Here is a 502,548-nt window from a genome sequence, read left to right as displayed (position 1 = left end):
GAATCACTCCTTATCCTCTCTCTTCCCATTTCTACAAGTACACACTCCCTTCCCTTTTCTTTCATTACCTCTACACATTAGGGGCATCTGAAGAAAAAGCACAATTCACTTCACCTCTTATAAAATATGACACATTTTTAATAAGACTTTAAAATGAAGACCAGAAATTTCTGCATATTAAATATTATTTTTATCCAATATTATCCAATATTAAAATTGCAAAGACATAAAGTAGTTAGGAAAAACAATGTTTTGCATAGTCTATGAATTTTTACATTCATTGCATTCTTGAATGTTCCAAATAGCAATTATCTAGGTGGATTGAGAAGCACCAGGAGAAAAAGGATCATCCTCATGGAGGATGGGTCACTTTAGGTAATCATGGCCAACTTGGAGAAATACCAGGGTATAGTTTTGTGTCCTATAAAGAACACAAATGTGTCAGATTTGTAGGATTTAAAAATATCTTCTTGTGTTGACTTTCTTTATATCAAAATTCTGTAAACAGTATTTACAATTTGGAATATACTCTCAGTGAACTTGGTCCCTGTGTGAACATGGGCAAGCCTCAATTCATTCTTCTTTAAAACAAGGAAACTGCAAGAGTACAAACTACTGGGAGAAAAAATTCCTTATTCAACAAAAATTGAGGAAAAAATCAAAATGCAGTTTGGCAGGCATGAAGTTAAACCACCATTTTGGACCACATAAGTTTACGTAAATAATAAATCTACAATGATATAAATATACATGGTCACATTATTAAAAACAATTAAAAGAGATTTACCAAACAAGCTAGAGTTGAACACAAAATATAAAATAGATATTTCGAGCTTTATAAAACTAAAAATCTTTTATATATAAAAAAATCAAAGTAGAAAGAAAGGAAAAAAACCACCTCAATTAGAAAACTTTCAAAGATCCCTGTAACATGAGATTGTATCTGAAGGGAAATGATACAAATATTTAAGAACAAAAGTCATTCCTCTACAGATAGACAGTCAAAGGATTTGAAGGATCTAGAGAGAGAGAATTACAATTATCAATGACAATATGATAACAAGCTCCAACTCACTAATAATAAGAAAAACAATTAAATACTGAAATTTTACCCCATACTAATCAAAGTGGACAAGGTGATAGAAGACTGAAGTAGTTAGTGTTAGAGGGTAAATGGAAAGGCAGTTACAAAAATACACAGCTTGTGGACCTGTGTCTTGGTCCAAACTAATTTGGATATTTGTGAGAAAAGTCACTAAACTGTTTATTTTTTTTTACACCAGTGATCTTACTGTACTGAAAGGAAAACAAAGACAGATGTAGGTGCCCATCAACTGAAGGATGGGTGGTCAAAAATCTGTGGTATATACATGTTCTAGAAATGATGAATATGAGGAATTCAGAAAAGTACAGAAGATTTGTATGAATGGTCTGAAAGGGAAGTAAGTAGAATGAGGGGAATAATATTTAAAATGACTACATTAATGAAAATGAAAGCAACACTGACAGGCAACTGGATCCTGAGTAAATATAATGACCAATACAGTACAATAAAACTGATAATGAAATGTCATTCTTATTTATCTGTACAGAAGCCTCGGGCCATGCCACAGAATTTTTCTCATTTGGTCAAATACAGTTATCAGGTTGATTGTTTTTGTTTAACATTTTCTTTGTTATAAAACATTTTGGAAAATAACTGCTAAAATTTTTTTAAAGCATTAATACAAAAAAAGAATTAAAATAGGGAGAATGAATTATATGATTTCAAAGGACTATTCTAAACCTAGCTTTATGATATCATATTCCCAAGAACTTTTCTAAATTTGAATTCTTATATAAAATTTTCTAATATTCATTGAGTGAAATGAACAGTTTCATTTTCTACAATCTGTATCCAGTACTCTTACAGTTTCCATCTTAAGCACATCAGACATTTAAAAAGCATCAGAAAATGAAAATCATTACTTTAAAAATCTTTAAAAATAAATCATTTAAATGTAGGTATTATAAGCATAAGAAAAAAACCAAATCAATTTTGGTTACTGCATAGAGCACTGTGATCATCTTTAGGAATACACTGTCTATGTATTACCAAATGAAGTGCATAATTAGTTCAATAAATATTTATTGACTGCTTAATATGTGCAAGGTACTCTGCTAGGAAGTATTGTTGAGATAAGCAAGTAAGTCCTTTGAAAATAATGATACACAAACATAATAGCTTTCAAGCTGGAGGGGATTCTCCAAAGCTACCTAATCCAAATCAAACTTCAACAGCATCTCGAACAAGTATAGCATTCCCAACATTTGGTCCATATATCCATCACATTAACTCCTGAGGCAGCACATTCCATTTTTGACAACTCTTAATTATTAGGAGATTATTCTTAACAAATATAAATCTGCCTTTTTAAAACTTCCAACCATTACTCCTAGTTTTGTTCTCAGGCAAAAAAAAAAAAAAAAAAAGCCTAGTTACATCTTCCAAATGACAATACTTTAAAGGCTTGAAGACAGAGTTCTCATACTACTTAGTGTTTTCTTGACATCCCAGTTCCTTCATAATAGTCTCCTAATACTTTTATAAAATTGTTTGCCCTTTGGCAAAAAAAAAAAAAATTGTTTGCCCTTCAAGTCCTTACAAATGGAATGTAATGCTATAAATGTGGTCTTTCCAATGCAGACCAAATTGTCACCTTACTTCTGGAAACTATGCCTCTCTTAAAGAAGCTCAAAACCATATTCATTTTTCTAGTAGGCACAGAACACAGTTGATTTATACTCTTTCAAACAAACTTCCAATCTTGTCTTCACCAGCCTGTACTTATGAAACTAATTTTTTTGAACCAAGGTGTGGAACTTTGAGGATTTCTTGATTTTCATCTTATTAAAACCAGTCTGACACTCTACCTTATCAAGATTTTTGGATTCTTCCAGTCTTGCAGGATCTCAGCTATATTTCCTATCAACATTTCATTAACACAACTATCAAAGAGGTATTCCTAAAGCACAGGTCTGTCGCTAGCTCTCTATCCCTCTTCTCTATCCCTCCTGGACCAAAAACTGACCCCTTTTTTTTTTTTTTTGGCACTAATGCCTTTAACAACTAAGGTTCAGCCTACCTTCTAGACTTTTTATATATTCCTCCTCTTTTTCAATCATTTTGAGTGACAGCCACATTGGTCTTCTCGCTGCTCCTTGAACATATCATTTTATCTCCAGCTTTAGATTCTCGGTACAAACTGTCTTCCACATCTAGAATGCTCTCCTTCTTCCCTCCAGCCTCTCAGAACCCCTAGTTTTCTTCAGAGCTCAGCTCAAAGAAGCCTTTCTTGAGTCCCATAACTACTTCCATCTCCCACTAAAAATTACCCTGAGCCCTGAATTTCTTTTGCAAATGTTTATATATGTCCATGTTAGATTCACCAACAAAATATGAACTTCTCAACTGCAAGGACTATTTCATTTATTTATATTCACATTGCATAGTACAGTACATGGCATACTCTAAGTACTTAAAAAGCTAATTTATTGAATGATCACCATTTATACACATATCAAAGTTATTGATAAAAATGTTAAACAGCACATATCCTTGAGACACTCCATTGGAGGCCTCTTACCAAACTGAAATTGAAACATTCATTATTGCTTTTAGAGACCAGATATTCAGTTAGTTTTCAATTCACCATTTTATATTGTTACTTTGTCTAAATTATTCCATATTTTCTGCAAAAATAGCATGAGCTCTGTTACCAAACACTTGAGTAAAATCTAGATAAATTATCTCAGTGAGTTGAAGTCCTGTCCACTGGCATGTCTGGGTTTTGTCAACTCCATTTCCATTTTTTTTTTTTTTTTCAAAACTGGGACATCTGTCCTTCTCAAGTCATACAGGAATCCTCTCTCCTTTTCATTTATTTTTGGTCACTGATAATGACTTGATAATTCTACCTGCCAGTACTTTTAGAACCTTGGAAGATGATTTGAAGCCATCAAAAGTGATGAGGTACTTTCTATCCCTAGTCATCTATGCCATACTTCCTAGCTGTAGATTCTATCTCCTTCTAACTTGTTCCTGCAGCTCCTATCCTGAGTCCTGAGCTCCTCACTGTTGAGTTTTCCATAGCTAGACCAGACTCTGACTCACCACACCAAAGAATGTGTGATTCCTGCTCTCCACATATCCCAGCTCCCACTCTTATTTTGTTACGCCAAGTTTTAGAAACAGTAATTAAATCAACCCTACCTATTCCTGAAAAGTAAATTGTACCCACAATTTCCTAGATGTATTAAATGAAAATAACCCTTCATTGCCACTGCTCCTCTATATATGTTTTCTTTTATTATTAGAATATATAATCCTTGTGACGCAGGAACTCTCTTGCGTTTATATGTTTGCATGCCTACACTTTAGTTGATTTTTTTTCTTTTAAAATTTATTTTATTAAAAAAAAAAAAGAATAGAAAAAAAGGAAAACAAAACAAACCAGAACACTGTCAAGTATGCAGCAGAACATCAGGGAGTATTTAAAATATATAACAACAAATTACCAGAAAGGATATATAATAGTAGAAGAAATTATGTTCATGAGTGTCTTTGCTTCCTTGTAGATTATTATTTTTCCTGCTGTGCACATTTTTAAATTTTATTCTTTTTTTTCCCTTTCCTGACATCCCCCACCTTCCCAAGCAAGCTACTACAGTTAAGCACAGAAATCTGTTAAATACATATATAAGTTATATATGTATATACATACACACATACATATACAAACACACCCTTCCCATGACCCATCAACAAATATATCTACATATACATTCACACCCAACCAGAGACCCTCAAATATATATCTATATACACACATACATAGAACAATATCCATATATATCTACATATATTCAGATACCCACACATATATGAATACATACATTTAGCTATATGTAAATGTGTATATAAATAACGTTACTATGGCTGACATCTAATGTAGATTTCTCTCTTGACTGAATCTTATCTCTTCTTTCCCATCCCTGCTAACTCTTCTGCTTTAATTTTGCTCCTTAACATGCCTTGTTATTACTTAACCTCCCCCTACCCATGGATCCCCTTTCCTTGTTTTCTTCCCCCACTCTTTTTATTTTCCCCTCTACCATTTCTCCCCCCTTATTTCTTTATAGATTTTGGAGAGTATTATACCTTCCATGGTATATATATAGTGTTGCTTATTGAACCCATTTCCATGAGCAGGTTTTCAGAACTATGAGTTCTCTTCCCCTGCACTAATACAACTGTGTCTATTCTTCCTTTGACCCTCATTTATATAACAGAATTATCAATTTTTACCCTTTTCTAGGCTGTTTTGCTTTTAGGAGTCAGATCATAGTCAAACCTGACACAATCTTTCTTTTGAGTTACCCAATTCTTGGTATCAATCTTAAACATATGGTACACATTTCCATTTTAAAAACATAAACAAGTTGTCTATATTAAATTCCTTTAAATTAATCTTGGATATTGGCTCTTATATGTTAAATTTTCTATTGAGTTAAAGTTTGGTTGAAAATCGTTGGATGTCCATTTTTTTCATTCAATATTATGGACAATTTTTTACAGAATATGATATTTTAGAGCACAGGCCTAATTCTTTTGATTGTCAATATATAAGATTCCAGGACCTACAATCTTTTATTGTGGCTGCTGTTTAGTCCTATACAACTTTAATTGTAGCTCCAGTGAATTTTTTTTCTTTTTTCTTACAGCACTTTCTCCATGATATGGGATTTTTGAAATTTGGCAATAACATTCCTACGTGTTTTCCATAAAGAATCTCTTTGAGGTGATGATCAGTGGATATTTTCTATTTCTACATTCCTCTTTTGTTATATTGCTTCAGGACAATTTTTTGTCTTATTGTGAATTATATAATTCTTATAATTATGTAATATAATGTAATTCTTATTCTTACATTTTATCTTCTTGATTTGTTTTCCAATTCTTATGTTTCACATTCTGTTCTATTTTGAATATATCTATATTCTTTGTATTCTGTTCGTTATTTCTTAGTTCCCCTTGCTCAATTCTAATTTTCAAAGCATTATTTTTATCTTTAAGACTCTGTATCTCCTTTCCTAGATGATTAACTTTTTTCATAATCTTCTTTTTCTTATATTTTTTTTCAGTGTTTCCCCAATATCTCAATTTAATGTTTTGATTTTTAAATTCTTTTCTGAGTTCTTCTACAAATCCTCTGTGAATAGGAAGTCATTTAATACTACTCATTTATATGAAAGAAGTTTTTTTTTTTAAATTTCAGTATCTTCTGAAGATGAATCCCTACTCCTATGGTAAGTTTGCATGGTTGGGATCTGTCTACTTTGCCTTTGCCAGTTTATTTTTTTAATGAGAAGTACTAGAATGAGTACCTCTAATTGGGGGGAGGGGGGATGATGTCTCTGGCTTCACTTCAACTCTCCCCTCTGACCAGGAACTTCAAACCAAAAGCTCCCTCCTCTTGTAACTGCCCATAGCCCATGTCTCTGCCCAGCTCTCAGTGCTAGTTCCTTCTCCCCCAGGGCAGAGTCTCTGCAGCACAGTTGGTTCTGGTATTTCTAATCAGTGGAGGTTCCCTCAGTCTTCCCAGACTCAGAGTCCAATTCCACAAATAATTCAGAAGATGAAAATTTCTATGGGTCCTGCTGATGCTCCAGCCATACTCAGGTAGCTTCTGGGGGCCCCTCTTGGTGTTTCGGTGGAGCTAATCTGGAGGTGTCTGCACTCCACATGGGTTAATCTCTGGTCTGGGGGCTTTCTTTGGATCTTCTTGGATTGTACCAGGAAGACCCCTGTTCTGCATCAAGTGTTGTTGATTTTTCACCAGTCTGTATTTGCCCCAAGGTGCAAATATGTTCTGTTTGTGAGAGAAAACTGGAAAGCATGAAATTTACTGACCTATTCTGTCATCTTCCCAGAATCTCGTTGTACTTTTTTTTTTGGGGGGGGGGGGTTTATTCTAGCACTTGCATAGCACCTGGCATACAATAAGTAATTGAAATGCTTTTTCATTCTTTCAATCAAAGCTGACTGTCTGAGACAGGCAACTCACTTCCTATATATTTATATTAGCAAAACCCTAAAGTTCATATCCCAGTGAATTATCATCAAGAAAAGCAGGTGCAGTGGATAGAGCACAAGACCTGAAGTCAGGAAGACTTGATACTTGTAAAATCCTCACCAAGTCACTTAACCTCTAAACCTCTATGCATCTCAGTTTCCTTATGGGTAAAATGGGGATGGTAATAGTGTTTATATATCAGAGTTGTGAGAATAAAATGAGATAATATTTTTAAGAAGCTTTCTTTTGCAAGCCCTAAAGCATTCTGTAAATGCTAGCTATAAATTTAATGATAAACCACAGAAATTTAATTCTTCCCTCTAAGAATTGCACAAAAAAGTCAGATACACTGTGGGCAACAAGAAAGGGGGCTGCCAGCAAATCCAATGCCATAGCATGCAAACAAATCAGACAAAGGCCTTTGAAAAGATTGACCAGCAGGTCTTGCTATATGTGATAGTAAGATAGGAGGGTTCTCAAAAAAGACTTGACAACTTCTACTAAAAATGAGAGGAGATATTGGAATACAATACTGCAAAAGGCAAAAATTTGGGGTTTGTGAAAAAGAGTAATTAATTTTACAAAACTGAAGTAGAATCCTCAAATCAATCCTAAAAAAAATGGATCTTTAATTGAATAGAGGATTATCAAACATTTCTGATAAAAGACTTGACCTGAATAGGAACTACAATAGGAATCTGAATAGGAAATGCAAACACAAAAATCAAGAGAAATCTAGAGAACCGAATTTATTTGTGCATCTGGAAGAGACTGCATGTAACCTTTTAAAACAGAAGAAACAGGTATCCCTAAAAAACAAATGATCTTCCCTGACTTAAATAAGAAAAATAGAGTATTTAGGGAGTAAATTGTTTCTGTTTTCAGGGTTTAAGGAGAGAAAAGGCAGAGTAAATAAATCTACTGGTAAACAAAAGTAGGAATAAAGAGATGGGAATTGCAGTTTCAAACAATTGGGGTTATTAAGAAGTATAAAAGGGCAGAGTATGAAAAGCAAAAGATGAAGGGCTTATTCTCTAATAACAGGCAAACTATTTGAATACAGAACAACTGCACAAATAAAACTGAGAACAACAGTAAAATGCAAGCACCAAAGAAGTGATGCAGAGAGTGCTACTGAAATTCAAAGGAAGGACCATTTGCCAGGGGCTCTTGGTGATCCAATATTTGATTCAAAGAAGACAGAAGAAGGTGAAAAGTAGACTGAAGAATAGGTAGGATTTCACAGTTGAAAGAGTTCTTTCAGGTAGGATGAATAAAGACCATACAGGCAGAAAAGCACAAAGTATATTTTCAGGTATAGTGAATAGGCTAGTCTGATCAACTAAAGTGACTAATGGAAAAAAGAAAGGAGAAATAATGTCAAAAAAAAAACATATATTTGAACCAGACTATCACAGGATTTAATTTCCAGGTGAAACAATCTGATTTGTCCCACAGATGTCAGGAAGCCATAGAATGACAGAATTTCAGAATCAGAAGGAACCCCAGAAGTCCTCTACAGCAAATGGGAAAGCAGAAGAGAGCTTCTTCCAAGCCATATATCCCCATCTTCCTTAAATGACCTCATATAAACATGAACTCAAAGCTCCTCATTGCTTAAATCTCAGAAATGAACTGAATTCAACATCCCAGATTTGGAGAATGTGGGAGAAGTCCTGACCACAGCAGAGTACAATGAAATTATTAATCTATTATTCAAGGTTTTCTATTTCTATATTATTTCAGATTGTTTTGAAGGTCCCCGAACAGATGAGTAAGATGATCAAAGCTGTTATCTTAAGAAAATTAATGTAGAATCATTATGGTAAATGTACTGTTATGGTAAGATACTGGGAGCAAGAAGTCCAAATAAGAAGCTTGTCTAGGAACAAAGTAATGAAATAATTTATCTTTTACTATTAACAATGATAAATACTGCTATAATTACTGAAAATAGAAATAATTATGAAATCTGAAAGTGAGAATATCAACTGAGAAAATCACTTGAGAAAAAAGTGCTCAAAATTAATCTTCAATAAATTAAGGGATAGAAATTAATGAAATAAAATATTCTACATGGCACAAAAGCGTTCTGATATACTTAATTTTTAAAAATAGCATTTGATGGGGTAGGTAGGTGGCACGTGGATAGAGCACCAGCCCTGGAGTCACGAGGACCTGAATTCAAATCCTTCCTCAGACACTTAACACTTCCTAGCTGTGTGACCCTGGGCAAGTCACTTAATCCCAATTGCTTCAGCCAAAAAAAAAAAAAATAGCATTTGATAAAATGTATGCTAATTAAAAAAATTAATTCACTTTTTTCCTTTAAAAATTTAAGTCAGCAAATAAAATAAACGCAAGGACAAAACATAATATATATGAATTAAGACAACAATAAAAAAATAATAAAATCATTCACATGTACATAATTGCTCAGGAGAACCTTGGGAAAGTTTCTCTCCTGCCCTTTAATACTTCTGTTTTATCCTGTTGAGTTACTGTGGCAAGCATGTCTGCTTGAGAGGTAGCTATAACAAGTTTACATATATTAGTTAACGAACATTACTTTCTTTGTTTAGAATCTTGCTTTTTACATGTTTGGAAAGATTTTCTGGCAGAGTAATCTTATTCTTTAAAGAAATGAAAGGGTACTAAAACACCAATGACGGAAATATCAATTTGTTGGTTTTACTATTAGATACTTTTTGCAATGATTTAGTAAAATGCTGGGCAGCTACGTGGCACAGTGGATACAGTGTTAAGGCCTAAAATCAGGAAGGCCTGAGTTCAAATTGGCCATAGTTATTTACCAACTATGTTACAGTGGATAAATCATTTAACCCTGTTTGCTAGTATCCTGATCTGTGTAATGAGCTGGAGAAGGAAATGGCAAAGCACTTCAATATCTTTGCTAAGAAAACCCCAAATGCAGTAATGAAGAGTCAGATCCAACTGAACAATAAGAAATACAATGCTAAGATTCAGAAGACATAACTAGATTGAGTTAATAACTTATTTTTGTTATTTGACTGGCGATATTTGCATTCTATAATTTTATTCCATTTTCCTAAGCTAAGATATAAAGTGGTACAAACTATACATTTTCTTAATACTATTTTACTAAGTATTGAGGTAAATTTTAATTTAGGTATACTCATAAAATAATTTTCAAAAATGCTGTTTACCTCCTTTTATATTCTTATAAGAATGTTTAAAATGAAAATCTGAATGTCTTTAAATTTCTTGAATATCTTGAAATATCTTGAATGTACTAGAATATAATAAGGGGTCACTCAAATGATGAATTTGTAGGAATGCACATGGGCTGTCAAAAAGTACAAAGTATCATTAAATGTTAAATAATATTTAGAGAATAAAGAAAATGAAATTTAATTTTATATCAAGAGAACTGGTGTATAGTTTGTGACTTTGTTAGATGACTTGGTATCACAGTTAATACATATGTAGAAAACTTTTATATTTACTTCTATATAGTTATATATGTTCATATACATGTATGTGTGTATGTGTGTGTATAGCATATATACTCATATAAAAATGGAATAAAAGAATAAAGAGAATTGTTATTCTCTTAACAACAGAAGAGGTAAGAAAAAAAATTTAATAAGGAATATTTCAAAAGTTAGAAATAGATGACAGTTTAAAAAAAATCTGTACAAATGAATGCAGTTGCAAAATTATAATGAAAATCTTAGACTGCATTAAAATAAATAAGAGAATCCCTATTAAAGGAGATAACAGTCCCCCAGATTCAGTGCTGTCCACATGACATTTAGAGCACTGTGTCTGATTGGTATGATTTAAAAAAAAAAAAGGACATTGATAATTAGAATGTATCAGTTGAAGTGACCAGTATGGTGAGGTCCTATATAGAACTGAGATTTGTTGATTATAAGTTCAATAAGGTAACAAACTGTGATATGAAAGCCAAAAAAACCAAAAAAACCAAAAAAAACAAAACAAAACTGATTTAATCTTAAACTTAATTAAATATAAATGAATAAAAACAGAACAAAGGAAAAATTTTGCTGAATTTGATCTGGTCAGATCAGAAACCATAAGTGCTCAGTGCTGTTGCTATACTTTGAGAGACACTGTCAAGGAGAAATACTTAAAGAAAGAAATAGCACGAAAATGGGACCTGAATCTATGCCCAATAAAATGCTGGCAAAATAATTTATTGATGGTTTAAAGAAAAGAGATGGAGTATAGGGCATTTTGAAAATTGCCTTCTAAGTACGAAGAGTTATGGACTAGAAGAGGAAAGGTATTTATTCTGTATTACTCCTGAGGGGCAGAATGAGGCATAATGGGTAGAAATTAGAAAGACACAGATCTAGACTCAGTAATAGGAATGACTTTCTAATAATCACAGAGAGAAAGGCTTGACAAAGTACCATCTAGTTGCTAAAAATGTTCATTATTGCTTAAATTCTTGCTTTTTAAAATGTTTAAACCCTCTTCTGGCAAGGTAACTTTCCAGGCTGGATGACCATCTGTCATAGATAAGAGTAGATAGGACTCCTACACTGGAAGGGTGCTAGACTAGATGTCTAAAGTCACTTCTAACCACAAAATTCAGTACAGAAACTTACAAAAACAGTAAAATGAGACATTATCCTGGAACAGAAGTAAGTATAATAGTATAAATTTACACAGCTAGACTATAGTGGATAGAAAGCTGGCTTGAGAGACAGGAAGACCAGAGTTCACTTGTTCTTCTGACTTATGCTATGTTTTTCTGGGGCAAGTAACTTAACCTATCAGTGCCCTAAGCAATTCTTGAAGATAATAAATCTAATAACAGTTTTGAATATATATTAGTAGAGAGTTTCCCTAATCTTTTATACCAATGAATCTGTATGTCTACTCTGGGGAGAAAAATTCCTTTAAAAAAATTGAAACTGTAAACTCCAATTTATTTATTTTTTACTTATATATCATTACATTATATATTATAATATTTATATAATTATATTATTTATTTTCTTATATGCACCCCCCAAAAAAACTTATTTTCTAGACCTTAAGATCTAAAAGGATTATATCCTGTCTAGTTGTTTCGTATCGCTTAGTGCCTCTTATGCCTGAAAATGTACTTGATCTGTTGAAGTGAACTTAATTTCTAAAAATCTGTGTAGAATTAAAGAGAATTCTACAGAATAGAGTAAGATTGGGAGCACTCCTAAAAAACTCCAAGTGGAAAGAAGCTGAAGAGACTGTTTCACAAGTATTCCATCAAGGATAATAATACTAGCAAAACAACTGTATGGACATATATACATAGTATTTAACACATACTTTAACATATTTAACATGTAATGGTCTACCTGCCATCTGGGGGAGAGGGTGAGGGAAAGGAGGGGAAAAACTGGAACAAAAGGTTTTGCAAATGTCAATGCTGAAAAATTACCCATGTAGATATCGTGTAAAGAAAAAGCTATGATAAAATAATAATTAAAAAGGTAGTTGATCAATTAAAAAGAATCTCTGATAAGTACATTTTGATAGCACAGGCCATCACAAAGAGATAGCAAGAAACCCATAGGGAAAGGGTCCAAAAAGAAAAGCATTGTCTGAAAACAGAGCTGGGAAGCTTAACAATGAATGGACCAGGGAAGCCCAAAGTTTCCTAGGTATGCCTAGGATGCCTAGGAGGTATGCACTAGTTAGGAGTAGGAAATGAGAGCCTAGCTCAGACATCTGGGGCCTGCAGATGTGTGGCTCTGAGCCCGAGCTTGGGATTAGAAGCTTTCAGGACTTGGGTTGGGAAGGCAATTGTCTATGCCACCTGGATCAGAACACCCTACAGAGGCAGTTCCAACTGCAGGCCAGCAGCTCCTAATATCACTGACTAAAACTCTACCAATGACTCAAACACTAGATAACACAGTTCAGGGCTAAAGAGGGTTTCACTATTCTTTCCAGAAGGGAACAAAGCTTGGCCCCAACTAATTCAAGAATTAAGGTCAGACATTAACTGAGACTGGACAAAGGTAGTTGAGAAGAAGGAAGCAATTGAGTTAGCTTCCTTCCCTCCCCAGCCCTGACAATCCCAATCTCTTCCAAAGAAATCTAGAAGATGCATCACAGCAAATTTTGATGGGGAAATTCAAGAAAGAGATAAAACAAATCATTTCTTCCAGTCTAAATTAGCAATGGCAGAAAAGTCTGGTGAAAAGGAGGAGAAGGTCTAGGTAAAATTGGCTACTCAATGACAATTCTAGTATTCTTCAGTGCATGGAGAGATTATATCAGGGCAAGAAGTGTTAGACCCATAAGAGGTGAGTGCAATGGGAATAGGTGCCATGTGAAAGATTTGTCACTCACCACCTAGTTCTGGGTCCCATGAATTGAGGGCATTGTGAGGAGAGGAACTGTAGGCCCAAGGGCAGTGGGTAAAGAGCAGTGAAATATTTGAGGATCTGTCTCAAAACAAACAATATAAGAGCATCTCAAACTCCAGGTGGAAAATGGAGTCTCAGTTTTAGCTCCTAGACCACTCCGAAGCCTTTTAAAGGACAACTACACAGGTGACTGAGAGTGGTTGATTCCATAAATACTTTCCATAAATACTCAGACCCAAACTCAGAGCAGGAACTTGCAGGTTCAGATTCGAGAAGCAATTATAGACTTTGTTTTGGATAAGATTGTTTTGGGACTACTGAAAACCTCTAAAAAGTCTAAAAGACAAAAAGTAGGTGAGAGAAATGAACAAATAAAAGCATCCCAATATAAAAAGTCTTTATATTAACAATACAAAATCAGAGAGAAGAATGACTCAAAAATATCTATAAGCAAAGTCTCAAAGAAAAAATAGAATACAACTGCATTATGTACACTGAAAAGATAGAGTAAGGATAACAAGAAATTTAGAAGTCATTATTATCAAGGACTGAAAAGCTTAGACTATGATATTTCAGAAGGATATTAGTTTATAGATAAAAATTTACCCAAAACAAGTGTTATATGTGGTTATAGTGTTGTAATGGAAAAAAAAAAAGGTTGGTTAATGAAATAAGGGATTTCAAGCATCCCCATGAAAAGACCAGAGGAGCACACAAACTTTGAAAGTTGATCAAAGAAGTTAAGAAAAGTATTAAAAAGGCAAATGACATGAATGAATGTAAAGGACCAATAAGAGTAAACTGCTACACTGAAATATAAGGAAATGATGACTGAATACTTTTCGAATTCTATTATCATCAAGAATCACAGAGGGAGTCTAATTACATAAGGCCTGGGAGTAGTTCTGTTATGTCTTGATAGTAACAAAAAATTGGGCAAGAGAGATACTCAGGTGGTGGGTGGGGTGGGGTAAACCGTGGGGATGGTGAAGGATGGACTAAGGGGAGGGAAGGAAGGTTGAGAAAGTTTATTTTATGCAATCAGAGTGTATGTGTAGACATCTATATAAATGAGAAGCAGCAGGTTAAAGAGAATGGCTGATGCTGGAACCTTACTCTGAACTTTACTGGTCAAAGGAGAGAAGAATACATATACACAGACTTAGGTACAGAAATACAGGGGGCAGTTAGATGGCGCAGTAGATACAGCACTGGCCCTGGCGTCAGGAGGACCTGAATTCAAATCTTTCCTCAGACATTTAACACTTCCTAGTTGTATAACCCTGGGCAAGTCACTTAATTTCAGTTGCCTTATGAAAAAAAATTAAAAACAAACAAACAAACAAAAGGAATTGAAATACATTTCACTCAATGAGGAAATAGAAGGAAAGAGGGATAAGAGGGAAAGATACTTGAGGGAGGGAGGAATTCGTTCTAAACAAAAGATACTCTAAGGGTGGACAAAAATATTTATAATTCTTTTTGAGATGGCTAAGAACTCTGAACAGCTGAAGAAATGTCCCCAAATTGGGAAACAGCTTAACAAGTTATGATATGTAAATGTCACTGAATACTACTATGCTATAAAAATGATGAAGAGGATAGTTTTAAAGAAACCTAGAAAGACTAATATGAACTGATACAGAGTAAAGTGAACAGAACTAGGGAAAGAAGGTGAAATTTGAAATTAGAAGGTGGATTTTTGCTTTTTATAATTTAGTTCCATTCCAAATTTACATTCTGTGAAGTTTATGAATCCAAGATTAAAAGTTGCTGTCATTGGCATAGATAAAAACATATCCATTACATTTTGTGTCATTAATATCAGAATATTAAATCATTTGACAGTAACAAAGTGGTGAGAATTTTTTTAAAATTAAGTTTTAGTGCATATGGCTGTAGAACAGATAGCATCTAAAGCATTTGAGGAAATAACAGCTCAAATTTCCAAGCTAAAATTTTTTCTTAGATGATACCAGTGGGGCTAGGCTAAAATAAGAGTCATTAGTCTAGAGGACACAGTTATTTCCAGGACTCTTGGGAACAGGATTCTGGATTCTTTCCATCATAGTCTGAGAGTAGGTGATGATCAACAAATGAGATCTGCATGACTCCAATCCAAGCACCAAATGCATTATTATTACTAGCTGCTTCCTATTTAGAAACTGAGAACAATGAAGTTGGGGAAAACATTCTTCCAGGAAACATGTTGGTCCCAATTCAGCTACTTAGGAAAACAGCCTAGTAGGATTGGCCAGTGCGAATTTAATGACTTAAAGGTGGAGATGGTTTGTCTATCAATGGTCAGACCTCTTTACCTTTTCTAGTCTTTTGAGTGGTAAAGGCCAAGACTATCTACGCTGAGGATCTTCTCTTCACCCAGAAAGCCCCATAAAGTTTCAAACATCATCACTCCTGACTACACTACTACAATTTTTTTCTTACTAGTTTCCATGCATCCTGATTCTCTCTCTGATTCATCTAAATAATAAAAGTACAAGTCTTATCATGCTACTCTTTTGACCAAAAATTTTAATGGCTCCCTACATATTCTAGAATCAAACACAAATTCATCTTCTCTTTAAAATCTCACACAATCTGACTCCAGGCCACCAATTCTTTATGTACAATGTACACACACACACACACACACACACACACACACACACATTATATGTTCCAGACAAACTAGTCTACTTGCTGTTCCTACAACATCAATGTCCAACTCCATTCCTTCTGCCTTGCCAAGGACATTCTATTCCTTATGTCTGGAACAAACTTATTTTTCTCTTGTACTTAGAATTCCAAGCTTTCTTGATGGTCAGATTGAATATCACCTCCTACATGAAGACTTTTCTGATCCTTCTAAGTCTTAATGACTCTTCTCATATTAAATTGAAATAATGCTCACCATTTAATTCAGTTTTAATGAAAGATCAGTTTACCACTAAAATTGAAATATATTATTTTTATGTAGTATGGAAAATAACAAAATTCACTGTGAGAAAAAATACTTCTCTTATGGAAAAAAAGAAAAAGTATGAATGAAGGGAGAATAGAACTTCTAGAGTTCAGATTATATCATAAAGATCTAATCATCAACATTATCAAAAAATAGAAAAAGAGAACAGTAGGAAAAATCAGATAAACAAGTATCAGAAACAAATGAAATAATCCAAATGTTTGATAAAACAGAGAACATAAACTATTTAGGAAAGAACTCAATATCTGACAAAAATGGTAGGGAAAACTTAAAAGTTGGATGAAACCTCAGCTCATATCTTAATATCATAAATTCTGAATGGATATCCAATTTAAATTTAAAAAAAAACTGAAGGAAATTGGATGAAATTATCTTTCATGATCAAAGATGGAAATCTTCATTTGAAAAAAAGATTTTTATGTCTTTTTTCTTTATACTGCTTAAGAAAGAAGAGCACAAAATATAAAATAGACAATTTTGATTACACAAAATTAAAAAGACATTATTATATGAACAAAATCAATGCAGCTACTATAAGGGAAACTTATAAGAAAAAAAATTTGTAGAATGTGAATAAAGAGTTCTCAAAACAATTATAAACTAATTTTCTTATATATATATATATAAATTATATAAATTTTGTTATATAAACTAATTTTCTAACTGTTCTTATAAACAGTTTTCTTATTAATGACTTGAACTAGTCTTTTATAAAAGACTAGTTCAAGTCATTAATAAGAAAACTGTAAATAAAAATAACTCTAATGTTTTAATTTTACATTCAGGAAATGTGCAAAGAGGACAAAAGATGGAAATAACTTTCAAGATATCAGGAGAATATAGGAAAAAATTACATTCATTCAATAATTCTAGAAAAGAATTTGAAATTATGATAAAAATTGTTATGCCACAGTTCTCTTTTATTGTCCTGACTCAGTTTTCCTAATTGTTCTGCTTCAGTTTATAATTGTCTGCTCAGTCCTGCGAAAACCACGTCTCCCTCTTTATCAGAACGTTTGATAAGGATAAAAGATCTTATGTTTTAGAATAGCAAAATGCCTCTCCCCATCCCCGGCTATTAGAATGTCAGATACTGTCTTATCAAGATGCTTCTCCCCATCTCCGCAGTTCCTCCCCCCATTATGTCATTCCATCTCCTATGTCATCCTATCTCTGGTGGCTCACCCCACCTTGTCAGAGTCTGGTTGCTGCTCTCAGCACCTTGACTCCGCCCCTGCCTCAGTCTACCCCCTGAGTCTGAGCCATGTGTATACAGGTCATTGAGAATTCACATTGTTGGCTGGATTATTGGAGAAGATAGTCTCATTCAGTCCTGGGACCAAACCATGGATCCATTTGGTCCCAGCACATCTCTCCCTTTAAAATAAATGATTAAATACTCTCTAATCTCCATCTTGCCTCAATTTCTCTGGCATTACAAAGTGTCAATTCCCTTTGATCCAGAAATCTCATTAAGAGGCATCAAGGAGGTCAAAGATAAAAACTGTTTCATTCATCCCAAAATTTTTATGGCTGTATTTTTTGAGGTAGTAGAGAGCTTGAAATAAAGTAAATGATTACTAATTATGGAATGTACAAATAGAATTTGTTATATAAATGTAATGGAATGTCTCAATAGCAAAATATGGGAAATGGAGATAAATAGAAATAGGGAGACATTATAAACAATGCACATGCCTTTGTAAATGGAAATAACAAAGAAAACTTAAATGAGCAATTAGTCCTTGGAGAAGGGTTAGAAAGTGCATCTTCCTTCCTTCCTATAAAACACAGCTGATAAGTTGGTTAGTTTTGCTAAAAAGCTTTCCCCCTTCCTTTTGAAAATCCTGCTGTAAAGAATAGCTTGCTGAGTATGGTGGGGGTTGGGATATAATCAGAAATTATTATGTTGCAGAAAAAAAAATCAGTCAATTGACAGTTTTTTAAAAAAGTCATATATATATAATATAATATATATAGTCATATATAATATAAAAGTCATATATTAACAAATCTTTTTAATGTATATTAAGGAGATGGTTGTCCATTTTTGAAAAGGACCAAAATGGCATTACTATGTTAGAGTCAAGTTATAGTGTGCCTGACTGAGGCTGCTCAGACCAATACGAGCTTGGACTGCCCTGCCACAGGTTGGACACAAATAATTCATGTAAACATTTGGGGTGGATTTTCTAACTTTGTGCATCTGGCATTTCTTCTGGGCTAATTCAATTCTGCTTTGCTCCTAGAGCACAGCACCTTCTCTGGAGAGGGCATACCATGCTAGGCAATCCTGTGCCAGTGTCTCCCATGTCATACAATCAATTCTAAAGAGAGACCTTGAGAGTGTTCTTGTATCACTTTTTCTGACCACCTTGTGGGGGCTTGCCCTGTGTGAGTTCTTACACGTATAATTAAGACACAAAATATGATGTAGTTAACATCAACTAGTAATAAAAACAGCCATATATAAGAGACATCATGGAGAAGTTGACAGAGCTGGCCTCAAAGTCAGGGAATTTTGAGTTTAAGACCTACTGTGTAACCCTGGGCAGGTCAAAATTTTTCAGTGCTTGGGGCCACTGGTTTCTAAGCTGATTTGATCACTTTCCAGCTGAAAAAAATTTGCACATTTATAGTTACTTATTTATAAGTCGTATTGTGTACTACCATTCTAATATGTATGTGTGTGTGTGTGTATGTATGTATATTTTTTCTCTCTTTCTCCCTCCTTTCCTCTCTCCTCTCCCTTCCATTTCTCTGAGTTAGTTTGAAAACCCAGAATAACTGAACTAGGAAAACTAAGTGTAATCTTCTGGGAGAAAATGTGCCATAATGAAACAGAAGTTTTTGAAACATTCCTGATGAAGAGATCAAAGAATAGTAGAAATGTTGAAAAATATACAGGAGTCAAGAGAATATTAACAAGATCAATACTTGTGAGAAATGAAAAGGGACTATACAAGGAAGAAATATTTATATTCTAAAGAAAATATAAGTTATCTCTTAAAACTCCAAAATTATCAACAGACATGGAGGGAGATAAATAGAACAGAGTTTTGAAAATATTTTGTTGATCTTATCATAAGAAAGGAAAGAAGGGAAAAGCAATACACTAGCAGAAAAAAAGTGAGGTTGGGAGAATTTCATCTCTTATAAAATCAGAAAGAAGAGAATAAAAACTAGGTTGAAGGGATTGGGGAAGCTATTGTTACTTAAACATTACTTTCATCTGAAGCAAACAAAGAAAGGTAGAACAAATGTGTGTGTGTGTGTGCGCGCGCGCGCACACACACACGCACACACAGAAATACAATTGACTCATCAGAGAACCAAAGTGGAACAAGGGGAAAGGAAAGGAGGGAATAAGAGTGAAAATATACTAAGGGAGGGATTAGTCATAAGCAAAACAAACTAAGTTAAGATGGTTAATTGCCAAGAGATTTTAAAAAGAAAAAAAAAGGTAAGAACTTGTGACTGGAATATGGGTGAAGAGAAGAGCTGTCTGTATATGTGAAGGAAAGAAACAATGGTAATTAAGAAAGAACACTGATGCTAAGTATCTCTTTCAATCTTTGTTTGCTATAAAAACTGTACAAACATAAAACATGAGAAATATTGGGCTGTGATTGATCATATTAAAATAAAAATCATATTCAATAAAATGACACTAAGAAAAGAACTGCTAATTGGCATAGTGGTTATAGTGCTGTACCTCAAGCCCGAAAGATGTATCTTCCTGAATTCAAATTTAGCCTCAGACATATACTAGCTGTGTGACCATTGGGCAAGTCACAACCTTATTTATCCCAATTCTTCATCTATAAAATAAGCTGGAGAAAAGAATAGCAAACTAGTATCTTAGTCAAGAAAACTTAAAATGGGATCACAAAGAGTTGGATATGATTGAAACAACAATGGCAAAGAAAAAAATTTAAAACTGATTGGAGATTAACTTAATCTTAAGAAATAAATTACAGAAACAGCAGATAAATTTATCAAAGGAGATGATACCAATGAGACAACATACCAAAATTTGTGAGACGCTGTCAAAGCAGTCACGGGGGTGGGGGTAGGGAATTAATTTAATTAAACACTATCATCAATAGAAGTCAGAAAACCGACAAATGAATCGGACATGTATGTAAAAAGAATTAGAACACTACCAAATTAAATACTAACATATAAATTCTGAATATTAAAGAAAAGATTAACAATTGAAAGAAAAAATCCATTTAAATTAATAAATAAAACTAGGAACTAAAAGATAAATCAATAAATTTGCTTTAAGAAAAGAGGAAAACCAAATCACCAGTATTATAAATGAAAAAAAGGGAATTCACAATAAAAGAAAATGAAATTAAGGAAATTGTTAGAAACTATATGGCAATAAACTTACAATTTAAAAGAAAATCATTAATACTTACAAGAATATAAGATTATCTGATTATCAGAAAAAAATTTAATTCATAATCTTAGAAACAGAAATTAAAAAAATTATAGATGAACTTCCAAAGGAAAAAAACAAAACAAAACTTTAGGTTCAGATGACTTTAAAACAAATTCTAGCAAAGAACAATATTATACAAACCATGCACAAAAAGGAGAAAGCATCCTTCCAAATTTCTTCTATGATAAAAATATGGTTGTGATATTTAAACTGAGGAATGTCAAAACCTAGAAAGCCACAGATATCCCTGTTGACTAATAACCCAAAAATTTCTCTGTCTTTCTGTTTCTGTCTCTGTCTCTCTCTCTCTCACACACACCACACAATGCAGCTTAAATTTGAATCATCCTCATCCTCATCTTTCTACAATCTTACAATGTGGACTTCTACTAAGCTTGTAATCTATGAAAACTCCTCAGATTTTTTCATAAAAATTATCATCTGGCTATTGAGCCAGACCTCTAATCTTATAATTGTGAAGCTGATTTTTTTCTGAAACCAAGAATATATTTATCTCTATTAACTTCATTTTACTTGATCACAAACTGTCCCAAAGATTAAAAGGAGCATAATTTACAAAGGATATCAGATATTAACTTAAGTATCTAGGCTCTGCTTCTAAGAAAATCCAGACTAATAAAGCATCTAAAAGATACTGATTGGGCAGCTAGCTGGTGCAGTGGGTAGAGCACCAGGCCTGAAGTCAGGAGGACCCGAGCTCAATCTGGTCTCAGACACTTAACACTTTCTAGTGTGTGTGTAAGTCAATCACTTAACCCCAGTTGCTTCAGGAGGGGAAAAAGGTACTGATAACTTTGAGATGATGACTTTAAAGTTTTGCCAATAACTTTGTGATGATTTGGATACATTAATGAACTAACCCAAGGTAGCACAAATAAGAGCTGAACTGTCCCTCCCCTCAAAAACTCTATAAAAATGAGACGTCAAATTCCTGTCTCCACAGCACTCTTCAATCTCCATTGATTCCATGCTGCCCAGGTGCTTCCAACTCTAATCCATACTTACCTGAGTGACAGTCTGTGCCTCTTGCCCTCTGAATCCTGTTCTCCATGCTGTCTTCCTTCATTAACCCATCCTTGTCACCATGCCACCAAATGCCTCTATGCCATTTTTGTCACTTGTCTCTGGTTTTATTAAAGTGTAATTGCTGCTTTGTTTTCCTCTATCAATTGTGGGCTTTTCTGGTGAGTATCCAAAGAACTGAGGTATCTACTCCCATTGAATGTTTTCATAAATTAAATCAGATATAAATATCATCTGTTTAATAATATGTTCAATAATAATAAAAGACAAGTTTACTGACTTTGATTATAAAAAAAAATCATTTTCAGCTGATCTTTCTTTGTATATACTTTACTCAAGTGTTTTCTCATCCTCTAGATTATAAAGAAAAAAATGCGTTCTTCATACAATCATACCACTGTCTTTTTGTTTTCTGTTTTCAAATAATTATTTCTGCTTCTAACAGAGCCTTATTTAAATGGAAAATCCTTTGTGCATGTTATATCAGCAAAAGAATTAAAATAAAGTAACTTCTAGTTGCTTACATTGTACAGGATGATGAATGAGTTATTCATCATCTTCCCTTTTCTAGATCCTTTCAAATATCTTTCTTACTCTTTCCCACCTTTCTAGTCCACAGGGCTTTTAATACTCCCAATAAATGACCAATCGTAACAGGAGACACAAGTAACAAAGTAATGCTAAGTGCTTTGGATCTTTTTTCCAGACCAAAGCTATCAAATCAGGAAATTAAAAAGAAAAGAAAAATTAAAAGTAGATATCACATTTTGATCACATACATGGTATCATTTGCCTTCCTTCTGTAACAAATATATAGCCTTGTTTAAAGCAATATTTACCTCTAAGCAGATAAAGAAATGCTGAAATTAGAAAGAAATGATAGAAGTTCTACATTTCAATTAATCCCAATAACTATTGCTGAATAACTATAGATGATAATGATTATTCTTCAGTAAATGGATGTAAGGACTTATAAATCATGAAAAATCCCTCATTATTTTCTTTTTCAACTTTTAAACACATTTGAAAATAAGATACAAGACCTTGTGGTTCAATGCTGCATTTCTACAATTTTTTACTGAATTATGCTAATTTTAGAAAGTATGAACTAACTTAATTTTCTAATATCTTTATTTTATTGTCCTATGACAAAAACAATAGTTAAAAACTTTTGACATCGTATCTAGAAGTACATTGAAGCATCATGTATGTATGTTTAAGTGTGTGTGTGTGTGTGTGTGTGTGTGTGTGTGTGTGTGTGTGATATCAGCATCTAGAATAGACTATAAACTCTTTAAGGACTCAGCTAAAATCGTTCTTTCTACAAGAAACCTTTCCCAGTCCTTTTAAGCGAATACTTCTTTTCTGAAATTATTTATCTTGTATGTATCTAGTTAATGAACAGCTGTTTGCATATTTTCTTCCTAGATTATAAATTACTATGGCTTCTTTGAGGACAGAAACTTTTTTAGTCTTTCTTTATATTCCAGGTGTTTAACACAGTGCCTAGGCACTTTTAATAAAAAGCATAAAATTCATTAAAATTCTAGATATACCTTTTAAGGTATAGCAGAAAATTAAGTTAAATAAAGAACAAACTGAATTGTAGATTAGAGCTGGAAAGGACTTTGGCAACCTTTTAAAACTCAGAATGGGGAGCTGACATATCCAAGCTAATAAAGTTAGTGGCAAAACTATATATATAAGCAATCCCATATATCTGTTGAATCAACTGAAATATCTCTTTACCAATTAAATTACTTATTAAAGTTATTAACTCTTTATGATGAAACTTGAAATGTCTGTAAAGTTACAAAATGTTTATATACAGAATAAAAAAATATCTGGCATGATCTATGTACATGATTGAGCTTCAAACAGTACTCACAGGGCTGAGTAAAAATTTAGAATAATGAAATAGGTCTTCCTCAATGTTTTGGATAACTTCTCAATGAGGGCAGAGTTAGGGGGGAGGGAAGAAGTGAGAGAATCTGGAACTCAAAGTTTTAAAAACAAATATTAAAACTTATTTTATATGTAATTGGGAAAAATAAAATATTAAATGAAAAAAAGAGATACATCTCCCTTCAAAAATTTGTCCATCTTTCTTCCATATATATATATCTATATCATCTCTATCGATCATATCAAGATTTGGCAATAGAGATGGAAGTGGTGAGCCATGAAACACTTCCTACTATCAGCTTACATCTTTGAACTCCAAACTGAAAACCAATGGAAAAGACAAAGATTAGTTTTTTTATATACAGGGAAGAAGAGCTTAAAGTGTTTTTGTCTTGTATTGGTCCTACAATGGAAAAATGAAATTAACTTTATTCAAGTGCTGAAGAACAGATCTATTCTGTTTGGTCTCTAAAACTTTATTTTGACATTTCTCAGAATATTCTCTTCTTAGGGAGTCAGTAATAGTTCAGGTGAGGGCTGAAAGAGAGGAGGAAAGAGCAATATTTGGCAAACATATAAAAGAGAGAAAAAGTCAATAAATTTAAAAGAAAACCAAAACAACAGCTATATATATTACTCTGCAACAATGCCTTTAAAATATCTGATTTTTTTAAAAAACGATCTTTTAACAAATTTAAACTGTTTTATTTGCATATTTGTTATACAATAAAATGATTAATTTTATAACAAAAGCAAATTATGGATCTTTAAATTAAGATTACCTGTTTATAGTTTAATTTTAATGAGAGCTGTTTTATGACATTCTTGATTTTTCTTTTTTATTTAACAGTAGTAGCTTATGTTATCAAATAGACCTATTTGCAATCTTTAGACAACTAAAAAAAAAACTTTTAGACAACTATTTGATCTTCCTATGATATGGAGAACAGAAAAGTAAAAATATTTCTCTTTGCTAAAGATAAAATAAGCAAATTTAGAAAGAAGCAGGTCTATCTATTTTTACAGCCATTTGTTAATATTAGTTGAATACTGTTATTTGCTATCACAAATGTAAAAACTCATATGATCCTCTAATAATAAACTAAAATACAATGTGATGAGAAACTGACCCAGAAAAGCACAAAATTCATCAAAATAATGGATACGTCCTAGAACCATAAAATCAAATGAAATAAGGAACAAAGTAAATATTACTTTAACATAACTTATTGACGTGGATACTTGGTCTATGGAGTGAGAGATGGCAACTGTTCCCTGTTCTCTCCTTTTGTGCAGCTGTTTTCCATGTTCTTTTGCAAATCTTCCATAGGGAGTACACACAATATCGTGAAAACCTTTCTTTGGAAGTCGACATTGACATTGTGCAATTACTAATGGAGCATGTGGGCTTTCTGTTTGTTATAGCATACTCTTGTAGTTAACCTACAATCACACAGCATTCTAATCTGATTCAAAATTCTACCCATCGTGAGTCTTTCTTTGCCCTAAATCTGACTTGCAACTTTAATTCTTTAGAGAATGTGACATTCTAAGCTTCACAGACTTATACAGCAGTACCAGAAAGAGATGGATAGAAAATGATGAACTTTTATTTTATGTGAAGCTTGGTGAAATTAAAAGTACACAGGCAACTCACTTTCCTTTTTTCCTATCATTCAATTCTAGTTCATTGTGTAGTTTTATATAGCTTTTCCAAGATAAATGGATCAGTTCTATAAGCTATAAATCTCATGGGGTAATATTCTGGACAATAAGCATTTTTCTGTTTTTTTTTTTTTTCTTATGTGGATAGTTACACTAACTTTTTTTTTTAAACTATAGCTTTTTATTTACAAGATATATGCATGTTTTTTTATTACCTTATGACTCCTTTCCTATTACTCTGCCACTGTTAATACTCTACCAAATAGTTACAGAACAATTAATCCCAATACTATGCAAACTATTTGAAAAAATAGGGAAAGAAGTTGTTTTGCCAACTTCTTTCTCTGAACCAGGATCTTTTATACTAGATGAGGAATTATTGTAAAAGCCATTTGAAGGACCTGCAGCACAATACTATTTTCTTACCAGGCCTTACTCCGAGAGTCCCATGACCATGACATTCTTCTCTACTAGGGGATAATCTCTATATTTCAATTCACTGTGGTATCACAAAGTATTCTCTGAAACTTATAAAGTTTAATATCATAGGTTTAGAGCTAAAAGGGTCCTCTGAGGTAATTTTTACTGATGAGGAAAATGAGGCCTAGTATCTGCAAAGATATTACATAGTGTTGATGAAAATGCGATAGTAATAAGTAGGTATATTACATATCTATTTTTATGGAAATTACTGCAAAACCTAAAGAAGATGAGCTTCAATAGTTTATTGGTTAAAAAAAATAGGTTTAGTAAAGCAAAAAATAAAAAAAGAGCTTTAAAGATCTTTCTCTAATAAGGTTTTTCTTCCCTGAATATTTTAAGAGAATACAAGCTTACATTAAACATTTAACAGATGATTTACTTTAAAGATGCACTGATCATGTATAAACAGTGATTGGGTATATGCCCAATGAAGAGCTCTGATATTTTCATTGGGGAAATTCATAAATAAGGTCCAAATGAAAAAGGGATTTTCTAGAGAGGGTTAAATGCTTTAAATGCTCATGTTGGCTGATGATACTATGCTGATTTTATCAGGTATAAGAATATTATAATCTCCGAATGAGATTTGTAAGCACTTAAGGATCTGATCTAATATTACATACATAAAAAAATCAAGTAGGTGAAGAATGTTTGTTGTATAGAATGTGATATACAGTTGGAAGGTCAGTCCAATTTATTGGTCCATTAATATATGTTATTATATATAAATAATATACATAATATAATAATATATATTACACACACCCGCGCGCGCGCGCGCGTGCGTACTAAAGACCAAAAGACAATGAGCTGGGCCTAGAATTTGAATAGAAAAAAAGAGAAAGAATGGATTGTGCTGCTTTCACAAAGTATAGTGTATAGAACATAAAAATTCCATAAAACCTCTCTTTTTCATTTTTTTCTTTTCTTTTTTTTAAAACAATAACATTCTTCTAATGATGACATGCCTATGAATCAAGGAAATGTAGGATAGTCATTAAAGGATCAAACATATGGATTATCTCAAGAAAAACGGCAAAGTATAAGTTCGAAGTATATATATAGATAGGAACATATTACCATCTTTGACTTTCACATACAAAGTGCCATAAAAGATACCATTCAGGAGATGTATTATCCAAAAAGAAGGTATTTCAGACATGTATTGAGAATAAGGGATAAGACAAATGATGTAATGGTATTGATATAATGTTAAAACACAAAGGGAAAGGCCTGCAGCATATCAGGTAGATTCCGTACAGTGGATTTATATAATGCTTGTATAGGAAAACGAGTGAGACAGCATAAATGTATTATAATCTGACAATGGAGAAAGTATCAAACTGATGAAATCATTGCTTATTTGAAGCCTAAAAGCACATCCACTAAAATATCCAACTTGTTTCAATATCCAGCTCAAATGAACCTTAATTTGTTTCTAATACCCTCAAACATCTCCTCCTGAACTCACTTTTTCATTACCTGTCATGTTTATGTTGCAATAGAAGCACATTCTAAAAGGCAATATTGGCTTTTGATATGACTGGTTTTTTCTGCAATTCTAATCACAGGTTTCAATAACATCTTATCAATTTTCAAATGAAAATGAACTTGACTTGTAACTCTTGGATTTCTATGTTTCTCTTCCCATTAAAACTGGAACTTCTAAAAAGCACTGTGAAATCGCATGTTGCAACTTGCTTTATTAAATGTGTAATGTTTGGTAGCAGTCATATAAATCCCACTTTATTAATAATTATCTTGTTTATTAATAAACAATTTAAGTATATTCAAAATTATCTTCATGTTTGACATTCTTATTTCTCTGATAAAACACTATAATCACAGGCTATTAACCACACTAGATGTTATTATATTATATTATTGTATAATACGTATCATAACTTATTATACAAGTTTTAATATCTAATACAACAAAGTTTTAAAGTAGAATGCACTGATATTAAAGTCATTCAATACTAAATTCTGGCTATTCTTATACAACTGGGAAAAATGAAACTTCTATAACATAAAACTATCCTCTGACAATATTATTCACATCTATTTTTCTTCTTCAGAGGAAGGGAGACCACTTAGGAGGCACTGACCTGATAAAATGTTATGATGGTCTGACCTAGGGTAGCTGGGTAGAGAGAAGGCTAAAAAGAAGATACATGCCATAGAGGCAGTTATGTGGCTTTGAGGAAATTGAGGAAATGAAGGAACTGGAGATTTGTTTTGTCTTATGGTCCCTTTCTAGGTATAAATTGAAGATACTGAAATACCAATATTTAAGGACTGATTAGAAATGTGAAGATGTGAAAAAAAGTGCAGACACTAGGATGATTCTGGATCACTAACCAGAGTTAACTCATGGTATACTTCATAGAAATTGGATTTTGTAGAAGTAGAGTAGATATTTTTGGGAAAAGATTTTTGGATTCCACTATGGACATATGGAGTTTTAAATGGTTGTGGGACATCCAATTCAGAATTTCTGATGGACAGTTGGTGATAAGGGACCAAAATTCAAGAATGAGACCAGGATTTGCTCTGTTTATTTATCCACTTCAAAATCTATTTAGGGACTAAAAGAGGGCTAAGACTGGTCCCTAGAATAGGAAGCATCTATATAAGAATGTTTGTCACCTGGAAGCTCTTGAGACCTGTCCTGGATCTGGGTCACAGGTCTAGCATGGATTGAGGAGGGGACTAACATCTAGAGGTAGTAAAGAGGAGTGATTGCCTTAGCTGTGTACTGAGAAAGAAATAAGCTTAGGAACTGACAGGAGCTGTGTGCTCTGACTCCAAGAGCAGAGGAAGAGCTCCTTTCTTTACTTCAGCCCATACTGAAGCCTTCAAAAATAAGTGGGCAAGAGTCTGCAACTGAGTTGCTCTGATCTTGGAGAGTTCCTCATTAATCTAACATTGGCTGAATCCAAAACTGGGTATGAAAGTTACAGAGCTCAGGCTGGGAAGCCAATGAGCAGATTTTACCCTAGATATATTGAGCACACTCAAAACTAACAGGTCTCTAGTCTCTAGCTCAGCTGTGAAATTGGCAGAGGAACATAAGAAGATAAACAGCTCAGACCAAATATTCACCTACCTCCTCACTCATTTCCCAGTTCAAGTATACCTACCCCAGCCCTAAAAGCCCAAAGTCAAATTCAAGAAGTAGACGAATGAGAAAAAAACAAAAAGCCCATTATTGACAATTATTAAGTCAACAGGAAAGAGCAAGACAAAAACCACAGAAGAATAGAATAACTCAAAACCATTTACATGAACAGCTTCCAAGTAAAATGTTAACTTAGACATAATTCCAATCTGGAAAAAAAAAGATTAAAAAATTATTAAAAAAACAAAAAACAAAAAACAAAAAACAACGAATGGCAGCAAAGAGAAAAAATGGGAAAAGCAATGAGAACCATGGAAGAAAGATACATAAAAAGAATCACTAGCGTGGAGCAACAGGTACAAATTCTTATCAAAGAAACAACTGCCTAAAATTAAAATGAACCAAACAAAAGCTAATGACTCCATAATATATATGTGTTGTTTATAAGCAAAACAATTGACCTGGAAAACAAATCAAGGGAAGATAATTTAAGAATCACTGGACTACATGAAAGCCATGTAGTCCAAAAAAAGAACCTAGATATTTTCTTTCAAGAAATCGTAAGAGAAAATTCCTAGTACCAAAAGATAAAATAGAAAAGGAAAAACTGTATTGGTTACCTCCTGAAAGAAATCAGTGCAGAAAGACTTCCAAAAACATTACAGGTGGGGCAGCTAGATGGCGCAGTGGATCTTAGAGCATCAGCTCTGAAGTCAGGAGGCCATGAATTCAAATTTGACCTTAGATATTTTACACATCCTAGCTGTGTGGCCCTGGGCAAGGCACTTAACCCCAATTGCCTCAGCAAAAAATAACAACAACAAAAAACATTACAGGTTAAATCCTGAGTTCTTAGATCAAATAAAAAAAAAATAATTCAAGCAGCTAGAAAGAAAGAATTCAAGTATGATCTGTTACAATTGGGTTCTATAAATTCCTGTTCCGGGTAGGGAAGAGAGGCTCATGATGTGGGAGGGTTGGGTGGGAAAGGAGGCTGAGAGAAATTTGTTCACTCTATCTTTATCAAATTCTTGTACAGTTCTGTTCGATGGAGAGCACAACTGTTACATGTGCAGACCCATATTAGTGCCCAAGGCCATGAAAGAAGTCAAAATGGCATTCTACACCACAAAAATGTGAGTGCATTTGAAAAATCTTGAGCAACAGCAGATGAAAAACAACATACCTAAAAATCACAGTAACAAACATGACTGATGATGATGAAACATCATGTGTTTGGTAGAGAGATGTTGAATTAGAATAGATCTAAAAGGTGTATTTCAGTGAACAGTATGCTAGTCTATTTCTTTGGTTGCAAATTTTTTTAAAATAAGGGAGGAGGTTTCTGGGGGAGTAATTGTTAGGTGACAGCAATTTTTTTTTAAAAGCAATGACAAAACATTTATTAAAGAGTACCTGAAATCCTAAATTTATATCAGTCTTTTAACAGTCATGGCCACAGTCCAGTAGACTGACCAGCAGATGGCAGCGTGAGACACAACTAGAGGGAGATAGGAAAGGGCAACAGAGGGGAAACAGCAACTGAAAGAAACCCAGCAGAAATGCTAGCAGAGAGCAGAGAGGTGGGAAGAGACCAGCACTTAACCCAAGTCTCATTGAGAAAACTGCAAGGAGACACCTAGAGCAAACACCTGGGACTTCTAAGGAGGGGGGGAAGGAGGAGGGGAGAAACTGCTCTACAAAGAAGGGACTGGGAGTCACAGGGGCAGGTATATGCCCTGTATGTATATTGCTACTATCATGGTAATGTGTTATCCTGATATGTCCTGGTATATATACGCATGCTGGCATGACCAGGAAACGAACCTTCTGACACTCTTCTCCAGAAACTGTGCTATGCTTTTATATTCATCTCCCATTTCATGAGCTTTCTTTGACTTTCTATACATTTAAAAAGTCTAAATTGCTTAAGTTCTCTGTAAATAGACCTAGCAAGATAGGTAGAGTATTATGCTCACTCAAATTTTATTCTTAAGAATTTTTCATTCTCTTTCTATTGATGATCTTCAGAGAATTCTAGTCCATGAGTTCCTAACTATTCCTCCTCTGAATTTATCAAAAATTCGGATCCATTATGCTTTGCTTTTCTCTTCATCAGAAATTCTTAAGATACAATCATAACTTTTCTCCAGTGTTCTCATAATTTTCATTTCATTAATGCCAATTCTAAAATTTTCAATTATCACTCTTTCCATTTTGTAAGTAACCTAATGTTAATTCAAATTTAGCTGACCAGTCAACAATATGTGTTGTATGAAGTACCTATATGGCACAGTACATAGACTGCTGGGCTTGGAATCAAGAGGACCTAAGTACAAATCGTAGGCAAGACATCTTTGTCTGTCTCAGTTTTTCCCTCTGTATTATTATTTCTTTAAAATGAGGTCTTTGGCTCAGAATTGGAAGAGACCTCAGTGGGCATCTGCTATATAATCTATGTCAGAACAGAAAAATAAAATAATAATAATAAAAATAATAACATAACTATGCTTCAGGAGAGGGAGAGACCCTTACTTGCTGAAGTAGGCCATCGCACTTCTGGAAAGTTCTAATTGTTGGAAAAGTTTTTTTTTTTCCCCATGAAATTAAGCCTAAATTGACCTTTTAACAATTTATACTTAGTGTTGTTAATTTTATTCTCTCTGGTAAAATATAATCCCTCTTCTCCATATGAGTCCTTACATTCTTGAAGATAGTTAAGACATACATACATACATACATACAAACAGAGAGAGCCTTGAGTTCTACTCGGAGAGTTACAACTGACAAGTGACTTAAGGCCTCCCCCATCTAATTGCTCGTTTGGTTACTCTGATTATCAATGGCTTCTTAAGACTGTTTTACCCCCAAACAAACATAATACTCTACATGTGTCCTGGCTAGGGTAGAATATGAAGAAACTATAATTTCTTTACTTCTTTGGACCCTTTCAATAGAAATAAAAATCTCATTTTTTTTTCCTGGCTGCTATATCAGTCTGAGGATTCATATTGTGCTTGGAGTTAATGAAAACCTGTGAATTTTTTTGAGGCAATAGAGCTAATCTAATAGGTACAGTAGATTTATGGAGAAAAGCACTCTAAATTGTCAAATTTAAAAATTATTTCTAAAGTTGGACAGCTATGGAAGAGCGAATCAGATTATTCAGAGTGAGAAGTTATTCATCCAGCCAGGGTAAGAGACACTACTCTAGATGTATTATTAATCTATCAATTTTAAAAAAATTGATTGAAAAAAGTTATGATAGAAAGGAAGAATGAAACAACTTGATGGGATATATAGGACTTCTATAGGAGACTAAAAGAAGAGGGACATAAAAGTTATTCTGAGTGAGTGCATAAGACAAGCTCCTGCAGACAAGTTTCAGGGGAAAAGTATAGTGTTTGTATTGGGAAAAGTATGCTATAAATGAAAGTCTAATTCCCATAGAAACATATAAAACCATAATCTGCTTAACTTTACAATGCTAAAATTGTTTTAGTCATTCTTCACATGCTATAAAACTAAGTAACATTCTGTAAATAATATGCATACTTTATAATCTAAATTACTCTATATTCATTTGCATGTTTTATTCTTTTATATTCTTTCAAAATCACTAATATAATTAAAGATCTTTGAATATGTGACAATTTAAAAATATAAATCATATGCTACTTGGAGTCTTTTTATTTTTATTTCTGATACTGTATGTTGCTCCTCAAGTGAGATAAATTAATTTGAAAGTACAGTTTTCAATCTCAGATATTAATGGATTTATGTTTGTGTATGCACATGTGTGTGTGTTAAAAGATATATGACAATCCATATTATGAATTAGAGACCTGAATAGGGTCCTCTGTCTACTTGATTAATACATTTCTATATGAATAGGCATAATTATGCATCATAACTGTAATATTTACAAAAAAGAAAGCTGATTCATTTTAAGAAGGAAGGGAGAAGGAAGGAAGGGAGAAGGAAGAAAGGAAAGGCCTATTATGTGCCAGGTACTGTGCAAATATTTTACAAATATTATCTCATTTGATCTTCAAAACAATCCTGTGAAATAGGTCCTTTTGTTATCCCATTTTTACAACTGAGGAAATCAAGGCAAACAATGACTTGTTAAAAGTCACACAACTAATATTTAAGACTTGATTTGAGTTCATGTTTTCCTAATTAAAGGCCAAATGCACCTTCTATTCTGACACTATCTGCCTCATTTTAAGCACTTAAATATTTCTAAGTATAATATTTTTCAAAACCATTCCAAGAACTGTATACCTTAGTTGAAAAAAATTGACTAAAACATGATTATTAAAAACGGAGAAGAATGTAAACCAATGAAACCACAAGGCTGTTAAAAAAAAAAAAAAAGAAGAAGAACCAGGCACATAATAGGTCCTTACTAAATGTTGAATTAAATATTGCATATTCTGTTGGATGATGTTACTGTGGTAGTCTGTTTGGTGTAACTGAATTTCTTTGCTGAAAAGGAGCTTTCTATGTGGGGGTATTCATAGAAAAAAAAAATCAGAAGACTTCAAAGAAACACTAAAAAACAATATAATATTATATTTACTTTCAAATATTTAAATTTCAAATATTCAAATATTTTGGTGACTATGTCATTTGTCTTCAGTTAAGTAGAGCCGGGGGAAAATTACAGAGCCACTTTCACTTAAAAAGCTTACTCTCTTTCCAGCTGCCACTCTTACACTACCCAAGACAACACCATCTTTAGACTACACTATTTCAGTTGTTAAGTGAAAAAAGGGTATGAGCTTTCAATCATAAAAGTGCAACCCTTCTATTTTTTGAATACCATCTCAAACAATGTGAAAAACATCAGTAATAAGTGCCCATTATTCTCCTCTGCTTCATAATTTTAATGGTGATTATAACTGTGATGCAGTTTGGAAAAATGTTACCAAGAAACAGTCTGTAATGGAAAACAAAAAAGAAACACTGGAGCTACTTCACAGAGAAACATGCCCATTGAGGCTTATTTCTTTCCTTGAGGAAAAAAACGCCATTTTTCATAGCTGTTTTCCTAATGAAAATCTTTGTGTTAGCATGATACTCTGATTATAATAGAAACAAGAGGGACTTAAGAGTTAATACTACTTGATTTTTAATAATTATAAATATTAATAAGTAATTGCTTAGGAATATAAAATCAATTTTTTAGCCTGTTAGTAAAATTTACACAGTGAAGATACATGTCATATGAATATGCAGTAGTAATATCAGTTCATTATAAGTAAAACTTGCTTATTCACAGAACTGTTGTGAAAAAAAGTGCCATGTAAAACTGGGTGATAATTATTACCCTATTTGGGAAAAGGAGAAAATTTCAAAATTCTATTTTGACTTTCAAAGTAAAATTATTGTGATAGATTGAAACTTAATAATAAAATATTTTTAAAGAATTTTAAATGAATAAAATATTTTAAATGCATGAAGAAAGCTAGCCTTAGGAAACCTGTGTTGAACTATTTTATAAGGATAATACTTTTATGTTTACCTATTTTTAAAACATGGATTTTTGTATTTCAAGGCACATCAATCAATCAACATTTATTAAGTTCCTATTATGTGCTAGGGAGTGTGTTAAGAGCTGAGGATATAAAAGGCGGCAAAAGACAGTTTTTGTCTTCAAGGAAGCTTACAATCTAATGGGGAAGACAGCATACAAATTTATGTAATGTAATATGTGATATGTAACATACATGTAAAGTAAGCTATATATAGGAAATAATAGATGGAAGATACTAGAATGAAGAGGAAATTGGGAAAGCTTTGAAAAGTAGGATTTTAGTTGGGACTTAACAGAGGCCAGTAGAGGAATGGAAGAGGGAGAGCATCTAGGGAAAGGGTAAAGTCAGAAAATGATGGGAGATGGAAAGATAGAGTCTCTTTTTATGGAACGAGTAGGAGGCCAGTGTCACTGGTCTGAGGAATATGAGTTTTGGGAAATGAAGTATAAGAAGACTAGAAAGATAAGTAAGAGTTAGGTTATGGAATATGAAACAGAATATTTTGTATTTAATACTGGGAGACAATGGAGTTTACTTTATAGGGAGGATGAAATGATTAGACCAGCACTTCAGAAAAATCACTGTAGTGACTAAATAGAGGATGGATTGGAGAGTAGAAAGACTTGTGGCAGGCAAACACAGCAGGAGGCCACTGTAATAGTCAAGATGTGAGGTGATGAGGGCCTGCACCAGAGTACAGTACTGTCAGATGAGAGAAGATGTTTTTGAGAGATGTTGCAAAGGTGAAATTTATAAATGTTGGCAACAGATTTGATATGGAGCACAGGAAGAAGAAATACTGAGGAGTTCAGGATAACTGATAGGCTGTGAGCCTATGGGACTGAGAGGATGATGTTGCTTTTTACAGTAATAGGGAAAGGGAAGGGAAGTGTTTAGGGGAAAAGATTATAAGCTTGCTCTGAGTCTAGACATATTGCATTTAAGATGTCTACTGGGCATCTAGTTTGAGATGAGATGTCTGAAAGACAGTTGGAGATACAAGACTGGAAGTTAGCCAAGACTTAGTATCTTCAAGATAGGCAGATGTGAGAATCATCTATAATTTTTTTTTTTTAAGGCAATGGAGTTAAGTGACTTGCCCAGGATCAGCAGTACCTGAGTGTCTGAGGAAGATTTTTCTATCTTCCAGGGCAAGTGCTCTATCCAATGCACCAGCTAGTTGTGCCTGTAATCTTTTTTTTTTCTTTTAAACATTTGTAGCTACTGATACAATGTGCAATAAGTATATTCACTGCTCATAAATATCCTCCTAATCCGATACACGGAGAAACCAAACACTGTATTGGAATTCTAAATGTTTGTGGCAAACTAGAGCAGTTGTCCTAAGTGCATGAAACTGTAAATTCTTCTATAAGATTTTTAAACCTAAAAAGTATAGAGCATACACTTCTTTAATTGAACCGGACAAATATTGGGTGATACATTCATAAAAAAATACAAATTACATTAATATAAAACAAGACTATTTGCAGTATTAACAGAAAAAGATCTAAGGACCCAAGTAGATAATAACCTGAATAAGTTAATAATGCATTATCGTGAAAAGAAATATGCTATTTGTTTATCTGATATCTGCAAAGTTTGAGGACTATAATATTTCCCCTGTTATTCTGGGAATTTACTGTAACTTAATTAACTAAATTATTTAATTAAGCTACTCAACACAAATAATATAGAAAACAGAATTCAGAAGAATGTCATACCATGACTAATATGTAACTGAATAAAGAAGATATTAAGAAAAGTCAAAGTGACTGAGGCTATTAGAGAAGGCTTAAGACTGATGATAAAAACTGTAACCCATTTAACATGTAAAGGACTGCTTGCCACCTTGGGGAGGGGGTGGAGGGAGGGAGGGGAAAAATCGGAACAGAAGTGAGTGCAAGGGATAATGTTGTAAAAAAATTACCCTGGCAGGGGTTCTGTCAATAAAGTTATTAAAGAAAAAAAAAAAGACTGATGATAAAAGAGCTACAAGTTAGAGAAGAGCTTTTATTCAAAAGTTATCCAAAAGGATCTCTGGAAAATGAGAACAGAATTGCTGCACAAGATTGGTTTACTGAAGGAAGAGGTGAGATTTGTTTTTCTGGAAGTCCTGACAAATATTAGAAAGACTTTAGAAAGGTTAAGTGCATACCTATAAAAATATGGTGGGATAGAAGGGTGAAGTAGTGGTGAAATATAACCCAATAATTAAATGATAATATGTTAATTAAATATGAGACAGAGACATTTGGCTGCTTCCCTCCCCCTCCCCCTTTTATTTTGGGATCAGTCTTATAGTGCATTTCAAATGTAGTTAGATATAATTCTCCATATTAGAGTTAAAGGTTCAGTTGAAGAAAGGAGACTGGGTTCTACTGAGAAATTGTATATGGCAGTAATATTCCATTGTTTCCTTTTCCTTGAAATATATGTTTTATAACTAAAATGTTTAAAATATGTATTCACTATCTCTATATGTAATTCTTTGGAATTATTTTAGAATAATAATAGAAAAATATTTAGAATAATATTTTAGAACCACATTTATATTTTAAAACCTTAATTTTGCATTTGGAGAGAAAAAGGCATTCTCAAGTTTTTTAAGAAACTTAAGAAAATTAAAAAAACATTCCTAGTTTTTCTAAGTTACATTTTTCTTAAAGGGTATTGTAATTAATCTAAATGTTGAAGGCAGATCTGTGGCCTATGATCCTCACCTGACTGCTCTCCTAGGAGTAATAGAAGCTGCCATGAATTAACCAAAAGTTTAATGGAAGCTGTTGATGCAGCATTACAAAAAAGTGGCTTATAAAAAGAACAGAGTTTTAACTTTTTCATCAATTCAGAAAAGTTATAAATGGTCAAGAAAAAATTCTAGAATGCAATGCCACTGGAATTTCATAAATGGAATACTCTGATAGAAGTGATTCTTAAGTTTAAAAGAAAAAAAATCATATGTTTTCTATTTTGATAGTATTTGGAATAAAAAAGATAATGCAACAAAGGAATTTCTAATTAGTCTGAATCCAATTTACAAATATTAGTGGCTAGCTTACATTATTAAAATTATATCTGATGTTTAGGTGTTCAATGAGACCCTCTGCATCTCCTAATAATCAACAAAGTTCAAAATAAATCTAGCACAGTGTCATTATATATGACAATAAAAATTAGTTAGTGTTTATTTAATACATTAAACATTGAAGTCATGTTTTAATAAATTTACAAGATTATATTTAAAAATATTTTTATTTGTTGTTAAAACATACCTTAAACTTTTTACTATATTTTAATTAATATTTCATTCAGATTTGTTTTACACTACTTGCCTTATGAGTTGATGTGACATCTGGAATCTGTGAATATAGGATGAGCTGACCCTTCTTTTTTGTTTGATAAAACTGAAGAAATGTCAGGTTTCTATGAATTTGAGAGAAGGGAAATAATCCGTGTTCTTGGCTTCTGGTATGATATGTTCCCTTGGTCCTGTTCAAAAGAAATAAAAAAATGAATAATAGTACTGAAATGGATAACTTCCATTTATTCTTTCATTTATAAGGAATCTTATTTAAACAAAACACTACTCTCAGATAATGGGTATCTGACATTAGATGCACAGGATTTTATGGCTCAGAAGATGTCTTGAAGGTTATCTAGTTCAATTGCTTCATTTTACAGGTAAGCAAAAAGAATTACAGAGAAGTTAAGGGAGTTGTTCAGAATTTAACAATTAGTAGGTGGAGCTAGGTGGAGCCAGGTGGAGCCAGAATTAGAGCTCAGATCTCCCATTTCAATGATTTTTCTACTACACATTACTATTTCTCAACAAGACAGAAATAGAATGGGTTTCTCCTTAGGAGGAAATTTAAACCAAAAAACCACAAACATTATAATTTCTGGCACAAAATCTTGCTAATACTTTAATTCATGAAATAATATTTGATAATAATGAAGAAATTTAAGTATTATATCATGATCTTGAATTTTTGATGCCAAATTATTCTGTGAAAAGTGGAGGTAGCTTACACAAATTATATAGTTTTTCCTTGATGCTAGGAAAAATGTTTCAAAAATCTTGAAAATACTGTTGTTGTCATATCTATAAGTCAGAAGGAAAGAAAAAGTAAGAATGTGATAAATATCATAGAGTATTAGAATGATACAAGCATATTAAAAAAATCTGAAGGTAGAAAGTAAATCTTCCATAGAAATTGATTGACAAATCTGGAAGTAAGATATTTATTGCTGGAATAACTTAAAAATTAAAATTCTAAAAGTGCATTTATTTGAATATAACAATAAACAAATTAAGAGTGGGAAAAAATAAATAGCTAAGAGAACCTAAATAGTCATTAAACTTTTCAGCATTAGCTCCTTAATTTATAAATTATACAAACCTAAATTTGTTATTCTGGTCTTCTATATGATTAAGGTTGCCTAGATTTTCTTACTTCATTACTTCAGTAATATTCCCATACAAGTGCAGATCATAGCCCCTTTCCATAGGCAAGCATTATTCATAAAGCCTTCAAAATCATAGTACTTTGTTGAAGCAGTTCTTTTCTTGAATGCAGCTTCACATGGTCTTTTAAGATGAAATCAATTACTCCTATGTAGTCATTCTGACTGGAATTTTCCAGCTTTGGCCCCTACAAGGATCCAGATCATCTACCTTGGAGCTGGGACGTGCCTTTATAGCTGTGAGGCCTGATTTCAATCTAGTATATACCTTTGTAATTTAGGAGAGCATCTTTGAAAGATGATATGACCAAAACAAATACAAATTCATCACCCTCAGGCAATCCTAGTTATAAGCAGCTTTATATTTACATTGGCTGGTCCTCTGAGGACAGACATAGTCTATTACCAAGCATGTATTCTAAGTCTTTATAAATGGGAGAACTTACTATTGCTTGAATCATATTGACATAGCATTTGAGAACTAAGGTTTTCACTTCCATACAGAATGAAGCATAAGAATACAACTTTAGTGGAAAGCTGTATTATAATTTCAAAATAATAAAGATCAGCTTGCTTGGCAGCATATTATAAATCTAAGACAGGTATCTCAGTAAATAAATAGCTATTCTCAAAATCAGTAAAGATCTTGATTCAAGTCCCACCTGGCACATTCTGCTATGTGATGTTGGGAAGGTCACTTATCCTCAAGAGAGCAGCTAGGTGGCACAGTGGATAGATTGCTGGACTTGGAGTCAGGAAGACATAAGTGCAAATCTGGTGTCAGATAATAGCTGTGTGATCCTTGACAAGTTAGTTCACCTCTGTTAGCCTCAGGTTCTTCAACTGTTAAAAAAAAAATTGGGATAATAATAACACAATGCCTAGCACAAACTGGGCAATATATAAATGGTAATTAGCATCAGCCTCTTTTTTCTCCTTCAGTGCCCCAAGAAACTATAAGACTATTAATTATAGAGAGGTAGCTGATCTACATTTATAGAGCTGATTGCACATATTTATCTTGCAAATTGGAGCTGACAATTATTTCCAGATGTCAGTATAAATGAAATAAAAGTATTGGTATCACTAAAGCAAAACAGCTGTATGAATTCATAAAGTATAAGATCAAAGGATTATGTCTGTTACCTTGTTTTTATAAAGCACAGAATGACCCAAGTTAGCCATTTCTCATCTATCTTTTGAAGACAGGGTACAATTCTTCAATGTGGGACCCAACTAATTACATATCTCTTTTAAGTTCTTTTTAAAGTTGTACTGACTGCATCTTTAGAGATCAAAATATTATCTTTAAAGTTATCACTTACAATCAAAATATTATCTTTAAAGTTATCCCTTACTTTCATGATGTTATGAGGATATATATAGAAAAAAAGATGATGATGTGAATGATGTCTATTTTATTAATAGGTAGGTAAATATGGATGTTGAATATAGAGCATAATTTTTATTATGTGATTTTGGAAATATTCATAATATTTTCAAAAAGAGTTTTATTATTAGACTAAAAGATGAGACAGTATGAGGTATTAGTACCACAACAGAGTATTTTCATCTTTGTTGTTGTTTTTCTTGTGTTTTTTTTTTTTCCTTTTATCTTTTGGTGTGATTTTTCTTGGGGAGCATGGTGAATATGAAAATATATTTACAAGAATTGCACATGTTTAATTTATATTGGGTTGCTTGCTGTCTATGGGAATAGGGAAGGAGAAAATTTTGGAACATAAGGTTTTGTAAAGGTGAATATTGAAAACTATTTTTGCATGTATTGGGAAAAATAGAAAACTATTAAAATGTTTTAAAAAGAACATAATCCTTAAATATTTGAAAAGCTCCTAACATTTTTTAATAGTAATATTGGTTTGAGGAGGCAAGCTAATATTAATCCTTTATGATATTTAAGCAGAGGAATGTTGGAGCCAGCTCATACTATCTAGCATACTGCTAAATTTTCACTGTGAACATTTATAACTTGGAATCTGCAAATATTACAAGTCAAATCTTGATGTAGTGCTTTGTCCATTCCAGGGGTCCTCAAACTATGGCCCGCAGGCCAGATGCAGCAGCTGAGGACATTTATCCCCCTCACCCAGGGCTATGAAGTTTCTTTATTTAAAGGCCCACAAAACAAAGTTTTTGTTTTTACTATAGTCCGGCCCTCCTAATGAAGTTTAAGGATGGAATGATAAGGTAGCGAACACTTTGATGAAAAAACAAACAAAAAAAAAACCCAAGCAAGATTTTTGTAACAATTCTTTCCCCCTCTAAAGTAGAGGAGGGCCACCATATCTGGACTGTCACATTCCACTCTTCAGGACCACTTGAAGAAGAAATAGCACTAGAGAATACAAAGTTCAGAAAAGCTGTGAGATTGGACTCATGCCACAGAAGGGGTTGATCTAAGATGTGATACAACATTCATGATACTAAAAAATGGGTTTTCGATGTACAAGAGTAAGGTAAACATGGAAAAAAAAACTGACTATTACTAAAAAGGCAATCAAAACAAAATCAGTAACTACTGAACTATGTCTGTCTTCTCATTTACACAGAATTTCTATAAAAATAATGTAGGCACATTGAGCACAATCTTAGTCCAAGGCACTAAAAGGGGAAAAGTAGACTTTCATATTAATAGAAGTAATATTCCACAACAGATCACATTTTGAAGATTTCAAAAGTGATGTAACATTAATGCTTATTACTGCATCTTATTCATTAATTCAAAATATAACCTGAAATGTTTTCTTCCTTGAAGATATTATCTATAAATGTCAAAATATGCAAGATTCCTGGAAAGATACAATAGAGAAAACCTTAATCAACATCAGTCTGATAACAAGAAACAGGAGAGAGATAGATGCTTGACAAATTTGTTCATTATTGTCATGGAAATCCAGTGCAGTACAATTTGAAAATGGCTTCTCTATGGTTCAAGAACTCTCTACTCTGTAGATGGCATTGTAGTTATTGCATGAAGCCCAAGTCATGCAAAGACTAAAATAAGAGCTATCATAACTAAAAAGTTGTATTTAAATTATTTAATGTATTAGTTTTAGAAAAGGTGATACATTATCTAGAAGATATCTTAGTCCAACTACCTGATTTTTCAGATGAGGAAATTGATAGGTTGAGTTATTTTTCTAAGAAAAAAAAAAAAAAAGGAATATACCTCACCAGGGTCAAGATTTTTAGTTAGTACATTGAATCTGAATTTGATTCTCTTTCCACTACACAACTCTTGAAGATTCAGATAGGCTGCTTATTGTTCAAGAATTATATTTGAGAATAGAAGGAAATAGAAGGATGTTCCGATATTTGATGTACACATTGAATATATAGATAATACAGCCAGGAAAAATTAAAATCCAAGTAAAAAAAAAAACAAATGAAAAGTTTCCATTTATGAATGCCACATAGAATATTCTAAATCTCTATACTGAAAAAGGCTCAGGAAGTTTCACAAACTCTTTGGGTATCCCAAATGAAAATCTACAACAAAGAAAATATGTGAAAAGAACTCATAATTAAGGGGCTTAGTATCTAAGAGCATTGAACTAGTTTTTAATACCTAATTATTTTCAAGTGGTAAAGAATTGAGAATTAAGGGCTGTAATTGCTGAAACTGCAATAAAGATATTATTCTTCCTTATTTCTAATTTCCAGAGAGTCTAAGTTCCTTTCAAATCTAGATGAAGCATGACAAATGTCTCGACATAGAAATAAGGTATGATTTTTGGTAAAGGAAAAAACATAAAAGGAAAGATACTTAGAAGAAATTAACTAGAATCCATGTCAGAAAGTCATTTTAGGTAGCCAGACATTTCAAACCAAAGGTATGAAAATATCAAATGGGAAGAAAAAGGAAAATAAAGAAAGGGAAAAAAGGCAATGGGATAGAATAAGTCTACCTTTATACAAAACAAAACTACTTCTTTTTGGTAATCTAAAATGTTTGTATTTGCCCTGTTTCTGGTGCTCTATATGTTGTGGGATGAAGTTATTATACACCCACTAAAGTTTATAATTTAAACTGCTTGAGGAATCAGGTATACAGATCTGTAGAATGAACTCTTCCCCTGGCAGATCACTACTACTCAGACATGCATAAAAAAGAGAAAATTACTTCAGCAGGCTAACTAAAGTTTATATTGAGTGAAATACTGCATAGTCTTCTATTGTGCATTAAAAAAAAAACCCAACTATAAAAAGCCAAGAGGTTTTATGGCATTAAAAAATGAAGCAAAATTAAAATAGGCCTGACTAAAACTTTAGAGAGAACAAAACTAATACCACATGTAATAGCAGAATACAACTTTTTTTTTTTTATTATAACTTTTTATTGACAGAGCCTATGCCTAGGTAATTTTTTTTACAACATTATTCCTTGCACTTACTTCTGTTCCAACTTTTCCCCTTCCTCCTTCCCCCCCCCCCCCCCCCCGATGACAAGCAATCCTATATAAGTTAAATATGTCACAGTGTATCCTAGATACAATATATGTGTGCAGAACCGAACAGTTCTCTTGTTGCACAGGAAGAACTGGATTCAGAAGGTAAAAATAACCTGGGAAGAAAAATAAAAATGCAAGCAGTTTACATTCATTTCCCAGTGTTCTTTCTTTGGGTGTAGCAATAGCAGAGTACAACTTAAGATTCATATGAAAAATTTAAACTGTTAGAAATTGAAATGATTTTCTCAATTCTTACTCATATTACTAATAATAACTAGTTTTGGTATTCAAATTACATGCTTTTTTGGGCAATTTGTATTTTTCTTAAAACTACAGCATGAAGATAGAACAATTTCATTTTGGTAATACATGTACTAAAATGCTGATTTGCTCAATCTAAGAAGTCCCTTTTGCTGGCATTTAAAAATCTACTAGTTTCCTGAATTTTATCACATTAACAAATTTTTGTTATTGTATTCAGCATAAAAATTGCTGTAAAAAATAAATCTCCTACTTCTAATTTCAAACAAATCTGCAAAGATTGATTTCATTGTATTAAAACCCAATTTCTATCTAAAACATATTTATTTCTTAAACAGTGGATCACTTTCAATCTTTTAAGTGGGGGCAATGACATTTCAAAAGAGCTATGCCAAGATTATGACTTTCTTTTAGTATGCAAAGGTGGGTATTGGTTTTGATTGATTTTTTAAAAAAAGTTCCTAAAGAAGGAACTTGTAAATTTACTGATCACTCAAAAAACAGAGAAGGGAGGAGTAACCTGCTTATAAGTCAATGAGAATGAGCTCAAGTCAAAGGATGGTAATTCTAAGTGCAATAAGAAAACTTTACTTCAAAAATGGAAAAGAGATTCAAGACCTCCAAGAGTTTATATTTTTGAAAATAAAACACTAAAACCAAGTAAATAATATACAACTTTATGATAATCACACAGTATTTATAATGCACATTAAGTACAAAAAGTTTATATTAAAATTTTAAATCAAAGTTATATTAACTCAATTATTTTAATAGCACCAAATTAAAAAAAAAAACCCAAAACAACAACATAAGACTATTATCAGAGGTAATCTCGATTAAAAATACAATAATGAAAATAATCAATGTTAATTATAAAATTGTTGAAGCCATGATAGTCTACAAATATTTGTTGAAAAGGATAAAAATCAGGTTTAAATATGAGCAAAGGCAATTTAATAAACATAAAGCTATAAGATAGTAACATATACACAATACACACTAAATCAAAAGTTAATCTTCTTCACATAAATTCTTTCAGTAATCAGAAGGACAAAAAATGATTTTCATTCTTTTTAATTCATTAAAACTTTGCTCTGCAATTAAAAGATTAATGTAAGTTTCCTAAAAAACTAAATAATGAAAAGAACTTTAGTCCTATTTTTTTTTTAAAAGGAGTATTAAGATTGAAAAGCTGCACATTGGTTGTAATTTACACCATAAGTAGATATCAATATTGATGAGAACACAGATTCTTGGAAATAGAAAAGTAGGGAAAACCAGGAAGTACACAAAAATATCTGTAAGAATTAAATGTCATCAATGGGAAATGTTACAAGATTGAATCTGAATGTTGCTCATATTTTATCAGAAACTTCTGGCCCTGTGAATGGACATAATGATTAGAGGGCAGTGCCATTGATACCATGACTTTTATTTAAAGAATCAGCTTTTAACAGTTTTTCTCACCACTTCTATGAGTTACCTTGCTTCTGTACTTCTCTGCAATTTTCCATCATGACCCAGGGCCAGGCACTTGGAGGTCTTCATATTATTATATATTTGCAGACAAAAAATCATATTAAATACAACTGGAAGTGTGATACAATTAATCCAAAATTAATTATATACAGCTAAGGTAGCCATTAGGGGAAATTTTATACTTGTGAATATGTGTATTTAACAAAAAGGAAGACTAATAAACTTGGCATATAATTTTTTTTTAACTTTCACAAAGAAATCTTTATTTCAAAAGTATGCCAAAAGCAAGCATACAAATATTGATAATCCATTTCCACAGACAAAGCCATACCAGCTTATGTTCTCGAGAGGTAAAGAAGATTTAGCTCATAGTTTATCTCTGTTTCTAAATATTATTAATCCCACCAACTTCCTGTTCCAACGTCCTCTTCTACTTTTTGTCCCTGAATTCTCAGGACTTCCCTGATAGACTGGTTATAACATCTGGTATGGAATTCTAGGCTTCAATGTCTCTATGTCTTAAGTTTTTTTTTTTTTTTAAAATAACTTTTTATTGATAGAACCCATGCCAGGGTAATTTTTTACAGCATTATCCCTTGCATTCACTTCTGTTCCAATTTTTCCCCTCCCTCCCTCCACCTCTTCCCCCAGAAGGCAAACAGTCCTTTACATGTTGAATAGGTTACAGTATATCCTAGATACAATATATGTGTGCAGAATCGAACAGTTTTCTCGTTGCACAGGGAGAATTGAATTCAGAAGGTATAAATAACCCGGGAAGAAAAACAAAAATGCAAGCAGTTTATATGCATTTCCCAGTGTTCTTTCTATGGGTGCAGCTGCTTCTGTCCATTCTTGATCAATTGAAACTGAATTAGATCTCTTTATCGAAGAGATCCACTTCCATCAGAACACATCCTCAAACAGTATCATTGTTGAGGTATATAATGATCTCCTGGTTCTGCTCATTTCACTCAGCATCAGTTCATGTAAGTCTCGCTTGGCATATAATTTAAAAATTAGAAAATAAATAAAACAAGAAACAAACCAAAGGAACAAAACTTATTTCCTTAGTATAATTAAAAAAAAAAAAAAAGGATATTTAAAACCAAGAGTCACCTTTGAAAAAATCAGGGAGGTTTTCCCAATAATCAAGAGATACCTGTCATTTCTATTATTATTTGAGAAAGTAATAGCAATAATGGTTAAGTAAGAAGAGAACGAAAAAATTAAGGATATAAACAGAAAAAAGAGATGGAAGAATCATTGCTATGTAAACAATATAATTGTAAATATAAACTTTAGAGATCAATACATATATAAGTGACACAACTGATAGCTAAATTCCTGGAAATACAGTAAAGGAAAGGTTGGTTTAATCACTTTTTACTCTAAGTATACTTGCTTCTGACTTAAGTGGGGAACTTTCAGAACAGAAAAACGTAAGAATTAATAGTTGCTTTTAGACAAAATATCAAATTTTATTATTGGGTTTCATTTTTCTCTTAAAAATTTTTTTATATGTCCCTTTTTCTATCAGGAACTTTTTAAATTAAATTCCTGACCAGAAAAAAAAGTATGAGAACAGAACGAGGGGGAAGAGAACAAATAGCATTGCCCAACTCAAACTGATCAGTTGTGTTCCCAGTGGGCAAGTACTACTACTATCACTGATTATTTGTCCTTCATTCTCTCTCGATTTTCTAGTGTAACTGCAATAGCTAGAGTGTCCAGATCTATTTCAAATATTTGTTAACAATGGCTTTCTTTACTTTTACTGTTAAATAACTGGACATGATTTGAATTACTCATTATAGATAAATGCCTGCTTTTTGTTTTAGATAGATAAGTACACATTATCAAACTAAGGATATGTCCATTTATTCTGTTTTCTAATATTCTCAACTTAGATATTAAATTTTCAAAACTTCCTATATCTAATGATATATTGTTTTTTTAATTAATATAATTTATTATTTTTAGAATTTCCTAACACTGAAACAACCCTATATTTCAGGTAAAAATCCAATAATAAATCATTCATATTCAATTATATTAAAAACATTCAATTATAGTAACATGTTTTTAATTTGTTGGTGCTAACTACTAATATTTAAAAAATAATTCATTAGAGATATTACTTTAAAATTTTTTTTTCTGATACTTCGCTTTGGTTTAGGTATCAAGAACATATTTGTTCCACAGATAGAAATTTGTCATTTTTTTTCTTAATTTTATAAACACATTTATATAAAATTTGAATTAGTTGTTCTTTAAAAGTGGTGGAACTAACTTTTAAAATCCATCATATCTGGAGTTTTCTCTTGGGAATTTCATTTATGGCTTATGCAGTTTCTTTGATAATGGGCTATTTAAAATTTTAATTTCTTTTCATGTTCCTCTAGGACAATTCAGGGGTCCTCAAACTATGGCCCACCAGATGCAGCAGCTGAGGATGTTTATCCCTCTCACCCAGGGCTATGAAGTTTCTTTATTTAAAGGCCCACAAAACAAAGTTTTTGTTTTTACTATAGTCTGGCCCTCCAACAGTCTGAGGGACAGTGAACTGGCCCCCTATTTAAAAAGTTTGAGGACCCTTGCTAGGTTGTTCAATTGTGTCCAACTTTGTAACCTTCATTTGCGGTTTTCTTGGAAAACATACTAGGATGATTTACAGTTCCTTCTCATTTTACAGATTAGAAACTGAGGCAAATTATTGGCTACTTTATTAATTTTCTTTATTTCTTCATCTGTTGCGACTATTTTGGCAATTAGGCATTTTACTCTTTCTGATAAAACCAATTAACTAATTTTATTAGTTTTTGAGAAGTTATTTATCCATTAAATTTTTTGTTTTCAATTTTATGTGTTCATTTTCATAATTTTTATTTTGTTATTATCTGAAGGCTTTTGACTGTTGTTTGTTGGAATCTTTACAAAATGCTAACTCATTAGAGTTGATAGATTATTGATTTGATCTTACAAGAAGATGTTTCGGGCCAGAACCTGAAACAAGGTACTAAGTAGACCTAATTGATACAGTGCTTGTGTTTGCACCTTGACTCATTGGAGTTCACACATTTGGGAAATTTCAGGGTTTAGTATGAGATATCTGAATTCACACCTCCCTTGAAGCTCTTAGGGCCAGAGAGCAATATGGAAGAAAACCCATAATCCCTCTCTCTCGTATCCCACAATTCCTCTCTCTTGTATAAAAGAAACAGAAAGAGGCTCTCGGACAGATTTCAGCAGAATTACACCAGAAGCCCTCTCTCTGAGGCAAGAGAGATCTATTCTAGAATATTTTCCACTTGGCAGGCTGGTGGCAGAAGAAGAGTTTTTAGAGGAAGAAGCTACGAGTCGAGAGTTCAGTGAAGACTGAGAAGGCTCTCTCAGAGGCAAGACCGATTCAACTTGGTGCTGGCTCTGGAGACTGAAGAAAGCAGAGGCAGAGGCTGAAGGACAAAACCTTTGGATTTGGAGACATTCGGAGGGAGCTCTTGGAACCAAACAGAGAGAGGGATTATGGGTTTTCCTCCCAGAGTGCTCTCTGGCCCTAAGAGCTTCAAGGGAGGTGTGAATTTACAAAGTTACAAAGTTTACTTTGTGAATCTGGCAAACATGTGAACTCCAATGAGTAAGGGTGCAAACACAAGCATTTTATCAATTAGTTCTACTTAGTACCTTGTTTCAGGTTCTGGTCCAAAACATCTTCTTGTAAGATCAAATCAATAATCTATCAACTCTAATGAGTTAGCAGTTTGTAAAGATTCCAACAGTTGTTTTTCATGTTTCTTAGTTGTATAATTCATTTCTTTCTCAATTTTCATTAAATGTTTGCACATATAAATGTTGATCAAGGATTGCTTTCACTGAGTACTTCTAATATGTTATCTTAGTGTTATCACTGTCTTAGATGAAATTAAGTATTTTTCAATGATTTAAAAAAAAAAAATCCACCAAATCTTTAGGCCTGAATTATTCGGTCTCTATTTAAACTAGAATCTTTTCATTAAAGACAATTCAGTGATCAATTTTTATTGCTTTGTGGTCATAGAAAACTTTTGTTTCTACTTTTTTCCATTTGTTCATGGGGTCTTAATGCTCTGAGACATGAGCAATTTTGGAAAGGGGTCATGAAAAACTGATAAAAACCGAGTTCTTTTGAGTCTCCTTCATTAATTAACATGAAATAATTATATCTAATTTTTCTCAATTCTACTCATATTCTTAATTTTTTTTCTTAAAAAGATTCTTTTCTAAAAATGAAAAGAATACATATTAAGGTTTTTCAACACTTCTAGTTTTATTCCTATTCATTCTTGAAATTAAACTCGTTTTTCCTTTAGTATTTAAATATTTCACCTATCACGAGATTAGGTACTGCCTTTATTTCATTATTTATGATGACATAAACAATATAGCTAAATTGCTTTATCTTTTTAATCATGCCAATTTTTACTGAAGCTTTGTTTGAGGTGATATTAAATCTTTGCTCCCCACCAAAATAAAAAACCAAAACAAACCCTAGAAGGGTTTGAGGACCCCTGCTAGGTTGTTCAGTTGTGTCCAACTTTGTAATCTTCATTTGGGGAAAACAAAACAAAACAAAACAAAACAAACAAAAAACCCAAACTGTTAAGATTCTGGTTTCTTATTAATTTTGCTACCTTCTTTCATTTTATAAGTTCATTTAACACATGGTTTATAATCAACGATTTACTGCATCCTCTTATACTATTTTCCCAATTAGTCCTCCAACACCCTTTACAAAAAAAAAAAAAATCTGTGAACCAATATTATAAATCTATAATTGAAATGGCACCAGTTCCTTTTCCCTCTTTGTTTCTTCTTTTGATGTTAGATTATTCTCCTCTTTCTTTAACTCTCCTCTTAAAAGCTATCTGTCAGGGTCTCTATCTGTTTTCTAAGGCAAATTATGTATGTACATCCATATTCAACTCTGCTTAACCTAGTTCAAATATTTCTTGTATCCTCTTCTTCATATTTGTATCCTCTTCTTGTTTACCCTAATTATTGGAAATTGTACCTACTTTTTGTTACTTCTTCCCAAGTATATTCTTTCATTCCCGTTTTCCTACTTGCTGGGAAAACTAATGATAATGATCCAAGTTCTTCCCTCTTACTTGATTTTATTTTTTCAAGGAGTCAACTACTTGAGCAAATTTTTTTTTAATTAAAAAAATTCCTAATTTAAAGGCAAAAAAAAAAAAAAGGTGGGGGAAGAATATTCCCATTTATAGATAGAACAGAAAATGAATATTAGAAGCAAAACTATGAATAGTAAGTATAGTTTAATTTTTTTAAAAAGCATATAATTAAACATATTACTTTCAAAGCTGTCCTGTTTGCCTGTGTTTCCATCTGAACTTCCTTCTATTATCTTCTGTGCACTTAAAATATGATTCAATTATCCTCTTTTCATTTTTGGGAACACCACCACTAGCTCCTGTCTTTCTACAGTGTCCTTCCAATAGAAGGGAATAAAATATAATTCTTGTAACAAAAAAGCACAAATAAAATAAATCCATACTTTGTTATGTGTAAATAATGTCACATGCTGAATCTGAGGCCATCACTCTTCTAACACAATGTCAATTAAAATTCTTCCCCCCAGCCCCGCTTCTGTGATCTTCTCTATCATTTCACTGCTCACAAATTTTTTCCCATTCATAAGTGAAAAACTTATTTTCTTTCTTGATCCTATAACTTAAATATGTTACCTTTTATATCTAGGTGATCTGTCAATTTGGAGCTTATTAATAAGGTAGTGTGAGATCTTAGCCTAAAAGTAACTTCTAGCATGCTGCTTTCCAGTTTGGATTTTTTTTTTTTTTAAATAGCAGTTTTTGTTGAATGACTGCTAACCACAGTACATGGAATCTTTCGGTTTATTGAACTGTGACTATATTTGCCTGCTTCTTTTATGTTTGAAGTATAATTAATTACTCTAACTTTACTATGTTTTTGATGATTACTCCTTTGCAGTATAATTTGAGATCTGGTACTACTTGGCTTGTTTTCCTTATTTTTTTTTTTTCTTTCATTAGTTTTGGGTTAAGACTTTCCATTTTCTGTTCTGAGCAGTTTATTTTCATTCTAATTTCTTCCTCCAAAGGTCTTATTTCAATTCTAATTTAGGTTTGTAACCTTGGCTTGATTTATATTAGTTTTATATACAGTCCTTACGGCCAAGGGATTTTTTTTTTTCCTTTTATATTTAATGTAGAATTTCTCTTTACTTCAGAGTTAATTTCTTGTATTTCTTTAATTCATAGTATTTCTTTACCAAATTCATCTTTCTCAATTTATATAATTAACCTCTGTTTCAGGATTATACCTTTGTGCTTAGATCTGAACCTATGACTTGGCTGACAGGTAGTTCCCTCTATGATCTAGATGAAAACTATCTCTGCCATACAGGATATAGTGGCTAGTTCTGGGCTTTGCAGGAAGGAATCCTGCCTTCTAGTTCTTTCTTCAGACATTTGAGCTTAGGTTTTAGGTTCTGCTTGGTCTCAGTCTCTTTCTGGCACAGTGCCCGATAGGGAGTTGGGTCCAGCCTTTCATGTGACCCTTACAGGCAACAATTAGACACTGTCGATTCAGCCACTTGATGGGCTCCTGTAAAATCCCTAGTGTTTGTGCTTCAGAGGTGCTCTTTTGGCTCTTATACTATGGCTCTCACAGCCTGCTTTGGAACTGTTTTTATGAGCACCATGGGAGTCTTTTCAGTCACTGTGTCTACTGCAGGGGTGCCTGAAAATTGAAGGCTTCTGCTTTCCCAAAAATGCTTTTGGCATTTTTCTTGGATAGAATGGATGATTTTGTAGCTGCTTCTCTGGTTGCCTTAATGTTGTTCTTTCTGGTGCATTTTTTGAAATTTACTGGAGTATTTTGGAAGGATTGGGCTCTTCTAGTAACTTTTACTTTGTCATCTTAACTAAGAAATACAAACAAGAAATCATAGTGATCTATTAACTGTTAAATCTAATAGGCTTTTCTTAGATTTACTTGACCTTTGTGCTGCATTTATTACAGCTGACTAGAATTGTCAAACTCTAGACTTATGAAAATGTTCTGCAAAACTCCTGAGTTCTTGGGGCAGTTAGTTGTTACAGTGGATAGAGCATTGACCCTGAAATCGGGAGGACCTAAATTCAAATCTGACCTCAGACACATAACACTTCTTAGCTGTGTGACCCTGGGCAAGTCATTTAACCCCAACTGCCTCAGCAAAAACAAACAAACAAACAAACAAACAAAAAAAAACCCAAACCAAAAACTCCTCTGAGTTCTTAAAAACCAAATGAAAATATGATACTAGAAAAATGATGCTAATTTGTAGTTTTCTAAGTTACTATATAGTCACTAGGGAATCCATTTCTATTTAAGTTTTATATTGGGCGCCCTTCGATCTTCCCTTCTTAGGGAAGCACTATTTAAAGAGCAAACAAATTACATTTTAGGATGTTTAAGATTATCATTATGAAAAATGACTATTTTTTCTGGAAAACTCAGTTGAATGATCTGAGAAATTATAATTATATATTTTCTCCCCCAACTTTAGACTTTAAGTTCTCAACTTTTTCTTCAAATGATTTGAAAGTAGGTGAGTTTTTTACATCTTCAAGCTTTTTGGTGATGACAGACCCAACAGAAGAAAAAGCAGCTGAGGCCTTCTGTCCAGCCTGAGACAAAGTTTCTGAAGTCTTCTTATATGCAGATGTGGCTGTCACATCTTGCCAGCCTTTGGCAATGTTCTGCCTTAGTTCTTGTAATGAATTGATTCCAAGTTTCCTCTTGATCTCGGCTAGATGCTTCTCCTTGGCTGCTAACACCTGAGATAAAGTCTGTATTTCCTCTTCTACCTTTGCAAGTTCCTTTCTTAGTTCTTCCTGTTCTTCCTCTGATAAGGTCTCTGTAGCACTGATGGTAGCAACAGCATCATCCCCTTCTTCAGATACTTGATCCATTTTCAGTACACCCAAGTTAATTAAGAGTAGTTTAGTTTTATTTGGCTTTCTCAAAATTTTACTCATTCTATAGATGAGGAAATTGATATCACTTTCAAGATCACACAGGTAGTGTCAGTGATGAGATTTTTGACTCCAAATCCAAAGGTTCTGTCCTTCAGCCTCTGCCTCTGCTTTCTTCAGCCTCCAACCAACACAGAGATGGAATGTCTCTCTTGTCTCCTTCTGGAGAGCCCAGCCACCAACTACAGTGGTGTGAGATGAAGATGAATCTGGTTGTCCACTGAACTCTCACTCGTAGCTTTATCCTCTGAAATCTCTTTGTCTGCCACCAGCCAGCCAAGTGGAAAAAATGTATTCTCTCTTGCCTTGCCTCGGAGAAAGGGCTTCTGGCGTAACTCCAATGAAATCTGACCGAGAGCCCCTGTCTGTTTCTTTTATCCAAGAAGGAGGAATTGTGGGATACGAGAGAGAGGGATTATGGGTTTTCTCCCATAGTGCTCTCTGGCCCGAAGAGCTTTAAGGGAGGTGTGAACTCCCTTGAAGTTAGAAAGTTTACTTTGTGAAGCTAGCATACTTGTGGACTCCAATGAGTAAAGGTGTGAACACAAGCCTTGTATTAATTAGTTCTACTTAGTACCTTGTTTCAGGTTCTGGCCAAAATCTTCTTGTAAGATTAGATCAACTCTAATTAGTTAGCAGTCTGTAAGGATTCCAACAGTTGATTAATTCTCTTCTTCTGGATATTCTTTCAAATTTTGTGAATTTATTACAATATTCTCTTTTTGTTATCCTCCCACTTACTTATATACTTATTCTCCTTTGTTATGACATCATCCAAATCCCCTAAATGTGAGTGTTCTACAAGGACATCCCTATCTTGTAGCATTTTCTCTCTAGTAATTTTCTCTTGGTTATCTTATTAGTTCCAGTTGATTTATAATCAATTATATGAAGACAACTTAGAGCTTGTACATGTCTAGTTCCAGTCTTGCTCCTGAGATTTAGTCCTACATCACCAACTGTGTTTGGTTATTTCAATCAAGATGATTGGGACACATCTCAACCTGAACATATTCAAAACATAACCTCTTCTACCCAGAAATCTACCTTTCATCCAAATCCTCCTATTTCTATACAAGGGTCTTTTTTCCAACTCTTAGGTTTGTACTTTCACTTTCCTCCCTAACTGTCCTTCCCTTCCCCCTCTCATGTATCCAATAAGCTGATAATTCTTGCATTTCCTACTTCCACAATGTTTTTTTCTTTCCTGCTCTCTACTTATAGCCATCATCTTTTTGCAGCTCCCAATAGCAAAACAATCTCTTCTTAACAATTCCCCTTTTGCTCCTTACTCAAACTCTTTTTTACATTTCTAGAATTTTGTCTTTGAAAGTTTCCCTTCTCTCTTAGGTTGACTTTTCCTGTAGTATTTTAGTTAGGAGATACTATTTTTTCTCTGAACCCTTTCCAATCTATTTTCCCAAAATTCAGAACCCATGTAATAATTCTTGACTTTCCTTTTCTTTTCTGAAATAAACTGTAACATAGTGTGATCACTTCTTCCCAAAATTTCCATCATTTGTACCAATCACAATTTCTTCTCCATTGTTAAGAATTGGATCCAGAACAAAGTTACTTTCTATTGGTTCTTTTATTTTCTTTTTTTTAGAATGAAATGAACTTTAGGAGAAAACATCAAGAAATCATTAGGCACTCTGCTTTGACTTAAGGATGTACAGGTATCTAAGTTTATAAATGACATGCCAGGATTATTTCCCCAGCTCCTCAATGACATAACAAAATTGCTTCCCCTGATTATATTTCATATAATTTCCTCTAGACTTATCCCCTCTATTTCATAGATTTTCTTACAGAAGCAGATATTTTTTGCTTTTTTGACTTAGTTTTGTTTTTACATTGAAAAATTCCCCCACCTCTTCAAATGGGTAGGGTTGTTTTCTTATATCAAATCTTTGTGATCTGGCTTCCTCTTTATAATTTTCCAACATATACTTTTCATTGATTTGAGACAGTTGGTCTTTTCATTTATATCGTTATGTCACTATTTTTTGCTTTTTTTCTAAGTTCCATCTTATTTGTCCATTCTTTATAAAATAGTAAATACTTCATTATTTTCATATACCATAATTTGTTTATTCTCCAATTAATGAGAATTTACTGTGTTTCTAAATTCTATTGTTATAAATATTTTGGTATATGTGAGTTTTTTTTGTCAGTCATCTCCTTGGAGTATTTTTTAATACAAAAAGCCATCCTTCTTCAGTGGCCTTTTAACTTTTCCTTGTCATTCTGAATAAATAAAATTATTTTTAATCATTCTGATAAAATATTCATAGAGGAATTCTAGTTTATAAAAAATCTAATTTTTAGTGAAAAATTTTAAGTCAAATCACTTTCCTCATGTGCAGTTCATTTTGCCTATTGCTCATATTTTGTGCTTTTGTGAATAAGCATATGCAGGATTAGGATTTTGATTTTTTTTTTTTGTCTCCTGTGAATTTTTGGACTTTACATCTATTTCTGTTTTTCCTACATAGTTATTGTTCTCTGCCTAACATGGCTTGATGGATATAATAGAGGCAGATTTTGACCTTATATTTTCTATTCAGTTTTAAATCCTTTTGATATTTTGACATTAGTCAAGTATATTCTTATTAGTACTTATTAGATACACTTTCACTGGCCAAGAGCTTGGTATTTCTACATTTTAAGCCATGACTTAGAAATTCAAAACCAATAATTCTATTAACATTATAATCTTAAATAGGTATCAACTCTCCAAATGTGCTTTTTATCTTCTAAATTCCTTGTCTTTAATGGCAGAAATGATAAAAATTCCATGCACTTCCATGATCTCCATTATTGACCAAAACTTAATTACCTGTTAGTGCCTTCTAGAATTCTATTAAGATTTATCATGAAAAGTGGGTTATAATCACGTGTTCCTTAATTTTACAAGTTATAAATGGTTCTCTATCAGTTCTTGGAAACATGTCTCTAGAAAGCAACAGACCCCTCTCTATTATTGTTTTTGATTGTGCAAAAAGCTTCTGTATTCCTTGGCAGGGATTTACCAATCATGCTGCTACTAGTCTTTTTGACAAATTCTTATTGTTATTTGAAATAACATGAGTCTTTATTATTCCTGCTTCCTCCTAAACTTATTCAATTTCCTTTTTTTTTCCAAAAAAGACCAAACCTTTCTTTTTTTTTTTTTTGAAGTTAGCATTAATTTCTTTGTTGCATCATAATCATTTTTACATATATTTTCCCCACTCAACTACATGAACTTGCCCATATGATGAAAAAAAAAGTTAGGCAAAACCAATTAATACAACAACTATATCAGACATCACCAGTGATCATTTATATTCAGGAACCTGTATTTCTACAAAAAAAAATAAGGAGAAAGAATATCCTATTGCTTTTCTAGGATCAAGATTGGTTGCTATAATCACCATTGGATTTGCTTCATTTTAGGATATTTTTCATCTCTACTTTAATGAAATTACTATGTATATAATTTTATTGCTTCTTATTCCACTTTGGATCATTTCATACTGATCTTTCCATGCTTCTCAGAATTCTTCAAATTGTCCTTTGTTATAGTACAAAATTATACTTCACTAATTTATATATAATTTATACATAAAATATATACAGATGGTCTATTATGTGATAACGTATGTGCTACACACATACACACACACACCGAAAAACAAAACAAAACAAAACACCTGCATTTAGAGTCAGATGATTTGGTGCACATCACAGTTTAGTACCATTTATTCTTAGAGGAGCTAGGTAATATGAGGAAAGAATACTGGGCCTGGAGTTGAATAGATCTGAGTTGAAACCTGGATTAAGATATTTCCTAGCTGTGAAATCCTGGGCAAGTCACAACTTCTATTTACCTCAATTTCCTGAACAGAAAAATGGGAATAATAATAGTCACTGAATCCTAGAATTTCTGTGAAAATTAAAGAGATGATATTTGCAAAGTGCTTAGCATAGTTCCTGGCACACAGTAGAAGTTATATTAAATGCTAACTGCTGCTACTCCCACCACCACTGTAAAACTAGATTAGTTACTTTATCTCTTGGGGCCTCCATTCTTAAGTGAGGAGAGTAGAACAGTTTGCAAGGTTCCTGATAGCTCTAAATTTAGGACCTATGACATCTATTGTTATGGGCCAGAACTCTGAAATAAGGATTCTTACAAGGTGCTAAGTCAGTGGAATTAATAAAGACAATGGTTATCTAGTTTAGCATGGGGATTAATAGTTCTCTAGTTCAGTACATGTACTTAGTACTTAATATAGTTCTACAAGATGCACACCTATGATAATGTAATTATAATAGAGAATATAAGCTGGGAGCCTCAGCCAGGAGCAGAGCCAGACACAGAAGGGACTCAGAGCCAGATTCATTCACTCCATCTCACACCACCGTGGTGGCAGGCCTCTTCTCCTTCCCTCCACTGAAACCAAAATCCAGAAGACCACTAAGAAAGCTAGCCTGGGCCCCAGGCAAGGAAACTAGATTGTGAAGGAGATAATAAAGGATTTGGACTTTAACACCTGGCTATTCTAGTGGTGGGCTCCCAAGACTTCCAGAAAACTAACAAGAACACTACAATCTATAATCTTTTTATCTTTACATTAAGGATCTGGATATCATTTGCAGAGATGAAAAGTGAAGCCATGTGAATGCATGCAAGTATCAGACCACTATCACCAAAATTTACTGCAAACATCATTTGCCCAGACTGCTTGCTGTGCTTATTTTATTTGTGTAACCTTATTTTTGCATAAACCTAGAATGATTTTCCAGAGGAAGCATCTCTAGAAGATTCTTGCTACATAAGTGAAGGATGCACTAGTCCTAATTAGTCGAATGTTGAGACCAAATGCTAAAGATGGTACATATAAGGGACATATGATTTTACATTGTTGGAGGACCTTAAGAGAAGCAAATGTAGATATTATTAAAAATGGTAGATATTCTGAAGGAAGTCCAGATAAAGAGATATTGATGATAAACCGGTCCTTTGATTTCCAGAATCTATCACCCTAAAGAGTGCTAAGAATAGATTTTCTCTACTCAGATCAGACTTTTTCTCCTAATTGGAGCTGAAATCTTAGGTAGCTCCCAATCAAAAAGCTCATTTACTCTAATGTATTCACTTATCTATGCTAATATTTATTATTTCCTCTATTTCTATTTATTACTTACTTTAATGAAGAGGTTTACTGTCTATTCATGATATTCTTTTGGGTAACCAGAGCTGAGAGAGAAGGTTAAGCTGGTAATTATGTGATTATAAACTAAATATAAAACTTCCTTTTTGATTGATAAGGGAAAATACAATTTATCCTGACATATAATAACCCTACACGAAAATATGGTTCTATCCCTTATAACCCAGGTGGAGATAGAAAAGATATAGGAGGAGATATAGAAAGATAATCAAGACAAGGTGGGCCTACGATCCTGCCTTTCTTACCCCCACTAGAGGCCCCTGGGTACTGGTTATGAGGCCTGTAAAGAAGGAAATCTGGCTTCCTTGGAGACCAGGTGGATCAGATCCAAGGTCAGATATCTATACATAGAAATTAATAATACAATTCCATTTATAATTAGAGAGCAAATGCATGTTTTTCATAAACTTTTTATTTAATAAAATTTAATAACATTTTCTCTTATTTCCTGTGATCTTCCTTATCTCATGTTTGGTAAAACAAAACAAAACAAAACAAAACACTTTCATCATATCTGATTGTCAAAACTATCTCCTCCAATATGTTATGATATGACCTTTAAATCATGGATACTAACAATATTCTCATTTCATTCTGACTAGAACTTTGGACTTTGTTCCCAGGATACCAAACTCTGCTAAGTGAGATTATATCTAACCTTGTCAAGAAGCAAGTATCTACACCAACTCCACTTCTACTTTATGCTATGTGCACTCAGGGCTAACTCTCATTCTTCTTCCACTGGAAACTTGGACTCTCTTGTCTCTAGGACAACTAGATCTAACATGTGATCTTTCATCTTAACTGTTCGGCAACAAAGCTTCCAAGTCACTTCTAAGTCATCTCCAATTATAGTGTGTGGCAACTCTCTCTTTTTCCAGCTCTTCTTTTTGTTGTTGTCTTCCTCTGGAGCAATGTCTGGGTTATTCAGAAGTGAAATAGTACTTAGTTCACTTTTGGATACTTAGTAAGTGCTTAATAAATGCTGAATTTTTCAATCAATTTAGAGAATATACTCATTTGGAAATAATTTGGATATGATAGATGTTGACTTAAAACTATTAACTATCAGTTTATCTTCCTTCAGGTTTCTTAGCAGTTTTTATGAAATAGTGAGTCTGTAGCCCAAGAAGTTATCCTCGGATATAATGAACACTTGGCTATTATGTTTCATTGCTTCTGGGTCTGGTATACTTAATCTTATCCATTCATCAACTATTTTATTTATTCACCAGTATAAAAGAATTCTGATGATTATTATTTTACATTAGCTTGAGCAATGTTACTTACTGCTAGGCCCCTTTCATTCCTAACTAATTTTTTTCTTCTTTTGAAATTCTTAATCTTTTCCCCTCCAGATATATTTTATTACAATTTTATCTAGCTCTATGCAGGGGTCCTCAAACTATAGCCCGTGGGCCTGATGCAGCAGCTGAGGACGATTATTCCCCTCACCCAGGGCTAATTTTATGTCTTATTTAAAGGCCCAGAAAACAAAGTTTTTGTTTTTACTATAGTCTGGTCCTCCAACAGTCTGAGGGGCAGTGAACTGGCCCCCAATTTAAAAAATTTGAGGACCCCTGCTCTATAGAGTATGCTTTTTGTAGTTTGACTGGTATGGCACTGCATCTCTTAATTTAGTCAGTCATTTTGATTATACTGGCATAGCCTAAGGATGGGCAATTAATAAATCTTCAATTATTTGTCTTACTTTATTTCTATAAAGTATATTCAGTAGTTGTATCCACATTATTATTTCTAAGTAAATGAACTCCAAGGTATATGTAGTTATTTTGAATGTAAACTCTTTCCTTGCCCCCAACTCATTCTGTTTTGAATAGCAGTGAACTGAAAAGATTGATGATTTCTATGAGGTTATTTTGTACTTCTTGCTATTTTACTTAAGTTGGTAATTGAATTCGTTTTTTTTTTTTTTTATTTTTATCTGTAAGGTTTAATAAATAAAACATCACACCTACCAAAACAGTAATTGTTTTTTCTTTATCTATGCTAGTTCATTCAACTTATTTTTGCTTACTTTACTTTTCTAGCTAGCAATGCTAAAAATATATTAAATATAAAGTGGTAACCATGAACATCCTTGCTTTATCTCTGATCATATTTGAAAGGCCTCTATCATTTCTTCATTATAGATAATGCTAACTACAGGATTTAGAATGATACTATTTACATGTTAAGAAAAGGTCCAATTATTCATATCTTTGGTGTTTTAAAAATATATTTAAATTGGTGTTTTATTTTGAATCTTTTTATTGAGTGATTTGGAACATTCATATGGTAAATTGTGAATCATCTTTTGCAAACTGTCAGTTTATTTCTTTTGACAAAGATTCTACTTTGAATTTACTGCAGGTTATGTAATGTTGATTTGAACTGAATTTTGCTAAGACTGTCTTCTAATTCCAAGAGCTCTAACAAAATAAGGAATCCTTTATTATTAAAAATAAATGATTTAAATGTTATGAGACTTATTGAATGTTAATTTGTTGAGTTCAATTACTTTTCTTTCTTTTTATCCAGCCCATTTCATAGGTTTGATTCTTTTTTGCGGGGTTAGTACTAACTTGCTTTGGTGATTGTTGCTCTCTAATATACTTTAAAGTCCAGCACTCTTTTTCTTCCTTCATTTTTACCATTTTTCAGCATTTTCTTTGATATTCTAGACATCTCAACACAATACATGGAGTGCTAGAGTTAGACAAGAGTCTAAAATCTGAATCTTGCCTAAAATAATTATTAGTCATGTGACCCTTAGCAAGTCACCTAACTTCTTAGTCTCAGTATCGAGTATTAAATTATGAAATAGTGTATAAAAGTACTTCATGAATCTTAAAGTGTTTTATGAATATTAGCTATTATCATTGTTTCTTATTTGATTAGATGGCACAGTGGATAGAGAGCTGGGTCTGAAGTTAGGAAGGTTAATGTTCAAATCGGGATTCAAGACACTGAGCAGCTATGTGACCTTGGGCAAATCATGTAAACTTTGCCTGCCTCAGTTTTCTCAATTGTGAAATAAAGATAATAATGGCACCTCCCTAACAGTGTTTTTATTAAAATTACTTGAGATAGTACTTGTAATGTACTTAGCACAATGCCTAGCCATTCTCAAGCCCAATCTAGCTCCATAAAATATCTCTTTGGTAATTTGATTGGTATCATGCTAACTGTGGCAAATGTTTATGGTAACATTGGCATTTTTATTATATAAGCATGGCCCAGTCATGACTACAGAATATTCTCATTGATTTCTCTAAGAAGAATTTATTGACAAGTTCATTCAATTTCTTTGTTCTAAATAAGTCAGATGTTGTTACATTTTTAATAGTATTTGATGAATTAGCCAGTATACAAATAATGAAATGATATGAAAAAAGTTTTCTAAGATCTGCAAATTAAAGCAAAATCTTTCTAATTCATAAATAATAAAAACTGCAAATTAATACACCCCTAAAGTTTTACTTTACATTATTCAACAAGTATTTAACAAATATTATATTCTAGATACCATTCTATGTTCTGATAATGGAAAGAAAAAATGAATAGATAGACTCTTCCATCAAAGAGGTCACATTATAGTGTGAGAGATAAAATACAGATAGCTGTACAAAATGTGTATGTATGTGTATGATATACGTAGTGTATATATATCAACATATAAAAATGATATATTATATATTTATATATATCAACATATACACAAAATATCAACATGGACATATAAATATAAAAAAATCTGTATCACTATCTCTCGTATATCTAATCTCAATAGGCAATGGAAGGCAATGGCTATAGAAGAGATTGGGAAAGGCTTCTTTTAGAAAGCAAAATATAAGCTGACTTCTTAAGAAATCCAGGGAAGAAAGGAAGAGAATTTGAGGAAAGAGTATTCTTTCTAGGTATGGAGGGTCAATAAACAGCAAGGCATGCGTTAGAAGATGAAGTGTTTTGATAGAGAAACAGCAAAAAGGCCAGTGTAGCTGAATCACAGAATATGTGAAAGGGATGTTAAGAGTGGAAAGATAGGAAGGAAATATGTTGAAAAATGGGTTAAATCCCAAATAGGAGAGATTTTTTCCTGGAAGGGCAAATCACTGGAAATTACTGAGTAGGGAGAATGACATCGTTAAACTTGTGCTTTAGGAAAATCACTTTGATATAAAATTATGTAAAGGACAGATTGGAACTAGCTACAGAAAAGACAAGGAGACAAAATTAGAAATTTAATGCAAACATTATCAGTGAGATGTTAAGGATCCGTAAGGGTGAAGAGAAAGGAGCATAAACAAGAAATATTGTGAAGAGAGAAATAACAAGATTTGCAAAGAAATGGAATATATGGGGTCAGTGTAAGTAAGGAGTGAAGTATGACATGAAGGTTTTAAACCCAGATGACTTGCCGCAACAAAAAAAGGAAAGATGGGATCATCTTTCATTATTTTGAGTGAAGCACTGTGGGTGTCAAAGATTGCATATAATGTTGGATTTTCTTTGATGTTAGTTTTATGAAATATTTTTATTCTACTTTCTAAATTCTTTTATATTATAAAGATGGCTTTCTTTCTTTCTTTCTTTCTTTCTTTCTTTCTTTCTTTCTTTCTTTCTTTCTTTCTTTCTTTCTTTCTTTCTTTCTTTCTTTCTTTCTTTCTTTCTTTCTTTCTACCTATCTATCTATCTATCTAGCCATTTATATATATAACCATTATAAGAGATGGTTTCCTGGGAGAGTGAAGAGAAATACAGTGGGAAATGTTAGTGGCATATAAAACAAAAGATATAAATAAAATTTTATTCAAAAAACATGAAAGGTATTTTGTTCTAAATCTCTTATGTTTCCGTTGATATGATAATGGGGATTTTTATTTTTTTGTTACTAATATGATATGTTATAGGCATAGTTTTTACATTAATATTGAACCAACCTTGTATCCTACCTATAAATCCAACCTGGTCATAAAGTAACAGCCTTTTTGCTAACATTTTATTCAATCTTTTTGCATTGATATTCCTTAGAGATATTGTTCCTGCTTCAGAGGGATCCAAGATGGTTCTGGTTCTATTATTTTGAGTTAGTTTGAAGTTACCTGGCTTGTTCTACTTAAGAGTACCTATAAGTGTGTAGCTATTAATTACAACTCAAGCTGATTTTTTTTCTCCCTTTCTCTGAGGACTCACAGATTTCTGGCTGCTATCTTAAACAGTGCTCATCTAGATGAAGGAATATATTGTTATTTTTCTTTGGTATTCTTGATTATTAATCAGTCTTGTTCATTTTTGGCTAGATTTGACTGGAGTGTGTGTCAGACAGCTGGGCTCCTCTACATGTTTTAGGAAGCTATTTTAACTGGAAGCATATGTGTGTGTGTGTGTGTGTGTGTGTGTGTGTGTGTGTGTGTGTACAGTTATATCTATATAAATACAAATACACACCAAAAAAACTGCTGGGCCAACCAATAAACTGTCTTTCATTTTTGTTTAACTGGCAAGTTTAGTTCCTTTTGTGATTATATGCTTTCTGAATGATAAATTTTATTTCATTGCTTGAGTAAAAACTGGTAATAATCTGTAGCCTACATAAGACCACAATGCACTTGCCATTCTTCTTGTGTGCCACTATTTTTCATCTATGTATCTTTTCTCATGCATTTTACTAGACTAAAATTTTCTGCATTATTATTGATATATAATGTTCTGGGGTCCATAGAATGGACATATCATATCTAATGAGATAAATTTCGGGGGGGGGGGAAAGGTCCATGAACTTTCATGATAAAAAATTACATTGTTATTTTCAGTAACCTTTAACTCATATTTAGCATTTGCAACAAAACATTATTCAGAAAAGGGGTCCATAAACTTCACTGGACTGTTAAATGGGGTTCATGACACAGAAAAGTTGAGAACCCCTGATATATAAACAGAATCTAACAGAGGACTTAGATATAGGGAATTCTTCTATATGACCTCTATTAAGAAAACATGTTTTTGTAACATACATCTTCTAAATTATTTTTGTTACTGAAACTATGAAGGAATTCTATATATGTTCAGCATACTCAAGGGTGACAAAGTTATGGAGAAGAGCCTTTAATCCATTTTGCTCAAACAAATACAATATTAGTTTCAAATGAACAACAGAAACAGAAACAAATTCTATAACCTGAAATTTTACTTTGAATGTGATGATATGGTGAAATGTAAAAACTATTTTGAACAACTTCTTGTTCCAATCTCCTATTTTGATCAAGGATACTCTCAATACATTTTGTAGTTCATTTAATAGTATCAGATAAAATAAACTTGAGGATGAAATATCTATCCCGTGTCATTTTTGAAACATCAGTGAATAGGTTCACAAAACTGGTATCTAGGATAAAAAGGAGGTTGACTACATTAGTCAAAAAATATACCTTGAAGTCAATGAAAAGATAGACCTTGAATCTCCCAAAACTATGGATTTTTTCCAGTGAAGAACTAAAATCACATATATAAATGTTTAAGAACTTCTTTCACTTCATTTCAAGCACTGGATTAACATAGCAACATTAAAGCACCTTCAGTATTTTATACACTTACTTGTTAACAATTTCTGCTTAGATTTTTTTTTTTAAAGCAAACAAAGTAAATTTTAATTCACAATCTTTTTTTACCCCCTCCTCCCCCCAGCCTTAAAAGGTAGTCAAACTTGTAAGAGTTTCAAAGTGAGCAGAACCAGGAAAACTATATATATAATGATCATAAAACATGTAAAGGAAAATAATATTGAAATACAGCAGTATTCTGATCAATAAATACACTATTTATTTTGACAGAGGGCTTTTATTTGGGAAACAAAAGACAAGTAAGATGTTAGTGACAGAAATGCAAAAAAATAGAAAAAAATAAAATTATCATAACATTAAGTAATTCATAGATAAAAATAAAAAGTTTAGATGGGGACACTTTTTTTTTTACTAATGTGTTAAATTATATATCAATATCTATATGTTTATATGTATATATTTACACAAAGCACATGTTTACTTTTTTAGGCAATCATTCTTTTTCTTAATATGATATTTCTGTTGGGCAATTAAATTCATAATTAAAAAATAAAAACTTTTGAATTATATTCATTTGCATTTTTAACCCTCCCCCAAATTTTTATAACTTATTTTTTAAAACAAAATTGATAGCATTTTTATTTTTAAAAGTGAGTATTAATGAGATATTTTAGACTAATCAATATAAAAATGATCCATTTTTCTCAATAGCTTATTTTCTGATGTTTCTAAGTCTCAATACTGAAGGATAATTCTTTAGGATTTTCTTAAGTTTCTATGTTTCTATCTTTTATTTTCAAACTAAGGCTTTAAGATACACTGGAAAATTATTCTTAGATTGAGTACTATGAACTTAAAAAAATGTTTTTTCATATCATCCAAAGTCTTTGTCCATTTCTGGGTTTTGCAGGGGAAAAAAGCAAATTGTATTTATTTTGAAAGCGAGAAAGTGTTTTGTTTTGTTTTTTTGGCTTCAACATCAAACTTCAAAACTAAGATATGCTAGATGAGCTGACTTGAGTTTCTCTTTTCTTAGGTTTTGTAAATTGTTTTTCTGTACAGACTGTCATTTTTATCTAGATTGCTTTCTAATCTTTTTCCAGTTGAAGTAGTTTCTGATCTTGCTTTTCCATCTCAACTGTACCATCTGCCATTCTCTCTTCTCTCTTGATACTTGATATTTTCATAGTTTTGAGCTATAGCCATACTTCTGAATTTCATTCTATGCTGTGAAGATTCTTTAGCTATATGTAGGTCCCCTTTATCAATCATATTTTTAAAAATCAATTTAATTTCTTCTATCAACTTTTATATTATGCATGCTTTCTATCCAAACATTCACATCTTTTGTCACCTCAACTTCTTATGGATGTAACTTTGAAGCTGTTTTTGTGTATCTTTCTTTTAACATTCTCTTCCACCTTTTACTACTTCTCTTACTGCATCATATTTTGTATTTTATCAATCTCTTTGGTTTTCTCATCTTTTTGGTTTTAGTTTTGTTGTTAAGAGTTTCTAAGAAGTTTCTTTATCGCTTTATAGCATTTCTATCGCTATTCAGAGTTATTAAGACGTGATCTTGTTTTTATGATTCTCCCAAAATATTTTATAAGATCATAGAATTTCAAATTATAAAGGACTTTAGAAATCATCTAGTTCAATGTCCATTTTACCGATGAAAATACTGAAGCCCACAGAGGTTAAATTAACTCAGGTTTGATAAAAAGGTAAGTATAAGAACTGGAATGTGGAATCAGAATTTTGGACACCATTTCAAAACATCTTTTCACCAAAACACAATGTTAAATCACATTTAAATTTCCAAAGTTAAACCAGTGCTTTAAAAGATAAGTTTTATAAAAAAGATAGTTATTAGCCATTTGACCCTAAACAAATCAATTTAATTCTTCAAATCATATTCATCTCTAAAAATGGATATAATACTAAATAAAATACTTTGCTCATAAAGCTGCCAGAAGGAAAACACTTTGTAAAACTTAAAAGTGCTAAGGAAATATAAGCCATTGTTTATATGTAAGTGCACAACAACAACAAAGTAGGCCTTTTTGAGAGCTATAATCATCCTTAAACTTTTTTGTGTGACTTGAGTTCCTAGCCAAGTACACTGAAATTTGGCAGAGGCTCAATAAGATATTTCTGATTCTGACTATAATATTTTATTAATTAAGCAATAAATAGAAGTAAAATATTTTCTTTTTCTCTCTAGTTATACTAATCTGCTTGGGGGGGGCAGATCTATTATATCATTGGACAAGGAATTGGCAATTAGAAAAATTCAACTACCAAATGCAGGTTAGAACCTGCTTTATCAATTCATAATCTTAGGTAGTTGTCTTGAAGCACTGAGAAGTTAAATGACTGGATAAGGGTCACAAAGTCATTATGTCAGATGGAAGACCTGATGCCATGGAGTCCTATCTTTCAAGGATAGCACTCAATTCACTATGCCAAACTTCCTCTCTATTATTCATCTTTAACTATTAAAAAAAAAAAAACCCAAAACATTTTGTAAATCATCCATTGTGAGAAATATATTAAACTCAGAGGTAAGATAAATAAGACATATTCTCAATTATAATGTACAGGGAATAAGAATTACAGTATAAAAAAGCTAAAATTTCCATAAATATGAATGTATAATTCAGTAATAGCTGTCTCTGGCTATTAGGATTGGGGGTAGGACACGCAAAAAGTATACTCTGAGATATCACATCAGTATAGTCCAGTGAATTCAACAGGAAATTCAAATCACTTGCCACTGAATTACAAATTTAAGTATCTTGGTCCATCCCCTTACCTAATTAACGAGACACAGTCAGGAATTTTGCTAATATGGAACAGAAACACTTTGCTTCTGAACCATCTTCTGAAGCAATGATCTAAACAGAAAGGCATAAAAGGATAGCACATGATCCCTTACCAGACCCTTAAAATACTAGTCCTGTAAAACAGTTATTACTTTGTAATATCTTCTCAGAAAAGTTTGGAAGGGAATAAACAAATTACTAGTATAGAAAAACATTAATTATGGCTCATATAGTGTTGGTTCCATCGTTTCCAGATAGGGGCAGCAAACTAAAGAATAATCTACTAGTAGGTAGTTTGCAGAGGTTTTTGTTTTTTTCTTTCTTTTAAATAGGTGGTCATTTCTATATCCCTAAAGTGTCAGGATTTCTATGGTACAGAACAATGACTGTTGTAAGATACAAAAATCCCAACATGACAGTTCCATACTTATAGTTAGAGGAGAGAATATTTTTTGCTGGGGGGACTAGTGATTTGGGAGAGCGGAAAGAATAAGAGAAAATATGAGACTGTATTTCAAAGAAAGAAAAAACATGAAAGAAAATGTCCATGTATCAAAAATATTTATATTAACTCTTTTTACAGAGGAAAATGACTGGAAACTAAGGGTTATCTATTAAGTGAGGAATAACTGGATATATAATAGTAATATGAAAGTAACAGAAGAGTATTGTGCCATAAAGAATAATAAAAGAGGAAGAGAACTAAGATGGTGGAGTAAAGGTAGGAACTTACCCCGCTGTCCCCCAAACTCCCACAAAATCATTTAAATAGGACGCTATACAAATTTTAAAGTGTTAGAAACTACAAGTGTCTTCCAGCTAAAGATGATTTAGAAGGTCAGCAAGAAAGGTCTGTGACACCAGCAAAGCAGGAACCAGTCTTGGGATCTCTGAATCAGCAGCAGTATTGGCAGTCTCTAGACCTCTCAGCCCAAAGACACTAAAGATTACTTGGAAGGTCATCAGGAAATGTCTATCAGCAAACCAGGAGTGGGTCTGGGTGGTGGTGGCAGCAGCAGCTTCCTGAAGCTTCAGCTCAGAGGAGATCCCTTTACTAGTAGCCACAAGAGAGAGGGGACACTCCTCACAGTTGCAAGGTAGAAAAGAGCATTTGTGGAAACAGACTCCTATTCTAATAAAGAATTACAAGCCAAGTAGAAGGCTGGAACAAAAAAAGATTCTGATCATGGAAAGTTATTAGGGTGAAAAAGAAGATCAAGACATATAGTAGAAGATAAAAAAGTCAAGCCTCCAAGAAAAATAAGAATTGGTCTCATACACGGAAGAGCTCAAAAGGGATTCTGAAAATCAAGAGAGAAAGAAAAAACTGGGAAGAGAATGGAGAGCAGTGCAAAAGGAAATACAAAAAGCTAATGAGGAGAAGAATGTCTTAAATAACAAAATTGGCCAAATGTGAAAAGGAGGTACAAAAGTTGACTGAGGAAAGTAATTCCCTGAAAATGAGAACTGAGCAAATGGAAGCTAATAATTTTATGAGAAATCAAGAAACAATAAAAACCAAGCCAAAAGAATGAAAAAATAGAAAACATGCGAAAATATCTCACTGGAAAAACAATTGACCTAGAAAATGGATCTAGGAGAAATAATTTTAAAATTATTGGTCTACCAGAAAATGATGATCAAAAAAAAGAGGGTAGACATCATCTTTCAAGAAATTATCAAGGAGTGCCAAGATGGCAGAGAGGACACACACTTCTTTCTGAGCTCTCCTATTACTCTCACTCTGATTATGAAATTCAGCCTCTGAATTAGCTCTGGACTAGCAGAATCCCCCCAAATTGGGAATACAGCAAAATACCAGCAGAAGATAATTTTGAAGATTGCCAGAAAAGATCTGTTATGGTGGGACATGGGAGGAGGTCAGGTGCAGGCAGGCAGGCAGAGCACAGAGGCCAGCACACGCTGTGCTGACCCGGGGCGGAGTGTGGTCTCTACAGGGTGGTGCAGACCCTGCAGAGGGGAGAATCTATGAGGTGGAATCTATAGCAGTGTTGGCCACTCTGTCCTGGCTGCAAGCCAGTAGATTGGCAAAAAAGTTATAAAACATCCAACACAAATGCACAGGGTAAAGAGTGAATGCCAGAGTCTCATGGAACCTGGCCACACCCACAAGAAACTAGGAGTGAGTCAGAAAAGACCTAGCACAGCCACTGCCACTTCACTGCCACTTGTAGAGGAAACTTGGAAAACCTCCCTTGCACTAAAAACAGATACTATTTTTTTTTTAATGAGTAAAAAGGGAAAGAGAACTCTAACTATAGATAGTTTTTATGGTGAAAGAGAAGAACAAATATCAAACCCTGAGGAGACTGAAAGCAAATTGTCTCCAGATGAAGTCACAAAGGGTGATATAACCTGGTCCCCATCACATAAAGCTCTCATTAAAAAAAAAAAAATCTCAGAAGAGAGCTAGAAGAAAAATGGGGAAAGGAAAAGAAAACTTTGCAAGAGGATTTGGAAAAGGTATATAACTCATTAAAAGATAGATTTGGCAAAATGGAAAAAGAAAACAACTCCCTGAAAAACAGAATTTGTGAAATGGAAAAGGTAACTAACTCCCAGGAAAACAGAATTTGTGAAATGGAAAAGATAAATAATTCCCAGGAAAACAGAATTTTAAAATTGAAAAAGAAAGTAACTCCTTAAAAAAAATTGTGAAATGGAAAAAAATTTCCATAGAACAAAACAACTCATTTAAAAACTCAATTGGACAAATACAAAAAGAAGTTAAAAAAAAAAAAAAAAAGGTAAATGAAAATAATTCACTAAAAATCAGGACTGAACAAATAGAAATGAATGACTAGAAGAGACATCAAGAATTAGTCAATCAAAACCAAAAAAAAAAAAAAAAAAAGTAAAATACCCACTTGAGAAAACAACTGATCTGGAAAATAGATCTAGGAGAGACAATCTAAGGATTATTGGACTCCCTGAAAACCATGATGAAAAAAAGGGCCTAGACACTATTTTTTAGGAAATCATAAAAGAGAACTGCCCTGATGTCAGAAGGTAAAATGCCATTGAAAGAATTCACAAAACACCTCCGGAAAGAGACCCCAAAATTTAAACTCTAAGAAATATCATAGCTAAATTTCAGAACTATCGAACCAAGGAAAAAATACAAGCAGCCAGAAAAAAACAATTCAAATACTGAGAAGCCACAATAAAGATTACCCAGGATCTAACAACTTCCAGATTAAAGGATCAAAGGGCTTGGAATATGATATTCTAAATGGCAAAGGAATTGGAATGCAGCCAAAAATAAACTACCCCAATAAACTGAGTATTTTCTTCTAGGGAAGAAGATGGGCATTCAATGAAACAGGTTTACTTATTTCAGATGAAAAGACCAGAGCTAAACAAAAAGTTTGACCTCCAAATAGAGAATTCAAGAGAATCCTAAAAAAGGTAAAAAGAAAAGAACTCTTGAGAACTGTATTTTTGTTATGGGTATGCACTGAGAGTGCATATAGAGTCTGATTTACTGTTATAATATAAAAAAGAAACTAGAGGTGGAATGGGGATTGTACCAGAAAAAAAAAAAAAGGAAAAATGGAGGTAAAAAGAGGGAAATTACATCTCACAAAGAGGCAAAGGAAACCTATTATATTTTAGTGAAAGAAGAGAGAGGCATAAACACTGTGTGAATCTTATTCTCATCAGATTTGGCTCAAAGAGAAAATATTAGACATATCTGGTTTACAAAAAGACTTCTCTTGCCTTATTGAAAAGTAGGAGGGGAAAGGCAAAAAAGGAAGGGGTGGCTAAACAACAGAAGGGAATATAGAAATAGTAGGGGAAAGGTATAAGAAAAAGAAAGGGATTGTAAAGGGGGAAGGCTGCCTGAGGCAAGTGGTACTCATAAGTTAAATACTGGGTAGGAGAGAAAGGGGAAAAGGAAAGAGAAAAGTATAATCTGGGGATAGTAAAATGTTAGGAAATACAGAATTAGGAGTTCTAACCGTAAATGTGAACTCTCCTATAAAGAAGAAGTAGATAGCAGACTGTATTAAAACCCAGAATATGTTGATTACAGGAAACACATTTAAAGCAGAGCGATACATAGAAAATAAAGATAAAAAAGGAGCAGAATCTATTATACTTCAAGTGAAGTAAAAAAAGCAGGGGTAGCCATCTTGATCTCAGATCAAGCAAAAGCAAAAAATGATCTAATTAAAAGAAATAAGGAAGGAAACTATATCTTGCTAAACGATACCATAGATAATGAAGCAATATCAATACTAAATATGCACTAAGTGGTATAGCATGGAAATTCATTAAGGAGAAGTTAACCAGAATTGCAAGAAGAAATAGACAGCAAAACTATAATAGTGAGAGATCTCAACCTTGGTCTTTCAGAACCAGATAAATTAAACCACAAAATAAATAAGAAAAAAGTTAAAGAGGTAAATAGAATACTAGAAAAATTAGGTATAATAGATCTTTGGAGAAAATTGAATGGAGACAGAAAATAGTACACATTCTTCTCGGCAGTTCATGGTGCCTATACAAAAATTTATCATATATTAGGATATAAAGACCTCAAAATCAAATGCAGAAAGGCAGAAATAGTAAATACCTTTTTTTCAGATCACGATACAATAAAAATTATATTCAATAAAAAGTCAGGAGAAAATAGACCAAAAAGTAATGGAAACTAAATAATCTCATCCTAAAGAATCAATGGGTGAAACAGGAAATCAAAGACACAATTAATAATTTCATCCAAGAGAATAATAATAATGAGACAACATACCAAAATTTGTGGTATGCAGCCGAAGTGGTAATAAGGGGAAATTTTATATCTCTAGAGGTTTATTTGCATAAAAGAGAAAGAGAAGATCAATGAATTGGGCTTGCAAATGAAAAAGCCAGAAAAAGAGCAAATTTAAAACCTCCAATCAAATACTAAACTTGAAATTCTAAAAATAAAAGAAGAGATTAATAAAATTGAAAGTAAAAATTGAAAAAAAACTATCGAGTTAATAAATAAAACTAAGAGTTGGTTTTGTGATTAAAATCAGCAAAATAGATTAAGCTTTAGTAAATTTGATTAGACAAAGGAAAGAGAAAAATCAAATTGTTAGTCTTAAAAATGAAAAGGGAGAACTTTCCTCAAAAGAAGAGGAAATTAGAGCAATAATTAGGAGTTACTTTGCCCAACTTTGTGCTAATAAATTTGATAATCTAAGTGAAATGAAGGAATAACTACAAAAATACAGGTTGCCCCGATTAACAAAGGAGGACGTAAATTACTTAAATAGTCCCATTTTAGAAAAAGAAATAGAATAAGCTATAAATCAGCTCCCTAAGAAAAAATCCCCAGGACCAGATGGATTTACCATGAATTCTACCAAATATCTAAAGAACAATTAACTCCAATACGATATAAAGTATTTGAAAAAATAGGGAATAAAGGACTCCTACCAAATTCCTTTTATGACACAGACATAGTACTGAGACCTAAACCAGGTAGGTTGAAAACAGAGAAAGAAAATTTATAGACCAATCTCCCTAATGAATATTGATGTAAAAATCTTAAATAAAATATTAGCAAAGAGATTACAGAAAATCATCCCCTGAATAATACACCATAACCAAGTAGGGTTTATACCAGGAATGCAAGGCTGGTTCATTATTAGGAAAACTATTAGCATAATCGATAACCAAATTAACAAAAAACATATGATTATCTCAATAGGTGCAGAAAAAGCATTTGATAAAATCTAACACCCATTCCTATTAAAAACATTAGAGAGTATAGGAATAAATGGATTTTTACTTAAAATAGTAAGTAGCATCTATTTAAAACCATCAGTAATCATCATATATAATGGGGATAAACTGGAACCATTCCCAATAAGATCAGGGGTGAAACAAGGTTGCCCATTATTACCATTACTATTTAATACTGTATTAGAAATGCTAGCTCTGGCAATAAGAAATGAAGATGAGATGAAAGGAATTAGAGTAGGTAATGAGGAAACCAAATTATCACTCTTGGCAGATGATATGATGGTATACTTAGAGAACCCCTGAGAATCAACTAAAATGCTATTAGAAATAATCTACAACTTTAGCAGGACACAAAATAAATCCACATAAATCATCATTTTTATGTATCACTAACAAAATCCAATAGGAAGAGATACAAAGAGAAATTCCATTTAAAATATCTGTCAATAGTATTTGGGAATCTATCTACCAAGGGAAAGTCAGGAACTATATAAGCAAAACTAAAAAACGCTTTCCATACAAATAAAATCAGATCTAAACAACTGGAAAAATATCAAGTGCTCTTGGATAGGTTGAGTGAATATAATAAAGATGACAATACTACCTAAACTAATCTATTTATTTAGTGCTATACTGTTAAGAGTTCAAATGTTGGAGTTTGTTCTTCTCAGGGCACAGCCGGTTTAGAGGCTTAGAGCTCTTCGGATGTCTCCAAATCCAAAGGTTCTGTCCTTCAGCCTCTGCCTCTGCTTTCTTCTGCCTCCAACAGAGATGGAAGATCTCTCTTATCTCCTTCTGGGGAGCCCAGCCACACTTGCCGCGGAGAGAGGGCTTCTGGCGTAGCTCCACTGAAATCCGTCAAAAGTGTTCTCTGCAGCAGAGCGTTTCTCTCGAGTCTAGCGCGATCAGCCAGCCAAGAGGAAAAAATGTATTCTGGAATGGCTGTCTCGCCTTATATGTGAACCTTCTGAGAGAATGGGATTATGGGTTTTCTCCCATAGTGCTCTCTGGCCCAAAGAGCTTTAAGGTGTGGACTTTGAGTAAAGATGGGAACACAAGCCTTGTCTTGATTAGTTCTACTTAGTACCTTGTTTCAGGTTCTGGCCAAAACAACTTCTTGTAAGATTAGATCAACTCTAATTACTTAGCAGTTAGTAAGGATTCCAACACTATACCAATCAGACTTCCAAGAAACTATTTTACTGACCTAGAAAAAATAACCACAAAATCCATCTGGAAGAACAAAAGGTCAAGACTTTCAAGGGAATTAATGAAAAAAAAAAATCAAATGAAGGTGGCTTGGCTGTACCAGATCTAAAACTATATTATAAAGCAGTGGTCATCAAAACCATTGGTACTGGCTAAGAAAAAGAATAATTAATCAGTGGAATAGGTTAGGTTCACAGGACAAAATAGTCAATAACTATAGCAATCTAGTGTTTGACAAACCCCTTTTAAAGGGGTTTGTCTTATCCCAGCTTTTGGGATAAGAATTCATTATTTGACAAAAACTGCTAGGAAAATTGGAAACTAGCATGGCAGGAACTAGGCACTGACCCACACTTAACATCATATACCAAGATAAGGTCAAAATAGGTTCATGATCTAGACATAAAGAATGATATTATAAATAAATTAGAAGAACATAGATAGTTTCCCTCTCAGGCCTGTGGAGGAGGAAGGAATTTGTGACCAAAGAAGAAAAAGAGATCATTACTGATCACAAAATAGATAATTTTGATTATATTAAATTAAAAAGTTTTTGTACAAACAAAACTAATGCAGAGAAGATTAGAAGGGAAGCAATAAACTGGGAAAACATTTTTACAGTCAAAGATTCTGATAAAGGCCTCATTTCCAAAATATATAGAGAATTGACTCTAATTTATAAGAAATCAAGCCGTTCTCCAATTGATAAATGGTCAAAGGATATGAACAGATAATTCTCAGATGAAGAAATTGAAACTATTTTTAGCCATATGAAAATATGTTCCAAATCATTATTAATCAGAGAAATGCAAATTAAGACAACTCTGAGATACCACTACACACCTGTCAGATTGGCTAGAGTGACAGGGAAAGATAATGCGGAATGTTGGAGGGGATGTAGGAAAACAGGGATACTAATACATTGTTGGTGGAATTGTGAACGGATCCAACCAATCTGGAGAGCAATCTGGAATTATGCCCCAAAAGTTATCAAACTGTGCATACCCTTTGATTTAGCAGTGCTACTACTGGGCTTATATCCTAGAGAGATCTTAAAGAAGGGAAAGGGACCCACATGTTCACAAATGTTTGTGGCAGTCTTCTTTGTAGTAGCTAGACATTGGAAATTGAATGGATGCCCATCAATTGGAGAATGACTGAATAAATTGTGGTATGTGAATGTTATGGAATATTATTTTTCTGTAACAAATGACCAGTAGGATGATTTCAGAGAGGCCTGGAGAGACTTACATGAACTGACGTTAAGTGAACTGAGCAGAACCAGATCATCAACATACCTGGCAACAACAAGACTATATGAAGATCAATTCTGATGGACATGGCTCTCTTAACAATGAAAGGTTTCAAACCATTTACAATTGTTTAGTGATAAAGAGAGCCATCCACACTCAGAGAGAGAATCATGGGAACAGAGTGTCAAACACAACAGAGCATTTCCACTCTTTCTATTATGATTGCTTGCATATTTTTTTTCCTTTTCAGGTTTTTTCCTTTCTTTCTAGATCAGATTTTTCTTGTGCAGCAAGATAACTGAATAAATATATATACATATATTGAATTTAACATATATTTTAACATATTTGACATATACTGGACTACCTGCCATCTAGGGGAGGAGGATTAGGGGAAGGAGGAGAAAATTTGGAATAGAAGGCTTTGCAAGGGTCAATGCTGAAAAATTACCCATGTATATGTTTTGTAAATAAAACCTATTAAGAAAAAAAAAAGTTAGTATTGTAACTGGTACATAAGTGCTTAATAAATATTTAATGAATGACTGATTAGTAATTGACCAGAGCCTTTCAAATCAGCATTTCCACTAATACTATGCAGCAAATATGTAGTTTTTACTATGGATACAATAAATATTCACAGATGAAAACAAAACAAAACAAAAAAAAAGAAATTATCAAGAAAAACTATCCTGATATTCTAGAACCAAAGAGTAAAACAGACATTAAAAGAATCCAATGATCCCAAGATGAAAATTCTCAGAAATATTATAATCAAATTCCAGAACTCCCAGGACAAGAAGAAAATCTTACAAGCATTCAGAATGAAAATATTTAGGATATCACATGTAATAGAGAAAATAGGATAATGCAAGATTTAGCAGCTTCTTCATTAAAGGATTTATAATATATTTCAGAGAGCAATGAGCTGTATTACAACTAAGAATTACCTACCCAGCAAAACCATAATCCTTCAAGAGAAAATGTGGATATTCAATGAAATAGAGGACTTTCAAGCATTTGTGATGAAAAGAACAGAGCTGAATAGAAAATTTGATTTTCAAATACAGTATTCAGGAGACACATAAGAAGGTAATCAAGAAAGTGTTATCATATTATAATGTACTTATTAAGGTTTGTCTATTTACATTCCTACATGAGAAGATAACCCTTGTAACTCATAAGAACTTTGTTAATATTGTGACAGGAGTATATATAGAAAGAGGGCAGGTATGAGTTGAATATAAAAAGATAATATGTAGAAAAAAAAATTAAAGGGTGAGAGAGGAATGTTGCTGTCTTCAGAATTGGCTCAAAGAGGAAATAACACTTACATTCAATATCTAATTTACCTTGCAGGAAAGTTGGAGGGGAAAAGGGAGAGGGTGATAGAAGAAAGGGCATGTTGGAGAAGGGAGTAGTCACTAACAATACTATTGAGAGGATCCTTCTGGACCCTCTTATATTGCCTGGTACAGCAAAGAAAGACCTTAGGCTGGGATTAACTTGTATGAAGATGGATTAGCTCCATGGAAACACTAAGTGGCTATCCCAGGAGCTACCTGGGTGGCTGGAGCCTCAGTAGGAATCTCAGAAACTTTCATTTCCTGTACTGCTTGAGGAGTAGGAATCTAAGTGCAGGAAGATTGAGGGAACTTTGAATGCCAGGCCCATTGGTGCAGTATTGGATAAGTACAAAGGCAGGGAGACAAAGATGCTGCTGGTTGTGTACACTTTCAGGAACAGGGAGCTTTTGATTTGAGATGCCAGGTCAGAGTGGAGAACTGAAGTGAAGTTAGAGTTACCATCCCTCCACTTCATGATTAGAGTTATTTACACTAATACTTCTCATTAAAAAGAAAAGAAGAAGAAGAAATGAGCCAGCAATAAGAAATAACCTAACCATATTATGGGAGTAGGGAAGACTTTCAGAGGAGGACACTGAAGTAAAAAGAGCTTCTTCTACCCCAAAGAATAAACATTAAATGGTTCTCTGCCCAGAGAGAATTTATAGAAGAACTAAAAAGAGAATATAAAAATCAAATGAGAGACACGGAGGAAAAATTAAAAAAACAACCAAACAACAACAACAAAAAACCCAAAGCAAAACAAAAACCATCCAAGAAAAAAAGATTATGAAAAAAAGTTATCCCACTAGAAAAGGAGATGCAGAATCTTAAAGGCAAAATATCTCTGAAAATTAGAATTGGGGAGGGGAAGTCATTGAAGATTTGATTCCAAGAAATAACAAAACAATAGAAAGCATCAAAAAAGAGAACAGAATGTGAAACATATAAGAAAAGCAACAGATCTGGAACAAGATCACAACAACAATAAGAACAGAGAAAATAGAATAACTGGACTACCTGAAAGCTGTAGCCAAAAAAATAACCTTGATACAATAATACAAGAAATAATCTAAGAAAATTGTCCTGAAGTGATAAATTATGAAGAAAAAGTAGAAATAGAAAAATCCATTGATCACTACACCTCAAAAAGATCCACTGTGAAAAAATGTAGAAATATTATTGCCAAATTTTTAAATCCCTAGATCAAAAAGAGAAAAATTTGCAAGAAACAAGAAAAAAAGCAATTCAAATATGCTAGAGCTACAAATATAATTGTATAGGATTTATTAGCAGCCATAATAAAAGACTGCAGGTCTTGGAATCACATCTACTGGCAATCAAAGGCTTGTAGCCAAAAATATCATAAACAACAAGATTATAATATTCAATAAAAAAGGACATTCAATGAGCTTGCAGATTTTCAGGATTTTCTAATAAGCAAACCAGAACTCAGTCAAAAATTTAATATATAAGAGCCAATATCCAAGATTAATTTTAAGTAACTTAACATGAACAAATTGTTTTCTACATAGAAATGTATACCATACATTTATGACTGATATCAAGAATTGGGTAACTCAAAAAAGATTCATACAAATAAGATGCAGAAGAAGAATAGACACATAAGCATTAGAGTAGGGAGGAGGGCTTGTAGTTCTGAAAATCTACTCACATAGAGAATGGGTAAATAGGCAACATTACATTTACAACATGAATGGCATAGCAGCTTCCAAAATAAATAAGTAAGGGGAGAGGAAAAGGTAGAGGGGAATGCAAAAGTGGTGGAGGAGGAGAAGATAAGGGAGGGATCAATAGGTGGGAGGAGACAGCAAGGCAAGTTAAGGAGCATAATTAAAGTACAAGACTGCAGGGATAGGAAAGGGAAAATGTACATAAACATTATGACATATCAGAAGTTGAATGTATTAGAAAAAAAAAAGTACTGCTAGTAAACATTGATCTTAAGACTCTACAAACTTGAAGAGTCAATTAAGAGAGAAATTTAAATTATGCCAGTCATACTAATATTGTTTTAGATGCATGTTTTCATATGGGAAAATGTGTCTTTGAATTTATGTGTGTGTATGTGTATATATATATATATATATATATATATATATATATATATATATATACACACACACACACACACACACCTTGCTCTATGTATAAGTGTATATGTATATGTACATGTGTGGCTAGATATGAACATATATGTGTGCATATGTTTATGAATCTATCAAATATTGCTGTGCTTAACTATAGCCTGTTTGGCGAAGGTAGAAAAGGTGAATAATGGAAAAAAGAACACAGTTTTAAAAGTACACAGGAGAAAACCAAAAAAACCCCTATAAGACAGTAAAGAAAAGATGGACACTCATAAATATAATTTCTTTTACTACTATATATCTTTTCTTAAGCTGGAAATCCATTGTTATATTTTGAATCCTTCCTGACATTCTGCTAGGAGATTGACAATGTTCTGCTTTGTTTTGTTTTATTTTTCTTTTCTGTATTTCTATTTTCTGTTAAATTAAAAAATAAATAACAATAATAAAAAGAACTCTGATTCATAACATCATGACTAATCATGATTCTAGAGTACAGATGATGAAGTATTCCACCCACTTCCTGAAAGGAAAGTGATGGACTCTAGATGCAAAATGAAGAATACATTCATGGACATGGCTAATGTGAGAATTTGTTTTACTTGAAGGTATGTATTTCTTGAAAGATTTGCTTTTTTTGTGTGTCAATTGTGGGACGAAGGTGAGAGGAAAAGGGTGACTAGAGCTAGGATCTCCTCCAAAAAAAATGAGAAGATAAGAAAGGCTAGAGAGTATCACAGATAAATTAGGTTAACATTGAAAGATGTTATTATTTAACCAATTAAAAAGAAAGGTAAGTTCTATATAAGAGATAGCAATTTCATAGATCATGCTCATTTTATTTTGCAATTGTTAAATAAGTGTTTTTTTTTTTTTTTTTTTTTTTTAAGAGTAAGGGTAGTGTAAGGGTTGGAGGAGGAATCAGGCACTGCGCAGTCAGGAAGTAAACAGGCAAATAATGCCTGAGATCCCAGGAAGTGGTTTCTGTGAATATGCAGGGACTATCTCATTGTGGGGAACTCTAATTACATTGAGATCTCACTGTTAATGGGAGGCATCTCCTTCTCTGATTGGCTGTGCATATGATCTTATAGACCCTTTTTAAGCTGTGCAGAGAGGAAGCAGGTCCTCTTTGACCTGGAGTTCATCAGGAGTTCACAGGGAGTCAGCAGGAGTTCAGCTAGGGAAGGATGTAAACACGTGAATAAAAGCTGTTGCACATGGCTGTTCTCCAGTGCTCTATTGTGTATTTAAACCATGTTCCTCTGAAATGATGGCCAAGAACTTCTGAAGACTTCAGACAGAGGTAAGCTTGGTAAAACTGGTTTAAGCACTGCAAAAGACAGTGGTCTGGGAATTAGGAGAGACTAGCAATGGTGAATGCAGAGTGGGCATTAACATGTGACTGCCTTGTGGGCATTCACAGGGTAGACGTCATGTAAGAGATGTCATTTTAATTGAGTCTTGAAAGACTTTAACAGGAAGAAATAGAGATGGGGAGGTAATTCAGACATAGGAAATACTATAAGTAAAACTAGAGAGGGAGACTGATGATATTTTTAAGGAATAGAAAGTATTCCACACTGGAATACATATGAATATGCTGAAAAGCAGATTATGACATAGCACCAGAGATCAGAAGCCAAGCTAAGATTAGATATCTGAAAACATATTCATGGAGAAGAACCAGTGGAAGATGGTGATGAACAGATTGAAGGATTAGAAATGAGAAAAGACCATAATGCAAGTGAGAAATCAATATCAACTCTGAAAAGAACAGACAGCAGAAGGTTAAAAAGAGGTTAAATAGAGAGAAAATAGAGGTTCTTTTCCTAGAAAGTAAAGAGATATAGGATGATAGCTGGCAGATGCTATTAACTATTTGTTTAAAAAAAAAAAAAAAGAATTGGGAGGAGATAAGGACTTACAGGGAAGGGGCTTGTAAATAGAGAATTATGGATAACTCAAGAGTGGAAATGATAGTGAGGAGCAATCTGCCAGAGAAGTATGGGGTTGGAATTAAGAGTGCAGATAGATGGGTTTGCCTTGTCTAGGAAAGGACATAGTTGGGAGAGGATGCTGTAAGATGACTGCCTCAATTTTTACAATGAAATACAAAAAGGAAGGATAAAGTCTGGAGAAGCCATTAAGGAGAGAGGGATAATTTAATATATTAGGAAGGGCGAGAAGTGGGCATTGAGGGCCCACTTCAGAATAAAAAAAATACACAAATCTGAAATAGCCACAAAAATATAGGTTTATGATCTTTAATTATGTTCAACAGCACATATATAAAACAAAGTAGAAGGGAGGTTGAAAATTATACAGTTAGTGTTTAGCATAGTATGACTGGTAACAGGACAAGGAAATAAGAGATATGAATGTAGAACAGAGTAGAGCTGAACTGACTGATCAAGGAAATCAGATAATTTGCAAAGGAGGACAGTGGTTCAGTGGGACTGGAGGGTCATGGTCTGGGAAAGAACTGATGGATAAAGTGATGAAAGGTCATAATGAACAGGATCAAGAGTCTTAAGGTATAAAGAAATATGGCATAATATAGGATTATGATCAGAGAAAGACATCTAGGAATTCATGAACATGGAAATAAAACATTTTCAGATGAGGTCAAGATCAAGGGAATGACCATTTCTTTGGGTAACTACAGTGGAACGGAGAAGTAGGCCAATTAAAAGAATCAATTAAGAGTCAATTAAGAAAGGAGAATGAAGTATTGAGAAGTTAGGAAATTTGCAAAAGTATCCATTTTTATGTTGAGTTTCAAGTTGGGAAAATGACAATATATGGAAAAGCATTTTAAAGATTTCTCTGACCACTTTTATTCTCTCATCAATTATGGGAAAGAGCATATCTTAAATGGCAAAAATGAAGACTAAAATAGGAAGTATAGGTAGACTAAATCAATTATAGTATACCAATTATATTTAAATTAAAGGAGGTCTGTGTATAAAGCACTGAGAAATTGTTTCTTAAAGTACCTATAATTGGGAAGGACAAAAGGGCTTAGAAAAAAAAGTCTTATCATCAACAAAAAAAGATGAAGGACAAAAAAGGTGTAACCAAAAACTAATATAAATATTTTCTCCTATCTACTAAAAAGTAACAGGTAGATTTAATGAAAAAACACTTTACAGATGACATTTTTAGTCACAAAGTTGCACATTTGCAATGTCCTTAGTCTTTTTAACTACATTAAAAAAACTGATACCACAGACAAAAATGCTATCTTAAAGGTAAAACAACAATAATCATCAAGTGTGGTGAATAGTCGTAAATCAAGTCTGATGATCTAGTTACAAGTCACCTAAAGGGCTGCATGATTAGCACTCAGCCAATTAATTAATGCATTATAAAAGATGCCATTAGAAAGATATATGACCACAAAAATCAAATTATAAGTCAATCATAAAACATTGGTTAAGTACCTACTATAAGACTGGGGATACAAAGGCAAAACAATTCCTACTCTCATAGACAACAATTCCTACTCTCATAGACTTGACATTCTATTGAGGGAGACAATATACAAATAAAGATATACACAAACACAAAATATATATATATGTACATATAATACAAATTCATATGTATATATGTGACAGAAGATATACATTACATATGTGGAATAAATTAAAAAATAAATACAAAGAGGTTTTTAAATATAAGATAGCTATGGAGGAATTACATAAGCAACTGGGGGAAGGGAAATGAGGAAAAGCTAAATGTAGAAAGTGGTTCTTGAATTGCATTTTGAAGGAACATAGGAATTCTAAGAAGAGGTGAGAAAGGTATACATTACAGATTTTGGGGGCAAGAAGTACAAGATAGGAGATGGCAGACAAAAGTATCATGTGTAAGGAACTATAAAGTATGGAAGAGAAGTCTGGAAAGATAGACTGGAGAGAAGTTATCAAAAGTTCAAAAAACCAATCAAAGGAGTTTATATTTTATGCTCAAAACAAAAGAAAGTCTCTAGAGTTTATCGAGTATGGGATGAGATTGTCAGACTTATACTTTTGGAAGTTGTATGAATGATAAACTAGACCGAAGAGAAACTTGAAGCATGGAGACCAATAAGAATGCAAGTTCAATAATCTAGATAAGAAGAATTTGAATTAAGGTGATTTAAAGGTATTGATGAGAGATGTTATAGAGGTAAAATAGCAATTTCTAAATATGCAATGTGAAATAGACAGGAATCAATTATGCCACTGAGGGTGACTTACTAGAGATTGGAAGAATGAAAGTACATATGACAAAGAGAAAATTTTGGAAGGGGGTAGATTTGAGAGTAGGGAAAAATGGTAAGTTTTGTTTTTGACACAATGAAGTTGAGCTGCAATGTGATATAACAGAATGTAATGTAAGTGATTTAGGAAGGAAGTTCAGGAAAAAGGTTGGGAAAAAAATGTACATCTGAGTTAACCAAAGAGAGAAGATTTTAAAAACCATGAGAGCTGATGAAATCATTAGAGAAAAGATGCAGAAAGCGAAAAGGGTTTAGGACATAGCCATAAGTGGACACAAAATGAGGAGTTAGGAAAGGAGGCAAGAAAGCTAAGAGGACCAGAAGAAAGTAGTACCAAGAAAACCTACAGAGAGGAGAACATAAGGAAAAGAGGGTATTCAACAGCAGGAAATGAAAAAGAATAAATAAATATGAATTAAGATAAAACTTTAAGATTTTGTAATTCGGAGATTGTAACAGTGAGAGCAGTAGAATAAAAAGCTTTTGATAGAAATGTGGCTGAAAAAAAGGGAGAATTATAGGATGATAATCTGAGCGACCAGAAGGTCTAGTGAAGGCTTTTTAAAGATGAAGGAGACATGGACATATTTGAAGGCTTTAGGGAAGGAATCCATAGACAGAGAGAAGACTGAGGAGAAGAATGTGACAGCAGAGACAAAAGTCAAAATGGGAAAGGGATAATAGTATGTTTTAACAGTCAAGCCTCCACATCCCACATTGTAATATGAACAAAGAATCAGTTTTGTTTTTCTTCTTTCAAGAATATATTTACTTCACCTAGAAAAAATAACAACAAAGTTCATTTGGAAAAACAAAAGGTCAAGAATTTCAAGGGAATTAATGAAAAAAAAAAATCAAATGAAGGTAGCCTAGCTGTACCAGATCTAAAATTATATTATAAAGCAGTGGTTACTAAAACCATCTGGTATTGGCTAAGAAATAGACTAGTTGATCAATGGAATAGGTGAGGTTCAAAGGACAAAACAGCCAATAACTTTAATAATCTAGTGTTTGATAAACCCAAAGACCCCAGTTTTGGGGATAAGAACGCATTATTTGACAAAAATTGCTTGGAAAATTGGAAATTAGTATGGCAGAAACTAGGCATTCACCCACACTTACCATCTTATACCAAGAAGGTCAAAATGGGTTCATGACCTAGGCATAAAGAATGAGATTATAAATAAATTGGAAGAGCATAGGATAGTTTACCTCTCAGACCTGTGGAAGCGGAAGGAATTTATGACCAAAGAAGAACTAGAGATCACTATTGACCACAAAATAGGAAATTTTGATTATATCAAATTGAAAAGGTTTTGTACAAACAAAACAAATGCAGACAAGATTAGAAGGGAAACAATAAACTGGGAAAACATTTTAACAGTCAAAGGTTCTGATAAAGGCCTCATTTCCAAAAGAATTGACTTCTAATTTATAAAAAATCAAGCCATTCTCCAACTGATAAATGGTCAAAGGATATGAACAGATAATTCTCAGATGAAGAAATTGAAACTATTTTTAGCCATATGAAAATATGCTCCAAATCATTATTAATCAGAGAAATGCAAATTAAGACAACTCCGAGATACCACTACACACCTGTCAGACTGGCTAGAGTGACAGGAAAGATAATGCGGAATGTTGGAGGGGATGTGGGAAAACAGGGACACTGATACATTGTTGGTGGAATTGTGAACACATCCAGCCATTCTGGAGAGCAATTTGGAATTATGCTCAAAAAATTATCAAACTGTGCATACCCTTTGATCCAGCAGTGTCTCTACTGAGCTTGTACCCCAAAGAGATACTAAAGAAGGGAAAAGGACCTGTATGTGCCAAAATGTTTGTAGCAGCCCTGTTTGTAGTGGCTAAAACTGGAAAATGAAAGGATGTCCATCAATTGGAGAATGACTGAGTAAATTGTGGTATATGAATGTTATGGAATATTATTGTTCTGTAAGAAATGACCAACAGGATGAATACAGAGAGGACTGGCGAGACTTACATGAACTGATGCTAAATGAAATAAGCAGAACCAGGAGATGATTATATACCTCTACAACGATACTGTATTAGGATGTATTCTGATGAAAGTGGATTTCTTCAACAAAGAGAGCTAATTCAGTTTCAATTGATCAAGGATGGACAGAAGCAGCTACACCCAAAGTAAGGACACTGGAAAATGAATATAAACTGCTTGCATTTTTGTTTTTCTTCCTGGGTTATTTATACCTTCTGAATCCAATTCTCCCTGTGCAACAAGAAAACTGTTCAGTTCTGCACACATATATTGTATCTAGGATATACTGTAACCTATTTAACATGTAAAGGACTGCTTGCCCTCTTGGGGAGGGGGTGGAGGGAGAGAGGGGAAAAATCGGAACAGAAGTGAGTGCAAAGGATAATGTTGTAAAAAATTACCCTGGCATGGGTTCTGTCATTAAGAAGTTATATATATATATATAAAGAATATGCTTACTACTGACATTCAATATTTGCTACTAGAAGATTAATTTCAAATAGAGAGTATTATGAATGTGATCAAATGATGGCTATTTTTCCAGGGAAACAAAGATATATATTTTTAATGATGACCAAAAAAGTTATCTCCTAAAGATATGTTTTTGTTTGTTTGACTACTCATCTTTTGGTTTCAAGGATCCCAGTTTTTATAAGAAACTTCTAGTTTATTTCAATGAATTTACAACATGCAGTAATTATCTAATATCTTGGCTTATAAAAATATTTGTACTTCTACCATGTATGCCAAAGAAATTTTTTCATGCTACAAGTTTAATCTGCCTATGAACTTTTCACAAATTTCCCTTCATGGCTGAACTTCTTCCTGACTGGCTATTTTCTCCTAGAACCTTCATTTGAAGAACACTCAGGTTAGCATTTGTTTACTCTGGGCTGCACTTTCCAGACCTTTTCTATGATGCTTCTGTCCCTTTTCTCCTCCTTTCCTACTTTTTAGCTTTCTTTTCTGTGTTGTATTTCCCCATGAGAAAGGAAAGTCTTTGAAGGTAAGGAATATCTTTTGTTGCCTTCTATTTTTATTTCCATAGTTTGAGACAGTGACCAATACATAATAAAAGCTTAATAAATGCTTTTTGACTTCTTGTCAAGATTTCCATGCCACTTGATAATATTAAAAAATTTTTAATCATACGATGTGCTCTTTATTTTTTGGCAGAAACATTCAGAAGAAAGGGAACAGATGATGAATGAGTTTGAAATATTAAAAATAGATTTGCATTAACTAATCATCTATATGATCAGAATAGACATCATTTTCCCAAAGAACAATGAAATACTTTTTCTCTCACTATGAATTAGAATGATAAAAAGGTCTCTGAAAAAATGGTAAATTCAAATAATCGAATTTCAAATATAATTTGAAATATTCTTTATCTGAAAGCTTTAGGAAGCCATAAAGACAAAAGAAATTTAAAAAAAAATCAGAAACATTTGTGAAAATAGTGTCAAATATCAACTCAAAATAACTAGGTGAGGATAAGAAGAAATGATTAAGACTTATTTTATTAAATTTTTAGTTAGAAGTTTTTGATGATGATAATAGTAAAGAATGTAATGAGCCCAAAATATCAAGCTACAACTCTATCAATTAAAAGGTTAAAATTGATTATATTTTAAAATATTTTTAATTATTAAAACATCAGGAAAAGGGGGAAAGATTCATTTTTTTCCATATCTGACTCTCCATGAACCTGAAATCTCAGAATACTTTGTTGAACTTAAAGCTAAAATCTGAAAATCATCTGAAAAAAGCTAAGAGCTTGGAATGGCTAAATGTAAAATAAAGGGGAAAAAAAGATGACAGGAATTTTCAAAGAGAGATTATTTACTTTTAATTTATTATTTTCACCTATTTCACTTCTGCATATTAATATGTCACTTACTTGGTACCTACTTCCTCTCAAGACAAGTTAAAGAGAAAAATGATGTGTTTCAATGTGAAGCCATAAAAGATATGGCTAATTAACCATGCCAAATGAAAATAAGTCTAAAAATTTTAGGTAATAATTTATAAAACTAGATTTATTACCTACCTTGGCTGGCTAAATTTGAGAGTTTTTGTTTATAAACAATAAAATTTTCCACATCTGCTTCATACACCCAGGAAGTAACATTCTCTGTGAGTTCCTAAAGAAAAAACATAAAGGTTCACAATTAATTTGAGAGTAAATATATTTTCCCATATAAATAAACTCTATAACTGTCCTTCACAATTTTCTTTAACAAATCTGGGGAAAATATAAAGGTTTTTTCTTTTAATTTACCTAGTATAAGATGTTCTATACAAAAGTGTAGATGAAAGATTGAAGCTTCACACAAAGAAGAACATAACAGAAAGAGAACTAGATATGGGTTAAGATTACCCAGATATATATCTTAGTTCTTCTATTTAATATCTTCTATTTTATCCTGGATAAATCGTTTAGCCTTTCTGGACCTTACAGTATTTGTGTAACTACTAGATCTAGGGTTTATTCCAGATCTAGAATCTTCTCCCCTGAACAGATTTTTACTTTTCCTGTACTTTTATTATTTTCACCTATTTCACCTCTGCATATTAATATGTCACTTACATGGTACCTACTTAAGTAATGGTAACTCTGATCAATAGACACCATTGTAGATCTTGACTTTGACCAAATAACTTTTTCCCCCTTTTTTTCTTCTTCCTTTCCCCCCTCCTTGAAATGGCTACTAATATTGTAGTAGATCAAGAGAATGATGTACCATATAAAATACTCTATTTTATTAAAGATACTGGTAAGATCCATTATGGTATTCTTGTAGAAATGATGGTAAGAAGAAAAAACAGAGCCAATAATGATTCCATTAAAAGTAAGGGTATATCTAATGGAGAATCCCAGAGAATGTGTGCTTGTTAATTAACTGGTTAATGCTGATCAACATTTTTATTAATGACCAATGACTTGGTTAAAGGAAAAGGCAATACAACTGGAAAACACTCTAAAAAAACAAAGAAAAATGAAAATTGGGGAGATTTTAATCGCTTGTGGTTGGGCTGTGCTTAAATAAGGAAAAGAACTTTATTTAGAGATTTCAATGTAATATCAAAGTACCAAGGAATACTTATCAGAACTAGAAAAAAAAAAAGAATTCATTTGGCAGAAGCAGAAAAGAACAAAAATAACAAAATGTTAAGAAAATGGGCTTGCATATTATCTACATCTTCTAGAAAGCAGTAATCTTTAAAACTACTTGGTTCTAATGGAAATAAGTAGAAAAGATAAGATAGGCAAAATTGAAGAGTAAGTGATCATAGTTACATAGTAATTGATAAAACCAAGCATTTCAACTACTGGGGCTAAGCACATAAATGCTGATGAAATGGAAAGCAGCCTGGTAGAAATGAGGATTGGATCAACACCTTGCATCTTGAGTTGCATATCAAAGTATGACCTAAAATAAAAAGTTGTATAATTAAGTAAGAATTGAAGAGGTGAAATTATTTAGAGCAAAGTATAAGAAGTACATTCTTAATTGTCTATGAGACAAAGAGGCTAGCAATAGATTAAATAAAATCATAAACCTTTTCCACATTAAAAAAATCAGTGCAATTAAAATTTAAAGAGAAAAAGTTATAAGGAAAAAAAATCTTGGCAACAAATCTCTCTAATAAAGATCTGAGGTAGTAAGTATATAATGATTTGATTAAAAAAAAAAAAAAAAAAAAAGAAACATTCTCCAGAATTTGAATGGTCAAAGACATGATCAGCAAGTTCTCAAAAGGAAATACAAACTATTAGCCACCCCCCCCCCAAAAAAAAAAAAATATATATATATATATATATATATATATATATATATATTAATGAGAGGTGTCAAACATGCTTCCCTCAGCAATACTCAGAATGGACTGTGGCCTAAACAAACAAACAAACAAAAACATTTTGACAAAAATATAACAGGACAAAGTAATGTTAGTATGTGTTTTTCTAAATAATATGCAAGTAAAAATCTTTTGGCATTGTTTTGTGGCCCATTTCAATTTGAGTTTCATATCACCACTCTAAGTCAACAATCTATATAATAAGAGAAATCTAAAATAAAATTTACTAAAATTTAATTATTACAAAAATGAAAATACTTTGATCCTGGTATCAATCATGCTTTTAGAAGATTAAATCAGTGTGTTTCCCAGTTCTTGGCTAAGAAAATAGAATGTAGATGCATTGTGTGTGAACTTGTTTGCTTGGCTATATATTATTTTTCATAAAGGAAGGCTTCTAAGGGAAAGGGAGTATGGGGGAGTTGGTAGGTAGCAAAAATGCTTTTTAAAAAAGAAGTGTGGATAAAACATTTTAAAATACAAAAGAAGAGCAGAAGGAAATTCAGAAGTTGATAGTAAAGCAAAGAAGATCAGTTTTGTTACTATGGTGTTAAATACATCAATTAAAAATGTATGTAATAGAGGTTCACAGCTATTTTTCTGTCCTTTTTATAGTAACTGTTCATTTTTACTGGTATAGAGTTAAAAAAATTGATAAAAAATAAAACGTCACATACATATTGCTCAAATTGACAAAGTCAAGATTTAAAAATATTTTGGTAAAGAACACCAGACCTAAAGGAAGAATAAAATTTAATACAAATAAATTTAAAGTCTTAGAGTTAGATTGACTAAAAAGATGAACTAAACAAGTTGATGGGCCAAGCGTGGTTTGAAAGCAGTTCATCATGAAAAAATTCTAAGGATTTTAGTGAATGGTGAGCTCACTATGAATTGAAAGTGGGAAAAATCAGCAAACAAAAATAATCTGAATTGTAGCTATAGTAAGAAAGATAAGACAATAAAGTACCTAAGAAGGTAATAATTTTGTTATATTCTGCATCGGTCAAAGCACATCTGAAGTACTATGTTCAATTCTCAATGCCACATCTTGTGAAGGACAGTGATAAATAGAAGAGAATCCAGAATGGCAAAGGACTTGAATTCATGTCATTTGAAAAATGGAAATCTGCCTTGGAAGATAGAGGATTTCTCTTCATTTGAAGTATTTAAAGCAATGAACAACCACTACGAAAGTTCTATAAGTCTTTTCTAATTCTGACCTTTAGTGATCCTTCAAAATTGTAAATCACAGTCCTAACAAGCCACATGAAAATACTTTGGACAATGCCACAAGACAGAGTATACTTTTAAGTTTGGATGCAGATAAAAGAATTCTAAGTGAAATTTTGAAACTAGCAGAGTTTCTGATGTGCTACAAAAAGGCATTAACACTCACTTTCAAAAAAGTATGTCTTTCAAAACTAGTCAATTTTATGAAGTAGTTGGATTAAATTTTAATTGCCCACAAAGATAAATTCATGAAGTACTAATATAACCAGTAATAATTTTATCAGAAAAATAATCAATTTTTCATTGAAACAATCACCTACTGTACTTACTTAAGAACTATTTCATATACTTCAATCTAGTAAGGATTATATACAATCTGTCTATCAGATGATCCATGATTTCATGAAACCTCTCATTTTTGTGATTCAAGTTTTAAGAGATAATTTTCTATCCTTCATTTACAGTAACTTAGGAAAGAGCTTAAAAAAGCATGTCCATAAAATAGCAAAAAACCTGATTTATGTATGGCAAATAGGCTGTGTAATATGCTGAACTACAAAAATGACAACAATAACAATTCACTTATTTATGCTTTGGTGTTTACAAAGAGTTTTCCTGACAGATTCCTTGGAAATAGATAGGATATTATCACCATTTTACAAAAAAAAGGAAACGAAAGCTCAGAAAATTGAAATCACATAGCTAATACGTGTCTGAATTGAGACTTGGGCTTTTGAAGAATTCCCAACAAACCATACTACTGATTTTAGGAAAAAAAATATAACAATTTTCATTGACTTCACAAAAGACAACATAACTCTTAACAGAACAAAAAATTCAACCAAAGCAAGCCCAATTAATTTCATTTATATGACTAAAAAAATTAACCTAAAACTTCAGATATATCTAAAATAATATCCTCTTATTGTTTCTAATTTTAAAATCTTTTTTATTTTGCTTAGCAAAGACAAAACACCTCTTCTAAATATATGAGTGCGCAGATCTATTTTTATTTCACATTATACATAAAGTACAATTTTTTAAAAGGGGGGAAAAAAGAGCTAGAATTATTTTTCTTGAATTTAGAAGGCACAGTCATACAAAGATCTATATAATGCACTAAGAAGAACATGAAGTAGGAGGTTAACATTTTAGATTTAAAAATTCTTATAAAGAGGTACAACTTTACTTTCTAATCAAAAATAACATATTCTTGTCTTTACATACTAAAAGATTTCTCTTGAAAAACTGCTGGCTGTTTCTGTTAAAGGCCTCATTTCTAAAATACATAGAAAAATGAATCAAATTCATAAGAAAACAAGGCATTCCCCAGTTGCTATAAGGTCAAAGGATATGACAGGAAGTTTGCTGATAAAGAAATTAATCTATAGTCATGTGAAAAAATGCTGTAAATCACTATTGATTACAGAAATGCAAATTAAAACAAACATGAGATACTATCTCGAACCTATCCGATTGGTTAAGATGACAGAAAAGGAAAATGATAAATGTTGGAAGAGATGTGGAAAAACTGGGACACTAATGCATTGCTGTGAACTGATACAACCATTCTGGAGAGCAATTTGTAACTATGCCCAAAAGGCTATAAAACTATGCATAGATTTTGACCAAGTAACATTACTATTAGGTCACTATCTCAAAGAGATCATAAAAAAACTCTGAAAAATACCCACATATACAAAAATAGTTACAGCTGCTCTTTTTGTGGTAGCAAAAACTGGCAATTGGGGGCATACCCATCAATTGGGGAATGGCTGAACAAGGTCTGGATTATGAACTAATAGAATACTATAGTTCTATAAGAAATATGCAGATTTCAGAAAAATACTGGAAAGATTTAGATGAACTGATGCTTATTGAAGTGAGCAGCATCAGAACTGTACATAGTAACAGCAACATTGTGTGACAATCAACTATGATAGACTTAGCTCCAGTGATCCAAGATAATTCCAAAAGACTTGTGATAGAAAATGCCATCCATATTCAGAGAAAGAATTATGGAGACTGAATGGAGGTCAAAGCCTATTATTTTCACCCTGAAAAATTTTTTGTTCTTTCTTTCTCATATTTTTTCTTTTTGGTCTGATTCTTCTTTAATAACATGACTAATATGGGAATATATTTAATGTGATTGTATATGTATAGCTTGTATTGTATCGCTTGTTGTCTTGGGGAGGGTGGAGGGAAAGAAAGTGAGAAAAATTTGGATTCAAAACCTTATAAAAATGAATGTTGAAAACTACTATTAAGTGAGGAAAAAAAGAAAATTTTTTGGCCACAAAGGAGAAAAAAAAAAGTTGAAAGAAAATTTCTTACATGTAGGAGACTTTGAAAACTGGCTAACACAACTGCCCCATTTTTACAGATAAGGAAAATGAAGTAAAAAAAAAAATCAAATGATTTCTTCAATGTTACACAGCTAATGTCTGCAGGAGCTAAGTGCGTACCTGTTACACTTTCCAAACATGCAGCAGGTATGCATCATTCACACTGCTTTTCATATAAAGTAAAAGGAGATAGGGTAGGAATGGTAGTAGTAAAAGCATCCGTTTTTCTTAAGGAAGACATCCAGATTGATAAATTTGCTCCAAAAGAATGAGAAACTAATGCTTACTAAACAAACTGAGGAGATTGTTTCTAATATATTAAGCAATTTTTATTTATAAGCTATATTTAGTAAATACTATTTCAAGGTGATCTTAGCTTTGATGTTAAATTATTTAAAAATTATATTCAAAATAATTTGAAATACTTTGTCAATAGCTAATCACCATTTTATATAAATCTACCAAAGAAGATAATGCCAAACAAAAGAAGGGAAATGCCTTTCCCTCTTCCCTTCCTCCACAAAATTCAGAAAATAACTTCAACATAAAATACTAAAAAATGTAACTTGTGGCTAAAATTACAAAGGTACTAGAAATATTCTTTTTCCGATTTTAAACAAACTTTTGAATCTATACAGGATGGAAAGAATAAACAAAATAATTCAGAACTCTAGAAAGTCCACTCTAACAGGAAAAGAACTTGATCATGCAGACATTTTAGACACCACCACAAGAACAGTTTTTGCCATGTCACATTTTCGAATTACAGTCAAAGACAAGATTTTAAAAAGCGTTGGTGAGGAAATAGTTCTGGTTTATAGAATGTCAATCAAGGGATTTATATGATCCATCTTCATTGGTGTTTACGTGATTCTAAAACCATTCCTGTGTTAAGTAAGCAGAAATAAAATTATACAGACATGTAAAATAATATATACATAATATATACACACATATATTTTTAATGTTTCTGATTAGGGGCTACCAGATGCAACTAAAAGAAAAGGGAGAGCCACTGAAACAATTTAATTTTTAAAGAAAATATTAGATACTTTAAAAAGTAAGCAGGATGAAATAAAGATTCAAAACTTTAAAAATAAGATTCAAAATTTAAATTTTTTTTTAAAGTTTAAAAGTCTTCTTTCTGCATATAATAATTGATGAAATCAAGGTGTTTGGCGTTACAATAGTAATTATACTTTAAAACAATCATAAACTAGCACATAAAGATCACAGAATAAAACTTTAAAGTATCAGATTTAATTTTTTTCAAATATGAGAATTATATTGTTAAGAACATTGTCCTATTGTTCCTGTTATTTAAATAAAAAAGGAATGTGGGAATTCCATAGATTTTGAATCTTTATTTCACACTGCTTACTTTTTAAAGAATCTAATACATTCTACATAAGACTTTCTTAATTGCCTTGTTCTTCTGTACCTTCTGAACTTCTTTGATTCTCTTTGGTCCATTTAAAAATGTTTCAATAGCTCTCTCTTTTGGGGGGAACACTAACAGCCTTTCGTTCTACTATATTTGTTCCTGTTATTTAAATAAAAAAGGAATGTGGGAATTCCATAGATTTTGAATCTTTATTTCACACTGCTTACTTTTTAAAGAATCTAATACATTCTACATAAGACTTTCTTAATTGCCTTGTTCTTCTGTACCTTCTGAACTTCTTTGATTCTCTTTGGTCCATTTAAAAATGTTTCAATAGCTCTCTCTTTTGGGGGGGAACACTAACAGCCTTTCGTTCTACTATATTTTGGAAGGTTTCATATATGTTACTTGAAATGTTTCTAAGTTTAAAAAAAAATCCCATTTTTTGGTGATCAACATTTCTTAAATGATTGCTCTTTAACTTCTACTTCAAGTCAGCTATTTTTTTTTTATATCAGATGTTATATTTTCTTATTTTTAATGTATTTTGTCTCAGAGTCTTTTGGAATCACTGATTTCTATTTGGTCTAATTAAGTGTTTAAATCATGCTGGGTAAGGCTGACCACTTTCTCTTTGTACCTATTTATTCTCTGAATTCTTTCATCCAGAAGTTTTATTTCATGCTTTACATGTGTGTTGCAGGCATTCCTATAGTTTTTGCGGAAAATCTATTTCTTTGCCTAAGTCTCTACTGATAGCTGTTATGAAGTTAGTTTTGCAATATTTTTTTTTGGTACAAGTTGTTTTATTTATTTATCACTCTAGTTCTAGTTCTTGAAAGGGATCTTTGTGCCAGGCCAACTTATACCCTTTACTATATTTTTGAACCAGTTGGTTTTGCTTTTTTTTTTTTTTTTTTTTAAATTAAATGTATTCATTTAAAAAATTTATAGTATAAAACAAGCATTTCCATAACAGTACAATAAAAAAGATGATTACATGAAACTGCAAATTCATTATGTACAACTTGATAGTCATTTTAAATACACAACAAAGTTATATAAATTTCCTTATCCCTTTTTTCCTCCCTCTACCTCACAGATGGCTAACAATATTCTAAAATAAATCTATATAGATACAAACATACACATATACATATATGTCAAATTATTCTGTATATACTTCTATCAGTTCTTTCTCTGCATTTAGATAGTGTCTTTCTTCATATATATTATCTATGGTTAATTTCAATATTTATAATAGATTGGCAGAAAAAGAAACACTATTTTAATAGACTTATTTTAGAAAATTAAATTGAACAAACCATAAATGAACTTCCTAAAAAAAAAGCATCAGGACCAAATGTTTTTACAAGTAAATTTTATCAAAAATATAAAGATCAGTAAATTCCAATATTAAATAATTGAATATTAATATTAATATTAAATAGTTTTCCTAGTAATAGGCAAAGAAAGGATCTTACCAAACTATTTTATTTAAAAAATACATACTTAAACCAGAAAGAATAACAGAAAAAATGATAGAAATTTCAATTTCATTAATGAATATAGATACAAAAATCCTAATACTACCCAAAAAATTATAACAATATATTACAAAGTTTATACATTATAATTAAGTGGGATTTATAACAGGAATGCAAGGATGGTCTGACATAAGGAAAACTATTAACAATTGATATCAATAATTAAAGTTAAAAATCTTATGAATTTTTTTTTTTTGACTAAAGTACAACCCTTGTTTCTATTAAAAAAAAAAAAAAACCTCTTGGAAAGTATTGGTATAAATGGATTTTCTCTTAATAAAAATCAGTTATTTAAAACCATCAGCAAACATTATTTGTAATGAGAATAAGCTAGAAACCTTTCCAGTAAAATTAGGTGTGAAGGATATCCATTGTAACCAACATTGTTTAATAATATTTGCTCTTGTTCTGGGTCCTTTTGGATCTTGTCTTAAGCTACACCTTTTGAGATCTCTGAATTTCAAAGCCCAGAATATTCGGGTTCCTATTGGTTTCTCAGGAGAATATTAGAAAGGGGTAAGTGGAAAGAAATAAGCATTTACACAGCAGCTGTTATATGCTAGCCACTGTATTAAATTCTTGATGAATATGATCTCATTTGATTTCATCATCACTGTTGGTATTCCCCCTTATCATCACTCTATCCTTTTGATTGGAGAATGGAATCTTGAACTTCAAAACCTCCACTTAAAGAGAGGTTTCCCTTCATCTCCTGTTTTTCAGTTTCTTTTTGTGTGCTGTCCCCCTTGGTTATATTATATGCTCCTTGAAAGCAGGAAATGTCTTTTTTTCATATTTGTTTCAATGACCTCTTTTTTCCATATAGTTATTACTAACTCTTCCTCTCCCACCTACCTATCATTTAAAAAAAACAAAGAAATGGGGGAAGGAATACTTCTATTAAAAAAACACAATCAAATATAATGAAATGACACAGTGACCATGTCCCCAAACATGCCTTTTTGTTCTTTCTCTCAAGAAAAGGAATAATAAATATTAAGGAATAAATCATGATAAGTTTGCTAGAAACAAGGCTAAACATTGCATAGATCAGAATTCTGATGTCTTTCCAAGATATTTTTCTTTACAGTGTTGTTCTTGTACAAATTGCATTCTTTATTCTGCTCATTTCACTCTTCATCATTTCATAATACCTAGAATATTTTCCCACTCACCCCACCTTAGAATTAAGTTCCTGTGTGAATCTTTGATTCAGAAAATACTGGTTCTCTAGGACCCTCAATACTATCACATAACAGCAGACTAGAGACCTCAAAGCCCTAGAAAGTTTGTATTGCTCCTCTGATCTAAGGACCCTCTTGTCAGTTTACCGTCTTAAGAATTTCTTAATGGAGCCCTATTTTATACCTTTATGTGCTTTAAATAAAAGAAATACAAAGATGACTAAAAAGCTTAGTTGGGATGTGGCCTAGTAAAAAATAATGATTTTATCAAGAAAAGACTAGGATTATTAACGTTTAAATTGTAAATTAATAAAGCTTATCAAGAAAATAAATCTTTAATGAATTATATGATTGAGTTTCTGTGACAGAAATTCTAAATTCCTTCTAAAGTAAACATTAAGTGAAATACTTTAAAGTTGTCTATACTAAAGAAAGACTATTTTGGTTTTTTAAGAATATTTTCAAATGATTACCTCTGTGTAATTTTGGAACACCTAGAATCAACCCATACATAAGATCTGTGGATCAGAATTTCTAGAAGAACCCAGTGGTTATGGATGAAATAAATAAAATAAACTTTCTTTGAACATGGCTGCCAGAACAGGAGGTAGTCTAACCAACTCCCCACACCAGCTTCAGCAAAACCGCATAGTTCATACAGGACGTGACTAACGGTATGGACTATGAAAATAAGAAACTATGTACCAGAGGTATAACAATTATAGGTATCTTCATAGGACAAAAAACCAAGAAGCTACATGTGTTGACAGTCTGATTAATTAACATTAGAGAATAATAATTCCCGGTTGTCCAACAGGTGCATCATTCTTCCCCCACCACAATCTGTATTCCAGCAGATCATATAAATTAATGTACATGCTTGAGCATGGGATCAGTTTAAAAAGTTTTCTGCTGTCATAGTCTTTGCCATCACATGTAACCTTTGCCCAGTTATATGTAAATCAAAGGAAGAGCAACTCTTACTTTGCCTGGAGTAGCCCTTTGATTAGGGAACTCCAAGATAGCAAACTGTGTGCATGCCTATAAAAGTGGAAAACACGGACTCAGCCGAATAAGGGTACTTAGAAACAGAAGGAATAGAGCAGGAGTGTAGGGCCTTAACAAAAGTGAGGGAAGGAGAACTGGATTACAACTTGGGTTAATCCTATTTATGCACAGATTACTTGGACAAGGGCAGAGAATAGGAGGAAAAAATGAATTCCTTAATCTGGGAGGAAGCTGAAATAGCTTTGAGCTTCGGCTCCATTATCAAAATGTAAGGAAATAGAAATTGAATGACAGAATTATTTAAGGGAAAAGGATCTCAGTAAGGAAAAAAACTTCAGTTAAAAACCTTGAGCATAAAAAGAAAAAGCCATCTAGAAACTGCAAACATCTCTAAAGAAATATTGCAAGATAAGAAATTGAGTCAGTATCCAACAAAACACAGAATCCCATATGTTCCCTAAAGATTATTGAACTACAATATGATGTTTCGGAATGCTTCAAGAGAAAATTCAGAGTTGTGAGAGAAGAGTTGAGGGAATAGCTGTTAAGCTTCATGGCCTGCCCAGCATAATTAGCAGAATAGAAAAACTTGACTTCATAGTGGTTATACTAGCCAAAAGAGAGTAAGAGGGCACAGGTCGAGAATACAGACTTTCTAAAGTGAAGATCATTTGGGAAAAAGATGCAAAAGAACACATAATTTGTCTAAAAATAAAGTACATTGATCCTGAACACAGGATATACTGGGGAGACAATTTAGACCTCCCAGAAGAACATGACAAGATGACAAGTCAAAAAATCTGAGCATGGTAATATGAAAATTAATGTAAGAAAATTGTTTAGAACTTCTGAATACAGAAAGCAAAGCATCATTGAAAGTAGCCACAAATTGTAGGAAAGTATCCTATTAATTAAATTATAAGATAAGTATTGGTTAAGCTTCACAATTCTAATAACAAACAAATTCTGCAGACAATCGGGAAAAACCTGCAAACATAAAGGAAACAAAATTCAAAACAGTCAACCAAAAACATGAAATGAATGGAACAAGAAATTTCAGAAGAGCAAAGGGGCACAGACTACAATCCAAATGACATAGCCTTTAAATTAGACACTTTGATTTTTACTGGAAAAAAAAGGATGTTCAACAAAAGCATCCCTACAAAAAAATTCATAATTAGATTGAGCATCCAATATTATGGATAATTTTTGCTGGATATGATACTTTTTTTGGCCACAAGACTAGTTCTTTTGATTACCCATACATAGGATTCCAGTACCAACAGTTTTTTTATTGTGGTTGCTGATAAATCCTGTACAATCCTAACTGTAGCTCCAGCATATTTGAATTTTTTTTTCTTGTTTTTTTTTCGCAGAATTTTCTCTTTGATCTGAGGGTTTTGAAATTTGGCAATAGTATTCCTACATATTTTTCACATAGGATCTCTTTGAGGCGGTGATCGGTGGATTTTTTTCTATTTTTATTTTACCATTCTGTTCTATCACTCTGGGACAATTTTCTTGGATTATTTCTTGCCTTATTGTGTTAAACTTCTTTTTTTTTGGTCACACTTTCAGATAGTTCAATTACTCTTATATTTTTTCTTCTTGATCTGTTCTCCAGATCTGTTACTTTTCTTATAAGGTGTTTCACATTTTGTTCTATTTTTTCATTCTTTATGTTCTGTTTTGTTATTTCTTGGTCTCTTAAAGCTTCACTGATTTTCCCCTTATCTAATTCTAAGTTTCAAAGCATTTTTTTTTTTTATCTTGAAAACTTTCTATCTCCTTTTCTAGATGGACAACTTTTTTTCATAATCTTGTTTTCCTTGAATGGTTTAAAACAATTTTTTTCCAGCTTTTCCTCAATGTCTCTCATTTTATTTTTAAATTCTCTTTTGAGTTCTTTTATAAATTCTCTCTGGGCAGGGATCCATTTCACATTACTCTTTGTAGTAGAAGCTTTCTTTCTTTCTTTTTTTTTTTTTTAATTTTTGAGTCCTCTGAAGATGAATTCTGGTCTTCCCTATTCCCACACCAAATTTCTATAGTTATGTTCTTTCCTCTTTGCTGGTTCATGTTATTGTTGTTGTTGTTGTTGTTGTTTTTTTTTTTAATAAGTATTAATATAAGCAACTCTAATCATGGGGTGAGAGGATGGTGTCTTTAGCTTCATGTTAGCTCACCCCTCTGATCTGGAACCCCAAACCAAAAGTTCTACCCTCCTGCAAATTCCCACAGCTAGCAGCATCCTTGTCCCCCCCACCTCCCCTAACTTCTGCACTCATGGATATACTGATTCCTTCTCACCCAGGGCTGCAACTCTGCAGCACATGGATCTGGCATTCCTAACCAGCTGAAATTGACTCAGTCTTCCCAGACTCTTGACACCCAAATCTATAAGCTGTCTGGGAGGTGAAAGTTTTTATGGTTCCTACTGAGGTGTCACCCAGATCCAGCTGGCTCCAAGGTTTCCCATTTGGTGTTTCTATGGAGTTAGCCTGAAGGTATCTGAACACAGTGGTTAATGCCGGGTCTGGGGCCTTCTGATATTTTTGGTTTGTGCCAGAACTTCTATTCTGCCCCAAGTCTTGATTTTTCATCAGTCTGAGTTCAGCCTGAGGCACAATTTTTTTCTATTTGTTGGGGAAATCTGGAGAGCTTGAAATTTACTAACCTACTCTGCCATCTTCCCAGAATCATCCCCTTATTCAATATTTTAAAATTATGAAAACATAGAGATACATGAGAAATTTTTCATTGTAATCAACTGTATTATTTGAAAGATGCCAGGGTGGTTCAACATTAGGAAAAAGAATCATTTTCATTAATCACATTAAAAACAAAAACATGTTTCAACCAATAAAAAATTTTTGACCAACACTGCAAAATATAAGCACAGATAGATCTTTTTTTTTTGGAGTCATTCAAAATGAATTCTCACATCATCCAAAAAGTATGTCTCATTCTATACCTTAATTCTTACTGATTTTCCATTAGGAAGAAGGTATTCTGGAAACATACTTAGTCACTGAATTGATCAGAGATATTAAGGTTTCCCAGAGTGATTTTACCTTGGCAGTAGCTTTTTTTTTTTTTTTTTTAAAATATTAAAGCTTTTTATTTACAAAGCATCTGCATGGGCAATTTTTCCAGCACTGACTCTTGCAGTCCATATTTTCCCCACCTTCCCATCACCTCCTCCCGTAGCTGGCAGCTAGTACAGTACATGTTAAATACATTGAAATATATATTAAATCCAATAGATGCATACATATTTATACAGTTATTTTGCTGCACAAGAAAAATAAGATCAAGAAGGAATAAAAAAGAAAAACTGAGAAAAACAAAATGCAAGCAAATAACAATAGAGAGAAAGAGAATGCTATGTTGTGTTCCACACTCTGTTCCCAGAGTTCTCTCTCTGGGTGTAGATGGCTCTCTTTGTCACTGAACAAGTGGAAATGGTTTGAATTATCCCATTGTTGAAGAGAGTCATGTCCATCTGAACTGAACCTTGGCAGTATTCATGTGTAAATTATTCTCCTGCTTCTGCTTAGTTTGTCTTCAACTTTTCACTGTAACTTATTTCCCATATCCAATCTATTTTTGGCGTCTGTTGAATTCACTTTTCCAATATTTCTCAAATATGTCCCTTTATTCTACTTGGTACATTACCTTATCTTCTCACTGCAACAGCCTAGCGGTTGGTCTGCCCAGGACAAATTTCTCCCTACTCTAGTTCCTCCTCCATTGAACTGCTAAAGTAATTTTCCTAAAGCCTAAGTCATCTGTCTCGTTCTCCAACATCCAGTGGCTTACTGTCACCTCTAGGTTCAAATACAAAGCTCTTCATCACATAATTTCCAATTATTTTTCCAGTCTTCTGACATCTTACTTCCTACCACAAACTCTTTGTGCCAGAAATTGTGGCCTTCCTGCTATTTCATGAACAAGATACTCCATTTTGGGGCTTGGAGTTGAAGAAATATTCTGTGCTCATGACTGGACCCTACGAATATAATTAAGATGACAATACTATAAAAGTTAATTTACAATGTTAACATAATAGCAATGAAATCACCAAAGGAATATTTTTTAGAGATAGATAAAATAATAAATTTAATTTGGAGAAATAGAATATAAAGGAAAATAATGAAAAAAAAAAAAAAAGAAAGAAGGAAAATAGCTTCCAGGTCTCCAACTATTATGAAGCAGCAACCATTAAACTACTTCATATTGATGAGGTTTAGATTTGGGGAACCAAAATGAAATAGGGTTTCTGGTGGTCAGGGAGTTAAATTAGGTCTAGTGGCAGGTTCAGGGTTCAGGGAATCAAATGGAGGGGTTTGTCTCCCCTGCAATCCCTTAGGATTTGGCGCAAGAGTAGGGAGTTTTGGGGATTCCTTTCTGGCAGTGCAGAAGCTCTGTAAAGGAATTTACAGACCTCAAAACTTAGATTGATAAAAGAGGTTTATTATGGGGATTGGAAGTAAGGTTAAAGTCTGGTTAGGGAAATAAGTGAGATAATGAGAGGATAGCACTGGAAAGAGTATTCCAGTGGACAGAGGCTCCTTGTATGCCAAGCATAGTTATAGCTGGCATGTTTGGAACCTCTGCAAAGAGAGGATTTTAGTTTGGCTCTTTTTATAATGAGAAATTTAGCTAAAGGGGTCCTGTGGGTGGAGTCCCAAGTTGGCTCCTCTTTGGGTTTCAGATAGGGCTAGAATTTGAATTGAATTCAATGAGTTTCAGGACTGAGCCAACCCCACCCAATTAACAAAGATGAAACTGTTTGTCCTTGGGGTGGGGTCTCTCACTGAGGCAGAGTTGAAGGAGATTTTCTCCTTTAAGGATTTTCAGAGTTCTGGGGTCCCCTCTTCATTCCCCCATCAAACAGTCAAAACTTAAATTCATTTAAGGGAAAAAGGATTTGGGGCAGGGTCTCTTATTGAGGCAGAGTTGAAGGAGATTTTCTCCTTCAAGGATTTTCAGAGTTCGGGGGTCCCCTCTTCAATATTGGTTAAAAAATACAGAATTCAATGGTATAGAACAGACAAGGAATAATAGCAAATAATGGAACTCTATAATCCTGTGTTCAATAAAACCCCAAAATAGAAATTACTTAGCAAAACAATTATATATTTGATAATAATTGATGGGGAAATTAAGAAGTAGATGGTCAGAAATTGTTTAAACAAATATATTATCCCATACTATACAATAAATTTAAGATAAATATGTAGCCTGAATTTTAAAAAGAAGCAAATTACCTACCTTCTATATGTATATATAGGAGATGAATTCTTAACCAAACAAGACAAAGTGGCAATTGTGAAAGAGACTACAGATAATCTGGATTATATAAACTGAAAAGCTTCTGCATAAAGTCAGTGTAGTTTGGAAAAGGGAAATTGAATGACTGAGGAAAAAGAAATCTTTACTACTATTATTTAACACAATGCCTAGCATATAGTAAGTGATTAATAAATATTTAGACATTGACTATCTGTGAGCATTTCTAGAACTAAAATGGTTAAAGGGCATGAATAAAAATTCTAAAAAAAAGAATGGTAAACTGTTAACAATTCTATTAAAGAATGTAATGAATGATTGATAAGAAGATAATAAGGTCATGCTTAGTAGAGAGAAAATATAAGCTTAGGTGTTGGGATCTTTACAAACTGCTAACTCATTAGTGTTATGAGTTCAAATGTTGGAGTTCTTGTTCTTCTCAAAACACAGCCGGTTTAGCTTAGGGCCCTCCGGATGTCTCCAAATCCAAAGGTTCTGTCCGTTAGCCTCTGCCTCTGCTTTCTTCAGCCTCCAACCAGCACAGAGATGGAATGAATCTCTTGTTTCCTTCTCTTGGGGCTCAGCTAGCTTTCTGGCGAGTCTTTCAGACCAGCTTGGTCTCAGTGGGGGGAAGTGCAGGAGCCCAGCCACCTACCATAGTGGTATGAGATGAAGATGAATCTGGTTGTCCACTGAACTCTCACTCGTAGCTTTATCCTTTGAAAACTCTTCGTCTGCCACCAGCCAGTGGCAGTATATTCTGTCTTGCCTCAGAGAGAGGGCTTCTGGCGTAATTCCGCAAAGTGCTCTCTGTCTACACCAGAGTTGCTCCTCTCCAGTCCTGAACTCTCCTCTGCAACCAGCCAGCCAAGTGGAAAAAATGTATTCTGGAATAGATCTCTCATCACTGGCCTTATATCTGACTCTTCTGAGAGAATGGGATTATGGGTTTTCTCCCATAGTGCTCTCTGGCCCAAAGAGGGAGGTGTGAATTCCCAAAGTTACAAAGTTTACTCTGTGAAGCTGGCATACTTGTGAACTCCAATGAGTAAAGGTGCAAACACAAGCATTGTACTAATCAGTTCTACTTAGTACCTTGTTTCAGGTTCTGGCCAAAACATCTTCTTGTAAGATTAGATCAACTCTAATTAGTTAGCAGTTAGTAAGGATTCCAACACATAGCTTTTTAAGTGATTGCTATAGCAGAAAGGGAATGGAGGAAGAAGAGCATACCTGGTCATGAATATTTATATATATGTTATGGAGGGCATGGATTTTTTTCAATGTAGTAGTAGTTCACTAAAAATTTGGTGACTTAAATTTTGTTGCTAGCTTTGTCACTGGACACTTGTATAACTTCATAAAGGAAAAAAAAAAGTTTTCCTTTATGCTTATATATTTTTTAAATCCAAAAAATTGGGATGATAAAAATTGATTCAAAGAAACTGAGAACATGGATATTTATAATCAAGTGTTAAAATTTAAACATCATGTATGAATGATAGAAGAAAAAAAAGCATCTTTGATGGCCTCCACATTATCTAGTAACTTTTTTACAAAGGAAAAAAATGCTTTGGAAATAATGGCTCATTCATTTCAAAATTTTCACTCAAGTACCCTAGCTCAGTTCCTGTGCACTGATGATAACTTTTATTATATTCAGAAAATTCAATATGAAGCTTCCTTTTCCCATGTATCCTATAATTGAACCTCAGAACATTTTTAGGGAACATTGCATGTTAAGACTTTTTTTCCTATCCATATTATTCTTCCAGCCTTCATATAGCTTCTGAAATATGTCCAGGAAAATAATTGCAACTGTTTCTGGAGATTGGAATTATTTTTTGTGATATGAGAATTTCAGAAAACCCACAATGTTAACTATTTTATATACCTTCCACTTAATGGAAACACTTTTAATTCAGTTATGTGCTTAATCTCTTTCATTCTTCCTTGCCCTCATCTCTTTTGCTGCAGATTCCTTTTGCTTTTACAGTTTAAACTCCTTGAAGGTAGGAGACACCTATTATATTACAACTGACAGCTGTAATTAAACTAAGATTAATTAACTGAACCCATGGAAAGAGGCATCATGACTTCTACTGAAATGCCTTTTTATAAATGGATTATTAAAAGCCATTTGGTGCTGGCTAAGAATCTAAAAGAGTGGTGGATCAATGGAATAGATTAGATACATATGACACAATAATCAACACTTATAGTAACCTAGCTTCTTAAGTGATTGGTATAGCAGAAAGGGAATAGAGGAAGAAAAGCATACCTGGTCAAATATATTCCTGACCAGAAATATTTATTATGTTATGGAGTAGAAGATTGAATGTAAATGAATACATGCTATGTTTACTTCTTTTTGCTGCTTTTTTTTTTTACTCTCCCATGGTTTTCCCCTTTTGTTCTGATTTTTTCTCCCAACATGATTCACAAAGCAATGTGTACTAAAATTAATTAATTAAAAATGGATTTTTAAAAATATAGATCATTTTTAAGATGGACCCAGAATGCCAACATTGGTAGGCATCATTATGTTGATATTCAAATAACTATTATATTCCCTTAAATGTTTTTAGATTAATAATAAAATGTTTTAAGCAGAGTTATATTAAAAAATTTGCCTACACAAATCTTTGGCCTATGATTAGCTGAAGAATAGCAGAAATGACACTAAAGAATTTAATCATCAATTTAAACTTTATTGAGATTAAAAATGATATGGTTAATCAGTTCCAATAGAGCAGTAATGAACTGATCCAGCTACACTCAGCGAAAGAACTCTAGGAGATGACTATGAACCACTACATAGAATTCCCAATCCCTCTATTTTTGTCCACCTGCATTTTTGATTTCCTTCACAGGCTAATTGTACACTATTTCAAAGTCTGATTCTTTTTGTACAGCAAAATAACTGTGTGGACTTGTATACATATATTGTATTTAACTTATACTTTAACATATTTAACATCTATTGGTCAACCTGACATATGGGGGAAAGGGTGGGGGGAAGGAAGGGAAAAATTGGAACAAAAGCTTTTGCAACTATCAATGCTGAAAAATTACCCATTCATATAGCTTGTAAATAAAAAGCTATAATTAAAAAAAGAAGAAGAAAAAAATGATATTGTTGAAATTTTGTTGTATTTGGATTCAGAGGATCTAAACTAAAATCTTCAGCCACTTGATATTTATGTGACATTAAGACAGTCATTAAAGCTTTGTGACCTTCAGTTTTTATCAGTCTGATTCAGAATTTGAATCATATTCCTGATAAGGTTTTTTCCTAGCTTTAATCTATGCCAGTAAAATTATGAGACCAGGAAACACAAAGCTATGATCAAAAAAAGAATCTTGATGCAATAATACAGGAAATAATTAAGAAAATTATCCTGAAGTATCAGAACCAAAGGGGAAAGTACAAATAGAAAAAAAAAAAAAATCCAACCATTACTATTTTAGAGAGATCTTATTAGAAAAACCTCTAGGAATATCATAGTCAAATTCCAGAACCCCAGCTCAAGAACAAGAAAAAAAAATTCAAATATGTCAGAACTACAAATAGAATCACAGAAAATCCAGCAGCAGTTACATTAAAGGACACAAATCTTGGAATACTATATATTGAAGAGCAGAAGAACTGAGACTGTGACTGGAACTATCATAACCAGCAAAGTTAAGCATAATCCTGAATGGAAAAAAAAAAAGGCCATTCAATGAGTTGCCAAACTTTTAGGAATTTTCAGCAAAAAGTACTGAACTTAATAGAAAAATTGACATGCAAGATTCAAGAGAAATATAAAATGAATATCAAATTCTAACTATAAGGGACAGACTGTTACTTTTTATACATGGAAACATGTAAACCATATTTCTAAGACTGTCATTGATAATTGGGTAGTTTGAAAGAAAGACGGGGATGGAGCTAATTATGATGTGATTTTTTTTAAAAAAGCAATACTACAGAGCAACAGATGAAAAGTGTAATTATCTGATACAAGTGAGGTGCAAAAGGTATTGACACAAAGGAATTAGATGGGAAGAGAAAACAGCAATTCTGGAATCTTACTCTAATTGGGAATGGGTTAAAGAGCAAACAATACATATACATATAGAAGGGTATAAAAGCATGTTTATTATATATGCTTTCTTGAAATGGAAACTTATTGCGCTATATTTTGAATCTTCTCATGTTCTGCTGTACATATGGAAATTTTTTTCTTATTTTGTATTTTTTAAAAATAAGTACTTAATAAAAATAAAAAAGAAAAAGAATTAGCAGCAGCACCATTCATATATGTGAATGAAGTCAGATATTCATAAAATCTAGAATTGCTTTTAATATAATTTTAACAACTATTGGAAGTATTTCATATTTAATAGAAATGAAGGACTCTTGGTTTTGATTTAGAAAAATAAACATTAAAAATTTTGTCACAGACAAAATATTTTTTATAAAAAAGTAATTTATGATGGGGCAACATGACTATAAGGTGAATTATTTACTAAATATCAATAAAGTTGAAAAATACAAACCCAAATATCATGATAAAATATCTGTAGTATTTTGTAAAATCAGACTTTATGTGAAGAAATGTCTTTATGTTTATAGAAAACAATAAATACATAATAGCGATACTTATTACACATACTATTATTAAAACATATAATAGTTATTAATTCCAAGTAACATTATAATTTGGGGCACATTATAGTGAAAAGAGCACTAGTTATAGAGTCAGAAGAGGTGAATTCTGATGTTTATTACCTTAATTACTTTAGGCAAGCCCCTTAACCTCCCTTGGACTCAGTTTTTAAAAAAAAATCTGTAAAAAGAGTGGGTTGATCTAAGTTTTCTTTGAAGCCCCTTGTTAGATATATATTATCATATATAATTAAATTCAATTTGCCAATTCTTTACATATTTAAAATAATTTTCAATATCTTAAATGAACATTAGCTAAGCTAAGCTTATATTCTTTTTATAGCCATACTTCAATCACTTGACATTCTTAGAGATTGTGCTGTTTCTGTCACTATTTTGGAAGAAAATATTTTTTAAATGTCCAAAATATTTCCTTGTCTTACTAAAGAGACTATAATATGAATATTTTCTTAAGGTGAATGTCTCAGAAGTTACTAAAGTGTGCAAGTTGCTTGCTTATATACTCAGTGTTCCCAGGCTGCTGAAATTATGAGTTTTTGTGTTCTTTGGTATAGTTTTCCTATTGAGGCCCAAATAACAGATCACCAAGTATGTTTTTGTTGCTATTGTATGTTGTTGTTGCTATTGTCAATGCATCTAACCTTCTTCTAAATGTTACACCTCAAATAAAAATTTCTGCTTATAATAATCTAAGGCCCCTACAAATTAATCAATTGAATTTGTTACAAACTGTTTCCAAATTATGAAAACTAGTTATTTAAAACTGCAAGTATTGAGGATTTCTGATGTAACAGTTTAAATTACATGACTATATTTTAAAAAAAAATTATCAAGCATTTATTTTTTCTCACTTCTGGCTCACCTCCAGTTAAAAATTTTTTTTACAAAAAAGCAAAGTAAATCAAAGTGAATCCCCACATTACCCACATACAAGAATTCCATATTAGTCCAATACTTTTTTTTATCAGTAGGTGAGCTGCATTCTTCATTATGGTTCTTCTAAAATTATCATTAATTAAATTGATCACAGTTCTTAAGCCTTTCTTTGATGTCTTTGGCGTACAGCCCTAGTTATAGTACTGCTAGGTCATAGATTATGCACAATTTAGCAACTGGGACAGTATTCCAAAGTGGTTTCTTGTATGACTAAACCAGCTAAAGCCTCCACTAATAGTGCACCAATTTTCCAACAGTTCTTTCAATATCTCAAATATTCCTCTTCAACTTTTCCAATCTGGTAGCTGGAATGCTTCAATATTCACTTTTCTAATTATTATTTTGGCACATTTTTCATATGGCTACTAATGGCAAACATATCTTTCTTAGTAATTTAACTGTTCATATATTTTGGCCAGTTAATACTAGATGAATAAATCTCATGAAACTAGTAGAGCTAAGTGCTAAATGGCACAATGCTGAGTGATGGCTCTGGCATCAAAAAGAGGCATCTTTGTGAATTCAAATATGGCCTCAGATATTTAGAAGCTGTATGACCCTGAGCAAGTTATTTAATGCTGTTTGTCTCAGTTTCCTAATCTGTAAAATTAGTTGGAGAAGGAAATGTTGAACCATTCTAGTATGTTTGCTAAGAAAACCCCATCATTCTAGTATGTTTGCTAAGAAAACCTGAAATGGAGTCATGAACAGTCAAACAACTGAAAGTAACTGTTTAACAATAGCAGCAGAGCTACCATTATTTGCAATGTAAAAAAATCTTAGAACTTTCCCAGTAAGAATGTAAAAATATCCATTTTAGTCACTGTTTTTTTTTTTTTAAATATAATCTTAGAAATAGAAGATAGAGCATCAGGACAAGAAGCAATATTATTTTCTTTTGCATATATACTAGGATTATTTTTAAAAGAATCCAAAGTTCAACAAAGATTAATTGAAAATAGATCATCATAACAGGATAAAAAAATTGTCATAGATTATTAGTCTTTCTGTATTTTAGTAACAAAATTTTTACAAAGTCCAGGAAGGGTAATCAGGGTAATACCAGCTGATCAAAAATGCACCAATCAGGATCCCTGATCCATAATAATGGGGACCATAACAATGAGGTTCATCAGGGTCACGTGCAAAACATAAGGGATTTAATAATTATAGCAATTAAGAGTGCAGTGTCCAAACTACAGAAGCTGAAGAAAGCATTCGACATAATACCAGGAAAGGAGGAATCCCCTTCTGAGTTCTTAGAGAAAAGGAAAGAAAGTATGAGAAAATACTTGAAGTCTAGATCCTTCAAATCTGGACAATGAGTCTATGTTGAAGGTACACTTTGTAAGAAACACATGGCCAGACATAAGAAGGAAGTTAGACAGATGGAATCATAGACCATTAGGAGACCTATTGAAAGAGGCAACCAAACATATGTGAGAAGGGATGATGAGAAGCAGAAGCAGAAAGCTAAGATGTTAATACAAACAGGGAAGTTAATAAATCAATGGGAGGACAACAAAGAATTAAACAGCGACAGAGCAAGAGGAAGGCCCACCTCCTAAGTGAAATGTATCACCACCCAGCAGACAAAACCAAAACAGCCTATTCCAGAACATAGGAGGAGACAAAAGAAAACCTTTAACTTGTTGGTAGTATGGAAAGGAAGGAAACTTAGAGATTGCCCTGAATGGGAGCAGGAGCAGAATCTGTAATCCCTAAAAGAACCTGAAAATTGAGGAAGTAGAGGGCTCCTAGATAAAGATAAACCCTACTCAAACTCTTGATAAATACAGGGGTGAGACCCAAAGGCAATGAATTGGAATTCCGGATAGATTCAGAAGCAGCCAGGTCATTAGGACCTTAACATCTACCTCAAGGGATGGGATTACCCCCAAAACATTAATTATATCTGGAGGAAAAGTGGAGAATTTTTCAGTTCCCCTTACAAAAATCAGAGAAATAAAGTATCACAATACTCAAGTATTAGGATAGTTACCCCTTGTTCCAGAAGCAGATATTAATCTATTGGGAAGAGATCTAGTAACTAAACTGTCTATCAGCTTGATACCTATGGGGCTTCCTCTTAGTTCCTACCAGATTGAATCTGATGAAAGAGAAAATTGATCCTAGAGTCTTGGCCAGCTCCTCCTCCAACCCTGGGAAATGAGACATGGTCACTATCAGAATCAGACTGAGGGATCCAAAGACTATAATGAGAGTAAAACAGTATCCTATCTCCTTTGAGAGAAGAAAAGGAATGAATCTAGTAATAGAGAGACTCCTTTTTCCTATTCAACACCCCAATACTCCTTGTAAGAAATAAAGATGGGAAATACAAGATGGTACAAGATTTAAGAGAAATCATTAAAATAGTATTGCCCTTTCACCCAGTAGTTCTAGATCCCTACACTATTTTGGGAAAGATTCTGGAAGACAGTACTTGGTTTAGTGTGGCAGACCTAAAGGATATCCTTTGGAACTGCCTGCTCAACCCAGACAGCCAGGATATATTTGCCTTTGAGTGGAAAGATCCCAATACTGGAAGGAAATAGCAATATAATTGGTATCACTTACCATAGGGCTACACAGAATCTCCTAAACTTGTTTGGGCAAGTCCTGGGAAAACTCTTGGAAGACTTTGACTTCTACCCAGGGATCAGAGTACTTCAATATATAGATGAGTTGTTAATAACTGGGAAAAAGAGAGAGGCAGTCAGCCAGGCCACTGTTAAATTTCTGGGATCACAGAGACTGAGGTGAATAGTAAAGGAAAAGAATTAACACATACCACTCTGCTGTCACAGTTTCTAAATAATTTATCATTGTCAGAATCTGTAGCTATTATACATGTGAGAGGACACCAGCTAGGGGATTCTTTTGAGGCCAGAGGCAATCATCCCCTTGTTGATGAGGAAGCGAGAAAAGCAGAGAGGGAGAATCTGACCAACAAATGTTCCAATCCCCACTTTACCTCCAAGTCTGCTTTCTCCATCCTATTTTCCAGAGTACCTCAGAATTTTGGAGCCCAGGAAGACAAGCAAGGACGATGGTTCCTCCCCAATGGTTGAGAAGTACTGACCAAAGCAAGTATGAGGCAGTTCTTGCAATACTTGCCTCAAGGATGTTCAAAATCTGTGTGATGCAGTCCTGAACCAGTTTGTGTCACCAGCTAGTGAATGGTTGCACTGTCTGTCAAAGGACAAATAAGGCAGCCCAATACCATACTTCGACAGGAGGGAGACCTCCGGGGCTTAGACCTTTTCAGAGCATTCAGGTAGACTTTACTGACCTGCCACCAATAGGCTGTCTCAAATATCTGCTGGTCATAGTGGATCACCTGACCTCGTGAATGGAAGCCTTCCCCCTTACCTCAAGCTTCTGCTTCTGCAATCAGCAAAATCATATTGGGAATAGATAATCCCCAGGTATGGGAAAGAATAGATTCAGATCAGGGAATGCATTTTACTGCAAGATACTCCAATCTCTCCTGTGAGCCTTTGAAATTTCTTGGGAGTTTTGCATCCCTTGGCACCCTCCTTCCTCCAGTAAGGTCAAAAGAATGAATCAGGAAATCAAGAGACAATTAACTAAACTGGCCCTTGATATCCAGCTGCCCTAGACCAAATGCTTACCACTGGCACTTCTGAGAATAAAACTCCATAGGGACATTGGGTTATCCCCTTATGAGCTTTTATATGGGCATCCATATCCAGGGCTCCCCCCCAAAAAAAACCTGAAACACCATCTTAGAGAGTAAAGATAGATTTATAAGGAGTTATGTAGCTGCTTTGGCTAAATATCTGCATGAAATCCAATTTGAAGGCATTTTTGCTCAGGTATCCCCCTAGGATTTCTTATACACAAGTTCAACCCAAGAGATTGGGTCCTGATCCAGATGTGGAAGGAGAAGCTGGTCTCAATCTGGGAAGGCTTGTTCTAGGTGCTCCTGATCTCGGATATTGCAGTAAGTTCTCAACAGCCAGGTTGGACACAGCACACCAGAGTGAAAGGAGCAGGGACCCTTCAATTGAAATGGACTGTTTACCCAGAGCAGTCCAATGACTTGAAACTGCAAATCCAATGAAAGTCCCTCACTGAGTGACCTCTTCATAACCTATGAGGAATTGGGGTTGGAACTATTGGGTTATTTAATTCTTGTCATTCTTATTCTGTTGACTGTATCTGCTTTCGGCCTTTTTCATTTGTACATGCCATATATGACATGGGGGGTATTTACTGACCATTTTTAATCATAAGCAGCTTCCTTTAAAGGAGAATTATTGGGTTTGTGGCCTGATTGCCTATACATATCTCCCTGTTAATTGGATGGGGTCCTGTTATATAGGATTAATTTGGCCCAAGTTTTTCTTTTTACCAAGGTTGGAAGGTCACATAGGTATTGAATTATATGATGATTTAGAGAGAAGTAAAAGCAGTATAGATACATTTCTCACTAAAACGGGAGATAAAAATGGATTGGGGGTATACCTGGCCATCTGAAAGGATAATCAGACATATGGACTGGCCACTTGAGCCCAGGATGGGAGTTGGAAGTATACCGTGTTTCCCCGATAATAAGACCTATCCCGAAAATAAGCCCTCCCCTTACTGTGTAAGATTCCTCTAAAATAAGCCCTCCCCTGAAAATAAGCCCTATTGAGATTGCTACTATAGTGAAGGTGATCCCCTGCGCCACATGCTACATTACGGTACCCTCTGTATGCACCGTTCCCCTCTCCCTCCCCCGCCCCGGTGAAACACACGCTGCGCTCCCAGCTGCATCCAATCAGAGCTGCAGCAGTGAGCGCGTCATCCTGTTCTTCCCCAGTGATTTGCTTGCTGGCGCCATTGAGAGCAGTGCCGCAGAAGGGAGCTGAGGCAGGACAACATAAAAACCCGGTATGTAAGCGGGAGTGAGGGGGCATGATGGAGGATAAAAGGGGCATGATGGAGGATAAAAGAAGAACTCAGGGGGCATGATGGAGGATAGAAGGAGCACTCAGGGGCATCATGGAGGATAAAAGAAGAACTCAGCCAGCACTCACCGCGCTAAAGAAACGAAGAACTTCCTTACAGAGAGAAGAATAGATCAAGTAATGATTCCTGCAGGAATGACTGCCTAAATCCAGACCCTTGATATTGCAATAAACAAGCCATTCAAGGACCATTTGCGCATGGAAGTCAATGACTACATTGAAAATAGAATGGAAAGAAATCAGCATGTGTGGTGAGCTTTTTCTTCTCAAAACTCAGCCAGGTGATAAAAGTTCAGATCTTTTATTATCTCCAATATAGCCCGGTTAACTTAGAGGCCTATCTCTCTGCTTGGTTCCAAGAGCTCTTGCCGCTTTGTCCTTTGCTTCTGCCTCTGCTTTCTTCAGCCTCCAGAGCCAGTACCAAGTTGAATCTGTCTTGCCTTGAAGAGAGGGCTTCTGGCGTAATTCTGCTGAAATCCCGACTTGTAGCTTCTTCACTCTGAAGAACTTCTTCGACTGGCCCATTGAAGCTCTATTTATGCTCAAGAGAGGGATTGTGGGTTTTCTCCCATAGTGCTCTCTGGCCTAAAGAGCTTCAAGGGAGGTGTGAACTCATTGAACTCCAATGAGTAAAGGTGTGAACACAAGCCTTGTATTAATTGGTGTTCTACTTAGTAGCTTGTTTCAGGTTCTGCCCAAAACATCTTCTTGTAAGATTAGATCAACTCTAATTAGTTAGCAGTTAGTAAGGATTCCAACAAGCATGGAAACTTTGTGAAGCCTTGTCTGCAAGAAGTCGTGACTTGGGTGAAGAAGTCATGGGATAAAATTACTGACAGCTGTGTTGCCAAGGCACTACGAGCAGGTTACCTGGATAAGACATGTTCATTTAAAGAGAGCTATATTGCTGGACATGACAGATTGGGTCCACTTCTTCTGAAGGAAATAGAGGCGCAAGACATCCAGGATGGAATTCAGGGTATGGACACTTATGATGATGTTGTTAGATGACATGATCATTATTGAATAAAGGTACTTTTTTTTGTTCACATTTACCTGTTTATTAAAATTGCTGTCAATGTTCATTAAAATAAGCCCTCCCCTGAAAATAAGCCCTCTGGTGTTTTTCTGTCCAAAAAAAATAATAAGACAGTGTCTTCTTATTATCAGGGAAACATGGTAGAACTCTCATTCATACACACACACACACACACACACACACACACACACACATACACACACACACACATACACACACCCACATACATTTTTTTTGTTGTTGTTGTTCTAAACCAGTTAATAAGGTTACAAGCTGTAGTTGAAATTATCACTAACCAAACCACAAATGCTTTGGACCTACTAGCAGATCAATGGATCTAGGGAAACCATATTACAGTATAGATTAGTGCTAGATTATCTCTTAACAGAAGGAGGTGGGTTCTGTGGAAATTAAATTTGTCAACTTGCTGTATGAAAATCGATGATAATGGGAAAGCAGTAAAGGAAATTACTAAAGATATTAGGAAAATAGTTCATGCCCCTGTACAGACTTGGTCTTCCCTCTTTAATGCATCCTGGTGGTAATGGTTCGGTGGAAACAAGTCTTTTGGTTTTTGCTTGTTGTCCTACTCACTTGTTTGCTTTATATGATATAACCAATCACTAGGGTAGTTAAAAATTCTTTAGCTAAAATGGTCTAAGACCTCTGCTGACATAAGAATGCTGGTCTTGAATGTACAAGGGTGATTCCCATAGATACCGAATAAAGAAATGAACTGCAGAGTGAGGATAACATGGAAACCTTAGCAGAAGAGATGTGTTAGGATTGGTATGAGAACTCTTCAGGTGAGTATTAATAAGAGGAGGGACTGAATGAAATAAATGAAAATTTCTCAAAAAGATTATGAGTTGGAGTGGTTCAGACCATAGGCCTAAGTCACATGATTCCTATTCTTAGAGGATTCTAGGGCAGAAACATCAAAACCTAGGGCTGAGCTTAAGAGAGTCATGTGACCCACAAGAAGCAGACGGGCATCATTGACTATTCCAGTGCATTCAATGAATTTAAAAATCAATAGGAAGGTGGAAGTGTACTTTTTTTGTACTTCCATCCTACATATGGACCTTTGAAACAGCATAAGGAATATGCTCTAATAGTCTTGAAATAATGAACTACATTTATAGTGGAAGATTTACAATGAAGGACAGAGGGATGTTGATGGGGGTGAACCCTGAAACTGGCCAAATGATGAAGATGAACCCTGAAACTCTCCTCTGACAGAGACCCATCCTTCAGGGCAGTTAAGAGATCTGGCCAGAGATATGGTCATATCTCCTATTGAGTTGAAGATTAGTCTGGGACCACTCCCAGTAACTCAAACTTTTAAGATAAGTGATCTCTTTCCTATCAGAGATCTAATCCTGGGGATTGTGAACAACTGAGGAATTCTCATTCAATTTTGAATGGAAGTCCAAGTCTCAGATGGTTAATAGAAGACAACTCTGAACTCCAACATCTTTGCATAAGTTTGAAACAGAAATTTGCTTTACCAAGAAGCTCTCTTCTTGGCAAAGCTACCTGTAAGGACTCTTGCCCACTGTGAAGATATTCTCTTCTCAGTGTTAACCTTTGTTATTTCTCTGACAGAACCTTACCCACTGAAAAGTCTGTCTTCCTAGCAAAGCTGGCTTCTCAGTGCCAACAATAAATCTCTTTTGCCATATAGTTTTTGGGTTTGCAAATTTTTTTACATCGGACCTGCTCCGACTAGAGGGGATTCCTCACCCCAATTCTTGACAATGAGACTCATCATTTGCACCTAATCAATGTTGAGGTTGTTGTTATTTGTCCTTTCTTCTGGAAGAGCACTATGATATCTGGGAGGGGATGCCATGACATACAAGTGAATTGGATTTAAATGAGGAAAGCTGTTAAAGATCACCTGCCTCACTTTCCTCTCCAGAGCCACCAGGGTCCAATGATAAGATAAAGATCAGGATGACTGGAGACAACCTTGGGTGCTATGGGACACCTTAGCCTTTTTGAGGTGAAGTGTCTTCTAGAGATCTCAGTTTGCCTGAGGCTGCATCCATTCAGTGATTAAGGCTAGGTAGCAATTGACCCAAAGAATCTCCTCTTTCACTTAGTCCAAAACAATCAATCAACCAACCAAAACACAAAACAAATAAATAAATGAATGAATGAATGAATTTGGGAGGAGAAGATCCTCAGGGTTTCTGGCCAAAGCAGAAATGACTGCTATTTACATTCAATCAGAGTTAATCAGGATTTAAACAAGATCAAACCCCATTTGGTCCTGGTTTGTTTAGGGATATTGAGGTGAGGAAGAAAAGAATACATATAAGTTTCTATTTCTGCCTTTTCTCTCTTCTTCCTCTTGAAGAGGGAACCCCCAAACTGAAAATCCTTAAAAGAGAAAACCTCCTTCGACTCTGCCTCAGTGAGGGGACTCCACCCCAAGCACAAAAACTTTCATCTTTGTTAACTGGGTGCGGTCCGCTCAGCTCCCAAACCCATTGAATTCAATTCAAATTCTAACCCTAACTGAAACCCAGCTAGGAGCCAACCATCCCCAAGCCCCCTTCAGCCAAAGCCCCCTATTATAAAAGAGCCAAACTAAAACTCTCTCTTTGCAGAGGTTCCAAACATGCCAGCTATGCCATGCTTGGTATCCCAAGGAGCCTCTGTCCATTGGAATACAGTTTCCAGTGTTCCTTCTCTTTACTCTCACCTATTTCTTTAACTAGACTAGACTTTAACCTTACTTCCAATCCCCATAATAAACCTCTCTTGTCAATCTAGGTTTTCAGGTCTGTAAATTCCTTTACAGAGGACTTTTGCGTTGCCAGAAGGGAATCTCAAAATTCCCTAGTGTTGCGCTCCACTAGACCTCATTTAGACCTTATTTAACTCACTGACTACCAGAAACTCTAATTTCATTTGGGTACCCCAAATCTAAACCTCATCACTTTTGCATCATTGGAATTACAGGATTACAGAGATAAGAAAATACTAACGGGGAAATGTAGGTATAGACTCTCACAATGGAAACTCTCAGAGAAGTCAATACAACCTTTCATAAAATGGCAGAGCTAGAAATCAAACCCATTTCTTTTAACAAACCCTGACCTCTTTCTCCTTTTTCAGTCTGCCTCCCATGCCAGAAAGAATGTAGTGGAAGAAATTAAAATTTACAACTACTCAAACTGGAAGTTTAAGCTACTCACCATTCCTTCAAACTCTTGACTATCCCTATCTTCCAGGCCTTGCCTACTCTCAGTGTCTTTTGGCTCCCCCACATTCTCTTTTTCACTTACTCTATCTTTAAGCCCTCAAAGTCTTTCATCTACTCAAAACTCTAATCAAAACTCACATTTTCTGAATGCTATTCAGCTAGATATAAATATGATTACTTGATTAAAGCAATTCACTAGGAGGCTTTTGCATTTTAAAAGGAGACTTCCAAATGAATCTTTTAGAGAGCAGAGCTTGGAGTCAGAGGTCTTAGATGGCATCATGGCTCTGAAAAATCCTGGTTTAGTCACTTTGAAAAAATTTATTTAGCTTTTTGAATTAATGCCCTCATTTATGAAATACAATAGATAAATCTTGTATAAACTCCCTCAAATATATTATGGGCAAATGGTAGCATTTAAGAAAATAGAGGATCCCAGATTCTTCCAAAATACCATAGGTAAAACTTTAATATCACACCAACAAAAACAATTATCAAAAGAACATAAAAGACAATCATGAATTCTTCTGTCATGTGCATAACTGAAGAAAAGAATGCTAGAATCACAGGAAAACTCTTAAGGAGAGACAAGTCAGAGTAGGTAGAAGGCAAAAAACATTCTAACAATTGCACAGCAAGTGATAAAGTACAAGTAGTGTCCAGTATAAAGTGACCTGGAATCCCTAGGGACAGTAAAAAGGAAAAAGTCAGGGTCTCTGACAAAAGAGAAAGCAGTGCCAGACCAGGACCTAAGCAGCCTGTCCAGCTAGGCAAATTAAGCTGATCTAGTATTTAGGGGGCTTGTGCTGAACCTAGCATTCAGGTAAACCTATGACCAAATCCAATATCAAGACAGCCTGGGCCTGAGCCACAGGAAGAGATAAGGATAAACAATTTCTTCAGTAGGAGCCCAGTCTTAGATAGGCTAAGACTTAACTGAATTCAGAAGTAAATAAGCTGGATCTACCCACACTATCTAGGAGTAAAAAATCATCCAGGAGTATGATTTGCATTTGATACAAACCCCATGTTGAGAAAACAGAGGTGAGGGGGACTTATGAGGACTGTCAAAACCTCAAGGAAAAAAACCCAACAGAGGGACATATGAGGATTGTTGAAACCTCAAGGGATAAAACCCAACAGAGAGTATTAAGCCCAACAAATTCAAGTACAGCCTCAGAAAAAAAGTATTCTGATTACAAAACTGCAAGATTAAATTATCTGGAAGAAAAAAAAAAATCAAAACTCCTAGGTACATAATAGCCAAATACAAAGTTTCTAGATGAAAGAAAATATACTGTAAGCAGCCAAAAATAAAGATTTTAATTAAAAAGGAGTCATACTCAGGATCACAGAAGACTTAGTTGTTTACATGATAAAGGAAAGAAGAGTTCAGAATAGAGTATTCCAAGAGACAAAATATAAAGAATTTAAACAGCAAAGTTGAGCATAATACAATGGGGGTGGGGAAGGGAAGAAACAGGATTTTAATGAAAAGGAAGAATTTATATGCATTCTTGATTAAAAGTCCAGAAATAATCAGACATTTTGAAATTGATAATTCAGGAAAATTGATATGTATATCTAAGGGGACACAGAGTAGCTTATAGTAGTTAGAATCCTTAAGAAGTAGAAGTGAGGGGATTTTGTAACTATTCAAATAATCTAGTACAAAGGCAAGAATTGATGAAAGAAGGTAACAAGTCAGTTGCTAAATTCTTCCAGCAAATTTGGCAGAATGCCCTAGGAATAAGTACCCTATAGTCACCATAATTTAAAATAGGTAGAAAATTTGTATTTATTAAAGGTTAAGGAAGAGAAGGTTGTCAAATGAGTACTGGAAGACTATGGTGCAACATTAGGAAAAGTACCCTGTAGTAGAAACAAGAGGGATCAAGAAAGAACTCATGCAGGTAATGTTACTTCATATGACATTTCAAGAAAACTAAGAATTCTAAATTCTAAAAAATGGAAAGGAGGAGAGAAAACATTCTAAGTATGGGAGCTAGATGATAGAAGATGGAATATTATGTATAAGAAACTATATAAAAATTAGTTTGACTAAGTTGTAGAGTGTATGAAATGTACTTTTATAATGAAATTGAAAAGAATGGAGGCAAGATGTAAAGAGCTTTGAAAAAGAGTTTATGTTAGATCACAAAGTTAACCAGAGCCTTTTGAATTTGATGGTAACATGGTCAGACCTGTGCTTTTGGAAAATAACCTGTTGCTTTGAGAGAAGAGATATTAAATTTGCTAAGGATGATAAAGAGTTGAACTAGGATGATGATAGGAGCTTTGATGAGACCATAATGTGTGAGAAGATTTTGTTTTGGTTCAGGATAAAGAAGATTTAGGCATGTTTATAGGCAGCTGGGAAGAAACAGTAGGCTGTGAGAGAATGAAAATGTAGGTGTCATTAAAAGGGTAAACTGTTGGAGGAAATGGGAGGGGATCAAAAGTACTTAAAAAAGATATATTGATTTACTGAAAAATTACCTCTTTACTGAAGACTAAAGAAAAAGAGATAGTGTTACATGCTAAAAGGTTTTAAGATAAAAAGGGAAAAAGAGACAAACATATGAAAACTGGCCTAAATTTTATTGGTAAGGCCTTCAGGTGAGAGGGTGGGAAAACAATGGAAAAACAGGCTTGAGAAAAATGGTTTTGAACAGCCATTTTAGTTAAATGAAATAAAGGATGAGATAGGAGGAGTTAAAGAACTGCTTTACTACAAAAGGGGAGAACTGATATTAAATAACAAATTTATAACAGACTAGTTCAGCATGATGTAAGGAGTTGAAGGAAGAGACAGATGATGACAACAACAGTCATCATGGCTACACTCTAATAAGACAGCAAGGGATTGGAGAGTACTAGATAATATAAAATTGAAAGGTTTAAATAAAGGGTTCAATTTATAAAGAAAATAATAAAGGCAGAACAAGTTTGGTGGTATGGGGTAAGTATTGATGGGAGGAGGGAAGACAGGCATAGTGAGAACACAGATTAAGTTTTAGAAGGAGAAAATTTCTGCAAATTATGATCAGTTACTGAAAATTTTGAGTTCTTAGTAAGAGATACGGAAAACTCAAAGATAATGGCAATATCAAAGATGTGATCATTCCACTTTGTAGTACACTTTGTAGTACTTTGTATTACAAAGCTGAGTAATAAGTCATGGGAAGTAAGTAGATTAAAGAACTGTCACTATAGACATGTATAAGTGATCAAGGGAAGCCTACTGACTCTTTTTCAGGGCTGCTCATCTACCTTTGATATCTACCTACCATGTCTCACCTGTAGCTCAAAGAAACTATAGCAACAGTAGTCACACTGTGGCAAACCATTTCAGTAGATAGGTAACACAGTTTGAGGGTAACTGACAAGCTAAAAAGAGTTGGGTGATGAGATGTCTACCCAAGCATGTGAAGACTTCCTTCGCACAATGGGTAGATGAAAACAATTTTATTTCAATGAGTCATTAAAGAAGTAGAAACAGGTGCTGTGGAGGGCTTGGAGTTTAATTACACATCTAAAATGCTGCTAGGGTATGGGATCCTGCTGAGAGGAAGTACAGAGGCCACCTCGACCTTTGATGCACAGTTTTCTGCCACATTGCAGAAACACCCTTGTTGAGCAAGTAGCAGTTATGCACAACTGGGAAAGGTTTGGTCTGAGGGTCACAGCATAGTTGTTCATAAGCAGGGATGCCCTGACAGAGTCTCTTGCCTGTGAGCAGGTTGCTACAAGGCTGGATTGGCTCTCCTCCTATTGGCAGATACCATGCAAATGCAAAGCCCATGAGCTGCTTCTCTGAATGGTTATTGGGGATTGCCTACTGTTACATGCTGATCATGCTTGCAAAAAATGTATATCAATAAGGCTGTACAGCTTAATAAACTGGAGCTCTTATCACACTCTTGAGTCTCCTGCCTCATTCATCTCACCTCTGAGATCAAAGGGCTCATATACTTTGAGTTTTCAATAAAGACAGCTGTAACAACTGGCGCTGGGGAACAGGGACTTCAAATGGCACCAGAGTGATCACTGTGTGGTCAAGCACTGCTATGTGGTCAATACAACCTCTAAGAGGACTCCAGAGGGAGAGCCCGCCAAGCTGTGCTGTTTCTGGACCAGGCAGAGTGCAGTGGAGATGGCTAAGTAACCTAATGGCGCAGAAAATAGGCACTCTACAATCTTCAGACAGGGAAGCATATGTCAGGGCTATATATAAATATAAAAATGAGCAGGGGAGCACAGTTCAATTAGGAGATATTAGGAAATTCCTGGACATTGCTTACAAAGTTTCTCCATAGTTACTTAAGGAAGGTTAATAATTGTAAGATATGGATTGTAAGATATGGATTGTTTTTGGTGAACAACTCACCGCTTATGATAAGAAATGTCCAGAAGAAATGGAAAAAAAGCCATTTTACCATATATAATTTCATTAAACAAAATATCCCACACATTATCAAGAATGATCATGGACCCTCATATACTTCAAAAATATTAGTTCTTACAGGAATTCTCTATACATCATATTTTTGGGATCCCTCACAACCTCACAGGACAGGCCATTATAGAAAGGACTAATGAGATCCTGAAGAGATTCATCAAAAAACAAAAAGAGAGAGGTGGAGATAAGGTCACTTAAAAAGATACAGATAAAGCAGTGTACACAATAAATAACTTAAAATTTGATTCAAATGACAATGATTGTCAAATGACAGCTATGAAATACTCTCTGGTAAAGAGACAGAATTAATAAAAGATAATACCTCATCTTCCTTAAGAAGGCCCCCTAAGAACAAGATCCTGGTAATGAAAAAGGGTCCAGAAGGACAGGAACTCTATAGAGTTCTATGGTGAGGGCCAGGATATGCTTGTATCTCCACAGGACAAAAGCTTCAGCAGTGTATTCCCACCAGACATCTCAAAATTGTCCATAAAACTGAAGAGAAAAAGGAAAAAGAGGCGACTATCCAACAGGAAGAGAAGATGTGCCTCCAAGACAGTAACAATATATTTTCTATATGTATATGTGGGTTTGTGTTACATACAATCAGGATTGGCAACAGAGGACAAAAGGTGGGCTATCATGATGGACCCATCAAAGCCTAGGATTGTCTCAGGATGAGCTATCATGTGACACACATGCTGGGCATACAGAGGATGCCCTATCACAGCGACACTCTCATCCATGCAGGAGGGTTGCAGTAGTGTGTCTACATAATGGGCCACCAGGTTGGCATCTTAGAAAGCACAAGTCTCCATGGGATACATTCTTATTATTTGGCACATGGAAAACCATTTTGGGTCCTGGTTCTTGGACAAATGGCACAAGAATTGAATACCAGTTCTACACTAAAGCCTTTCTGGGAGGGAAATGCGTTCATGTGGGGAGACTCTGTAACTGTTACCAAAGAAACATTAGATTTTTACAATGTTACTTGTTGGAATTGAACAGTCAGTGATTGTTTAGAGAACAAAATTGAAAATCAAACTGTATTTGTTATTACATCATGTAGCAATGCTTTCTGTAAAAAAGTGACAAATGGTATCATACTAAGACTGAGCATATGTTCAATACCATAATAGAAAAGAAACAGACTTAAGTTCCATTAGTAAAAAGAGATGTAACAACAACAACAAGAGTTGATGTTGTTATGAGCCAGAATTTGATACAAGGTGATAACTCACTGGAATTGATGGAAGCAATGCTCGTGTGCTTGGGTTTGCACCTTTGAGAGTTCACACTTTTGAGAGATTCACAAGTCAGTATTCAGTATGAGATTCATGAATTCACACCTCCCATAATCCCACTCTCAGAGAAGGAGTCAACCTTTGAGAAAGCATAAAAACAGCTGAGCTCAGTCAGCAGAGTTCAGTTGAAAAGATTGACAGGGGAGTATTAGTTCAGAAGAAGCCCACTCTCAGAAGCGGAGCCAGATTCATTCACCTCATCTCACACCACAGTGGTGGCAGGCTCTCCTCCTTCGCTTCTCCACTGAAAGATAGGCCCTTAAGAAAGCTACCTGGGCCCAAGGAAAGAGACAAGACTTGGAAGGAGAAAATAAGCATTTGGATTTTATCAGCTGGCTATATTTGGAGTGATTATTACTCTGAACTGAAACTAAGGCTGCCTCCAGAAAACCTCCCCGAGAAAACTGCTTCCAGAGAGAACCATCATATTTTATATAAAAGAAGAGAACACTACATTTTGGCGCTTTGAACGTGGGACTGATAGGACTCTGATTTCAGTGGAAAAACCTCTGATCCTGAATCCAGTGGAAAAGTCTCCTCAACCCAGAAATTAGTGCGAGTATAACAAAGAAATTTTTTTAAAAGAGTTAAAGTAGAATTTCATCTAAGATGGGACAGATGTTTAGAAAACAGCCTTCTGTTTCTGTTCAAGGAAAATGTTTAGAGAGCATTGTCAAGGTTATGGAAAGCCAAGGTTTAATTATAATTTTGGAGCAGATAACTGAACTTTTAGAAACTGTAAAGCACATATGTCCTTGGTTCTCTATGGAAAAAGAATTGGATCTAGACGATTGGAAATTAATAGGAGAGCAACTGGGTGAACACTACAATTCCAATCCAAACTCAATGGAATGGAAATTAGTAGGAAAGGATCTTTGTCAATTCTGCAATAAAAATGCAATTTTCAAAGACATACTTAATATGATATAATTTAATACAACTGGCTTTAGGAAATTATGTAAGTGTTAGAATAAGGAAAAAGAAGAAAGAGCAGGAGGGGGAAGTACCAACTAAACTAGGTGAAAAGGAGGAAGAATCAGATAAGAATGGAGTTAAGTACAATTTTGAGTGTGATACTTCACAGCACAAGAAATTAGATCATTCCAATCTCATGACCCTCCCCCCTCAATTAACTTTTCATGGGTGGAAGAAGGAGGGGGAGGGGTAGTAATGCAATCAGAAGCACCTATTAAGAAGAATATGACAAGATTAGAAAAGGCATTGATTAAGGCAAAAAATGAAGGAGAAGATATATCTGATTTTATAAATGCATACCCTGTGATCAAAGAGCTTGACTCTTTAGGTCAAAAAGGGAGAAGATACACTCCTTTTAATTTGGAAAAAATTTAAAGATTTGAAAAAGGGTTGCGCTCTTTATGGGGCTACATCCTCTTATGTTAAAATGTTACTAGATAATTTATCTTATGAAATCTTAACCCCGAATGATTGGAAATGCATAGCAAGGTCATGTTTAGAACCAGGACAAAATTTGTTGTGGCTTTTGGAGTTTCATGAATTATATAGGATTCAAGCCCAACGAAATAAGGAAACAGGAGATAATGTACAAATCACTTTTGACCAACTACCTGGTGAAGGTCACTATGGAGAGAATTCAGAACATATTTATTATCCCATACCAGTGTATGAGCAAATTTCTAAGGCTGCAATAAAAGTTTGGAGTTCACTCCCCGGACAAAAAGATCGAGGGGAAGTCTTCACAAAAATAGAGCAAGATCCCAACGAAACTTTTGCTGACTGTGTGGGACGTCGGGAAACAGCTGTAATAAGAACCATTGGAGATAATGCAGCTACAGAAATAATGACTAGACATCTGGCTAAGGAAAATGCCAATGAGATTTGCAAAAGAATTATATGGGGACTAGACAAAGATGCTCCTTTAGAGGAGATCATAAGGCACTGTGGCACAGTGGGCACAAATGCTTATTATGCCCAAACTATGATGAACATGGAAACACAGGGTCCCTCCTCTTGGCAAAGGAATTCTACAGAAACTCGTCGATGTTTTCAGTGTGGAAAAGTTGGACATTTGAGAGCTCATTGTAGATATGGAGATAGAATGAGAAGACAGGGTGAGAGAAAACCCCAAACCTCATGTCCAAAATGCAATCAAGGCTTTCACTGGGCCTCTGAATGTAGACCCAGAAAAATGAGAGGCAGAGCTCAGCTCCAAGATATCAATCAAAAGACAGATGGGGCATGATAGCAGCTGAAGTTATAACCAGAGAGTCTTTAGAAGGTCAGGACTCTGATGTGATCAATCAGCCTAAAAGTAATTACATGGCAGAAAGAGATTACAGTTGAGAAGAATACAGGCTTTTTAACCCAACAGGGCAGTGTCCAGTTTGAGCAACTCCACTATCTTTAGATAATCACCAGGTTATGTGGAGAGATCCAAAAAGTAGTGAATGGAAGGGAACCGATAGGTTAACTGCTTGGGGAAGAAGGTTTGCTTGTATCTCTACAGGTGGAGAAGGAATCAGATGGGTACCAACGAGCCATATTCACCTTGTCCATCAGAGAGAAACAGAAAAAGAGAAAAACAAAGGAGAAGATTTAAGAAATATCTGACACTGAAAGAGCATGGCTGACAATGAGACTCTTAAAAGAATTTTAAAATCTTCAGGAATCATTGGATTCCCTAACACAAGATGAGAATATTTCCTTGAGATGAAAAATTGTTAATGAGACTACTGTAGTACTTCAAAGTTTGCAGGAATTATTGGATTTCTGGCACATGAACTAATGGACAATGGATTCCTTTTGGACTATTTCTAGGACCTATGTGTTGGAATCCTTACTAACTGCTAACTAATTAGAGTTGATCTAATCTTACAAGAAGATGTTTTGGGCAGAACCTGAAACAAGGTACTAAGTAGAACTAATTAATACAAGGCTTGTGTTCACACCTTTACTCATTGGAGTTCAATGAGTTCACACCTCCCTTGAAGCTTTTTGGGCCAGAGAGCACTAGCATAAATAGAGCTTCAATGGGCCAGTCAACGAAGTTCTTCAGAGTGAAGAAGCTACAAGTCGAGATTTCAGCGGAGTTACACCAGAAGCCCTCTCTCCGAGGCAAGGCAGAATATTTTCCACTTGGCTGGCTGGTGGCAGAAGAAGTTCTTCAGAGTGAAGAAGCTACAAGTCGAGATTTCACCAGAATGACATGAAGAGTGGAGCTGGTTGGAGGCTGAAGAAAGCAGAGGCAGAGGCTGAAGGACCAGACCTTTGGATTTGGCGACATTCGGAAAGAGCTCTTGGAACCAAGCAGAGAGATAGGCCTCTAAGCTAACCGGGCTATATTGGAGATAATAAAAGATCTGAACTTTTATCATCTGGCTGCGTTTTGAGAAGAAAAAGCTCACCATATTTTGGCGCCCGAACAGGGACCGATTCAGATCCATCTGAACTAGATCACAACACTTATGGACATGTATAAACTCTTCATGTTGATTCATGTTATTTGTTACATCACTTCTAGCCTGTGTTACATTGCTATGTGCTTATGTAATTATGTGTAATACCTCCCATATTGATGGATTTTTGTATACCTGTTTCAAATGAGCCCCTTTAGGAACTCGCTAATCTGATTTGATTTCCTATTTCCTTTGGTGTTTTCATCTCCCTTCCTGAGATATCAGGGAGGGTGTGACCACCTCCTTTTTATGGTGTTTTCACTTCTTCTTTGAACAGTCAAGGAAGGGGTGATCACCTTCTTTTTGGGATTCTCACCTCCTTGAGAAGTCAGGGAGGTCATGACCACCTTATGTTCTAAAACAAAAGAAAGCCGGAGATGTTGGAATACTTACAAACTGTTAAATCATTAGAGTTGATAGAGACAATAATTGTTTAATTTAGCATGGTTCAGTATGATTTATCTGATCTTACAAGGAGATGTTATGGGCCAGAAGAAACAAGGTACTAAGTGGAACTGATAAAAACAATGCTTGTGTTCACACCTTTAGAGAGCTCATATAAGCAAGAAGTATTTAAGTACTCATTGGAGTTCACAAGTATGGGATATTCACAAAAGTTAACTTTGTAACTTTGTGAATTCACACCTCCTGTAATCCTTCCCTCGGAGGGGAGGAGTCAAACTTTGGGAGATGATATATAAGAAGCAGACAGAGGCTCAGTTCGGAGTTCAGCTGAAAAGATTGAGAGGGGAGCATCAAGTGAGTTCAGCAGAAGCCCTCTCTCGGAGGCAAGAGAGATTCATTCCATTTTCCACCTGTGTGCTGGCTGGAGGCTGAATAAAGCAGAGGCAAAGGACAACTGCAAGAGCTCTTAAAACCAAGCAGAAAGATAGGCCTCTAAGAAAAACTAACTGGGCTATTTTGGAGGAAGCAATAAAAAGATCTGAACTTTTATCACCTGGCTGCATTTGGAGTAATTATTACTTTTAATCGAAACTAAAGTTGCCTCTAGAAAACCTCCCCAAGAAACCTGCTCCCAGAGAACCATTATATTTTAAAGAAGAAAAACACCATAGTTCTGGCTCTCAACACCCCGACTCCATCCCTGCCTCAGTCTACCCCCCCATGTCTGAGCCATGTGTATATAGGTCATTGAGAACTCACATTGTTTGCTGGATTCTTGGAGATGATAGTCTCATTCAGCCCTGGGACCAAACCATGTATCTATTTGGTCCCAGTGAATCTGTTCTTTTTAAATAAATTAAATACTCTCTAATCTCTATCATGCTTCAGTTTCTCCAGCATTATATTTATTCACCTCTACTCTTATTCTCTTTCTAAACCTTTTGCATTCTGGCTCCCAAACTAACCATTCAACTGAAACTGATCTCTCCTGTTATCAATAGTTCAATGACTTCTAAATCTTTGTTTTTTCTTGACTTCTCTAAGGCATTCTACTATTTTTTTTTCCTTTCAGACATTTTCTTCTCCTCTAGGTAATTGTTTCATTACCTTCTCTAGATTCTTCTTCTAAAAGTCTGATAAACTTCTCTGCATGAAATTTATCCAGATCACATCCAATAACTATAAATGTATTCCAAGGCTTTGTATCGAGCCCTCTTTCCTCTCTCCCAGGACCCTGCCTTCTCTTATCTGGATATGTCATCAGCTACTATAGATCCAATTATTTCAATGCAAATGATCTCAGGTAATATCTCCTGATTTATAAGCTTACATTACTAATCAATTAATATTTTTAATTGGATGCTCAAATTACTTTTGATACTGACGCACACATTAGTAACTAAACAATTACAGGAAACACACACACACACACACACACACACACACACACACACACACACACAACTATTGTTACTACTATTACTACTACTACTACTACCGCCACCTATTTTATTTAATATCCCACAATACTAGGCATCTCCAACTCAAATTATCTAAAAAATAATTCATTAATGCTCCTCCTGAAACATGCTTCTCTTCTGAATTTCTCAACAATATCATCTTCAGAGATACTGAGGCTAACAATTGTTATTTTAAAACACTTCTCTTTCATCTGCTTATCCAGTTAGTTGCTATAATCTAGTTTTATGTTCACAAAAATTCTAATACATAATTCCTTCTTTCAAATCATATAATCCCTAAATTAAGACCATCATTGCTTTCTTGGATGAGATTATTATAAAAGTACTAATTAAGCTCCACTTTAAAAATCTGTCCAGGAGGGCAGTAGAGACAGCTTCCTTGACCCTTATAACTTCTGAAGATTTTTTTAAAAAGAAAAAATATCTTAAAAAATAAAAGCAAGAGCTACTGCAAGAATATTATAGAAATATAATAGCATATGAAAGAGATACAAAACATTATTAAAGAAAATATCTCTTCAAAAGTTAGAATTGGTCAGACAGTAAAAAAGAAGTAAAAAACCTTAATGAAGAAAATAACAAGTATTGAGCATCACAATAAGGATCATACAACATTTAACCTTCACCTATAAAGAAAATATGATATTTTGGAAAGAAGGATCTTGGATTATAATCAACAATAATGTATCTAGCAAAATAGCAAGCTGTAAAGAAAATTTGATATTCAAACACAGGACAAAAAAGAAGCATAAAAAGGCAAATGAAGGTGAAATCAAAATAGTTAATATGGCTAATGGGGCACATTTGTTTTCATGATTATAAATATTTGTAATGGTTTTTGTTTTTCTTTGATGTTCTTGCCTCAACAGGCAGAGGAATTGGGGTGGGGGGGACGGGAAAGGAAGGAGAGTTTGGATATGAAAATAAAAAAATTAAGTCTGCTTACAAAAAAAAAATTCAGAAAAGCTTGAGAATGACTGTGATAACTAATGTAGAAAAATGGACAGAACCAATAGAACAATTTAAGAAAGAACAGAAAATCAAAAGGAAAATAATATTGAAAGACTGCAAAAATTTTATCATTGTAGAGAAGAATAATCATGACTTCAGAGGCCTGATCTGATAGTGAAGGATACCTCATTTCCATAGAGAGATAGTAGGCTACTGCAAAAGAAAGGATGTGTTTTCAGATATGGTACAGAGTTCTGAGAGGGGAGGATACTATGATATAAAAAGTTAAGAATATCAGTAAAATGCATTTAAAAATCTACTAGATGTTTCCATTCTATAAAAGTAGTCTTAATTTCATCCCTTTTTATTGACTTTTAATAGTATTTATATGTCAGTTGATAGAATCCAAAAAGTATCCTGTAACATGGGTATCTGTTATTCTAATCACTTTAAGTGGCTAAGAATATTGGACTTATATGCATTAGCCATAAGTTGTTAGGGTAAGAGTAAGATATGTATCACAACTGGTTTTTGTCAATAAAGACTAACATTTAATCAACATTTTAACAAATTTAATCTTAACATAAACATACATATATACACATTTTTAAAAATCCATGTAGGTGGAAGAAAAAATCCATGTAGGTAGAAAAAAAATAATTTCTATAGGCACAAATTCATTCTTTTGCATCTAAGTGAACAATGAAACAAAGAAAAAAGTTAAAAATGAACTTGTCTAAGATAACAAAATCTAGAATATCTTTTTAAATAATTCCTTAGTAAACTGATAAATTAAAAAAAATCTCTTTTTTTAATGGGCCTTAGATAAAGTTCTCATAATTAGAGTACCAACAACTAGCTTTATATTTATAAACTACCTAAAAACTAGTAAGAAGCCTGTTTCTGAGTAAACTGATAAATTAAAAAAATCTATCAGGCTATTTTCATTGGCTTAAACATAGATTAAGAGCCTTATTTCAGTCAAAGTTTTTATATTTCACTTCTTTATAACTTTCTCTTTGCGCAATGTCTCATCACCATACAAATGTGATTTTTTTTAAAAGGAGAGAAGGGAGTTAGTTATTTTTGTGTTATGCATAGGAAAATGATAAATGAATATTCTTTTTTAGGTACTAATTTTGTTTTCTGTTTATTGAATATAAGAATTTCATTCTTAAATTTCAGATTTGCTATATAAATAATTTCTCACCGAAGACTGCTGTCTGTTGTTATCTTGCCCCAAATCTCCTTACAACTTCTTTCTGCTAATGGCATTGCTATCGTTTGAATTGCGTTTCCTGAAAAAGTTATATTTTACTCCTCTACCTGCCTCACCTTAGATATCCTCTTAGCTGCCACTTCTTTCTATTCTACAATACACTAGCTTTCATGTTTTCTATTTATTATTTCTATTTCATATATTCTATTAAAACCTGAGTTACTTTCTTGTTAGGACTATAACTAGCCTTCTTGTTTTTAACCCATTTTCCACACCAGTTCTGAGTGGTCCCCTCCTACTACATAATTTGCTTTCTAAAGAAACTTTTCAGTGACTCCTCAATGAGGTTAATTAGGCAAAGCATGCATTTCGTTTCTTTCATTAAATGCCTCCTATAGGCTTGTCTGAATCCTAATTTTTCACCATTACTACTCAAATTTTGTTACAAGCCTAAAATCTGAGGCAGAAGTTGGATGATATTTTTCAAAGAAACCATACTTGAATTGACATTAACCCACCTCTTCAAAATACCAGCTACTCTCCAGGCCAATTCAGAGTTACTTTTCCTTTCTCAAATTCCTCATTATAATTTTTCCCTAACTTTTCTTCTCTTCTTTTGTTTCAGATATTACTGTTTCTCTTCTATAGAACCATAAACTATATGGAATAGAATAAGAATCATAACTCTCTTTTTATTAACAGAGGTTAGCACAATGACTTGAATTCAGCAAATACTTTGATAGCTTACACATTCTTATGCTGATGCTTTAATCATGATTTTTGGTACTTGAAGATTTCTGCTAACAGAGTACAAAGACCTGAATGTTCTTGCATGTCAAAGAAGTAATAAATATGGATCATGAGACAGACTACAGAGGCTTCCAGAAGAAAATTTAAGTACAGAAGTGCAATATTAGAAGATGTGTTACTGGATAATGATTTTTTTTCACCATGACAATCCATGAAACAAAAAATAATGGAGTAGAGATCTTGAACTCTCTTCTTCTGTGTCACACTTAATCTTGTGTCATTATGAGGAAAATGAGGAAACAGGCTTCTTACAGTCTTAGTTTTTAGGTAGTTTATAAATATAAAGCTAGTTGTTGGTACTCTAATTATGAGAACTTTATCCAATTGCTAGACAGAGAAGTGAAAGAACCGAATACTATCCTACCAGTCTCTATATGACTTAAATCAGAAGGAAAAAAGAAAATGAAGTTAAAATGAAGGATGACTTATAAGTTTCTATGAGAGGTAAATAAAGGAGTTGGAGAAATTGGCTTTATATATATTTTAAAGAAAAAGGAAGAGGAACACAGGGGCAATTTATAGTGTAATAGTCTTTATGGGGTCAGGTTAAAAACATATCATCCTGAAGTTGCTGCAGAGGATGAGCATGTTTAAAAAAAAAATTCTAAGAATGATAAAGACTTGCTAATAAAAGTTATGATGTTATATGGCAAAAATGTCACATGACAAGTCCAGAAAAATCATTTCCTCCTCCCAGTTGCCATTAACTCAGTTAAAGACCTTAATAAAATGAATTATATGGTTAAAAATAATTTCTGTGTCAGGCTAGGAAATCAAGAAGTCTAACAAGTAACAATATAAGGAAAAGTGGAGAAATCTCATTCCTGGCACTTAAGAAACATCCATCTCTTTACCTCCACTCCAGGTGTTTTACTTGCACAGAGAACAAATTGTCCTCTGAGAATTACTAGACGTTTTGCGTTCTGCAGCTGAACTCTCCATGGGCCCACGCTGTCCTTATTCTAAACTCAATCTTAGGGTGCAACCAGCAATAGATATTAATTTTGCCCATCCAGCTAAGAGGTCGAAGAGATTTGAACATTGGTAGAAAGAACTTGGTAAAGGTATTAGTATTGTATAGAGCTTCATCAGCCAGGAAGAAAAGGGGACTAGCAAGCAGATGCGGACAATTTTTTCTTACAAGACAAGAATAGAGGTGGGAAAAGTAATGGGAGGAGGCTGAGAAAGATATGGGGTCTACTTCAAGGATAAACACAAAAAATTAAAGAAGGTGTAAGAAAAATAAGATTAAATAACCAAAATCACTGAAGAAAAAAATTTCTTCATTATCTTTTATTTCTTTCTCTTTCTTATTCCTATAGTTGGTGTTTCTAGAACTGTATCAGATTATACTATGTACAGTTAGGATTCTTGCTTTATGACTGTACTAGTTTCAAACAGTGCTTGCTTTCAATTCTATTTTTTTATTATACACCTATATTAATTTTTTAAAAAACTTTTTTTAAAAAAATGAATCATGTTGGGAGAGAAAAATCAGAACAAAAGGAAAAACTATGAGAAAAAAATAATAGAAAAAAGTGCATATGGTGTGTATTGATTTACATTCACTTTCCATAGTTTCTCTTTCTGGATGCTGATGGCATTTTCTAACCAAAGTTAATTAGAATTGCCTTGGATCACTGAACCACGGAAAGCCCTTAAGTGATTATCACACATTCTTGCTGTTATTCTGTACAATGTATTCCTGGTTCTGCTTGTTTCATTCAGCATTAGGTTCATGTAAATCTTTCCAGGCCTTTCTAAAATCAGCCTGTTCATAATTTTTTAATAGAATGATAATATGCCATTATCTTTATATATCATAACTTATTTAGCATTTCCCAAATGATGGGCATCAACTCATTTTCTAATTCTCTACCACCATAAAAAGGGATGCTCCAAACAGTTTTGCACATGTGGGTCCTTTTCCCTCCTTTATGATTTGCTTGGGATACAGACCCAGTAATGGCACTGCTAGGTCAAAGGGTCTGCACAGTTTTGTGGCCCTTTGGGCATACTTTCAAATTGCTCTCCAAAATGGTTAGTTTCACAACTCTACCAACAATGCTTTAGTGTCCCAGTTTTCCCACATTCCCTCTAACATTTGTCATTAAATTTTCCTGTCATCTTACCCAATATGAGAGATATGAAGTGGTACTTCTAGAGAGATACACTTTATGATATTAAAAACAGTTCCATTTATGTCTATACTAGTTTTTTTTTAAATCAATGAGTATTGTAATTTGATAAAGCATATGTTTTCATCACTGACAAAACCATGAGGTTTAGGATCTTTCTTCTTTGAAATATTATGATGTCATTTGTTTTTATAATGCTGATACTTCCTTGCATTGCTGGTATAAAGATAACTTGGTCATAAGGAATGATTAACTGAATACACTGCTGTCATAGATTTGTCAGAACATTACATAAAAATTTCAATTCAATGTTCATTAATGTTATTTGTTAGGTTTTAGATTTTGGTAGTAAGATTATATTTGTCTCATAAATGAAGCATGGAAGAGTACTTCAGTAACAGCAATAACTTTTTTAAAAGTTTGACAATCATTCTATGACTCAGGAACAAGAGCTTATCACTTATGCTTTGATAGAACCTTTACAAGTGTCTATTTCCTTATCTGATATTGGTCACTTGGTTTTTTATAAAAATGCTTATTTTATATTTTTGAGTTACATCTGCATTCCTTTTATGTTCTTAATTAGGTCGGAATATAACTGTATAATACGTTATAATTTTTTTTTATTTCTTTTGGTTCTATTACTAATTTACTTATTTCCTTACTAATATTTCCTATTTTCTTAAATCATTTTTCTGCTCCCCTCTTTTTAAACCTCAAAGGTTGATCAAATTTATTGGCCTTTTCAAAGAATCAGCTTTTCATTTTGGTTATCATGTCTATAGACTCCTTCAAATTTAACTCTTTCTCCAAAGCTTTCATTTTTTTTTTTTTTTGTCTTGGGGGTTTATTTCTTGGCATTTTTATTTTTAAAATCCATATTCAGTTCATTAATCTTCCACCCCTCTCATTTTGCTAATGATGTATGATGGGATATAATTTTCCCTTGAGGATTGATTTTGGTATGTGGTTGCATCATAATCATTATCTTTCACATAATTATAAATTATTTCTATGAGTTTGTTTCTAACTTAAGTTATTTCTAAGGTGTTTGGCCACCTCATTATTTTGAAATTCATTTGGCTCTTTCTTTTGTTTATGCTCCCTGAAGAGTTTAACATTTTTATATTCTAATGGCCTTAAAGATCTGTTTCTATTTAATTGTAAAATTTCTGTGACCTAATCCCATGGCACGTTTTTGTAAAAGTCTAAGCGAGGCTAAGAAATAGAGTATTTAACAGTCACATTCAGAAAATTAAGTGTTTAAGCTCTTTAGATTCATCAACAATTTTAAAAAGTCTATTTTCTTTTAGCTATTTGTCCAAAACAGGAAAACATTTAATTCCCTTAATAATATTATTTTACTAGCCTGTGTTTTTGTAAACTAAATAAATTTTGAATTTAAACATTAAAATTGTTATCTGTTTGTGGTTTATGGCTTTCCTTCCAGTATAGTGTAATTTCCTTATTTATCTCTCTGTTGTGAAGTTTTATTTTTGATATCAGATGGCATGATTAAACTTCTGTTGTGTTATTATTTTTTTTTAATTCACCTGACACATAGTAAACTTTTCAGGCTGGAGTGTGTGTGTGTGTGTGTGTGTGTGTGTGTGTGGTCATGTGTTTTAGGTTATGTTTTTGCAAGCAACACAATGACATAATTTATTATTCCTTCATTTTATTGGATTATTTAATCCATTCACTTTACAAACTGTGACATATATATACATACATACACATATACGTGTATATATGTGTATATATATGTCATTGTTCATTTGTTTGTAATTTTTTTAAATTTAGGAATTTTTTGTTCCTTTTCACATGTAACTTACAAAAACTGACAGAAATTTTAAAGCATGGAAAAACTACAAGTAAATGAATGAAGTTTGAAATCCTATAAAAACAAAGGATAAAAATAATAATCAGTTCAGAAAGCCCAAATAAAAGTGACAAAGATAACAATGAAATCCTAATAAGTGATTTAAAAATAACTACAAAATAAAAAAGTTATTTTGATAAAGAAGACAATAATGAATGATATACCAATAATTTTTGAATGAAGCAAAATGCAATCCTTGAGGGAAATTTTATACTGTTAAAATAAAAGTTTAGGAAATACAAATGAACAATTCTGGCATAAAAAGTTAGAGAAAAATTCAACAAAATCAATAAGCAATAACAATAAAACATAAATCAGAAACTCTGTAAATCAAAAAGATTTAAAAAACTGAAAATAAGATTAAACAAGTCTAAAAATGGAATGAATAAAGGAGTTATTCAAAATCCAACAAAATAGATCTACTATTTATTTGATCTTTGTTTTAAGAGGAAAATTCTTTTTTTTTTTTTGCTTTTGTTGTCTTTATTTTTACATAAAAGTTAGTGACCTTCATATATATATATATATATATATATATATATGTATATATATATATATATATATATATATATATTTCTAACCACCAGACTGGGTTCTTCTAAATATTTGAGGATTGTTAAATTTTGAAAGCCTAGTAATATGCTGAAGGTTCTACCATTTTTCTGTATTTTACAGAAAGTCCATCCTTCTTAAAGATAACATGTTTATAATGCTTGTTGATGATTATTTGGTCCTGAAATTTTATCATAAGATCTTACTTTTCTTTCTTTTTTTTTTTTTAAATAACTTTTAATTGACAGAACCTATGCCAGGGTAATTTTTTACAACATTATCCCTTGCACTCACTTCTGTTCCGATTTTTCCCCTCCCTCTCTCCACCTCCTCCCCCAGATGGCAAGCAGTCCTATACATGTTAAATAGGTTACAGTATATCCTAGATACAATATATGTGTGCAGAACCAAACAGTTCTTAAGAGGAAAATTCAATTAACAATATTACAAATAAAAAGCAGTAGCTCACAACAATTCATAAAGCTATAAAGGTAATTAAAAGAAAATATTGTGTCCAATTAAATGACAATGAAAACTGATAATTGAAATATTAAATAAAATAAAATATTAGCAAACAGACAAAAAGATATCAAAAAGATTATCCATTATTATTATGAGACTAAATATTAGGGAAACCACTATTATAATTAGACTCCATTAACAACAAGAACAATAAAATTCACATGATTAAAAAAACCAGATGTAGCAAAAAGCTTTCAGCATAGAAAACCTATTCCTGTTTAAAAAAGAAATATAAAATAGCAATAAATGAAGCTTTCCTTAACATGGTAAATGTAAAGAAAGTCAGCATGGGAAGAAACTAGAGTTCCTTTCTATAAGGATCAGAAGGAAAGGCATGGTTGTCCATTATCATCATTACTATCCAAAATTAAGGTAGAAATGTTGATTATAGCAATAAGAAAGAGCAATTGAAGGAATAAGCATAAACCAAGACAAAATAAAATGATTACTTTTTGCAGATAATATGATGATTAGTTTAGAGAATGCTAGAATCAATTCAAAATTAAGCAATACAATAATTTTAGTAAACACAATACTTGAGAGTCTATGTCAATATAATAAAAATGACTGTTGTTTTTTAATTGTTTTGGTTGTGTCCAATTCTCTGTGACCCAATTTGGGGCTTTCTTAGCAAAGATAATGGAGTGATTTGCCATTTTTTTCTCCAGCTCATTTTATAGATGAGGAAACTAAAGCAAAAAAGATTAAGTGACTTGCCCAGGTTCATAAAGCTATAAAGTATAGCAAGATTTCAAATCAGGAAAAGGAGTCTTTCTGACTTTAGGCCTTTGCTGCCACCTAGCTATCCCTACCTCCCACCCTGAAATAATAATACTATCTAAATTTATTTATTCTATACAGTATCAAACTAGCAAATAGTAATTCTATATAGCTTAGTATGTTGAAATAAACAAATTATAGGCACAAAGAAGAAATTACTTTCATAGCAAAGAAAATGGAAAATTTCGATTACATGAAAGTTAAAAATGCTTATATCATATACACAAAAACACGTAGCTAAAATTAGAGGAAAAAGATAAAGGGGGAAATGGTTTTATAGCATTTTTCTGATAAGATTCTCATTTGCAAGACGTCTGCAAGACTTGTAAGGACTTGATTAAAATTTATGAGAAAGTTAGCCACTCCTTAATTCAAAGGCTCATGAAGAGAATGGAAAAATCCAAGCCATCAACAGGCAAATAAAAAAATATTTTAAGTCTAGCCTAAGTCACTAATAATTAAAGAAATTCAAGTTAAAATAACTCTAATATTCTACCTCATATCCAACTGATTGGAAAAGATAACAAAAAAAAAAAAAAAAGAAAAGAAAAATCACCAATATTAAATTAGAAGAGTTTCAGAAAAACAAGAAAATTAACAAACTCTTGGTTGGGCTCTTAATTAATCTGGCCATTGTTCAAAGCAATTTGGATTCACATCTCTTAAATCACTAAATTGCATATGCCCTTTGACCCAGGGACACCACTATTTGGCAAATATTGGAAAGATATCAAATAAAGAGGAAATGGACTAATTGTAATAGCAAAGGGAACAGGATTTTTATATATTTATATCATGTCTACTATATGACTGGCCTTGTGCTAGATACTTTCTTCAATTGTTATCTCAGTTGATCCTCATAACAATCCAGTAAGATAGGTGTAATTATCCCCATTAAAAAAAATAATTCAGGAAATTGAGGCAAATGGAGGTTAAATGAATTGTCTATGGTCACACAGCTTGTAAGTGACTTAGGACATCCTAACTCTAGGCCTAGAGTCCTATCCTCTGACTCATCTGGCAAATAACTAGAAAATAAGAAGATGCCCAACAAATGAAGAATGGCTGAATGAATTATATTATGTGAATAATAAAATATTATTTTGGAAAGAACTTAACCAGTGTAAAGAGAGTAGAATCAGAACAATTCATATTATAACAATATTTTAAATAAAAACAACTTAAAAAATTTAAAAATATGATGAATGTAATGACTAAATATAATTCCACAAGATCTCCACAAAAAAAGGTCATAAGAGATGACTGAATGAAAAAGATTTAGCAGGTATAAGGAAGGGAAAATAGATTTTTAAAAAGTAGAAAAAGTTAAATTTTTATAAATTATAAAAATAATGAATTATGTAAAAGAAAATTATAATGAAACAACAGCAAATTTTTGGGATTTACTAAAGCAGTTTTCAAAAACAAAATAGATTCCTACAAACACAAAATAGAACAAGTGAAGATTAAAGAATTAAATATGAGTATTTTTAAAAAATTAGAATGCCAATAAGTAAATTTAGAATAAGCACAGAAGTGAAGCTATCAAAAACAGGAGAAACAGATAAATTGAAAATCAAGATAATAAAAGCTATAATCTGTTTCTTTATAATGAAAATAAAATTGATAAGCCTATAGTCAATTTAAAAGTTCAGAAAAATCTAATAAATGTAAGAACAAATTAATAAGATGAAATTACTTTTAAAACACAAAAAAAGGGAATTTTCAGAACCTATTCTAGAGAGAGGTCAACAAACTGAAAACAGAAAAAATACAAATTACCTTAAAAAATATAAAATGGCCAGAATAGAAAACCTAATGTAGATCTTAATGTAAGAAAAATAAAAGATCTAACAAAGAGAAGATGAGAAGAATACCTCCTATTAAGGCAGTAAAAATTTTTTAAACTAAACTTTTAAAGAAGAATTAATATTAATTATACAGAAATTATTCTAAAATATTGAGAAACTAATTTACTTGATTCTTTTTATTAAACAAATATTGTCATAATACCCAAATGAGGGAAGTATAATGCAAAGAAGAATCATAGGCCAATTGTATATTAATTCAAATTTTTAAATAAAATCCTGTTAAAAAGATTACAACAATGTGTACAATAAATTATTCATTGTGACCAAGTTAGATTTACATCAAAAATGCAAAAAAGCATCATTATTATGAAAAATACTATTAAAAACTTATTAAAAACAAAAGCATCAAAATATATAATTATCAAATAGTTCCAGAAAAAGACTCAGACCAATTATACACAGGGGAGGTACACATTAGAGTAATGACCCAGTTTGGAGAGTACTGAGAGATTACTTTTCAAGGTAAATGAAACAAAGAATGATACCACAGAATAATATTGTTTAGTTTTTAAAAAAGCATAATGCTACTACTTTGCCCCCCCCCCAAAAAAAAAGGTGATGAAGGAAGTATGTAATGCCTAACTTTTAATTCTTTCCCAACTAAACAAGACATTTATTAGAAAAATGTACCTATACATCAAGATGATCTTTGAAAAGGGAATGGATATTCTATTATAAAGAATATTTTGTAGCAAATCTGAAGACACAATGGTTAGGTTATCCACTGCACCTTGAGTCAGCACCAATTGTCTTGACTCTGTCCTACCACTGTATAGTGATAATTCTGGAAGAGAGACTGAGGCAGATGACTTCATGCAACCTCCTCTTTAGTTAGAAGAGAAAAAAAGTAAAAGATCTAACAAAGAGGATATGAGAAGAATACCTCCTACTAAGGCAGTAAAAATTTTTTAAACTAAACTAAAGGGAGTAATTAATTTCACCTTGAGATAGTCATTTCAGTGGCTTCAGTACTGATTGATGATCTGTTGAGAACACTATATTCAGCCCATCTCTATAGGATCATGTCCTTATTACTCATCAATGTAGTTCTGCCAGCACTAAATAGTTGAGATGTAGCATAGGTCTTTGAACTATAAATAGCTTTATTCATTATTTATTTATTTATTTTTAATCTTTTTTTTTCAATAGCTTTTTATTTACAAGTTATATGCATGGGTAATTTTACAGCATTGACAACTGCCAAACCTTTTGTTCCAATTTTCCTCCTCCTTCCCCCCATCCCCTCCCGTAGATGGCAGGATGACCAATACATATTAAATATATTAAAGTACAAATTAAATACAAAATAAGTATACATGTCCAAACCTTTATTTTGCTGTACAAAAAGAATTGGGCTCTGAAATTGTACAATTAGCCTGTGAAGGAAATCAAAAATGCAGGCAGGCAAAAATTTAGGGATTGGGAATTCAATGTAATGGTTCTTAGTCATTTCCTATAAATAGCTTTTAAGGCATCATAAAAGTGCTTTGGATTCTTGTTACTAGCATAAAACTGAGTTGTACCTGCTTTTATACTGAGCCAGGAATCCTGCAACATTTTAAGCTTTGCTCATTCTTTACTTTTGATGAAACTGAATGCTACTTTCTTAAAGATGGATGAACTATCCTACAGGTATATCCTGTAGATTTCTTTTCTTTTCTTTTCTTTTTTTTTAATAGCAGCTTCTGAATTTCCTTATCATTTTCATCAAACCAGTCATGATTTTTGTAAGTGTTCTGACCCTGATAAGCAAATGCAGTGTTCTACATCAAATCTCTTAAAGCTGTCTATTCCTTTTCTGCTCCATTGTTGGCAGTTGTATATTAGCTCAATTTGGTTTAAAAAAAAAAAGCAATACAAGAACACTTGCAAAGTTTCTCTTAAGAACTTTAGAATTGATTGTATGACATAGGAGACACTGGCATAGAACTGCCCAACAATCTGTGCCTTTATTACAGAAAGTGCTGTCTTCTATGAGTAAAGTAGAACTGTAGTTCAGAAGAAACACGAGTTGCACGAAGTTAGAAAATCTACCCCAACTATTTAGAGGGACTATTTGTGTTCAATCTGCAGCAGAGCATTTTGAGCTTGTATTGGTCTGATCAGCCATAGTCAGACTTGACTCCAATGTAGAGAAGTCATTTTGGTCATTTTCAAGAAAGGATAACAACAACTCTCTTCTCTGTTTCTGTGCTCTGTATTCATCTTAATGTATGTAACAACCACCAAAAAAAAAAAAAATACCCTCTGGGCTTTATTGCTAAGCTATGGGATTCTACCAAGAGAGACTACCAAGGCCACTTCCACCTTAGGTGCACAATAAGTTTTCTGCCACATTGCAGAAACACTCTTGTTGAAGAAGAAGCAATGATTTGTGATCATGGGAACGGGTGTGTGAGCCTAAGGATCACAGCCAGGGGCAGTGGCTCATGAAGAGGGATGCCTGAACAGAGCCTCTTTCTTGTGAGTGAGTTACTGAATTGCTGGATTGAGTCTCCTCTCATTGGCAGGTACCATGCAAATGTAAAGCCCATAAGCTGCTTCTCTGAATGGTGATTGGAGATTGTCTACTGTTCATGCGTTGATCACGCTTGCAAAAATGCATATCAATGAGCTTGTATGGATTAATAAACTGGAGCTCTTTTCATACCCTATGAGTCTACCGCCTCATTCATCTCACCTCTGAGATCAAAGGGCTCATATACTTTGAGCTCTTAAAAGATGGCCGCAATAACTGGTACCTAAGCAGGGACTTGAAACGGTTCCAGAGTGACCACTTCACAGTCAAGTACTGTTATGTGGTGCTATGCCTACCACCTGAAACTTAGCAGGAATTTAAAAACTATTTATTGATCAACAGGCAGAAATAGTACATACTTAAAATTGTGTAGATCATGTTGGTATGAGAATACAGAATTTAGAACTGGAAAGGCCTGGAGAGATGTAGAATATAAAATTGCTACGAAAAAGGTTGCTAGTTATAGAAAAATATACAGTTTTGTTAGCAAGGTAAGAATTTGGACATATAAATTATGAAGAATAAAGAAGTATAAATTAATGAAGATATCATGAAACTATGATAGTGGTGAACAGATTTCATTTATTCAGAGGACTTTGTTTCCTATCCTAATTTGGACAGTTTCTGTTTTTCTTTTAGCAACATATAACCTCTTTAGTGTTATTTTTCTCAACATGTAAAATGAAGCTGTTGGACTATGTGATCATTAAGGTCCTTGTTCAGATTTAAAACTGATTCAAAGTACTAAGCTGCATGGCTGTTCTATAAGCACTATAATTAGTAGAGATTATCAGGTTTTTCAAGTATTCAAAGGCAGCTTCATAGAAAAAGATTGTTGAAGATTGGATGGGATTCAATAAGCAGAATATATGAAAAATCTGCACAGAGAATTGGAAGAATCAAGAGATAGGGATAAATAAAAATTGTGTGAAGTGTGTTTGTAGATGTGTTTATATACGTATGTATATTAACTGTCAAGTGGAAAAACAAAGTGGTGTAAGGAGAAAGAGAATTTAGAGAAAGTACCTTTACTAGTGTTAAGCAATATCAACGTTGGGTAACAGAAGAATATAAAAATCATTAAATAGGCTGGGGCCAAGTTTTGAAGAGTTCTGAGTACCAAGTTAAAAAATCTGGACTTAAATGGGCTGGCTATCAAGCAGTTCTCAAATTTTGCAAGATAGTTACATTTATTTAACTAACTAAATGTAAAGCATGGGTTTGATGAAAGTGGTTTTTAATGAATTTTTTGGCAGTTGTGTGCAAAACTGATTTTGTGTACAGACATACACGCAAAATCAAAATAAAAGTCAAGTTTAGAAAACAGGAAATTTAAAAAACCTAAAAAACAAAACAAAAAAATCTGGTCAGTGTTATATCCCTACTGGCCATTTAGCTTAAATTATAAGTTTTTATAAAACTTCTTAGTTGAGAATTGGGAAGAAATAATATTTCAAAGTGAGTTCCTGAGGCATATAGATAACATGAAAAAGAGGATTACTTTGAGTATTTTGCCAATAAATGCAACTTCAGTCACTTATCATTTTATAAAATTAGAAGTTTTCAATTTAAATAAATACCAAAAATGGACATAATTATCATATAAATAGGACAACAAATAAAAAATTACTTTTAAAACAATTTGTTACAAATATTTTATAAACAAATTTGAAATACTAATAAAAAATATTCTTTACAATTGTGAATACACAGTTACCAAGTTATATTTTTATGTAAGATTGAACAATATAATATCAATGGAATATCAAACATTAAATTTTAGTGCGTTTTTTTTTAAACCAACATCACACCAACACTTATATATGTTACATATATTCTCTAGAAGGCAGTAATATTTCTATTTAAATTTCTTGGAACAGAACTTAACATTGACCTTTGTATAAACAGGTACTGAAGAAAGGATATTTTCAAGATGAATCTAAGGATATACAAATTTATCTGAAGGGGTTACTTTACTCTTTAGATATTTAAAGTGTTGTCCTGAATCTTTAAAGAGATTCTTATTAAAAAAACCAAGATATTAGTTATGAACAGTATAATGGTCATTAATATGCTTTCATTGAAAAGCAAGGATACTTAAAACATAATTTTTTTTTAAATTGTTGAAGTGGGATTTTTAAAGAAAGCAGTCTAATTTATAACTTATGAAAGTAAATGAGATTTTGTGGAATTCATATGGCAGAGTCAAGATGGCAGGGTAAAAGCCAGGAAGCTGATCCAGTTTTCCCAGTTTCCCTCAAAATCCACAAGCATCTGGACAAAGTCAGATGGAATGAAACCAGTCTCCACCTCAAGATTAACTGGAAGGATTTCAAGAAAGGTCAGTTCCCACTAAGGTGAAAGAAGTGTTCAGTCCAGTTCACACAGTATTCAGGAAGGTCAAGTAAAAGATCTTAATCACAATAGGCCAGCAACTGAGATCCTCAGTTCTGACTCAATGGCAGAGGAGACAAGAGGGATAGCATCCAGTCCTGGTGCAAAAGGAAAATTGCCAGCTCAAGAAACTAGGTTGTTTCCTGGAGAGAATAGGCAGGGCTATCTCATGCTATGAGAAAGATACTAAGTACAAGGGGACCCTGTACTCAAAGTCAAGGCTCAAGAAACTTGGGACAGGACCTCCCTGTACCCTAGGAGCAGAGAATGACCTTAAAAGTCACAAAATAGGAAAAAGGAAAGAAAATTAGCCAGAAACAGAAAAGAACCTTAACCATAGAAAGCTACTATAGTGACAGAGAAGACCAAAATACCAGCTCAGAAGAGGACAAAATATCCATCTGGGAAATCTCCAAAGGCAAGCTCAAAGAGGTTTCTTGGAAGTGCTCACAAGGGATTTTAAAGGTAAAAGAGAAAGAGAAAAAAAATTGGGAAAAGAAATGAGAGGTATGTAAGAGAAAGTCAACAGCTTGGAAAATGAATGACAAAAAATTGTCTGAAGAAAACAATTCCTTAAAAAATTGCAATTGGCCAAATGCAAAAATAAAAAATCCACTGAAACATAAAACACACAATTGGCCAAATGCAAAAATAAAAATAAAAATAAAAATAAACTGAAGAAAACCATACAAAGGCTAACTAAAGAAAATCATACATTAAAAACCAGAGGGTAGCAAATAAAAGCTAAAAACACTATGAAACATCAAGAATAAGTCGAACAAAATAAAAAGAATGAAAAAAAGGAAGAAAATATAAATTACCTCATTGGAATTCCAAAACAGCTAACCTAGAAAATAGATTCAGAAGAGAGAATTTACAAATTATTGATTTACCTTCTGAAGGCAAGGACCCCAAAAAGGAGCCTGGATAGCATTCTTTAAGAGATCATTAAGGAAAATCTGTCCTGCTTTTCCAGAAACAGGAGGAAATAGTCATTGAAAAAATTTAAAGAATTCATTAATCACCTCTGAAAAGAGATGGCAAGGAAAACCTTAAGAAACATTGTTGCAAAATTACAGAACAATAACCTCAAGGAAAAAACACTGCAAGCTGCCAGAAAACAACAACAACAACAACAAACTAACCAACCAAGCAAACAAACCAAAAAAAAACAATTCAAGTTTTGAGGAGCCAGAGTCAGGATTACCTAGGACCTGACAGCTTCTACAATAAAGGACTGTGGACATGGAATATCATATTCCAAAAGGCAAAAGACATAGGGTTACAACCAAGAATCAATTACTAAGAAAGACTGAACATCATCTTTTAGGAGAGGATATAGATTTTCAATGAATAAGAGACTTTCCATCATTTCTATTGAAAAGACCAGAACTAAAAAAAAATTTTGATCTTTAAATTAGACAGGACTCAAGAGAAGCATAGAAAGGTAAACAGAAAAGGTTAAACTAATTTACATCCCTTGGTGGGTAAATGATACTTAAACTCTTGAGAACTGTACCTTTTATTAGGGTAGTTAGTGGGGGCATATGTAGACAGAAGGTGTGAGTATAAATTGACTAATGTGATGATATGGAAGAAAAAGAAATTAAGAGGTGAATAAAAGATCATACTGTGAGATGAGGAAAAAAGAGGTAAAATGGGATAAATTAGATCCCATGAAGAAGCATAAAAGACCTATAACAATGGAAGGAAAGAAGGGAAGAAATTGATGCTAAGTGAAATGAGCAACAACAGTAAGATTATGTAATGATAAATTTGAATGGATATGGCTCTTTTCAACAGCAAGGTGATTCAGGCCAATCCGCATCCAGAAAGGACTGTGGGGACAGAATGTGGATCACAACACAGTATTTTTACTTTTTTGTTGTTTTGTTGTTTGCTTGCATTTTGTTTTCTTTCTCATTTTTTCTCTTTTTAATCTGATTTTGTGTGTGTCTGTGTGTATGTGTGTAGCATGATAATTGTGGAAATATGTATAGAACAATTGCACATGTTTAACATATATTATTACGTGCAGTCTAGTGGAGGAAGAAGAAAAATTTAGAACATTAGATTTTGCAAGGGTGAATGCTGAAAACTATGTATATGTTTTGAAAATCAAAAACTTTATAATAAAATAAAGATAATAAAATTTTCTTTTAAAAACAAGAGAGGTGAATGAGCATTGTCTGAAGGTTAATTTAATCAGTTTTGGCTCAAGGAGGGAACAACATACATTCACTCAGTTGAGAATATAAATTTATCTCATCCTATAAGGAAGTAGGAGGAGAAAGGGGAAAGAAAATGGAGGGACTAGACAGAAGGGAGGACACAAATACTAGGAGAAAGGAATAAGAGAAACAAAGGAGGGGTGAGAAAAAGGAGGGCAGGTAGAGGGGCTGGGTAGGTTAAAAACCCACTAAGGAGGGACAGGGTAGAAAGAGAGAATAAAAGTATATGCAGAGGAGAAAATAGGATAGATGGAAATACACAGCTGATAATCATAACTGTGAAGGTGAATGGGATAAACTCTCCCATAAAGTATAAGCAGACAGTTAAGTGAATTAAAAAACAGAATCCTACATATGTTGTCTACAAGAAGCGTATGTAAATAGAAAGATACATACAGAGTAACAGTAAAAAGTTGGAGAAGAATTTATTACGCTTCAGCCAAAGCAAAAAAAAAGTAGGAGTAGGAATTATGATCTCAGGTAAAGCAAAAGAAAAAAAAATGTGATTAAAAGAGATAAGGAAGGAAATTATGTCTTGATACTAAATTTATATGCATCAAGTGAAAGGGCATCCAAATTCTTAGAGAAGGCAAGTATCAGAAGAAATAACATAAACAGACATGGGGGGCCTCAACTTACCCCTCTCAGAATTAGATAAATCTAACCACAAAATAAATAAGAAAGAAACTAAAGAGGTTAATAGATTCTTAGAAAACTTAGAAATGATAGACTTCTGTAGAAAATTAACTAGGAATAGAAAGGAATGTGGCTTCTTTTCAGAAGTATCATGGCACCTACATACAAACCAATCATGTATTAGGGTGTAAAAATCCATAGAGATTGAACAAGCCATCAATGAGCTCCTTAAGAAAAAAATCTCTAGGGCCAGATAGATTTACAAGTGAATTTTACCAAACATTTAAAGAACAATTTATTCCCATATAATGTGGAAAAATTGGCAAAACAGTCTTACCTGGCAAGAAGCTTAAGATATATCTTGTACCAATCATGTGGTACTAAAAATATTATTTGAGGCTTAAATTGCATCAATAGGAAGATTATATCTAGACGTCAAGGAACAGGTCAGAATATCTATTATGTATTGTGGCCAAATCTGGATGGATATATATTTTTTTTAAGTGACAATTGGGATTAAGTGACTTGCCCAGAGTCACACAGCTAGGAAGTGTTAAGTGTTTAAGGCTGGATTTGAACTCAGGTTATCTTGACTCCAAAGCCTGTGTTCTATCTACTGCACTATCTAGCTGCCTCATGCCATTCTTTTTTTAAAAGGCACTTTGACAAATCAGAATGCATTCAGGTTGACCTGAATGGAAGTGACTTCAATTAAAAATATGAGAAATGGTTGAAAAAACAAAAGACTAAGGGAAAGACATAAGTATATTCAAATATCTGACAGGCTGTAAGACATAAGTAAATAAGGTTGCTATTTCTTCCAAAGATTTAGCATCTGTGGTTTAGATATCATTGTACTAATGAAAACTACAAACTTAAGAAAATGATTTTCACTAGCTTCCCAATGTGAGGGGCAATATAATAGCAAAAAAGTCTTTACAAATATAATACTGTACATTGATGTGTATGTGTATGTGTGTATGTTTACATATACACATACAGCTATTATTGTAAACTGGGCTTGTTCGGGAAGACATGATTCAAATCTAGCCCCTTAAACACTTGACTAGCTGTGTGACTACAGACAAGTCACTTAATCTTATTTGCCTCAGTTTTCTCATCTTTGAGGGTGAAGGAAACATCAGACTATTTCAGTATCTTTGCCCAGAGAGCCCCAGATGGGGTCACAGGTTAGACACAAGTGTAACTTAAAAACAAATGTCCATCTCTATGTATGTATAAAAATAAATTCAAGCTTCATCAAAATACGTTTTACCACTGAAGACTTTGGCATAATACAAATCTATTTCAACCTTAATTCAGTGGTGAGGGGAAATTAAATTGCTGTAAATAGCTATTATAATGCAATCCAACAACATGGATTAAAAATATATCACAATGACAAATATAAAGTGAATCAACAAATATTACTTAATATCCCCACATCACCTATAATAAAAGTATATTAGGAGTACTATTCCTATATCAATCACCAAACATTTCTTAAAAATACTTAAGACGCAAAAGGAAAAACTATACATATTGTTGATTTGACATTCATACATGAATATGGCAACAGTGACTGAAGATAGTTGTGATGATCAAGAGATAAGCACAATAACTTTTAAAGTTTTTATAATAATTTTCATCTCTTCAAATATGAAAAATCACAGACTACTGAAATTTCCCAGGGATGTTGAACCTCTTTTCTCATCACAACCTTAAAATTTAACATGTGAATAAACCAGATTAGGAATCACTTGATTTTGTAGAAGAAACAAGATATATTGTAGATCCAGACAAATTCTATTTCAAACAGTAATTCACCCAGAACTTCTACAACTTGGTTTATTATCTTTTGGCTCATTGCTCAAGAATATTATAGAAAACATGGATGTTGGCTTCATAGCAATTAAGATGAAAATTAAGTTTATTGTAACTATGGACTTTGTTCCTGATTTATGTCAAAATTTGTATTTGGTCATTTGTAAATTAGTGTTTTATTTGAAATAACAAAATTATGTAACTCAATTTGAAGCTAGTGCTACTCTATGCGATATATTATATCTCACATTACACTAGTCATTAATCCTTTTACATCTTATTCCATATATTTTTGTATCTATTATGCCTACACTGCAAATTCTACTCTGAACATGCTATCTGTTTACAAGGCAAAGAGGCTTAGTTAACTAAAATGGATTTAATTGTTATTACTAATAAAATCCAATTCAACAAAATTTTACTAATTTCTATTGTATAAAGGTATTGTATTTTGTACTAGGAATACAAAATAGATGCAATACATTTTATTCTTCAGAAATTTATAAAAATAATGGAAATCTTTATAGCTTACAAAGGAAGAAAGTTATTTTTAAATTGATTAATATGTACACAGATAATTATAACATGGAAGAGAATGAAATACATGCAATGGAGAGATACAGGATAAGTACTAAAAAATTTTTTGAGACAACTATTCTTTAAATGAGCCAACAGTAACTACAGTATATACACTTCTATCTACCTATCCAATATTTAGCAGTATTTATCTAACATGTAGAATAATTGGTTTCAGACTTTTGCAGAAAAATATACGTGTAAGCTACTTACATGTTATGATTATTTGTTTTATGTATTTTTGAATTCAGCACTAAATTTTTGAACAAAATCTTGTTAACACAGACTTCACATTTTAAATAGATTCATGTGAAAGTCTATATTGATAAATCAGACTAAGAAGATACTGCTGGTGAAATTATTTATTCCCATGAATTTCATTAGTTTTCTTAAATGTTAAAAGTTCTCAAAGGGATATCTATCATTTTCTGTAGCGTCTTTTAACTCAAAATACATTTTATAATAATACTTCATTCCATAATATACATCTTTCCCTATATTTTAAGGCTTAAATAACTCATTATCATGTTGTTGTATTAGCATTATACTTTAACACGAGAACTAGTTAGCCACTATTTTTATATATGATCATCCTACAGATCAGTCAACAAGCATTTTCTCAGCACCTAAAATATGCCAAGGGCTTAGGTTTTCCTTCTTTAATTTAACTGAAAATGGCAAAAGAATTCTGGAAAAAAGAATGAGTTAAGAGAGAACATGTATTTCCAACAAAGTCCCAAAAACACCATGCCCCCGACACTTTTTTATATTAATGAAAAATGATATGTTTAAAAAAATACTAACTACATTAATAGCCAAATTATACAGTTGACACAATAAAGAAAAATTACAGAACTGGGAATGACAAGTTTTTCATGGGCTTCCATAAATTATTTAGTCAAAATCAGTTAGCTTACTTATCTATAATGTAGGGACAATGATTCTTCTCCCTTTTAAATTTGATATTATTAGATTATTGTGAGAATAAACTAAAATAATACCTGTGAAAGTTTTTAAAAATTCAGAAGCATAAGAAACAAATAATTCAGAATATCTAGAATTTGAAGTCTTTACTGATATGATGCAAATATTCAAGTATTCTAAAGTGTGGGTTTTTCAGGCTGAATAAATCATACAATGATGGAGGATCACCATTTTTAAAGTGATTGTTACAAAGATCACCAAGGCTATATCTCAGAGATTTCTTTCACAAATTTTTGAATAGCCTAACAGCTGGCATTAATGTCTGGCATTGTTGAGTATTAGTACTGGGAATATTCCCTATAGAAGACATATAGAAAAACTTCTGAAGGTCTTCCAATTATCACATACTTTCTTTCATATGAACACCAAAAAGAAACAAACAAACAAGGTAACAGCTATCTATTTTTAATTTCAAAGGGGAGGAGGTGTTTTAAAAAAAAAATTCTTGAATACATTTAACAGAAGCAAGATTTACTCTAAAATCAAATGGGCAGGAATACATTAAAAATCTAGCCATTTCATAAATGCATTCAAACATAAACTATTGCCAATATTTATGAAGAATTTTAAGATTTACAAATAATTTTCTTTAAAACAGCTTTATTATAAGTAGTTTCAAATTATTATTACCTCCATTTCAGAGTTGAATAGATTGTTATAGAGATATTATAGATTGGACCCAGTTGTGGCCAAGTCCACTATAACTTGTATTACACTCTACCCTCTCAATACGTAAAATAACATGCACACTGGTATAAGGCCAAGTTAAAATGGTTTAAACTGAACTTTTGCCTGTTTACAATAAGTGCAAAATTCAAACCAGTATGGCTTGAACATATAATTCATGAAAGAGGTTAATGTGAAGACTAGAATTATCTACAAAGATAGGCCAGACAGAGGAGGAGAATCAATCAACCAATAAACATTTATCAAGTGTGTATCATATGTTAGGTATCGTGCTAAGTACTGGAAAGATTTATGGCTTTAGATGCCAAAGATCCTATTTTGATCCTAGAAGAAAATGAAAGGCAGCAGGCATGGTTAGACTTGTTCCTTGTCACATATTGTTTCAGCAGTTGCAAGAAGGGAAGATTGTAAAGAGAAGATATTGGGGAACAAAGTGAATTGGAAAATGCTATATTTTTATCTTTAAATTTTTATTATGTTTTTGCTGAAATAAGAATTAAAGAAAACAATAGATTAAAAAAACAATAAAAATGGAAGTGAATGTGATCAGCAAATTACAAAATGGACTGGATAAACAATTCTACTTTTAATTTAAAAATATACTTCTTTATGGATCTCTTCGATAAAGAGAGCTAATTCAGTTTCAATTGATTAAGGATGGACAGAAGCAGCTACACCAAAAGAAAGAACACGGGGAAATGAATATAAACTGCTTGCATTTTTGTTTTTCTTCCCAGTTTATTTATACCTTCTGAATCCAATTCTCCCTGTGCAACAAGAGAACTGTTCAGTTCTGCACACATATATTGTATCTAGGATATCCTGTAACCTATTCAACATGCTAAAGGACTGCTTGCCATCTAGGGGAGGGGGTGGAGGGAGGGAGGGGAAAAATCAGAACAGAAGTGAGTGCAAGGGATAATGCTGTAAAAAATGGGTTCTGTCAATAAAAAGTTTTTTAAAAAAATATACTTCTTTAACTGATGGATGTTGTGATAAGTTCACATGAGAGATCTTACATACTTAACAAATAAGTTATGAACCCAATAACAGGGTGATATTCATCAAAGAATTCTTTTAAAAAAAAATAAACCTAAAGCCTCTAATACAAACTTGTAGAAATATGGATATATATATATATATATATATATATATATATATATATATATATATATATATATATATATATATATATATATATATATATATATAAACTAACATCAGAAATAGCACATCTGAAGGTCTGAGTCATATGACCAAACAGATGGAAGACTAGACATTTACTATTGTACTTATTCTGAAAAAAACTTGCAGAAGAGAAATCATGGGCTAGAGAGATTATAATCATGGCAATTTCATAGGCCAAGAATGCAGGTAGTTTAACAAAGTAAAAGTCTTATGAATTAATATTAGGAAAAAAAATCCCTAATGTAGCTCAATCTGTCTTTTTGATCAGTTTTATCACTCCAGGAAAGTACACAAACTAATTCACAGACTTCTACTTTGAGATCCACCAAAGATTCTTCCTGCTGTAGTCTCTGTTGGTATATGCCATCCTGTTTCCCTTGCCCCAGAATCCTGCTGCAATCAGTAGCAAACAATCAAATACCCAGGTTATATAAAAAGGAAGAAGATATATAAGAAGAAGAAACTCTAGCTTCCTCCTGCATGGTAAGGCTTAAGGGAACTTTAGCTTGGCAGAAACTACGGTCAATATGTTCCCTCCACTTTTCCTAAAGCCCATTCAGTCTAGTCAGAAAACTAAGAAAAAGGAACGAAGGGAGGCAAAGTTTTTTGAGTAATTTCAAGCATGAAAAATTAGAAATCATTTGGTATAAGGCTGTCTTTAAGTCCCTTCCCTCTACTGTATGAATAAAGAAAACAAAATATTGATTGAAAGAATCCATAGATCATCTTATTGGGGCTAGGAGGGAAAAGAGGGGAAGGAGAACAGAAACAAAAAACCAAAAAATTTAGTTGTAAATTCCTTTTTCCTCTCTCTTTTTTTAAAAATAGTACTTTATTTTTCCAGATACATGTAAAGAATTTTCATCATTTACCAGTACCAATCTTGTGTTCCTCCCTTCCATACTCTCCCCTAAAAAACAAGTAATTCAATATAGGTTAAACATGTGCAATTATTCTTTATAAAAACAAAAACAAAAACAAAAAACCAAGAACAACAACAAAAAGATGAAAATAGCATGCTTTGATCCATATTCAGTCTCTATAGTTCTCCCTCTGAATGCCAAAGGCACTTTGCATCCCACATTTATTGGAACTGTCTTAATTTCAATTGTAATTGCCTCACTGTTGAAAAGAGCCAAGTCCATAACAACTGATCATCACATAATATTGTGGTTACTGTGTACAATGTTCTCTCAATTCTGCTTCCTTACTTAGCATCAGTTCAAATAACTCCAAGTTTTTCTAAAACCAGCCTACTCATAATTTCTTACAGGACAATAATATTCCATTATATTTATATACCATAACTTATTCAAACATTCTCCAACTCAATTTCCAATTCCTTGCCACTACAAAAAGGGCTACTATAAACATTTTAACACATATGAGTCCTTTCCCTTCTTTTAAGATCGCTTTGGGATACAGGCCCAGTAGAGACATTACTGGATCAAAGAATATGCACAATTTTATAGTTCTTTGAGCACAGTTTCAAATTACTCTCCTGAATGGTTAGATCATTTCACAACTCCACCGACAATGTATTAGTATCCCAGTTTTCCCATATCCCTTCTAACATTTATCATTATGTTTTCCTTTCATCTTAGGCAGAGTTGTCTTAATTCGCATTTCTCTAATCCATAATGATTTAGAGGATCTTTTCATGTCAGTAGAAAACGCTTTAATTTCTTCATCTGAAAATTGTCTGTTCATATCCTTTGACCATTCATCAGTTGGGGAATGGCTTATATTCTTATAAATTTTAAGTCCATTCTCTATATAATTTAGAAATGAGGCCTTTCTCAGAAACAGTGGCTGTAAAAATTTTTTTCCCTTCTAATCTTGGCTGCATTGGTTTTGATTGTGTAAATGCTTTTAAATTTAATGTAATTAAAATTATCCATTTTCATCTCATAGTTCTGTGGTCATAAATTCCTCCCTTCTATGGATCTAAGAGGTAAATTATCCTTTGTTCTCCTAATTTGCTTATAATACCAACCTATATATCTAAATCATGAACCCAAAACAATCTTATTTTGGGTGTTTGGATATTGGTCAATGCCTCGTTTCTGCCACATTATTTTCGAGTTTTCCCAGCAATTTTTGATAAATAGTGAGTTCTTACCTTAGACTGCTGTAAATTCCAAAACACAAAGTGGTTAAATTGAATAAAACTGCAAGAAGATTAACATTCAAATACAAAAGAAATTAAAATGACAGAAGAATATTCTACATCCAACAGAAATAGCAGAAGGAAATGTAAACAAAGAGGCACAAGAAGTAAATCACAATGAGATATCCTATAAATAGTAGTCTAATCATCAATTAAAAAAAAAAAAAGATGACCATTTAATGAAAGAGAAGTATTGTGAACATTCTTTGGAGACAAAACCAAAAAACCAATTTTACCAGATTATTTGACAGGAGTCATTCTACCCATGATTGTGAAAGATAAATGAGCTGTTTCTCTTCTATAGGGTGTAGAACAAATGCCTATTTGAAGAACAACTTAGGTCACCATCAGCATGGTCCAAGACCTTGAGCCCTTGGGAATTAACACTTCTAGGCAAATACCCTTAGTTATCATTCTAAGATGATAGGCAAATATTATGATGTATTTAATAGCCACAGTTACTGAAGATACACAGAAGAAAAGTTTGTGATCAAAGTCTTTGGCAATACTAAATGATTTGACATTGGAATCTGACAGCAGTTCATTAGTGAAAATAACATTGAAAAAGAGTCATTCCCATCTCTTTTGCCAGTGTACCTTAAAGACCATAGAACATTTCCACTTACTTGCAGCTAAAACCTTTGATAAATATTCTCTCTCCCAATAGAACTTGAGCTCTTCTTGAGAGCAGGAATTGTTTTATTTTTCCATTTGTAACACCTGTCGTAAGCACAGTGCTTTGCATGTAGCAAACATTAATAAATGTTTTATTTAATCATTCATTCCATCCACATGATTTTTAAAACTTTACAATTCGATGAATATTTTATACAAATGTTCAACAGATAATTATAATTACTGTGCACAGAGCATAAGCAATTCATAAATGATATGACTCTCAAAATGCAAGAACATCATGTACTTCTTCCCTGAGGATGCAGTGTTATTTTTATAAGAAACAAATAAATGACCAAATGCTTCTATGAGTTTGTAAGGCTACTTATTCCTTGTTGACTTCAGATCTAAAGGTTAATGAACATGCTCCCATCCTGTTGACTAGGTCTTAAATGATTGTGAATGGAGTGGAATAAACTGTCAGATTATTTTAAGTGTTTTTGTCAAAGCTAGAAACACAAGGGACTTAAAGGAATGCTTGGTCTAATGACAAAAAATAAATACCAAGCGAGCTGGAACATAGTATTGGCTTAATAACCTAGATATCTACATTGGAGAAGGATATAGAGTTCTTTACTGGAATGTGAACTTTTTTTTTTATTTTTTTTTTATTATAGCTTTTTATTTACAAGTTATATGCATGGGTAATTTTTCAACACTGACAAGTGCAAAACCTTTTGTTCCAATTTTTCTCCTCCTTCCCCTCATCCCCTCCCCCAGATGGCAGGTTGACCAATACATGTTAAATATGTTAAAGTATAAGTTAAATACAACATAAGTATGCATGTCCATACAGTTATTTTGCTGTACAAAAAAGAATCGGATTTTGAAATAGTGTATAATTAGCCTGTGAAGGAAATCAAAAATGCAGGTGGACAAAATTAGAGGGATTGGGAATTCTATGTTCTTAGTCATCTCCCAGAGTTCTTTCGCTGGGTGTAGCTGGTTCAGTTCATTACTGCTCTACTGGAACCGATTTGGTTCATCTCAATGCTGAAGATGGCCACGTCCATCAGAATTGGTCATCATATAGTATTGTTGTTGAAGTATATAATGATCTCCTGGTCCTGCTCATTCACTCAGCATCAGTTCGTGTAAATCTCTCCAGGCCTTTCTGAAATCATCCTGCTGGTCATTTCTTACAGAACAATAATATTCCATAATATTCATATACCACAATTTATTCAGCCATTCTCTAATTGGTGGGCATCTACTCAGTTTCCTTTCTGGCCACTACAAACAGGGCTGCCACAAACATTCATGCACATACAGGTCCCTTTCCCTTCTTTAAGATTTCTTTGGGATATAAGCCCAGTAGTAACACTGCTGAAACAAAGGGTATGCACAGTTTGATAACTTTTTGAGCATAGTTCCAAATCTCCTGGAATGTGAGCTTAAAAAAATTATGTGAATATGGTCTTTTAAAACTATACTTTAAACTATGAATATCAGCAAATTTTATGGGATATATACATCAGAGCAGGTCTGAGACTAAGGACAACTTGGGTTTAAATATTGTCTATGATAATGAATAAGAGTAATGCCCCAGCAAATTTCTAAGACTAAGTTGCAGTTGGTCATGGGGCAGCATGCTATGCCAGAGGAATCATAATTCTAAATAACAACACAACAAATAATTTAATTTTAGGTATTTTATATAAAATATAAGGCCCGCTAAAAGAATTTTGTTAATATTTAAATATGACTTTTGATGAATCTGTGAAATAATTTAGTTGCGCTATAAAATTATTTGGAACTATGCTCCCCTTCAAATATTAAATTATGCATGCCTTTTGACCTACTGATACTGATACTAGGATCTTTATCCCAAAGAGATGAAACACACACACAGAGTTAACAGGGGATGCCAATCAACTATGGAATGTCTGTCTTACTAGTATTTTTCTATAAGAAATGATGAAAGACATGGTTTCAGAAAAACATGGGAAGACTTGTGTGAACTGATGCAAAGTAAAGTGAGCAGAACAAGAACGCTGTGTACATCAGCAATATTTTTAAAATAATCAACTTGAAATACTTAGCAACTGATCAACACAATGAAAAACCACAATTCCAAAGAACTCACTATATACTTCCAGAAAGAGAACTACATTATCCATCTCCAAAAAGGGAATTGATAGACTCAGAATGCAAACTGAAGCATATGTTCTCCTCTTTCTTTTTCCTTCTTGTTTTTGGATATTGCTAATGCAAGGATTTATTATTTATTTTATACATATTTGTAATGGATTTTTTTTCCTTGCCTTCTCAGTAGATGGGGGAAAAGGGAGAGAGATAATTTAAAAGTGAAAAAAAAAATTGAATTTAAAAAACAAAATGCTACAAAAAACTGTTAAAATATGAAGGGATTTATTCCTAAATTTGCAAATAAATCATTAAACAATATTTCCCATCCCCCTCTCTAATAAAAATTGTCACACCAACTATTACTTTATATGTAAATATGCTATGGAAAGAAAACTAACATGATTTGAAAATACCATCAAACTAAACATATATTTTAAAATGCTACTAGGATGACCAAATATATTTTTGTATATAAAACTTCTCCTGCAGAAAATAAAATCCTTCTAAGAACGATGATGAAGTAATTACAAATAGCCATTTCCAGTGTTCTTTATACAGAAGTCATGTCTCTGCTGTTACTTCTATATCATCATAATCACAGTGCTTTGAATACTGTGTGAAGTATTTTCATGTTATTTCATCTAATTATAATAATGTGCTGGCCAATGCACATCCTTAGGTAAATATATACATGGATATGCAGCAGTATTTAAAACAAAACAAAACAACAACAACAACAACAAAACTTTTTAAAGAATTAGATGAGTTGGGTAAGTTATGGTTTGAATATCTTAATATGGGGGTGAGGATAAAATAAAATAATTTTAAAGCACTTCCCAAACTTTAAAACACTATTTAAATGCTAGTTACTATTATTGTTACTACATTCCTTATCATATAATAAATATACACTTAGAATTTCTAAAATATTTGAATTGGTTGATTGCTCTATATAACTTAAAAAAAAAAAAAAAAAGAAAGGAAATTGAAAGATTTTAAGAAATGGAAGCCAATTCATGCAGTTGCAAATTTCTTGGACACAAGATTTAAAGACACTTTGAATTTGAACTTCTTTACCTATTAGCTATTTTACTAGGTTACAAGGCAACTAACAAATATACAAAGATCACAACACAGCAAAAGAATACATTATCAAGAATTCTAGAAACAATTCGGCAGTAAGTATTTTATGGAATAATATAGCTTCTAATTTTTTCCCCCTTCCTGAATGATTCGGATTATTCCACCTTCAGCAATATGATTCTCTGGATATTCATAACCAAATCAAGAAATGAACTAACATGTAAAATGGAAACATCTCAATCCAAGGAAAATTTCCAACTTTCTGAATTCTGAGAAAATACTAAAAATGAAGAAGCAGATATTGCTGGCAGAGATTGCTCAAAAAATTGTGATGAACTACATGTAATTCTAAATTGCTTAAGTTAAAATGAATAAATCTGGGTTTTTTTTTTTACCCTATTTTTCTTCACTTCTGACAATCTCTTCTATTCCTCCAAATAAATGCATTCCATAAGAAGCTAAAACTATAGTAGATACTTAGTAAGGAATTATAGTAATTTCTTTTATCTGTTAGGAGATTGATAGTTCCTTCTCTTTCTCAAAGGCAAAAAAAAAAAAAAGATTTTATGAATTTGGTAGTTTATATCACCATCTTAAAAAAAAAAAAAAAAAGGAAAAAACTTCCAAAACAAAAGATTGTTAAATTTGCAATTTCTGTGTGAAATTATAATTTTAAAATATATGAAACAGGATAATTATGTAAAAAGTCAAGTGGCATTTATTAAGCTTTATTATGCTTTTCAGGCATTGAGCTAAATAACTGGGATAGAAAAGAAAGCGAAGGAAGGAAGGAAGGAATGAGAGAATGAAGGAAAAAGGGAAGGAGGGAAGGAAAGAGGGAGGCAGGAAGGAACGAAGAAAGGAAGGAAGGAGGAAGGAAAGAAGGAAAGAGAGAGGGAGGGAAGAAGGACAGAAGGAGGGAAGGAGGAAAGGAGGAAGAAAGAGGGAAGGAGGGAAGGAGGAAAGGAGGAAAGGAAGAAGGAAAGAAGAAGAAAAGAAGGAGGGAGGGAGGAAAGAAAGAAGGACGGAAGAAAGAAGGAGGGAGGAAGGAGGGAAGGAGGGAGGGAGGAAAGAAAGAAGGAAGGAGGGAGGGAAGATGGGAAGGAGAGGGGGAGGAAGGGAAGAAGGAGGGAGAGAGAGGGAAAAGGAGGGAGGGAGGAAAGAAGAAAGAAAGGGAGGAAGGAAGTGAGGGAGGGAGGGAGGGAAGGAGGAAGGGAGGAAGGAAGAGAGGAAAAAAAAGGAAGGGAGGGAGGGAAGGAAGACGGGAGGAGGAGGAAGAAAGAAAAAGCAAGAACATCCCAGTTTTCAGGAAGCTCAAAGCATAATAAAAGAGGCAACATGCAGATAGCTATATAACAAACAAGATACGTACAAAATAATAATTAGAAGATAATCTCTGATTGAAAGCATTATTTTTTTTTTTTTGGTAGAAGTTGAAACTTTAGCTAAAACTTAAATGAAGACAGGAAGCAGAGATGAGGAGGGCAGCCAATGGAAACTCAAGTAGGGAGATGGCCCTGTAAAAAGAACAAACATGTCGGCATCTGTGGATCACAGAGTCCAAGATGGGAAGTAAGGTGTATGAAGACTCCAAAGGCCAAAAGGGATCAAATCTTGAAGGACTTTAAAAGCCAAATAGTGGATTTGATATTCGAAATTGGAGTTAATTAGAGCTACTAAACGACTATGTTGAAAAGGAAGTATCCTTAAATTTTATTAAAGAAGATTAAATTTGTAGTTGGGTATTGAATATATCAGATTTGGGGGAGACTTGCATCAAGGAGACACTGACAGTGTTGTAAAAGTCAAAGTGTGAGGTGGCAGGTAAGAGAGAACAGAGAAAGAGGGACACCTTGATTGCTAGAGTGAGTAGCAAGGAGCATGAAAGTGCCCTTGACAGTAGGATGGAAGCTTAGAAGGCTGGAAGTTTTGGGGGAAAAAGATGAGTTCAGCTTTGGACATGTGACACTGAAAATGTCTACAGAACATGCAGTTTTGAGATTTAAAGATGTAGATAGAGACGCAAGACTAGAGATTAGAGGAAAGAAAATGAAAGGAAAAATAGATCTTAGAATCTAAATGATAAACCATAGAGTTAATGAGATCACACCAAGTGAAATGTTATACAAAAGAAGGTGCAGGACAAAGACTTGGAAAAACCTCAGTTAATAAGTGTGAACTTGATGACAATTCTGCAAAAACTGAAGAGAAATGTCCACATGAGTAGGAGGAAAAAAGCAATGTCACAAAAAAAAACTAGAAAGAAGAAATTATCAAGAAGAGTTTGTGATTAGTCATATCAAGAGTGTAGAGTGGTCAAGAATGATAAAGAAAGAGAAAAGGCCACTAGATTTGGAAATTAAGAGATCACTGGAAAATGATCTCAGGAAAATGATGTTCTCAGCAAATAATAACTACCAAAATCTTGATTAAGGATTGAATAATCCTCAAAGAAGCAGAGGTTACTGAGTGATGGAGATTGATGGGAAGTCTGGAAGTAACAATGGGGAGGATTAAGAAAAAAGATACATCTTCCCCACCAAAATCAATGATTTAGGGGATATGAGTGAAAGTGTCATCAGTTCTGGAAAGGATAACCAAGGAAGCTGTCATTAGGAGGGATCCTGGTTTCAGAAAGTACAAGATGAAGTGATATAGAAAAAGTTTAAGATGAAATTCAGTTTGCTCTCTCTGAAGCAGGCATTCCAGAGAATAGCAGAAGTGCTAGATTGCTTTAGAGCAGGAGGTTGAGAAGCTGGGTTGGGAAGGAGTGAGTGAAGAATAAAAGATGACACGAACAAGGGCAAGGAGGGAGTTACAATCACTGGGATAAATAAATAAATAAATAAATCACTGGATGGGGTAGAAGTATATATAATCACAGAAAAATGTGTTCACAATAAGATTGTCACTGTCTTCAGGTATTTATTTAGAGCGGATTGAGGGTGTTAGGAAGCTTTGTGGTTGGAAGAAGATGGGAGAAATGGAAGGTATCCAGGCAGGGACAGCATTGTGGCTGTAGCTGGTCACAATTTAAGGGCTCACATAGGGTAGGCCTTGAGGGATTGTGGGTGACACAAGGTAACTGTCCAGAGCACAAGCAAAAAATTTCTGTTTATTATAAATAATCAAAATTACTAGATCTGTAAAGGAAACTTAGAAAAGGTTTTATAACTCAATTGTGCCAAAATTATTTTTAAATTATCTATAAATTTTACAAACCCAAAGTAAAGTTCTCTGCCTTCTAGCCTATCCATATTACCTCCATTCAATTCCCCCAACACATTCTCCATACAAGATTAGATTGACGTTTCTCCTGAGAATTTTACAATTACCTGTGAACTATATAAATCTAACAAGGACTTTCTCAACTGTTATATCCAAGATCACAGCTTTCTATGTCTTAAATTAATAATTCTCTTTCATAACAATATTACAAATAGGACTCTAATTCATTTGCTCATTGTTAATTTATATTAATAATTTGACTGTGACCAAATTCTATGTATACCAACAGCCTTTTCCCACTCTAAATAGTTCTCCATCCTCTGTCCTTCTGACTAAAATCTGGAAAAGCAAAAAGAAGAATTCCAATATGAGAAGATGCATCTAGGAATGATTCTGATACTACTAGAAAGGCAGATTATCACCTAAAACCTAAGGGAAAGAGAATTCTCTTAACTAAAAAAAAGTGAAAAGAAAAGGTCAACAAAAAAATGAATTTGACTAGAAAGGTACTTTGCCTCATTTTGAGTAGAGGAGTCACTAGATTTTTAAAATAAGATTTTAAAAATTATATTTGTAAATTCAACTCGTTTAATTGATATTATTTTCCATATCTACCTGTAAAAAGAAAACACCTCAAAAGTACACAGAATGTATTATGACTTTCAAATGACTAAATTGTTCTCATAAATATATTCCATAATATTTAAGATCAGTACTGTTTTTAACTCATTTATGTGAAATATTTTTTTTCTTCAGTAGTTCTATCTATGCTGTTGTCTACAAAAGGTCCTTGAGCAGCTTTCTTTTAGTGTTTTCTTTTGCACTAAAAATCAATTATTATACTTTAGTATATATTATCTTTATTAACTGAAGGAAATCAAATCAAGTAAAGGTTAAACTGAATTCAAAACTTCAGTATTTTACAAACCTCAGGCAATAAGTAATAAAATTTACTGATCTCCTTTTCATAAATATCCACTTTTGTGATATGTCCAATATATATGTGTGATAAAAAGGAAGACAGCTTATTAGAAAAGGTTAAAGGTTAAAAGGCATAAATTGTTCTATTTCTTAGACTTAAAATTTCTTCAACTCCAGAACTAAGGGTAAGAAATGAGAAATAGTTATATTTACTCTTCACTGTGATATGTTAGGAGATCAGTGGCGGTGTTCTCCCATGCTATCTATAATATTAAATAAAGTTTGTGGCCAAAAATTAAAAACAAATTAGAGGCAGAAGGGTAAAGTAAGAAAAACCCCCACCAAAATAGTACTTGTAGTAAGATGACATTTAAAAGCTGTATGACTTTGCCAAAGTCTCTGAGCTTCAATTTTGACATCTAAACAATTTGATTTATGTCCTTTTGAAGTGACTGTGTGAATCAAGTGAGGAAATGGCAAAAAATTTATAAAATTTGACACATTGTACAAATAATAATAATGAATATTATTACTTTTAATTATCAAGGTCAAATTTCACTGGAGAGTTCATCAAGCTGATACTTTTTTATTTCCCTAAGAATAAGTCTATTTTTCAAATAGAGCTTTATACTCCACTGCAGTTTTTTTTTTTTAAATCTTTGTAAAGCAGTGATATTTCAACCTAGTGGGGAAAATATGGGGCCTTACAGAATCTCTTGAAGAGAGGGTGCCCTAGGATAACTGGTAGTTGATAGTCTTAGATTTCTTTATTGTGTTGCTTCAAGATATACCTTCCTTAAAAATCTGAGTTGGGAGATTTTTCTAGTATGTTTTTGGAATTTGGGAAAAGATACTTCACAGAATCTTCAAAATCGAGGATCCATGATGCTATTTCAGCTCAAATGAGATAATATTTATAAAGCTTTAATGAGTGTATCTCTTCTCTCAATTCTAGCATCTCTATATTTGTAAACTTAGAGACAGGAAAAAAAAAAGTGGAAAGGTTTCTTTACTCTTGTCTCTTTTCACATCTGCAATTATACATTTTGTGGTCTTTAATAATGCAAGCTCCTTCCAAGGCAGGAATATGTTTTTCTGGCTAAGAATGGCACATAACACACTATCAATTAATCTGGTTTTCTGAAATCACATAATACATGTGAATTTCTACATTGTAAAAATACCTATATTTAATTTTTCAAGCAATGGCCTGAAGATACGGGGGCAATAAAGTAAGACAGATGACAGGTTAAAGGGAGGAAAGAATTAAAAGCTCTGGAGTAAATATGTAATTTTCACTAACTGGGCTGTTGTGAACACTAGATAAAATGAGTTAAGTGGAACAGATGATCTTAAAAACAAATGCAGAGATTTAAAAGCTATAAGGGACTTAATGGGAGCATACTAGACCAGGATTCAAACTCAGTAACACCATATTCAGAACTATTTCATTATGATTCTTGGCAAGTAGAGATCTGAAAGCACTTTCCACCTATACATATCTATCGGAACTTATCTCTACAATCACAGTTTTCCTTTTTTCTTGGTCTAAAATAACAATTCTTTTATTATACTCTGAAAGCACTTGTACCAAGTGCTGTGCTAAGCACTGGGGATACAAAAAGAAGCAAAATAAATAAATAAATAAATAAAAATGAAAAAAGTCACTGCCCTCAAGGAGCTTACCATTCTTGATTATTTTTGGCAGTTTTATTTATTTGTTTGATGTTTATGCCTTATTTCAACTAGAATGAAAACATCTTGTGGATAGGAAATATATCTTATATTTTCTGCCCTGTAATTCCTATAGGATCTGGCATTGTGCTATACATATACTATATTACTATTAATACAGAATGCACTTTCCCCCAAATATGGCATGTCAAAAACCCAAGAACAGTTCAAGATGATCCCATTAGTATTGGATAAAGTATTTCAATTGTCTTTTGAGAATACATGCCCCTACTCTAGGTAAAAAAATTAAATATCTATGTATGAAATACAATCTTCTGGGGAAAATTCTACTTTTCAAATGGAATGGGTGGTAGTAAAGATAATATATTATTGGAAAATGGGAAATTGTAACAAGAAAGATGAAAACAAGAACAACGATGGTTAAAATGAATATCTTTATTTCAATTGAAAGTAAAGCAAAAATAAACTTTACAGCAAACAACATAAGTAATTTTATATATTTTTCTAGAATATATCTATATAGTTTTCATCACATTAAAAAAATCATCCTTGTCAAAAAAGACCTGATTTGGGTGATGTGGACAGAATTTCTATGAAACTGCATTCCCCAAACTAATTTGGCCATAAAATACTGCTAAAAATGGACAGAACCTTTAATTTTAGAACTACATATTTAGAATGGTTATATGAGACAAAGTCAAAGTTAGGGAGGATAAATACGTGAAAATCTAAATAAACCGAAATGAGGGAAGAAATCTTCCTCATAATTTTCTTTACATTTTTTCTTTGAAGGCAAGGCGATATGTGAAGGAACAGAAAAGACAGGAAGGCAGAAAGGAGGGAGGTAGAATTAATGACTTCCAGATTAGTGAGACAGTGGAGAATAGTGATAGGGAATGTTTCTTTCTCCAAACTGCTTACTTCTGCATACCTGGCTTGACTGTTGGTTAGAAATGGAAAAAAGCACAAAATCTGGCACAATTCTCTCAGGACCTGAACTCCTCTGCTTAATGGTGTTTGGGGGAAGAGGGGAAGGGAGGGAGATTCTACTGGCACCAGAATTTTCATACTACTCCCATTCATATTACACAAAATAGCAGGGTTCCACAACATACAATTTAGAACCACTATAACCTATCATTCAGTGCAGGTTTTTGTGTTTTTACATTAACAGGCAGCATATTTCTTGGGTGGAATTTAGGCCAAATTTTTTTCAGTTATTATAAATCTCATTTAGGGTGCTTTGCAATGTTGCATGGCCTGATGCAATTAGCAAAATGAATTCTGCAAACAAGTGACTCTGGAGTAGATCACCATTTATCCCTCTTCAATTTTGATTATGCTCTGAAATTATTTTATAAAAGAAAAAAATACCTGTGGCAACTATACATCTGGTTTTATGCCTTGATTTCTACTAATAATTGAAGGAGTGAACAAAATTATCTCTATTTAGTTCTTTCAATGTATTCTGCATGATTTTAAAATGTCTATAAGACAACTATTTGAAGGACAGCCTTTGAGGCAGTTTTCTGCCCTACAAAATCAAATAATTTATTTCATGGTTAAAAAAAAAAAAGGTAGCAGAGTGGTATCTAAAAAGCTTTGTGTGCAAATTGTATGATTATAAAACTGTAATTACTGCAGGATATTCCTTGTGATAAACTATGTATGTTTCCAATAGTTACAATGAAGATTCTTTTTATATGTGTATAGATTGTTCTCATAAAAATTTTCTACAGATGGCTAAGTATGTGAAAGAAAGCCTATTATCTATACCATAACAGTTCTAAAATTAAAAAAAAATAAAAATCTGTGCTACATGTTTGGAAATATAGATATCTATTATACATACTTCAAATGACTACTGGTATGAGTTCATTACAAAAAAAAAAAAAAGAAAGAAATTTATTACTAAAACAAGTTACTATGTCTTTAGGAAACAACAAAGTTCTTTTAATGACTACAAATCACTCCCTGAAACAAAGTTTACCTTTTTAATGTCATCATTATCACCATGATATTGCATAGCTAGTCTTCAAAAAAGTGACACTGAAACTCAAAGATTAAGAGACATAAGATAGCTATGGCTAGATTATAAAACATTACAAATTAAGGAATTATGCAGGAGAGATGGTATAAAGCAAAGCTTCTTAAACTGTAGGTCATGATCCCATAAGGAGTGATGTACTTGAATGTGGGGATAGCAAAAAATTTGGCAACAGTAAAAGGTATCAAATATTCCTCCAAGATTTAATTCTTTATGTAAAAATAAGTAAGCACATTCATCTCATTAAAATGCAGATTTGCCTTTATCTTTCATAAATGTAAAAATTATATGGACAGCAAAGAATTGTTTTAAAATAAATCTCTTTATGATTTATTATCAGTAAATGTTTGATTTTTATACCTATTTTATATATCCATATACCTTACATAAAAATTTCTTGGGTGAAAAGGTTGTAAGTAGAAAAAATTTAAGAAGCCCTCGCTTACAGGATATTATCAAAGCAACAAGAAAACAGAATAACAACAAAAGAACAATGACAACAACAAAACCACATGAATCAGTTATATCATTTGAAAGACGAACTACCAAAAATCAACTTGTGCAAGTCATCTAATATTTACCTAATGTGACTCAAATATTGAAAAGAGTCCCAGAATACTTGATAGATACTCTATGGCAAATTTGTAGGAAAATACAAGTACAATCAGCACAGAATGGAGAGGGCCAGACAGGTTGTAAGCTGCATCTTTAGAAGACATAACCATATAGAAGAGATCACAGATCTCTTGCAGTAGAAACAGCAAATGATTTAAATTCCTAGAAAACTTGAAATGTCTTTTTTTCTGAACACAAAACAAGTTTCAATTTAAAAGATAAATAATGATTTAAAAAGGGGTTGAAGAGAACTAAAATAAGTTTTGCCATTTATTTGTACTATAGGACAAATAATTCCAAAGGATTTTTTTCACTAACTTATGGGGAAAGCTGTGTTTTTTTACTTTTTTTTGGCTTGACAATGCAGAGGGAGAACAGCAAGAAATCCTGAACATTCTGCCTACTTTTCTGTCTTCATAGGAATTTTCCGAGTCCACTTGGTGGAAGCTATCCAAGTGTGAAGCTCAACACTTTATTTAACTACCAAGAACATGCAATTCTCCCTCTTCTGAAAAATTTTCCAAAATGTTACCAAGGAATTTTCTAACTGATTCAATTCCAAACACTTAGGGGAATCATCAGTCTAAATCAACTATACTTATAAAATCAATTTAAAAGAAAGTCATTTTCTCAATTATACTTCTAAATGTAATGTAACAACAATAAAATATAGTCAACTAGTTTTAAGTAACCTGAAAAGTAAAAATTAAAAGGAAACACAAATTCAACAATCAGTAAATATTACCTTTGAGCAAGAATGACTTTCCTTTTAGAAAAAAAAATTATACTTAAGTTATTAGATAAATATATTATCTTGCAAAAAAGACTATATTAAAAAGTGCATTTGTTTATCTTTAGTAATTTAATAATCACAGGAAGCATGAGCATTTTTATGCACATTTTATTTTCCTAATGTTACTGAACCCAATAGTTTTTATTTAACTTTTTACGTACTATATAAATTTATTTGAAAGAAAGAATGGATAAGATCGTGTCATTTAAAAAAAAAATGTACACCAAAGACTAATATGACAATAATATTTTAACATTTAGAAATTACTTTTTAAAGCTTTAGCCAACAAGAACATATATCTTTAAACACAGGCATTTGTGAAAAGACTAGCATTGCTATCAATAATGAGAATCTAAAGGCCATCCCAGAAAAATTGAGAGGATCATCATTGAAAGGTAATCAACCAAATTTTTCTGAACATAAAATCTCATGAATATGGCACTGCAATGAGATACTGAACTTGATACAATGATATTTCTGAGATTCTGGTGTTCATTAACATTAAAGGCAATTTTGCTGACAATTTCATTGTATTAAAGAAAGAACAAGTTAATTTTTGCAGACTTGTAAAAATTTAATGGGTGACACATTTAGAACTTCAAAGATGATTTACCTGATGCTGATACAGTGTTCTCTTCTTCATTTAGCCTTTTAGCCTCAATACAATCTTTACTATTATCAAATGCTGACAAAGATACTTCAGAGATATTACAATTATATTTCCAAAAGATTTAATAAAAGTCAGGGTTTTTCTTATTTCATGTACTTGAATATGGTAATTTCCAAATTAACTTTTCTCCTCTCCAAATTTGAAAGGATTATTTAGCATAAAAAATTTCTGTTTTGATTACTTTTCTTAATCATTTAGTTTAAAAGGGAGAAAAAGTCCTTGTCTTTTAAAGGATGTTTTGAATAAAGGTTGGGTATCTGAGCATATGCATCAAAAAAAACATGCTAAAAAAAGATAGCACGTAAGGCTCCTGAAACTTATAAAGGACTGTGAAATTTTTTCAATGAACAGTAAACAATTTTTCCTTCACATATAGCCATGGGTTTCTCATTGGTCATTTAAGGAGCATGCAATTCCAAAATAATATAGCCATACTCTTAAATCATAGTAGGGAAAATCATCAACAGAGGGCAGGATAATTGCAATTAGTGAAGCCATGGGAAAGCAATTCTTTGAACTTCAACAGATAGTAATTGTTGATGACTATTATGAAATTTACAAAATTAAATAAAGTAAAAAACATGCACACATTTGTTACCACAGCAAACTATCTACTGAACAGAAAATGACACCATTTACCTTCAGACTCACAAGGGAAAGTTATTTATTCATTATCATTAAATAAAATGTAATACTTTATACTAGTATCTCAAATCGCATTGCTTTTAACATTGTTTAATTCATACAGAACTTTGCAAAACAGTTTGTGTATATCTAATTTATCTAGCACAGCTGAATGCAAACAGAACTGGCCTTTGGGATTCTACTATAGATCTTGTTATCTTCCTCTTTACTACTTTACTTGATTTCATAAGCTTCCATGGATTTAATTACTATCTTTAATGCTGATGATTCTCAAGTCTACTTTTTCTGTCCTAATCTCTCTGTTAACTTCCAATTTCATATATGTTTTTCAGACATCTTAAACTACATGTCAAGGAGACATTTTAAACTCAACTTATCCAAAATGGAATTAATCTATCCAATTACCATAAAGAATATCACTCATACTCTCTTTTCAACCTAGGAATCCTCTTGGATTCTTCATTATCTCTCTTGCATACCCAATCTCCTTCCATAACCAATCTGTAGTCAAGCCCTATGGATTTCACCTTTGCAATATCTCTTACATACATCCCTTCTCTTCTCTCTTCTCACACTCTGGTATAGATCTTTATTAATTCATGCTGAGACTGCTGGAATAACCTGCTGTTGGGTGGGTTTGCCTGCTTCATGTACCTTTTCAATCCAATCAACTCTCCATTTCACCACCAAAGCGATTTACTTAAAATGCAGGTTCAATCATATCACCTCTCTAACCAACAAAGCTCTTTATGACATCCAGGATCAAATACAAAATGCTTTTTGGCATTCAGAGTTGTCCATAATTTGTTCTTCTTGTGGTTTTCCAAACTAACATCCACCACATACTCATATCTGTATTTTTGCTTGCACGCCTCTCTCCTTTCTTCATTAAACTGTAAGCTCTTTGAGGATAAGAGTGTCAGTTGGGGGGAAAAAAAAAGTCAGTTGGCTCTTTTTACATGCCTAGAGCTTAGCACAGTGCCCAGCATATAGAGGATGCTTAATTAATGTTTACTGATTAAAACTGTGTAGTTGAGGGGGTCTGAGCCAAGAAGGCCAGAAGGAAACAATTCAAATAACAAGGAGCTACAATGAAGATTACCCAGGACCTAGCAGCTTCCACTTAAAAGGACTGAAGAGCCTGGAATCTGATATTCCAAAAGGCAAAAGAACTTGGAATGCAGCCAAGAATAAATTACCTTGCTAAATTGAGCATTTTCCTTCAGGGAAGAAGATGGAAATTCAATGAAACTGGTGAATTCCATTTATTTTTGATGAAAAGACCAGAGCTAAGAAAAAAAAAATGACCTGCAAATATAAAATTCAAGAGAAGCATAAAAAGATAAAAAGAAAGAAAAATGTTTGAGAACTATTTCTATTATGTGTAGACATGGAGAATACATGTATAATATGATTTTACTGTTATTAAAAAAAGAAACTAGAGGTAGCAAGGCGATTGTAACAGAAAAAAAGGGGAAAGTAGAGGTAAAATGAGGGAAATTACATCTCAGGAAGAGGCAAAGAAAACCTATTATAATTGAGGGAAAGATGGGAGAGTAACAAATATTGTGTGAATCTTACTCTCATAAGATCTGGCTCAAAGAAAGAATATTAGATATATTTGATTTCACCAAGAAACTTCTCTCACCTTATAGAAAAATGGGAGGGGAAAGGCAAAATGGGATAGGCTAAATAGAAGGGAAAACAGAACTAGTAAGAGAAAGGTATAAGAAAAAGGGAGGGTCTCTAAAACGGAAGGACTGCTTGATCCAAGTAGTGATCATAAGTAAAATACTGGGGAGAGGGAAAAGGGGAAAAGGAAAGAGAAAAGTCTTATTTGGGGTTAATAATAACTTCAGGAAATACAGAAGTAGTAGTAGTAAATGTGAATTAGGTCAACTCTCCTATAAACTGTAAGTGGATAGCCCAGTGGATTTAAAGGCAGAATCCTACAATATGTTGTTTACAAGAAACACATTTAAAGAAAAGTGAAACATACAGAGTAAAGGTAAAAGACTGGAGCAGAATCTATTATGCTTCAGATGAAGTAAAAAAGAAAAAAAAGAAAAAAAAAAAGAAAAAAAAAAACCAGGGGTAGCCATTCTGATCTTAGATCAAACAAAAGCCAAAACTGATCTAATTAAAAGAGATAAGGAAAGAAATTATAACTTGCTAAAGGGTACCATAGATAATGAAGCAATATCAATATTAAACATATATGCACCTAGTGATATAGCATCTAAATTCCTAAAGAAGACGTTAAGAGAGTTGCAAGAAAAAATAGATAGTAAAACTATAATAGTGGGAGATCTCAACCTTCCTCTCTCAGAATTAGATAAATCAAACCACAAAATAAATAAGAAATAAGTTAAAGAGGTAAATAGAATACTAGAAGAGTTAGATATGATAATTCCTTGGAGAAAACTGAATGGAAACAGAAAGGAGTACACTTTCTTCTCCGCAGTTCATGGAACCTATACAAAAACTGACCATATATTAGGATATAAAGACCTCACAATCAAATACAGAAAGGCAGAAATAGTAAATGCATTTTTTTTTCCAGATCACAATGCAATAAAAATTACATTCAATAAAAGGCCAGGGGAAAATAGACCAAAAATGTAATTGGAAACTAAATAATCTCATCCTAAACAATCAATGGGTGAGACAGCAAATCATAGACACAATCAATTTTATTCAAGAGAATGATGATAATGAGACAACATACCAAAATTTGTGGTATGCAGCCAAAGCGGTAATAAGGAGAAATTTTATATCTTTAGATGCTTACTTGCATAAAATAGAGAAAGAAAAGATCAATGAATTGGGTTTGCAAATAAAAAAGCTAGAGAAAGAATAAATTAAAAACCCCAATCAAATATGAAACTTGAAATTCTAAAATAAAAGTGAAGATTAATAAAATTGAAAATAAAAAAAACTAATGAATAAATAAAACTAAGAGGTGATTTTATGAAAAGAGATACTTTTAGTTAATTTGATTAGAAAAAGGAAAGAGGAAAATCAAATTTTAGTCTCAAAAAGGAAGAACTTTGCACCAAATAAAGAGGAAATTGGAACAATAATTAGGAGTTATTTTGCCCACCTTTATGCCAATAAACTTGATAATTCAAGCAAAATGGAGGCATACCTACAAAAATATATATTGCCCAGAATAACAGAAGAAGAAATAAATTACTTAAATAGTCCCATTTTATAAAAATAAATAGAACAAGCTATTAATCAACTCCCTAAGAAAAATTCCTCAGGACCAAATGGATTTACATGTGAACACTACCAAATATTTAAAGAACAATGAACTCCAATACTATATAAGCTATTTGAAAAAAATAGGGAATGAAGAACTCCTACCAAATTCCTTTTATGACACAGCCATGGTACTGATACCTAAACCAGGTAGGATGAAAACAGAAAATTATAGAGCAATCTCCTTAATGAATATTGATGCAAAAATCTTAAATAAAATATTAAGCAAAGAGATTACAGAAAAATTATCACCCAGATAATATACCATGATCAAGCAGGATTTATACCAGGAATGCAGGGCTGGATCAATAATAGGAAAACTATTAGCATAATTGACTTTATCAATAACCAAATTAACAAAAAGTCATATTATCGTCTCAATAGATGTAGAAAAAGCTTTTGATAAAATCCAACATCTATTCCTATTAAAAACATTAGAGTACAGGAATAAATGGACTTTTCCTTAAAATAGCCAGTAACATCTATTTAAAACTATCAGCAAGCGTAATATGTATTAGTGATAAACTGGAACCATTCCCAATAAGATCAGGGGTGAAATAAGGTTGCCCACTATCATCATTACTATTCAGTATTGTATTAGAAATGCTAGTTTTGACAATCAGAGAAGAAAAATAGATTAAAAGGAATTAAAGTATGTAATGAGCAAACCAAATTATCAATCTTTGTAGACGATATGATGGTATATATATAAAAAACTATCAGAAATAATTCACAACCTTAGCAAAATTGCAGGATACAAAATAAATCCATATACGTTATCAGCATTTTAATACATCACTAACAAAACTCAACAGCAAGAGAAACAAAGAGAAATTCCATTTAAAATAACTGGCAATAAGTATAAAATATTTGGAAACCTATCTGCCAAGGGAAAGTCAGGAACTATATGAGCAAAACTACAAAACACTTTCCACACAAATAGTCAGAATCTAAACAATTGGAAAAATATCAAGTGCTCTTGGAAAGGTTGAGCAAATATAATAAAAATGACAATACTACCTAAACTATTCTATTTATTTAGTGCTGTACCAATCAAACTTCCAAGAAACTATTTTATTGACTTAGAAATAACAAGAAAATTCATCTGAAAAAACAAAGGTCAAGAATTCCAAGGAAATTAATGAAAAAAAAAAAAAAAAAAAAAAAAAAGCAAATGAAGATGGCTTAGTCGTACCAGACCTAAAACTATATTATAAAGTAGCAGTCATCAAAACCATTTGGTGTACTGGTTAAGAAATAGAGCAGCTGATCAGTGGAATAGGTTAGGAACAAAATTGTCACTGACAATACCAATCTAGTGTTTGACAAATCCAAAGACACCAGCTTTTGGAATAAGAATTCACTATTTGACAAAAACTGCTGGGAAAACTAGAAACTAGTATGGCAGAAATTAGGCACTGATCCACATATAAAACCACATACCAAGATAAGATAAAAATGGATTCACGATCAAGACATAAAGAATGATATTACAAACAAATTAAGAAGAACATAGGATAGTTTACTTCTCAGATTTGTGGAGGAGGAAGGAATTAGTAAGTAAAGAAGAGCTAGAGATCACCAAATACATAATTTTTATTATATTAAGTTAAAACATTTTTGTACAGACAAAACTAATACAGACAAAATTAGAAGGGAAATAATAAACTGGGAAAACATTTTTACATTCAAAGGTTCTGATATAGGCCTCATTTTTAAAAGATATAGAGAACTGACTCAAATTTGTAGGAATTTAAGCCACTTTCCAATTGATAAATGTTCAATTTATATGATAAATATGAATAGACAATTTTCAGATGAAGAAATTGAAACTATTTGTAGTCATATGAAAAGGTGCTGCAAATCACTATTGATCAGAGAAATGCAAATTAAGACAATTCTGAGATACCACTACACACCTCTCAGATTGGTTAAAATGACAGGAAAAGATAATGACAAATGTTGGAGGGGATGTGGGAAAAACTGGGACACTGATGCATTGTTGGTGGAATTGTGAACAGATGCAACCATTCTGTAGAGCAATTTGAAACTATGCTCAAAAAGTTATCAAACTGTGCATATCCTTTGATCCAGAAGCACTACTACTAGGCTTATATCCCAAAAAGATCTTAAAGGGGAGAAAGGGACCCATATGTGCAAAAATGTTTGTGGCAGCCCTCTTTGTAGTGGCAAGAAATTGGAAACTGAGTAAATGCCCATCAATTGGAGAATGGCTGAATAAATTGTGATATATGAATGTTATGGAATACTTGTTCTATAAGAAATGATCAGCAGGATGATTTTAGAGAGGCCTGGAGAGACTGATGTGAAGCAGAACCAGGAGATCATTATACACGGCAACTGTGGCTCTCTTCAACAATGAGATGATTCAAACCAATTGCAACTGTACAGTGATAAAGAAAACCATCTATACCCAAAGAGAGGACCGTGGGAGTTGGGTGTGGACCACAACATAGCATTTTTACTTTCTGTTGTTTGCTTGCATTTTGTTTTCTTTCCCAGTATTTTTTCCTTCTTGATCCTATTTTTCTTGTGTAGCAAGATATTTATATAAATATGTATACATATACTGGATTTTACATATATTTTAACATATTTAACATATACTAGACTACTTACCATCTAAGGGAGGGGTTGGGGGAAGAAGGGAAAAATTTGGAACAGAAGGCTTTGCAAGGCTCATTGTTGAAAAATTACTCTCACATATGTTTTGTAAATAAAAAGCTTTAATTTTAAAAGAAGAAATTGTGTAATTGAAATTAATCTTCAGTGTCCTAAGCATTTTCTCTGATTTTTTAAAGATGTCACTGCCTTTCTGTTCTCTAATACCACCCCCATTCTGAAAATAGGAAAAGATCTGTCAGTCATTTACATTTGTTGATTTCATCTGAAATACCCAGTTAAGGAATTGGAGAAATCATTCATCCAATCCTCTTATGTTACAGATGACAAAAGATTTTCAACCTGTTCAAAATGTTTCTACTTTAAGCCCTTATAAAAAATTATGAAAGAATAAATGATGTATTTTTATGCAGTTCCATTTATTAGGAAATAGAAGGGGGTTTTGTTGGAAGTTTAGAATTAGTTCTTCTGTCTTGAAAATCTATGACTACTTAAAATAAACCTTATTTAGACATTCAGATTCAGTTGATAGAGTTTTTAGGGGTGAATAGGATAGGAAAATTAAAGGAAAATCAAAAGATATAATTTATAATATTCATACCTTAGTTCTCTACCTTCAAGAAGGATGATGTAAAAAAATTTTAACTAAGAATATCTAAGACCATTTCCTAGGACTTGCTAGGAAAAGGGAAGCAAGACTCTACTTTCAGGTGCTCAACTTTTTATTAATTCCTCTTTATCAGTTATATATAGCCAATTATTCACTGTGACCACTTTTCCTAATCACTGCTAATTTAGCAGTGGTCTCACCATTTTAGGTCATCCCAGAGAAGAGAAGAAAACAAGTCTTTATTAAGTACCTACTATGTGCCAATCAGTGTGCTAAGCACCTGGTCAGGTATTAGAAGTTTCATTTTATAAATTTTTACAATTTTACAAATTTATCTTACCAATAAAGAAACTAAAACAGATGGGTTAAGCAATTTACTCAATGTCACAAAACTGATAACTCAGGTTTTAACTCTAGGTCTAGTACTTGTTTTATAATGTCACCTAGATACCCGAGAGCCTATGGGCATAATTTCCTCCAGTTTTTAATACTAGATCAATTGGGAAGTAGGAAGTGGAAAGAAGAAATGAGAGAAAAATGGCAATTTCTACTAGGGATAGGGAGGGAATATTGGGACAAAGGGAGCAGTGGATATTGGGACATTATATGCAAGATAATCTTCTTTTAATGTATGTGTGTGATAATAATTAAAAAATATAGTACCAGGGAAAATAATATGTGTGATAATAATTAAAAAATATAGTACCAGGGAAAATACTTAAGTATTTGAAGTAAATAGCAGATATTTGAAAGACAAACAGTGAAGAAAATACTATATAAAAATTTGGTTTGGTAGTAGAAAAATAGTAATAAATCCTTTCCCTCAACTACTTACCACACTGAATTCCAATGCAACAAAATAATATTATACAGATTATCCTGATATAAATAGAATGCAACAAATGATTTATTTGATTACAGGATTAAATTCTGCTCATGTATTCTCAATCTTCACTGTTTCCTGCTATAGATTGTCTTTTCACTTATTTCTAGGAATCCATATCATTCCTCTATCAATATGTATCGCAAATTTGCCATCACTTTTCATTCCATAAATTCTACATATCTTCTCATCCTTTAAAGTAGTCCTCTAGGCTTTTTTTGTATACAGGGACAATGTTCTAGCTATCCACTGGTTACAGCTCACTATTCCTATATGACATATCAGTCTTCTAGTCACAGGTATGGTAAGTTTAATGAGTTTTTCACCACATCTCATGTCTAAGTTAGCACTGATAACTACAAATACCAACATATGTGCTTTGTGTTATCTGAAATTGAATGAAAAGTATAAAAGCTACAAAATGCAACTATGCTGATAATATGATTATAAAAATCATTTTGTATAACAAAAATGTGGCTCTCTTCCATTATGGAGTCGTGTCTACATATCTAATCATCATATGATTTCTTGCTGGATTATTAAATAATTTCATTTTATTCAAGTATCAGCTGAATATCAACATAAAATGAGAAACATATGCTTACCAATTAGGCTCTGTAATTTAAAAGAAAATATTCTGTACAAAGTCAAAATGAATGAATGAAAAAGCATTTAAGGCTTACAATGTGCTAAACACTGAGGACACAAGATAAAGTGATAGTTCTTGATTTCAAGGAGCTCATTCTCTAATTAGAGAGAGTCCCTATAAATCGTGAGGTTCTTTAAATATTTTATTTTAGAGATGATACTGTAATGATTATCAAGTTTGAAAATTATAAAGCTTCCTCAATGAAAGCTATGGCTACTCAAAAGAGAGCAGCTTAGCAATACACTATGGAAAAATCAAGTAGATAAAGACTTTCTTTGACCCAGATTATTACAAAAAGATAATATGAGTAAGTTCATAAATGTGCATAAAGTAGACAGAAACACAATGAACTGAACTCAAAAGTGAATAGGGGAGTTAGCTGGATTTAAATATAGGAAATCATAGCATAGTACTTTTAAGGAATATAAAATCATTATCTTCAGCACTTTTCTAAAATATATATTAGTGAAAGCACCTGAATATCTGGGTTCACATGGGTTCATTGCCTATGGGATCATCTATATCCTTTTCATTAGCCAATCTTGAGTAGATGGGGCAATTCTAATTCTATGGATTCCACTCAATCACTAGATGTGCTTAAAAATAAGTAGAGAATGAGTTACAAATAGAGAGTAAAATTTAAGTCCTTGAACCCATCAATCACCATTATGGAATTCTTGAAAAAGGAAGAAAAATCCCTAAAATGCATAAAAATAGGGCTTTTAATATACGAGAAAGGAAAGTTGATAAGACATTTTAAAAACTGCTATATTTCCACTTCAAACTGGGTGCCAACTTGGATAGGAAAGGAGCATCCCTCCTCTTGAAAGTCCTAAGATTTCAATTGGTTCTACAGATTATCTTTTAATAAATCTAATTTTAATATGTTTAAAAAAAATAAAAAAAATTCGAACAGTTTTCTAAACTAGATGGATGTTTCTAACAATGTTCCATCTACTTTGTTTTTCTAGTGTGACTTGTTAGTTCATTCTCTTTTACTTTGTTATGGATTTCATTATACTATATACAGTTATAGTGTTCCAAAGCAATGAATACAATATCATTAGCAATGAAAGTGTTCTAAAAAGTTTGCGTGATTATCATTTTGGAGCAGGTTTATTTTTATTTCTAATAATGTTAAATTAGCAGTGGCTAACAGTTTAGCTTTAATTATTTTTTTAAACTTCGCTGTTTTGTCCAGGGAAAATAATGGTCTTACAAATATTTAATAGTAATAATAAATTTTAAGTTTCATTTTTAAGAGAAATCTTTACAGAATCATTCTATAAATAAGAATTTAATTCAAAAGGCTAAAATTCAATTTAAACATTTTCTTAAGTACCTATATCCTCTACTCTTAAAGATGGGCAGAACCATGTTCAGTTATTGGAGTAAAATGAAATAAGGCCACCTTAGCATGATAGAGTGGCAATGACACTTTAGATTAGAAGGCAAAAAGCCTAGCTTTGAATCCCATCTCTTACCACTGAAACCTTGAACTTAATCTGTCTAGGCCTTTGTTTCCTCATGTGTGAAATGAGGCTGAACAAGATGGCCTCTAAGGACTCTCCCAGCATTAAATCTATGGTCTTAAGATCCCTGCCCTCTAGTTAAGGTATGTCACATATACAAACAAGTATACAAAAGTTCTATTACAGCAAATCTATAGGAAATGCTGAAAAAATGGATGAGATTTTGGGAGAATGGTATTACATGCAGTTGAATGTTTCAGATTGTTTTTCACAGAAGAGATGGCACCTAAACTGGCTCTAAAAAATACATATCAAGAGGCTGAGATAGTGAGGCAAATTCATTCCAGAGATCAGGAACATCATGTAGAAATACAAATGGCAAGCAAATAAAAGACAAGAAAAGAAGCAAATAAAAGACAAGATAATAGTCCGGCTTAGCTGGGACACAAAGTACCTGAAAAAAATCATTGTGAAACAGAAGTAAAAAGCAAGATTGGAGACATTGAAGAAGGCCTTGAATATCAGGATAAGAAGTTTATATTTTATTTTATAGTGAGGGAATATTTGGGGGAAGAGGGCTGACTTGATCACACCTGTTCATCTGAAAGACTAATTCCTAGTTTCAGCAAAAGAGATTAGAGAATTCCTTATATCAATTCTATTTCCACAGCCACATTTTACATTGCTAGTTCTCACCCTTATTTCTCAAATACTAAAATGGTCCTTTTGCCTCTGATATCTCTTTTCTATTTCATCTCTACATTCATTTATCAAAATGATATTCCTCAAGTGAAGTTTTGACCACATTACTATTTAAGAAGTTTCTATGAGGGGGGGAAAAAAGAAAAGAAGCTTCAATAGAGCTTTAAGGCTTTTAGGAACAAATATAAACTATTTATATTTATGTAACATTTAAAACACTTCACAAAGTGACTCCAATTTGTCGTTATATGACACATTGCTCATTATCCTCCTGCAATCTATGTTCCAGTGAGACTGGCCTCTTATTGTTTTCTATATACAAATCAATCTCCTACCACCAGCCCTTTGCAGAGGCTATACTCTATGGCTGAGATTCTCTCTGTTTTCTAGAATCTCTAGCTCCTTTAAAAGTCTGCCGAGTTTATTCAATTCAATAAGTATGACAGTGAAATTTCCTAATTGTTTAAGAAACTGTTTGGTAAAATTTACAAAATTTGGTAAAAAATACAAATGTGCAATCAGGAAGTAGAAGCAGTGGGCACAGAACTTTCTAGAAAAGGGGAAGACAGAACATGGCAGTAAACATTTAATGTTCGCTAAATCAAATGGCAAAATCAAAGGGTCAAAGTTTTTTTTTTTTATGTATGTTTTTAAGACCTGTGATTATGATCAGGTTTTTAGGCAGAGGGGAATAAGCCAAGAGATTAAGATAAAAAACAGCAGATTTCATCAATTAGTACAACACAGCTTCCCAGGATATAGGATCTAAGTTAAAGGTGTAGGAGTTGACTTTGACAGTGAAGATAACTAACACCACATGTGAAATAAAGCATAGATAATAGGCTATATTGACTGTTTCTGATATATTGATTTCAGAATGATATTGTTCTGAGATCCCACCAGGAAAAGTGGGCTTTTTCTGGTCTCCCCATATGCTAATACTTTCTTCACATATACTGCATATTTCTTGTATATATAGATTTATATGTCTCCAATCTTAGAATGAAACATTTTTGAGAGCACAGACTATTTTTTGTCTTTATATCATGAGAATTTAACAGTGTCACTATAGAAAATACTTAATAGATGCTTTTTGCCTTACTGATTAAACAAAGATCACTAAATTAAATAAAATTTAAAACTTCTTATATGAATAAAATGTAGCTAAATTGTAAAAGACAATTGGGGAAAATCATTTTCAATAACTAGCACTGACAAAAATTTAATATTCAACATATAGTAGAAAATTTACAAAAATATGTAAAAGAACAATTCCTTCATAGATAAGAGAATGAATATGAGAAAACAGTTTTCTAAAAAGGAAGAGCAAACTGCTCCTGAAATAAAAGAATGCTCCAAATCACTAATAAGAGAAATGCAAATAACTTCTAGTGCGAAATGAAACAATTTTCCCTTGACCTCAAGCCTTCCATCTCTGGCTGGGCCTGTCCTTTGAGGGAAGAAGAGAAAAGTAGGTGGGGACTCCAGTTTCCCATCTGTGGAAGGGATGAAGAATTATAAAATGAGGCCTTCCATCTAATTATCTGACTCTGTGTAGACTTTGGGAAGAGAAGAACAGTTTTACATGTGGTATTCACCCAGTGAATATATAGTCCAGTAGGTCATCATCTAAACCCTATTTATAATAGCAAAAAACTGGAAAAAATGCTGTGGTCAATAAACTGGGAAAGGACTGAAAATATTGTAATGTGTGAATGAAGTATCATTACACTATAAGAAATGATGGATATGAATAAACTGCAGAAGACACATATAAACCAATACTCAAGAGAACAAATAGCATAGTGAATACAGTAATGCAGTGACAGAATACAGTGATACCTATTTCTCTACAGAGAAGTAGTGAACTAAAGGTATGGGATGAAGTCTATATTTTTACATAATAAATGTGCTGATTTTCTTTTAACATACTTGTTAAAAAGAAAGATTTTATTGAGGAAGATCAGGGTGCAAGAATAAGATGAAAGTATTGGTAGTTAAAACAATGCGAAAAATAAGCACAAAAACAAAATCAAATATTGAATGTTGAAAAATTACATCTAAAATAATATTCTAAGAATTTTTAAATATCTCAATTTTCTGAGGCTTTACTGATGATTTCCCACCTCTTAACACCTTTTAGTCATAAGTTTGTCTCACTTAATTCCTTTTCTTTTTCTTCCTTTCTTTCTTTCTTTCTTTTTTTTTTTTCTGAGGCAATTGGGGTTAAGCAACTTGCCCAGGGTGACAGAGCCAAGATGTGTTAAGAATCTGAGGCCATATTGGAACTCAGGTCTTTCTCACTTCAGGGCTGGTGCTCTATCTACTATGCACCTAGCTGCCCCTCACTTATTCCTTGATTTTTAAAAATGCTATCCTTAATATAATTTAAATTGCTATCCTTAATATAATCTAAATTATCTCCTCACTTATTTCCATTAACAATTATTACACTTAGACCAAAAGAAAAATCTGTTTCCTATTTAACAATAATATTTTCTAAAATTCTGTTATCATGCTATTTAAATGGAATTGTATATTCTGTGTTTGAAGGGTCCAATAAATAGGAAAAAAATATTAATTCTGATCTCTTTTCCATGTCACATTTAGCTAACAAAGCTAATATGTGCACAGCATCACTAGGCATAATTCTGTTTCATAATTTTTACTTCCAATGGGCACTATTCTAAAAGCGTTATTATTTTTTTCTTTTGACTCATTTCTCAAATTTCTCCCAGCTCTCTTTATACTTCTTCTTTGTCATTTTAGGTATTTTCATTCTAAGTTGTTTCTCAGTAGAAGTTTAATATTAGGAAATAGTTATTTTGTACTATTAACAGGTAAAAGTCCTTTGTGACCAAAATCAATCAACTTATTCTAGGACTCATACCATCTTCTCAAAGGGGAAGCAAAAAAGAATCAACACTTGCAGGCAACAAGAAGTGTATGCACCCTAATCTGTGAGAAGTATCAAGAAGGGCAAAGCTGTAATGATTTTATCACTATAAACCCTTCAGTGATTCTCCGGAAACTATCTTTAGCTACTGGAGAATAGTCTTATCAAGCTGGTTTCTTTTCCCAAACACCTTAAGATAAGAAAGATGACTACTCTGAGTCTATTCTCAGGAGCAAAGGGGGCTACTCCAGAAAATGTAGGAGAGGGTTCTCTCTCTCTCTCTCTCTCTTTTTTTTTTCCTATACCAATAACAAGATGTAAAGGGGAGACTAATTCAATATTCAGTTAAAAAAAAATCCATAAAATTTTGAATGTAGGTCAAAGGATTAAGATTTATTTATTTACTATAGAATTTTAAAAATGCATTTACTTTACTGGAATCTATATTGAGAAAAACAATATTTTTTAACAATGCATTTTAAAATGGATCCTATTAAATTTAATTTGGAGTAATACCTGCATTCTTGTGTAATTTAATCTGAAATAAGTGAAGAATGTCTCAACAAAATTAAAAAGAAAACTGCATAGGTGTTCAAACAAATCATTTAACACAGAATGGAATACTGTCAAACTTCACTAAATGAAAAAAAAAATTTACTCTCAAAATAATAATTAACTACTATAGTAATATAGACCATAATTTTGAAAATTTAATACTGATACCTGTTTTAGTACCAGACTCCCATTGAAGGCAGCAGGCTGTTTAAAACAACAACAAAATGTAGATAAGTTTTTTTTTTTTTTAAAAAGAGAAGACTCTTTAGAAAAGATGTAAAACTATCATTTTAAAGTTAATAGGAAGTCAATACAAAAACAAAAAACAAAAAAAAAACTGTCATTTGAATGAAAAATTGGATAAGGTCCTCTATCACAGACATAAATATCTAGATGGACAGTGCAATTTATTAGTCTTAATACCATTTGAAATCATATGTCTTCATTAAATCACATGGGTGAGTAAATGCCAAACCACATGAAACATTCAAACTGAGAAATTTATTTTTCTCCATCATATTCAGATGAATTTTTGGAGGAACATGATAAAATATCTACAAATATTATTCTGATATCTTGCAAGCTGGCTGTTTCCATCCATTTTAAGGGTTGGAGATAGTTTGGCTCAATGTACTGGCACTCAGAATATTTTGGATTCTAATTTTAGCCTTTTCTATGACTCATTGTACTACCCTTTATAATGCCCTGAACTTTTCTTATGCCTCAGTTTCTTAACTGTAAAGAACAGGGATATTTACATGCACAGTACTATTTTAAGAAATAAAGAATCTGAAGCATTTAGCAAAATACAAAGTGCTACAATAAATTGATTAACTCAAAATTTTTTTATAACTCATATCAAAGAACAAGAAATATCCAAATTTAAATTCTATATTCTCCTTAATGAGAAGCATTTACTTAGACTGCATTCCTTTCCCTTTTCTTTTCATAAAAGGACAACTACAATTAATATATGTACAAAGAAGGAAAATCGGTTTTCTGTATTTCTGCTATATTCACTAAAAGCATAGAGGAAGACTGTCAAATGCTTTTTCTACATCTATTGAGATGATCATATGGTTTTTGTTAATTTGGTTATTAATATGGCCAATTATACTGATGTTTTCCTAATATTGAACCAGCCCTGCATTCCTGGTATAAATCCGACTTGATCATGGTATATTATCCTGGGGATGATATTCTGTAATCTTTTTGCTAATATCTTATTTAAGATTTTAGCATCAATATTCATTAGGGAGATTGGTCTATAATTTTCTTTCTCTGTTTTCAACCTACCTGGTTTAGGTATCAGTACCATGTCTGTGTCATAAAAGGAATTTGGTAGGGCTCCTATTTTTTTCAAATAGTTTATATAGCGTTGGGGCTAATTGTTCTTTAAATGTTTGGTAGAATTCACATGTAAATCCATTGGGTCCTAGGGATTTTTTTTAGGGAATTGATTAAGAGCTTGTTCTATTTCTTTTTCTGAAAAGGGACTATTTAAGCAATTTACTTTCTCCTCTGTTAATCTGGAGAGCCTATATTTTTGGAGGTAGTCATCCATTTCACTTAGGTTATCAAATTTATTGGCATAAAGTTGGGCAAAGTAATCCCTTAATTCTTTAATTTTCTCTTCAATGATGTTAAGTTCTCCCTTTTCATTTTTAAGACTACTAATTTGATTTTCATAGAGGAAGATTGTCAAAAAGATGTAAAGTCAGTCAATCACTATCATGGAAGGTATGAGACACTATATTAAGCTTTTCGCAAAAAAACAAAAAGGCAAAAACACTGCCCCAGTCCTCAAGGGCATCACTATTCTTGCTAACCCAACAGCTATTTTAACTCTAAGAGTCTAACTCTGGTCTCCCTATCATATCCCAACTTCTCTTTGGTAACCTTTGATCTGAATTACTCTCACCATCTGCCAACTGCCTCTTTTTATGAGCCAAAACCAACTGGATGAAGTAGCAAAATCTTGCTGATTGAGTCTATTACAAATTCATTTTATCTACTCTTGAGTGTCCTCACTAAAGCAAGGCAATTGTTTTGTTCCTCCCAGATTTCTTATCTCAATTCCAGGAGAAATTATTCCAAACCTTTTCTTCCCTTCTCAAGTCTTTCCCCTTTTCCCCATCCCCCTTCACTCCTACTCTTCACTTTGGTCCTGGTCTCTATTTATCAAAATTGATTCTGATATAAGCTTTCTTTCCTGTTGCAATAGTTCTCTATTCTCCCATTCTCTACCCATCAAAACCCTTTGCTATTTCTTAACACTTTTCTTCCTTTCCTCAGTATTTTGACAAGGAATGGATATGTGATCCCGTCCATCTTTCTCAAATAGACTACATCTACAATTGCCTCTCCTCTCAAATCTTAAAGTTCTCTTGTCCCCAAACTCAGCCAAGTCTCCCATATCCTTTAAAAACCCTTCATTAGATCCTTCTACCATTCAACCTATCTTCCCATATCTCTTCCCTTTTACAGTAAAATTATTTGAAAAAAACCACACCTTTTCTAGCAACTTCCACTTTCTCTCCTTTAAAAATCAATCTTGGGGCAGCTAGGTGCCACAGTAGATAGAGCACCAGCCCTGAAGTCAGGAGAACCTGAGTTCAAATCTGTCTCAGACACTTAACATTTCCTAGATATGTGACCCTGGGCAAGTCACTTAACCCCAACTGTCTCAGGAGAAAAAAAAGTCCTAAAATTTTTACAATCAGACATCCAAATTAGTAAAAAAAAACAAACAAACAAACAAACAAAAAAACAGCAAAGTTACCAATTTACTCAATTGGAATACAGTCAAAGGATTTCAGGCAGTTCTCAAAGAAAACTTAGCTATGAAAAAAAATGCTCCAAAATCACTAGAGAAATGCTAATTAAAGTAACTTTGAGGCTTTTCTTCACAACATATTAAAGATGACAAAATAGTAAAATAATGATCATTGGAGGGACTGTGGGAAAACAGACAAATACATTATTGGGTGGAGTTGTGAGTTACTTCAGGTATTATGGAAAGCAATTTGGAACAATCCTCCTTGAGTTACTAAACTGAATATTCTCTGACCTATAGATACTGCTACTATGCTTATACTGATGATGATGTTGATGATGATAATAATAAGGCTAATAACAATAATAACAGCTAACATTTATATCATGCTTATTATCTCCCAGGTACTGGGTAAAGTACTTTAGCATTATCTCATTAAATTCTCACAACCATCCTGGGAGGTAAGTGCTATCATTACTTCCAGTTTACAGATGCAGACAATGAAGCACCCAGAGGCTAAATGACTTTTCCAGGGTCCCAGAACTAGTAACTATCTGAAATCACATTTGAATCCAGGTATTCTTGAATTCAGTCCAGTATTCTATCTACTGTGCAAGCTAGAGGTAAAGGAAACAAATAATCCAAAATTTACTTTGGTCTTTAGAACATTTAAATTAAATAATTACTATGATAGAATAAAGAGCAACATAGAAAGGTCTACATATTTAAGTGTTGTGTATTTACTTTGTTACCTTGCTAACCTTCTTGGATGTGTCATTACAATTTCTTCTAGTACTACTGATTCCCTTTGGAGTGGTACAGGTCTGGGAATTAAGAATGCTCTCATCAAATGTAGAATGTCTGAACAAGTTATAAAAAATGAATGTAATGGAATACTATTGTGCTGTGATGAAAAGGACTTCGAGAAAAGCCTGGGAAGACTATGTGAAGTGATGCTAAGTGAAATGAGAAGAATCAGAAGAAAAAAAAAGAAAATTCTGAGAGACAACCCAGAAGAAAAAATTATGTAATAACAACAATATTATAAAGAGAAACAATTCTTAAAGACTTAACACAACTCTGATCAATGAAATGACCATCCACAATTCCAAAGGATCAATCCTCTTTACATAGAAGTGATGGATTCAATATCAAGAATGAGATCTCCATTCTTGGAAATGGACAATTTGGGTATTTTCTTTAATTGAATATACATCTTTGTAGGAAAGATTTTGTTTTTCCTTCTTTTAAATTGCCAGATTTGTCTTTTCTTAATCTGAAACTTTCTTGACCCATTTCACTTCTACATTTTATGCTATTTGTCATCCTTTATTTAGTCCTTGAAACTCTCCTCTTTTAATTTTTATGGCATAATTATGTCCTAGCTAACCTATCTGCCTGTATGCTGTTTTTCAATCTTTTTCTAGTTCATTATCTATATCAATTCCCCAACTATCGATGCTTCTTAGGGTTCTATTCTAGGTACTCTTCTCTATATTCTCTTTCATGCTAACTTCATCATAATCTGTAGGTTTAATTACTCTCTGTGTATAAATGACCCCAAATATATTTGTCTAGCCCCAGTCTCTTTCCTGAACTCACCAATCAATCTCTTACTGGATATCTGAAACTAGGTGTTCTGGTGAGATCTTGAACTTGATATATCCAAAATTAAACTTGGTATCTTTTATCCTAAACCCTATTGTGGCTGTTTAGTCAGTCATTTGTGTCTGACTTTTTGTGATGCTGTAGGACCACAGCAGACTAATACTGTCCATCGGGTTTTCTTGGTAAAGATAGGGGAGTGCTTTGTCATTTCCATCACCAGTGGACTAAGGCAAACAGAGATTAAATAAATTGCCCAGGATCACTGCTAATAAGTGTCTGAGTTTAGATTTGAATTTTGATCTAACCTTCTGCAGGCCCACTACTATCTACTAGACCACTTAACTGTCATGCCTTAAACTTTACCTTCTTCTGCACTTTTTCCCAAAAAAGCAACAGTGATGTTCCTGTCTCTTGTTTGTTGTCTTGGCATCTCTTTGATTGCTGATTCTTCTTGATTACTCATTCTCTTTCATTCCCCACATCCAATAAGTTGCCAAATGTTGACATTTCTAAACTTTTATGACAATCTCTACGCATATAAGTCCTATTTCTCCTACTAACATCACTACCATAATGGTTTTTAATAATAATGTTGAGTGTTCATACTGAGGGGGAAAAAAACTACAAATAATATTTAACCAAGTTTTAAAATTTCACAAAAGAAAATTTCAAATAAAAACATTTGCCAACCAATATAGCCATAAAGAAGAATATCAAGCATTTATTAACAATGTTTAAATCCAACTGATAAAACTGTTAAATATAGCCAATTAGTTACCACCTGTGTTAATAAAGAATACAGTGTCCTATGAAATAACACAAAAAATTTCAAATTTGATTTGACCAATCTTTTCAAATTCCTCCCTGACTTTGCCTAATTTAAATCAATAAAGCCCTTTGCCTGAAACTTACCTCTAATTCTTAGAATTTGTATAACTATGGGCAAGCAAATCATTTTATTTATCTAAACCTTAATTTCCTCAGCTGTAAGAAAGAATTGTAGTTCCTACTAGAAATGGGTTATCATGGGGAACAAATAAAATGATATGTGTAAAGTACTTTATAAGCCTTAAACAAATTAAGATAGACCTAGATCTTTATTTCATTGGATAAGAGAACTCTCAAGTGAGAAAATTCCATATATCAATATGGATTATATACCAATATAGATTGGATCTTTTCTATAATGTCTTAAAGGGATGCCTATAGCAAAGATATAAAAATTCTATATTTTTATAGAACTGGAACACAATTCAGACAGCAACAATCCAGAGTTCAGCTGAATCAGATTCAAATGTAACTAGAAAACATTTAACAAAATAAATAAATAATGCAGAAAGAAAATGTAACTAAATGGCTTCCTAAGTCAATGTACTGCACAGGGAACCTTATATACAGTTTAGTGGCCCTGTTTCTATTTGTGTTTAACACCATTCAGTCAAGAGAACTAAGAGATCAGATGAGCAAGGTCACAAAATAGTACTTGTCATAGGTAGTACCTGATCCTAGATCTTCATGACTCTGAAGTTAGCTGTCTTCCATACCATGTTCTTCTCAGTAACCCATAACATATAACATAAATAATTCTTTTTCAAAATCAATGTTCAATACAGAATTCATCTTCTATGAGGAATTACCCTCAATTTCACTTTTCTTCCCTTTCTGCCCTGTCCCCTTAAGTCTTCTCAATTTTACTTCCAAAATGTGTCTTTTCTCTCTAAACGACCACCTCAATTCAAGCCTACATCAAATTTCACCAGTACAATTACAACCAGTACAACAACTGCTCTTCCTGCTTCTCTTCTCTCCTATCCATCTTCTGCAGGTCACTCCCTGGCTCAAGAAGTTTCAGGGCCTGGCCATTTTATTGTGTTTCTTAAAAATTGAAGGTTCGAGTCAACCCTGCATTGAGCAAGTCTGTTGGTATTTGTATTGTGTGTCTATATCACATTTTGGTAATTCTCATAATATTTCAGACTTTTTCCTTATCATCTCTATTTTGACAACCTGTGATCAGTGATCTTTGATATTACTATTTTAATTGTTTTGGGGTACCATTTGAGATAGTATATTTAATGGATAATACAAGTGTGTGCTCTGACTGCTCCATTCACTGGTCTCCGTTCCCTAAGGCATAACAACATTGAAATTAGGCCAGTTCATAATCCTACTCTAAGTGTTCTAGTGAAAAAATCAACAGATGCCACAAACTTCATTGTTGTTTTATTTGAAGAAATTTACACAGCCACCCAATCTTCAGCAAATACTACCCTCAGTAGCCATTAATACTGAGGGAAGACGCTCCAAAAGCAAAAAGACAAATCACTGAAGGCTCAGATGATGATAAACATTTTGTAATTAAGGTATATAAATGGGCTTTTTAAAAGACATAATAATATTATACAATTAATAAACTACAGTCCAGTGTAACCATAATTTTGATATGCATTAGGAAACCAAAAACTGAGGGATCCACTTTATTGTGATATCTATTTTATTGCAATGATTTAGAACTGAACCCACAGTATCTGAGGTATGTCTATACAGTCAAATTGGCTGTGTATTTTAAAATGGGAATCTCATTCTTCACCTTCATGCCTTTGGTAGATCCTGATGCTAGCATTCATTTCCTTTTCACCTTCACCTACTAGAATTTCAAGACTCTCAAAGATCAGCTCATGTACTGCTCCATGAGTGTCCTGACACTCAAACCATGCCTCTCTCATGCTTTTTTGGTAAAGGGATAATTTCCTATTTTGCATCTGTATTTCCAGTATCTAACAGAGCTCTTTGCATAGTAGGTCATGAATAAATATTGAGTGACTGATTAAGTCTAGCATTCCCTCCCTCTGAACTACAAAAGGCTTTCACATTAGATTCATAGGGAACTATTCCCAGATTCTGAGGTGAGCTACAAATTTGTTTTCCAGAACTATAGCTCATATAGCTCATTTGCACCAGTATGCAAACTTTAAAAGTAAGCAAGTAAGCAAAGTCAATGCCAAGAAAAGGAATTTACTAAGATAGCATAATATAATAATATCAATAAACCAGTTCTTTTATTTAAAAGGCTCATAGGCTCACAAATGCATACAATGTCTTTGGAAATAGCCGGCACAAATTTAAAATTAAAGTACCTTAACAGTGAGGGTATGTTGAGGCTGCTGGGCCTTGATACCTTTTCTCTTCTTCTGAAGCAACTACACTCCTTTCCTGAGGAGTATCTATCTTGCCAGACTTTGCTCCATAGCTCTGATTGTGCCTGCTTCTCTCTTCAATACACTCACCTTTGTTTACAGCTGACAGAGGATGAGATAGAGATGGCTTTAATTCCTAAAGCTACTTTCTAAGTGGAATGTGACTCTTCTCTGTGTCACTACATAGAGTGGGTCTCCCTCTAGGATGGGCTTCAATTTCTTAATCAAAAAAACTGCTGCCAGATAATGTTGAGTGCTATTACTAGGCTCCATTGGCCCTCTCTTAAAGGCAAGGATCAACATTCACAAAGCTATTCCTTCCCCAGGTCTCCTTGAAACTTGTACCATTTGAGATCCCCTTTTGCTAAGAGAAATTTTTATATGACCTCAAATATAGAGATATTAGGTATACAAATCAAATATTTATATTTATATTAATAAAATTTATAAAATTATAAATAAATTTATTTTAAATTATTTTAAAGCTTTATTTAAATTATCATTTTACAATTTTATTTTTTAAAATCTTTGGTATACACATAATTTTATCATTTATTAAAGACAAAGGCAAATTTGCACACTAATGAAATGGATGTGGTTGTTTATTTTTACATAAACAAATAAATCTTGGCAGAATATTTAGCATCTTTTCTGTTGCCAAATTTTCACGACCCCCATATTCAGTTACAAACCCACAGCTTAAGAAGCTTTGCTCAACTCCAAGCCTCCAATTCTTGAAGCTGACTATTCCAGGGGTATGGTCAATCTTTTCCCTCTCAAAGACCAAATGCCCCCCCAAGTTAATCATATAATTCCTTCACATTTCCATAAGGGATGATAGTCTACCAGACTTTAATGCTAGCATATTAATAGCAAGTTGCTTCTTACTTTCTATGAATATATCAACTTGGGGGAGGGAGAAGAAACAGGACCAAATCTTCTTTTCAAAGTCTCCTCCTCAAAAAACAAGGGAAACTTGGAAGGAGAGGTAGGAAAGGGAAAAATAAAAGTGCTCTAATAAATTCTCTAATAAACCAAAATTAAATCTTCATTAAAAAGGGATATTAAAGTCCTTTTTGGCTCCAAAAACCATTCAACAAATTTCCTGGGAAATCACCAATTTTTGAAATATTTCACTAAGTTAGCAATAAAAGAATGACAAGATATTAATTCTACTGCTAGATTGTGCCTATTTCTATGTTTTTCAGATTAAGTACACTAGCTGAGGTCCCACTGTATGAATTCCAATTTTTAGTGACATTTGGAATGCCGCACTCCTACCTTCTGAACAAATTTCCTTATATATTTTGACTTTTCTTTCCATTCCCTTACTTTCAACCTAAATCTGGATCCAACCTGAGACTATCTCACTCTTTGCAAATCTCTGCATTGGAGACTAGTATCCTTCTCCTACTCATTATAGCCAAGAAGAGGGATGAATACTCTACTACTCCTTATCACTTAGTAAAATTCTGTAACCGCTCTTCAATAAGCTTTCCTCTTGCTTCACCTATGCAACCCATTTCTACTACCATTATTTCCATTCCTCTTCCATAGCTTCCTCCTTCTCTTCCACTCCCCCACCCTCTCTGGTCATCTAAACTACCTTTCTTAGAATATTTAGCATTCTGATCTTAGTCTTATGCCATTCTCTACCATCACTCTTGGGGGCTTTCATATTCATTTTATGATTCTTCAATACTTCTCAATCTCAACACATGATTCTTCAGCCTTCTCAACTCAAATAATCCTTGATTTCCAATCACATGGTATTTTTGGTGATACCCTTGGATAATGCAATGTAGCCTTGGGGTTGCTAGTGACTTTTGGTGATTAAAAAACTGCCTCAATATGCGGGGATCCAGATGGGACTCTTCAAACACAGAAATAAAGCAGTAATGAATCAGGCACATGAAAACTATTCAGTGTATATACAGATCCAATTAATGAAGCAGTAATTATAAGGATTTAAAGAGAGAAGAGCTTGGAGAGAGGATAAAAGTATAAATCCCAGGGGTGAGGAAAGAAATGGAAGGGGTGTTGTTGGAAGGAAGGAGAAGAATCACTACAGGGTGACCTTGCACTTTATGGGTAACTTTTATGTGATATTACCTCTGTATCTGACCTTGTACTCCATAGACTGTTGTTATTAAACGTTAGTAGCTAATGCCTTACAATTTCTTATCTCTCTTTTTTCCATTTCCAATCTTAGAATAATTATTCCTAGGTAAACCTTACCATCTAATTTTTCTGCTCTACATTAACTAGGAAAAGTCATGAAAACAAAGATGATTCTTCCCCATCTGCACCAAAGTATGATAGATAACTTCATCCCTGTTTCTATCCTTCTTCAACAACCCTCTTCTAAGCTTATTATTCATCTTATTCCCCTAGCAATCTTTTCCATCCTCTTAAACTCAGTAACTACATATACCATAATTATCTTATTAATAAACTCATAAATGGCTCTTTAAGATTTGCAAAATATTTGCCTCACAACAACTTTATGAAGGAAGTGGTTTACGCATACTTACAGAAGAGGACAACCTACAACTTTTTACTAAAGTAAAATACTGTCTTTAAAATGATGACCTTTATTTACCTCTTTCTTTATTCACCCAAACTTCCAGTGTTATATCATTAGCCATTCTCTCCTCCTTCCCTTCAATAACAGAAGAAAAGTTATCTCCAATTCATTACAGAGATTAATTTTTTAAATCTATGCCTTGATCCAAAATTCAGTTAATAAGCATTTGTCAAGTGCTCTTTAGGTTCCAGGTAGATGGGGGAAAGAGAGACACAAATAAAACTGCCCATGCCTCTGAGGACCTTATAGCTTACATGGCAATCAATGTATGCATATTTAAGTATAGACATATATACAAAGAAAACACAAAGCATTTTACTGGTGGTGAGAGCAGCGGATGGGAGATCAGAAGCTTTCCTTCGAATCTGCTGCTTTATTTTTATTCTTTTTTTTTTTTTTTCCTTATCTTTATTCTTACTGGAAATAAGTGAAAACAAGTGCTGAGTTGAGAAAGGAATGCATCCTGGATGCATTCTGGACTAGGAAGCAGTAATTCCAAAGACCCAGAGATGGGGGGGGGGGGGGTAGAGAAGAATGTGTGAGGAATAATGAGAGGGAGACTAGACAAATTGGTGGTGTAGAAACAAGTAAGAAAGTTGGGATTCTCTTTCTTAGTTAACAGATAACTCCAACAAAGATCTAAAAAAAGCATGAGACCAACTCTTTATTTGGACAGTGAAGGAAAAAAGTTACAAGGAATTATTTTTTCTGATTGGTTCATCATTGGGAGACATGTCTGGGGAAGCCAATAAATACTAAACAGTCTAAGGCAAAAAAAAAAAAAAAAAAAAAAAAAAAGTCTAGATTAGAGATGGTAGTGGGAACAGGAATATACACCAACTGACAGTTGTTCTGTTGCTTGTATTCCAGAGTTGGATCAGAGATCCAATGTATCCCTAACTCTAGGGATAACAGGACAGGGCATAAGAGTAGAATTAGAGTCTAAGGGTTGTAAACTGAATATGAAGAAACAGAAGGAAACAGTATCAGTGTGACTGAATCTGAAGAGCCTGCTAGTGAATAACCAGGAAAGGAGCAGAAAATGGGTCAGAGAAAGGAGTGGGGGACTCAGGAGTGAAATTAATAGTTCTGTAGTAACTGCATAAGTTTTAAGTTATCTGACAGTGGCTAGGGCCAGCAATAGTCTGTTAAATGTTGCCCAGACCCAAACTTAGATAAGGAAGGTAGCAGTCAGATTTCATCTTGGATCAAATAGATCTGGGTTCACTGAAAGCTTCCAGTTTCTCAGACTGAGATACCCAAGACCCTTCAAGAACACAGCACTCAATACTTTGAAAAAGCTGAAACTGTGCACAAAGAATACAAAACAGATCATCTCCTTGAGAAATGCTTAGAACCTGGTCATAGCACAAAGTCTTACTTCAAGAACACTGGATGAAAAAATAAACAAAAAAACTATTATGGCGATAGAGATGTCCCATAGACAAAGAAAACAACTCCAAAATATTTACCAAAAAAGTCTCACAAACAACAACAAAAACAACCGCAGTTTGGACACAAGTTCAACAAGAATTCCTTTAAGAAATAAAGCAAGAGTTTAAAAAAAAAAAAGAAAGAAAGAAAAAAAAATTAGAACTTATGAATGAAAGGAAAGCCCTGGAGAAAAGAACTGGAAAACAATTTTGAGAACGATGGAGGAAAGACTTGGAAGGAAATCAATAATTTAGCATAAGAGATAAAAAACCTATCCAAGCAACTAATAAAGAAGTTATGTGGCTCTGATTCCAGGAGTAGAATGGAGTCTCATTTCTAGTCGCAAAGTCAAATGAAGCCTACAGAGGAACAATCAGGACAATGGTCTCAGAATAAAGGGAAGCCTGTAATCTGTAGGAAGGAGAGATAAAAAAGGGACAAATGGAAGGTAATGACCATTTATTAAGTGTCTACAACACTTTGCAAATATTATCTCATTTAATCCTCACAACAACTCTGGGAATTAGGTGCTATTATTATCCCCATTTAACACCTGAGAGAAGTGTGTTACTTCTACAGAGATTAGGTGACTTGCCCAGGGTCAATAGTTCAATAGTTCAAGCCAGTTCAATAGAACTAGTAAGAGTCTTAGTCTTCCTGACTTCAAGTCCAATTCTATCTAGCTGCCTCTGCAGAATTAAACCTAGAGTCAAGAGCAATCTAAAGGAACTTGAAACAATGACAAGCTCAGATCATGAAGAAAGTAAGAAGCCTTAGCCTTGGGTCAGCCCATTTGGAGCCCACTGAGAACTGGCAGATGCTCATCAAACAGAGCAGTCTCTGTGAGTCTTAAAACACAAGAGCAAAGAAAAAAGCAGCAGAATCCAAGCATGTCCAGACATACTTTCCCAAAGTGCTCATTGCCTGGCCCTAATACAAATTCCAAAGTTAGGAAGGAAATAAGAATTCCACCATAAACAGTAATTATGTTGAAAAGGAATGCTAAGAAAAAAACCTAAATGAATATAATGGCTATGAAACATGAAGGGGACTGGAAAGAGAAGGAAGAAGGGTCAATGGACACAAATTTAACTCGAATTCAGAACAAGAGGTTTAAAAAAACATTTAAAATTATTTTCTAAGTGAGAAAAAAGCCCTAGTGCCTCAGAAAGAAAGAACTGGAAAAGAAACAAACAGTAAGATTGGAAAAAGAATGCCTTACATCAGGGAGCATAAAATCTTATATGGGAAAATGGAGTAGTTGAAAATTAAAATAAACCAAATAGACATCAATGAGTCCATTAAATAACAACAAAAATAAAAAAGTCTAAAAGGTGAAAAAAAAATAGGAAAAAATTTAAGGTAACTCAAATAAAAAAAAATACTGGCTTATAGAACAGACCAAGGAAAGATACTTTAAACTGAATCACCTGAGAAAAAGAGCTTTGAAATCATTTCAAGCACTGAAGAAATAATACTGACCAAATCTTAGAGTAAGAGAAAAAAGGGGGGAGGGGAAATAAAAAGAAAGGTCACCTCCTGAAAAAAAAAAATTCTAAAAGGAAAAATTCTAGAAACAAAACGCTAAGATTCAAAGTTTCCAGGTTAAAAAACTAAACAAACAAACAAAAAAACACTACAAGCAGCCAGAGAGAGAAAATTTATACATCAAGGAGCCACAGTCAATAATACAAAATTTATTAAAGGCTTCATCATATAGAAGTAGAAAGCTTAAACTATAATATACAAAAAGGCAAAAAAAATAAAATATACAAAAATATACAAAATAGGCTTACTACCAAGTATAACATACCCAGAAAAAAAAAAGTTATCTTACAGTACAATTGAATTGTTCATAAAATAAGCCTCTGATAAATAACAACCATTTCGAAACACTCCTAAGTAAAAGATTAAAAAAAAAAAAAAGTTTGAAATACAATCAAAGGCTTCAAAAGAAACATAAAAAGGTAAAAAAAAAGAGTAAGTAAATATAAAGAACTAAACAAGGATGAAAATGTTTAAATTTTAAAAGGAAATCAACACTTACTGAGTATTTGCTATGTGTCATGCACTATGCTAAGCACTGGTGATACAAACTGATCTCTGTTTTAGGAAAACCTGGCTGGCAGGTTTGTGGAGAATATATGGTAATACAGAGAGATTAGAGACAGGGTGACCAAACTACTGCAATATTCTAGATTAAAGTTGATAAAGAGGTTAAACTAGGGTTGATGTTATGTAAATGGAAAGAAATGAATTGATGAGAGTATGATGGTAGAAAAGAGAACATCTGATAAGAGTGGTTATGGGGATAAAAGAGAAGTCTAGAATTATTCTGAGACTATAAACTTGGATTACCTGGAAGATGTTGGTGTCCTTGAGAAGAAAAGTTGGTTTGGGTGAATCGCTTCTATCTCTTCAAATATCTTGATCTAGCATCTATCCCCTGTAGTAAACTCCCAAAGAGAAAATTCTTTCTACTAATGAAGACCAACATCTGTGATTCATAGTCCTGGAATTATCTGAGGCAGTGAGACTTTGAATGGCTAGTCCAGAATCACATAATCAGCATGCACCAAAAAGGTCTGCCTGCCTTCAGGCCTAGCTCTCTATTCATTAGTTCACACTACCACTAATAATCATAATATTAACTACAATAATCATTTATACAATGCTTTAAAAAATTTTAAACCCCTTATAAACACCTTACAACAACCTTATAGGACTGGTCGGCACAAGAGGTATTATACAATTTTATAAATGAGGAAACTAAAACTCAAAACAGGTTAAGGCATCTACTCGGGATCACAAAAAAAGGAGCAAAAGTAGAATTTATCTGACTGCAGAAAAATATATTTAGAGATGCAAAGACTTTGGAAGCAATAGAATCCAACCCCTTTAATTTTACATATGAGGAAACTAAAGCTAAGAATGCATAAAAGATTGAAGTAGGTTATGCACCTAGTAAATAAGTGGGAAACATTTGACATCAGGACTTTCTGACTTCAAATCTAGGCTTCTATTCATTAGGTCATACTCATCTCCCTGAAAGTAAAAAACAAGCAAGTAAACAAAGAAATCATCACTTGACAGTCATATTTTACCCATATGTCATCTTATTCTTTGTCCTTTCATTCCTGAGTCAAACTCCTGGAAAAAGTTACTATTTTCAATATCTTTAATTCCCCCAACTAACAACTACTGCCTTAATTCTTTGCACTTGGACTTCTGCTCCTAATACTTTACTGAAACTGTTTTCACACACAATGATACTCTTATTGACAAGATCCATAGATTTTATTTAGCCCAAATCCTCTTGGTCTTGTGCAGTGTTAAAAAGTGATCATCTTCTCCAATGGATAAATCTTTTCTACTTTGGATTCAGAGACATCATTTCTGCTTCCTACTTTCCTAATATGTCAGTTTTCATTGACTTCTTATCACACTTCTCATTCTTCAAGGCAACTGTTGCTTAACTTTATGGAGCAATACTCTTTCCATTTTTTTTTTTACCCTGCTCCAATTGTACACTCTATTCCCTATTTCCATAAATAAATAAATAAATAAATAAATAGAAATCTTACATTTTTAAAAATAAATTATAACAAATCTCATTCATACAAAAATAATCTAACATATAGATATTTGTTTGTTGATAAGATCATTTACAATTTCATACAGCTTCTCTTTATAGAGGATTCAAAATCTCAATCATCTCTTCCATTTCTACCAGACTTTCTGTTCTTTCTATGCTACAAAACCATCACCACCATCATAACCCGGCTTTTCTTCTCCTTTCATTCCCCATAAGTACTTCACTAGGAAAATCATCATGGAAATTACTTCAGTTTTGGTACTAATACTTCATTAGTAGCTTTGATTGTTTCTGTCCCTCTGATTGAAGAGCAGAACAAAATACTCCAGGGCTCAAAATCCTAGCTATCTATCTATTCATTTGTGACCAGCTATCGTGCTTGGTTTTTGACTTTATCATCGTCATTCCCCTGTGCCAGGCACTCTTTGTCTCTTCCTTTTCAACTTCCTTTTATATACTGTCCTACCCAATTAGACTGCAAGTTACTGAAGTGCAAGAACTGCCCTTTTCTTATTTGTATTCCTAATCCTTAGTTTAGTGCAGGGCACATAGGTTCTTAATAACTATTTATAATGGGACTATTTACTTGACTGAGTCTGTGATCTTAGCAAGCTGAATATTTTTCCTTAATGACTGTCATCCATTAGGACCAAATTAATTCAAAAGTTCCTCAAATAAAAGTAGAAGATGTAGACCTTTATAGATTTCTCAAGACATCACAAGGACATCAGCAGAGTATTTGGGCTGTTTTGTTTTTTAATAATTCAATCAATTATTAATCAACAATACCACGCCCTATTCCCAACATGTTTATATTCTATCAAAGGATACTATCTGCACATAGATAAGTACATACAAAATAAATATTGTAGAAGATAAAAAATTTTGTCAGGAGACAGTAACACCTAGAAAAATCAGAAATGGCTTAAAAGGGGTAACTTGGCAATATAAGAAAGTAAAGCGAGGATTCTAAAAGGTATAGCAGAGACAAGAGTATATTCCAAGAATAAGGGAAAGGCCTTAAATAAACTGTATTTAATTTTCAGGTCTTAAGTTTTGATTTTATGTTTCTGTATTTCTTCTTCAGTTGTCCCTATGATCTTTGCTTGTATTAGCTTTAATTATTACAAAGCATTTTTACCTTCAAACTGGTTAAGTATATCTATTATGATATGACATTTCACTTTTAAAAAATGAGACAATAAAATATTTAGGTAAATAAAATTTAGTCTTTGCTAAAGTTACAAATGAATATGTATATATGTATGTATGTACATATGTATATTAACTTTTAGAAAGTAACTGCAACTTTTTAAAAGCTGAAGTTGCATCCTCTTATTAAACTACCAAAATGAATGATTTTGAGAAATAGATTGTTGAGAAATAGAAAGTTTAGAGACTTTACATTCAAATAATCAAGCTTTTAAATTATTATATAACTCATCAATATTTACTACAGCTTGCAAAGATGGTGATGAAGTTAAAACATGCCCACATGAAAATTTGACATTGCCATTCAAACTCACTTCATTTGTAGCATATTAAGTAATCACTTCACTGTCAGAACAAATTTGCCACTTCAGTCTCATCTTTGTTAACTCTGAAAAATATAGGCATATTATTATAGAAATTGAAAATATCCAGTAATGTCTATTGTTTTGCCTACCCTATCTCCACTACTTACAGGATTTTACATTCCATGACAGAGTCAGTAAAATCCTAGCCCTCTTCTCTATTTTATAGTCTTTCCCCTGGCAATCTCATTCACTGCCATTGCATCGAATACTTTCTTTATGAAAATGACACTGAAATATATGTCTCTAGTACTGAATTCTCTTTTCATTTCCAAACTTAGATCTCCCAACTACCTACAGATGGATTATGTATTATACATGGACACATCACTTCAAAGAAAGTATAATGAGAAGCAATTTTATCTTTTACCTAAAAGCCCTCTTTTTTGATAATTTTGATGTTCAAACCTTGGTTGTTATCCTAAACTCTTCCTTATGTCATGTTATCTCTTAATATCTTTTTGAAAACCTTTAGTGGCTCCCTATTGCCTACAGAATAAATAGCAACTTTTTCAAAACCAATATTTAAGGCCCACTAGCTTTTACCCTTATTACCTCCCTTTTATTTTTTATGTTCACACCAAACAAACTACATTTTGCTTCCCAAACAGGTTTTGGACCTTTCCTGACCTCTGTACGTTGGGTCACACTATATTTCCCCATTTCTGTCACTTTCTCAATGCTCCTCTTCATAGGTAAGCCCAACTCAAAGGTCACTATAGTAAGTCATTCTTAAAATCCCCTCATAGAAATGTAATTTTTCCCTGTTACCTAACACTTTATTTGCATCTTCCTAAAACAAATATTAGGCAACACATTTATTATATATAGCTATGTTAGTATCCTTTCAGCCTATAAGAGGATAAGCTTGATAACTTTTCACATCCTTAATCAGCACAGGAATCTAGGAACACAAAAATTCAAGAAGCAAGGGAATGAAGAATGAATAGTTAAAATACACATACTAGTATCTACAACTTATATTTATAGGGTTGTGTACCACTTAAGAAAACTTGATATGTTAAAATTTTTAACACAAACATTACTGGCTTTCATATAGATTTTTAAAAATGTACTTGCTGTTTGTCATATTTACATGCTTGCCATAAACTGACACAATAATTTTGTGGAAGGGTCTAGAAATCATAACTGATAACCAATGCCTTAAAAAATTAAGATTACCTCGGAGATTTTTTCCAATTCAATGATTCTAAAGTGGGAAAGGAATGACATTTTCAGTAGTTTAGTGCTTAAAAGTGTTTAACTCCAAAATATACAATTTACTAATCCTTTTTTGTAGAGGGTCACAGTCAGTGGGGAAACTCTGGGTAAGGTATAAGACAGACCCTTCAGCACAGAGAGAACCTGCTGACAATGTCTGGTTTGGCTCCCCATTTCCCCCAAGGGCTCTTGGCCTTCCAGAGGAGTCATGGGGCTGTGTTGTGACTGAAACAGGGTGATAGCAGGTGGAAGAGTGATACCAGGTAGCAAACTACGTATGATAGCAAGTTGTTTATGTGGTCCTACGTATCAGAGTTGTTTTTGTTACATTATATGAAAGGGAAATTTCTTGAAATAAATAGACTCCATTTTTCCACCATCCTCGGAAATCCTACCTCATCACTTCTCCACTAGGAAGTATTTGAGTTTAATCACCCCAGCATGGGGCCTCTAGAAAGCACGGTATGTTTTGTCACCCCCAACTTGGGGACTCTCGAAAGCAGGACACAACTTCTTTTCACTTGTGGAATTACAGAACTAGCATTTCTGACATTATTTTTCAATTTCTAACAAAAATACAAATAAGTCACGCTTTTCTACACACTAGAATGCTGCTCTCTCAGCAGGCAAATATCCTAGGCCAAGTACACTACCTATGTTAACTTCTCTGATCTAATATTTATTCAATACTATCTTCTTTCATCACATACAAAATTCTGAAAGACTTTTCCTATTGCCTTTTCTCTTTCATAGTTCACAGGTGAGACCACCAAAGACAAACTTATTCTCTTAAGTGTATACATAAAGATTTGCCCCTCTCTACTCTCCTACCCCTTACCTACTTTGAAGCATTCATTTGCTACAGGAAAATTTTTGCCATCTCTTTTACTCCCTTTGTTCCAACAATAAACCTAAAAAAAATATTTTAATTATTCTTTAGGAATAAAGCAGTCCTAGTGATATACCTGCAACATGTAAAATTCAAAGTTTTGTCAAAGAAACAAAAAAAAAAGGTCCAAGATTTAAAATGAGCAATAAAAATTATTTCCTGCCCAATTTAAAGTGATTCTTGTATCAAAAAAATTTCATTAAATACCATTTATATTGCAACCACTGTTAAGTTTTTGTTTTGTTACTAGTGCATAAGGTTTTTGTTCTTTTACTACGATTACTTCTATTATGTACTCACTATTTTTGCACTGTCTTAAGAGCATCTTTTAAAACATGATTTCTATATGAATATAATATTTCATTCAAACAATAAATATGCAAATTAAGTTTTAAAACAAAAGTCATTTGTATGTTGGAGATAATGAGAACTAATATTTTTCCTGTTGGTGATGATGGGTACTGCTTTTATACACATACATACATGCACACATACACACAATGTACCAATTCTTAGTAACATTCTTAAGACATTAGTGAAATATGAGTAAAGAACTAAGAATTGATGGCCTTTATTCCATTTCATTAAAGTCATTTGTACTTTTGGTATAAATTTAAAGACATTACCCTTGTACAACTTTCTATCAAAATACCTCTTAAAACATATATGATCACCCCACACTCTACTCCCTGTAATGGTCCCGAACTCTTGTACTTGAAACAAGGATTCTTACAAGGTGTTAAGTTAGTGGAATTGATGAGACAATGATTATCTAGTTTAGCCTGGTGATTAATAGTTCTCTAAGTTCAGTATTATTGATTTACTCTTACAACAAATAATGGTTCCCTAGTGATATAATGATTGGTTTATACTACATATACTGCATATAAACTGGGTCAAACTCAGACAGGAACAGACTCAGAGAAGACAGAGGGCTAGAGGCTGGAGCACAAGCTCTCGGACTGAGACAGACTTTTAGACAGAGACCATGGTGGTGGTCCTCCCACCTCCCCCACAGAAACAAAGACATATTTTGGAGGACCTCAAGAAAGTTGACCCCGGGCCCCAGGCAAGGAAACTAGACTGTGAAGGAGATAATAAAGAATTTGGACTTTATCTATTTATGCTACAACTACCCCCATCAAAAAAAAAAAAAAAAAAAAAAGTTCAAATCTTAGAGAAAAAAAGTATATATTTAATCTTCTACATACTTATATTGATACTTATACTTAAATGGTACTTGAAAATCTGCAAGTTACTTTATGCAGAACTATCATTTGATGTTTATAAATCTGTAACAGAAGTAATACAAGTTATTATCCTTCTTACAGAAGAAATTGTGTGGCTGGGAGTACATATTTGGTTAGTATCAGTGGCAAGGCACAATTCTTCATCATTTTCTTTTCCATTTAATAAGAAAAACCGGTTTGAATGTAGTCTCTGATATATGCTATCTATAAGATTTCGAGCAACTTCTGGATGTAGGAAAATCAGATTCTTATATTTCTAATATTATATTATAATATAATATGTAATACATTATATTATATTTTTGCTTATACACAATGATACAAAATTTACCTTAAGCACTATAGGAAATTAATTAGGAAAAATAATAAAGACAGTAATTCCAAAATAAGTGGAATAAACTTTGATTTAGGCACAGTTCCCTGTTCAGAATATAAAATGAAAATATCTGTTACTGAGCCTCAGTAATAGCCCATACTTTGTACCAGGTACTAATTAAACTTAAAAGGAAAAACAGCACTTCCTAATTATTTTTATAGTTTAAATTGGCTTTAGATATTTTAAAGAAGTTTTATAAGGCTATTTTAAAAATGAACTTTTTGTTTAGCCTTATGATCTATATTTTCCTATTTCTATTTGTAAGCATTTAAAGCTTTATGTCCAAACAGAACTCATACTTTTCTCCCAATCCCTATATCTTATAAATTTCTTTATTACCTTAGTGTCATCCAAACTTCTTACTTCTCCAACATATCAATTCATATTGATTCAACATATTCAATATATCAACATAATCAATTACCACATCATGTCATTTCTATTTTTACAATATTTCTCACATATATATCCCTCCTTCTCAACTCAAATGTTGTGAGAACAAAGGAGGTCAGCAGTACCAAATTTTAAACTATACTACTGACCAGTAACCACCAAAATTATTTAGTTCTGGTTTTAAAGATAACAATGTCTATGGAAGAGATCAGGTGTTTTAACAGAAGAAAATGAACATAGAAGCACACTAAGTGAGTGATACATGCAAAGACCCAAGCTATAGAGTTAAAGTCTTATTAGGAGGAGGAAGGAGGAATGGAGGGAACTTCCGGGGAAACTGCAAAGAAGTCTGACAGAAACCAAATAGAGTTCAACAAATCATAACATGTATATAAAAAAAAGTTCAACATGAATACATAACAGGCATAAAAAGTCAATCATATCATAAACAAATCCTAAGAACAAAGGAAGAAATTACCTTTTCAGATGTGTATAGGGGAAAAATCCATGACCATGCCAGTTATTGAGGATTATATAGTAGAAAACAGACAATTTTCACTATATAAAATTTAAAAGTTTTCACACACACACACACACACACACACACACAAAATCTAATGCGGCTAAAATTAGAAGGGAAACAGTTGGGGGAGGGAAGAGCTTTGCAGATTTCTTTGATAAAGGTTTCATTTCTTACAACTATAAGAAAGTGACTCAAATTTTTAAGAAATTCATTCCCCAAAAGACAAATAGTGAAAACACAGTGAAGCAGTTTAAAAAGGATGAAATCCAAACTATCAACAGGCATGAACCAAAAAAACAAAAAAAACAAAAACTCAAAATCACTAATAATTAGAAAAGAACAAATTAAAATCACTGCACCTTTTCCTCAGATTGGCAAAGATAACTTAAAAATGAAAATGACCATTGCTGGAGAGGCTGTGGTAAAATAAGCATATTAATCCACCACTGATAGAGCTCTGACTTCATCCAGCCATTCTGGAAAGCAATATGCCTTCAAAGTCACTAAAGTGAGATTGATCCAGATATACCATTATTATTAATCTATACCTCAAAGACAACAAATGAAATGAAAAAGGATCCATGTATATAAAAATATTTATAGCAGCTCTTTTTGGGGTAGCAAAGAGCTGGAAACTAAAGAGGTACCCAATGAACAAATTATGGTCTGGAATATTAGTGATAAAATGACAAAAGGGACATTTTCAGAGAAACCTGGACAGATTTGAGAACTGTTCCGGAATGAAGTGAGCAGAATCAGGAGAATAATTTATTCAGTAACAATAACATTAGAAAGACAATTATTTTAAAAAATTTAAGGATTCTGACCAATGCAATAACCACAATTGCAGAGTAGCTATTAATTGTATCTTAACAAACAGTCCCTTATAAAAGGGCAATGGTCCCAATGCAGAATAAGACATACATTTTTTGGATATGGCAAATGTATTTTTCTGTTTATTTCTCTGTTTTCACTCCATTTCTCTTCTTCTACTCTGCTTGGTTTTAGCTTTAAGGAACAAGATGCCCCATCCAGAATACTCCTCTATCTCATCTGATCTCATTACCACACTGCTTAAGTAAAGGCTTGACTGAGACCATCCTCTTCAGCCTACCCCATCCTCTGACTGGAAGGGTTAAAGATACACTAGGGGAAGATACTGGACTTTCAGTTTATTCTACTCTATCTGCTGCTCTGCCTGATGTCAACTTCATGGAACAAAATGCTTCCATGCTGGTACCCCCTCTCCCTTTCGATTTTCTTGCCTCCCTTGCACATATGTTGTCTTCCTTCCCCAGTGAGAGTCTAAGTTCTTAATAGGGGCAGGGACTACCTCTCTTTTTATTCATTGTGTCCCCAGCTTTTAGCACAGTGTTTGGTCATAAACAGGTACTTTAATAGATGTTTTTATTAGATTTGTTACAAGAGTTTTGTTGTTTTCTTCTTATTTCAAGAAAAGGGGGAGAATGAGAAGACTATAGAAACAAGGTCTCCAACAAACTAAAAAAAAAAAAAAAAAAAAAAGTTTAACAGAAAGGTCCAAAGGAATTACAAACTAAATTAATTTAAAATATGCTGAAATTACAGACTTTAATGTACAATTTTCTACTATTCTACAACTAATATAGATAGGCTATTTTATTTGGTGTCTGTTAGAAAGAGAATACAAATGGGGAAAAATTTAAGAAATAATCAAGGCTAGCTTTGTAAAAAAAAGGGGGGGAAGTTTTTTAAGGTACAACTAATAGTCAACGCAATAGAAGTGATGAATTTTGATGTGATTAATGAAAAATCAGGGAATGTATGTCAACGAACTCAGTGACAAAGCATGAAAAACAAGTGATCACAGCAAAAGAAGGGCATATATTAAAAGTTTTTTCCAAGATATAAAAATATGTAACTTTTTTCAATATATTTATTTTACTTTATCCAAAGTAACTTACATAGCACAATACATAATAGTTTATAGTAAAAGTTGCAAAGGCTAAGAAAAATTAGAACTAAGAAAATGTTAGGACATTTAACATTGAACCTATGAGAAATCAGCTCCAATAAAAAAGTGGGGATAGAAAACATTAAAAATCATTGTGCCAGGAATGAATAATGGAGAAATGGAAAGTCTAAACAATTCTTCCTAGGAGTTTGGTAGTCACAGTAAAGGGGCCTATAATGATAATAGCTAAAAGTTAAAGCAGAGTCAAGTGACGGTTTTCTTTAAGTATAAATTAAGCATAGACAATGGGAGAGTAGCTAGGAGAAAGAGAAACTGAAGATGCAGGAGAATTTTCAATGAGAGAAGCTCCTAGAGAAGACAGAGAATGATGGGATCAGGAGCACACAGATTAACTATGGCAGAAAAGGCAGAAGAAAATGGAGAAATGGAAGGGTTGACAAGATTTAAAGTAAAGGAGAAGAGGTTATGGACTTAACTACTCTGATCAATACAATGATCCAAGACAGCTCTGAAGGACTCATGAGTACATAATGAAGTATAATGGTTTTTCATTTTCATTTTCTTTTTTGGGCAACATGGCTAATATGGAAACATAATGTATGATTTCATATGCATAACTGATATCATATTACTTGCCATTTCAATGGAAAGAAGGCCTAGTGGGATGGAAAAAAATAAATTCAATCTTTAAAAAATGAATGCCAAAATGAATATGTACGCGTGTGTACACACACGTACACACACAATGTTTTCTTTTTTCTAAAATTTTGTACAAGATAGTTGAACAAAAGGAGCCACTTCTTTGACAGCTATACTTTCCTCCCTTTCTGGAAAATTAAGACATATGCCTGTCTCTAGTCCTGTAATGCTTAATATTTATTCAATTTAGTAAAAAGGAGAAAAGAGCTTATGACAGGCAGAATCAATTTTATCAATAAAATAAGAATTGTGATGATCTGCTACAAGACTAGAAAAGACTAGGATTTAAAGAGAGACAAAAAGGTTTGAAACAATTGCTGCAAGAAGCACAATTAATTGGGGAAAAATAAAAGGGCTGTCTTACATTTAAGGTCCAGTTAAGATTAAATGATCATATAATTTGCAGTGGATCAGATGTAATTTTCTCCAATAGCATTCAGTAGCTTTCAAATATAGACAACTCAAAATTCATAGCAAAACAGGAACAAGAAAAGGACAAGTAGCTCAAGGTAGAGGACATTCCACAGCTGAATTCATTACTTATCAAGCCTGGGAAGGAGGAAAGAAAGCCAGAGAACCAAGTAGAGCTTTGAGAGAAAAGGGAAGGTTGAAGAATGAAAAGGTACAGTAAGGATGAAGAATAAGTTTAAGAGGAGTGAGACAACAGGAAAGGTGCCAGAATACATAGAGATGATCAATGAAGGCAAGTTCAGACCTCATCACCTTGAGCTTTGTTTGGAGAGCACTTTGGGGTAATGAAAAATCTAATGTTGGACTATCTATGAGTTGCTAAAATGAAATAAATATGGAGATCTAGGAGTTGAGAGAGAGACAAATATGTCAACATATTTGAGGAGACATCAACATGAAATGTAAAGGAGTTTTCTACTCAGTAAATGATAATTTTAATCCACAGAGATTAGGGGACTAGGAGGTAGGAATTTGCTACTCAGAGAATAGGCTTATTATCAGTTTATTAGAGCAGAGAACAGTAGAGCTAAAAGCAATGGTGGCCTGGACAACTGTAAGCAAAGGCAGCCATGTAATGATAAACAACGCTAATCTTCTCACTCTAAGATGAGACTTTGGATGTGATGAAAGAGGGCAGAAGAACAGACACTAATAGCAATGAATTTTTAGTAAAGGAGGCTACTAATCCTGAGACACAGGCTTTTTTACTCAGCAGAAAGAAAAAATAAAATCCTTTGTTCAAAAATATTCAGTGGTTCTCTAATGTCTACTAAAGTTCAATTGCCTCTACCTAATATTCAAGACCCTCTCCATTTGGGAAGGCATTCTTCCTTTCTAGGTTTATTCCATGTTACAAAAAGTTTGGACATTCTACACTTGAGCCAACCTGAGCTCTTCTGCTTCTGAAGTGCTCTATGCCATCTAATAGTTCCATGCCTTTGTTCACATGTTCTCCATGCTTGGAATTTTTTTCCCTCCCCATTTGTGAGGCCTAATTCAAATACTACCTCCTGGAAGAAGCTGAACCTTTTCAGTTAGTTTTGACCTTTGCCCTCAGACCCCACACAGAACTTAGCTTTGCACCCTTTAAAGCACTTCAAAATCAAAATTAGCCTATGAACTCCTTGAAAGCAGTGTCTGGGACTTAATAAAATGCTTGTTGACTGACTGCTGACTGACACAATGGTATGTTATGGTTGTATCTGTGTTGGCTCCCAGCCTTGACTAGAAGGGCAGTGGAATAATGTTAGTTGAACTTGTTTATCTTCTTAATTACTAAGCACAAGAATTTGCACATGGAAATAGTTAATGTTTATTGTATAGTGGATTTTTCAGTACAGTACATGTTTACAATGTGTAACTATGGATAGCAAGGTTGTATCAGGGATAGAATGCTGGGCTTGGAGCCAAGAAGAGCTAAGTTCAAATTCTGCCTCAGCAATGTACTGTTATCCCAAATAAGTCATTTAAATGCTGGTAGCCTCAGAATGGTTCCTCATGTGTAAAATGGGCATAATATTAAGATGAGATATTTGCAAAGTCTTTTGCAAACTTTTAAGCTCTCTAGAAATTTTGGCTACTATTATTCTTATTTCTTTACTTTGTACCATTTTTGTAAAATATTGATAGCAGTAAAAAAGGAGACCCTAGATTCCTGACATACCCAAGGATATTTGCAGATTACACTGGCGTGATCTATTGGGTAGAAAACAGCAATAATAATAATAAATAATAAGCAGTTTTTAAAGGCTTTGCAAAATAATTTACATGTTATTTCATTTGATCCTTAAAATAACTTGATGAGATGGGTGCTATTATTATTTCCATTTTATAGATGAGTAAATAGACTGAGAATGGTTAAGTGACTTGGCCAAGGTAACACCACTAGTAAACGTCAGAGGCAGAAATGAATTTGGTTTTTCTTGACTCCAAAATTGATAGTTCTATCCACTATTTCACCTATTTGATCATTATAGATTGTCTTCAAGAGAAATTCAGTAAATCATGTCCTTAAGCAAAACATAATGATGTCAGTCAAATTTAAAATTAAGAACAAGAAGGGAGACTGCAAAAAGAAATTAATTATTTCCTATTCTCTTTAAATATAATTCAATGAATTATAATGTTATAATCATGAAAATTTATATTTCTAAAAGAACTGAAGGAAAAAAATCTGATAACATTTCTATTATCCATTCTGATGACTAATAAATTTTAATAAAATTATGCTGTTATTAATTGGATCAAATTTAAGCTTTTCATGTTGTTACACAATATTTTCATATAATCTATTTTGGTGAAAACTGAAAGCAGCTGGCTATTCTCTTTTGGAAAGGGTCTTCCTGTATTTAAAAATGTATTTAACTTTTCCTCAAACTTCACTAAAACTGAATAAACTATCAATTTAAATTTTCCTCTCAAACTTTATTTTCGTCTCTTTTAATAATATTTGTGACTCATCTTTAGTTATAATACCCAGAACGGGACATATGTCCATAGACATACATACATTATGTTAATGTCTGTTACCCTACTTTTAGACAGGTAGATGATAAAAGTGCCTAGACTACTAAAACTGGAGTAGGAAAGATATCAATTCTAATCTGATTTCAGACACTCATTTGCTGTGTGACCTTAGGGAACTTTTCCTTTTAGCCTCTGTTTCCTTAGCTATAAGATGGGGCCAATAATAGTATCTATCTCTATGATATTATATCAATACTAACTATAATTATCCACTTATTTTACATTATATAAATGCTATTATTTACATATTTAAACAATTCAAGAAAATATTTATTTCAAAATAATGACTAACTCCTTTTGTTTGATTGCATTTCAAATTAAATTATATATAACTATTTGTATTATATTTTTGAAGATGGGTTTTCTCCCCTCAAATTGACTGCCCTGAAAAATGACTAGTCTGTGGAAGATCTTAGAAAAGTGTTAAGTGCTAAAAAGTGTAAGATAATATCAGTAAATACTTTCCCCCTCTATTTCCTTACTTCCCAAATGAAATTTTATTTTATTTCAGATACATAAAATTTCTTTTATTTGAATTATTTTTTGTGCCCAATTCTTTAATTTCTATTGTCTAAATTCTGATGAACTCCAATGTCCTTTTAGCTTTTTAGAGTTAACTCCATACAATTTTTTTACTATTCTTTTGCTCAGGATATTTAAATTCTTATTTTTTTTACATTAAATACATGTTTATATGTTGTTTTAAAAACACTGTGCATTTTCCATGTCTATGTTCTCTCTCCTCAAAGAAAGATAATATCAAATTCAAATCCAAATCTTTTAAAAATTTGCTGCACACAATTGAAATGACTGTCACTGCAAATAAACCAAAGATGCTCTAGTTGTTCCTGTACTGATGGAAAACACAGTAAACAATACCCATAGTAAACAGAAACATCTAGAGGACTTAACTATTTATAGTGATTATGCACTACATATCCTGCATGACAATAGCAAACACATGCCTACCTATTTTATGCCAATAATCAAAGTTAATCAAATAAAGCTATTTTCTCATAGTTTTTTTCCATTTTTTCCCTCTCCTACATGATTTATGAGGAAATAGGTAAAAATAAATGAATGTACATTTTTTTGGGCACTCTTATGTGATTTTAATATATGAATAGGAGATACATGATAAGAAGTAAACATGAAGACACAATTTGACTTAGCTAAGTCAAAAAAATTTTTATAGTTAATATTTTCTAGCCCTTTCAGTCAATTATGTGATTAGATGTATCTTGCTGTATAAAATCATTTACAAAACTGCCTGTTCCATTTTCATATTTTACCAAAGATGCCCTTGTATACTATATATGTACACTTTGCATGTAATTATTCTCAAGATTTTACAGAGATGCGAAAAGTAGGTCTGGCAACAACAGTTAATGGATATTTTCTTCATTATCTTTTTGGGGGTTAACGACTCCCATAATTGTTTTAAACTATGTTGTCCTACTCTTTTAGATATTTTGAGAACTGATAAATCCTCAACTTGCTTAACTCATATTACTTTCAGCACAGTGTACTCGAATTTCGTCTAGGTGTTCTTCCTATCCTTTTATTTAGTAATTTTTTTTCCTCAAGCAATATGTTAACATATTCCTTAAAAAAAAAAAAGTCATATTATCAATATTCTACTGGTAATACTATATTGAACAGCTTCAACTCATCGAAGACAATTCTCTAAAGAATTAAAATTGTGGGTTACCCAAAAGGCAGTGCAGAGGCCCATGACAGGTTGTAGGAAGATCCAACCAAGAGAAATGTATAACTAGACAATAAAGTGGTCCAGGCACAGAGTAGGAACAAGAGATGGTTAGTTGGTGGAGAGCACACATGTTTATCTAATAGCTGTGTAATATCCTCACCCTACCACTTTTCCCCCTATCAAAATTGAATCCCTGTTTCTTTCTATGAAGCCACAGACAAGAATCACAGACAGACTGACAAGGTGTGGACAAACTGTAATCTACATCACTAAAAGGATTATCAACATTGATGGGACCAAATTCAATGATGTATTGAAAAAGCATTGGTTATAAACATACCATCAAGGATAATATGATCAAATATAAATAGCAAGGTCAGGACACACTTAGGCTCCAATTCCATCTGATACTTATCATATCTCTGTGACAATGACCAAAACGCTCTAAACTTCTTTCTGCATTCACAATATGATAATAACATGCAGGGTATCTACCTAATAGATTTCCTTAGGATAAAATGAGATATAATAAAGGCATTTTGTAAACCTTTAAGTCATTAGACAAATAGGCTTTCACTTTGTAAGACTGACCCTCTTGATTCTTGACAAAGCCATGCTGACTTTTTGGCCAACACTATAGCTTGTTTAAAGTGATGATAATCACTTTTGACATGTATCTAGTGCTTTTAAGGTCTAGATAGTATGCTACAGAAGTGTGCGATATCATTTAATCTTTTTAACAACCCTGTGAGATACATACCATGGATATTACTATGCCCATTTTCAAGGTATATGTTAGGCTATGTTTTCTATGTATTATGAAGTCAGGCAGGACTGCAATTTGGAACAATACTCACTGTTCATGTTTTTCATGGTTCATTTCTAATCTTCATTCTCCAATATGATTCTTTATTTTTCAAAAAGTCTGCTCATGGCCCAGAGAAAATGGAGAGTTGTTTCAGTATTTAGAGCCTTGTAATCTGAATATATACCTTTTAAAAATAACCTTTTGCCAATTCTTCACCTATATTCCTTTTTTTTTTTTTAAATAATAGCTTTTTATTTTCAAAATACAGCATAGTTTTCAAGGATAATTTTCAACATTTGCTCTTACCAAACCTTGTGTTCCAAATTTTTCTTTCTTCTTTCTCCCACTCCTCCCTTACCCCTCTCTTAGAAGCAAGTAATCCAATATAAGTTAAACATGTGCAATTCTTCTATACATATTTTCACATTTATTATGCTGCACAAGAAAAGTCAGGTCAAAAAGGGAAAAAAATTTTTAAGAAAAAAAGCAAATAAACAACAAAAAAGTTCATTTATATTTCAATGAAGTTTCTCCTATTTCCCAGAATACTTTTTGTATTTGTTTGTTGATATAAAATTTAATGAAAATCAACATGCCTAATATTTTATGTTGTTTAGTTGTTTTCAGTCATGTCTGATTCATGACCCCTTTTGAGGTTTTCTTGGCAGAGATATTGGAATAGTTTGCCATTTCTTTCTGCAGCAAATTTAATAGATGAGGCAAACAGTATTAAGTGATTTACTCAGGGTCAATAGCTAAAAAGTTTGGAAAATCTGAATTCAGGTCTTCCTGACTCTAGGTCCGGAGCTTCATCTATTGCGCCACCCAGCCACTCAATAGACATGTGTATATATGTGTGTATATATAGGCACATATATCTTTTATATGCAAAATAAATCACTTTTGAAAAAGTAAATCAAAATAAATGTTATTACATTAATGAATGAAATGTTATTTCATTAAAATTATGTTTTATTAATATTGTTATCATTAATATTAAAAAGTCAAATATAATTAATAGCAAATTCATCAATTGTTAATGGGAGAAAAAAAATTTGCCCATTAAATTCATTTATTGACTTATAACAAGCTTTTATGAAAGACAGAACTAGCCTTGAACATGGCACTGGTTCTTGACTTAAAAAATTTCTATTAAAATTCTACTTTTTATCCTCCTTTCTTGTATGACTCTGGGCAAATGAATGCTCCTGGGCCTCAGTCTCCTCATCTGTAAAATGGATATCAGATTATATGGCCACTAAAGTTCCTTATAGCTCTAGATTAATGATATTATAATCAATAAACAAGCAACAGAAAAGTATTAGACACTGGCTTTAAAAATCTTTTGAGCCAATTTACCAACTAAAAAACATAGAACTCACAACATCAGTAGCACCAGTCCCCAAAATGCACAGCAAATATAAATTCAAACCTATTATTACACATGGCTAGAAAAACCTGTTTTTCTTTCCATACACACAACATTCTTAAATAGACTAAAGTTCTTAAAAGTAACAATTGTTGCTGTATTCTGAAATGTGATATTGTAGTGTATTTTTCAAACTGCAAATCAAAATCAATAATCAAGAATATAATATAAGCTTATCAATGTCAAATCTATTAAACAGTAATTTTGATTTCAGTAACTAAAGCGGTCATGTTACTTTCTGATTAATAAATTATTATTATTTTTAAAAACACTATTAATTATGGGTCAATTCTGCCTATATTTTGTTAAAACACAAGCCTCTGATTTAGAATTCTCTGAAATTAGTTTGAGCTTAAATACAAAAGGTAAAAACAATATAGAAAAAATATTTGTTAGGCAGTGGCAAAGTTGGAAAAATCCTGCATCTATGCATAAAAAAACCCTATTATTTTTGACAATTAGCTGTAGCTTTGTGAACATCCTGATATATCATAAACTGAAGGCTACAGCTTTAATTGAAGTTTGAACATTACAAACAGTTACATGTCTGGCTCTGGCCTGTATTCTAATACCATCAGCAGAACAAGGATGGGAAGCATAAACAAACCTTTTAACTAGATTACAATCTCAAAAATGGCTACCAAACCCTTCAGCAAAAATTCCTATTTAACAAATCTTAACAAAGGGAAAAGTATTCTGAAAATAATTCAAAAATAACAAATCCTAGAATGATTGCAGTATAGATTTCAATGCCATTTAATGTTCTTTGTGATAATCTTTTAATTTTATAAATAATAAAAAAAATTATTCTTACATAACACCCTTACAATCCGTTTGTCACAAAAAGCTCAGCAATTTTCAAATTATATTTCCTTTCCGCCATAATATAAAATACTTATTCAACTCTACTTAACATGTTTATTAATATTATGCATCTAACAAGTTAAACTTATTATCAGATTAGCAGACTCATCAAGGTAGATATGATCTATTAATCTTTATGGGAACCAAAAGAATAAATACAATGGTATAGGTTTCTAATTGAAATGGCAGCCCTGTTATTATTGTTAAAATAAAATGTTAGGTTAAGAAATGTTTGCAACATAGGACCATCTATTAATACCTGTTACTAGTAGAAAATCATTGGTGCACTTTAGAGAAAAGCGAGGTAAGGACAGGTATACACATCTATCAACTAGTCTGTTCAAGGGAAGAGAATAATTTAAAAAATAATAGTAAGAGGTTAAAGTTTTCCCTCTGTTACATTCACCTTTTGATCTGGTACATCAATATCACTTACTCTTTTGTGAAAGAATGTTATTCACAAAATTATTTAATATTTGTTTTTCTGATTCTTACACTGCTTTAATTAGACTCCACTTATCAAAAGGGCTTGTATATATGCAAGAGACCACAGAATTTACCACCACTGCAAATAACTACAAATTCATGAAATAGGGGTATTTGAACAATTAATTTCTAGAATTATTCAGGATTAATTTTTAAAGCTTTTTTGTTTCGGCCTTATTCTTTTTTTTTTTTTTTTTTTTTAATAATTCAACTTGTTATTTTCAGTATGACTATACCTATATAGATGACAAAATAACAACAACAATAAAACCAAACTTGGTCCTTAAGGACAAGTGGAAAAATAGATTCTTTTCTATTATATTATTACTTTAGGGATGTTTGCTTATTTTTTATGAACTGTATATTTTCCTCTCTTTTTTATTTTTATTTTTTTTGTTATGCTCCCTATAGAGGAGAAAAGGACATATTTGGAAATAAAGGTAATATAAATATAAACTATAACAATAAAAATTAAAAATGTTGGATTTGGAATTTTTTTAGTGTAATCTTATGTTTAATAGTATTTATAGAATTTTATAGCTGAGAATCTCCTCACAGAATTCACTACAAACTGTACTTGGCAAAATAAAATACAAATCAATACAACAGTTATTTAATCAGTGTCTCTTATAAGCAAGACACTGGGCTGGGTTCAGGAGAAATGAAAATAAAAACAAAACATTCCCTTCCCTCAAACAACTTACATTCTACACAAACTATCTTAATAAACACTTTAAGAGTTTTAGAGAGAGATTTATGTTTTATAATTTAAAAGGCTGCAAAACCATTGGGTCACCACTATCAATTAGTTTTAATAACATAATAGTAAAGTTGTAGGAGATTTGGCCCAAGCTTGTTTGAAAGTCCATTGTTTATCTTCTTGTGATTTATCTCTCTCCCCTCCCCCCACCACAGAGGTGGAAAAGTCCAGTTTTAGTTGTGTGTTCTAGTTAGCTGGGTTAATATGAACACTTAGTGAATAAGTCAAAGATTGCTTTCCAAACACTATAGTCACTCCAAGATAATAACTTTTTTTCCTGCAAAGAAGAAGGAATAGAAACATCAGAAGAAATAGAAAGAAGCTTTAAAGTTAATCCTATAGATACAATAGAACATTCAAAACGAAAACCAAGGCTATTAGACATTAAAACACATGCACACCTACTTAAGGCACTTCTTGGCCATTTTTAGCTTATTTTCTAAGAAGACAGTAAAGATTAAGTTGCTGCAATCAAAATCTCAAATGCTTTGTTTTTAAATAGGAAATACTGGATCAAATGTATAAGTGTTGTTGAAGGCCTGGTAATTTCTCTTAAGGCATAGTAAGAATATCTTCACTTCCATAAACAAGCAAATAAAAACAAATCAATTGTATTTTAGTCTGATATACTTTACAGAAAAAATATCATTTCTCACTATTATAAAGATATATTTTTTATTAGAGGTATTTGTTAATCATTACTAATTAAACTTTTATTAGTAAATTAAATGAGCAAATAAAAAGTATTTTTCTAAGGGTTAAAAATGAAAGTTTTAATAGTCTTAGGATTGTGCAATATGAAGTCACTTGAAAACAGAAGAATAGAGCAGATATTTACTTGTCTCCATAAAAGTACACAACTTATGCCTCAGATATTGTCCTCAAACAGGGAGTCTTGACCTTTTTAATATGGAAATCTTCAAAGGGCTGAAGCCTACTGACCCTTTCAAAAAGTAATGTTTCAGAATATGTGAAAGATAAGATACAGAAGATAACAAATGAAACCAATTATATTAAAATATAGTTATCAAAATAGTTTAAAAGTTTATGGACCCCAGGAGAAAACACTTCAAAAAGGAATACCATAAAAGGGAATAACATGAGTTTAATTCTTTTGTTATCTAATGGGCAATTCCACCAGAAGTATTAACCATGATATGGAATGGTATGACATTCTCTGTTTCTTGGGCATCCAACTATGGACTTATTATTAAATAATTTTCTTAAAGTTATATAAACACCATCATATAACCATTTTAAAGACCTTAGAACTGAAAAGCTTAGCTACCAATTCTAGCAGACATCCAATATGCTTTTATAAAAATTCCAAAATAGGGCATAGCACTACTTAATTAAATCATATTTAAGAAATGGTATATTGCCAGGTATTATATAAATAAAATCAGTAGAGGAAAAAAACCCAAAAGCAAAATACATAAGAATTTCATGAAAACAAAATGTTAAATCATTATGTGAAACAAACTGCTAACTATGACTTGATATCAGCAATTTCACTCCTGAGAAAAGTTTTGTAGTTTACTTTTTCAATTAAAAAAAAATCATTTTAAACCATTCTGGTATAGTATTTGTATAGTATAGTAAAAAATTATTAACATCATTGTGATTAGTTCTGGAGAACTAGAAATGAAAACCATAGAGACTATTTTCATTGTCCAAAGGGAACAATAAAAATACCCAGACTACTGTATTAAGTGGAAAATTCATTTAAAAATCATAGTATTTTAATAATATAGAGTAATACTCTTCTAAACACATGCTTTTTCCACTTAACAGCGTCTATCTAATTTATGTAAAAGACACATTATATAGAAACATGAAAGCATCATAGTCAATCATTATGAAAAAAATTTTTTCAGGTAAACATGCTATGCAATCCACTGGGTTTTCTGGCACACTTCAGCTATTTCCAACTGATGATTAGAAGTGGGTCTGCATATCCAATGCAAAATGTGAAGTTCATACTATAAGAAATGTCCACTTTATCTCCAAAAACAAACAAACAACAACAACAACAAAACCCTCTAGGGAGAAAAAGGACCTCTAAAATAACTGCTATTTTGCATAACTGGGGTAAGAGGTCTTATTACTCCCATGAACTATCATTGTATTCATCACCTTATAAAATTAAAGTCAATTGAATTAGTTCCAAATCAAAATTTTCTAGGACATTTTTTCCAAGTTGGATCAACAATCATTATCTATTAATATCCTATAATTTATTTAATAATTCTTTAAGGATATTTAATACTATTATTAAGATGGACAGTAGTCTTTCCTATGACAAGTAACAATAACTACTGTGTAATTTATATACATATTCCAACTGCTAAGAAAAGATTTGAAATGAGGAGGAGGAGAGAAAGACAAAGATCAGAAAATGAACTTATTATCTGAATAAAAATCTAGGGAGAAAGGAAGGGAGAAGCACACCTAAAGACATAGTATTTTAATTTTTGAGTTTTATAAGTTATTGCAAAAAGTCAGTTATAGATCTTTAATACAATGGTGGAAGGAAAACAGACTGCTTGATTAAAAGAGAGGGGCAAAGAGTAAATTTGGAAGGAAAATGAACTGATTCTTAAATGAAAGCGATAAACCCTTTGATTATTCAATTTATTAAGTAGACAATCTATGCCAAATTACTTAAATTAAGAGAGAAATGCACTGTTTACTGTATGACACATTAAGTTTTATTTCTGCTTTAACCTCATAGAAATTCTACATTTTCACATCTAATTTCTTGATTGTTTTGTAAAGATCAACCTTCCAAATGTAGTATTTGATAAAAATTGAAAGTTATACAAACTTAAATAAGGCAGTATGATCTTGTGTTAAGGTCATTTATTGAAAGTAAGTTGTAGTCCTGATTTAGCCATTAAATGCATTATGACCTTGGACCAGTTTACTCAATCATTCTGGGCCTTGGTGGATACATTTGTAAAATTGGAGCTGCATGGAGAAAAGTATAGAGGCTAAATTATAACCAAAGTCTGAGAGAGAGAGAGAGACAGAGAGACAGAGAAACAGAGAGAGAGAGAGAGAAAGAGAGAGAGAGAGAGAGAGAGAGAGAGAGAGAGAGAGAGAGAGAACGAGAGAGAGAGAGAGAGAGAGAGAGAGAGAGAGAGAGAGAGAGAGAGAGAATGAGAGAGCGAGCGAGCACGATATTGAAAGAAATGGTTTTTGAGTCAGAAATCTTGGATTTGAGTCCTATTAGTTACATGACTTTAGTTATGTGCATTAGTTTCTCTGCATCTCAGTTTCCTCATCTGTAAAATGGGGTTAATAATTTTAGTATTCTCTCACAATGCTGTGTGTAAAATTTTTGGTAAATCTTAAAGCACCACATAAATGCGTGACTAGTATTATATTTCAATGATACTAAAAGTACAACTACTTTTCCCTTAAACAGGATAAAAAGCACCACCAATAATATTGTCAACTATCAATCTGCTTCAATTTGGGAAGTTTGGAATAAACAGCTCACAAAGGGTTACTCAGATAGGAATCTACACAAAATACTGGGGGAGGTTTTCAGAGACCAAATCGAACAGGGAAAATAAAAGGTATTGTACTCAAGACACAAATTTAAGAAGTTTTACTTCGATGCCCACTGGGTAACTATTGTGAACCACCCCAGTTATCTACACAATTTTCTTCACTTTAAATTGATTTCTTCACTAAAGTGCCACCCCATGTCTCATAAGTTACAGGTTGCTCTGGTTCTTTCTAGAGGACAGAAAATCATAGCTGGACCTGAAGTGATATTGATGTTAGAGGAATAAACTTGAACATGGTACAGATTTCTGCTTACATATGAAATATAGTAAATAAAGAAAAGAGGACTAATTTGTAACAAGAGAACAGGAAATAGAATCATATGTTTATTTCAACAGCTTTTTTTGTTTGCATGTAAATGATTAATTTTGCACAAGTTGTTAATTACAATTTTACAGAGCAAGTTTCTGCACCTATATATGTCACATTAGAACACTAATATAATTTCCTTTGACTTAATAATCTTAAAAACACAAGATTAAAATTAAAACTTGCTAGTTGTATTTATTTCTCTAATCATTTATTCATAATATTTATGTTACATATCATTCTAGGTTTATTTTTCTCCTATCCTTTCCAAGCTGATCAAATTGCTGTTTTCATATTGCTAGTCTGATCACAAAATTGCTGCTTTACAGAAGAATATTTTTTGCTGACATAAATTATGGGATCAGAGATACCAATGCATTTACAAAGAAAGGATTTGTGTGTGTATATGTACATGTATATCCCTCTTCAAATAAAGGATAAAGAACATGCATGTATGAGAAACTGAATCCCATTTTCTAACTCAAGCCTTACCAAAAGGCCTACATACTAGCGTTCAGAAATATACTTTCTAGCATCTGAAATGAAAGCACTCACCCAATTTTAAGGAATATCAGTAAAGAAAGATTTTAAAAAAATATATATATATATGTGTATATATACAAAATGGTATTCTTTTAAATACAAATAATGGCTGAATAAGCTTTAAGCCTATATATACATTTGTTGTTTTTTGTCTGACACCATGACTCTTACACTTTGTGATTTCCTTGACTCTCAAAAGCATCTTTCAAAAATCTTTCTTTTATATGTAATAAGCAAATAGGTTCACTACCCCAAGAGATGAAAAATTCATTGCAATTTACAAGAGTAAATAAATAATTCAGTTAAAACTGAAAGTGATACTCAATCCAGCAAACTACTGATGGAAAAGCTTGGCTTTACTTGAAATCAAAATAACAAAAGTTTTCAAGTGGGGGTGACTTGTTTCTGCTAACTTAAAAAGAGTAGAATACACAACTTAATTACATAGTAGTTATAATTCAAGCCTTTCTCAAAACAAATTCCATCAGAAATGAATGTGGAAAAAGAAAACATAGGTATTATTCAAACTTTGCCTTTTGAGCATTAAAACTTTATATAGTGATATATGGACCCAATTAGCTAAAAAGTGAAGGATAAAAGATAACCCATGCCCTACCACTTCTTTTAGCAAATATCTTCAATGTTTTACAAGGGAAATTTATATCTCTGAGAAACAAAAAGAAATAAAAACTGAAATTTCAACCACAAAACCAAAAATACCAAGAAGTCTATTCCAAAACTGTAGTCAATATCCAAATTAGATACAGGGCCAAGAAGGGGAAAACACTCACGTCTATAAATGGGCAAAGTAGTTCTAATACAATCCATACTATGACATTTCCCCACTCAGAATCAAACCCAATGTGTTTTCCTGGGCAAAAAAAGAAAAAAAAAAGGTTCTGCAATTGAATTCTTTTTAAAGTGACAAATCTAAAAAGTCAGTTTCTCTCTCTCTCTCTCTCTCATTCCCTCCCTCCCTCAAAGCTCCATTGCAGGAAGGGGTTTCTTTTCTGTATTACCCCACTATAGCAAAGAGATACAATAATGTGCCAGATGAAGGGGAGAAATCACTTTTACAAACAACAAATAAAAATAAAAGTGTCTTTTCCTGACTAAACAAGAGGGAGATGGGCATCCCACCCCCCTCACACACTTTCTAGTCCATCCCCTTCTTCAGTCCCCCCCCCCATCTCCCAGCACCACCACCTACGCCCCCCACTTCACCCCCCGATCTCCACTGCGTATGTGGTTTGGTGCTACTGTTGCCCCGAAGTGAAAGTCAGAGCCAGAGGGAGGCAATGAACCCCCCACAGACACACTTACCTTTCCTGCCCCCCACTTTTGAGTCCCTTCCCTGGAGCTGTGGAGGATGACACAAAGGGTAATAAAGGGGGGGAGTGGAAGAGGAGGAGGAGAGGAGAAGAGGAGGAGGAGGAGGAGGAGGAGGAGAGGAGAAGGAGGAGTAGGAGGAGGAGGAGGAGGAGGAGGAGAAGGAGGAGAGGAGGAGAGCTGGGGGAAGTGGCTGCTCCTGGGTGTAGTGAGATGTCTCCAGCCAGGGCCAAGCAACAGCAGCAGCAGGAGCAGCAATAGCAGCAGCAGCTTTAGCAGCAGCAGCAGCAGCTTTAGCAGCAGCAGCAGCAGCAGCTTTAGCAGCAGCTTTAGCAGCAGCAGCAGCAGCAGAGAAGGGGCTGTGTTGCTAAGAGGCTTTTGGTCTCTTTCTCTCCTCCTCTCACGGCCAAAGAGAGAGGGGGTGGAGGGGGTTGAGGAGAGAGAAGGAGGGGGGCAGGAGTGGTAAGGGGGGGGTTAGAAGAAGAAGAAGAAACTCTCCTTCTCAGGCTCAATTCCCCTCTCTGAGCTCAGGGGTGGAGGGTGGGGGAAGGAACTCAATCGCCTCCCCCCCTTCGCAATTCAAGGTTGAAGTGGGGTAAAATGAGTGTTCTGTCCCTTTAAAAATAGAAATAAAAGGTGCCCCCCCTTAGCCTCTGCCTCTCTCTTCATCATCAGCTGCTGCTGCTGCTGGGGTCTCTCTGGTTTGGGGGGGAGGGGGGTTCTGTTAGAAGAGATGGGAGGTTCTCAATGCGCATGTCCCTCCCTGACGGGAGGCTGGTTGGTCGAGGGCAGAAGGAGGGGGAGGGGAGGAAATGAGATGGTTACCCAGAGGGCACCTCGGCGCCTATGACCCGGAAGGTGTTGGAGAGAAGGACGGGGGTGAGGGATAACGGGGGAAAGGGGCGGGGGACGGGAGGTGGGGAGAGATGAGGAGGAAGAGGAGGAGGAGGAGCAGAAGAAGGAAGAGGGTGAAGAAGGAGGAGGAGGAAGTTGAATTCCTCAGTTTACCCCTCCCACCTCCAGGAAGGCTGATGAGCGGAAGTGGGCGGGCAAGGAGTAGAGGCAATCACGTGTGATGAGAAAAAGGGGCGGGCAGTGAACTGGGAGGCTCTAGCGCGGAGCGGAGCATGCCGGGATTAATCGCGGGCTGGTCTTGACTAAAGCAGAGGCTAAGTCGTCTGGCTGCGGAGAAGCGGACGCCTCTTCCTCCTACGGACACGCTGTCTTTGCTCTCCGGTAAGTACTGAGATAACCGGCGAACACAATGAGTCTAGGCTGAAGGAGGGAAAGGAGCGAGGCATGCCCGATTCCACCGCCCTTCTGATGACTGGAGACCAGAGGAGGAAGGGAAAACGAGGAGGAGGGGGAACAGGGTGGCTCGCTAGGCCGGACGGACCTCGGCAGGACCAGCCAGCCCCCCACTTCCACCGCAGAGGCCTTCTCCCGCTGACTGTGGTGGAGGCTGCCATCGTCGCGGCTAAGCTGCGGCTCGTTGTGGCGAAAGAACTATGTTTTGAGAAGGAGATGATGGCCTCAGGTAAATGTCCTGAGGCGGGCAGAGGGGGTAGGGAATGGACCCCAAGGCCATCCTGGCTGAGGGAACGTAGCGTGAGGGAGAACTGTCTTGGAAGGACAGGCCGGGGAAACCTGATGCAGACGTATGCCTTTTACCCTAAGGTACTGCACTCCAAGTATTTATTCTCTGCGCCATTCCCTCGTTACCCTTGGTCGCCCCCACCGTCTCCATATGGTCCCCATTGGGGGAGGGTGCCTGGCGTTTTTCCCTTGGCCTGCTCAGCTCGTGGAACTCCTACTCCTACGTTTTCCCTTCTGAACTCAAGTATGAGACTGTGTAGCTATAATAACGAGAAATAATTGGAATTGAGATAGCGTTTTAAGGAAACCTAGGGATAGACTAGAAGGAAAGGATGATGTTCCCTCGACATCATGAAAATTTTAAGAAAATAAAATGTACATGTTGAGAACCCCCAAAAAAAAAAAAAAAAAGGCGAAAGGGGATTTGTTTCTGATGGTTTGATGTCTTTGGGTTTTACTTTAAATTTGTTTCCAGACTTAAATGCTGAAAATTTCGATGGGGAGGGAAGAGGAAGGATGCTGTTAAGTACTTGTTCCAAAGGTCACTTTTAATCTCTCCTAGAAGCTAATGTGGTTGAATAATCAGGGGAAGCTTCTTGTGCAAAATTGCGTAGTACTTTTTTTTTCTCCATTAAAAAAAATCATCTGATGGAGATATTTTTTTAAAAACCTTTAAGGATATTTATTTTCTAAAAGGTTAACATCACCATCACGGGAGTAATTTCTCCCAAAACAAAAAAAAAAAAATGTAATATGAAGTTTTTCTTGTGAAACAAAATCTTTTACGTGCATTTCAGCTGCCATTTAGTAGGAGTTCGTCTGTTCAGAGTTGGTGTTTTCCTATTTTTAATTCATCAAAACTTTAAATCATTAATACTCAAAGCTTACCCCTTTCTATAAATAAAAGTTTTTAGATTGAGTTATAACAAAGATTAGTTGATTTAAAGTGACCATCATATTATGAGAGTCATGTCTGAAGCAAAGAAAGTGTAGTGGTTCTTGAGTCCCTAGGCACTAAGGGAAGTTCCAGGATAAACCATTAGTAGAGAAAGGGGAATTAGGAAGCCCAGAAGAAAATGCTGCTTTGGATCCGAAATAAGATTGCTAGATAATCATGTCACAGGATTGATGCCTGTTGATTAGCTATGGATCTTGGACAGATTAATAAGTGAAGTATAGGTAGATGTCCATGACACTTTTTTTTTCTTGTTTGTTTACTGTTGAATTCCTTTGTAAAAACAGCAGCTTTTATTCTTTTGTTTTCCTGCAGAGCTAGTCCTTGACTTATAAAGGGATATTGTATGTTACTCTTTGTAGGTTTTGGCAGAGAAGCAGCATTCATTTTTTGTTCAAACATTTCCTCTTGTCTAGGTTCATGAAACAGTAATTGAATTGCAACATAATGGATCTCTAATGCCATTTATTTTGGTAGTGATATTTGGCTGTGGATAACATTGGAATAATCAAAATTTGAGAAAAAGCATAATAGTTATGAATGAATTGCAGTTATTACTAATGGTGACTTGTACTCGAAAAGGGCTACAAGAGACAATCTGGTGCAAAAGAAAAAGTAGTAGATTTGGAGTTAGAAGCTGGGTTCAAATCTCAGCTCTGTGGGGTTGGTCTGTTCTCTTAACATTTTGGGTGGGAATCGCATATTGGATGGGGAAGAATTACCCAGAGGCTGGACTTGTTTTTCAAAAAAGGACTTTATTGTCATAAAAGCGGATTGAACCAAACAACATCAAGGAACTAATTAGCCAGGGAAAGTTGCTTGTGAGGGATATTTATAGGAAAATCATTGTCTCCTCATGGTGAGGGAAAAAGTTACTTTTCAACCATTTGTTGTGGACTGATTAAGACTTTGAAAATGAATAAAGCTCTGCTGGGGCTACAAAATTTGAAACATTTAGCATAATCCAAACGGCCTGTACCTGGATGAGTAGACAGTTGCATCCTATTTACCACATCCCAAGCCCCCTGCACCTGGATGGTTAGGCAACTGCATACTATTTTTCTGTTCCCTATGGTAAGTTGCCCACATGGGAACTAACAAAGGCTCTGCTGAGGTCTATTCTACTAGGCTCTTAACTGTTAATGAAAGAGTTGGACCAACTCTAAATTTATAGTTGAGATCTAGATGACTGGAAAAGGAAATGAGTTGTTCTTTCCTGGAGAAAAAGAAAAATGAATGAATATTGCTAGGCAATAATTTCTGCCTTGATATATTAAAAGATTTTGAGTTAAGTACAACAGTCCATTGGATGGACCTTCAATTCAGAATTTTTGAACAACATACAGAAAACCTATATGAGATTGTAAGGGGAATATGATCTGTATGTTGTAGAATGCCTTATTATGATAAAATCAGGGATCCATTAAATTATACTAATTGAGTAGGAAAGTAGCTAAAGATTTGGAAAGGATTCGAGATTATTTAATTCAATCTTTTCTTCTATCACCTCATTTCACATATCAAATCATGTAGAAATCAAACAATCACAAGGGATAAAGTGCTGCTATGCTATGTTCAGAATACTGTACTAGATCATAAGGATACAAATACAATAAATAAATAAAATAATCCTTAATCCAAGGAGCTAAGACCCACAGAAGTTAAATCTTTTGTGACAAATCATCATAGTGCTAATAAGTAACAGAGTCAAGATTTTAACCCAAATTTCCTGACTCAAAACAGGTTATTCCATCTCTGTTTCACATATTTTCTCTTTGGTCCCTGTATTGCTCTCCCTGTCTCCCTTCTCTTTCAGACTCCTTTTAAGTCCCAAATAAAATCTCAACTTTTACAGGAAGATTTCTTCAAACTCCTTTAATTTTTATTTCTTTTCTTTGTTAATTATTTCCTTTTTATCCTATGTATAACTTGTTTTGTATGTTTTTGCATGTTGTCTCCACCCTTAAGATTGTAAGCTCCTTGAAAACAGGAACTGTTTTCTCCCCTCTTTTTGTATTCACAGTGCTTGGCATAGTACTTGACACATGGTAGGCACTTAATAAATGTTTTTTGGTTGATATTTTACAGGATGTTGTATGCTATTCTAGTAGAATATGAGCTCCTCAAGGGCAGGAAATATTTTTCATTTTCTTTAAGTGTCTTCAGCACCTTGGACAGTTCCTTGTGCTTTGGTGCTTTATAAATGTTTGTAATTCATTAATATTATATGATTATAAGTGGCTAATTATGTAGCACTTTATAAGTACTCATAGAGTACTTTATGGTTGCAAAGAATTTTAGAAATCTCATTTGTCCCTCAAAATAAACCAGTAAGTTTAGCACTCCAAATATTGCTGTTTTATAGATGAGTTTCAGAGCCAAAATTGAGGAAACTTGGTTATTTACATTAAAAGGAGTAGATTTGCAGCAGAGTGCAATATTCTGTTCCTGGATTCCTGGAAATTCCTGTAAGAATCCAGTTAGATGCAAAGTTCTCATAGAAAAGGCTGAGGTTCTTAAAATAAAACAAAACAAAAAAACTCCAGTAATTACCCATTGATTTCAATCGACACATGATATCACCTTGTGGGGTATGTAATCCACCATTTAGATAAAGTTTGGGAATTCTTAGATGTATTAGCCAATCATGGACCTTATTGCCAGTCCAACCATACCTATCCTTATGAACACTCTCCCACTTGGGCCCCTCTCCAGATGGGCTTGCTCCAGATGTCCTTTTTTCCCTTTTTTTTTTTTTTTTTTCTTGGCAAGACAAAGATTAAGTGACTAGCCCCAGAGTCACACAGGTTGTAAGTATTAAGAGTTTGAGGCTGGATTTAAAGCTCAAGTCTTTCTGAGCCCAGGGCCAATTGTTTATCCACCACATAATCTAGTTGCTCCTTATAGAGACCCTGATTTAAGTCAGTTTATTCCGCCCCCTTGAGCCAATTATGTTCCCAACTACCTACTAACAAATACCCTTAGCAGTTGTTCAGGTGCCTCTGGAAAAATTCCATAACCATTCAAGTAAAGGCTACAACAGGCAGTTCTTTGGGGTCCTGTGCTCCAGGATAATGACCAATTTTTTTTACCAGTACAAGAGCTGTATCAATGCGCTTATTATACAGTAGCCATTTTTTCTTTTTTGTCCTCTGCAAAGGAATTGGTTTTAATTTGCATTTCTCTAATAGTAATTTGGAATTTTTGTTTTATATGACTGTTCATAATTTGGATTTCTTCCTTTGAAAATTGCTTGTTTATATAAATTGACCATTTGTATATTGGGAAATGATTCTTGTTCTTATAATTTTGAATCAGATTCTTAGAGTTCTTGAAAATGGACCTTAATTAGAGAAATCTACTTTCCCCCCCTTTAACTTTTCCCTTCTATTTTTAGCAGCATTGGTTTTTTTATAGCAAAACTTTAATTTTATGTTGTCAAAATTGTCTATTTTCTTTTATGTGATCCTCTTATTCATTTTTCTCCCTCCATAAATCTGAAGAAAACATTTCTTCCTTGGTCTCAGTTGTTTATAATGTAAACAATAATTATATTGTGTAAAGTGTTAGTTTACACCAATTTATATGGCACCACGGTTCTTTCAGTTGTCTAATTCCCTAATAGTCTTCAAACTCCTCACTTTCTCTCAACTTGTATCTGCCTATCCAGTCAGTTGCCAAACTCCATGAGCTCTTTCTCAGCATCTCTTATATCTGTCTACCTCTCTACTCACACAGTCATAACTAGTTCACATCCTCAGGTTCTTTTGCTTAGACTATTGTATTAGCCTCCTTGTTCTCTCTTTCCTTCAAGGCTCTTTCCACTTCAATTTGTCTTTCACACAGCTTTCAAAAGCAACTTTCACTAAAGTATATGTCTAACTCTGCCAAACCTATCCATAGTAGACATCAGTAGCTCCCTAATATTTATATCTGTATCTAACAATCTGTTGATGTAGGTAGTATTAAATAGTATTTTATCTTTATCTCATTTTTAAAAAAATTCTATTTTTATAAATTCCATGATATACACAATTATTAGTACAGTAGTACACATATAAAAATGGAGATAGAAATTTAATTTTTTTATATTATTGGTATCCTTGGCTCTGATAAGATAACTTCCTTTTACCAATGCAGGTCTTTACCTTCTTTGCCACTTGTAGTCTTAAAGAGTTGCTTAAAGTAAAAGCAATCAAACAACAGTTTGAACCAAATTAAAATGTAACTGGGACGTATTTTACAAAAGAAGTAAAAATACAATAAAACAGATATGATAATTTTAAAATGAAATAAACATTTAGCCCATAGAGTTCCTTATTTGATAGTACCTGCCCTACAGCACTGAAGAGACATCAGTTGACTTTCTAAGGCCACACATAGCAGTATGTCAGGAACAGGGCTTGAGTCCAGGATTTTATGACATTGAGTCTAGCTCTCTATTTGCTGTTCCACACATCCTCTTTGTGGGTATCTCATTTACAAATAATATATATAATACACAGATAATATATACAAATTTATTTTTTAAGAGGAGGTATACTTCCCCTCTCCCCCGAAAAATGTTGTGTAATAAAAAAAAAAAAATGGAGTCTATTCTAGAAAATTGAGATGTGCGTTTTTTGTTTTTTTTTTTAAGGAGGAGGGGGAATGAAACCAAATACTCAAATGTGTGATAGTTTTACTGTTGTCCTTCCTTCTGGAAGAGGACCTAAATGACATCACTATGTATTAGAAATGAGAGTGTGTCAGTCTGTGGCTGATCAGAACAATATGAATTTGAATTGCTTGGCTACAGGTCAGTCACAAATAGCCCCTATGGACTTAGTGCATCTCAAATTTTTCTCAGCTACCTCAATTCTGCTTTTCTCATAGAACATCTTTTCTGATGAGGGCAGACCATGCTGGACAGTCTTGTGCCAATGTATCTCATGTCATACAATCATTTGTGAAGTTCTTAAGAGAGACCTTGAAAATGTCCTAGTCTCTCTTATTCTGACCTCCTTCTAAATGTTTGTCCTGTGTGAGTTCTCCATAAATGTGTATGTGGTGTGTGTGTGTGTGTGTGTGTATGTGTATTGGCATTTGAACAATGTGCCTAACCCAATGGAGTTGTGTTATGAATCAGAACTCTGAATTTGAAACAAGATCCTAAGTCATTGGAATTGATAGAGACAATGATTATCTAATTGAGCATAGTTCAGTATGATTGATTTACTCTTACAACAAATAATGGTTTCCTAATAATATAATGATTGGTTTATACTCAGTGTAGAGCATATAAGCTAGGATCCTCAGCCAGGATTCATTCTGAGAGATTCAGAGGGCAGAGAAGACAGGTGGGAGCTCAAGCTCTCCAAACCAAGGAGAGAGATAGGCCTCTAAGAAAGTTAACTGAACGCCAGAAAAGGAGACAAGATTTTGAAAGAGATAGTAAAGGAGAACCTGGCTGTTCTCGTGGTGATTACTGAACTGAAAAAAAGGCTGCTTCTAGAGACACCCGCAAAAACTGAACAAAAGAGAACATTACAGAGTTGTCTCTCTGCAGTAGAGTTGGAATGCTTGGCAGTTTAGTTGGAAAAAGGACCTCTGTGTTTGGTACTTTATCCTGCCATGTCATCTTCAGAATCTTACTAAGGCAATTCAAATGGAAGCAATTCAGTTTACTGGTATGGCACTGATAATACTACCCAGGTTTCACAGGCATACAACAATGAGGTCAGCACAGTGGTTCTATAAGACTTTCAGTTTGGTAGTCAGTCTAATACCTCTCCTCTCCTACACTTGCCTTCAGAGCACCCCCAAAACACCTAGCTCCAGCAGTGGGTGTGTGAATCTCAATGTGGACATCCCCGGAAAGTATACTGTCAAGGTAAGATAAATTATCCACAGCATTCAGAACTTCATTATTTGCTATAACTGATGATTCCACATATGAATGGTGTGGTGTTGACTAAATGGAAGACTTATGTTTTCTTGATGTTAATCATTAGGCCAAAATTAGCACAAGCAGCAGAGAACCAATTCACATTTTGTTACATCTTAGCTTTAGAGGTTGCATTGAGTGCACAATCAAATAATTGTACTAAAATTTCCTCTATAGAACTGACTCTAATTTATAAGAAATCAAGCCATTCTCCATTTGATAAATGGTCAAAGGATATGAACAGACAATTTTCAGATGATGAAATTGAAACTATTACCACTCATATGAAAGAGTGTTCCAAATCACTATTGATCAGAGAAATGCAAATTAAGACAACTCTGAGATATCACTACACACCTGTCAGATTGGCTAAGATGAATATATTCATAATGATGAATGTTGGAGGGGATGCGGGAAAACTGGGACACTAATGCATTGTTGGTGGAGTTGTGAACGAATCCAACCATTCTGGAGAGTAATCTAGAATTATGCCCAAAAAGTTATCAAACTGTGTATACCCTTTGATCCAGCAGTGCTACTACTGGGCTTATACCCCAAAGAGATACTAAAGAAGGGAAAGGGATCTGTATGTGCCAAAATGTTTGTGGCAGCCCTGTTTGTAGTGTCTAGAAACTGGAAATTGAATGGATGCCCATCAATTGGAGAATGGCTGGGTAAATTGTGGTATATGAATGTTATGGAATATTATTGTTCTGTAAGAAATGACCAGCAGGATGAATACAGAGAGGCTTGGAGAGACTTATATGAACTGATGCTAAGTGAAATGAGCAGAATTAGATCATCATTATACACTTCGACAACGATATTGTATGAGGATGTATTCTGATGGAAGTGGATTTCTTTGACAAAGAGACCTAACTCACTTTCAGTTGATAAATGATGGACAGAAGCAGCAGTTCAAAGAAAGAACACTGGGAAACGAATGTGAACTATTTTCATTTTTGTTTTTCTTCCCGGGTTATTTTTATTTTCTGAATCCAATTCTCCCTGTGCAAGAAGAGAACTGTTCCGTTCTGCAAATATATATTGTATCTAGGATATACTGCAACATATCTAACATATATAGGACTGCTTGCCATCTAGGAGAGGGGGTGGAGGGAGGGAGGGGAAAAATCGGAACAGAAGCGAGTGCAAGGGATAATGTTGTAAAAAAATTACCCTGGCATGGATTCTGTGAATATAAAGTTATTATAAAATAAAATAAAATATAAGTAAATATAAAATTTCCTCTATACCAAATTCTATGTGTTAATATATTCTATATGCTAGTCTATTCTCTTCCTTCCCAGTCTTTGGTCAAAATGAGGCATGTTACCAAATTTAAAAATAATACTGTAAATGTTGTAGTCCATTTAGATGTCAGTCCTGCAGATGTAGGCTTTAGTACTTGTGAGCATTCAGTTAATTATTGTTAAGTTCTTATACTATAGCCCTTTGCTATATGCAAAAATTATTAAGAAATATTATTGATACTATAGTATAAAAAGATTAAATGAAGTTGTTGTATATTTGACTTTTTTCCTGAAAATAAGTGTAACAAAGAAAAAATATTAATACCAACGTGCTATTTTTATATTCATATTTGCCAGAAATGGTTTTATTTAGCTTAACATTGATCTACTATCCAAGCATTTCTAATTTGGAGAGAGAAATATCTAAAGTGGCAATCCTCCATGACATGGTTCTACCCCAGAACAATTTTAGGTAATTTTTATAGGAATCCCTAAGAAGAAAACCAAAATATTTAAGAATACAGTTATGGGTCAGGTTATTGTCTCATTTCTTCCTGGACCTTCCCCTCAAGGAATCAATAGGAGATACAGAGCAAAGATCTTTTCTGAATAAAAGCTGACACTTCCCTTCTTATGTGCTTAGTGCCAATTGCTTCAGGTGGATGGTGAAAGCAATGTTCTTTTCTTGATAAAAATTGAGTTTAATTATCATTAGAAAGGCCTTTTGTTAGAAATGAACTTTTCCAAGGTAGACTATTATTACTATTTCTAAAAATACAAAATAAGTTTTTAATATCTTCCACAGTAGTTAGGGTTTTGTTTTATTTATTTATTTATTTTTTACAAGATTTTGCAAGTGTATGTGTGTGTATATACTCGTGCACACACTCTTCAGGAAAGATTGAATTTGGTATTTTAATCCATTTTATGAACTTCTTTCTGAGTAAATTTTGTATCACTAACTTATTTTTTATTGACAGGGGTTTCAGAAAATTATTTTATCTACAGTTAATACATATAGCTAAGAGGCATCTTGGAGTAATGAATAGATTGGTAGGCTCTAAGGCAATAGAGTGTACTGGGTCCAATTCTAATATTTAATAGGCTATAGAACTTAACATTTTTCCTCAGGAAACAACTTAGGATTTATCTACTATGTTTTCAAGAATCTCTCACTTAAGTTGAGAGCACCTTATGAACTATTTCACCATCATCTTGTAATCAGAGTCTAAAAACAATTAGTTAGCAAGTGTTTATTAAACATTTGCCATGTGCTAGCCACTGTACCAAAGGCTGAGGTTTCTGACAGTGTGCCCTGATGGAGTTTGTGTATTCTGTTAGAAGAGCTAATATTCTCGTTTCTGTATGTGGAGAGAGAGAGATACATATATACACATATGCATATACACAAAGTAAATGCCAAGTCCTTTCAGTGGTTTCAGATTTGGTAGATTGCGAAATATAGGTGACCTTTGAAAGAGATTGAAGAATACAAGAAGTCTGAATGGAAATGTGTGAAGAATAACAAGAAGCCTATTTTGACTGAAATTTAGGGTATAATCTAAGTCTGGATATGAGTAGGTTGAATGGAGATTTTAAAAGCATTTAGATGCCAAGCAGAGGAGTTTATATTTACTCCTAGAGGTAAGAGGAAACTCTTATGAAGTAGTAAAAGTAATAGATATGATAATTTGAACCATTGTCTTAGTTGGATGTTGCAGAATGTTCCCACTCTCATACACCTCCCCCCCCCCCAAAAAAAAAGCGCAAAACAAAACATTTTCTGCAAACAGATTTTATTTGGTTTCACAGAAGATTTGGCTTTAAATGTCAAAAATTTAACTTGAATGCCTAATCTCTGAGAGGCAAAGATCTAACTGGTCATTTCCTTTTGAAAATGTTAACACTTTAAATTGCATTAGAAACATGAATAAACCTTGCAAATATATCTTTGGAGCTATTTTAATTTTTACCTAAACCTTGCATTTATGCATATCTAGGGAATGTTTTTCCTGCCTCACTTTTTTACAAGGGGGGAAATTTGTTGCTTGTTGCATCTTTGTTCAACTTAAAATGGTTTTCTTTCAGTTAATAGCATTTGTTGTCTTGTAACTTGAAGTTTCTGTCTTTAAAGATTCCTGAAGACAGGTAGCATTTCAGTAGTATAATTTTAACTTAGATAATTCTTTCCATGAAAAAAATGCTTTTTCCCTCAAAATGGCTATCTATACCATAGTTCTTTTTGAAGAATGGGAATTCTTAAGACATCAACCTTTAATCATATTTTCCCTTTAGTCAATAATTCTCCTTTAATCACTTGCTATAGAATATATCAGGGAGTATGTGTTCTTCACTTGGAATATAAATCCTAAAGTCAGAATCTTTGTATTCAAGAAGCTAATATATCCATTGAAAGAAATATTTAATTTAATTTAGTGACTAACACTGTAGGTTATAACAGAAAACTTGCAGTCTGATTTAGAATTGTAAATATAATGATTTAATAAAATATTGAGGGTTGCAAAAATATAAGCATCCCAGAATTTTAATTCTGTAGAGAAATTTGGGATCATCTGCTCCGATCTTGCAATTTTAAATATGAAGTAACTGAAGTCTAGTGTATAAAATTCTAATCGTTAAGAACATACTTTAAATAGAAAGGAGTTAGAAATAATAGAAATCAATATGCTCTAGAATCATCAGGGGAGATGTAAAGCTTGAGATAAGCTTGGGAAGTGAGTAAGATTTAAGTGAAGAAGAGAAGAGAAGATATTTTCAGAGTTGGTTGTAAACTTTAGCAAAGAATTTGAACTACAAATCAGAGGAGTAAAGAGATAGCAGGGTTTGAACTCACTAGACATTGTCAAACCTGAAAAAGAATCCCTGTTTTATAAAATAACACATAATCGATTAACTTGAAAACTTCTAATGACACAGGAACTTAGTATCTTACATCTTAATTTCTTGTTGTATGGCTTTAGTTATAAAATTCATCCAAACCAAACGATGTTCCTTTACCATTTTTTTGCCTCTCTATTCCCCAGTATAGCTTTTTTAAAAATCCTTTTTGTATTTCATTGTTTTCGTTGTCAACTTCAGTTTACTATGAACTTTAGCATTCCTATTATGATTTTTATATAATCATTCTACAGTTGATTTTGTTCATTGTTATCTGCTCTGTTTTGATTTTCTGTTGTATGTATTTAAAAAAACTAAATTCTTTAGGGAACTCCATTTGTGTTCACATTGTTCTCATCTGACATTCTTCCTTTCAGTGCTTTATGCTTTTTTTTCTTATGCCTGCTAATAGAGGACCAGATAGAAAAGGCAGCAAGTCAAGTCATCAAGTATTTAAGTACTCACCATGTGCCAGAGTATGCTAAGCCATTGTGAATACAAAAAGAGACAAAAAGCAATTCCACATCTCATGGTGCTCAGTCTTAAGATACCATGCCATCAATTGAGAACAGACACCTCATATATAGGATAAGTTGAAAATAATTTCAGAAGTAAAGTCCTAGCATTAGTAGCCCTGAAAAAGGCTTTTTGTAGGAGAGACTGTCTATGTGGGAATTGATAGATTGTCATGTTTGAGGATGCACAAGGCCAGTATCTCTGGATTGAAAAGTATAGGGAGAGGAGTACAATTTTAAAAGCCTGGAAATATAGGAGAGGACCAAGTTATGAAAGTTTTTGAATGCCAAACAGAAGATTTTATATTTGAACCTAGAGATAATATGGAGCCATTGGGGTAGGGATGTGCAAATCTGACTTGGATTTTAGAAAGGTCAGTTTGACAGAAGAGTTAAAGATAGATTGGAATGAGGAGAAAATAAAGCCAGGAAATCAAATAACAGACTATTGATATAGTTCAGGTATGAAATGAGAGATTAAACAAGAGTGGTAGCAGTTTTAGAGAAAAGAAGGGCATATAAGAAGTTATAAAGGTAGAAATGAGAACACTTGACATCTGGAATGTATTGTTAACAAAAGCATAATGAATTTGTACTAAATAACAATAACTAACATTTTTATTTTGTGCTTGCTATGTGCCAGTCACTCAGCAGAGCACTCTCTCATTTGATTCTCACACAACCCTGGGAGGTAGGTACTCTTATATATCCCCCTTTTTGCAAATAAGGAAACTGAGGCAGATATTAATTGACTTAACCTGGATCACCCACAAATAAAGTGTCTCAGGTAAGATTTGAACTCAAGTCTTTCTGACCTTAAATCCATTGTTCTGTCGATTGTGTCACCTAGTTACTGTAAGAGAAAAGGCTAATAAGTGTGATGGTCATATAGAAATGGAAAGAAAACATACTCTTCTTTTTAGTACAGGGTAAAAAGGATTCCAAAAAAACTTATGCAGGAAAGGACAGCTATAGACAGCTATATGTAGATACAGATTTCAACTAATAGGAGATGGTAGAAAACTGCTGCAGATTCTCAATATGTCATTGAACTGTCTATCTCCTTTGCCATATCAGAAATAAAGGGATGAACTAGATCGTTTCTGTGGTATCCCTTTCATTCTTATGATTGTGAATAAAGCAGGGATTGTAGTATGGCCATTAGAAAGATGGTTGATTCCTTTTTTCCCCCCTCCTTAACTGACATTTCAAGCATACATGTATATAGATTTAAGATCGTTGATTATTGTGGTCTAATTTCCTTACACTTAGTAATAGTTGACATTCAGATTCAATAAATATAGAATAAGAAGTATCTTTGTTGTGTAGAAATAATCCATAAAATCCATAAAACTTGCCTAAATAAAGAGTTATCTGGAGTAATGCAAACCTATTTCTTGGAATTCTAAAACTTGCCTATTTCTTAAAGGTCTATGACTTAATGGACTTTTAAAAATATACCATTCCTTTTGGGGGCTGTGCCTACAGTGAAATCTTCTTATTCAAATTAGTCTACTTTAACAGGAGAGCAAGAAGTACTTCAAAAGTCATCGTGCAAGAGAGGGATTAGACTTTCAATTTTGGAATGTATTATTGGAGTGTCTTTTATATATATATATATATATATATTTTTTTTTTTTCATGTTTAGTAGCCAAATTTGATATAGCCGATTAACTTGCATTTGCGTGGCAGGCGATTTAAGCAAAATAGAGAGGATAAAAGTGTCCTGAAGAAGAGGAGAATATTGACTTGATAAGGTTGGCAAAAAGCCCCACCTCCATAAAACTTCCCTCATCACTCAAACCCTTCTTGAATTTCTCTCTTGAATACCAACTATTCCATTTAGTCCAAAGATAATAAATTTGGAGGTGGAAGTGAAAAAAAAATGATGCCTTCTTGTAGTTGATATTTTTATTAAATGCAATTTGTAATTATGGATAGTTCCTATAGTTTTAGTAAATGCAATTTATAATTATGTAGCTAGAAGCCATTTAGATCTCATCCTGTACCTTTTTAAGCATGAAGTTTATAGATAATCATCTTAATTTATATAGCATCTTGATGTGTGGAATTTCACTCTGAATATTTAAAAAGAATATTGAATTATTTGGAAACCTAAAAGACTTACTACTTTGTCATTCTGTGGTATTTAAAAACCTTATGAAGGTATTCCATGCTAAATTAATTTTCAGTTCCAAAGATTGATTTCTAGACAAGTTACTATGGTGGAATCTCCAAAACTGTCCTGAAAGATAGAATGGCAAAAAAAATTGCCCACTTTTTCAATATGCTCATACATTTTGAAATATATATATAGCTGTATTTTAGAAAGTGTACAAAGCAGTGTGGTTCGGTAGAAAAAGGTCTGGAATTTTAGTTCAGCAATAGCAGCAATCATTTATTAAAAGTTTTCCATGAACCCTTTGCTAAGTGCTGAGGATACAGTGAAAGCCAAAAAAACCCAATAATCTGTATCTTCAAAGAACTTCTTAAAATCTAATGATGGAATCAGCATCTAGACAACTACATAGTTTTATAGGCTATATTCAGGGTAAATTGGAAGTAATCCCAAATGTTCGGCACTATCATTGAGTAAGATCAAGAAAAGCATCTTGTAGGAGGTGGAATTATAGTTCAGATTTGAAGAAAAACACAAGTCAGGGCATCTGGTTCAGCCTGAGATATTGTCCCTGAAGTAATTGAATCTGGTTTCAAATTCTACTTTTCTTTATCTGTATGACTTGGAATGCTTAATTTCTCTGGGCTTCCCCTTCCTTGACTGCAAGTAAGAAATTTGCACAAGATTACCTCTGAAGTCCCTTGCAGCTCTAGAATTAGTGATCTGATGAGCCCATTAATTTATTAGTTTTCTAATCATGAGCATGTTACTTAAACTTTTTAACAACTTCAGCTTAATTGTCTTTGACATAATAATGAAAGAGACTTTAGATTTAAGTATTGTTTTGTTATCAGTCTTCCTTAAGAATAATTCTTTCTTATGAAGTTTTCCCTGCAGATAGCTTGTTTGTACATGGTTTTTTGTAGACTGTTAGAATGTGAGCTCCTTAACCAATATGGCAAAAACTAGGCATTGACCCTTATCTAACACTCTATACTAGGATAAGGTTGAAATGGGTTCATTATCTTTTTTTATTCTTTTTTATTAAATCTTTTTATTCACAAAACATGTGCAGGGTAATTTTTCCAACATTGACCCCTGCATAATCCCCTGCTGCAAATTTTTCCCTTCTTCCCCCATCCCTCCCACACCCAGCAGGCAGTCCAATACATGCCAGTCCAGTATTTGTATACATATTCACACAGCCATCCAGTTGCATAAGAAAAATCATATCAAGAAGGAAGAGAAAAGAAAAACTGAGAAAAAAGAAACAAAATGCAAGCAAATAATGACAAAGAGTGAGAATGTATGCTGTATTCCCTCTATTCCAGGGGTTCTCAAACTTTTTAAATAGGAGGCCAGTTCACTGTCCCTCAGACTGTTGGAGGGCCAGACTATAGTAAAAACAAAAACTTTGTTTTGTGGACCTTTAAATAAAGAAACTTCATAGCCCTGGCTGAGGAGGATAACCTTCCTCAGCTGCCGCATCTGGCCTGCGGGCATAGTTCTATTCCCATGGTTCTGTCTGGGTGTAGGTGGCTCTCTTCATCATTGCACAAATGGAACTGGTCCCAATCATCTCATTGTTGAAGAGAGCCAGGTCCATAAAAATTGATCATCATATAGTCTTATTGTTGCTGTATATTGGGTTCATGATATAGACATAAAAAATGGTATTATAAACAAATTAGAACATAGCATAGTTTACCTCTCAGATATGTGGAGGAGGAAGGAATATGTGATCAAAGAAAAACTGAAGTTCATTATTGATCACAAAATAGATAATTTTGATTATATTAAGTTAAAAAGTTTGAAAAGGTTCTCTAAATCTCTATTGATCAAAGAAATGCAAATTAAGACAATTCTGAGATAGCATTACACACCTCTCAAATTGGCTAAGATGACAGGAAAAGACAATGTTGAATGTTGGAGGGGATGTGGGAAAACTGGGACACTGATACATTGTTGGTAGAACTGTGAACGGCTGTAACCATTCTGGAGAGCATTTTGGAACTATGCTCAAAAAGTTATCAAACTGCATACCCTTTGATTCAGCAGTGTCTCTACTGGGCCTATCTGTATCCCAAAGAGATTTTGAAGTGGCAAGAAGCTGGAAACTGAGTGGATGCCCATCAGTTGGAGAATGGCTGGATAAATTATGGAATATTATGGAATTCTATAAGAAACGACCACCAGGATGCTTTCAAAGAGGCCTGGAGAGACTTATATGAACTGATGCTAAGTGAAATGAGTAGAACTAGGAGATCATTATATGAGGCAACAACTAGATTATACTATGATCAATTCTTATGGACATGGCTCTCTTCAGCAATGAAATGATTCAAACCAGGTCCAATTGTTCAGTGATGAAGAGAACCATCTACACTCAGAGAGGACTGTGGAAACTGAGTGTGATTCACAACATAACATTTCATTTTGCTTCTTCTTCTTTTTTTTTTTTAACTAGTTTGATTTGATTTTTTTTGTGCAGCATGACAGTTGTATAAATATATATGCATATATTGGATTTAACATATTTCTACCATGTTTCACCTGTATTGGGCTACTTGTCATATAAGGGAGGTCATGGAGGAAGGGTGGGGAGGGATTGGAACACAAAGTTTTTAAAGGGCTAATTTATTGCAGACAAGTTACTTTAATCAGTTTCAGTTTTTGCTATACCTTATAATGCTTTGCAGTTTATACTTGTTTTCTTATAAAATTTTTAAACTTTTCAGGTACAATTATTTTACACATGAACAAAACTGAAGGTTCAGTAAGTTAAAATAAGAATCTTGACTCAGATTCAAAGCTCTCCGACTTGACTCTAATAAGAAATGGATTTGATTATGGCTCTTGTTAACAAGATTTAAAAAAATAAGTCAATGAGTATAAAACATTATATATAACATATACAATATATAACACAATATAAAACACTGAGGATACAAATAGTAAAATCAGTATAGTCCTTTTGCTCAGAAAATTTAGTTTTTATTCCTTTTCCACAGGTGCAGAAAAGATGTTTTACTAGTAATTTAGGCTTGTTCATTAGATTTTGTTTTTCTTTACTTGAAAATTGACTCAAAAACGTGATGCCTTTATTTTTTACCTTTAATGTAGTAAGTCAAATATTAGAAAAAGGAGATTCATACTAGTCAAACAAGTTTTTGCCATAGCTTATGGGATTGATGGAGTGAAACATGAAGGTAGGAATATAATTTACTTACATGTAGAAAGTTTAAGTGAAATTATTTATAACTCCATGAGATTCAGTTTTCATCTCATGCTTTATTTTTTAGTTAAGCTGGTACTTAAAATTGGAAATACAAGGTTTTTAGATACTGATTATTAAATTTATATGGTCCTTAAGTATTCTTACTATCATATGGTTCTTTTTATTTCCTATTTTTAGTTTTCTGTTTTTAATAAATCTACTTCAGCCTTTAATAATTATTACTAACTTTGTATTATTTAATATGCTTTATTTTTGTTGTAATTTGACATTGTCTTGTCCAAATTAATATCCCTTCATCCATGACAAAAATTCTTTTAGCTTTTCTCAAAGTTAAATATTTTTTTTCCCAAGAAGTCTTTTAATTTCTAGTTATTTTTAGATCTTTTGGTATTTTAATAAGCTCTAATTCAGTTTAACTCATTAACATTGGGAAAATGCTATATAAATGAAAAATTCCATTATTTTTGTTCTGCCCCAAAAAATACATTAAACAAATTTGTGGGCATTTTTGGCCCCCCAAAAATGCTGTTTTCTTTGTGTTGTTATTCTGGGAACATGAAGAAAAGCAATGGTAGATTTGCTGAATTTCTTCAACACTGTTGTACTATTTGTACAAAATTGGTGTGGAGAAGTTATTCCCTCAATGCATAATCTTAGTTTAGGTTATTTCATTTCTCTGGGATTACCTTCAGGAATGGTATATTGTTATTTTTCCTTGCCTGATATTGCCATCTTGATTGGAAAAATCAGGTGAATATTCTGTGTTATATTTTCAGTGGGACCTAACAATAAAAGTGAATGTGAATTGTTGTAATTTTCTAGCGTCTCCACAGTTGAATTATATTTCTAGATTATATAACTACTACTAAATTTAGGTCTGAGTTAAGACTAATTGTGGTTTACAGAAGAGAGATATATATCCTGCTTATATGGATATAGCTACTTTAAATTCTCTTTCCTGCTGTCAATATATGGGTTTTCCTTACCCTCTCATCTACTTGCTTCTGGCCCCATTATTGCATTAGTGTTGTTCCTACCTCACATTCCCATATTTACCTTGCCCTAGTGTGAATAGTACTTGGAAAAGTTAGGACAAACTCAGTTCAAGAAGGATCTTCCTAGTCCTCTACTACCAGGGTCTTAAACTACATTCTACTTAGGTATATCATTAGTTTTATGTACCCAAAGATCTACTATTTTTTTTTTAAATTTTATTTTATTTAATAATAACTTTGTATTGACAGAATCCATGCCAGGATAATTTTTACACGACATTATCCCTTGCAATCACTTATGTTTCGTTTTTTCCTCTCTCTCCCTCCCTCCTCCCCCCCCCCCCCCCCAGGATGGCAAGCAGTCCTATATATGTTAAATATGTTGCAGTATATCCTAGATACAATACATATTTGCAGAACCGAACAGTTCTCTTGTTGCACAGGGAGAATTGGATTCAGAAGGTAAAAATAACTCGGGAAGAAAATCAAAAATGCAAATAGTTCACATTCCTTTCCCAGTATTCCTTCTTTGGGTGTAGCTGTTTCTGTCCATCATTTCTCCAATGAAACTCAGTTAAGTCTCTTTGTCAGAAAAATCCACTTCCATCAGAATACATCCTCATACAATATCGTTGTCGAAGTGTATAATGATCTCCTGGTTCTGCTCATCTCACTTAGCATCAGTCCATGTAGGTCTCTCCAAGCCTCTCTGTATTCATCCTGCTGGTCATTCCTTACAGAGCAATAATATTCCATAACATTCATATACCACAATTTACCCAGCCATTCTCCAATTGATGGGCATCCATTCATTTTCCAGTTTCTAGCCACTACAAACAGGGCTGCTACAAACATTTTGGCACATACAGGTCCCCTTCCCTTCTTTAGTATTTCTTTGGGATATAAGCCCAATAGAAACACTGCTGGATCAAAGGATATGCACATTTTGATAATTTTTTGGGCATAATTCCAGATTGCTCTCCAGAATGGTTGGATTCGTTCACAACTCCACCAACAATGCATCAGTGTCCCCGTTTTCCCGCATCCCCTCCAACATTCATCATTATTTTTTCCTGTCATCTTAGCCAATCTGACAGGTGTGTAGTGATATCTCAGAGTTGTCTTAATTTGCATTTCTCTGATCAATAGTGATTTGGAACACTCTTTCATGTGAGTGGTAATAGTTTCAATTTCTTCATCTGAAAATTGTCTGTTCATATCCTTTGACCATTTATCAATTGGAGAATGGCTTGATTTTTTATAAATTTGAGTCAGTTCTCTATATATTTTGGAAATGAGGCCTTTATCAGAACCTTTAATTGTAAAGATGTTTTCCCAGTTTGTTACTTCCCTACTAATCTTGTTTGCATTCGTTCTGTTTGTACAAAGGCTTTTTAATTTGATATAATCAAAATTTTCTATTTTGTGATTGGTAATGGTCTCTAGTTCATCTTTGGTCACAAATTTCTTTCTCCTCCACAAGTCTGAGAGATAAACTATCCTATGTTCCTCTAATTTATTTATAATCTCGTTCTTTATGCCTAGGTCATGGACCCATTTTGATCTTATCTTGGTATGTGGTGTTAAGTGTGGGTCCTTGCCTAATTTCTGCCATACTAATTTCCAGTTATCCCAGCAGTTTTTATCAAATAATGAAATCTTATCCCAAAATTTAGAATCTTTGGGTTTGTCAAACACTAGATTGCTATAGTTGACTATTCTGTCTTGTGAACCTAATCTTTTCCACTGATCAACTAATCTATTTCTAAGCCAATACCAGATGGTTTTGGTGACTGCTGCTTTATAATATAATTTTAGATCAGGTACAGCTAGACCACCTTCATTTGATTTTTTTTTTCATTAATTCCCTTGAGATTCTCGACTTTTTATTGTTCCATATGAATTTTGTTGTTATTTTTTCTAAATCATTAAAATATTTTCTTGGAAGTCTGATTGGTATAGCACTAAATAAATAGATTAGTTTAGGGAGTATTGTCATCTTTATTATATTTGCTCGGCCTATCCAAGAGCACTTAATATTTTTCCAATTATTTAAGTCTGACTTTATTTGTGTGACCAAAGATCTACTATTGATGGATAGTCTCAATAAAAGTCTTCTTTGATATAGGTTCAACATATATTTTTTTAATACATACATATATACCCATTTAGATTGCTTAGATTTTCCCCACATAAATTTTTTCTTTAAAATTAAAAAAAATATAGTTTTATTTTTATTTTATTTTCTTATTTCCTCCAGTTTCTTTAAAAAAAAAAAAGTTCCCATATTTTTTGAAGGTCTTTCATTTTTTTTTAATAGCACAATAATAAGCATAAAATTCATTTTTATGTACCATATTTTGTTAAATCATGCCCTAAGTGATGGATAACCTCCTTATTTAATTTTCCAGTTCTTTGCCACTAAAATAAGAGTCAATGTTGTAAGTGATGTTTGAATATGTAGGGCATTTTTTTCTTTGTAGCATCGACCTTATAAGTGGTATTGCTAGATCAAAGAGTAAATATGGTTTGGTAATTTGGGAAGAATATTTTCTAAATTCTTTCCGGAAGGGCTATATCAATTTACAACTTCCACCAATTGTGCATTAATGACTTGTTTTCTTGTAGCTCCAAAGTAGTTTAACCTTTTTCTTTTTTTTTTTTAGTGGAACCTCAGAGTTTTAATTTGTGTTTTTCTAATTATTGGTGATATTCTAATCATTGGCACTTTTCTAGTTGAGCATTTTTTCTGTTTATACTTTGGTTCTCTTTCATTAAGTCCTATATAAGATCTTAAAAATGAATTTATTTTGTAAGCACATGTTGCCCATTTAGATGCCTTTTCTTATCTTTTGGCAAATCTATCAAGTATTTGCTAAGACTATTCTAGATTTTTTTTTTAACTCTCCTTGTTGTGGTAATTGATTCATATTCATTAAACTTTCTTTGTTATGATTGTGATAATTTGCATCTGTTCTTTTATCTATTTCCCATTTTCAGCATCAAGTGCTTGTTTTTAAGTAGGTCATTTCATTTATTCAGTAAGTATTTATTAGTATCTACAATGTTTCAGTATTATGGATAGAAAGACAAAAAATGAAACTATATTGGAGTCAGATCAAATTAATGTCATAACTTTACATATTTAATCTTCAAATTCTGTGGTGTTTTCTTGGTGGTAGTTGTTTTTTAAATCTTATCCCTAAGAAATTGATGATGTAGCTTCATGCTGACAGCAGATTGTAAAATGTGGCAGAAGTACTAAGAGTGCTTTTTAAAGTCCAGGTGAGTTGAAGATGTCTTCATCAAAGAAAGAAAATGTTTGATGTCATGCATAAGACTCCTAGGCTAAGAATAGTTTTATAGATTATAATCAAATTTTGCTGTAAAAACCCATTTATAGTTCCCTGTGAAACTAACTACCTCCTTAATTTTTTTTTTTTTTTTTAACAATTTTCATGGATGCAATTAGACAAAATAGACTTATATGTCAAACCTGAGGTGCTTGGTCTGTTATTAAAGTCTTTTTCCAGAATTGCTTAGTTTAAAATATGACTAGAGGATTTTACATTTCACTTTTCAGTTTACAAATATGTGATTTAGTATTAACAATGAAATGGTGTAGTAGAAATAGCAAATAGCACTACACTTAAACATAAAAGACTTCAGTTCATTTCTAAGTTGCTGTATTTAATAGTATGTGAGCTTGGATGTGTAATTACTTCTGAGAGCTTCAGTTTTCTTAACTATAAAAGAAAGTTGTTGAATTGGATAATGCCTAACTGACTTTTTGTGACTTTGTTATGTAGAAAGACTCTAACATTAGGAAAGATTGTCTTTATTTTGTTTGTATTCGTAATGTTTAGCATAGGGCCTGGAGTTTAATATACAATTAGCAAAATGTTTCATCTGTCTAGACCTAAGAAATCAACTCGATTATATTGATTTTAAGAATATGGAAATAGGAAACAAATAATCCGAAATTTACTTTGGTCTTTAGAACATTTAAATTAAATAATTACTATGATAGAATAAAGAGCAACATAGAAAGGTCTACATATTTAAGTGTTGAGTATTTACTTTGTTACCTTGCTAACCTTTTTGGATGTGTCATTACAATTTCTTCTAGTATCCATCCATTTTTTTTCTCCCTCTCAAAGAACATCTCATGTAAGAAATAGTATTTTTAAAAGGTAAAAAAAAAAAAAAAATCAGAATTGATTAATTTCTTTTAAAAAAATACATATGTGAACCTTACAATTCTGCAAAGTAGTAGAGTGGGAATGTCTTCTAATTTTTTTTTTCTTTTTTTTGAGTAATGCCTGGTCTTTGATTTTTGTTTTTGTTGTAGTCTTTATGTATATTGTTTTCTTAGCTCTGCATTATTCTTTATCATTTCACGTAGATCTTTCCATGTTTCTCTATGATTACTATGATAAATATAGAGCAACATAGAAAGTTCTACATGTTCTATGACTTTTTTTGACACTTATGTGTCAAAAGTTGTTTGTTCCCCAGTGAATATCTTTTTATTTCCAGTTTTATAAAAAGAGTTGTTATGGGGCAGCTAGGTGGCGCAGTGGATAGAACACCAGCCCTGAAATCAGGAGGCCTGAGTTCAAATCTGGTCTCAAACACTTAACACGTCTTAGCTGTGTGACCCTGGGCAAGTCACTTAACCCCAATTGTCTCAAAAAAAAAAAGTTGTTATAAATATTTAGGTGCAAATGAGAACTTTACTTCTGATTAGTGTCCTCCTTAGAGTATAAATAGTGGAATTTCTGGATCACATTATTTACATAATTGCAGGCTGCTTTTTCAAATGACTGCTGATTCAAATAGCTGTACTAACAATGCTTGTGAATGTTTCCAATGACTTTTCCCATTTTTTTATCTTTGCCAATTTATAAGATGTTAGGTGAAACTTGAGGGTTACTTTTATTTACATTGGTTTTATTAGTGATTTAGAGCATTCTTTCAATTTAGTTATTGGCAGTTAATCATTTGAGAACTTGATATGCTTTGACCATTTAACTATTGGAAATGGTTAATTTTATTTATTTCTTGTATTGGGCCAGAACTTGAAACAAGGTGCTAAGTCACTGGAATTTATAGAGACAATGCTTATGTACTTAGTTCACACCTTTAGAGTTCACACCTTTAAGAGAGTTCCCACATTAGAGTTCACATCTTTAGAGAGCATATATAAGCTAAGAGCCTCAACCGGGATTGACTTCAGGAGATTCACAAGTCAGAAGAGACAGAAGCCCACAAGCCCACTCTCAGAGGAGGAGTCAGTTCATTCCATTTTCCACCTTTGTGCTGGCTGGAGGCTTTGGATTCAAAGAGAGCTAGAGGCTGAAGCTGGCAGAGGCAAAAGACAAACTGCAAGAGTTCTCGGAACCAAGGAGAGAGAAAGACCTCTAAGAAAGCTAACCAGGCTATTTTGAAGGATTCAATAAAGAATCTGGACTTTTAGCTCCTGGCTGAATTTGGGGTGATCATTGATTTGAACTGAAACGAAGGCTTGGCTCCAGAAGCTCCCTTCCCTCCTCCCCCCGAAAAACTGCTCCCAGAGAATCATCATATTTTAAAGAAGAGAATCTCACAATTTCTTAATCTAATTTCTTAATTTTAATTTTAATTCTTTAATGTATTAATTATATATCATCTTATATTAACATATGTAGAGTTGGATTGAGGCAGATTTATTTTTCTCATATGATTACTTCCCTTCTTATCCTAGTTGTATTTTATTTCTGTAGAAGGTTTTCAATGTTATGTAATCAAAGTTAATCTTTTTTTTTTTTTTTTAATGATTGACTCTATCCCTTATTTGGTTAAGAATATATCTCCTACCCCCATTGTGAGAGAGATAAAATCTGCTATTATTCTAGTTTTTTGCATGTTTGTTTTGTTTTTATCATATGATTTTTAATATTAAGGAGACTTACTTTTTTGTCAGCATATTGTCTAAGGTTCCCTATTGTTTCCTTGTAATTATCAAGGACTTGGGAACCAGTCTTTTTCCATTCCATTCCTCCTAACATTCCTAAAATTTTTTTTCTCCATTGCTCTAGAAATCTCTCTTTACTCCAGAAATTCATTGCACATCTGGATTTCACACAAAAGTTAGAAGCTCCCAGTGGGCTTTTTAAACCTGTAATTTCTCTTGTATCTTACTAATATTCACGTGTATACCTATAATACTTACGCCTTATTAGCAAATGGGTTTTCTCCATTTGCAACCATCCTGTACACCGTATGAATATATATATATATATATCTTTTCCCTTCATTTTAAATTGTGATTGATGTATTGTGTTTCTGCATTATCTTATTTTTCTGAACATAACCCTCTCTGGTACTTTTATCTAGTGAGGTATACCTTGCCTTATAACAACTAAGGAAGAAAAACAAGTAGTTCAGAAAATTAACCAACATGTCAACCGATGACAATCCATCATTATGTAGTATAAAGAGGAAGTTAATTTTCTCAACTATTCTTCAGAGACAAGCATGATCATTATAATCATGGAATGTTTCCCCTTTCCTATTCTTTCCACTCCCTCCCTTAATTCCTCTAATAGTTTTTCTCTTCCTTTCCTCTTTTTTCTTCTTCCCTCCCTCCTTTTCCTCCTCCCTTTTACCTTTCCTTCCTTCTTTCCTGCTGTTTTTGCTTTTTTTTTTCCTATTGTTCGTCACTTCCTTTACTTGCAAAAATGAATTGTATTTGTCTTGGTTCTGCTTTGCATAAATTCATATACATTTATCAATCCTTCTCTGAATTCTTCATCTCCAAATAGCAAATGTTACTGAATTACTCTAAACTTCCCTCCTCCCCCTACAATCTCCTTCAAAAAGAAGTTCCTTGTGGCCTTTCCTCCTGATTAGCTGATTTCTCTCAGAACATTGATTTTTAGTAGGAGGCCCAAGCTAGAAATATCTTCCTTTTCTCTCTAGACTGTACTCTTGATTCTCCCCTGACTTTTATGTACAATCATATGAGTGCCTTCATTTCTTCCTACTTTCTTCTTCCCATTAGCTTTCCAGCTTCTTTTTAAGTATTGATTTCTTGCATTAGAATGTAAGTAACCTCACGAAGATGATGATTTTTCTTCACATATGTATATATTCCTTAAGGTTAGCACAGTGCCTAGTACATAGGATGCTCTTAAATTCTTCTTGAGAGGAGATAGTGGCAGAGTAGAAGACATTCTAGCCAAACTCTTCCAACATTCCCCTCTAAATTATTTTAACATTACATGTCAATTCAAATTCTGGAGTGGTATAGACAATAAAAAGTCAGATAGAGACATCTTCCAGTCTTAAGACTTAGAGGAAGTTTGTGTGATGAGAGTATGGGCTGGTTGAGAGCACAACACTGTATAAAAACGAGCTTTGGGCCTTGGAGGCAGCAAGGTCAACAGCAACAGTGCTAAGATCTCTCACCATCCCATAAGGACATTGGACACCTGATTTAAAAAAAAAAAAAATCACATTTGACCTCTTTGCAGATGTAGAATGCAGGATCAGGTGCTGTTTGGCAAGTTGTTACCCATTATTTAATTTTAGGTTATATTTCTGTGTTAGAGAGAGCAGGGGCTCTGATTCCTTATCTGAATTCCAGGATAAAGAAGAGTACTAAAACTTAGTGTTACAAGGAAACATGGGACCTTTGTTCATAAGGATCAAAATTCAAATTATAGAAGAGGAGTAATCATAGCTCTCTCCAGATCACACCACCCTGGAAACATGGAAATCTTAAAGATTACTCAGAACTAGCTGTTAAAAAAAAAAAAAAAGAAGACTGATGAAAAACTGATAGTGAATTCCCCTTCTTGCAAGGAGAGGTGAGTGGAACCCAACTTCTATACAAAGTTCAAAGTGCAGAAATAAGAGTTGAAAAATGAACAAAAAAAAAAAAAGAACCTGCCCACAAAAAGCTTTTGTGAATGGAAGGAAGCTCAAGAAACAAATCCAGAAGAAGACAATAACATGGAAAACTTTACAAGCAAAATTTCAAAGAAAAATGTATATTGGATACAATGATAAACCAGAATTCCTGGAAGAGCTAAAGGAAGAGTAAGAAAGGAGCAAAAACATTTTAAGAAATAAGTAAAAAGTAGAGGAAAAATAAAGACTTGAGAGCAAAGCAAGAAAATTAATAGCTTTCTAGAAGAGTCACAAAATATACTTAAGAACTTAATTTTTTAGAAAATACAGAATTGGACAAATAGTAAAAGGTACAAAATATCATTAAAAAACCAAATCCTTAAAATTTAGGCTTGTTCATGTGGAAACTAAGGACTTCATGAGAAATCAAAAAACTAATAAAAATAGAAAGAATGGGGGGGAAAGTAAATGTTTTATCAGCCAAAAAAAAAAAAAAAAAACTGGCTGGAAAATGGGTAAATTAAGAATTAACAACCTACTTGAAAAAACAAAATCTCCTAGGATACTGTAGCCAAATTCCATAACTCCTAGGTTAAGGGGGAAATATTGAAAAATTCCAATAAAAAAAGCATTCAAATACAGAAGAAACACAGTCAGGATCACAAAAGATTTAGCAGCTTCTATAATAAAGGGTTAGAGGACTTGATACTCTGGAAAGCAGAGGAGCTAGGATTAAAACCCAGAATAAATCCTCCCGAGAAACCAAGTGGTATAGACTTGTGGAGGTGAGGGTAAGAGAGACAAATGGATATTTAATCAAATAGATTAGGGCTTCTTGAACTTTTTTCCTTATGGGGCTCCTTTTTTTGCCTGGGATTTAAGTATATAAATTTGTCTCAGTATATAAATATGTAAAATTGATGTACAAATCAAATTTCATGATGCCCATAGTTAGGCAATCCCTTAGAGGTCCCAACTCATAGTTTTAAGAAACTTTGAAAATAAGACTTTGAAGTATTCCTGATAAAAAACAAATACAAAATTGAAGAGAAGCCTAAAAAAGTAAAGTTGCCTGAAATCATGAGTGGACTTAATAAAATTGAACTGTTTAAAAGAAGTTTGCATAGATGAGGGAGGAAGTGTATTAGTATAAGCTAATGAGGTTGGTATAATTTCTAAAATAATAATGGAAGGATTAGAAAGAGGGGTATAGGGTATATTAGGAGAAGGGGAAAGGGAGAGGAAGGCAATTTTCTCACATAAGAAAAGTATTAAAGGAAGAATTTTTACACTGAATGACAAAATGGAGGTAAAAGGCAATGCTTGAATATCACCTTTATCTGAACTGGTTCAAAGTAGAAAGAATATATAAATACACACACTCAATTCCTATAGAAGTCCATATCCCAAAGAAATCACAGAAAACGTAGAAAGACTGATATAAACCAATATATATATATATTGTTAATGACAAAGGGCATGGTTTAAAAAAACCAACAACCTTTTATTTGAAGAGCATTCTACATAGTAGCTGCTACATTGTGACACTAATCAATTGTGAAAAACCTAGTTACTTTGACCAGTATAATGAGCCGTGATATTTCATGATGAAAATAGCTATTGACCTTCAGAGAGAGAAAGTATGAATTTTAATTCAGAGTGAAGAATACTTTTTTCACTTGCATTTCTTTTGTTTTTCTTGGTATTTTTCTAAAATTGAAATATTCTGTAAGACTTTATGTATGATAGGTATCTTATTGATAGTTTCCTCAATGGGTAGGAGAGGTGAGGGAGGGAACAAAATAATTTGAAACTCAATTTTTTAACAAATGATTGAAAAACAAGCATAATTAAAAAAAATTCTTGATGACAATAAAAAGAACATTTTGCCTTAGAGTTGGAAGACTTAGCTTGAGATCCCATCTGTGAAGCTTGCTATCTAGGTAACTTTGAGTGTATCACTTACATTTCTTGGACCTTGGTTTCGTCAATTCTAAAATGAAATATATGAACTATCTAGCCTCTGAGATGCCTTTCACCCTTAATTATAACTATAATATCAGGTCTCTTTCTTACTTGTGATACATGTCTACTTTGTCTTTTTTGATTTAATATGCTAGAAACTCTTGTGAGGATCAGAGTAAGAGACTGTCAGCCTCTGTTGATTCCAATCAACCTCAGACTATTATTGACTTAAATTTTCTTTGGGTTATAGCTTACTTTTATTTTTATACGCAAATTGAACACATTTCATCCCCCCCCCCCCCCCCCCCGCCACACACACACATAACAGAATCTGGAATTGGGAAAGGAAACACAAGTTGACATTTCACTCAGAGGAAATGAAGGAATGACATGACATTTTTCAATGTAATTTTAATAATTGTACACATTTTTAATATTGGAAAGTTTCAGATCATTAGTCCTTGTTTTATACTGTTACATCAAGAATTATAGTAAAGACTCTCATATCCCTGCTCTTGGAATGTATATATGTTGAACAAAACTACTATAACACTTTGATTCTTTTATTTATTCATCAGGAAAATGGGGGAAGGAGTGGTGTTGTTGGGTTCTTTGCAGGTTTACATCTGAGTTTATGATGAAAGATGCTGTAATTCAAGAGAAGCCCTAGAGTTTGAGTGGAATATGCTTAGATATAAGCAAAGTGATATGCTCTAGCATTGAATTAATAGCGCTGACTAGAACATGGAAGAAGGCATAGATTTACTTAAAGAATTTTGAGCATAGTAGTTTGGCTGCCTGCTAATTATTTTTTGAAGATATTATTTTCTTCATCTACTTTAAAAAGTATTTTTAAATTGTTTTAGTTTCAATTCTGAAGTTTTATTTAAAATACATTTATAAGATTTTTCAATCTTGATATCTTAGTTGAAGGAAATATAATGTCATTTAAAAAAATAATATATTATGTGAAAGATAAGTCACTTATTAAGTAGTAGTTAAGAGGAAGTTATCAGTTTGAAAAATTCTAATAAAAGTGTTATTTTTAGACCTGAAAAATTATATTTTCTAAGTATTAAATTAATGTCTAGAGATACTAGAATTTAAGATATTAAATTTAGCCATTAGATTTACAATTTAGTGAAATTAAAATATTTACTTCTATTTCTTTTTATAATCTTTTGGGGTTCCAAAAATAAACATAACTTTATTTTGATACAATCTCATTGTTCTGTAAATCTGTAAAAGTGACAGTATTTATACTAGATAGTCTCCTTTATTTTGAAAGGTGTCAATTACAAGTGGATGCCCAACAATTGGAGAATGGCTGCTGAATAAGTTATGGTATATGAATGATATGGAATATTATTGTTCTATAAGAAATGATCAGGAGAATGATTTCAGAGAGGCTTGAAGAGATTGAGCTAATGAGCTAAGTGAAATGAGCAGAACCAGGAGATCCTTATACATGGCAACAATAAGATTATATGACAGTCAACTTTGATGGACATGGTTCTTTCCAACAGTGAGATGATTGAGGCTAATTTCAATAATCTTTCTACAAGAGAGCCATCTACACCCAGAGAGAGGACTGCAGGAATTGAGTGTGGATCATAACAAAATATTCTCATTATTTTTGTTGTTCGTTCTTTTGCTTTTTCTTATTCATTTTCTTTCCTTTTTGATCTGATCTTATACAGCAACATAATTGAACAAATATGTTTACATATATTGGATTTAACATATATTGGATTACTTGCTATCTAAGGAAAGGGGTTGGGGAAAGGGGAAAATTTGGAACACAAGGCTATGCAAGGATCAGTGTTGAAAAATTAGCCATGCATATGTTTTGAAAATAAAAAGCTTTAATTAAAAAAAAAAAAAAAAGAAAACTGTCAGGGGCTTGATCAGATCTTTAAACCTTTTATTTAAAAATAGTTCATTATTCACTATACCTACTTCTGCCTTCCAGAACACCAACAGTTATGTTTTTGAAAAAGTAAAAGGAATTTGAGAAGCTGAAGAATAATTTGCAAAGAAAGACAATTTGAAATAAACAATTTAATGAATGATAAAGCTTTTAAAAAATGATTTTATGTCTACTACTTGCAGCAACCAGTAATTAATCATCTTTTCAAACATCTACATATTAGAGTAAAAATTATAACACAAGTGTGAAAACATTAATATAGTACACATGAGTATTCATTCACACACTGCCTACTCCTACCCAGCAGTTGAAATCAATGAAGGGAAGCCATAACTAGTAATATGTTAGCCAGGAATATTTTACCCATGATGAAGCATGTTACCTTTCTCCTCACAAAATAAGAATGGATTTAAGAGTATAGAGTGATGTGTGTATCCTTGGAATACATGCCAAATGCAAGAATGTGTTTTGCTTGCTTATGCATGCTTTTTAGAAGTACTTCTCCTGAAGGGGGAAGATGGAGAAAGACAAAATAGATTTTTAATTTTTTAAAAAACTAACTTGAAATAAAAATTTGCTTTATGCAAACACAATTATTAATAAAAATCTTGTATGCTACTGTAAACTTTCCCTTTATTTTAAACATTTCTCTCTTTCTTTATAATTTTTACAGTGAACATCTTTGTCTTTTTTTCTCTAGAGAACTAAGTAATCAGTAAACAAGCCTTTTTGGCTTGGCACTTTTTGGCAATTAATTCAAGCACTGTACTACATATGAGGTCTTAGACAAAAATGAAAGTACTCCCAGTCCTCAAGAACTAACATTCTAGCTCTTAACCTAGACGAGTTAGCCCCGGGTCTTAATGATAGAACAAAATAGGGACAATAGAATATATCATACTTGTTACACTATAATATATTTTGCTTTCTTTCTTTTTTCTTTTAAAGAACTGAATTGTTGAAATGAGCAGTCGTAAATCGAAAAACAGCAATCTAAAACATGGAGAGTGTATTTCACAGGTTAGTATATGTGTTGAAATTAGTATGCACTTAATGACATCTTTTGATAACCTTAAATTTGTAACATCCTTTTAAGTGATGTTGGATACCCCAGCAAAAGAAATTATGTGAAACAAATAATTTTAACCTATATGGCACTCAAATGAGTATTGTAAAGTTGTATAGAATATTAAATGAGAGAATATAATTTAGAAGATAAAGCAAGACTGAATCAACATATTTAAGCTAGTAAGAATTTAGCTTTTTTGGCTAATTTATGACTGAATTTATTCATGTTGACTTTCTAATTCATTAAAACTCACAAAAAAATGATTTTCATGGAAATTGCTTTCTAGTCACTTGTCGACATTTTTTCATACTAAAAAATTTGTCTCATCCTTTTAAGATATTTGTTCCATTAACATGTTAGTTATCTCTCCCACTTTTACACACATATAAGATGGTATTGCTGTACACATTAATTGGGAAATTAGAAGGTGTGATGAGTTATATTTTGAATATGTTGTTTAAGATATCTATTGAGCATTCTTGTTGAAAAAGTATTTTTATTTGCAACATTAGAAGTCGGCAGAGAAGTTGTGGCAGGATAAGTAGATTTAAGAGTTTTCAGCATAGAGATAATAAGTAAATTCATGGGAGCTGATGGTTTCACCAAGAGAAATAGTGTAAAGGGAAAACAGGAAAGCACCAAGGACAGAATCCTATTGAGATACTTGTGGCTAGATGATGTGATCTGGACCAGGATCCAGCAATGGGGACATAGGAGGACTAGTCATATAAGCAGAGAACCAGGAGAGGAGTTTCCCAAGAATCTATAGAGAAGAGAGTATCAAGGAAGAAGTGATCAAAAGCACCAGAGCCTGCCAGGAAATGAGGATCAAGGAAAGGCTATTGGATTTGACAATTAAGAGATCATTGGTATCTTTGGAGAGAATAATTTTGGTGGAATAAGATTGAAAACTAGATTGTAAGAGATTACTTAAGAGAGTGAGAGGAGAGAAAGTAGAGGCATCTATTGTAGCTGGGTTTTTCCAGGCATTTAGCCATAATTGCCATAAGAAGTATAGGATTGTGGCAGGATTAGAAGGATCAAATAAGGGCTTTTTTCTGAAGGAAAGACATGGGAATTTTTGTAGGTAATAGGGAATCCCATAAACAGGGAGAGATTGAAAGTGAGAGTGGGGATGACAGTGAAATTTGTTAAAGGAGATAGAATGAGATTACTTGAGCAGATAAATGATGTCCTTTTGTTGAAGAGTAAACATCTCATGTGAGAAGTGAAGAAGAAAATGTTGGCAGAATGCATATGGGTGACATGAGATGAAGAGAGAAAAAGAAGAAACTCAGGCTGAATGTAAAGAAAAATTTTTTGCACATTATGAATCAAGGTTCTCATTTTAAGAGATGAGATGAGAACTAAACTGAGAACTAAAGGAAATTGAGGAGTGATGAAAAAGCATTTTGGAAAACCACAAAATAATGGGAGAATAAGATAGTGAACTGATCAGGAATTCTTTACCTTCAATCAGAAGCACATGCATAGGAATAATATGCATTCTTTCAAGGACTTTGCTTTATTAAAGATTTTAAAGACTTGTTTTTTAGCACTATGGTAGGAGTGATTGGAGGCTGCCATTTAGCTAGGTATAATTAGTGATATGAGATATGATAATGGGTGGGAATTCAAGAGACAAGGACTGTGTATAATTGAAATGGTTCATTAAGGAATAAAAGATGAGATCTTTTTTAGACATGTTGTGAGTTCTACTTATGGGATATTTAGTTTAAAATTTCTAATTGATGATTGATGATGCATGAATGTAGCCTCGGTCAGCTAGATGATGTAAGAGATAGAATGCTGGGCCTAGAGAAAAGAAAACTAATTCAAATCAGGCTTCAGATACTTACTGGCAATGAATTCCTACCCAAATTATTTAATCTTCCTTTTCCTCAGTTTTTTCATCTGTGAAAAGAGGGTGATGACAATAGCACCTATTTCCTGGATTGTTGTGAGGATCAAATGTTATATTTGTTAGGTATTCAGCACAGTGCTTGGCACATAGTAGGTACTTATAATATTTATAATGTTGTAATTGCCATATACTTGTGGGAATCATCTCTATCGAATTTATACTGAACCCTTTTTAGGATTAATGAGATGACACTAAATGACAGTATAGATAGAAAAGAGCCTAGAACAAAACCTTGGAAAACATCCACATATATTGAATATGATGTGCATAAAATTCCATGAAAGTAAACTTAGGAGGAGTAATAATGGAGATAGAATAACCAAGATAAAGTAAAGAAAATCTTCAGAGGAGAGATTTTCCAGGAGGACAAGGTGATCCATAGTGTTAAATGCTACAGAAAGCTTCTAAAGGATGAAGAATGAGAAAGTGCTATTTTGGAAACTTGGGAGAGAGCAATTTCAGTTGATGAATAACATCAGAAGCCAAGTTGCAGAAAATTTAGAAGACATTAGGAGAAGACAAATTGAAAGTTTTGAGCATAAACAGCTCATTTGAGATTTTTTAGCTGTGATGCAAAAAGGCAGAACATGATAACTTGTGACAATGATAGACTCTAGGATGGGTTTGGTAAAGACTTGCTTTAAGCAATATCATTTGGGCAGCTGAATGTGAAATAGGCCAATATAAGAAGAGGTCTAAAATAAGAAAACAAATTGCAGAATGTTGTAGTAGTCCAGGCGTGAGGTGATGACCACCTACCTATATCAGAATGGCAGCTGTATCAGAGAGAAGGGGACTTTTATGAAAGATGCTGTGAAGGTATAAATGAGCATTTGACAACCAATTGAATCTTAAGGGGTCAGTGAGAATGAGTGACGCCATAGTGTGGGCAGTAGAAGACTATGATACCCTCAGTAGAGGGGAATTGAGAGAATTAGCAGGTTTGGGGAACCGAGTTCAGTTTTATATGTGTTGAGTTTAAAGTACTTAACCATCAAGATCATGGTATCCAAAAAAGCAATTTGTAATGCTAGACTTGAGTTTAGGAGAGAGGTTGGACCTGAATATAGATATTAAAGAGAGAGAGAGAGAGTGTGTGTGTGTGTGTGTGTGTGTGTGTGTAAGTAAATGAATATGTAAATTGAGGTAATAACTGAAGCCAGGGGAACTGGGAGAATAACCAAGTGAGATAGTATAGTTTGAGAAGAGTGTCTAGGGCAGAGCAATCCAAAATATTAAGGAAGGAACAACCATTTATTAAATGCCTATTTTGTATAAGGCCATATGCTAAGCACTTTCTAAACATAATATTTGATACTCAAAACAACCTTGAACAGTAATTTTTCATTATTTTTGTTTCCATTTCACAATTAAGAAAGATCAGGTAGGTAGCCATGAAATGACATGTTCTCTGTTACATAGCTAGAAATTGTCTGAAGCAGAATTGGAATTCAGGTCTTTTTGACAACAGGCCTAGCACTCTCTCTCTCCACTGTGCTAACAGTCTTAGGGTGTGAGAGATAATCTCCCTGCTTTTTGTGTTTTCTTCCTCTTTAAATTGAAAGCTTGTTGAAGGCGGAGACTTTTTTTTTTTTAATTGTGTCCCTGATCCTTAATATGGTGATGGAACAACTTAGCTGCATAATAAATGCTTTTTGGATTGGATTGGAGAAGAGAAGGTCTTTTTTTCAGTACTCTCCTGCTATGGAAAAGTCAAGGAGGAAAATGATTGAGGGGTATGTAATGCCGGAGAAACTGAGGCAAGATAGAGATTAGAGATTTTTGAATATTTTAGTTGGATTTCTGAGAGGGAAATGTTGCCCCCAGGGCTGCTGTTTCAAAACATTCAGCATGGAATGTGAGTTCTCAATGACATATATATGGCTCTAAGCTCCTGTCCACAAAGGCGGGTGGAGTCTGGTGAGCAGGAATCTCCAGACAGGGACCATCAATACGGTTCTGACAGGTTGGGGGATAGGACCATTAAATTCTTAAAGTTGGGAGGATTTAGAAGGTTTCCTACTAGAGCCAGAATATCTGAAACTTAGAGGTACCAATTAGCTACCTGAGATAGGACATCTGGAGTTTTATCTTTTGGCATGCCAGATCTCCACAGCCCTAATTATCTCAGTTCTAATGAGCAGAAAAGGGGGGTTGCTATCAATGGGAATTGAGGCAGAACAATTGGGGGAAACTGAGGCAGAACAATTCGAGGAGACTGTGGCACAACAGGTATGCTGTGGTATAATAAAAAGAGCCCTTGATTTAAAGTCAAAGAACCTGGGTTCAAATCTCAGCTCTTCTTGTTTGGTCTTTGGGCTTCAGTTTCTTGATCTGAAAATTAAAGAATGCATACATGATTTCTAAGGTCTCTTCTAATTCTAAACTTTAAGTCTTATAGGAGATTATTAGTGACCTTAGAAAACAGTTCTACTACTATGGTTAGAACATAAGATAATTGGTAGGCTAGATTAAGGAGTAATTATGTTATAAATAAAAATAGCCACTTTAGACAAGTAATTTGGAGAAGTTTAGTTAAGAAAGTTTATAATGGAATAGCATGATTACTAAAAGAGCATCAGGGTCAAGGAAAGAGCAACATAGGAAGTAATTGTTCCTAAGGACAGAATGCAGCAATCTGGTGAAATGAATATTAGGCTATATTGCAGGTTATCTTGAATAGATTTTGGATCCAAATGGCAGTTAACTGAGGAAAGACTAGCCAGAGGGCAGAAAGAGACAGTCATTACTATTGCATAATTTTTCACCCATTATAAACAAAGCAGAGTTTATATAGAATAAATTTATTTTTTCAATATTTGAACTGTATATGGTTATAAATTGCATATTTGTGTATATGTGTGTGTCTGCGCGTGCGCACATATGTGTGTGTGTGTTTATATTTAAACCAACATGTCCTGGCAGAGTTAATAGAGAATAATAGTAAAGACAGATTGATCAAGACCTAAATATTCATTATTTGAACCTGGGAAACTTGTTTGAACCCTAGGAAATTCTCTGAGATTATATGTTTCAGAGAAGGGACTGATGTGCATTGGTAGAGAGAGTCTTCTTACCTGTGCCAGTCAAAATCATAGATCTTTTCGCTATCCTCAGTCATTCAGAGGCAACTAGTTGGCATTGTAGTTAGAGTGCTGAACCTTGGAGTCAAGAAAACTGAGTTCTAACTGTTCCATAGAGATTTAGCTGTGTAATTCTGGGCACACCACTTAATCTCTTCTTCTGTTTCCTCATCTTTAAAGGAATAATAGTAGTACCTATTTACCAGAGTTGTTGTAAGGATAAAATGTGATTTTAAGAGTTTGGAAACCTTAAAGTGTTACATAAATGCTAGCTATTGTTATTATTATTATTATTTCTATAGTCCTTTTCTCTATCCCTTTTATTAAATGAATGGGATCTTTTAAATTACTTTGACACACTTTTATCATAAATGTTTCTGCTATTAGTGGTAATATGTAGAGATTAGAAATTGCTTATGTATAGCCATCCTAGAAAGCAATTTGGAATTTTAATTGCAAAAAAAGTGCCAATTTAACAGAATACATACTGAGGGAAAATTATTAACATGATTTAATACAGAGAAGCATGGGAAAATTTGTATGAATTGTTGATGCACTCAAGTAATGAGAACCATGAAAATATTATACACAATGGTTAAATAACATAAATGGAAAGAAATTAAAACTCTATTCTGTGAAATTATAATTACTAAACTTAAATCCAAAGGATTAAAGAACAAAGGTACTTTCCCACTTTCTTTACACAGGTATAGGGAATATAGGTATGGAAATCAGAATACAATGTCAGGATTTGATAATTTACTAATCAGTTATATCAAACTAAATTCCCCTTCCCCTAACCCCTTTTATTTTGGTTGTAAAAGAATACTTCTCTGGGAGGGAGAGGCTTGTCAATATGTTAGAAAAATGTGGTTTAAAAGTGAGTTGATAATTAAATTTTAATTTAAAAACTTGGTTAAAAGTTTTTTGTGATTTTTTTTTTATCATTATTATTCATCAGTGATAATATTTTTATCCTTAGCTCCTTATAACTGAAAACTGAAAAGTTTTACATTGGGTGAGGGATTAGCATCTAGTTCTGAAACTCATTGTGTGTGTGTGTGTGTGTGTGTGTGTGTGTGTATGCAGCTCTTAATTGCCAAAATCTATTTTTAAAAATTGTCAGTGAATGCCTTTTGTGTCCTTGCTACTGTTCAGTCTTGGAAATTCCTCTTTCTTTTCAAACACTGATTTTTGATGACAGTATTGACTGGAATGGAATAAAAAATATCTTAAGTTTGACCAGGTTTGAACTGGTCAGGTTTGGCCTCTTTGCATGGAATATTAGATGAATGGCCATTCATCATGGTAAATTTAAACTGTCTAAGGATGCAATATGCTTTTTTTTTTTTTTTTAACTTTTAAAATATTTTACAGTTTGATAGACATGTGCTTGGCATACTGGTGCATTTGTAAAGCAAAGTCATATATTCAGCGATTAACTTATACCAGGATAACTTTATAGTCTACCTCTAAATTGCCAGCCACATTCATTTGGTTGATACTATTTGACTGGAAAGAATATTGTTCCTCTTTTTGATTTTATCATTTTGTACTTCTGCCTCAGGGTTTTCTATTAGAACATCAAAAAGACTTAAGTTCAGAAAAGGGAGAACTAGCATCATGATTGTTAGCACAGGTTTATTGGAAATTAGGAAGGTTTGGAAGTGTAAAGTACGTCACAGAATTTTAAAATAGCAAATTTTATCAATAATACTATTTTGTAAATTAAATAAATAAGTTTATACAGGGTTATAGACTTGCTTCTGGCTAAAAATGGAATTATTGGCACCTAATTCTGGTACTCATTTTCTCAGTATATTTCAAATTTTTATTTGTAGACAAAAATATGTTTTAACTTTCCCTGCTATTTTATAGGTGCAGAGAATTTTACGTGAAAGATTTTGTCATCAGATTCCCAAGGGTAACCTATTTGGAGTCCAAGCACAATACAAGTAAGAAAAGCATTGGTAGCCTTACACATGACTTATTTTTATACTTTTGATTAGAACAAATCAAAATTTTCTTGTCTTGGTCACTGCTAAGAACTTTAATACTACTTTTTCTCCCTCTTCTTGGTATTAGAAGTATTGAGGCTAAAATTACATTTCCATTTAAATTGTTTGGGGTTGATGTGTGTGTGTGTGTGTGTGTGTGTGTGTGTGTGTGTGTGTGTGTGTGTGTTTTACTTAATAGGTCTTTATTTTTATCTTTTATAATTTCAGGCATTTAATTGAACTGCTAAAACGAACAGCTATTCATGGAGAAAGTAACTCTGCATTAATTATTGGACCAAGAGGATCAGGAAAGACTATGGTAAATATTGATTTGAGTTTTTTCTTCCCAATCCATGGATTGGAGTTTATATATGAGCATATCTTACTTCCTTCACTTTTGATACATTGTCCTGTTTTGATAAATTGATACTTTAAAAGTTTCACTATACATGACTTGTAAATATTTAATTGCTATCATTTTTTTTATTCCATACTATCCTGTCTTTAACAAAATGTCTTTTCAAACATTCCTACTCTTTTGATCTCTTCTTCTATTGTGCTGTTTACAAACATGCCCATGTCTTTCTTAACCATCTGTTATCCTAGTTTTCTTCTGTCCTTTGTAGCTAAACTCCCCAAAAAGGCCATTTCCAGTAGATACCTATGCTTTCCCTCTTCTCGCTCTCTTAATTCCTTTATAATGTGACTTCTGATATTATTCCATTGAAACTTCTCTTTCCAGAGTTACTGATGACCTCCTAATTTTTTTTCCTTCCTGTCTTTATCCTCTTTGATCTCTTTGCAACTTTTGTGACACTATTGTTCATTTTCTGTTCCTTGATATTTTCTTCTGTAGGTTTTCAGAAGACCTCTCTTTTCTCCTGTTTTTTTCCTTCCTATCTCATTGCCCCTTCTCTGTTTCCTTTTCTGGATCCTCTTCCAGATCATACCATCTGACTGTAGATAGCCCTCTCAAGGCTGTGTTTTAGGTTCTTTTTCTCTTCTCCCCTCTTTGATAATCTTATCAGCTCCCATGGATTTAATTACCATTTTTATGCTGATGATTCTTCTATCCATGTTTTATTGAACTCCATTCATTTTCTGGCTTTTCCCCAAGCCTGAAACACTTTATTTCCTTAACTTCCAACTGCTAATGTCTGTACCTTCTTTTAAGTCCCAACTAAAATTCCGTCTTTCAGGAAACCTTCCCTACTTCCTCTTTATTCCAGTACTTTTACTATTTTAATTATTTCCTGTTTAGGTTGTATATAACTTGTCTTGTATACATTTGTTTGCATGATGTCTTTTCCCATTAGATTGTAAGTTAATTGAGTCCAGGGACTGTCTTTTCTCTCTTTTTCATATTTCTTGTTCTTAGTACATCATATATTAATAATGTTTATTAAATTGAATTGGTTATTTGTGTTTGCATTGGACGATTCCATTTAGGCCATTCTCTGTATTGTGGGGGGGGGAGTCTGGGGGGAGGGGGAGCACTCACACACCCACACACCCACATGTAAATGTATAGAAATATATTTATTTATATATATGTGTATATATAACATGTGGGCCTAAGCTGGTTAGATAGATATTCTGCATGTGGGTCTAGGTATTGGTTTGGCCCTGCCCTATGTTCCCAGTCTACCCTGCCTATATGCTTTGCCTCTGCCAACTTTGGCTTATTTCTATCTAGCACTGCTATAGCATTCTCTCTGTAGTCTTGGATTAGATGGAGGGATGTATAGATATTTCCCTTATTACAGTTCTTTCTGGTGCATCTTTAGAGCTTTACTGGGGTGCTTGTGGAGAAACAGGACTCCTTTAGGTCTGAATACTGTCAACTTTTCACCACTCTTAGACCCAAGTATGACTCACCTCCGATTTCATTATTTCTTATCTTCTGATTAAATTTGTTTTTGTGTATCTTTCATTTTGCTGGTTTTTCTTTTTTAATTATGTAACAACAATCTTTCCTAATGTTTTTCCTTTGAAATTTATGATACTTCTGTTAAAATAGGTACTAAATAGCATTCTGTAGAATGGCCTGGAAACTATCCACCATTTATACATAATATGGAATCAGTGGGACACAATATACTGTGTTCTAGGTAACAGACATAAAACTGAATTTTGATAATAACTCATTTTTAAATTAGAAATTTCTTTTACTTTGTCTTTCAAATTTTGCTATTATTTTTGAAGGAAAATCTCAAATGTAGCCTGATTTAAAAGTCATTGTATTCCTGCTTAGTAAATGAGGATGATTAAAGACAGGTACCATATTTTACCTATGCTGCATAAATCAGGAATTTTCATAAGGACCCCCTTGGGTAATGTACTGTGCTGTGGCAGTACAAATATCTTTTCAAGTAGCTCACTGTTTAATGAAGGAAACAGCATATAAACAAATTATGTGTGCAGGATAAATGGAAAAAAAATAGGAAGGGGGAGAAAAGGACAGTCTTCCTTTAGAAGGTAAGATTTTGGCTGAAGTTTGAAGGAAACCAGGGAATTCAGAATGTTGAGACAAAGAAAGAGAGTATCTCATATATCAGGGACAGCCAGCAGAGATGCCCATAGTCTTGAGATGGGATGTTTTGTTCAGAGAAACCATTGTTAGTGAGAAAGAAAAGTTATAACAAGAAGACTCAAGGTAATCTACTGTCTCTGAATCTTTTGTTTAACAAACCTTGCTTCTTTCTACTTTTTTTTCTTTCTAACTTATCTATGTATTTATAAAATCTAATAATGTGGGCTTCAATAAGTGGTACTTTCTAAATGATCTACTTGAATCTTAAAAATTCTTTAAATGTTGAAAGTTAAATAATATAACAAAAGTGAGTAATTTTCATTTTTAAAGTTGGAAATTGTGTTTTTGAGTTTATGTGGCTTGAAGGATTTATCTTCCAAGATTTGATAAGTTTTTCCCTCTTTTTGGTCTAGACAAGTGATTTCCTAAAATGATGTAATTAATATACCCAAATATAAACACAAAAAGAATGAAGTGTTACCAGTTTAGGAAGTGTAGAAACTTTGAGTTAGAAGGTGTTCCTTGGTAGGTCATTTTAAAAATATATTTAATTGGAGAATTCATTTTTAGATCAGAATCTCTAGTGTAGGGGAATGGGAGGTTTATTTTTCTTCTTTTCCTACTGGTTATAAGAAAAACTACTAAATATTTTCCCTGGAGCTCTTAAGGGAAAGTGGATAGGGAGTATATATGTTCCCTTTCTGCCTTTTAAGTGCTATTGTACTCTTATGTATGTGTCCATTCTTTCTACAGATTCTGTATGTATTAGTAGGAAAGTGCATCTCTGTTTTATGAGGGGAATAATTTATATAAGTCCAATTCGATTACATTTCTTTGCTTTGAGTTAATTATCTATTAGCCTGACTGTTCATGGGATGCTCACCAATAAGGATTTGGCTTTGTAGCAATGGGATCCAAGAATAGGTATACACAATGTATTTTCAGACTTGCAATAGATGCCCTACTTTGGATTCAGCATACAAATCAACATTGGTCATTATTTCTGATATGAACTCTTTTGTTTATCAGTATTATTTTTATTTACACAATAATACTTTTTGAAAGTATTATTCTATGGGCTTTGCCGAAGTTCACGTATAACTTCCTGTGATTCTTTAAATTAATTCATATTTTTTGTTCCTTACTCAAACAAGAATATTTTATGATAGCCATATACATGTCTAGAACAGAAATAGGCTTTATATCCCACTCTCCATCTGCCTACGTTTTTGTTCACAGTACTACCATCTTTCTAAGCATTTAGGTTTGAAATTTCAGTCACCCTCAGCTCCTCACTTTCTCTTACTTCACAGATCTGTTCAGTGACATCCTTACTATTCTATCTCCATAGCATCTTTCTTATCCATCTACTTTCTTCTGAATTGAAGTCCAAGTAATACTAATATTGAAACTCATAAAGGCATTGTATGTATTCAGATTCTTACTAGTTGAAGGTTATAATTATGTAAAATAAAGTAATTTGTTTCAACCCATTGGAAATATGTAGCTGGAATTTGAATTAAACTATTTCTCTTTTTTTGCACTAATTAGGACCTAGAAGCTATAAGACATCTGCTCTCGTACTTTAGACTCTTATCCCCTTGTGGAGAATAATAAGCCAATGACACTTTATTAAAGAGTCCATGGTCCTTTCTAATAAAGTGGATCTTAAATCTTCGTCACCATTTCAGATGACATTTTCCAACTTCCAATTTTTATAGAGCTAGCTATCCAGTCATTCCAGAACAGGTATACAGAATAATTCTACTGAGTAATGCTATGCTGTGAACTACTCAGTTTCCATGGTACTTTTTCTGTGTTTTAGATGGCTCTCTTCATGACTGAATAATTGGAATGGGTTTGAATCATCTTAGAAGAGAGCCGTGTCCATCAGGATTGTTCATCGTATAATCTAGTTGTTTCCATGTATAATGGTCTCCTGGTTCTGCTCATTTCACTTAGCATCAATTCATGTAAGTGTCTCCAGGCCTTTCTGAAATCATCCTGCTGGTCATTTCTTATAGAACAATTCTATACATTCATACACCATAATTTATTAGCCATTTTCCAATTGATGTGCATCCATTCAGTTTCCAGTTTCTTGCCACTACAAAAACTTTCAACTTTAAATCTCATTTCATCCATATAACAACAAATCCAGATTAATTATAGTTTTCATGATCTTCTTTCTCTTACAACTTGGATTTCTTCCCAGTTTATATAATGGTCTGGATAATTCCTTCTTATTCCTAACTTCTGTTGGGTAATCTTATCTGAGCCTGTTTCCTTCTACAGGGATCCTGGCTCCTTGCCCCTGTACTTTCTGGAATAATAAAGATTCCTTCACTACTTTTTTGCCCATGATTCAGGACATTTAGCTCATTGTTCTTAGCTCTTATTGTTTAATATTGTTATTTTCAATCCTAAGGATACGCTTAACTTTTTAGCTCACTTCTATTAGAACAGTAGAAAATAATTTCAGAAAGCAATCTTTTTTTTTTCCTATTTGTTTTTAGTTCTTTTAGATTTCCTTGGTAATCCAAATTATGCTATATGAACAATCCAGAAAGTACTTTACAAAAGATTTATACATTTGTTAAGAAGCAAAAAATAGGAGCATAATATAGCAGAAAAATAATGGAGTTTTGATTAGGAAGCCTGGATTTAAATTCTAGTTCTATTTAACAGGCCTTTATTTTAACAAAATTCTGCTGGTTTCATGGAATTGGTGGGAAAATATTTTGAAAAATTCTATAAATACATATCTTAAGCTTAATAATCCTTATTTGGCCAGTTTATACATGGAAGTCAGTGAAAAATCTATTTACTGTAGTTAGCATTGTAATAGGCACTATATAAATGTTTATTCTGCTCATCTCTACTGTTTGTTCAAGGAGTTGTTCTCCAGTAAGTAAAAAAGCATCTTTTTCTTGTCACAATATCATTTTGTTATTTTTGTATTTCTACATTTGCTCTTCTCCCTACCTTTTACTATCATCCCTCTGCCATACTCCCACCCCCATCATGGGATGTGAAATGTGTTATGTGAAACAATACATTTCTTTTCCTAAATCCAGAAAAAATGTTATTGCCAGCTTTTTTCCTAGATGGTGCTATTGTGCTATCGCAGATGGTCTTAATCCTAATGAAAACTTGTAATTTATGTGCCTGAAACCTAGTAATGACCAAATGCCAGAAGGGGACTTTTTGGTTCCAGTGTTCTTTTTTACTATTTAGACAGTTATTGTCCTGACTAGTACAGTGTCTGGCCAAAAGTAGGTATTTAATTTTTTAAAAAATATGATTAAAACATGGAAGTATGTGATGCATACCAATGAGAGAAGTTATATGGATTCTCTCTAGAAGTAAAGGTTGTAACCAAGAGACAGTGGGCTTTAAATGTGAAACTAAAGAGCTTGTATTTTATCCTAAAGCCAATAATGTATCATTGATAATTTTGAGAATGAAAATTATACAGTCAGACTTGGGTCTTATTTATGAAAATCAGGTCTACAACTATGTAGAGGTTTGATTGGAATAGAGAGAGATCAGTTGTAGGAAAACCAAGTTGGAAGGTATGGCAGTAGTCTAGATCAAAGATGTCAAATTCACCTTTATGAACTAGATTGAAATGTAAATGAGAACAAAAATACAATACAATATAGGTAATGTTAATTTGTGAGTTTTTAAGTCTATTTGAGATTTCAAGAATCTTTTTCTTTTGTGTTTTGATATCACAGGTCCAGTTGAGAGATCAAAGCCTATATTAACACTGATCCTATGTTATTACAAAGTGGAGTATGAGAGATGCAGAGACAGATTAACAAGTCTTAGAAATTTATTTGGATTACATTCTATACCAGAAAATCAAGAAGAAGTCTAGGTGGTTCTGAATCTCCAAATGTGGATTAAGCATGTGTAGGAAGAGAGTTATTGAAGAAAAGGAAAATGCTAGAAGTTAAGCCATGACAGAGTAGATGACTGAAGTTGTAGTTTATAAGAGAAGACAGGTGGGAATAGGATTATGTTGACTTTGGCAAGAAGAAGGTTTACTTTATTATCAAGAGATTTGGGGACAAAGGAGAGAGAAAGGGATGATGATAAGGGTATAGGAAGATGAAGAGAAAGAGAAAAGAGTGAGGTTTCCATTGAATGACTTCAGTTTTCCCAGAGAAGTAAAAGGTGAGGTCCTTAACTGAGAGAGGAAGGATTTGAAAGTATATGTTATAAGTTATGAGAAGAATCATACTTAAAGCACTGTCAGGCTCAGTGATACCTCTTGACCTAGGCCTAGTTGTCTCAGCACCATGGTCCCTCATACTATCTTTCCTCTCATTTTATCACCTCATAGAAAGAATATAAGAGAGTGATTAAGACCTTGTACTCTTTTCTACCTTTCAAAAATATATCTTAGTGACTTGAGTTTTGTTTTGTTTGTTTTTGTTTTTATCCATGAATTGCAGAAATACCCTATCATAATTTCCAACTTTCTGTTCTCACTTGTCTAACTATTTATCATTCTCCGGCTCTACAAGAGAAAACTCTCCAACACCTAATTTCTTCCCCATCCTATTAAGCCCACTCCATCCATGTACCACTTTAGTCCTTTGCAGGCTTCCCACTGTGTTTTTTGGAATTCCCATTCCATAGTATACAAGCTTTCCCTTCATCATTTTTTCTCAATCTTTCCAGTGCTCAGTGAGATCTAGCTTTTACCCTTTTGACACTATATCTTTTTTATTACTGGCTGTACCTTTATCCAGATACTTTAGTATTTTAGAAGGTGGGTAGATATTTCCTGTCCTCATTGCCACTTCTTGACTTTTCCTTTACAAATGCTAATATTTAACATCTCTTTTTTTGAAGCTCACAGTATGAAAACTTTCCATCCAGTCCAAATAGTAGAAGCTATTATATAGCAGCTTTCAGGTCATTTTCTCTCTTTCCTTTAGTCCCTTAGTCATTCTATGATAAATTGAAGCTTGGAAGAAAGAAGAGTTCCCAGATTGTTTAAAGAATATTGTCCAACTTAGGGGTTGAAAAGTTTCATTTTATGTATTTTTCACTAGATACAGCATATCTGGAATATAATCCTTATTTTGCGAGGCTACAGTTTTATACTAAAATGGAACCTGTAGCACATTCAAAAAAGGAAAGATAGATTGGCTAGAAATCTAGAAATTATATTTGAGGGAATGTGGCAAGTTATCTTTTGTGCACAGAGAAGGTAATGAGAGACATGATGACTGTCTTAAAATGTTGTTCACCTTGGAACTGGTCTAAGCGTTCTGGAACATAATTTGAAATTAGGCTCAAAAGTTATTTAAATAGCTTATCCCTTTGACTCAATTGATACCTCTGCTAGGCCTATAACTCAAAAAGAACAAAAATTATTCATTTACAAAATTATAGCAGTTCTTTTTGTAGTAACCAAGAATTAGAAACTGAGAGGATACCCACAAACTGAGGAATAACTAAACAAGTTTTGTTATTTGAATGTGACACAATATTATTATGGTTATAAGAGTCGTTGAAGGGAAAACTACCAGAAAAAACATTGGGAGACTTGTATGAACTGAAATAAAGTGTATTAAACAGGACCAGAAGAATGTTTTGTATAAACAGTGAACTCCAAAAGCTTAAGTCTGATTGACACAGTCACAGTTCCAAAGGATTCTTATTAAAACATTGTATCAGATAAATTCTGAGTGCAGATCTTAAGTATATTTTCTCTTTTTTCTTCTTTTTTTTTTTTTTTGACTTTTTTTGACTTTCTTCTATAAGACCATACATATTAGTAGTGAACTATATTTTTCTTGCATTCTTAGTGATGGAGCGAAAGAATTTGGACCTGAAAGTAAAATTTCATTTTAAATAAAGATTGTTAAATGGAAAGGGAATTAGATTTAATACTCTGTGTGTAATTCAGATGATATTATTAGAATTGATAAATAGAAATTAAAAGGATTCAGATTTTAACTCAAGTTACAATATCAAAAAAAGCTTGACATTTTATGTAGAACTTCAGGCATGTGAACCACCTCCCTTTCCAGTCCCAGCCCTGCAGAAAACTTTCTCTTAAATCTTTTCCTTGGGACAAACTTGTTTATAAGTTTGTAATAATAAATATCAGTGATTTCATGGTGGTTCTCTTCATTTGTAATTGTTGAAGTCATTTTGTATATTGTTTTTCTGTCTCTGCTTACTTTATCAGTTCCCATGTTTTGTTTTTTTTTTTTTTTTGGCCTTTTTTAAAATTTCTTATAATGTAGTAATATTCCATTACATTTTTCTACAATAATTCGTTCAGCTATTGCTCATTCAAAGAACATTTACTTTGTTTTCCATTTTTTGCCACTAAAATTCTACCACAAAAAGTGTTGGGTTTAATACTAATAATTAACGTGTATAGAGTCTTTCTTTTTTCAGTGACCTCCTTAGGGTATATGCTGAGTAATGAAATTTCTAAGGTTTCTGTTTAGAATTTTTTCTGACACTTTTTTCCCTTATTAGACATAAAATTGAATTGTAATGAAAGTTTGAAGTATCTCAAGAGTAAGAATCAATATTTTGTACTTATATTTAACACAATATTTCATTCTGTTACACCCATGGTAACTTATCTATTAAGTATTTGTTGAATTGTTTGTCCCCTGAGAAATCCTCAATGAGGATTTCTTCATTGAGAAAAATATTCTAGAGATAAATATAGTAGAGTTTCAAGAACTAAACATTTTGCATTGTGAAAAATATTGTTTAGCAGAAGCAGAATTATGATATTAGTAGTCTAGCCTGAGCCCAATTGGAAGTTCAGTTCTGTTACAGACAAGTTTTTGTCTACACATTTATAAGTTATTAAAACCATAATTTAATCATTTAAAAAATATTCACTAACATTTATGTGATCTAATTATTGTTATTATTATTAAATGTCTCTAGTGCACTAGACACTTTGAGAGGCACTGGAATTACATAAAATGAGTATAACAGTCTGTTTTCATAAAGCTAACATCATAGTGAGGGAGCCATTGGAGTTGACTGAGAAAAAGAATCACATGGGCACTTCTTCCCTTAAAGAAAACCATTTTGGCTCCATTATGACCTGAAGTGAATAGAGACTTGAATTAGGGAGAATAGGGAGGGTGTTACTGTCTAGATATACATAGATAATCGATGGTAGGGGACTGAACTCTTGTGGTAAATATATGAAAAGATAGTTATTTTTCCAGGTCCTTAACCAAGTCTTTCCATTATTCTTCACTACTTTCCACTTTCCAGAGAGGGTCCTTGCATATGCCATATCATTTTTGTATAATTATAAACCTCGTCATTTGAAAAGCTCAGAATTACTCATAACTACAGCACATAAACTGAAATTATAAGTGATATAGAAAAGATTAGTGTGGCCCCTGTGCAAATATGGCATGCAAATTTGTAAAGCATTTCATGTTTTTCTAAAAATAGATTATTCTGAAAAAGAAGTGGTTGTAAAAAAAAAAAACACTCTAGATTTGGAAAGATTTCAGAAGACATTAAGATATCCTATTTTAAACCTAACATGTTCAACCCAACATGACTCCTCCTTACTTTCTGTCATTCCTCATCTCCCATATCCAATCTATTGCCAAAAGACTATCAGTTTCACCTTTATAACTTGGTTGTTATAACTTGGTTCTCTCCTCTGATAACTGCCACAACTTTGTTGCCATTCTTCATCTCCTCATACCTAAACTATTATAATAGCTTGCTGTTTGGCATGCTTGCCACATGTTTGCCCCCAATCAGCTTGCCAACATGATTTTCCTAAACTGCAGGTCTGATTTTGTCACCTTTCTACCCATTGACTTCATTTTCAAATATAGACTCTTCTGATCTTCAAAATCCTTGATAACATAGTACCCCCCACTCTTTGCTTATCTTTATTCATCTCATTGTCCTCCACTCCCCTGGTCTCTACCATTTCAGTCTTGCACCTTAGTCCCCTCCACATACTCTTTGATCTGATGACATTAACCTTCTTACTGTTCCTTGAACCAGAGTTGCTTTTCCAAATCCCAGGCATTTTTACTGGCTGTCCTCTATGCATAAATGCTCTCCCTCCTCTGTTTTTTGATTTTTCCCCTTGGCTTCCTTCAAGTCTTAGTTAAAATGCCACCTTTTACATGAGGACTTGGCCAGTTTCTTTTATTATACTCATTTGTGACTTTTTTCTATTTATCCTCTCTCTCTTTCTTCCTTCCTCACCCTCTCCCCCCACCTCTTGTTTGCATATTTTTCCTCATATCAAATTGTGACTCTCTTGAAGATGGAGTTCTAGGAATGTTCTTTGCATTTCTTTCTATCCCTAGCACTTAGCATAGTGTCTATATTTTATATGTATATATGTACTGATATTTATAGATACAGACTTGTGTATATATCTATAGCAGAACCTTCAAAAAAGATTACTTGTTTTTTATAAATAGAACGTCTCTGCTTTGCATGATAAATGTTTGAATTCGTTAACCTGCAATAAAAATGGATAAAATCATAAAAATAGAAATGTCAATATGTGTGAAACAGGAAAATAGATTTGTGTTAGGAGCATTTCCAATTTTATTAGTAAAATTGCATTCTTTGTGTCTCTTTAAATGATTTTACTGAGTAGATTGTGTCCTTAAGTTTTGTCATTTTACCAACTGTACAAAAGGTGGTTTACTCTTAGATTATTAAATTTTAAATTGTATAAAAGTAACTTAGAACACTTCAGTATTAATGGATATTAATTTGGATATATTATTAAAAAATTTTTAGTAATGGATTCAAACATGTAACTAAACTTTTTAATCATCTAACAGAATACTAATATAGAAAAGTAAATGAGTCATATCAATCTGCTTTCATTTTAGATCAAACTACAGTGGAATTTAGTTATTTCCTCTCTCACTGACAAAAATAAAGTAAAACTTAAAACAAATCTTTTAACAGCTGTACTTGCTGGTTTTTTAAGCAATAGTGGTGAATGAACAGAATCCCAAATAAAAACCAGTGATCATAATATATAAACCAGTGTTAAGTTATATCTTCTCTTAATTAAAATTTTAGGTAGTTAACTGCATAGCCTATTTATTTCATTATCAAGTGTGTTTAAGAAAGCTTGCTATATAAAATCATAAAAGTTCTTAATAATAGGAAATATTCAACCAAAAAATATGTTTTACTATGCTTTATTTGGAATTGTATTCTTGTTTATGCACCGCCCCCTCTGGATGCCTTTCTTCAACATTTACTAGCATTGGCAAATGGAGTCCTCATAGAGCAGGTAACTACTCCTTCTATAACTCAGTTGTAACTTTATAGTATTGGAGTTTCCCTGCCAGTTAATCTCAAACCCCAGCCAATGAGCTCTTCATTAATAGCCAGAAAGTATGTCAAGAATTATTGATTAAATATCTTCCCCCAGCCTTTTTCACTGAGGGCACTTTCTTCGCCACTGAGGGTCCAGGAGAGAGCGAGTTCTAACTTGAAATATAATCATAGTGAGGCATACATGTAGAAAACACATGGCAAAGTGGTATCTCCCTTCATCTAATCTTTAAATTGCTTTTATTTCTTCATAGAATTCTCATAAAGTTCCCTTTATATTTACTCCTTCCTATAGTGAGCAAACTAAGTGGACTGGGTATTCTTATAATTAATTTTCCTTAAGTCAGGGAAGAATTAACATAATGAGAGAAAGTTGTACATGTATTCACTTCCACTATGGTGGAGTTCAATACATAGCCAATACCCTTATTCCACCTGACTGACTAGGAGACAACACGAAGTCATTCTTTTTTGTATTCACAAAATAACAACAGAAAGAAGTACATGTGTTGTATACAAATAGTTTGTGTTTAATAGATTCTTTTACTTCTACAGCAAATTAAAGGATTTTTTATCATGTGGTCCTTGTACCCACAAACTTTATTATCACAAGTTGCGGCATGATAATTTTTGAAGGACTGATTTCGCATTAGCCAGATTGCATTAATAATATATTTTATAAATGTGAGCATTTATATTTTCACTTTATTTAGCTTATATAATTTGTCTTGAAATCTATACATGTTACATATGTTTGCAATATATGAATACTTTAATTAGTTGTTTTACATTCAATTCTTAATCATCTATAGAAATAGCATCCTGACCATTAGTCAGACAGTAATCAAAGTATTTTTTAGAATTTGTGAGCTGGTTATAGTGACATATCCCTATAATCTCCATTACCAAGGAAGCTGAGGTTAGTGGATCACTTGAACTTGGGAGATCTAACCCTCAATGCTTTAAGCTGATTAAGTGTCCATATTAAGTTCTTTGCCAAAATGTTGAATTCTCAGAAACAGGGGACCTAAGAAGGGGACAAATGTACTAACTTCAGAAATTAAACAGCTCAAGGATTCCATGATAATCAGGAGTGAGATCAGGACTAAGAATGGCTACTGTGCTTCCTACCTGAGAAAAATAAGGAGAATCAGATCTTAGCAGAGACAGACAGACACAGCCATGAATTTGTGATAGAGCAAGAAAAGATCACTAGACATATACTCTGATATGCATCTTAAATTTGAGACTATGACATCCCAAAGAGTTCAAAGAAAAGATAAACTTAAATGTTATAGACTAAAAAATATTTAGAGGGAATCAGATCAGAAAGAGTAGGAAATGCTCAAGAATGAATTTTTGAATTCATAATATGAAATAATATATTTGAGAATGAAAAGAGACAATTGTTTTAAAGAGAATTGAAGTGGCACACAGAGAACTTGCCATTCATTTTAAATTTGTAAGATTTGTTATGAGGATCAAATACATGGGTAGTGATAGAGAATAATAGAGAACTACAGCATGGTCCTATAAAAATAGTACGAGGGTTCTTAGAGCTAACCAGTTAAGGTTAACAAGGAAAGTTATATATAATAAATAGGGATTTTTAAAAAACTGTTTGGAGCAAGAGAAATTGGAATGATGATATTTAGTGACTACAGAAAGAGCAGAACTGTGGGCACCTTAAATCTACTTTCTTTTTTGTGCCTAACAGAATATTGGGAGTACTGAAGGTAGAATGAAAAAGGGATAATGTAATGTTGCTAATAAATAATAAATAGGAAAGATAGTAGGGATCCTACTTGCTACAATAAAAAATAATCATTGATGGTTCAGTATCAGTTTTACAAAGGTTTCCATTGGAGGATTCTAGAAACTGTGCTATTTTATTTGATGCAAATCAGAACAAGGTATGTTAATCAGATTAACATGACAAATTAGGGAAAACTAGTATTCAAAAAGATTTAGATAACCTAGAACATTGAGGTTTTACTGATGTGCTGAGATTTGAGACAAACATAAAATCTTACAATGGGCTCAAAAAATATACTTTCCTAATGTGTTCAGGGTTGTCTTCAGGGATCTGAAAGATCTAATGGACTGAACTCAGTCTTAATATTGATGGCAACTGAGAAATTCTAATGCACTCTTGAGCTAACATCAGAGAGGCATAACTTCTAGGAATAAAGGGGTGAAATAATTCTGTTGTTTTTAATCCTGGACTTACGTTTCCAGTAAAATTAAAGAATTGCTGATTTTTTTGTGATGGAGGAAATATTTATAACATAAGTTTCCACGCAGATGAAATTATAGTTCTATATCCCTGCCTCCCCTCTCCACTTTCCAACCCCTTTCTTTCTCCCCAAGAAATCATAGACATTACAAGGCAAAGGGACCCAGAATCTTTTGTAGTGATCAGTCTTGCTACACTTAAACAGACACCTTTATTTCCTTTCCCTAGGAGAATTTATAAACTGATTCTCTATTAGGTGTAGCTTCTTATTGTCTTCTGGAGCAATTTAAATAATTAAAATCATTTTGGATATGATGCAGTTTCTCTGGGAGTGTAATTATTGATCAATAGCCATATTGCCTATATTAGTTACATTTGTAGGCAGCATAATAGTTATGTGGTTATTAGCATCTTCTGCCTTAGTAGAAACAGTTAGTATTCTCGCATTTGTTTTGTGGCTTACCATGGGGGAAAAGAATTTCCTTGTGATCAATTTACTGTACATTCTAGATTGATTCTCACACAGCATACTTTGTTTCTGGGCCAATAACAAAAGCTTTTCTGATTAGGTAGACTATTCCATAGCTTATAATCTACTCACAGAGATCAGTTCTGATGTTAACAGTTTATATTGGTATAAGCCTTTTTGATTTTTCTTTATGTCATGAAAACAAATATTTTCAGCCAATGACCCTTTTGTGCTGTAAGTTCAAATACCTTTAACACAAACTTTATTTAGTTGGCATCAACTCATGAGGTAAAATCAGTATTTTAGTTTATCTTGTCAGCATCTCTTTTTCTTGATAATATTTTCCCACTAATTCAAGTCTTGTTTATTGAAAATGAGACAAAAGGGATACAAAGAATAAGCTGTACTTCCTGCTAAGGAGCTCACAGGCTAGTTGAGGAAATGTTAAAAGATAGCATAAGACAAAGCTTAACTGTAGGTTAATGGGTGTCACATAATTGAATATAGGAATGGTGAAAAAATATGGATATGATAAACTGTGAATGCACCAACCCAAAATTAATTCAAAATCATTTGTGTAATGAGTCCAAGATGTTCTGGCAGTGCTTGCCCATATTGTATTGTATGACTTCATTGCAGACTTGGTTCTGAACATAATAACATGTGAACTTTGTAGTGCACATGCACAAACGCTGCCATAAACACCTCAGCTTAGATTCAAGATTGGAAGGTGAAAAAATTCCTTTGGAAGAAAAGGGGTCATGAATGGAAAAAACTTAAGAAGTCGTGGTATATAAGATATTATATAATATGAAAGAATAATATGAGATGCACATAATGGAAGTGATAGTATTTTAAATCTGGTCCTGGAAGGATAGAAGGAAATGGACAGATTTGTACAGAAGAATCAAGGATTTTTTCAGCATGAATAATCTCTGTATCTATACAGACAGTAGCTCTTTTAATTTAATACTCATAGAACCATAGCAATTGAAGTTGGAAAGAACTTAGGTTTAGTCCCTGATTTTACAGAAGTCAAAGAAGTAACATGATTTGTGTATGATCACACAGGGCAGCAGAGAGAACCTAGTCTTCATTTGAGGTTTGTTGATTCCAAGTCCACTTAATTTTATTTTCATTGTATCTTTATTTACTTTATCTCAAGACATACTAAAAAAGAGTGACTGTAGGCAGATTTCTGAGAAGTTTCTCTGAATTTAACTAGTAGGCTAGTTCTTGGTCAAGATTCATGAAATACTTCATTAGGTCAGTCATAAAGCCTTTCTAGTTTGGTAGAACCCACCCTAGTGTGTGTCATGCTGATGCAGCCTTCAAAATTCAGGATAATATTGCACTTCCAGAATAGGTCTTTGAGAAAGAATTTAACCAGTGTCTCACTGAATAACAGGTTGTGTCTAAATTAAGCAAAATTTGAGCTAGGTTTTAATGATAAAGCCTATATCATGTAAATGCTTGTGTGTGTGTGTGTGTGTGTGTGTGTGTGTGTGTGTGTGTGTGTGTGTATGTTTACATACTTTCCGTTGATATTCATTCTAATGGTTTTGTAGCTGAAAATTTTCAGAGTAAATATTTTCTGTCTTTAAATTGATTGCAGTATAATTTGATACCATAGAGGTAAAAAAAAAAAAAAAAATATGGTTAGATTTGAGTTTGTAGAACCACTGATTTTTTTCTTCAGAGCATTTAAACAACATGTCTTATAGGTCTTTCTTCTTCCCCTTCCCCCCCCCCCCCCAATAGCACTAGTTGTCATATAAAGAATAAAGAACTTAAGAGTCTGCAAAGACCAAGGTCAGAATCCTGCTTTCTGCTTTTTTTTTAGCTATGTGACAATGGCCAAGTCATCGTACCTCTCAACTTACTGTTTTAATTTGTAGAATGGGGATTGGGATATGGAATATCTACCTTATATGCCTGTTTTCAGGGTCAAGTGAGATATTAAGTATAAAACATGTTGCCATCTTAAAAATATGGAAAGCTAACTGATCAGAAAATTTTAAAACTAGAAAATGGGATGATTATGCCTTCACAACACTATCCTTATAAACCTATATATTTAGACCTTATTAATTATGTTGTCTTGTTCAAGAAATTTTGTAAAGTACTGATTCTTTTGGCTTTTTGGGGGGTAGATATTAAATCAAGCTTTGGAAGAACTCATGGAATTAAAACAAGTGCGAGAAAATGTTTTGCAAGTTCACCTAAATGGTAAGTGTATAATTATTATGTAGTGAATTTTGTATTTATAGTTATAATTTAGAACTCCAGATTTTATAAACAATCCCAAGATTTGCCTTATGCACTGTGCCATTTCTTAAACAAGAAAACACTAGGGAAATGAGGGAAATCTGAAACACAAAACTTGTTGTTACACATCAATAATTCCATCAGCAGACATTAAGTGCTTGGCCCTCTGATATGTCTTGGAGATACAGAGACAAAAATGAAATATTCCTGGCACTCAAGGAGTTTACATTTTATTCAAGGAAAACAACTTTCAACAGAATATACCTAAGGTGGGTAGGTGCGTGGGTGGGTAGATAGGCAGGTAGATAAATTGGATGGATGGATGGATGGAGAAATAGATAGACAGAGACAGACAGATAGATAGATAGATAAAAGACTTGCAGCTGCTGAGATATAGAAAAAATTTGCAGCTACTGTGCTCAGGAGAGACTTTATATTAGAAATGGTGTTGAACTGAACTTTGAAAGATCCTCAAGATTCTGAGAAATTGGAAGTGAAGCAGGAGACTAGGGAGTAAAATATTATATGGCTTACTTCAGGAAAGTTACTATGAGGTGAAATAGTATGTAGCAAGATAGTAATTTATAATAAAGATTTAAAGATAGGTTTGCGTTAGGTTGTAAATGGCTTTTAATGCCAAACAGAGGAGTTCGTATTTCATCCTAGAAATATGAGGAGCCACTAGATTTTATTAAGCAGAGAGGTAACTTGTTTAAGATCTGTGTTTTAGGAATACTTGCTATATTTATCTCACTTCTTTAATTGTATCAGATCTAGAACTAGAAGAGATCTCACATGCTTTTACTGTTGATAAAAAGAAGAGGCTAAAAAAACTAAGTTGATTTTTTCTGACAGCTAAAAAACATAAAAAACTTGAGTTTTGATCATTTTTAAAAAGTACCACATTAAGTGCAACTTTTTCCCCCCTGAGGCAATTGGAGTTAAATGACTTGCCTAGGTTCACACAGCCAGGAAATGCAACTTTTTAAAAAATAATATTTTGTTTCAGGATTACTGCAGATCAATGATAAAATTGCTCTGAAGGAAATCACGAAACAATTATGTCTGGAAAATGTAGTTGGCGATAAAATTTTTGTAAGTAGAAATTTAATATATTCAAGTAGAATTTCTGCTATGTATTTATGATATTTAGGGGTGGGTTTACAAATTGGGTTTTGCATCTGGCCAATTATTATAGACACATCTACATATTTGACATTAAAACTCTGAATTTGGTTTTCTTTATGAAATTTCTATTTTAACATAGCAACCAGAATATATACACAACTTTGGCTTAAATATGCATTAAAGTGATAATATGGCCTCAAGAAAATCATCTCTCTGGGTCTCAATATGCTTATCAACAAAATATATTTAGATAATCTCTTAGAAAATTTTCATAAGCCATCAATCCTAAGCATTGTTGGTAGCTTTTCTTTTTATCTTTAATTTCTGGTTTTTGGACAAAGTAGGAAACTGGTGGGAGATTTAAAAAGTATAAAATTAAATTAATTTGAATCAAGAATCTTCTAAAGAATCTTACTGAAAAAAAGATCCATCTTGTAATTGCTTTTAGACAAATCAATCATCTGCCAGTCAATATTTTAGGAGTAGAGGTGTAATTTTGAAATAATTAACATGAGATAAAAATTTGTTATTTTATTTAAAAAATCAAAAACAAAACTACTACAGGCTTAATTTAAGAAATCTGATGTATTTGGAAAACATAGGGATTGTATTTTATTGTTATTTTGACTTAAAATATAGATTTGACACTAAATAATGTATGTGAAAAAATTTTATATTGTTGCATAATCAGTTTTATTCATTCTCTAGAAGTAGATCAGTTAGTGATTATTCATTTTCTTTCTCCTTACTGTTCTTTGCCTTTTGTGTGGTTTTCTTACTTATTACAACCTCATTTATCTTGGGAAGGAAAAAGAAAGTTGAAATGCTAATAATTTGTTCTATTATCAGTAATATTGGGTAGAAAAAGAGGAAGTGAACTTATTTTTCCTCTTCCTCACTTACTTACATCTGCTGGAATTTAAAGTTGTTTGCTGTGGTTCTTTAAATTAAGCAACATAAATGAAGTAAGGACTAATGAACTTTTAAAAGGATAAAAAAGAATATATTAACAAGGCCTCCACCCACAAACTGCAGCATCTGGATAACACATCTGCTCATCTTTTCATTCCTATCTATGATACTGAAATGGCATACAAAAATATTTTGGGTATAAGCCAAATACAAATAGATACTTGATTTCCTTTACAACTTCTTCATTCCATATTTTAAGGAGGAAATACTATTTGAGGATTAATATTTGAAGAAAGTTCGTCATCTTATAACTTATTTGAAAGCCACGGCCAATCCTCCAGCAAAATAGTTTGGCTTTAATGAGCATGAAATATATTGACAAGTCTACACAAAGTATAGAATGAGCCAAAATTTTGGAACAATATTGATGCAGTAAAGAACAGTGTTTAAAGTTTGTAAAACACTTAGAGAGACATCTAACCAGTTTCTTTAGTAGGTGATTTGCTTAGGAAAAATTACAAAATTCTCCAAAATGTCACATATTACTATTTACAAGGAGGAAGAGGGGAGCTTCTAGAACTTTCACATTTCATAACACGTTTTTTAAAATAGCTTTTTATTTAAAAGATATATGCATAGGTAATTTTTCAGCATTGACAATTGCAAAACCTTTTGTTCCAACTTTTCCCCTCCTTTCCCCCAACATGGCAGGTTGACCGATACATGTTAAATATGTTGAAGTATAAGTTAAATACAATATATGCATACATGTCTAAACAGTTATTTTACTGTACAAAAAGAATCGGACTTTGAAATAGTGTACAATTAGCCTGTGAAGGAAATAAAAAATTCAGGCGGACAAAAATAGAGGGATTGGGAATTCTATGTAGTGGTTCATAGTCATCTCCCAGAGTTCTTTCGCTGGGTATAACTGGTTCAGTTCATTACTGCTTATAGCACTTCTTTTCAGATGAGATGTTAACATTAAAATGCTTTGAATTAACTTCTTTTAAAAAACCTAATCAATCATGTCTTTGTATAATTGTTTTTAATCAAGCCAGTTAATGTATGCAGAATGATGATGTTCTATATGTCTTTTTGTGATATTGGTTGAATTTTAAAAGTTAAGGTTCATTATATTCTATTGGTGTTAACCAATTACTTCAGACTGTCTCTTCAGACATATTAAAAAGGACAAAATATATTAAGTCTAAGGGGATATATTCTCTCCCTCTCTTACCTTTTCTTTTGACTTCTCATCTTAATTTTTTTTTTTTTTTACACTTATAGGGAACCTTTGCTGAAAATCTTTCTTTTCTTCTGGAAGCTTTAAAAAAAGGTAATTACAGGCAACAATAAGATGCAGCTTGGAAGATAAATTGAGACTGAATTTTCTCACAGACATCTGTGTGTGTGTGTGTGTGTGTGTGTGTGTGTGTGTGTGTGTGTGTTTCTTTTGATAGCTTTTATTTTTATATTACATCTATTATCAAATATATTCTCCTCCTACCTGGTGAACCATCTCTTATAACAAAACTAAAAAAGAAAAAGGCAGTTTGGAAAAATCATACATATTAATAATGTTTGAAAATACATGCAATAATCCATACTCATAGTGCCTCCCACACCTCTTTTTGAGTTGAGAGATAACTTCAATATTTAAAAATCAAAAATATGGATTTCTACACAGCTATTAATAAAACTACATCTGTCTTCTAAATTTTAAATAAGATACTATTTAACAAAATATTTGACACCAGTTTTGATAGTATGTTTATTATGGTTCATTGCAGGAACATTTTTTAATGGTTTTTCATTGACATTTATAATGTGTTTATAAATTCCTTTAATGAATAGTTTGAAAATGTAAAGAAGTTTTATGTACTTATCTTTCCATTTTAAACTCTGGTTTAATCTTAGGTGACCGCACTACCAGTTGTCCTGTGATCTTCATTCTGGATGAATTTGATCTCTTTGCACATCATAAAAACCAAACACTCCTCTATAACCTTTTTGATATCTCTCAGTCAGCACAGACTCCTGTTGCTGTTATTGGTCTTACATGTAGATTGGTAGGTCAGTTCTTTTAAAACTTAACATAAATAGCCTAACTTAATAACATTGATATAATCTCATCCTTTCATACTTTGAGTACCATTTCCTCCTAATGTCAAGGCTACATATAAGATAATTAAACTTGAAAAAAAAAATACAGAATCAAAATATCCCATGTGACAGTCAAATGTGAAAGCATGGTATGGTATAGACAGTACAGAGAGTTGTTTATCAAAATAATGGGTACTTTTTATGCATCGACCAATATATAGATAAGCACTTATAATGTTCATTTGAAAAAGGAAGGATTTTCATTGATATAGTGCTCCCAGTGAGCAATTTTCAGCTCAACAGCTGTTACTTTTTCACTGATTTCATGGATGTATATCAATCATAAACAAGAATGATAATCGAATACTGTATATTTCCCCAAAGATAGAGATTGGAACATCTGATACAATGAAAAAAATAATAATAATGAGGAAGAAGAGGAGGAGGAGGAGGAGGAGTACTAGTAGTAGTGCTTTTTAACTTTTACAAAATTTAAAAATATATAACCTTATCTTGATCCTCAGAACAACCTTGTAAGACAGGTGTAATTATTATTTCTATTTTACATATGAGACAACCTGAGAAAAAAGGTAATTTGGAATAGCTACTTGTATAGATTGTGATAATGTCAATGAAGGAAGAATTAAAGGAATTTTGGGTATCATTGAAAGTCTATTTGAGTTTAGATAACAAATTTAACTGCATAATTGTATGACTTTTTCCAGGTGTCTTTAGTATATCATGATCATGATCATGATCATCATCATCCCTAATATTTATATAATCTCTGCCAAGTATAATTATTATATCACCTGAACCTTACTTCAACACTAAGAGATAATGCTGTTGTCTCCTGAGCAGGCCCAGAGTGCTAAATTGTGCCACCTAACTATCCCATAAATAGCAACCAAGAAGACAGATGATTTGGGTCTTTAGAAAGGTGGAACTGGCTATAAGACAGAGTCAGGAGATTCAAGAATATCCCAAAGCTCCAGCTGAGCTAGTTAATGAGTTTCAAGAATAAAGAGAGAAGGACAATCAGAGGATAATAGATTAGGAGAACTGAAAAAAGTATAGGAAATAGAGGTCATAATGAAGAATAGCTTTAGGAAGAGTGATATATCATTTAAATGTTATAGACAGAGAAAGAACAATCTGTATTTATGACTGAAGTAGAGTGAAGATAATACTCATAGAATTTTAGGAAGTTGCTGAACTTGGAAACCAGAGATTGCTGAGCAGTAGTGACAGAGGAATAATCTGGAAATGGGATTCAGGTTTGAGGATTATTTATGTTCTTCCTGGTTCAGTGTTTGAGATGGCATGAAAGAAAGAATTATCAGTTTAGTAGAGAAAAGTGTTACCTTTTGCTTTGGGCAGGATTCTGTTAGTGTAGAAAAGTGAAAATAGTTTAGAGAAGAAGATGATTTTTTGTTTTTAATGAAATAAGTATTCTAGATGGCAAAATAGAACAAGGAGACAAATGGTAGTGTGGTTATTGATAGAGTAGAGCATAGGGGAAATTACAAGAAGAGGAAAAAAGTGAGGAGGTAGTTGAGAATTTGCCAAAGGATAAATATTGAATATAAGGACCACTTTCCTATACAGTTCCATGAAGACTGAACATAGCAGATCATTAGTATCTCTCCTCTTGTGGGAAACCTCTTTCTTTTATATATCTGTTGACTATATATAATAAGGTTGTTTTTAAGTTTGTATAGGAGCTCTATCCCAAGATGGCAGGGGATCTGCCATCCATGAAAGTCTTGAGTCTTACTGAGATATGCGTGAACAGAAGATAAGCATTTGTTTAATTTTATTAAACTTTTCTGATTGAAAAGTAGCTGGGTAAGAATGCCTTATCCATATTGAAATTTTGGATGTATATTCAACAGTCACTGAAGTGTTAGAGTGGTAAAACTGTGAATAAAGCTGTAAATATATCCAAAGTGAGAGGCTGTGACAATGAAAATCACTTAGAACCTCAGAGAGTAATTTTTTGACAAAGTTGCATTAAAATTTTAAATGACATTGATTTTTATTGTTCTCTTGTCTTGACATGTATTTCTATTGTTCAATGAATTTTGCAAATTGTATCTTAACAATTTAAATATTTCTTTCAATGTGACATTTATATAACACTTTATGACATGAATGTTACTGTTACTTTTTTAAGGATATTCTTGAACTCCTGGAAAAAAGAGTGAAGTCACGATTTTCTCACCGGCAGATACATTTAATGAATTCCTTTAGTTTCTCACAATATCTTAAAATATTTAAAGAACAATTAACACTACCTGAAGAATTTCCAGACAAGCACTTTACTGAGAAATGGAATGAAACAGTTCAGGTAATTTTAAACAAAGGCAGTAATATGGAGATTTATTTTATGCATTTTAGAAAGCAATTAAAACTTGCACCGTACTTCTAAAATTACTGTGATATAAAATGGAAAAAAACATCGTTTACAAAGGGAGTTGAAATATCAAATTGCATATTTCTCTTTAAAGTGCCATTTTGTTATTGTGTTAGATATTCAATAGCTAGTGAACTTAATTGTCTTGGTATTTTTTTTTTTTTTAGTAGCATCTTAAGGAAAAATATATTTGTATACATAGATTGGATGGTGGAAATATAGATACATAACTCATATCAGTTTCATAGATCAATGATTATAATTCATTTCTCTATGAATACAGGAATATTTGTGCTATAAACTTAATTCAGATTATATACATTTGTAAATAACATCAACATGCACTAGTGAACTCTACCATATGCTTTGGGCTTTTTCATTTTATAAGCAAGAAGTAAATATCAAATAACATTTGAGATAAATTAAAAATATAAGGGAAGGGAATAAACATTTTATTTAGTGCCTATTATATGCCTGGTCACTATGCTTGGCGTTCTTTGCAAATTGATCTCAATTCTTTCTCACAACAATCCTGTGAGTTATGTGCTATTACTCTTTACATTTTAGAGCTGAAGAAACTCAGGCATATGGAGATTAATGACTTACCCAAAATCACAGTGCTATTAAGTAAATGAGGCCAAATTCTTGCCACCAGATGTCTTTACCAGGGATTGAAAGAATAGGGTTTATCTGCACTCTTAAAGTAGTTCCATAGTAATTTGCTACTATATTCCTAAGACCTTTCCTTCAGTCTTACCTTTGATACCTTCCTTTTAGGCAAGTCAATTGTTTTCTCAGAACCTCATTTTTCTTATCTGCACTATGAGTAGTAATATAGACTGGTTGATCTCCAAGTCCTTTATTACGCTAATAAAGTTAAGTCCTAGATTTTGCTAATTTGAATACATTTTCTTTTTTCTAATTATTTCAGATGAAATGATTACAGGAAATAGTAATGAGTTGCAGAGAATAGCAAGTGATAGGGGACTGCAACATGTTTTAACATGTTGCAGGGAGGGAGTGGGGGGAAGAAAGGAGGGGAAAAATTGGAACACAAGGTTTTGCACAGGTGAATATTGAAAATTGTCTATGTAAATGTTTTGAAAATTAAGCTTTAAAAAAAGGTAAATGGATTGTAAATTCAGTTGACAATGGAACTGTATGTAAAGGAGGACCAAGATTGATTGAAAATAATTAAAAGTTCTTTCGATTCTAGTTTATTATCATATTATTAACCCAGTTCTGAAAAACTATAGAGAATTCCAAATTTTAGGACTATTAATGTTGTTTTTCAAATAAATAACTGAAAATACTGGCAAGGAGCCAACTGCCAGGGTCAGCTTTACATAAACTAAAAGTTACTGAATCATTCCATTTTGTCATGTTACTTACTTTTCATTCATTTCTCTTCCCTAAATAAACACTGCCTCACAACCATTCCTATTCCAGTTGTCTTCTTTTAAAAACCATTTTACTTTTACCACTAATTCTTGGGTGACACAACTTTCTTTCCTTAAAACTTTTGTGATGTTAGCATTTTCTAGTCAGCTGACAAAGATGACAAGGTTTTGGAACTTCATTGTTCATAAGTCATTGTTTGGAAAGAAGCATTAAAATAATCATGTTTATTTAATTAAGCATCATTGATTTTTAAACTATTTTTTGGGAGAGGAAGGGAACCAATAGCAAAATTGGCTTTTAGTCTTAACATTAAGTATCATGCTACATTATTTCTCATAAATGCTTCAGTGAATTTAGATGACACAGTCCATAGAGCACTGGACCTAGGTTCAAAAATGTCTGAATTGAAATTTGGCCTCAGACTTAGGCAAAGACGCTTAACTTCTGTTTGCCTCAAGTTTTATCAACTACAAAATGGAAATAATAAAAACACCTACCTTCAAAGGTTGTTTTATGAATCAGATGAGATAATTACTGGTAAAGTGTTTAATGCAGTGCCAGGCACATAGTAATCACTATATAAATGTTAGCCATCATCATCATCTTATCAATGTGCATACTCTCTTTAGCAGTGCAAATTGCATCCCATATGTTCCTAGCATTGTACAAAGTGCTTTATATTAGAAAAAAAGATCTCATAGCCAAACCAAAAGGTGTTAACTCATCTTATTAACCATCCAGTTAAAATAATAAATACACATCAAAAAAAATTTAAGTGTATTTTCTATTCAAGTCATAATCAAATGGTTAAAAAAGATACTTTTCCAAACGGGAAGTCTATCATGTAGTCAACCTTATAAGTCTTATATAACTTAAATGTTAATACATTTGACATTGTATACAACAAAACAGTAAATTTTGGGAAAAAAAGATTTTTAAGGAGCAAACATGCTGATTCTATGATCCAAATTGTAAGTTTAGTTATCATTCAAAGAAATTTTTTATTCCTTCTGATGGTTCATAATGAGAAATCATCATTTCCAAATTCTCTGAGGCAATGAAGTTAGGGGCTGGCATTTGGCATTTTTGAATCACAAAATATTAATTTTTGTTTTATTTATAAAAGGAGGAGTTATCCGTGTTTAGTTCATTTCTTTGACACATTCGTGAAAAAGTAGACATTGAAGTTTTCTTTCATTTTAATTTTTGCATTTAGTTACCTAAAAAAAAAAAAAAAACCCACCAGTTTTTATTTACTAAGAAATTACTGTTCGTTATTATTGTCAGCCATACATCTTGGCATGACTCAGTTATGTTTCAAATCTTCAGCTGTAGATGATATCAGCTTCCATTTTTATTTTACTTTAGGGTCTCTCAGAAGATAAGAATGTGAAAGATGTTCTGCTGAAACATTTTCATGCTAGTAAAGACCTCCGATCATTGCATATGTTACTGGTTTGTATTCATTTGTATCATTGCTTTTGTCTTTATGGAATTATGTATGATTGTTTATTACTTTATTTCACAAATTAATTGGATTTTGGAAACATTTTTTCAAGTATTTTAAAATAGAGACTTTTCTGATGAGGCTTTCTTTTCTAAGAATATTCAATAAATCTAAGGAGAAAAATTAATATGTAAAATAACTTTTGAAAATATGAAGCTCTTTAATTCATTGTTTTCAAGTCTTTTTTTCCAAGATATATTATCTATGTGTCTTCTTTATTGGCTTCTTATACTATTTTTATACTCTTTTTCTTATGCCCATTTTTAAGGACAAAATATGTTTTCTTCACGCAGTTACTAATTGGCAAACAAAACATTAGAAATCTCGAATCTCTGAAGGCTTAATAAGATTTTGCTGCATTCTTGGGGACAAATTTTGGTTATTCTTGGAGAATAGCTATGTTGCTCTAGTTAAATATCTGTTTCACAGCACTTAAAGTATCCCAATCCTGACAACTTTGCTACTATGATAATAGTATATTTCAATCTTTTTTTTTTTTTTTCATATTGTACGTTGGATGTTTTGCTTTTTCCTTTTTATGTCCCTTTTTTTTCCTGGCATCACATTAGAATTAAGTATAATATCTTCTTTACTATAGAAGTGAATATATGGAAAAGTCTTTTCTATTACTATTATTTATTTGAGATAGTTCTTGTGGATAAAAACAATGAAATATCTCAATTTCAGACATTAAAAATGAACTCTTCCATTTATTCCTACATGATTTTAGTGTCCTTTGAAAAGTCTGATTAAATTAGTATCATGAGGCTGTTCATTTAGGATTTAGCTTGTAAATAGCAAAATGTCCTCAAGAATTATAGAAAAGACCTCACATAGTAATTGTTTTGCTTCTTTTAAAAATAAAATTGTATTGAGGTGATTTAAAGAAAGGAAGAATTTTTAAAAATAAAAACTATGAGAAAACTATGGGATTGATTACAGATGTTCCTTTTGTCAAGATTTCAAATGTCTTCTGTGATGGGGACTTCTGGTGTTTAAAATCTTTGTATCATAGGGCCCATCACAATGCTTCATATATAAAAATATAGAGCTTGACTGTGCTTTAGAGGCCATCAGTTTTAACTCCTCTAATTTTGTACATGAGGAAACAGACTTGTTTAAGAGACTTGCTTAGAGTCACAAAAACAAGTAAGTCTCAGAGATTGGAGTTGAATCCAGGTCTCCCTGATTCCAGATCTAGCACTAATCACTATATGTTAAGTATAATTGAGAGATAACAAGTATGAAGAGATACTGTTTTGACAGTAAGATAATTTATTGATGAAAATTTCCCTTCCCATTTTAATTTTTTTTAAATTATGGAATTACAACTTTTTGCATTTGAATATTTAACACCCTATTTGATATTGTCAATTGGAAGCTTTGAGCTTTCTTTATAACACACTTTACTTAATTTTAGAGTGTGGTTTCTTCAAGGGCAAGGACTATATGTCTTACCTTTCTTTGTATCCCAACATTTGGTAGAGAGTAAGCTCTTAATAAATGCTTGGTTATTGGCTAACATCACAAAATATATACCTATTTCACTTGCAGTGGCATTTTCTGGCATTAAAAGTATTTATTAAAATTGCCTTTTAAAAAATATATTGTTTTATAGTAGTTTTTCCTTTGTAGCCTATAACCTTAGTCCCAGGTGCTGAATATGGAGAATTTTTTTTCAAGAAAATTGTGATTTCATTTGTAGTAGAGATTGAAGTGAAGAAACTCCTCCTAATGTAGATCAGCATTTGTTCTTCAACTAAAAGTTCTAGACATATGCAGTGAGTTAGTTCCAAGAAAAGAGACTGGTGACCTGCCCAAGACCACAGGCAAAACTTGAACTCTAGGTCTTCCTAATAGACAGCACTAAAAAAAAATACCACTCCCTACCTCCAAGGTCTACTTTGTACTACTAGAGTGAAAAAAAAATCATTTGCTTTTAAAACGTGTAGAATACACTAGCAGCAGCCACATTTTCATTGGGATGTATTTTTTCCTGCATATGTTAGTTCTTAAAGTTAACTTTTATAAGTATTAGAAAATGGTTAGTAAAAAATTCATTGGTCTGACCTTGTGATTTCCTTAGTGTTGAAAACCACTGGGGAAACCTCTTCATATTGGGAGCTTGTCTTTATCTTGTAGTCTTAGAAAATTAACTGCAATCACTAAAAGCTTAAGTAACTTGAACCATAGTCACAAGCAGAACTTGAAATCCTGATTTGAAGTTTGTTCCTCTAACCAATATGCTGCCAAATTTTCTCTCAGTTTAGTAAAATAACAGAAATTTTTAAACCTCTTGCTAAAACATCAGTTTTATAAAAGGAGCACTTCCAACCTTTTAAGTTCTCAGACTATAAGTTTGTATGCTCTACATTTCTGCCAGAAAACTTTAAAGTCAGTGAACTAATTAATAAAATTCTACTTTGACTGGGCTATATATTTTAAAGTTTTTACCCATTATTTCCTAAATATTATTTTATTTTTCCAACCTGTTAAGAAAATGTTTAAATTCATTTAAAAACAAATCTTTGCATTTCAAAATTTTTTCCCCCTCTCTCTGATCCCTCTTCTTACCTAAAAGGGTAAGATTTTAAAAAAGTTATATATGTGTACATGTAAAACATTTCCATATTACTCATACTGTGAAAGAAGAAACAAAAGAAAAAGGAAAAAGCATGAAGAAGATAAGTGAAATTAGTATGCTTTGATTTGCATTCAGATTTCATCAGTTATTTTTTTTCTGTGTGGATAGCTTTTCCCATTTTAAGTCCTTTGGAATTGTCTTAGATCTCTCTATACTAATGAGAAGTGGTATGTTATTCACAGTTACTACTACTATGACTTGTTTTCCTGGTTCTTTTCTACTTCATTTTGCATCAGTTCTTGTAAGGCTTTTCAGATTTTTCTGGAGTTGTCACTTCATTGTTGCTTTTTCTCCTTCACTTAATATGTTATTTTTTTTTTCAATTTCATGTGAAGATAGTTTTCAGCATTCATATTTTCCTTTTTTTCCCTCCACCTTCATCCTTCCCAAGAAACCAGCAATCTGCTGTACATGTACAGTCATGTTAAACATGTTTGTACATTTTTGTACATTAATAATGTGAAAGAAGAGTCAGACTTGCTTAGAGTCGCAAAAGATTTAGATTTTTCCTTTTGTTCTGATTCTTCTTTTACAAGAAAGAAAAGGACAAAAAAGTAAAAAATAGTATGTTTCAATCTGCATTTAGATTCTTTAATTCTTTTCATCCTAAATTTTCCATCATCTCTTGGAATTGTCTTAGGTCATTGTATTACTGAGAGAGCTAAGCGTATCCTTGACGATCACAGAGTGGTATTGTTACTGTGTATAGTGTCTGCTCACTTTATCCAGCATCAATTCATTTAAGTCTTTCCAGGTTTTTCTGAAATCCACCTGCTTATTATTTCTCTTTTTATCATCTCTTTGGGATATAGATCCAGTAGTCGTATTGTAATGCCGGAGAAACTGAAGCAAGATAGAGATTAGAGTATTTACTATTTTATTTGAAAGGGAGAGATTTACTGGAACCAAATGAATCCATGGTTTGGTCCCAGGGCTGAATGAGACTGTCATCTCCAAGAGTCCATCAAACAGTGTGAGTTCTCAATGAGATATATATACACATGACTCAGACACGGGGTAGACTGAGGCAAGGGCAGAGTCAGGGTGCTGAGAGAAGGAACGGGACTCTGACAGGATGGAGGAAGCTGGGGATGATATAATGGGGGCAGCATCTCGATAAGACGATGTCTGATAGCTTGGGATGGGGAGAGGCATTCTGATGTTCTAAAATATAAGATTTTTTTATCCTTATCAAATATTTTGATGATTAAGAGGGAAGTGGTGATTTTGCAGGATTGAGCAGAACAATTCGGGGACAATTTAGGAAAACTGAGTCAGGATAATAAGAGAACTATGGCACAACAGTATTGGGATATTTATAGTTTAGTTGTCCTTCAGGCTTTGCTCTCCAGAATGGTTGGATCATCTCACAACTCACCAAGACTGCATTAGTGTTCAGTTTTCCCACATCTTCTCCATTATTTATCATTTCTCTTTTCTGTCATAGTAGTCAATCTGAAAGGTATAAGATGGTACCACAGAGTTATTTTGAATTTGCTTTTTTCTAATTAATAGTGATTTAGAACATGTTTTCATATGACTGTAGATAGCTTTGATTTCTTCATCTGAAAACTGCCTTTTCAAGTCCTTTGATCATTTATCATTTGGATAATGACTTGTATTCTTATGTACAATTCTCTGTACATTTTAAAAATGAAGCCTTTACCATAGACAATTGCTATAAAAAAAAATTGTTTCCCAATTTTCTTTTTCCTTTTAATCTTGGTTGCATCGGTTTTGCTTGTGCAAAATCTTTTTAATTTAATCAGAATCATTTCTTTTATATTATAATGCTCTCTCTGTCTTTTATTCTAAAACCTGGGTTAAATAAGAACAATTTCACTCTATGATTGATCTATTAAAGACACTTAGATTAATTGTCTTAACTCTCTTTATTTCCTAGCATTGAATATAAGGAGGGAATGCAATTGGAGGGGCATGAAGTAACATTAGTTATTCCAAGAGAGTAAATATGTGTGAATTATTAATTCACATATAATAGTTATCACCATGATATCTGACAATGTCATTTTTGTATAAAATGATGAATTGAGAAAGCAAGAGGAAGAAATTTTAAAAGCAAGAGGGGATTAGAGGTCAGACGGAACAGCGATGAAGATGCTAGACAACAACGTATTTGGAAGAGAAAGTTATACCTTCATCAGATTAATTCTGACTCAAATCTAATGGCCTATTTTCTTATCTTTATCCCACTTGATTTTTCTGCAGCTTTTAAAGTAGCCGATCCCCACCTTCCCGATTATGACAATATCTTTTCCTTAGATGTTCCTCTGTCCCCAGTTTTCTTCTCACTTGTCTATTCCTAGTTCCATTTCAGAAATTTTATTTATTTGGATTTATGAATTCTTGAAAGGATTGGAGAAAGGGAATAATTTCAGATCTAGTTAGGAGAATAGTATTGTTTGGGTTGATCAGCTAGCATTCATTATTAAGTAGCTATTTAGTGCCAGATGTTTTACTAAGCACTGAAGATAAAGACAAATGTGAGAGAAATTCTAGAAGGTTACATTCTATTGCTGGAGACAGTACATAACAATAAAACCAATACACTGTGATTTGGGAAAGGAAACATTAGCAATGAGAATGGAAAGCTGGGAAGAAAGCTTTTTATAGAAGGTGAGACAAGACCTGAGGCATTAAAGAAATTAGATTCAAAGTGGAGGGATACTTAGAACATATTTCAAGCATGTGAGTTAACCAGTGTAAAGGAATGGAAATGGAAGAATGAAGATTGTACATGAAGTCAGTGTGGCCCAAATTACAGTTTGGGCAGCAATGTATGTATAAAATATCTGGAAAGGCAAGAAGGAACTACCAGATTGTGAAAAGTTAGAGATGACAGTTTATTGAGTTGTGTGATTACATGATCAGATTTGCACATTGGGTAAATTTCTTTGGCATCTTGAGTGGAAGATAGATTTGAATAGGGAAAGAGCTGATGGGAGATGAAATGGGATGCTATTAAGTAGCTGTTTTGCAGTCGAATTAGACATTTCAAACTCATTGTCCTAGAGACTTCTCAAAGTCATCATATCTAAAACTGATCTCATCTTTCCTTCTGAACCCTTTCATCTTCCAGACTTAAAGCAACAGGGTTCATAATATTTTGACTTGTCTTATTATTTATTCTGTTAAACATTTCTCAATCATATTTTAATCTGTGTCAGGCAGCAAGATTGATATCTGTGGTTTAAATCATGAGCTCTGAGGTTTTTTTTCCAAGTGCATTGGTCATCCCTTTTCGCTGTTTCTTCAGCAAGATCTTTTCTTTTTGGATATGATCATCCTTCTTCCCTCCCTCCTTCCCTCTCTTTCCCACTCCTTCTTATGCAATGATAGAATTCTAAAAAAAAGTTGTTTTATATTTCCCTGACTTGCATCTACAGATTTGAAGTACTTTTATTTATGAGCAACATTAATAGATAATGAAAGTAATTTTTTCCCAAATCTACTTTTTTTCCCTAACTTAATTGAATTGTCGTCACCTCATCATAAAATGTTTATCTTTATCCATACTATATTTTTGTGTCACAGAATTACCTTTCTTTTTTTCTGAAATTAAATTTAATTCTTTTATATTTGTTACTTCTTTCATTGTTTTCCCTTTCTTTTACCTCGATATGGGTATTCTTCCATTATTTTAGTCTTTGCCCTCTTTTCTTTCCCTTTCATTCCCCCTTTTTCTTCTTTCTTTTATCCCTTTTCTCTTCCCCCACTCCCCAATGCTCAGGACTTTTACTCTTACCTTTATACAGATGGTTCTTAAAAATATTATCTCCTTCCATAGTTCCAGTGTAGAAAGAACTCTGTTTTCCCTCCAGGAAGTGTAGAATCACCACAGATTGAGGGCCTTCCTTGCTGCTTCTCTTTTTTCTGAAGTTTGAAGACAGGCAATTACATAGTCAGACACAGAAGCATTCCAAAGATCTCAGAGTGTTGTGCTCGTGAAGCCGGTCTGCCAGACTACCAAGCTAGACAGAGCCAACCTGGCTAAGTATGGTGAGCATAGTCACCTGTAGGCTGCTCAGTTGGTGATAAATTCTTTGAGCATGACAATTCAAAAATCGTCAAACTGTAGTTCTGTGCTTTTTTACTTCTAAGTAACATGTCAGGGTGTCAAAGAAAGGGACCAGGTTTGCAAAGAATCACTGAATTTATAGTTAGTGTCGAAATATTTCATTTCTGGCACTCTAAATGTGAAGCCCTTGTTTATTAAATCATCTCAATATAGACATTGATGCTATAGGTTACAGCTAAGCAAAAGAATGACTGAAAGTTTTTTTTGGAAGAGGCAAATTAGTGAGATGGTGGAATTTGTTTTATGCATTAAAGACAAGAATAAATACATCATGGGATGCCTTGTGATGTCATATTGCACTGCTTGTCATAAGCATTTTTTAAAAATGCCACCATGAAAACAATTTCCAATTATATATCAAAATCTGTTGTCATAGATCAAAAGGAAAAAAATGCTTCAGAATTCAGTCTCAAAATGAAATCAGCTTATACTTTGATAGTAATTTGTTGCAAAGGTAAAAAAAAAATTAGCACATAGGCTAAAAAAAGTATATAAAGTTCAGGAAGATATAGTTTGAGGCGCCAATGATTTATTATAGAATTGAAAAACTTATTCCAATGTATTGTTAGTATTTTCAAGTAAAGAATTTGGAGGCCCTGGATATGGAAAGCACCAAATACCAAAAAATGAAATGGATTTTTATTAGTAAAAAATGACTATTAAATTAGGAGTGTATCAGTTGATACCAAAAAGAATAAAATTAATGTAAAGCTCATTGAAGTATTTAAATGAGAAAAGGATGTTAAAACAACTTCAAACTAACCTATTTAAATGAGATGTTGACAGAAAATAAGAAATGGGTAAACATTTGGACAACAATACAAATTATTTCAATAAACTGATGTAAAAAAATTTATCATAAAGAGAAGACAAACACTTGATCTCTTTACCAAATAGGAAGAAAGAATAGTCATAGACAATATGTTTGAGTTATGGGGAATTGATATTCAGGTTATCTGATGGAAGAGGTTATAAGTGTAGAAAAATAATAATTGCCAATTTTCTTACCAACAAAACAGAAGACACATCATTTTGTAAACGTTTATTAAATTATTGATGTATCCTAAAGAGTGCTAGATGGTAAAGATAATAAAGACAAAAATGAAACAGTTCTTGTCCTTGAGCCCTCATACTCTATTTGGAGTAGGCAACACAGATAAAAAATACATTCCAAGTGAAGAAATTGAGGTAGGAGGAAAACTGCTGACAGCTGGGAAAGCTTTATGCAGAATCCCATGACTGAGATAAACCTTGAGGGAAACTAAGGATTACATTACAGACATGGAAGATATAAGCAATAAAAAAGCCTTGATGTGGAAGAGAAATGATATCCTCTTGATACCATTAAGAAAGAGTACTGTAAAAGATTTTTGGAAAGGCAGTTAGGACAGAGCTAAGTTATGAGCACATCCCAAAACACACTGGTGTTTGGTGCTTTGGCGAAATCAGGTAGCTGTAGTTGAAAAATTATTGAAGTGGGGGAGATTGTTGTCTTCAACAAAAAGTAGTTTGGGAGAAGGGTGAGATAATGGAGTGAGACAATGGAGAGAGGTTCTGATCTGGATTTTTTAAATGTGAGCTACAGATTATATGCTTATGTTCAAAATATGCAAAAGATAGATGAAGCTCAAGAAGGAGATAAAGGCTGTATCTCTGTATATCTGAGCCATCATCATAGAGAAGATAATTTAACCCAAGGGATTGATGATTTCAAGAAAAAGTAAAGATAGAAGAGAAAAGGGTTTAAGACAGGGCTTTGGGGTATTTTATCTGATACTTAGATGGGATATGGGTGATCCAACACAGTTGAATGAGAAGTTGTCATACAGATAAGAAAATCAAGAAAACATTGTCAAAATAACCCAGAGAGGAAAGAAAATTGAGAGGGTTATGTTACATACTGCAGAGGTTTAAAAAGATGAAAATGAGGAAAGACTATATTAATTTTTTCAGTTTAGGGAGAACAAATTTCAGTTGAGTGATTGAGGTCAAAAGCCAGAAATGCAAGGGTTTGAAAAAGAACGTGAAATGAGAGTAGAGATGAGTTTTTTCTAGGAATTTGGCTGGGGAGAAAAAAAGGAAGAGATATAAGACAGTGGTACCCAAGGATTCTTGTTTTTGTTTTTGCTTTTTTTTAAGGCTAGGGGGAAGAGTGGTGTTTGTAGGCAACAGAGAAGAAACCAATAATTGGGACAAATTGTTGAAAACTATGGAAAAGGAATTGGGGGTGGAGGTGGGGAACTATCAGCCAAAAACCAAGCTATTAAAACAACAACAAAAAAATAACGAATGGTGAACTTTTTGGAGGGTGGAGTGAGGCATTTGCTCAGAATCACACTGCTAATGTTGGAGGGGATGTCCATAATAATGGATGGACAGGGACTCTGATACATCGTTGTTGGAATTGTAAATACATTCAGCCATTCTGGAGAGCAGTTTGGAACTATGCTCAAAAAGTCTTCAAACTGTGCAAATCTTTTGACCCAGCAATGTTACTACTGGGCTTATATCTCAAAGAGATTTTAAAGAAGAGAAAGGGACCTGTATGTGCAAGAATGTTTGTAGTGGCCAATAACTGGAAACTGAGTGGATGCCCATCAATTGGAGAATGGCTAAATAAATTGTGGTATATGAATATTATGGAATATTATTGTTCTGTAAGAAATGACCAGCAGGATGATTTCAGAAAGATCTGGCGAGACATACATGAACTGATGTTGAGTGAAATGAGCAGGACCAGAAGATTCTATATTTCAACAAAAGTACTATATGGTGCTCAATTCTGATGGACATGGACTTCTTTGACAATGAGATGAACCAAATCAGTTCCAATAGAGCAGTAATGAATTGAACCAGCTACACCCAGCAAAAGAACTCTGGGAGATGACTGTGAACCATTACATTGAATTCCCAATCCCTATATTTTTATCTGCCTGAATTTTTGATTTCCTTCACAGACTAATTGTACAATATCTCAAAGTCCGATTCTTTTTGTACAGTAAAATAATTGTTTGGACATGTATACTAGTATTGTATTTAATTTCTACTTTAACATATTTAACGTGTATTGCTCAACCTGCCATCTGGGGTGGGGGGGGGGGGGAGAGGGGATAAATTGGAACAAAAGGTTTGGCAATTAATGCTGTAAAATTACCCATGCATATAACTTGTAAATAAAAAGCTATTTTAAAAAATCACACTGCTAGTATCAAATGTCTGAGGCTAAATTTGAACTCTGGTCCTGCTGACTCCCAGGTTAGTGCTCTGTCCACTGTGCCTGCCCCAGCTCACAAATTTTGTAACACTCTGAAATTTTGCCACATTCTGTTTTGATTTATAGTTGTTGTGTAATTTATTTTTACTAATAGATTTAAGTTTTTCATAAGGGCAAGAACTATTTCATTTTTATAGGCTTCATAGCTCCCATGGCACAGCACCTTTACGGAGATGATTAGTAAACAGTTTTCAAATAAGTAAATGAGTTCTTACATACACAAAACTCAAAGTAGAGAAATAGAATTTGTATGGACTTCAGTCCACAAATAGGAACTTCAAGTTTCTGTGAGGTATTTTGAAGCTGGAAACAAAATCTTTGCTTAGTTGTCTTCTGTTTCTTCTTCTGTTGACCTCTTCCAAAGCCCTTGGTTAAAATGTACTTGTGTTTTAGGAAAATACATAAATTAAGTGGTTTTAGACTTCATAAGCAACTCTTGTTTTTTAGTATCTTTTTAAAAATCACCTATGGTTAGAAACACTTTGCTAGGGAATGAAATCTGAGAATAGTTATCCTAGCCATTCATTTTTAATCTTTCATTAGGAATAAGGCTCCAAAATAAGAAAGTTCCACACTAAGTAATTTGTTTTTTCTAATTCCCATTTTTTCCCTTAGATGCTTGCTTTAAGTCACATAACATCATCTCGTCCATTTATTATCCCAACAGACCTGATAGAAGCAAACCATTTGTGTAGTATGGACTCTAAAGCAAATATTGTACATGGTAAGATAGCTAATTTTTTTGTGCTTGTGATATGAAATTATATTTCAGTTTATAAACTCAGAGTGAAGGCCTCTTTAATGAATGCAATTTAAAGCTTTCTTTACTCATTTTATTTAGTTTACTTATAAAGAAATGAGTAGGTTTAATGGTCTTATAGAAACTACTTTTATCATCAATGGAAAATACATTGGATGTGTGGAGCAAGACTTCTGTGATCAAACCAAATCACATCTCTGAAAGTTTATCTGTATGACCTTTAGGTGCAGGTACTTTTAATTTTCTTCATCTGTAAAGGGAATTGGACTAGATGGCCTTGAAAGTTCTTCTAGCTCTGTATTATCTATTAATTATATCTTTTATATGAATTTGGACAGTAATAGCATAGTGCTTATTTCTGTCTTCTGAATACACTCAGTCCAGTTTCTTTGCCAAGAAAACCCCATTGGACAATATTGAAATGCTATGGTCCATGAAATAATGAAGCTTTGAACATGATTGAATAACAACTTAAATTTTGCTTCTTTTTCATTTCAGGTCTTTCAGTGTTAGAAATCTGTCTTCTTATAGCAATGAAACATTTAAATGACATTTATCAGGATGAACCTTTTAATTTTCAAATGGTATATAATGGTAAGATATTTTGGTAATTTGTTAGGACTTTTCAGTTTTTGTTTTTTGTTTTGGTACCCCAAGCATACCTAAAAACCTCATTTATTTTATTGCAGAATTTCAGAAGTTTATCCAAAGGAAGGCCCATTCAGTTTATAATTTTGAAAAACCTGTTGTTATGAAGGTAAGATTTGTTTTTGTTCAATTTTCTACAAAAATGTGTGCTAAGAGAGAACTTTTTCACATGAGGTTTGTTGAAATAAAAATCCTTTGCGTGAAATAATCACTAGAAAATTTCTTTTAGACAAGCAAAAGTGAAACTATTGTATAACTGTAATAAAATCATGTAAATCATTTTCTTTTGTGGAGGTATGCTGCCCTCTGCTGTCTAATTGTAGGTACATACAGTCATGGAATTTAGTCTTTGGTATAAACTATCAGGTTCCTTCTCTTCTAATTCAAGACCATTTTTCTCATTTTTAGCAGCTAATTTAAGAAGTCAGTTAGGGAAGAAAATTCATTAAGATGTAGTATTAACATACTTATACATATAGCTTAGGTTGAAAACTTTTGGGTTATTTTTTTCTCTCCTGGGCCAGCAATGTACAGCTCTCTTGAGAGAGTAGCAAGGCAAAATGGGAATTACATGTAAATTGAGTTTCATTCAAAAGATAAGTGCCAAGTGCTCTCAGGTCACTACTAAGAAGTTTTTAGATTAGGGTAGCAAGTAAAATGTGTTAAACTTCATTATCTCACCAATATTGCTTTAAAACAATGTTAAAACTTTTGAGTAATTCCCTCTAAGTCTCAGCCAGGAGTTTGAACATTCATTCTCATGTCTTTTTTTTCTTTTCTATGGTTGTACTTAGTTGCTCTTCACTGGACCTGCTTTTAATTTTTCCCCACTTTGCCTTAAATTAAATGTCCCATGGCAATTGATTTAACTTCCGTGTTAAGCCTTAGGCTACTTCCTATGATTTATTTACTAATTCAATTCACCAAACATTTGTTATATGCTTATTCTATGCCCAGATATGTGAATGCAAATAAAAATGAAATAGTCAAATAAATAAATAAAATAATGTTATATACAGTGTATCTACCAAAAAAACCCTAAGTTAAAGTGTAAAAGTTGAGAGAAGAGCAAGCAGGAGAGTGTTGATTGTTTTTGACATTTATGTTGACATAATAGATTTCTTAAGTAAAAGGGGTGTGTGTGTGTGTGTGTGTGTGAGATATACTTATATGTGTACATTTGTCTTTTGCAGTAGTATATAGTCAGAAACTTTTCAAGTATTTTGGCATTATAGCTCCAGAATTTCACAGTATTTACAAAAACATTTGTTACTGAATAAATGCTTACTGATTGATTCTAAACAAATACAAAATAATAAAAGACATAAGGATGAATTCCAAGATATCAGATTGTAAGAAATATATTATAAAATATTTTTATGTAGAATAACAAATGTATGAAAACACAAAGAGGATATGTGGGACTCTTGAGGCCGAAGGCTAAAGTTAGGCAAAAAGAGAGGGAGTGGCTATCTTAAACACATAAGCATGTACTTTACTAGTTCCCTCAGTTTTTTTCCCAGCTCATCCTCTGGCAAAATGGAGAACTTGTTTGAAGGAGATAGATGAAAAATTATTCCTTCCAGTCCTCCATTAAATGAAATTATTCTTATCCCTAGGAATTATATAGACTAGGCCTGGTATGCCACTAGTCCACTTTTATCTCACAAACCTCTCTTTCCAAAAAAAGCAAACTAATAAAACTCTTTGCCACTATCCTTTAATATTTATTATTCTAGTTATAGATGAAACATTTCAGTATGAGTAAATAGAATTTATTGGATATTAGTAACTGATTAATAATTTCCTTTTTGATAAGAGATAACACATGAGATTTTTGTCATGCAGTACAAATAAGTACAAAAGTTAATAACAAGCCTCTTTAATTCTAGAGATATTCTCGAGTCAAGATATCAAGCAAATTGTATTACCCATAGAACCAGAAAGTAGCAATGTTTGCTGATTAATTTTGATTTGTCTGTTTAACTTGAAATATTTCTCTTCCTTTAGGCATTTGAACACTTACAGCAACTAGAATTAGTAAAAGTGATGGAGAGAACATCAGTAAATACACAGAGAGAATACCAACTGGTGAAATTGCTTTTGGACAATAATCAAATTATGGATGCTCTTCAAAAGTACCCAAACTGCCCTACAGATGTTAGGCAGTGGGCAGCTTCTTCACTGAGCTGGTTGTAAATCTGACCAACAATTTAGGTATCTGAATAAATCAAATTATGTTGCCTTTAAAGCTGAGAGATCTCAACATTGTAAAAGTTTTAATAAAGCATTATGACTTGTAAAATTTCTTATATGATAGGACATTTTCTATAAGATGCATTCTATGTGTAGTCTTTAATTTAGTAAGCCTTTTTTAAAAATATAAAAGAGAATAGAAATTTGAGTTTCTTAGTTCAAAAGTCATTTTTATGCATTTGACTTACTGAACTTTTGAATTTTGTCTGCTATATATGATTTTTGTTGTTCAAAATGTTTGTGATTCTGTTTGACTTGGTACAATGTTTATGTTCACTTAAGGAACATGTTTTTAGTTACAAAGAATAAAATTTAATCATTTTATCAAATCTTACTGTCTTGATTTTCCATATATTTTATAAGTAGAAAACTAAACTAAACTAAACTAAACTAGAAAACTAAAATTAACCACAAGATAATTTTTTTTTCCCCCTTTACTTGTGTCACTATACATAGTTCTCCTAATAGTGGAACTAATTTCTGGCATTTAGTAATAATTCTGCTAAGCTGCCTTTGTGTTATGTCATTCACACACAATGTTTCTATCTTTTTTTCTTAACCTCAAGTGGAGAATGATGATGGAAGATAGCTTCCTTAGGAGCCATTCATGTTTCTAAATAAGGGAGGAGAAAAGAGAGATTGCCTTTTGCCAGGCACTATGCTAAGTGTTTTGTACAAATAAAATCTCATTTTATGTTCACAACCACCCCAGTAATATGAAGGCAGTTTTCTGAAATATTGAACTTTCCATATTGTGCTTCAGTGACTTAACAGCAGAATTAGAGATGATAATTTAGATCTGTTAAGTTTAGTAGTTTCCAGAACAATTCTTTAATACACTGTAAATGAGAGGATTGTCTTGCCCATGGCTTGTAAGCTGGTAGGTGTCTGTCAGTGGTGGAATTTGAACCCACATTCTTTCTGATGCTTTGGTATATATAGCATGTTCTGAATTCAAATTGCTCCAAAAGGTACTGGGAGAACATGTGAGATTTTAAGTTAGTCAAAAATATATTTTGTATTTTACAATATGCTAATGATCATTAGATAGATGCACTATTTTGTTAACCCTTTAAAGTGTCATACTTTTTTTTTTGGATTATCTTTAAGTGGCACTCCCTTTCTATGAACTGAAAATCTTTACTGACATAACATACCTTCAATTTTCTCTCTTTGTTCCTGTGAAATAAGGTACAATAATTCATATACACATTTAATCAACAAAATAGTATTTCTAGACTAAAAAAGTTAAAAACCAACTATGAAAATCATCAATTTCATATCATATCTAATATGTCAGGAATTTAAGCTGGTCTGTCCTTTTCAATAAATATTCAAGACCACAGAGAAGAAAGATTTTTATACTGAAAATAATGCTTTATTAAAAATAATTCACTGAAGTTCACTTTCATCATATGCAGTAATTAATAAATTGAAAATGAGCTATTAAGAACAATGGAAAAAACTGATTTTTTAATACATTGTGTATGTTCAAATAGCTAATTTATTTAATTTCTCACCCCTAGAAATCTTTCAGTTGGATAAAACAGACTTTTCAGTCAGAAATATTTGCATCCATGTGCTGTTTTATTCTGCATTTATATAGTTACTTCTCATTGCTATCACTTCTTAGAACTTAGAGGAGTTGGATTAAAATCAAATAAAATGTGCACATGGCCTTGAATTGCAAATTGGACAATCCATGAATCGGTATTATGTGTATGATTCAATTCCTGCATTAAAGATTACAGAAAAGAAAGAAAGAGAAGTCTGACTTCCTTGAACATCTAAATAAATACTATCATTTAAAAAAAAAAAAAAAGACAAGATTGTATTGTCATCATGTCTTCTGAGACATATACCCAGCATGCAAGGGTCTGTCTTAAGTTCTAACATCTCAGGATTCCAAAGAACACATGCACCACCCAGTGGTTATCATTCACTCTCACCATAACAAGCCTATACTTTTTTTTGTTGTTCTTTTTTGTACATGTGTATATGACAATTGGGGTTAAGTGACTTGCATAGGGTCACACAGCTATGAAGTATCTGAGACCAGATTTGAACTCAGGTCCTCCTGACTCCAGGACCAGTGCTCAAACCACTATGCCATCTTAGCTGCCTCTAATCATTTCTTTAATCATCCTTTATACCAGTCTTCAATAGAATTTCTTTTCTATAATGTATTGTGCAGCCTGCTCACATCACTGTGTTTATATGTCCATTGTGTTTCAGATTAAAGCAGCAGCAGTTTTTTTGGATACTCAAGTTGTATGATTTAAGTTATACAATATCACCAGAAAATTGAAAACAGGCATTTTTTTTTTTTTCAGGGAGAAGTTTGGAATAATTTTTAAAAATTTTTTTAATAGTTTACTAACTAAATTTATCCACTTTCTTCTTGATTAAACATGGGAAGCAAATATGACTACCTGCAAAAGCATATCCAAATACATATATACTAAAGAATATGTCATCCATATATACTAAAGAATATGTCATCCAACTGCATATTTTAATATGAATAGGCATTCTTTATTCGCTTGGTTTTTTCCTCTATAAGTTGTGGAGTAAATCTCTTCATGATTATGAATTTTCTTAGGTTGGGATTTGATGCAGTAATTTTGATTTCAGCTACAAACCAGGAGCATATCCAGAACACTTCACAATCTTTAGGAAATCTCCATAAGAGTTGGTGATTTTCTCTATGACTGCAGCAAACGCTTTTTGGCAAGCATCATATGTATTCTCCTCATTTTTTACTTCATTTGATACTAATGATCAGAGAAAGTTGCTACACAAAATTATTTGAAATTTGTAAAATTTTGACAGGCAAAATGGACAGTCTTTTGGGCTATTCATTGCAAAAGGTTTAATTTTGTTTTTAAATAGTAAACAGTCTGGGTGATGTTAAGGACAAGTTTCAAAGTACCCAAAGAATAGGAATTTCAGAAAATTGGGGAAGCAAGGTTAACATTCAAAAAAGGTGAATGAGAGAAGATCAATAGCTTTTGACTCATTTGCCTCCTTTTATATCAATATAAAAATTTTGAGAATAACCTACATTCCATAGTTGCCATTTAGAGAACACAAGATCTCATGGTCCTTATTGTTTCTACAGTAAAATCAAGCAAGTGAAATCAAAGAAAAAGGTAAAAAAACAACAACAAAAATAATATCCTTTATACTTTTTAAAATATTTTTAATATTCACTATTATCTATAAATTTAGGTCCCTGCCTGGCTGATTTTAGAAAACATACATAGAATGCTAGTGGTTGACAATAATTGGTGAAAAGCAGTGTACAAATTAGCAGGCCTGTATTCTGGTCGGGAATCTCACTAGCCATTTGTGGCCCTAGAAAAATCTCAGGCTTATGGGGGTCCTTTATCTGTGAAATGAGCGAATTCTTTCAAGTTCTATCTTCCTATAGCTAAATTTTCATTTTGCTTAATGCTGAGGAATTTCGGAGGGTGAGGAAAGTTATTAATAAATAGATGTTAAGCAAACCTTTGTCAAATGAGGGGAGGCAAACAATGCTAAAGTCCTGCCTAATCTAATCCTTTAGACAACTGAAAGCTATAGAGTAACATCTTGTATTGCAACAACAGAACAAACAAACAAAAACATTTTATATCTTAAGTCTCATTGCCCTACAGCTTAAAAAGTAGAGTAGTTTAGTAGGTAATAGGATTCCTCCACACAAATAATTGTACCCAGTCTTTGTGCATTTTTCTGACCAAAGTGTTTATATTACAATTCTGATGGCCAAAATCCCTATGTAACACTTTTATTTCTGAATTAAAATAGAATACTTGACCTATGCCAGATTCATTGGCTTCTATCTTAGGAGAAAAAGAATCATCATGCTAGCTGAGCTAAAAATAGTATTTTTTAAGGGAAAGAATACATAAAGAAAATATGAAGAAAAATAAATATTAACCTCTCCCCACTTAAATCCCCCCTACCTGCCTCTATAAAATCTGAATGTTGAAACATCTTTATGAAATACAATGCCAAGAACTTATCAGTATATCTAAGCTGCTTCTAAGAAGCACATACAGCTAAAAGGGGAAAAAAAAAACTGCATATGCAAATCATACAGTAGTCACTTATTTTTATTTAACTTTGGGGGAAGTGGAGTGGGGATAGCATACATTTTGTTTTTTTACAATATTTAACAATCACTTTTATCCAGGGTGGGGTTTTGTGGGGCTTTTTTTTTTTTTTTTTTTTTGTATTTTTTGCTATATACTTGCAGAAAAATAGCAAGTACAGTTTGACAGTAGTACAACAACCTGTGCCCAAAACACTGACAAGAAATACAGAGAATAAAGCTCAAATAATTGCTTACCAATATTTTGAGAGGTAACAAATAGTGTATGGATCGAGACTGCATAAAAAACGTACTGCTGGTTGGATATCTGAGGTAAATGATGTTCAATCAAGGATGCTACTTGTATCATTTTGCCCATGAATCAGTTAATAATTTTATGCATATTATACCAAATGTTCCTAGAAAGTAATTTGCTAAAAAGTTAAAAAAAAAAAAAAAAAAAGGAAGTGGAAAAATTAGTGGTGAAATGTTTTTCTTAAATAGTCTAATGAACCTAGTCAGAGTGTATTTCCCTACCAACATTTTGGGATAAATTTAGAAATTATTTTGTTGGGAGTGGCAGGGGTTAGAAAATGAGTGACATTTTAAAAATTCCATGCACAATGGATTTTGTTTCTGAATTCCCAAGAAATTAGTAAGATAGTCCCATTTCTTTCTTGATTTTTTTTTTTAATGTCACCATAAAAGATAGTGCAAATTCAAGGGATCAACAATTATGAGGCACAGTCTCTGTTCTGGAATTCATAAGGTACTTGTAATAAACGTTCAAATAGTAATCACACTTCACATGCTATAAACTTCCTAGCATCTAAATACATACAAGAGCTGTGCAGGGCATAGACTTCCAGTAAAGCCAAACACTGGTTAATCCATCAGTCCTATGGCAGTTGGTCATACAGCAATCCTCTTTCGGAGATCTGGGCAAGGTAAAGAATATAAGTTAGAGCAGCAAGTCTGACTTGGTATCAGAAAGGCAAAATACAAGATGAGCCATGAGGAGCACCATATACATGAGGAAAAAAGTTATCAGGGTCACAAAAAAACCCTACAACAAAGGTCATAATTTTCATTCTTCAATCTTCCTTTTTTTTTTTTTTCCCTGTATTCCTAGGCCAAGCTCCCAGACTTTCTTTCTGTTAGCTTGCCCTCTTCCATACTGACTGTAAACCAAACACAAAATGCCCTGCAAAACAAAGTCTTAACATGACTAGGAATCAGGACAGGTCACTGAAGCATTCTTACTTCACTAGTTATAAAAGTATTTTACTACCAACATAGTTTTCAAAAGGATACAAGTCATAAAATTGGCTAATTACATTTAAGTACAATATCCAGGAGTTCTAAAAACAGGGTTTGTTTCTTTTCTACCATAAAGAGAAAAACATATATTTTTGCTAATGAGTTTTATAAAAATTTACCTCTAGTGCTTACATAAGCCAAACATTCATAATACCCCTTGGTTTTTTGTTTGTTTTTTTTTTTTTGTTGTTGTTGTGTGGTTGTTTTTTGTTGTTGTTTTTTTTAAAAAAAAGAGGGCTAAATAGTGAAAACCAAAGTAGAAATAAATCTTTAAAAAGTGGAAACATTTCCATCATGTATTCAAAATTTCCTCAATGGGTTCCCTTCTTGATTTCTGTCAGAACATGGAAGCAAAACAAAATTCATATCAAGAAATCAAGAGGGAGCCCAAGCAGTTTGCTTTGTTAAAACACATAAAGCAGATGCATTCAACATTGAAATGGGCATTTTATAGCTACAATGAAACTCAAGTGATGAGAAGGACAAACAGCAAATAGAATGATTCTGGATGGGATGTTAAATACAACATTGCTATTACCCTTCTTCCCCTCCCTGCTTTAGAGTATGTTAACCTAAGTCTCATAAATAATTAATTTGTTATTGTTCCCAGAGATTAAGTGCATATCATATGTAAAATGAACTATACTGTGTGATCTTAAATAACCATCTGAATATAACACATTCACAGTGAGCTCCTGATAGTGACATTAAAAAAAACTCCTTTATAAAATTAATGCATGATTTTAAAAAGGCCTGATAAAATTATAATACTGGCTAGCACTGGTTAGTGATTTAGAGATTTTAGAAACCATTATATCTGAATTTATAAGCTGAAGAAGGACCCAATCATTTTCCTATGAAAAGTTACTTTGGCACCTATTTATTATCAGTCCCGGTTTGTTTGTTTGTTTTAGCTAGAATAAGCCATGGATTACCTTAAGTTAATTTTGGAATTATTTTTGAAAATAATTTGAATATTGTTTTATTTGTTTTGTTAGGCCATGCTACCTATCAACATTGGTTACCTGTAAATTCATTGCATATTTGAAGTTATAAGCTTGTTATCCCTGATTTTTTTTTAGCAGTAATATCTGAAATCTGTGTCTAAAATGTATAACTTATTCTAGGTAATCTTTTACATCACAGACATCATATATTACTCTGACAAGATGGCACCAAGTAAAAGTGTACCTAGTTATAAGTCTCAAAGCAGAGAGTGAGGAATTCTGGGTAATGAAGCTTCCTGAGGTGATCCTTGAAACAGTGATACAGAATGCACTGCATACTGTTAGATGAAAGAAAATACACTAAGACTGTACATACATAAATAGGAAAGTCTATTTAAAAAAAATTAATAAGAAAACTAAGAGCTTTCCAGTGTCACAGCTCACTTAAAAAACACCTTAAAAAAATCATGCTTTACATTTTCAAATATTCCTCAGACACAGCAAACCTAAATAGTATTTAAGTAAAATAAGTATATGTATTATTTTGGGAACTGGAGGTAAGAAGAAGCTTTAAACTAAAAACAAGAAGAAAGGTATGGGAGATTGGGAAATGATATTAAGATTTTCATTTCAAAAAACAGCACTTTTTTTAAAAACATGAGCTAGCACAAGAAAAGGCTTACAACACTGCTTTAGGAATGGCCACTTCCTGTTGGCACAAAGCATAGCTTACCCTTTTGTTTTATTTAAATAACACAGTGAATTTGTAATACGTCTTTACAAAACATGAATTGATTTATTATTCAAATTTTGTTAGTGTTTTCAATCATAATTTAGCAACCGTGGAACTGAGGTATACCTTGTTGAGGGAGGTTAAAGTAATGCTTGGAAGCCTCTTTACTGTATCCCACTTTGATGACTGTTTATGTACACAGAACAGCAGCACACTAAACATTCACAAGCTGTGTCATATTGGCATTACAATAGTCATTGATATAAACACAACAGCAAATGCAATAAAAACAAGTTACCCTTTTTAAAATCTGAAATGAAAAGTTTTTGATTTAAAAAAAATAGCAGTAGTTCATTTAAGGAATTAGTGTCTTCTGACAGACATTAAGAAATTTGATGTCAGTTTTTAAATGCTTGATTAGACAGGTCCATATGATCCATGGAGGGCCACATTCTTCATTTACATCTGAAAAGTTTCTTGATTGAGTTTGCCTCTTCTCTTGGTCATATGTCCTTCAAGTCTATGTAGGGAATGCAGTAAGTCTCTTGGATCCACATTTTAAAAGGACTCCTTACCATCATTCCCAAAAGACTCACCACTGTTTCACACAGAAAACATTTTAAACTGTAAGCAGTCTCATTAGCTTAGCAGCTCTAGTTCTCTGTCCTGTTTCTCAGTGTGAACAAGCAATGCAATTATCATAGACTGGATTCTTTGGGAGGAAAGTCAACATTTGTCACCATAGTGACCACAGTCACAATGTCCTCTGTTGTGATAATATTTGTTAGTCTTTGCATTTGAATAATCCTTTCTCCTACACAGCCAGCTGATAACCTGGCTTCTGCATCGTGATCCCAACATTCTTCTATTGTTTCACAGAGCATTGCCATTCCCTAAAAAAGAAAAAAAATTGGTATAACATCATTCTTCTAATTTCAAAATAATCTAAGATTTAACTTGTCAGTCAATGTACTTTACTGAATCTGTATCACAGAAGTTCCACTAAAGATTTGCTCTATCTATGGAACCAAATGATCAGGAACACTTTATTTTGTTGCCAAAGCTGACCTGTGAAAAATATGTCAAGAGCAAACAAACTCCCCTTATTCGTCCAGATCCAGAGCTTGAGAACAAGGCTTTTATGATCCTGTACCTCAGCAAGACACAAAATAAAAATCAGAGATGGCTGACCATTAAACTCCATATACTTTAGAATAAAAACTCATTTAAGTCTCTCTGCAAGGGAACTTTAAGGACTGTTTGGTATAGTCCCTACTTCCCAAGCACAATACTGAACAAAAAAAATCATTCAAGAAAGAAACTCACTTTTTTTCTGTTTTAAAGAGACAAGACCAGAATATGGTAATAAGCTATTACAGTTTCTACAGGCCCATTCCAGCCACTTGGTTGCCAGTACTCCATTACTGATGATACAGTATCAAAATAACTTTTTCTTATAAGTGTTCACAAATAAAAGTCTTGAAAAAAATGATTTTATTGAAATTTCAAGTCAATTTCGCTTCAGAAACTTACAGCATGTTTCTGCCAACACTCCCTTAAAATAGGTCTCTTTTTTTTATGCACAACAACTTCCTGCATATCTTCAAGGGATGGATGCTGGCCAATTTCCTCTTCAAATGGCAACATGTACTCATCCACGGGACCTGCAATTTTAAAAATAAGGTTATTTTAAGTCATGCTGACTCCTATAAAAAAAAATGATACAAACTTTTAACACATTCTGTATCATCCTTTTAACTGTTACAAGGAACTCCTTCACTGACAAGAGATAATTACATGAGAAGTGGGCAAACAAGTGAGTCTCTTTCACAAGGAAACTAACATTAAATAAAATGACATGTCAGTTATATACATCAGGCATCTATTATGTATATTGGTGCTGGGAGAGAGAGAAAATTTTAAGTTAAGACATTGTCCCTGAATAGATCTTAGAGTTTTCTAGTGCTTCAGTAGATGTTGGAATCTTTACAAACTGCTAACTCATTAGAGTTGACAGATTATTGATCTGATCTTACAACAAGATGTTGTGGGCCAGAACCTGAAACAAGGTACTAAGTAGAACTAATTAGTACAATGCTTGTGTTTACACCTTTATTCATTGAAATTCACAAGTATGGGAGATTCACAAAGTAAACTTTGTAACTTCATGAATTCATACCTCGAAGCTCTAAGGGCCAGAGAGCACTATGGGAGAAACCCATAATCCCTCTCTCTCGCATCCCACAATTCATCTCTCTCAAATAAAAAGAGCTTCAAAGGGGCCATTCAGAAGAGTTTTCAGAGCAAGAAGCTACGAGTCGAGCTGAAGATTGAGAAGGCTCTCTCAGAAGCAAGACAGATTCAATTTTTTTGGCTCTGGAGGCTGAAGAAAGCAGAGGCAGAAGCAAAGGACAATCTGCAAGAGCTCTTGTAACCAAGCAGAGAGATAGGTCTCTCAACTAACCGGGCTATATTGGAGGCAATAAAAGATCTCAACTTTTAGCACCTGGTTGCATTTTGGGTGATTATTACTCTTAACCGATACTAAGGCTGCCTCCAGAAAATCTCTTTGAGAAACCTTCTCTTGCAGAGAGAACTATTATATTTAAAAGAAGAAAATCACCACATTTTGGCTCCCAAACAGGGACCACATAGTTAACTTAGGCTTCAAAGATGTGTAACTTCATCACTCCATCATCGGGCCCCTACTTTAAACACTTATAGCTAGGGAGGATGACCATTGTTTTTGTCCCATTGGCAGAATCTTTGGAGAATCCATGATCCTCTCAACACCATGAAGAGGTACTGAGCTAAGATTTTAACAGGGGACAATAACTAAATTACAATGTGTATTATATAATTAAATGCTTTTGAGCATTGCTAAGAAAATGCTATATGAGGTATACAGGTGGAGGAGTTAAAATAAAAATCTAAGAAGGCATCCTAAAGAGAAAAGCATTTTAATTATACTTTAAAGTATGATGTCAACCCAGGGTCTGTGAATTTTTTTTTCTAATAACTTTGACAAATACATTTCAGAATAAGTGGTTTCTTTTGTTATCCTATGTGCTTTATTTAAAACATTTAAAATATTATTCTAAGAAGGGGGTCCAAAGACTTCACCAGATTTGCTGAAAAAGTTCATGATAAAAAAAAAAAAAGGTTTAGATTCCCTTTTCAAAAGATAAACAGAGTTAAGTCATGTAAAAGAGAATACAAAAAGAAAAGGAAATTCAAGGCATAAGGAGCAGCATTAGTAAAAGCAAAAAAAGATAGGGAAATTCAGGGCATGTAAAAGAAAAAAAAAACTGAGGGAAGGCTAGAAATATAGGATGATTATTATGGGCCTTGAAAGCTAGCTAAAGAATATAAACTTAATTGAGAATTTATGAAGGACTCAAAACTTTTTTGGTTTTTTTTTTTTTTTTTGAGTAAAGGGTTAACATTATTATATCTCTGAATATTAAAGATGTATGTTATATTGAGTTATTTAGAGTTTGAAGAGAGTGGAGATGAAAAGATCCCTCAGAAGATTATCATAGTGGTCCAGATAGATGATATGCACTAGAATGGTAGCATTGTAAACAGAGAAGAAATGTTACAGATATAGAATTGTCCAGTTTTGGTTAAAGATGAAAAATAAAAGAAAACCAAAGACAAACCAATGGTTCAAATAAGGAAAACAAAGAAAATAGTGATATCACTGATATACATAATTAATTAGAAGAGCAAATTTATTTAGGAAGAAAAATAACAAACTTAGTTTTTAGACATGCTAGTGGTACAACCAGGTGGGGAAATGTCCTTTATATAGTTGGCCTGGAACTCAGGACAAAGTCAAGACTACACATACAGGTTTGGAAATCACTCTAGTTATAATTTTTATGGCATAAATTTTGCCATCCATTTCTCTTAAGACTTGAGCTCATGTCCTATTCATTTTTATTTATCAGGATTTACTTTGCTTTTGTATGTTATCAACACAAAGATAATATGATCAGTTAAGGATACTAATACATCAGCTGGACCCTGCCATTACACCAAGATATCAATAGAGATTTTTCTGGAATGAAAATATTTGGACTAAAATTAGCTTGACCCTCTTCAACATTAATCAGACTTTACAACTCTACATCTTAGCCTTCACATAAAACCCTACAAGAATCTATATTAAAAAAAAAAAAGCAACATTCAAAAATCACCTAAATTATATCTTTCAAGTGCTTGTTTAAAAACAAAACCAAAAAAACACCCTATTTTGGGATACTTTTTAATCAACATGAAACATTCAATAACAAGCCCTCAAGTATTCTAAAAAAGCATTAGGGTTAAGATTGTGCAATATGACAAAGAGTAATTTTAGTAACAAAATGTATACATAATTTGGACATGCATGTCATCTAGAAGTTTAAACAAATATCTACAAGAGTGATATAATCACAGAATCTTATTTGGTAAAAGGACTCTAAAAAGACATCTAGCTCTGAGTTTTAATTGTACCAGTATGACCTTGGGAAAGACTTGTCTGGCTTTCAGTTTCTTTTTCTACAATGTTACTTCCTAGCTTCTAAAACCCATTGAATCACTTCACTGCTGAGTTTGTTTTCCTAATCTAAAAGGGGTATCCCTACAATGCATAGAAATGAAAGTTGTTACTATTAGTCAGTCCAATCCCATTATACTAATGGAAGACTTCCACAGTGTCACCAGTAGCCATCCAACTGCTACTTGAACTTAACCACATTCAGTCATAGGAAGCTTAACACGTGACAACACAATCTATTCTGCTGTATGACATTCCTATTATGGAGTTTTTCCCTTACAATTATTTGAAATTTGCTTCCCTATATATTCCACCTATTCATCTTATTTCTGTTCTCTAAAACTACAGAATAAATTTACTCCTTCATAACAGATCTTTAAATGTGAAAAGACTACTATTGTAACTCCTTTCATAATCTTCCTTATTCCAGGAAAACATTCCCAGGTCCCTCAATTCTTTCTCAAAAGACATGTCCCCTTCAACCTTTTCCAGAATCTTTGCCATCTTGGTCACATTCCTCTCTGAAAGCTATTTTGTCAATATTCTTTTCATTAAAAAGTAGTAACTGGAACTGACCGTATCTCATATATGTACAGAATTAATTAAAAGCATTTATTAAGAGTTTACTTATGTGCAAATGTGCAGTTTTGTGCAAAGCACCTAGTTAAGCTCTGAGGTCACAGATAGAAAAGCAGGCTAGTGCCTTTTCTCAAACAATTCATTCTAATGAGGCAGACAACTACTTAGATAGAAAGCTTATATTGATCTAGATAAAGCAACAAAAGAAACAGCAATAATAACAATTTTATCAAATGTCATTTCTACAAATAATCACTCATTTCTATGGGAACCATTTTGGCAGTGCCAAAGACTTCGGTAAGGAAAGTTTTTCATCTGAGTTTTCAGTTCCTGTAGTTTTTGCACAGGCAAGGGATAGCACTCACAGAAACAGGACCAGAATGAATCTCAAGGGCTAGCTGAAACCAGGATTCACTAGTCTGGAGATACTATTATTCTTGGGGTTTATCTGCCAGACAATATGGCATTTGGACAACTGTTAACTTAAATTATTGGCCAAATTATAAAGGGCAGTTATTCTCAAGGTTCTTTGGTTTAGGATACTGAGTTATTTTCATTTGGGTTTGATGGGGGATGGTAGCTGAAATAGTAGCAATTGTTTGACTTGCCTAGTTAGTATATACTTCCTTGTGTATCTGAGTACCTTGGTACTGCAACTCCTTGGGCTTGCCTAAGAACTAGTAGAGATTGGTGGGGCTGAATGGTCCTTGCTCTACAGTAGTTACTTCCCTGAATTATGGCTGTGGAGTCTAGGCTGTAGAACCAGTAGATTAAGGTTGGTTTTAGGGCTTCTCTGCTCAATCACAGTAGTTGATTGGTCACCAAGCTGGTATCGAAGATAGTAAGACAAGTGAGCCTTTTCTCCACAATGATTTCTCCTTTCAATGATAGTTATGGAGCCTCAGCTTGAAGTCGCTTAATCTTAGTATGATATTTTTATTATTGTAGCTTAGAAATGCAATTTTATTTATTTGCTTGTTTGTTTTTGCTGAGGCAATTGGAGTTAAGTGACTTGCCCAGGGTCACAAAGCTAGGAAGTGTTAGATTTGAATTTGAATGAAGGTCCTCCTGACTTCAGGGCTAGTGCTCTATCCACTGCACTACCTAGCTGCCCCAGAAATGCAACTAAAAAAAATATGTATCCTATCTTATAGGATATTTAAAAATCAAGTTGTTAACACACATATTAAGCTAAGGTTATATATGGCTGGGAAATGAAGCCTGTACTTTGCATAGCTGTTTTTCCATATATCTAATATTCTACATAGATAATATAGCAGATATTCTGAGAAATGGAGCAATGGAGATAACTATATTCAGCACTTTCAAATGAATCCATAAACTTAACATTTCACAAGTTTGTGATCTATTAACAATGCAGACAGCCATCCATCTAGGCCTATCCAATCTATGTGACTCATAAATTCATGTCTTCTAAAAGTCTGTCATAGGGTCTATTCCATGACTTTCCTCATTCTCTCTTCACATTGGATAGTGGTCATCTTTCAGTCTTACAACATGACTGGCCTACTTTCTCTGTAATACAATTCCATAATAACTTTATGCCTGTTCCTGGAAATTCCTCATTGATTATATGTTGTTCATCCATACTACGTACTTTTCCATTTCCCCTCTCTGTGATACTTAGCTTTAGCTCTTTGAAGGCAATGATGCTATAAGCCTCATTTCCATAGTACAGGTAGAATGTTTTTATTTTTTAAAATGGTCCTTTAGAGTTATGGGAAGCCTGGGTGGGATCTGGAATAAGGTTGTTTCCTATCCTAAGCAGTCACTCAGCTATGCTAAGCTCTGGGGATAGAAATAGCAAAGTAAAAAAAGTTCTTGCTATCAAGGAACTCAGATTCAAATAAAGATAAAATATAGATTCAGCCACAAATCACATGGGAAATTCCATGGTCCTCAGGGTACAGCAGGAAATTATATAGTTAATGCTTCTTCTTTAATATCATTTCCACTGATAAAATTATATCATTTTCTGATGCTGGACTATTTAATGGTGCCAAAGACTTGGATGACAAGAACCATTTTTATGTGTCTTCAATAGATGTGGCCATGGTACCAACAGGAATAGTTGCTAGGCTTAATCTCTGCCAGGTTGATAGTTAAGGGTACTTGTTTGGAATCTTCTTTCATCTGTTCAATTCTGGGTCCAGTTCATTGTCCATTTGAATTACTTACCACAGATTCACACCTTATTAGACAAAACTTTTAGTGATAACCATTCAGAAACATGTTGAAATTTGGGCAATTAAATTTCTTCAGCTATTTGGTCTTTTTCTTGTAGATAGATGGGCCAAACATCTTTTGAATGATCTACCAGGTCCTGAATTATCTTTGAGTTTAATAAAATCAATATAATGTCATCTATCCCTCATATCCCCCAAAAAGCATCTGAGGGAGCTCATTCTTTACAGGAAATTCCTTCTCTAGCTGGACTCTAAGCTAGATCTTCCCCAACACAGGGGCAAGTACTTTCAGTGAACATATATTCACTTCCTTGTTTTATATTATATCTCCCCTGATGTTCATTATTAGAAAACCTTTGGACAAGGTTATTTATATTGTTGCAATTTCCAAGGGATCATGAATGAAATCTTGCTGTAAAGCAGCCATAGAGTTACATTTTTTTTTTCACAATCAACAAATATAGCTTGCACAATGGGATCTTACATCCTTTTGGTCAACTGTGAGATAGTAAAGATGCAGTTCATTACTGAACATAATGATGCAGAGGTTCACAGTATTGTATAGGAGACAGGAATGAAAAACATTCCAAAGAAAAAGAGCAAGAAAGCAAGCAAAACAGCTGTCTGATGAGAATAAGAAGAGAAAGAAAGGGAAAGGAGGGAGTGAAAGTTATACCCAACTGAATGCAGAATTCCAGAGAATAGCAAGGAGAGATAAAGTACTTTTCTTAAATGAGCAATGCAAAGAAAGAGAAAGCAAACAAAACAACAAAATAGAAAAGAGATCTTTTTGAAAAAGAGATATCAAGAGAACATTTCATGCAGAAAAAATGGGCACAGTAAAAGACAAAAATGGTAGAGACAAAATAAATAGAAGAGAGTAATTAGAAGTGATGTATACAGAATATGCAGAACTATATAAAAAGATCTTAACATATCAATAATTATGATGGTGTAGTTACAGTTACTGATCTAGAGTCAGACATCCTGGAGAATAAATTCATGTAGACCTAATGGAGTACTGCTAACAATAAGAAGAAGTCATAGAATTCCACTTGAGTCATTTAAAATCCTAAAAGATGTTAAAGTGTTGCACTCAATATGTTAGCAAATTTGGAAAACTCAACAGCAATCACTTGATTGGAAGAGATCAATTTATTATGTTTCAATCCTAAAAGAAGGGCAATGTTCAAATTACCAAACATCTGACACACCAGCAAGATTATAAGATTCTACAAGCTAGGCTTCAGTAATTCAACTGAGAATTACCAGAGGTGGTTTTCAGAGAGGCAGAGAAACTAGAGACCAAATTGTCAATATTTGCTAGATTATGGAGAAAGCAAGGAAGTTTCAGAAAAAAACATCTACTTTTGCTTCATTAACTACACTAAAATCTAGATCATCACAAAAGGTGGCAAGTCCTAAAAGAAATTAAAGTACCAGATCATCTTACTGGTTTCCTGAGGAACCTGTATGCAGGTCGAGAAGCAAGAGTGAGAAATACGAAATGCAATAATTGACTAATTTAAAAATCAAGAAAGGAGTACACCAAAGCTACATATTGTCACCTTAATATTTAACTTGTATGCAGAGTATATCATGCAAAATGCCAGGCTAGATAAATTAAAAACCAGAATTAAAATATACAGACAATACCACTGATGATAAAAAGAGAAGAATTAAGAAGCTTCTTGATGAAGAGTATAAAACTTGGCTTGAGGCTTAACATTTAAAAAACAAAACAAAACAAAGATCATGGCAAGTGGTCCCTTCGCTTCCTACTAAATAGAAGAAATGGAAGCAGTGTCAAACTTTATATTTTTTGGTTCAAAAGTCACTGAAATTAAGATGTAAGGAAAACTATGGTAAATTTGGGCAACACAGCAAAAAGTAAAGATATCCCCCTGCCAACAAAGGTATGTTTTGTCAAAGCTATGGTTTTTCCAGTAGTAATTTATGGCTGTAAAAATTGTACCCTAAAGATAGCTGAAAGACAGCTGAGCAATGCAGAACTGATGCTTTCGATTTGTGCTACTGGAGAAGACTTCTTAGAGTCTCTTGTATAAAAAGAAGATCAAACCAGTCAATACTTAAAGAAATTCATTCAGATTATTCAGGATGAAGGTTAAACACTTTGGCCAAAAAATGAGAAGACAAGGTTCTTTGGAAAAGACCCTGATGTTAGAAAAGACTGAAGGCAAAAGAGGATGGCAGAGGATGGGATGGATAATTAATGCAATGGAAGTAACAAAAATGAGTTCAGACAGACTTCAAGAGATAGTAGAGGACTTAAGGACCTGGTATGCTATGGTCCACAAGGTCACAAAAACTCAGACAACTAAACAACTGAACAACAATTTATTCCTTACTAATTCTTCATCAAAATGGCCCCGACTGAATGTGTGGATGACTCTCACAAAGATCGCTACAGAGATGGGAGAGAATAGGCACACAGATTAGGAGCTGTTCTCTCAGTTATAAATAAAATCTTTTTTTTTTTGGTATTCTCCCCTCCTTTGGACAGCTTGTAAATTGATCCCTCAATGCCCTCATACTTGTATTACTACCAATACAGGTCTCTTCTGTGCATACATTCTGTACGTCCATTTTAGTTGTTCTTCCTTACTGGTTCTCTTCAATGCTATTCCTATTTCTTTTGTAATAACCAGAGACTGACATTAGGGACCAAGTATGGTAGTTTCACTGTCCTTGACAGAGAGAAGGATTTATTATAATAGTTTTTTGAAATTTTTTTCCATTTTTCTTCTGTTTACTTAACTCTTTCCATTTTTTAATGGATTCACTTCACTTCAGTTCACTTGGGATTACTTTAATTAGTTGGACATTTTATCAAGTTGGTTTTTTTTTTAAACACTGGTTTTATCTTCAATTGTTTGTTTATAATCACCTTCTTCATGAGTTTCATAGATAAATTTATATTCTCCTTCAGTGGCACCTTTGAAAACCATCTCTCTTCCTTTGGTAAGTCAAATATTTACAAAAGCATTTTCTAAACCTTTTGGTTTTCTTATTCCAGTAATTTATTTACAACAATCTAATTTCTGGATAAATTATTACAGTTGGTTTCAATGATAATTTCTGTTGATCATTTCTAATTTTTAATTTTCAGTCACTTGTTTAAATAATTCAAAGTTAAAGCTTCCTAATTAAATGCCATAGTTTGATTACTATCCTTTATTCTTATTTACTTATACATCCTTCTTTCCTCTCTTACCAATCAGTGATTGATTTTGGGTTCCATATTATATCTGTTTCCTATATGTTTAAGTGTAATTATAATCTGTGGTATTATTTAGTGCTTGCCACATCCACTACTCATCAATTCTTTTTCATTGTTTATTACATTGAAACATGAGACTTTACTATGACCTACAAATCTTTAATCTTCTATTTCTTTCACCTGATCATATATATCCATCCATTTCTCATCATTCTCTCTTTTCCTACCTTTGTACTAAAGTTACAAAATATCAATGTGCATGTCAATTTGATTTAGTGGGTCTTATAGAATGTTATGTAGAATTTCTCTACCACTTAGTACTCAGCAAACCTACTGGCATATAACCTGTGATATATATTGAGCAATTATCTTATAAGTTTTGGGTCCACTATAAAACTCATTTCAACTCCTATCTTTGTTTTCCAAGGAGTATTTATATACTTTATAACTAAAGTAACCTTAGTTACTTTAATTAACTAAATTTTATACTTTAAACTAAAACTTCTTTCTTCTGCTTTCAATTATATAAAGAATGTCAAGATTGATATGTTTCTCTTCCTCCAGCAATATATCACTTATTGGTCAAGAGACAAGAATTTTGTATTTAAAATACTTTAAGAGTAAATACATATTAACAAATTAAAGTTTGTTGATGGTACAAAAAAAAACTAGTAATCAAAACTTTCTGTTTCCTTTCTAACTATTCTGACACTGTCACTATAGAAGCAAAGTGGGAGCCATTTCTATTTCATTTTTCCTTTGTTTCACAGGCTATCATACCCCCAAAGAAGTTTAATCACCAGGTGGCCATGCCTCTCCAAGATATTCTAAGTTGGTCTTAAAAAAAAAATTAGTTCTGTTACCAAGACTATGTCTGAAGTCTTTCTAGCATGGTACAATGTGCAAATGTTTGTGCTCTGCTGTGTGGCCTTTAAGAACATAGAGCTACTTCTATTCCAAAAGGAAGCATCAGAGTAGTCCATATTTAAAATGGCAGTTTCCAAAAACAAACAGAAAAACTATCCTAATCCATTAAAATTGTTTTACAAAGTGTTTCAAATGGCAGGAAGAATAGGCTAAACAATAAACTTCTAATATGGATCTTTTGACCAATAATAACAATTTTTTTACTGGTTAGATTTCAAGAGACTTTTACTATAGACATTTAATCTAAGGAAAAGAGTCATGGGACCTCTTTGTCACATCCTCTTAAAACGTAGCTCAGGCACCATCTTCTGCATAAAGCCTGAAAGTACTGCATATTTAATTTTTTCCTCCTTTCATATTTCTTTCACTCCCTCTCCCTTTCTCTGTCTCTCTCTTTTGCTCTCTCTCCCTCTCTCTTTCTCTCTCTCTACCTCTCTTTCTCTCCCCCCTCCCAAACATACATACATACACACTCAATATCTGTCTGTATTTATGTTTATTATTCAGGTATGGTGGTGCATGCTTATAATCCCTCTTACTGAAGAAGGCTGAGACTGATGGATCACTTCAGCTCAGGAATTCTAAACTACAGTGTGCTAAGTTTATTGTATATCCACAGGATACCCAATCCCCAGGAGCAAGAAGCCACCAAAATGTCTAAATGGGGTGAACCAGACCAGGTAATAAATAGAACACATCACAGCTTCTGTGACAATAAGAGGATCAAGTCCACTGAATGGCCATGTCCATTTTGGGCAAGACAGGGAAACTCGGGCTCCATAAAGCAAAAAAAAAGAAAAAAAATATTTCATATACATATACAACATACATATGTCCTCAAGAAACTAAAATTCTGAGGAAAGCAGCAATAAAGTGAATAATATTATACCTTAGTCCACATAGTTTATACTACCTTCTTAAAAGAGACAGACAAAACTTTTGCTTACCATCTGCAGCAGTGCAACGAGAGGCAAGTTCCCACAGGACTAATCCCATGGCATACATATCTATTCTCAAAAATGCATCCCTTTGAAAGTTTATAGCACCCTCTAAAACTTCTGGAGCCATATACCTTCGGGTGCCAACCTGGAAAAGATATTGAAAACAAACAGCATTTGTTCATTAATGCTTTTGAACTTTCATCAGTTAACACTTAATAATTGGTCAAGAACTCCTAAAATTATGTTAAGTCCCTATCACTGAATTTCTGATCTTCTCAGTTTCCTAGAAAGGAAGTATAGGATAAATTGAAAGAACATTGGTTTGAAGCTAAGATTTAAATCTCAGCACAAATACTTAATGTTCTATGTAACTATGGGCTAGCACCTCACCTCTTACCTCAGTTTTCTCAACTGCAAAATGGAAATAATACTATATATACTAAGTTATGCTGACAAAGTTTAACTCCCTCCCTTCACTGAAGAGTGATAAGGGCCTAATAGGGAAGGAACATTGATTATACTGCAGAAGAAGCTGATGTGGCAATTCGTTTTGATGAGCTACTGAGGGTTTTGTTTTATGTTTTTAATATTTCAAAACATTTCTTAAAAGAAAAAGCTCACTGGCAGGATAGAAAGGATATATTTGGAAATGAATGTAATACAAAAAATGAAGGGCATTAATAAAAGCAAAACAATAATGCCTTTTGTTGGTTTTTTCATAGTAAAGTACTTTATAAGCCATAAATTATTATATGAATGCAAACTACTTGTGTTTTCCTTATCCTGATATTGGACAGAGCAAAGCCTACTACCTAATATGGAATTGAGAGAAACTAAATGCCTTAACTAAAAAATTCCTGTTACAAGTTCTTCATTGGTAAATTTTTGAAACAATTATGATTATTTCCCAAAGCATAAAAATAGTTGCAATATACAAATCATGCAATTACTAGTATGAACAAACTGAATAAAATGAAATATTTTTAGATATCTAATTTATCACCCAAAAGATCCATTGAACCAAAGCCCAATTATAAAACTTATCATTCTAATTTTACTTAGTAGAGGAAGAGGGTAAAGGGAAGGGAGTAGGTCAACAATGGAGCTATTAATTAGCCACAATTATTCTTTTAGAAAAAATTTCAAGATGAATATTTCCCTTCTGTTCTGTTCTTCCTACCTGCTTTCCTTTTTTCTCTAATGAGAAGCAAGAAAAGCAAAACACCTGTTACAAATATGCATAGGCAAGCAAAACAAATACATCAAAATCGCTTTCCAAAACAGCTAAACCTATTTACAACTCTACCAATAATGAATTAACATATTAGTTTTCCTACAGCCAATTCATCAAGCATGTCATTCCCTTCACCCCAATTTTTACAAAATGAAGTGTGAAATAAAGTGTCAGAGATGTTTTAATTTTCATTTCCTTAATTATTAGTGATTTAAAGCATTTTTTCATAATCCTATTGAGCGTTTAGATTCTTTCTCTGAAAACTGCTTGTTCATAACTTCTGATCATTTATCAATTGGGGAATGAATGATTTATTCTTATAAATTTGAATCAGTTTTCTAACTTTCATTAATAAAGCTTTTATCAGGGAAACTTGTGGCAACATTTATTTTTTTTTTCCTCTACTGCTTTTTTTTCCCAATTTTATTTGCTTTGGTTTTGTTTGTGTAAAAACTTTTTAATATAATCAGGATTATCCATTTTACCTTCTCTGACTTTCTCTATCTCTTGTTTGGTTATGAATTCTTCCCTCCCTGTTCATTGATTTGACAGATTAATTTCTCCCTGGATCTAGATTGTTTATGACATCACTCCTAATGTCTAAATATATCTTGATGCAGCTTATCTTGATATACAGGGAGATACTGATCTGGAACTAGTTACTGCCAAACTGCTTTCTAGTTTCCCCAATAATATCTGTTTGCTTTTTGAACATTGTATATAAAATTTGTTCTACTAATCAATCTGTGTTTTAACTAGTATTAATATAGAACCTGGCATATAGCAGGCACTTAATAAATGTTTGTTTGTTGACTGATTAACCAGAACCAAATGTTTTTGGTGATTACTGCTTTGTAGTAGTTTGAGATCTTGCAAAAAAAAAAAAAAAAAAAAAGGCTGAAACATCAAGAGAAGGTGGTTTTGTGGGGGAGGGAATCTTTTTTTCCCCTTTTAAAAATGAAGAGAAGTTGTAAAGTACCTCCCTCTGTTGAGTTTTAAATACAGGACACATTCTCATCTATTGGGCAGATATGCTTAAACAAATGAAGGACTGTGACAACTATATTTTTAAAAAGGTATGTCTTGAAAAGCTCACTGCATGATTTTTTAAGTAGATCCATTTTATTCTAAAGACTAATAAAAATAACTTTGTAAAGTCAATGAAAAAAAAAAAGATACAAGTTCCCAAGGCATCTTATATAACAAAAACAAATGACATCCAATTTAGGTAATTACTGTAAAATATATTTTGTCATTCTTCTCACCTGTCCATGGGTATCACCAGCAGACTTCCCTGCCTCAAATTTTAATGCCAAACCAAAATCAGCAATACAAGCTGTAAGATTGTTTTTCAACAACACATTTTTGCTTTTGATGTCCCTTTAAAATAAAAGATAGGCAAGTTACTTGAAATAAGTTAAAACAAGTTATCTGACCATGAAAGTAATAGGAGTATTAAATATAAATTAGAAAATACCAAAATTGACAGAGATGAAATGAAGCTTAACCTGATAATAAGCAACAAGTTAATTGTAAATTCCTATTCTTAAACTGAAGAGTTAAATGAAAGCCTTCCTTAAAAGACTTTTGTAATAAGAATCAAAGAGTCTAAGAACAAAAACATTTGTACTGTCTGTATTATCTATGCTATTCTCACTGCCCATCCCCCAACTCCTGGGTTAGAATAAGTGTATTCCTCCAGTTATTATATTCCAGGTTCATATTCAAATAAACACTTATGTAAACAACCAAAAATTACCACCGGGAGAGAGGGATTGGAAATAGTTATAGCAAATTCATTTTGGATTTCTACAATGTTTCAAGATATTACCCCACTATGGTTAGTTACTCTTGCTTTCCTCTTCCCTAAGGGTTTAATTCCAAGTCCCAGGTTCTTGTGAATTTTTTATTTTATTCACAAACTAAGGTAAGCTGGCTTTATCAACTCAGGTATTCTGCAAAGCTCTAGTAGATTCACTGACAACCAGATTCACTTGTAGTTCCCTATCTCTAATAGCTATTCTGAGTTTAAAAGGAGAGGGCCAAATTCTCTTCTGTTTTCAACTCAGTGTACCTATAATTCCTTAGTCACATGCATCTATGTAAGTACAAGAAGGAAGATATGGAGATAGTCACATATATTTGCAAAAGATAGATTGAAATATATAGAGAGAAGAAACAGAAAAACTAGTTTCAGGTGATGTACACCAGAGATTTACTCCTTGAATAGCTTAAAGGAGTTAAGGAGGAGCTATGATCATGGAATATCAAGTGGGACAGCAAAACATTAAGAAGACATCTATGAAAGCCTATGATGGAATTATACATACAAAACTGCAAGGTATATCAGAGGTAATCTAGTTCAATCCTTCCATTTTAAAGATCAACAAATTAAGGCCCAGAAAAGTCAAATGACTTGCCCAAGATCACACAGGTTTTAAGCATCAATGGCAAGATCTGAACTCAGGCTTTTCCAAATATTTTTATTTTGAATTAGTATAACTGTAAATAAAACAAGTGTCTATCTTTTTAAAAAAAATCATCCAAATTGAACATCATATTTGAAGGCAAGTTAACTGTTTAACATGAAACAGGAATAGTTCTTAGGTCAAAGTATTCTTTCTTTTCTGAAAAAGCAATTTATTAAAGATATACTATTTACTCTGTGCTGTTCTTGATTCTTGGTTGGAGGAATGTTTATATGATAATTCAGACTATCAGGGAATTAATATGAAGTATTTACAATCTCCTTTCTTAAATGTACTTCATTCTCAATTTATATTTTTTAAGCTATAACACCAATTTCTACCTTCTTTTTCTTTGACAAAGCAAATACACATTAAGGTATCTAATTTCTGCAAGAAAGATTAAGAAAGTGAAATTCATTAACAATGCTAATGTGTAGTTATTCAAGATACTTACTACAAGATACAAGGTTGAGAACCTAAACCTAAAAAGCAAATATAAAACAAATGCTTCCTGGCATTAAAATGCCATTTACAAAATTGGAAAAGGTATATTTGCTCTAAAGGTGAAGTATAAAAATGTTGCAAGGCTCTAAACCACTTAAAAATAACATAGACTTATCTACCTGTGTGATATGGCAGGTTTGTGACCATCTTTTAAACCAGGTATATCCTCATGTAAATATGCCAATCCTCTGGCCATAGTTTCAGCAATATGGCACAATTCATTCCAAGAGACCACATTAGCCTTGAGAAAATCAGTTAGTGAACCCTTAAAGAGGAAAAAAAAACCATAAAAATATAAGAGATACATAAATATGGATTTGAATTCATGATCTCAATCATGTGGATTTAATCCCTCTCCCCAACCCCATTTCCAGTCTTTTCATCTTGCAAGATTTTGTGATACCAGAGCAAAACTTGGGCTATTCCCATCTGTTATCTCTCCTTCTCACTTTTCTGTTATATAATGAAAACATTCTCCTATTTTTCCTTGAGAAGTAGAAAAAGGGGAGCACCTTGTAAGTAATTTCAACAAACAATATCTAGAAAGTTAGACTTTGAGCATGGTTTGAAATGTCTCAAATTTCCACCTACCTTCTTCCATCATTTGGCCTAAACCTGGGGACACAATGATTCCTAAATTTTTGTATACAAGGACATCCAGTCTAGTTCTACTTTGATGCCTCACTACAATATGGAGGTATCACAGAACCCATGTCAGCAGAGTGCCTAAACAAACTGGAAAGGCTTTAAATACTGATCTGGGGATACCATGTCTATTATTTGAACATCAAACTAATTAAGTTAGGAAAGCCTTTTTATCAGAAGGATTGTCACCAAGTGATTAATATTTTCAATCACAACTCAGAAAGACAGTCTTGTAAGACATCAAGGAGATACAATCTACCCCAATGGAAGGACAAGCCACACCTTCTGACATCATATAAGAATGCCACCAATTTCTTCTAAGAATGGGTATAAACAAAATAGTTATAATGTATTTTTGAGTGGATGATTACAGAATAATGAAAATTCTTACTATTACTTGCAATGATAAGGCAAACCTAAAATGTTAAGGCAAAGGACTCAAAAATATAAAATCAAGAATGGTGGAAAGAATGTTGCATACACAGTGAAAGATCCAGATTTATAAACCCAGCTATGCCATTAATTACTTGTATAATAAGCAGGACCTCATTTCCTCATCTGTTTAAAAAAAAAAAAAAGGATCTAACTAGATAATCTTGAATGCTCCTACTGGTTTTGATATATTATATTGTAATAATATTGAAGAACTTTTTAAAAATAGTTTTCTGGAGAGAATTATATGATTCTTGAAAAGAACAAGCCCATTTATAGAGAAGGAAACAACATCACAGAATATAACAGTTCATCAGTAGAAAGTGGTGCTAATGTAATTTTTCTTAGTTATCTCAGCAGCTTTATGAGTAGAATAGATAATATCTTTCCTACTGTATATGTAGTAAAGCTGAGAGGAAACACGATCAGTTATGGTATTTGTAATGATTAGTCAAAAAATGTTTTTTTCAATAAACAGACTATGCGCTCCTCAAGGCAAAGATTGCTTTTGTTTTTCTTTGCATTCCCAGCACTTAGGCTAGGAAATGAGCAGAAAACAAATAAACAAAAAAAATTTCTGACCACTGAAAGTTATTATGGTGACAAGGAGGATCAAAACACACACGCAGAAGATGATAGCAAAGTCAAAGCTCCTACATCCAAAGCCTCCAAGAAAAATAATTGGGCTCAGACTTAAGACCTCAGACTTCCAGAGCATGGAAGATCATGGAAGGGATTTTGAAAATCAAGAGAGAAAGAGAAAAAATTAGGGAAAGACTTAAGAGAAGTACAAAAGGAAATACCAAAAAAAAAAAAAAATGTAATGAGGAGAAGTATATCTAAAAAGCAAAATTAGCTAACTGGGAAAAGAAATACAAAAGTTCATTGAGGAAAATAATTCCTTAAAAAATAAAATTGAGCAAAATGGAAGTTAATGATATTATGAGAAATCAAGATACCATAAAGCAAAACCAAAAAAATGAAAATATAGAAAAAACTATGAAATATCTCATTGGAAAAACAACTGACCTGGAAAATAGATCCAGGAGAAATAACTGAAAAATTATTGTTCTATTTGACAGTCATAATCAAAAAAAGAGCCAGGACATCTTTCAAAAAACAGTCAAGGAAAACTGATCTAATATTCTAGAACCAGGAAGTAAAATAGAAATGGAAGAATCCACCATTCACCTTCTGAAAGTGGTGAATAAATACAAAATAAAAATCCCCAGGAATATTTTAATTAAATTCACAAGTCAAGGAGAAAATATTGCAAGTATCCAGAAAAAAGTTTAAATTGAAGTATAGTCAACCACAGTCAAAATAACACATGATTTAGCAGCTTCTACATTAAAGGACTGGAGGGCTTGCAATATGATATTCTGAAGAGCAGTGGAAATTGCAACCAAGAATCACCTATCCAGCAAAACTGAGTATAGTTCTTCAGAGGAAAAGATGGTCATTCAACGAAATAGAGGATTTTTAAGTGTGAATTTCAAATATAGGACTCTGGAGAAGCATAAGGAGGTAATCAGGAAAGTGATATCATAAAGGACTTAATAAGGCTTATTTGTTTACATTCCCATATGGGAGGATAATACTTGTCACTCATTAGAATGTTCTCATTATGGGGCAGCTAGATGGCTCAGTGGATAGAGGACCAGCCCTGAACTCAGGAGGAAGTAAGTTCAAATCTGGTCTCAAACACTTACTACTTCCTAGCTGTGCGACCCTGGGCAAGTCACTTAACCCCAAGTGCCTCTGGGAGAAAAAAGTTCTCATTATTATGGCAGTTAGAAGGGGCATGCATACACACACACACACAGAGAAAGGGCACTGGTGTGAGTTGAATATGAATGGATAATATCTTTTTTTTTTTTAATGATAAGATTAGGGGGTGAAAGAGAAAAATACTGGGGAAAAGGGAAAGAGAAAAGTAGAATGGTACAAATTATCTGCCATTTAAAAAAAAAGAGGCAAGAAAAAGCTTTTATAATGGGAAGAAAGAGGGGGAGAGGGTGACTGAGTGAACCTTACTTTCATCAGATAGGAAATAATATACTTATTAGGGGTATAGAGAAAGTTACCCTGCAGGAAAATAGTAGGGGAATGACATATGGTAAGGTCAAGAGTGATAATAGATAGGGTATGCTGGGGGAGAGAGTGGTCAGTAGCAAAACACTTTTGAGGAGGGACAGGGCAAAAGGAGAGAGAGAGAATAAATGGGGGAATACAATTAGCAATAGGAATTGTGTAAAAAAAAATTAAGCAGGTTTCCCTGATGGAATATTACTTCTCTGGAATATTCTCCGGAATATGTTCTCTGGGAATGATGAGCACGATGTGCTCTGGGGAAAAAATGTATTCGGAAAGTCCTCCATAAATAAAGTAAAATATACTTTATACAAAGTAATAGCAATGTTCTGGGATGACAGTTGTAAAATGACTTTACTGTTCTCAGTAGTACAATCATCCACACCTACACTTTGAAGGACCTATGATGAAAAATCTTATCCATACCCAGAGAAGAAACTGATCGAGTCTGAATATAGATCGAAGCATTCTCTAATACTCTCTTTATCTCTCTCTCCATTTTTAACTTAATTTTTCTTGAGGATTTTTATTTTCATTAGGATGGGAGATCTATATTTTCTTTTACTACTTGACTTTTATGGCAATGTTTTGTATAATTTCACAGGTGGTTTCTTAATTGTTGGTGGGAATAAGAGAGAATCTAGAACTCAAAAAGAGAATCTAGAACAAAAAATGTAACTGGGGAAAATATTGAATAAATAATTTTTTTGAAAAAAAAATTTTTAAAGGGAAAATTAGAATTGGATAAAGGAAAACTAAAAATCAAAATAATGAAAAAAAAAAGAGATTGTGAAGCATCTTATCAGAAAAATTGATCTAGAGAATAGAATACTATATTTTGTAGAGTAAAGGAGTTGAAGTTATGAACAAAGGTAATTTATCCAGCAAAGTTTAGTATTGATACTTAATGGATAAAAAGGACATTTAATAAATTGAAAGACTTTCAGACACTTGTGATAAAAGCAATAAAACTAAAAGGAAAACTCAATATATAACATCTAGGAGAAATATAAACATTAAGTACCAATTGTAAAGGGTTCAAGATCAAAATGTTTACTTCTTATAAATGAAAATATCAGTTCTTTTATGACTATCATTTTTACCTGGATAGTTTGAAAGGCTTGGATTGAACTGCATATGATAAGGAAATTCTACAACAGACAGATAGACACATACACACACACATACAACTGTGTAGGAAAAGAAATAAAGGAGCAAATATCTCATACAAATGAGGCAAAATAGGAAAAACACACAAAACTGGAAGGAGGTCAGGTAGTGCTGAAACCTTTCTCTCATATGGAACAGGTTAAAAAGGGAGCAACATATATCTAGAAAGACATAAAAATCTTCTAAATTTAGAAAGAAGTAAGAAGGTAAGAAGATAGGGTAGGGGAAGAGAATACTTAAAAGAGGGAAAAGGAAGACAAGATAGTGGGTAGAAGTAAAGTAGAGGAGTCAGGAGGGATAGGAGTAGGGTGAGAAGGATAGTGAGGAAAATAGGAAAGAGGAAAAAACCAAGTAATTATAGTGCAGAATGTGAATTGGATGAATTTACCCATAAAATAGACACAGAGAGTAGATTAAGAATCTGAATTTAACAATATGTTGCTTTCAGCAAATTCTATGAAAATGTAAGATACACAAACAGAAAATAAAGAAAAGGAGTAGAATTTATTATGTAAAAGAAAGCAGGGATAGTAATCATGATCTCTGATAAAGTTAAAATAGATGTAATCAAAGGAAAGAAACAGGGAAACTATATTATATGTCAGCCATATTAATCAATATTGTTTTAGACTATTTAAATTACCAGACAATATAGGGTTAGAATGTTGTTGTGGTATATGAAATGAGCTAGCGGATTTAGAAAAATATGCAAAGATTTGGATTTATAAACAGGAAGATGCTATCCACTATTAGAGAAACAGAGGACAAGTAGAAATAAGAATAGTATAGTCTTGTATATGTGTATATGAATGTATATTTGTATGATTTTATATATATATACACACACACACACGTATATGTATTTGTACTGTGTACATATTTGTGTAAATATATCAATCTACATAATAAAATATATCAGCCTTAATTGTAACCTTCTGAGGATGGGGGAGAGGAAATAAGAAGGAAGAATAAAGCAAAAAGTGCATAGCAGAGAATAAAAGAAAACGTTCAAGCAAAGAAAAGAAGGACAGCTTTGAATACCAAATATAGTATTTATTATTTAGGCATTTTTGAAGTTGTAAACTTATTGCTTTATATTTTGAATCTTCTTTTATGTTTTGCTGTACATATACCAATTGACTTTTTTCCTTATTTAATAAAATTCATTTAAAATTTAATTATGTAAAATATTAGAATATTAGCTTTTTTCAAATGAATTTTAGGAAATCATCTGCTATACTTCCATTTTGAGAATGTCTATATATAAAGAACAGAAATAGTGTTCTTATGGCTCCTAAAAACTATCTAATGCCTGAGCTCCAAAGAAATTTTTATAGTCTATTGCACAGAAGTAATACAGTCTAAAAATATATTTACAGGAAGTGGGTAGTTTTTGAGACAAAGACATTTTTCCTTGTGGATATAAAAGTGGAAATACTTACCTTTTCATGAAATGCGGTGATTAGCCAGAGATCAACATCAACACTGGTGCCTCGTTTTTCTGCACCAATAAACTGTAATATGTTCTCATGTTTCATTCCAGGAAGACTATATACTTCATATTCATTTTGCCATGACTGTTTGTCCTGAAAGAGAAAGAAATATTTAATACAAAAGGTAGGGATGTTTACTAAGCTAAATGATTCTGGGACAAGTTCCAAAATAAATTGAGCTAGCATTGAAAAAGTTTCTCTTTCAAAGAGATGACCAAAATCCTGACAATGGTAGGATTATTGTATTCTGAGTACCTGTAAAATACTATAATTACTATATATAATATATATATATGTATAGTATATAATATATATACACTATATATATAGTATATATATATATAATATAATAAAGTATATATTATAGTAATTATAATTACTATAATTAAGATGCAAAATTTATAAGTGATCAGAAATACTTGATTGCTACAATTATGCATTGGTAAAAAGCTTTATATGTTTGATACTCAAAAGGGGAAGAAACTGTAGTTCCTTCATGACAGGGATGTTTCATCTCTGTCCTTGTATTCCCAGTCCCTAATATAGTACTTGACACCTAGCAGATATTTAATATGGGTTTTCTGATTTGAAGTTAAAACAAGATATTATCAGCTAATTTCTGATGCACATGTGTTATGTGTTAAGGCATTCTGAAAATGAGCATTATAACAGATTCATATCAATCCAGACCCAAGAAAAGTTTAGGATTTCAGTACATATTTCTACATAGTTTTAGACCTTCTATTTGTTATCTACCAGTATGAAGGCTGAGACTTAACCACTCCTAATTTAGAATAATCTTTCTTAAAGAACAGAAATCCAAAGTGTCCCAAAGGTCTTAATATTTTAAGTTTTAACAACTTAGTAAGTTTTAAAATGTTAAATACTAAGGCTTTGGCATACTCTGATTTAAAACAGATATTAAACCAAAAACATATCCCATTCCAAATTATGGCTAGCAACTTAAGTGGCAAACTTGACATCCACTACCTTAGCTGAACCTGACAGTCATAATGCCATTCCAGATTCCTTCCCTGTTATTGAGAATTAGTGTTCAATCTCTCCTGTGCCCAAGACAGCATCACCAAGTGCAATGATCTATCAGAATATGCCCTAGTTAATGATGTAACTGAGCAAATCACACAGAACTCACTCAAAAAATTTATTTCTGAATTGACTACTTAAGATCATCAATTTTTGAATGAGATAACAAAGGGAAGATTCTAGTGGTGATAAGTCATGAGTTTCAGCATAACACATCAAGTCTAGTAGCAATTTTTATTAGAGGCTATTGGAGAGTGTTATATAGAGAGAGTGTGGGAAAGTCGCCATATTCTATCACTAACAGAAGAATCTAAGGCTGACTGATTGTGTAAGGTCATTTGCTTCGTGGTTAAAGAATAAAAGGATAAATAAACAGTAGAGGTATTTTATTTCTCTTGACATCTCTTATAACAAGCATCCATGCACACGGTAGGCATTTTTAAAAGGATTTGTTGAATTAAATTTTAGCCTGACATTTAAATTCAAAATGGCTATTTCCCTGAACGCCAACCTACTCTCTTCTCTAAATTGTTTGCTTTTCTGGACTATAATTATACATCTCATTGGAAGAGAAATCTAATTACCAAGACAACAAGATATATTGGGGGCATCACTTTCACTTAGCACTTTTTATTAGTGGAGAACTAAAAAAACCAAATCTTTACAAGTTTCTTTCCACTATAAAGAACAGAGGAAGACTAGCACTGCTAGTTCCATTTTCTAGATAGGGAAACAGAAAAAAGAATAATCAACAAGAACCTTCAGACAACTCAGGTAGAACTACCTTGTAAGTTAAAACTTTTCTCTTTCCAGATCACTTCTGAGTTGCACAGGCTACCTTGTAGTCATATGTATTTAAATATGACATATGTAGGATTGAAAATGAAAATTAACATACCTGTATTGGAAATATCTTAACAGCTACATACTCATTGAGTAACTGAGCTTTCCAGACACAACCAAATCTTCCCCTTGCTTTTATTTCTAATAACTGTAGAGGCTTCAAGCCTAATAGAGGAGAGGGTGGGGGTGGTCCTGGATCCTAAAAAAAAAAAATATATATATATACATATATAATAGTCTGAATAATCAACATAGCATAATGTTAAACTTTGAAAATATAGAGGAAAATAGAAATGTATTAATTAAAAATAGTAATGTGACAAAAGAATAGAGATGACATTAATTAAAATTTTACAAAAATATTCAAAAGTAGATCCCTCAATTAATAACAATTTGCAGTCATCACAACAAAGAAGGCAACCTAAAAATTTAAGTGACAATTTTTCATAAGATCATTTTATACTGGAGCTAGAGTCAAAAAGTAAAAATAAAAGAACATGGCAAAATTCTTCTTTCTACCAATAAAATAACATTTCAAAGAAAAACACCTTCTATGTGAGAATATATTAAGAAATTTTGTACTAACAGGTTTTGTACACTTTATGATATTTGATATTTAATATTAAAAGTACAAAGAATAAGAAATTATCAGTAACTTGTAGCTGCCTCTCAAAGGACCTTCCTCAATATCTACCTTTTATTCTAGAATGCCTAGTAAAGCCTTAGATCTAATTTAGTATTAAAAAAAAAAACTGTCAAAAGGATTTTATATCTATGTGTACAAAGGAATAATATGCACAAACTAATATGAAGAAATAAATGTCTTCACACATATCCTTCCCTAACTAACCTAAATCTAATTTTCCAACTAGTATTTCATGCCTTCACAATGAAGAAGATACAGAACATGGGATGTGGAGGCAGGAAATTTAGGTTTAATCTTGAAACTGCTTCTGTGGAGCAAAAGTCAAGTCACAATTTCTTTGGTCCTAGTCTAGTCACCTGTAAAATAAGAGGATTGGATTAGATTTAGAATCCAAGTCTATGATACATAAACAACCGTTGGCCAAGAAGTACTCTAAAGGCATACTGCTATGAAATAATTAGCTGTTAATGGTAAGCAAAGAAGTTTGGGCATTTTGTTTTTGTTTTTTTTTTTAATATGTAGGGGGAGGTGAGAGGTGATTAACAGAAAGGGGCTATCAACTTAAAAAAAAAAAGCGATGCTATGAGTACAAATAAAGTAATCATGAATGTTGTCTTTTTACTCATATTCCACAATTTCATTTTGGCACATAAAAGTCCCTTGTTTCTCAAGGGAATACTGGTATAGTGGAAAAAGCATTGGACTTGGAGACAACTGTGTGATCAGGGCAAATCAATTAAATACCAAGAATTCATTTTCTTTCTTTACAAAGTGGGGAACATTACTGTATTACAACCATTAAAAAGTTGTTAGTAAAAATGTACTTTGTCAAATTGATAGTACCATTGTGTAGATACTGCTTCTATCACTAAACAACTTATTCATACATTCTCGTCTCATTTCTTTTTTGTCCACATCTTCCCATCAATCCTATGTAGGTATTCCACCAAAATGTCTAGAGGTTTTCTTCACTAATTTTCATTTTTGTCATGTTAATGACCCATCTCCTTTTCCAATCATCTAAGTCTCTGAATGCATTCCCTTACCTCACTTCTTTGATACAATTCTTCATTAATAATAGGTTGCAGCCTACTCATATAGTTCCACTGTCCTTTGATTAATTGCATCTTAATGTCTATAGGTTGCACCTTCCTGATTCACAGTCATATAGAATTACCAAAAGAATATCAATATTAAAAAGAACTGTTGTTTTGGAAAAAATCTAATTATTAAAAGTACTGGGCAATTTCCCAAAAGCAATTCAGAACATTGTTTTTCTAGCATTTAGTTTTGTTCCCAACTCAATATCTATCAATATTGCCAATCTACGAGAGACAAACTTCATGGACTCTCCAGTCAACCATTTCCCAAACACACAAAGAATCCTTCTCCTCCACACAGATGCTCAACATCCTCTATGACAATGACAAATATCTATGGCTAGCTTATTTCATGCCTTTCTTTATATTAATAGACAGATTCGTTGAACAAAGTCATCTTTGAATGTTAGAATTCTCAGGAAATATCACATGACCCAAAAATGTGCATTGAAGACATTCATCCATTAAAGATCCTATAAAGTATTTTGTTCTACCATATCAAAGTACTTTTATAGGTGCTTAAAAAATGCTATGGAAGTTATTATGGATCTCCCTTAATGAGCTCTCAAAAGTTTCTAGATCTGATGCATCATCTCAAAGTTATCTGAGAATAGAAACATCTGGAAGCCCTCTTTTACAAGGACCTTTTTAGCCCTGGAACTGAACATTCTCTATGACAGTGGCAAACATTAGGAAAGATAAAACTCCCCAGATTATGTCTTATTTGGTAATAATAATCAGATGATCATTAAGTAAATTTATCTGTTACATCTTTCAAGCTATTTTGTTGGAATTGTGACATGTGGGAGATGTCTTGCTGGAAGAAGGCCTTTTTAAGATGGTATTGTTCTACTAAGTCAAATGCTTTCTTAAATAATCCAAAAACAGTAAGCACAGTATTTTTTATACCCTTTCTATACTATAGCACAGTACATTTCTATGCTAATAAAGCAGTTTACCAGAGATTATAATTTGCACAAGTCTACTTCTTATATGTTTAAAGATCCCTTCTCAGATGTTCAAAGATGCCTCCAAATCATATTAGATTGTTTTCAAAAAATTTTTGGAGAGATGGGGAAAAAAGGGAAATGAATCAAGCAGTTGTTATTATTTCCTCAGCAGTCTTATTTAATAATGGAAGAAAAATGATTTTTTTGCCTAAGCAACTAGTTATCTTTCCCCAGAATCAATCTGTCAAAAATACTCTTACATTTCCATTGCCCCTAGAAAGGATTTCCTTTGCAATATACTTGGTCCAGCACAGCTACTCTTCTCATATTTATTTTAGTAAGGGTTGTTTCTACTTCCTTACAATGATGTTAAGATTTTATCAGAGATATTGAGTTCAAATGTAGTAGCTCTACTGCTATTGATGAAGAAAGTTTACTTCAGAAATCTTGACAAGTACTTTTATACTTTTTGTCTATGCATTGCACTCTTTCCAATTTCATCCTTAAATGCCTGCTGGATTATCTGCCTTAGTTGGACTTCTTGCCAAGTTTTCTGACAACTTGTTTTTCTCTCTACTGATTCTCAATGTCTTATGAAGCGAGACTGCTCATAATCTTCCATAACCTTCTGCAAGATTTTATAAACAAATGTGTATTGCCTGTGGGTACCAAATCTCTCTGCCTGGCAGAGATCAAATGTTTACAGGCTGAGGCAGTTCCTAGGTTCTTGTAGTCTGCTAATTGTGTCAAGTGAACTATGTTGATTAAACTTAACTAGAAAATAAGAATAGTGTTTCAATATCCACCCTTTTACCTATTTTACATTTTTTGTCATTTGTAACTTGTTTAAATAAGTCAGGTTGAAGTTTCCTGGATTTTCTCACACATTATTTTTTAGCCTCCATATTTATTATTTCTTCTTCCTTGGTACTGATTTTGATCTTTAACTAATCAGTGGGGTGACCATAAATAGATCGATGATCATTTCCTATTTGTCAAAAGAAAATAAATTTGTTTGTGTTTACTTAATTCTTATCCTATATAGTTTTCCCAAACACTCTTCTTAAAGAAAAATATTCATGAAATGTAGTATGAGCCTTCTGTACCATCTTCAAATCTTTTACCTCTTTCATTAATTACATCTGAAATACATTTCCCACAATAGATTTTGCTGCCTTTCTCTGTGCCTAGACTGGCTTTGCTCAAAGGCAAAATGCATTATAGTATATGCCAATTTAATTTTGAGATTTTTATTGAGCTATTCATAGTCTCTGACACTTGCTCTTCTCTCCCTTTCCCTCTCAATCTCTCCCTCTCTAATCTTCGACATTGAGAATGATTTTTTCTTAATACTCTCTTCTAAATTTTTGGGACACTTTCTCTCGGTTCTCCTTCTACCTGATGAATCTTTATCAGTTTCCTTTGCTCCATCCTCATCCAGATCATACCCCTGTTTTCCACAGGGTTCTGTCTTGGGAGAACCTCTGATCTCCTCCTTCTACATACAAGACTTCATTTAGTGATCTCAACTCCCATGGATTTAATCAGCATCTCTAATCTGATGATTCTCAAATTTATCTATTCCACTCTAACTTCCCTACTGACTTCCAATTTCCTATCTTAAGATGCCTTTAAACATCTCAAACTAAGTGTCCAGTATAATAAAGATAGCATGTCTAAAATAGTACTCATTATCCTTCCCCAAAACCCTCTAAACCTCCTAAATCTCCTTATTTGTTAAGGGTAACTCATTAGCTTTTCTCTTAAATCATCCACTCTCTTTTACTTCTATATTTGCTGGAGGTGACACCATCCTTCCAGCCCCTCAGACTTGAAATCTAGGTTTAATCCTTGACTTCTTACTATCTCTCATTTCCTACAATCCAATCTGCTGCCAAGGCTTATTGATTATCTCATATTCATTCCTTTCTCTCTTCTAACACTGCCATCATTCTGGTTATAAACCTTTATTATCTCATACGTGGTCTACAACAACAACTGCTTGCTTTAACTTTTTCCCCAATTTAATCCATCAACTAATTAGTCATTAAAGTGATTATATTAAAACATAAGTCCAACCACATCACCTTTTCCCCTGCCACTCATTCAATAAACTCCAAAAGCTCCCTATCCATCTCCAGGATCAAACAGAAAATCCTCTACTTAGCATTCAAACTCATTCATAAATTAGTCATCCCTTACCTTTCCAGTCTTTTCTACCTTATTTTCTACTATATACTCTTCCATTCAATGTCATTGACATCCTTGCTGTTCTCCAAATATAGTTCATCTCTTGGTTCCAAGCATTTTTTCCTGGCTGTCCCAGCACCACCACAACCTCTACATCCTTCCCACACCTGGAATGCTTTTTCTCCTCAGCTTCACCTATTGGCTTCCCCTGCTTCCTTTAAATCCCAACTAAAGTCTCATTTTCTATAGGAAATCTTTCCTACTCTCAATTCTAGGGCTTTCCTTCTTTTAACTTTTCCTGATTTATCTTGTTTACATATTTGTTTTCTTGTTATCTCCTCCATTATCAGGAGTCCTTGAGAAAAGATACTTTTTTTTTTTTGCTTACTTAGCACAGCATTTAGCAAGATACTTGGTACATATCAGGTGCTTAATAAATGTTTATTAGCTGACTGATTCTCCTTTCTCACCTCTATTTCTTGGTTTCTCTAATTTTCAATCAAGATTCAGTTGAAATTCCTTCTTCTACCAGAACTTTCCCAGTCCCAGCCGCTAGTGCCTTTTGGTTGAGATTATCTTCCAACTACTCTGTATATATCTTGTACATACCTAATTAGTTATTTCATTAAAAGTAGGTATTATTTTTGCCTTTTTCTGTATTCCCAGTACTGAAAACAGGACCTAATAACACATTTGGTATTTGTTGCATAGTCATTTTTCAGTCCTGTTCAAACCTTTGTTGACTATTTGGGATTTTCTTGGCAAAGATAGTGAAGTGGTTTCCTTGTCCAGTTCATTTTACAGATGGGGAAATTGAGACAAACAGGATTAAGTGATTTGCCCAGCCAGGGTTATAGAGTCAGTTATGTATATGAGGCTAGATTTTAACTCAAGAAGTTGAGTATTCCTAACTACAGGCCCAGAGTTCTATCCACTGTGCCACCTAGCTGCTCATCACACACAGCAAGTGCTTAACAAATGTATGTTGACCAACATCTAAACTTATTCTACCAACTTATTTATTTGAATCTCCAATGAGGATCTGACTCATCCTCCCCTTTAGTTGCAAGTTTCTTTTGTCTTCAGATTTACTTTACAATCAAGACTGATGTGATAGGATGCCTACGTTGATTGATATGATTCAATTTGTAGCCTCACTGGTCATTAGATAAAAGTCACAGATTTAGAGTAGGTAACTAACAATTATATTAATTTCTTGAGACAGTTTAAAAATTGTATTATTAACAACTACTTCCCTGCCCCTATGGCTTTTCTGCCTCCACAGCTATCAAAGAAGACTACAGGTCATTTTGTAGTTTTCTTTATTTCATCAACTGCCAAAACCAAGGAATTCATCACCAAGTGGCTAGAGCACTGGTGATAAGATTCTTCTTAACTAGATAGGTTGGTCTTTGGAAAGCACGTAAAAGTATGTTGCCAGGATCATTTCTAAAACCTTCAAAACATAGTGGAGAACTTTTAAGAAATTGCACTCACTGGCAGAACCTACAAGAAACCATCTAGATGTCACCTTGAAATATCAGAATGGGACTTAATAAATGATGCTTATATAAATGTTTAAGGCTTACACAGTACTTTATGTGCATTATCTAATTTGAGTACTATAACAATCTTGTGAGATAGTAGAGGTATTACAAGACTTATTTTATAGAGTCAAAAAGGTTGTCATTTGGCTTACCCATAGCCACCTGGATACAAAGTTCCAGACCAGGGATCTAAAGCAAGTTTTATTGATGCCAAATCTAGCATTACACCATTATTATGAGGAGGGGATTTTTAAACATTCAATCGAAAGATGTACATAATAGAAAATTACAACCAAGTTGAATATGAATAAGTTTTGAGTATGGGTACAAAAAAGAAACTGTATGTCTGTTTTCCTAGGATCAGCAAACTTAAACCTGGAGGCTCAATCCCTAGCAGTCTAGCTACCATGTGATGAAATTTTTCCATTGTAACTACTCGTTAAGATTATCCACTAATCAGTGATTAGTGGAGTGAGCATGCCCACACAAAGTGATTCATGAATACTTGGAGAAACATTCTGTACAAATAACAGTGATAGGAACCTGTACTTTCAGGAAATGCCCAGGTGAGGAAGTTCCCTCTACCAATGTAGATCAGCATCCTTTCCTATAACTTATAAGAGTCGTTTAGAACACTACTCAGTTAAGTGAACCATGGTCACAGAAACAATATATATCAGAAGCAGGATATGAACCCTTGAAATTAACTTCAAAGCCAACTCTAGATCACCAGGGAATCTTCCTCTATTCCAAAGTATGCCTTGATATGATACTTTGCTTACTTTGGTATCTGCAATTAAGTGGGAAACTTAGAAAAGAACCAGAGAAAAGTCACTGAAATGATTAAAAGATTAGATTAAGAGCACTGAAAGGCAAAAATTAAGTAATGTAGTAATTTAGTCCTCCAAAAAGGAAAAGGCCAAAGGAGGATATACTTAACAAAAGCTTCATAGTATATGAATTAGTTCTTTACTTTTGATATAAGAAAGGGCAAGGCAAAATTAATGACAGAATAAAGGGGATTTGAGCTAGATATAGGGGTCGAAGAGATAACTAATCAATAGCATTAAATGTCAATCTAAAGCAACTGTATACTACATGACACAAATTAGAAATCCTTCTACTCTGCCCCCAATAGGAACATTATGAAATAGTGAATTGGATTTTAACAAAAAAGTTTAATATTTTCCTTCCTGAACAAGAGCAAACAATTATTTTTCCAAGATACTTTAAATGAAATCCTACTCTAAGGCAAGAGAATAAATTGAAAGAACTTTTGTGATTCTATTTAATCTAATTATTTCATAGATGGGATAAATTAACTTTTTCTTTCCTTTCCCACCTCCAGTACATATGGTTATCAGAGCAGAAGATAGCAATATTTTAAATTCAATAGCATCAATGAAAATGTAAGTCAGGTAAAAAGTTTCTCAAAAAACATGATTTCTAGAGAAGAAGAAAACTGAACAACGGCAGTCTTTAAGGTTCATGTATGTACAAAAGCAAAATTAAGTACAAACAACAGAAAGGCAAATATAAAAGTTTAATGTATGAAAGGACTAAACCTACATTAAGTTCAAGACTTTTCTCTTTTAGGAATGGATTCCTCTGCTCACATGATATGAGACTAGATTAGGCTAAGCTTTCAAAAGTTTTACCAACACAACACAAGGTCTGGCAAATTAATAGAAAAGCTTCAAGTACAGGTCTGATATAACATTATGTTGGCCTAAGGATTGGCCAACTTAAGTTTGAAAGGAATCATTGTTGCCCAATAAGTAACAACAACAACAACAAAAACAAAAAAAAAAAAAAAAAAAAAAAAAAAAAAAAAAAAAACCAAAAAAAACTAAGCCCTAATTCATGATGACATTATGATATGAAGAAAGTTATCACACCCCTGAAATAACAGATCTTGAAATATTTAAATATGGATGAATTAAAAAGGAAACCATGATTAGATTTATGAGAATTCTGGAAATTAAAGAAAACACAAAGAGACTTTAAGACAAAATATTTGGTGGTATATGATGGAGAAAGAGTCTAAGAGATCTGAAGTTAAACACTGAGTTTTCTATTCACTATAGTTTATATATATATAAAATTAATTAATGACTATATCTTTAACAAGATCTACTAGGTATTTTTTGAAGATGTTAAAGGCAAGGTATTGGTTGAAACAAAATTTCAAAGGGATTTAATTTACCCTTAAGACACAAAAGTTTTTCTATTACCACAAATTTCTTGTGTTATTAAGCAACTTTTCCTATTTTCTATTTTTAAGAAACAAAATAATTTTCAGTTTCTGTGTTTAAAAAGAAAATTTTGATAAAGAGCCCCTCGCTTCCCACCATTTCTTGCTAAACTTTCAAGCTTTGTTAAGGTTCCAAACCTATGTTAACTTCATTTCTATCTGTTTTTTTAAGACTGGTCAAAATCTAGTTCTATTTTCTAAAGGCACTACTACTATCTTGTGGTACCTCTATTAGTACTGTTATTAGTATTACTCTCTACTTTCCAAATCATTATATATAACAGTTCTGTTCAATTTGTTACCAACTATGAAACTAAAATCAATTGAAAAGGAAGATCAATTAATTTTCATAGACGAGAACAATCTACTTTACAAAATAAAAAATTACAAATACTTGAAATTTCTCTCAAATGTTCTAAGAAGTAACCAATAGAGTATGTTACTTGTAGAACCCACTGAATGAACTAAAACAATAAATGTAATTCTGAATTACAAGGCCTCTCAATATCTGAGGGGTTTAGAGGCTAAAAATAAGTAATTATGCAATACTTAGGGAAAAAAACTATGTATCATAACACTAATCATGTGTATTTTTTAACATGTAAATATTCTGAAAAATCTATCCCTTCTGGAATGTGGTATGGATGGGAGTAAATCAGTGGATAAGTATATAAGAAATCAAGGGATTTTTCAGTACTCTTTAGATGATTAATTCTATTTCTCTATGTATTAGTATTAATTGTATATACTAGACTGAGAAAAGAGAAAGAGAAAATACATTAATTTCTACATGACCACTGACTCATTCAACCTCATTGGGCTGTAGTTTATCTTTCTTCCAAACAAAAGAAATTAGACAAGATGAGATTTAGAAGATATTTTTAAACCCTAAAATTCTTTTTTTTTTATTTTATTATTTTTTAAAAATAACTTTTTATTGACAGAACCCATGCCAGGGTAATTTTTTACAACATTATCCCTTGTACTCACTTCTGTTCCGATTTTTCCCCTTCCTCCTTCCACCCCCTCCCCCAGATGACAAGTAATCCTATACATGTTAAATAGGTTACAGTATATCCTAGATACATATATGTGTGCAGAACCAAACAGTTCTCTTGTTGCACAGGGAGAATTGGATTCAGAAGGTATAAATAACCTGGGAAGAAAAACAAAAATGCAAGCAGTTTCTATTCATTTCCCAGTGTTCTTTCTTTGGGTGTAGCTGCTTCTGTCCATCCTTGATCAACTGAAACTGAATTAGATCTAAACCCTAAAATTCTTTTGAGCCATTGGTGCTCTTTGGAGCATTAATATATGAAATGTTCTTGAGTAACATCAAATATATCAATTTATACCAAAAACTTTGGGATTTTATATATGGCATCAAGACATTGAAAGAGGCCTTTCATAAATTCATAGAGAACCACAATTTTGTTATGTATATACAAAAGCAAAAGGTTTCACCTGGAAAAAACACTCTCCCTACAATTAAAAATAGAAGTCTATACAGATACACACACATGTACACCTATACTTTTCTAAATAGTCTTGAGCAAAAGAAAAAAAAAAAAAAACAACTTAAACTCAATCAAATTCGGAATTAACACATGTACCTGCCAATAGCATTCAGACAGCAGCACATGAAATATAGTTTAATCCAGCCATACAAAAAAAACACTTTTTCTTCTTTTAGAAAAGCTCTCAACATCAACAATATTATCATAGTGCTTATAATACAAACTCCAATACTGGGTACCAGTATCTTCTCTGTTATATAATATCTGTAAAGCCTTAGCTGGTCACTTCTCTTCTGAGAGTTATCAATTTCCTCATAAAATGGATAGATTCAGATAAAAAATCTCTAAAAGCATGGATCTGAATCCTATGAATCACTATAAATTCCCTATCTGGGTCTTAAATTACCATGTGAAATTTTTGTCATTTTCAAGATTAAAATGGATACTTCTAAATATGTCTTCCTTCCAGATTCATTCAGTCCACTATAAATAAAGTTCTGCTTTGTGGGAAACATGAGCTAATTTTTCTGTTTTATCAGTATTTTTCTAATAGAGGAATAAATAATTATCACCTCTTCATTTGGTGCATATATTATGATGTGAGTCTTTACCACCTTGTAGTTTCTTCTATTTAAGGTTGAATTTAAAATAAATAGAAAACACCCCAAACTAATCACCACAAATTCTTTGGTCAATAGATTATTCTTATTAGTACAAAACTTGAAAATATAGACCTGAAGCTAAAGTTAATGAGATAATGTGGTAGATTTGGAATTTAGAAGACCAGTGTTCAAATCCATATTATATTTTTTACTTTATCTTTATTTTATTTATTCTATTTTAAGTAACTTTGGGTTAAACATAACCTACAAAGTAAGTAAGTTGGACTAGATTACCTCTATAGTCCCTTTTAGCTTTAAGTCAACAATCTATGATATGATGCTGAATCAAAGAGACAGCATTTTAAAAATGTGTGCTCAATGACATACTAAAATCTTGAATTTGGATTAATTAAGCTCCTCAAAAGTAGCCAAATAAGATTTTGAGGAAAGAAAGACAACCTTAACTTTTATTTTGTTTGATTAATTTTTTAAAGCTTTTAGTTGCCACATGCTAGAAGTAGAGGTTTCTATGTGATACTATAAATATGAAAACTTTTGGTAAACTCTTAAATGACAAAAATATTTGTGTGAAAATAACCATGTTTTAAGCACTAAAAGTTATACAGTAAAAATAAACTTACAATTTTTAAGCGATGAAAGATACACAAGGAAGCAACAAAATAAATTAACAAAAAAAAGTCACAACCATAACACAAATAATAATGTATCTTACCTCTATCATTATATGAAAGGCGTGCTTGTGAAGAAAAAACACAGGCAAAAAAAATTATGATTCATATTCAAAATAAAATGAAAAATGACACATCAATTATGAAAGAAAAAGAAGGAAAATGTTGGATTTATTTTATAAAAAGTTAATAATGATTCAAGTTTTTCAAGATTTTTTTGGTCTTTTAAGGAATGATAAGAAAGTTTACTCTCAGAGGAATTAATTACAGCAAAAAAGATTCTTGGATAATATTAGGCGCACTGTGAAAATTTTCTGCACTCAAAAATACTTGAACCAAAAATATCTGATATTTTAATTATCAAAATAAGTATTTCTCTTCATCCTATGATGTTATTATGGCTAATTTTCCTAACATGTTCCAGAAATACATTAAAATAAATGTTATTGTAATTCAATAATTTTTAAAGGAATTAGCTTTTTTCTTTTTTTTTCAACACCAGATGGCAGCATTGTTTTATCCAAAAGCTTTAAGTTACCAGTAAAAGAATGTTTGTAGAATACTTATCACATGATATAACTAAACAGCAATAAACTGTACATTTCTATAATAGTGAGAAAAAAGAAAAACTAAATTTGGAGGTCTTAATTCACTATTTCATGGTTGGACCTGATTTCCTAGCTAGAATATCCTGTCACTTCTGGGATAAGAAGAGTGGGTCACAGAATCACAGAATGCTTCCTGACTTTCTAAATTTACTGATTCTTCTTTGGTACAGATGGTGAAGAAAGCAGAAAACCTGATATTGTGCGTGCATGCACGTGCACACGCACACATATACACATATACACAAATGGTATTGTAATTGTGGAGTGAGTGTAAGATTTTATTTTGTGGGGAATGCAGAAAATAGAAATACAAAATAGGCCCTTCTTTAATTTATTGCCCTAACTATATCTAGCAAGGAATTTTAAGTACTTCACAAAAATTTAAACCAAAGTGCCAAAAGTCTCCTCAGATTTTCTGATATCACAAGGCTACTAATAAGATGTTTGTCTATCTATTCATTATTGCTCAAAATTGCCACATGTCTAGCTCATTTCTTTTTCTAACCATAAATCTTTCTGACAACAAACACTGCTTCTAAACAGTTAATCAATAAGCATTTATTAAGCACTAATTATGTTTTAAGTCCTAAAGTGCAAAGACAAAAAATAAAATAGTTCTTATATTGTACATATAAAGGCATATACATGGAATGGATCTAAGATGCCTGGCCAAGGGCAGGGAGATAACACATAAATAAGAACTTCTAAAATCTATAATCATTTATTAATGACACCACCAAAACCATTTAGACAAAAGCACTAAAACCTCTAAGAACAAAATCTCCATTGTTTTGTCACCTAAAAAAATTGATATAGCTCACAAAATTCAAATATCCAGAAATGTGTGCTCCATGTGTATAAAATCTGAACTAAAAGTACGCTGTGAAAAACTAAAACATATACAGATGATTCTATTGCTAGTTTTAAAGATCTGTATAAAAGGTAAACTTAAAAAAAAAAAAGAATATCACCAAATTTGGGGTTTTATTCACATATATCACTAACCGCATGCTTAATTTTTTTTTCTTGTCTTCTTTCTAGATCCCAGCCATCACATTACTTCTAGATCATTTGAAATTCATGCAGTAATCATAATCTATTTAGCTAGTTCTGGAATCAAACCATTTCATCAACTCCATGCAAAATTCATACTGTAATTAATACCAATTGGACATACTATAACAAGATTGGACAAAGCTTTTAAAAACTCTTGGGTCAAGCATTTGTTCAAGGACAAAAATATCATTATATTCAAATACCGGTATCATCAATAAATCTTAGCATAAAAGGACAGTAGTTTGTTCAATAATACTGACTAACAAATGAACTAGAAGCAGATTTTGCTGAATCCACATAAGCAAAGTACTGTTATATGTGGATCATGAGAAAAAAATAGCCTTGTTATCTAAACTTGAATATTAAAATGAAATTCTGCTTGTATGAACCCTGAAAACAACAATGCTGTAGAAAAGGAAAAATGTACCTAGAATGTACAACTACATGTTGTATTAAATTTAAAGTAAAAACATTGTCATTCCTCTGAAATTACTTTTTATCCACATTGCATATATTTTGTATGTACATAAGCTTTTTGCATGTTGTCTCCTCAATTAGGCTATTAGCTCTTTCAGAGAAAGGATAATGTTTCTGCCTTTCTTTGCAACCCTAGCGCTTAGTGTGATGCTGTTTGATAAATGATTGCTGACTGACTTAACTAAAGCAAGCCAAGAAAATTAATTTTCTAGATGATAAATACCAAATTCAAAGATGATAATAACCAAATACAACATTAGTACACTGGCAATATGCTAAGGAGGTGTAGTTGACAGAGAGATGGCCTCAGATTCTGGAAAACATGGACAGAGTTCTGTCTCTGAAAAGGATTGTGTGAGTCTCAACTAACCTCTTGGTGCTCTAGGCATCCCTCTACCATAATTTAGCAGGCTTGCAATCTATAATGAAACAGAAATTTCCTCATTGAGAATTCTCTACTCCCTCCAATGATGAAGATTTCCTCCATTTCCCCCTTCTTAAACAACATGGGAAAAGTGGGAAAACTGGTGAGAATATAGAATGCCTCTATATTTGGATAATCTTTTTTAAAGGAAAGAATAATTATTTTGGTAAATTCATTAATTCTTCTAAAGACTACAGATATCCAAGATGGTATCTTCTAACAAGACAGCATAAAAATCTTTCCACATATTAATGTTTCCTGAGCTGCTATGGCCTAAAAAAAAAAAAAAAAAGTCATCATCAATCAGCTAATCTTCTCATGACAAATCTTTCTGAATTTAGAAAGGCTAGTATACAAAAGTAAGTATGCACTTATTATACCAAAAAATACATGTTTATTTTGGAATTTTACTTTTTCCCAATTTGAATAATAATGTTCACTCATATTTATCATCACTATTCTATCTTTATCACTTTTTTGTTAGTTTCTTCCAGATGTTCTCATAACATGTCACTTTCATTACTATCTGCATTTAAAAGAAGGCATTTTTTAAACCATAAAGACAAATTTAAGAGATTTCTTCCTTTACTTAAAAAAATACTAGAGTTGGGACAGCTAGGTGGTGTAGGGGATAGAGCAACAACCCTGAAGTCAGGAGGACCTGAGTTCAAATTTGACCTCAGACACTTAACACTTCCCAGCTGTGTGAGACCTTAGGCAAGTCACTTAACCCCAATTACCTCAGCAAAACCCCAAAAAACAAAAACAAAAAACTACTGGAGTTTCATATAGCTTCTAAGAGGTTATCTTAAATCATAAATTCTCCACTGAAGAGTACAATTACAGACTGCATCCAAAGTTGCTGGCTTTTGGAAACACCTTCTGGAGCTGTGTATATTTGAATCAATAATCACCTTAGTGTAAATAATGATAGTATCCATATTACCATGAAAATAAGAAGATTATTTTTCATCCATTAAAGAATATATGATGGAGCAAAAAAAAAAAACATCAAATATCAAAATAGGATAGACAATGCATATATCTGATTCAACAATACAAATATCTTGGAAAAACGCTACAGATTCAATTCAATTTGTACATTTGCTGAGCACCTATTATGTTACACACACAGTGTTAGACACAGAGGATACTTAGATAATAACAGACAGATGTTGATCTGTCTTAGACCTTATCTAAAAAAGAATACAGAATATTGAATTGCTTTGGGAAGTTAAGCAGTAAGCTTAATGACTCCATGCCTTTTCCAGAACCAAAGCACATTATTTTAGCATAACTATCCTTCTATACTGTATAGCTATGAGTCATGAAGAACCACAACTTCTGAAGAATTAAAGTTTCAATTAACCCAAAATGCAAGAGAGAGGTGATGAATGAGTAGCAATATATGAATTGGGTAGGTTTCTACCTCATTCAACTGAAACTACTTTGTCCAAAGTTAACCATGATCTTTTCACTGCTAAATCTGATGATTTGGGGTAATTCTTTATTGTTTTTGAAATTTCTGCAACATGCAGACCACCCTCCCCTATAGATTTTGATGATAATGCTCTCTTGATTCTCCTATCCAATAGCTCCTCAATCTCTTCTATTGACTTATGCATATTATATCCCCTAACTTTCTCTGTCACTTAATGTCCTCTCCAATTCCCATGAGTTTAATTGTCATCTCTATTCAAAATAGTACCAAGTCTATATTTGGAACTCTGGTCTCTCTGGAGCTCTTGCCCTACGTGATTAACTACTAACATATTATTCCAAGAGATATCTCATAACCAATTCAAATTCAACAATTCTATTATCTTTTTCAAACTCCATTATCTTTTTCAAAAGTCCATCCTTCTTCAAACTTCCCTGTTTCTATCAAAGGTACCTTTTTTTTTTTCCCCACAACCTGACCTTATTATACTTTTTTCTAAGTTATACAGAATAGCTAACTATACTAAAAAGTCTAGCTAAACTGGACTTTTTGCTATTCTTCTCATGAGATATTCTCTTTTCTCTGTTCCTTAACTATTACCTGGTCATAAACTAAGTATCATATACTTAAAACTTTATTTCAATCTCTTAGAATCCCATTTCCTTCAAAATTCCAAAGATGTATTAGCTTCTACATGAAGGTTGCTACTATATTGCCAGCTACCAATGATCTTCCCTATCACAAAATTTAACTTGTACTCATCATATATTTTGTATATAGCAACAAGATAGAGACAGAGTATAGAGTCAGTTATTCTTAGGAGTCAAGAAGCCTGAGTTTAAGTCTATCAGCTGACACACAACTCTAAGTTATCCTTAGCAAATCACTTATTCTTTCAATGTATTAGGCAACTCTCCAAGTTCCAGAGAAGATGCCCACTTGTATTGGTAGAGGAAGTTTCCTCATCCACAACATCAATTCAATCCAAATTCATGTATATTTATATCCGCTTACTTATGTAAATGTCCTTATAATGCAGGAACTGTTTCATTTCTGACTCCGTAGCAAAATGCTAAGCACATAGTAAGAGTTTAATAAACAGTTATTGATTGCTTGACTAAGAAGTAAAGAATGTCATCCGCCAGATACGATGTATAAATCAAAAAAGAGATGGACAAGTCAAATCATGTGACAATTGCAGGACAATTAACTTATTTCACTGGTATCTACATTATGCCAAAAAAAATCTAGTAATGCCCTTTACACTTCATTGAACCCACAGTGAAGAACTAGAAAAAGAAGGATTTAGACAAGTGTTACATGAAACTAGAAGATATAGATTATAATCTACACTAGAGGAAGTATATTTCTTTTGTTGCTTATGTAATTTTCATCTACAACAAGTGATAAATTTATAAAGAAGGTATAGTTAAAGGAAATAAATGCTCAAGTTTGACTACATGAGTACAACTTGCTAACAGATCCATCAATATTGATATTTTCAGATACCTCAACAGAATCATGAATTTAGATATGAAAGGCACCTAAATTATCATTAAGTTAAACTCTCTCATTTTGCAAATGTGGAACCTGAGGCCTTGGAAGGTTAAGTGTCTTGCCAAAGTCACATATTTTGGATGTATCTGAGGCAAGATTTATATGCAGAACTTTCTTATTTCAAATACAGCATTCTATTGCACCACACTAATTTAAATTCTATCCAAGTATTATATCTCAAAATTATTATCTACTCCTTCCAGTTCCTTTTATTTAACATCTTTTCTAGATTCCTTTCATTGATTTTTAATTTAATCCTGTCTTACCATTTCTAAGATTACATTGAGGTTCCAAGCACCTGACTATATCTTGATGAAGAACTTTAAGGACGTTAAGGATTTCTTTAAAAGATACTGCTGCTTAATGAAAACCATCAAGTAAACTGAAACTGAAAGGAAATGTAAAAAAGCTATTTCATACATGTATGTAAAGCAGATTTTGAGATTTTCAATGATTTATTTTAATTGCTAGGGAAATGTATTCTCAAAATTTCAGGGCAGTTAAAGTACTAAAAGTCAATTAGTAATTGACTTGTCTTAATGAAATCCTTATTCTTCCAGAGACAACAGTGATATCAAGGAAACTATTTAGCTCTTATTCTAATCACTAAAGAGGAGCTGGTCATCAGAGCAGAAATAATAGGAACCTTGGAAGGAAATGATTATTCCATATTAGAGTTCTTGATATATTACAGATAAAAATGAAGCAAATATTTTATCCTACTGTACCTCAGTGTCCTCCTGTAAGATAAAAGGTGTAGATGAAAAATCACTGAAAGTCCTTCCAATTTTAAATCTATGTATAATATTCTACAATCCCAGATTCTAGGAGATCAAATTTTTAAGAGTTCAGAGAAAAAATAGCTAGGCTCCTATAAGTCTGAAATTATATAAAGGGGAAGATAAGGAAAATGATTTAATGAACAAAATTCTAATGGCACAAACAAAAATGACAATGATATAAGGGAACCATGTCTTTATAGAGGAAATTAATAGATAATGGAGAATAAATATAAAATAAAAATAACAAAATGGAGAATAAATATAAAACATAAATAGCAAGATATCTGAACAGAAGCAGGTTATTCAACTGCCCAATTGCTATCCAGCAAAAACTTAAAAGTTGCTCTAGGCAAAATAATGATCAAGAAATCCAAAGAGCAACTTGTTATAGTTGCCATCCATCCAACAATTTTACAAAATTAGCCAAGGTCTTTGAGCAAGAGGAAAAGAGCCACTAGTACTAGCATAGGAGGGGGGGGGGGGGGGGGGGGGAAACCTGGCAACCTCCCAGTTAGAAAAGAGGTGAGCCAGAGATATGTACAGCTCCAAGTCTCTATGAATGGAGGCTGCAAAAATGGAAGCCTCATCCAAGAAATCAGTGAGGCTATCAGGAATCTAGAGGAGAGGATGTTGGAACAGCATTTATAAGATTTCTGAAACTCTATCCTGAGATGCCATTAAAAGCCCTAAATCCAGTGCTCTGATCCTCAGTGACCCATGGGGGACCAAATCCTAAGATCACCACAGAAATTCAGATGATTCAAGTCAAATCTAGCAGGGCCAACTATTTCATCTAAAAGCCCAGCAAAGAGCAGAGGTTGTTTCTGGTACAAAGGCTCAGTAGAAAGGAAGGCTAGAAATAAAAATAAACTAACAAGATATAAACCTCATTTATATTACTGTTTTTAGTCATAATTCTATTCTCAGGCAGGCAGATCAGGTAATAGGGAGAACAATGATATATCAAGCTAAGAACAAAAATAGAGCTTGAAGAAGACCCCAAGCCAGAGAGTAAGTACCCCCTTCACAGTCTCCTTAGAACTTCAAATTGAATGGATTGTGTATATCCCCTGGAAAAACAGGGGGAATGAGACTGCTACAAATGAGGAAATGAAGCAAGATTTTTCCCTCCTCTCTCACTCCAAATCAGTGATCCTTTCTTCCTCCCGTGGAAGAATCTAAGCCAATTCACTGACTGAACTGATGACCTGAGAATTTCCTTTCTCCTTCAGGTGATGGCTGTCATCAGCTTCCAACTATCCACCGGTCCATCCATCTATCCATCCAATTTCATAAAGTCCAATTCAACACAGGAAGTAGCAAAACTCTTGCTCCAGCTCACTGACCTTAGTCTGGGCAACAAGATATAAAGAACATGACTCTGGATCTTTTCAATAATAAATATGTTTCGAATATACCAGCAGAAATAGCCTAGATACCCTGGTTATTAACCATAACATCAAGTGTTCTGGGGGAAAAGGGGAAAGGAGAAGATGAAGAATGAAGTTATCTCCCAGAAAGGATGCTGGAGTTTCATTTGTGAAACAGGTCTCCTATGAAATCACAATTTCCAGAGGATATCTTACGATAAATGATCCATATGATTTGAGGGGGAAATACGAAAAAAGGTAGGAGAATTTTAACAATTTCAAAATGCAGAAAAGAGAAAGGAAGCACTAGTATTAAAGAACTGGAAACTCAAAGATACTCACAAATTGAGCAATGGTTATCTGATTTATTGATGTTACAGAATACTATTGTTCTGAGATAAATGGAAATATTTTCAGAGAAACCTAGGAAGACTTGAATGAACAGATGCAGAACCAAGAAGATAATTTATACTATAATCTTAATATTGTTATAAAAAAAAATTCTGAAACATTAGCTTAAGATTCTTAATAACTCCAGAAATCTGATGGTGAAAAATTCTGCCCATATCATAACAGAGTGGCAATAGACTAAAATAAAGAATGAGGCATGAGTTTTTAGAAGTGGCAAATCTAAGAATTTGATTTGATTGATCATACTTACTTCTTACGAGGATTTTGTACTGAGTGGAATACCAGACTTCAACACTATTTGAATTTATTTTTCACATAAATAAAATGCCAATGGGATGTAACTCCATTGTAATTCAATCTTAAATTGTGTTAAAAGAATAGTATCTAGAGGATGAAAGGAAATTGTTCCACTAGATTCTGTGTTTAGGAGATGTTTTCAGTTCTGAAGACATAATTTTAGATATGAGATTGACAAGCTATTGAATGTCCATGAATGATGAAATGACTTTGAACTACATCACTTAAGGACCTGTTGAAGGAACTAGAAATGTTTAAAATCTTGTTGAAGTAAAGAACTGAAAGGATCATTATAGTCATCTTCAAGTATTTAAACTTCTCTATCATATAGTAGAGTGGGGTTCCATTTGTTAATTTGTTAGCTATACTTGGTTCCAGAAAGTAAAACTAGGAGCAAAGACTAAAAGCTACAGATAAGCAGATTAGAGCTCAACATAAAAAAGAAAATCTGAGCTATTAAAAAGTTCAGTAGTTAATGAATTTCCCATTCCAGGAAGTGTTGAAGGACAGGCTTAGATGACTAAAAAATCTCTGTGCTCAGGTATTGGTTCAACAAATGACCTAGAAATTTCCTGCCAAATTTAAATTTTGTGTTTGGGAAGCTTAACTTGGCCATTTTAATAAGAATAGTGAAGAATACATTATATTTGAGGGAAATAAGCAGACCTATGATTATTAAAATTGCATTCCTACATCGCTAATTTCTAAGTGAAAATTATAGCTGGCCATTATTTGTTTAAAATCATACATACTCTAAAAGGAACAGAAAGGTTAACCAAAACAAACAGTTAATGATGTTAAAGAGATGATAAGTGAATACATTATATATTGCCTTACCTATAGACCATTAAATTTGTGATAGAATGCAAAGGAGAATTTGTATTTCATCATTAGTTATACAAGTCAGGTTATTAAAAAGAGAAGGATATAAATACATCTTTGTGGACTAGTAAAATTATTTATATCTATTTGTAAACTACCACAACCTCACCAAAACTACTGTTAATTCAATATATAACTCCTCCCTTAGACCTCTATTCTTTTTTCATAAAGTGCTCCCAGTCATTTACTGAAATAGGGCACATCAATGAAGAAAACTTCCCTGCACAATATAGTTCTTGGACAAAAGTAGAAACATAAGAATTTAAATATGCATCTCTAAGATGTCAAAACAAATGTAGGTGTCCTTTTAAATCAATTAAATCAATTTAATGTATAAACAATTCTTTAATAAAATACTTCCAATGTTATCTTAGCATATCATATTCTTAACTCAATCAAAGTGCTGTGAAGTTGGCTCCCCAGAGTCTAGATATCTCCTAGTGCTATCATACTCTATTAGTAAATTCTTCTTAAACATACAACCAACCTCTCCAATATCAATGAAAATCTAGAATCTTTGTATTAAAGTACTTATATTCTGCTCCCTCATATTCTATTTATGAACCAAAAAAGCTGAAGCAGGATGTTCCTATAATTCACCCCAACGATGAGATGATAAATTCTTTGGGTTTCCTTTGGAAATCTAACAAAAAAAAATCTAAGTGATCCTTGGCATTTTACAAATAGGCATCTAATCAGTTAAAAATTAACATTTATTTGTTAACAGAGTAAACAGGTAACAGAGGAAATGGATCTGAAAGGAACAGCACACATAGGGGGAAAAATCAGATAGGTCCAGAAAAAAAGAAAGAGTACAGCTTTCCCATCTTCATAACATAGGATGGCAAGGCAGAAAGAACCCTAAGTCAATATCCATAAACCTATTTCATTAATAACAAAGGAAACGGGGTCTGTCCAGGTCTGATGGGGAAAGGAAGAAAAGGGAAGAAATAAATTCAAGTTGATTTTTTTTTTAAACAACTTTTAAAAATCCTTTTAGTTGTTCTTTAATTTAGTACTTTAGAAATTACTTTGAGTCCTGAGGCAGCTAGTTGGCACAGTAGAAAAAGCAGCAACCCCTGGAGTCAATATGCCTCTGACACTCAGAAACATATGACCCTGAGCAAGTCAATTTATCTCAACTGTCTTTACCCCCCCAAAATTACTTCTGAGTCCTAAATTAAGGCTTCCTTTGTAATTGAGCAAACTCAGTCTGCTGAAGAGTCCATTTCTGCACAAATGCCATAGCAGATTAATGCCATAGCAGATTCTTTGGTAGAAGTGACTAATAAGCTACTCATACATTCACACATAATTCACTCCTAAATAAATAAGGTAGAAAAAAGCAAGAATATAATTTGTTAACAATTAAAAATTAACCATTCCCTTCTGTACTCTTGGTGTGTGGTTATTTTATGTATTGTCCATAGATAAAAGTTCAATGGGTAAAAGAAGTTTCAAAGATCATTATGGATTTCCCAGTGCATAGTAATCTAGGGGGTAAAAAATATATTAATTTTTTTTTAAATCAGAAGGATTGGAATTTGTACAATTCAGAGTTTCAAAACACCACAAAAAGGTTAGGTAGGAAAATTCCAACATCTTTATTAGTCTTATTTGGAGAAAATCCTAGACATATTACACTTAATGAATTGTAAACAAAAACAAACAAAACCCACTTGATTGGAATGGCTTTCAAGAAAGAAAACATTCATGTATCAACGGTATAAGGTCATCTATTAAGATGCAATTAAAACATTTGTTTTAGGAACAATCCTTAATGTTATATTCCTGCCACTGTAAAACAAGCAATTTCTGAGGACCAAAATCCATTTGCTTACTACTAATATGAATCTTTCACATAAGGAATTTGGATTCCCATGTAGGTCTCCAGAAGAAACAAAAAGCCTCATAGAGAGTATATTCGTATCCAACATTAAAAAGAACTTTATTCTCTATTTGACATCAGATGTTAATGCTGAATTTTTAATATAGGAAAATGGAGTAAAAGTGTTCAAAATGCAAGCTATTAGCTATGCAGAGTTAACTTCTCAAAAAAACAGAGACTTACAGATTTTGAGCAAGAAAAGACACTATCCATTCAATCTCAGATTCTAAGAAAAAAGGGATTTTGATACGACAAATTCATAACCAAAATCTCCATGATTCCCATCTTTATAACATAGGATGGCAAGGCACAAAGAACCCAAAGTCAATATCTTTATAACTCTATAACTCTATAAGCTAACTCAAAACAGTGAACTGCTTTAAGTGACCCAAAAGGTTTTCACTAAGCTACTGAATTTTTCTACATTTACCCATATTTGGTGATAAAGAGAATCAGACTTCCAATTTTTTAAAAATTCTAGAACAAAACCTTTCATACAAAACAAACAACTAGACAATAAGCAAATCAAACCAAACAAAATCTTAACATACAGAAGCAGCATTAAAAATGAGCATAAAAGAATAACTTACTTGGGTTGGAACAAGTACAGGAGGGTATGCCAACTTGTGATGCCTATACATCCAAAATGAAAGTAGCACAATCCCTGCAATTAGCATGATAGGTACCAATGAATACAGCAAGGTGCTGAATAAAGGTGGCTTCGGTGTAACTGGATTGGAAGTTGCTGTGTATGAAAAATAATCACATTTAAAATTGAGATATATAACTCTGAATTGATATTTACTGAAGACTTAAAAGCTAATAAAGGAAAAGAAGAAAATAAAAAAGGAATATATCTAAATCTTACCTACCACAATCAATATTATAAAGAGTAAATTTTAACTGGTTGATTGATTAGACTTTCTTTCCCCCTGCTAACTTACGTATTGTAATCTCCATCTCTGGAAAATAGAAAAACCTTTCATTACACATGTTGCCCTCACAGCAACAGAAATAAACTTCGGGGTTGTCCTTTTTTTCAACACAATCATTCCTATAACAAAGAGAAAAAAGAAAGAATTAGAATTGCAGCTTTTTGACTCACACTACAAAAATTTTTATTGAAAAATTGTCAGCATTAAATTAATTAATGTATTTATGTTAAACCTAAGCATTTTTGGTAATGCCAAGGAACTAGAAATTGAGTGGATGTCCAACAGCTGGAAAAATGGCTAAATTAGCTATGGTATATGAATGTAATGGAATCTTATCGTTCTATAAGAAATGATGAGTAGACTGATTTTACAAAAGCTGAGTAAAGTGAGAAGAACCAGGAGAACATTATATACAGGAGCAAGATTATATGATGATCAACTTTGATGAAGTTGACTCTTTTCAACAGTGATTCAAGGAAATTCCAACTGACTTATGGTAGAAAGTACAACCTGCATCCAGAGAGTTAGAGAACTATGAAGACTGAATGTGGATCAAAGTATAATATTTTCACCTTTTTTGGTCATTGCTGTTATTTGTTTGCTTGTTTTTTTTTTTTTCTCATGGTTTTTTTCCCCCTTCTGATCTGATTTTTCTTGTACAATATGACAAATATGGAAATATGTTTAGAAGAATTGAACATGTTTATCCTATATCAGATGTCTGCTGTCTTGAGGAGAGAAAAGATGGGAAAGGAGGGAGAAAAATCTGGAACACAAACTTTTGCAAAGGTGAATGTTGAAAACTATTTTTGCATATATTTGGAAAATAAAATGCTACTGAAAACTTTTAAAAATACTTTTATTGATTATGTGCATTGATTCATTTAGCAAAAATTAAATTGCATTCTGTTCATGGATCTTTTCTGATCAACAGATGTTTTCACCTTTACTTCCTTAAAATTTGGTTCCTTGATTCTTTCAATGATTTTCTAATAGTCATTATTAGAATGATCTAAATATTTTACTGTCTTTTGTTTTTTAAGTTAGGAAGTTGTGAGAAAGTGTCCTCCTATTAAGTAGGTATTAAAAAATTTTAGAGATACCTCACCATGGTATAAATGTGATTCTGGATAATCAAGGAAGTGCAACCCTCTGAAAGGTTTTATCAACTTGATGTCCAGCAAAAAGATTATAGTCTGATTCCTTAAAACTAAGCTAAAATCAGAAAGATTTCTTAAAAGAAGATTGAATACCAGGTTGTTGGCAATAGCAAAACATTTAAGTCTTCTAAGATAGTGAGGGACGGTAATATGAAGCTAGTAAAAGGGAAAAGCAATATCAATGAAAAAGATGGATCATTTGAAATCCTTGAGTATGACAATGTCTAAGTATTCAGGATGTTCTAAGGATATCTTACTCTAAAAGATTATATGAAATTAAATACCCTTTTTCACCTGTCAAAACAAAACAAAACAAAACAAAACCCAACACACTATCAATTCTACAATTCAAGTTAATGGAAGGAAACATTAGATACCAAAACTCAGTTGTGTTGGGCTTTGGAATGTGCTCTGTTGTTTTAACAGTAGCAGGTTTACATTCCCTAAACACATGGGGCAGTGTTGGAGTAATAAACATGCAGATACCACTCAATTGTATAAATAAATAACTAAAGAAGCATTCTGTCTTTTGAAGAATTCTACACAAAACAGAGGTATATATGAAATTATTAAAAGATGTTTTATACTAAAATATATTTAACATCTACTGGTCATCCTGCCATCTAGGGGAGGGGGCGAAGGGGAAGGAGGGGAAAAATTGGAACAAAAGGTTTAGCAACTGTCAATGCTGTAAAATTACCCATACATATAACTTGTAAATAAAAAGCTATTAAAAAAAAAAAAAGATGTTTTATACGCAAACATCAAAATAAAGCACATGAACTCTACTGAAATAAACCCAAGTAATAGAGTAAAGCTAGGCCTTCAACATCAGATCTGCATATAACAAGCACAAAACATTTAAATTATTGAATATTTCTTAATTATTTTAAACCAAACATTTATCAAATAAATTTAAGATGTATTTTTTAAATAATCTGTAATCTTCTCATTTGTGTAAATGTTGAATTACATTTAGTTCTAAAGCTCATATATTTTTGAAAGAAAATCTCCATAAATTTTAGTAGAATTAAATGATAATAAAAAGGTAACACCTATGGTCATCTATAGCAAAGATGAATGTAGATTCAGTATTAATAAACAAACATATAAGCTGTAGAATTATAACAAAATTTCCCCTATAGTATTTATACTTAAGTCTCCAACTGCTTATCAGATGACCAATTTTAATGAAAATTACTTTTCCTCAATTTAAATTGATGTTTTATTCTTTGGTTACTTATTTTTGTGCATTTTTGAATCCCTGTCTTTTCTTGCTTTTTCCTGTAGTCCTATTCATTTTTAACTTTAGACAAACTAATGTTTAAGATAAGAAGTAACAAGACAGTGGCAAAGACCTTTGAGCCAAAAGACCTGGGTTTAAGTACTTGCCTCTGCCATACTAAAGCTGTATCATCCTGGGCAAAGCACTAGATTAACTTCTCTAAAACTAAAAGAAGCTTTGCATCAGGAGTTTCCTACACCCAAGAAATTACAGTTCCTTTTGGAAAAAAAAAAAAAAAAGACACAACTTTTAAAAACTATAAAACTCAAAAGTGTTCAACTTTTTCCCCAGAAAGAAGCCTAAGGAGTATTGTGTCCTGAACTGTTCATTGTAGATATCATAGCTGACTTTCAATGAGTGGGCTAAGTTTTTAATATTTTATGATTCTCTTAGTATCAACAGTTTCTAAAATGGTCCTTCAATTGAGGAATGGCCAATCAATTGAGAAGGTTTACAAGTTGTCGTTTAACTTCTACTTGAGACAGATGTTCTACTTTGGGAATATCCTAATTGTTAAGAAATTTTTCTTGACAAAAAGCCTAATTTGAACCTTTTGCATCTATCTATTGCTTCTGATTCTGACCTCTGGGGCCAAAAACAAATCTGATCTCTATTTAAAATGCCAACTCTTAAAATCCATGAAGACATTTACACTGTCCCTTTTCATCTCCAGATTAAATATTCCCAGACCCTTTAACCAATAGATTAAATGAATTAAAGGGTCTTCACCTTTCCCTGCTTCTCTCTTCTGGACATTTTCTAGCTCATCAATCTTCTTGTTAAGCTTTGTTACTGAACAACACAGAAGGTCTGATAAGGACAGTGGTACAGGTGGGCTCTTCACTCCTAGAAGATATGTCTCTGTTCATCAAGTCCAAAGCTGCACTAGGATTTAGCCCAGATATCATCCTATTGACATATATTAAGCTTACAGTGCACTAAAATTCACAGATTTTTTTTTCCAGGACAACTACTAGTCAACAATATTTTTCTCAACCTGTACTTATGAAATTAAGGTGTTTTTTAAAAAAAACTTAACATTAAGCCTTTTGAATTTTATCAAGATTCAGTCCTAAACTTACAAGTCTATTTCAACTCTTATCTAGTGTAGTTGCTATCCTACCCAGATTTATCACCTACAAATCTAATGAGAATACTACTATCCAGGCCTTTATCCAAATGGCTGATAAAAAAGTAAACTAGCACAAGGCCCAGCAAAGATTACTAGAGTACTACATCAGCAACATTCCACATGCTGATCACTAGCACATTACAACAACACTTTTAGTAAGGCTATCTAAACACTTCTAAATCCACCTAACTGAATTGTCATCTAATCTAAATTCTTCAACTTTCTTCACAAAATCAGTATGAAATAGTTTATAGGGAAACTATATCCATAGCATCTTCCTCATTCACTATTTTAGAAATCCATCAAAAAGGAAAATGAGGATAGTGAGGTATAAGTGTTCCTGATAAAGCCATGCTAGCTCTCTGTAAACATGGCTGTTCACCAAGCAAGTCTTTAATGAGCCATTTTTGAATTTTCGCAGGAAGGAAAATCAAGTTAACAAGGATCTAAAGTTTGCAGATACTGTTTTCTCCCCACACTTCTTCAATTTTGAGGCATGGTTCCCATTTTCTATATCTTTCAAATTTTACTGACAGTGACTGCACAATCAAATCTGTCTGTTCTTTTATTACTCAAGATGTAATTCATCTAGGCCAGGCAACCTGAATTCATCAAGGGAAGCTAGCTAGATATTTTCTTACTATAGTCTTACTTATCTTGGGTATAAACTCTTTCTTAGTCATTTCCAGGGCAAGGGTCATTATTTCTAACACAGAACACAGGAGTAAAATATGAATTGAGCAGCTCAGCCCCACCTAAATAGTATGTAATCATTATCCTGTCCAACCCTCATTAAAAGTCCTCTCATACTTGGACGCTCTTTTCTACCCTACTATAATTAAAACAACCTAAATCCTTTTGTTGTCCTTAATGCTTAACTCATTTTGATTTTTAGCCTTCCTGACAGTTTTTACAGTACTGTGCCATCTTATATTCGCCCTTTGTTATCTAGCTTAGTTTCTATCATTTGTGCATTTGTATTTAAATTTGAGTTAGAGAGGTCTTTGTGGTTTCACAAAAGTCTCCTCAAACTACATCCTTTCCTCCTCATTTGGAATTCCCTCATTCATTAAAAGAGTAAGGAAACCTGGTTTAGGATCCACCCACTCCACCATCATAGATGCTTAAAGCTACCTATGTGAACTTAGGCAAGTCATTAACCTCTTGTAGCCTCATTTTTGTCATCTTAAAATAAGGGAGTCAGTGGTTTAGGAAGCTCCTTTGAGCTCCAGATCTATGATCATCTAAAGCAGAGATGTCAAATTCAAATAGAAACACATACCTGTGGGCAATAGGTTGACTTAAAAAAACAAAACAAAACACAAAACATAAATTAACATTATCTATGTTACATTGTATTTTTACTTATTTTGTTTAAGTGTATCCAATTATATAGTAATCCAATTCAGGAGCTGGGACAGAACTTTGACACGTCTATTCTAGAGTTCTTCAAGGTATAAGTCTCAGATGGCAGAGATTCCAAACCATGCTCCCTTCTTTGCAGTATGCTTTTTTGATTAGGACCAAGCATAGTATCCTGGATTATAGATGTTTAAAAAATGCTTGACAATACCCCAACTCTTCAATCAGAAGGCACTCAAAGGGGAAAAGAAAAGCTTTTTACCAAAAAGCTCAATCTGTATTTGAGCATCAATGATAACTTGTAACTTGAATACTTTCCCATTCTTTAGCTGTTTCTCAATAAACTTAACTATTAAAAACTAGTAGATTTATTCTATTCCATTTTATTTTACTTTTAGTTCTATATTCCACCATCCATCCAATGAGAAGGCAAAAAATACAAAATTAATGACAAATATGAAGTCATGCAAAACTCATTTCCACATCAGCCATATTCCAAAATGAAAAAAAAAAAAAAGAAAAAAAAGAAAAAGAATATGCTTCAATCTGTATTATGAGTTCCTATCACTTTTCTAACAAGACCACATGACCAAAGAGAAAGATAGTAGAAAAATAAGATGAATTTAGAGACCAAGTATAAATGTATTTATACTTTTGAACAGAGCTGTTCATTATTAATGATATATGGCTAAGCTCTGATCTGTGATGGCTAAATGATGGCTGTAACAAGGACTAGTTAGTACTCATGTCACATGATGATGCAGCACTTTTTAGTTCTGAAATGTAAGGTAAACTAAAGATTTTCTTTCTTTCTTCCCGCCCCGCCCATGATCCTTTAATTTCTTTAGCATTGCCCTCATAAAAATTAAAGGGCTAATTCTCACCAGTAAATATAAAATACCTATGGAAATTAACTACTGTATCTTGCCTTCAGTCAGAAACCCAACTACTAAGTCACTCTACTCCAACCTGAAATATTTGATACAAGTTCATTTAATGAAATGGCTTTTTAAATAAGATGGTTTTGTAATATAATTTCTAATATTGAGTTAAAATGTCTCTTGGGAAAGAAAACAAAGAACTCTCTTGAAAGAAACAGAGTAAGATTAGCTACTTCAAGACATTTAAAGAACAAAGCAAACAAAAAAAAAAAAAAAAAAAAAAAGACGACGACTGAGATTTCTAATACTTTTCTCTCCCATATAGGTTGGGCAAAAAAATCTTTAGAGCAATTAGAAAATCTATTTTCCTTGAAAATGGACAAAAATAATTTAATTATGCTGACAACTTTGGATGGGAATGATTCTAGGTATAGGTATTAATTGCACTTGCTATTTAGGTGTTGATTTAAAATATACTGAAGATGTAAACTCTCTATTGATCTTTAAAAATACAATTACCTGAGGTCATGATATAGCAGACTTTTTACTGGAAGAGGGAGTCCAGTATTCATTGCTATATGGATATGAAGTAGCAATGGAGAATTATCTCTTTGAGGGCAGAGGCTATTTGATTTTTGTCACAAAATTTGATTTTGATATTTGCCTGGCAAATAGTGGACACTTAATTAATGCTTTTTGATTAATAGATCAAAACTTCACAGCATGCTATATGGCCAAAAGGATCATAGGGAGTTTGAAAGGAGGGGCACGGCCAATCCCCTGAGAGAGAAGAAGGGAGACTCCTCTTGAAGGAAATGATTGAAGAGGGGCTTTAATAAGAAATAGGGAGGCACATGGAAGAGAGAACATTTTGGAGTTATTTGAAGAATTTTATTAAGGTCTGTCATCCATTTACCTAATCTGTGAACATCTTGCTTTGTGTGTTTATTTACTTGATTTTTTGTTTCCTGTTCTATGTATACTTGACTTCAGACTAATAAATAGTTTCTTTGAAAAAAAAATACAATTACTATTTTTATCTTAAGAACAAAAGGAAATGTTATAGAAATGTAGCAACTCATTAAAAATTCTTTGTATTGATTTTCCTTTGTAACAATTACTCAATAAAAATTATTTTGGAGCTTCACATAAAATAGACTTTTGCTTACTTACCTGTCATAACAGTTAATATCATCCAGCCAACAACCTTGCTTTACTATTTCAATTGAGCCAGAAATATTTTTCCACGTTGCAAAGCAGTGTCGTCGTTTATCTTTGTCACCATAACAAGGTTCAACACCAGTACGATTCGTTCTATCTTTTTCCCAATTAGCATTATAGAAGATGCACTCCTGCGTTTCTGATCTGCCAAGTATAGCACCTGCCAAGTATAAAAAAAATTAACTGTTAGCATCAGAAATTAGTATCTTATTTAAAATAAGTATTCAAAGTCTTCTTATTCATATTTTAAGATATGTAGGTTCGCTTCCTATTTCCTACTCCCCTCCTTTTTCCTATTTCTATTCTTTAGTCAGCATATATTGACACAAGTCGTACCAATTCAAACAAATGGATTGAGGAGAACAATCAGATTCTCATATTCATTCATTCTCTCTCTCTCTCTCTCTCTCTCTCTCTCTCTCTCTCTCTCTCTCTCTCTCTCTCTCTCTCTCTCTCTCTCTCTCTCTCTCCCTTCCTTTCTTTTTTGTGCTCTGGCAATTGGGGCTGAGTGACCTGCCCAGGGTCACACAGCTAGGATGTGTTAAGTGTCTGAGATCACATTTGAACTCAAGTCCTCCTGATTTCAGGGCAGGTGCTCTATCTAATGCATTACCTAGCTGCCCCAGATTGTCTGTTTCTTATTCTGCTTTTATTCTTTTCTTCAGCCTGGATTTCTTCATGAACTCCAATCTGATGGAGGATTCTGGCACCACCAAAAATGACCATTTTTTGTTTAATTTTTTCAGTTGTATGCAACCTTTATTACCCCATTTGAGCCTTTCTTGGCAAAGATACTGAAGTGTTTGTTTTATTTCTTTTTCCAAGTTATTTTACAGATAGGAAAATGAAGTAAAGAGGGTTAAAAGACTTGTTCAGGGTATCACAGCTAAGAAAATAACTTAAACCATGTAGCCTGAGTTACTCAAGTGTTTGTTTGGCTTTTATTTTTTAAGGGGTTGGTTGGTTTTAAACAAAAAGGACACCACAGCACAGTTCATGTGGGTGTTGCAAAAGATACTTTACATGTAATACCAAAATCCTGTTTTTACTATTGACTTCTTATAGTAACCCTGGCAATGTTACTTCTCTTCTATGTTCATCACTATCTCATTTTCTGTAAACTTGGAAAATTTATCAAGTAAATGATTTCTAAAGTTCCTTCTAATTTCAAAAGTGTCATGACTCCAGTAACCTCACAGTGTCTTCTAAGGTATTTAAAGTTCATATTCCTGAAAATAATTCTAGAAACAATGACAATAACAAAACAACAACAACAAAAAAGAAGGGCAAAGGAAGCTTAGTACTGCCATACTGATTCAAGGAGGGAGCTGTGTATCATTGAAATAGTAACTTGAACAGAGATTTAAATTGTATTGTATATTATATTGTATTAGAGATTTATCATATATTGTATTCAAAATAGTTCCTGACAAATGGAAGGCATGCATTAGTGGAAAATTTCTAAGTTAGGTCACCTTATCTTCTTTATATAGGGCCTCAATATATGATTCCTAGCTAGTTGTTGGAATAATTAAAGTGATTCTCAGTGGATCTCCAACTTACCTGTAATAAGAAAGTCCATTCATGCCATTTTGCTACAAATTATCTTGAAATAACTTGTATAAATATGAAATAACTTGTACAAATAGTTTAAACCACGGATGATAACATTATGATAATCTATACTTAAATGGCTGAGATTATTATTATTAATCAATACAGAAATAATGTCTTCCTTAAAAGTAAAGGATTTTTTTTAAAAACTTGGGGGGAAAGGGAGAATAATCAATATTAAATCAAGAAAAAAATTGCAATAGGCTAGTTACTGTCATTCCTCTAATAGGTGTCAAGAAACCAATATGCACTGTATTGTTACCTAAAAGAATACTTTTTTTCACTTCATTTTTCTTGTTTTGTTTTGTTTTGTTTTGTTTTGTTTTTGGCAACACGACTAATATGGAAATATGTTTTGCATCAATCATATATAATTGATATCATATTACTTGCCTTCTCCATGGATAAGGGAAAAGAGGGAGAGAATTTGAAATTCAAAATAACTTTTAAAAATTAATGCTGAAATAAAGCATATATTACATATTGTATAATTATAATTATAAAGCTACAGTTCTCAAACTTTGAGGTATCAAAACCCCTTTGCCATTAAAAAAATATTTTAAAATGTATTTGTATTTTATTATTATATTAAAAAACTTTAATAGATTACTTCCAATTCCAAAGGATTCTTTGAGAGAAAAAGAATTAAGTAAAATTAATACTATCACATCCTTTACACTCTTAAAAATTATTGACCTCAAAATCTTTTTTGTATGTGATAGTTCTAAATAGCTACTGTACTAGATATTAAAACATAAATTTTTTGAAAAAATATTTAATTCACTTAAAAATAAAAATAATAAATCTAATGCATGTTAATACAGGAACAAAATTTTTATTAAAAAACACATTTTCAAAGAGTGGCATTGCTTTGCATATTTTTGCTTCTCTCTTTAATGTATGGCTTAATAGAAGAGTAGATTCTCATATCTGCTACTTCATTCAATTTGTTGTAATACATTGTTTCAGTTGAAGTATATGAAGATCTGCTGTAACACAGATATGTAGTTGGAAAATAAGAGAAAGTATCTTATTGAACAAGTAGGAAGAGAACAAGCACTTATTTAGCACTTAAAGGCTGGGGATTGTGCTAAACTTCTTAAAAATATTATCTTATTTGATTCTTTCAACAATCCTGAGAGACAGCTGCTATTATTTTCCCATTTTAGAGATGAGAAAACTGAGGTACACAGAGAATAAGTGATTTTATTAAGTCATACAGCTAGGAAATATCAAAAACAAAATCTGAACTCAGGTCTTCCTGATTTCAGGCTCTACACAGCACTCTGCCACTGAGAAGGACATTACTATTATGAAAATATGGATTCCCCAATCACACTTTGAAGACCACTATGCCTGAAAGCAATGTTCTAATTTAGACCCATCTTGACTGTCCATTTTTAGAGAGGTAAAAGTTCAATTAATAAGGTTCTCTGTTATATTAAGTCATCTAATTTCAAAAGTAATATTAATGTTTCTAGATTTGCAAAAGAAAAAACCACAGCAAAATCAAGGATAAACTTTAAGAAGGGATAATATTGAGATGATACAAATCTACACTTAAAACTCTAAAACACCATGGTGGGGAAAGTATTAAAACTGTCCAGGAGAAAGGTAGGTAGTATATCTTTTTAGAGGGAAAAAGAACTATGTGGGCTTTCTGAAGGGAGAAAAAAAAATTTATAAATAAGGTAGCAGCATCTGAATACTCTATAATTCAAAAGTCTAATATTGTTCATATTAAGTGAAGGTCCCAGGGGGAAAAAAAGTGGAGAAAATGAAGAATAGAAAGAGAAAAGGGGGAAAGTGACATTTTCTTAGGGCTAATTCATTATAAATTTAGGGCTAAAAGTAACCTGAGAATCCATATAATCTCAACTCATTTTACAATGGAAATAACAATGAAGAACAGAGATACAAAAATGACAAATGTATATACAAGTGTTACCTACGCCCTAACACCAATTTAAAATTAAGAATAGATGTGCAACTACAAACACACCATTTTTTTGCAGAATGATTTTTCAAGGTTTTTTTTTTCCCCAAATTAGTCCTAGCTATATATTTGCAATAGTTTTTTGTTTTGTTTGTTTGTTTGTTTGTTAATCCCCAGCACAGAGGACTCCCAGCATGGTCTAGGCAACAGTGATCACACTAAAATAAGGACTAGTATGTCAGCATTGATACATCCCAGGCCCAGAATGAGAATAAGGGATCAAATTAATTAACCTGTATAAAAGTACTTTGCAAATCTTAAAAATGCTACATAGTGCTAAAAGTATTATTCTTGTTATTAAGTAATCTTTATTAACTCTGGAGAGCATTAGCTAATCTCTGACAAAGAAGTAGAATCTTAAAACTGGACCACAAGGAGAGAGAAGTTTAGATCAAGAAGAGGCAATATAGGAGCTCAGCCCTTGAGAAGCTGTGAGGGCAAATGTCTGCAAGTGGAAGAAAGAATTTCATAGTAATCCATACAACTAGTAAAGGATATGAAGGGGAAAGACTGGAAGGGTCCAAGTTTATAGAGGTCCCAAGGACAGGGAAACTATGAAAAATGCCAAGTTTAAAAGCAAAGGGACATGATCCAACTAATCAAAAAGCATTTAATTAGCCAGATACTGGGATAAGCAAAGATAATATAAAGAATTAAGCAGAAGCAATCTTTGCCTTCAGGGAGCACACAATCTAATAAGGAAGACAACATAGATATCAGAACAGGAAAGATAAATTCAGAAGAGATGGAAAATAACCTTAGCACAAGACAGAGTCTTAAAGGACCAGTACTTCAGAGTAAGTATTTGGGAAGGAGAGCATTCCAGGCAGGAACACTGAAAGTGCCCCATCACAGCAATGACAGACAGAGGAAGGGCTGCATTTGAGGAACAAGAAGGAAAGGAGGCAGCCACATGTTATAAAGGCTAGAGGACTGGACTTGGGAGTCAGAAAAGACCTAAGTTCAAATTCTTCCTCAGACACCTTCTATCTTACACAGTCACTTACCTCTCTAAGTCTCAATTTCCTCAGCTGTTAAAAATATGATGACAGTGAAATAAGGAGCCAGTTTGTTATGCAGTGGTCTAGAAAGTAGGAGGGACTGGAGAAAGAGTGCAGGGAGAAAGAATGACCATTGTGAGCTGACTCTACCCTCACCACCTGTTTGGAAAGAGTCCAAAGAAGAGACATGGATCAGTTTGTCTCAATCTGAAGTCTTTCCCATTCTTACCCCACAGAAGGTGGGAAGGTAGGGAGGTAGGAGACAGGAGGCAAGAAGCTAGGCAGCCCAAATCTTTCTTTCACAGATATTGTGGAGACTTTAGAGCCCACAAGGAAGAGGGTTTTCTTTTTCCTCCCAATGGGGGAAGGGCTAGAGAAGGAGTAATGAGATTTCTCTAGCCAATGGCCAAGCTCATGAAAATTATCTAACTAGGAAACTGTGAAAAGTGATTACCTGTGCAAGTCCTAGTATTCTACAACTATAATTGAGTCTTCTAGACAGAGGACCAAGAAAATTAAATATGAGTTAATATCACTCATCCATTCTCCAACATGCAAATGAAATGAGAGAGCCAAGAGAATATAAAGTTTAGTTTTTTAAAGCTGTACTTTGGAACATAATTAAATCCTTTCCAACTCAGAAGCTTTTATTCTTTTTCATATGTTTCATATGTTCATATGTCATGTTTATCCCACCAATTTCTCTAAGAAATGTTTTTATTAACTTTTAAAGGTCCAAAAATACTTTCTTAAATATCTTTTAAAGACAATTTAAAAAATATATTGGGTAAGAGGCGAACAGAAACTCTAGGCCCCATGACATACACTACTGGCATCAGATATAATCATTTTATTAGAAAAAATACATACAATATCCACTTATTTCTTTTCTAATTTCCTCAACTTAAAAATAACTGTAAACAACACTAAAAAAGATAAGATTATCTTTCTTACTTGTTTCCACTTTCTTCCACATTTAATTACTATTTGTTCAATTTTTTTGTTTCTTCATGAGTTTTCACTAAAAATATCAACTGAAAAATAAAATGAAAAAAACAAACACCTCTCCCTCATTTTTATGAAGATGGTGGGGGACCAATGGGTACAGAAGAATACAAATACTTTCAGAATTGATTAATAAGCTGCTCAGTTTTGCCGAAATGCCTTTACCCTTACTAGCTGAAACTTTGTTATGAGAAAATGGTTTTTTGGATTTAGGAGTGGGAAGAAGAAAATATGGATGGAAAATTTGCAAATTAATGAGGAAAGGTATATTACTATTTTTAAAATAAAATTAAAATCTCCAAGCACATTATGCTGCTATACCACAGGAAGCCAGAAAATGGCTACATGCACAATGCTCTGGCCATCTTTATGTCATACCATTTCATTCTAGGCATGTCCTCCAGTCAATCCTCCAAATCTTATCCTAGGAGTCCTATAACTGCTGAGTGATGACAGTTCTCCTTAAATAGCCTCCCCAGACCCATTCTCAGCTGTTCTTCAATCGTCTTTAAGGCATACCACCTCACTCAGCCTAATGGCATCTCCACTTATCATCCCTGTAACTATCCAGATCAAAACACCCTGGCCATCACACCCATCTATAGATTATTTTCCATTAGACTATAACATCCTTGATTTTTTTAAATTAAAAACTATTAATCAATTGCTAAAATATAAATTATTAAATTATTTTTTAAGCTTTTTTATTTTTAAAATACATGCAAAGATAATTTTCAACATTTACTCTTGCAAAACTCTTGTGTTCTAAAATTTTCTCCCTCCCTTCCCCCAATCTCCCTCTCCTAGACAGCAAGTAATCCAATATATAGACTACAATTTCCTTAAAAGGTTGCCTACATATTTGGACACCAAGGCCTTAGTATGGTACCTAGCTTTCATTAATTTATTAATTTCATTAATAAATGTTTTATTACATACTACCCACTTCCTAACAGAAATAATGGACTAAATTTAAATATGCTGAGTAAGAAACATTTTTAATATGACCAACAAGAATTTGTGTGGTTTAATGATGAATATTTATAGAGAATTTTATTTTGGGGTAAGGAAAAAAAACTGAAGAGAAAAAAAGTGGCTGATAATAAAAAAATTTTATTTAAACAATGACTTCATCATTTGCTTGGAAAACATATCCTGAATTATAGTGGAATTAGAACACATGTATTCTACTTGTGGTTCTATAGAAATATGTTTGGAGACACTGTTTCCTTCTTCTAGGCCAAAGTTTCCTGTTACCTATAAATTTTGGGCAAATCTGCTGGGATTAATCTGCTGAAAGGAAGGCTGCCCCAAAGACCTCCAGAAAACCAAACCAAGAACATTACACTCTACCAATTCTAAGTTTTCAAATCCGTAAAATGAGAACAGTTGGATTGGGTGACCTCTATATTCCCTTCCAATTCTAAATTTATGATTCTTTGAGCCTAGTTCAATACAAAGATCAAGGAAAGAAGTTACTACTGTACATACACATCCTATATGCAACTCTCTTTGTCTTAATGAATAACAACTATTACACTGTCTCTACTTTAAAATGATAGAACACTTAGCCATAAATATTCACTGCCAACATAATTTTCAGTTTTATAATGTCCTTAGTATGAGTAAAATTTTAGTTCAAAAAATTTTATGTCTCTTTTTTGGTTCTATTTTATAAAATGACAAGCCAGACTTCAAAATTAGCATGCAACCTTGGAATGATTTAATTCAATTAAACAATTACTGAGCACCAAGCAATATATTTTAATTTTTTTTTTTTTGCATCTCCAACTGCTTACTGAGATCAAACTAGAGATCCCATAGACATCTTAAACTCAACATCTCCAAAACTGAACTCATCATCTTTTCATCTCCACTTCCCAATCCCATATCAAACAGCTTCCCTCTCTTCACTTCCCTATTACTGTTGACAGTACCACCATCCTCCCAATCATAAAAATTTATCTAGAAATTCCTTTCAAAATAACTATAAAGATATATAGCAGCTAGATTACAAAAAACTTTAAAAGTATTTTCAATGACTATATCTCCAAAACCCTTTTTACAGAAATTCAGATAGACTAAAAAATTTTGGAAAGCGATTAAATGGCTCATGACTGGGTTGTAAATATAATAAAATGGTAATATGAACAAAATAAATTATATAGAGAATACCATTACAATTAAATTACCAAAGAGTTACTTTATGGAATCAGACAAAACAACAGATTTCATTGGAACAAAAAGTCACAAATGGAAAAGATGAAAAAAGAAAATCAAGTTGTTTTAGGGTCTGTCACCTAGCATTTATTAAACACTTACTGTGTGCCAGGTACTGAGCTAACCTCTGGAGATATAAAGGAAGACAAAAGACAGTCTCTTTAGTCAAGAAGCTCACAGTCTAATGGACAAAACAACATTTAGACTACTATATGATAGCCCTAGTCCTCATAATGTTATAATGGAAAATATAAATCATAAACCAACAAGATATACACAGGATAAATTAGATAATCAACAGAGGGAAAGCACTAGCATTAAAGATGAAGAAGAGAGAAGGAGCTTATAACAAAATGAACTCATTTTGTGGCTTTTATGAAATTTTATGAAAATTTACACGAAGAAGAAAAGGTTTAGAAGAGGTACTGTGGGAAGTGAGATAGTAAACTGATTAGAAAGATTTAGTAAGATTGTCTACCAGCAATAAAGGTCCATTTGAGGTCGTGTAACAAACAAATATTTGCAGTAGACCCAATTAGAACAGCTACATAATTTTCTTCACCACCTTCTCCCTCCCTCTCTTTGGGAATGCATATATCTCTTAATCATCTAGCTCTTTTCAATTGTTCCTTCTAGTATATTTACCTTTATAGTTTTCTTTTAAGCCTTGTGTTTGCACTTACAATTTTTTCTTCCAGAATCCTGATTTCATTTCTTTACTTTTCTTTTATATCTCCTTCTCCAGGTTCATTTCTCCTAGACATTCTTGTAATTCTTTTGGCTAACTCATGATTTTTGCTCTGAGTCTCTGACTGTTCATATTGCAAAATTAGTTTCTTCTTTTCTATTTTGCCCTTGGGCTTTCAATTATTACATAGGATTTTTTTTTATTGTACTTGATGTTTTCTTTTGTTTACTCACGTCAACCCCAGTTTTTGTTTTGGGAATTTTTGCCAGGATCTCCTCCCTCTGGTACAGTTGCATACATAGGATAGGCCTTGTTTGGCGCTGTTTCCTCTTTACTCTAAATGCTGGTATTGCTGCTTCTCTGAATGGGATGACTGGTACTAAGTGCCACCCTCTGCCTCAACCCCTGGTCTCCTAGTCGGTCACTCTTGATGTTGGATTATGCCCTTCTCTTCTTTCTCTGTGAAAATTCTCAGTAAGAGTTGGTTTCCTCTCCTACTGTGGGTCCGAAAGGCTCCTGTTCAATTTTGTAGATCATAGTGTTCTGCAGCCTCCTAAAAGACCCCCAAAAATGAGAGTACATAAGTGTTGAGTTGACCTTGTCTCCTTTCAGGATTCCTAGTGCTTCAAGAAGTCCATCACTAAGTGTTCTCTCCCTGTGTAATCCCCTACAAGGCCTGGCTCAGAGAAGGGCTCAGGAGCTCACACTGGTTTACAATCCCTTGGAGTCCTCTTGTTAAAAATATCCACATGCTTCATTTACATTTGCTGAAACTGATACAAACTTCCCTTTTACTATCACTTCTCATTCCTGAATTTTTAGGCTCATTTACAAAAGTTCCATTCAATTTCCTTGGCAAGACTCATTTGGCCAGTCAGCTCCATTTCTGTGTAGTTTGGATTAGATGGGCAACTTCATTTCTATTTCTCCTTAAGTTTCTTTATTACTATTCTATTTGGGGACTTTTTTAGATATTTGCTGGGATGAGTGTAGGAGAGATGTATTTTTCTATTTTTTACATCATCTTAATCTGAACTTAACCCAGGAGAATAACAATCTTCTTCCAAAATGTTTTATATATCTTGATATCATCTCTTTTTTTCCCCCTTTCTCCACCTCAGTGATATCAAATGTGATATCAAAATGCTTTATTCAAGCAGGTCCTGAAAAGTTCCCCTCAAAATTTTCTCAAACTAAACCTGTGAAAAGTCACCATTTTTCAATTACCTTTCCTTGATTTTTTTCAAATGAATTATAAATAATATAAACTTAATATTTTCTTCTGATTTTTTTTAGTCTTTTGACTTTGCTCTAATATTTCTTTTTGCCTACTAGAAATATTTAGTTATAATTTATCCGTTCTATTTTTTCAGTTTTTCCCAAGCTTATTTAATTTCTAATTATAAATCAATTTAAATATTTTAACCTTTTAGTAATTAAATGTTCATATTCAATTGTCTATATACAAACAATACTTCCTCTCTTAGAGGATAATTATTCAATGACTTCGAAAGTAGGAAGTCCTAACTTGGGGTCTGTGGACCCAAGTAGCCTGTGAACTTGGAAGGAAAAAAAAAAAAGACACTTTTATTTTCACTAATTTTTAATTTTTTTTTGCATTTCCTTCTATCATAAATATTGACAATAAAATATCAATTCTGAGGACTCCATGCACTTTACCAGACTTCCAAAGGGATCAAGAAAGAAGTTAAAAATTTCTGCCACAGAAGGAAACATTATCCTTGTAAAAACACACTTGGCATTTAGTAGACATTTAGCAAATAAATGTCTATTGATTTATAGAATGACAAAAATTCAATATAAAGTAAAATATGAAAACTGAGGATGGATTTTGTTCATTTATTGTAAGTCACTATTTTATTTGTTTCCTTTCTTAAACAATGTTTGATGATGAAGAAGAATTGCTGGAAAGTCATTACAAGGGAGCCAGGGACCATGATCACAGTTCCAAGATAAAGTGGAATACTAGCACTTGTGGCAACAGAGGATCAGAAATATCTGAGAGAACATAGAGTAGTTGAACAAAGATGAAATCTCTCCCAGCATTATACTATTTTAATGCATCAAAAACTTGTAGACCACTAGAACTAGATCTGAAAACAGCACAAAAGTCTGAAGCTTAGGACAATACCATCACTCCTCCACCCAGATAAGCCCAACTTTAACATAAAACTCTATATCAAGGAAAAATATAGAAGAATGAGCAAATGACAAGAAAAGAATTTGATCATAAAAAACTACTATTACAGTGAGAGAAAAGATCAAGACATAAACTCAGAGAAGACAACCTGTGAAAACAGCTACAAAAAAAATGCCTTAAAGAAAAATGCTACTTCTACTTAAGCCCAAAAAGAATTCTCAGAACAGTTAAAGAAAGAAATTAGAGTGCTAGGGAGGAAATTAGGAAAACAAAGGAAAATGATTCAAGAAAAATATGAGAAGAGAATTAATAGTTTGATAAAAGGCAAAAAAAATTAAGGAAAAGAACACCTGTAAAAATAGATTTGGCCTAATGACAAATGAGTCACAAAAATTTTACGAACCCCTTAAAAAGCTGAATGGGTCAAATGGAAAAGGATATTAAAAAATTCACTAAAGAAAAGAACTACTTTAAAAATATATTGACCAAATGGAAAAAAGAAGCACAAAAGTTATTGAAGAAAACAATTTCTCAAAAATTAGAATTGGATAAGTGAAAGCTAATGATTCAATGAAATATCAAGAAACAATAAAACAAAGGCAAACATTTTTTTAAAAGGAAAATGTGAACTATTTTCAATGGAAAAATAACTTGAAAAACAGATTGAAAAGAGATAATTTAAGAAGTATTAGACTACCTAAAAATTATGATCAAAGAATCTAGACAACGTATTTCAAGAAATTATCAAGAAAAACCGCCCCAATATCTCACATGGAGAGGATTAAATAGAAATTAAATGAATCTACCAATCACCTCCTGACATTCCAAAATGAAAATTTTATAGTAGCTAGCTTTCAGAGCTCCCAAGTAAAGGCCAAAATACTTCAAGTAGTCAGAAAAAAAAAAAAAAAAACATTCAAATACTGTAGAGCTACAGTCAGCATCACACAAAATTTAGCAGCTCCCAAATTAAGGATGTAAAAGACATGAAATATGATATTCTAGAAGGCAAAAGACCTGGGATTACAACCAAGAATCACTTACTCAACAAAAATGAATATAATCCTTCATGGGGAAAAATGCATATTTAATGAAATAAAGGATTTTCAAGCATTCCTCATGAAAAATCCAGAGCTGAATAGAAAAGTTAACATTCAAACACAAGACACAAGAGAAGCATAAAAAAAGTAAACATGAAAACATAATCATAAGGATCTCAATAAAGTAAAACTGTTTATATTCTTATGTGGGAAGATAATACATGTTATCCCTAAGAAATTCAGCATTGCAATTTGGAACTACGCTCAAAAAGTTATCAAACTGTGCATACCCTTTGACCCAGCAGTGTTACTACTGGGCTTATACCCCAAAGAGATACTAAAGAAGGGAAAGGGACCTGTATGTGCAAGAATGTTTGTGGCAGCCCTCTTTGTAGTGGCCAGAAACTGGAAACTGAGTAGATGCCCATCAATTGGAGAATGGCTGAATCAATTGTGGTATATGAATAATATGGAATATTATTGTTCGGTAAGAAAGGACCAACAGGATGATTTCAGAAAGGCCTAGAGAGACTTACACGAACTGATGCTGAGTGAAATGAGCAGGACCAGGAACTCATTACTTCAACAACAATACTATATGATGATCAATTCTGATGGACTTGGCCATCTTAAGCAATGAGATGAACCAAATCAATTCTAATGGAGCAGTAACGAACTGAACCAGTTACACCCAGCGAAAGAACTCTGGGAGATGACTAAGAACCATTACATCGAATTCCCAATCCCTATATTTTTGCCTGCCTGCATTTTTGATTTCCTTCACAGGCTAACTGTACAATATTTTGGAGTCCGATTCTTTTTGTACAGCAAAATAATGGTTTGGACATGTATCTTATTTTTTATTTCATTTATACTCTAATATATTTAACATATATTGGTCATCCTGCCATCTAGGGGAGGGGGTGGGGGGAAGGAGGGGAAAAATTGGAACAAGAGGTTTGGCTATTGTCAATGCTATAAAATTACCCATGCGTATAACTGGTAAAAATAAAAAGCTATTAAAATTTTAAAAAAAAAAAAGAAATTCATCATTGTTAGGATAGTTTAAAGGACTTTAACATAGATTGAGGACATGAATGTGAATCCATTATATTAGAATTATCTCAAAAAAAAAAAAAAGGAAGTGGTAAGAAAGAGGGATGGATTAAGCAAAGGGATAGAGAAGAAATGAGTAAAATGAAAATTTTTTCTACCATGAGTCGGCAAGCAAGAGTTTCATGGTGGAGAAAAAGATGGAGAGGGGAAAATGCTTGAACCTCACTCTTGTCAGGATTGTTTCAAACAGGGAGGAATACATATGCACACACACCCAATAGTTTAGAAATTTAACTTATCCAAGAGGCAAGTGAGAAAGGAAAAGGATAAGAGAATAAAACAGTGTTAAAAAAAAAAAAAAGAACTAATTAAGAGAGAAAATATCTAGAAAAGCAGTTGAGGGGTAAAAAGAGAGAGGGAGAAGAAACAAAAGAAAATGGGATGAAGGGGAAAAAACAGTAAATCATACATGTAAACATGAATAAAATGAGCACACCCATTACACAGAAGAACTGGGAAATCATTGTACATAGCAACAGCAATGTTGTAATGATGTAATCAATGTAATGATGATCAACCATGAAGCACTTGGCTAACTCTGATCAACATAATGATCCAAGACAATTCCAAAGGTCTCATGATAAAGAAAATGCCATCTTCCTCTAGAGAGAGCACCGGTGAACTGAGTGCAAATATATTTTTCTCACATTCTTTTTTTTCTTTTTAAAAAAATATGGGTAATATGGAACTGTTTTGCATGATTTCACATATAGTTGATATTATATTGTTTTTTCACTGGGTAGGAAAGAAGTGGGAGGTAGGAAGAGAATTTCAAAATTTTAAGAGTACTATAAATAACTAAATGAGAATAATTTTTAATTTTTTAAAATTTTAATTATATATTTAAAATTATATATATATACATATACATATATATGTGACAGTAATTTATATCTGTTTCAAAAATTATTTGCTGACATGAAACTGAGTATGCCACCCTAAGGTAATCATATATTAATATTCTTTTCTCTTTCATCCCAAATCACAACTACTCATCCTAAGTCCAGATTTCCCCAATTACCTGAATTTGCTATGGGGGAAGGGCAACTATGTGTAAAATCACCCACTATGTTGTTGTCAGTTTGCATCATACCACCTGGTTATACAGGTATGACCTGTGTAACTCAGAACAAATATAGTGATTACAAAATAATTACTTAGCTTGGAGGTTGGGGGAAGTGCCACATGGTCTCTCATATATGATAATACAGCACATTATGTGACTTTCCAATGCAGATTGATTCTTAGATATGATCAAGAATATTCAGAGAAGAAACTCAGATTAGCAAGAATAGAGTAAGTCCAGAAATGGATCCTTACTTCTTATCTCTAAGGGGGTCCTAAAATCCTGATATAGACCACTAAGTAAACTAGCTTGTTACTATTATTTTGTGTCTAAGCAGAGACTGCCATTAGTTGGCCAGATGGCAGTAGCAGCAGCTTCATCATCATCATTATCATCATCATCATCACATTTATATAGTATTTTAATATTTGCAAGGCAGCTAGGTAGTGCAGTGGATAGAGCACAAGCCCTTAAATCAGGAGAACCGGATTTCAAATCTGCCTACAGACACTTAACACTTCCTAGCTGTGTGACATTGGGCAAGTCACTTAACCCCAATTGCCTCAACCAAAAAAAAAAAAAAAAAAAGATTTGCAAAGTACTTAAAATTCAGAGAGGTTAAGTGACTTGCTCAAGGTCACAAAACTAGTATATATTGGATTTGAATTCTGGTCTTCTTGCCCCCAAGTCCAGAACATTTTCCATCCACTGCTCTCCCTAATTTTCCTTAGCAAAATTTCATACCGTTGTAAATACTTCCAAAAGTTCCAACCAACATATATGGATTGCTTATTTTATATGTGATATTGTGACCACACATTGAAGTCTTTACCAAAAAGGATTAGGATCTGAAGATTTACCACATATGATCCAGCTCCTTCATTTTACTTAAGGATTAAGGGACCTTTAAATTTACACAAGCACTAAATTTATTATCATTCAGTCACTTTCATGTCTGACTCTTCATGATTCCATTTGAGATTTTCCTAGCAAAGATATCAGAGTGGTTTTCCATTTCCTCTTCTAGCTCATTTTACACATGAGGAAACTGAGGCAAACAGGGTTAAATGACTTGCCCAGGGAAACAGAAAAGTGTACCCTCCAAATCTAAGGCATACACAATTCTTGCCTTTCTATGCTTCCTTAATTCCAATTTCAACTACCTAAAACAGAAAGGATTAAAGAGCTGGGCAAATATAGGAAAAGGACAAAGAGCTGCATTCCCACAATTCTTCAGAGGAACTCCATTAAATGCGATCAACAAATATTTGTTGATTACATATAGGGTACAAAGGGTAAGATAATATGAGATAATAAACTGACAATCTTTCTCAAACCTTCACCCTTTGAAGCACTGTTAAGTAATGGAACTACTGTTCTCAACCGAAAAATTATGCTTTCCATATCTAATTTACAGCTGGAGTTTTAATTTCAAGTCAATAGTCTTTTGAGGTCTTTCTGTGTATTATCTAAAATCTGTATCTATATAAAATCCCTTACTCTAGTATCATTTTAACTAGAATCTATCCACAGGCTATTGGTAAAAATGTTGGCAACAATAATACAATGTGCATACAGGGTTTGCCAGCTTCAGGTCTCCAGTCAACAAAAATGAAAATAAGGCTGAGAACACATTAGATTGATGAGAAATAGTGATTTCAGGTGGTTTCACTCACTCCTCTGAGAAAGGCATAAACAATTTAAAGGAAATGTGTTGGAAGGGTGTAATTTCTTATATAGTATAAGACTGGACATAAACTACTCCAAAAAATACCATTTTATCTGCATCTATTTGTCCACTTGAAAATATAAGATTATAGGTTCTAGAACTCAGAAATCATTTAGTCCAACAATTCCATTTTTTAAAATAGTATTTTATTTTTCCAAATACATGCAAAAATATTTTTCAACATTCACCTTTGCAAAACCTTGTGCTCCAAATTTTTCTCCCATCTTCCCCATCTGCCCCCTCCCCAAGAAAGCAAGCAATCTGATATTAAACATGTGTAATTTTCTAAACATATTTCCATATTCATCATGCTGAGCAAGAAAAATCAGATTTTTTTTCTGATTTTTCAGAAACTGGGGGGGGGGGGAGGGAAGGGGAGAGAATGAATACAAGAACAAAAAAAACAAGCAACTCTGTTTTGATCCACATTCAATCTCCATAAGTGCTCTCTAGATAGAGATGACACTTTCCACTACAAGTCTACTGGAATTGTCTTGAATCACCTCCTTGTTGAAAAGAGCCAAGACCATCACAGTTGATCATCGCATAATCTTGTTGTTACTGCAACACTTTCATTTTACAGATAAAAACCCCTGACTTTTAAAAACATGAAGTAATTTTCCCAAGCAACAAAGATAGAAAGATAGCACAGCTGATATTCCAAGGTAGGTACTGGCTCCAAATTAATTGCTCAAGTCTATAGGATTCTATTTACTTTATATCATTTGAGATATAAATGCTTTTCTTTCAAAATGCTTACTCTATTCTATTCTCTATTGCTGATATCTCCATTTAGCCTAATTTTGCTCACTGACTGTTTTTAACTGTCCATGGCCTAAAAACTTACAGTACAGTTACATGAACTCTTCAAAAAAAAGTTTTCAAAATAAACCCAAATTTTCTGTTTAAAGCTTATGAGAGAATATTTCTGGGCAGCCTCATTTTGTGACATTCATCTATAAAACTAATTATGTCAAATCACAACAAAAATGAAGAGGTACATGATGGCATATGTGACACTTAATCTGCCCAATAGCATTTAATGATATTAGTTATTAAATATTTTAGCCAGAAAGGGGTCAACCTCCTTCCCTCCCCCAACTAGGATAAATGGATTATTTTTAATGTCCTAACATAAGAAATGCCTTTGTTTTTTTCCTGCAAAATACAAAAGGTTTTAGTTAACAGAATCAAATGGGAATAAAATGACCATCAGTCACAATGAGTTGAGGTGAGAGAGCGTAAATATGTGTTAGAATCAGTCAACAAAAAGACACGGTTTGTTTCACCTCAATTTTCCAACAAGGGAATAGAGCTGGTAAAAGTAAAGGTAAAGGTAAAGGTAAAGAAGGTTTAAGTAACTCATATTGGAGCCTTCACTGGCAAAAAACAACAACAACAAAAACCAGAATTAAAAAGTAGACTGTGTAGAATTGAGCTAATTGACTGTTTTAGGAAGAGGAGAACATAGTTAAAAACATGGTTATGGGCTTGAGAAAACACTGAGGGGTTAGAGATCACCCAAGAAAGAATTAAGAATAAGACAAAAAATGAGTAGTGGTGAAAATGGGACTTCTAATCTGCAAATATGCCTTCCCCTTCATGTGCTACTTATCTCTAGCCCAGTCTCCAACATCCTCTGAGGAGTATTGAATGATGAATATCATCATACTTGGTCATACCCTATACACTCCCCAGTGATTCTAAATCCCTACAGGTCATCCTCAACTCTTTCCCTGAAAGTTCAACTTAACTCCATCTACCTCTTCTACCGTGTCTTCTGAAATGCTTGTTGCATAAGTAAAACTTCCTTTCATTCTACACTTTTTTATTTTCCAGTCTTTCCATCTGTTACTGAAATCTAGCTACACTGATTACACAGCCTCCCTGGCCATTCTTTCCAATACCAACTATCTCTTCACTCATTTCCCTTGGCTAACAAGTTGAGGCAAGATAGTTGTAATATTCTTTGCTCTTCCAGATTCTGCCTCTACCACCATCACTCAGTAACCTCTCCTCCTGTAAGATATATATGAAATTCATATCTACTACACAATCAAAATCTTGATAGCAGTTGTTTGACAGACTTCTAGGTTATTCCCCTTCCTTATTCAATGAGTTCAATAGAGTCTCACAAATTTTCTCTCCTCTCCAAATCCTGCTCTCAAACTTGGGTTGAGAACTTCAGCATACATACTGATTCTCCCTCAAGAATCCTAACCATTCAATTCTTCAACCTACTCACTTCCCATGACCTACTCCTCCACCTCATCTCATCCATAGACAAAGACAGTCATATCCTTGAATCTTTTCATTACCATAAAGGCACTATCTTCATGTTCAAGAATTTCAAAATCCCTTTATAGGACCAAACCCTATTGTCTTTAAATCTCTTCTCTTTTTTCCTCAATTACAAATTTTATACTTTGATCATACCATGATCTTCAGACCCTTTACCCCTAAGTTCCCTTGTTGGCCATCATTCCCCCACTCTAGTCATTCCTCTTTTTCCCATCTCTACAAAGTCTCTTCTCTTAAGTACCTAATCCTCTTACTACATTATTGACTGTGCTTTGCCAAGTTTAAGCCTTAGATCAATCGTGGCATCCACCTTCACTCCCACATATGCACTATGAGGGTAAAGAAAATTATGAAACCATTGTGAAAGGATCAATTACAAATTTAACTTAATTGGCCCCTCACTATTGCTAGCCCAATCTCTAACATCCTCTGAGAAGAGGAGTGGTACCTTCTATTGAATGATGAATATTTTTACACTTGGTCATGCCCTACAAATTCCAGTGAACCCCTATAGGTCACCTTCAATCCTTTCCCTGAAAGTTCCAACTCAATCCCACCTCTCTCTCCCATCAACCCCCATATCCCACAGAGGTTCTTCTAAACCTTTCATCCCTCCATAAATCTCCATCTTATTCCCCCCTATCATCTCAACTGAGAATCTCATCTCATATTTTACAGATATTACAGCAGGAGCTCCTGCTTTGCCCTTCTTCCTTCTTTCCTTCCATCTCACATCATTCATATTTATCCTGTCACCATTTATTTCTTCACCCATCTCACATGAATAAGTGGTCTTAGTCCCTCCCAAGGCTAACTTCTCTACCTGCTTAAATAATCCCAATCTACCTTGTCTCATTCAATAGATGCCCCTCTTTGTCACTTATTTTCATCTTCTATCTAATGGCCCTTTCCCTTTTGCCTACAGACAATGCCTTTGTCTCCCCATACTGAATTCCTACAGGTCACCCCTGCTTTCCTATATCTCTTCTGTCCTTTATGGTTAAATCCCTCAAAAAGGCTGGTTCCACCTTATCTCTTTTGTCTTCTTAAACCCTTTCAATATAGCTTCCAACCATATCATTCCCTCAAAACGGTTTTCTCCAAAGTTATCAATGATCCAATTCCCAAATCCAATCACCTTTTCTCAATCCTCATTCTCCTTGACTTCTCTCTTTGCAACCTTTGACACTGTTGAGAACCCTCTCTTCCTTGATGTTTTCTTCTCTCTAGGTTTTCAAGACACCATTCTCTTCTGGTTCTCCTCTTACCTCTCTTCCCCCTGCTCCTCTGTCTCCTTTGTTGGATACTCTTCTAGACTTCATGTCTCTCTTCCATGTCTTACAGGGCATCTTGGGATTTCTTCTGTTCTCCCTCTATATATTCCATATTACTTCACTTGTGATCTCTCCAGCTCCTAAGGATTGAACTCTCATCTCTATGTTGATTCTTCTCAGATCTACCCATTCTGCCCTAAACTCTCTGTTGACCTACACTCTTATACCTCCAAACTGCCTTTCAGCCACGGATGCCCAATAGATATCTTACACTCTTCCTTATGCCTGAAATGTTTTCCTTCCTCATCTCTATATCTTGGCTTCCTGGCTTTGTTTAAAACCCAACTACAAATCCCATCTTCTCTAGCTTGTATTTTTCAATCCTTATTTTTTTTTCCCCTCTGGAATCTGAAAAACCTAGCCTCAGACACTATCTATTAGCTGTGTGATCCTGAGCAAGTCATTTCATCTCTCCATCTATAGGATGGGATCAAGTGAGATAATAATTGTAAAACTCTTAATACAGAATCTGAAACACAGCACTACATAAATATTAGTTATCATCATCATCATCATTTATCATATAACTTATTTGTTCATATTTGCTTATTGTCTCTTCCATTGAATTCTGAGATCTTTGATGGCAGGGACTGAATTATGTCCTTTTTTTTTTTTTTTTTTTTTTTTTTTTAAATAATCCCAAGTGCATACCACAGTGCCTAGAACATAGTAGGTATTTAATATTTACTACTGACAACCCAAACCTCCCTACTGAACTCCAATTCATATCTCAAATTGCTAATTAGGCATCTCAAGGTCTCTTAGACATCTTAAACTCAACATCCCTTTTTTCTAATTTCCATCCCCAACAATGCCTTTTTCCTGATTTTCCTATTACTCAAGGGCACCATTATCTTTCCAATGACTTATACAATCTTCACAACAATCAAGATGATACCTAAGTTTTTTATAAGTCTGGGTGGTTAGGAGGATTGTGATACAAAGTTACAAAAAAGGGAGGTTGGGGGAAAGATAAGTCTACTTTTGCATAGCATGAGTTTAAGATATTTAACATAATCAAGTCTTTATTTTCTCTGTTTTTGTCTCTCTCCCTGACACTCCCATATCCAATCTGTTTCAAAGGCTTATCAACTTTACTTTCATAACCTCTCCAGCATATACCTCCTTCTCTTCTGTTATTGTCACTATTCTGATATAGGATCTCATCATCTTACATCTGGATTTGCCCAATCAATAAACTCCAATAACTCCTGATAACCTTCAAGATCAAGATTAAATATAAAATCCTGTCTAGCATTCAAAGCCCTTCATAATTTCTCCTTTCCTATATCTTCCCAGTCTTCTTATACTTTACATTCCCTCATATTGGTCCCACTTCTTTTCCTAACACAACATATATTTTCACTGGTTGTGCTCAAAACTAGAATGCTCTCCCTTCAATACTCCCTGACTTTAAGTATCAATTAAAATTTTAGCATCTAAACTATTTTAATACCAAAATAGAAATTCTGGAAATGAAAAGAAGAGATTAGCAAAAGCAAAAAAAAAAAAAAAAGCTGTATTTTTTTTAAAAAGAAAAGTCATTAACAAATTTGCTTTTTTAAAAAAATGTGATTAAAAAAAAAAACCCAAATTACCAGTGTGAAAAATATAAAAGGTAAATTCACAACCAATAAAGAAATTTTGAAAATTATTAGCTATTTCACCCTATAAAACTATCTATCTAAATGAAATGGATGATTATTTATAAACGTATAAACTGCATGGATTAACAGAACAAGAAACAGAATACTCACATTGTTATATCTTAGAAAGAAGAACTGAACAAGCTACAAAATAACTCCCAAAGGAAAAAAACCCAGAACCAGAACCAGATGGATTTATAAGCAAATTGTACCAAACATTTATAGAAAAATTAGCTCCGATATTATATAAATTTGTTTGAGAAAAAAAAAGGAAAATAAGGGATCCTACCAATTTCCTTGTATGACAAAGTTATATCAAAAATGAGAAGCTAGTTTAAAATTTTTTGATAAAATATGATAGTCATATTAAAAAAAAAAACACTAGAAACTATAGAAAGAAACAGAGCTTTCCTTAAAATAAGTATGTCCATTAAAAAACCAAAGTCAGTATTATCTGGAATGAATAGAAGATAGAGACTTTTACAATAAGATTAGGAGTAAACAAAGAATGTCTATTACCACCATTATGATGTGTCAAAAATGTTAGCTATAGTAATAAGAAAAAGAAGCAGAAAGAATAAGCATAGTCAAAAGAAACAAAATTATCTCCATTTGCAAATGGTTTACTTAGAAAACCCTACGTCAACTAAAAAATTATTTGAAACATTAACAATCTCAGCAAAGTTATAGGATATAAAATAAAGTCATGTAAAGTATTAATATATCTGTATATTCTAGGCAGCTAATGAGTACATTGGCTAGGGTGCTCTATAGAACTGGCTTCAGTAAGACTTATCTTCCTGATTTCAGACACTTGCTAGCTGTGTGACTCTGAGCAAATCACTTAGCTTCATTTGCCTCCCTCCAACCTCCACTCCACCACCCCAAAAAAGACTGTTATATTTTGCCATCTTTATTATTTCTTATTATACTATAGCATTTCATCATAACTTGTTCATTTTCCAATTGATGGGTACTACTTCAGGATTCACTTTTTGCCACTCTGAAAAAAGTTACAATAATTTTTGTACATACATATCCTTTTCCTCTTTTTTTTTTTTTAAACTTGTTGGGGTTTAGATTTCCCCCCAATTTCCTGATTCTCTTACTGTAATTGAATTGATGTTGTTTATACAAAAACCATTTAATTTTAAGTAATTAAAACGTCCTTTTTAACCACCTGTGAACCTGTCTCCTATTTAATCATGAAGTCTTTTTGATATTTCTTCCATGTTATCCTAATTTGTTTATGATGTTATCCTTTATGTAAAAAGTGTTTTATAATTATGTTCAAGTAGCCCTCATAGGAATGACTGAACAAATTATGGAATATGAATGTGATAGAATACTACTATGCTATAAGAAATGATGAAGAGGAAAATTGAAAAATGTGAGGACCTGTATAAAGTAATGCACTTTGAAGTGAGCAAAATCAGAGGAACAACTTACACAAGACAAACAATGATGAAACACTTTAGAACTGGAATTAAAGCAATGTTCAGATATGATTCCAAAGGACCCTAGATAAAGTATGTTATCTAAATCCTAAGAAAAGAAATAAACTCAGGGGTATAGATTGAGACATTTTTAAACTAAATCAATGTAGGAATTTGTTCTTCTTGACTCTATTTGTCACAGTGATTTTTAATTTTTTTTCCCTCTAGTTAAGTGGAAAGATAAAGAAAATTATTTCTGTTCACTGAAAAATTAATTTTAAAAAATAAAAGTCCTGCAGAGTGATACTAATAGCTAGATTCTACCAAACTGAACATCACATCTAAAGGAAACCATATATTTTCTGGCCTTTTCCCCAGAGTGGACAGTTACTAAAAGATTTCTTCTAGTCCAATAAGAGTCCAGTGTTTGCTTACGCTCAATTTCGACATCAAAAAAACATAAAGTATCACAGTACTACACAATAACTCACAAGCTGCAATCTTTCTAATGCTGATTTCTACAAGCAAATTTCACATCTTTTTTGAGTAAAATGCTGGTCTTCTAGTACAGTGAGACCTGCAGACTATGTTCTTCTTCTATACCCTCACCTTCTACTGCATGGTACACTTGCACCCTCTTCCCTATATTAACAGAACTTTTCTAGCCAGTATAGACCAGGCAGAAGATCAAGGACACAAGTACCCCTAGATGTTTAATATATATGTATTTCTTAATCATTTAGCATGTATAAAAATATGCTACCCTTTTTATTAAACTTTTTTTTTAAACATGTCACTGATAGAAGATTTTGAGCATTCGACTCCTAACTTCAGTTTCTCTATAACTGTTGTGATTTTGTTCCTGAAATTTTGCATATGTAGCTGATTTTTAGGAAGATACAACAGAACTTACTGTCTCTGAAAAACATTAATTACAATATTCAAGGTGTTTAGAAATCTTAAAAATGTCTTATGCAAAATCGATGTCCAAGATGATGTCTCTCTAAATTTGGCACAATTCAATTCTACTGAAACAGATAAAAGTCAACCAAAATTTAGGAAAAATGGTACTGCAGATTGTGTAACATGTATAATATGTTACTTGTGTGTTAAAATTATTTATTTCACTTTCACTGTCAATATAAATTTATGATCCAAAAAATTAATAAATCCAAGTCCCTCATCACCTACTGCAATGGTCTTCTGATTTGACAGTCCTGTCAAAGTGATCTTTCTAAAACCTAAGTCTAACTATATCATTCTCTCTATTTAATAAAAATGGTAGTTCTCTATTGGCACAAGATCAAATATAAAATTCTTTGGCTTTTAAAAGTTCCCCTCTCTCTATCCTTCCATCTTCTTACTCCTATGCCCCATACCTCCTATCTCCCACTTTCCCAGCACATATTTCTTAAATCCAGAGACACTTAGCTCTTTGCTGTTCTTCCCAAGACAGTTCACTTTCTCTAGACTCCAGGCATATTCACTAGCTGTGCTCCTTACCTGGAACTCTTTCCCTCCTCATCTTCACCTCTCAATTTCCTTTAGTTCTAAGACAAAATCCTCCTTTCTGCAAGAAACCTCTCTGACATCTATAATCTTAGTACATTCCCTTTGAAATTATTGCCAACTTATTTTATATGTGTGTATATGTATATATGTGTGTGTATATATATGCGTGTGTGTGTGTGTATATATATATATACATATATTATATACTTATATACATAGTTTATACATAATTATTTCCCACATTCAACTGTGAGTTCCTAGAGGACTGTTTTTTGCCTTTCTTTGTTATCATTTCATTATCACTCTTCTTCCATCTTTATCTCTCTTCACTTAATTCCCTCCACTCCCCGCTGTCCACGTCCCCCCCCCCCCAAAAAAAAAACAAAAAAAAAAAACCCTCCATTCAGAATAGAAACAAACATTTCTTAAAAAATAATTATTTGGCATTCTATGTAGGAAAGAGAAAGTAACAGAAAGCTTAACACAGAGCATGGCATGTGACAGGTGCTTAATAAATGCTTGTAGATTTTGTTAAATTTACTAAAATGTCTTATTTTACACTGGAACAGAATCAACGATCAAGTTCTTGTCTGTTTTTCTTGGAAAATCTTTGAACAATAGGTGACCTTTCAAGGTTCTATTCTTTTATTTAAAGAGAGAAATGGTAGAAATGAATTATTCTTTTAAGACACCCGTAATACTACTCTAATATGAGGACCTAAAGTCTTGTTTTTCATATAATTTTAGATGGAATAGTAGTTTCAAAAAAAGATAGGGAATGTTTTGTTGGTGCACTAAAACATAGATGATTCAAGGAAATTCTTCTTTCCACATATTTAGGCCTGAGAATACTCCACTTCACATTTGAAGCCAATATAATAGAAAGCTCAGCTATCAAGAAAATAGTTGTAAACTTTTAACCTTCTAACAAAGGCAGAAAGATAAAAAAGCTAGCTTTAAATTTCAATGAAGGGAAAATAATGTTTAAGACATTTTAAGTATAAAGTCAAACACTATATGAACATCAAGAGCACTGGAAAAAAGTAGAAATTTTCAAGTATGTTTTCCCCTAGTAAAACTTTATCAATATGATTTCTTTTGAAGACTAAAATTATGATACTGCTTGAGAGAAAAATGGGACCTTTGGAAATTTCCTGAAGGAAAATAATAGAAGGGCCCAAAATATGATTACAACAAAATTAAATGAGTTGTCCAAAAGGGGTGATTTTTTTCAACACTCACTAATGAGCACTGGTCCACATTATGGAACATCCTAAAGACATTAGGGTTAAAGAAACAGAAAAAATTTCTAATAATTCCCTACACATACATTAATACAAAGCTCTTAGCTTTATAAGCAATTAAGCAATATTTTAACTTGACAACAAGAAAGTGAATTTATAGTTAAGTAACATGAGAGAAGATAGCAAGTCAAATATCATTAACTCTGGTCACTATATATGAAAGAAGACAATTACATCAGAATTGTGTTTCTAAAACTAACAAAGTTTGAATTAAAGGGATTAGGAATGTTTGAATTTCAAGGGTTCAAGAAAATGGATCTGCCAAGGATTTCATATTGATAGTCATAAAGTCTACCTTTTCTGCCTTTCTTTCTATTCTATTCTTTAAGTTCCATTGCAATCAAAATGAAGAAGAGTACTGAAAATATGATGGATGACTGATAGTGCCTGTAAATTAAAAAAAATTTAAAATAAAAATAAAAACTTGGGCTGGACTTAAGCATTCTCCTGGGGTAGAAACTAAGTACAAAACCAAAAAGACAAAAACTGAAAGGGGCCAAAAATAAGTCACAAAAGGAAATATGTAAAAAGAAAAATAACTTTCAACTTCTGCAGTGGATTTTAAATAACTACAAATAGCTTTTTCCTTAGATTTCAAAACTTTTCCTTTTAAAAAATTAATCTTTTCTTCTGTTTCTAAGAAGCAAAAATTGAAATAAGACTTTCTTTTTAGATATTATATTCATGGTCTTACTTGTCTACCTCACACCTAATATCTACATTAAAAAAGAAAAGAAAAGAAACTCCTATGTGATGCTTATATTCCATAGAAAAGGCAAGCTCCTAAGTCCAAGATATTCTAATTCTTTCCAAAAATTTCTACATTGCGAAGTTTATACATAAATAATGACAGAATTATTATTTTTTGCTGATGTATATTCTATCTGGTAAAGCAAAATCAAAGTTAGAGATCTATATAAATTCTAGTTCTGGAATTCTTCCTCACCAAAATAAATAAAAAATCTCTTATTTTTAAAGCAGGGGTTCTTAAATTAGTTTATGACATATAACTCTTCATTTTTAAAACTCCTTAAAATAATGTTTTTAACTGCACAAAATAGAATAAATAGGACTACAATGGAAATCAATTATATTTAAAAGGGATTACTAAAATATTAAAAAACTTATATATTTAAAATTGGGCAAGTTGAAGTTAAATCTTATTTTTTAAGACATATCAATATAGAGACTGTTGTCTACTTTCATAACTGAATTTCAGTTAGAAGTTTGTGAAAAAGGAACACCTCAGAACAGTCAATATTTCAGTTAAAATAAAATGTTCTTTTAGGCCACCTACTTCTAAAAACCCTGTAAAGTATATGAAGTGATGTCCAAAGAATTCATGACATAAAATGCTATCCATCTGCAGAGAGATGAGCTCAAGAATGCAAATCGTAGTATTTTTTCTTAATTTATAATTCTTGTTTTGTTTGGGTTTTTTCCCTCCCAGAACATGGCTTATGGGGAAACTTTTTACATGACTTCATATGTATAATGGGTATCATATTTCTTGCTTTCTCAATGAGTGAAAAGGGAGTTAAGAAGGAGAGAATTTGGAATTGAAAATAAATTTTTTAAAAAAAAATTTAAAGAATGGAAAAAAAAAATAAAGCATTTGAAGGTGAATAATTGGAATATATACAACAATGTCAAGATGTATAATTAATCAAATTGTTTAACACACATATACAAAAAGGAAAACTTCTTTATCCCTAAGCTTTCACACTTCCTTCTAACTTGATTTCTCTTTGCCTGTTCAATCTCATCTTAGAAGCTGGACCTAAATGGAAGCACCACAAGATTGCTTACATTGTTTGGAACAGAAAGGGGTAAATTAAGTGAGATGAAAAACCCCCAGGTATTTTTCTTGCCATATTTGTTGCTTCTATAACCCTTAAAGTATTTGGACACTATATTCTCATCCAATAATAAGGTTTAAGGTCCCATGCAACTCACTATCAAGCCCCATTGCTATACTCAGGATTTCTGGCTTTATCTGCCCCAAAGGGGACCTTTTCTTGTATGTTTATTATGTCTTCCAAGCAAAGCCTCCTTGAAAACAGAATATTATCCATTTGGATATCCTCATTAAGACTACATAGTATTCACTTAAATGCTATTTATTTAAATGGCATTCTTAATTGCATCTGAATGACAGTTTTAGACTTATATTATCAGAAAAGAACAATGAAATTTTTCTAAAAACTGTTAAAATAACTTTTGTTTTCTATTACCAGAGAAAATATAGAACTTCACTACAGTAGTTTTTTCCTAAAGTAGTTATTCTGATTAATATATAGTCAATCAATTTTCAGAAGTTTAAAAAAGCAACATGGTAAAGGCTAACACTATCAGTTTTAATCAAGGATCACAGCTAGAAATAGTCTAAACCATTACTGTAGAAAGCATATAAAAGTATATAAAAAAAAAAGCATATAAAAGTATAAGCATATAAAAACATCTGTAAAGCACATTAATTTCATTTAGTTCACAAATCTTATCTATGCAAACCTAGAGAAGGTGTCACTTGAAATAGCACTTTTAGATTATGCATAAACTATGCTTAATTAAACTACTAATTGGTCACTTACTAGGGACATGTAAAAATTAAACTATTTCCCAAAATGCTATCATGCAGCACAAAATCAAAAAAGTTTTGATGTGCCAAACAGTAAAAAGGGCCTTTTCTTCTAACGCAACTATATATATAATACTATTTCAGGTAAAAAAGACTATTTTTTTTTAAGTTGCTTGACTCTTACAAATGATCTCATAAAATAAAATAAAGATAAAACTCCTCCAAACTGGGGAAGTGATTCAACCAAGTAAATGTTTTTGTCCAATAAATTAAGTATTTTGACAAGGTCTTTGTGGCTTTGATAGCTCACCTTGAAAAATACGCCAACATATCCTCTGTATCCTTCTATACATTCATGATTATAACCATCAAGCTCTTAAATAACAAAGATCCACAAAACTGTAACATAATTATAAGAATTTTTTTGATGTATTACTGTATTTGTGAAAAGTTTAAAGTTTAAAACTAGAATCAGATGAAGGCCAATGAAATTAGTGAAATTAGTTTTAAAAGTTGTGTGCCAGGTATTTTATTTTTTGATATGTAAGATAACAATCAATTACTATTCCTAAGAGAAAATCACTAAACCACAAGTTAGCAAATTTTTTTTCTGGGCTAGGGCAATACTCTCAGCAAACTGAGTAGTTCTATTTATTATCCCTTTCCACACTTTACTAAACCCAAATATCAATATAGTTTAGAATAAAAAAGAGAATTCAAAAAATAAGAGCTAACAGCTTTAAAGGCTTCCTGCTTTCAGATCTTGTAAGATGGGGAGAGAGACTAATTATAACCTGTAAACAATGCTGCTAGTTGAATTAAGCAGTTGAGTAAGCCAACTTATTGGTATCTTATCCTTCCAAAGAGTCTGATGACTAGATTTTACAGGTGGAATACATATACAAGACTTTTTCCTCTTCCTCAGGCAGGCAGGAAGAAGCATTTTTCTCTGTGTCAGCAAAACAACAGTCCCTGTTCTAAAGGAGTTTACATTTCAGTGGAAGAATGACAACATATAATAATAACGGCTAGCATTTACATAGCTTAAGATTTACAAAGTGCTTTACAAATATCATCTCTTTTTATTCTCCCAACAACTTAGGGAGAAAGGTGCTATTTTTATACCTATTTTACAAGAGGGAAAAAACTGAAACATAGCAACTGACTTGTCCAGTGTCACACAGCTACATGTAAAGGAAGCAGAAATGCAGCAAGTGGATAGGAATGGTATGGCAAGATCAGGCACAATCAGGAGGGGAATATAAAGAGGAATGTGGTCTCCCGAGTCCATACTCAAAATGGAGACTGCAGAAGACAATGGCTGCTTAAGGAATCCCAGTGTAAAAAGGTATATAAATTATGGTGTCACTAAACGCACCTGCCCTCAAGTACACCCTGAAACACTTTTGGTTTTTGGAATAAGAATAAACTGAAGTCAGTACTAACTCAGTAGGAAAACCTGTAAATGCAGAAATTTAAAATTAGGATCTACTTCAAAATCTTAGTCTTTCAAGTTATAAAAAAAAGTTTTTTTTTAAATTCATGAAACAAAAGCTAAAGAAATAGACATATATGTGTACATATAAAGATTCTGTAACACCAAATTTACATTTATCCAGATGCAGTTATATACCCTACCTTTTAAAAAATTTGCTGCATTTTCTGATCATATTTATATAGTCAATGCAGAAATCTGTTTTGCTTAACCATGCACATGTGTTACAAGAGTTTTGTTGTCCTTTGGGGAATGAAAAGAAAAGGTGGGAGGGAGAAAAAAAATCAAATGCCTGTTAATTGAATAAATTAAAATTTTAAAATAATCATATTGAAAAAGAGTACAAGAGGTGGCAAAATAAAGCAAAAAAAATTGATTTACAAAGGAAGAAATAAACCAGAAAAGAGAGTGGGTAAATATAAGGAGGCAAAAGAACACCCAAACAGCTACTATTTGGAAGAACAGAGGCACAGCCAATATGTGTGTGCATAACAAGTAAATTTCTAACTGTTCATTTTGCTCTGTGATGATCTCCAAGATTCTATTCTATTAATGGTTAGCTGGTTTCTAGTTTCCTAATGCTAGGGACTTCCAAGGGAAGGAGAAAGAACAAAAAAGAAGTTTGAAGTATGTAAAAAGCTCTTTCTGTGAGCAAGCAGTGGCCTACAGATTTCACTTTCTGAATTTTATCCCTCTAAAACATGTCTGTACCTGTGTTTTTACTTTCAAATAGCAGTACAAATATCAGTACAATAGAATTTTAAGTCTAGAAGAACCAGATAAATAATCTAGTCTAACTCCTTCTCTTTGCAAATGAGGAAAATTAAGTCACAAAGCTAAGTGACTTAAGTAAAGACTAAATCAGTGACAATGCCATGATTTTTGTCCAGTGTTAAAATACCCTCACCCTAAATGCATGTGCATATGCATGCATACACACACCAGACACCTTCAAAACTCAGCTCAAATGCAAACTACACGATGACTTTTTTTTAGAAAGCAAACTACTAATGGCTCCATTCCATAATTTTCCTATATTTGCTTTGCATATATTCCCTGGATAGTCTGAGTACTCGGGTCCAAAGCAGTACAGAGATGCTATTTATCTTTTTTTTTATAAACCATTCCTAAAACCATTTCCTAAAACCAATATCATCATCATGGAAATAATTATAGTTGATGTTTATATAACACTTTAAAGGTTTTCAAAGTGCACTTTATCTACATAACCTATTTTATCCTAACAATTCTGTGAAGCAGATGCTACAGATATAATTAAATCAATCTGACTGATGTGGAACATGAGGCAAAAAAAAACATTAAACAATTTACTGATATTCCTATATCATAAACATAAAATAGAAGTTGAACCTCACTTTCTCTTGATTCAAAGTCTACCACTCTTTTCTCTACCCTACAATATGTCACTAAAAACAATTGTTCCTGCCGCTAATTTTCTCATACCAAGGGGAGTGTTCTTTTAGTGAAATTCTGCCTTGAATGCCATGGTGCCCACTCCCCACCCCCCACCTCTGCTTTTCAGCTTCCTCTTGTTTGGAATCATCTCTCATTACATTGTAAGCTATCCACCTTCAGATAAGAGAACTGATGGGCTCTAGAATAGAGATAAAAGCAAGTTTACTTGATTTTTAAAAAATGGCTAATACAGAAATCTGTTTTCATTTGACTTTATATCTGTAATGGACTTTATATTTCTTGCCTTCTCAATAGGTTGGGAAGGAGTAGGACAGGAAGAAAATTTGGAAATGAAAATAAAAATGAATGAAAAAATACAATGAGGCTACAAATAAAGCACATGATTGGTTTTAAAAAGGGAAGAGGGGGAGGAGGGAGGGAGAGTCCGCACAGGAATTCTGAACTAGATTAGTAGGAATTCACAGTAATTTCTAACTCAATTTGTCCAAAACTGATTTCATTTTTCCCTTCCCAAATTCATCCATTTTTCAACCTTGACTATTTTTCTGCAAGGCACTATCATCTGAGTCACTGAGATTCAGAACTTAGGAGTCATACTCAATCCTCATGTTCTCTCACCTCATGTATCCTAACAGATAACAAGTCTTACTGATTCTAACTTTTCATCATCTCTTACAATTGAATCTTTCTTTTTATTCACATGGCTGTCACTGTACTTCAGACTTCTCAACCTTTCACCTGGACTACTGCAATATATGCTAATTGATCTTCCTACTTTAGCAATCTTGAGCCATTCTTATTATTCCTTCTCAAAGCTGCCAAAATAAATTTTCCTAAAGCACAGATCTAATAGCAAATTACTCCCCATCAATAAATGCCACATTAATTACAATTCCTTTAGTGTTTAATAACCTTCTTCCAACCTACCTTTCCGGATGCATAACACATTCTGTGCTAAACATTTGGTCTAGCCATAATGACCTTCTTGCTGCTCCTTACACATGATATTCCTTTTCTATACTTTTGTACAGGCTGTACTCCATCCCTAGAATGCAGATCCTTCTCATTTCTGACTCTTAGAGTCACTAACTTTCTTCAAAGTTCAAGTCAAAAGTCTCCAAAAGCACAAAATTGTAGGAAACAATTTATAGCCAATGTTTCTGATAAAGGTCTCATTTCTCAAATATATTAAAAACTGAGTAAAATGTCTAACAATACGAGCAATTCCCTGATTGATAAATGCTCAACAGATACGAACAGGCATTTTTCAGTACTCGAAGCTATCTAGTCATACAAGAAGATCCTCTATATCACTAATGATCAGAGAAATAAAAATCAAAACACTTGAAAGGACTATTTCATATCTATTAGATTAATTAATATGACAGAAAATGAAAACGACAAATGTTAGAGGGATCATGGAAAACTTGGGACACTAATGTATTGTTGAGGGAGTTGTAAACTGATCCAACCATTGGGGAGAACAATTTGGAAATATGCCCAAGAGGCTAGAAAACTATGCATATCCTTTGACCTAGCAATATCATTGTTAGGTCTATCCCAAAATAATGGCTGGGGGAGGGAGAGAAGGAGGTCTGGAGATAAAAGGACCAATAGTATAAAAATGTTTCTAGAAGCTCTTTTGTGGTAGCTAAAAATTGAAAATTGAGAGGATGCCCATTAATTAGTTAGGGAATGGCTAAACAAGTTGTGATTCATGATTGTGATGGAATATTATATTGCTATAATACTACAGTGCTATAAAAAATACCAAGCAGGACGGTTTCAGAAAAAACATGGGAAGACATTTAAACTGATGCAAAGTGAAGTGGGAAGAATAAGGAGAACAATGTATATAGTAAAAGAAATATTATATGATGATCAACTGCTAATGACTTGGCTATTCTCAGCAATACACAGATCTAAGAAAATTCAGGGAAAAAAAAATGCTATCCACTTTAAGAACTGATGGAGTCTGAAAGCAGATCAAAGTGTACTTTATTTATTTATTTATTTATTTTTTGGCTTTATTTTTCTTGAGTATGGGTTTTTTGGAGGGAGGGTATGTTTTCTTTCACAAAATGCCAAAAGGAAATATGTTTTGCAAGACTGCATATGTATAATCTTTATCAAATTGTTTTCCTTGGGAGGGGTGATAGGGAGATTGTAGGGTGGAGTGGGAAAGGAGGGAGACAGACAATTTGTAACTCAATTTTTTTTTTTTAAAGAATGTTAAAAATTTGTTGTACATGCAACTGGGAAAAACATAAATTTTATCCAAAAAAAAAAAAAAAAAGCTACTTCCTATAAAAGCACCCAAGCATTAATGCCTCCTTATCTTAATTATCTCATTCATTTTGTTATATCTTTTGTATATACTTATATACAGACAGATATACACACTCACACACAGCATAATGCCTGGAACTTAATATATTCTTGTTGATTGATTCCATAGATTCCTTCCCTATCTTAAAGCTCACCAAAAAGCTTCAACCTCATCATTCTACCATCCTTTCTACAATTCTTTTTCATTAGGTACCTAATCTGGGTATCTCATTACATTGTATCTACCTAGTCTATTGTCTTTATAATCTCTCATTTAGGCCTTTATTATAGTTTGTCTGCTAATATGAATAAAGAATTTCTTCTAATTTGCTAACTGTAATCAAAAGTTAATACCTACATTCTAATATCCTAACTGCATAGGCTATCATCCCATGTATGGCTCACTCTCACTTCCTCTTGAAACTGGGTCCCAAAGATCAAATGAAGTATTTACTTACTTTAAAAGATCTTTCCTGATTCCAACAGTTGCTACCCAACCCTAAAATTTATTGGTATTTATCTTATGCTTCTGGTTTAATGTATAACAAAAATGTCAAGACTGACATAATCCACTTGATCTACATACAAGGATTTCAATAGTCAAGGTCAAAATTATGGACTTCCATAAAATTATTCTCAGCATCTTCTGCCCCACTTTCTGAGTCAAGGTGAGACTATCCTTGCAAAAACAAAAAAGGATACCCAGACTGAGAACAGTTTTGTATTTTTTGCTATAAGTGTTGTCAGCTGAAAAATTCATCACAAAAGGCTGCCTATTAGTTATGGGACCCTCTGGTCTTGGTTCTGATAAATTTTATAACTCTCGGTTACCACAAAAGATGATACAATATTGTTGTCTAAATAAGACCTTTTTCCTAATCAATCTCCTTGATTCTTATGGGATTTTTGGGTGAAAGAATATGGATATTTTAGTTAATTATTTAGCACAATTGGAAATTGTACTCTACCAACAATATTATGAGAGAACTGCTTTCCTGCATTTCTATCAACATTACTTTAAGCAACCAAGCCTACTAAAAGGACAAAACCAAACCAAAAACCTGTGCTTCTAAATTTCACAGTAGATCATTCAAATATTGGTTATACTAAAATTAATTTAAAAAGATTCTATATGGATTTTTTCCCTTCTTAGTTAAGACAAGTTTGGGAAATAGTCCCTAAGTTACCCTTAAAAATCTTTGCCTAAATTTGTTTTAAAAAAGGAAGATTATTGATTTCACTATGTGAAAACCTTTTGAGATAAAGGCAATGACTCATGCCAATGCTCTCTGTATGTGTATATATACATATTACATAATGTTAGATATTCTGATGAATTTTCTATTAACAGATAAAGGCCATGGCATCTCCTCCTTTAGAAATTCTCCAACAGCTGTAGGATAACTAAGATGAAACCATCCTTGAAAGAGATATGAATTAAATGACTTCCCAGACCAACTAATAATACATCATATATTGTAGAGAAAAGTAACCAGCAGTGTGGAAGTGAAAGCTATTTAACAATTAACTTAGGTCATATTAAGATCATTGGCATTTATTCAGCATTGAGCGAAGGGAGATAATTCATTATCCATAGACTAATAATACATCAAAAAACTTTATGTAGAATTTTTCGATAATAAGAAATATTACACTCATAGCTAACTGTGATGTTTAACAAAGTAATATTATATTATGTCAAGCATGTAGAAATTATTAATACAAATTAACAGTAATTAGTCTTCCAGAGGCCAGGTGATAAAAATATAATCTAAAAATTCAAATGGATCATTTGGTTAGGGCAGGAAAAGAACAGAAGCAGATGTTTGGGAAGGCAAATGTCTGGAAAGACTTCATGAAAGAAGGAGGACTTGATCTGGGTAAGCAATGAGGAATGAAATTTAAGAGAACTTCATAATAAGCAAAGGCACAAAAACATGAATGAAAATGCCTTAGCTGAGGGCCAGTAAGGAAAATATTCTCACTTGGATGGAAGATTTCTTAATAAAGATTTGACTTGAAAGTTAAAAACATATCTTACACACTTTATACATCTCATATAGTTATATACTTTATACAACTTGAACAACAGAATTATTATAACAAAATCAATTTTACAAAAATGAATCTGATAGTCCTGGGAAAAAGATTGCAGGGTCAGTGAATATGAAGGATAATTCTGGTGTGGGAACGGGATATACACAACATAGTGCTGACACCTGAATCAGAGGACATGGATTTAAATGTCACCTTTGATGTTTACTGCCTCCATTTACTCAACTGAGAGATGACGGGGCAATAGAAGAGCCTCTGAAGTTCTTTCCAGCTCTAAAGTTATGAATCCATGATTAATTTTTAACTCAAATTTAGTAGATCAGGACTAAAACTATGGTTATTTTCCTCAAGTATAGCTTTAGAAAATAAGAGTTTTGATCTGATAGAAAATATTTACTCAGTATCTAATTTTACTGTTAAATGATCAAAAGGCAACCTTAGATTTACATTTTTAATATTGCCTTTTACCCAAGATATAAAAGGAAAAGGATTTTTATGGCAGTTTTTTAACAGTGGTAAAGAAATGAAAACTATAAGGGTGTATGTACATCAATTGGAGAATTGCTGAATATGTTACGGCAGATGCATGTAATGAAATACTACTGTGTTCTAAGAAATGATCCAAGTAACAATTTCAGACAAACTTGTGAAGACTTATAGGAAGTGATGCAATGAAATGAGCAGTCATGAGAACAGTTTATACAATAATACTATAAAATGTATTTATGATGGTCAAAGGATATAAACAGACAATTCTCAGATGAAGAAATTGAAACTATTTCTAGCCATATGAAAAGATGTTCCTAGTCATTATTAATCAGAGAAATGCAAATTAAGACAACTCCAGGATACCACTACACACCTGTCAGATTAGCTAGAAGGACAGGGAAAGAAATTGCAGAATGCTGGAGGAGATGTAGGAAAACTGGGACACTGATACATTGTTGGTGGAATTGTGAATACACCTAGCCATTCTGGAGAGCAATTTGGAACTATCCTCAAAAAGTTATCAAACTGTGCATACTGTTTGATCCAGCAGTGTTTCTACTGGGCTTATACCCCAAAGAGATACTAAAGAAGGGAAAGGGACCTGTATGTGCAAGAATGTTTGTGGCCAGAAACTGGAAACTGAGTGGATGCCCATCAGTTGAAGAATGGCTGAATAAATGGTGGTATATGAATATTATGGAATATTATTGTTCTGTAAGAAATGACCAGCAGGATGATTTTGAAAGGCCTGGAGAGACTCATGAACTGATACTGAGTGAAATGAGCAGGACCAGGAGATCATTATATACTTCAACAACAATACTATATGATGATCAATTCTGATGGACGTGGCCATCTCCAGCAATGAGATGAACCAAATCAGTTCCAATAAGAGCAGTAATGAATTGAACCAACTACACTCAGTGAAAGAACTCTGGGAGATGACTATGAATTACTACATAGAATTCTTAATCCCTCTATTTTTGTCTGCCTACATTTTTTGATTTTCTTCACAGATTAATTGTACATTATTTCAAAGTCCGATTCTTTTTGTACAGAAAAATAACTGTATGGACATGTATGATATATTGTATTTAACTTATACTTTAACATATTTAACATGTATTGGTCAACCTGCCATGGGCGGGGTGGGGAGAGGGTGGGGAGGGTAGGGGAAGGTGGGGAAAAATTGGAAGAAAAAGTTTTGCAATTGTCAATGCTGAAAAATTACCCATGCATATAACTTGTAAATAAAAAGGCATAATAAAAAATAAAATAAAATATATTTATGAAAGATTAGAGAACTTTGATCATGTAATGACCAACTATTCTTCCAGAGGGTTCATCATGATCAAATATGTTAACCTCTTAAAAGAAAGGTGATGGAATCAGAGTGTGGATCGAATGATATTCTTTCTGTGTGATGACTGCGCTAGCACCCAGGACACCCCAGAATCAGCCGAAGTCAGGATAAGCAAAAGTCCTTAGTCTTTATTCTTGGTCTCAGTCGCAGGATTGAACAGGATGGAAGCAGAATCTCCGCAACTGCCTTCTCCCTCATCTACTGCCAAAGAGTGACTCTGGCTAGTCTTACTCCATTCCCAGTCCCTCCTACAATCCTCTGTATACACCAATCATTGAGCCAGCACGGATAGTGGAAAGGATCATTTTCCAAGCATATGCCCATAGAATATTGTCCAATTGGTAGTTAGCCTCAAGTGCTCAGCAGTCCTGACCTCAGCGCATCGACTCAATAGTTTCAGCCCTCTACATTTCTGGATATGGGCAATGAAGTTTATTTGCTTATTTGACTATATATGTCTTTAATGTGGTGTGGAGGGCTACTTTTGTTTCTCAATGTAGTGACAGGTAGTAAAAAGGAGGAAGATAGATTTTTATAAACTAAAAATAAAATGAATTTTAAAAGAGATCTCTGGGACTTCAGAAAGTTCACTTTTGGAAAATATAGTAAACAGCTTTTACTAGGAACATGACTATGAAGGATAAAAGAAATAAAGGCAGTTTCAAATTAATGCAATTAATAAATCTTATGAAGTAAGGAAGCTAGGTGGTTTGGTATACAGAGCACAGAGCATGAAATAAAAAAGTTTTTAATTCAAATCAAACTAGCTGTATGACTTTGGATAAGTTACTAAACAACTGTTTCCCTCAGTTTCCTCATCTTTAAAATGGAAATAATAACAGGAACTACAAAACTGTTGTGAAGACCAACTAGCTAATCATTTTTAAGTGTTGAGCCAAGTGATTGGCATACAGTAAGTGCCATATCATCATCATTATAATAATAATTATCATAATTATTTGAATTCACAATATTGTTATATTGTATATAAAAATTAGAAATGGAAATATGTAATGAAAAATAAATTTTTACTCTGTTTATTGATGTAATATAACAGTAAAAAATAAGAAAAAATATTTTAGAGTCAAGTTAACAGAATATTTATAAAAAGCAAAATTTAAAATCAACTAATATTGTACCCAAACATAAGCATATACCGACAATGTGACCAAAATGTCATTTTTATTTTACCACCATAGACTGAACTGTCTTTTCTGTCTTAAAAAAAAAAAATATTTAATATATGTTGGTATGTTCATTAACTTTGTCTCAGCAAATTTTCATGCTTACATTCTTACAAAATGAACAAACTATAGTTGAATGATCTGGGCATTAACTAAAATCAGTAATGCTTTAAACGCAGTATCATTGTTCTCATAATATTTTTCAACAGCTGGACTAATAATCTGAAAACCTATCTTTAAAAATTATTTTAGTCACCCATGCTTTCTTACCAAACTATCAAAAAAATCAAAGTGACCAATAGCTGTAGCCTCTCAGCATTACAGGATTTCAAGACCAATGAATAAACACTGGTTTTCATTTAAAAACCCCTTCTCTGTTACTTCCCCCTAAAAGAGGTGGCATTTTAAATCCTTGTTAAGTTTTTCCTTTCTTAGAAATATAAATTCTAGAGGCTTTCTTTTCCAGAATAAAACTGTTTCATCAACACTAAATTTTCTTGATCAGTATACTGATCTTTTTTCAATTCTTTTCTTCTAAATATCAAGACATTTAGTTGAACTCATCTGCACTGGCCTTCTCTCTAGTAACTTTAATGTTATATAATTGAATTAAAATTTTAAAGTCATCAAATAAATCAAATACTACTTTTAGTAAAATTTTCATTAACAATTTCATTTTCATATTCTTTCCCTGAGTTGAAAAACTTGAACCTTTAGTTTGAATGGCTCTGAATATCTCCCTCTGAAAATTATATTGTATTTATTTTCTATGTTCTTATGTACATATACGTTTGCCCCCTACAATAGAATGTAAGCTCATCTCCTATAGGCAGGGATTATTTCATTTTTGTTTTTCTCTCTCCAATGCCCAGCATAGTGCCTCATATATAAGAAGTGTTCACCAAATGCTTAATTCATTATTTTTTTAAAAGACACTGTTCTCCATAGTTGCTTTATTAATAATTAATATTTATATAACAAGCTGGCACTACTACTAATAATCATATTTATCTACTCAATCCTCAATGATTTTCCATTTCCTATCTCCAAAATTATAAACTATAAACTATTAAGGTTGGCAATCAAATTGAGGGACTACAAAAAAAAAAAAAAAAAAAAAAAAGACAGATTCCAACAAGACTTCAAGTCAGGAGAGTATTGACTTCAAATCTCACCTCTGATACTGATTACCTGACTCCCTGTTTCTAACTGTAGAATCCTCTTCCTTAGATTGTTAACAGGATCAGATGAATCTGTTTATGTACAATGTTTTTCAAAACTTCAAATGATATGTTAAACATTACTAGTCTTTTATACTACTTGTTAATTTTTCATTGTTAACATGCTAGTTTAGATAAAAAATTAATTATGGCTGACATTTTTCTAAAATCAAATATGTGTTTCCATAACTTAGTAAAATAATGTATTTTGAATATTCTTTAATATGATTTTCTTGATAATACAAAAATCTTTTCTCTTTCATGTATTTAGAATTATGTATCTTTTATATTTACTTGAATTTCTTACTTAAAGAATTTGCCACCCCAACTCCTAAACCTCAAGCCACAGAAAGGGACCTGATCTGATTCCCTTTTAATTAGTTTATTTTAGGATATGAAATTTAAATTGAGGTGATATATCAATTTTGAGTTTGTGGTATGTAGTATAAACTTGGCAGTCTAAGTCAAATTTCTGCCAAACTGCTTTCCAATTTCTAACGCAAGTCTGGTGAATTAGTAAACTCTATCTTAAGTTTTAAGATTTATCAATTATCAAGTTAATAAGATTATGTATTTCTGATTCTTCTTAATCTAATGTGATCCACTAATCTGCTACTTTAAAAAAAATTTTAATCACTAGTAATTTTTGCTATTATTGTTGTATAATATAGTTTGAGTTCTAGAAGTGCGATATCCCTTTTGTTCCGTATATTTTATTTTTTTCTCTTGATATTCTAAACCTTTGTGCATTCAAAAAAAAACATTTTTTTAGCTATGTAAATAATCTCCTCTGAGAACCTGATTGGTATAGCACTAAATCTTTGAGTTAAATTTCAGTAATACTGTCCTTTTTATTACTTTAATACAACCTTGTATATAGATTAACCCTTCCAAATTCTTTAAATCGTTCTTTCTTTCTTTAAGGATTAATCTGTAATTCTATCTATATAAATATCAAGTATGCTTTGATAGAATGACTCCCAGATATTGTATGCAGTTAGGAACCATTTTGAACAAATCTTCCCTTTCAAAAATTCCCCTTGGATTTTTAATATTCTTTTCTATGTATATATACACACATATATATTCTTATAAGTACTATTATATTGTATTCTTATATGCTGCTGATTTTGAAGGGTTTATTCTGCATAAAAATTAATCAAAACAGAAAAAGAAGAGAAGAAAATATTGGAAAGAAAATACTGTATTGCTAAGTCTGATAAATGTCTAATATAGGCAAGAAATACACACACACACACAAATTAACAAAAATATATAAGACCAAAAGACAATCAGATAAATAATTAAAAGAATGACACACTATCAACAATCACATGAAAAAAGTGATGTCAAAGCTGAATAAAAGAAACATAATAAAATTAACCTTGAAGTTTCACTCAGTATTGGAAGGACTGTGGAAAGTCAGGAACATTAATATATAGATGATGAAACTGTTAGTTGGTCTCATTACTTTAGAAAGCATAATTTGCGATTATGTCAAGATAAATAAAAAAGTCTATACTCTAGGAACTAGAGATTTCACTGTCAAGTATATACCAAAAGAAGCTCAACAAAAATAGAAAGGCCCCATTTAGACCAAAATATTTATGCAAACACATTTTACATCAGAAAATTGCAAACACAAAATGCCCATAATTATGGAATGGTGAAACAAACTACGGTATATGCCTATAATAGATGAGAATTAAATAAATGAGAAATACAAAGTATTGTCAGACCTACATGAACTGATAACAAAGTGAAGCAGAACCAGAAAATCAATAATCATGAAGACAACAATAAAGTAAATGAAAAGAAAAAAGGCAAAATAATCAAAATCAAATATCCTGAAATTATAATAATCAAATATGGCCTCAAAGAAAGAAAATGAGAAGATCTTGCTCTTTTTGATGTTAGTTTTGCTCAGCTGTTCTTCCTTCTTTTTTTATTCTAAGGGGCAGCTGGAGACAAGAGATGACAAAAGGATACACTAGGAAACAACAGAGAAATAAATATAAAACAAATAACCATTATTTTTTAAAGGGGATATAACAAGTAGATTAAATTCTGAATAACAAAAGAAGCAGTTTTCAATAGGTCAAGTAAGTTTCAACTATTTAGTTATGCAATACTTATTTTGGTTCTTCAAAGACCTTTTAAATGCATTAAAAAAAATTTTTTTTCCAAAAGCAAATTCCCATTGAAAAAGTTTTTTTTTTTTTTTTTCTCAGAATTAATTCCACCTCAGATATTGTTATAAAGGCAAGAATTGAACACACAAACCATCCAAAATGGTAATGACTGGATCAAGTAGAATATTTGTTCTTGGAGGCCAGGAACTGTTTTATTTTTTACTTTCTCTTTCCAACCTCTAACTCGGTGCCTGTACAAGGATATGGCAGCCAGGTAGCACAGTAAATAGAGAATTAGACTTGGAGTTAAAAAGACCTAAATCTATCTATTTCAGCCTCAGTTTCATAATCTGTTTAAAAAAACAATAATAGTCAGTTCTGCTATAAAGCTAGTTTTGAAAACATGAATTTGCCTGCTCCGTCCAGAAATGTGCTGGGCTCTAAAGGAGAGACAAACTTGCATGAGACAGGTCCCATCTACATGGCACCCACCATCTAGGGGAGAGACAGGGAAAAAAAGTACATCAGGAGAGAACCACTCCAGTTCTTGCCATAGACTGAAGCTTCCAACCTTGGCTTCCAGCTAGACAGAGTAGGGCCTGCTTTTCCCATCCCCAGAGCTGTGGCAGAGACCAAGCAAGGAAGCCCCCAGCCTTTCTAGACTGGAAGCCAGAGACCTAGAGTCAAGGCTGCCGGATGATTCTGGGCAGGTTACTGAATGTCTCTGAGCATGTTTTCTCAACAGAAAGGGTTTATCATACTTGTACATCCTCTCTCAGAGGAAAAGCATTTTAGAAACAGCGAAGCTATATTAATATGCCTTATAATTGCTGTTGTCACTAGTTGCTGTCTTGTCATCATCATAGCACTGTTTTGTCTGTTTAAATAGAGAAGAATTTTCAGTGGTGCTTAGTCGCTACCAGGGCTCTAAACAAAATGCCAAAGTAAGAGTCTTTTCTTTCCTTTTTGTTCTGCTCATTTATTGTTTTCTTCTAACCTTAGTCATTAACCAAATAAGCATTCAAGAAAAACAAGCAACATAAAAATAATAAGGCAGAAACATGTAAGCACCAATCACATTTGTTTTCAAAATGTGTATGTTAACCTAAAAAAAAAAAAAAAAAAATCCAGTCTTAAAAAAACATGAATTTGTTCCAATTAGAATGACATATCAGGGATCAAATTCAACATAACATGAATTTCTTGTTTGCTTATGAGCTATTTTCTCCTTAAAAAAAAAAAAAAAAAAAGAGCAAGAATGAAGAAAACCAAACCATTTCCTAATAACTCATAAGATGCAGACCTTCTGAATTCAAATTCCATAAGGTCTTTTTCAAGATGATTTTTATAAGGTGATATGTAAGTGTATTTACTGTATATCTTCTGGTAAAGTCAAAGCTATAAAACGAGGCCGATTAATCTCCACTCTCCCTCTACTTTCCATTGTAGCTGCCACCCTTCGGAAATTGGGCACAGGTCAAACAGCAGACTAAAGCCAAGGACAGACCACTATTTTAGTATTTATGTATTACTTAACCATTTAACATATATAAAACTGTACTGTCTTTTTTTTTATTGGATTCCAATCTTTTTTTTTAATTGAGTACTGTCTGTATTTCCAACCCCATTTTTCCAATAAGCACTGTGGTTTTTATGGAAGGGTTGTACAAGTTGCAGTTATTTTTAGGAACAGACAGACAATATTATATTATAGCAAAATTGACTATACCTGCTTTCACAGAATTGGTATGAGGCTCAAATGAGATAATTTATGTAAAGTGCTTTCCAAACCATGATATACTATGTAAATACTACCTTTTTTATTACTACCAATAAATGCTTATTGAATTAGTGGATTCCCACCTGGTTCTGATTTCGGTTTATGATGAGCATGTCTAACAACTTCCTTTTCCCACCCCCATATTTAACAGTCCTAATTTAGCATACATAATTGTGTTTAAATTTTGACTAAAGTTACCCAGCTAAACATCTATGAAACATTGTCTATGATAATCCTTTAAGTAAATCAAAAGTGGGACAGTGGATAGAATGCAGACCTGAGTTCAAATCCAGCCTCACTGTGTGACTCTGGACAAATAACAACCATATGTTTCACTTCCTCATCTATTAAATGAGCTGGAGAAGGAAATGGCAAACCCCACTTTGCCAAAAAACAAAACAAAACAAAACAAACAAACAAACAAAAAACCCTAAATGAGGTCATGAAGAGTCACACAACACTGAAATGAATGAACACCAACAAAATCAAATTTGCCTCTATTCTTCAGAGTTCTGGGGACAGCACTGTTTTCCTAATCAAAAACTGAGTTTTACTTGCAGTGTGCTAAACCATGTGTGATTACAATTAACATCTGTGGGCCAAAAACAGACTAAGAGAAACAGAATCAGCCTCAGGATTTGGAGTCACTTCTCTTTCATACTTGTTAGTATCACTATACCCAATTTTGATGTCTCAGAACCTCATCTATCATCAGCCTTATTAAACCTATGACTAATCCTTCCTGACTTTTTAACTCTTCTAGAGCTCTACTCTTACCCTATTCTGACCTGTAGGACCAAAATGAAACTTTCATTTTGATGAACGGATGAACTCCTTTCAAACCTATTCACACCAGAAATATTCGTTTGAGTCGGAAGGGTTCTTGAAATGGATGTAGTTCAATACCTACTAGAAAAAAAAAATCCTTTCTACATCTCCAATAAGTGGTCACTCAATCTGCACTCTAAGACTTCTATGAGAAATTCAATCAACTTACAAATTAGCACATTCTATTTTGGCAATAATTTCTATATTTAGAAAGCTCATCCTTATAATATCATAAAATCTCTCATTTATTCTTGTTCACTATATTATCCAAAGTCTTTTTTTTCTACAAGTTAACTATTCAGAGCTACTTCAACCAATATTTATGGTGTCATTGTTTCAAGTTCTTTCACTATGCACTCTAGATTTTTGATTCATGTATTCTCATCTTTATCCTGACCACTTTCTACCCTGGTGCTACTACTGTTCCATTACTTAAATTGGGCTTCCTGAAATCATATCCATATGAGCTAAGGCACTTGGCTTATCACCACATGGCCTCATCTTCATCCTACCCATTTTATGCCATGCCATCACAATTGGCCCCTTTTCTATCTCGTGTTCTAAGAGCTGTAATCAACAATAACATTATTTCAGGAAAGGGAATGCTTATTTCAAAGGCAATAGCACTATAACTTTCCAGACCAAAATAATCTTCCCTGGTCACCATTTCTTTATATATAACTCCCTTTAACAGAATATAAGATTCTTGATTAAGCAAATAATAAAATGCTTAAGGTCAAATCAATAAGCATTTACTACATGCCAGGCACTAAGCTAAATTCTAAGCATATAAATAGAAGCATAAGATAGTTCCTGCCTTTGCAGAACTTATATTCTAATAGGGGAAAACAAGATATAAAAGGGAACTGAAAGGAGACAGAGCGAGATGGTAACTGAAGTGGGAAGAAGGATGGATGTCTTATCAGAATCTGTCTTCAATATGGAGATTCTGAATGAAACTCACCAATGGAAGAAAAGGGCCACTGGATGAAAGGAGAAGGCAGCCAACGCACAGTAGTAAAGTTGGGAGAGTAAAGCATAGTTAGTCTAGGCTTTTCCTCAAAAAAAACAGCTCCAGATGAATCTCAACAATTGAAGGATGTTCTCAGAAGCAAAAAAAAAAAAAAAAGGCAGTTTAAGTATGGTGGCCAAGTAAAGTGAAGAGATTAAGACATAACCGGTCTTGATTAAGCACTTATTAAAATGTTTTTTCATTTTTCTATTCCACAAGCATTTGCTAAGGACACAAAGAAAATACAAAATCCTTTAAGGAGCTTATATTCTATTGTGAGAAATGATGTATTAACAAATAAATATACATATACACAGCAAATACAAAATAATTGCAGTGTGCTGACCATTTGTAATTACAATTAACATCCCTGGACCAAAAACAAGCTAGAAGGAATCACTTTTCTTCCATATTTGCTAGTAGCACTATCCAAGTCTAGCATCCTGTCCATTTTTCAACAGAAGAGTCATAGAATTTCAGATTTGGAAGGGATATCTTCAATAGTCAAATAGTTCTTATAGGACTTTTATAAAATACCCCCAAAAAGCGTCATTCAGTCTCCGCAAGAAAATTTCCAATGTGGGGAAACACCTCCAGAAGCAGCCCAGTCCATTTTTGAACAGTCACCATTGTGAAGTTTTACCTAAACAAAACAAAAAGTTCACTTTGAAACTTCAATTAAATGCTTCTTGCTCTTCCCTTTTTTAGGTCAAACAGAACAAGGGTAATCCTTCTTTTATATGACAGCCTTTCAAATACTAAAAGTAAAACTATCACATCCTTCTTCAGACTTCTACTGAACAGGTTAATTATCCTTTGTTTTTTCCATCGAATCTTATATGACATGGACTCTTAACCTTTTGCCACCTTATTTGTTCTTCCCTAGATGTTCTTCAACTTATCAATGTTTTCTTCAACTGTGGCATCCAGAACTAAATACAACACTATAACTGTGGCATAAAACCTGGCAATGATAGACTCTCATCTCCTTCCTTACTTTTAGAAGCTATGGCTTCCTTAATGAAATCAAGATCTAATTAATTTTGCCTTCCATTTTACACTTTTGACTCATAATGAATTTGCATTCAACTAATACATCCCCAGATCTTATTTAGACAAACTAACCATGCCTCTTCCCATCTTGTAGTGAGAACGGATATTTATTTCTCTTATATCAGCAGCTTACATCAGCTCAATTTTTCAGTCAAGTTGTGTTAAGATCTTTTTGGCTTCTGTCATTTATTGAGTTAGTTATGCCTCAAAATTTTCTATCAGCTGTAAATCTGATATAATTTTCTATTCCTTCATCCAAGTCATTACCAAAAAGGCTTTAAAAAGCACAGAGTGGGGAAGCTAGGTGGCGCACTGAGGACACCAGCCTTCAAGTCAGGAAGACCTGAGTTCAAATTTGACTTCAGACACAACACTTCCTAGCTGTGTGACTGCCTGGCAAGTCACTTAACCCCAATTGCCTTGGGGGAGGGGGGAGGAGGGAGAAGCACAGAGATTAGAACAAATCTTTGGAGATTTTTACTAGAAAACTCCTTCCAATCTAAACACTGAATCATTATTGACTACTCCAAATTTAGCTTTTCAACCAATTCCAAGTACACTGAATTGTGTTACTACTTTGCCCACATTTCTTTAAATTTTCCACAAGAATAGGAAAAAAGACTTTATCAAAAGCTTTGCTAAATAAATTCGAACCCGGTGGGGGGAAGGAGGGAAAAAATTGGAACAAAAGGTTTTGCAATTGTCAATGCTGTAAAATTACCCATGCATATAGCTTGTAAATAAAAAGCTATAATAAAAACTAACTAAATAAATAAATTCTAACCAAATTTTTATCAACAGCATCTCCCCTCTGATCTACCAAGTTTAGTAACTGGCAAAAAGGTGGGGGGGTTGGTGAGGAGAGAGGAAAGAATAAGGTTGGTCAGGCATGACCTGTTCCCAATGAAGCCATACTGACTTTTTATTGTTGCCATTTCCTTTTGTAGGTATTCATTAAGCACTTATGTTACAGTACATTCCAGATATTCTTAGGTAGTATATGGCTAACTGATCATGCTAATTTGCAGTTTTTTTCTCGCACTTCAAATACAATGTGAGGCAAGGAGGATATCTCACCTCCAAACCAAGTATGCCAAGTGTTAGGCACACCTAAACTCAGCATCTAAAGTTAGTACCTTGCTCATGTTCAATCTAGGGAAGAAATGAAGTATTCTAAGTCATCAAAGAATTAACAAAAGTAGCTTTACTCTGCCCTTAACACAGCAAGGATATACAAAAAGTCCCCAACATCACTTAGATTCAGCTTTGGTAGATGGGACCTCCCTCTTTCACATTTGGTATCATGTCAAATTGGCAAGGCAGGATATGTCTCATATTGTATCAAGTACCACCACGTCTGAGAGTACCACCATATAGATGGTAATTTTTATGTCCTTGTGTAATCAGAACATAAAGGAAAAGGCATAAAGCTATATCAGGGAAAGAAGAGGACAAATCAGATCCCAGGGACAACTTATCTATTTTGGAGGAGAAAAAATCCCTTTAAATGGAAGAAGGGAAAGAAAGTGTGGACTTAATTCATAATGGGCAGGGGAGAAAAGTGGGGAATGGGCCTAACTGCATACATATTGTTGGGAAATGCTAATAATTATTCCTCCTATCACAAGATACATTGTGGAACATTCTAAGAAACGGAAGTCAAAAACTGGTTTCTTTCTATTTCTTTTTCTGAAATTAGGACATTTGCCCTTCTCCAGTCGTGAAGCAATTCTTCCATTCTCCAAATTCTTTCATATATCCCCAATAGTGATTCCCATAATCACATCTATATTAGTTCTTTTTGTGCCCAAAGGTGTACTTTATCTGAGCCAGGAGACTTGAATCCATCAGCAGCAGATAAGTGCTCTCATACTAGCTCCTTACTTACTTTGTATATCAACTTTCCATTAGGCATTTTTGTTCTGTCATTTTCAGGTCAAAGGTCACTCTTCTTGGCAAAGAAAATAAGCAAAAATAAAGGCAGAATAGCTCTGTCTTACTATTGTCTGTTATCTCATTTACACTGTGCATCAATCACACTTATTCCTTTCTTGATTCTCCTCTTTTCTCCAATGTAACCTTTTTAAAATGCCTTCTTTGGTGGTCCTTTCTTTTCCTTATCAACTTCAACTTATTCTGAGCCCTTTTGCACTCATACCATTATTCTTACAATTTTGTATTTTTTTAAAATATATGCACCATTATCTGCTCTTCTTTCCATCTTTTGGACATGTCTTTAGGGGGAAAAAAACTAATTAAATCCAATTTTTTCTCATCATAACCAATCTTGTCGTAAAATTTTCAGTCTTGTTAGTTTCCCATGCCTTCTAGGCTGACTTCTCCTGTAGAATTTTAGTCCCTGGGGATATAGACATTCTCAAGACTTTGAAATCTGTTCTCTCTAAATTTAAGGAATCTATCATACCTTGACCTTGACCTTGATCTCTGTTTCTATTACAAACTCTGGAATGGTCTGCTTACTATCCTGAAAGGTTCCCTCCATCTAAGGGAGCAATTCTTCCCTGTTGATGAAAATAAGATCCAAAAAAAGAGAAAGAAAGAGAGAGTAATAAACAAAGATAATATGGCATTTTATATAGGCAGCTTGGTTATCATAGTAAGAGTTCTGAGTTCTGAGTCAGGAAGACCTGCATTCAAATCAAAGACATTTACTAGCTGTGTGATCCTCCTGCATAAATCACTTCACCTATTTCTTCCAGCTTCCTCATCTGAAAATTGGGGATAATAATGTTTAAATTACATATTGTTGTGAAGCTATGAGATAATAATTAGAAAGCATTTAGCACAGTGCTTTACATAAGCACAACATAAATGTTAGCTATTATTTTAGTGCTTTGAAATTAGCAAAGTATTTTGTATATATTATCTCTCATTTAAAATATGATATGAAATTCCATTTTATTAGCTCTTCTACCTTTTAAAGTAAGAAGTTATCATTAAGGTAAGCCAAGAAGTTTCTAGCTGCTCTGCTTTTGACAGAAAGAGAGCTCCAGCACATGTCTGGATAAGTGGAATCTCCAATTATTATCCCAGAACTATGCCTGTGATTTGTCAGCTACACTTATCTATTTCCCTTTTCTGTGCAAATGGTGGTCTTCACTCATTCCCCATACCCACTATATGAATCAGTTGTCAAATTCTGTTATCTCTCATATCCCTTCCCTTCTGCCTACTCACATGGTAACCACCCTTGTTCAGGGCCTAATCATCTTTTCCAGAGTTAACATCTTGCAGGCAATTGGCTCCTCATTGATTTCTCCACTTCAATTCTCTCCCTTTTTGAATCCATCCTCTACTTCTACATAGCCACCAAAGTGAAATAAATATTCCTAAGGCATAAGTTGGACCATGTCACTCACCTGCTCAAAAAGCTCTAGTGGATCCCTGTCTTCTAAGGTAAAACATAAACTACTCCTCTTGCATTTAAATATCCTTGTAATCTAATTCCAGTCTATCTTTTCTGGCTTATTACATATTATTCTCCTTCATGTACTCTGTAGTCCAGTCAAACTGGTCTATTTCCTGTACCTGACAAACAAAATTCCACCTGCTGTTCCTCATACTTCATCCTCACTTGTAACTCTTAAGAATCTCTACCTCCAGTCAAAACTCAACTGAATCACTACCTCCTACATGAGGCCCTTCCTAACCTCCAATCTATATTAATGCCTCCCTACTCCCATCCTCAATACCTCCATATTAATTTTATTTGTTATGTCAGGAGTTTTTTATCTTTTTTGGTGTCATGGACCATTTGGCATCATAGTGATGCCTATGGATCCCTTGCTAGAATAAAGTATTTAAAATACAAAATATACAGTATTATGGGAACCCCATTATATTGAAATACTTATAGAACTATTTAAAAAATTTTAAAATAAGCTCAGAGATTCAAAGTGAAGAATACTGAGTTAAGTATATGTTGCTTTCTCTAAGTGAATGCTAAGGTACTTGAACGCAAGGACTTTTTTGCTTTCCCATTGATATTCCCTATGATTAATACAGTACCTAGCATATAGCTGACAATAAATAAAACTATGTTGGTTTATAGTATATTCTACTATCAAAATCATTTGTTTTTGGAGAAATCACTATTGAGTTTTATTCACTCTGATTCCTGGATTTCTTCAAACAAGAGCACAGCTTCTAAAAGCTAGTCTACATTTTGAACCAGAGATGCTGTAGGTTATATAAATCCAAAAGAGGTTAAAGATGGGGAGTTGGGGATGGAGAATGTCATATAAATCAAGATATCACAGCAGCATTTTTTTTTTGGAGCATCAAAAGACTGGGAAAAAATAAATGCCTATCAACCAAGGAATGGCTAAATAAATTTTAATACATGAATGTGACAGAATACAGATACATTACTGAGTTTTAAGAAATGGTGACTATGAAGATTAAAGAAAAAATCATATGAACTGATACAAAGTAAAGTCACAGAATCAGGAAAACAATATACACAAAAGAGCAATTGAAATGGGAGGAGGGATAAAAAAAACTCAATGCTTTGTTAATTATGAAAACCAAGTTTATCCCTGAAAAGAAAATAAACAAAAAATAAGAATGCATCTCCTTTTTTTTTTTTCTTTTTTTCTTTTTGCATATGTAGGAGACTAGAGATATGGAACACTGTATAATGTTGATCTTGGTTGATGTACTGATTACATTTGCTGAATTACTTTTGTTTTTCTATTTCTTTTCTATTCTTTGTTATTTGGGATGGCTCTCTGAACAGAAAAAGAGAAAAGAATATACTGAGAAATGAAGGTGACTTAAGTCATCAATAAAAATTGAATGAAAATGCTACACCTATTCTTTTTACTTATCTTCTTACATTTGAAAAATATACAAACTCATGCAGAACCTCATGGATCAGATTCCATCAAGTTTTGGTGATATTTATGAGTCAAATTTGCTTCTTTTCATTAGGTGCTCTAATTCATCTTGTGGCAAAATCTGACATATTTGCTAGTTTTGCAGCTCTGTGTCTTTCTTAAAATTTAATAATCTATGCCTTCATGTAATTTAGGACTTCTTAACATGGGGTCTGTTTACTATTCATTTTAAATATTTTGATAAATGCATTTAATTTGATTTTTTTGATAATTATATGCATTTATTTTTTGAAGTGAAAAGCATGACTGCTCTTCTCTAGTCAAATTCCCAATGCTCCTTAAAGGCCAGGACTATTCATTTTTGACTCATATTCCTGGTATATTTTAAGCACATAAGTATTTGTTGAATCCAAAGGAATTCTTGTAACTAACTGGCTAGCCCTATTCTACTGATACTCATATCCCATAAATAATGATGGAACAATATTCGGCAATCCCAGGCTCTGTTTTTATATTTAAACAACCTAAAAACACAAAAGAAAACATTCTAAGAACATAAGGGAGTGAAGTCATTTAAATTATTCTCTATCATCACTAATCCTTAGAAGTAGAATGATGACACAAGAGTAGGTATCAAGGTCTAAGGTTGGTGCTATCTTAAAAACAAAAGCAAACAAACAAAACAAAATCCACAACTGCATCTATGTGAATAAACTTAAGCAACTTAAAGGAAAATGTATACTCAAGTAAGAAGCCGCAAAGAAAAAGTCTGCATTAATTAATTTAGGTACTACCCTCAAACTGGGGGGAGGAGGGAGAAGGGGGGGGAAGTATTAAATCTTAAATGCTAGAAATATTGTTTTTAACAAATTTTTACACTCCAATCAGTTTCTTTCGACTGGACAAACATTAAATCTCAATTATGTAATATATACTATCAATTGCTAATGTAAGAAGTAGATTACTTTCAATTTGGGATCATAAATGGTTTTAATATTCTTCTATTTTCCAGATTCCAAAATCAACATGAAGTGGTAGGAAAAGCAACAGACCAGAAATGTAAAGACCTGGAATTTTACTAAGCATATAATCTACAGCAACTCACAAACCTTCTGAACCTTACTTTTATAATGTATAAAAAATTGGGAATAATAGTTTGCCAGCCTACCTCACAGGATAATTTGATGATAAACTGAAATGTGAAAGTCACTCTGAAAAATGTCAAGCAGGATACAAGTTTAAGGAATCATTTTATAACTTTTAACATAATTCATTACACATTAGTGCTGCCCCCACGTCCCCTACAATTGCACAATTTGTTGGTCAGTATTCACCTAAAATCATAGTCCATGAGTCTCCAACTAATTTATTTTTTATCATTCAACTCAGAGGACATATTATTTTAAATAAAAAATCCATTTAATCAAACAGCATAGCAAACAAAGAGACATGCATCCAGGAAGTACTCTCTTCCATAAGTTACTTAACTACCATATAACCAAAAGAGTGTACATATGCAGATAAAACATATAATCCAGGAATGTCCATTGAGAAGGGACATACATAAGGAATTCAAGTGGTCAAGGGACACATGTAGGGGCATGTGGACACACATTTGGCCAATTCATTTCCCACCTCAAACACAACTTGCTCTTGAACATTGCAGAGTCACCAGGGTCTTCTGATGATCTATTTCTCTCTTCAGTGGGTACTTTTCAAATGTTATGGGTCTTTGCTGGGCAGCCAATTAATTGTTTCTATTGGTGCCATGGTCACTGAGCACCAGACCACAACAATCTGCAAGGTTACAGTTATTCAGTCTCTGCAAGGCCAGCTAGCTGGTTCTTTAACCTCAGGTGCAATGGACAGAAAGACACTCCTGGACAAAGGCAAACTGATCTCTTCCTAACGCATAGCCCCCGGCTATAAGCGATCTCTCCCAGCCAAGCAGATAAGAGAAGAAAGTACAAATACTGAGGCTAAAATTTTTAGCCTACTTATACTTTCAACTACTTTTCTCCTGGTAAAAGTTTAAATTTTTTGGTTACAGACCATCAATTAATAATATGCATTTATTAAGTACTTAATTTGGAAGAAACTATGTTTAGACCAACATAATATATCATATATCAAGATAAAGTCTAAATGGACATATGATTTAAACATAAAGGGTCTAACACCATAATGAAATTAGGACAAACAAGAATTTACCTGTCAGATCTATAAAGAAGGGAAGAATTTATGACCAAACAAGAGAAAGTACAAAATCTAAAATGGGTATATTAAGTGAAAAGGTTTTCATGTAAACAAAACCAATGCAACCAATGTTAAAAAGAAAGAAGAAAGCTGGGAAACAATTTTTATAGCAAGTGTCTGATAAAGGTTTCATTTCTCAAATATATAGAAAGGTGAATCAAATTTATAAGAAAATAAGGTATTCCCAAAATAATAAGTGCTCAAAGGATATAAACAGAAATTTTTCAGATGAAGAAATTAAATCTATCTGATATGAAGAAATGCTCTAAATCACTACTGATTATAGAGAAATGCAAATTTAAAAAATTCTGAGGTACCACTTCATGCCTATCAGTTAACATGATAGAAAAGGAAAATGATAAATGTTAGAGGATATGATAAAACTGGGACACTCATTCAACTGTTTGTGGAGCTGTGAACTGAACCAACCATTTTGGAAAGCAACCTGCAACTATGCCCAAAGGGAAACCAAACTGTACATACCCTATTGATTCAGCAAATACCACCACTACTATGTCTGTATCCCAGAGTTACGAAAAAGAGGAAAAGGACCTACAAGTAAATACAAAAAGATTTGTAGCAACTCTGTTTGTTATGGCAAAATACTGGTAATTGAAGTGATGTCCATCAATTAATTAGGGAATGGATGAACAAGTCATGGTATAGCAATGTAATGGAATACGACTGTGCTATAAGAAAAGCAGGTAGAGTTCAGAAAAATCTGGAAAGACTTAGATAAAATGATGCTAAGTGAAGTGAGCAGAAACAGGAGGATATTGTACACAGTATTAGCTGCAAAGTATAATGATCAGTTAAGACAGACTTAGCTCTTCTTAGCTATATAGTGATCTAAGACAATTCCAAAGGATGCATGATGGAAAATGGCTATCCAAATCCAGAAAAAAAAAAAAAATGATAGAGTGTGAATTCAAATTGATGCATACTATTCTCACTTTATTTTTTTTTTCATGGCTCTTTTCTTTTTGCCCATTCACACACACACACAACATGAATAATAGGAAAATGTGTTCTATGTGATTGCACATATATATCCAATATTAAAAAACTTAGAAAAGGGGTAGTGAGGGAAAAAGAGAGATAATTTGGAAGTCAAAAAAAATTTTTAGTGAATGTTAAAAATTGGCTTTTACATGTAATTGGGAATAAAATACTATTTAAAAGCAAACAAAAAAAAATAATAGATAAATAAATAAACCAGTAAATAAATGATGAGCTTGGTAGAGGGTAAAGGTAAATTCTACCCTCAAAATACTTACATTATACTGAGGAAATGAAAATATGCTATAGGAGAGAATTGATTGGAGCAAAAGATAGAACCAAATAGTTCTAGGGAAACAAGGAAAAAGAGAAGAGACGTTTTCAATTGATAATAACTAAAGAAGACTTTGTGGAGAGAGTGGCATGTGAATTGATACTTGAAGGCTAAAAGAATGATTTTGAAAGGCAAATATAGGAAGGGAGTACATTTCCTGCAGAGTAAATGGACAGTATAAATATATGAAGACAGGAAATAGCATGTTGAGTTGAGATGATAGTTAATTTTCCTGGAACAAAGGATAAAGGTAGTAATGTAAAATAAATTGGAAAGGATAGGCTGGAAACAGATTGTTAAGGGCTCTAAATGTTAAGCAAAGAAGTTGATAATCTATATTCTATGGCAGCAAGATAAGTATAAGAAAGTTTTTGAGCAAGGGAATTTCATGGTTAAAATCTTTTCTTTAGAGAATTTTTTTGGAAGTCAGATGTGAGAAGGATAGATTACACAAGTCCACTTAGGAGATTGGTGCAATACTTCAGTTTAAGGAGAGATAGAGCCCTAACACTGATTCACAGCACTAAACGAAAGGAATTGGTGAAAGAGATCTAATAGGTAAAATTTACAAATTGTACTTGGCAAGTCATAGATGAGGCATAAAAGAAAAGAAAGAGTCAAAGATCAACCTGGATAACTGGGCAACATTAAAACAGTGAGGGCATAGAGGGAGAAGGAAAGTAAGTTCAGTTTTGGGATGAACAAAGTTTAAAATATCCAAGAAGCTAAATAAGTGATTGGAAATACATAGGACTGCATTTCTAAAAGTAGTACACATCTGCATACATCTGCATATACATATACTTAAGGAATCACTTGGATAGAAATGATAAATGAATCAACCAATGGGAAAGATAGGGCCAAAACATATAAAGGCAACACCTATGTGAGGAACAATGAAAGCTGAAAAACAAGAAAGGAGACTAAAATGACAAGTTAGGAAAGAATCATATACTAGCAGCCCAGAAAGAAGAAAACATCCAAAGAGTCTGGTCAAAAGTGGTAAATTCAGCATAGAGGCCTTTCAATTTGGTGGCTTTTGAAAAAGGGTCTGAGAACAGATTACATGAAGTTAAAGAGTTAATGCATAATAAGGAAATAAACGTACAAAGTACAGACTAAACTTTCTTGAAATTTGATAGTAAAAAGGAAAAGATAGAGGAACATCATTTAAAGATGTGCCTGGGTCAAGTTGAAAGGGAATGAATTTGTACAAGTCAACTTTAAAGAAATTCAATTTTATTTTACTTTCATATACTGAATTAGAACTAGATCAACTATAGTGCTCACTAAAAGTCATGTCTTAATGACAAGAATGGTTTCCTATTAGCACAGCAAAATCACCAACATAGGCAGGGAAGATCACTGTATACATGACAATTACCTGACTGAGGAACCTAGATAGAACACAACTTGGAGACAGGAAAACTTAACTTAGTTCAACTTCTGATCCCAATCAAGTCCCTTAAATTCAATCTCCCTCTACTTTTTTATCTATAAAACTAGAGATGATAATAAAAGTAGCTACCTTCTAATGTTATAAGAAATAAATGAGATACTATTAGTAAAGCATTTTTCAAACTTTAAAGGACTTTATAAAAAGATAGCTATTAATGCTATTTTTGTTTTTGTTATTCACTCAGGTCCTAAAGGGTTAGCTAAGTTCTCTTTTTTCTCTCTGATACTTGAGAAATTCCTCATTCCCAGTGTCTATTTATTTATACCTGTGAGCATACCTACAATTCATCCTTCATTCAGTTCATCTTAGAAAAAGCTCAGGATAGCTAACATATCATAGAGTCATGGTTTTCATCTGAAATATAGATTAAAGTCTCAGTTTCTAATTTTTACAAGCAGTAAAATCCTTAGATGTTTCAAAGAAACCATGTGCTTTTTCCAGTAATAGAAATGATAGGAGAGAAGCCTGAGTCTGCATTCTGTTTCACAGTAAGTATAGAAGAGAAATTCTGATTTCTGATTAAATACAAGAATGACTGAAGTGGAAGGTAATGTAGGCAGATAAATCTCCGAAGCCAAAAAAAAAAAAGGAGGAAATAGAGGAGAGTAGGACTATTAGCTTTGGATCAAAAAACATTCCTGAAGAGAAACTAGTATCCCTATAGTTCTATATTCTATGAGTAGACCTCTTCCATTACTTGACTACTAACATCCCATAAGGTGGGAATAGGAATGGTGGGATGAGACTGATAGTACAATAACCATAGTCCAAGAACCTTATGTCCTCTCCTCCCCACCCGTGGCTCCTAATACTTATTTCAACCTAGGTTCCCACAACTATCATCTAGGTGAGAAAACCTTGAGAAAAAGGAATCCACCATCACTGTCATTACCACTTCCAACTGCCAATCAAATGCCACCAACAGAGCAAACAGGTGGCAAGTAGGTCAAATCACAGTTACTTCCTCAACCATTATCTTCCCTTGAAGGCAATATAGGATACAGAGATTAAGAGCCACAGGCATAGCAGTCCTCCTTCTTAAAAGCAGCAATCCTCTTTTCAATCCAGCCTTATGATCATTAAAAAGAGGAAAAATCTAGGGGGACATAACACATAGGTGCTACAGCTCTTGCCTCCTCAGATGCCACAGCTATGACCTAGAAAACCACATACTTAATAAAGTTATACATACTAACAAATGATTCAACAACGAAGAGAGAAACTGTTTTGTCAATCGAATTTGTACTAAAGAAGGCTTATAACTATTTATTTTTTATCTATACCATAAGGACCATTGACTTTTCCATATCTGAAACCTTTTATATGTGAAAGCCCCTATTAGAATATGAGCTCTTTCAGAACATGGCCCATACCTGTTTTCATTCATAATCTCCAGCACTTCACCCAGTGTTTAGCAAAAAAGTAATAAATTAATGCTTTTTTTGCTCTTTCAGTACCTCAGAAATAGATGTTTTGGCATCCTTGATTGAAATGCAATGCATTGTGCTATGAAAACTGTTATACAGGATAGTAAACATCTACAGAACTATTAAATTCAGATACATAATAGATCAAATATGGTTTTCTGTGAGTTAGAATGTAAAATTAACCAAGAGACACTTTACACAGAAAAATTTATTTGAGGTTCCAAACAGCCAGATTTAAAAACTAAGTTTCAGAATAGAACTCGGAGTGAGTAAACTGTATCTACTTTGTTTGCAAGCAAGCTAATGTTTCTAAAATCCTTGAAACGAGGTAGTTTTCTTAAGTAAACATTCACTGGATTAATAATTTATTTATATTATCCACTATTTCTTTTTTAATAAATTGTATAAAAATAATAAATCTTTGCTCAATTCACACCTGAATTACATAAATTCTGAATCAATGGTTTTAATGTACTTTGATTCCTCTTTCACCACCTAATTACTACCTATACTTTATTTATTTCTATTAAAGCTTTTAATATTCAAAACATGCATGGATAATTTTTCAACATTAACACTTGCAAAAATTTGTGTTCCAAATTCCCTCCCTCCTTTCCTCTGCCCTCTCCCCTAAGTGGCGAGTAATCCAATATATGTTAAAAATGGAAAAAAATATATTAAATCCAATATATGCATACTTACTTATACAATTATCGTATTGCACAAGAAAAATCAACTCAAAAAGGAAAAAAATGAGAAAAAATAAAATGCAATCAAATAACAACAAAAAGAGTGAAAATGTGATATTGTGGTCCATACTCAGTTCTTACGGACCTCTCTCTGGGTGCAGATGGCTCTATTCATCACATATCCATCAGAATTGATTATCCTATAATCTTGTTATTGCCGTGTACAATGATCTCCTGGTTCTGCTCATTTTCAACAGTTCATGACTTTCCAGGTTGCTCTGAAATCATCCTGCTGATTACTGCTTATTGAACAATAATATTCTATAATATTCATATACCATAACTTATTCAGCCATTCTCCAACTGATGGGCATCTGCTAAATTTCCAGTTCCTTGCCCCTACAAAACGGGCTGCCACAAACATTTTTGCATATACGGGTCCCTTTCCCTCCTTTAAGATCTCTTTGGGATATAAGACCAGTAGAAACACTGTTGGATCAAAGCATGCACATTTTGATAGCCCTTTGGACATAGTTCCAAATTGCTCTCCAGAATGGTTGGATCAGTTCGCAACTCCACCAACAATGTATTAGTGTCCCAGTTTTCCCACATCCCCTCCAATATTCATCATTATTTTTTCCTGTTATCTTAGCCAATCTGAGGTGTGTACTACCTGTACTTTAACTCATTCCTAGGGTAGTGAACTTTCTTCACATATTTTTTCTCAGATGATGCTATTTTTAAATGTAAGAGCAAACCATGTTATATCAACAAAAACTTGTCTTTCTTTTCTCCTCTTCTTCCTAACAGGCCCTAACTAGAAATTCAGTATTATCTCTCTAAGTAACTCATTTACTCTTCAGCTACTCAGAGATAAAGTACAACTGTGAGTATTGGGTTGCTTTTCTCTCTACATATGGAACTCAACAAGATTTTACCTTATTAATACTAAAAATACAACTCAAAGTTGTTTTTCCCCCCAATACATTTAAGATTACTGTACTTAAAAAAAACAGCTACAATTCTGACTTTATTTAATGAAAGAGAAAGTTAAAAGTTATGGATTTATAGACCATATGTCAAAAACATTATTTATGGATTCAAAGCAATAACAACAAATAAAATAGTAAAAATATATATAACATTAAAACCCATCATAACCAAATTCTGTCTGTCTAAGACTTTTCTGATCTTTTATATACACTCACCTATTCTTTAGAGGTAAGGATCAGCAGAATTATCTTTTTCAAGATGTTCTAACACTTGCCTTAGGCTTCTGTTCTAATATAATAGATAATATAATTTTCCATTGGGCAATAAGGGCTTTTCAATCAATAAGCATCTATCATGGGCATCTTATTATATATCAGAAAAAGAGCAGGATACTGGGAATATATGCTAAAAGAAAACAATCCCTGTCTTCAAGAAGCTTATATTCTATATTCTATTCTATATGTGAAAGTGTATGTAGGCAACTAACACGGGAAGAATCAAGAATGACCTTATCAAGGAGTTGGCTTTTAATTAGAGCTTTAAAGAAATGTAGACATTTCTAAGTGGCAAAGTTTGGAGGAAGCACATTCCAGGCACAGAGGGGCAGATACCCCACACAAAATCATGAGATAGGATGAATTGTTGTGGACAGTACTAACAAATAGCAAGGTCAATCTGACTGGAACACAAAAGTTATGAAGAAGAAATCAATGTGGAAAGGTAAGCTGGAGCCAGATTGAAGACAGAGTTTGTATATCCTAAAGCCATCAACACTTTTTGAGTAGGAGATTGACATTGTCCAAGATGAACTTTAGGAATATCACTTTGGCAGATGTATGCAGGAAGGACTGCAAAAGGGAAAGACATGAATCAGGGAAATTAATTAAGAGTCTATTATAAATAGATTAAAGGAGACTATGGTGCCTTCTTATTGCAAAATGGGTCTCTTGGGCATTTAAGGACCTTCATAACTTAGCTCCTTCTTGTCTATTTGCCCCATTCACCCATATTCTTAGGTCCAATAACACTGACCTCCTGGTTGTTCAAAATTGATGACCTGGTTGGTCATCAAATGAGATGACACCTCATCTCTCAGCTAGCAGTATTTTCTCTAGCTTTCCCGGAAGCCTGGATTGCTCTCCCTCCTCTATTCTGACTACTAGCCTTCCTGATTTCCTTTAAGTGCCAACTAAAATCCTACTTTTAACAGGAAGCTTTCTCTATTCCCTCTTAATTCTAAGCCTTTCCTTTTTAAATTATTTCCTACTTATCCTGTATGGGGTAGCTAGATAGTGTAGAGTGCCAGGCCTGGGGTCAGAGAGACTCAATTTCCGGAGTTCAAATCTGGCCTCAGAAGCTTACTAGCTATGTGACCCTGGACAAGTCACTTAACCCTTTTGCCTTGGTTTCCTTGTCTGTAAAATGAGCTGGAGAAGGAAATGGCACACTATTCCAGTATCTTTGCCAAAAAAAATTCCAGATGAGGTCATTTAGAATCAGACAAGACTGAAACAACTGACAATTATCCTGATTGTAGCTACGCTTTGTTTATAATTGTTATTATGTTGTCTTCTCCATTAGAAGCTCATCATAATAAGGGACTGTCTTTTTCCTCTTTGTAATCCCAGTACTTAGCCCAATGTCTGGCACGTAATAAGTACTTAAATGATTTTTTGATAGATTTATAGGATACCAGTTATAATCACCTAAGGACAAGATGTTGAAAACTTGGTTTTACTGAAAGCCCAAAGAAAGGAATGGAAGCAAAGGATATTTAAATCATCTTAGTCACCTGTCAGTCCAGATAGGCAACCTCCATTTATTTACATTTTTCTGCAAATATCCCTGGCTAACTTAAAGAACAAAGAAAAAGGCCAGAAAAGTTGGCCCCACCAAAAGATCTGTTAACTACTGTATTCTGCAGAATATAAAGAGGTAAACAGGGCTTAAGTAACTTTTCATCATTACATGGAAAGATAGGGATTTCAAAAATTCTTATGCTCTAATGAAAATCTAAGGTTAGTTGTTATACACTAATGATGCAATATAGCCTCTACAAAAGTAATAATGTAACTTTTGAAACAAAGGAGGATAGCAGTTTTGCAACTTTATTTCAGGCCTGCACCTTTACATTTCTCCTAGATACCATTTTAATAAGGCACTTTTATAAGTCAGGACGAAGTCCTGCCTTAAATGTAAAACATTAACATACTCTATTCATCAATCACAAACTGACAATAATTTTAAGTTTCACTAATAGATAACATTAAAGCCAAAAAGTGCTACAAAAATTCTTAATAGTTGACATTTGTGCCTCTCACGGTAACTATGAGGATAAAGAAAGCTAGAATTCTGCCTAGAATTCAGAAAATGATTTTACTATGAAAAGAAGTTATAAACGTACCATTTGTTTGATTTTTCCTTACACAATTTGTTCTCACCATTTCAATAAAGTTCAACTTGATTATTTTGGTTGTATGATCAATATATCATAAATAAAAAATAACATGTTATCTGAAACCAATGATACTTACCCATCAGCGGGACAAGGGGGTATAAATAACTTCCCCCATTCTTAGTAGTGATAATGTTGAAGATAACAATTTTCAAACTGAAGAAGGGAGGAAAATTGTAGCCATGGAAAAGAATTAGGTAGCAAATTAGAAGTTATTCATCCAAAGATGTACTCTCCCCCAACTCTGTAGTGTTAAATGTCAAATTCTTAAATATCCTATTCTTCCTTTCCAGTCCTGAAAAAAATCTGAATTCTTTTATCATTTTCAAATTATTAATCAATAATAAGTTTTAAAAAAACCTTATAACAATATGTTGAGAAAAAAAGTAAAACCCAGATTTTAAAGGAAAGAATACTTTAATAAACTAGAGTAATATACATCAGCATATGCTGCTGGTTAAAATAAAATTGTGTTCATTTTATTTTGTTCTGTTGTTTTATCTAATGCACTGAATTTAAGGCTGTTTGCAAGATATATAGCTATAAGCATCCATCGGTGTTTTCCTGAGTGTTACTGTGAGACAGGATCACAGTCAATAGAACATGGGGCTCGGAGAAAGGAATGCCTGGGTTAAAATTCCACCTCAAACTTCAGCTGTGTGGCTCTGAGCAAGGCATTAGTAATCTCTCTAAATCTCAGTGTCTCTGTCTGCAAATGGAGCCTGAGAGCTATCAACGAATTAGAGCAGAGCTTAGAATTAGGTCACAATATTTTTAAAGCTAGAGGGAGCTCTAACCACCACATCAGCCAATTAAGAAAATGATGCCCATTAAAGTTAAGTGATCTGCTTAAAGTCACACAGTTACCAGTAGAATCAGGTCCAAAACTAGTCTTCTGACTCAGATCATTGGTTTTTCAACCATGTGTTTCTGACAACTGAAGCTTTAAATTTGATAAATTATGTTTTCAGTGCTTAAATAGTCGATAACTGTTGGCAAATTTTGAGTCTTTTGACAGAATGCAATGATTTAACAGTTTTGAAAGTCATTTTGACAAACATTTTAAATCTCTATTTTTATTTAAATGAAGACAAAAATCTTAGTATGTTTCTAAATATATGATAAATAAGACTATAAAAGGATGCTTTCATAGGGACCATGTTCTTTGTTAGATGTGGGGAATATGGTACTTTCAATGATTATAACTTTCCAACCAAAACAGATTATTTCATTTTGGCTGATTGCAAGTTCTTCTTTAAAAAATAAAAATAAAGACCGGTTTCCAACACATGTACTTCCTTAATCTCCAAAGAATTAATATTATTAATGTTAATAAACAATTGAGAAACAAATGAGTATACAGTAATAGGAAAATGTATGCCTAGAAATGAAGATGGACCTGCAAAAGGAGATAGGCTGGTTTTGTAGCAGTATCTCTATATGGGTGACAACAGGCCATCCATACCACATACCTAAGAGAATGAAGAGCTCTAGAAGAAAGCAATTATTACCTCAAATGAATTAATCCCTGATGAAAGATTTTTGGGAAGACATGAAGTCCAAAAAGAAGTTATCATCTGTATTATAGTAAGAAGAATCCAAATTCGATTAAAAATGGAAAAGATTCTGAATGGGAGATGACAAATAGTACAATTTGATGGGATTCAAAAATCCCTGAATGAATTAGAAGAGAAATAGATCATATAGTCCTCACAGTAAAAGAGAGATAAAGGTAATTACAGAAGATAAAATAGATAATTATGATTACCTGAAACTGAAAAGCTTTTCCTAGCCAAAACGAACTTACTTAAGAAGGTGTAGAGGGCCCCAGATAGCAATTTGTCTGCGGCCCTGTACAAGAAAGGAAGTGGTCAAATGGGAGAAAATCTTTGTATCACTTTTCTCTGATATGGGTTTGGTATTCAAGAGATACCATCAATTAGTGTAAACACACACACACACACACACACACACACACACAAAGACTAACAGTCATTCTCCAATAGATAAATGGTCAAAGGACATAAACAGTTCTCAAAAAAAGAATTACAAAGTATTTAAAACTACAAGAAAGAATGCTCCAAATTATTAATCATAAGAGAAATGCAAATCAAAACAATTTGATGTTTCATCTCACATCCTATAAACTGGAAAAAATTACAGAACTGGCAACAATAAATGCCAGAGGGGTTGTGGTATTTATTATTGTTGGTAGAACTATGAAATGGTACAACCAACCCTCTTGGAAAACAATTTAGAATTATACAAATAAAATGACTAATATGCCCATATCCTTTGCATCAAAGCCTCCATTCCTGGACTTAGACCCCAATGAAGCCATAAATAAAAAGAAAATTTCCATACATTTCAAAACTCTTATAGCATGAGTTTTTATGAGACCTAAGAATTCAAAACAGAGTAGATGTCTAATAACTTGCCCATCAACTGAGGAATGATTAAACAAATTATAGTACAAGAATATTATGGAATATTACTGTGCTATAAGAAATGATGCATGTGATAAACACAGAGAATCATATAAAGATCTATATGAACTAATAAGAGAACAAAGTAAGCAGAGTTAAGAAAAAAAATACTTAACTAAATAACTAAAATAATGTAAATGGAAAGAACTACACACCAGAAAAAGAGAAGGCAAATGTAACATAATTTAAATGATCAAATAGTCTTCAATGAAGAGATATGAAAAGATATTCCCAACCCACCCCTTCATGGAGATGGAAGTATTACACATTACATGTTGGCTTTTTCTCCATATTAATTATTGCCTTTTTTTTCCTTCTAAAAACATTGTTATATGGGATGGTTCTCAAGGATGAAGATATGAAGGGATATTTGTGGTAACTATGATAATATAATCAACACTGACCTGAATCTAGTAAGATGAAAATTTAAAGACACAAATGTTAAAGTCTTGCATTTGGGCTCAAGAAATAAACTGCAAATACCTCAGCAGATCACCTCAAAAAGATATTTTTAATGAACATTTTAGCAGACAGCAAATTCATGTAGTCCACAGAGCAGACAAAAAAGGCTATTACAGTCTTAGATTATGTTAAAAGAGTTCTAGGTTCATGAAAAAGAAAATAATTGCACAGTATACTGACCTAATCAGTCATATGGAGTTCTGTGTTGATTTAGGGGTACCAAATTTTCTGAAGAATCTTGATTAACTGGATATATGTCCAAAGGAAAGTTAACAGAATAATAAAAGGTTTCAACTCCTTGCTATGTGAGATGAGTCTAAGGAACTAAAGAAAAGGCTCAGGGCCAGCTAGATATCACAATGGATAGAGTACCAGCCCTGAAGTCAGGAGGATTTGTGTTCAAATTCCGCCTTAGACATTTAATACTTCCTACCTATGAGACCCTAGGCAAGTTACTTAACCCTAATTGTTCAGTGGAAAAAAAAAAAAAAAAGGCTTGGATGAGACAAAATAAATGTTTTTAAGTACTGGAAAGCTTGACAATACAGAATAGTGATCACCCTTTTTCTATTTCACTCTAGAAGGCACAACTATGAACAATTAGCAAAACGTACAAAGCGACAAATTTAGGCTTGATATAAGGAAAAATTTCTCTAAAAGTTCTAAAATGACCAAAATGGAATGGAATGCCTTGGAAGGTAGAGTGTTATCCTTCATGGAAGGTCTTAAAGCAAAGGCCCACTTCAAGCAAACAGATTATAATTTGTTGGATGTATAGTAAGAATTCTCTTTCATGTACAGATTGAACTAAACAGAAATTGTTCTTTTCAACTTTGATCCTGTGGATAATGATCCACATGATAATAAGATCATTATCTTTATTACAAAAACTTTACTACCAAAAAAAAAAAATCTCCTTGTAAAAATTAACAGACTTTTCTGCTTATGAGCTCCAAATTGAAAAAAAAAAAAAAAAAACTGAAAGTAAAATAAAACTACCAAATTTTATAATATTTTAAATGTAACTATTTTTAAGAAATAAATAACTGGATCTTAAAGATCTATCCATCAATTAATACCATTTTCTCTCCTTTATCATGAAAGGTACTATAGGGGATAAAATGGTTCCCTTATGACTGTACTTAAAAAAAAAAGTTATTGTCTTTAAAAACTTATGTCTACTTTTAAATGGAAAGGTCTCTAAGAATCAATGTAAGAAAATGTAGCACAGAAAAGTCTCTAACTTTTATAAAACAATATATACAAATACTACAATCTACATGATGAACACAGAGGATTTAGCAATGACTGAAAACTTTAAAAGTATGCTGAATCATTATACTTAGAATTCTATAAAAAAAAGAAATATCACAACAGAAGCATTTCCAATATGCACTATTTATCCACCCCTTTTCCCACATATATTCTTCTCAAACACTACTCAAAAATATCCTCCCTCTTCTGATGGTTTAAAAAATAATTTTAATGTCTATGGCATTGAACTTAAGGAAGATTTGGGTTCAAATCTCACTTTATACACTTAGCAGTTGTGTGATCCTGGCTGGACAGGTCATTTAACCTCTCTGTGGCTCAATTTCCTCATCTGCAAAATGAGAAAGTTGAACTCAATAATCTCTATGACCCATTTCAGCTTTAATCTATGACCCTACAAAGTTATACACAGAGATTATTCCCAAATCTATTTAATTTATTCATACCCAAAATCATCTCTCAAATTGTCTATAAGACACTTCCATGTGACGAAACACACAGCTTCTCTCATACGCTCTACAAAGCTCTTTTCTTTGCTCATTTTTAGAATTATTACTGGTGATAATGATGATGATGATGATAGCCAACATGTATATAGTGCTTTAACGTCTGTAAAGCATTTAAGAAATATCTGATTTGGTTCTCAAACAATTCTGGGAGAATAAGTGCAATTATTATCTTCATTTTGCAGAAAAAGAAACCAAGGCAGACAGAAGTGACTTGCCTACAGCTAGTAATTATCTGAAGAAATATTTGGACTCAAGTGTTTTTACCTTCAAACTCAACCCTCTATTTTCTATACCATCTAGATTCCTAAAGCAATTATAGATTCTTCCAAAACTTTATATAGAGGTCCCAAAATCCCACGTATAATTTTTTAATTATTTAATGCCATACTATCTATATACCATAAATTTCATTAGCTGTTCAAATTTGGAATGAAGAGAAACAGCATTTTCCTCATATGCCTCTTCTAACTTCATTTAAGTGTTCATTATATGAATTCTAAAATCAGTTAAGGCCTCTCTTTAATCACAGCTGCTGTTTCAGGGAGAGTGATAAAGTATAAAAAGTACAATCAGAAAATTTAGTGTTGTGATATGGGAGCCAACTGCCAGTGGCTGCTGGAGGTCTAACTCAGACCTGTAGGATGGATCTCTTCATGTGAGAGGAGGATGATGATAATTCAGGGAAACTGAGAGGCAGTTACTGTTCTCTGACCTCTCCAGAGAAAGGCAGTTGCATTGTCTGACCTCTCTCATCTTCCCTCTTGCCTCTAATTTATTTCATTCCCCATCCAGAAAGAACATCTGCATCAGCAAAGGCTGCCTTGCAACTCCTTCAGATGTTATGATTCACAGCTCTGGAGGCTCTTGGAGAACTGACCTGCCCCTTCACCTAGATATGGTCCTTAACAATTTAGGTTTGGATGCTAACTTTGTGATTTAACTAGTTTGATAACCCTGGACAAATCATTTAGCCTCAAAGAGATTTCCTAAGAAATGAGAAATACAGGAACTACCTGTTATTGTGAACAAACTAATTGAGTTATCATTATACTAACAAAAAGGACTTCTAATCACATCTTTTTTCCTCAATGCTATGCAATAGTTCAGATTCCATTAAATAACCACTGCTGTACAATCTAGTCTTTATATATTGTGAATACTTTCTTTTATTTTCCTGACTTAACTTTCTTTCCCTTTTATACACACAGCTCTGCTGAAATTAAAACAAATTCTTATCCATCTACCAGGACACATTCTTTCTAATTGTAAAGCTTATCCTCATCTTGCAAGTGTTTCCCCAGGGAATATACTGAAATTTTCCTTATTAATATGTACATATATCTTAATATGTAACTTTATATTCACTGTCTTAATTTTGTTACACTGACATAGCCTACAATATAAAGCAGAAATTCTGCTTTTTGTGTGATTAATAATAATTTTTTTTTAAAGGCAGTCCAGTTTAGAGCACTGGATTTCAAATCAATTGGCCTGAATATGAATCCTCTCTCTGTCACTTAACTACCTGTGGGATGTTGGGCAAATCACTTAAGCTCTCTGAACCTCAGTTTCTTCACTAGTAAAACAAGAGAAGTGAACTTGCACTTCTAAATCAACCACTCTAAGCACTAAGTATTTCTAAATAATAATTAGTAAATTTTTATTTAGACTCCTTTGCTCTGCCCCACCCCACAAAGACAATGACTTAAATGACTCAAAAACTTCAATCTACTTCCGCTTTAATATAACTATTATACATCAGCAATTTTTTGTAAATGAGAACAGACTTTATCAAGTAGATTGTTTTCCCTGATAATGAGAATGATTATAAAAAGTCAAATTTGAGCCTATTTTTTGAAAAAGATTTTCAAATTAATACAGATGAAAGCTAAGTAATACAGTTTTTAAAAAGAGGAAGAAGAGGAAAGAAGGACAAGAAAGGAGGAGGAAGGAGGAGGGAATAGGGAGAAGGAAAAAGGGAAGAGGGAAAAGGGAGGAAGGAAGAGAAAAGAGAAAGGAAAAGGAGGAGGGAGGAGAAAAAGGAAGGGAGAAAGGAAAAGGAAGGAGAGAAAAGAAGAGGGAAAACAGAGAAGGAAGGAGGAGGGAAAGGAAAGGAGGGAAATGGAAGAAGAAGGAAGAGAAGATTATGACTACCCCAAAATAAAGAAAAACAATATCCCCTTAGGATTTCTCAAATCAAATCTTTAAAGGAAAATCCAAACTAAGGACCTTGGGGGTGGAGGGTGGGAGGTGGGGATGGAATGCTTAGAATTGAACTTTGAAAAACAATATACCCTTTTTTCAGTTGTGTCTAACTCTTCCAGGTCCTATCTGGAGTCTTCTTAGCAAAGATACTGGTTTGCCATTCCCTTCTCCAGTTCATTTTACAGTTCACGAAAAATGAGGCAAACAGGGTTAAGTGATTCTCTCAAGGTCACACAGCTAGGAAGTTTTCAGAAAGATTTCAATTTGAGAAGATGAAACTTCCTGAATCCAGGGCCAGCACTCTATCTACTATACCACTTAGCTACTCAGTGCCCTTTTACGGCTCCTAACAAGCATATAGGAAGATCCAGGAAAAGTTAAGAGATTCTTAGCCACTATACAACCAAAAATGTTTCTTTAAAAACTGTTTCCACATGACAAATAGTTACAGAAGCATGTATTTATGTAGGACAACATGTCCTGATAGGAAAAGAAATTTAACCCTGTGGCTACCAAGGAATCTTTTTTTACCTTCTGAGATTTGGCCCTTATTCAATCTTTGACTGTTGAAGGGCTGATTTAAGTAAAATATCTCTTTCTAACATCTAAACTCAATTGGAGATACCACAACTTACAAAGAACATTGACATAGGTATGACCAGAGTGATGAGGTAATGCAAAATCCTGACATTTAAAAATCAACTGAAGAAACTAGAAATGTTTAGACTGCAAAAGAAAAGATTAAGGGGGCCATGCCAATTGTCTTCTAATACCTGAAGGAATATCACTTGTTCTGCTTGGCTCAGAAGAATAAAATATTAGAGTCAGAGAGGCAGATTTATAATTTAGTCAAAAAAAAAAAAAAAAAATTCCCAACAAATTAGAACTAACCCAAAAATGGAATAGAACATTTTCTAAGGTAGTGCTACAGAGCTGCATGAAGAGGTTCATTGACCAATCTCTGTCAGAGATACTATAGAAGGTATATTTTAGGTATGAATTAGACTAACCACTCCAAAGTGATTTGTCTTCAGTTCATGCAGGTAATGTTTAAGTAGCAGTGCTCGGTTATGACCTCAGGTCCACACTGGTGCCAAATCCCACCACTTCTTCCACTGTACCATATTAATTCTTCAAAAAGAGAGACTTGGAAGCCAAATTACATTAATAGTTGATGAAACCAAGGCTGTTTCAACATGGAAAAGATTTCAGTTGAAATACTAGATGCCTTACCTTATTTGAGGGAGTATGACGAGGAAAAAAAGAGAGACTTATTTTATATAACCCAGACAGATGCAGGACCAATAGGTTGAAATTCTAGGAAGGCATATTTCAGCGCAGTAAAGGGAAGAATTTCAAAGCAGTAAAGTCATCTAGCAGTGAGATAGACTGATTTATAAGTTCACTAGAATTGTTCACACAGAAGCTACATGACACTCAAGGCTACTGTAAAAAGAATTTCTTCACCAAAGGGACTTTACACTTTCTAAGGATATGAAAACATATGGGGCAAACAAGGAAGACAGTTAAAGATATTGAAAACTTTAGGACCAAATCTTTCTTAGTAAAGTGTCTACTGTACACTCAAAGCATATAATCATAGGATTTCTGAACTGGAAAAAAAAAAACCTTTTGAGACCATCCACTTCCAATCCCTTTCATTCACTCATTCAGCTGACAAAGAACCATGCAGAATACTGAAGGAAAGGAAAATAATATAGGATTCCTGTCTGCAATTGAGGCCAAGAGAAATTAAATAATTTTATCAAAGTTATATGGTTACTATCAGAAACAAGACTAGGAGTTTTATCTCTTCACTCCCAATCTTTCTGTAAAACCCTTTTGTCATCAGTGCTTCTGCTTTCATAAGAATCAGATGAAAACACAAGGTTAAGAAGACCTTATTTATACTTATCATCAACCCAGTCATGCCTACTAAAATCCTTACTTCAAATCTGAGCACATCCATTATATCTATAATAAATTCCGAGTCATTGTGCCAAATGAAATATGACCATTATATGCCTTAGATGGGTCACAAATGTGAATTATTATCACTAAATGTTTAAAAGTGGTCAAGAGAAAATTAGCTTGGAAAAAGAAGGAAAATAAGATCAATCTTGAGAATTTTTTCCCCAGTTATTCTCTTATTTTCTTCATTTCTACTCCTCACATCTAAATATACTACTCCTGGCATCTTCAGGTTCAGTCTTCAAGCTGAAATCAATGCTTTGTCTAGACGTCACATTTAAAACCTAACAAAGTGAAATCTGCCACACAGGACTTCAAATGTAATGTGCATGCTCACTAGGCAGATTTGGGCTATAAAAAGAAAGAACCATTAAACATTAAAAGACAATTTAGTTTTTAAATGTCACAGAAAAATTAAAATTAAATGAAATCTTAAGAAAGGAATTTTATTTATATACACACACATTTTTACACATACACATATATACATACATACATACATACACACACACATATAATACACTAAGAGATTACTGAGAGATGTTCAATCTATTCAACTAGGGGTAAGAAATACTATTCCCAAGTTTGTATGTATAAATGCATGTGTCATTCCAAAGACCAATGAATGATTTGTTGAAAGAACAATTGGAAAGTAGTCAATTTTCAATGATATTAATTCAATCTGTTTTAATCTATTAAATTAAGTGTCAAGACTTTTTTGGAGGGAAGTCACCAGGGTAGGTAAGCCTTAGCCAGTCAGTCCCAGACATCGATAAAATAGATACAAAAAAAGCAAAAAGGGACAGGAGGGAAAAAAAGACAAAGGAATTAAGAGTGGGGGGAGGAAAAAAAACAGGAGACAATGAAGAAAGTATATAAAGGGATACTGCTAGAGTGCTCTCCAACAACTTGGCTCATATTACAACTTAAACCAACTTCTAAAAGAAAGACAAGACAAAACATTACCCACTTATATCAGTAAAAGAATAAAAAGGCAAATTTAAGACACAGATCTATGATAAAAAGCCAAGGGAATTCCACAATAAAAGCAAACAATAAAAGCAACACACAAGAATCTTAGAATAAGAAAAAAAGCCAAAAAGAATCACAGGTATCCAGATCCTCATGTATAAGGACCACAGAATTTTAGAACTGAAAGAGTACCTAGTTCAACCTCTTCATGTAATAGAAGAAATTGAGGCCTAGAAAAGTGATTTGCCCACAACAATAGAGCTTGTCAGCATCAAGACTGGGATCAAATCAAAGTATTTAGTCCTATACTCTCCATGCTTCTCAATTAAATTTTTGTGAGTCAAATTTATTTGAAAAATCATCAGCAATGTTAAGACAACATTGCTGAGAAGCTGTTATTAAAGTATCAAAATAAGACAAGCACAGCTTTTTTAAGAAGTTACTTCAGGATTTTCTTCTGCGGGTATCTGCTGCTTACTGAGTATGAGTTTCATTGGAATTCTCAATATGGTTGGTTAAAATTTTCTTAAAAACGAGAGTTCCACCACTAATTATAACTAACTCTTATCCTTCTAAAGAGCAAGAGCACTTATCAGAGGTTTATTCAATGTAATTACAAATGTTGATAATAATTCTAGGCAACACACACACACACAAAGAAAACAACATACAATGCAATATTTTCTAAAGGTCTTTAGGACTTAAACTACTCTTTCGAAAAAAAACTGAATTTAAATAGTCTTCCATAAAATGCTACAATGAAACACTAAATAGTGCTAATTAACCCAATCCAACTGCAAAACTTGCAGCCATAATGTTAAAAATAAAAACCAAAAAAATCAAAAACCTCAAGACATCTCAACAAGAACATAGAAATGAATCCTTTAAGTTGACTACCCCAGCACATGAGATACAGGTCCAGAGCAAACATAACAATATATTTAACCCTTAAGTTGACTACCCTAGCACATGAGATACAGGTCCAGAGCAAACATAACAATATATTTAACCCTTGAAAAAAGTATTCACAAGTATTCTATTTTAATTTTTAAAAAAACAAAACAAAAACCATGCACTATATTTATGGTGGTCATCACAATGTATGATAGAAAATCTTAATGAACTAGAGTTAATTTTCTAGTATATTTGGATGAAATCATTCAAGAAAAGATGATGAAAAGTCTTCCTATAAAAAGTTGATTAGCTATTACCAAAACAATATACTTATAGGTGTTCTCTCTCTCCTTCACACTCTCTCTCTCTCTCTCTCTCTCTCTCTTTACACACACACACACACACACACACACACACACACACACACACACACACACACGAGAGATTCCATTCACTGGCAAAATAGTTGCTTTTTTTTTTTTTTTCTAAAGGTAGGAGAATTCTATAAACCAGAGAAAATTAAAGCGTTTCTTTACATCTGAATTGGATGTCTCTGGATATACAGTTTGAATTTGTGTCGATACAATATTCAAAGATTCTGATTCCCAGAATACAATAAAGCATATCAAATAATGTACTCTTTTACAAATGGAAGGATTTACTATTACAGAAAAAAGAAAACTTGAAATGCCTACCTGAATTAAATGAAACTACCTGCTAATACAACAATGTTTTTAGTTCTTGTTTTATCAAAGATAGCTAATAGATGTCTTGTTTTCAATGAAATCCTAGGAAGTTTTCAACTTATTTCAATATATTTCAAATATTATAATAGTGTAAGAACTCATGATAAACTGAGGTTCTTAAACACAATTATAATCATCCTGATATTTTAAAAATTTCTGGAAAGAAATATGAAATAAAATGTTAAAGATGAGGTGATAATCACATTTTTATTTTGTCACATTTTAGAAGATAAAAAAGAAAACTGACTAAAACATTCAAAACCAAGGAAATTATGAAGAGCATTCTAAAATGATTCTAAGTCCCTAAGATATCTCTCTTAGGAGATTAAAATAATAAATTAAAAGTTATACACACTTATCTATAAACTGACTTTGCATAGCCTGACCTCTGAGTATAAATAAGTCAATATTTAGAAAAATTAAATAAGTTTGTGAGACTTAAGAAAATATCTTAACAGAAAACCTAATATAGGATAAAACTTTTCTTCTCTCTTATTCTTATTTTTTTAAAAAAAGGGATAACTTATAGAATATATACTAGCCCAGAAAGATCAATATTAAAAACAAGTTTTTAAGAAGAAAAATAATCACAAATATTTCAATAATGATAGATTTTATACCAAAGATAAAAATCAACAATAGGGGCAACACAATAAAATACTCAGAGCACATCTACTTGAAAAAAGAAATCCTTTAAAAATCTACTATTTTAAGTTATAAAATTACTCAAATGTTACTAACGATTAGATCTTTAGAATTTTTTAGCTATGCAATATTTATTTTCTTTTTTTCCTACCAGTTTTATGTAAATGAAACATTCTACAGCAGCAGAATTATGACTATTTACCTGCTGGCCTAGTGAAAATGATCTTACAGGAAAATCGCGGCTCAATTTCTCTTCTCTTACTCCCAAGCTAAGTGGAGAAAGCTGCAAGAGCTATACAGCAAGCCTCTTTATTCCAGAAGAAATGCCTTATATATCTGCTCAAGAACAACCTTGTTCACCAATTAGTATGACTCAGGTGGGTTTGGAATGGAGTAATGTCCACAATTCCTTGGGCAGTTAGAAGCAATCATGCTCCTCCTCCTTGAAGGCAGGAGGACTGAAAAGGGGGCTCAATAGAAGATTCCTAAGAACAAGAGGAATACACCAACCAGAGCATATGAGGATAGAATAGGAGTACTGAGGAAAATAAAAACCACATTAAAGCACTTTGCAAGCAAGAGCAAAAGATTTAATGTTATCCAGGCCTTCATTTTTTTTTAGCCATGCCATTGTTCATCTTCCCTCCCAAATCATGCACAAAAAGAGCTGTCAGCCTGCCTTAAGCACGTTCCTTCTTCCATTTAAACAGACATGATTCTTTTGGTTAATCTCTGGCAATGATCGCCATTTCACAGCACATTCAGCCCACCCGGAACTGATCAATACCACTACAGACATAAGACTAGACTTTATCCATTTATTAACCACAAGGAAATGTACCATTCAGCAAAATCCTATAGAATTCAAAGGTTGTGTGTGTGTGAAGGGGGAGAGAGGGAGAAAGAGAAAGACAGAGAGAGGCAGAGGGAGACAGACGGAAAAGGAAAGAGAGAAGGGGAGAGAGAGAAGGAGAGAGAGAGAGAGAGAAAGAGACAGAGACAGAGACAGACATTGAGAGATAGAGACAGAGAGACAGAGAGAGAGACACAAAGAAATGACTACCACCCCCTATGGCAAGTAAGATTAAGATATGGCCACAAAAATCCAACTGTCAAATGACAGATATGTAATGGTCTTTTCACTTTACAACCTACGCAATTAAGTAATAACTGTAAGGCAAACAAATCTAATATATTCTAAAGTATATTTAATCTATTTTATATATACTGTATATGAATGCAGACCTCGACTGTTTAGTAGTACAACGTTTAGATTTTCGAATGCAAAAGACTAGACATCTTTTCCAACCACTGGTTGCAACTATAAAGCATTCTCTCAAAATCAAAATTTCAAATAGAAAAATAGCTAGATCATCCTTCCAAATACTGATATCAATCCTAAAACATTCGCACCAAAGAATTCAATTTTTTGCCCATAGGTTGTTTTACATAAGCAATTTTCTTTCTAAGAAAACAATATCTCTAAGCAGGAGTTTTAAAACAGGAAGCCTCCGGTAGGTGAGCAAATCTATATTTACAAAGGGTACTCGAAAACCCAGCACATTACCATAACACAGAGATCAAATACATCCTCTGCATACAGTACTAGTTAATTACTCCCAGAACAACAACTAATTTTTTTTTAACGCTGGTGGACACTGAAGTTTAAGATGTGTGACCCACTTGAAATAATAAGATTATTGATTACAGATGAAGGTTTCTTATACTATCAAAATTAAGTAGCAGTTGACTAAATTATTACAATAATGTTCACGAAAAATGCATTAATTTAAAAGCATTTGTTTTGAGAATTCCATTTCAAATGAAGCTACATATTTTGGAATCCGCCTTACCAGGTTTCAAATATTTACATAAAATGTCACCTGTGGTATTTGCGGCTTAATTGAAACCCCACAGAAGCTGTCATCCAACATTATGACCACAGACCATTTACTTTCTCACTCTGACAAATAGAGCTTTCACTCATGTCAGCAAACCAAGCTAATTCGAACCGATTAAAAAAAAAAATTCACGGAGGTTTCAAGATCATAATCAAACGGGGGGGGGGAGGGTTAAAAGGTTTTGGGGTTGTTTTTTTTTTTTTTTTTGAGGGGGGAACCTCACCAATCTCCACCGAAACAAAACGACCGGACAACAACAAGCCACCACCACCACACTCGCCCAACTCCAACCTACCTGAAGAACAAGAGATAAGAAAGACAGCAAACGCCAACTTTGCAGCGGCTCCCATTTTCCCGAGGCACCGGGGAATCCGTAGCAAGTTCTGGCGAGATCTCCAGTGCCCTGGGTCTTCCTTGGAGCCAAACCCCCCGGTGTCCAATCAACCGTCATAAGGCATAGTCGGAGCTCCCTCGATCGAAACGCTCCACGGGGCGGGCAACACCAGCAACAACAATCACAACAAAAGGCAACACCAGAAACCAAAAAAATAAAAAACAAAAAATCCCAGCACCACACACACAGGCTCCAAAAATTTTTTTTTAATAATTAAAAAACAAAAAAGGCACCACCGACAAAAGCAAATTTAAATCACTGTCAAATTCACTGTCAACTCGTCTCCCCTCTCATAGCTCGCTGAACAAAACGCCAGCGGAGGGGAGGAGGCGGAGAAGCAGGAGGAGGAGGAGAAGGAGGAGGAGGAGGAGAAGGCGGAGGAGGAGGAGGCGGAGGAGGAGAAGCGGGAGGCGACGGCGGCGGCGGCGGCGGCAGCGGCTGCCGCCCGGACAGTCCGGCGATCGTGGACTCCAGTCCGATGTCCGGACCGACCTTCAACCCGGACGCCCAAAGTCCGGGAACCCTCTGGACGAAACGCCTGCAGCGGCGGCGGCAACGGCAGTCGTTGCGATTGGTTGTGGTCGCGGTGGCGGCGGTGGGTGCTGCTGCGGCGGCGGCGGCAGCGGCAGCGGTGGCGGCGGCGGCTGTGTCCAGGGCTTCGGTTCCGAGATCGGCCGAGTTTTTTCGGTCCCCGGCCTCCCCTTTGGCGCCCCGCCCCCCAAACTTCCGGTTCCGGCAAAAAGCAGGAAAGCAAGGAGCGAGCGAGGAACGGCCGGTGGCGGCCGGGCGCGGCAGACGCGCGTGTCTGGGCCGGGAAGGAGATGAGATGGTTAGGAAAGGGAGGTGGCGAAGGAGGAGTGCGGAAAGCAAGGCGAGGGGAGGGGATGAGGGGCGGGACGGTGGAGGGGGGCGGGGCGGCGGAGGGGGGCGGAGCTCCGCCGGACTGACGAGGGGGAAGGATTGGAGCTGGCCACCCCCCCTCCGCTCCCCTATCCTCTCCCCTATCCTCTCCTCCCTTTCTCTTTCCTCCTCCCCCCGCCTCACTCAAATACCGCGACGTCTCGACGCCGTTGTTCTATGGGGAGATCCCGCGAGACCGAAGCGCGGGCGCCCCTCGACCCCTGACCTGTTTGCTGCAGTTGGTGCTGCGGAGGGGGGAAGTGGCCCAGTATTCCTTCAGCCGCTAGGCTTTTCTTGTACCTCCCCACCCTAGTTACTATAGATGAAGCCCATTGCCTCTCCGGACACCCCATGCCTGCCGTCTGCTCTGGGTACCCAAGGGAACGGTGTCTTGGGCCAATTGTAGGGGCTGGACGCCCTACCTATAGGGGTGGGTCTGGTTCTGCCTGACCCAGAGATCGGAGGACCCAATGGCAATCCCCTCAGATCCCGAACCTTTCTGGAGGCCTCTCTCGGGTGTTCGATTTTGCCAGGTGTCAGACTGCTTTTTAAGAGTTGGAAGGAACCTCTCTTAACCAACCCGACTACTATTGAGCGCTGACAGGTGTGCCATATACCTCTGGCCGGAATGCATCTCAGAATTTTTATTCTCGTGTCTTTAAATAAAAGAAAAAAAAAAAAAAATCGGAGGCGGGGGGGAATCTCTTGTGGTTAAGCACGCTAGAATTTCACAACCTTTATGGCCGAGAATGAAGTCTCGGAATGTAATCTAAATCCTCCCGGTGTGCAAATTGGATACACAATCCTTTCTGTATTTTTACTCCGGTCCATCCTCATGCTCTTACTATTTGAATTGCACAGTGTCTAGTAGATATTCTAATACTTGGCTGAAAGCGGAATGTGGATGACTTCTGCCTGAGGAGCTGCAATTCTGTTTCTGATCTTTGCTGGTTGTGTGAAAGTGGAAAATCCTCTTAATTTCTAAAATCCTCGGTTTCCTCTGTAAAATGGCAATAATTCGTGGGTAAGGTGCTTTGTAAGCCTCTGCATAAATTACAGCTGTTATTAAACACTTAAACTTACCAATTTGTAAAAATCTTTTCAACAGGACTATCTGTAGTCTGATCACTTTAGTATTTTTCATTGTATGGTGTTATTCTAGAAGTAGGGAGTGGGGAGATAAAAGTGAAAAAACCGACTTCTTGCACTTTTCTGTGGTAAATACACTTTCCCTTGACCTTAATTTCCTTTTAAAGTTTATATTTCTCCTCCCATTCACTGACTGTTAAACAGTGACTTCCCTTTTCTCCACCTATGCATTCCTAAACACCATGCAAGCAAACCTGTCTCTTAACAGTTGACTGAAAATAATCTTCTCATGGTCAGTATCATCTCTAATGAAGTTACCAATGTGGGGGAGTGGTGCTGAAGTGTCAAAGTCTAGAAGAGTCAAAAGCAGAGCATGGAAAGAATGAAGTAGGGACACATCCTCTTAGTGGAGGCTTCTTTGGAAAGAACTTGCCAATGAGAGAAGGAAAACAAAATTCTGGAGCTATATTCCACAGTGAAAAGGGCCCAAATTCCAGAGTGAGAAAGCAGCTGAATGTCGAAAGCCTGGAAGAGTCAGAAGAGAAATCTGTTGATTGATTACCAGAATATTTTTTCCTAATGAATAGTTATGAACATTTTGCTCCCCTGTTCAAAAAATGTCATTTGGTTCTCTGAAACACCTTTATTGGCTATCCCCTCCATATGAACCCTCTCCATGTCATTAGTAATTTACATGGCATTGTTCTCTCCTGCCTAATTACCAATCCGTTTTGGATTTAAGCTCCACTGCTTTATCTTCCCCTTAATGTAGATGCCTACCAGTAATATGTCAACCATACCTTGTGAGAATAGATTCACTAAATTGGTAAACAATCACCAAACAGAAAAGTGTATGAGTACTAAAGACAGAATCTAATTAGTAGTGAGACACAACATGGAGTATTCACGGCAAGATAAGGGCCTAGATCCATACAGGGACACTAGTACCTCAGGTAGGACATGGAAAATCACCAAATGGCAGTTCCATTCCTCACTACTCACTTCCAGCTTAAAAGATCCACAGTAGTCTGAGGAGGCAATCTGTGCTCAGAGATATTCCAAGGTAAGGCCCTAAGCTGTGTACTAAATAAGGAACAAATTCGAAAGCAAATAATTGTGTGGTTCTGAAGACAAAGAGCAGAGCATAGTCTTAAATTCCAACTAATGAAGTCTGAAGGAATGATCAGAGCAAGAAACCCAAAGCAAAGGGAAGCCCTGAACCAGCAGTCTACTGGAACTCCAAAGGAAGCAAGTCCACAGTCCAATTGCTCATATTCAAACCCAAAACACTGAAAAAAAAGCTCAGCAGAAGAGAAAGATTCCTAAATATCTCCAAAGTCTTAAGATGTGTGTGTGTGTGTGTGTGTATGAGAAAATATATATATTAAAAAGACTTAGGCATACATTTCATCTAGAATTCCTAGGAAAAACTAAAAAAAGTTTCAAAAATTAAGATTTCTATAATTGAAATGAAAGCAGTAGAGGGAAAAATTGGAAAAGAAACTAGTATTGAAATAATTGGAAAGGGAATTATTAGTTTGTCAGAATAAGTACAAAACTTTAATCAAGTAACATTCCCTGAAAAGTAAAATGGACTATGAGACATCTGTGAAATAGAAATCAAATTAGAATGGACTATAACACCATAAAAAGAAATTTTAAAAGTCAAAAGACTAGAAAAAGTAGAAGGAAATATATGATATCTCAACAAAAATAACTAGCCTGGAAAACTGAGATAAGAAAATTTAAGAATAAAGGTTCCATCTAAAAGACCAAAAAGTTTAAACATTGTGCAAGTAATCATTAAAATCATAGAACAAAGTAGATAGAAATAGAAAAAAAAAAAATCTGTCATGTCCTGAAAGAAAACCCCAAAATGAAAACTTGCAGGAATATTATAACCCAAATCCAAAGCTTCCAGGCCAAAGGGAAAAAAAAAAATAGTGCAAGCAGTGAGAAAGAATTCAGGTACTGAGGAGCCCTGTAAAGAATCACACTTATTTAGCAGCCACCACTATAAAGCATCAAAGAGTTTGGAATATGGTATTGTAAAGATAAAAGATAATTGTTTATAACCAATAATAACTTACCTAGCAAAACTGAGTATTTTCTACAGAAAAAAAAAAAAAAAGGCTTTAGTAGAAGACTTCTAAGTATTCTTAATGAAAAGGCAAGAACTGCATAGAAACTTTAAGGTTCAAACAGAATTAAGAAAAACTTAGAAAAAAAAAACCTATAAGAACAATCATAAGATACTAAGGGATGAACTTACATTCTAATATGAGAAGATACATTTGTTTCCTATGAGCACTATCATCAGAGGTCATAAAAGGAGTCTAATTTGACAAAAGACTTGGGAGTGCTTCTGTAATATCTTGATTTTAAATGAACAATGCGAAGTATAGAGAAAGAAGGCTAAGGAAAATTATCTCATAATTGAGGTGCTCAAACAGAAGTCCCCACAAACAAGGCGGAAAGGTCTGGAAGTAGTTAATACTTAATTTTCACTCTAATGTGAACTGTTCAAAATAGGAAATAATATACATACTTATTTATATGCAGAAATACTCAACAGTATATATCCAACTCAACATACATATCTCAACAGAAATATATTACACTCAATAGGAGGGAAAGAGGAGAAGGGAAGAATTAGGTCTAAGGAAAAAAGCTCTAAAGATATGTGAGGTGGGAAAGAATTGGAATTTGAGGGGATATTCATCAACTGAGCAATGTCTAAACAAGTAATGTTGTATAAATAATAAAATACTGTTGTACTATAAGAGGATCAAAGGAATGATTTCAGAGAACTCTGCCAAGACTTACATGAATTTATGCAATATCAAGTAAATGGAACCAAGAGAACAAGCTATATAAAGACAATATTAAAGTTAAACATGTTTGAAAGACTTAAGAACTCTGATCAGTGTAATGATCAACCATGATTCCAGAAGACTAATGATGAAACATTCTATTCATCTGCTAATAGCAAAGTGAAAGACTCAGAGTATAACATGTGACTTATTTTTGGACACAGCCAATATAGACATTTGTTTTGCTTGATTGTGGTTTTTAACAGAGATTTTGCTTTTCTTTCTTAATGGTTGTGGGAGGAGTAGGAGGGAAAGATAGTGAAGTTTTACTCATTGAAAAGAACAAATATAGTTTTATCCTCAAAATAAATGAGATGAATATTAAATGCTTCTTCCATCAAAATAGTAGAGTAATAGAAAGAGAAATCAGATTACAGAAGGTTAGGGGATTGATGTTTTATGAAATTGAGCTGCAAGTGTAGCCTATTTAAAGAGAGAGAGAGAGAGAGAGAGAGAGAGAGAGAGAGAGAGAGAGAGAGAGAGAGAGAGAGAGAAACAAAGAAAGAAATTTGTTGGTGTAGAAGAGGAAGAAAAAAAAGGATAATAGCCTGAGGTGATAGCAGGATAGAGGGATGGCTTTCTGGGATCCTGGAGACCTGATCATGCTTAAAACTAAAGGAAGAAAATCTAAGAGAAAAAAGTTTGATGATAATAGGAAGAAAATGGATAATAGCAAACTCTAGGAGGAACTATTATGAAATTCCTTTAAAGTATAAAAGAAGAGAAAGAAGGGTGTCCAATCATACGATTGGAGAACACATCTCCTATTACATGTACTCTACATTCTAGCCAATATTCATTTTTATTCTACTTTCTTGTGCTTCTTTCCTTTTACATTTTGCATCCTCCTCTGTCTCTCTCCCTTACCATCTCAATCTGTTGAAATCCTTCCATCTTCTAAAACCTAATCCTAGTCCTGTTTTTTCTGTGAAGCTCTTTCTGATCTCTTCTCATTCTGGATTATAACTTCTTGAAAGAAGGTGACTGTATCTGATTTCATATTTATATTCCCAGTACCAAATATAGTAGTCTCCTCATGATATGTGCTTCATGATTTTTTTGGTTAATTACATTGGACTCATCACACATTTCTTTATATTGGATTTAGTTACATGATAACAGTTATTCTGTTGTGGAGAAACTAACCAATTAGAGAAGTGTTACCTTCTAATTCCTACATGCAATTATACTTTGTTAATATTTTAAAATGGTTTCTTTAAAATAAAAACAAAATTAGCTTGATAAAGTGCACTACATTATTAATTAGTATTTTATTTATGGTTCACTAATTTTCTATTTTTTCCCATCCATTCCCTATCAAGATAAGCATTCTTACTTTTTGTTTCCATGTTGTTTTGTCATTCTCTTCCACTAAACTACTTAGTCTTGCAGCTGTTAAACTTATCTTTAATTAACTGTCCATTTCTTCAACTTCTAGAAGTCCTTAATAATCCTTGTAATTCCTTAAATTCTCTTTAAAATTTTTGTGTCTTAAATTGTGGATTTTCATGAAGCCCAAAGCTCAGGAGTTGGTTGATCTGCAACAATTTAGGAATCTACATATGTTTTTAAGTGTTTTTTTAAATGTGATTGTCAATATGTGATATTGCCTGAACTTTTGCTCCAAAGATATTCAGGAAGGTCTGTGGTCTATGTAGGGACATAAACTGATAAGAACAAGGTACAAGTCTTTATATATTACTGTTTGGTTTTCTAGTTCAAATCCAATGTTGCCATCTATCCATGTTCTTAGGAATTGATATCCATTTAATGACCCAAATACCTTCAATCCATTAAAAAAATTTATAGTAGTTACATCTCAGTTTCAATTTGAAATTCTGTTTTGCCTTTTGGTTCCTGCAGTGCTCGATCATTTATGTTTTCACCTCCACATGTGAATCCAGGATAATATCAAGCAAATTGAGTAAAAGAGCCGATAGTAGTTAAATAGGAAAGATTGACAGATTCCTACAATAGAAATAAAAAAACAGGAGAAAGGGGTTTCCCTTTAATAGGTAATTTAATAGGTAAATGTAATACCCTTCTACTCTCTTGAAGAGTATATTTTTCTTAAATCACAAACCTACATGGGTATTAACTTATAGTCTTGGCTTTACTATCAATATTGTGGACAAATGGAAGTATGCTATTTCCCTCTGAGACTAGAGGAAATAAAGAGAAAATAGGTATGAAAACATAAATTATGAAGGTTGAAAGAAGCAAGTTGAAAGGGCTTTATCAATCTGGATCCCTATAGTCAGACATTTCAACAATCCAAAACTTATTTTCACTTTTCTAGTCAATTCTAAAACCTCTTCACTAGTTCATCTACTACAAATTCTTGATAACCAATCCCAGACTTCAATCGCTTCTTAGCAACTTTTTAAAGTCAATCTGTAGCATCCTCCACAATGATCATTCCAAACATTTTCCTTACCAAAGTCTCAGTCCTACCTATCTCTCTCACTTTCAGCAGATGATCTTTACTGAGAATGATATATCATCTTCTTAGTTTAAAAAAAAATGTGCCTTTTCCTCTTGTTCTAACCCCCGCTTTTACCTTGCTTGAGCTATTTCCTATCCATCTTTCTATTCTTCAACTTCTAGAAAGACTAAACTATACTCCATACTCTACATGCCCAAAACCTCAAAAAGCTTTCTTCAATTCATTCCTCTGCTAACTTCAAAGGTGCTAGTGAGCCCCTTGTCACAAAATCCAATGGTTCATTTTTCATTTTTATTGCCTTTGATTTCTTTTAAACATTTGACACTTGACTTTCTAAAACTTATATTTATTTTATGTATATAAAGTATTATGCTAAGCTGTGAGGATACAAACAGAAAAGCACAATCTTTCCTGCTCTCAAGAAGCTCATATTTGAAGCAGAGACAAGACATAAGAGACTTTGGCTTCAAGACAAATGGAAAAGTTACCATGGAATGCACAAAGAAAGTACAGTGGCAAAATATGAGATTATGAGTCTTCATTCGTGTCACTTCCACTGACAAAAACTGTATCTGCTTCTAATATTGAACTTCTCTATAATGCCAATGGCTTTGGTAGTAAAAATGTTCATTTTTCAGTCTTTAGTAATTATAGCTGTTGAAGCAGGGACCGTGGCTTTCCTGTTGTTGTATAAGAAATTGCCATTTATGCACAAGTGTTGCTTTCCTGGACATGGCTTCAAAAGCTGGGCTGGAAGCAGAGCAGTTGATCCAAGCATGCTGTTATTCCTTCCTAGAGGACAGGGACTTTCACTTTTCTCTTTATATCCCAGCATTTAGCATACATAATACTTAACACTTAGTTATCACTTAATAAATTGATAGATAAATTGACTACATCCTTCTTTTTTTAATATTCTTAGTATCACTAATGTATGGTTGATAATACCTCATGATGTAGATGACTGGACATTTGACAGATGTAAACACAACTAATTCTAATAAAATGTTAGACTGGAAGGGACTTCATATCATTTAGTTCAGTTTTCAGATGAAGCAATTGTGTCCAAAGTGGTTAAGCAACTTGCCTAAGATCATGCAGGTAGTAACAGAATCCATGTATCTTGATTCAAATTCTAGGGTTTTTAATATTGTATCACACTGCGTTCTTAACTATATACTTTCAATTAAAACAGAATCAGGAACCTCCTTGAAAAAGAACCTATTAATCTATGTTTATCTGTGGTCTGTAGGAAAAAAATAGGAAATTGATTGGAGCCAATTAGATTATGGGGTAGATAGCCATTGTTGATAAAACCTGACTTCAGACTAAGCCAATTTATTTCTTAAATCTTTGAGAAATCCCTTGTACTCTATACATCTCAAAATATACTAACTTCTGCATTTTTCTCTCTGCCTTTCTGATCTCTTTTCTGTGTCCTCCATTTAGTTCATTTCCCAACTTGCTAAGTATACTTTAGGTATTTTCCTCAAGGCCTTCTTCTCCACTATCTTTTCTTTCTTTTGTGTATCCTTTTTCTTGGTGATAACTATTCCCATAACCTAATTCATGCACTCAATGCAAATGATCCCTAAACTCTTTTCCTTAACTTTTTTCCTGAGTACCAAACATATATCTGACCACTTTCTGGACATCAGAAACTAAACTTCAATATATCAAAAACAAATTATTTAGCTCCCTTCTCAAAGTGCTCCATAGAACCATTATATTCTCAACCCTAATACTAACATCTCAATGTCCTTTTTCATTCTTTCAATGTTCTCAGCAAATAGTGTATTAAGTCCTATTGATCTCTCTTCCCACTGCCACTAATACTGCATTAGTCCAGATCCATATTACTTCCTCCCAGGATTATTGCAATAATCTCAATCAGTTTCTGTACCTCCATGCTTGGGTCCCTTCAATCTATTCTTCACATCATTCCCAGACTAAATTTCCTAAGGCATATATATCCTCAATCATATACCTTTATTACTAAGAAACCTGCAATAGTTCCTCACCAATTCTATTCAATAAAGCCTAAACCTTCCAGCTTGGATTTTGAGGTCAATGATAATCAGGACCTAAATTTCCAGTTTGATTTCTCACTACCCCCCTTCACGTACTTCATGGTTTTAACAAAACTAGGCTTTTTAGTCTTCCATGAGCACATCTGAAGATTATCTACTTTTGTGCCTTTGCCTATACTACTCCTTGTACCTAGAATGTCTTCTTTGTATCCCTGACTACTACAATTCTATAAATACTGCAAGACCTACCTCAAATGTTCCTTTTCTGTGAAGTTTTCTTGATTTCTCCCAAATGCAGTCAGAAATTATCTTTCCTTGAAACTCTCATATCATTTTCTGTGATCTTCTTTTATCCTTATCATTTATAAAATTATTTATTTTATAAAAAAAGTCAATCTATATACAATATTTCAGAAAAGTTCATAGGTTGTGTGAGTTAAAGCTATATGTGATTAGCAAATCCAGACTAATGTATGATCCAAACATTGGATAGCTTTTAAAATATTCACACAAAAGATATTTGTATTTTAACCATATAAGCATTGATTTAAAAAAAATTTATTTGAACAGTTTCTAAGAATCATGTCTTCTTTGTGTATATTTCCCTTCTATAATGGCTTTAACTTCATTTTTTCCTAAAGTTTAGCTACAATGAATTATCTCACAAGTTTAAGCATGAAAATTTAAAAAAAAAACAGCCTTAAATGTTCTTGATCATTTTTCCTTTGACCTGAAAATTTTAATCAAAAACAGAATCTGGTCTTTTTGAAAAAAAATACTTATAATACTTTTAATTATTAAGAATAATTAATATCCATAAAATCTGCAGTGTAGCTCTTTTTATGTTCAAAGTGTATTAGTCATTATTTATCTACAAATAAGTGAGTATTTTAGGTTTTACAGGTGAGTAAATAGAGAAGCTAGGTAGTTTGCTCAAAGACACAAACTAAATCAGCAGCAGACTTGGTATTATAATTTGAAACTCCTGAGTCAAAAATTAGTCCAATGAGCCATGCTGTTTCTAAAGTAATAAGCATATTAATTGTCCCTTCAAGCAGTAAACAGAGCACTAAATAGAGCATGCCACATCCAGAAGACCTATGCAACCAAAGAGACCTATTTCCTTCAATTAGAAAAGGAGAATGTGCTAGAAATTGTCACTCACCTTTTCATTAGGGAAAAGAAAATGTTAAGGCCTAAACAAATTTGTGCAAAACAACTAATTTTAAAAGCACAGAAATATGTGTTTACAAAGCTAAGTGATGAATGTATTCATTTTTTTCCAGTTATGATTGCAACTAGGTCTATGTAAAAAAAGAAGTGAAGGCTTGGGCAAATACCAAAATAAGATAAAATAAAGTTAGAGGAGGGAAGTAGGAAGAGCCACCATATTTCCCTACTTTCAGGTTATTCAAAGAAAAACATCCCTCATTATCTATATCTACATATATGTATATAGTTACATGTTTAATATATATTAAATTTGCACATTTACTATTTATTACCTCTTGATCCTAATAATTGCAAACTACCTGTCATAATGTAGCATCTCCTCTGTGGTCATCCCTGAAACTTGTACTTATGGGTGGGACTTCCAGAATACAATTGCTATTCCCGTAGGTTCCCTATGGGGAACCACTTCTAATATTCACAGATCTCTATGGGCATACTTCCCATTAACAGAGAGTAATCACAAATCTTTTTTGTCAAAAGCATCACTAAAACTGTATAGTAAAAATAGTAGCTGCAAAACAATTGCCTCTAAAAACCTTGGGCACACTCACAAATATACACAATATTCTTGGGAAAAGTAGGTTCAAACTTAGAATTAAATGGTATTTAAGTTCACATATAGAATATAGATATGCCAGAGACATTTCATATATATGAAATAATATTGATACTGCATCTGTATGGTTTGGAAATTACTGAGATATATTGATATTATATAGCTTAGAAGTTCTTTTTCTCTTTTTAGCGGTAACTCCCCTCGGATACATAATCTCTCTTGGAAGGGCTGTACAACTAGGTTCCTAGAGTTTGCTCATCTTCATAGCTGTCTTCCCTGCTGACAAAAGTCATAATGTTTAAAAAGTTGCTTCCTTCCTTGAGTGACTATCTGTCTCTGTATGGAATGTTCATGCACCTTTGTTTTTGGCTAGATACAGAATTTCCTTTTAATTGAGTACCTCTGCTTCAAGTTACATGCCTGGTGGAGAGTAGGGGAAAGGAAAAAAAGGTCTTGTCCTTTATGCCAAACGTGATTTCTTTTAAGGGTCTTGCTTCTTCCTTAACTTTTGGCTTAGTACAATATACCTCTAACTTTCCAAGTATAAGTGATTTAAAACCCCCAGGGTGTGGCTAATTTGTTTGCTCAATCAATCACATTGTTGCCTTTAATTTCATTCAAGGAACTTCTTCATACCTCATAAAGGGATGGCAGCAATTTTACAGTCAGTTTAATGCCTTGTTGCCACATTAAAACCTCATCATCTATATCTGAATCTTGTGACTGTATAACTGAGTTATAGGGGGAATCATATACTCCATTACCCTAATAATACTTGACTCTAAACTAAAGAGAAGCTGCCTATGTATGTCCATGAACATAAACACTGAATAGCTTACATTGTATGAAAAGAATTAGCAACTGGGATAAGTAGTTCATAGGAGATAAACTTTACAAAAGCTGTAGACAAAAAATAAAATTAATTTGAGATGCTAACAATGAGACAAATTTAATATCATAGGTATCACTTGATGGAATGAGATCCATAATTGAAATATGGCTCTATATGGTTATTAAAAAGGAGAGAGATTTAAAAGGAATGGAATTCTATTGTTTTAAGTATACATACACTTATAAAATAGTCCAGGGATAATAGCAAGGAGGCATGATGGAAAGAATTTGAGTAAAGATTAATTGAGACAGAAACATAAATAATTTTGTCATTGGAATTTACTATAGAAAACCTGGTCAAAAAAGCAAAAGTAGTGAAATTCAGGAAATATATCACAGTCCTGACAAGAAAGTTTTGACAGGTTACTTCAATTATCTAGGGATCTGATAGAATTTCTTCTGCCCCCCCCCTCAGTTTCTGTGTGTGTGTGTGTGTGTGTGTGTGTGTGTGTGTGTGTCTCTCTATCTCTGTCTCTTTTTCTTTCTCTCTTTGTCTGTGTCACTCTGTATGTCTTTCTGTCTCTCTGTCTCTGTGAGTCTCTCTCTCTCTGTCTCTCCTCTCTCTCTGTCTGTCTCTGTTTCTGTCTCTCTGTCTCTCTTTTTCTCTCTCTGTCTCTGTCACTGTGTGTGTTTTTTCTGTCTCTTTCCCTCTCTCCTTTCCTCTCCTCTCCTCTCCTCTTCTCCTTTCCTCTTCTCCTCCTCTCCTCTCTCCCCTCCCCTTCCCTTCCCCTCTCTTTTCCCCCCCATTCTTCTCTCTCTTTTTCTCTGTCTCTCTATCTGTCTCTGTGTGTGTATCTCTCTGTATCTCCATCTTTCTCTGTCTCTCTCTTTCTGTCTTCTTTGCTTCTGTTTTTGTCTCTGCTGTCTCGTTCTGTATCTGTCTCTATCTCTCTTTGTCTTTGTTCTCTCTCACTTTCATAGAACAACTAATACATTCTTAACATTCCATAATGATAATTTCATCCTTCAAAAGCTGGTGACATCCAAAAAGGGGGGGGGGGGGGAAAGGAAAAGAAATTCTATTCTGCATCTGATTCTTAACAATAGAAAGTTACTTTTGTAAAGTTTTTTTTTCCTAATCATTAAGTCCTTTTGTCTCTTCCATTTCCTACCACCAATTAGGAACACAAGAAAAATAAAGCCCTTGTTACAAATACATGTAACAAATTGTTACAAAAATAAAAATACACACAAACACACATGCTCATATATACCACACAAGCAGAACAAATGTTTACATCGACCATGTCATTTATATGTTTATAATACTATTGTTGTAGATATTTTTCTCCTAATTCTACCCACTTCATTCTGTATCAGTCATGCAATTCTCCCCAGATTGAGTGGAGTCAAGAGAGTAGGGTGAAAGGAAACAACTGAGTGTAACTCATCACTATTCTTTCTCCATAATGATCTGGAAAATGGACAAATCTGAATTCTGATCAGCAAATCCATTGAAAAATGATTCACAGTGAGTCATTTTTCTAGCCCACGGAAGCTTAGGGAAACAAATAAGTCTGCAGATTCTGGGGATGGTGATATGGCCAGAGCATGCATAACTTGGAGCATTCTAATATGCAGGGACAGAAAAAGTGTCTAGGTACCAGAATAGGAAGCATTAGAGCAGAAGGAGTTCCCAGGTTTCTTCACTAGAGCTGGATCAGGAATGGGTGTTATTTGACAACACAGTGGCCTACTTAATTCCAGATCACAGCTGCTGAATAGGGAACAAGTTTATGAAATATAGCAGTGGACTCTAGTTCCAGAAACAAAAGCATACCATCTTAGACCAAAAAGGAGCTAGCAGATCAATTGCTCCAGTCCTGTAAAACTCCACAATGAGCTAACATTAACTGAGTCCAGCAGTAGCTTACTAAAACTCTCAACCAAGTATAAAACAAAACAAACCCTAGGCCAGAATTTGCAGAGTTAAAATTATGAGAAGGTAAATAGTTCTGTCCCTGGATCACACCACTTTGTGTGGTGAGATCTGAAAGCCTGCAAAAACAGCAGAAAGCTGTAAAGAGACAGAATCTCATATCTGATATTCCCCGCTCCTCTGCCTCAAGACATGTGCAGAGTTTAGCACTAATAAAGTTAAATTCAAGAAAAAGACTGAAAGAATGAATGAATGAATAAAAAAGGAACTCGAACACTAAGAGCTATGTCACCTGTCAGATTGGCTAGAATGACAGGGAAAAATTATGCGGAATGTTGGAGGGGATGTGGGAAAACTGGGACACTGATATATTGTTGGTCAACATGTGAATGTGAATACATCCAGCCATTCTGAAGAGCGATTTGGAACTATGCTCAAAAAGTTATCAAACTGTGCATACTGTTTGAACCAGCAGTGTTTCTACTGGGCTTATATTCCAAAGAGATCTTAAAGAAGGGAAAGGGACCTGTATGTGCAAGAATGTGGCAGCCCTCTTTGTAATTACCAAAAACTGGAAACTGAATAGATGCCCATCAATTGGAGAATAGTTGAATAAATTGTGGTATATGAATGTTATGGAATATTATTGTTCTGTAAGAAATAACCAGCAAGATGATTTCAGAAAGGCCTGGAGAGACTTACATGAACTGATGCTGAGTGAAATGAGCAGGACCAGGAGATCATTATATACTTCAACAACAATACTATATGATAATGACTTCTGATGAACATGCTCTCTTCAACAATGAGATGAACCAAATCAGTTCCAATAAAGCAGTAATGCCTAGTAAGTCTGCCTAAATTTTTGATTTCCTTTACTGGTTAATGGTACACTATTTCAAAGTCTGACTCTTCTTGTGCAGCAAAATAACTGTATGGACATATATACATATATTGTATTTAACATATATTTTAACATATTTAACATGTATTGGTCAACCTGCCATCTGGAGGAGGGGGTGAAGGAAAGTGGGGAAAAATTGGAACAAAAGGTTTTGCAATTGTCAATGCTGAAAAATTACCCATGCATATTATCTTGTAAATAAAAAGTTATAATAATAATACTAAAGAGCTACTGTTTTGACAGGAAGCTTAAGACACATTGTGCAATGTGTAGAGAATTGCATGTCTACATGCAAATTCAAAGAAAAAGTTTGTATACAAATCCAGCATGAATTTCTAGAAGAATTATTTGAGTTAAACATGATTTTTTAAACCACATGAGAACTGTGGGATAAAGAAATGAAAAGAAAACCAGCAATTTGGAAGAAGAGGTGCAAAATCTTACTGAAGAAAATGATTCTATAAAGATTCAAATTAGCCAAATGGAAGCTAACAATTCTGCGTGACATCAAGAAATAATAAAACAAAGTCAAAGACCTGAAAAAATAAAAGATAATGTGAACTATCTAATAGGAAAAAACAACTGACCTGGAAAACAGATCAAGGAGAAATAATTTAAGAAACATTGGATTATCTGAAAGTCATGAACAACAACAACAAAATAACTTAAACATCATCTTTTTTTTTTTAAAAAAAGTATTTGAAATAAATAGTAAAAGAAAAAAATCATATTTATAACAATCATTAAAGGAAACTAACTGCCCAGATATCTTAAAACCAAAGGACAAAGTAAACATTGAAAGAATCCACTTTTTACCTGATGAAATAAAACTCAAAATAAAAACACTTGAGAAGATTATAGCTAAAACTCAGAATTCTTAGGTAAAAGAAATAAAATGTTACAAGTAGGCAAGAAGAAAGAATTTAAGTACTAAGGAACTACAATATCATGCAAAATTCAGCAGCCATTAGTGTAAAGGAATATATTTCAGTAATAAAAGAATTTAGAATTTTCCATTAATGAAATAAGAGGACTTCTAAGTATTCCTGAATAAAAAATTTGACATACAGAGGAATCAAGAAAAGCATAAAAAAGGTACATATGAATAAGAAATCATATAAAGTTAAATAAGATTAAAGTGCTTACATTCTTATATAGGGAACTGATTTATATAATTATGCAAAATTTCATCAGTAGCAGGGATCTTAGAGGGAATCTAATTAAACAAAGAGCCTGATTTTGATTTTATGATGTTTGAATGATCTCAATAGATAAAGGGAAGGGTAAAGGAGGGGAATGCATTGGAAAAAGGGAAAGGGGATAAGAAGCATGGAGAAAATTATTTTACACAAAATGGGATACAGAAGAGTTTAAACAATGGAAAGTGCAGTGGTTGGAAGAATGGATGACATTTGAACCTCACTCTGAACTGGTTAAAAGAAAGAAGAAGAATAACAATTGGTTATATTATTACAGTATGAGATATAATAATTTTATCCAACAGGAAAATAAGAGGGAAAGGAGTCTAAGGGAAAAGGAGGAATGAGAAGGAAAAGAAATAAAGGTAGATAATAGGCAGAGGCAAAAGGGGATAGAGACAAGGGAAGAAGAAGAAAACATAAAATATTTTGGAGAAAAATACAAGTCTTCCAGGTTTTTTTGAAATTATCCTTTTATCATTTCTTGTTACACGATAATATTCCAATGTTTTTGTATCATAATTTATTGAGCCATATCATTATCAGTGAGTGCTTCTTCAAATTCTAATTCTTCACCATATCAAAAAAGAGCTGCAAATATTTTCCTACATCTTTAGTTAGATTTTGTTTTACTTAAGCCTAAAGCTTAATCTACCCTCCTTCTTATTTCTCCTTTCTTCCCTTTCCTTACTATTTCCTTATTAAGTGAAAAATATACTCAACTTTATATGTTCTTCCCTCCTTTAACAAAATCATATTAGAGTTAAGTTCAAGTGTCACTCTTCTTATTTCCACTTTAGCCTCTAGTTTGAAAATATCTCTGTAGTTTTCTTTTCAACTTTCTTACAGTATGATGACTCTCAGAAGAGCCAATGATTTTTTTTTGCCATATAAAAAGAGGATCATTTAAAAATCTTTTTAGACATTTCTTAAACCCACAATTGTCTTTCCTGAAAATATAATGTTCTTTCAAATCCATGTACTAATTACCTCTGAAAGAAACCAAGCTAGTTCAATTCAAAATATATTTTGTAAGTGTAGGCAGTTATTTCATGAAGAGTTTAGATGAAGCCCAAAATGTTGCCATTTGTTAAGAAATACAATTCTTTATATGTGTGTGTGCGTGATGAAAATCACTGGTTTATTCAATATATGCAAAGTTCCAAAATATATTGTAATTTGTTCAAAATCATATATTTAGAATAGAAACAGCTCATATCTTTAGCATATGATAAAGATACTTAATATGAATTTTTAGTGACCTTTACCCTTTAATCAAATTCATTTTCATTTTCTTACTCAACCTTTATAAGAAAAATGCTGAAAAAGAGCAAAAAGAATCTCAAAAAATTTAAAAATTTTTAAATTTATAATATATTTTGCTCTTATGATTTTTTTGTGGTTGACAAGAATAGTTTCTTTTTTTTTTATTAAAGCTTTATATTTACAAAAAATATGCATGGTTTCAACATTGACCCTTGCGAAACTTTCTATTCCAAATTTGTCTCTCCTTCCCCCCAACCCCTTCCCTAAATGGCAGGTAGTCCAATACATGTTAAATATGTTAAAATATATTACATCCAATATATGTATACATATTTATACAATTATCTTGCCACACAAGAAAAATTGGATCAAGAAAGAAAAAAAATCTGAGAAGGAAAATAAAACGCAAGCAAACATCAACAAAAAGTTCTATGTTGTGGTCCACATTCAGGTCCCACAAGGCCTCTCTCTGGGTTGTACATGACTTTCTTCATCACTGAACAATTGGAAATGGTTTGAATCATCTCATTGTTGAAGAGAGCTACGTCCCTCAGAACTGGTCATCATATAGTCTTGTTGTTGCTGTGTACAATGATTTCCTGGTTCTGCTCATTTCATTTAGCATCAGTTCACATAAGTCTCTCCAGGCCTCTCTGAAATCATCCTGCTGGTCGTTTCTTACAGAATAATCATATTCCACAACACTCATAAACCATAATTTATTCAACCATTCTCCAATTGATGGGCATCAACTCAGTTTCTAGCCATTACAAAAATGACTGCCACAAACATTTTTGCACATGTGGGTCCATTTCCCTCCTTTAAGATCTCTTATGAGCCCAGTAGAAACACTGCAGGGTCAAAGGGTATGCCCAGTTTGATAACTTTTTGAGTATAGTTCCAAATTGCTCTCCAGAATGGCTAGATCCATTGACAGTTTTACCAACAATGTATCAGTGCCCCAGCTTTTCCACATTTCCTCCAACATTTGTCATTATCTTTTCCTGTCATCTTAGCCAATCTGATAGGTGTGTAGTGGTATCTCAGAGGTATCTTAATTTGAATTTCTTTGATCAATAGTGACTTGGAGCACCTTTTCATATGACTAGAAATAGTTTCAATTTCTTCATCTGAAAATTGTCTTTTCATACCCTTTGATCATTTATCAACTTATTTCTTGATTTCTTATAAATTTGAATCAATTCTCCATATATTTTACAAATGAGACCTTTATAAGAATCTTTGAATTTAAAAATGTTCTCCCAATTTATTGCTTCTCTTCTAACCTTGTCTACATTAGTTTTGTTTCTATAAAATTTTTTAACTTAAGGTAATCAACATTATCTATTTTGTGATCAGTAATGATCTCTAGTTCTTCTTTTTATGTCCAAAGACATTGTCAATGCCTACTTTCTGCCATACTAGTTTCCAATCTTCCCAGCAGTTTTTGTCAAATAGTAAGTTCTTATTCCAAAATCTGGGGTCTTTGGGTTTGTCAAACACTAGATTACCATGGTTATTGACTGTTTTGTCACATGAACCTAATCTATTCCACTCATCAATTACTCTGTTTCTTAGCCAGTACCAAATGGTTTTGATGACCAGTGCTTTATAATATAGTTTTAGATCTGGTGCAACTTCATTTGCTTTTTTTTTTTTTTAATTCCCTTGAAATTTTTGACCTTTTGTTTTTCTGGATAAATTTTGTTGTTATTTTTTCTAGGTCAGTAAAATAGTTTCTTGGGAGTTTGGTATAGCACTAAATGAATAGATTAGTTTAGGTAGTATTATTATCTTTATTATATTCACTCAACCTATCCAAGAGCACTTGATATTTTTCCAATGTTTAAATCTGACTTTATTTGTGTGGAAAGTTTTTTTAGTTTTGCTCATATAGTTCCTGACTTTCCCTTGGCAGATAGATTCCCAAATATTTTATACTATTGACAGTTATTTTAAATGGAATTTCTCTTTGTATCTCTTCCTGTTGGATTTTGTTAGTGATGTTAAAAAATGCTGATCATTTATGTGGATTTATTTTGTATCCTGCAACTTTGCTAAAGTTGTGGATTATTTCTAATAGTTTTTTAGTTGATCCTTTAGAGTTTTCTAAGTACACCATCATATCATCTGCAAAGAGTGATAATTTGGTTTCTCATTACCTACTCTATTTCCTTTAATCTCGTTTTCTTCTCATTGCCAAAGCTAGCATTTTTAATACAATACTGAATAGTAATGTTGATAGTGGGCAACCTTGTTTCACTCCTGATCTTACTGGGAATGGTTCTAGTTTATCACCATTATATATGATTTAAAAACCAACAATGCTGATGGTTTTAAATAGATGCTGCTGACTATTTTAAATCCATTTATTCCTAAACTCTCTAGTGTTTTTCATAGGAATGGTTGTTGGATTTTATCAAATGCTTTTTCTGCATCTATTGAGACAATTATATGATTTTTGTTAATTTGGTTATTGATATAGCCAATTATGCCAATAGTTTTCCTAATATTGAATCAGCCCTGCATTCCTGGTATAAATCCTACTTGGTTATGGTGTATTATCTTGGGGACGATTTTCTGTAATCTCTTTGCTAATATTTTATTTAAGATTTTTGCATCAATATTCATTAGGGAGTTTTGTCTATAATTTTCTTTCTCAGATTTCTTTCTACTTGGTTTAGGTATCAGTACCATGTCTGCATCATAAAAGAAATTTGGTAGGAGTCCTTATAACCTATTTTTTCAAATAGTTTATATAGTAATGGAGTTAATTATCCTTTAAATATTTGGCAGAATTAATATGTAGATCCACTTGGTCCTGAGGATTTTTTCTTTGGGAGTTGATTAATAGCTTGCTCTATTTCTTTTCTTTTTTTGTATGTGTGCATCCCACAAATTTTGGTATGTTGTCTCATTATTGTTATTTTCTTGGATGAAATTATTGATTATGTCTATGATTTGCTCTTTCACCCATTCATTCTTTGGGATGAGATTATTTACTTTCCAATTACTCTTTGGTCTATTTTCTCCTAGCCTTATATTGCATGTGATTTTTATTGCAGAATGCTATGAAAAAATGCATTTACTATTTCTGCCTTTCTGCATTTGATTTTGAGGTTTTTATGTCCTAACATATGGTCAATTTTTGTATAAGTTCCGTGAACCATTGAGAAAAAAAATAAACTCCTTTCTGTCTTCATTTAATTTTCTTCAAAGATCTATCACACCTAACTTTTCTAACATTTTGTTTATCTCCTTAACTTCTTTCTTATTTATTTTCTAGTTCTGAGAGAGCAAGATTGAAATCTCCCACTAGTACAGTTTTGCTTTCTATTCTTTTTGCATCTCTCTTAACTTCTCCTCTAGGAATTTCCATGCTATACCGCTTGGTGCATATATGTTTAGTACTGATATTGCTTCATTATCTATGATACCCTTTAATAAGACATAGTTTCCTTCCTTATCTCTTTTAATTAGATCTTGTTAGAATTTTTACAAGGTGCTAAGTCAGTTATCTAATTTAGCATGGTACTTAACAGTTTTCTAGCTCACTAATGTATTTAGTACTCATTGGAGTTCTACAAGATTCACAAGTGAGAGAGAAGTGGAGAAGATTTACAAGTGAGAGAGGAGTGGAGAAGATTCACAAGTCAGAAGTCCACAATCCCACTCTCAAAGGAGGAGTTAACCTTTGAGTTCACACCTCTAAAAGAGCATATAAAAGGACAAGCCCACTGGGAGCACTCTGGGAAATTGAGAAGCCGGGACTCAGTTGGGCAGAATTAAGGAAGACAGAGAAGAGGTGGCAGGCTGTCCTGTGGAGAACACTGAAACCAAGATCCTTAAGGCTTCCAGAAAGCTAGCCAAGCTCCAAGTGAAGGAAAGAGAAAATAAAGGGTTTGGATTTTAACATCTGACTGCATTTGAGATGATTATTACATTGAACTGAAACAAAGGCTGTCTCCAGAATCCTCCCAAGAAACCTGCTCCCAGAGAACCATGATATTTTAGAGAAGAGAACATTACAATAGCCATCTCTGCTTTTATTTGATCTGAGATGAGGATTGCTACCCCTGTTTTTTTTTTCTCACCTGAAGCATAATATATTCTGCTCCAGCAGTTTACCTTCACTCTGTATATATCACTATACTTTTAATGTGTTTCTTGTAAATAACATATTGTAGGATTCTGGTTTTTAATCCAGTCTGCTATCTGCTACCATTTTATGGAGGAGTTCATTCCATTCACATTCACAGTTAAAATGACTAATTCTGTATTTCCTTATATCTTATTTACCCTAGGTTATGTTTTTTCTCTTTCCTATCCCCCTTCCCTTCTCCCTATTATTTTACTTTTGATGACCACTTCCTTCAAACAGTCCTCTCCTTTTTGAGTGCCTCCATACCTTTAATATCTTTTCCCTAATTTTTCTGTTTTTCCTTCTATTAATCTTTCCCTTTCTTTTCTTCCTTTCCCTCCTACTTCCTTATAAGTTGAGACAAGTTTCTTTATGATACCAAATATGTCTGATATTCTCTTTTAGAGACAAATCTGATGAGAGTGAGATTGACACAATGCTCATCTCCCTTGCCTCTTCATGGGATGTGATTTCCCTTATTTTACCTCCTTTTCCTCTTCCAATATGCTTCCCTTTCTCCCTATAGTTTCTTTTTCATATTATCATAACAAAATCAAATTAAACCTGCATTCTCTAAGTATAGCCATAACAGAAATATAGTTCTCAAGAGTTCTTTCCTTTTTACTTTTTTATGCTTCTCTTGAGACCTGTGTTTGAAGATCAAATTTTTTGTTCAGCTCTGGTCTTTTCATTAGAAATAAGTGAAATTCACTTATATCATTGAATGTTCATCTTCTTCCCTGAAAGATAATGCTCATTTTAATTGGATAGTTTATTCTTGGCTGTAATCCCAGTTCCTTTGCTTTTCAGAATATTAGATTTCAGGCCCTTCAATCCTGGTCTCCCTATGCTGTGATCTGGGTTCCACAGCCTGTCCCCCTGCCTGATTGAAACAGACCTGCTATGAACTTTTTCCAAGGTATCTTCTTCTAGAAATGTGTTGTACTCCAAATATTTGTGGATTCTTTGACTTCAAAACCAATTTAGAGGCTTACTCTGCTTTTGGTTTGAGAGAAGGTTACAGAGAGTTGTGTCTGTTCACCATCTAGGCTTTTCCCCAAAGGCGACAAGAATGTTTTCTAACAAATCTCTGTAGCAAAGTATCTTTGCTGGCCTGGCCCTTTCTTTCTGTTTAGGAGCAGTCATTGAAAATTTCCTTTTCACTTAAATTTCTTCATAATTTTTGCTCAATCCTTTTATAACTTCTTATTGATGACATATGGCTATAGAGGCTCTTCAGTGTTAAAGTCATTGATGTGAAAAAAAAAATTGTCGTCTGGTTCTGGAAGAAAGCTTTTGGAAAATAAATTTTGAGTCTTCTGTTCATAAGAGTTTCCTCCCAATTTTACAAATTTGAACAACAAAGTAATTAATTGTATCTTGAATATCTACCTGATAATTTGCAGGTTGCTAATTTAGGGACATTTAGGTGGAAAGGGTTAAAGCCTTCTGTTCAGACATTCTTATCAGGCTGGGTGACAAGCTGGCTTTAAGATAGAAAGTGATAGAATGATGATTACCACTTTCATGAAACTCTGGGGTAACTGTAGTGGAACACAGTATGAACCTAGGTGGGGTGCATGTTAGTGTAGATCTGAGCAGTGTTGAGCCTCCCAACTTGTTATTCTGAGCTTCTCTCATTTTTAGTGCAGTGAGTCTTAAAATTTCTCTCCTCATTCTATTTTCTAAGTCAGTTATATTTGCTGAGATACCTTACATTTTCTTCTGTTTTTTTTTTTAATCTTTTGGTTTTCTTTTACTATTTCTCATTGTGTCATGAGGTTATTGGCTTCTGTTTGGTTACTTCTGATTTTTAGGAAGTTTGTTACTTGGGTAAAATTTTGTACTTCTTGTCATAAGATGTTAATTCCCTTTCTATTTTTTTCAGTAGCTTTCATTTATTTTCCAGGTATTTTTCTCTAGTCTTCTCATTTTATTTATAAAGATACTTTAACTGTTTTAAAATAATTCTTGCTTCATTTCTTTCAAACTTCTTCTAGTTGAATTTATGCCCAAGCTGTTTTTCTTTGAAGTTTTGCTTATAGATATTTTGAAATCATTCTTTTCTGTGTTTGTTTCTTAAGTGATTTCCCTTATTTTACCTCCTTTTCCTCTTCCAATATGCTTCCCTAATAATATAATAATAACTTTTTATGGCAGGATTTTCTTTGTTTGCTCATTTTTTCTAGCCTACTTTCTACTTTCTACTTTATGTTAAGGTTCTATGTACTTCTGGAAGGAATGTTTTAAGTTTCTTTCTTGTGATATTGAATATTGTATAATTTTAGATTCTCAAGAACAACTCATGCTGTGAATAAGCAAAATTTTGTATTTCCAAAATTTGCTTACTATCTCCCTGCTCTGGATTTTGCAAGTTTCTAACCTGAATTTGGACCTAAGGTACAGTAAACTTCTAGATATGGCCATATTGTTTCTAGACTCAGTCATTAGGAAAACTCCACTGATTCAGAATAACATAGCTAAAGGGCATAGTAGAAGAAATCCAGAAGAATAAAAGGGGTGCCAGAAGACTGGACCAATTTTTAAAAAGAAGAAAAGAGAACGGAATTTGCAAATCAAAAGTCTATAGTCTTGCCTTCAATTCTCAGCAAAATTCTAGAAAATAATTCCAAAAAAAAAAAAAAAGTAGTGATCATAAATCAAGGATAGGGCATGGCACACTAACTTAATTCCTTTTTTTTGATAAGGTTACTAACTTGATAAATCAAGGGCATGATATATAGTTTATTTAGCTTTTACTAAATATTTGACAAGGTCTCATGATATTGTGGGAAAATGGAAAGATATGTGCTAAATGACAGTAAAATTACATAAAATTGGAATTGGTTGAAAAGTTAAGGCTAAAAAATTAAACATTAATTGTTCAGTGACACCTCTCCAATAGAATGACACATAGACTTATGTCCTATACTTTTAAACATTTTATCAGTGACTTGAATAAAACTATAGCATCCTTAACAAATGTGCAAATGATACAAACTCAGTAGGATTTCTAACAGACTGGAGAACAGAGGAAGGATTTTAAAAAACAACAACATAGCAACAACAACCTTGCCATTATAAAAATTGGGTTAAATATAGTAAAATTAAAACTTAATAAAGACAAATATAAAGTTGTACATTTTAGTTAAAGAAATCAACTTCATGAGTATATTGTAATTTCCTTAAATTACCTCATTGGATAACCAAACTTCTAATGAAACATTTATTTCCCTCACCTCACCTCCTACAAAAAACAAAAACTCACCTCTCCTTCTAAGTCATTAAAAAAATCAGTATAATAGTAAATATACAGGACATTTTACTCCCTCTAGTTCTAACAGTACTAGATATAACCAAAAATTGTTGGTGGGAAAAGTGGTTTGCCATAGTGATCCAGATGAATTAGATGTCAAAAAGTCCAGAATAGCTGATAAGAAGATTCCCCAGGGAAAAGGAATTGTTCATCTCTTCAAAATTCATTTTAAAATAATTTTTGCCCCTATGTATTTGCTGATTCCTCTATTTTATCTAATCCAGAAATACCACTTTCCTCTCTACATTATGCCAGAGTATACCTTAAAGTATAGACTTTATAAAGTAGACCTTATGCCACAATAAAAGTGAAAGAAGCATGAGGACTTTCAATTATCAAATTGTTCTTCTATTTCTCATTCAGCTACTCCCCCCTCAAAAGAGCAAGTCTTAGAACAAGCTGCCTTTTGAATCAGATGCTGAATGGAATGCTTCTGTACAGACATATTTTCTTTTAATTTTAATTTAATATTTCTCCCCAGTTACATGTAAAACAATTTTTAAACATTTGTTTCTAAAATTTGAGTTCCAGATTCTTTACCTTCCTCCCTCCTCATCCTACCCCCATTGAGAAGGCACATGTGAAGTTATGCAAAACGTTTCCATAAAAGTCATGTTATGAAAGAAAACATAGATTCCTCCCTATTCCCCACCAAAAAACTCAAGAAGAATAAAATAAAGAAAAATGCTTCAATCTGTATTCAGACACAATTAGTTCTTTCTTTGGGTATGGAGAGCATTTTTTATTTCCTTCAGAGTTGCCTTAAATCATTGTATTGCTGAGAATAGCCAAGTCATCCACAACTGATCATCTTGTAATATTGCTGTTACTTTATACACAGTACATTTTACTTTGCACAAAGTCATAGAAGCATTTCCTGGTTTTTCCGAGGGCATCCTACTCATGATTTCTTATAGCACAATAGTATTCCATTATAATCACATGTCATCATTTGTTCAGCCATTCCCCAATTAATAGGCATCCCCTTAATTTCTCATTCTTTGCCTAGAGATGAGAATTGCTATAGTATTTTCTTTTCCTTATCACAGTTATGGTATATTTTACATGATGATATTATATGTAATCAGTTCATGAAACCTCCAGAAAGTCGTTTAGATATATAATCCCCCCAAACTAGGGTATGGATAAATGTGCAATGGCAACATTTGCAATAGGAACTACTATTACATTGCACAGGTAAATAAAGACAAGCATGAAAATATAAATGTGACTTTACTATTGTTCCATAAACAGGTAGACAAGGATTATAGATGAGGAAGTTACAATAATGGCTTCATGTTAACCTAGTAAGAGGAATGTAACAATTATTATCTATCCTAAAAGGATCAATTCTGAGGCCTATTTCCTATGTTCATAAAGATGAAGATGAGAAAGGAGTGCATTCCATACATGGGGCATGACATGTGTGATTTGTTGGCAAAAGACAGTTCTCCAACAGTTTCGATTGTCTGGAACATAAGAGTTCATGAAGGGAAATAGTATATAATAAGACTGGAAAGATAGATGGAAGTCAGATTGTGGAGAGTCTTATATTCTAGGCTGAGGAATTTGTAATTTTTCCTTTCTATAAAATCAAGTCAAGTCAGCAAGTTATAACATGTTAACCATTTACTTTGTGTCACTCATTGTGCTAAAGTGCTAAATGCAAACAGAAAGAAATACATGCCTTCAAGGAGCTTACATTCTAAAAGGGGAAGATGACATATAAAAGGGAGTTAAAAAACCAGGGAGGGGAAGGGAGAAGGAAACCATACAGGGAAAGAGTAGAGAAAATCTGGAGAGTCAAGTGAAACTCAGAGGAATGAAGATATAAAATGGTGGTTTTGGGAGGATATAGGAGAAATCTACTAATGAGAAGGGCTGTAGAACAGAGTAAAAAGGGTCAACTTCCAGAGTAAGAAGGCTATTGGGGCATAATACAAAAAGTCTGAAAGTCAATGCAACAGTAGAGGCCAGGGAAGAATTTTTTTTCCTTCACTTTTTTCCCCAGTCCATGTACTGGCTTTTCCATGAAATCTTCTGATTTCTTTATCTAACTGCGATCTCTCTTTAAAAATTTTTCCTGAACACTTTGTTTAATTTTTTTCTTTGTCTTTATCATATTCTGTCTCATGATAAGTATTTGAGTAAAAATATTCTTTTTCTTTTTTGAGGACAGGGATTGCTATTGTTCATCTTTGTAACCCCAGCATACTCAAAAAAGTATGTAAACAATAATGACAATTATTATCAAATATTTTATTTATTTATAAATTATTAAATGACAATTATTAAATAAACAAGTAAACACATACTATATACATAGGACCTACTTGATAAATGTTTGTTGGGTAGAATTGATAAATTAATATTTTAAGAGGTTCCTACTTTAAATAGTATAGAATTAAGTGGACAAGTGGAAGGTGTTACACTTAGATACAAAGGCATAGACAGTATCCTGATCAAATGCAGATAATAGAATTGAGGAGGATTACTAGCACACTGAATGACACTTCTTAAAATGCTTTAAATTAGCTAGTTTTCATCAGAGCTGTAACTAAGATGAAGTGGTTGGAACTTGGGTTACAAGATATATGAATTTAAAGAGCACTAACAGCCCTTAAAGTCTTTCTGGAGAATACTAATAGTTGAGTTTAAGAGCCCATTAAAAAAGAATAATTGCTTAAAATAGGAATGTATCAGAAGCTGCTCTTCCTCATACATGCTGGATTAAATTCTTCCCATCCTCCTACTCTCACCTTGGAGTTTACTAGGTACCCCACCCCTATGACTAAAGTCTTAATTTTTTTGTTTGAATACACATTCCCAAGACTCATAAACTTAATTGTTAACATGTGATTGTAAATTGAGAGAAATTATATTCACAAATAGCCAAATGGATCTCTAATTTCATCAATCCTTCCAACAATAAAGAGGGAGCCATGACTGTCTATCTATTGTCACTTTTTTCATATCTTGTTGAGTAGAATTGAAAAATTAATATTAATAATTATCCTACTTTAAATAGCATAGACTTAATAGGTACAAGTGGAAAATGTTACACTTAGATACAAATAGACAGCATCCTGATCAAATGCAGATGATAGAATTAAAGAGGATTACTAGCACACTGAATGATGGTTAGGATTCAAAATAGAAAATAAGTAATCAGGTAGTCTTCATTAGTCAGAACTTGATTAAAATATCATATTCAGTTTTGATCACCCAACTTTTAAGAATGAGAAAAAAACACAGAATCCAGAGAAGAGCAACAAATAAATATGAAAGGATTTATGGTGTTCAAGCAAGGATCCAATATGCTGGAAGGCTTTTTTGTTTTCTCTTATTATCACAAAGACACAAGTGGAGTATGTAGAATGTTATCTTTCTCTTTATCTTGCTTTTGCCACATGGTCACTCCATTTTCTTTTCTAATCATATATTTCTTTTAAAATACCTATACCAAAAAAGAGATTCAAATAACTATTACTTTCATGTTATAATTTGTGTTAACAGAGAAGAAGTACATTGCAAACATGTTTGTCACAACACCACTCATTTCTGTAATTTCTTATCATTCCTTGACGAATAGAGACTAACAGATTCTTGAATTTTAGGACAGTCGGTCTCATCTATTTGGTTTGGCTCTTAAGTGTGATTTTCCTTGACTTCGTTACCTAGTTCATTCCCTTTGCCTATTTTTAACTTTGTAGAAGAATGCAATGATTTATCTATAGACATGTAATTTTTAAAAAATAGTATATATATATAGTTTGATGACAGCATAATTTTGACTAGTAAATGGAGATGCAAATGTTTGACTTTTAATAATATCTTGCTAACTTTGGGAAGGGTTATCCAACTGCCTCCTGCCTATATACTCAGCTATATTTCTGCCAAATTCAAATACACATAACTCAAATTCAATTGAGAAGACTGACTTTAAATTATATTGAGATAGCTCACGTACTTTAGGTGTATTCTAGAATATTTACACCTTTTAGTGCTAGTAACTAGACAGCTCCAACTGTCATCCAAAATCTCAGTACTGTACTAGGAGTTAACATGAATTTTTTGAATCTTCAAATGTTGGGTACATCACAAGTTACACTTTGTATTCAGCTGTTGGGAGAATGAAAACACCACATAATAACAGTAGTATGATGAAAAGGCAATATAATAAGCAAAATAAAGATAATAAATTATATATTTTTAATCTATTATTATTGAAAACTAACCTTTTTTGATCAAAGATAATTTCAGTATTCAATATGACATAAATTTGGTTGAAAAAATTGCATTTGGCAACATTAATGTTGAACTGATAGTTTCTACAAACCCAAATTATCTTCCATCTTAACTTTTTGCCGGTGTATGTATGTGTATAAATGTACATACACACAAAATTTTAAAATATCTTGAGAACTTGTGGGTTCTTTTGTGCTTTTATTTCTATCTGAAACTTGAATAATCCATCACAATGAGTAATTTAAAGCATATTAGAAATTTAAGATAAAAGGCAATACATATATTAGAAATATTGGGAATAAAAGATAAAACTTAGCAGGTTCTGTTCAAGTCTATGGTATCTTTATTCACTTGGGAAAGATTGTTGCCATGGAAAACCATCAGGGTAGTATTTGTGGGAACTATCCAGCTGAGGTGAATTGAGGAAGTTAGAGGGCAGTGATCACATTGTTACAACAGAACATCAAATTCAGTAAATTTTTGCCAAACTTATTTTCCTATTATTTCCCTCATTATCAATTGTTTGCAACCTGAATGCAGGCACTAGTTTTTCACCAGTCCTTTCATAGTCACTTAATGCTGCTTTTGACCAGATTTCTCCTACATATAGTACTTTCTGCCTCTGACCATGCTTTGCCACACTCTGAATCCTAGTGACATGCTCTACCTGCATGAGAACTTGGCTACTAGTCAGTTAGTAAGTAAACATTTATTAAATGGCCTCCATGTGCCAGGCCCTGTGCTACATGTTTACCTACTTAAACCAAACCCAGAAAGTTTCAACTGGCACCATACAACTGATAAACTGTAAGTTGTAATGGATACCTGGTCTCATCTCAGGGCAATGCTAATGGAATAAGACACACATTAGAAATACCTACAATTATTCCAGGTATATTTTCTAAAATGTAGCACAATTTGCTTTTATTAATAAAAATGGAATGTTTGTTGACCTAAAGCTAATTTACTGATGATTTAAAAACAATTTTGTTATATATCTTAGAATTTTTCACGGGATGGAAACTCTATGGAGATGATTTGATGCATTGATCATATATGATTTATTAATATGTTAAGAATATTTAGTTTTTTAAATTTGTTCACATGAGCTCTTTTTTATCCCTACTTGTGATTTCATTATTACAGGAATTATCTGATAAAATAGGTCTCTGTATCAATAGAGATTGATATCTGTCCTGAGATATTGCATAATTTGTCCAAAATCACAAAACCAATCTGAGCCCAAGGCAAGACTTAAACCTGTCTTTTCTTATCTAGATATCAGTCCTCTATCTACTACAATAAAACTACATCTAAAATTTTGCTGATATGATTTAAAAAAGCAAAAAACAAACAAAAAAGCTTTTATTATCTTTATTCCAATTTCAACCCACATATTTCATAAATTCATACAGTGAGAAGAAACCTGCTTCAATATCTTTGATGTACAGAGCATAAGCTGAATGACCACTTTGTTTCTATTTCCATCATTGTAGATAATCATAATGTATAGTTAAATATTTTTGTGACATATAATGTTATTGCACTAAACCTTCTATAAGCTATTTATCTTGGATAAATTATAGTCCTTATTGAAATATTCCAGACATAAATTATATCTCATCATTGTATATGAAGTCATATTTATCTTCTTATATTAAAATTTCAAATTCTCTTTGTTTATATTACTTACATCTTGAGGAAGAGGTTATTGCAGGATAGAGCTTGATGCAATTCCATAGCTGAGTTCATACAAGAACTTATTACCCAGGAAATTCTTCTTTGCAGTGTCCATGATGCCTTCTTCAATCAGACCCTTGTTTGAGTCTGTGTTTCTTCCTGTGAATCAGGCCCTCCTATACTTGCAATAGGTCTTTGTGATTTGTGGGGGGATATATATCAGGCTAGGATTCAGGGGAGGAAAAGCTATGCTGTGTCTAACTTTGTATAGAATGAAGGATCTAGTGAATTTATATGAATTGATCTTGCTTTAAGGAATAACACATATTGATGAGATTTGGCCACAGCTTATGCTAACTAAACTCTTGTCTGAGGTTGTTGGTCCGAGGTTTATCCTGTCCTTGCTCTATGAAGAGAAACACTTCTTGAAAAAGAACTCTTGCAATAGCCAGGTGTCTATTTCCAATCTCCTCTTTTCGCTTTCAAAAATTCTAGTTTTCAATTAGAAAAAGATATAAAAACCCTGCCTTTATAACCTCCTCCTTCTCCCCCTCCCCCCCAAAAGAAAAAAACAACAAAAAAACTTTTGGTTTCCTATTCACAATCCCACTGTTATTAGAGATCCAAGTTTGTTCCAGTGGAATAAATCATCCCCAAATGAATCTTTTGAAAAAGGTTGCATTCTATTGATACACTGTTGGGAGAATCTGTAAATTGGTCCGGCCCTTCCAGAAATTAATTTGTCGCCAAAGTTCCTAAACTATGTATACCTTTTGATTCGGGAATTCCACTATTTGGCCTATAACCCAAAAAGATTAAAGGAGAAAAACTAGATACACACACACACACACACACACACACACACACACGTATATAGTAGTGAATTTTATAGTAGCAAAGACCAAGAAACTAAGAAATTGTCCACCCATTGTAGAACTGCTGAACCAACTACTATATATATGAATGCAATGAAATATAATTGTTTTGTAAAAAAGAATAAAAGTGAATATCTTAGAGAGACCTGGAAAACCTTGTATGAATTGATATAAAGTGGAGATGAAATGTATAATTTATAAGACCTAGTTATACTATAACAATAACACTGTAAAGATCTTTTACCAAAGAAATGATCAAATACAATCACAAGGGATGTTTCTATGAAACATGCTACCCATGTCCTGACAAAGAAGTCATGAACTGAAGATGCAGAATGAAACAAATTTTCTGACATGATGAATGTGGGAATTTGTTTTTCTTGATTGCATATTTGTTACAAGGATTTTGCTTTTATATTTTCCCCAGATAGGAAGGAAAATATTTTCCAATTGAAAAAAAAGCTTATTTTAGAGTGAGTGGCAGCCATAAGATTTAATAAGTTTCAATAAACTCTCCATCATTCCATAGTTATACCTCAAGAAAACAATATACTTCATTGAGCATCTCACAAGTTTCTTCCAGTAGAAACTTACCTCTTTCTTCTGGATCAAATAAAATAATGTCTGTAAAACACTTAACACAATGCCTAGCATAGAGTAGGCATTTTAAATAAAGGCTTATTTCCACCCTTCCAATAATATATCTTCACACTTATCATTCCAGAACATAAGATGCTATTTTTTCCTCAGAAGTTTCTAAGCCCCATACTTATTTTTTAAATCCAATTGGTCAGTTTCTTCTTCCATTTTTCTTTTGTGTAAGGTTCTTATACTCAACAGCCTACTGACTAGTTTTGATTATGCTGTAACTCCACAAAAATTTTTATTCCTGATTTCTTACATCCTAAGAACTCTTTATCCTCTTTCATAAGCTAAATAATAGAGAAATGAGCTTCAGAGTTCTCTCATATTCTTCTCAAGCAAGATCAAGTTGTAATTAATAAACATATAGTTGGTCAGTACCGCTAGCAGGAAGACAACCATAGCATAATCCATCATTGGCCTGGACCATTTATCTTGGTTTACATAAAACCTTGTAGAAAAGAGTTAATGTTCTCAAATTAAGCCACATTCCTTTATGATTCTTTCTGGAAATTAGCCTTGATAAGTATCGAGGCAGTTTTACCCACTTATCACATTGTTAGCTGCTGCCTATTTACAGTTGCACAACAACACTCAGACTAGTCCTTGTTGGCCTTCCCCAGAGTCTAGTATGTGCTATAACTTTTGCATATTTTTTTGGCCCTAAGTAGTTATCAGTCATTTTAAATAATGATAATTGTAGTGAGATTTGCATCTTGCAGGAATGTCTGCAGGTTTCTAGGGAAAGATGACTCAGGGAAAGAACATAAAATGTTGCCAACTCCAACTTTCTCCACATGGCCGGCAGAAGGGAACAAGCAGATGTCTACTTTCATAGCAGGCAGTCTACTGTGTTGTAGTTTGTAGAGCACAGCAAATCATATCCAATAATGGTACTGAAAAGACCATGGCTCTTCCTTAAAAAACAAAAACAAAACCAAAACCAAAAACCTGATTCCATTCAGTCTTGTAGCCTAATCTAGAATCAGAACAATAAATGCAAGTCAGACATTACCCCCGTCCCCAAAACACACATACTCCTTTTGCCTTGCCTGTGTATGTATATGTGTTAGCGCATGCAATTAAAGGATATGGAGATACAGAGTTTTCAATGTAGAGTTATTTTACCTATCATTTGTCCATATGCCTAAGTAATTAGCATTGCTTCTCTAACTTCTCAGTCCCCTATCTGGGATGTTGTATATTTTCTTATAGAAATTATAATTTGTAGTTACTGAAAATTCTTAGACTCCCATTTAGTTTAATTTTTTCCCAGTCAAAAAAAATGAATATAATTTTAAAACTTAGTGTTTTTTTCATATGGATGATTTAATTATTATGATTTTCACAAGTTTCAAGAATCTTAATTACCTATTAATTTTATGTCAGAATTATCATATATAATATTATGTATATTACTTATATATATAACTTATTATAATCACTTCACCTCTCTGAGTCTCAGTTTCTTTATCTGTAAAATGAGCACATTGGACTAAAAGCAGAGTTTCTTAACCTGGCTCTATTAACTGTTTTTTGTTTTTAATTTTGATGACTGCATTTCATTATATTTGATTTCCTTTGTGATTCTATATAAACATAAAAACAGAATTCCAAGAATATTTTGTAGGATTCCTCATTCTGATTAAGGGTTCTGTGGTACACAAAAGGTTAGGAACTCTTAGATTACAAAAATCTCCAAAGTCCTTTTTGACTCTTAATCTTTGCACAGTGATTCGAGGGAGAACATCTTTCCCAAACTGGTCTGATCTATTGTGCAACAATGAATGAGGTAATATCTTTGAACAAATGGTTTGAAGAGAAGAAAAATAAAAGAGGAGTTTCTGAAAACATTGTCTAGGTTTTTTTTAAGTGATTATTATTATCTAAACACAAAATTTAAAGAAGAACTTGGACTTCATCATCTGCAGTGGTTCTCAAATTTTTGTTTTCAGTATCTTCATGTTATTAAAAAAAACTATTGAGGATCTGTTCAAAGAGTTTTTGTTCACATGAGTTATATTTATAGCTATTTACTATATTAGAAATAAAAAATAATTTTGAATTTGTAGACCCTCTGAAAGGGTTTCAGAGACCCCCAACAATTCTATGGACTATACTTTGAAAACCACTGTTAGAGTTTGGTCTTTAAAGCACTCTGTCATATTTTTGCCATTGGTCTTATTAAAACCTCTGGTAGCCTTATGACTACCTCTCATTCCTCCCAACTCTCTTCTCTGTATTGTTTACATCTAATGAAGGGATTTGCATTATAAAAAATTTACCAACCAAGAACCAAGAAGTAACAACACTCAATGTGACAGTAAAAAAATGTTAACTTGACCAACAATAAACTATTTTAGCCTCTTAAACCATCTTCAAATATATATTTGTTTCATGGTACTAGATGTAGACCTTTAGAAAGATACCCCTAAATCAAGATGGCAGAATAGAAAGAAGTTTAATAAGCTCTCTTCTATGTCCCCATCTTCTGTGTCTCACTCTTCCTTACATATTTTTAAAAATTATCAGACAGAATCTTGATTAGGAAATCCCATAAAATGACAGTGAATCATTTTTCTAGCTCAATTCAGCAAGGGACATAATGAGGTCTGTGGACGCTAGGGACAGATTCTGTTCAGGATGTTCATGAAGCATTCTTTGGGACTGAAAGAAGATCAAGGTTGTACCCAAAGGCAAAATAAGGATCTAGAGCTGTGTAAAGGAATTGGAAAAGAAATGATAACTATGGGAAAAATTCATTGGAAGGAGAAGCAACAGCTTGGAAGAAGCAGCATAAAGTCTTACACAATAAAATCTCTAAAAATCAGGATGGACAAAATAGAAACTAATAATTTTATTAGACAAGTAATACTAAAGCAAAGTGAAAATGTAGGAAAAAAAGAAAGTTTAAGTTTCTCAAAGGAAAAACATCTGACTGAAAAACAGATCAAAGAAAGAAAATGTAAATATCACTGAACCAAAAAAAAAAAAATCCTAAGCAAAGTTTGTATCAAAAAAAATCACAAAAGAAAACTGCTCAGATCTTTTAAAATCAGAGAATAAGATGGAGTCTGCCAGTCATACACTCAAAAAAATGTCAAAATTTCCAGAAATCCAAATCCAGAGTTTCTTTGTAAAAGAGGGAAGCTAATAAGCATTTTTATAGTGACTGTTACATGCTGAGTATTTTATTAGTACTATATATGTTTTACAAATATTGTTTTATTTAACTCTGTAGTAAGTGCTATTATTATTATATTTATTTCACATATACTGAAACTGAAGCAAATGGAAATTAAGTTGTTATGGGCCAGAACTCTGAAGCAAGGATTCTTACAAGATGCTAAGTCAGTGGAATTGATAAAGACAATGGTTATCTAGTTTAGTCTGGTGATTAATCATTCTCTAGTTCAGTACATATACTTAGTATTTAATATAGTTCTACAAGATTCACACCTATGATAATGTAATTATAAGAGAGCATATAAAGCTGTGCCAAACTCAGCCAGAGTGAGCACCAGAGACAGACTCAGAAGGGCCAGACACAGACTCGGAAGGGACCCAGAGATACATTCATTCCATCTTTGGTCAGGCTCTTGGTGGCTCTCCTGGAGGACCAAGAGGCTTGGAGACAGAGCCAGAGAAGACAAGAAGACTGGAGGAGGGAGCTCAAGCTTTCGGAGCCAAGAAGAGATCTTCATTTTATCTTCAACAGCCTCCTGGTTGCTGGCCTGGCCTCCTGTACTTCTCCACTGAAACCAGTACCCCAAAAGGCCTCTAAGAAAGCTAGCTAAGGCCCCCAGGCAAGGAAACTGGATTGTGAAGGAGATAATAAAGTATTTGGACTTTAATGCCTGGCTATTCTCGTGGTGATTACTGAACTGAAAGGAAGGGTGCTCCAAGACCTCCAGAAAACCACCAAGAACACTACATTAAGTGACTTGGTGAGTGTCACACAGTTAGTAAATGTCTGAGGCTGGATTTTTGTCCAGATCTGCTCAAGCATTGTACCAGCTCAAGCACTGATCTTGGGTGAGGAGTGAAGAAGTGGGACTCAGGAGAGTAGTCAAGTAGGAGTCCATTTATTCAAAGAAATCCTTAGTCTTATATAACCTATGCTTATGTAATTCACTACATAACTGTAGGGCATGTGCTAACTATAGGATATTGTACATGTACAACCACATAAACAACTTGCTTTTAGGTGTAGATATTTCCTTGCCACGTTAGCATAACTCTGCTTCAAGTACAGCATAGGTTGTTATGCCTCGACTTCTCAGGAAGGCTGAGGGGCTTAGTTGGAGATGGGGAGCCAAACCAGACATGTCAGCAGGGTTCTTTACTAGACTAAAGGGTTTTATGTCTCACCCAGGTATCCCCACTATCTGTGGCCCTCAACAGATTTTAATTCATATCTTCTTGACTCTAGGCCAAACCCTCTATCCAGAAAACATTAAAGTACCAAGGAGTCACAGTCAGGATCACACATAACTTAGCAGCTCCCCCTATAAAGGAACAGAGAGCTTGGAATATAATATTCAAGAAAACAAAGGATATGGGCTTACTGTCAAGAATAACTTTCCTAGCAAAATGAAAATGTAATCCTACAAGGGAAAATGAATTTTTAATGAAATAAAATATTTTTAAGCATTCCTGATGAAAAAACATAAGAAGCCAAATGACTGAAGTAATTAAACAAAGACAAATTATTTGCATTGTAATATGAGGAGGTGATTCATGTGTCCAATCTGAAACCTATTATCATCAGAGGTCATAGAAGAAATTTAATTCCTGGGGAAAAACATGGAAGAAGAATGGAAAGGGAGGAGAATACAAACATAATTAGAATAGAGAGAAAAGGAAGGTTATAGACAATTATGTCACATCATCAGATTGTATAAGTATTAGTCTTATACAAATGAGGAAGACAGGAGGAAGGGTTGCATTTGAACTCATTCTCATATGAACTTGTCAAAAGAGGGAAGCATACACACATATACAGGTTTGGATTCAGAAATACATTGTGTTCAACAAGAAATAAGAAGGAAAGGGGGAAAGATAAGGGAGAGTAGAAGGAGAATAGATAAAAAAAAAGATTAGGTTTATATAAAACAAACGCTTACTTGTATAAGATATGTATAGCTTCTCCTATAGTGCAAAGAATTGGAAATAGGATGGTCATCAATTAGGGAATGACTGAACAAGCTATCATATATAAATGTGTTGAATTATTACTGTACTGTAAAATATAATGAAAGGGATAGTTTGAAGAAGCCTTAAAAGATACATATGAACTGATGCAGAGTGAAATGTGAAGAATCAGGAAAATAATCTAAAAAGAAAACAATATTGTAGAGTCAAACAACTTCGAAAAGCTTAGGAATTCTGATCAATGTAATGATCAACCACTATTCCAGATAACTAATGATGGCTAATGCTGCTCACTTCTTGTTAGGGAAGTGACTCAGAATGCAACATAACTTTTTTTTTTGACATGGTCAGTGTAGAAATTTGTTTTGTTTTACTATTGATGTTTATAACAGGATTTTTGTTTTTCTTTCTTAATTGGAGAATGGAGGGGATTAAACATCAGCAGAACATGCCCAATAGCAGATATTAGAATATAGTGATTCTAAGGATGAAACTTCTTAACAAAAGATAGGTTCTATGCCCATTAACTTTTTTCAATAGTATTTTTAAAATTCAATTACAATCAGGACAATTTTTAGTATTCATTTTTACAAGATTTTGAGTGCTAAATTTTTCTCTCTCTTCTCCCCTCTTCCTAAAATGGCAGGCAATTTGATTTGGGTTATATAATGTGTGCCATCATGTAAAACACATTTTCATACACAGTTGTGAAAGAAGAAACAGATCAAAACAAAAAAAGGATACTAAATTCAGTCTTTCAGTTTTCTATCTAGATGTAGATAACATTTTCCTTCGTGACTTTGTACTTATCTTGTATCATTGCATTGCTGAGAAGAGCTGAATCATTCATAATTGATGATCATTACCCAATGTTGCTGATACTATGCACAATGTTTTCCTGCTTCTGCTCATTTCACTTTGCATCATCTTATACAAATCTTCTTCTTCTTCTTCTTCTTCTTCTTCTTCTTCTTCTTCTTCTTCTTCTTCTTCTTCTTCTTCTTCTTCTCCTCTTCCTCTTCCTCTTCCTCTTCCTCTTCCTCCTCCTCCTCCTCCTCTTCCTCGTCCTCCTCCTTCTCTTCCTCTTCCTCCTCCTTCTTTGATACTCTCTCATCCTCCATAATAAATCTAATTTCTGTGGCTCTGTGGGCCATTTAAAAAATTCAAAGTGAAGAAGAAACAGAGACAAAGGTACAGAGGAGAAAGGAAATGGGGTAAAGGGAGTTTTGAGGAGGGCAGCTAATAGAACTCAAGTTTATTACGTTTTGAACCTTTGAAAGTTAAGAACTAGAGTTGACACTTTTGGTTGTAGGATGTCCTAAATTATCACCTATATTTTACACAAGTTTACATTGGCTGTTTGCCTATAATAATATGTATTCTGTAAGGTGGATCTATTGTCTATACAATGTTTGTTGAAATATTTCAAAATAAAATTATAAATTCTTCCAACATTTTGGTTATATTTGACCTATTTTGAAATGATTGTACTGCCTTAAAACACTCATGTTAATAATAAAGAGGAATTTTGGAGAGAAAATTATAAAAGGTAACAATACTGTTTTCCTCAGGATGCAATTCATGTTAGATTACTGATGTCTCAAGAAAACTGAATAAGACTTTTTCAATACATTCAGTACCATACACACATTCTATTTTAGTTTCTAATTGGTATTCAGATGTGCAGAAGAATACATGAAATTAAATACTAATGCTGTTTCATTTGTGATTTAACATGAAATACATCATAGTACTAACTAGTGCTATGTGCTGCATTACCCTGCCTATGTATATTAAATGTTTCATGTTAAATCTTTTTCTTTTCTTCTCTTTCTTTTTTTTTTTTTCTGGAACAGTATTTTCACACAGTTCCTTTAGGAAGACTGTATTTCTAAAGGTATGACTTGATTTAAGTATTTAATTAAAACATTTGTGCACATTAGTTTAAAAAAATCAAGTAGCTTATTAAATATTAGACCTCTATTTTCCCTCTTGCCAAAAACAAAAACAATAAAGAAACCTGAGCAAGAACAACAACAACAAATCTACAACCAAGAACATTCAACAATATTGAAGGTAGAGTTTTGGTTAAGTAATCCATCTGTAAAAAAAAATTATAGTTCTTAAGACTTAGCATATATTTTGTTTCATCTAATTGTTACTACTATTTCTATACTCAATTATGAACCTCCCTGGAAGGAATTTTACAAATATTGCACACCATTTCATAATACTTCATCTGTACTTCCATTATCAAGTTTTTTTTTATGTTAAATCTTCAAAGTTAATGTGTTAGGAAGTAACTAGCTACTTTAGTTAGTTAGAATTCTCTTCCTTGAAGAAAATTACTATAATGGTTACTTTTGCTAAAATGCAATTACTGTCACAGTAACAATCAATCATATTTTTATATAAGAAACTTTAGCAACTTTTGAATGCATTAACTAATTCAAAAGGCTCAATGTGAAATTAGACTAGATACCAAGGTGAGATATTTTTTTTGGCTCTTAAAAATTTGGTGAAAATACCAGACAGTCTGTCTTGTAACCCAGTTTTAGTACCTTACATAAGATCATTGGAAAAGTTGTGATGAAGTAGTTGACAAGCTTCTTCAAAAAGCTTCCAACTATTCTATATGCAAAATAGCGATAATGTTTTGGGGTGACTGCTGCATAATCCTAATCAACATCATTTTTAGATTCTACTGGATTTTCAATAGAACTCAAAAATACACCTTTTTAAAATGCTTAAAGTCACTAAACTTTAATTATGAAAAATAATGAGCACATTTAAGAAAAGCTGAATTAAGGGAAAAAGGTTTTGTATTTTAATAAAGAGATCATTAGCTTAGCTCAGTTCCCAAGTTACTGTACATTCATACATATTATGTTAGTTATCTTCCCTTCTACCAAATTTTTACAATATATTCCATATGAAAGTACAAGATGAAACACATATTTATACCTACCGGAAAGTTTATTACTCTCATTTGATATTGAACAAGTATAAAGTTACCTGGTCTACATTGTTATCTAATAGCACTGAAGTGACAGAAATTAATGTTTTAAGTGACATGACTAAGAATATGATCACAGGTAATGATATGCTCACAATTTACTCACCTATCTATAACAAAAGTAACAGCATAGCACCACAAACATTCAGAATCTTTAGTTGTCTCTTGTTTTGAATGAGGTACAGTACTTACTTTTTTTGCTTATTGATCCTTTTTATATCTGGAAATAAGACCATAAAGTACAATTTTGATTTCAGGTCAAATTTGGTGTAAAATGACTGAAGCTTTACAAAGTTAACTTTTACTAATATACCTGGAGTCTAATCTATTTCAGTGGTTATGCTTTATTCTAAAGATGTTTATTTATGTCTTCTTGAAAAAAAAAATTTTTAATGAGGTATAATTCTAGGAAGTCATGGACAATTAAAATTGTGTACACATTTATTTCTTAACAAAAACTCTCCCCTCCAAAACCTATACAATTGTAGGGATCTATTGAGCATTATATTCTCCTCTCCAGCTATGAGACAGAAATTTGTTTCCAAACTTGTTTGTTTGTATTTTAAATATATAAGGTGTGGCGTGAGGGGAATGGGGGAAGCGATCTCCATCCTAAAAATGTGTGCTTTTAGAAGTATATATTAGAATGGATGGGTTTTGCCCAGATTCAAAGCAAGCTTGCATAGGTATTTAGTGATTATTTTGCTGTTGTTGTTGTTTGTTTGTTTGTTTGTTTGTTTTTTACCCTGAGACAATTGGGGTTAAGTGACTTGTCCAGGGTCACACAGCTAGGTGTCTGAGGTCATATTTGAACTCAGATCCTCCTGACTTCAGGTGCTCTATTCACTGCCCCACCTAGCTGCCCCCTAATGATTGTTTCTTTATGCTTAAAGCATAGTGAAGAGGTGCCTTTGTTTGGCAAATGAACTAGCACTAAGAGTCCATGCAAAAGATCCTAATGGAGAAAACTTATCTTCTATCTTATTGTCCACAAAGTTTAAGAGCAACTCTTGGATCTCTAGAGGGTTGGAGGTAGAGGGGAAAGGGAGAGAACATTATAAATACAGGCAACAGCATGGCAGTGCTATTTAAGAATGCATTTGGTTCTATTACAAATAGGGGAACTTCTTTATGTTTGTTGTTTCTTTTGTTTTTGGAAAGCTAACAAAAACAATTCTTCATACTTCTGATTCTTTTAGAAAATATGAAATATTGAATGTGAATAATAGTATCAATAATGACATTAACATTCATATGGCACTTACTATGTACTAAGCACTGTTCTAAATACACTATAATTATCTTCCCATTTGATCAATAAAATAATAATAAATGTAGCTAACATTTATATAGCATTTTAGGGTTCACAAAGCACTTGATAAATATGTCATTTTATCCTCACAATAATGCTAGGAGGTAGATACTATTATTATCCCCCTTTTACAGATGAACAAGCTGAGGAACAGAGGTCAAATATCTTTCCCAGGATCATACAACTAATAAGTTTATATGGGCAGATTTGAATTCATTTTCCTGACTGGGTACTCTACTTGCTTCCTGGCGGGACTGCCCACAAATAGGGAACGAAGTAACTTTTTGTCTTGGAATTTTGTTGAGCTACATTGTAGAATATAAATCCAAAATGCATCTAATATGAATGTCAAATGTTGTCTTTTCCTCTAAATTTACCATCAGAGATGAGTTCCTTCAGAAAAGTAGTAGTAGACATGGTGGTGGCCATGATAATAATGATGACAGGGTTGGAATTATGAAATAATTTCAGAGGCTATCTAGACCAATAGAAACTGCAGCTCATGTTCCTTCATTTGTAGCTTTGGTGTTAGGTTCCTTCTGTATGTTGAAGTTGTAGCTCTTGTGGAGGCCTCGGAGCAAATAATGATTCTTGCACTATGCCTTTCTAATAAAGCACAATATAGTACTTATGTGTATTGCAGGGTGCTATACATAGCAAGGAGATTTCTGGATTTGAAATAACAAGTCTCGGATTCTTTTACTGGCTCTGCTATTTACTAATGTTGGGACTTCAGACAAAATCACCGAAGTGCTAAGACTTAGTTTTCTCATTTGTTAAATCAGGAATAATGATACTTGAGAGTTTTGGGAAAGAAAGCACATTGCAAAATTTAAAACAAAAGATAAATGTGAATTGTTATTATCTTATGTCTATTTCTTCAGAAAAAACTATTCATCTTCGTAATAAAAATATCTAGTTACTTCTTTCATTAGGAAGAAGCAACATGATAATTTAATCCATTCATTCATGATTTCATTAATTCAATATATGTTACATTATGCTATTGTATGTGTGTGTGTATTTTGCATGGATGCCAACCAAGTACTTGGAATATCCATTTGTTGTCCCTTAATCTTACTATATAGCTAGCCCATCATATCTTCCTCCAGCTTAAACATTTTTTTGATGGCATCTTTTACATGACTTCTCCTGAATAGTTTTTTATTTGTAATATATTATAGTCTCACAATACTCATTGTGACATACTTTATTGCCATCTCGATGATCATTAACTTCAGTTCTTTCGAAACTAATAACTATATGACTCAAAGCTATTTAGGAAGAATTCTATAAATTATACCTCTCTTTCTTTGACTTTCTTGACTGTCATGTCATATTATTTCTCATAAATAAAGCTTTTATTTAGTGCTTACCATATACAAAAAACTATGCTAAGCTTGGAAGATGCAAAAATTATTTTTTAAAAAGAAATATTGTTACTGTTCTCTAGATGTTTACATTTTAATGGGAGAAAAAATATATGTTTGTTCAACTGCAAGTTGGATGGAAAGGTCTCATGGCCCTTAGAAAAAAAATGGCAAAACCAATGATAAAGCCTATTTTTCAATGTCATTTTCATTAGTAAAATCATATCAATTCCCATTTTTCAACATTTTACAGTGCCAAGAATGGTGAAAACTTCTATAGGCCACCTAAACTCATGTGAGACAACTAGATTGTTCAGTGGATAGAGCATTATTGGTATGTGTGATATACACACATAGCAATGATACATACAATATAGAGTCATCTTAATGAATGATGAATATGAAGAACTCAGAGAAATAGAAGATTTTTATGAAGTGATACAGAATGAAGAAATTGAAGCCAAAAAAAAAAAGTTGTAAATAATGGCTAAATCAACGTAAATAAAGTTAATTTAAAGATTTAACAAAATTCTAATGAGATATGGTGGCCAAGTTTACTACCATGATGTCAAAATCAAAAAAGCATCTCTTTGTCAATGATTTTTAAATGAATCTTTAAAAAAATAGAAATGTTCTTTGTAAGGGGGGTTATTTAATTGTTTGTTGGGAAATGTCTGTTGTATCACAAAATGTATCCATAAATTTAAAAGATAATGATAATATATAATAAGGAATTGCTCAACAAGAGTCCAGTCTTTATGAAAACACGTGATCTTGAGTATACCACCTGATTTCTGAGTCTGTTTCTTAATAGCAATAACAGAAATAATAATTAAAGCACACATTTATATAACATTTTAAGGTTCATAAAGCACTTTGCAAATATGTCATTTTATCCTCATGACAGCCCTGAAAGGTAGATGTTAATATTTTACCTATTTTACAAATGAGGAAACTGAGGCAGACATTCCCCAGTTTAAGCAACTTTCCTAATGACATATGTTAATGACATAGCAGACACTGCTAAGTGTCTGAGTCTGGATTTGAACTTAGATCTTTCCAACTCCACACTATCCATTGAGCCACTAAATGCTCTGTCTTCATATGAATTATAAAGTCCATCTTTTCCCATCCCAACAAAGCACATGCATCTCCTCTGGCTGCTTCCAGTTTACAATGAGGAACTCTGGGGGGACTGGCTTCCAACTATGTATAATTAATTGCTGGGGTGAGTCACTTGATTGTCTGCTGAGCTGTAACTTATTAGTTATAACAAAGAGGGCAAAATGCCCTTCAGCTGTTCTCTTCCTAATGGCTTCAAGATATGAGGATGATTATGACCTATCTGGAGGGTCAGGTGGGGATATGATGACCTTGACTCCCACTTTGCTGTGAGCCATAAACACAAGCTACCTCTGTTTGAGCTTGTTTTTTTTTTCTTATCTTAAAAATATTATTCTGAGAATTTCACAGGCTTTATCAGACTGTCAAAGGGATCAAATACAAAAGTTAAAAAAGCTTTATTCTAGAAACTATGGGGTCATATCAAAGATCACAAGTGTCTACTTTCAAAGAGTTTAACATTTAAAGCCAAGAAATATGCTATATAGAAAAATAGGTATCTTACCCCCAAAGATCTTCAATTAGGATGCCAATATATAGCCATAGACATTGAAATTCATCCATAGTGGGTTCCAGAAATGCAGATTTCAATTTAATCTAATACACAATGATTAAATGCCAACTGTGTTGAGTATTGTTCTGGTAGTAGAAGGGGGACATAAAATTCCAGTGAGATAGGGTGCAGAGTTTGTAAAAACTACAGTTGAAAGCAGTGCTTTATATAGACTAAAAATGTACCTCTGCCGACCTTTCTATCCCCCAGCATTGGAAAATTTTCAATGATCCATAAAAGTTTTACTCTTAAAGGGTTTGACTTCTACAAACCTATACGGTAAGTATTATAGAAGTTTGTCCCATGTATCATCCTTCCTCCCCACTCATTGCCAATATTGATCATCTACTGGTTCTTTCATAGTTAACAATGGACAATTCTAAATCTTTCCAATCCTTTAAAAAAATAAAATAAAATAAAAAAACCCTTTCCTGACACTTCCATCCAACATCTTTCCCCTTTAACTGTCATATATTCTTGTTTTTTACTTGTTTTTACTGCTTTAATGCTCATTTACTTCTTGATCCTGAAGAACTTGACTTCTGACCCCACTATTCTACTGAAATTGCTCTCTTAACCATTGCCAATAAGGCTTAATTGCTAAATCAAATTTTCTCACTCTTCATTTCTGACTTCCTTTCAGCTTTTGACACTGTTGCCTATCCACTCCTCCTAGATAATGATAGACATTTTTGGAATAATATTTTATTTTTCCAAATTATAGGTAAAAACAATTTTCACATTTTTAAAAATGAGTTCTAGATTCTCTTCCTCTTTGCCTCCCTTCCCTGAGATGATAAACAATTTGATATAGATTATGCATATGCAATTAGGTAAAATATAATTTCATATTAGTTGTGTTGTGAAAGAAAACAGATGCCCTAAAAAAAACTATGAAAAATAATATGCTTTGAAGTGCATTCTGACTTCATCTTTCTTTTTCTGAAAGTAGATAACATTTTTATCATCTGAAATTGTATTGCATCAATATATTGTTGAGAATAGCTAAGTTATTCACAGTCAATCATCATACAATATTGCTATTACTATATACAATGTTCTCCTGTTTCTGCTCACTTCACTTTGCTTCAGTTCCAGATTTTTCTGAAATCATTCTGATCATCATTTAGCGTTCCATTACAATCAGCTTGCTCAGCCATTCCTCAATTGATGAATACCTCCTCAATAATACTTGACATTTGTATAGCACTTTAAAGTTTGCAAAACATTTTATATATGTTATTGCATTTGAGCCTATGAGACAGGTATTGCTAGTATTATTTTTGTTATGTGTATATAGACATGTATACATAAGAAAATGGTCTAAAAGCGTTTAATTGGGTTGTCCATGATCACAAAGCTACTCCATGCCAGAGGCAGATTTTAATCCAAGTCTTTTAGTTCCAACTTTCCAAACGAATTCTTCTCTCTTTACTTTCATGACACTATTGTCTCCTGGGCTTCTTCCTATCTGTAAAACTGCTGTTTCCTTTTTTCTTGTTCATCATCCATTTCCCTCCCCCTAAGCACAGATGATATTATGCCACAGTTCTCTTTTACTGTCCTGATGCAGTTTCCCTAATTGTCCTGACCCAGTCCTGACTCAGTTTCTCTGCTTCTCAAAGCTCAGTCCTCAAAACCTCCCCTCCCTCTTTATCAGAACATTTGATAAGGACAAAAGATCTTATGTTTTAGAATATCAAAATGTCTCTCCCCATCCCAAGCTACAGGAATGTCAGATATCATCTTATCAAATGTCTCTCCCCATATCTGGGGTGCCTCCCCCTATTATGTTATCCCCCTCTCTAGAGGTTCACCCTACCCTGTCAGAGTCGCGTTCCTGCTCTCAGCACCCAGACTCTGCCCCTGCCTCAATCTACCCCCTGAGTCTGAGCCATGTGTATATAGGTCATTGAGAACTCACATTGTTGGCTGGATTCTTGGAGACAATAGTTTCATTAAGCCTTTGGACCAAACCATGGATCCATTTGGTCCCAGTAAATCTCTCCCATTTAATAAATTATTAAATACTCTCTAATCTCTATCTTGCCTCAGTTTCTCCAGCATTACATTGATCCTTAAGACTTTATTATATGTCATTTGCTTATTCAAAAATTTCTGATCTATAATCATGGGTCCTCAAACTACGGCCCATGGGCCAGATGTGGCAGCTGAGGACATTTATCCCCCTCATCCAGGGCTCTGAAGTTTCTTTATTTAAAGGCCCACAAAACAAAGTTTTTGTTTTTACTATAGTCCGGCCCTCCAACAGTCTGAGGGACAGTGAACTGGCCCCCTATTTAAAAAGTTTGAGGACTCCTGGATAATCTATAGAATAAAAAATAAAACCTTCTGTTTGACTTTTAAAGTCTTTCACAACTTTGACTCTATATCTTTTAACTCTGATTGTACATTGTGACTTACCATTCACATGTACTATTGTCTAATCAATATATCTCCATTTTACACATGAGAATATAATAGGGAAGTACTTTGCAAAAATCCAAGCAAACTAAATACAACACTTTGGTCTACTAGTCTAGTAATCCTAACAAAAAAAAAGGAAATGAATTTAGTCTAGCATGACCTGTTTTTAATAAAGCTATGATCTTTATGATTGCTATTTCCTTTTCGAGATGTTTACTAATATATTAAAGATCTGTGATTTTTCAGTGTGGGAACACCACTGAGGCAGTTAGCAAACAATCTGTTCCATAGTAGATAAGTGTTAGATAAGCATCTAAGATTTAGATAGATTAAGTGACTCACCCATGGTCACAGAGCTAATAAACCAGAAGTGGAATGTGAAAACAGTTCCTGTTGATGTTAGATACAGTATTATGGCATCCTGTCTCTTGTTCATCTCTTTAATAATATATTCTAGAATTTTTTCCAGTCAAGCTCACTGAGATACAGTTTTCAAATTCCCCTGTATATTCTCTTTTGAAAATTAGGATATTTGCCCTCTATTCATCCTGAGGATTTATTCCTAATATCCAAGGTGCTTCTAAGGTCATTGATAGTGGCTTAGCTATCATATTTGTCTGTTTTTTTTTTTTTAACACACTAGCTTAATTAATTTGGGCCTGATGACTTGAGCTCACAGGTAATTTAGTTCATTTATTATAAAACATTTACAGATAAAGACATATAGAAGCTTATTTTATTTTTTAAAATCAGCTTTGGAAACATAGGTAGATACTAGTTGCTCTGGTGTTTTTTAGTAGGCTGCAAGACTAATATGTGTCAAAAGTATAACATGGCAACCAAAAATGTTAATATCATCTAAAGTTGTTTCAAGAGTGCATGACAACCTATTGTCCTATAGTTCCACTGACAATCTCTATTACTGCCTAGACTAAATTCCCTGGGTAATTCCTCTCCTTTCCCTCTAGCAAAATGTGAACTACTTGAAGCACTGACTCACTTTTTTGTTTGGATACCTCAATAACTGGTATATATTGAGTATTTAAATTCTTGTTAATTGATTGAATGAGGGATAACAGTCGCTCTACTCTGCCCTAGCCAAACTATATTTAAAATTCTATGTTAAGTGAAATGCACCTTGTTTTAGAAAAGCCATTAATAATCTGAAAAGTGTCCACAGAAGGGCAAATAGATGAAAGGAGCCATTTGGTTTTTCATAGGAGGAATTGCTAGACTGAAGATATTTAGGTTGGGGAAGGGAAGATTTGGGACAGAACTAAGGGAAGACATATTAGCTATATCCATCTATTTGCAAAGCTGTCATGTAGTGGAAGGATTAGACTTGCCTGCCTTTAAAGAATAGAGTTAATATACAAATTATAGAGAGTTGACTTAGTGTCAATAAAAGAAAAAGTTTCCCAAAGATGAAAGTTATCCAGATTTGAAGTTGGTTGCCTTGTGACATCCTCAGTTCCTCTTTTCTGAAGTCTTCAATCAAAGATTAGATGACCATTTGTCACCTATAATTTAGTTCAAAGCTACCTCTTTCTTCTCTTTAATGTATTCTATGGTTTAGCTAGACTTGACTATTAGTTGGTTTCTGAAGGGAGCATGCCATTTTCTTCTTCTGGACAGTCAAACAAACCATTCACAATATTTACATAATTCTTCTTAGTCACTTCTTTTCAGAACTCTTTATCTTTTTTTAAGAGTCAGGGCCTCCTTAATTTCTCCAACTCAAATTGTTCTACTTTTATTTTAAACATTCCTAGAGCAATGTAAGTGGACCCCTCCTTTACCTCTCATTATTCCTTATCTTGTGTTTTACCTTTTATGAGAATAGCAACTCATTTATAAAGTGCTTTAAAATTTGGGAATTATTTTCCTTGTGATGGACATAGGCTCATATTATCTTTGTTTTACAGGTGAAGAGACACACTATGTTCATACCACACATGAGTGCTCTTCCTTTCCAATATTTTACTTCCAGTGCTTTGCATGTAATAGGAGTTCAATTACTATGCTTTAAATTGTTTTGGAAGGGAGAAATGTATAGGAAACCATTGATCTTAGGGAAAATGGAGCATGATAATTGGTCATTGTTAATAATCATTCATATATTTTTAACACTTCTGGGGAAGCTTTCACTTTTTCCTTCCTTAGACTAAATAATCATTTAGGCGTAGTTTCTAAACCTTTTATTATCTTGATGACCTTTTTTTTTTTTTTTTCTGAATTATCTCTAAATTTTTACTTCCCTAATATTGTGAAGAAGAGAACTAAGTACACTATTCTGCCAATGATTTGATCACTAGCAAGCATAATAGAATTATATTCTAGTGTCCATGTGGACTGGTTCTAGCTATGCTCTTATAACAAAAGTCAATGTGATAATTGGTAGTAGGACTTTTTGTTTTTTTTAAAGCACCAGTGTTTCACCACAGATTTGTCCTGGTTCAACTTTTTATATCCTTTCCTTAGTATGTCTCCTGTCATTCTGGCTTATAATTAAAGACAGAGTAGAGATTACCCTGTTAGTCTCTCTATAGCTCTCCTTTACAGTATACCCCCTATTTCACTGCATGACAATTCAGAACCCCATCCATTTTGGAATTTGGAACTACCTGACTTCTATGAAATATTCAAGGCAGCTTTATTGAGTGACATTTCTTTTTGAAGACCAGATTGTGCTAAATCATTAAAATATAATAGTTCTCTAAGGGGAATGGGGGGTGGGGGCAGGTAAGTGGTGCAGTGTATAGGGCATCAGGCTTATAATCAGGAAGACCTGAGGTCAAATGTGACCTCAGTTACTTACTAGCTGTGTGACTCTGGTCAGTTTACTTAATCCTGTTTGCCTTAGTTTCCTCATCTGTAAAATGAGCTGGAGAAGGAAGTGACCAATCATTCCAGTACTTTTTGCTAAGAAAACTCCAAATGGATCATGGAAAGTTGGATTCGACTAGAAAATGATTGAATAACAGCATTTCCTAGGGAAATCATAGCATTTATTCACAAATCAAAAGATAATGTATCCTGATTTGGTGGAAATTTAAAACACAAATCACCAAATTTGGGTTTGAGCTAAGTTTCTGCCTTCTAAAATGAAAGAGTTGTCTGTTTTGTAGTTCATGCATTTGCAGCTCATGCAGAGGTACAGTTAGGTTTGGGAGGTTGATGATTATCATGCAATGCTGGCTTTGTTGCCTTTGTACAACACTTAACATTTAGTCTAATAGTTTATTATTATTGAAGTAGAAGAGGAAGCTGTAGAATGTGTAAAAAGAAATGTCTATTTTTTAAAGGTGAATTTAGAGATGGCCAAATCATCTGCTAAATTTTCTTGCTTCCATCTCAAAACAGACCTCTAAACTTAGTAATAATCTTCTTCATTGTAGCAGAGAAATGAGTTGTCTGTAGACCATAGAAATTGGAGGCCTAATAAAACTAATATTAATCTAATTGAAATTTAGAATAAGCATTTTCATACCGGATTTCCTAACTCTAAGCTTCAACTTGCTTTATCTTAAACTATAATGCTAGAAATTTTAAAGTCTCCAGATTGAAAGTGAATGGAATTTCAATAATTTTAAAGATTCAGAAACTCATACTTCTTTTTTTAACAAATAAAACTAATGAATAATTTTTAGGACTTCACAGGATTTTTTATCTGATCCATTTTTGAGGAGAGGGGTGGGATGGTTAGGAGCTAGGTAGACAAAAATATTATTTTTCATCTTTCATTTTTTTCAACTAACAAGATTTTTTTCTTCTTCCTGCCTCTTGTCTCTTCTCCACTGCCCAAAATCAAATCTATATACACATAATCAAGCTAAACAAGTGCTCCTAATTGTTCATATTAGAAAATGTATATTTCATTCTGCATATTTAGTCTATGAAGAATGATATGAAACAGTCTTCAATTTAGGTTCTCTAGAATAAACTAATTATTGCATTGATTAGAGTTCATAAGTATTAAAAATTTATTTATTTTTATAATAATATAATTTTTTTCTGGTTGTGTTCACTGTTCACCTTATTCTATCTTATTTCATATAAGTCTTTCTAGGTTTCTCTGAAATCTTCCTCTTCACATTCATATAATATAATTTGTTTATCCATTTTTCTAATTAATGGGCACTCCCTTAGTTTCTAGTTCCTTATCATCTCTAAATATTTTTGTATGGATAGGACTTTTTCTTGATTCTTTGTTCTCTTTAGAGGCAGGCCTAGTCATGTTATTCTTGGTTAAAGAGTGTGCATAATTTAGTAACTGTGGGTCCTCAGTTATAAACTGTTTTCCAACTGGCTGGATCAAATCATGAATTAGTGGCACTTTTTGACATTTTCTCTTTTTGTCACCTTTGTCAACCTGACAGTTCCTTTAATTTTCATTTCTCTAATTTCTAGGATTTGAGACTTTTTTTAATGGTTAGACAAGGATCTTGAGCTATCTACTCAGTCCCTAAAGAAGGATGAAATAATTTTGTCTTTCTTGTTCTTAGTAGACATTATGTCATTACATAGAAATATAAATTATTAAATATATAAATTATGTTCTATATTCAAAGTTTTAAAGTATGAAAATATAATTAAGTTCCTATTATAACCCAGGTGTTAGGGGTCAGGTATCAGGTTCATGCTCTTTTGTTGGATTTTCATTCAGGTTACATAAGCTAAAGGTAGATATCCCACAAGACTTTTTCCTAAGCCCTTTTCCCTCTCTATACTATTTTATTTGATGATTTCATCAGTTTCAATTATCATATCTATGCTGATTTTTCTAAAATCTATTTATCCACCCCTAATTTCTTTGCTGATCTTTAATCTCACATCTTCAATTGCTTATTTAATGTCCCAAACTTGATGTCTCATAGGTATCTTAAACTCACTATGTCCCAAATTGACTTTCTCCCAAATATTCTCTTCTTCCAGACTTCCCCATGAATGTTGAAGGTACTACCATCTTCCCAGTCAATCAGGCTCACAAATTAGATATTATCCTTATCTCCTCACTATCTCTTATTTCCCTTATCCAACTGTTGCCAAGGCCTGTCAATTTTACCTTTATAACATCTTCTGCTTATCTCCCCTTCTCTGCTAGGATGCAGCCAATATCCTAGGACAGGCCTTTGTTACATCAAGCCTAGACTATTGCAATAGATTGATTATTGGTCTTCCTTCCACAAGTCTCCGGTCCACTCAACTAGTGAAGTAACTTTCCTAAAGCCTAGATTTCACTATTTAACCCCTTATTAACCTACTACTAAACTCCAGTGGGATTCCTTTCACCTCCATGATCAAATATAAAATCCTGTTTGGCATTCAAAACCCTTCATAATTCCCTTCCCCTCACCTTCCCAAGCTTATATCCCCGTACCTACTCTTTGATTCAGTGACACAGGCTTCTGAGTTGTTCTTTCAATAATAAACTCCATCTCCCAATTCCAGAAATTTTCACTGGCTGTTCTTGACTACAATGCCCTCCTTTATTTGTACCTGCAGCTGCCTTCTATAGCTTCCTTTAAGTCTTAGCTAAAATCTCACAGTCTATAGGATACTGATTTCCTTTTAATATTAGTACTTTCTCTTTGTGATTATTTCTAATTTATTCTGTGTATACCTTATTTATACATAGTTAACTCTTTGGTTCAGAATATCCTTATCCCAGTATTCTTAGGAAGGATATGCTTGAAATTTACAGTTTGACTCACATCTAGAGTCTCCACAAAGTAGGTGGAGGCAGAAAGACATTATAATGTTCTACAAATTAGTTATTAGTTATGGGAAAAGATTTATTTTCTCCATACAAAGGACTTGGTAGATTCAAAAGCCTCTCCCAAATACACAGTGATAAAGACTTTAACAAGCAGCAAAAATACTCTTACAAGAGGTTGAAACTTAAGTGAAGCAGTTTGCAAGATTACTAATTGGACATTTTAATTTTTACCTGTTGTTGTTCAGCCTTAGTTCTCTAAGAGGATCAATCACATCAGAAGGATGAAGTGAATTGGGTTTAAGTGGGGCAAAGCTATGCAAAGGCATTATTCTCACTGTTTCCTAGAGGCACCACAGTCCAGTGGCAAGCTCCTATGCTGATTCTCTTATGAAGGCAAACTAGGCATTCTTTGTCTCAGTTCTTACCTAGTTAAAACTGCTGCTTCTGACAAATTGGGACATGGGAAAGATCTTAACTTAAAAATGCCAAAGCTTCCTACTGTATCCAAAGCCATTGCCAGTTACCCTAACTTATGTCTTGCCACTGAGCTTTTCACCTAAATTTTGTAAAGTCCACATCTTCTATCCATCTAGACAAAGGATTAAGTTCATTCTCCAGCCAGTGGTCATATACTTTAATAGCACTGAAGCAGCTGCCAGGAAATCTTCCTAAAATGCAATCAATATCTCCTAAGGACTCAGGATTTTGGAATCTTTTGGGCTCACAAGGTTGTTTTCAAGCCTGGGCAGGTCTATTTTGGGATTACTGTTTAGTCAATTATGCTTAGGAAGGAACTCTTCCTCTGAAATTGCCAGAGACCTCTGTCTGTCAGCTCTAAAGTGGGATTCAGTTCCAGATACTAGATTCTTGATTCCTCTGTTGCCTTGACTCCTGAATTTGTACTCTATTGTACCAGATGAGACCATGTGTTTTCTATAAGATGCCATTGCTAATAGGGGAAATGAGGCTCCTCCCCATTCTACCCCTACTATGTCCCATCACTCCCCCTTCTATCCCCTTCTTTGAACCACATTTGAACCACAAATTTCACAAGTTCCAGAGAACTGGGTTCTTCCTCCATAGCTGGTTCTCTTTTTAACTGGCTTACAATAGCACTAACCTGTCTTTGATGCTCTTCCAGTCACCTTCATGTTATGGCTTTGTAATTTTATCATTCTGTTTGTATTCTGTTGCTGGCTCGCTTAGATAATTCTTTTACTTCTCTTTATCAGGATATTTAGGAAAACTTTTCAAAACTTTCCTTACATTTATAATTGACATTTTAAAATAGCTGTTAAGCATTTTGAATTTGTTGAATTCTCCCAGGCTGTATGATGTTTATAAATTTTAGTTAGACTCGAGCCCCATCTGGCATAAAACTTGGGAGTCCACTTGATTTTAAGCATGTATATTTGATGGGTAAGTACATATAGCTATTTTGAGACATTTAAAATAACTTCAATGACTTGTGGCTTCATGCATATATGTACTTCTCCATGGAGGCAAATCACAACACTTTTATAACTTAGTAGAAGATCATCCAGATTTATTGGGACAAATAAAGTCATTATTTTGCAACCAACCTGGTAATAAGCCTCTCTACTAGTCTTTGAATTACATACATTTTTCTTGCCACCAGGCCCAATCTCAAACTTGGGAGGATGTTCTGCCTTTTGTTTCAAGAATTTAGTCATAGCTGGGGTAGCTAAGTGGCTCAGTGGATAGTGAAGCCAGTAGTTCCTGAGTTCAAACCTGTCCTCAGACATTTAACACTTCCTAGCTTTGTGACCCTGGGCAAGTGGCTTAACCCCCATTGCCTCAGCAAAAAAAAAAAAAAGAAAGAAAGAAAGAAAGAAAAAAAGAAAGAAAGAAAGAAAGAGAAAGAAAGAAAGAAAGAAAGAAAGAAAGAAAGAAAGAAAGAAAGAAAGAAAGAAAGAAAGAAAGAAAGAAAGAAAAGAATCTAGTCATATCCACTTTAAGATGAGGCATTAATACTGGGTTTTATCAGAGAGAGCATTTGGTAAAGACTCTTTACAAAAAAAAGATCTAGAACCATAGGGCAACCTAAATTCTTATAACTGTCCATGGGCACTAGAAGCTTAAATAATTTGTCCACATAGTCAATATGTATATTTAACTCAAGTGAGCTGACATAAAAACTATTTCTTACCCCCTTGCTTTGTCCACATAGTCAATATGTATATTTAACTCAAGTGAGCTGACATAAAAACTATTTCTTACCCCCTTGCTTTGGTTCTCTTTAAAATTCTTAGTGAAGAATTTTACATATAGAACTTAAAATTAGGTAAAATAATTGTTTGGAGGATGTTAATAATCTCCCCCAAATTATCAAATTAAAAAAAACTTCTTAAGCATTTTGTGTGATTAACATAATTGGTGAATTATTAATTTCAAAATTAATAAACATAAAAGCTATTTTGTTTGAAATTATGTGTGATAGTTATAAACTCTGAGGGTCCTTATTCCAAGTCCTACTAATGAATTTAGTCTCCCAGGCAACATTAGCTACATATTTCCCTCTAAAGATACTTCTCAGAGCAGTTAGATGGTGCATTGGATAGAGCACCAGCCCTGAAATCGGGAGGACCTGAGTTCAAATCTGGTCTCAGACACTTCACACTTCCTACCTGTGTGATCCTGGGCAAGTCATTTAAGCCCAATTGCCTCAGGAAAAAAAATACTCCTCCAGGGCAGTAGAGTATTTTTCTAATGCTACTTCAAGCTACAATTGTAGTATGTTCTCCCCAATAGCCATCACCAGTATCTGTTAATATTTCCTAAACACTATCAATATCATTAATTGGCACATTATGTCATATAATCAGTGAACATCAATTAGCTTTTACAACAAGGATATTTCCTGAGAAGATATAGCAAAAATCAAAATATAAAACTTCCCTTTAAACAAGGAATACTTTCCTATAACTTTCTTAGTTCCTGAGAACAGTAGGCTCAAACTTGAAGTAGTTGCTATAAAGCATTTGCCCCATCAATTTAATTCCTGAATGAAATTTATAGCTTATGGATGAAAACACTCCAGAAAGTGACATCAAGCTGCTTTGTTGGGCTGGATTTCACAGGTTTCTCTCTGGTATAGACTCTAGTTCCTAAACTTCTGGGGGTTCAAACTGACCTTTCAAAGCTCACAAGGTATCAATTTTCTCCAATAGTCCTTCACCTAAAAATAAGAAATAGACACCACAGAGAAGCAAGAGCCAGCCTATGCATTCATGTGTTTTACTTACCCTGGATGAGAGAGGTCCTGTTACTCATCCTCTACCCAGAGGATTTCATTCTACTCACTCCAATGCAGCCAGGAAGGAAAAAGACAAAGGTTAAATCACTGCAACCCTTTGTATGCACACCCAGTTCTGGTTCAGCAGTCAACCCCAAATCCCAATTTTCAAACATGGTAAATGGACAGGAAACAGAGCTAGAATGCTGTGCATGTTCCAAAGTTCACAAGGAAGGAATGCCTCAGGCAGAGCATGCTCATAAGGACTGGTCTTCACTTCCCTTAAAAAAAATGAATATCCTTGGCAAATCAGCTGGGGTGCATTTTGAACACATTGTTCATGTCTTTAATCTGGAATAGTTCTCTGGTATGATGGAAAGATATAAGCATTGTTTTTTTTTTTTAATTTTTTAATTTAATATTCCTGTGCTACACAAGGAATTATCTCAAAAGAGTAAAGATTTCATACTCTCTGACATGTATAAAGGAAAAATCAAAATTGTCCTCAAATACACTTATATAGCTTCAGCAAATAAAGACATTTTAAAAATACTGCATAGCTAGGCACAGTGATGCTGTTGTGCCACAGTTCCCTTTCATTGTTCTGCCTGTTTCCCTAAATTGTCCTTCCTCAGTTTCCCTAATTTGTTCTGCCTCTGTTCCTTGAATTGTTCTGCCTCAATCCCCTTGGTTGCAACCCCCTTTTTCTGCTCATTAGGACTGAGATAATTAGGGCTGTGGAGATCTGACATTCCAAAAGATAAGACTCCAGATGTCCTATCTCAGATACCGAATTAGTATCCTCTACATCTCTAAGTTTCAGACTTCTTGGTTCTAGTTGGAAGTAAAGTTCGGCCTAGCTCTCTGGAGGGCCTCAGGATCAGTCAGATTCAGGATCAAAGTCCTTGGTCTTTAAGAGGAAAAGTGAAGGAGGCAGACAAGCTGCCATGTAGCTAATCAAAGCTGGATCCTGGACTCTGGAGTCTGGATCCTGAAGCTGGACCTGCTGAGCGAGCTGGGGCAGAGTGACTCTGACTCTCTCCCTCAGCTCTCCAATCCTTCCCTAAGATTACCTCACCTCAGCAGGTGCCAATCCTAAGGATAACCATCACATCACCATATCATCTAAGTATATGTTTATAGAACCATTATCTTACATTGAGTAGGTACTTAGTACCTGCTATCTTAGATTCAAGTATACCTTTTCAGAGTTCCAGCCCTCTACATTTGGACACCTCCTAAATCCTCCCAATTTGTAAGAATTTATGGTCCTATCCCCAACCTGTCAGAACCAGATTGATGGTTCTCTTCTTGGAAATTTTCTCTCACCAGAGTTTGTATATATATATATATATATGTATGATTCAGCCTTGAGTCCAAAAATGGATCCTTTTGGTCCCAGAAAATCTCTCCCTCTCAGAAATCCAAATAAAATATTAAAAACTCTTTAATCTCTATTGTGCCTCAGTTTCTCCATCATTATAATGCATGATTTCCTGCTATTATGTAGTTTAAGGCTGATATATTCCTGGTATTTCTGAGCTTCAGTGGGCTAAGCTGATCAGTTGGCCATAGCAATATGATGCACTCTCAGGAACAAGGGACTACCTGACTTCCTAAGGAAGAGATAATTGGTTCAGGTCAAAAACTGAGCAGACTAAAGTTTCCCTGATAATCATCAATGGGTTCTGGCAATGGTCCAGACTGGGTGAGAAAGGTGAGACTGAATCTCAAAAACCAAAACCAAAACAAAACAAATAAATTATCAAGGGACTGTCTTGGTACTAGAAATGATCTTCCCCAACTCAAAAGTAATAAAGAAAAAATAAGAGTGAATAAAATTTAGATTCCCATTTCAAAGGAAATCTCTACAGAATTTCCTAGGGCAATTGGAGTTCTCCCCTATGATTTTTAAAATCTTGGCTCAAATTTTGTAGGAAACTTCTACAAGTGACCTGAACTGGAGAAGAACAGACCACACCAGAGTCACAGGACTGTGTCAGATGTTTTTAGAGGAAAGGAGATATCTACTTTTCCCCTTTTCCCCTTTGGTCTTTTATCTGTAAGATCTACTTATCAAAGGGGACCACCCTCTTTGATTTTGTCAATATTATCAAAGAGGATTGCCCTCTTTGATTTTTGTCAAGCACTATTCATTTTTCCATTTTCTCTTTCACATTGTCTTCCCTTGTAAGTCTCAAGAAGCCCTTGATGAAGTGTTTGTCTTTGATATGATTGCCTTTGATCTAAAAAACATGGCCAAATGAACATCCTTTTTAGTGTAATAACCTGTTGGTCTTGTTAATAAAATAATTAAATCGTCCCCTCCCTGAAAAAGATCTGGGATCAACTATCAGTTACCCTTTAATCCTCTGGTTAGAAACCAAACATATGTAGTTTGATGTTTATAAAGAAAGTTTGACTGGAGTGGTGGTACAGGTTGTGGTGGGAATGGAAAATTTTTTAAGTTTCAAATAATGTCTTACCTTCCCAGTGCCCTTTATTTTTTAATTATTTCCCATTTATCCTCCACATAGCTTCTTTGTACTTATTTGTTTATATGTTGTCTTCCCCCATTAGACTGTAAGTTCCTTGCAGGCAGAGACTGGGTTTTGCCTCTTTTGTATACTTAGCACTTGGCACAGTGCCTGGAGGAACTTAATAAATGTTTATTGATTGATTCCTCTTCTACTTCCTCTAAGCAACTCAGACTCACATAGGGAGTTTAATATTGTAAAATTCCTCTGATTCCCTACAATGTAGAGAACTCACATTTTTCTTCAGAGATCTCTGAAATATATAGAGAATCCAACTAAAGATCTAGAAAAATTTGTAGATTGCCCCTTTCTACATGGAGATCACCAAAATTCTCTGGGCCTCTGAAATGCTTGGATTTGCTGAGTAATTCCTGGCCACAGTAAGAACAATGGGAGTAGAATTCTATACTCACCCAACAATAAAACAATTAGGCTCAGCGTGAGAAAAGCAGGATCAAGTAACCCTTGGACAAACGTGAGCCTTAGGAAAAGGTTAAACACTTAGGGCTGATTACTTGGGGTTTCTAGGCCAGCAGACAAATCTTTACTCCATTCATCTCAAAATAAGCCTAGTAGTCCCGGCCTGTTTCAGAGCAGAAGAGAAACATGAGTATTCATCAGCTAAACAGCAAGACTTCAGGGATGCAAAAAGCATGCTTCCTTTCTTACATGTGTTTTGCTAGTAAATATTGTAGGTGTTCCGAATCTAAAACATCCCCCCCAAAATGAGGTCACTTCATATACTTATATATTGAATCATTGAGAATATAGTGAGAATTAAACCTGAACATTTTATATTGTACCTTAGTATTGATGGGGTGCGAGAATCGAGGATAAGAGATCTCCTCTGGTCAAGGTCCCAGATTCCTTGAGAAAGAATTCACAAACCTGAAGTTTGTGGCAAAAGAGGATTTATTTGCACAAAGAAGACGGCTTTCTTAGTGGGCAAAGAATCCAGTTAGGTTGATTTTGCAAAAGATGGGTTTACACTGAGAAGAAAATACCTTCATCAGTGGGCTAAGTCCAGGAGGGCAAATAGCTACCGATTAGGAAATAGTAAAGATTCAGGGTTCAGAATTATCTCTTATTAGCCTTGTGAGATTTTATGGGGGGTTTGCCCAGGCCTCCAAGCTGGGAGCAGTTCGAGGGACAGATCTCCAATTCAATAGAGAGTGGTGATTATGCCCTTGGCCAAAATGTCCAATTTAATGAGATTACTTATCTTGGAAAGGGTGTTGTCTGGGAAAGGTGTGCCCCTCCCAGGTTTTGAGACTCTGAGACACCCTTTCCCCCTTTCCAAAGTTTCCTTTCCAACCCTTCTCCCCCTCAAAGATTAAAGGAGACACAGTTTACATCATTTCCCCCCTTTCCCCCCACCAAAAAAAAAAAAAAAAGATCTTTAGTTTACATCAGTATGATAGTCCAGAAATTCTCTCTGTTTGGGGTAAGGGGGGTAAGCTCTCTGGACTCATTTTAAGCAGACTATCTCTATTCTAGACTCACCACTTTCACATTCCATCAGTGAATATCATGGGATTCAGAGGGAGAGGATGGAGGGTTCACTCGGAGCTCTCACTACCTACTTTAAGTGAATTCCTTTATCTGTGAAATGGGGGCATTGGACTCAATGACTCCAACTTGAAAGCAGTGGTCCTATGACCCCTACCGTCTATTTTTCTATAAACTTTCATACTTGAAACTAGAAGGTTCCTTCTCTTTTATATGTTTATATATCTAACAACTTCTTCTAGCCAATCCCTAGCATGTCTCCATCTGTGTCATAAATTTTGTTGACTGATTAAACTAATCTAGATAGCAGGAACCACCCCTGCTCAACATAAAACCTCTAACAATTACTTACGCCTCATATCTGGACCTTAAGAGTGACTGGACTTTGGCCAAAGTAAGAACCACTGATGATTCCTTCTCTTATTCCTAAAGGTCCTTATGTCTGAGGTCTGACCATGCCTTCTCCTACACCTAAGATTCAGAGTTGGTTCTCTTTCCCCCTGTGTGGAGTGACACCTGAATGTAGTCTTTTCCTAAATCCATTTTTCCTTGCCCCCTCGTTTATTTTATTTTATTTTATTTTTTTGTTTGTTTGTTTGTTTTACTGCTCCTGCGTGTTTTATCTTAGACTTCGAGACATTTATTTTGAACAACACAAAACCACTACTAACTCTAGGGATTTTTAAACCTAGCCCTTTTCACTAAGGAGTCTTCCTCAGCTGAGAAAGGTTATATACTCAGACTAGGCTCAGTCTGGAAACTTTTTCTCACTATCCCTGGCTCTTTACACCATCATCCTGATGTCCCAGTGAAAATCACTTAAAACTTAGGTTTGATTAAAGTGTTCCCAAAAGAGAGAATGGAAACACAATCAATGTTTAATTAAGTAGATCAAATATAGGCTATTTATTTTCTTTGCAAAAAAGGAATTACTTAGATACACATATATGCACACACCATGACCACCATTCAACAATTCAAGGTGTACCTTAAACAAAAAAAAGTGACATAGTTATTTTTATATTTGCCTGGAAATTTGATACTTACATGTGAAAACATTTTGAGAAACTGCTGAATTGGCCCTCCACTTTCACCTCGGATGTGCACTGTCTAAATAATTCCTTCCAGGTCTTCTGGCAGTCATCCTGGGCTGGTGGTTGTCTCCAAGAAGTGCTATAGTAGTTGCTGGTGGATCTTCACAGAGAACAGTCAAAATTGTCTGAGACCGTAGAAGCTCCCAAACTCTTCGACTGACTAGATTATTTCTAAGGTTGAAAATATCCATTTCAGGGGCACTGTTTTGGTACTTATACTCAGGAAAGAAACACAAAGTACAAGTAGCTAAGATTTTGAGCTATAGTTTTAATCTCATCTAGGCTTGCACATATGCAGAAATGTATCATTTCTAGACAAACTGCACCTCCAATCCTCTCTCTCTAGAGTCTCCAGAAGTCCTAAAGCAAGGCATTTGGGAAGAGAGATTGCCAGAGGATAGGGTCACTCCCTTTAAGGTTCACTGAGTGGGGTCTTCCTGGCTCAGGGGCCAAACCTCCTGATGCAGACATACTTAAGAAGGAATCAATAAAGTGATTTCTCAGCATCCCAAAAATACATAATTCTTCAACATTGATCAATACATATCCTCAGGAGTTGCTGTAGAAATTCAGCTCATGTTCCATTGGATGGTCCTTGCAGGCCCATCTTCATCCATGTTACATGAAGCACACTTCAATTTAGCCATTTCTACTCTTTGTATGAGTTAAAATATGGCATGATGAAGGCATTGCCTGTTTGATATTTTGTGAAACCTTTATGTCTACAAATTATTGGTATGAATTAGCACACCTGGCAACCGGACATGCTGTTTTTGTAAATAATTTCAATTTCAAAGTTTTATATTCATGGTCCAGATGAGAGTCTTTTGAGTTCATCAAAAGATGAACTTTTAAAAGTCTTTTTTTCATGTGAGAATGATATATTCCAATTAATCATATTAGCTTGTTATTTTTTCAATTTATACTATGTCACACTAAAATATAATATTAACAAGAGCTCAAATCCTATAATATTGTTTTATTTCCATAAAATCCTCAGAAGATTTCACCAATAT

At 33.3% G+C, this 502,548-nt stretch overlaps 3 protein-coding genes, 1 long non-coding RNA gene and 1 other non-coding gene across 10 annotated transcripts; 2 read left to right on the top strand and 3 right to left on the bottom strand.

Moving 5' to 3' along the window:
- Window positions 1–38,017: 38,017 nt before the first annotated feature.
- Window positions 38,018–222,856, bottom strand: LOC127554387 (uncharacterized). 2 transcript variants are annotated; one of them, XR_007951967.1, is made up of 4 exons: window positions 222,752–222,856; window positions 88,052–88,145; window positions 39,810–39,990; window positions 38,018–38,172 (listed from the first exon to the last, which is right to left on the bottom strand). It is a non-coding gene; the product is annotated as an uncharacterized LOC127554387 (long non-coding RNA). The 2 variants fall into 2 exon arrangements; XR_007951966.1 differs by lacking the exon at window positions 222,752–222,856 and adding an exon at window positions 112,056–112,189.
- On the bottom strand, window positions 51,291–57,954 carry LOC127554386 (tumor protein D52-like). The gene has a single exon (XM_051985838.1). It carries the CDS (start codon window positions 53,420–53,422, stop codon window positions 52,925–52,927), a length of 498 nt encoding a protein of 165 aa, XP_051841798.1. The 5' UTR covers window positions 53,423–57,954; the 3' UTR covers window positions 51,291–52,924.
- An 888-nt stretch (window positions 222,857–223,744) lies between the features above and the next one.
- On the top strand, window positions 223,745–302,448 carry ORC4 (origin recognition complex subunit 4). Of its 4 annotated transcripts, XM_051985831.1 has the most exons (15): window positions 223,745–223,993; window positions 231,103–231,180; window positions 254,993–255,064; window positions 261,999–262,075; window positions 262,346–262,436; window positions 278,854–278,929; window positions 279,978–280,063; window positions 282,299–282,347; window positions 282,929–283,080; window positions 285,291–285,464; window positions 288,300–288,386; window positions 299,071–299,179; window positions 299,714–299,809; window positions 299,905–299,972; window positions 301,874–302,448. In XM_051985831.1, the coding sequence occupies exons 3-15, from the start codon at window positions 255,008–255,010 to the stop codon at window positions 302,060–302,062; spliced, it is 1,311 nt and encodes a 436-aa protein (XP_051841791.1). In that variant the 5' UTR covers window positions 223,745–223,993; window positions 231,103–231,180; window positions 254,993–255,007; the 3' UTR covers window positions 302,063–302,448. The 4 variants fall into 4 exon arrangements, with proteins under 4 accessions (XP_051841791.1, XP_051841792.1, XP_051841793.1 ...); XM_051985832.1 differs by lacking the exon at window positions 231,103–231,180; XM_051985833.1 differs by lacking the exons at window positions 223,745–223,993; window positions 231,103–231,180 and adding an exon at window positions 224,215–224,294.
- LOC127558475 (U6 spliceosomal RNA) lies at window positions 271,997–272,104 on the top strand. The gene has a single exon (XR_007952857.1). It is a non-coding gene; the product is annotated as a U6 spliceosomal RNA (small nuclear RNA).
- A 3,771-nt stretch (window positions 302,449–306,219) lies between the features above and the next one.
- On the bottom strand, window positions 306,220–440,661 carry ACVR2A (activin A receptor type 2A). 2 transcript variants are annotated; one of them, XM_051985830.1, is made up of 11 exons: window positions 440,197–440,661; window positions 364,197–364,404; window positions 357,213–357,322; window positions 356,859–357,013; window positions 333,636–333,779; window positions 331,643–331,786; window positions 325,979–326,124; window positions 324,153–324,267; window positions 321,660–321,798; window positions 310,749–310,879; window positions 306,220–310,108 (listed from the first exon to the last, which is right to left on the bottom strand). In XM_051985830.1, exons 1-11 carry the CDS (start codon window positions 440,249–440,251, stop codon window positions 309,914–309,916), a joined length of 1,542 nt encoding a protein of 513 aa, XP_051841790.1. In that variant the 5' UTR covers window positions 440,252–440,661; the 3' UTR covers window positions 306,220–309,913. The 2 variants fall into 2 exon arrangements, with proteins under 2 accessions (XP_051841790.1, XP_051841789.1); XM_051985829.1 differs by lacking the exon at window positions 440,197–440,661 and adding an exon at window positions 409,267–409,404.
- Window positions 440,662–502,548: the final 61,887 nt, after the last annotated feature.

Source organism: Antechinus flavipes, chromosome 3 (assembly GCF_016432865.1).
Source record: "Antechinus flavipes isolate AdamAnt ecotype Samford, QLD, Australia chromosome 3, AdamAnt_v2, whole genome shotgun sequence".
NCBI lineage: Eukaryota > Metazoa > Chordata > Mammalia > Dasyuromorphia > Dasyuridae > Antechinus > Antechinus flavipes.
Note: the sequence above shows the minus strand (reverse complement) of the source record. Positions and strands in the feature narration are given on the sequence as shown.

Bases quoted from the DNA above. Each gene is read 5' to 3' on its own strand.
- LOC127554386 (XM_051985838.1), bottom strand. From the start codon at position 53,422: ATGAGTAAAATTTTGAGAAAGCCAAATAAAACTAAACTACTCTTAATT.
- ORC4 (XM_051985832.1), top strand. From the start codon at position 255,008: ATGAGCAGTCGTAAATCGAAAAACAGCAATCTAAAACATGGAGAGTGT. The intron at 283,081-285,290 runs GTAGGTCAGTTC...TACTTTTTTAAG, and splicing joins TTGGTCTTACATGTAGATTG to GATATTCTTGAACTCCTGGA. The intron at 299,973-301,873 runs GTAAGATTTGTT...CTCTTCCTTTAG, and splicing joins AAAAACCTGTTGTTATGAAG to GCATTTGAACACTTACAGCA.
- ACVR2A (XM_051985829.1), bottom strand. From the start codon at position 409,342: ATGCTTTACTCTCCCAACTTTACTACTGTGCGTTGGCTGCCTTCTCCT. The intron at 326,125-331,642 runs GTAAGTATTTCC...TTCCTCTTTAAG, and splicing joins TCACCGCATTTCATGAAAAG to GGTTCACTAACTGATTTTCT. The intron at 310,109-310,748 runs GTAAGTTTCTGA...TTTCTTTTTTAG, and splicing joins AGTGTTGGCAGAAACATGCT to GGAATGGCAATGCTCTGTGA.